The sequence below is a fragment of the Athene noctua genome, chromosome 20 (assembly GCF_965140245.1).
Source record: "Athene noctua chromosome 20, bAthNoc1.hap1.1, whole genome shotgun sequence".
Lineage (NCBI taxonomy): Eukaryota > Metazoa > Chordata > Aves > Strigiformes > Strigidae > Athene > Athene noctua.
Genome location: NC_134056.1, coordinates 4,543,778 through 5,104,548, shown reverse-complemented (window position 1 = coordinate 5,104,548; position 560,771 = coordinate 4,543,778). Strand labels below are relative to the sequence as shown.

At 47.8% G+C, this 560,771-nt stretch overlaps 27 protein-coding genes and 4 non-coding genes across 68 annotated transcripts in view; 16 read left to right on the top strand and 15 right to left on the bottom strand.

The window, feature by feature from the left end:
- DDX31 (DEAD-box helicase 31) overlaps positions 1–35,134 on the bottom strand; it is a 50,114-nt gene extending 14,980 nt beyond the window's left edge. The window contains exons 1-18 of one of the 3 annotated variants that reach the window (XM_074923543.1): positions 34,927–35,134; positions 33,101–33,354; positions 32,842–32,917; positions 32,329–32,372; positions 31,808–31,878; positions 31,139–31,203; positions 30,248–30,292; positions 28,637–28,678; positions 26,883–26,947; positions 25,959–26,078; positions 25,447–25,553; positions 24,428–24,663; positions 23,906–24,082; positions 21,257–21,316; positions 15,272–15,322; positions 13,082–13,221; positions 7,444–7,525; positions 1,315–1,426 (exon numbers count right to left, since the gene is read on the bottom strand). In XM_074923543.1, the coding sequence (XP_074779644.1) occupies positions 1,315–1,426; positions 7,444–7,525; positions 13,082–13,221; positions 15,272–15,322; positions 21,257–21,316; positions 23,906–24,082; positions 24,428–24,663; positions 25,447–25,553; positions 25,959–26,078; positions 26,883–26,947; positions 28,637–28,678; positions 30,248–30,292; positions 31,139–31,203; positions 31,808–31,878; positions 32,329–32,372; positions 32,842–32,917; positions 33,101–33,354; positions 34,927–35,001 (1,822 nt within the window). In that variant the 5' untranslated portion in view covers positions 35,002–35,134. The remainder of the gene's footprint in view (positions 1–1,314; positions 1,427–7,443; positions 7,526–13,081; positions 13,222–15,271; positions 15,323–21,256; positions 21,317–23,905; positions 24,083–24,427; positions 24,664–25,446; positions 25,554–25,958; positions 26,079–26,882; positions 26,948–28,636; positions 28,679–30,247; positions 30,293–31,138; positions 31,204–31,807; positions 31,879–32,328; positions 32,373–32,841; positions 32,918–33,100; positions 33,355–34,926) is intronic. The other 2 variants (XM_074923544.1, XM_074923545.1) reach the window with 2 other exon arrangements.
- A 153-nt stretch (positions 35,135–35,287) lies between these two features.
- Positions 35,288–48,079, top strand: GTF3C4 (general transcription factor IIIC subunit 4). 5 transcript variants are annotated; one of them, XR_012634914.1, is made up of 6 exons: positions 35,288–35,639; positions 36,485–38,305; positions 40,097–40,227; positions 41,120–41,208; positions 42,272–42,710; positions 44,715–48,079. XR_012634914.1 is itself a non-coding variant. In XM_074923540.1 (5 exons), exons 1-5 carry the CDS (start codon positions 35,304–35,306, stop codon positions 42,334–42,336), a joined length of 2,442 nt encoding a protein of 813 aa, XP_074779641.1. In that variant the 5' UTR covers positions 35,288–35,303; the 3' UTR covers positions 42,337–48,079. The 5 variants fall into 5 exon arrangements, 2 of the variants coding, with proteins under 2 accessions (XP_074779641.1, XP_074779643.1); XR_012634912.1 differs by having other exon boundaries at positions 42,824–48,079; XR_012634913.1 differs by having other exon boundaries at positions 42,272–44,873; positions 45,024–48,079.
- Positions 48,080–51,013: 2,934 nt separating this feature from the next.
- AK8 (adenylate kinase 8) lies at positions 51,014–123,014 on the bottom strand. The gene is made up of 13 exons (XM_074924114.1): positions 122,908–123,014; positions 120,154–120,238; positions 116,104–116,153; positions 115,297–115,410; positions 109,615–109,683; positions 101,135–101,216; positions 99,461–99,532; positions 98,525–98,725; positions 95,615–95,746; positions 92,637–92,726; positions 79,279–79,420; positions 53,751–53,831; positions 51,014–51,254 (listed from the first exon to the last, which is right to left on the bottom strand). Exons 1-13 carry the CDS (start codon positions 122,983–122,985, stop codon positions 51,014–51,016), a joined length of 1,437 nt encoding a protein of 478 aa, XP_074780215.1. The 5' UTR covers positions 122,986–123,014.
- A 174-nt stretch (positions 123,015–123,188) lies between these two features.
- SPACA9 (sperm acrosome associated 9) lies at positions 123,189–128,474 on the top strand. The gene is made up of 4 exons (XM_074923881.1): positions 123,189–123,292; positions 123,934–124,088; positions 126,784–126,986; positions 127,968–128,474. The coding sequence occupies exons 2-4, from the start codon at positions 123,945–123,947 to the stop codon at positions 128,350–128,352; spliced, it is 732 nt and encodes a 243-aa protein (XP_074779982.1). The 5' UTR covers positions 123,189–123,292; positions 123,934–123,944; the 3' UTR covers positions 128,353–128,474.
- A 4,426-nt stretch (positions 128,475–132,900) lies between these two features.
- Positions 132,901–161,501, bottom strand: TSC1 (TSC complex subunit 1). 5 transcript variants are annotated; one of them, XM_074923454.1, is made up of 23 exons: positions 161,434–161,501; positions 154,117–154,179; positions 152,858–153,033; positions 151,886–151,989; positions 151,098–151,250; positions 149,174–149,318; positions 147,982–148,136; positions 147,583–147,656; positions 145,954–146,132; positions 145,403–145,512; positions 145,043–145,166; positions 144,525–144,637; positions 144,127–144,199; positions 142,673–142,771; positions 142,002–142,572; positions 141,237–141,280; positions 140,444–140,610; positions 139,373–139,555; positions 138,891–139,001; positions 138,207–138,329; positions 136,999–137,186; positions 136,723–136,884; positions 132,901–135,987 (listed from the first exon to the last, which is right to left on the bottom strand). In XM_074923454.1, the coding sequence occupies exons 3-23, from the start codon at positions 152,961–152,963 to the stop codon at positions 135,501–135,503; spliced, it is 3,471 nt and encodes a 1,156-aa protein (XP_074779555.1). In that variant the 5' UTR covers positions 152,964–153,033; positions 154,117–154,179; positions 161,434–161,501; the 3' UTR covers positions 132,901–135,500. The 5 variants fall into 5 exon arrangements, with proteins under 5 accessions (XP_074779555.1, XP_074779553.1, XP_074779557.1 ...); XM_074923452.1 differs by lacking the exon at positions 161,434–161,501 and adding an exon at positions 161,241–161,345; XM_074923456.1 differs by lacking the exon at positions 161,434–161,501 and adding an exon at positions 161,241–161,345 and having other exon boundaries at positions 140,444–140,595.
- A 4,545-nt stretch (positions 161,502–166,046) lies between these two features.
- Positions 166,047–175,695, top strand: GFI1B (growth factor independent 1B transcriptional repressor). The gene is made up of 7 exons (XM_074923916.1): positions 166,047–166,168; positions 171,365–171,493; positions 172,986–173,132; positions 173,696–173,958; positions 174,231–174,368; positions 174,831–174,996; positions 175,448–175,695. The coding sequence occupies exons 2-7, from the start codon at positions 171,379–171,381 to the stop codon at positions 175,624–175,626; spliced, it is 1,008 nt and encodes a 335-aa protein (XP_074780017.1). The 5' UTR covers positions 166,047–166,168; positions 171,365–171,378; the 3' UTR covers positions 175,627–175,695.
- A 14,890-nt stretch (positions 175,696–190,585) lies between these two features.
- On the top strand, positions 190,586–197,201 carry CEL (carboxyl ester lipase). The gene is made up of 11 exons (XM_074923814.1): positions 190,586–190,651; positions 191,160–191,310; positions 191,752–191,874; positions 192,469–192,666; positions 192,767–192,897; positions 193,282–193,389; positions 193,612–193,729; positions 194,603–194,789; positions 195,577–195,780; positions 196,282–196,479; positions 196,991–197,201. Exons 1-11 carry the CDS (start codon positions 190,586–190,588, stop codon positions 197,199–197,201), a joined length of 1,695 nt encoding a protein of 564 aa, XP_074779915.1.
- Positions 197,202–197,951: 750 nt separating this feature from the next.
- GTF3C5 (general transcription factor IIIC subunit 5) lies at positions 197,952–205,564 on the top strand. The gene is made up of 11 exons (XM_074923615.1): positions 197,952–198,101; positions 198,483–198,705; positions 198,948–199,146; positions 200,192–200,387; positions 200,755–200,859; positions 201,379–201,493; positions 202,168–202,248; positions 202,749–202,846; positions 203,496–203,578; positions 203,882–204,024; positions 204,679–205,564. Exons 1-11 carry the CDS (start codon positions 197,952–197,954, stop codon positions 204,834–204,836), a joined length of 1,551 nt encoding a protein of 516 aa, XP_074779716.1. The 3' UTR covers positions 204,837–205,564.
- A 1,356-nt stretch (positions 205,565–206,920) lies between these two features.
- On the bottom strand, positions 206,921–269,538 carry RALGDS (ral guanine nucleotide dissociation stimulator). 8 transcript variants are annotated; one of them, XM_074923775.1, is made up of 18 exons: positions 269,437–269,538; positions 215,775–215,885; positions 215,042–215,235; positions 214,587–214,661; positions 214,225–214,418; positions 213,701–213,822; positions 213,343–213,558; positions 213,111–213,214; positions 212,673–212,757; positions 211,896–211,973; positions 211,712–211,798; positions 211,361–211,393; positions 211,007–211,128; positions 210,307–210,402; positions 209,917–210,157; positions 209,373–209,732; positions 209,116–209,230; positions 206,921–208,911 (listed from the first exon to the last, which is right to left on the bottom strand). In XM_074923775.1, exons 1-18 carry the CDS (start codon positions 269,455–269,457, stop codon positions 208,736–208,738), a joined length of 2,430 nt encoding a protein of 809 aa, XP_074779876.1. In that variant the 5' UTR covers positions 269,458–269,538; the 3' UTR covers positions 206,921–208,735. The 8 variants fall into 8 exon arrangements, with proteins under 8 accessions (XP_074779876.1, XP_074779874.1, XP_074779877.1 ...); XM_074923773.1 differs by lacking the exon at positions 269,437–269,538 and adding an exon at positions 253,380–253,437; XM_074923776.1 differs by lacking the exon at positions 269,437–269,538 and adding an exon at positions 233,334–233,773.
- Positions 269,539–270,795: 1,257 nt separating this feature from the next.
- GBGT1 (globoside alpha-1,3-N-acetylgalactosaminyltransferase 1 (FORS blood group)) lies at positions 270,796–283,343 on the bottom strand. 3 transcript variants are annotated; one of them, XR_012634918.1, is made up of 9 exons: positions 283,266–283,343; positions 282,770–282,958; positions 281,879–281,991; positions 280,697–280,759; positions 279,366–279,416; positions 279,238–279,273; positions 277,044–277,178; positions 275,343–276,620; positions 270,796–274,151 (listed from the first exon to the last, which is right to left on the bottom strand). XR_012634918.1 is itself a non-coding variant. In XM_074923740.1 (8 exons), exons 3-8 carry the CDS (start codon positions 281,938–281,940, stop codon positions 275,936–275,938), a joined length of 1,032 nt encoding a protein of 343 aa, XP_074779841.1. In that variant the 5' UTR covers positions 281,941–281,991; positions 282,770–282,958; positions 283,266–283,343; the 3' UTR covers positions 270,796–275,935. The 3 variants fall into 3 exon arrangements, 1 of the variants encoding a protein (XP_074779841.1); XR_012634919.1 differs by having other exon boundaries at positions 275,754–276,620; XM_074923740.1 differs by having other exon boundaries at positions 270,796–276,620.
- Positions 283,344–285,446: 2,103 nt separating this feature from the next.
- On the bottom strand, positions 285,447–311,329 carry CCDC180 (coiled-coil domain containing 180). 2 transcript variants are annotated; one of them, XM_074923690.1, is made up of 35 exons: positions 311,020–311,329; positions 310,355–310,461; positions 309,464–309,546; positions 308,817–308,926; positions 308,592–308,720; positions 308,301–308,411; positions 307,543–307,638; positions 307,137–307,300; positions 306,805–306,924; positions 306,045–306,124; positions 305,274–305,362; positions 304,689–304,811; positions 303,891–304,064; positions 303,240–303,355; positions 301,894–302,020; positions 300,985–301,193; positions 300,330–300,505; positions 298,669–298,849; positions 297,829–297,975; positions 297,425–297,569; positions 297,088–297,204; positions 296,573–296,671; positions 296,110–296,223; positions 295,136–295,452; positions 294,314–294,381; positions 293,442–293,604; positions 292,816–292,872; positions 291,850–291,916; positions 291,368–291,509; positions 290,801–290,961; positions 289,862–289,999; positions 288,722–288,833; positions 288,399–288,492; positions 287,746–287,884; positions 285,447–286,351 (listed from the first exon to the last, which is right to left on the bottom strand). In XM_074923690.1, exons 1-35 carry the CDS (start codon positions 311,086–311,088, stop codon positions 286,220–286,222), a joined length of 4,476 nt encoding a protein of 1,491 aa, XP_074779791.1. In that variant the 5' UTR covers positions 311,089–311,329; the 3' UTR covers positions 285,447–286,219. The 2 variants fall into 2 exon arrangements, with proteins under 2 accessions (XP_074779791.1, XP_074779793.1); XM_074923692.1 differs by lacking the exon at positions 303,891–304,064.
- A 2,250-nt stretch (positions 311,330–313,579) lies between these two features.
- Positions 313,580–316,501, bottom strand: SURF6 (surfeit 6). The gene is made up of 4 exons (XM_074923688.1): positions 316,263–316,501; positions 315,629–315,844; positions 314,939–315,030; positions 313,580–314,464 (listed from the first exon to the last, which is right to left on the bottom strand). The coding sequence occupies exons 1-4, from the start codon at positions 316,354–316,356 to the stop codon at positions 313,793–313,795; spliced, it is 1,074 nt and encodes a 357-aa protein (XP_074779789.1). The 5' UTR covers positions 316,357–316,501; the 3' UTR covers positions 313,580–313,792.
- A 514-nt stretch (positions 316,502–317,015) lies between these two features.
- MED22 (mediator complex subunit 22) lies at positions 317,016–324,692 on the bottom strand. 2 transcript variants are annotated; one of them, XM_074923726.1, is made up of 4 exons: positions 324,549–324,692; positions 323,997–324,077; positions 323,465–323,673; positions 317,016–318,336 (listed from the first exon to the last, which is right to left on the bottom strand). In XM_074923726.1, the coding sequence occupies exons 1-4, from the start codon at positions 324,669–324,671 to the stop codon at positions 318,138–318,140; spliced, it is 612 nt and encodes a 203-aa protein (XP_074779827.1). In that variant the 5' UTR covers positions 324,672–324,692; the 3' UTR covers positions 317,016–318,137. The 2 variants fall into 2 exon arrangements, with proteins under 2 accessions (XP_074779827.1, XP_074779828.1); XM_074923727.1 differs by having other exon boundaries at positions 317,016–318,330.
- Positions 324,693–324,752: 60 nt separating this feature from the next.
- On the top strand, positions 324,753–329,026 carry RPL7A (ribosomal protein L7a). The gene is made up of 8 exons (XM_074923537.1): positions 324,753–324,805; positions 325,377–325,497; positions 325,935–326,084; positions 326,850–326,990; positions 327,333–327,412; positions 327,741–327,871; positions 328,290–328,359; positions 328,863–329,026. Exons 1-8 carry the CDS (start codon positions 324,803–324,805, stop codon positions 328,965–328,967), a joined length of 801 nt encoding a protein of 266 aa, XP_074779638.1. The 5' UTR covers positions 324,753–324,802; the 3' UTR covers positions 328,968–329,026.
- Positions 325,791–325,865, top strand: LOC141968897 (small nucleolar RNA SNORD24). The gene has a single exon (XR_012634954.1). It is a non-coding gene; the product is annotated as a small nucleolar RNA SNORD24 (small nucleolar RNA).
- On the bottom strand, positions 326,036–334,293 carry SURF1 (SURF1 cytochrome c oxidase assembly factor). Of its 4 annotated transcripts, XR_012634911.1 has the most exons (10): positions 334,140–334,293; positions 333,443–333,524; positions 333,191–333,318; positions 332,717–332,799; positions 331,731–331,922; positions 331,363–331,435; positions 330,819–330,981; positions 330,296–330,377; positions 329,733–330,070; positions 326,036–326,139 (listed from the first exon to the last, which is right to left on the bottom strand). XR_012634911.1 is itself a non-coding variant. In XM_074923533.1 (9 exons), the coding sequence occupies exons 1-9, from the start codon at positions 334,173–334,175 to the stop codon at positions 330,004–330,006; spliced, it is 906 nt and encodes a 301-aa protein (XP_074779634.1). In that variant the 5' UTR covers positions 334,176–334,293; the 3' UTR covers positions 329,164–330,003. The 4 variants fall into 4 exon arrangements, 3 of the variants coding, with proteins under 3 accessions (XP_074779634.1, XP_074779635.1, XP_074779636.1); XM_074923533.1 differs by lacking the exon at positions 326,036–326,139 and having other exon boundaries at positions 329,164–330,070; XM_074923534.1 differs by lacking the exon at positions 326,036–326,139 and having other exon boundaries at positions 329,164–330,070; positions 334,170–334,190.
- On the top strand, positions 326,717–326,778 carry LOC141968898 (small nucleolar RNA SNORD24). Its single transcript, XR_012634955.1, has one exon. It is a non-coding gene; the product is annotated as a small nucleolar RNA SNORD24 (small nucleolar RNA).
- On the top strand, positions 327,085–327,161 carry LOC141968896 (small nucleolar RNA SNORD36). The gene has a single exon (XR_012634953.1). It is a non-coding gene; the product is annotated as a small nucleolar RNA SNORD36 (small nucleolar RNA).
- LOC141968890 (small nucleolar RNA SNORD36) lies at positions 327,596–327,668 on the top strand. The gene has a single exon (XR_012634948.1). It is a non-coding gene; the product is annotated as a small nucleolar RNA SNORD36 (small nucleolar RNA).
- A 10-nt stretch (positions 334,294–334,303) lies between the features above and the next one.
- On the top strand, positions 334,304–337,518 carry SURF2 (surfeit 2). Its single transcript, XM_074923536.1, has 6 exons — positions 334,304–334,454; positions 334,819–334,973; positions 335,185–335,288; positions 335,750–335,941; positions 336,539–336,705; positions 337,420–337,518. The coding sequence occupies exons 1-6, from the start codon at positions 334,347–334,349 to the stop codon at positions 337,501–337,503; spliced, it is 810 nt and encodes a 269-aa protein (XP_074779637.1). The 5' UTR covers positions 334,304–334,346; the 3' UTR covers positions 337,504–337,518.
- Positions 337,519–337,816: 298 nt separating this feature from the next.
- SURF4 (surfeit 4) lies at positions 337,817–351,847 on the bottom strand. The gene is made up of 6 exons (XM_074923812.1): positions 351,609–351,847; positions 343,942–344,128; positions 342,737–342,813; positions 342,083–342,126; positions 340,920–341,106; positions 337,817–340,664 (listed from the first exon to the last, which is right to left on the bottom strand). Exons 1-6 carry the CDS (start codon positions 351,654–351,656, stop codon positions 340,398–340,400), a joined length of 810 nt encoding a protein of 269 aa, XP_074779913.1. The 5' UTR covers positions 351,657–351,847; the 3' UTR covers positions 337,817–340,397.
- A 69-nt stretch (positions 351,848–351,916) lies between these two features.
- STKLD1 (serine/threonine kinase like domain containing 1) lies at positions 351,917–366,400 on the top strand. Its single transcript, XM_074923388.1, has 19 exons — positions 351,917–352,189; positions 352,666–352,761; positions 353,251–353,295; positions 354,607–354,681; positions 355,304–355,408; positions 355,616–355,686; positions 356,321–356,436; positions 356,925–357,037; positions 357,137–357,297; positions 357,752–357,882; positions 358,505–358,588; positions 359,945–360,061; positions 360,626–360,760; positions 361,701–361,829; positions 362,947–363,075; positions 364,010–364,138; positions 364,694–364,831; positions 365,157–365,236; positions 366,297–366,400. The coding sequence occupies exons 1-19, from the start codon at positions 352,175–352,177 to the stop codon at positions 366,354–366,356; spliced, it is 1,929 nt and encodes a 642-aa protein (XP_074779489.1). The 5' UTR covers positions 351,917–352,174; the 3' UTR covers positions 366,357–366,400.
- Positions 366,240–371,507, bottom strand: REXO4 (REX4 homolog, 3'-5' exonuclease). Its single transcript, XM_074923389.1, has 8 exons — positions 371,216–371,507; positions 370,554–370,912; positions 370,100–370,255; positions 369,702–369,895; positions 369,190–369,278; positions 368,536–368,610; positions 367,745–367,819; positions 366,240–367,010 (listed from the first exon to the last, which is right to left on the bottom strand). The coding sequence occupies exons 1-8, from the start codon at positions 371,411–371,413 to the stop codon at positions 366,909–366,911; spliced, it is 1,248 nt and encodes a 415-aa protein (XP_074779490.1). The 5' UTR covers positions 371,414–371,507; the 3' UTR covers positions 366,240–366,908.
- A 104-nt stretch (positions 371,508–371,611) lies between these two features.
- ADAMTS13 (ADAM metallopeptidase with thrombospondin type 1 motif 13) lies at positions 371,612–392,864 on the top strand. Of its 4 annotated transcripts, none has more exons than XM_074923385.1 (30): positions 371,612–372,057; positions 372,385–372,451; positions 373,280–373,563; positions 373,762–373,903; positions 374,265–374,401; positions 375,186–375,269; positions 375,356–375,480; positions 376,250–376,396; positions 376,720–376,854; positions 377,400–377,550; positions 378,213–378,317; positions 378,787–378,938; positions 379,065–379,128; positions 379,673–379,799; positions 380,009–380,157; positions 381,497–381,617; positions 382,341–382,421; positions 382,694–382,875; positions 383,258–383,393; positions 385,115–385,244; positions 385,884–386,073; positions 386,735–386,852; positions 387,201–387,330; positions 387,939–388,118; positions 388,715–388,919; positions 389,416–389,719; positions 390,098–390,244; positions 390,715–390,891; positions 391,238–391,422; positions 391,712–392,864. In XM_074923385.1, the coding sequence occupies exons 1-30, from the start codon at positions 371,983–371,985 to the stop codon at positions 391,859–391,861; spliced, it is 4,380 nt and encodes a 1,459-aa protein (XP_074779486.1). In that variant the 5' UTR covers positions 371,612–371,982; the 3' UTR covers positions 391,862–392,864. The 4 variants fall into 4 exon arrangements, with proteins under 4 accessions (XP_074779486.1, XP_074779485.1, XP_074779487.1 ...); XM_074923384.1 differs by having other exon boundaries at positions 374,262–374,401; XM_074923386.1 differs by lacking the exon at positions 387,939–388,118 and having other exon boundaries at positions 374,262–374,401.
- A 1,206-nt stretch (positions 392,865–394,070) lies between these two features.
- Positions 394,071–405,942, top strand: CACFD1 (calcium channel flower domain containing 1). 2 transcript variants are annotated; one of them, XM_074923512.1, is made up of 5 exons: positions 394,071–394,241; positions 399,112–399,184; positions 399,598–399,723; positions 399,851–399,958; positions 400,630–405,942. In XM_074923512.1, the coding sequence occupies exons 1-5, from the start codon at positions 394,118–394,120 to the stop codon at positions 400,721–400,723; spliced, it is 525 nt and encodes a 174-aa protein (XP_074779613.1). In that variant the 5' UTR covers positions 394,071–394,117; the 3' UTR covers positions 400,724–405,942. The 2 variants fall into 2 exon arrangements, with proteins under 2 accessions (XP_074779613.1, XP_074779614.1); XM_074923513.1 differs by lacking the exon at positions 399,598–399,723.
- Positions 405,943–406,216: 274 nt separating this feature from the next.
- Positions 406,217–411,152, bottom strand: SLC2A6 (solute carrier family 2 member 6). The gene is made up of 10 exons (XM_074923811.1): positions 411,045–411,152; positions 410,306–410,468; positions 409,995–410,201; positions 409,117–409,216; positions 408,372–408,583; positions 408,076–408,228; positions 407,633–407,741; positions 407,230–407,403; positions 406,775–406,920; positions 406,217–406,686 (listed from the first exon to the last, which is right to left on the bottom strand). Exons 1-10 carry the CDS (start codon positions 411,143–411,145, stop codon positions 406,531–406,533), a joined length of 1,521 nt encoding a protein of 506 aa, XP_074779912.1. The 5' UTR covers positions 411,146–411,152; the 3' UTR covers positions 406,217–406,530.
- Positions 411,153–435,619: 24,467 nt separating this feature from the next.
- Positions 435,620–443,178, bottom strand: MYMK (myomaker, myoblast fusion factor). Its single transcript, XM_074923967.1, has 5 exons — positions 443,044–443,178; positions 440,530–440,644; positions 437,979–438,127; positions 436,868–436,984; positions 435,620–435,766 (listed from the first exon to the last, which is right to left on the bottom strand). The coding sequence occupies exons 1-5, from the start codon at positions 443,176–443,178 to the stop codon at positions 435,620–435,622; spliced, it is 663 nt and encodes a 220-aa protein (XP_074780068.1).
- An 8,596-nt stretch (positions 443,179–451,774) lies between these two features.
- On the top strand, positions 451,775–480,352 carry ADAMTSL2 (ADAMTS like 2). 7 transcript variants are annotated; one of them, XM_074923676.1, is made up of 20 exons: positions 451,775–451,919; positions 452,144–452,402; positions 453,423–453,534; positions 454,528–454,670; positions 455,304–455,379; positions 455,780–455,882; positions 457,557–457,702; positions 457,805–457,928; positions 458,866–458,946; positions 459,910–460,085; positions 461,053–461,317; positions 462,093–462,474; positions 467,910–468,013; positions 469,911–470,037; positions 472,216–472,429; positions 474,720–474,875; positions 476,594–476,764; positions 476,891–477,067; positions 478,101–478,245; positions 479,481–480,352. In XM_074923676.1, the coding sequence occupies exons 2-20, from the start codon at positions 452,218–452,220 to the stop codon at positions 479,597–479,599; spliced, it is 3,006 nt and encodes a 1,001-aa protein (XP_074779777.1). In that variant the 5' UTR covers positions 451,775–451,919; positions 452,144–452,217; the 3' UTR covers positions 479,600–480,352. The 7 variants fall into 7 exon arrangements, with proteins under 7 accessions (XP_074779777.1, XP_074779782.1, XP_074779776.1 ...); XM_074923675.1 differs by having other exon boundaries at positions 451,786–451,919; positions 461,053–461,395; XM_074923677.1 differs by having other exon boundaries at positions 451,904–451,919; positions 452,144–452,235; positions 461,053–461,395.
- Positions 480,353–482,452: 2,100 nt separating this feature from the next.
- On the bottom strand, positions 482,453–505,051 carry FAM163B (family with sequence similarity 163 member B). Its single transcript, XM_074923826.1, has 3 exons — positions 504,956–505,051; positions 483,504–483,619; positions 482,453–483,333 (listed from the first exon to the last, which is right to left on the bottom strand). The coding sequence occupies exons 2-3, from the start codon at positions 483,594–483,596 to the stop codon at positions 482,944–482,946; spliced, it is 483 nt and encodes a 160-aa protein (XP_074779927.1). The 5' UTR covers positions 483,597–483,619; positions 504,956–505,051; the 3' UTR covers positions 482,453–482,943.
- A 12,989-nt stretch (positions 505,052–518,040) lies between these two features.
- Positions 518,041–532,347, top strand: DBH (dopamine beta-hydroxylase). The gene is made up of 12 exons (XM_074923827.1): positions 518,041–518,382; positions 520,628–520,774; positions 522,158–522,415; positions 523,832–524,008; positions 524,459–524,561; positions 526,060–526,226; positions 526,922–527,065; positions 527,161–527,199; positions 528,139–528,198; positions 528,806–528,933; positions 529,553–529,712; positions 532,213–532,347. Exons 1-12 carry the CDS (start codon positions 518,041–518,043, stop codon positions 532,345–532,347), a joined length of 1,860 nt encoding a protein of 619 aa, XP_074779928.1.
- Positions 532,348–534,881: 2,534 nt separating this feature from the next.
- Positions 534,882–560,560, bottom strand: SARDH (sarcosine dehydrogenase). Of its 4 annotated transcripts, none has more exons than XM_074923886.1 (22): positions 560,420–560,560; positions 560,238–560,349; positions 559,122–559,443; positions 558,353–558,531; positions 557,454–557,633; positions 556,733–556,856; positions 556,475–556,575; positions 555,036–555,140; positions 554,461–554,590; positions 552,176–552,262; positions 551,972–552,062; positions 549,871–550,012; positions 548,152–548,235; positions 547,082–547,195; positions 546,405–546,543; positions 545,695–545,808; positions 544,021–544,168; positions 543,584–543,677; positions 538,508–538,670; positions 538,013–538,181; positions 537,438–537,573; positions 534,882–535,354 (listed from the first exon to the last, which is right to left on the bottom strand). In XM_074923886.1, exons 3-22 carry the CDS (start codon positions 559,435–559,437, stop codon positions 535,229–535,231), a joined length of 2,742 nt encoding a protein of 913 aa, XP_074779987.1. In that variant the 5' UTR covers positions 559,438–559,443; positions 560,238–560,349; positions 560,420–560,560; the 3' UTR covers positions 534,882–535,228. The 4 variants fall into 4 exon arrangements, with proteins under 4 accessions (XP_074779987.1, XP_074779989.1, XP_074779988.1 ...); XM_074923888.1 differs by having other exon boundaries at positions 560,238–560,346; positions 560,420–560,534; XM_074923887.1 differs by having other exon boundaries at positions 560,238–560,371; positions 560,420–560,504.
- Positions 560,561–560,771: the final 211 nt, after the last annotated feature.

Genomic DNA, 560,771 nt, shown 5'->3' with positions numbered 1-560,771 from the left:
CCTTCCCTTATCCAGTTCTGTAAGGGCACTGTACAGCTCACGGGCCAATTTCCCCACTGGTTCTGGATCCCTCAGTAGGTGATTTATGTAGTTTAGCACATATGGTTGTATGCACACGCATTCAGCAGGTATAATATAACAGCAAACAGAAATCATGTAGACCATTAAAATTCATCTCATCAGGACCCCTCTCATCCAAACCTAACTGGAAATGCTGCAGAACTGACATCAACAGGACTTCTATGCAAGCTTAGACAGCAGGATTTGACTCAGAGCAAAGTGACAAATGAGGTGAGAAAGAAAACAATCGGGAAGGGAGACATATGGGAAGAGGAGGCTCAAAAAAAGGGGAAAGACTCTAGTCCTATATATTGTGAGTAAGAGTCGTTTAGTCTCTTGCATAGAGAGTTTGTATTTTGTGGACTTGTCTCAATATTTAACAACCAAATTCCAAGTAATTGTCAAGGACCTTTGGGGCCTCACTTCCCGCATTCCCTTTACAACAGCTACTCAGTCTTCAGGTGCAGCCGGATCAGCCTTACTGGGCAACACAACAGTACACAGAAGAGGGGTTCCTACATTGCACCACCATTTTGGATCCTCTCAGGAGACTACTCAGTGTTTATTTTCCTACCACATCCCTGGCAATATTTTAATCTTTCCCCCAAATCCACCTTCCTCTGGATTTTCCAAACTGAGAAGCAGAAGGGAGGTTTATCAGACCACTCAACCACAACTGCTGTGCATCCTGCTTGATAAAGATAGGAAATCAAATCCCAGATTTACCCCTAGCTACAATTATTATTAAATCCATACCAGTTTTTCCTCTTTCTGCCTTTTTGAGTAGTTGCCTTCTCTCACATTTTTCTCCCATCCCACACAACAACCCCCAGTCTAAGAACCTTGTCTGTTAAGAGTTGTTCCCAAGGCATCCTGTTTTACAGGCTTCAAATTCATCCCGGGTGTAAACTGAAAGCATCTAACGGGTGCTGCACCAGGATGTGGTTAAGCAGGTCACCCATGACCTTCCAGCATAACACACATAATCTATTCGCTCATACGACTGGGTCAGAGCCCTCGAATGTGAATCCTATTGAAAGCCAAGATTAAACCTCATTTGCACGTAATATGGGAATGCAAGAAATTAACATTTAATATCATCGCAAAGCCTTCTGGGCCCATCTGAACCCCCTACAGAGCCCAATGGCCCCAAAATGTTTCTTCCAGGCCTTTTCCCTGAAGGTCTCCCCCAGAAGAAAACCTTGGCAGCTTATATGAACCCTTCTGGAATAAACTGAAAAGAAATGCACTGACCTTTCTTTGCCCACCGGACAGTCCCCTCGCTGGAGTGAATGTAATTTTCAAATTTTGTCTGCAAGACCGTAGCCCTCTCCCGGACTTCCTGAGGGTCCGTGCCACAGGATTTCTACAAGGGTGGTAGGAGGATTAGAGGAAAGAGAGAATTTGAGTCAGGAATAATGAAGCAGTTTACAATAGATTTAATAACAGTAAAATCACACAGTAACCACCCAGGGGCCAACAAAGGTAATCCTCTCAATATTACTAGAGAAAAAAAAATACAGATAAAGACGTTAAAGTCAAAGCAGCCAGTGAGCAGTGTGGTAAGGAGAGCAAATCAATTTTAATTCTGTGTTTTCTAACATCTATCACGTATCTTTTTCCCTTGCTTTTTTTTTTTTTTTTTTCCCTTCCAGATTCCACAGGCCAGATACCACTTCTTGTTTCCATTGGAGTTATTTGGAATAACTCCCCTCAAACTCCACACTAACAGTTTTAGACTGATGTTGCAAGTTCCCCTGTACGGTTCCCCAAAACACCTGGCCTGTTCTAGGCACTCATGGGGCAGGAGATCTACATTCACCCCTAAGCTCCGGAGAACAGACCAAATTTAGTACCTGTGAACAAAGCCAATCAAATGAACTTCTTGTTATTGATGCCTACACGAAGTTTGCTCACTGTCAACAAGTTACTTAACTGTAACTGCCATCATGTGGTTCCTCTACAATAAGACAAGCCCCTTGCACCAAAGGGATGACAGAAGAAATTTAGACCAAAAGGGCAATTTTGCACGTGCTCAAGTTTCCCCAGGATCTGACTGTAGGATGCAGTTCAGGAAAACAACCATTCCTGGGAGCAAGCTGTTACTGGGAGGAGAAAAGAGGCCATCTCTCCCTCTAAAGTAGCCGAGCAGAAGAAAACAAGAGAATTTTTGATAGAAAGTTGATAGCAAAGTGCAAAGCCAAGCAGCCATGGAAGTGAACCTTTCCAAAGAAAGGGCCACGGTTCTCTAAAGCTACTCAGACAGGAACCAGCATCCAAATCTAAGAGTGCCAGATCCAAGGCAGTAACTTGATACGGGTCAACCCCCTCATCTGACCAGGGCTGACTGAAAACAAACATCCAGCTCCCAGGATTCTGTACTAGGCCTGTGCCAAGGCAACAATCCTGTTGTTTCTCCCTGGTATTTGCATGCTAATGCTGCAAAACCCTCCTTCCCTCGCAGCTGCGAGCATCGTGTCAGCACTGCTGCCAGTCCAGGGGAACCGTATCACACTGACACCGCGAACCTCGGTGATCGTGGAAGCCAGGCGATGCTGCTGGCACCCTACACAAAATGTTTTGCTGACCCAGATCTGCCACTCTATAGCCTAACAGCAAATCTGCCCAGAGACAGACCTCAAATGTAGTTTAAACTCCCTGCAAAGTGCCCTCTTCTGAACTCAGGATCCCATAGCTTCCAGCCACTGGGTTCTTCTTCAACAAAGCAAACACATGTGGGGACTAGAGCTCCTGCTCACTCCCTACCTGGACTAACTGTCCATCTGCATCTCCAAAGACAAGGTGGGTATTTTAAGCCTCCATGAAGAGTCTCCCAGATTTCCATTCTCTGCTCCCTGTCTCCCAACCCACTCAAGAAAGACTCATAACCTAAGATTGTTTCACAGATGCCTTTTAGTCTGACTTATCATCCGCCTATTAATCAGTTGAGACAGTCTCCAGTTGAGGGACCTCTGTAAAGGCTTAATAAACTACAAGTGGTGCTGCCTCCCTGAAGTGGACACTCGTTGCTGTGACTAACAAGTTTCCATTGACGTGAAACATAAAACTTTCTCCCCCCGCCCGCTCCTCCTAGCCCCCATCACTTTTCTTTTGTTAAGCCTCCTGGCAGCACAAAGTGTCACCTTCCCAGCGTTTTTTAATATGAATGTGAAATTAGTGAGGCTTGCCCTTTCCCCTGGCGGACAGAATCCTCTGTTATTAAAAAGTAAAGCACTTTAATAATGAAAACTTTTTCTCTTTTTCCTGTGTTTTAACTGTTTAAAATTAATGAGAAGGGCATAACGGTTGTCAAAGCGATATTGAAAGCCGGGTAGCCAGGACCGAATAAGCACGAAAATCCCTCCAGAGTGTTAAATAAACAGTGCTTCAGCCCCCTCTGAATCCCTCTGTTGGTTATTGTATACATTCTGTAACAGCACTCAGAATAGATCTGAGCACCGGGGAGGCAGAAAGGTTTCAGAATTCCAATAAAGGCCTCAAATTAAAGACAGCCTGGTGCGAATTCCAGGAGAAAATTAAAGAGACCTCAAGCTTAAGTGACAGGTGACTTGCTTCTGTGTCACAACTGTCAGGGGATTTAGTGATAATATGGCAATATATTACAAAGGACTTTTCTTATTCCCCCCTTTAGGTTTCAAAATGAGGCATCTCTTCTTCCTGGTGCTGGGGGGAAAAAAAAAAAAAAAAAAAAAAAAAAAAAAAGAGGTAAGACAAAAATGAGGGATAAGAAACTAGGTGCATAATTTCCAAAGTGCGAGGTCAGTCCAAGAGAAATAAATGAAAAAAAGCAAATGGCAGGAAACATAATGTACTCAGAAAACAGCTTCTCCCCTCCTCCCATCTCCACCTTGTCTTTTATCCCCTTCAGCCCCTTGAGACAGATCTCATTTTAAAATTGCCCCCTAATGGGCATGAAAAAAAATCTGTGTTTGTTTCCTGCCTTTCAGGGAGGTTTATCTAAAAAAAAAAATCCAAACAAACAACCCCACCCCAAAAATCAGTAATAATAAAAAAATAAATCTAAATTTAAAACTGACTCAGAGCCAAACCATGAAAATAAAACCTGCACACCATGTGAGTGTCTGGACAGATCAAATAAAACAGTGCTACTGGAAGTGCACTGGAAGGCATCCTGTATGCTTTACTCACACAAGCGAGCTTTAATCCTGCTCGTATCTTGGTTTGAATGAACAGGACAATTAATTTGAGACCTTACACATTTTTCCAAGACCCAAAAGATAAAAGCCTACCCCAGAGATTTGCTTGATCTACTCTCCATCTAGATGAATTTGTTACATCTGCTAAGTAAGAAGCATTATTGCCATTATGGAGAAGTAGTGGGATAGGAGAACTTTCTCTACCACGTGTTTGCTTAGAGTAAGAGCCTATTCTGGCAGATCCCTAACCACTAGCGTAATGACTGTGATCAATAACAATATCCATGAGCTAAAAGAAGAAACCGGCCTGGGTGCAGTGTTATTTAACTGATTCAAGTCATCAGGGGGACTCCGCCAAATGCCAACTACACCAGGAAGAGACATACTTATTTCTTTCAGAAGAAGGAAACTTCTGATAATAAAGACTGCAGCTTTCAGGTTTGAGAGGCTGGGATAAGTACTGAAAGCTTCTGATTTCATTAAGAGAAAATGTTAATGGGAGAAGGAATTGAAACACTGTAAAACTAGACTGAGGTAGAAAAGTTCTTTCGTAGAAAAGTAAAAAAAAAAAAAAAGATGAGATAAAAAGCACCAAAAAGCCAGGCTGTAACATCTCCTGCTTCTATTATACTTCAAAACAAAATGAAGGATTTTGTTTTAATAACAACTTTTTACTAACCTACACACACCTTCTGTAGAACTCACCAAGTTCCCCTGCCCCCCTCCATAAAAGTTGAAAGATCAAATTTATTCTCTTTGTAGGCAGGTGAACATTCACACACCCAGACATAGCCACATATATATTTTATATACCTAAATATAAAATATACATTTTACAGGCACTTCAGCTTGCTCCCTGGCTGTACACAGAAGCCCAAAAAAATACATGTTCCAATGTGGTACTTATAATGGACTTCAGTTGAGGCAATGAGAACCGAAGAGCATTATAATGAGGTTTCTGTGTGCACGACCATAATATATACATGACTCAATGCATGGAGAGCTGATAAGCAAAGCTAACACTCTCTCGAATGGCAACATCACAAACGGATCAGGTTCAGCTCCTCATAACGAGTCCTCAATCACTCTCTGGCCTATGCAATGTCCCATTGCATTCCCAGCTTACTGTACTGTCTTTACAGCAAACTTACAGAATTTAACAGAGATTAACCCTGTTGAAAACTTGGAAACATGCCCCTGCAGCTTCTGAGAAAGCACTGCAGACCACTTACAGAGCCTCTGATGGCAATAAAATATAAAGCTAACAAACAGAATGAATCCTTGATTGTATTTAACATATATTTTTCAAGTAATTCCTGAAGAAGTCTATTTGATATTGTCAGAACTACTATAATTTAACACCCATTAAATGACACAGAATTTTTTCCATAAAGAGAAACTTATTTCTCAGTCCCAATCCTTTCAGATTCTGAGTCATACAAAAATAGGTTATTCTGTATTTATAAGTTCCTGCAGCAGATTCAGACCATCCTACAGCCAAAGCAGGAATATCTTGGCTCCAGTGAAGCCAGCAGCAAAACCCCATTTGCTTTGATGGCAGAAGGAAGAGAGGAATTCAATCCCACCTTCGGCTGCAAGTGAAAGGAACCAGCTCCTTCTGTACACATACTCCTGTACAGCACCTGGCATGGCAGAGCATGCCCAGGCAGTGCTGCTGAGCAAAAATCAGAGTAAGAGCTATTTGTAAATATCGTTTGGTTTTATATTTTCTTTGAAGGAAAGGGAGAAAGAGAAAACAAGAGTATTTAGAATATTCTGTGCTTATACATGTAAAGTATTTAACAATTTGAAAGCATGGTAGAAATACCAATTTGATCAGTCCTGGTAGCAAACAGACTTGTTAGCTTTTTATTGTTGTTCCAAAGGCACCGAGATGTTTAGGAGAGAATTTTCCAAATGGATCAGTGATTTTGAACCTGCACAAGTACTGGGCTCTGACATTCCACAACATTCAGCAGGCGTTTTCTCCTGTCACTTTTCAAAAGTCAAATCATAATTTCCTACAAAAGCCATGTCCTTTTTTGCTCACTTTCCATTAAATAACATTTGTCTTCAAGCCCGGAACAAATATATAATATTCTGTCCCACATCAGCAACAAATTTAAAGTGTGATTTCTGCATAAATGTAATTGTTGAAAAAGTCTCCAAAGGAAACCCAAAGTTACCTGCCTATAAACACATTCGGGAGAAAACAAAAGTATTTATACACACAAGAACTATTTGAAATAATTTCTGCAATGACAAAGCACTAAACTTTTACATATTTGTTGGACAAGTTAAGAAGCCATATCCTACGCATGTTCCAGACATCTAAAATATAGGCATTACAGGCTGATTTAAGTGAAAAACTGTGCAGTGGTGGGAAAGAACTTTAAATAGCTGTACCTCAGATGAGCTACAGATCTGGCTTTCTGTGAAATATAGGGCACATAGGAAAACCGAACATCTTTCAAAAGCATGTTTACCAAGAACACCACAGTTCCTAACAGTCATCCGCAGGAAACAAGGCGGCTCATACATGGTATAACAGAAAGAACGAGCAGGCAAAACAGCAACAAGAGAAAAAAAAGAGCATGCTGCATCATGCTTGACACATTCTTGACTTCCATTCAAAATGAGGGTTCTTGGAGGATTTAATTTGCCAGAATGCAGAAATGCCCGAGACATCAATTGCAAATGACTGAATTCTGTGAATTAGCAACTCGAAGGCAGACCCAAAGCTTGCCGAAGTCAATGAAAAGATTCCTGTCAACACAGTGAGCTTTGTTTTAGGCTCCAAGTAAATACAGATAATAAAAAACCCTATGTAACACATCAACAAATACATTTTCCTTATTTCTTCGGAGAAGTAGTGTCATTTGTGATCTCCAACAGCATTTTAGTGCAGAAAAGCCAAGAACAGAAACACTGTGGGGGAAAAAAGCCTGAAGCTTTTGCAGCCAAAAACATTTACTGTCTGTTACAAAAATATCTGCTGAAGAGTTAGAACCAACTGCTTTTTGGGGACAACAGCTTAAAGATTGGACAATTGGGATATAAGGCAATTCTAGAATTATTTGCACTGCTTGACATCGCAGATATATCAACCTTCATATTGTAAAGATAGAAACTAAGGGAGAAATACTTGTGATGTTTAACAGGTAAATGAAAATTGGAGCAATTCCAAATCAGCATAACAACTCACCTTGCTTCCTGGTCTGTGCAACTTGAAGCGATCATCTTTCATCAGGCTGGATAATACCTTCTCCATCTTTATCTCCGAAACACTGAAGCGACAAAGACAAAAAATTACCATTTCTCCTACTTTTCAAATATAGTGTCTAACGAGCCACAGGCTGATAAAAGATAGCTAAAAGATTGAGATTTACACGTTCAACTTAAGAATTTGTCCCTGAAATATATGAGGTCTTACCCCAGACACTCACTCAGCAACCCTAAAAGTGTAACTACTGTAAAATCTCGACCCCAGCTGGGCTGGTGCTTTCACTGAAACAGAGACACAATTTTACCCCCAACCTTGTCTCTGTTACAAGCCATCAACACACACTCCAATTCTAACAGAGCATCGAAATAGTTAACTGAGGGTGGACTTTCAGTTCACTGAAAGTCTCCTTGGGTCTCAACCAGAGTACCTGATTAAAGAAAAAATTTAGGCCTTTAATTATATGTCTGTCATTTTCATAATTTTTCCTTCCTTGCAGTGAGAAGCACCAAGACAACTGGGAACCATTTGGTTATATTTTCCACTAAAAGAAACTCAAACCAGAGTTCATAACACTAATGTTTCTTATAGATTTGCTTCATAACTATAAACAATAAGATCTGTAACCTCCACCTTGAGCCCAGAGGGTGTCAAACATTTTACTGTACATCAGATGCCATGGGCAGGGAGCAGGTGTCTGCACTCAGTTGCTCGTGCAAGTGTGAGAAAGAGACCGAGACACACATGCAGGCTGGAAAGACGTGCTCTGCTTACTTTGCTACTTCTCCTACATCTTGTCTCCCCCAGTTTACCTTCCAGAATCTCTGGAATTGCTCAACCCTTATTCAAAAGGACAAAGTGCTTTGATGTTTACAGACGTTTGTCTCCACCCATGTTAGCAACCATGCTCTCAAATCCAAAGAGCTAAAACTAAAGCTGTGTAAAGACACAGCTCCTTCTCATAGTGACTCAAGCTCAGAGGGTAACAGCAGGATCCCAAGGAACTTTTCCCATCAAGTTAACTCTCCTGCAGCTTCCTTCCCTCTGGTCACATCATTGCTCTTTCCCACAAAATCTTACATCATTCCAACTTCTTGCTACACCACTTGGGGCAAAGCTCAGAGACACACTTCCCAATGGACACACACTCTCCAGTTCATTTACAGCCACAAGAGCCACCTCTAACATCAAATACATGGCTTGATTTCCTTCCCCATTCTGAGAACTCACCTTCTCTCTTCTCTGAAGTGTAAAGCCAAAGCCCAGCCCATTAGGGACCCCATAGCATTTTTTTTTTTTTAACTACAGGAGACTCAGTCAGCTGTCCTAGTCAGGCTTCACACCGGGCATTTATTTTCATTCTGTCGACTCACATTCCTCCTGTAGATTCAACCAGATGATTTATTCTCCAGTCCTGGTAGCAAGACACTGCTAGGTCCTGTTATGGCCCAGATACTGGAAACGCTTACAAACCTGCTTCATTTTAAAGTGAGTGGTCCTACTTAGAGGTGCATTTACAGGAGACTAGAAATTCTTCATCCTCTTTAACACTGTCTTGTGGGGCACACACACACCAGGTGACAGCACAGGAACAGCTGTGCAGCTCCAGGCCATTAATACTACAGCTGCATCCAAACTGGGTCCCATTTCCAAGGGAATTACTCAGATGATAAAAGCTGAAGTCTGTGGGCCCAAATTTTCAGCAAAGGGCAAAGGTCATCTCTAGAAAAGAGATTCTTTTCCCTTTTTATACCAAAAAAAAAATCATAAATATTGCATGGAAGCCAAGGAGTTCATTTGGGGATACATTAGTCTAAGGAAGAGAGAAATCTTGGGGGTCCAACAGTTCTCAGACTCCTGAATCTCAGATGGTCAGAAAGATGTATGTGGTTTCTGAGAGGAAGCATTGCTGATATTCTTCAACTTGTAAAGTACAGAAAGAAATAACAACATGGTTAGCCCCTTGCTTTCCCTCAAAGATCTCTAAAAACCTGGCCAGGAGGAACAGAGGAATCTTTGCCATGTCGTGTAACAGAACAAAGCGATCCTCACCCGTTCCCCAGTCCTTCCCAGTTAAAGCAACAAATACCTTTACTTTTGCAATCTGCCTCTTCAACCTCAGCCAGTTCACCACCACAACATAAGGACGGAAAAAGAGATGGTCCAGAGGAATAGCCATCCAGCCTGGAAGGTACAGGCCAGTGTGGCCCGAAGATATTCTATCTGGGAGACAAGCCCCATTGCTGTGCAGCTGGGACTCAAGATGTAGCAGATTCCTCTGCAGAGGATGCAGAGAAAGGCGGGGGAGCGATGGGGGAAAAGGGAAATGGAGCATAAAAAGACAACTGAGGGTTTCTCTGTTTGGTTTTGAAAAGTATAACAGTAAATTAAAACATAAATGGCAACCACTTAAGCAAGAGAAAAGTATACCTCCCCATCCCTCCCCCCCCTCAAAGTTCCTTTGACACCGCTATGAATGAAAACGTCAAACCTTTGACATTGATTTGTCTGAGATGTCACCCCCTCTCCGATCCTCCTCTCGCCTGGCGCGCTGCCAGCTCGCAGCCTAACAGATATGCGAACTTGGTTCACAGCGGGGAGCATCATGTGAGGGGAGCAGGGGAGGGGGGCAAGCACAACCGTAGAGAAGGGAGAGAAATGACTCGTGCCTTCACGGTGATGCGTTTTTCTTTATAAATTAGTTAGGCCGCCGTTAGCAGATAAAGAAATTATCTGATAGCTGTCGAGGCAGGCGCTGCTAGATTGCAGTTGAAGGAACTAAAAGAGATGTAAGGAGAAAAAAAAAAAAGTGAACCTCACTGACTTTCTTCAGCTTCTTGCCTCCTTCCTTTGAAGGAAAATCTGTTAGTTACGTTTAGAGCTGAGACAGAACATTTCAGAGTTTAACCTTTAAAAAAAAAAAAAGGAAAAGAAAAAAAAGAGGAAAAGTACAGAAAACATGAGTGTGCACGTGCATGCACATACACATGTACAGTTAGGTACAGGAGCCACAACTTCAAGCCACACAAAGACTGAAAAGAAAGTTGCAGAGAGGCATGCAGCTTTCCTGAGCCCCAACGGGAATTACTGATCTCAGCAGAGCCAAAGTGAGATCGTTTTGGCAAAGGATAACATTGCTTTTCCACAGTGGAAGCCAAGGAGAGGCTTCAGGTACCGGTGAAAATTAATTGCGAGCGATTTCCAATTTCAAAGGCAGTCATCCCTAATTCCGAAGTGGATTTTCATCCAGGAACAAAGCCACGTCTGCTCTCATTACTTCCGACTCTCAACATTTCTGGACTTACTCCCATGCATGCTGGGGTGGGTGGAGGGGCTTAAGAAAAAACCTCTAGGTCAGATCCTCATCTACTGTAAATCAGCACAGCACTGCTCATTTACACCAGCTGAAGGCTGCGGGGACCCATCTCATGCTTTGTCTTCTTAGAAATACATATTTTATGAAGTATTTACATTTCAATAAACCCAGCAGGAATTTCATTTAAAAAAGAAAAAACAAATTAAAAAAAATTCACAACACACATTCATCCTCAACAAAACCCAAAAGCTTTAAAAATTAAGCAAAGAATTAAAAAAATGCAAACTCCAGTAACTTGTGCAGTCCAAGTCAAAAGCTACAAAGACTTGGGGTAAAGAAACAAAAAATTATCAGCGCTTAAGAGGATCGGTGACAGTCCAACACATGCTGTCTTTCGCCCTCGCACTGAATTAAATTGTCAGGATTATCACCATAATGCTCTGTTTATGAAGGGTAACGGCAATTTGTGCTGATGGCACTTGCTGCCTTTAGCTTCAAGCTGCCTTCCTGCATCTTCTCTGTAATTCATCAGCTCTTTTCTATCCCGTTGCCCCTTCTCACACCATGCGCTACTATGTAGGAAGAGCGGAGGACACATGACTGCCAACAGGCCGAATCAACCACCCATGCCAATTAGACACTCATTTTCTTCCATCTGAAGATGGGGGTCAAGGAAGGCAAATTCTACTTTTTTTTTTTTTTTTTTTTTTTTGGCAAGTACCTTACCTGCAAGGCAGCACATTTTATGAAGAACGTAAAACAAACATACAAGAAAAGACAATCCCTGGAGTTCTTTGGCTCTGCTGATTTGAGAAGTGGATGAAGAAAAAAAAAATTCACATAAACCTCCCTCTGCTCATTCAGCACAGTCTTCTACAGATTCCCAAAGAACATGGCTAGCTCAACAACAGGTCTCCTTAGCAGATATAATTACCAGTGTGAGTGACACTGCTCCTTAAACTTGTTAAAAAAACCCTAATTGGATAAAAGCATTAACATTTAAAATAAAAAAAAGGAGGGAAATTTCCCTCTCCTTCCTCCAACACTTCCAAAATATCGTAAAATAGAAAAATAGAACTTTCCACTCAGAGTTAAAAATTCACAATTATGTGAGATTTCACCTTTAAATGTCAGTGCTGTTTGTTACATGAAAAAAAACCCTGTCAGCTTAGCCCTCCATGTCTTGCTGGTGTCTGCTTAATAGATAGTTACCTGGGATGATGGATAGCTCTTTGTTAGACCACTAAATGGCTCACAGCCTAGAATAAGCCTGTATTTACTGCCAACATTTGTTTGTTTCAAGGATGCAAAACCAAATTTGACTCCAAGCAGCTCCACCCGACATAAACAGAAGAAATAAGAGAGAACTAATTTGTGCATGAGTTTACAGGGCTCCATCACCACTAGTACAACACTAAAGGGACTCTGCTGATGTTCTGAAACGCTGAGAGACAGCAGTGCAGGGAGCAAGGGGAGTCACATATACCCAGCTGACTGCTGAGGAGGCTTGAGACCTGATAGTACTCCTGACTAGTAACGCTGAGCAGCGAGTTGTGGTTTTTCTCCACAGAAGGACCACTGCACAACCAGAGCTGGACTAAAATCCCATCACGTGTCGGCCATCAGGTAGCTGACTGCACACTGGGCTGGTCCTTACCCAGCCTGGCTTGCTCTTCTTACTGCCCACTCCCAAGTCTGAGCTAGTCAGTGTAAGAGAAGCCTTCTCAGCTAGTCTGGAAGCACACCCCTCTTCTGGTCTGCAGAGTCCACCTCCCTTATCGCCTTCCAGGACCATACTGGGTATGTGCCACTTGCAAAAGCCTCTACTATTCCTGTCACAAGCCACTTACACAACACATCTTGGCCAATGACCTGCCAGATATGACCCACAGCTCCCTAGCTATTTCTCCACCGGATCTCTCCTGAAGAGAAAGCACAATCTCTGACAATATGGTGCTATGCAGGCAGATGGCCAGTTAGCATTTGACAGGCTCATTTGACTTGTGATCTCCACATAGCCACTATTTGAACCCAGGGCCAGAGAGATAACAATGGAGTGCAAAGGATCTCTGACTATCGTCTCCTCTCTGCCCCTCACCCTCACACTCACTCACGCACAATCTGTCAGGCTGATGATTTTCACACACTTTCCTTTTCTCCTTTTGCTAGTCTGGGGCCGGTCCTGGATCACAAGAATTAATAAATTCTTATTAAAACCTGCACGAGACACAGTCCCGCTGAAAGTGCCATGGAAGGTTAATTAGCAAGGATGAGCTGAAACTTTTGTTCGCGTTTCTGACTCACTTAATCTTGTGAGAAGCCAGCAAGCTGACATATTCTGCCTCCGAAGGCGCCAGGACAAGCAGGCTGTTCCCGTGACAGCCAATGCGAGCCGTCCTCCCGATCCGGTGGATGTATTCCGCAGGTGAAGCCGGAGCGTTATACTTCAAAAGGGAACATGAGAAGGGAAAGGAGGAATTAACAGAACACAGCATGTTAATTATAAACGAGACACTCAGCTCGCTCATCTGAAACAAAAGGGATCTTAGCAAAACCCACATGCTATACCTCCCTCGGAATTGGCCTGTTTATACAGAGCCCATTGGGCTCATCCCTGTAACCATCACTCAGCCCCCTCAGCCACAGCAGTTTTTTGACATGTGAATGTGACACATTGGCCAACTTTCAGATAATAGGACAGTTTCCCCATCTCAGTGTCTCTCTTTGCCTTTTACATTTTATTTCTATACAGGCACGTCAGGAACCTGTTTGCTTTTCTTAAAAAAAAAACAAAACAAAACCAAACAAACCCCAGACCAAAATACCCCCTAGGACTGCCCATACAGTGTGGGAAGCTGCCCGCTCTGCATTTGGGAGCAAAGACATAAATTAAAATGGATTAAAATTTGGAGTTGGGCTAAATTTCTTTGCTTTGATTAAAACAAATCATAGCTGGTTACTGGACAGAAGAAATCTAAGAGAGATGAGGGATTAAGTGCTTTCAGCAGCATATGATACAGGTAGGGACCATCCTCCCATGCACAACTATCAGGCACTATGAAAATGTTGCTTAAAGCCCCCCCTAACATAGCGGTGCCTCTTATTTACTTCACTGGAAATCACAACTGCCCAGCCATTTGCAAGATCTGATAAAGGGTGACATACTTCCCTCCCTTTAACCTCCCCCTATTCTTCTCCCCCCACCACCCCCTTCCTGGAAAAATGAACATGCACAGAGATACTGCTCAGAAATGAGCCCTCAGCAGTTTAACTGGAAAAAACCCAACAACCAAAGCCCACTCTAGTGTTTATACCTGTGCCCTCTGGCAAAGTTTCTACTGGCTAGAGGTGTGAGTAAGATGCTGTGAGCAATCTAATTGCTCCCTGCAGGTCCTTGCTCTTGGACACAGCTCTCAGGACAGCTGAGATTTCGCCTTCTGGACACACAGAAGTCTCCCAGGGCTTTAGGTAATTTGCACTGCGTTCTAACACTGGCAACTATATCTTTGGTTAAATTATATTACTATACAGATCTGGGAATTAAAGACTTCACCTCCTCAGCCTTCTCCAACTAGCTAGCTGCTACAAAATCTTTCTTTTTTAAAAACACAAAATTAAAATCAAATATGTTACCTGAAGGGATGAGGTAGAAATTAAAAAGCTTTGTTGAGGCTCTGTGCCCTGTTCTTTCTACCCAAGTGTCACTTGATACACAAGAATCTCTGGATCAGTTTTTCCTCAATTCAACTAACCTTTTTTTAATTATAAATCTTTTATAAAAATGAAATCTGCTTGATGCTCTCAGCTTCCTCTTTGAAATGACAGGTTGCTATTTTTAAGGTTCAATCCATCTCCCTTAGTTTCTTTTTTTTTTTTTTTTCAAAGACAATATTTCTGTCAACAGCAATGCAGCAGTGTTGGGCTTTTGTTGTTTTGGGTTTTTTTTCCGGGGAAATCTGAGCTATGCAGTTCTACTGAAAGCTGAATGCTTACAGCTACTCAGCCCCAGCCCCAACCCAGCAAAGCCTTGCTTGAAACATTCAGGTCATTGCACAGACACTATTGGGCTACTCAGTGTTTAACATTAGGATCACACTTAAAACTCCTCGTGGAACTGCCTCCCCAGCAAGCTCAGAAAAATAGAAACACAGAACTGCAAGAGAAATGGCCAGTACTTCACAAGATTTGGCTTCCTGTGGAGGGAAACAGAGGGTGTTTCCTCCCAGCGAGTGGAATATTATTACACAGCTGGTAACACTGGAGTTATTGAAGAGGAAAAGAGACTGTCAAAACCAAAGATATGATAGCAATACTGTATCCTAGCAAAACCCTGAGTCCCAGTCCTGCAGTCAGGAACACATGAATCTCCCACACCTGTGGGCATCAGCACAACCACCAGCAAACTGCAGAAAGAGGGGCTGGACTGGAAAGGGATTTCATCTGAGCAAGACCACACAACACACACACACAGACCCACACACAGAGCAAACCCACCTGTACGATCCATGTAACCTGAGGCAGGTCTAGGCCACGTGCTGCAACATCCTTTAAAATTAATAAGGAAATTACTTTAGTAAAAATACTTTGAAGATATCCACAAAGTAAGAGCTCTTCTGGGATGGCAGTGATGCCAGTAAACAACTGGCTACGCAAGGAGGAATTTTATGTGCCTAGCTTGGGGAGAGATGGACTGAAGGTCAGAAATAATGTGGAAAGTTTAGAATGCAAGGAATAACACATTAATACAATAAAAAATAATCCACTACTACGGCCCAAAGCCTGGGGGATATAAAGCTACCTATTTCAGGAGAGTGGTGTTGAATTACAGCGGTCTGCTACAGTCCCTTTACATTATACCTGAGAGAATCAACCGTCTTAATGGTAGTGATACCTTTGGCTCTTCAGTTTGTTTCATTGATGAAAACAGATCTGCTCGTAGGCACCTACTGCCCAAACCAGAATTAAACCTCTGGAAGGCAACACTATATCTGAGCACACCTTTCTTCACAGCAAGCCTAAGAACTAAAACCAGGCTGCTTATGATGAAAAGGAAAATGGCCACAAAGCAAATGGTCAAGGATTCTAGGCCTTGAGCGGGATGTCCAAAGATGCATGATCTCCATCTACAAATAATTAGTTGTTTCCCAGGTGATGGTCTGAAGTCAAGGAGCAGATGACTTGCAGGTCACCTAGCCCTACAATAAAAGGCCAGCAAACAAGTTAGCAGAACCTGCAGGAAGCTGGAGGACAGCTCGAGGAGAGGGGACTTCAGCTATCCCTTAGATTTTCACCAGTCTGGCTTTGATTTGGAGAAACAAAACTCAGTCCTGAAGAAGAGTCTGAGGCTGCTGTCAGGAGTGTTATTTGATGTGCCAGCTGGTGAGAAAACCCCTCAACTCGGAGAAAGACTTGAATGAGAACCTTCAGTTATCCACAGCCAGTATAGCTCAAAACCCATATTCTTTCAAAGAGAAAAGAGAGTTTAAATACTATTCGAAATGGAGAGTGCAAACAGGTTTCAATCTCCCTTCTTGATTTTCTGTTCATTAGTAATGTCCTCACATACTCCTTGGATTTTACATTCACCACGCGCAATAGCAGAGCAGGTGTGCAGATTTAACTCTGTTAGGAAATGTTTTGGAACACATGTATCTTTTAGCTAGTTGCAAAATAGAATATATTAAGAATGTAAGCAGGAGCTTAATGTACTAAAAATGTGTCAGCCACCCACTGAAGTGTTTTCATGCAACTCCCACACACGTTAAAAGACTAGGAAGCTGATGTTTTGGCAGCAAAGGCCTTCCCATAAGCACTAGCCAGGTTGCTTTGTGGCTCCAACTGCAGTAAAAGAGGAGACACTTTCCACAGCGCCCACTCTGAAATAATATACACTTTCGCTCCAGCACGCTCATTAAGAAACGACTTGTTCCCAGAGTCAGAATGAACAGATGTACAAAAAGCCATTTAAAGGAGGTTAGAGGAAATAAATCAAGAGAAGTCGGGGAACGTGTACAGCAGTTACCAGGATAACAAGATTATAAACTCTACAGCACGATCAGACAAGAGTGCTGATGTCTGATTCTGATCTGGCTGGCTCTGTTCCGTACTTCCACGCTGACAAGTCTTTGGTCTTTTCCTATACTGTGCTTTCTCACACTCAGTAGTCTAGGAGAGGCTGTGTTTCATGAGAGGGCTCTGACCTTGGGACAGAGTCAGTTTACCCAAAATAAACAGAGAGCAGCCAAGCTGTCCCTGTGGTCAGGAGCAGGCACCTCCAACGCAGGGAGGAGGAGGAGGAGACAGCAGGGGCAGGAGCCATCCCTCTCATCCATCAGGATTCTTTCCTCTTCTAAGATACCTTTTCTCAACACCTCTGTTTGGGAAACTACTGCCACTGATAGTATTGTTCTCGTGTGCATTTGCCAAAGCAAGCAGGAAAGTTTAAAAGATTAACCAAAAGCCTAATAAATAGCCAGATTCAACATTTTAGAAGGAGGCTCTCTGCCATCATCAGCCTTGTCTTCACTACTGCTTTCACAATGCCACCAACTCCACTCAGCTGTTACTGACACATATCAGCAGCTATTCTCCTGGGGTTTAACTTGGCTTTCTTTCAGAAGTGTCTTGGGATTTACTGGTAATTGGAGTGTTTTGCAAACTCTCAAAGATTCCTCAGTATCAGTCCACCTGCGTCTCCTGTAGCTTCTTTTCCTCAAAGACCCGCGTAGACAGCGGCAAGGTAGAATTATGATAAAAAGTTTGAGTTGATTTGCTTTCCTCTGCTGGCAGAGCCCATGAGCTTCTTGCTTCTCAGATCTTTAGAAAAATACTTGTGGGTCACCTTACCAGGGAAGAGAATACAGCTCAAGCAAAAATTACCCAGTTTTACTAGCGCTACATTTATTCCACACACAGAAGCACTAACCTGCTGCCAGTACTCTTTTCAAGAAGCCAAATAGATTTCCAATATACTACTCTCCCTTCCTCCCTGCCCGGACAACATTCCCCTTTCCATGCATGACCTCACACCACCACTCCTTAGTAACAGGGAAATCAAGAATATGACACCTCAGGTCACTGCTGATTGCTTTCAATGGGCAATGGAAGGGAGAATTAAGTGACCATCTCACAGGAGCAAGAAATAATCTACAACAGGGCAATTTTAAAGAAAACCCAGAAGCAAATCATACACAATTATCTGAAGCCTTAACCATGCTCCTGCCCTGATCCCAATTCCAAGTCAGAGAATGGCACAGTATCAAGGTACAATCCACCTGATGATCCCCAAAAATGCTGAAATTTTTTCATCTAACAATTCATGTTACCAGCCTGTGCTCGTGGTGTTGGGGTACAGAGGGGTTGGTGCAAGGGAATGGAGAGCAAAAAGGCCACACCAGAAGTGAGGCATATTGCTGCGGAAGATCAGAACCAGCACAGCCACAAAAGTTTTGCAAGGGCCTTGGTTTGCTCAGTCCCTCTCACACAATCTAATTAGGGCAAAGGAAATTGCTAAACTTGCTTTTGAAAGACACTCAATGGTGAGGTCTTGAAGGCCCTGAGCTTGACAATTGGCTGCCTACATGAGGCCTAGAAGTACAGATGGAAGGCAGCTTGCTCAGGTGCCAGGCTGTCAGTTGGATTAAAATGACTCATTTATTTACCAAAGAACCTCACAAAGTGCTTTAGCTAACAGGCAGAGAGGGCCTAACGGCTCTCCAAGCTGGGGAAGAAGCTCTCGCGCCTTCCCGGCCTGCCAAAAGTCATTACTGCCGAGTGTGGAAAGCCATCAGCAGGGTAGAGACCCCCGTCGGCAGGGTGACAGATTGGGCTGCGTAATCAGAGGAGGAAGGAGAGAGCACAGAAGCTGTCAGAGGCGAAAGCTCTTGGCTGGGGCCGCCAGAAAACTGGCAAGATGAGTTAGCGTGACTGAGTAAACAGCAAACAATCTCCAAATGATCTTTCCTCTCTCCCTGGAAGAGATGAACTTGTTTAAAAGGCACATCCCAAAGGAAGCCGCAAAGAACTTCAGTGAAGGAGAGAGAAATAAATCTGGATGAGACCCTCTGAGATACACGGCCCTTCTTTATTTTCTTGTCTGCCAGCTTATACTGTCTGGCAAAAATATTTTATGGAATATATTAATATACATATGACATAGAGCAAATTAATAAAAGGAACAGCAGGTCCCATTGCTTACTAGAGCGGAAAGATGGGTGGAGAACATGGCATAAGGGACAAGGGAAGGACAGGAACATTATTTGTGTTGCTCTTTTGTGAGCCAGGTTTCAAAATTCTGTGGGCACAAAACATGATTCTGCAATGAAAAGAACAGAACCATCTTTCTGCAGAACATTTGTGCCGATATGAAGAAAAGTGTCAGAAAAAGCAATGCCCTCAGAGGCAGGAGGTGGTCACAGTGCCTGGCTGCCCTTTGGACATCTGCGTTGGGGAGGCACCTGTAATGTGGGACTGGTGCAAAGTGTATCTCTATATTAAGGTGTCCATATGGTCCCCATTACTGTGGTAACAGGCCACCTCCTGGTTTCAATGCATTTGTCCTCCCAACATCTCTGTAAGATAGAACAGTGCTACTATCCCCATTTTACAGATGGGGAGCTGAAGCACAGAGAGATTTTGGATTCAGACGCACAACTTACTGTGCTTAACGTGCTAAGCATGTGCCAGCTGAGCCACAGTAACTGTAACTGTCAGGATTTGCATCCCTGCCTTGCAGTTAATGCAAAGTAGCTCAGATTAAAACGAAGGAGGGTTCCGATAGATGCACTACCTTACACTAGCCTCTTCATGGCAATCCAGATTAATTCACGTTACCTCCCATTTATGACAGGTCAGGAGCAAACACACAACTATTGCTGCTCAGCTGACACGTGGCTACTTGCCTTGTCATCACAGTTCCACATCCACTTGTACGGAGTCTGTGGCATGGCAGGAAATCAAACCACATCTCCAGTGTCTCAAGAGGGGGAACCCATCCACTGGGATTTCTTTATCCAACTTATTGTTCTTCCTACCTTGTCAACAGCTGTAGGTTTCCTGGCAGATTTTTCCTGCCACAGGCTGCATTTCCCCTTCAAACGGTTTCATCCAGGAACTGATATCCCAGTGATTGCAATGATTCTGTTTTCTCTTTGTCTAAAATTGAGCATTCACTGTCTTTCCAAACTCATTAAACTGAAATTTCATGAACATATCCTGTAACATGACATGTTCCTGAAATTTCTCTGTTATAGACAGCATGTGCATGACGGATAACAAAATTTAGCTATTTATTATTTAGAATTTAGCAAACACTTTTTATCTTCAAAACACTTAATCTATGCCACTGAATGATTTAAGCTTTGCTATCCTCAGTTGAGACACTTAAGTATTACCACCATATACAGGGAAGCCAAGTTATAGTTACACTTATGCGTTGCAAAGATGTATTTTGACCTTGATCAAATCACTGAAAGGTTGTACACCCAAGGAGGACCAAGACCAGCACGTAACAAGTACAATTTTACACGTGATGCAATATGTAATTTGGCAATGCTGAGTCAAACACTCCTATATACATGGCAGTCCTCATTTGAACGGCAGGCATAAAGTAAGATAAAATTCAGCCCCCTCCCGATAAAAAAATGGCAACTAGTTTCCTTTAAGAATAATGTGCTGCAAGAACAGGAGTCATTTCAGAGCTGGAGAGGGTTTCTCAGCTCTAATTACTCCCGATCGCTGTAATTTACAAGTTTGCGGTGGGTAGAAATCGCCAAGATTCACACATTTTCAGATCAACAGCTGCCACTATTAGAGAGCAAATCGTGCAGCCTTCTGCACCACTGCAGCAGGCTAGCTGTGGCACCGACAGGTCAGAAAGGAGAAGTGGAAGGTGCCACCACAACACAAGGGTGCCAGCAAACTTCAGTGGAGGACAACAATTTCTCCCTCAGCACCCTTGAAGGAAGCTTGAAGGGCAAAGCATGGAGAGCAGCAGAGCATGTGCATTTCTAATGACACCATTCTCGAGTTGGGCTTCCCTTTCAGCCCTGCAGGTTTTTGTTTTTAACCTTGGGGTAGTCATTAAGATGGGAAATATCACATTACATTCAATTTACCTGGCAGTTATGGGGCATGCTACAAATTAGGATTGCATTCTACTGACTGCATGTAGAGGGCAAGGTTCCAACTTCAAATGAACAGATTCTTCCAGACATAAGACCACGCAAAATACTTAGAGGCCTCTTGAATAAGACATACACTTTTTCTGTGCATGGTACCTTGCAGCAAAAGACCACGTAACAGTTTGCAAAGAGGGCACCACTCCTAATTTAACACGTGAGATGCAGAAAAAGGAGATGACTTTCCTCAAGGTCAGACGGCGAGCTGGAATTTGAGCTCAGTGCCAAATTCTCTGTTCTACCATTAGATATCAGACAGGCCCATTAGCGTGGAGCTGCAAAGGGACTCCAAGTTACTTACAGTGCAAAGCAAGATGCCAGTCTTGGATTTTAGGAACTCCTGGAAGACCTCTGTTCTTTCCTAGAAGATTGAAACAGAAAAATGAAAAGAGTGCTTATGTACTTTACAATCAAACATAAATTATTACATTAGCTAATTTGCTTTAACAACTATGCCTCGTTCGGTATATCATGCACAGCTTCAAAAGCAAAGGAATTGACGTCATGAGTTCTAGTCAGACTCTTCCTGCAAATGGAAAAAATAAATCTATGGCATACAAGTGTGGTCCCTGGTAGGAAGGGAGAGCATATGGGACAAGCCTGAATGCATTCAGTCAAACCAAAGCAGCCAACACCTCCATGGTTTGCACAGAAGCATGGCCTCTGTATGTCAAAAAGCAGTAACTGTTTTACATGGAGAAGGGATCCACAAAAGAAAAAGCTGGACATCTTAACGGCTGTCTGTCCACTCACAGGATGGGCAGGATAAGTCTGTTTTGTTGACACAGCGATACAGTCACATCACAGGAAATCAGCCTCATCATGTGCCCAGTGGGGCATGCAGGCAGTCACTGGACTGACTCTGTAATTATTATTGGGGATGCTCAGCTGCACAGTTGCTCACGTGAACTGTTGTGGGATAAGTCTTCAAAGTAACAGGGCAGGAGAGATGAGACCTTGGTCAGAAACCCCTGCCCAAGGGGGCACAGAGGCAGGACTCCTGGGCCCTGCAGGCAGCTGCCACAGGGCTCCCAGGGCACCCTCCCACAAGAAGGGAAGGTACTCGTGAGGGCCATGAACAGGGCTGCTGACACTGCGATGGAGGCTGCTCCCTCCCACGAGTGTCAGAGGCAGGCGCTCCCCAGCCTTGTCCTCATTGCTGGTCTGCACCAGAATTCCTGCAGCCCCCCCTCTAACACCAGCTCAGGCTCCCAGGCAGGGCTGTCCACAGCCCCAGATCCCAAACCACGCTGCCAGCAGGCTGAGCCGTTGAGCCCCAGAACTGCAGGGACCCGCCAGTACAGCTCCTCATTTACCTTCAGAAACCTCCTGCTTTGTCAGTCCCAAAAATCTTCCTAAGCACACTTCAGTTCGTTTAACTATTTTGGGGTGTGTTTTTTTCTTGATAAAAGCAACAAAATCTGATTCTCCAGCCCACATTGCATCACAACAAGAATTGCTATCACACAAGACAATCTCTGAGCATTACTTACCAAAGGCCTCATTTGGTCTTTGCTTGCCAGTACCACCTACACTCCCTCTCCTCAGCTGCGGGAAAACACCACACACTCACATTCCCTTGATCTGATTCCATTTACTCTTTTCCTTTTTAGAGCTCAGCTGTCTCTGGCCTCAGAGACACCACAGTCTTTTCCTTCCAGCCCCTTTTGCTTCCTCCTTCAAAAATATCCTTGTTTCCATGTTTCGAGCCTTCCTCCTCAGAGTTCTAGCTCGGAGTTAAGTGAATGTCCTGTTATGCGGATGACATAGAAGAAACCTTACATACTTGACTCCCAGCTAGAGGTACTGTTCTAGGAAAGATGGGAAACTTGGGCCTTGCCGACACACTGAACCCTCTGCTGACAAAAATTAAAGAAGAGAGCACGCTGTATCTTGTTGACAATGACAGCAGCCGTGCTCAGCAGTACCATATGGGATCCACAATTTAGCTCCATTAATGCTCTTAATTTGAAGACATCAAGCACTAATTACACACTGGGTACTAAAAAGGCAAAACCCTTCCCCTGGTGCCAGCTACTTAGTGGTGTTCTGTTGGCTTAACAGCTGGTCAGGGTAGAGTTGGGCCAGACCAGGCCTGCTCACTCGCTCAGGCAGGCAGGTTGAGGAAAGGCCAGACTGCAGGGACAGCAAAGCACATGTTTCTGGTCTCCACAGGATGGGAATGAGTGAGAAAAACAATGGCTCTTCACCTCTTGCTTCATCAGAGGAGCTCTACTCATTTACCATTTCTGCCGTGCAGCGCAGAGTAGAGCGGTAACTCTCTCCATCACAGACCAAGGGCAGGATCAGGGGCTGAACTTTCAAGAGAGGTCCCTCAGGTATTGAGAGAAACGCTGCAGTGACAGTTCATTTGACACTCTTCTCCTGGCATCTCAGCCTGCTGTAGCAAGCTCCAATCTCATCACTCAGGCCCATCCAGCTAAAACCTAGACCTATTTTGGGGTAATCACTGTTATATTGCTATTATTCCATCCCAGGGAAACGAGCAGTCTGTCAAGACACTGCTCTTCAAAACCAAAGCCAAACCACTCCATCCTCATCTAATAGGTGCAACTTATTGGGCAGTAATGTTTTGGGGCTTGGATGAGGTTTCCCTTCGGCATTAAAAGCCTGTCTTGACTGCATGAGAGCGAGAACCATGGATACATAAATGGTTTAAGTGCACCCACTGGGAATACAGAACGGCTGCCTCAGCCTGCTGAAATAACACCTCTTGCCTCTTCAGCTGTGTTTTTCAGATACAGCTACCAAGGTACTTTCCAGAAGTGGGACAATATTCTTATTCTCATTAGCAGATGGAAGAGTGAGGCCCCTAGAGGTGAAATGACTCTCTGTCCTCTCTTCTGCCCTCCTCTCCAAAATAACCACATAATATATCATAGGGAATAAGGAATAAAACGCTGTATCCTGACATTTTGAGAATGCTTACTTCCTGTTCCATGTTGCCGTGCAGTCGCAGAAAATGTAAGCACCCAGGGGAGACAGATGAACGTCCAGGTTGTTGTGACTCTGGCCCTCCTGCAAGGACCTTCAGAAGGAGCTCATAGTGGAATTCCACTTGCTCACAGCTGGAGAAAAAGATTATCATCTTGTGGTGTTTTTCAAACTGCAAGAAAAACAAGAAAGTTGCACATGACCACTTCCGCAGGCCTCTCCCTGATCATTGTAAGGTCTAGGTGGCTTCCACTTCCAGAGATACAATTATCCAGGAAGGATTACTGAGTCCGACACCAAATACTGAGCCCACAAAAAAGGTACAAGTACATGCTGCACAGGTATCTCACTGCCAGCATGAAAGACACAGCAGCACTTCAGCTCTCCTGTGGCTCCCTGTACACTAGATGCACTTCAAAGCCCCAGATCTAATCCATGCTATCCTTGACAGAGTAACAGATAAAGGACTGGGAAAGGGCAAAGGGCTACTTAGTAATATAAATGCAAACAGTCTCACCTTGCATTTCTCAAGGATAAAAGCTGCTAACGTGACAAGCCTCAATTTGCTGGGGACCATCACGACATACTGCTTGAGCTTCTCTGGAACAGCAAAGTTTTCCTGCCTCATGCAGTCTGAAGAACTGCTGGCTTGTCTATCTGTGTGCGATGCTGGTTTGGGCCCCTTCTGGATTTCATCTGCTATGGAAATGCTGATGGGGTCATTCAAACTGATATCGGCCAGCCGTGTTACTCCTGAATCACAGAAAATAAAAAAAACGTGAGGTCCAGCCTGGGGTGCTGCTGGGGAGGGTGATGATATATTAACATAAATAAAACAACTAATGCAACGCCAGCGAAAAGCAGGGAAGGGCGAGGAACTAATAAGCCATGCCTCAGACACTGACAGAACACCTCCCCAAACTTCAGACTTTTCAGGGCTTAGCCAGGCTTAGTTGCTGTGGACTCCACCAAAAGCATCACAAGACACTACTTCAGCCAACTTTTTACATTACATAAATGTCACTGATGTATATAATACATAATATGCATTACATAAATGCAGATAGACAGCACTTGGCAGTCCTGTTTTTTTAACTTTGTGTGTGTAAAAATACCAACAGACCTTCACTCTATCAAGAGTGCAGGAATCATGAGGCCTGGCTCAATTCCTGCCCCAGCAACTGACTTCTTGTATGATACTGAGCAAATCACACACCACCTGTCCTTCCTGCCATTAGCTTTTTGCCTTAATTCTGTATTTGTAAAGAAAACAAACAAACCAGTGTTTCCTAGCTTCACAGTGACTTTGCTCTGGAATTGGACAGACATATGTAGGGATCATGCATGTAAGTATATACACTGACAGAAACTCCAGTAATGAAGGGCAAGTGTCATAAGCCCCAAGAAATCAAGAGGTGTTATTCTGCTTCTGCTAAGGGCTTCAGATTGGGCTGTAATAAATCAGACTCAACCAACTATTTTGCAGTTGCCTATGCATTTTTTAGCTAAAAGAGACACCACCTGTCCATAACCTACCTTCCGTGAGGGTGGCTGAGAGCAGGACATTCTGACGGGTGTCTCTCTCGGCATTTAAAGCATTGAGTATCACAGCTACATCCTTCTCAAAGCCCAGATCCAAGATCCTACAAAAACAGATCCAAGATCCCACAATAGGTGACGAAAGATGCTGTAGGAAGGAATGAGGAGAAAGCCCCAATGCTACATAAGCCAATCAGGAATAGTGGAAGTGTGAGAACTGCTCAGATCTTTGGCCTGTACAGCTTCATGTTCCATCTTCAACTTTTGCCAGGGTCAGACACTGAGAAAATCTCTGCAATGAAAAACTGCACAATAATCTGTCTAAAGGGGACCATTTCTTCCTAATCCCAGACATCTGGTGCTTGGCTGAGGCCACTGAGAGTGAATGGTTTAAGATCACACACACACACACACACACACTGTTTCTCTTATTCTTTTAAAATATTTAGTGAATTATGATGCAGAGGGTATCATAATTATTTTCCGTATCTAAAGTCTTGGAAGTTTACCTGTCTGCTTCATCAATAATCAACCACTGAGTGCGACGGAAATGAATACATTCTGTGGACTTGATGTGATCAACCAGGCGACCAGGAGTTGAAATGAGGATATTTATTCCTTTACGTAATCTGTTTAGATTAAAAAAACCAACAAAACAAAAAACATAAAAAAGAAAAATTAACAAGAAAAAAGGAAACATACAGGTTAGGAATAACTCTGGAGTAGGAATCAAGAGCGAGAAACTGGAATCTACAGAGGAAATAATCACAGCCATAGTAAAATTAGCAGGGACAGTACTTTCTCACTGATTAAAACAGAAACTTCTTGCACAGCTAAATTTTATCCTTGATCATAGTTGATACTCAGAGGCATACTCAGTGATAAGGACAGGATGGAAAGAAATATTAGTAATATTTTAAAAAGTCTAAAACATCCAAGCTAGGTTTTCTTTTCTAATTGAATACTTCTTTTTACTGTCAAGAGTAAACTTCTTTTTATATATGCTTATATATAGAGAAATTAAAACTCCATTTTGGATTACCAGCTTACAATTCACTTCTTGAAAAGGGAAAAGAAAGAGATTTTTAACACCAGGAAATCTCTCCTCCAGAAAGCAATTTCCCCCATAACAAATACTGTAGACAGCACTCAGTGGTAAGCAAATACACGTGTTTGTCAGAAGAGAAAAAAAATACTGACACAAGAGATCATCTTCTCAGAAGGCTCATCAACATTTTAGAAACAGATCCAACTGGGGGAAGTGAACACTTCCTGCTGACCCAGTCGCTGTGTCTGTGTAAGATCCAGGGGGATCACAGCTTGATCCAAACTCACAATCCTCTCTCCCAGTAAGAAAAGCACTAAAGGAGAGTAACGGATAAAAACACTGTAGAGCAGAAGAACCCAAAATACAATTTAAGTTGGCTTCCTACCTGGCTTTTTCCGATTTTCTCTTTTCTCCCCCCATTAGCACTCCAGGCACAATCCAGGCAAATGGCTACAGAAAGGAAAACCAAGACCAATATAGATTCTTCTTAATTCAAAGAATCATGTTTCTTGGCAAAAAGAGGACAGACTGGGGCCGACAGCAGTGCGCATCTGATTTGATCTAACAGATACAGCCTGTTTGCACTCTCTCACCCACAGCTACATATCAATGGCACCTTTAGTTCTAGACATGTAACTTGCTTCCCACATCATCTAGGAAGACAGAAATGCAATCATTTTTTGCGCCACTTCCAATCACATAATAATATTTCTTTTCTTTCTCCCCATGTAGCCTAAATGTTCAAAGACAAGCTACAATGCCATTTCTTCATCTTGCCTTTAAGCAGTATATTCCCATGGCCAAGGAAAATTTAAGAAAAAATACAGGACCTATAAAGTTTATGTATATGTACACAGACCTACATGCACACAGTCACCATGTCTGTGAACATTAAATGTCCATCTCATTGATACTGGCAGTTTTGGCCACTTACTTTAATGAGGTCTGATCCTTCACTGGATCCAATATTGCCCAATATTTACAGGGGAGATAATCAAAAGCACAGTACTGCCACTGCCTCGAGAGGAAATGCAGGACTGGAGCAGAGCACAGCTTCTAAGGACTGCACAAATGCATGACTGGTAAATAGGCTTAAGTTTGCATGGTTCACTGCTTGCCAGAAACACTCCAACAAAATAGTTTCTATAAAAAGAATTTCAATTTTTAAGGTTTAAAATAAGGAAGATGTCCAAGCAAGATCCAGGCAATAAAACCTTAGCAGACATTAAAGTAATTGCATCAGAAGCAGCTCAACCAGCTTTTTTCTCTCTCAGTATTACATAATCATATTACACTCTCCCACCATCCAGCCCTTCCAAGATCCAGTCAGAACACAGTCTAAATCTGCTCTGGGTCACTGTGACAGTTTATACTGGACTTGGTTACTACACATTATATGCAACAAAGAAAAATTAAAGGGGGTCAGTCCTGACTTCATCCTTTGAAGGACATCAGAAGTCCACTTGTAGTAACTTCTAATTACTATGGAAGAGGACTGAAGTATTTTAAACCTCAGCATGACACAACAAAATCTTACTTGGTGATTCCAGCACTAAAAAAAGACTTGGAAAGTGCTGCCTTATTTCAAGGAAAAAAAAACAGAAGAGAGAGTGGAATATGGATCAGATAAATTATGTAGATACCTTCTAGCCCCATGGTAAGATACTTTGCCTCAATTAAAAGGAAAGCACTATCACTTAATGATTTTAAAAGCCTTTTAATTTCTCCAGCCATTCAATTGGCAAAGCAGTTCACCAAGTTCTGCTCCCTATCTGAAACCCATCTGTCTAGTATTAATTTCAGTAAAACAGTGCTTGTCATTGTGAGAGTTTCCATTCATAACTCAAGACTGAAACAATGGTACTTCTGAAACCAAAACACTGTGAATATCAACACTTGTTTATGAAATCACGTGCAACCAAGGTGCCATAATTAATAACTTAATTGTTTGTGTAATAGTTTAAAGCATGCCACAGGGAAATCACACACTTAAATAGATTTATCTTTAAGAACCATGTATCTTGCCAGGTGCTGGATTTCCTTAAACACGCAGTTGAATTCACAGGAACTGAAGTTGCTTAGCATCTTACAGCAAGAGGCTCAAGGAATAAATAAGAACACAGAGCATTAAATTCTTACCTTAAGTAGTTTCTGCATTGTATCAAAACTTTGGAGTGCAAGCTATGGAAATCAACAAAAGAAAGTGAGCTCTGAGAAGGTCCCTGGACTACAAAGATGGACTACAAACCCCTTTGGGTCAAGGATCTGTAAGCTAATCTAGTTATGTCTATCATTAGAATTTTAAATACACCCTTAATTTTTCTTTTAGGAGCTGCTTATTATTTTATTCTCTTGCATAATCCTTCATTTATTATATTTGGACCTGTTCAAAAAAACTCTCTATTGGTTCAGCTCCACAAGTCAGCTCTCAGGACAACAAGAGATTTCTGCTGGCTTCTGTGAATGCCCCAGGGAGACAACAAGCTGAAGTCACAGAAGATTTTGCTCCACTGGAAGAGTAAAAGAGAAAACAACACAGTTTCTGGAAGAAAACTGCTATGAAAAGGAAACGCAGCCCAGAGGTTAGCTATCTTCTGGCTGTCAGGGCAGACCACGTTATTCCCAAACCTGACCCCACTGAGTGATCACGCCAGGATCCTTCTGCCTCTCCATTTCCCAGTCAACAGAACAGGGATAGTATGCACAAAGCCTGCAAACCTGAATGTCTGGTCAGTAAGAAGCATTTAGTTGTTGGGTTTCATGTGCTGTCTGACAGCCATTTCTGCTGTGGCAACAAAGATGACTGAGAAAGGCAAAGGTGTCACCCTGACTCATTCATGGAATGTGTATGTGAGCAATGCTTAGTTATGGGAGTAAAACTATTTTAAATGCTTTGACTACACTTGCTATATACTATTACTTGCCAAGCTCTCAAGAAAAGCCATTGCTTTCAATACAAATTAAAAGTAATATCAACTGTAATTACAAATTATTTTCGTAAGTACTCTCAATGGCCACCCTTTAAACAAGCTTATGAACAATTTTCTACATGCTTAGTATTCATACAGCATCCTAGAGAAACAGTAAGTTTGCTGCTGTAAAAATTTAAATAGCTTCAGAGCTTTCTCCTTTCATGGAACCGAGATGAGATACTGCACTGCAGGTTGCATAAAATATTGTGCCCCAAACTAGATACCTGCAATCAATTCTCCACATGGAAGTTATTATCATTTGACATACCAAAAAAAAAAAGGTTGTTACCCTCCTCTGAAATTGCCTTTGCAATTGCAAATAATATAAATCAAATAGAAGAGAGCTCAGTAGAGAAACCAACACTTGGAAGACTCATATTCAGCATTCACTTACGGATTTGAAAAAAGGGCTTTAAAAATGAAACGTTTGTATAAGCCTACCCATTTGCAAAGCTGATTTAACTGGATTTACTTACTCCCCCTGTGTGAGCTAGGCAAGCTTCTCCCTCCCATGCACTGAGCTACAGAGTTTCTCCAGGCTTCACAATTATTTCCAACTGCATGAGGAAAACTTAAGAGATTCCTTCTTTCTTAAGTTTGGTATGACACTGAACAAAGATGACAACACACATGTAAAGAGCAAACACTCCTGTGAGGGTAAGATCTGAGCAAAAGGACAATGTTTCCTAAGACAATCCCTTGTGAACCCAGATCTACACACTAAAAAAAAAAAACAGTGCTCAAACACTCAGATTCAGAAAGCAAAAAGACCACCTACCTCTCTTGTTGGGACTAATACGAGTGCATAAGGCCCATCACTGCGCTGCAAACAGAAGACAAGAGGTCCACTAAGAAGAAAGTAGCACTGATCAATAGAGCACTTCCTTGTCTAACTGCTATTAGCCAACAAAGTGAATTCTGAAGGGTTTTAGTACAAGTGTGTACACACAGTTTGAGGGATTCCCTGTGCTTAGCTTTAAAAAAAACCAAAAAAACCAAAACAACAGTCTTTCAAACATCAGTACTGCATTGCCTTATTCTTCTGGCTTGGAAACCTGCTCGCAGTCATACCCAACATTTTTTCCATACACATATTTTTTTCATTCTTGTATTTGGGTTGCAGAAAAACTCTCATGTTTCATGCACAGCAACAATCTGTAGGTAGCAGCTGCAGAAAGTAACAATCCAGGATGGGTTGGAAACATTTCAACCTACAAGGAGAGTCAGGATTATCTCTTTTCATAAAACTCACAAGAGTTGGCAGATCTGCAGCAGCATTTTTTGGTCAACCAGAGGATTCAAGTTGGAGACAATTATCAAATTTTATTCCATGTCAAGATTATCAACTTATTAGTCCTAAAGACATGGCAGTAACCTTTGTTTCCAGCTCTCCCAGCTTCCAGATCATTGCTTCCTCTGCATTCTACTTACTCCAAACTCAACAATTTAGCCTACTGCATGAAGTAATGGGGAACGTGTAATACTATTCTTGTATCCTCTGGATCTCAACAGTACAGGACGATCACATAAGCCACATGCACAAATAAAAGGGGAAGAGAGACTGCTTGACCTTTTTATCAAGGAGAGACAGTGATGGCTACAAGAGCTGGATTTTATTTTTATTCATCTCAATATCAAAAGCAAATATATTTAATTCTGCTGCACCTACCTGTATTTTTGATTCCATTCCTTGCAAAGACTGTACAAGTGGAATCCCATAGGCAAGAGTTTTACCTTTTTAAAAGGGAGAAAATGGGAAGACTTTCCATCAAAAAAAAAGTCACCATGACAGCACTCCAGCAAGTTAAAGTACCACTCATCCTACCATTCTTCAACTGAGGTCAGAGTCTGGAAAAGTTTTAAGTAGAACATTTCCAGAACAGAAGATCGACAGGCAATTCACCAAAGGGTTAAATTAAAAAAAAAAAAAAAAAAAAAGAGAGAGGTGGTGGTATCCAACTGTGATCTATCTAAATAAATATCCTCACCCACCCAAGGACATGAGACATCCAGACATAGTTTGCTGCAAACAAGCACTTAAGTTTGTAGGGCGAGAGCATGTGCTGCTCAGCTCTGCTGCCCTCCTGGATGGGCACCCCAGCAGCAGCCCAGGAAGAGGCTCAGGCAGCAGCTGGCAGCTGCACATCAACGTTCAGTCCCACCAGCTCAGTCCCACCACTGCGTTGTCACCCCTGTCTGCCTTCTGTCACGGCAGCCCCAGGCCAGGCTTCCCAGCCCATCACTTTATGAGCTGTACTGGGAACATGAGGCTTTGGTTCTGTATTTGGGATTTGGTTTAATATGCCCTAGGGAAGGAGAGTGACAATTAAATACTGACCTGAACCTGTCTGAGATCTCACTAGAGCATCTTTGCCTTGCAGGAGCACAGGAATTGTTTGCTTCTGAACACTGTGTGACAAACAAAACAGGTTAGGAAATATGAATGCAACAAGATAGAATCTTAAGGTTTTAACATACAGCGACTGTTTCAAAACTGTTTACCCCAAATTCCACGCATTCACCTCTGCTGTGCAGCTACACCAGTAGAGGTTGATTTCTAAGGAAAGCCACTAGATAGGCATCAGAGGTGATAAATTGTAAAAAGATGGTGTTATGATTCAAGTACCAAATCAGAAGGCAAGACTCCAAGGTTCCATCTTCAGCCGTGACAAGTGTCTTGCTGTGTAACTTACAAGCTATTTCTCATCCCAAATTTTGAAAGCAACAAACCCTATGGCAAATGGGACAGCTTAACAGGTCCTTTGGTCTTCACAAACCAATTACATATAACGAAACAAATCACAGATGACTGGCTTTAAGAGGTAGCAAAGTGCACAAGTTTTATTTGGATTTGCTTACCTGGTCATGCTACTTATGTTTAGGACGGTGTTTATGGTGGAGATCTAGAGAGATAATAAAGAGCAGTAAACAGGTTTCATTGTCAAACTGTTCCTTTTGTGGTACAAGACAGAGCAAAAACCACAACACTGATGCTTATTCTCTACATTACTGGTCCAGGGCAAATGGACATAAAAGTTGCCACGTCCTCCAAAATATTTCTTAGTTCATCAGAATTACACCATTGCTAGCACATTATAAAATATCAGACTTGTTAAAATACTGCACTCCCAAAGTCTGCTGTGTTTTTTTGGTATTACAGCTGCAAACAGTTGTAAGGTTGGTGCTGAGACAGCGTGTCTGGGGATGGGTCAGGACACCAGCCAGCACTGAGCTAAGAGACTGCAACAAAATGAGGCAAAGTACTGCCAAGCCTGTCCAAGTCACCACGAATAAAGGTGCACCTCTTGGTTCTCTACCTGCTACCCACCCAAAAAAGCATGTTTCAAGGCTCACAGCCTTCTGGACACTCACCAGATGTGGATGGAGGTCCAACTGGTTAAATGAATCTGTAGTGAAAACATCTTCTTGCACCTGCTGCACTGCTTTTCTGAGTTAGGGGAAACAAACCAAAGCATACGGTGTGGTTAAAAATAATACAATAGTATTCTATGTAAACAGCAACAAAACTACATGCACCAAGCAACCGCTTTGCCTAAGCAAGGCAAAAATTCAAGACACTGAATTTCAAGGCATTGAAAGGGTTTTTATTCCTCCCATTTGTCTAAAATACCTGTGAATTTCTGGGATATCAGGGTTGTTTCTAAACAGGCTGGATGTCTTAACGAAAGGTTTGCTTTTCTGGCTTTCATTTTGGTTGTCAGTCAACTGCTTCTTAGGAAGAGATTTTTGTGATGAACTTCCCTTCTCCTTGACTTCAGCTTCAGTAGCACATTTCTTGAAGGTGTTTACTGATGGCTTACATTTACGTTTCAAAGGTGGGTTTCCATGTGGTGACTGAAGCTTTCTTTTCAGAGCGTTGGACTGCTTTAATATGAACAAACAAACCAGACAGCAAGAATTCATTAGTGACGGAGAATTAACAACATGGTATCATGTTGGATATAAACATCAGCCCACAGATATATCCCTTATTTTTTGAATCCCTACCCCATGACTAAATAAAACAAGTTTGATTTTTGAGGCTAGCCAGTTTCTATTCTAATTGATTCACCACCATGCCTGATTCCACTGAAACTACTGAAATGCAAAGAAAAATCTAAAGTCATATACAGTGCTCATCTCTAAAGGATTTCCTCTAGCTTCTCCAGTAGCTGAGTGGAACACACTTTAAAAATCTCTCTCAAAAGCTCTGCAAATCTCCCGATTACATTAAAGCCATCCCTGTAGGCTTCCTCCTTCCTGTGGGCAAGAGGGATGGCCTGTACTTCACTCCAACTTATGCTTCTGCATTTCAGCATTTCTGAGCTCTTTATTTCTTTTGTTGCAGCAAATAGTTTATTTTACTGATCTTACAGTCATCTGAAGAAAAACTTCTGCTCTCCCCATATCCCTCTAGGAACAGTGAAGAACATTAAATTTAACTTCCTTTGGTCCCCAGAGCTCTTCAGCATCCCACAGCCCCTTTTTCAATGAACTTGTTTTTCCCATCACAACTGCAAAACTCCTGAAACACATGAAATGCCAGCACAACCCTGTCCCACTTTTTTTGCCCTCTTCCCCACTCCTAGCTGCACACAGATTTTCCTTGTCCTCCTATGAACCATATTGTTTTCAACCACTATTACTTTTTTTTTTCCACTCGTTTCTTCACATTTTTGGCAACCAACCAAAACCCAACCTCCTTCCACCAACATTCACCATCAGAAAACTGCTGGTGGTGGTTCTCTTCCTCAAAGTACCTCTTACAATCAGGGTAAACCCTGGCGATCGCTGAACTCTCACATACTTTTGCACAGTATTTTAAGAATGATGTAAAAATTCAGAAGAATAATTGAAACAACCTAGAACCACTGCAACAATAAATTGAAATTAAAAAACGTCTATTTAACCCCCTCTTGTTTTCCTCTCCTCAAACTTATGACATGAAAGCACCTATTGCCGCAGCTCATCGCATCCTCACAATCAGTTTAAAGTATCAGACTTCCCCTCCCTCGCAGCATTTCCGAGCATCTCTGAGCGCGGCAGAGGCCTGTAAGAGCGTTACCCCCAGCTTCAGCAGTCAGCCCCCAACCAGCCCGAAGCCGCTCACAGCGCCAGCCCAGCGCCACAGAGCCTCGGACTCGCCATTTCCCACCCGCTCCCTGGCGAGTCTTCCCGCTCACCACCACCCCCACGGGGGCCGAGCCCGTCTCCTTGCCAAGCCCCTGTGCAGGTATCGGCCCATCTCGGAGGCGAAACGCCAAAAGTTTCATTTAATAACTTTTTAGACGCTGTCTCTGCTCCCCTGCTACTGGCCACGGCTCCCCGGGGCCAGCCCCCAGCCGGTGCCCCCCCCCGCCCCGGTCCAGTCAGGCCGAGAGCCGCGGCTCCGGCCCGCACAGCACGCCGAGTCCCGGCAGAGGGCTGGCTGGGGCCGGGCCGCCCGGCTGCACCTACCCGGCTGGAGGCGGCGGGCCCGCGGCCCCGCGGCGCCGAGCTGAGGTTGAGGAGCAGCGTCCCGCCCGCCGCCATGGCCCGTCGCCTCCCACAGGGCCCCGGGGCCGCCCCTCGGGCCGGGCCCAGCCCGCGAGGGCGCAGCGGAGGCGGGCGGGGGGGCGCCCCACGGGCACGGCCGCTCGCCCGGGACCCCCGGCCGCAGCCGCCCCACCGCAGGGGCTCGGCGGGGCGCGGCGCGGCGCCCCCACCCGCGGCCCCGGGCCCGCGGGGCGGCGCAGGCGGCGGCGGGGCAGCCCCAGCCGGGGCGGCCGGGGGCTTCGGCGGCGGCGGCGGCGCATGCGCGCTGCGGCCCGAGCGGCCCGTGAGGCGGCGGTAAGATGGCGGCGGCGGCGGAGCGCGGGGGCAGCCCCTCGCTGTCGGCGGGGGAGGAGGAGCCGCCGCTGGGGCTTGACTCGCTCGTGGAGGAGGCCGCGGCCGCGGCGCCGAGCGCCGGGTTCCGACTGACGGCGGTGCGGCGGGAACCGGCGGTGCGGCTGCAGCACGGCGTCAGCGGGCTGGAGCCGCTGGCCTGGTCGGAGGACCACCGGGTGTCGGTGAGCACGGCCCGCAGCATCGCCGTCCTGGAGCAGCTCAGCGACGTCCACAGCGGCGGGCAGGAGATGGTCATCCACCGCACGGCCGTGCCCGCGCCCTCGGCCGCCTGTCTCCTCAAGGTGAGCCCCCCCAGCCCGCCGCGGCGGCCGGCACCGGCCGCCTGCCGCTCCGCGGGGCCCGGGGCTGCCACGCTGTGTCCCCCCGGGGTGGCGGCGGAGTCCCCGGGGCTGCCTCCCCCCTGGGCTGCTCCTCCAACTTGCAGTGCGCGCAGCATTTCATGCGATGATGCGTTTTTAAAACGTAGGGGAGGAAAACATACACAGCCCAGTAACGTCAGGGTGAAACGTGATCCAGGATCAAGTGGATTTCAGGGATTCTAAAGTTTATCAGTTTTTGTCGAAGAATCACTTGAGTTCCGGTAATTTGATGACAGTTATTTCAGTCTCCCTCGTCTGAGAGGGACATGTCAAATCTGTCTTGGTTTTCTACCTAAGCTGAAAGATTTTTGCAGCAAGGATTTTTGGGCTTCATGGGGGGCATCTGACTTTTCACACTTCTTGGTACAAAGGGGCGGCAAGTCTGGGTGAATATCTTATTAAATAATAATGCTGTTGTGGATTTTTTTTTTTCCAGAAGGGCAGTGAGAATATGGAGTAACTTGAGTTGAAATACTGGGAGCTTTACAGTTTGAATGTTATGCCAAGTATCTTTAAAGACACACTTCAAAATATGAAAACGGGGTCTTTGATTGACCAGACAAAGATTCAGTAGCTGAGAGTCAAAACTGTACAAATTCAGGCCAACAGTAAGGCTTAAGTCTTTAAGAGTGACATTAATTAATCATGGGGACAGTGGAGTATGGGTTGTGATAGGGGATGTTCTGTTTCAAGTGGGAATTAATTCCAGGAAACTCATCTTAAAAAAGAGTTCTACAATTGTTTAAGTTCTTTTTGTTATCTTTTAGGTTGGTCCAAAAAAGGAGGTAGCTGAATGTAAGGAAAGGTTTGCAAGTTCGGTGGATCCAACGGTTAGCCAAACGTTTATGCTAGATCGAGTGTTCAATCCCGAGGGGAAGTCGCTGCCACCCATGCGAGGATTCAAGTATTCCAGCTGGTCCCCACTGGGCTGTGACGCCAACGGGAGGTGCCTGCTCGCAGCTTTAACCATGGACAATCGACTGACCATCCACGCAAACCTCAACAGGCTGCAGTGGGTGCAGCTGGTGGACCTGACAGAAATCTACGGGGAGCGTTTGTACGAAGCCAGTTACAAACTTTCTAAGGCTGACACTGCCAGGGGAGAACTAGGAGATTTCTCTGAATTTCAGAGACGGCACAGCATGCAGACTCCAGTGCGCATGGAGTGGTCGGGCATCTGCACCACTCAGCAGGTTAAACACAACAACGAATGCCGGGACGTCGGCAGCGTGCTCTTAGCGGTACTCTTTGAAAATGGTAACATTGCAGTTTGGCAATTTCAGCTTCCATTTCTGGGTAAGGAATCAATTACTTCTTGCAATACCATAGAGTCCGGAATAAATTCCCCAAGTGTGTTGTCTTGGTGGGAGTATGAACATAACAACCGAAAGATGAGTGGACTTATTGTGGGGAGTGCTTTTGGACCAGTTAAGATCCTTCCTGTCAACCTAAAAGCAGTCAAAGGCTACTTTACGCTGAGACAACCTGTAGTCTTATGGCAAGAAATGGACCAGTTACCAGTGCACAGTATCAAATGCATTCCTCTTTACCACCCCTACCAGAAATGTAGCTGTAGCCTAGTGGTGGCTGCGAGAGGAGCCTACGTATTTTGGTGTCTCCTGTTGATATCCAAAGCAGGTCTTAATGTCCATAATTCCCACGTGACAGGGCTTCATTCTTTGCCAATTGTATCTATGACCGCAGACAAACAGAACGGCACAGTGTACACGTGCTCCAGTGATGGAAAGGTGAGGCAGCTGATTCCTATATTCACGAACGTTGCTTTAAAGTTTGAGCACCAGCTGATTAAGCTCTCAGAAGTGTTTGGCTCCGTCAGGACTCACGGAATAGCCGTTAGCCCGTGCGGGGCGTACTTAGCCGTTATTACAACAGAGGGGATGACTAACGGCCTGCACCCAGTTAACAAAAACTACCAGGTTCAGTTTGTAACCCTTAAGACTTTTGAGGAGGCAGCTGCACAGCTCTTGGAATCTTCTGTTCAGAACCTTTTTCGGCAAGTGGACTTGACGGATCTTGTACGCTGGAAAATTTTGAAGGATAAGCATATTCCTCAGTTCTTACAGGAAGCACTGGATAAAAAGATTGAGAGCTGTGGTTCTACTTACTTCTGGCGGTTTAAGCTATTTCTCCTGAGGATTTTGTACCAGTCAATGCAGAAAGCTCCCTCAGAGGTCATGTGGAGACCGTCACACGAGGATGCAAAAATCTTGATATCGGATTCCCCTGGGATGGGCAGCACTGAAGATGATCAAGAGGAAGGAACTTCTAAACAAGCCAGCAAGCAGAGCCTATGTGACACGGGCAAAGGTATGGACATAGATGACACTGCAGAGGATTCTCTTCCTCAGTCAAGTGACATAGGAGGCCGCGAGCCAATGGAAGAAAAGCTTCTTGAAATACAGGCACAAATTGAGGCAGTAGAAATGCATTTGACACGAGAGCACATGAAACGGGTGTTGGGAGAAGTTTATCTACACACATGGATTACAGAAAACACCAGTATTCCCACCAGAGGAGTCTGTGACTTCTTAATGTCCGATGATGGCTATGATGACAGAACAGCACGAGTAAGTGCACCTCTATGCTCTGGGGATTCGCTGTTAGAAGTTCCTTCTTTCTCTCCCCTCCATACCCTTAAATGAAAATACAGCTTTGGGTGGGAAAGAGAACTGTAATCATGTCATCCTTGCCGGTCAGCTTCTATAGAGCATACAGTGTAAGCTGTCCTTCCTTGAAATTATGGAGTAGGAGGAAATGTAAATACAGGTGTTGAAATTTGCATCAGGTACAATAAAGAATAAGCGTGCCTGAGTTTTGTCAGAACAAGGGAGAGGACTATTCCACTGCTGTTGGTGGGTTTAGAACATGTACTGGTTGAGAGGGATGCTTGTTTTCATGGCTAAACTTATTTAATCTATCATCTCTAGAGAACTAAATTTAGGAGGTATTTCCTCTAGGCGGTTAGTCTGCTGCTCTAATTTTAAGAGTTGCAGTATCACTTCTTAAAGTATTTATAATCGAAAGTACTGTCACAGTTCAGGTGGTACATCAGGTCTTGTTCAGTGGCAAGATCAGTTACAGAAGTTCAGAAAGTGATTGTGTTCCATGAGGTAAATCCAGTGATTCAGAACTTTTATGCAGGACTTTCACTTAAGCAAGCTGAATGAATGTCTGTTATAACGTACAAGGCCTGAACCTTCAGGCACGCTTGCACTTACTGAACTACAATAAACAAGCAGAACTGAATGCTTGGCCATGATAGGAACTCTTCTCAAACTTGCAATGCTCCCTACCAGAATAAAAGCATAACTGCAAGGACTGTATCGGCCTATTGCGATGGGTGGAGTAAGCACTGATGACAGGAACTAAGCGATCAGCGAAGCTTGGCTGGGCCATGAATATAGATGTGAGACAAAGGAAGCTTCAGTGGGAAGCTTTGCCACTGGCCTCCCGGCTCCTAAGTCAAGAATGTCTTAGATGTCTCTGTACCTCTTTGTATGAGCAGAGAACAGTTCTTTTCGGTACCTAAGCCCTTAAATCACTTGAACTCTCAAAATCAACCTTAACATAGCATCCCAAAAGAGAGGAAGGAAGCATATTTCCATTGCTGAGGTGGTGTGCTGTTCTCTGCTGGACTTGCAATTAAGCAGCACACACAGTGTGGCCACCAGTGTTTCCCTGGGAGAGCGTTCTGGCAGAGCTGCTGTGCTTTTCTAGCATGCAGTTACTATAAATTGAGGTTTGAGAGGTTGCTTTTCTTATCTTGTAAACAAGATTCTTCTTTTTATAGTGATTAAAAGCTGCCTTCCAAATTCTATTTTATCTATTCAGTTTGCTGTCACATTTTAAAGGCCCTTGGGATGTGGTTTATATCTATTGAAATGTCAAAGACAAATTTGATCACGTAAATGTTCTACTATAAACATTATGTATACTCTAAGATAACTGCTGAAGACATGCATCCAGGTAGCTTATGAACAGGGCTTTTTTTTTTAGCACATCCATTGTGATAGACATAAAAACGTGAAAGCATTGCTGTAATGGTCAGTGGCATCTTCTAAAGTGGTACGACGACAATTTCTTCAGTATTTTTTAAATTTGAAAGTAGTTTAACATAACACTACTGCTCTTAAATTCTGCATCTCTTTACTGTAGGACAGAAATCTTTAGGAGGTGACGAGAATAATACTTATCAATGTATTCTATTTCTTAGGCTTTTATTTCTTTGAATTCAGTGAAGAGCATAGAACTTTGCATCCTGTATTATATTCTGAAATCACAATATCCTGAGAGACGTTTCCACCTTTCACTAGGCATCTGTCTTGCTGTAAACAACGCTGACTGCTGTGTATTCCCAGGTGCTGATTGGGCATATCTTAAAGAAAATGAACAAACAGACTTTTCCAGAGCACTGCAGCTTGTGTAAAGAGATCCTGCCATTCACTGATCGCAAACAGGCAGTCTGCTCCAATGGACATATTTGGCTCAGGTAACTGGTTCTTAAAAAGTTTTTGCCCCCCTCTGGATAATTGAAACATACTTACACAGCTACCCTAAACCACTTCTTAGTGTTGGAGTTATGAAGCATGTTATCCATGCTTCAGTTAAGCAGATTTTCTGTCTGTTACCTGTCCTCTTCTGTGAGAGAGAGGTCATTGGATTGGTTCTCTTATCAGTACACTGTTTTCAGATTAAATGCTTTTGATCGTCTTAACTTTTTTCTCCAAGCAGGGGGAGGATGGAGGCAGGGGAAAGTAGGTGAGGAAAAATCAAGCACAAGTCATCCTTTGGAACAGCACATGAAGGAGGGTTTGTTCTAGCTCCTTCAGCATTTGAAAACAAAGTGATTTAACAAATCACTGGAAACAGCCAGTTTGAGAAGTCAGACAAATTCTGGAACAGCTAGAAAAGGAAATATTCCAACACCCATGTGTCGGGTACATGGTGATTGTCCCTGGAGGCTTGGCAAGTCAGTAGTCTGTCAGAAACTAAAAACTTGGCCTAACAGATACTATGTGCTAGTTTGGCTAAACAGTCACCTTAAGGAGACACCGGTTCTTCCCCTGTGCAGTAACCCTCAAGCTTTACACCTCTTCTACTGTATGCTAAAATTTTTGGCTAATGAGGAAACTTGCTATACTGATTTTCGGCCTTTTTCATTTTCATGACCATATGTAACTGGTTACACTTGTGAAGTTTCATTTACCTGAGTTACTAAATTATTAATTTTCATGTTTCATGTAGCTCATTACTGCCCTTACTCTCAGAAAGCAAGGTCCATTGGGAACAGAACCCAGCCTCCAGCCAGGGCATAGGAGCAGGTCACAAAACAAAACATTACAGCCCCAAGCCTCTTGATAAAACTACTTGTCCTTTCACAGGTGCTTCCTAACCTACCAATCCTGCCAGAGTTTGGTATACAGGAGGTGTTTGCTTCACGACAGCATTGCACGGCATCCAACCCCAGAAGGTAAACTTCCTGTAGCCAGAGGGGGCAAGGTTATGTATTATTAAGTTTTAGCTGCAAAATGACTTGAATTGGTTTCACTGACTTTTCCCTTTCAGACACTTACCACGTGAAGCACTAGCACTCTGCATTTCACGGTGTCCTGTTGTTGTCCATGCATTAGTGGCACATGTTAATTACAGAATAGTGACTGCAGAAATTAATTTATAAATATTTAATTTTAATGAGAGCTGGGTAAACACATAATCTATGCTGGAGTGCTAGAACAGTTAGTTTATATTCCAGTTGAATATATTAGCATCCAGTTCTGCAAGACCTGATGGTCTTTGGCATTCTGTTTCGGTGCAAGCTGCACTGCCCCAGCACAGGTTAAGGAATAGCTGGCACCTTGCTGGGGTGGGTCTCAAACCTCCAATAAGTACATCACTCAGAGACAATAACGGCAGGCTCTGGGAGCCAGTCAGCCTTTTGGCTTTGCATTTTCAGAGTTTGAGGAAGGACAAGCTGTGCAAGAAAATTGTTTTCTTCACAACTTGTCCACTTAAAAAAATGATGGAGTGCTCTCAACAGTTTGTCTTAAAGTGTAGGTGATACTTTTCCTCTCCCCATAATATGTGGGTATTCCAGTTGGCACTAAAGATCAACACAGAACTAAAACCTCCATAGAGAGGCTGTAAACTTGATTTACTTCTGTTGGACAGGGACAAAGAAACAGGAACCAAGGACTGCATTATGTGAAGGATCTAATTTTGGTTAAGAAAATGAGGACACTACATTTGTGGCATGGTGATCCTTTAAATTTTTTCCTCTATAGCTATCAAGATGAGTATGTAGTGATACAGCATGGACTGTCTGTTTCACCTTAATATTGTCCCCTGATGAAGTGGGATATAAACTGGCATTACTTGAAATTTCGTGACAGAAATGGAGTTGGATTCCTCTGAATGCTCAGTTAATCCTGTCTGGTGAATATATACAAACTGTCTAAGGATTACGATTTAGTTTGTCCATCTCGGGTGTCGTTCCTCTACCTCCAGCTTTAAACAACTTGTTTTCTTATTTGCAGATCCTGAATGGATCAAGAGGTTATTGCAAGGACCTTGCACGTTCTGTGATTCTCCTGTGTTCTAGAGAAAAGCTATGTAAAGATTGAAAGTATTTTCTCTACTGCATAAGGTCCCTTCAGTCTTGAAGGATACAGAGCACAGGAATACAGACTTTACTGGAGAGGGAAGACACTGTCCACAGCCCTGTAAATACATCGGAGATTCTAGGAACTCCTTAAATCCAGAGCCTGTTCCATGCTCCAGAAACAGGAGTGCACCTGGAAGAGCGAGTTTATAAAAGGGTTTGGGAATGCACCCCTTGAAGCTCAGCAGCAGCACAGGCTTCCTTTTACTGAAAAGGAACTGAAGTCTTAAGGACGAGCTGTGAACTGTCCCTCCCGCCCCACAGCGGGTGATTGCCCCGATGGGAACAGCAGAGCTGCCTCCTGAATGGTCTTGGTGGGTAGAGAAGGCTTCAGCTTGTAGTGTGCTCGTTTGCTTTTTAACAAGCACTGGCATTTGCTGCAGAATATTAAACTATCAAAATAATTTGTGGTTCTAATTTCTTGCAGAGTGAAGCGTATGCCAGTTACAGCCATATGAAAGAAATTGGCCATTATATTAGTTTCACTTAAAGTCTAGAAGATTAACTGCCTCTTAAGTCTTAACAGTATTGCAGTCAGAAGGGTAATACTGGCTGCCTGAGTCAAATATGGATCAGTAAGAATAATTTTTAAATGTAATAATTATTAAACTAATAGCAATTAGATTAAACACTAATATATATATAATTTCCAACGCTCTGAGTCTCTTGCCCCACTTTCTTTTTCTGAACTAAGCTCTAACTACTTCCTAGCTTTTGCCAATGTGTATGCCTTTTGTTTCACTTTAACCCTCTACCAACAGGAATAATCTTTTCCAGTGTCCAGTCACCAAAACCATCGATTTATCTTATTTTCAACTGAATTGAGTCTGCCTCATACTGTAATCGAGTTTTACAGAAGTTTGGCACACAAGTAATCACTCCCAGCTGACAGTCTCCCTTTTCATAATGATGCAGTGGAAAAAAAACCCAAACAGAACAGCCCAAACCCCATCACCACCATGGCTGACATGTTACAGGTAAAGTTTCCACAGGTGGTCATGGAGTGTGGTGAAACTATTCTTGTATAACCTCGACTTTCTCATCAAGAGGTTCATAAATATGCCAGTGATGTAGCGTGGCTGAGCCCAGAAATTAATTCTGCCTTTTAACTGTTCTGTCACAAAAAAAAATCTTTCTCTCTTTGGCATCTAGTTCCTCGGGGGAGCAGGAGAATCCTTTTTGACTTCCTATGCAGTGTTAGAGGAATAATACCTCCAAAATGTGTATGGTTATTTAGTACAGTTTGTCTTGTTAACTTAAATCCATGTTGTCAAATAATCCAAAGTTTATGTATTTACATTCTTCGGAGTACTGATCTGGACACTCAGATGTGTTGCCCTGTTTGTGATTCATGACACTTCTAATTGTGTGTGAAGTAGCTATTTGAAAAATCAAGGAATTGTCCTGACAGTATCAGTCTCCAGCAATGCATGTGTGGATTGGTGCTTGATTTCCTTGATTCAATGACTATGCATATTTTTTTAATGTTCCTTCACCTTTAGTAGGAGCAAATCTTTTTCAGCTAACATCAAAACAAGTCAGCTGTCCTTATTATTCAGTGTTTCATGCATTAAGCATGACAGTGCTTTGACTGAGAAGAATATCAATATAGTAGCCCAGAACAGCAGAAGCACATTCATCTGTAAAATAATTAGCCTTGTTTGTAAATATCCTTGGAAGTGGTACCATAATTGTATTAAAGAAATGTTTAGTTTTTTATTGCTGTGCATTGAAAATGGAAATTACTTCAGTGTGTCTGCAAAGAAAGAAAATGTAGATCATGATAGCATCTAGTAAAGCAAAGAGTAACCTTGATAGCTAACGTGTGTGTAGTTTGGGGGCAGGTACTGTACCTGGGCAGCATTTATCCTCTTCCCGGTGTTGATGGGTTTTTTTGGGGGACATCAGTTTCCAATATGAGCTGAACAGGTTTATTCATGGTGGTAGAGAAAACGTTTGAAGTGGAAGCTGCAGGCCCTTGTCCAGGCAGCCCTGAGCAGTTCATCGGGAAGTGTTCTGATTCAGAAACTCACCTGACTAGAAAAGGCGAGAGAGCTCTCCAGAACCACGTGTAAGTGCTTTTAAAAAAAGTCAAAGAACATTTCTCTGATATTGGCTTAGAAACCATGATAATATCCTGATCTGCAGAAATGTTTAAGTCTGGCTGACCAAAAGGTTCAGCATGATATCATTAGATTAATTCCTGGTGATTACTTTCAGCAGTTCCCTTGAATTTCCCTGGGTTGAGTTTTAATGCTTTAGACATGCAGGAGCTCTAGTACACCTAGCATTAATGTTTATTTTCCTTGTCTTTCAAGGCAGTAGATACTCAGTATACCATTGCCAGTTTATTTAACCTGATTTATGACTGCTGGGAGAATGGAATTTTAAAGCCAATGATGTCAGCTTTGTCTGCATGCCAGTGGAGATCCTTTAGCACAAAGCTTTCACTGCTCACCCTGACCCATTCACAACAGGTAAAGAAGTATTGTGATTTAATTGTGTTTTTTAAACCATCACTGGTCCCGAAATGTATTTTTAACTAGTGCAGGCTTGAGTAGTACAGCACACCTCAGACCAGTCACATTTAACCTCTGATGCTGATCTCACTGGATTTTTCTGCCCAGCTAACAGCTGAGAGACTTCCTTCAGGAAACCTTTTATCCGTCTTGGACTCATGACTTGCAGTTCTGGGAATGTGGAGGTTTAGTCCCGTTCCTGCTGGAGTTCTGTAAGCACCTGCAGGGCCGCAGCAGCCCCTCGATGCATTATCCCTCCCGGTGTCCTAACCAGACCCCTCGCTTTCACCCCACGCGGCGGAGGTGAGTGGGTGAGGAAGCTACGAGCTCTTTTGCCATGAAGAGTTGCCTTCCCAAACTGGTACATAGTGGAGCTATCCAATATTAAGGCCCAGTCCGATCTAAGACACCAAGTGAAGTATTCAACGAACAAATTCCACAAAATCAGAGTTTATCTCACTAAGTTTTGACAGATCTCTCAAACAAGTGAATCATTGAAGTTCTTTTGAACTGCTTTGCCATTTGGAGCTAAAATAAACACTGTGGCTGTTTATGCCTCAGCAGAAACTAAGCGGTTCTCAATGCGTTGCTGCTTTTTTTTTTTCTTTTAAATTGTGGTACTTGCTCTTGCATCTGAGAATTAATAGCCAGGGATGCTGTGTTCTGTGTCTGAAGCTAATGTGGCGTTGTCCTTGATAAGTAGCTTCTGACAGCAGTTAAGATTTGCTACTCACGCTGATAACAAGAGTTTTTCCGTCCTCCGCTGGGCTGAAGAAGTGCAGGTGTGATGCCTCAGCAGGGCAGTTCTGCACTGTACCTTGGTGCTGGATGCCATTGTTGGAGCTCAGCTGAACGTCTGGGGTCATGAGGGCTCTGTCCTGGGTCTCCAAACTCCACCTCCTGCTTTGGAATTGGTGACAGTGAAATGCCTTTTACCTCAGTTCAGCTTTGGGTTGGGGACTTGATCATTCGGTCAGCCTTTTCTTTTGTATGTTCCCCCATCCTATTAATTTTATTGTATATTTCTAGGGAGGAGATACTATGGTTGCTAATGCAACCCTGATTTTCCTCAACTTACCAGGTTTTCCACTGGCTAATGTATCATCAGTGATTATGGGCAGCATAACTCCATTTATTCTATCGTCATTAAGGGTTTATTGACGTAAAAGAACTGAATGCAAACATTTATAGTCCTAGTTAAAGGCCAACAAATCACACTTGTGTTGTTCTGCCCTAAACTAACACTTACAGGAGACTTGTTTGTACAAGTAGTTTCTCAAACACGGAGCCCTCCTTGCATGACTTGCCCAGTTTGTGAAGCAGTGGCCTCGCAGGCACAATTGCTGGAGTCTCAGTTGCCACCTACAACAGGTACAGCATCAGGGAGAGAGGGAGGGGAGGGAGAGAGGGAGGGGAAGCCCCTCCGCGCTCCTCCGAGCCCTCGCCACGCCGTGGGGTTAATCACTGAGGCTGTTGCTCTTTTGACAACTCTAACCTTTGTGTGCAAGGCCAGTGAGATGTGTCCACCAGGAGATTCTCTTCGGGGGGGGGCAGGACGGTGGCTGCAGTAAGGGGAAGGTGCCTCTTTGGTCTCTGCCTTTCCACACGAGTGGGGCTGGGTACGTCGGTGAGAGCCCGCCGTGTGCTCGCTGCTGTCCATCACGACAAAGTGCTGGCTGGCATTTTACAACCTCGTTCATGCTGGTTATTGAATCCTTCCTGGCAGTCACTTTATTAATGTGTACTTAGTAGCAGCCTAATGCTTAACAATATAATAAACTTCAAGATTTGTTACTGCAGAGCACTCGTTCATACTTTTGCAGCTGGAAGTAAGGGCGATAGCAGTCTTGGCCTCAAAGTGTTGTAGTTGCGGCAAAAGATTTATAGTGGGCATCTAAATTAACTGGAAGAAGGTGTTATGGGTTCCCAGTAAATAAAGGTGAGATGCTGACAGTAGTTATTACATCTGTCCTCATACCCCTTATATTCCCTTTTGAAGCTTTCTCTATCAGGCCTGTAAACACACAGACGACGCTGGTTATCCATCGCAGGGGGCAGGTTTATTCTTTAACCAGCACTGGTACAAATGTCTGCACGGAGGTGCCCGCTAGTGTACAGCTCTGCTGGCAAACACCAGGCTGGAAAGCTGCTTTTTTGTCTCCGTGTGGGTAAACAAGGACAAGTTGAGCTTGGCTCTGTTCAGCTGGAGTCCTGTCCTATCTGTCCAAGGTACAGGAGTCTGAACAGGATGGAGTCGAGACTTCTCTTGGAAGTCTCAACCCAGGAGAGTTTTTCACAACTTGTAGAGGTTATGATGTGTGCAGTGATGCCCAAGAGCTTTAGTTTTCACTTCTAAGGGGGGAGGGCCTTCTATACATACTCTCACTTAAACTTCCCTTTGTGTTAATCTTTGGCTGTACTCAGTTCTAACTCTTCCTTTACTCTGAAGATGTTCCCAGACCCTTGGTGTCAGGTGGAATACTCTCATTCTCACTATTTTTTAATGCTAACTCAGATTTTACCCCTCTTCACTCAAACAACCTGGAACTCCTGCTGCTCTGTCATGTGGGGGCTTGTTTTCACACTAAGTGCTGCTACACAGGGCACTTACTAGCATCAACTACACTACAGAAAGCGGAGTAATTCCCCGTGCTGGCCTAGGCTGCGCCTGAATCAACCCAGATGTGAGTGTTGGAGCATCTTCACCTCCGCCGAGAGCCCCCAGCAGGAGTTTCAGGGCTGTGCCAGCCCTGCAGCATTCTTAACACGAAACTAGGAGCCAGCCCTGAGAAGGGAAAACCCAAGAGCCATCCAAATGGAACCACACAAAGGAGAATTTAATTTAATTGCTCTGCTAATCTAGTTGATCTCTTCATGCTACTTTAATTCCGTTCTGGGGTGTGGGTGTTGTAGCTGGCTGACCGCACAGTCACCAGCCTGAATGAAAAGCAAAGTTGAGTTTTAATCTTTAGTTTCTGGATTTTTTTTCCTTTGAGACTTAGTTCCTGGGAGGGTCTGACGAATTTGCTGTGAATATTGATGCTGTGTATATGGCACATTTTGTAAACGTGAAACAAACCTGGATGAATGTTTTGTATACTGCAACAGTAGCATTGTAATCCTGCTCCTTTTTTTATTCTAAATAAATAAATAAAGTACTTGTTTGTAATGTCTGTATTTTAAGGGACTGAACTCCTGGGAGGGGCGTGGGGTGCCAAGAGCTGAGACTGGCAAGAGCAGTGTAGTTAAGCACTCAGTCCTTCAGCATAAGCCTTCGCACTTTTTTTTTAAAAAAAGAAAAGCTTAATAATAAAAATCTCACTGTGAGCACTGTCACAGAACACCGGTGGTGAAGCCTGGGAGAGCACCTGGGCTCTGACAGTGCCCTGCAGCCACACAACTCTTCCCTTCTCCTCGCCAGTGTAGTTCAACCCCTCTTTTCCCGGCCTCCCGAACCGCCGCACGGCAGCACTCCAGCTCCAGAAAACAATCCTACGAAAGAACCAACTTTCTTTGATGAAAGGGGCCTGACATCACCTTTTCTTCCGTAGAATCAAATAGTTCTTGTTGCAGAAAGAGGAGAATAACCCAGGAGAGCCTGCCTGTAGAGGGGAATAGCCCATTTGCTGTACGAAGTCCGTATGACAAGGCAAGAGCCGCCTTTCAGGTTCAGTTTTGTCAACTGCGACACCGATGGGCAGCTCTGGGGTCATAACCACAGGTCGCTCCTACTTAAGATCAGCTCGGCTCCAGCTGCCCCTCTGGGAAGCAGGACCCAGGCACGGGAACCTGCCAAGCCTGGCTTTGCTCTAAACCAAATCTTAAGGACCTGTACGAACGCCTGGCTGGCTCCCACTCCGTTACAGTCCCGCAGCCTCCACAGCACCTTGTGAACGGATGGTGGCAAAACCTGCTACATTTAATGTTCCTGTGCTGGCAGCAGCACCCAAGCCTTGTGGGGAAAGGCGAGACACCAAAGGAGGCAGCAGGGGAAATCTGTCAGGAGCTGTGGCGGGGGGGTGTCTCCTCCCTGGGGGTGCTGCAGCATCCCTCCACAGCAGTGCACGGAACATTGTTTGGAGCAGACGGACATGAAAGTTTGTGGAACAGTTGGACACATTCATTTGTTGCTGAACTCCGTAATTAACAGCATAATATATAGGGTACAGCACAACCTCCAAGCAGCCCTCTCTGCAAAGCGTCTTCGGAAAGCGGAGTGATAAAAGATGTGCATTTCAGAACTGGGCAAGCTGTACAATAAGTAACGTCTGGTCCCTGCTGCGTTCTTCCCACCTCCTCTTTACCTTGTTTTTCTCATTGCTCAACATTTGTTTTGCCAGAATAAGATGCTAATAAAATCAAGCGTAGTTACCAAATTGGTTTTCAAGTGTTGCATTCCAATTATAAAAGCCTAATTCCTCCTTCCACCCACTGAACCTTTTTGGTATTAACAGGCTTTACTATGCAAAGTGATGCAGGGGCTGTTTCGTTTACAGTAATTAAATGAATGTCAATTGTTTTAGTTGTTTCTGAGGGAGAGTTCTACATGAGTATTAGCATGTTCTGCTAACCCTTACGTTCTGCACTTCAGGCCTGCTGCAAACCCTTGGGGGTTGACCATTGACCTGAGACTCCGTACCCAGACATGCCAAGCGCATCTCAATGAGACGAGCTCTTTTTCTCAGTTTCTATGGAACCAGCAGAGCGGAACTAATATAGCGTCCGCATATAGATGAAAGAATGAAGAGGAAAAAGGGCTTTACAGCTAAATTAATTAAGCAGATGTACCTGTCTAATTAAAGATGCACTGTCCCTTTTGTACCCTAGCTGCAGTACAAACAGTATTTAAATACACTCTCTATCCATTTCATCTATCAAAATATTTAGTAGGAACACTCAGATGAAGGTGATATTAGCAAGATGAGCTTCCCATGTATTATTAATAGAAGGGCTCCCAATTATGCATGCATGCTACAGCATATCTTTATAGCAACAGCATAAAAAAACAGCTGCCCAAGTAGGTTACCAAACAGCACATTTGTAACAGGTAGGACTGTTATAAATGCCCTTGCCCAGCCTTACGGGAGGGTTTGGGGTTGGGCCCTGTGCTGTGGGAGCAGCCTCTGCCTCAGCCTGGCACTACGAGCTGGAATTTCTCAGTGCAAGAGGCACAGAGTTGTGTTGCTGATGCCAGAGGATTTGGCTTTCTTAGATTTCAAAGATATTTATTCTGAGATTGTTAAAGCTGCCCTCACGGCTGGAAGGTCTAATTCCCATTCACCAAACCCCCCCAAAGGTATTGAAAATTCTGACCTTAAACTCTCCGAAAATAAGACAATGTCCCCATCTGGATAACCAGTTTTCCCACCTGAACTTACAGGTGCAAGGAGGAGATTTGGCACGTACATCTCTACAGCACCCCATATAGACCCAGACACACACCACCAGGGACAGCAACAAAGACCCAAACTTACTTACAGCAATAGGATCCGAGAAGTCACCTAAAACCAAAAGGCTCCTGGAGGCCGTACTGAAAGGAGAAGACACGTGCCTCCTGCATCCTTACACGCACAGAGGGTTCCAGGAGAAAGTTGAAGCTCCTCCCCATCCCCTGGTGAAGGGGAATTCACACTCATACACAAGGGAGGAGAGAAGGAGACATAACAAAGGCATCAAACTCAGTACTCCTCTGAATCACAACAAATCACGCCCCTTTCTTGGAAGCGTTCAGAATGTGCATTTCCATAGCCAGAGTCTGAGCTAGCTAACAGAGCGCTGGGCTCTTCATCAAGGACTTTCCAGTTAAGAAGACTTACCTGAGCATTTACTGCAGCCAGAGCCAACCAGAAAGAAAAAAAAAAAGAAGCCTCTCCCACCTCATTTCAGCCTCCACTTTTTTTCTGGCCTCTACTTCCCTCTGGCCTCCCACATCTTTTCAGCCTCCCACCCCGTTTTTGGCTTCCACATTTTTCTGGACTCTGTTTCCCTTGGCTGACTTCCTCTTCACTCGTGGCTGCTTCTGTGACCAGACTGCAAACATTACAGGGAAAAGTTTAAAATTAACTGTTCCAGAAATCATCCTTATTAATTATGATCTTTTATTTTTTTTTTTTGCATGGAAGCGGCTTAATGATACAGCTTTCTATAAACTCAAAGATAGTATAAGGGTCTTGGTCAGCGTTGATGTAAAAGGCATCTTCATAAAAATCCTCCAGTTCCTTGATGTTCCTGTTATAGGCTTCCACACGCTTCTCAATATTTTCTTCCTTGTCTCTAGGGTTCTGCCTGAGGCGGGCTTGGATCTCCGGTGTGGGTGCTGGTCTGAATGTATTGTGATATCTGGAGAGGAGATAAACGCCACAGCTTCAGCTCAAGTTGGGGACACAGCAACCACTTCCTAAGATACTCCATGTTTTGCCTATCACAGTTCCTTGGAAGCGCCTCTTTCTACTCTAGGTTGGGGTTCTAAAACCATGATTGGAAATTTCAGGGCAAGTAATCTGTCAATCCTCCTCTCAAGAATCCTGGATACTCGAAAGCCAAGTGTTTCTCTTGAGGTAACACCGAGAGAGTGCTGCTAGTGTTTATATACTTCACACAAGGTGTGGAGAAATCCCTATAACATCCCCAGTGCTCCAGGTTCAGAAGCTTTTCCAGATCTGTTCCAGATCCAATCCCAAGGTAACATGTTTTACTTGTAATCTTTGACTCCTATCTTTTAAAAAAGCATCTAAAAAAGCCTAACCTTAAACCTTAGAATCTGTTAAATATATATTTACTGTTATGCTTGATGCTGGATATTATTCAGGAAAAAACCTGCCAAACTTTGAGTGCTTTCTCTGCATTGAATCAGTGAGCCCGAACAGCCCTGTGTCCAGGCATTGCTGAAGGGCCTGTAACTTAAAATATGTTTAAGGCTCTCAGATGTTGGGGGCTTTCCTGCCAAGATTCAAAAGCACAGCAATAGGGCTGGGATCACCAATACTAAATCCTGAAAGTGTTTCCTGTTAGCAGGCATGTGGGTGAGCGCTTCCAGCGAGCGACAGTCTGCAGATCACCACAGGCCGGGGCCTGAAGGACAGGTATGATTCCTCTTGGCAAGCCACTACAAGGAGGGTTAATACTGTTAGTGCTAAAGATCACTGGAAGAAGTTAAGACGACACAAATACTCCACCTCGGTCTGGGCAGATAACACGGAGAATATAATGGCTAACATCTTTTTATAGTAGCTGAAGATACAAATTCACTCTGAGGTTTTGGTTATTTCTAATTTCCAAAATGCCAGAATTTGGCTTCCCTGAATTCACAATTGTAAATTCACTCATCTAGTCAGCAGGCTTCTGCAAAACAGAGGTTTTCATCACCAGAATCATGCAGCAGTGCCACAGTTCCAGCTCCGCCTGCCCAGACAGCTGACACCAGAAGAATTCTGACAATGTTTCTGCATTGCCAAAGGCTCCCAACAGCCGCTAAAAGCTCTTTTCCAAACATCTATTTAAATTTCCTGCCACAGTAATTCTACTTCTGAGTAAAAGTCTCCCCTACCCTAATGCAGGAAGAGTTTATCCCTCTTCCTGTACAGTCAAATTTTCTGATCTGTTGGGATAGATGCAAAACAGAGGAGAGAAGCAGAGACTCTGTCTCTGCACAGAACTGCACTGCAGCTCCAGCTGGTCCAATGATGTGGACACAGAGTTCATTCCACAGTAGAACTCTTTAGAACACAGCTGAAGGCCACCCTCTTCACTGCACTGTAGCCAGCAGTGCAGGTTTAACATAATGCCGAGGATTAGACACAGCATCTAAACCAATTCAATTCACGATGAACTTGGAAGGAATAAAACCCAGAGTTTGGAAGAAGGAAGCGTGTTAACTGGAGCAGATACTGAACAGGCTAATCCTAATGATAAGAAATGCAAAGATGTGTGAATGATTTGCTTCATACTTCTGAACAACTGATCACTTATTACTAAAACAAAGAGAACAGTTACAGCAAAGCACTGTTGCTGTCACAAGTTAATGTTGCACCTCGAGTGAGATGTCTGAATAATCATGTATCACTCTGGGACAAATCCAGTATTCATGGTGTTACTCTTTGAGGGTTCAGTATTTGTCTTTGATTCAATAGGATGCGTTTAACCATTAGAAAAATAAAACAGTGGTTTACAATTTAAGTGTGGGGAATCATGAAAACAGAGCCCAAGTGAAACTGCAAATCCACACCAATTCCAGCAGATGTTTCATCGTTACTTGTTTCCCAAAAAACAAGGGTGGAGAAGACAGTAAACCTCACTGGTGAGGCAGGGTGAAGCGAGGGCCAGCGGGGTGAAGTGCCACATTTGAGAACCCAATCTTACCGTGACTCAGTTTGCTCTACTGAGCAGGAAATACATTAATATCTCAGAGCAGACAGAACCATCACAGGAGATGGGGGAAGTAAAATGCAGCAAGTTTTCCATTTTCTGCAGCTGGGAAGCCTTCAAAATGCCCACGGGAATGTCTGAGAACCATCTGCATTTAGCCTAGGTTTCAGACATCTTCCTTCAGCATTAATTTACCAACCAGTTTAGTTACCATTAAGACCTGAGCTACTTGCTGCTGTAGATTTCAGGCTCCAAGATTGTAAGATGTCCTGTTCTGACAACAGGAGCTTGCTGCAGCAGGTAGGTGGGTTGGTACTAGAGTAGCTATGACAGTTTTAACTTTTCTTTTAAGGAATCCCTAAGCAAAAGCACAATATTCCTGAGTTCCCTCAGACTTCTATGAGGTCTATCTGGTGCTTTCATCTCACTGGCAGTCTTGAAAAATGTTAAACATCAGACGTGAGTGCTAACCTTTCCCCAGTGATAGGATCAGTCCTCCGTTGAGACAGTCGTTCCATGATGGAGTCATGGGGGAGATTAAAGAAAAATACCCTATGGAAAACACAACAGTTAAGTGCGTTAACATCCTGAGAACATCACTTACGACCTTCAGAGTATGAGTTAACCTTTACCCAAACAAATGGCATACACAGATGTGGAAGTGACAGTACCACTCAACACTGAAGCATCAGAAACCAGTGGCATATGCCCAGGACCTCTCTTCTCTGGTTCTTCTCCTTACATCTTGTTTAGTCTCCAAGTTCAGCAAGGCAGAAGCTCTTTGATGCACTGGCAGGGCTCAGTGGACAATACAGTGACTGAATTACAGCCAGAGCCTATCTCAGGCTCTGTCATAGCCCAGTCACAATCCAGCAGTTACCTCTGAACTTTCTCTGGATCCAGCTTCTCAACCCAACTAGCAATTATAAACATAATGACATTCTGCAAAAGATAAATAAAAAATTGCTACTGTTCCTGTCAAGGACAGAAAAAGAGTCTGTCTGCCAGTATTATGCATTCTTCCCTAATAACAGCCCTGCACAACTCAGTGCCCAGGAAAGGGATTTTTCTCTTGCTGTTTTAGTCCACTTCCACTTCTTTTGCCCTTGCCTCCCCACACAGCCCTACAGTGGGAGTCCTCCTGTCTCCCACTCCTGTCCTGCATCCTTAAAAGCAGAACGAATAATAAGACTTAATACATGTGACATTATGATGCTGAGAATTCCCTGTCCCTTCTCTTAGCATTGACCTGCAGAGAACAGCGCCAGGGCAAGGAAGGCAGCTCAGTATGGCATAACCCACCCAACAATCAGCCTTGCTGTTGAGTCCACTTGAAGAGGAAATATTAATGCTTCATTTTAAGATCAAAATCTGCAATTCCCATTGAGTCTGAATCAGACATAGTTGCTCAGCATCTTAAAAAGTCAGATGCTCAGTGCCAGTGGTGTGGGTTCCATGCTATGAAGAGCTTTTCTCCAGAGGATGGAGTGGGACTTGCCAACCCATTTCATACAGTTTACACAAGAGCCCTGATCTGAATCAAGGATGCAGAGCCAGAAAACAATATACACCACTACTGACCCCAGTCACATTACACTGTTGTGTAGAAACCATTACGCCCATCTCACATAGACTCCTCCTTGGCACTCTGGTTCATTATAATGGTCCTGTTAATTTTATATTCTAGTTCAAAAGCTCTTCAGCAGAAAATTCTCAACAAACTGCTGAGAATGAGAAGACGTGAGTCCCCTGTCCCCCAGCTACCGGAGACTAAGGCAGATCTCGACAAAGATCCCATTCAGTGATTAACGCAGACCAACATAAAAAATAAATCTTCCCTCGAAAACTTATGAAAATAAACTCTTAACAACTAAGCATGACCTGAAGGCTGTAAATACATCTTTCTTTATAATACACCTTCTCCTGCTGCTGCCTTCAAGGCCAGGCTTCCTATTTTTGTTTCTGTCTGCCTCTCACAAAAGATACTATATGCTTTAGACATTCACCAAAGGAACATTTTACACTGACTGGGTGGGATCAGACCAGATGAAAGGCTGAGTTTTACCTTGGCATGCACATAGCAGATTACTAGAATCCTTTGTAGGATTTAAAGTTATGAAAATCATCTCTCTTTTCAAATGTTTACAGATAATGACTTCTATTCACACTGTGGTAACAAAATAACAGCCAGGAATAAAACATTCAAGATCTCGGAGATTCCAAAGACAGGAAAAGAACAACAGTTTCAACACTCTTTTATCCCTTACACTCTTAACATTTTGTTTTTCTTTGTTTCTGTTGCCCAACAATGGCACAAAAACGTGATTGTCAGAACAGGTAACATCTGATGATATGTCTCAAGATGAATATTCTAGTAGAGAGGAACAACATTTATACAGTCATGATAATTGATACGGCTTCCTATTATATTCTGAGATAAACAAAACCACTAAAGGATTATAACCTGGCATATCAAGAAAGCTTGTCGTAATTCATAGTTACTAACTCAAAAAGTATTATGGTATTTGAAACAGAAGAGCCTAAAAAACTCCACTTAAAAAGCTGCCAACAAAATGAACCCTGAAAGCCTTGTCTGCGATTCCCTTCTTTTTTATACAAGATGCTTCTTATTATCCAGTCTGGTGTCACCATTAAAGAAGAGTGTAGGGGGAAGATGTGGGAGACTATAGACATCCCTGCTAATATGGACTTTTTTTTTCCCCACATGCTTTATATAGCGGCACGCACAGAATATACTGTACAACAGCACAAACTCCTGATGCAATGGTCCTTCCAGGGGAAGGTGGGATGCCTTACCCTGCCATACCATACATCTCCCATGGATAAGAGGCAACAACACTCCCCAGGGCTGTCAGTTTAGAATCGTTCAAAAGCAGGAAAAAAAGATGAAGGGGAAAAACACTGACAGATCTACTGTCTAGACTTAAAATACTTCCAATTAGAAAGCTTTATTATCATTTTGAGGGAGACACATACCACACACAGTCTGTTATGCAGCCCCAGGAGGCTTACTCACATGAGTAAAGCCTATTTACATGTATGCACTCTCTGTAAAGTGTTAGCCTTGGGTATATGATACAGCTCCTTCAGCTCCTCAAGGTATTTCTGAGCAACATTTCACCCATTCTCAGGCTACTCTGACTCTGATCACATAACAAACTTGGCCCTCCAGCTGCCCAGTTAACATGTTTGTTGGATTTCTCTTGGAAATCCTCATAAGATAGAGGGCTGCACCCACGACCTTGATCCAGCATTTACAGCAGTAACTGGAATGGGTCCCTACAAGTACTGGATTCATCTCCAAGCAGAGCTTGGCCCCTTTCACAGACTGAGTGTCATTTTTTTCACATAAATGCATCCTCTGTAAAGCTTGCTTTAGGAATCAGCCAGGCTTTGTATGTTGTAATGTGTCACAACTTCTATCAAGGGGAAATATGAAACAGATGTCATCAGAATTGGTAGACAGGGAGGCAAGGAAACACAGCCTCATATCAAAGTATACTACATTATACTGCTAGATTAGCATTTGGTGCAGCTTCTCTTTCAGAGCTGGCAAGTTGTTAGTTCAGCTCTGCAACAGGTGAGTAACGTCACTCAGCAGCAAGGCGAGGTGTAGAGCAGGGAGGGCTGGGCAGAGACTCACCAAGAACCCTCACTCCTGCATCACCTCATGCTCAGCACCGACCTAGCGACACTAAAAAACCACTGGCATCCAGTTACAAATTGGTGCTCTGGGGTCTTAAGTCGGTAGAGCCTCTCAGCCCAGGTCTCTGAGGACACACGTCCCCCTAACTACCACTGAGTGGCAACATTGCTGCTACGGGCAGGACTGAAGCCAAGTGATGCGTAAGCAAAGCTCTGTCCTCTCCCCTTTGTTCTCTCTCCTGGGAGAGGGACGTGAGAGGAGGTCCTGTCCTGTCACCTAGCTTCTGCAGATAATAAAACCATGAACACAAATGTCAAAAGGAAAAAAAAATCTTGTGTCAAAATCCTGCCTCTTTCTCATTGTACTTGACATCACTTACCTAATCTATTAAGCTTTCAGATACATTAGAAAGATTAAATTCCAACAAATGAATGATGTTGATGACACCTTCACTGTGTACCTAGTCAAATGAGAACTAGTCGCCTTCAGATGACGATGAAATATATAAGGCCTCTAACAGCTGGAACACAACGTTGTTTTCCTACCAGCCATCTGGCATTCCAACAGGGTATTCCGATCGCTTCTGGCTTCTGACTATTCAGACAACGTTGTCTAAGATCCTAGAGGTCACCAGGGCATCCTGCTGGCTTCTCTTCACAAACAGAGAGAGGAGAAGGTAAAAGTATGGGTGGTAGTTTTATTTCATGCTTGATTGTGAGACAGCATTTTTGGAAAAATGTGTCACAACCATACAATATGTGAAGGTTTTTTTGAGCTACATAACAGCATTGATCTAATCCTGAACTGCATTTGTTCCAGATGGCAACCAACCTAGTTAATCCAAGTTATTAACAATTGACAGTTCTCAGAGTTGTCCTCAGGAGGATTTTTTTGGTGGTGGTTTTCTTGTTTTGTGGATATAATGTCACTGACTTAAAGCTCCTATAATGGAAAAATTATGAACGTTGTCGTAAGACAAGCAAGTGCTGTGTGCCCCAATTCTGGTACCACGGAGCTAGGGGTTAAGGCACGCTCCTCCTGCGTACTGACAGTCACCTTCCAGCATGGCTCTGCTGCCTTGCCAGCTGCCTTCACATCTCGAGAGAGCTAAAACCCTGCCTGCAAGCCACGGCCTTCCACTCTTTTTGGTCCTGTAATTTAAACATTGCTGTTTTATGAGGCTGACCTAGATAGATCCAGATGTTGACTGTTCTAGACCTGAGCTATTTACTTAGGTCAGATTCTTATCCTTGGCATTTCCCATTACTTGGAGTTGTTGTGGCTTGACATTGGTGGAGGGAAGCCCAAAGCCAAGCCATTTTTATAAAATTATTGTCATGAAATTTGACCTATACCATTAGATCTAACTGAATTCATACTTTGTTTTCATTTAAGGATGAAAAGATAATGCAACATGGTATCTGAGACCAAATCCTTACTCCCTAGCTGGCTTTTAAAAACAGAGACTACTGACTTGCTTGTGGCTAGACTAGAGCCAGATCAAGCCTTTCAATAAAGTTACGATGCTTGAATTAAAAAAAAAAACCACCACAACACAACACCAAACAACACCAGGCCACTTTTAATGTAGCATTTAAACTTTTGAGTTGAAACTGCAACTTTAAAAATAGTAAGCTATTAATCTTTCCCTTATTTTCTTGACTCCTATATATCTTCTCCCTCGTAGGCAGGTACCAGCTGCCATATTCCCATTCTTCACGCTCCACACTCTGCAAAAAAAAGAGGCCCCTGCTGGCCAATTCTTGTTTAAAATTGTGCATAATTGATAGTGGCAAATCTACCCCAGCTGTGTCTAAAACCTCTCCAGGGGCAAGAAAAACACTCTCTGTGACTGTCATTAACTACTAAATTAGCAAGTGCTCCTGGCAGTTTACAACGTACCACATCAGCCTGCTTTAAAAAAAGAAGAATGTGAAGATCAGATGCCTGTGTGATCTCAAAGTTACAGCAAACTTTGCTGGCAGAACTTTTGACAAAACCCCAGCTAAATCAGAGCAAGAGAGAACAGGGAAGAGAGAGCAAGAGAGAGCGAGCACAAGAAAGAGAGAGGAAGGAGAGAAAGAAGATGAAGGGACACAAAGTTACTCTCTTTTCCAGGCAGACAAATAGAAATGTCAAATTCAAGGCTAGAAAATTGAGCCTTTCATAAGGCACAGTACATCTTACTCAACATGGAGATATCAATACAGTGTTATCTGATGCTATGGCACAATTCCCCATGGAAAACAACTCTCCTGGAGGACTTAGTTCTGGCAATGTAATGGCTACAATTTTTGTAATTGAGATATAAAGCTGAAAAAGAGATGAGGCTGTTGAAGGGTACGGATGCAGCAGGTCTCTAAAAGGCTACCACAGGTAAAATCCTTATGTGATCACTGGCACAAATGCAAACTCCTCCCTTTGGTGCATAAAACAGAGCCAAAGCAGGCGGAGAAGGAAATAACACAGTTCTTGCAAAAGGATGGGAAAGCCTTGGGGGGTGTTATGGACTGAACTGGCAGAGAGACAAGTGCCATCTCTAGAAACTGTCTTGGATTCGGCTAAACGGTAAGACCTATTGTTAAAACTGACCACGTTTTAAAATTTTCCAAAAATGCATGAAACTGTGCAAACTTCTGGATCCTACAGGGACCACAAGCCAGACAGGAGTAGGAAGGTAGGCTTGGCCGAGATAAATCTGCATTGCTAAAAGGTCTTTTTCTTAGGCAGTCCCATTGAATTATCACAATAATACACCAAATCAAGTCAGCGGTTCAAACTGAGCGGTACAAATTCAGATTTGATTCCAAGTGACTAATCCCAGCTAAAACCCTGGTCATTTTGTCTTTATTGACCTTCTAGCCAGAGATACCTGACTTGGATCAATCAGTTCCCCTAAAAAATGCTCTTTCCTGTAGTACAAAGACACGCTGAACCTGAAAACTTGGCTGGGCCCCTTCTCGAGAGCTAAGGGCCTGGCCACAGGATCCTCGGCACGTTTTATTTCCATAATTACATTCTGCATCCCCAAATTCCCTCTTAAAAAGTAAACTGGTTACATAGATCCCATCTACCTTTTCCCCAGTCTTGTTCAGGTTTCTCTCAATGCAGCAGTAAACAAGGCATTTTGCCCATGGGTAACCAGACTACAAAGGATCTTCTGTAGCTGCGCTGCTGGACATGGATCTTCGTTTGCTTCCTCCCCTAAATACTGCTTCTGCATGTCTCTGCAACAGATGAAATGATCCTTACCTCTTTTTTATGGAAGGAGCTGTTGGGAGGTTTTATTCACTGATTTCTTTCAAATTCCGGGATATCTTCTGATGAAAGATGCTTGATTCTATTTTGGGGAAATAATATTACCCTTTAGGTTTTGACCATAAGGGAAAACACATTGCATAAACACTGAAACACAGGTTAATCGGCACAAGTGTTTTGCTCATTGAGCTCCTATAATGACTCATGTGATGACAAGCTATTTTCAGACACTGGATCTTTCTTTTCAAATGGATGCCTTTCTGTCGAATAACTACAAAAGGCAGCTAAGTGGGGCACTATTCCCAGGACGTGGCTTCTGACCAGGGGAGCGAGATGAACAACATCCTCAGTAGCTGCAGATGTCCCTTCCCTTCACCAGCAGCGCAGAGTAATGACCGTTAGATGTTTTCCACCCACCCGTTAGACGTGCTCAGCCTCCAACAGTCCAGACAGCCGAGGTGGCAGGGTCCCTCCCGCATCCCACCCCACCGGGCTGGTATCTCAGCAGCCTCTCAGCGGGCGCCACACCAGCTTACGCAGCAGGGACAGGCGCAGCCCTGCTGGGTACCACTGGCTGGCTGTTTTACAGAACAATGGGCTGGATCTCGAGCTGGGATAAAGCAAAGTAGCTCCACTGGTGTCACACAGATTTACACCAGCGAAGAACCGCAGGCCTTTTGGCAGCGAGAGCCATTCCACGCGACAGTGGTCTGAAGAGCTGCCGGCTGTGTAAACGTTACATAAGCACAGTGAAAGGCACAGATATACAGAGCAAATGTTTTCATACTAGGGGCTTCAATGCATTTTTAAAGCCTCTTTTGAGAAGGCAATATTAACTCTTTCCATATGTAATAAGTGGCTTGGATGCATTAGTACCTCCATTCAAAACTGCTTTACATTTCTCCCCTCATTTTTATTCTTTGTCTCCTTCTTACTCTCAGCTGTTATTCCAGCATCTTTGCATTCCCCCTGGAGTTCATTCCAGCGGTGCTTTATGAATCACAGAATAAGATGGCAGCCAGCACTGCTTTAGAGTAATGTGGCTGGCACGATTTCCACTATCCGCAAGGTTAATCAAACTCAGTCTCAGATAATCAAAAGCCTCTGCAGCCCCGGAGGCCTGAGGTCAGGCACCCGAACCCGCTTCCCCAAATGCAGTCATGTTTCCTTAGATGCTTGCAACCCTCCCCTGCAATAATTAGATTCTGCAAAGCAAATCTTGAGTGGAGCAAGAACTCCGGGGTTAAGCACTAGCAAACTCATATCAGAACTGATGCCTTTGCTACCTGTCTGCAGCCTTCCTCTAGCAGTTCCTGCTCCTAACAAGAAAACCCACACTCCTCTTCCTTATTAAATAAATGGACTCAAGTTTATAGTGAATGATGTTTAATCTTAAGCGTTCCTATAAAATGCCACATTAAACTCCCCCCCACCCCCATCATTTAAACACTGACTTTTGTTGTTGGTAGGATATTTGGTATATAAAATAAAATAAATAAAAAGAACTGACACCAAAAAAAGTGTACGATTTGGGGGCAAGGGGAGGGAATAAAAGAATGGATTATAATGTGTCATTTTACATATGTGTCAAAGGAAACCAATTTCATAATAGGGAATAAAAATTCCCTGTTTAAATACTGTCAAATAAATCCTCAAATGTAATAGGGTTCACTTCTGGGGAAAAGAAAACTAAATCTGATTAAATATTAATGTGGCGTAGTATTAATTAAGAGAGAAAAAAGTCCATCAAGAGAACCCCAATATGTTTACTGTGTCCCCAGGAAGCTGGAAAATTTCACAATCAAGTGTGTAAATGTTCTAAAAAAGGGTCCTGAATATTTTATGAATATTTGTCATAAAACAGAAATAATAACCACTGTGCAGAGCTATTAGAATTAATATTTATGCTGCCCGCCATGAAATATTCATGGGGACAGAGAAAGGGGGGCCCGTAAGACAAGAATTAATTTACATTGGGCTTGGTTTACCCGCTGGCTTGATGTTTAAAGACGGGTTGACAAGCCTCCATATGAATCCGTCAGTCACTTGCAGCAGTAGGTGGGGTGAAGGCAGGGGAAGGCGGGGGGGGGGGGAAACAGGTCCAAGCTGCTGACAGCTCACAGATTGAGTTTCTGACAGCCCTTAAAAAACCTAAACGGCCCCCCACCTTTTTTTCCTTCTTCCATTGCCCAAGGCGCTCTGTACTGCCACCGTTCATCCGATCTCCCCTTCCATCTGCTGAAATTAAGGAATTAATGAGCGCTATACACTTTACAGCGGGCCCCAGGAATGTTTACTGGTGATTAAATTATAATGCAGCCAAGCTGTATAATTCATGAACCAATTAAAGGAAGTGTTAGTTGATTTGATGGGATGAGGACGTACAAAAAGCATTTAACTAATAGGGAACCGTGGGCTGCCGGTCGCTTTGGCTTTCTCGGATTACGCGGCTAATTGCTCTGCTTTATAGGGCTGTCACAGATAGCCATACATATTTCATTGTTCTCAAATACTTCAATTGTTTGCTTTCGTGTTGCTGCTGTAATATGTAGAAGCCCAGCCAAACTTCAGTGTAGTTAAAGCACTACTCTGCAAAAGCAGGTTGCTTCAGGAGGAGGGAGGAATGAGAGGGGCAGAAGGAGAAGGCTGGCTGACAAAGGAGTAACTTAAAGCCTCAGAGTTAAATGTCACTCAGCAATTACATGATTAAAAGGTGCAACATATGATAGTCTTTTGTTTTACAACTTTTTGGACACTAATATTCTATTCTGACTTCACTGCAGAGAAAATATTGGTACGCTAAACTGCCTTTTTTTTTTTTTTTTTTTGTTAATACTGAGGAGCAAAAGTAGGTGGTGGGGAAGGAAGGATATTCCAAAAAAATCCAAAGGAGGAGCTAGATTGCTGTGGTTATCAAGAAAAATACATTGTGTTTTAACTTATATGGTCCAATATTCTAAAATACGTAAGAGATTAAGGAGGTTGATTTTCCATCTGGGAGAATGCTCAGTATCTAATTCAGAGTGCTGCCGAGTCGTGCTAGCTAGTCATACCACAACTTCAGTTTATTACATAAGGAATGGGGGAATTTACCATTTCTGCTGTTTTACAAAGTGCTCCCCCCCAGCTGACAGGCCAGAGGATTTGATGAAACAGATTCTCTTGATTTGAAGAGGCCTATCCGTCAAGCTGCTTCCGTCCTCAGTCAAAACCAGGCATGTTCTAGCAGTGAAATCCCCAACCCAGACACAGAAGTACATGTATTGCTGAAGAAATTAGGTACTGTCAGATAAATATCACAAACACATGCACTCACTTGTGGTTAGACCCTGAAATTTATTGAAGAAAGAACAAGATGGGCAAATATGATAATTTTGTAGCCCAGTGATGAAGACTGAAAACCTCTGTGCATCCCCAGTCAGGTAGATTATCACCCACCTGAGGAACACTGTGGTAAATCTTGATCTCCTGTCTAATTTAGAGCTTTACAGTTCCAAGTGTTGCACAAACACCAACTAAATGACTTTCAAGATATCCTATTATATAAAACTTACAATCAGGTTCACCGCTTTCATCACACCCGTTCCCTCCAGGATCTGGCTTTGGGAAGCGGTGCCTGCAGAGCGCCCTCAGTGATGCCCTGGTTTGTGCCTCTCTTCCTCATGTGCTCCACCTGCTACACCACAGAGCTTGGAATCCTTTCTCCACATCTGCCCGCTCCAGAGAAACAAGAGGGTGTGCTGGTCTGCCAGAAGCAAAACTCTGTGCAAAACCATGCCAGTTTTAAGAAAGGTTTGTTTAGGTAGGGGCAGCCAACAGCTGGTGCTCAGGATAACTCTTCAAAACGTGCCAGCTCCATCCTGACATTCCGGTTATGAACCATTTCCCAGCCAAGTGACACAACACTAAACTAAGAAAATCCATCTCTGCCCTCCTGTTGGAATTGTTCTGTTTTGTATAAAGGTATAAAGAATTACATCAAACCAGAAAAGCAGAATACCTTTGCCATTCAATGAAGGGAGGCAAGAGACTTACATTCAGTGAATATTTGCTTTTTTCTCAAAAGCAGAGCAAGCCTAAGAAGCCCCAGAAAGGAGGAGCTGAACATCCCATTTCCCAGGACAGCACTCAGTTTAGCAGGCCAGGGATTGTCCAGGTGGACAAACAGGTGGGAAAAAAAATCTTGGGATACTAAAGAAAAATTATATCTCATAGCTGGACCCTGACATTAAAAAAGTAGTATGCCAATAAAACTTAAATAATTTCCTTTACCCAGAACTACTATATATTGTTAACTTGTTGCTAGCTTCTGGGTTAATTAATGAAAAACTTTGGCTTAAGACATTCGTTTAATAGGCAGTCTCCGATAGAAGGGATAATGACACCAGTTACACAGCAGGAAAACGTGCCATTAACCACTGTGTGGTTGAGTAAAATGGAAATTCGATTGCCTGTTCTAGAAAATAGAAAGGTTAAATTGTCTGGGAGATAAAGTTGATCCTAAACTCACCTAAGCGGGCAGCGCCCAGGATCTGAAATCTGACTAGCCAGATAATCATCTGGACAGTTATACACACAGTTGAAAGCCAACATGTGATCTTGGTAGGCTTTGAATTAAACCATTGTTGGATTAAATACAGCTGCAATTTGGTAAAATCCATTAAATACTCTTCTGACACTCAGCACCTGGGATAACAACAAAGTGTGTGTGTGTAGGCAAACTAAATGACATCACGCACCGGTCCCAGAGCCAGCGAGCTGCATCGATGTGGGCTTACATGGGGAAAAAGCAGAGGTGAGACACAGGCCCAGAAATCACTTTCTGCCAATGATTGCTAACAGGAAACATCAGAACTTGGCAATGTCAAGAAATCAGAGGAACTGCAGCAAATATTATCTTCGTTGCTTTTGAAGCGCCCCGGATACAATCAATCATACCAACAAAAACCCTCCTATATTTCGTTTCAATGTGGAAAAGGCTATTTGCATTTCAATATGTTCAGCTTATCCTGCCAATAAAAAAAAATGGAATCATGAAGAAGAGATCAGGCCACTGGAGTGAAAAACAAGAGATGACATCCTGCAGACCTTTCAGATAAAACAGCTCCTTGCTTGTAACATTTCTGTTGACGTCCCAATATTTCTGAATGATTGGGTTTTCAAATGAGATCAGTCAGCATGCAAATGAGGAAACAGGATCAAGACATCTCCCATATCTGATTGGCTGGAGAAATTATCAAAAGACCCTTTTTTCATATCAAATTTCCATCACAAAAGGTCAAACTTTCAACTCCCATTACTTTTGCTAACTGCATTTCACTGTGCCTGCCAGCTCATCGCTGCTGCTGTTTTCAGAGGAAAAAAAGAGAAGTAACAAATGATTACATCTTCTCCCACATCTGTCATCCAGGACGGACAAACATTTTCTAATCTTATTCTATTTTTCTCTACAGCCCTCAAAATCCTTGAAGCCAAAACATCACTTCTAACCTAATTAGCTATTCCTAGGTTGTTTTTATTTTTCTTATTTGTTCTCCTCTTATTTTCTAGCCTAGAGGCTGACAAGAGCACCAGCTGTGTTGCCAGAATGTTTTGTTCTACGATTTGGCCATTTAAAATACTTTTTGATGTGTGCTTTTCTGAAATATATTTCCTTGTGTTGTCTGGCTGGACTGATGCCTAAATAGTCAAGTAATGTATGTTCCAGAGAAACAAAAGACAGAGAGAGCATAAGTTCCCCGGAAATCCTCACATAGTTATATTTTCCCTTGCAGTCCAACCCTGACAACAAGCGCTGCCTGGTCTTCTGTAGATTTGGATCCATTCCTCTAGTGAACATCTGACCATGGCCTGAGACTCCAAGGCTTTGCCCCGTCTGCTCGGAACACTCAGCTCGTGCTAATTCAGGGGACTTACACCCTTGTGCCCGAACAGAGGAGTAGCTCAGCACCCCTAGGTCTCATCCACTGCTTATCTAGGTTGAAAGCTGACTTCTGGAGCAGCTGAGATAGCAAGTGGGGCAAGCACAAGATGATGAAGACATTAGTAAAAAGTACAGGACTCAACCTATTTGTTGCTACTGGTCCCATAAAAATTTTCTCTCAACATTATTAACATTGCAACATATATAACCCATCAGATTAGTACCTAGAGATTTCTATTCTTCTGATTTTCTCTGTTCTTCTTATTACTCAACAACTAAATGTTTCACAAAGCCGTTTCCTACAGAAATATTTATGTTCCCAAATGTTTATTGGCTCCTCTATCATGATCAAGCTTTTATGAGCACTCTATACAGAACTCTGAATTAAATACATAATTCCTGATCTATCAGATCTTGGCTCGATGCTGTGTTTGTCTATTTTATACAGCAAGGCACTCCAGTGAACCACAGAACACCTTATAGAAAAACTAATTTATACAGTAAAGATATTTCTATCCAACCCTGACTGTGTGGGTTAGTGATTACAGAAAGCTAATGAGGACCAGGAGGATGTAGGGTTTAAATTCCAGCAAAGGCATTTATTCATTGTGCTAGGTTTCCTGAACAACCTTTTTTAGGTAATTTCTACACAATGACAGACATTAGGGTCTGCACCATCACGTGCTGGAAGGAGATGGAAGATGCCTCTTGTAAACGTTACACAAACAGTTCTCCCTCACTTGCTCCACACCACACAGGTGTCCACAGCTACACAGAGTAAGTTGCCCTCGATCAGTGGTAGCCAACTGGACTCTCTATTCTTCCTGGCAGCTCCGAGTCACAACCCACAAGAGAGCAGACTGTTCGCTGCCTCCAGGAGCTGCTCTCCCAGATTACTTCCTTCATCTTTGATTTTTCATTTTAATTCTCTTTTCCTTTTGACCAAAAGTCCCTGTGGTGATTTGTGAATGTCTGTATGTCTAGTAAACTAAAATTCTAGTCTCTTTACCACATCAGATCAGGGCAATGTTTTGAGCTCCTCTGTACCCAACAAATGCCAGTCTCAGCATGCAGGGAGACTTTCTGCATCTAAGTTCTGCAACAGCAAAATAACGGTGATTGTATTTTATCTACAGGTCTCTACTCTTCACAGATCTGTTACTATTGAAACACTAATCATCAGGTCACCTAAATGGAGACAAAGTCATTCTCTGAAAGGTTAAAATTTGTAGTGTTCTCTCCTTTTTTTTTTTTTTTTTTTTTTTCCTAGGACAAGTCTGATCAAAGGTTATTCCAGAATGAACTGGGTATCTTAGTCAGTAGGTAAGGTCTGGAGTTCACATGATTTAATAATGGGCTCTTCAAGGTAGCTGAAAAAAACCTATAAAGGTCTGCTGACTGGGAGCTGTATTTGACATTCAGATACATTCAGAACTGAGGTGCGGGTTTCTAACAATGAGTAACTGCGCAGCAAGTCACTCAGCCTTGGATTGATTGCACAGGCAACTTTTAAACAGAGGGATTTTTTTCATCTACAAAATACTGTAGTTCAAACAAGATTCTGTCTGAATCTATTGTGAATTACAATGTGTTTGGAATTAACCAGACAGAACCTGACATCTAATCAAAAAGAAAAAGATGGATTTTTATTCTTAGAACTGCTTTAAATAAAAAAAAAAAAGATGCCTGTTCCTTAAAAGGCCTAACAACTTCGCATAACTGTTTGTACCGAGAAATAAATTGAAGGTAAGGGCACTCACCTTCACTCGCAGTTTGTACATACTGGGAAAATGTGAAAAGCTGAATGTTTATAGTTATTTTCTCCCCAAACCAACATAGAATCCTGCCTAACACCATAACGAAAAACAACCTTTCACAAAATCAAATCCTCCAGTTCTTGCAAGGGCAAACCTCACAGATTACATAACAATTAAGGATTTTCAAAATACACTGTTTGTACAACCAGACAAATTCACTGGCACAGCCCTACTTCGTGTACCATGCAAGAATCTGGCATATTCAGAAATATCAGACATTTTTCAGCACATTTTTGCAAGGGCAGGGAGGAACCCAGAACAGGTTTTTGTGTAGGCTTCCAGTAAAGAGCTTCCACTTCCATTACCATAAATCACCCCAGAATATCAGCAGTGATATAGCATCTTTCGTTAAAAAAAATACTGCAGCTTCTTTCAGAAGGACTGCCACTTGCCATTTCTTTTAGGTAATCAGATAGCCGTTAATTAATAAACCTGTCAGGTGAATCGTCCTGCTCCGGTCATCATTATCCATTCTGTAATAGAATCCTGCTATCATCACTGCTATCCACCCCATAGCTTCCAGCTCAATTAACTTAATGCTATGCAAATGAGAGGCTCTCCTCATCATTAGCTTATAGCCCACAAATGTTAATAACATAATTGGGCCTTCAACAGGGTAATTAGACACGATTTCTTCCATTAGTCTTACAAGGCTAATTATTGTTGATAGGAGAGAGGGGATGAGTCCCAGTGCTGCATGCAAAGAGGGGCATCTGGTTAAAGCAAATATAGACAAAACATCAACAAGGTAAAACAACAGTTGAGATCTATAGCAGGGTCAGGTAGGGGTGGGGGGAAGGAAGACAGCACGATAAGAAACAGGAACCACGGGAGAAATTCTCTACAAGGCAGAAACTAAAAACAAATATTCATCCTGAATATGGAGCTCTCCTACACATAGCAGTAAAATATGATGCTTAATAAATCAGAGGAAGCTACTCCCAAGTTTTTGCAGATGGAACAATTTGGAAGCCGTACTGACCAAACTTCCTAGGTTTGCAATGCAAATACACAGCCAAAGAAGGACATAGAAGAGACTTCAAGAAATTAATCTGTTCCTAGTTCTCCCTTGTCATTATGCCCAAGCTTCTCTCCTGCCACCACTGGTTTTTGCTGTGTTTTATTGATTTTTTTCCAAGTAACAGCTACTTACTGTAAGAATTACAGGACTGGAATACAAGGAATTCCTTAATAATCACTGAGCAAAATGCATTTCAGTTATTCATTAACAGAAACTTAATAAAAACCTGGATTCAGTATCATGGACTAGCAATAACATTTTTAACAAAAAAATGCCAGCAGGTTTTCAAGATGAGATTATATTTTGAATGGTGGAATGGAAGCTCAGGGCTTGCTCCTGTACCAGTTAATTCTATGCAGTCTTATGCATAGAGGTTCAAATTGTGCAACTGGAGTCAGAATTCTGTGAAGAAACCATACATTTAAAAGGAGAAAGTAAACTTTACAGAACTATGGCAAGTTCACCATACGCACCACTTAAGCTTTGACAGGTCGGTGTTTTACTGCAAACACTGCTAAGAAAAATATATGTCAATGTGAAGACCCCACAGGACTCAAGGGGTTGAGAAACCACATGATTTCTTTATTTTATTTCTGTTTTTAACTTCAGGGCACATTCATGGCCAATACAAATCCTTTTGTTTCACTGCAAGTATGTGAGGAAGAACTTTTCCTATACACTTGGCCTGAAAATCAGCTTAAATTATGTTCACAAAAGTAGCAGCATTTAGTAGAAGGTTAAATTAAAAAAATATTTTTTAACCTGCTGTACCTTGATCCTTGGTCCGTTACATCAAAAGAACAGACTGTCCTCTGGATCCTTCACTCAGTGCATATCAGTGGGGTGTTAATCAACATTAATATCAGGACAATATTAGACTACAATTTTTTTTTAAAAATAATTTTTATCATGCACAAACCATGATAGTAGTCTTACTGAGCTCAGAAATACAGCACGTTAGAAAAGGATAACTTTTAAAAGCCTCTGTGGGACGGCTAAAAGCCTTACTCAAAATGTATTTCAAGCCTTACAAAGGACCAAGTTCTGTAATACAGAATTTTATACACATAATGTATTTAGGGACAGAAAATATGATCCTTACACAGCACAAAACCACTGCGTCACCACTTACACCTGAGCCGAAGGAAGCCAATTTAAGTGATGGTGATTAATACATTTATGGGACTGCAGGTGATCCAGGCCAACAGAATTAGATCCAGTGCATCTGTCAGATATAAGGGATCATTCCTACATCTTTCCTGCAGAATAAGCTATGACAGTATTCAGCTCCACTCTCTTAAATAGCCCCGCACTTGCTAAATTTACTTACTAGAAAATTCTGAGCAAATACCTTGTTCCAAGGCAAACAGCAGTAAATCCACTGATGTTTTAATGAAGATTATACTTTCTAATCCTCATGGTAATGACAAACTAGTCTCCATTCAATATGCAATATTACTTGACAGTTTTAATCACCCAAGCTCGATTATATTTGCTACAGACTGATGCACTTGTCTTCCCAGATCTTCAGCTTGGAGAATCTAAGCAAAAGAAGCGTAATGCCTGTTCTGCCTGTGGTTTTCAGGATGGGCCAATTTTACCAGCCACGCTAGCTCTCAGTAATGGCTTACTCTGGGATTAGTCTCAGATCCAAAGAGACTACTGAATCAGAGCACAGCTGGCACAATCTTGTCCTAAGTTTTTACTCCAGAATTCCTGAATTCTAGTACTCACGGAGTTCAAGGTAATGTACATTTGTAATGTAGTTCCTCTGAAAGTGCTGCCCCTGTGCTCTCAATATCAGACAGCAAACGCAGTAACAGACTTTCATAAACTCGGTTTTAACCTGTACAGTAAGTGCAACCTTTCTACATTTACTCAGAATAATATTCAGCCAACTTTTGCTACCACGCTGCTGAAGTAAATGGTAAGAGATCAACACATCGGAAGACACTTGACAACACTGGACAGCCCTCTCTTCCTGTCGTGCTTTCGCAGACACCAAGTCTCCATCCACAGTTCTCACACAAGCAAAACTCATCGGTTTTATCTGTATGTGTTCTCATACCCAATGTAAATTAAAATGCTGCCACACCGTCATATTTAAAGTTTTCATCCCTCAGGTATTTTTCAAAAGGTTTTCTGGTTCCAGTCAGATCTTGAAACCAGTATGTTCCTTCCAAAAAGCTCCTAAATCCTACAAAATCATACTAGAATGTCTATGGTTCTTATTTGTGTGCAAACTACTGAGGAAATTAAGGTAAAGTTTTGAAAATTACTGCTTTAGTCCATGAAGAAATATTCAGAATTGACAAAGCGCATCATATTTTACCCTGCTGAGATCAATCAGTGTTACATTCCACAAAATGAACTGATGGTGCATGACTGTGTGCAGCTACATCTTTTACATGTTAGCAAAATTTTTAGTTAAAAGTGACTCTATACCAAACAGCCTCAGAGAAGAGCTGTAGGATGGCCCCTTGGGTTCAGTGCTGCAGCACTCAAACAGCACCTTGAATACTGCTGGATCCCAACGCAGAGAGTCATGGAGAGCAAGATGAATGGAGAGCAAACTGGGAGACCTGAGGGAACCCAGGTCTGTGAGTTCAGTGAGCTTTCAGGGATGCTCTTTGGTGACCAGAATGTGTGAATAAAAACCTAAGCAAAGACAGCGCAGAGGGGCAAAGCACGTGTTAGATGACTTGACTACTGCTTACATGGTAACACATTTCCATAACTGTTTCATTTCGTTCCTTAAACAGAAATTGTGTCTTAGGTGAATGCTTTAAACAACCTTTGTTGATTTGCAGAGATTAGCACCATGAAATTGTCATTGCGAATGAGGATTTTAAAAGCCTGGTTCTTCTCTTAGACAACTCTCAGATTTCCTCTCAGGACGTATTTTGCCCTGACAAGATGGAAATGTGCAAGCTCCAAATGCTGACCACAGGACACCTCTCATCTCAGCTTCCTCAGTAATACGGGAAAGGTTTAAATGCAAACATGGGAGAACTTGGCTACTAGGTTCAGTAAAAATCCTCAGTTTCTTCTAGGAACTAGAGACAATCTCAAATAATTATACCTCATAGTAAATAGTTGTCTGTAGGGACACAAGCCAGTCCTTTGCCCTGAAGTGACTGAGAGCATGTCAGTGACAGGACTCGTGTCGCTGACCAAATCAGGCCTTCTTGGATCTTAACTCTTTCTGAAATATTGCCTGATTTAGCCAGCTCCTTCCAAACTGCAGAGTCAGGTATCCAAACAGAAAGCTTCCTGAATTTGACATCACTCAAAGTTCTTTGACTCTTCAAGATTCAAATACAACCCAATGCCACCTACTCAAAGTCACCTTGTTCAAATCGCTGCTGCTACACAGGTGTCTAATTTTGGCAGCCAAAGGAGGAGCCAGGACCTCTGCTTGAAAGCATGGATACTTCATGACACTTCACGAAGAAGCACTGAAAGCATTAATATTACACCCAGAGTTTTCACAGTTTGACTGTATCTGTTCCCATGTAGAGAAAGCAAAGATCCTGCTGGTTTGGTTTGACTTGTCTAAAACTTGCTACCATTGCCAAAGATACGAAAAGTAGCCTGGACTCTACTGCCTTTCCAGAGTTTTCCCTCTCTCCAGTTAGATATTGAGTTCAGAAAGTCAACCTTGATACCAGTGGCATCTTGTGAGAAAAAATGGTTTCAACATAAGGGCAATCAGGATAGAAAGTCTTCAGGTTTCCTAATGTCTCCTCATTTGTGAGAGACAGCTACTACAGAAAAATATCCCTCATTTCAGCAGCAAAAAGACTGAAAGGATTGTCCATGTGGTTTTGGCCCCTTAGCAAATAAAAATAGAAATTCTGACTTAGAAATAGAAGCTTTTCTTCTTTCTCTTCCTGGAGACTGAGGAAGCTTGCTGAGATCAGAGATCTCCTTAATTGCTGTATTCAGGGTTTCACCAAACTCTCCAGCCATCAAAAGGAGCTTGTATGAGGTAACTTCTAAAAATAATACCTGCCTCCCACAACTGAAGCCAAATATACCTCCTATTCTTATTGGAGCAGAATACGCTTGTGACAGCAAATACAGCATCCTACAGAAAGCCCATAGAAGGATTTTAAAAGTGCAGTTGATGTTTTGCTATTGTTGGCTCAAGATGCATATTAATGCCTTTCCCCAGGATAGAAAGGCTCTTATGGTACCAATATAGGTCAGGCAGAACATGAAGCAGAAGTGACATCATCTTTTTATTGTCATCATCCAATTTCCTATCTATTGGCTTATTTAATAGCAATATTTTCTGTTCAGATTGGTGTTATGAAGGAAGAGGGAGCACCACCTACTAAGGAAGAGAGGGAGAATGGAGAATCAGGACTCCCCATCTACAGCTAAACATCAGAAATCTGTGTAAGGAGCTGCTTCCATCAGTTTTGTGTAGGACAAAAGACTCTGCGTGCAGATTTCTGCACGACACGTAGAGAATTAGTTGTCACTACTAAGTAGCCTGTGGGTGTGACTGTTTAACAGAGCCTTCATGGTAGAGCAACGTATACCTGCACGGCTGTACATGCACGGCTGTTACACATAAGATAATGGGAGTTTCCCTCATATATTTTGCCTATGGAGCATGCAGAGATGCCTCTTGCAACAGAGGCAGATGAAAAAACAAAGGCAAAGGACTTAATTAAAATCTTGTCAATGAACAGGGTAAATCTCAAAACACTTGCATAAAGAGATAACACAATGACTGAATCATTATAGCGTGGAAAAGGCTACAGGGGTAGCAACTGTGGATTAAACTGATCCCACTCAGTCAGTGAAGCAGACGAGTCATTCACCAGTCCAGGTGAGAGGAAGATTTGTTAATTTTTCCCAATAAACACAATCTGTAAGGGATTTTGGTCAGGGAAAAAAACCTTATCATTTTTATGACTTGGCCAAGGTGTTCTGCTCCCTCGGAGCGTGGCTACGCATGTACTTGATGTAGAGTCAGCACAGCTAAGAAGGGGAGTACCTCCACTGGAGTGGGGAAGACAAATAAGATTTCATCACCTAAAACACATTTTCCAAAATACATTTCTATTTCATACACATACCACTGACCTCAAGAAGATCCTGCCCCTTTACCTCCCACTTGCCCCTTAGTTTTTACCAAACCAGTCAATCCGTTGGAACACATGAGGGAGGAGGAAGAGACCAAGCTGAGATGGGAGCACTAATGTGCAAAGTGAGAATAAAAAGGAAACCAATTAGCATCAGTGAAGACAACAGTTAGTAAACCAGCAACCATATAATGGCTCTGGTAAGAGCAAGCTGCTTTCTAATCAGAAGAGACAAAAAATGAGAATGATTGAAAGAGAGAATTGCCTATTATTTTTTACTGCTCTATTTATAAATTAAGCCAAATCCTACATATGTAGGATTTTCCTACTGCTTCTCTCTCTCCCTGGTGCAGACAAATTTTACTGTACTGATTTAGTACCTTGATTACCACATCATTTTTCTGGTTTTGTTTTGTTTTTGTTTTTTTCCCTGGAAACGAGCAGAAAATAAGGAGATATAATTATAACATTTCTTCTTTGTTACTCATCAGATTTTTGTATGCCATCAATTAAAACCACATCTATTATAAATATACAATATCCATCATTTAAATTAGGCCAAAATTTGAAAAATGCCCTGTAAGATTTTTCCATGTCAGAATAATTCAATCACTATTATGTTTCCTTGATGCAACTATTTTGGGACTTAGCTTGTTCCTTGATAGGATTTTAATTAAGTCATTTACATTTAATTTCCAAATATGTAGCTGTTACAGAAGGCAGCAAGGAAATGAAAAGACAAAAAAGAAACCTGAAGACAGCCAGTCTTTAACAACAATATTTCTGATATAAAAATGAATCTGAGGAATTCATATTCAGTGATAAGTATTCTAGTCCATGTCTGGTAAACTCTCAGATAATGGCAGCATGGTAGGGTCATTGGGGTTCTATTAGCTCAATTAATGAGGAGTAAGATAAGGCTAACACCTAGCTCTTCAAATGGCTGAAAAATAGAGCTGATAGTAATGGAGTTATTAACCTTCGGCAGCCATTGAATTTTGCTGCTGATTCAAACTCCATTTCCCAGTTCAGGCCTCCATTAATAGGCTGTTTATTGTCCCTAATCCACACTGGGATCAGCTGCAGAAATATGAAAGCCCCATGTAAAGACCAAACAGTAAAAAAAAAAAAAAAAAAATTTTTTTCCATTCCGATTTTTCCCTTTTCAACTTATTCACAGATTCTACCTTAGAAATTAGGAACTTCATTATCCTAAACTGTTTGAATATGAACCTGTATTAGTAGTGTGATGAAAAAGAAGCTTTAAATATATTATGTAAAAAGATGACATAATCAGGGATACAGCCATATCGTTTTGAAGACCACTGCTGGAAAACTTGCACTGGAGAATCTGGTGCTTTTAATTTTTTCTACTGGGAAAGAAAAAACTTTAATATTGGAAAAATGGATATTTGAAACATATTATACACGCATTATTAGGTCAGTCCTCAACTTCATCCCTCCTCTGCCCAGCTCTCTGCACTTGTATCATTTGTAGATATTACTGTAATATAATTCATCAATACTGAATTGTGTAATTAATCAATAAGGAAATGTGTAACAATTGACCCTGGATTCACATCAGATGGAAAAAAATGAAGGAAATGATGGAACGGAGGAACTGGGAACCCCAGGACACTCTTAGCAGAGCCCATTGGCACAGATGGAAGGGCTTGCTTTATCGGCTTCAGGAGAACTCAAACACAAACCTGGCTACAATTTTAACTACAGAGATCTTGAGTTACAGGGTCTTTAGGCTCCTTTGTACACACTCAGTTGAGATCTGTGACACTTTGTGATTTTTCAGTGAAAGAGCCACTGTATAGTTACCATAGTCCACACACACAAGACATTCTTCCAAAATCTATCCCAGTAACATCTAATAGAATATCAGCAACGGAGTTAAGATAAAAACTAAAAAAATGTTTATGGCAATATATATACATCCAGTACACAGTGCTACCCTCAAAACTGAATGCAGTTCTGGTTGTTCCATCTCAGCAAACAAACAGCTAGAGTAACTAGAGGAGGTAAAGAACAGGAGACAGGATGATCAGAAGAATGAAATGACTTCTAGGAAATGAAAGGATAAACAGACTGATGTTCTTTGCCTGGGAAAGAGGTGACTGAACAGGCATCTACAAGAGACTTATAAAATCAGGAGCATTAGAAGACATGAACAGGGAATGTGTATAACCATTTCTCAACACAAGAGAGGAACCTGGAAAAAACACCGTGAGGTATTGTCATATGACACCCAGTGAAAAAGTGAAACTCCTTTCCACACGATTTGGTGGAGATGAAAAGTACAGTGTTGAAAAAGAGACTATAAAGTCACAGAAAATGGGCTATTAGACAGTTGTCCAGATGACCCTCTGGCTCAGGGAATCCTTAAACTGCTGATTGCCTTAAGCTGGCCTGGAACCAGCAGACAGCTGGTCATGAACCAGCTGAAGCTAATGACAAGAGATATATAACAGATGACACTGTTGCTGCTGAATTTTATTTTAACTGTAAGTTTGAGTTAGAGCAGAAGAGGAAAAGAAATATTTCAGCAGATATTAAATAGAGTTTTCGGTATATTAGAACTATCCATGGCTATACTATATTTCTTATTGTTGCTCAAGCATTAACAATAAAAAAAAAAAAAAGCTAAAATACTTCTTTACACTCATTAGGATGAGGAACTGAATTCAGTCCTTTGCGTTAGTAGTTCTGAGCCTCAGACACCAACCTGTAATTGTATTTGGATTCCCACTTACCGTAGGCACTAAGTGGTTAATGGTGTTCTTTTACTAGATAGCTGAGAGACCACTAATAGATTCAGCTTCTTATTTGCCCTAAAGGCTGCCACAGTTCAATACGATTAGGATCCTGTCCACTTAAGCAGAAACTGCTTCACAGGGAGGAACACAGAAAGCAATACATGTCTTCTCCGAGTACGGAAAGAGCAGTGCTTTGGTAGACAGGTTTTGTCTGATACAGGCAGGGCTTCCTGTACCAGTCTGTAAGCCTTCACTCTACTGCAAATTGTAATTTAAAGAAAACCCTGTACCTTACTTTTTCAGTGGAAAATGAATTATTTTCTTTTTTGTTCCAGGGCAGTTCTTTGGATGCAGTGGCTGATGCTGTATGAGGTTTTTTTATTATTACATTTTAACAAACTTTATAGCCCATTTTGTTTGTTTTCAAATAACTTTATTTTCCTTCTTTTCTACCATCAATTACTAGGTTTGTTTTGCTTTCTGTAAGATGGAGGAGTCAGGAGACTGATCCTGCTCAATGCTGTATAATTTAGTATTATGTGTACTAGCTTTATGAGGTGGGAGTCAGATAAAACATAGTATTTGAACACTAACCATTTATTAGCTCTAAGGAATAGATTTGTGACTTGACAAGCAGACAATAACTCTGTGTTCTGATCAGCCAAAGAGGTCTACTTTGAGTTCAAAACACAGAGTAACATACTCTTTCACAAATAATTTTGTTTACTGATGTGACTAGATTTTAATAATAAACTTGATATATATGTAAATTTATTTTAATCTAATTTCATCAACAGAGCCCTCCTAAAAATGAGACTTTGTAGATTGTTCTGTGTCTGATTTATAGATTTCTGCATCCTATTCCCAGATTGATTTCAAGGCCATAATTCTATCAGGTTTTTCTCCTGATGTCAGAAACACCACCTCTGCAGATAGTGTTTTATAACTAGCATCACACCTGAAACTGAATTACTGCCCTGCTATCCTATGCTGCAATATGTCCTTTTGTTTATAATCACCCTCTCTCCCTTATATACCTACTACTTCAGTTTCATGGAAAATACCAGCTCCAAAATCAATCAGGTAGCATGATGTCTGCTTTTGTCCCTTACTTCAACCCCTGTATAAAAGAGTAGGGGCCAAATTCTTAACTCAGATACGAATGTGCAGAGGTCTTTAAAGAAAATGGAAGCTGAGCAAATGGATCAGTGCCAAATTTCCACACACACAATTTTATAATGAGTTGTTCTTCCTCACTTGATGAGGTCTCAATCCTGTAAAGGAGCACACAGTTGAGTATTCACACTGATCTCAGGCACTCGGATACACGTTTAGGGACTGAGGATCTACCTTCTATATGCACATGAAGAATAAGTCATGGGAAATGTTATTTAGCTGAATTTAGCATAAGTTTCAAGATTCCTTCTCCCTTTTTTGATGAAATGGATTGCTGTTTAAGATGTATTTTGCCTTACTTTTAATACAGCTACTGCTGTTTTCACATACCTTCATTTTTAAACATGGCATGACTGCTAGCTCTCTTCCTTTTCATTCTCCTCTTTCCTCTGCCCTCCTTAATACTGCCCTTTTACATCTTTTCACTACCCCCTGTACAGGAGTGGGGAGGGGATTGAAGGCAGCCACACAGAAGACACAGGAAGAATAACTTTGCCAACTTAAAACACTTATGTGGGCAATATACCTTTCCCACTACCAGTTTTTAGATAACAGCAAGCTTCCTGGAAGCATAAAGACTACAAACTTACAACATTATATGCTCTTGGAATGGCCACTGTGTCAGCCAGCAGTATGGGCTGAGCCAGGAATCCCTGGAGGGGAATGGAGAAGCCCCTCAGCTCTGATGAGCACACCAGCATTTCAAATCCTCACCAACTTTGGACCAGCTGTAGAGTAACTCCATTTTATTTGCCTGGCAGTCATAACAGTTCTCTTTTGATGCTCATTTCTCTTATATTACATTTCTGAACACTTCATTATAGCTCAAATAAAATATAATTCTCATGTTGTTTTTAATTATTTCACAAAACCCAAAAGTCTCATAATGAGCTCCTCACAATACTAATATATTTCCATGATATTATGCCAACACTAAAGAAAGAAGATGTAGATCCCCCCTCCTGCTGCAAATAAAATACACCTTCTGATATAATCCAAACTTTAATCCATTTCTTATGGCTTGCCTTTAGAGACAACTCAAACAAATAACCAGAAGAACAAACCTCTTCTCTCTCCCACAGTTTGGCCATCTGGAGGATTTGTAAGGCCAGTGCTCTATTTCCTACTCTCCAGGAGAAAGACCCTTTTCTAGCTAAGGAAGCAATAAATAAATAAGATGCAACAGCCTATACAATGTCAATAAAGACCTGTATCTTTCCACAAACAAATTTTTCATATATGTAACATCTTGATTGCTGAATTTCTATCTTACCTGTTTGGATTAATATAGGATTTTTGCAGCTCTTTTCCCTGCTTTACGTCTCTTGGGAAGCCATAAAGCACCCAACCATTGGTCATGCAGTCTAGTGCGTTTAGGCGTGGTGCCAGGATCTTCATAACAAGGTTGTCTGGGACTGCAAAAGATTAAAAAGATGACATTTATTTTGTATGCTGAGTCTGGAATTAAGGAGGATACACGCTACTTGTTCTGGTTAGACTGCTACAGGAACTAAAACCACAAAATGTTATTCCCGTTTATGATTGACAGACTTTGAGGAGAGGAGCTAATGTTGACTTTTGCTTATTTACCGTGTTCTCATGGAACCCCCAAACTCATAAGGAACTGCAGGACTAAAGCAAAGTATTTGGTAAAAACTGATGCCTACATAATCTTGCAAAATACTTTTTTCCACAGCCATACTGGGCTGATGTCACAATGGAGTGTGTGACACAATCTTATCAAAATGCAAAAATAATGACCCAAGTTGTGTAAAAGAAATCCTAAAACAGGAAAGGAATTTCTGTAGTGCTCCATATTTAACTTAGCAGATGATAATGGTTCCACCACAGCAGGCTAGATACAGTATTTCTTCAATTTGCCCAAAGGCTGGAAGCTTTTATAACTGAAAATAAATTTCCGAAATGTATTTCAACTACTGTAATTACTGCATTGATGACTCCCTAATTTTAGAGATAAAAGTTCTCTTTCCTCTATTATTATTTCTCTTTAGGGCAAGAGAGAACATCAGCAAGATGCTGACTGGGATTATGATTACTATGCAGCTTTTAAAACTCTATTTAATGGGACACAGTGGCAAGGAGGTATCCTGCATATTTTCACTACAGCCTTCATAAAGTAAAATATTTCAATATGTATAGAAGATACATGTGTATCTTGTAAATATTTTTTTTTTTTTTCACAGAAGAAATAAATGATTAGGTTCAACAAGAGTGACTATAAATTTTCTGAGGACTCTTGCAACGTGTTGGGTTTAGTGTCAAATAACCGCAGAGAAAGGTCAGTAAAATCACCTCAAGCTACTTCCCAAAGAAGCAGCCAAAACAATTTTCAAGAAGCAACGAGAGTCCCTTCTCTTTATTTGTACAGTATGTCTAATACACTGTTGCCTCTACTGGAAACAAGCGATAAAAAATGCTACATAAATCCACATCATGGAATGTTGATGTTTTGATACTCACCCTGCCATCGCATCTGCATACAAAAATACAACAACAAGTGCTTGTAGGAGAGCGTATGCATCAGATTTCTAACAATGCAATTCGCTTTAGGACTAGCTGACAGGAATGTGCCTGTATTTTAGTAGTGTATATTATTAGCAGTGCACATTTATACCCTGGGTACAAGCAGGTTTTAAACCACAATAATAGAATCCATTTGCTTCCTGAAATTTAACATTTCCTAAAGACTGACACCTTTATCATGAAATTCATTGCTTCTCCTTTAAATAATCAAATTACTAAGTTTAAAGAATTGCAGTCAGGATTCAGTGTACCAGCAAAAAGGGAGGAAAACCACAGGGAATTAATTAGAAAACAGATTGGTGTATTAATTGAGTATACCCACTTCACATTATTACTCCCCTTAACTCTTTTTTTAATATTCTCCATCTGCTAAAAGAAAAAAGGAATTGAATAAAACCAGACACTTGACAGAGAGCAAAATGACAATGCAAAACTAGGCATTCGGTTAAAAACAGGATTCATAGAATTAACTATACAATAGTGCAGCAGCAGGCAGAAATGTTATTAGACATGATACTCATCTAAGACCTGAGCTGCAGGCGGGCATAGAGGGATAACAGGAGAATTTCAGTGCTTTTTGCAGGGCAGTTCTCCCTACTCTCCAGGTTACAAGAACTAATACAAAACCAAGACATCCTGGTAGGAAGAAAACTAAACCACATTCCCCGCTTCTCTTTCCCCGAAATATATTCCATACAAAGACCAGTGGAATTTTCCTAGCAGTCTTGAATTTCTGGCTGCAGCACTAAACTTTTTGTCTTGATTTTGTCACGATTCCTACTGGAATCATTAACATGGATATACGAAGATGCCAAATTACATAGGTTTTATGAAACATTTTCAGAATGCTTAAAGAAAGTTTTGCAAAGGAATTGAGTAAAACTGCACTAAGGTAGGATTCTGCTGGAGCTGACATCCCTGTGAGATGAACAGGGAATCAGGGCAGAGGCTGAAAGCCCCAGGAACAGCATGGAGAAGTAAGTGGATATACTGTGCTGTTGAACTTCCAGCAGACTGTAGAAGATTCTCCAGTTCCAGCGGCCAAACTGCTTCCATCCTGCATATGGGAAGGAGAAACACTACAGCCTACAAGAAAATTAAAAAGCAATTGGTATGGGAACCAAGCAGCATCTCCTCTGTCTGATCACTTCCCATAGGCCTTCGGTGAACTCTGATGATGGAAATCCTCCACTTTGGTCACTACTTTGGAACAAACCCGAAGCATTCACAAGAGGAAAAAAAAAAAAAAAAAGAAAAATGCAGTGACAATTAATGCCAAGTTTGGGGTATTTTGAGTCATATTGGGGATATGTGGGAACCCTGACACCTTGCTAATTTCAGTGATGACTGACTAGAAGATACCAGCAATACACTTCAGATTGTTTGTACGCTCATGTACATATATACATCACTGAATAATATAGATGCTTACATATTTTCTGTGCCTCCCTCTAAAGCTTGATGGTGAGAAATAAAACATAAACAAGTCAGACAGCAAGCTCTGCTCTCCTCTTGATTAGCAAACATACCTATCACTTCAACACAATAGGGGAACATAGCTTGTTGGCTGTTCAATGGCATTACAAAGTACATCAGCTGCCCTTGAACAGGAACAGTCACACTTAAAACAGCTGCATTAAAACTGTAAAACATCTTCCACAGACCAGAGGGGGGAAAAAAAAAAAAAAAGGAGAAAAAAGGAAGAAAGAAATCAGTATTATTCTTATTTTGCTGTGGTACAGACAGAGTAGGTAATGAAGAACTCGGCAATATGGTATTCCTTTTCACTCATGTGGAACTGTCTCCTGAATGTAAGGCAAATTAATAACCTGTAATTGGAGGGGCATACAGTCTGTAAGTTACTAGCCAGAGGTCTCCTGGCCTTAAGCACATGACCCAATGGGCTATATAGCAAAGTAAAATTTAGAGCTTTTCTGATGAGACAGTCAATCTACATGTTTTAAGTAGATTATGAAGCACAAGAGCTTTGAATAATCAATTCTTTTTCAACACCAGCTTGTGTGAGTTACCAACTCTGAAAGTTGGCGGAATGAGACTCTAGAGAGATTTTACTTTATCATTAGAGAAGTCCAAAGATAAGTTTCTTGTAAAAATTACAATGTGCTACAAAGAGATATCCGGATTTGGTAATGTGGAAGCACATCTCTATTAAGGCAAGAAATCAAGGTGCAGGAGTAAAATTCACCCCTCAGAAGTAACGCGGCAGAGCTGCTGCGCTACAGTGCTACCCTGTGCTGAGAGCACTGCACAGAGCTGTGGACCCAGGGCATGGTGAACCCCAGAAATGGTGCACACGGCAGGATGAGGCCACAGCCAGCTCCAGATAGAAATGCAATTCGTTCATGCATACATTCTTGCCTAACATCAGTACCACACACCGCATCTCCTCTACCTCCCAGCCTGTCTCGACCACGTTAATGGTCTAGACTACACAGCTGAATTAGCAGCTGTGGACCTAAGAAGTGATCTAATCAATTCAAGGGTATGATCAGGCAGGGTACAGGGAACGGGCTTAAAGTGCTGCTGTTCATGCTGAAACTGCTGCGTGGACACCTAGAGATTTTCTATCGCCAGGGCTGTCAATCAGCACCTTCCAGCACACCATTTAAAAAATAAATTTACTTCCCAGAGCTTCAAAGGTTTTCACAAGTATAAGGTACTTCTCATGAAAAGTACTTCCTCTTGAAACTCATAGGAGTGTGGCCTATTAGCTCTTACCCAACCCATAGATCTGCAGGACTAATGGAAAACCGTACCAGGCAATCAGTTGACAAAATCATACCATCTGCTCAAGACAAAAGTAACAGAACATTAAAGGCACAGTCTGAAATGCAAAAACACGACTTGAGAGATTACAGGGCACTATTCTCCAATAGCTTCAATGCTGTCAGTGCTCCAAGCTATACAATTATCATATTTAAATTGATTCCTCCTCCAGATCTTTCCCTTTAAAAAAGACTTTTGAAGGGTATTGACTCACTCCTCCAAACCTATAAAACCTCGATTCTAAGTACAGCATAAATGCATTTGTAGATGTAAATTCTGTCAGCTTTATGCTGTAAAAAGTTTAAGGTCCTTTTGACAACGTTGTCCATTTACTCTTTATCCTTCTCTTGGAGATTTTTTTTTTTTTTTTAGCTAGGTTTGAAGACTTTCACAGCTAATTCAGATGCCTGAGGCTTGATCCCATTACTTGACAGTTAACATCTTGCCCTGAGTATAAGCCACCGCCAAAGGCTACTTTCCTGGATTGTCCTGTAAATCCTAAATTTAGCGGAGAATGAGTTTTGCTTATTTTATGGCTCTGTAAACTCTGGGTTATTCACAACGACGGGTCATTTTATTCGGGTCTTTCAGAGAAGGATTCTATTTCCTTGCCCACATTAAGGTCTTCAGAGATTGCATCACTCCGTTTTCAATGTGTTTGACAATGATTTAACAGCGATTTACCATCCCGTAGGTCGATCGATATTTTAGTTGAATCCCGCCAACACGCCAGACTTGTGAAAACGGGTAATTTTTCCATTTCCCAGCTCGCAGCCGGTTGTGCTTATTGTGAATAACAAGATAACCCCGAGCGCGTCTTCAACGCAAACGGGGGCGGCGGCGGCGGGAGGAAAAAGCCCATTTTCACGCCGACCGACGCCGCCAGGCGAAGGGGGGGGTTTCTCCCGGCCGCGGGCTGGGCTGGGGGCCGGGCGAGCTCACGGCGGGGAGCCGAGCCCCGAGCCCCGAGCCCCGAGCCCCGAGCCCCGGCCCCGGCGCGGCCGTTGGTTGTTCTCTAGCGCCACCTGGCGGGCGCGGCGCGCAGCGCGGGGCGGCGGCGGCCGGTAGCCGCCCGGCGAGCAGCAGCCGCGGCCGCGGAGGGGCCGCTCAGCGGGCGCAGTGTCGGTGATTCAGGGGAACGGAGAGCCCGGGGAACGGGGAGCCCTAGCTCCGTCACCTGGCGGCGTCTCCGAGTTTCTCGGGTTTGAGGCGAAGGCGGCAGAATAACTGACAGCGGGCAGACGGCGTTAGCCAAGGGCCGTCGCACCGCGGCTGGGACGTCGGCAGAGGGGAAAATCGGCACACAAACACGCTCTCCCCTCGCTCGTTTTACATATTCAGCACCGGAATGGCCGCCTGTAATCACCTAATCACCGAAATAATTATTTTAATAGAGTAAAAGAAATATGAGAAAATATTCAATATCTTCCGTTTCCCACATCTGTACAACTCTACATTCTAAAATATTTTTGTTTCTTCAAATATATTAAAACTTTTTTTTTTTTTTTTTTTTTTGGTAATGGAAAATAGGAGTTAGCTGTATTAAAGAGGAAGTGATGACATTTTTAAAGCGGGTATGATCCCAGATCTTCGATCAAATGATAGGGGATAAAGCAAGACTTCCAGAAGCACGTGTTAAAGGAGCGCATCGTGCTTGCTCACAGTTACCAAGGCAGAGATTCGGGAATCTACATCTGATCACATGTAGTGACTAGGAAAGATTCCAGCCCCCTTACGCTGCTTTACCTGTCAGTGGCATCTTCAGATTTAGCAATGGAAATTCAATCCAAATTGAAAAGCCAGCATACAAACACAAAAAGCTTTTTTTCCCCCTAAAAAGAGCCTCTGTGATGCTGGCAGTGTCTGTGTGTATCTGCCTAACGGCACAGGCTCCCTGTGGGTCACGGGATGATCTAGTGGGTTGACACCGAGGTCAAGCTCCACACACCTGGGTTCCCATCCACGCTCCCTCATTGATTGCAGAGTTGAATTAGGTTTTCTGCCTCAGTTTACCCACCTGCAAGACAAAAGCTACTCTGAATTACCTCACAGGGATGTTTCTAACCTGAAAGTTTCTAAAACTAGTAAATTTGCACTACCTCTTTTTACTCCTTGAGATTCTGCAGAGAGAATACAGCTACACACAAGACTGCGACTGCAGCTCTACCCCATCTAACACATTTCCATTATGAACCAAGTTCCCCATTTCCTCCTTATTTCTAAACTAGTTCAGTTCTTATTTCTAAACTAGTTCAAGAATACAGGGCTTGTGACAGGATAGAATTTGGCCTACGAAACCCTTTTTGACAGTGATAATATTAAAAAAAAAAAAGAATAATTTAGTCTGATAATCTTGGTGAAAAACATCTTGGCTTTCTGTCCCAAGCACTGCTTCACCGTGTGATGAGAAGAGAGGACGTGAAGGGCTTTGCTGTCTCTCACCAGTGGTGCCTGGTGCCAGCACGTACTCTGGATCCCCAACAGTGGGATCAGCTGCCCAGTCCTGTGCATCCCCTTCCCGCTCCTCCTGACACCTACCAGCCACATTAAAAAAAAATGTAAAGTGATACATAAGAGCTATTAAATGTTTTGCTCGTTGTTAAAAAAGTCTGTTTCACACAGGAGCCTGATTCTGTCTGTATGACACCCAGTGAAACAGAGTCAAAGACAGAACTTGATGTTCAACTCCAAAGACCATAAAAGGGGATGCTGCCAATATGCAACATGCTTTTTCTTCCAGTTTTCTTACAAAAACTCACGTGATCTCCCCATCCCAAACTCCAAACAGAAAAAAAAAACAGAATTCAATTCAGCCTTTTGCTGAGGAGCTAGTGCTGCAAGAATAGCAGGAAAGGAACCACCACTTCTCTAAGTTTTTAAGAATGACCGTCTGCAATAAAGAACAAAATAAATAAGAGATTAACGCTTATCATTTCTCTTGTGCTTTGCTGTTTAAAAGCCCCTGACAACCATGGGGGCCTGCATGGCCACAACTTCACTCAAATCCCTGAGGGTTTGTGGCACGCTGGTGGTGCACAGTGATGCCCACTGACCAAAAAAGGGAACTGTGGGCATCTGATACGCTTTATCTTTTAACAACCTGTTTTACCCCCTCCCTCACACAAACCCCCACACTCCAGCAGCCCTATCCCTGTGAGCTATGATGCCTAATGTTGGACTATAGATACTCCACTAACAATAATAATGGTGAATACTGCTGCAAAACCAGGCGACTGGGAAAACTTATATAGGCAGAACCAGATCCACTAACTGCCTGATTATCACAATTGCTCCAGAAAACAACTACACTAGACTCTTAAATAAAATCACATTTATTTTGCCTGGTCTGGCTTCCAGGGTTGGCTTTTTGGCATGGGGGTTTTTGTGGTTTTGTTTTACTCTTAAATGGTGTGGCCTTTAAAAATGTCTTTGTAGACTAAGTCTCCAAAGTGTTACTCCAGCCCTAAATATCTGCTAGCCAGAGATGTCAATTTTGATTGTTGCATGTTGTGTAGAATAAAGAAAACTATATTCTAGATTTTCAAATAAAGGAAAAGGGGACTCTAATTTATCATATTGTAGTGATCCAACACACATAAAATGTAAAATTCAGGAAAGAAGATGACAACTTACTGCCTATATGCATTCATGTAAAACTTTCTATTCTACAACCTTCTATCTTTTATTAAGATATGGACACCTAAACCAGAAAAAAAATATTAAATTTTATTTTGTTCTCTTGACCACCAATTTTCTCCTATAGGAAAGAAGACTGCTACCTATTTTCCATAAAAAAACCTTTGTAGCAGTCCCAGAGGAAAAGTCAAAAGTTTGACTTGAAAAACGGAGCTACTTCAAAAGCATTGTCAAACAGAGGTGAAGGTTTCTTAAAAATGCATAAATTAAAGTATGGTGTATTCATAAATATCTCCGTAACTTTACACAGTATATTTGTGATTGAGGTGCACATATAGGTGAACATATAGCATCGTTATAAAACTAACTTAAATAAAGTAGAAAATCAATTTGTTTATTAGCTACTGTTTGGGCTCAGTGTGGATGTGTGTGTGTGTGTGCATGTGTGTGAAAAATGAAAGAAAAATGGAGAGTTTTTTTCAATAATAAAAAGGGAGTTGCACTGCAGGGCCCCTAAAGCTTGTGAAAAATTAAACTCGACGGATTCAAACTGTCCTATTTCCACTTCAAAAGAGAAGAGGCACTGAGCTCTTCCCAACTTATCTTCAAACGCCCAGCACCCTAGAAAGTTTCTTTAAAAAAAAATAAAGTCTCTAGTTCCCCCAAGCACTGTACCCGTTACTGTAGCTGCTGTCTCTCCCTCTTCTAATTATACCCATGTGAGTCTATTAATCAACTTGTAAATTATTTAGAGAGCCATGCGCTGTCTTCAGCTAGTACAAACACACTGCATGCAAAGACTTGCTGAAAACCAATGGAGCTCCCAAAGGGTCTCTCTCCAATGTTCAGACAGCTTGCAGCTCGCCAGTACAGCGCTGTTAAAAACAAGAAATAACACTAAGCTTACCTCCTCAGATATAAAGATTTACTCAGCCTTTCAACTCTGAAACTCTTTGCAAGTTTTTAACAAAGAGGAAGCTGCTCTATTGTCAAATCTGTACTTCACACTTAGTGATGAGAATATTAATTTGATGTCAAAAAAACCCCCAAGTGCTTTCAGTGAGACTGTGATCACAATCACCAGGGGACCCCAACTTTCACAGGCTACACCAAAAAGCACCCCTTTAAAACCATTCCAATTTAAAATAAGGGGGGGGGGAAAAAAATAAATCTACATTTGTACAGTAATAGTTTTTATTAGAAAATAGGAGAAATTAGGGAATTCCAGATTTTACCCCCCACATGCAGACTGCCATTGGGGACAGCTTCAGATATTACTACTTAAAAAATAGAAAAAGGAAGGGGGAAAAAAACCAAACACAGATTGTGTGTGTTCAACTCTAACAGGCTGCAAACAGTGCAATGTTAGCTGTCTTCCATGAATCAGCTCTCTATACCACCTGAATCTTCATTCTGGAAAAAAAAAAAACCAATTACCCAAACTAATAGCAGTTCTCCCAGCTGAAAAGCAGAATCTTACTAGTTTGGGAGTGGGGTCTTTTCCTGTCATCTCACTTTCTTTGGTCCATTTATTGCAGTCTTTCAAACAGATATATTAATTAGCAGTGATCACTCCATGCTATTTTACCGTGACAACACGGAAAATCGGACAGAATTTCTTTTCAACTGACTGATGACCTTTCCTATTTTTGTGATGCCCCCAGTGCCAATATGCTTCTGCTTCTATTTTCATTAAATAAAATACAAACATCTCAAGGGGCAAACACCGGGGATGTTTAGGAGGGAAAAAGAGCAGATATGCTTTCCACATTTTTTTTTTTTTTTCTCCCAGGGTATCAAATTCTGACAGACACCTTTAAAACGGTGAACATAGATCCTGTAGATGGAACCTTAAATTAATGCGTGCCCATGTTTTCAATGAGACAGGTCCAGAAGGCAGGCTAGCCCTCCCCAGAATTACAGCAACCTGAGGACACGAGTTCTGCATAAAGGTCTTCATCAAGCCTGTGGAGTCTATGAATGGGCTATCTACATATGCATCATCTGTCCATAGCCTGAATTCCTAGAAGGGGAGGGACCAGTCTATGGAACGGTCTCTTCACAACATGTCAGAAAGAATCAATCTGAATGAATTAATTTCTATGAGTTGTCTTGCTGCCTGTGGAAGAGCTCTATGCTCACCACTTACTCCAACTGGAAGTCTTCCTAGGCTGCCCAAGCAAATGGTGAGTGCTAAATTTAGCATTATTGAACAAGATTTAAACTAACTGGAGCTAGTGACCAGAAGACTGGTCTCAGACTCCAATGTAGGTAATGTTATGCCCAGAGTATAGTTAGCAATAATTGCCCAGTATTCAGTGGAAACCACAGTATCCTAAAGGAAAAGTCTGTGCATTTCAGACTGGTTGTCCAAAGAACAACTCTACATTTATGACAGAGAGAAAGCAGTCAGGTTGCTGAACTTTTCACTGAAAATGCATTTTTCAGTATCTACTGTGCACCAACTGTAGATTAGAATGCCCTGGGAATTAAAATCTAATGGGCTCAAAAATATCTATGCTACCTTCATTACACAAAATAAATCGCCATATACAAAATTGAGAAGTTTGATAAAGCAGGAGATAAGGTCTTTATGAGACAGCAATCACTAGAAAACACAGAAAATGGGAAGGCACTGAGTTGCCTTCTGGGGTGAATAATTGACTGGGCTGTTCTCGAAATACATGTTGTATACATGAAGCAGCAGTACAGGAAAAAACAATACAAAGAATGTTTGTGAATCCTAAACCCAAGAAACAATTTGAGTTAGTCAACCAGAACTAGAACAGAATAGACAGTGGACAGCCTCAATAACTCAGTAACGAGTTAGCTTTGAATAAGCTGGGTTTTGAGCCTTTTTATGACACCACAACATAACCCGTTGGCATATCTTACATGACTAATTGTATGCAATCAGTTGTGTCCACAAGAAGGGAAACCACGCAGAGCAGTCCCTAGGGCAAGCATTTTAAGAATATATGAGGCGTATCCTCAAGATTTTATGGCACTAGTTTCATTTTGACTAGTAATGATCTGAGCGCAATATTTTTTGTGATCTGTCTTTAGTTCCAGCATATTCTGGGATAATATCACTTGCATGATTCTTCACCCAAAGGAACAGCTAAGATTATTTAGCATATAACTAGGAATACAATGAAAATTTTGAAGTTTTAATTGCTTTTCCAGTTATAACACTGTCTGCTACTGACTAAACTCTTTTCAAATGTGATTTTCTTGAAAGTGAATCTGGTCAACAATAGTGTGGGTATCTTTCCTCTCTATTAACCTGGCTGTAACTCTGTAGCAAGACAGCAAGGATTCTTTGCCCATCTTTCCTCTTCAGTACACTATGTTGTTTCATTTTCTCCAAGCCTCTTGTGAGGGCAGTAATGAATTCTTGTTAGTGTTTACTAATGTAAATTCATTCTTTGTTATCCCTGGGAGAGGAGGATTAGCAAAATGACAGAACTTATTATTTCTGGTATTGCTATATAATATTTATTTTTATTCAGCCTTTAATTTTGTAGCATGTCCCACCAAATAAAATATATGTGCATATAAGCAAAAACTAAGGGAGAATTTTTTACCACAACGCACTGAAATATAGTTATGATTTCCCATTAACATTCAGAATCATTGTACAGCTTTATCCTTGCATGCTTTATTAAAAAAATTAATCTAAATCTGAAATAATTTCTAATTTGGAGGAAGAAAGGAATTACAGCTTCAATTTCATTTTCCTAAAATGAAAGCAGCTCCCTTGGACTAAGGATGTGCATATTTTTAGGACTGGCTAAAAATTACAATCTGTGCAATTATTTTACTCTACTGGGAATGCTTTTGGTATTTCCTTTAAGGAACTTTAATGGTTAAGATGAAGTTTATAAAATACACAAACAGCATTTTAGTAAAGAAAGCTCTTAAAGGACTTCTCTTTGAATAAACAGATCATCCAAACTCCCATCTCAGCCATAACTGAAATTTAGAGAGCAAGGTTTTTACAGTGGCACCTCTTCACAGAGATGAGAAGTGAAATTGCAGTATACACACAAGATTCTGAAATTAAGGGCTAACATGAAAAAGACATGGGCACAGAACTTACAGCTGTCTCCACATGTGAGTTAGACTGCACACACAAGTAGGCACATCCAGGTCAATCAGACTATACACAGGAAGAAATTACTTCATGCATGAAGATCTAGGGTATGTTGCAATTAATATACACTAAGATCTCTTGCTTTTGAGTTAAATGGCCATTCTGGTTAGCAGTATCTCTAAATCAGAAAATCCTCTCCTAGATCTCTGTGCCTGTGTTACAGAGGAGCCAGGTTGTCTCTTTCAGGCTGTGGAGATTCATCCTTTCCATTCCCATGGTTCCCACATAAGCTCCTAGTCTCAGCAATATGGTGGCTGCCACAGAAAATTAATGCACTGAACTAGCCGAATAAATGCAATCCATTCACTAGAGATGAAGTTTAGAGTTAAAATGTATTACCTTGTGGCTTGATAAAATGACTGACAGAGGGATAGAATACCCAAAGCTGCAGGCTGCCAAAGGTCTTTTTGAAATGCCTAGAAAAGTACTGAATCTCTTGGTAGGGTATCAAGGGAACCTCAGTTAATTTCATAGGCTCATGTTTTAGATCTGTGTAATTCAGTCTCAGAATTAAGCTATTGTACAAAAAAAGGGGACTTTGAAGCTTTCCACCTCACCAAATTACTTTCCTTGCCAAAATTAAAAGACAATGAAGATTTCTCTTTGCTCGGGAGGGAGTGTTGCTCAAAATTCCATTAATACTGAAGCTTAACCTAGATTTCTCAATCTTCAGCAAGACTGTCTCCTTATATTTGTATTACTGGTAACCATTTGGCCTGTTGCCAGAATCAGGACTGAAAGTTGCTCTTCCAGGCCATTGTAATTTGGCAAAATAAACATTCTTCCACCCTACTGAAATACAACTTATCCTTTAGAACTACAGATCTTTTCTGATTTTTATTATTACCCACCACATACAGACAGCTGTCCATGTGCAAGACAACTAACAAACATGGAAGTTTAAGCTGCTGCCCTAAGGAGCTTACACTATTTATGATTTAGCTGAAATCACTGCAGAGCCTTCCAGAAGCAAAGAATGCTTAAATATTCTTTGTGGTAGTCCCTTCCTACAACCAAAAGTGCTGGTAGAAATTAAGCACAAAGAAACTTTAAAATAAAGTTTTAAATATTTGTGTGAAATTAGGAGAATCTACAGTACATCTAAAAGTCAAAATCCACATATAAAAGCAGAGTCTTTAGAGTCCACTTGAAATAAAAATGAAACAGAGTATTGTGCTTTAAGTAATTGTTTACACATTTTAAATTTATATATCTGGATCAGAATTCTGATTTTGATTTAAAAACATGCAATTTAAATTTTGGAATGTGTATAAGAAAGCTGAATTTCACTGAAACAGTGAACTATTTGTTTTGAAGATACTGAAGACCTTAGAAATCCAACTTCTGGTACACAGTGCTACAAATCACATGTAATGAAGAGAATTAAACAACTTCTAGATTACTCTCATGTAACTCAGATTAGAATCTGACCAAGAAAAATTCATTCACAAGTTATTTTTCACCACAAATTTGTAACTACGGTGTAATGAAACAACAACGTGCCCTACCTGGGCATCCACTGTCAATATAAGGCTTAATGAGTTCTCCAAGTTTTGTCTTGTCTGCAACAGCTTCCTTTAGCAGTTGCCCACAGCAAACTAACAGGAAGGAAGAACAAAAAAGACACAAGGTTAAATTTTAAAAAGGAGGCAACAAAGAAAAGAAAAAAAAAAACAAAACAAAAAACAGAAGCTGCATACTGGAATAAGGTCACTGAATAAAATAAAAGTTGTAGGTTTTTTGGGGGTTTGTTGTTAGGATATTTTTTTTGTGGCCAAGCAAAGCAAAAAGCAAAGAGACTGAGCAGGGGAGAATACTGAATAAAAAAGAATACATCTGGCAAAAAAACATATTAAAAACAGAGATAGAAAGATATTAATCAAATATGGTTCTGAAATAATAACTCAAGGGATTGCTAGTGGTTTTCACTTTTTATAAACTTATAATTACTGAATAAAGTTACACCTGCTGAACAGCATCTGAACCACACTGTTGGAGGTGCAGGATAATATGCAGTTCGAGGAAGCGACTCCCTGGATCATTTAATGATCATGTAAGAATTATATTTGAAAAACTGTGCTAATGCAATATTATCATTGACTTCAAATACACAGAACACCAGGAGATGCAGATTTAAAGTTTTAGACACGAGAGCCGTACATAAAATACTCCTACTTTGGGCTTGGATAGCACTTTCTGTCCAAATTTGCTGAGTCCTACTGCTCCACACGACTTAGGTACAACAGTTCTGACCTTTACGTTACAGAGAGGGAACTAAGGCATGGAGAGGTTACACAACACCACAACAGGTCCCAGTTGCAACTCACGTTTTGGGAAATACTAGATAACAGTCACTCTGTACATTTTTGCATGACCTTTCAATTAATAATCATAAGTTGACTCGCCCTTTTTTGAAATCAAGCACCAACACCTGCAGCTTCACTGAGTTTAATGGAAAAAAAAAAAGCAAGCCCTTTCCTCAGCTTTATTACTGTTAATCACACTGTTTGGCAAACAAGAGTAAGAATGTTCCACTGGAACATTTCTTGGATAAAGCTGATGAAGTTTAATGTTTAAGTGACAAGGGACAAACAACAATTTTAACAGTCACTGGTTGTCCTGGAGAAGCAAATTCATATCCACAATAAATGGGGTAAAACCACAACAGAATCTCAGTGCATAGACCTCACTTTAAGACAACTAACATGTATACACTTAAATTCAATCCAATTCATAAGGCTATTTAAACACAGGATTAAATTTTTAAGCCTGTGCTTCAATCCCAATGGCCTAATTAAAAATTAGGGATATGATGAATACTATTCTGAAAAATTATGGTCTCTGTCTCTGTTTTAAATTCTTAAAATACTAAATACTTACTTAATTGGTTTACAATATACTTAAAATTCAACATATGGCTAAAGCAGTGGTAATGGTATTTAGTAAAAAGAGCTGCAACTCTCTCGCATAGTAGTTACTTCTGAAAAAATGGGAATTTTGACCTAGATGACAACACTATCAAATTTGCAGTTTTAGAAGTAAGCTTTAAAAAAAATCAGAAACATGAGAACAAGTTAATTTTTCTTTAATACATTCAAATGTTTCATTTTTCATTAAGCCAATTACACAATTATTAAAAATACAGCTTTGAATAAATCTACAAATATTTATTGTAAATATGAAATCATAAACCAGCAATATTACAATAACTGATAGCATAAACATCCTATCTTCTTTTTTTTATGCTTATCAGTATTGTAATATAGATTTTTAAAATAATTTAAATTTACCTTTTTCAAGTTCACCGGGTATCATTTTAGTCATATTCATGTGGGTATTTTAAACACTAAACCAAAGATTTAAAATACAAAACCACTAAACCTAAAATCCCAAACCAATAGGTAGCAGCACAGGTTCTGTGCCTTTCATGGAACTGCACAAACCTACGATGTAGCCAGTAGTTGGAATGATTATACGGAAAGCATATGGCTTTTTCTGAAGGCTGAAGTTTGAAACTGAAAAAATGTATTTCTTTTCTGAGCAGATCTACTGAACCTGTAATTGAAAACAGTACTGCTCAGATCATCAAGTTATTCACATGTAAAGCCAAATCCAGGTTCACTGAATTTTGACTTCACCGGGAGTTCAGGGAAGACACAAGCAAACTGGCACATCACTACGGACAACTGGGTTCCACTTATTAAAGAATCTCCCAAAGATAAAACTCACTGTCTACACGATTGTCATTTTTTTCATTTGGTATACATTGAAAGAATGTTAATGAAACAAACTTGGATTTTACTTAACAAAGAGGATATGACTAATCAGCAAATTTTACAGATAACCAGACATTTGTTTAAAATAATTTATGGCTACTCCACTATTAGAAGACATTATAGGACATGGACACGTGTTTCACTGACCCAATCACCAAGCTGCATATTCATATTATAGAACTTTCCAACATTAGCATGCTAACCATCAACAAGCCTCATACAAAATTTTCTGGGCCTCCTTTACAAAAAAAAGAGAATGTACTTTTAAATAATTGCTTCCTTTTCTAATACATTACTTCAGATGCACAGAACCTGAGTCTTCATTAAAGTTCAGAGTAAATGCTGTTTTAAAAGTGCCCCAATTTTGGTCAGACAGCTGAAACTGCAAAGACATTACTCATGATTCACTGATCCACAGAAGAATTCCAAGCACTACCGGAATCTAACACTTGCAAAAATACTGATGTAATGGGTATAAAAAACAATGACTAAAAAAAAATGTTAGAGCTGGTTTGTCACAGAATATATGCTCTATTGGTTTATATTTCTTCACTGAAATACTTCTCACTTCCCTCAAAAATTTGACATCCATAGCAATGGACAAACAGAGAAATTTTATGAGCAAGTAAGAAAGACAGACAGCAAAAGATAAATGATCAAGAAGAGAGAAAGAGGGAATTGAGCAAAGTGCATATTTACTGAGAACTTACTGTTGACAACATCGTATTTCTGAGCTATTAGTGCTGCCTGCAGGCTCTTCCCACTGCCTGGGGGTCCACAAAAGAGAATCCGTGGTGTAAAGGGGGCGGCTGATCGGGGCCGTGTTTGGACATAGGTAAGAACTAGAACATGAGAGAAAAGCAAGAAATACAGTTTATAGCTGCCTTTTTTTTTTTTTTTTTAATATTGATTAACTTCTCCCTTTTTTAAAAAAATGTTGTCATGTTGATTATAATTTATTTTAGCACTGAAATATCTACATACTCCAACCAAAATCAGGACTCTGACAAAGCTGTCAGGTCAGCAACTTACACCGAGAGGCACTTTAGAAATCTTACTATCATTACACTTCTGTACTTTGTTTCATCAGTAGATGTCAAACCATTTTAAAGAGCAGATTCAATTAATAATTGCTCTTTTACCATGTTGTTTTTAGCAGAAGTAATTTTTGCTTGATAGGCACAGTTTTACCGTGCAAATTATAGAGGGATATAATTACATTAATATTTTCTGCAGTTTCTGAACAAATATTTAAGTGTAAAAACTCAGGATGTTAAATTAATATGACATTTACCCAGCTGTGTGTGTGATTAACAGACTCCTAATTACAATATTACAGACTTGTAGCATAGGATGTCAAGACAGCATTGACAACATATAACGGAGTATGATTTTATTCTTTTGTCCATCTTTTTGCATAATGTGTAAAGGACATTTGTGCTTCTCTGTCTGATTCTGCTCCGTTTCGTGGGCATCGTTCTTTTACATTTTGTATTGTGCAGGAAATACAACATTCGGGTCAATCTACAGATGCTAAGAGCTTTGGAAAGACCACAGGACATGTGAAGCATCATCAGAGTTGCTGTATTAGAGAGATCTGAACTTTTTTCCAATCTCAAAAGAGAACTGGGTAGATCACCAAGAAGCTAAAAGAAGATATGGCTTGGCAGTGAGGGCAAATTAGGATTGTATTTGGACACAGTAAAACACTCTCACTCCCCGTGTCCCCTTCATGACTAGCAATACTAGTGGAGAGAGCAGCTCAGGCTTCAGCACAAGCTGGGCAAGTTTTCCAGGGATCACAGATTCAAATGTCAAGGCTGAACTTCATGCCACCGTCCCCTGACTGCCATGGTTAGGCATGACTAAAGCAGAGTGGGCACACCTACACAGGCTTCCATTTCCTCTGTAATTGCAATGGATACAGTTAAGTGTTAGCCTAGACATCTTCAGTTCCAATCAAAGACTCTAAACTAAAGAATCCTTGTTAATCTAAAGAATAGGACTGGCTTAGACATTAATGTTTATATGAATCCTAAAGCCATATTAAAAAGAAACAAACACAAAAGGATTGATGGAAAACATCATAAGGATCAGTATTTTAACTACAATTGTTAACATATTACTGTATACTAAATAACATACCAACTAAATAATTTTTCTGAGGACCCTCTGCTAGACACTTTGGTATCATAAATTTTTTTCATAACAGAGAATCATCTCCAGCAAACTCCAGCTCTGCTAGTTCTGGGTAGTGGACTTAAAGTATTGAGAAACTAACTCAAACCGCAACTCAAACCCACATACATCTCTTTCTCCAGTGCCATAAGCTGCCCTGGGATACTGCACTGTACAACTGAATTTGATGTCACATATCCTAACATATGTTAGCAGTAATTGCATTAAAGTTTAAGAGTTTACAAAATTTTGTAACAGTATGAAACAACCCATAATAATACTAACGTTGATGAGAAATTTCCTCTTTCTTTTTTAACTCTATCTGTAGCAATAAAAATACTTAATAAAAACCCTGGGAAATCATAACAGAAAATAGAGTTTGCTGCATAACTCCCTAAAACCCAAATATCAGCTACCCAAGGAGTGCTCTAGCTATTCTGAACATTTTCCATAACCCAGTGTATTGAAAAGCACAAACATTACAGGCAAAGCACCCTGCTTACAAATGATGCTTAATTTGCAGTAAATAACCAAGTTAATTAGGAGTAATGATCCCCTAGACAGTCTCCACATCTAATTATTCTTTTAAAAAAAAATCTGGCTGCTTGATGCACTGCAGAAAAAAGATCTAGAGAGGATTTTTTTCATTCCAGTTTTCAATTTATCTCACTACATTATTAATTAATAATAATTAATATTCAGGCACTCACATTTTTATTTACAATTCAAGGCATGAATTCTTTATGAATGATGATATGAACTTTTAAATTTAATTAAGTAATTTAGAGGTAATTAATATGTAAATTCAGAATATAAACTTCCTACTTGTTTATCTTAAAAGTGCAGCACTTGTTATTAAAAAAAGACCTTTTTGAGATGCAAAATTACTGGGATATAACAGATCATCTACAGACTGACAGCTACAAAGTACATTATCAATTGGTCTTTCTGGCAGTTTCCTTATTCTCTTCTTGAAGAATCAACATTAAAAGTCAGATTGCATTACAGTCAAGCAAAGGCAGACAAGAATTGTTGAACAGAAAAGCTACCAGCACAAACAGGTTTTAAATAATGAAATGTTACTGGCTTTGAGCTACTCCTACTTCTTGTTATCAGACTTGTGGAAGGTACTAGTCCTTTGGGAGATTAACAATTGAGCCACAATGCAGCTGTTTAGAAGAGATTCTCACAGAAGTAACTGCGACATTTGCTCTACTGAGCCAGCTGTTCCCCGGCAGGACTGTGGAACTAAGACTTTCCAGTTAGTCCTGTAAAGTGATTACCAGGAACAACCCAAACACTGTACTAGAGAGAACACAACTCAGCTGGGAGCCATCTGTGTTGACTAATCCTAATCCTACAGACTGTCTCTAACAGCTAGGAGCTACCTTTCAAATAAGAGTTTGTCAGCTGTCAGATTTGCCATAAAGGTACATATTTACCCTGGGAGAGGACATCCATGGAAGGCTGGTCTGCATTGATTGATTTCAAAACTTTTTGGTAGATCCGGAAGACCGCAAGGAAGTTTCTGTGATATTCCATCAGTTTCTTTGCTATCTCCTGTTCAGACAGATCTTCTGGTTTCACCAAACGTTGCTGTACAAGCAGATCACTCGGCCAGTCAAAGGTCGTATGGTACACCTCTAGAAGTTAGACACTGATTAGGAACTAACAGGATGATTTAATAAGTCTCGCTCAGCTCCAAAACGTTTTTTAAACAAAATGAAGGTCTTTGTTTAAGCTTTATGCTGTGGTACAAGCAATAACCTGTGCATTTACCCTCCCTGCTTGTGACCATTACTCTGCAGATGCACAGATAGGAAGAGGCCAAGGTAACTGCCCACCCATGTAGCCAAGACAGAACAATGAGTAAGAAGCAGGAACTGGGGACAGCTCTCCAAATTCTTCAGCTGAACCTTAAGCAAAATCTCCTTTACAGCAAATAAAAGCCATTTCTTTCGTTAAGAATGTGCCTCCTAACTCCACTCCTAAAACATCCAATGTGGTTTTTTTATTGAGCAGTCAGGATTTTATTTTGTGGAATGAATGGAAGATACCTAAAAGCATACCTGCACCTCAAAAAAACTTCCAGGATCTAGCAAAGATACACAGAAAAATGTAAGCTCATATGGAAAGATTTAACCTTCAAATATTCTGTACTGCCATAGTGTTTGCAGGCTCAGTACTGAGCTTTACATTTTCTCCTATTTTATTGGCACAGAAAATATCACAATGACAACAATTTTTCCAAATACTTTAAATTTATAATTTTAAACTCCTACTAGTTCTTAAAGGGATACCATTTAAATTTACAAAGTTTCTGAGACCAGGCAAGACTCCAGTTTCTAGTGGAGATCAGGAATAAACACAGACTGCACCTTCTGTGAAGGGATCAAGCCTTTTCCCACTGTTCCTCTCAATCAGCACAGTGTCCGGGGCATAAAGCACAACTAGGTACAAAAAAAGAAAAAAGTAAAAAAAAAGAAGAAAAAGTGTAGCTGTTGTTAGTTACTTCCTTTATTTTCTGTAACTGTTTAGAGCTATCCTAGTATTAAAGATGGATTAATGTGTTTCAAGCACATTTGCCTCATTCTCCTTTTCCAGTATTCTGCCTGCAAATACTTTACTTCACTTTTAATCAGAATTTTGCTCCACCTCCTAAGCAGTATAGTAGGATAAAATATACATCAATCTTAGCCCAGTACCCATGAGCTGTCCCTGCCAGCCATACCAGTTAACAAGGTTCTTCCTCACTTATCTGGAGCCTAGGACAGAAGCACCCACAGATCACTCAAGACCAATTCTCTTTTATACCACAAACAATTACTTTTCACCCAGATACTTTGGTAGCAAGACCAGGGAAACTTAATTTTTGATAACCTCACAGAAAAGCATTCAATCTTGATTAGAAAGCATCAAAAGGTGAAGAATCTGTCACTTCCCTAGGTTGCTTTTGGCTAATCACCCTCACAGTTAAGCTGTAATTCAATTACTATTTTCAGTGCATTTGATTACAGGTTTCAAACAAGTTCTTCTTATGACTTCCTTCTCTGTATCAAATAGCTCTTTCAGATGCTTTTTTCCCTATTAAGGTACTCACACACCGTAAATCTCATCTCCTCTTAGTCTTCTTTTTGATTAACTAGACAGACTGAGCTTTAAGATTCTCATTCTGGTCTTGGCAGCACAGATATAATTGTGAGCAAAACTCAACTTCAGGTGTTATTAGCTATATTAAAAATACATGCAAGTACTAGACATTAAACAGTTTTGCCTAACTCTATTGCAGTGATTCTGAATTCTTCATTAACAGTCGAATCTCATCCAAATCAAATCCAAAGTGACAATTCATCAAGTTCTCTAACATTCTGTTCACTACTCGCTGGCAAGCTCTACATTTATCATTTTACAGTGTATTCCACACAATCATAATAATTTCTTACATTCTAAGCAAGTCTTCTAACTACATTAATTTGAGACAAATGGCTTCTAGATGGCAAGGGCACTTTTCAAGGTCCTCTCTCTATCAGCACTTTGACAGTAAACAAATATTTCTCTCAAATGAAGTCAGAATCCACCCATACTCTGAAAGGTCAAGCTTAAAATCATGATGTTTCCACTTCACTTGGTGGAGTAAAGTTTGCATTCTCTAATTCAACAGAAGGATGAATTTGTATTTAGCACATGAGGAGTTGTTTTGGTCTGAGGATAAAGGCTGATTCCTAAAAATGGAAGTCTGAGAAAACTTAGACCCACCCCTAGACCAGAAGCAAAGCTACATATAGCTGCTCAGAGACACTTGCTGGAGTGGTCTTGAATTTACAGGACTCTAATGTGTAAGAAGAAAAAGGTTCATGTGTGAAAGGCAGGGTTCAGAGTCTCCCAGGTTACCCTGAGTTTTTGAGTGAATCTGAACCATCCTGAAACATTCTGCTGTTTGGTGACCCTGGTGTCTTCAGTACTGGCATTGAATTTATTGCAGATTTTGGGGGGAGAAACACTTCTACTCTCTCCCACTGGATGCAATCACATATAAAACTTGTTCTGCTTACCAACATGCCTAGGAATGATGCCAAATGATTGCAGCATCCATGCCTGCTCCTGATTTTCAGGGAAGCCTTCCAAAATCCATCCCTATTGAACAAAACCATGAAAGAGTTATTGATCCAGGAAGAGAAAAAAACAAAAATTAGCACTAAATATCAGTGCTATTTACACAAAAAATACCTCATTCTGATCCCACAACAGCACAGCATTTGTTATGGATGCTTGTGGGAGAAGAAAGCAAACATGGAGCACTGATATTTTTGTGAAATGCCATGCATTAACACCACTGCCACAGAGCAAAGGGAACGTATGTATTGTAGTAATGAATTTTTTTCATGTTTCAATCTTAGAAAAAAAGAATAAACTTCTATCTTGAATAAAAACAACCCAAAACAATTTCTACAGTTTTGAAATATTCAAAAGGATACCAGCCCACACTGTGTATAAAAAAAGAGGCTAAACAAATCTAAAGACAGATTTAATGCCAGGAACACTGAGGAAAATATGCATGCTTTCATTATTTTCTTAAATTATACAGGAAAACTCACAGTAATGGAACCAGTGTTCCCAAAGCTAATGAAGCAACAGAGCAAAAGAAAGAAAAAAGAAAAAAGAGCCTTTTGCTCCCTTAAGTCCTTGTTATAGCCAGCTAAGTGTTGGATTGAGCATCTTTAAAAAAACATTTACAGATCTGTGAAATACCATAGGAGAGCTGCAGCCTCACTCAATTTCTGTGTGATGCAGTATTTGAAATCTAATCCACTTCCCAGTCTCAAGTCTGAATCTTCTGAACTTGCTCTAATTTATCTGTTAGCTGCTTAACCACACGTCCTTGTCACTATACCCTATACCTCAAAATATCTTTGTGATACTGCAATAAACCTGGAAACCATCTTTGTACTGAAATAAAGAAGATATTTTCATATTGCATTAGCTAGCAATCATTATTATCTGCCACATAAATTTGAAGTTCTGTCACTATGGGGTCCAAAGTTTTTAGAAGTATTTCAGGGAAGCATATCTCCATGACTTCTGTAGGAGGAAATTGGGACAATCCAATTATACAAGAAAATAGACTATTTAAAATTCCTTAATTAGCCTGATTTCAGGAGCATGTCATCCTGCTGATATCTGTAGAAAATAAGAGACTCAAGTAACTGCAAGCCATTTTTGCCACTCCCAGTGTTTGCTGTATCAAATTAGAATGAGCCACTGTCTAAGGTCACACAGGTGCTGAGAAATCAATTTACCCCTTGGGACTTGCAGGAGGTAAGGCTGCACAATATTTCAGTGGTATGCTAGGAACTTCAGTACTAGTTCTGAATATATTGTCCCTGTATCACATATACATAGGCCCAGATCCTCTTCTAGGGAGAAATGGCATCAGAGGTCTGAAGCCAAGAAATCTATGCCACTTTACACAGACTACAAATCTGACTCATATTCTCCAAGTGCAACACTTTGGGAAACTAAAACAAAACAAATGAAAAAAAAAAAAACAAAACACCCCACAAAACCATTGCTTTGGATGTCACTACAGCTTATTGCTCAAAAATCACATATTGAGCAACAAGCAGTAAACACAATATGATATTTTAACAGTGTATAGCAAACTTTAAGGGGTTTATATACAAATTTCCAAGGTCCTTAAAACAGGCAATAGGAAATTTTGTAGCTAAAAGTTTTTGCAATGTCAGAAAACATAGCTCAATAAATAGCTTCCTGCAACAAATACGTTTTAAGGCGTTAAACAAATGCAAAATAAACACACACTACAAAAATAGTTAGCATTTTGGATCTTACTTCCAAAGGTCTCTGAGTTCCAGGGTATCAGTCAGTCCCTAATTAGAATACATTATCCATCTACTTGACACTTCAGTGAAATGTCTATTCCACCACAGAGCTGCAGCTTTGTTCAGAACAGGTTTATTGATATTCTGCTGCATTCCCTCTCCATACCCCCAGTGGCTTGGTTCTGTTTTATCACACATCAAAAAGGCCGTATGCTCAGGGCACCCCATGCACAGCTCAGAGCTGGAGGTCTGAACAGCTGCAAGTAGTATGGTATCACAGGAGGGACAAGCTCCAAGCAGATGTCACAGATAAAAAAAAAAAAAAAAAAAAAAGAAAAAAAAGAGTAAAAAGGGAGTGTGGCTTGGGAACGAAGCAAGAGGAAGCAAGACACAGCAGAGCAAGACCTGACTTAAAATATGCCTATCGTGCTTTATGCAAACACTGGTCTTTTTTGCCCTCCTGACTATCATTAAAGTGTAATTAGTAACTTCACATGGTAAATTTGTTTCTTTAAGAAGCCATCTATTTTTTGTTCTTGATAGCAGTAACCTTACATCCGTGCATGGATTGCACCTTACCAAGTTTGGAACAAAGGCTAAAAGTGAGTAATTCCACGGTGCCTTTCCTCTGTGGTCACTGTTCCCTCTCTTTCAGCTGGGAACCTCAATCCTTTCCCACATGAAGACTGCTGTAAATACAGCATTCTGCTCTTGCCTTAATGCCAGGTGAAGTGCTCCTTGGAGACCCGTGCCATGCTGAAAAGCAGCAACAAGGAAGTACTTTCAAAGCCATCACTTTCCAGATTTAAGGAATCTGGAGAAAAGGAAATGCTCAAGGTCATTCCCAAATGTAAATCTCATTCCTTTGCTGGCACTACTCTTAGCTATAATACCAAGCCTACATATTTTCACACTTTCCACCCCAATAATAATGACTTGGGTATTCCAGTTCTCTCTTGTTACTTAACCCATACATCCTCCATTTATTTTTTTTTTTAAATTACAAAATCCAAAATTGGCACTGCCTTATAATAATGAAAAGGAATAGCATAATGAAATTATGCTGAAATACATTGCACATCTGAACAATCTCAGTCACAAACATAAAGATCAAAGGTCATGAATGCTGCTGCCTTTGGGATCACCACAGTTTTTCCACATGTTCATTCAGTATTTTTGAGAAAGTATTTCATGCCTTTCACTCCCATCTGAAGGGGACAGACAATAATGCAAAAAAAAAAAAGAGTAATAGCTTTGCCAGTATGGATCTAAAATTTCTGAGATTTTCAGAAAACAGCTGAATGAGGAGTGCTGTAGAAATATTGCCAACTCAACTCCTGCAGTCCATCAACATTAGCAGTATGGATGACAGAAGAAGCTCAGACTTTACCAAATTTTCCATTAGAAAGAAACTCCCCACATTATTTTTGTAGGTTAGGCTGCAAAGCTATTAAAAAAAAAAAAAAAAGCCACATTCTTCTTGGAAGACAAAAAAGATGGTGAATAGGCAGAATCTCTCCCCAGATAAATCTATGTAACATCACTATCCTTGCATGGGGTTTGACAGAGACAACACAATGATCTTTATTTGCGAGGGTAAACCCAAAAAGAACCAGTAGCCGTTGCTCTCTTTGCCTTCCCTTTCAAGGTTAGCCACTACCCTTCCGAACCGTTTAATACCAATCAAAAGTAATTCTGCCACTCATTGTGTGAATCACTGGACTAAGCTTAGTTTCTAAACGGTCCTAAAACATCAGTAAGGCTGCTCAGCTCGCTCTCTCACAACGCCATCGCACAGCAATCTCTTCACTAGCCTCCTCCAATTCTATAAATTCCCCCCACACCAGCAGTCAGAGGTGCCGTAGCCACCATGTACTAACCCTGTAAGATGAAAAGTCTTCATATCAGCTTCACAAGTCCCAGGTTCTAACATAACGCTTGCAATAAGTTTTCTGCGTATGTTGGAAGACCTACCCGTCTGATCCCTTGCAGTCCTAACTACATTTGTATTAAAGAACACATAACAGAGTCTCAGCAGAGCTGTTGATCAATAAAAATGTTCTCCTTAGAGAATGCCTGTGACATCTATAAACCTGAGAGTGTCAAAACAATGGCACAAAAAATTCTGTATTCCTACTGTCACTGGGATGAAAGCTGTACAATTAATGCCAAGCCAATGACACCACAAGGAGAAATAAAACAAACAGCTGGTGGTACTCTGGTCCAACATACTGCTCCTAATCTATTAACATTTTCAGTTTAAAAAAACCCGCTGACTCATGTTTTGAAAGAAATGGCATAAATCTGTTCAATGATGTAAAAAATCCACAGTATTAATTCTATGCCCAATCACACAGGGAAAATATTGCAATTAAAAGGCATAGATCTGCTTTCAAATTGAAAAGACGTATACACCGCGAGGAAGTTTTACTGACCACAAATTAGTATCAATTAATGAAAAGATTTTTGATAACCATCAGAACTTTGAAAAGTCAGTTATGTGTTTTTCCTAAAAATAGCTGAAAACTCAACTAGACCAATAACACCCACTCCATCCTTGCTGAATGTCAGGGAAGGTTTATAAAGGGTTTGTTTTCCCCCCCAGCTCTCTAACATATCCAGCACTGATTCAATGTTGCTGGTGATAACAACAGGAACATAAAATGTCGGCAGGACACTGCAGCTGTTGACATTTTAACCACTTTGTCACCTTACTCAGAGTTTACATGACCTAATACTTAAAATAACAGTCATTGAGAGATCCTTCCCTCACCATTAAAAGGAGAACTGGAATCATGCCAACAGTTACAGAAAGCATGGGGCAAAAAAAAAAAGCATCGTGTGGATGCGGCCTTTGGAGAGCAATGGATATTGCTTATATGCTGATGGTTAGTAAAACTCACTGTAACAGTATCACAATAAACACTGGAAAAATTAGCTGTTGAAAACACGCCTTCTTTTAATTGGGCAAAGAGACTTATGTGGAAAAATAAGTCTGTTGGATAGGTTTTAGAGCTAGTCTTATAAAAAGCCCTAAACTGTAGAGTTACTCACCTACATGCTAGTTTACAGCAACTACTGCCATCCAACAGCTCTACTCCAGAGATTATCAGAGGACAGATTGCCCCAAGATTACTACCTTTGAGATATCATGTGAGAAATTATTTAACCAAAGCTATTGAAAATACCAGGGGTACCCTGGCATCTCCCCTATCCTACCTGCTAACTCCAAGTAGCACAACCAGAGAAGCTGTTAGTGTTAAGCTGAGGGAGCCTGTGTTTGGGGGCTGAAACCAGCCTAAAGCCTGGCAGTTAGCAGTCAGAAGAGCGGATTCTCTCTTGGGTTTATCATCTTTCTAACTTACTTTCATTTCTACAGGTTTAAAGATATTTTAAACATACTCACTAGAGGAGAAGTTTGACTTGAGATAGATGTTCCACATCTTGCCACTAAGACAAGGTAGTAAATCATAGAATCAGCTGACTTGCTGTATATCCATGATATCTCATTGCACTGCTTACATAAAAAATGTTGACATTCATAGTCTTTTTTTGCTGCTCGTTTGCTAGTATATCCAGAGCTGACAATATTGATTTCTCAGGTGTTCCTCAGCTACACTCTTTAATTCAAAATGCCACAAAAATGAGCAAGATGGTACACCACATCCCTGTTTTTAAACAGGTTCTCCTGGCAATTGAAAGGCCTAAGTCCTGTGTGAATTTAGTACAGACAAACAAATACATTAAATACTACCAGATATTTGATCTGGAGTGCTAAATAACTATTGTGACTCAAAATAAAATAAAATAGCTCAGCTAAAAAGACCTGCAAGAGAAAGCAGACGGAACCATATAATTCAAGCACAGTGAGTAACAATGCAAAAGTTTAATTCTACTTTGTAAATTCAAAATTAATAGACAGAGTAAGGTATACAGTATTTTGTAGAGAAAAATGTATAACCTTTAGGTTTTCTACAAATCTTTTTACTCCTTTCATTCTAAGGATCCAAAAATCATTGTTTCAGTCTCCCAGATGATGAAGCATGGAGCAAGAAACACAGGATCCTAAACCACACAAAAAAGGGTCCATTTGGAAAAGGAGGGGGTCGTGTTCTTAAACATAATGAACTAGGAAATTCTTCCAATTCTTCCACATTCACCCCAGTCCTCGATCATGTGTAGAAAGGAACTCAAAGAGAAACAACAGCTAGGTTTAGGAAGAAAATAAGAATTGGAACTAACAGCACTGTGAATTTTGCCTAAAACATGTGTCTCATCTGCATGGTGAAGTAGATTTTATTAGTTCACAGTATGTGGAAAGAAGGCAGGAGGGGGCATCAGGAAAATCCACACTTTGCAGTTTAGAGTTGCCAGTGTATTTTAAAATCCTAACGTCTTGGCAATTCCCCATGGAAGCAAATACTGGTGTGGTTTAAAAGTGCAGGGTTCAATTCATCACTATGTTACTCCAAAGTTGCAGGAATTCAACCCCATGAATGTCAATGGGGTTTATATCTGGGATAAATCTAGAATAATTTAGAGATGAGCTAGGTTTCTGAATTTCCCTTCATAAAAACAATTGCTCACATTTCTTTGGAGGAGGAGGAGTCCTATACTGTCATTTGTAAATACGTATGGGAGCCAATGCCAAAGTTTTGTTACAGTCTCTTGTTAAGCCTGGATTTACCTAAAAATGCAACAAAATGTTCAAACATCAGCCACAATATTATTTTTACTCCTTCAGAGCTTTCTCTACTGACAGAAAAAGAAGAACTTTATAGCAAGACACTCCCCAGTGCAAATAAGGGCACTGTCATGTACTCTTCTATGACCTGGCAAAAGAACAAGATTAAGCTGGGCAAGGAAAGGTTTGGTTTCGTTTAATGACTTTTCTCAGTAACATTAAACACCAGCAGGTAGTATTCCAAATTAAATTCTCATGCAACCAGTGGATTAGATAATGGGGTAGGTGAAAGTTTAGCTATTGCTAGTACTAAGCTACTGCTCAGAGACCAGCATACTACCTATTTTGCTATAGGTATATGCTCACAACAGAAATACGACAAAGACATGTCCTCTATCAAAGCTCTCAGGCAGGAGTAATTTCAAAGATTACATCTCCAGCTATTCATTACCATCCTGACCAAGTGATTCTTTCCACAGTTCATACACTGTATTTGACCATCTGGTCTAGCTTACACAAGGCAGGTGCACTGAAAGCCACTTCCATCAGTGGCTTTAGCTAAGGTAGTTGACTTTGCACATAAGCACATGAAGGCTTCTTTGGCAATCTGAGTTCTAAAAGCCAAAACCTTCAATCAGGGGCAAATTTTTTTTTCAATTCTTCTTGCTAGCTTTGTTGATGTTTCTCTACAGACACCTCTGTAGAGAATTACCATCTTAAAAACTGCAAGGCAATGGACCAGTCCCCAAGATTATTTCATTTTACATGGACGGAAGGATCCAGCGTGCAGATCATTGCAGACTACACCAAAAATCATGGAGACAGAGAAAGAAGTACCAGATATAAGGTTTTCCGCATTTCTGGTTTCTTTCAGTGACTAATGTTGAGAAGCTTTAGGAAGCAATTTTCACACTTCAATGAAATATTAATTACCAGCCCTGCTTTATTCAACCAACAAGGTAGATAGTGATGATGTTGAGATGCAACAGATTTTATTAAAACTATGAGCCTTGCAATCTCTCTATGAGGTCAGGAAGTACTAGTTATCCCCTGACCCAGAGGTGTGCGTGTGACAGAGTGCCTGCTCTGAAATCACATACTCTTCGTCTGAAAAAAGCTAGTTAGTCCTTCATGAACGTTAACACCTACTTTGGACTGGACTTCTTCCTCTCAAGAACTGCATCAAGTAATGTGTAGTGTGTATTTTAGCACTGTTTAGAAACAGGGTTTTATCCATTAGATTATGTCTCTTACAAATAATCCCTTATAATGGGCTAATAAGGGACTCAATAAACCATAACAACATCTGAGATTTTAAAGGGAACACATAAAAGAGATTTTGCTTTCCTTGAGTCCAGACCTAAATTTCAACCAATATTAACCTACTTAAGTTCTCTTTTGGTTCTGTGTTAAAAATTGTCTACTTATGTTAAGGCTAAACACACAGGGAAAAAAAAAAAAAAAAGTAGCCACACATCTGTGAATACAGCCAAACCTATTCAGTTGCCTATTTGTGTAAACTAACAGTGAACATATTAATTATTACCTAGAAGGGAAAATATTCAAATGCACTTTTTCCTAACACAGGAAGAAAAAAAAAGACACAATGAGAAATAAAGAAAATTGAAATGAGTAATGTTAGACTCTTTTTTCTGCCTTTCCTCAACAAGAGTTAAAAATCTCAACATATTGATTTTTATATATTTTCTGTTTATCTGTTTTGTCCACTGTATCTCTGCCAGTTGCCCCAGGCAATCAACAAAGCTACGCTTGTTCAGCCTTTGATCATCTCTGTGCTAGAAGATTAGCATATGCATACTCTCATCCTCCCCTTTATCCTGTTAATAAAGCTCCAAACTCCCTCTGCTGATGTTCAAGAAAGCAATCCGCTCCAGAGCCCCCGATGATTTGCCCCCATTCCCTCCTCTGCTCAGGACTCGGAATGCTAACTACTATGCACGAGTTGTGTAAGTGCTTATCCACCGGCCCTCTGAGGAGCAATTCTTACTTGTTTGATGCAGTCCACGTTTGACAGACGTTCCCGGATCAGATTGGCCCAAAGCGCATTGGGAATTTTCTAAAGAAAGAACAAAAAAAAAGGCTGAATATTCACAATTGAGTTCAAAAGGAATTTTACCATGCAGGCATATTCCGGTTAAAGGTGAAGTGAGATGTCTTCTTAAAAATAAATAAATAAATCTGTGCAAGTCTCAGGTCATTAACATAGTATATCAGGGAGTTAATAAGGGCACAGAAATCAGTGTTAAAGGTAAGCTGAACACAAAGCCTACATCCATGCTTTCTGCACACAGACATGGAAGCAGTGCCAAGTTTTGCACAGTAACACACACACTGGACATCAGACCTGCAAAGGGATCCCTAAGAACATCACATCTCCAAGTAGTCCTTTTTACCGCAAGTATCTGACCCACTACTGCTTCACATGCCAGTGGACTCAGCGATAGCGACCTTAACACCCATCACGTGAGACAATGAGAATCTCAAATAAGAGAGTCTGATTTTCAGGTTTGTTTCATTGTTTCAAGTAACTCTCGCTCCTTCATCATCCAGAAAATTTAAAATAAACTTTATGGTTAATTTTAATGTTAAAGTTTATTTTTAAACTCAGGACTGTGAAACAGAATTGAAACTGCATATGCCAATATTTTCAGAAGTGCTATTTCTTTCTGTGACTATTGCTTTGCCTTTATCTAGAGATGTTCTGTAAGTCAGTATTTGCTATCTGACAGAAAAATAAAGTTCCTCCACAGACTTCACGTTCCCTGTTCCTAGTAATTGTTCCATTATTATATTAGATTTCCTGACTAGAAATTAACGATACCCTTCTTTCCTTCTTGGAAGAATTTTCTTCACTATATTGTTAATTTAGGCCTTCATTCTACACTGAACTTGGTTAAACAAACTCTGTGTTAGCCAGTTGAACTTGGTAAAGTCTAAACCATTGGCCATAACAGTCAGAACAGCTGTTAATCACTTGATTAAATGCTTTGTCTCAGTCTCATCCATTCTGTTGTTATTGGTAAAATGAATGCTCAGAAAAAAATTCTGTAGTCAGGTTCTCTACTTTCCAAGTCAAAAAATTATCTTTCACTTAACAAGGTGGGCTTCACTCTCCGTTCCATGAAGTTCCATATATTGTGGGTACCCATCTCTTTCTTTTAATCAAACAGTCTGAAGGGCATAATCCTAAATAAAGAGTATTTCTGTAGACTTATATTATACAGAAGGATGTAGATTGATATAATGAAAATGTAGCTGATTATGTGAAAAGATTTCCTAATAATGAAACAATTGTTTCTTCATTGTATCACGACATGATTTCACCAGAAATGGTGGAAGTGCTACCACATGAGTCACTTTAGAGTGGAGAAGGCATTCCAGAATACACAAGAGAGACCAGTCTGGCTGTGGAACGGACAAGGTGGCCCAGTCAGGCAGTGGATTTTCTGGTTTTGTTTTTATCTACTGTCCCCAGTTCTCAGTGCCTTTCCTAATATCAGCCATTCATAAGGCAACATTCAAGCAGGTGAAAGAGAAAAAGGGAAAGAAATTGCTGTGTTTCTTGAAAGTCAGCAGGTCCCATAGGGTGGTGTGTCAAAGCCTCCTGCAGCCTCTTGCTGCTGGAGCCCAGGTCTGCAGCTTTGAGTCTGTCACCTTCCAAAGGTACCTCATGCTGCTATCAGAAGCAGCTAGTGTCTTTCTTTCTTCTTTGATGTGTCATGTCAAGACAGGCTAGCGACTGCCGGAGGTCCACTCTGCTGAGCTTAGCCAGACCAATTTAAACCAAAATTATACTAACTTCTTTCATTGCAGTGCTATTCTTAGTCCCCTCTTTGGAGCGGGGTTTATTGCACAAAACCAATCAAGGACATGTGGGTATTTCAGTGGCTTAGTTCCTTCTGCTCTCTGTGGCTCAACTCCAGTCTCATTTCCTGGTCAGCTTTCCTCCTACTGAGCAGTGGCCTACAAAATTATTTTCAATAGGTTGCTTGCTGAACGCCTAATTATTCAACTAGAAATCGTTAACTCTGATACGTATCAGATAGTACATTTACAATTTCTCTCTCATAAACATTCACATAAATATATCACGGGACTGGTAGATGGGACTGCACCTCCCAGAAATCTGCAATAATGGCCAGTGACACACAGACGTTTGATAACTGCAGAACTGTATCTTATCTAAGGCACTCGGAGCCTGTCCCAGCATTCAGTTTAGTTAATGGAAAGACCTGCTGCTGTGGTATTTTGTTTATGTTCAGACCACTGTTCTATTCACATTGGTTTAATCACTATTTCCATCCTGCTGAAAAACTGTACTCATTCGTGATTCATTTTAAATATTCCACGATATTTCAGAGACAATCAGACTTCAACTTACATGCCTGATCTACTCAGAGTTGTATTTCAATGATCTTTTCATAAAACTGCTACACTTTTTTTGAGGGGGGAGAGCACTTTCACCAGACATTTTTATTGGAAATTTTGGATATATTTGTTCTGAAAACAACTACAGCTAAAAACTTGTGACTTCTCCAAGTCCATACCTTGGAGAGAAAAACAGCCAAGTTTGAAGAAATTTGGTTTAGCATTCCGAGAATTATGAATGCTTAGATGTAGCTTGTTCATGTAAATACACATGAAAGGCTGGTCTTTTTTATGTATACACAAGACTGGGACAGTTCCTATTTGTTCCTTCATAGTGGCTTGTCCTGGAATAGATTAGAACACTGAACATGCATACATAAGGATGCCTTGGGTTTTCCTCTCTTTTATTATATTTCTTCTTAAAAAGCACAGGGATATGATGCAACTCTACAGCAGTTTTAAGTCATTAAGTAGTAGGCAAACACTTTAACTGCACTTTCATATAGCATTAAGAGCACACCCATCCCACAATTACCACAGCTGTTTCAACTTCTTATTTTATCCAGTTAACAGGAAAAGTGAAACATGCAATAGCTCATCATTAGACTTCACTATAGGAAAAACCTGAAGGTGCTTCCTATTAACATTATAATAACTAGAGATGAGGGAATAATTTGCAATGATTTATCCAAAAATGTAGCCTCTTTTTCTGTTCATGGAATATTTAGTGATAGCTCGTGGTTCTTCAAATTTATTGAATACTCAAAAATATTTGACTTCTTTTTGGAATATTTTTTACATGCAGCATGATCACATTTTGCTTTGAACAGTCAATATTTAAAACTCACTACCTGAGCTGTGCTCATTAGTAAGTGGCCAGGTGTGTGTTAGTGAATGATTGCATGTCCAGCTTTAAAAATTGAGCTTCAGAGAATAATCACATATTTTAAATACTCCTTCCATGAATTCCTGTGCCAGGAAAACTCAAATGCTTTAACGTTCACTGGGAGCAAACACAAAAGAGATGAAAGCTTGGCTAAAGATAAGTAAAATATGTGAACAAACATTTGCAGATCTTTTTGCAGCATTTGTCCAGATCTAGTAACCTTGGCCTACTGACCTAAAAATGAATGACCTTTGGCACTGGGATTAATTTAGACACAGTAACCTTATATGCATGAAATATTCCTCCAACAACATTAAATTGTGTTATATGATCTTCACAGCAGGCTTTCAAAAAACTGTTTTAGTTCCCATTTATCCTCTTCCCATGTATTAAATTGCTTTGGCCAAGCCTACAACTTTTTAGTGCTCTGGCTGTATCAAAGATAGTACACACAGGTATTGTTCTGGTCCTGAATAGACATTCAAACTCTCTTAGTGCTAATGGATGTTATGTATGCTAGAGGAGTCAAGTTTACCACTTGCTTCAGCAGAACCAGGGGTCACTTACAGCAACAGTAGATTTAGCCAGCAGACATGAATCAGAAAGGGAAAACACAGCTCTTGGGATGACAACTTGGCTACATTTTAAGTCACTGTAAAGCTTGCATTGATCGAGAGGAAGCAACGAGTTCCCCTTCTAGTTCTAGGAGTTACATTTGAAGAATCAAACTCATATAAAAGAACAAAAGAAATGATTTAGTGAAAACGTTCTTCTAGGATCTAACATCTCAAAAACAAAGGCAAACTGCACGGTACTAAACCACCACCAGATTCTGCTCTTCGGGCTCTCCTTACTACCTGATTAGCCTTGACATTTTTGACTTTCATCTTCTGCACCATCCATCTTTTTAAATCAAATAAGCCCAAAAGGACACCCTTGAAAGTGCGTCTGTATAGTCTGAAATATGTTAATAATTACAGTAATTAAACCAAAGGGAATTTTTGTTTTAAATTCTCCCCCTCCAAGTTGAAATTTATGAACCAAGCAAAACAATCTTTAATAATTAGAACAAAGATTTCAAAGTATATATTCTCAATAAGAATAATTTTATATCATCACAGCCACAACCAAACCTTTTTGCCAGGAAGTTCAGTGGGTTCAACAAACTCTCTCAGATCTTTAAGTATATTACTTGAGGCATCTCCAAATTGCATTAATTAATGCAGTGTAATAAAACATTACCCTATTTTCAGCCTAATTTTCTATGGAAAAATAAATTAATCTATGTATCACACCATCTACCATCTCAGCAAATTATTAAGCTGTTGACCAAATTGAGACAAATTTAGAAGGGGTGTGGAATTCTCACAGAGATGAAATTGCTTAAATTTTTATGAAAACAGGTGGCAAGGGGGAAAAGACAAACTCAAACTAGTGGACTTGCTAGAGAGTGTCATAAAAACCAGACTTCTTTCATTTATTACTCATGGAACACCTTGACACCTGGAGAAAGGAATCAGTTAAAAAGGCAGGAATTGGAAGCAGAGATGCTTTTGTGTATTCAGGATATTCTTTCAACATATTTTTCCAATCTACTTGTCACTAGACTTCAATAACAAGACAATTACATTGCTGGTTAACTAATCCTGTGAGTCACAACATTTGGAAAAAAAGTCCTTTGGACCAACTCCTTTGAACTAAGAGGCCCACAGTGAAGCTCCACCTGTCTGAAGGAACCCGGGGACTCGGAGTTGGGTAGAGAGCATCAGCCCAAGAACTGAACCATCTCCTGAGTTGGCTGCTCTTGCCTCAGCTTGAGAGCTTCCAGGGTATTCAGTAACTGACTGGATTGTCACAATCCTTTTGAGTTAATGCACCAAGTTAGTTATTGGTAGCGTGCTACAGAGAAATCAAGCATGCACAACTAAGTAGCACTGTCAGACCAAAAAAAGTTCTTTGTGTACATATTTTCCAGCGCATTTTGTACCGAAGGAGACCTCAGCGATTCATGCCTGTTTTATTGAGATTATCCAACACGCTGAAATAGAAGATGCTTTGTTTAATGATATAATGAACCATTCTTTGAATTGTATTGAGCGTCCCTGGACTTCTCTCAATTCTGTTGCTCGTGTCTAAGGTTAATGCTTTCAAGACCTCCATTACTTGACATTGTCTTTCTCTCCCGCCCCTATGCTACACCCTGACACATTTTTATCTTTGTTCATGTCTTCTTATCTAGCAGAGGTTACCCTTCTTCTCTGAAAGATCCTGTACCTATATATACACACCCCAATGTACAAACCACCATAGAATATTTACTCCGATCTGCTCAACTCAGCAACAGAAATCATGGGAATGCCATATAATTCCTCTTCTGTGACATGAGAACTACTATTATTATATCCTCTTACATACCTGCTTCCTTTCTTTATATGCTTTTGCTTCCTTTGTCAGCGCTAATATTTCCTTGAATAACAAAGTCTCCTGAGAGATACGTATGGCATCCAAGCGTTTACAAAGCCACATTGCCTGAGGGAAGAAGGAAAAAAAAAAATTACAGGTCAAAATATTTGGAAAGAAAGTGAAGCATTTTTTCAGAAGGCTGCAGAAAGACAGAGCATTTTCCTAGTCTTCCATTTAAGCACACAGAGTATATGTGTAACTTTAAGCAGTTTCTTTTAAAGATGTTCAAGTCTACAGGTTTGAATAAGGTCTTTTTCATCTACTGTACTGTAACACAGATTTTAGAGAAGAAAGCATTCTTCCTAGCACACACTACCACCATCGTCTGCAGTTTCTGTGGTCAGCTTTCTCTGTGGTTCAAATACAACTTTGACATTTTCTAAGTGGTACCAGTGGACGTGACAGACAACTGGCTGTGCAAATGGAGCAATCCACAACACAGGAATACCACAAATGTGTAACTGTGGTACTCCACCCAGGCTAATCAGTCCTTCTAAAAAGCTGGGGAAACAAGGCAGAATTCTGTTGCATTACCACTGCCGGAGTGAGTTCTCAGAGAGCTCACTTGAACATTTCCATTTAACCTGTAGTGTAATATAAAGGCGTATCCCTTAGGAATGCAATCCTTCAATTTGTCTTCTATCACTTAGAGAATTCTGAAAATTGTTTTCTCAGAATAAAATTTTCACAAGTGCTGAGCTCAGGAGAAAGTAAAAAGGTAAGTGGACAGTATTACAACAACGAAGGTAGTGTACTTACAACTGTAGTTTTCCCAGAAGCAGGTGGACCAAGTATACAAATTCGTGGAGCTGTGAAACAAGAATGTGTGAATGTCAAGATGCAAACCAGCAAAGATCCCAGCCAGTTTCCCACAACTGCACTGGCGTAATATAAATGTCACCACAACAAAACAATTCTTTCAGCGGGAAATCTGCCTGAACGAAGACTTCAGGATTGGGCTTCACTGGGAAAAAAAAAAGGGGAATGCTAAGTCAGTGCCAGATAGGTCTTCTTTTAACCTCCATGGTCAATGAGATTCATACTCTGACTAAACATGCCACACTTAAAGACATTGATAGTTTAGTGGGTGAATCAGAGCATAAGATACGAATGTTTCCTTATCTGAGCTCAACTTTTCTTCCCAAAACATTGATTTAGACTTAACACATTGTGCGATGAAAAAATATTATAGCTTTTACACACAGGACAGGACTATTTAAGAGTGACTATTATCGTAATCCTAGAATGGTTGAGATTGGATGGGACTTCTTGAAATTGTCTCTTCTCTCATTTCCCTTACACAGTATGGTAGTAAAAATACTTTTTACTTTGTCAAAGCTTTTGGCTCTCATCACAAAAAATGCAATTTCACTTTTTAGTTTCACCTAAATAGGTTGTATCAGGGTTCAGAGATTTAGATATTGCAAAATTAAGCACTCACTCTCTACCCTTTTTGACAGCTACCTTCAATTTTTCCAGTAATTGTTAAAAGTAATTTTTTTTCATCTCTGTATCTTGTGTTTCTCTATTGCAGGTCTGTCTCTTTTCCCTGAGGGGGCAAGGTGCAAAAAATGGATGCCAGTTCTGAGGAATTCTTAATCTAATGCATACAGGCAACACAACAGGCATTACCATTGTAAGCTTCACTGGGAATGAATTAGAGGCAAGACAAACACGGGAAAAAGGAGTAACTCGGAGGAAAGTAGTTGGGACTTTTTCCATGAGCACACTTTGGGCTGCAATCCCTTGAACTGCCATTTTGTATTAACATATTTGATGGTTTTTTCTCCCTATAACCTGGGAAAGAAAAAAAAAACAACCAAAAAACCCCAAACCAACAAACCAAACTATATACAGAAGGGACCGATGTTACTGGGAGTAACATAGGTCAAAACAGAGGAGGGATCTACTCACCCAGAAACCTTTTCAGCTCTTGATAATCGAGGGAGATACAATGTCTGATGGCAGCAGACAGGGAAGGATGTGAAATGTATTTTTATGAGGCCTTCCATGCACTTAACAGTTACTGGGCAGGTACAATTTTTAAACATACATGAAACCCAAATTACAGATTCATCTCTACAAAGTTATCTGACTTGGAAGGTTTAAGAAAAACTCCCCCCTTATTGGTTCCTGCAAGTGCAACAGAACTAGTACACAATGTAGAAAAATACTTTAAAAGGATACATCAGCTGTTTTTATCACCTAATTTCTTTCAAATGTAATGTGATTAAATCCTAGGTTGTTTTTTTTTTTTTTTTTAATCTAACACCTTGAAACTCCAGCCCGGTACTTAGGAATTATTTATAAACAGCGTCATAAAAGAGTGCTCGGGTGCCAACACTAATCAACTTCTTCAAACCACTTCAAAGAAAATCAAAAAACCTTTCCATCCACAGATCCTTTTGAGGTTTAACTAGGAGCATGATTTAAAATTCACAAGAAAACCCTTAGGTATTGAAGCTTTAATACACAGCTTTCTTGGACAAACGTTTGATAAAAAACGAAACATACCATTATATACACCATATCACGCTTTAATATTGCCCAGGGCTACTGTAAATGCTCACTTTGTACTAAATCTGGTTTTCTCTCTGCTTAGTGGCTGGCAGCAGATGGGGCAGTGTAATTCACTGATTTACTCATTTGCACACTTGTAAGACTCCTCGAAAGCATTCTCCCTAAACATATGACACAAGGGCACAACCGGGACACCACTGTATGTAATGTTTAACCCCTTCCAATCAGCAAATAGTATTTAATACTGGAGGTCTGAACCAGCAGCTAAATGAAGTCAGGGAAATCTAGAAAATGCCTTTTTCTTCAGTAACAAATCATATTTCATTCCATATTTAGTCTTGATGAGATGTTACAGGATTTACTCTTCCAAGTAAAGTACGTTTTAACATTCAACAATGATTTTAGTAATAACAGAATGAATCCTGGAATAACGCAAAAGAACAGCTGGACTCACTGAGTTCCATTTAAATCCAAAAGATTCTATGATTAATATTAATGCAACAAAATTTGCTGAACTTGTAAGAGAAATCCTTTGTCAAACAGGAAAAGCACATAGTACATGATGAACATTCTTGCAGAACTTTTTTACATTTCTTCAGAGGTTTGACTGTAAAGGAAGAACTCACAGAAATGCCACTTGGATCCTGAAAGCTTTTTTCATTATCACAAACTGAGATACAATGCAGAGAACTAGCATCTTTGTATATGAAAGAATTACCAGTCTTCATACGGTTCTTTAAGATTTTTAGAAGGAACACATGACAGAGCAATAGTACAGAGCCTTAAGCACAAACACTTACCCACACATTTGACCTATGAGATTTTCAAGACAGTTGTAAGCTATAATCATCATTAGACTTGTTTATATTTTTAAGAATACTTTAGATCCTATTATTAATTAAAAAGGTTTTCTAACTTCACACCTGGGATAGACGCAATGCTTCTTTTCCACACGTCTCTGTTTGAAATTTTCTCTAGGGCTAAAACTGTCTAGCAAGGCAAGATCATGAAAATTCATCACTCTACTGATGGCTCTAATAAGGGTTTTTTTCTTCTAAATAGTCAGCACCTTCCGCCATGATCAAAAAGTAAAATCAACTCTGCTACAGATTTCTGTTACATTATTTTCCATATAATTTATTCTTAAAACAACATTTAGGCTTTAATTTTAATTGGGAGTTCCTTTCCTTTCTTAATAGGTTTTTCCAGACCAAAAGCAGACAGTGTTTTTCCTTTGACAAACAACTACTGTAGTTCTATCTTTAGCCTCTAAGTACTGAAGTCATGAAATGGAAACCTGCCTAATTCTGTTCAAATAATACTGTGGAGCTTAAGAACAAATGTTAGCTCAATGTGAAGAAATTTTATTAGCATTCTATCAAACCACATGAAATTCTTTCACATATTTTCTTTAAAATAGATTGGTTACTCATGCTGCCTGCATCAGAAAAAGCTGGACACAATTTGCAGGAATTTTTTTTTTTTTTAATATATTTAGCAGCATTTCAATCAACATCCATCTGATCACCACCACGAAGAGCTCACAGCACCTCTAGTGATAATGATTTCATTGATGCTGCAGCAGAACTTCCATAATGGTTTACTATGGTTTTAAAGAATCATCAAAGCAACGTGACACCAGCTATCCCTGACAGCTCATGCAGTACAAAAATTAGAGTTCAGTTGTGCATATCCAAATATAATCTGCCTAAGGGTGAACAGTTTGTAAATCAAATAATTTGATTGAGTGTACATGCTTTTATTGTGCAGAATACAGGCTTCCTATTCAATTTACCAGGATTTGTTATACATACAAGTAGGCGTGCTCACTGTTCCTTCATCTGAGATGCCACTGAGCAGTGGAACTCATTAACAGCAGCTAGTAACTAACTAATCAAAAACCAGAGAATCTGCCAGCCCAGGTAGAATAGGAAACCAAATTTACACCTGACAAAAGGAGTAATTAGCGAGCTTAAAGACAACAGGAAATATCAGATGGGGCACAGAACACATTAATAATTGATACACTAGAACTCTTTGTTATTCCCTTAGAGGGTTTCATTGTTATAACTGTTAAAGTGCATTTTTTATTAGATTACCCACTAAAAAAAAGAAATTAAAAGCATCTTACCTATAACAATTCCAAAATGCTCACCTTTTTTTTTTTTTCCCCCCTCAAGACACAGTCTGAAAAGTTTTATCCATCATCTGCCAACTGAAGCGCAGCTTTGAAACAGCTGTTTACAAATAAGGAATGGAACTATTTATGGTGTCTCAATTTTCACTTACCATCATCGTTGTTTTGCTTTAAATGGTCTATCATATACTGAATGGGATCATCCGGCTCATGAATTAATAGTGCTTCAAGCATGTTCTGAAAATAAATAGGACAAAGTCAAGGGGAAATTTAACATAGCTATGCAGTCATGATATATTGCATTTTTACAGCAAGATTACAACGAGGATCTTAAAGAGTTTATGAATGCTTATTTCTTTTCTTAAGGCCCCTTTCATGGACAAAATTGAGACTATGAAATCTATTTTAGATGCTGAAAAACTGAAGTAAAGCATGGTCAGAAAATTGCCGATAAAAGAATAACCTATTGGCTTTGGCTTATTTACGATACAGACAGACACCAGAAAGGTTTGGCTTGAGCACTCTGGGGTCGATAACGGTTGAGTCAGCATTGATATAAAATCCATACAAGGAGTTTCAAACCCAGAGTCAACTTAAATTAGTATCTCTGCAGGGCAAGTTAAACCTCCTTCTCAAGCACATTCCCACAAGTTTCCGACTAGCCTAGAGGACTGCACAACAGACAAGACCTGCAGAAAACACAAAACCAGTAACCGAGGTTATAAAAGCAGCACATCTCATTTTTGTAACACTATTAGTCTTCCTCCTACATGAAAAGCAAGGCGGGGGGCGGGGGGGCAGGACACACACACACACACACACAAAAGGCTTAAGGCATTTCTTTGAATGTCTATTTTGGAGCCCATTCTCAAATGTTTGAGGTTATACAGGGCCCTGCTTCAGCTCCCACCGATAGCAACGGGGATCTTCTGTGAGGACTCTGACTTCACAGGCAGGGAAAGAAGTAACACTGAGAAGCACCAATTCCACAGATTTGCTTAGAAGACATTTCAGCACAGACAAGAAGTCCGTAATTAAAACTAGTCATCAAACAGCAACTAATGGTCTGGCTTAGATTATCTACCGAAATGCTCACACTGGAATAGAACATTTTTTCCTCAAAATCAGTCATAACACTTTAATATTTGCAAGTAAATTCCATAAAGTCTGTATATTCCATAAAATTTTATGTTCTAACCAATTGATTGTCTTTTATTGGAGTGGCCTATCTTCCTTTTCTACTTCATCCACTTCATTAACATAATTAAAACACTCAATTTTATTTATGAACTCTTCCACATGCAAGTTCTGATGCTTCGAGGTCTGGGTAACACAGAGCATAAAGTGTAATATTTCTGGTTTTACTGGAAGTTCATTTAAAAATTGCTACTTTACGGCAACATTTATTAAAACTAAGAAAACTGAATTTGGTACAATTATCAGCAGCTTTAAAAATAACAAACCAAAGAAAATCTGGTCTTATTACAATTCAAAATTTTTCAGACTGACAGCGATTGATACTTCTACTATTTTGTGCCCAAGTCCTACCAGCACTTACCATGCATGCTTCATTTTATTCAGTTCTGCTAATCTCAATTTAATTTTACACAAGCAGTTCTGTTAATCTCTGGGGGAGGTTCACATTTTGGGTCTCGTGTTTTAGGTTTCACATTTAGGGTTTTGTAAACATTTACGTTTCGGACAATAATTTCAAGCTGTGTTTGTTTGTACCATTATATTGCTAGAATACAATTGAAGCATGAAAAGAAAATCAGACTGAGTAAATCCCATAAGCATTTTATGTAATATGAGGTCCTGCAGCTGCATTCAATGTCTCATGGCATGCAAAGCACAGTATTTCCACTAAAAACTCACAAATATTACACCACACTGGTCATACTAAATGGCCTTGAGTTACACGAAAAAAAAAAAAAAGGGGGGGGGGGGTAAAGACTAGGAAAGAAAAATAAATAAGCATCTGTGTGTTTTTCAGTGAGATCTGAAAAAGTAAAAAGACCTTACAGCATAGCCAGAGTTAGCAGAGGCGCACAGGGGGAGTCTCTCTAGCAAGTTCTCGTATCAGAACAGCACCAGAATATTTAACCGCTCGCACAAACCTCCCCATGCTCGACGCAAGGGCTTTTTTCCAGACTTACAGAACAAAACGTACCTTTCTTTAAGGCAGGCAAACCAACCTTGCTATTTACTGAAACCACAACCATGTTAGAAGTGTGTGTTTGTTTGTTTATTTTTTCGACACACATCTCCACAGAAAAGCCACGACAGCAGCAGGAGAAACAATTTTGAGCAAGATGATGCTGATAAAGGGGCTGCAACGCGCGCGTTACCTCACCAGCTCGTGTCTCAGGAAGGGCAAAACCCTTCATCTCGGCTCTTCCCGCGCTTCACTTGTTCCTGCCTCCTCCTCCTCCTCCCTGTCCTGCCAAACCTGCCTTTTCTTGCAGGGACTCAACACCTTTCTTGCAGAGGCTGCCACTTTCTTCCGCAAAAAATGACACGAATGAACCCTAGCGATTGCCAGTTTATTGTTAAAATAATTTAATGAGCTGACTGAGCCCTCGGCCGGTGCATCTTCCCTCACACGGAGACCCCGCCCGCGCGCTCCCACAGGAGCCCGGTACCGACCGCTGTGGGGAAATGGCCGCGGCGCTGCCCCGCCACGAGCCTTCTCGGGCCCACCCCGGAGGGGTTCGGGCCTCCCCCGGGGCAGCACCGCGGGACGCTCGGCCGCCGGCGGAGGGCGTGAGGAAACCGGCCACCCCCCGCCGGGGACAGGCCTCACCGCCCTCTCCCCCGCCTCGGGGCCCGCCAGGCCGTCCCCGCGCTCAGGAGGGGCAGCGGGGAGAGTCCCCGCGGTGCCCCCGGGCCGGGCGCGGCCCATTCACCTGCAGGAGCTGGAACACCCCCTTCTCCTCCGCGTAGACGGCCATGGGCGGCGGCCGCGGCCGGGCGGAGGCGTCCATGGCCGTCCCTAGTAACCAACCGCTCCGCCGCGTTGCTAGGGACTGCGTCATCATCCCGCGACGCGGAAAAGCCCCGCCTAGCTCGGAGCCCGGCGAACGGCAACCCGGTGGGTGACGTCATCGAATAGCGACGCGCCCCAGCCCGGAGCGCCGTTGCCAAGGAGACGGCGGCGCGGTTGCCGGGGCGACGGCGGCGCGGCCGAGTTGCCGGGGAGCCCGGGGAAGGCCCGGTCAGCCGCTGCCCGCCCGGCCCCTCTCGGCGAGGCTGCCGCGCCGCCCCTGCCCGCCCGCCGCGCTGCGCCGGCCGGTAGGAGGGAGCGGCGGGGCCCGGGGAGCTGCCGGGGGCGGGAGGGAGCACGAGGCTGGCGGGGCGCGGCGGGGCAGTCGGGGCGGCGGGGAGGAGGGGTGCGGGCAAGGCCTTCCCCGGGGCAACACAGGGAAAAATCACCCCCCGTGGCAGGGCCCCCGCCGGGGGCGCAGGGCCGGGGTTAACCGTGGCCCCGGGCCTCCCCAGCGCGGCCCCGTATCGTGCCCGCCGAGCTGGCTGCCTTTAATGTTCGAGTTTTGAAGCCGCTTGGGCAATAGTTTTACACCGGATAAGAGAAGCCATCTCTCCCCTCGGTCCCTTCAGAGCGGTGCGTTTGATGCATTGCCACATTATCTTTACAATAGACCCACTAGGGTTTATGGCATCTGATTGTCAGTGGTCCCCTCTGGGTTCTCTACCTCTTTTTGCAGCATCATTACTACCTCATTGACTTACTGTTTGGGGCTCTGGGACTGCAGAGCTTTGACACAATATATCTTCTCTTATTTTCTTCTTATTTATTTTTTTTATTTTTCTTAAGTTTTCCACTAACCTACACAATTCCAACTCAGGTGAAAGATGGAATTACATATTTAGAATTGCATGCTGTAAAGTAGCTTCGTTTCTCTTCCAAAATCCAGGAGGGAGAAACATGAATGAGGTAAAGGAGGCTCTAAGAAACATAGAGCGGAACTACAAGCTCTTCCTGCAGCAGCAGTTTACGTTTATTGGAGCGCTGCAACACACCCGAGAGAATGCACATGACATGATCAGACCTGTGGCAAGCATCAGCCAGGTACAAAGCATTCAGCACAAAGTTCTCTGCCAACGAAAACAGGGACCAACACAGTGCTGTTGTGCACTTGGGTCTAGTTTGGGGATGAATAAATGTTTTTACTAAGGCAAGATGCACAAAAAACTCTTTGGCAACATTTGTGTATAACTCTGCAAACCAGTGGCAAAAGATTAAATAGGGGAGAAAAATACCTGTGTTAGGTCTTCCCATTTACAGAGAAGGAATTTTATTGCTGAGCATCATTTTATGTTTTAGTTTAACACCATCATTTCACTGCTGCGGCACAGCCAGAAATAGAGGGTACAAGAAAACAACCAAACCAACCCTCCTTCCCCAGCCACACATGGAATCTGTAATCCTTAGCTTGTAGTAACCAGCATTGCTTGCTTCTTCCCCCTGGTATCGGTGCTGCTGTATCTTTCTATAGTGCTTATTAAAAATAATGGCTGTGTTACAGAGGTAGGATGATGGATTGAGGGCTGAAAGTCCCAGGTGGGCTAGGGGTTTTCTGGGCTGGTAAGTGAATTGTCTTGGAATTTTTATATCCGGGATGTTTTAAGTAGTGCAAAGAACTTAGACCACCTGCAGACAGAGGGGGAAGAAAAATCTAAATAAAATTAGACTTGTGGATTTGAGACAGCAGAACCCAGACACAAAACCAAGAGGGATGCCAAAGCCAGAGTGAAAGTCAAGCTGTTATTAGGATTAGGAAGTGAACCGGTTGTCTTTTTTAAGTGCTGACTCTAATAAAAGGGCTTTGCTCATAATGTTGAAGGGGATCACAACAGACATTACGCTGAACCTTTTTTTCCGAAAATAGTCATTGAGATTTTGTATAACATTATGCTGATTTCAAAAGTGCCAGTGTTTCAGCAGCACTGCGCAAGCTTGGACTCTGCTTCTCAGCAGAGGTGGGAGTCCTGCTTGTTGTGGGGCTGAAACCTCGTGGGTAACAACTTCAGCAATTACATTGATCCATGGCATCGTGGTACAGCGACATGTGAAGATAGTGGTGGCAAACTCAACTGCACGGGTAGCCCTGAGGGTGTAACTGTGTTACCCCAGGGAGAGGATGGGAAAGGGAAAAGAACACGTCACTGGGGAGAACAGGGGGCAATTGGTGCAGCATGCGCTGGTGAAAGAAAGTTCACTGAGGACAAAACCAGACATCCATTTTATTTCACTACCATTCCCCTGAATCAGCCCAACCCCGTTTGTAATTTTGCATGGGAGGGCACAAGAATAAAAGCAACAAATGCGTGTGTGGTCTCAGCCTACAGCTGATGTGACTGCCAGCTTTCTTTGCACATAAACATAGACACTAGAGAAAAAAATTATATTGCACTTGAACATGGCTGCATTTCTAACCCCTGAAAGCTGTATGTGGTAGCATTTTTAGTCTTGAGTGATGACAATTCTCAGAGAAAAGAGGAAAGCATAGAAGGATGGAAAGGTTGAAGAGCACATCATGGTCAGGCAATGGCAACAGCTCCTTAAAGACCTCTGCGTGGAGGAGGGTATAAAGTCAAATCCCATGTGGTTTTGTGAGACAAGCCCCTCAGTCATTGCTTCAGCCTGAGATGCAAACCACCCAGTGAGTCCCTGGCTGTGGTCATGACACTGGCCCAGCGTAGGGGCTGCCCCTGACCTCCCTGGGCTGCAGCTCAGCATCAGCAGTTGGCCAACGCAGAGCTGGGCAGCCCTCGCAAGCCGGTGTTCCTGTAGTCCTGGTCCCCATCCTGGTTATGCAGGTGCATTAACTCTCTGTTCTCGATCTGGACAAAAAGAAGTCCTGTTATCCCATCGGTGAACATCCAGGCTAAAATGCTATTCTCTTTAGGAGTGTTTCTGCTCACAGCAGCAATAAAAAATCCTGCCACTCGCAAGGACACAACACTCAGCGAACAGCGTGGAAGGAGGATCTGTAGTGGAAATGGACCCTTAGGGGCCATTTTTTATGTTTTTTACAAACCTGCTGAGAATTTGCCCAAGCACACAGCATTGCTTTTCTGTATGCAGAAACTGTACTGCTGTTGGAACAGCCACTTGGTTCTTGTCTTGAAATCTTACAGAAAGCACTGAAGATGTTGGTTGGCTCTGACTGCCAACCAGCCATTCAGTATTTTATGTTCTGACCACTCATGTCTGAGTGCCTGTAATTTCTTTGGAGAAGGTATTTAATCTCTTAATCATGCAATGCCATTCACTCTGAGTAACAAAAATACCTGTATGTGCAAATACATCCACCCTGTCACTCCAAACCAGTCCCAGTTTGGGCGCTGCCCTCACCCCCACACCCCACGCTGCCTCAGCAGCCGTGGCAGTGGCAGAGGGTGCCCCACTCAGAGCAGACAGAAAACTCTGCCCACGCTCAACCCGTTTCTGCAGCGCTTGCAGCAGAGCTGTGGTTTTGGCTGTGGTACTCCTACACTTTCTTCAAAGAAGGAGGAGGGCTCACTGGTGTACTGATGAGCAGATCCATCACCCCAGCTGCCTTCTGTCATGATGAATGACAAGCAAACATCTTGGGCATGCTCGAGAAATCTTACTACCTGCTGCTGTGTTGCAGTTTCCATAGTGGCTCGTGCCTGCAGAGTCGCAAGAGAAAGCAGCTTCTCATCCCTGACCTAAACAACTTCGCAGCATCAGTTAAACATAATTTAATACGCATGACTCTGGTTTTCCCCATGTACAGGTGCAGTCCTACATGGACCATCACTGTAACAATTCCACGGACAGGCGTATCCTCAACATGTTCCTAAACATCTGCAATGATCTGAGCAGGCTCTGCCACAAGCTGGAAACCACTCATTCCGGTAACACCATAACCGATGGCATTTTGGAGAGATGCAATCTGCTCCTTAGCCACAGCAACGACCTGAGCACCATCCGGGCTAAGTAGGTGTCTCCATCAGCTTAGTTTCTTTGGGGCAACTGTCAGTGCTGGGGGACCGACACAAGAATGCACATTCCCACTTCTCATTTGTCATATGAGGAGCAGCTGAGGGAACTCAGGTTGTTCAGTCTGGAGAAGAGGAGGCTGAGGGGAGACCTCCTGGCCCTCTGCAACTCCCCGACAGGAGGGTGCAGAGAGGGGGGATGAGTCTCTGGAGCCAAGGCCCCAGCGCCAGGCCCCGAGGGAATGGCCTCAAGCTGCCCAGGGCAGGGTCAGGCTGGCTCTGAGGAAGGATTTCTGTGCAGAAGGGGCTGTTGGGCGTTGGAATGGGCTGCCCAGGGCAGGGGGGAGTCCCCGGGATCCCTGGGGGGGCTGAAGAGTCGGGCTGAGCCAGCGCTGAGGGATCTGGTGGGGTTGGGAACTGTCAGTGCTAGGTTAATGGTTGGACTGGAGGAGCTTCAAGGTCCTTTACAACCTAGCTGATTCTGTGATTCTCCAGCAGTTCTGTTACAACACCTTTCTGGCTTTAGTGAAGGTACAAGGTGCCACCCAGTTTACTAGTCCAGCTATTGGGAAAAAACATTGCCAGCCTCCATTCACCAAAAGGGGTTTTGATTGTTTTTTCGTTCTTTTTGCTAGTGCATGGAAGGGCACATAGAGGCAGGTTAGTCCCCTAAGTCCCACACAATGCTCAAGCAGTTCACCCCCTCCTTCCTCCTGCTCCTGCTCTGCATGGAGCTGATTTCTGTGAGGCCAGTGCCCGTATGTTCTCTTGAACTCTTCCACATCTAGCCCCACAGCCGGGAGGCTGTGTTTGGCAGGGACTCCCTTCTCAAGACACAGTCCTATCCATGCCTTTTTGTTCTGGGGAAATGGCTGCCTGTGCATTTCTGCTCTTCCTGGGGGTCTCAGGGCAGCAGTGTGGGCTCACCAGGGCTGCATTGCTCACACTGCTCTGCCAATTGTTTCCTTCTGTCCCACAGATACCCCCATGATGTTGTGAATCACCTGAGCTGTGATGAGGCAAAGAATCATTATGGAGGTGTGGTGAGCCTCATCCCCATCGTTCTAGACTGCATGAAGGAGTGGGTGACCCACGCCGAGAAGCTGCCACGGCACGTGCTGTGTAACATGAGTGGTGGAAGTGCTATCTCTGAGAAGAGGGCACCCCAGGAGGCACCAGCTAGGGCAGGCATTTCCCAACCCCCCCCTTCTGTGCACCTCAAAGCTCAGACCTCAGCTAGTGACAAAGATAATGTACAAGTGCAGGGGAGTAAGCACGTCCAGAAGAAGCACCTGAATGACCCAGAAAACCACAGTGGGAAACTTAAACGTGCCTGGAAACCCCCAGGTAGACACGCCTTTTAAAGGATCAAAGTTCATGCATCTTCTGCTTGGCACCTTGAATCCGATGGCTGATTAAAGACAGTGAAATGAATACTAGAGATCCTTCCTCTCTGAGTGCACTTTCTGAAGAGTTAGCCCTGTAAGCCAGCCTTGGACAGGTACACACTCTCTCCCTTGCAGATGTTTCTGCTCTCCTTGAAGTCATATCCCAGCAGAAGTACCTGTAGCACTACAGCTGCTCCCTTTGACCAGCGCTGCGGGGAGAGCTTGGAACAGTCAGGAGCAATCGGGTTCTAATCACGCAGATATGAATCTTGGGCAAGCTACCTGAAATGGGATTTTACATTTTCTCAGGCTTCTTTCTGAGGAACACCCCCTCACTCGCTGAAGCGGGGTGTAAAGAGCCTGCCTGTGTGTCTGAAGGGCACGATGCAGAGCAGCAAAGGCCTCTCATTATGGATTCAGACCTGTGTTTGAGATTTAGACTTGTCCCTAAAGTTCCCTCACCCCCGCTGAAATTACCTGGTTATTTGGACCAAAGAGTCAAATGTCTACAGGACACTAATGTCTCCCTTACATGCCACTGGCTACAGAAAAAGTCAGGGTGCTTCAGCCACACCAACTGTGCTCTGCTGCGTCCTCCTGGCAGGGTCTCACACCACTGCCAGTACACACCCCTCGGAACACCCTCCCTTACGCCCATTTGACTCCTCTGCTGTCAGAGCTATGGATGTAAAGGAGAACAAACTTCATTTTGCACTTAGTTTAGTGCACTGGCAATATCCCAACTTGACTAAAGCACCCCTGTCCTCCCCAGAGCTCTGCAAAACTAACAAAAGACATTTGCAGTCAGTGTGATCCACGGGGATCTGGTCGGAGCAGAGACTGAGAGCGCTCTGGCCATTTTCAGGTCCTTCCTTTCCAAACTGCAAGTTAGAATGGCTGTGCTTTCCCCCTTTTTTTTTTTTTTTTTTTGAGATAAAAATTCAGTTTGTCTAGCTTTCAAGGATGTTATGAGGCTTAGTTCATTAAAACTGCAAGGCGTCTGAAATAGTCCCATGCTGCTTTTGTAACGGTGCTGGCAATTCCAGCGCAGTGACTTTACAGAGTGCTGAATGAAGACAGCTTGCTTTCCAGCCTGCTTGGGGAGGGCCAGCAGAGCCCCCCCAGGCTCTGCACATTCTCTAGAGCTGATACACATTTTTGGTGGTGCTTTTCTTCAAGCACTGTTAACCGCAAAACTTAAAGATCTCAGTAATGTGGCGTCTTCCCTGTATCTGACCGCTCTTTCCCCTCCCACAGGCAATTTAGCTCCTGTTCTTTGCTTCCTGCTGGAAGATGCTACTGAATAAACAACCTCCCTTTGCATACCTGGCTCCGTTGGCTAAAACTGAGAGAAAACTATTGCCTTAAGATGGCCAGATTTTGGCAACAAGCAGCCAAAAAAGAAGGGAGGATTAATACAGAGGAGGGAGCATAGGAAGGAAGGATAGCTCAGGTGAAAGGGGAAGTATTTTCAGGAGCGTTTGTACTCACCCCACCTTCTCTTAGACTTTTTTCCCTTCCCTCTCCACTTGTATTGCCATACAATGCATCTACCCACGCTGGAGTAGAAGCCTGTTTTCAGGAGACATCATGATCCAACTGAATTGAACCTTGGTGAACTCAGAAAGGTCACGAAGCTTGCTGGGCTCAGGCAGAGGCTCCTGGGCACTACCGGGGCCACAGCAGCTAAACGGGACCGTCACCCCCTCAGGCTTTACTTGAGAGCCCTGTCGCAGAGGCACCTTCAGGCTGAAAAATCAGTTGCTGGCAGCTGCCCTGGTGTGTTTCATGTTGCAAAGACAAGTGTCTGATGTCAGCTGCTGTCTCGGAAAGTTTTTCAAAACAAGTACACGCTCTGTGGACTAAAAGGTGCCAAGTGTTGTGGACACAAGGGATGCTATTCCCAGATTTCGTGTCCGGCCATCCTTACCCTGTCACATAGTTTAAATTTCAACACACGGGTTCTGATGAGACCAACGTTTTCCTCTAGTTTGTAGTTTATTTTCAGCTTTCATGGTACAGCACAAAGTGCTTATCAGAACAGACCCATCAAACCCAGCCTACCACCTCCCCAACGGCGCTCCTCAAACTGCCACTGCAGTTCTCCATTCCTGCTTGACAAAGGCTGCAACGCACACAAGAAATGTGCTTCCCAAACCTTACTAATCATTTCTAGCCTAGCCCTATCCTCAATCAGTCTTACGCAGCCAAAGTTTTAAGACGCAAGCAGAAAAATGAGTGCATAAAACTTGCAGTCTGAGGTTTGGTAATGACATGACCAGAATCTGTTGGAAGACTGCAAAGTTAAATCTCATAAAAACACCTAGACAAATTACTTAATTTCCATACAAGTTCTCTTCTTCCAGAGTGGATGGACACTTCAAAAGACAAAAAGATACAGGAAGAATTGTTTTTCTCTACTACAAATCAAGCTGTTTGAAGAATTTACATAAACAGGATGTAAATGCCAAACACAGAAGTGCAATAAAGTTTTACTTTAGACTCTGGGAGCATGAAATTGCAAGATACACACTGAGAAGCCAGGCAGGGCACCAGAGTGACTCACCTAGAGATCTGTCAGGCGAGGAAATAAATGCTGCTTTTTTTGTTCAAAGACTGAAACAGAGATATGGGCTGGTAGTAGGTGATCTCAACAGAATCCTGGCACCTGTAGGCTCTACATTACCTCTGTTCTCCCCTTGCTTCAGCCAAGGGTCAAACCAGGCTTCCGTCAACCTCTAATCAGGTCAAACTATTTCTGTAGGTTAAATATCTGGTTCCTGCGTCCCTCACGGCGAGGGGATGGGGGAAGCGCAGAGCCCGGGGGGCTCAGATCAAGTGTCGGGGGGTGGTGGGCTCCTGAGGGAACGAGAGCGGGCGATTCAAGGCAGAAGGGAAACCCGGTCTCCCAAAAACTGTCGTTGAAGGCGGTGGGGAGCGGAGTGGCGAGCTTCGTGGGGCCTCTAGTGGCCGCGTCCGGGAAGTGCCCGGGCCGGGGAGAGCCGCGGCCGTTCCCCAGGCGCGGGAGGGGGGCACCGGCGGGGTCGCGGTTTTCCCCAGAACCGACCCCACCAGCTCAAACGGAGCTTTTAGGCTGCGCGGGGCCGCTTTGGAGGAAGCCTGAGGAGGAGGAAGATCACGTAGGGAGGCCGAGGAGGACTTCGAGAAAAACGGTTCAGCCAAGTCAAGCTCACAGACATCAAGATGACAAAGAGCATCAGTGAAAATTATTTGGAATCAAGTTTTGTCTGAAAGGTAAAGCCTAAGTGAACAATAACGAAGCTTTACCGGCAAAGCTCCTGAGAGTAGGAAGAAAGTAACTCAACTCTTACTGCTATTTTGAAACCACTTTTAAAATCCACGGAGCAGTTACAATAAAGATCGATCAGCAAAGATACCTTAAAATGAGGAAATGAAATTATTTCCTTCCCTGATGGCTACTGCATGTTTATTAGTTGCGTTATAAACCACTACTTAGCATTGAGTAAGGGAGGTAAAATACTTGTTATTATTCTTTTTGTACCCTAGTGGAGGTTCTTCTCTGGGTAAGATCTGATTATTTTTTACACTGCCAAGCGCTGCTTTTCAGTGCTAAGCTTGTTAAGGGATGTGCAAAATGGGTTCAAAATAAGGTTAAGTGCAAGTCAAAAATCACTTTCTGCTTTGTTTCCAATTCACTTACACAGTGTTGTTGAACTCACCCCAGTGCAGAAAGCCCCAAAACAACTCCCTATATCCCCTGACCCTAAGATAATGCTTATGGTAACTTTTATATAAAATTCTCCATAAACACCATTACTCAGCCAAAGTGTGTTCACAAACAGACTGAATGTCACTGGCACCATCCCCTTGCACTTTTTGCTCAAATTTAAGGATTAGACTCAGTCCTTAACTGTATTGTATGAATTTCTAAATTGCTTTCAGCACCCTTTCAAATATTCCTTTATCTCAGGAAAAAAACCCCAATAAAACCACACAGTAAGAAAGCGCCAGTCTAGAAAAAAAAGGAAAAATGAAACAATACTGATCTTATGAGGTTGTTTTACACTAAAGTGGCCCCAAAGTTCCCCTTGGTTTGTCCCCTCCTGCGTGCACAGCCACTCCTGAGCAGGGTACAGAAGAGAAAAGCAGCAACAGAGACAGAGCTGGGCGGCTTCTGAGAGAGTCCCCAGCTTTGACATTCTCAGCTATTCATTTGTCTAACGCCGTGTAGTCTCTAGACTACATGAACACCACACAAAAAGCCAAGGTGCAGTTTTAGCAGTACTGAATTGTTTGCAGTTAATATATGGATTATACCAGCATGTCGTTGTTGAGCTTTTCACAAAAGAAGAAAGGCTTTGGATCCATGTAGAAAAATGAGCTTCTGAGGATGAAGCCCATGCAAAAAGGGGCAGAACCACTTATCTGCTCTGTACTGTGCAGATCTTGGGAGATGATTCGGTACTGAACTTCCTTCTGCATGTTTTCTCTCAGCGCAGCTCGGTCCCAAAGAGGTTGGCTTGCAGGGAATTTAACACAGAGTAGTGCAAAACAATACATTTTATTTGTTCACAGTTAAACACAAGCAACTGCCTTGACATTTTAGAACATTCTAATAAGGACAGCAAAACCTCCTTTTGGTTTAAGTTCTCTTTAGCTTACGATTGTACCATTTCCTTGTATTTCATATTTATGGCATTTAATGTGGATTGTTTAACATGCTTACAAAGAGCGAGGCAGGGAACAGATTAACTTGACAAAGACAGCAATTTTAGATTTAACTAAAAGCAGTCAGTTAAAAAAAAAATATCTGTTTCCACTTCACTGATGGGACCCCTTCAAACGAACTGCAAGTTAACTACATACAGCAGATCCATGATTTTTAGACTTACAAAAAAAATTGCAAAATTTGTTCCTCCATAATCTTTGTGGTCCATAACCAAACCTAAAGTGGTTTCCATTACTATCCCGGTGCTAAAATCCTTTTTAAAAGAAGAAAAAAAGCCACCTTATCAATGAGCTTGCGTTACCGCCAGGGCATTTTTGTAACCGACAACAAAAACCGCCTCTCCTCAGCGCAAGGGAAGTCGTCACCTAAGCGAGACTCTTCTAGGCTGGGCCCAGCGGAAGGATGGGCGAAGGAACAACTCCCACACAACGGCATCCAAGGGCTGAGCTGGGCCTGAAGGACAATGTGCAAACCGTTCACTCCCGGGGCTGGGACCCGGTGGGGCGAGGGGCAGGAAACCTCCAAATCTGACCGAAACATACGCTACCACGTTTGCTACCACTAAGTCTTAGAAAGCCTATAGACATGTCGACAAAACCAGTCTGTCACTTACAACCAACTCTCTATTTTCTATTCCATGCAGATTCAAGCTTCGACAAAACCACTGAAGTTCACTTTTACTTTCAGAGTTAGGACTGACCAACCGAAAGGACACTGAGAATAATTTAGACAGGCAGAAATGTATTTAGACCCTAGGTGTTCTGGAAGAAGCAGAAATGGGAGGACAAGCACTGTCAGAGGTGCAAGTTAGCATACTGTCAGCTGCTCTGACAGAGTCCTGTTCCTATTGGGGTTAAGAGATTTGAACCACAAGTGTACTTGGACTTGATTTATATTTGAGACAGTTCCCAAACAGCAGCTGCCACCCACAGAATGTTTAAGGAGGGGCCACGTGTGATGCAGGCTAAGGGTGAAGCCTGATATGCCCAAGTGCGCCTGGACCCAGACAACGTTCAAGCAAGCACAGTGCCTTCCCAACAGCAGGCTCTGTTCTGTCTCGAAGGGGGTTGAGTCTGACCACTGACAAGCCCTGATCCCACAATCCTCCTCCACAGAAGGCTCATCATTGACTTAAAACATGATTAACGCAGAAAGGCTCCACGGCAGAAGCCTGATTCTCAGTTTGAGCAGGCTTCCTCCTCAGCCTCCTCTTCTAAAGAAACGGGATGAGGGCAAAGGGGAGATACCTAGAGCCAAACTGACATTGCTGAGCTGAAAAATGTCCTGCAGCCTGAGCAGAACAGCACTCAAAGGAAACCATATTCTGTAAGTCAAGCCTGAAAACATATTCCCAGGAAGAACAAAGCCAATTTCTTGGACTCAAAACACAGTGGTCTTGCTCAGACCAGGAACAAAGACCAGAACTATGAAGGAGGGTCAGGCAGCACGAGTATTTCCCCGATTAGAGAAATAAATGCTCTTCTGCAGACCTTCATAAGCTTGCAATTCTACATAGATGTTCTGCACACTCTCCCTACTCGAGTAAAGCTTCCTTCTCCCTCTTCTCCCAACCCAGTTGCTTTCCCATACGAACCAGTCTGAGGTCAGTACCAGTCTGTCAGGCAAATATTTAAAATACCAAAAAGATCAGAAGCTAGTGTTTTAACAAGTCTTCAGCACATACGGTCTCTTCTGCATTACAAGCTCCAGTTCCTTATTAAGTGTCTGTTCAAATGTAACTTTCCAAGAAATGTTAAGGACAATATAAACAATGATCATGAATAAGGGCGAATGAATCGTTTTGCAGAGGTACACTGTTCTTTAAACATTTAGGTATTCAGTCAGAGTCCAACTTAACGAAGACTGGGCTCTGAGGGATGTGGGACAGTGGACAGGCAAAATAGAGACCTTTAGATGAATGCACTAGAAATTCCAGTGCTGCTTCTTTCCAGGATGAAAGCAACCAAAGTCACCCGGACAGGCAGCACAATTAACTGCTCTAAATTGGAAGCTTGCAAGGAAATAATACAAAGCATTCATAGTAGACTCACAAATGTTAATTTGGCCTCATATTGCACTCGAGTTCATAAACGCAGCCACTCAACTGGGGACAGGGAGAAAGGGAAAAAATACTTGCAAATGCTAACAGTTGTCCCTTCAAATTAGTACACGCTGCTAAGGACTGAATTTGAGAAAGAAGCAAGAGTTAGGCTGGGCGTTTCAATTCCGGACCCAAAAAGCCACTTTGCATTCGTTCATCAGCCTTCTTCCATTTCTGGACATCAATCCTATTCCGCTGCATGAGCTAGCTGCTCAGACCAAAGAAACATAAAAGCTTTTAGTTAAACTTGCATTCACACCTCCTGTTCTATGCCAAGAATATGAAAATAACACTGATTGACTATCTTCCTTTTTAACTGTGGTCATGATGAGTTTCATTGTAGTCCATGATATGAAGCTGTCCAACACTGCTTTCCTGGATCTTCGGAGAGAGGCTAAGGTTATCGGGGCTTGGAGGGGCCTTTGTCTCCATGCTTGGATCTTTACATAGTTCAGTCTTTAGAGCATCAGAAAGCCTGTTGATGGTTACACCCTCCTCATCACACTGGCTCTCACTCTTGTTGCGAAATAATTCTCGTGCCTTCATTCCAAGGAAGCTCTTGGAGCTGGGGAGTGAACCTACAGTCAGTGGGAGAGTAGTCGAGGGCTCCAGCAACATGGATGTCTCCCAGCGACTGCTGAATCTCTGGTTCTGGGGTTTTTCTGGGGTGGAGAGTTCACTGCTGCTGCCACCCTTACTGCTACTACTCCCTCGAGTGCTGGGAGGTTTGGTCTCTCCATTTCTACCAATTGTTTCTTCACTGTATCCCGCCACAGCATCTTCATTGCCACAATCCAACCTGTTTTGGAAAGAGAGATGATACAGCGTCAAGGAAATGGCAGCACGTTTACAACAGAAAGGGAAATGCTGGGCAAGGCAGGTTACTTTGATTACTTTCCATTTCTACTACTGCATATGTACTTCAACAGTTTTCCTCTCACAGTTTTGCAGCAAAGCAGAAGTGACAGAGGGTAACCAGAAGTGTCACACACTCAGCTTTGCAACATCCAGTGTTTTAAGTCCAAAGCTGACAATAATCCCAAAGCAGAATGGAACTGGATCCTGATCTGTTAAGGTAAAGGAAGAGATCTGTACATCTTTCTTTTACCTAACCCAAACACAGGTGATCACCACAGATCTGCTGGCCATGCAAGGGAGTACCCTGATGCTGTAGCAGAATTTGATGTAGAAAAAGAAAAAAGGTACGATCTGAAGGCAAGTGCAGCACTACCTAGACACACATGAAACGACAGCTTAACAATTTCTAGATTAAAGAGACTGGTCCGTGAGACAAGCCAGAGGTTCCTCTCAAACTGTGAGTAACAGTTCAGCTATCTGAAAAGCACTTCAGAGCACGTCCAGTTTTGTCAGTGACTCGCGGTAACCTGGGCAGGGTCCTGAAACAGATTCAGTCTATAAAAAAGGGAAGTAACAAGTGTTTTGAGACAATGCATCCAAGCACTAGGAAGTTCACAAGGATATAAGCTTCCAAGGAGCTGGGTCATGAGTGCAGCATGTACATCATCAGCCTTACCTTTCTTCTGCTGCTTCAGCTGCTTCTGTTTTATCATCTTCAAGTTTTTTCAGTAGGCTGCTCTTCTCCAGACGGCCAAACAGATCCAAGATCTCCAGCTCAAATGCCTGTGTGATTCTTTTCTGGGCCTTGTACCTACTTTCTACTGCTTGCAGCTGACCTCTGAACAGAAAAAGAAAGCAAAATCCATCAGGTCCAGTGCCTCTACATTCTGCCTCAACTATGACAGTGCATCTGTCAATGCACAGCTAAAATTTTTACACAGGAAACCCCAACCTTGCTTGGATTTTGACATCTTCCAGGTATTTCTTTTGCTCCAGGAAGAGGTGGTCCTTTTTAGCAAGCTGAGATTCCAGTTCAGCTATCCGTTTCTGGGAAGCATCAAGCCTTTGGCTTTGCTGTTGAACACATAACTTTGCTTTCTCCAGTTCTTTCCGAAAAGCAGCATTTAACATTTCAACCTCCTTGAAATAAAAAACCGAAATGTTAAATTATAATTTGACCATGTGTTATTTTTGTTAATATTTAGACACGTTTCTGATGCTATAAATAGACACATTTTTAAGCAAGATGGAATAAAAGAAGAATTTCTAAAAACAGATATAGAAAACTGGATACTCTGAGGATGCACGCTATTAAGTTACTGTGAAAATAACTATCTGTCACTGGAATTTATTAGCACGTTCATGTTCCTTATGAAAACCCCTTTCCAGCAAAGCAAACTTGGCAGTTCTGCACCAGATTAGGATACACAAAATCAATTTTAAATTGCAACATGACCTTCATTATATACCAGTAAAAGACTTTTTTAATTTTTTGGCTTATTATCCACCTTATTTAAGTACTTGCTCTCACGCAGAAACAGTTATATTGTTGTGTAATTTACTTACTTCTAATTAAAAAAAGGTTTCTTTGAAGTCAGGAAGTAAAACCATATGAACCACAGAAGTTTTAGTAAAGTTAATACTAACTCTTACCAGAAAAATGACTGAGAAGAGTAAGACTGCTCATTTTAAAAACAGTGCATCACAAAACCTGGTGAAACCCCAGTTAAGATCTTTCTTCAAATTCTAGCAATACAACCCTACGTTATACACTTTCACAAATGTAAGAGCCCAATTGTTATTTTACCAGCAATAATCTACTGCCAATTACATTAAGAGCACAGTGAAGTCTTGGCCTTTGGTAAGAAAAAATTGCTGAGAATTTACATCAAGTGGCTAAAACTGACTTCAGGTGTTCCCAAACATCCCCTTCGTAGCTTTCAAGCACAGGGCACTGAAGGTATTTCATAATGACACGGTGGACAAAAATATCTGAACAGAAGATTAAAAATGAAATCCAATCCTTGAAAATCCATTTCAAAACCATGTATCTGTTAGGTTATGAAGCATTTCTTCATTCTGAATATCAGGCTGAGAACAGCTTGATGACCTCAATCGACGTCTTCCCAAAAAGCCTCCTCTGTAACTCTGCAATCGTACCTTTGTAGTGTCTGTGTGCTTGTGCTGCAGCTGCTCCAGGTACAACTCATTGACCTCTCCAAGAACCAGAAGCTGCCTGTTCAAGAACTCCATCTGCTGTTGCACTGATTCACTGTTGGAAAGCTTTAAAGAAAAATTGAACAGAATCAAACATTGGAATGAATAGTTCAGTCGGAGTCATAGTTGATAAGCTCTGTGTTCACAGGGTGTTTTTTATAAAGGGAGACAAAGACAAGAATCTAATACATCATCAGTAATAAGTGTTAAATAAATTAGCTTTCATAAAGCCAATGACAGTCCACACAGAACTTCACCACACAGGCACTGCTTCCCTTAACACAACCATGTTTCTACTTACAGAAGTCCATTCAATTTCTGACATAAACAAGGTCTCTAAGACGCCAAGTCTTAGCAAAGCTTTAATACAAGTCCATATTGCTCAATCTGCAAATTCCTACTGTGGAAAAAGCAGCCAAAATGAAAAGTTCCAGAAGCCTCTGAACCAAGTTTAAAGCTTCCTCACCAAAATAGGTTTCTCTGTTGTCTTTGTGCAATTTGTATCAGATTCTATACAACTAAACACAGGCTTCTTTCAGAACAAGAAAGGAAAGCACCTGATAAAAATATTAGAAAAAAACAAACAGAAAGACACAAAAGGACCCCGGGAACAGTGACTTTTCTTACCTTTTGAGAAACCTGGCTAAGCAGCAATTCCGTGTGACACACCTTGTTGTTAGCCTTCTTTAATTCTAACCTCAGATCTGCAATCATATTCCGGCAGTCTTCCAGCTTGGTCTGTTCAAATAAAACCAAACTCACTGAGGGTTCTGAAACTTTCATAAGAACTAGCAACGGCATATGGCTGGAGGGCCATAACCCCCAGCAACTGTAAATCAAGTTATACTGAGTACTTGTAAAAGTCCCCAAACCAGCTAAGAAACTGCATTTTCCTTCTTCCAAACTGAAGACAGAAGAGAACTATAAAAGGATGATGACTAAATTAAGCATTTCCAGTTATGCACTGTCTTATTCTGAATTAGGACAATATCTCTAACAGGGATATGTAACTTCCTCTCAGATATTTTATGCCATGTTTTATTAGGAAGGTTATTTTTAAAACCACAGTAAGTAGATAACATAATTTTGTTCAGTGTCGTGCTTCATACCTGCAATTCCTGGCTCTGGTTGTAGAATTCCTCCCGGTCGTGTTGCAGCTGTCTGATCTGGCTGTGAAGCTGAGCCACTATATTTTCATGTTCCTCCTGAAACTGGTGGTACCTCGCCTGTTCTTTCTGCAGACTCAGTTTCAAGGCCTGGATTTCTTTTTCCTGTAGTTTCAGCTGATCTTTCTGTTAAGAACCCCACACAAAGCATCAGACAAACACCTGCTCTGTCAGTTAGAACATCTGTCTTAAGTCACTAGCTAAATAAAGCTATCACTAGCATGCAGGCGTAACACTTATCCATAGACAGAACATTCTATATAGAGCACGTTCTTAAGGCTTCTGGGGCTTGATTTGATTTTTGGCTCAAAAAGAGATTAAATGATGATAGAGTGGACAGCCTGAAAACTCAAAGTCACATCCAAAGGCACAATGAGCAACAGCAGATTATTCCATTGCACCGCAGGCTTTCAACAGGGACTTGGACTTCACAGCTGAAGCAACAGTTCATCTTCCAAAAAACTATTTGGAAGTCTATTTTTGGCTCTTCTGAATTACCAAAAGGTGAAACTGTTGATGGAATTAGCGATAATATAGAGATATAGAATGAAACATGCCTAAATCTGTAATGACATCCTTCAATGCACTTACAACTTCAAATTTTATCATAGTAAATACCTCTGGAAAAGAACATTTGAGTTTTCCAATTCTTTGCTATTACTCTTTAGCTGAGAAGTGAGGACAATACTTCTTCAAATAATGCAGTAAGGTGTCTAGCTGGGCATTAAATAACCGCTCCACTATCCATGAAGCCTTTAACACTATTCAAAGGTAAGTGCTGGCAGGGGTTAAGCGGGCAGGCATCCACCCAGCCAGATGCCTACAGTCAAACAGAAGCTACTGGTTTTAATAATCTCAGTGCATGTAACTCGTCCACAAGTCATTCCACAAACACAGACTTTAATAAGGTGAGAAATGAGGCTGCTTTTTTAATTGAGATACTGGCCAAACCAACTAATACTTGTTCTAGCACCAGTGTGTTTAAATCACTGCTAGAGTTATATCCCTGCTCACCATGGCAGCATTATGTTCCTCCAGTGCTGTTGCTTTAATCACTTTTCTTAAGAGTCGGCGGTTCCGAAGGGCATGTTGCTGTCTTTTGAAGCGTTCATACAACAACTGGTTGTGTAGCAAAAGCAGTTGGTTACGCAGGGTGTGAATCTCATCTGAAGGGGGAGAACCTGCATTAGAGTTAGAAGACAGAGGTTACTGAACTGTACTGTCCCTGTTCCACATATGGGAAGTATTTTTTTCAAATAAGCAAATCCGAGTTCTTTGAAATGACAACTTAAAAATCTGTCTGCTCCATGTGATCTCCAACACAAACTTAAAATTTTAAAACATTTTTCCCAGAGCAACATATACATGCTTCAAATTGATTGTTCCTTCTATTGAGAAAAAAAGCCAAGCTCACCATCACCACACAAGCCTAAAAGCACAAAACCCTGACACACAGGTGAAGCAGCAAGAAAAACAATTGGTTTAGATTTATGTAGTGTTTTAAAGGTGGAAGGATCCGTTACATGATCAGCATCACTCTGAAGGCTAGCAGGTCTTAAATGGTCAAAAGCAGAAAAGTCTAGAACTGTAGGGAAAGCAGTTTTCACTTTTCAAAGATGAAAACCAGCAGCTCATCCCACTGGAACACAGATGTCTATCTGCTAAGCAGATAAACCATGACTTAATGGAGGGCACCATCTTTTTCTTTTTTTTTTTAACTAATGCAGCAGAAAAAGTATTCAGGTCATTGTTTAAGCAAGTCTAATAATAGAGGAACAGATTGCCAAAACACGAGAAACTTCCTCACCTCCAAAGTGGGTCCAGTCAGCAGATTTGCTTGGCAGAGACAATCTGAAAAACGAAAATGCAGCATTAAATACTAAGTTTAAATATACAAACACTCTGCAAGTCACTTTAAAATGGAATGCCCATCTCAAAAGAGCTTACAGCCTAATAAAAGTATGGGCCATTGGTATGAAGAGAATAAGGATGAATTGTGCAAGCAGCAGGTTGTGAAGGGAGGTGAGAGAGGGCATCATTTCTTGCTAGTTAGAGAAAAATTCTCTCAGGCATAGAAAACAGCTTAAGAGCAAAGTGGAATACAGGATAATAAGGTGAAAAGAAGGAATACAGCAGATACACTTAAACCTTAAATCTGGTTCTTCAGTTCTTAGCTTCATGTATATTAGAAAGAAGAAAGTGTCAATCTCCCCTTGGCCTCTACGTTTGCTTTTGACTATCTGGAGTGGGACTAAAACCTGATGAAGTAAGCAAATCTCACTAACAGTGGTACCCAAACCACACTTGCACCACAGCCACCAGCCCTGCTTCTTCATCCCAAGCTGTCAGTGAAGGCAGTAAAACAGTCACAGCCCTGTTTTTTCTACCAAAGCAAACACATTACCACCAAACCCCTCAACCCAGAACCCCTAGCTCAGTTAACAGTAATGTTTCAGAGAATATGGTTTCACTGTAGATTTCCAGACACAGCTGCTTTTCAGGCACAGCTACCAAAATAAAGCCAGCACAAAAAGGAATAACAATAAAGTATGGAAGATTTTCAGTCACCTACTTGTTCAACTCCTTAGTGTGTGCATCCGCTCCCTGCTGTATCAGCCTGTCCAGTACTTCCACAGGAGAAGTAGAGGACATGCAGTCATCATCCTGCGTTCCCTTGGCTTTCTTTAGCAGCTCCTCAGTCTTCTTGCCAACAAAGAGGTAGGCAGTCTTTGGTAATGCAACCTCAAAAAGGTGCTCATATTGGGGAGGCTGCCCACTCCCAAACACCACTCTTCTTTGTGCTGGTACTTTGCAAGGGCTGGGAGTGAGAATACTTGTCTCCCCAGAGGTTCCTTCCCTGTTACCAGCAGGGCTTTCACCTGAACCTCCACAGGGCTTGTCTATGGGAGTAAATGTTTGTTTGGGTGTTTCCCGTGCACTCTCCGGCCCAGGCTTGTCCAGAGAAGATGTTAAAGGCTCAGAGGTCTGACTGTGTCCCTGAACAGTAGAGACTACTGAATGGGTCTTCTTTTGAGAGCCTGACAGACTTTCATTTGTGCGGTAAAACGGAGAGTCAAATCCTCCTCTAGGCACCATGTGTTCAGCATCGGTTGTGATCTCGGAGATCTCTTTAGATATTGCATCTGAGAAGGATGGGAGGGGGGAGCATAATTACATATCCTGTATTTCAAACATTACAAACATTTCCTTAGCTACAATATATCTAAGGATGACAGAAATTACCTTCCTCTCTGTCCTTTTCAGCACTATCTTCAAAAGACAAACCACCTAAAAACTCTGGAAGATCACTTAAGGTTACTGAACTTTTACTACTGGGTGTGTCTGAAGAAAAGAAAAAAAACAAAGTTAGTTATACAGATGCTGTTTCCTCCAGCCTTATCACAGCACAAACCAGAAATCTTTTACTGTGGTAAGTTCCTTAGAATAAGCTTCTCCCTCCTTCAGATGCTTCCCCAAAGGAGGAAGCTATCTGATTCCTGCTCCATTCCATGTGGAAACCAGTTCAGAGATCAGTCACTGGTCAGTTCTGATCCCAAAATGTAATTTTGTAAACTTAATATCTGCTATTGCACAAGCAGGCAACTGCCTCTATGAATGTTTGCAGTTTTACCCATTAAATAATTTTTAAAAGTGGCTTAAGTGTAGTGTGACTACTATACTTCCACATCAGCATTAAACTTCCCTTCAAGCTTTTGATCTGGCTGCACAAGGATACAGTACTTAGCTGAAAAAAGGAAGTTTAGTGAACTGATGTAATACAAACTTGACAATATGTGGTTACTGATCAAAACAGAGACAGCTGCCAGAGAGATATACACTAAAGCATGCAAGACAGAAACCTCATGCTCACAGCCCAGTCCCAGGTTAGGAATCCAGTGAAAAACCTAGCCTGTTCTTAACTTGTAATTCAGAAAGTTCAGATTCCACTGCTGACATACAACTTCACCAAGGAAAACCAGCTTTAAATTTCACTATCATCTCCACTCCGAGGATGGTAAAGATTCACAGTACAGAAGTCTCAAATACACTGCCAAAAGCCCTTTCTACAGCTGTCACAGATGTAGATGACAGAACAGAAAATGGAATCTAGATTTACCTATTAGAAGCTGAGTTCCTCAACCATCCACTGTTGATTGCAATATTCCACAGGACTTTAGAAAAGGTTCAAGGACAGCAATATAATTGTAGATAGAAAAAGTTTTTCCAAGAGCCTTTAAAAGGGAGCATCGTATCTATCCTTATGTGCAGCCTTACAGTTTGATCCAAACATGTGACATAAAACTTGTAAGACTTCATATACAACTTGCTGTTTTTAATAAAAGTAGTTCACCCTCAAAGAATCAGGTTTTTCTAAAAAATAAGCATCCTTTTTCGGGCTTCAGTGTAGATCTGTATATTTAAATGTGCGTAAGAATGCATGAGAGCCAATTAAAAAAATATTCTGCAAGATATTTCTGAAGGTGAATAGTCAAAATGAAATCAAAAGCATCACAAGAAGTTTTAAGTTGAATCACAGGTTAAGGCAGGATCCTGGAACTACAAAGAATTCAGGGGAAAAAAAAAAAAAAAAAGAGAAAAGCCTGTGGAAAAGTGTTTGGCAATTGGAACATGTGTCAATAAAACTAGTATTAGTTTACAATAGGCTACTGTAATGGGGAGAGGAAAACTGAGTTTACCCAATGATTTATCGCTGTTTATAACATTTTGCTGTCGGTACAGTAAAGGCCTCCCAGGATCTGGTTTGTCCTCCTGAAAAAAAACCAAAACAAAACCCAAAATAGATCCTTTACATCAGACATCTGTTGGAAACAATCCTCTTGGACAGTTTCATAGAAAGGTAATTCCTGCAAATAGACGGCTTAAATAGCAAACCAATATAAGTTGTCAAACTGTGCAACTGGAAGTGGCAATAGTTGTCTAAACTTAGAAGAAAATGAGTTTTTGCAATGAAATGCAATAATTTTTTTTTGTAAATTTGTTACTTGGATTTTTCTTTCTCAGTTCTGGTCACTGCATATATGACAAGTCAATGAAAAAAAAATCATATTTGTTTGGCAGAAGAATCTTGTTATACCTTTTTAGGAGGTGTGGCAGCAGCTGAAGGGAGTGAAATATGCACAAAGTCATCTGAGGTGCAGGGTGGAGGAGATGTGGCTGGCGTTCCCAAAGGTGTTCCTTTCCCCCCTGCTGAAAAGGAGCAGAAGTTTTCTCAGCAGGCTCCCACTTCCTCCTTTCAGCTGAATATTGTATGTGAAGAATTGTATGTTTAAACGCTATGTGTATGTGAAGAATTGTATGTTTAAACACTATCTCAACCATTTACTACTTAAATCTCTTTCACCTCTTTATCAAGATAAAAGTGCACAGTTTCCAAAAGGCCTGCTTCAGACTTGGGCACTTCAGTCACTGTGACTTATTTCCTACCTCGGTGTTTGCGTTAGCACTGCTCTAGATGACCAAGTCTTCAGTTCACAGAAGTAACGACTTAAGCCATGGTGTGGCATTCCCATCTAAGAAGCTGACAGCAAATTTACAGCCAGAGTTTCTATTATAATAAACCTTGAAGGCCTAGTTCCAAAATGCAGCACATACCAGATGTGCCAAAAGCTTTGCTGTAAGGTTGTGATGCAGACTGGGATGACTCTGATGGGACAATTCCAGGGGAGGTTGGTGGAGTGGTCATACCACAAACTGCAGAAGGACTCCAGATGGTAACCTGTGTGAAAGCAATACACAGTAAACACAAATCAGTGAAGCTCAGAAAAGGAACAAGTGACACACCTGTATCCAGGTTCTGACACAGGAAATCAGATGGGGATTAAATCCGAAATGTACACTAAGTTCTGAAGAATTCACAGTGCTTCTCAGAAATGTGAATTTTTAAGTGTCACAAGAAACTACGAACATAATGCAAAGCGTTAAAAACATGCTGTGCTTTATCTTCTGGTTTACCTGCTGTGGCTCAGTTGACAGCCGTATTGACTGTGGGCTCAGAATCTGAGGTAGCTGCCCTGGCATTTGTGATAGAGTTAGCCGAGGAGTGGAGTACGGGGTAGAAGTCCCTAAAAGTTAAAAAAAGTAGTAAATTTAAAAGTATCCAACACAAACACAAATCAATGACTCTTCTGGCTAGTACTTAAAGGTGTTTAAGCAAAACATTTCAGACCCTTTCAACATACACATTTGTATCTGGTAAACAAGAGACACTTTTTCCAGTCCAAGAAAATACCTATTACGTACTAAAACATTTTTTTTTGTGTTTTGGTTGGTTTGTTTCTTTGGGGCAGGGGGGACAGGGCAGAAAGTGGCAGTGGAAAGGCAAATTTGCAAACATGCTATATATCTACATGACCACAGCATATACATTTTTTTTTTTAATGACGGTTTATTTTCTGGTGCCTAAGAATCAGACTTTAAGTGGGATAAATTAGTAAGATGTCTCATTAGTAAGATGTTTTCCTCCAGGAACTGGGTATTCCCATTAGCTGTCAGGCAGGTCTTACCATAGCTGCTCTGTGTGTCAATGTAATAGCTGGCACTGGGGTCAGTTTGATGATGTTTTGAGCTTGTGCAGAGTTTCCGAGACACAGAGTAATAGCCATCTTCATACGAGGCTTCTGCAGGGTCCAGGGAGATTTTGGCACATTCTATCACAACATCATGAGTTTCTAGTCTTTTCCACCTGCAGACAGTTTTTGGATCCAAAAGAGTAAGTTAGTCAATTATTGTTACAAACAAGAGTTCCTGGAGATACGAGGAACTTGCTCGTAGGATGGCTCATTTGTTCCAGACAGCTTTGCATGCTCCCAGCCAAAACTGGAACAAGGCACCATACAGAAATTGCAACCAGATGACTTGTAAGAGGGGGTCTCAAAGAGAAGACAAACAGCTTTGACACAGAGATCCATAAAGGTCTGCCATGGAGCACTCTGGAAAGGAGGAACAGCGTACGAAGACTTGGTGGATCCTGAGCTTCAGCAGCTGTAGAAATCAGCTCAACTAGACTCAGATGTTGGTAGTCAAAATTTAGACATAGCAGCAGTGAGGGAATCTTATATTATTTAAGCAAACACCATCTGCAATGCCAGTTTCAGGTCTGTGTTTTTTCTCCCAAGTTTGGGGAACGTTTTTTGTTATTACTACCTCCTTCATTCTGAAAACTTTTTCTCACTAAATTCCGTAGCCAGATTAGATCTGCCCAATATTTCAGGGGATGGAAGTTCACTGTAAAGAAGAGAAAGCACAGAAGGCTGTCTCTTAAAGGCCAAGTTGCTTTTGAATGTAAGATATTATGTGCAAGATACCAAATCAGAAGGCTTCAACTGGTAGTTTTGTGCCAACTGTACTCCTTAGTGGTGCCACCCTCCCCCCTGTCTGGGTGAAGCCTGCAAAATTGAGCATTTTGATATTCAATATGTTCCCATTTAGTAGTATTTTCCTAGTGGCTCTGAAAAGCAGGGCAAGAGCACTACTGTGCAGCAACAAGAGTCAATTTCTCCTCTTCAGTGGCTGGGCCTGTGGAGACAAGAGAAAAGCAGCAAGTGGTGCTGCTGCAGGCAAATGAGCCTATTTCTAAAGAAAACTAATACAGTTGATAATGTTAAGACATACCTGTTAAAAGAATTGATCTGTTAACTGAACCAATATCTAGATACCAAAACAAGACACACTGAAGCCATTTTAAACACTTAAATCCCACCAAGTACTTCAACAAACCAAAAAAAATATGACCCAAACCTTAAGCCAATGAAGCAGGTCAGTGGTAGTTTCTCTTTATTCATTATAAGCAAATTATTTTAGAACTTTATGAGGATGTTTGATTGTTAAGTCATAAAATTAAGACAAAGTCAACTGTTAAGCAGAAGACAGACTCTATCCCAGACACAAAATTAATTTAGAACTCCAACACTGTCGTTAATGGCCTTTCACAAGTTTTTGCATATTCACCCAGCTGTAAGCTTGGATGAAGAAAGTCTACGTATTTACCTGGTGTACCTATGAACACGGGTGGCAAAACACCACTGGCACACACTGTAGCTGACAAAAAAGGTTTTGCTGTAAGCCTTCTGAAATAACCCAGCTAAAAGCTGCTCATTTATAGCCTTTCCTAATAGCAGAGTGAACATATATACCTTCGTGGGTCCAGTTCATGGTCCTTAGATCCAGTCACTAATTCTGGATGAATTCGCACATGTTCCATCATTGGCTGGATGAGCAAGAGCAAGAAGAAGCATGTATTATCGGTACAGCAACTTCTGATTGCACTAAACTACACAAAGCTGATGAGCAGCCTACTGATCCCAACAGTTCAGAGTATTACATTTAACAGATAAAGCTAATGCATATCATCACAGCTTCAAGAAATGAACTTGCTCCCAACTGAGATTTCAGTCCTCCAATAGCCACATTTTATTCTGCTTTGTTGAGCAGCCCTCAGTTAAATCGATGCAGTGTATTAAATTAGCAAATACCTGCTTTATATAGCTATGAATTCCTTGTCTCAGATAATATGGGGATGAGCAGCATTTTACCTTGACTACCTCTTCAAAGGTCTCCAAGTTTTCCTTCATACTGTAGTGAGAACGCAGAAAGGAGACAAAATTGCAAGGATACATTCCATAAAGACGATGAAAGAGAGCATAAACACTGGCATGAAGATGGACAAGATAAATCTCTGCCACATGACCTGGAAAAAGCAGTGAGAATCTTTTTCATTACATTGGAGAAAAAGAGTAAAACTTCTAAGAATGCAAGCAAAGTACTTTTAAATTTGAAATGTTAACTGGAACAAGTCTTCTGAGATATGAATAGTCCCTAGCGAAACAGTGAAGTCTTCTGAGAATAGGCAACACTTACTCATCAGCTCACAGCAAAACCAAAAATTAAGATACGGACCATTAGTTCCAGCCAGTATCCTGTCATTCTCAAAGCACAGCATTTTTATTTCAAGTTAAAACCTGAAACCCCTGTAGATAATGAGCCAGAGTTTGCAAGACTGAATGATTAAAAAAAGAAAACTAAGGTCTGCTTCACTTCAAAGGTAAAAACTAAAAGTTTGTATCCGCAAAAAGCAATCATGACAGACTTGAATCTTAGTCATCTTACAAGTTCCGATCCTACTCGTAATGGAAAATGGCCCTCTAAATAGCATGTGTGCTTAACACAGCATTTGTTCATACAGCCACATGAGACATATACACAGATAACGCTAGTGTTAGATATCAGACACCTTACAACAAATTCAGCAAAACCAATTCATCAGAACCAATGCTGTAACTGAGAAGACTAGTTTTACCAACACTTTCATGACTATTGATAGCTGCACATTAAAAGAAACTTTTACATGTTGCTTCTTCCCCCTCCCCAATCATACATGGGAATTTCAAGCTCCCAAATATCTGCCTCAAATTTAGCATTTCCACTTCTCTATCCATTAAGATCAATCTCTGCTTTTCATTGTCAGAGTAGCATTTCAGTCCAGTGAAACTTCCTGTAGTAGCAGCACCACATGGAAAAATCTAAGAGACTTCTAAATTTTGAGCAAAGCACTCCCTGATGCTAACTATCAAAGAACAGAATAGCTTGTGGGCTTAATGCATCATTTTTTGCATTTAAATAATCTCAAGACCATTAAAAGTCTCACAAAAGAATGTGCTCACCAACTGCATAAGTCACAAGGATACTACTGAACCAGAACTGCATGCAACAAAATTGAAATCTCACCTGGATTCTGCAAGCACCAGGCTGAGAGACGCCCAAAGATACCAAAGAAATCATGAAGGTACTGTTTGCCAGACTGAGGAATCATTGGCAACATGGTTATTAGCACTAGGACACCTGTGGTGAGTACTACTACATCTGTGTCAGTCTGCAAGAAGGGAGAAAACCTGCATTAGTCAGTTAAAAGTGTTGAACTTCACTTTTTCCAAGGATGAAGCAAACACTGAATCATCATCATGGAAAAAGTTCTCTACTTTCAAACAGTCCCTCTGAAACCTACCATAATTTAATCAACCAAGATTATTGTCTGTTTCATCCACCACTAAGAAAAAAAGATTTGGGATTCTTGCCCCTGTTCTGCTGTTGCTGCTTTTCTGTATAAAGACTTGACTGACTTAAACAGGGAACATCACCACAGTTCCACAACTGAGCAGAAAAAAATTACTGGTATGTGAGGCATCTTATGTACTGTCTTCCTTCCTTCCTTCCTTCCTAGAGCTAAGAACACACAGCATTTAGAGCCTAAGAAACTGCAAATCTGATCAGGGTGTTCAAGGATGTTGGCCAATTACCAATGCAAGGGTCGAAAGCTTTTCTATTTAACCTGGTTGATGACTCTGGTTGCTAAATATTTCATAAAGCAGTAATTCAAACAATAACTAGAATCCCATGGCTTACACCGAGAGAAAGGGATGTAGCAAGAAAAATCTTTAGCTAGATGAAACAGTAATAGAGAATCAGATTTTAGGACAGGACACAGAAAACGTTCAAACTCTTTCCCAGTGCCATCACTGCTTGCTTCCTCAGCTTAATGTGCATTTTCCTTGGTAGCTCCTCTGCTTTGTCAGGAGAGGGGTGTAAACAGCACAGGTGGACCTGCAGCCAGATGCCACTGAGCTGGTCTTGGTATCCCCCAAGAGCCACTTGGGCTGATCGCCCATATTCAGTGTTATGGATTTTTTTTCCTCTGTATAATCTACAGCCTCTGTTCTCCCTCAGTCAGACATAACCTTTCAAAACACGTTTCACGTCCATCCTCGTCCCGCTGTACACATCCCTAGCACTTCCACATCTCTGTTCTACTCCCACCAGCTTTCTGACACACTTCACTCCTCTCACAATCAGGTAAGACTCACACTGGAAAGGATAACAGAAGTCTTGTCAGGCAGGTCAGGAGTCCCAGTAACAGCACTTTTAGCTGCTTCTTACAAATTCATGACAAATTAGTTGTGGTTTTGTTTTGAAGAGCACTGGCACTTGACTACATCATGCATTTTAATGTGACTTAAATGACTAATACGAATTCTTCACTATCATATTAAATAATATTACTGACAACACATTCTAGATCTCAAAAACACTTTCCATTCCTTGTTCACTGTTACAGTATTATAACTGAAAAATTTGCAGATGGAAAAAAAAAAAAAGCTTGGGGAAACAGCTATCTCCTTGAATCCAGCATGTCTGTAGCTAAGAAGGGAAAGTCTGCTAATTCCAAGGTCATTTCAGCATGGAATAGTGTATTGCATGGCCCATCTACACTGTGAGTACACTACCTTACATGCACAAACTTCAGAATGCACTAATGGGGTGTTATGGTATTTCTCATTAAGTTCACATTCAAGATATCCATCAACTTCACCAACGGCCTTGTCTAGAACCTGCTTTTAGAAAAGTTTTAGTAAACTTTCCTAACTCAAAGTTATACGGTGACAGTGGCTTTTAGAAACAAGATTGACAGTAATAACAGGATCAGCGCAGAGTATTTAGCTCATGTAATCCGACTGTGGCTCAGTATTTTGATCATTTTATCTCTTTTCACAGCTTAACTAAATGACATCATAAACCAGAAATCAAATACCTGGCATGTTTATGTATGTTTACATCAGGTGTACAAGTGTTTATGGACAACACTGACCGTTCTTACCTTGAGACATTTAAGTAATGAAAGTAGGAGAGGTGCTTGAGAAAGCTTGTGTTTCCAAGATGGTTGTCGTCTTATCACGTGTCCCAGTAGGGAGAGAGTGGGTAAACGGGTAGCAGCTTTGCCCATATATTCATTAATTTTGTCCAGTAGATGCTGATAGAGGATTTTGCAGAGTGGTAGAAAAAGGGAAGATATTTATGTTCAACTGATACATATTCTTTTCCACCTATCTATATTCAGCAGTTTGCCATTGCCGATTATGGAAACCACGGGCATTTTACAAATATATAGGACCCAAGAGCAAATAAAACCCAGCAATAAATTTAAGTCTGATGGTAGTGAAATGCAAACTATTCAGTCCAGAAGCAGTCACTGCACTTCAAAATGTTTATCATAAATAAGTAACAAAAAAAATTCTGGTCAGCAGAAGAATTTAGTGCCATTCTCTCAAGCTATTTAAAAATCCTTACTTGCTCTCAAAACACCCAGCTGGTTTTAGGCTAACACATCTAACATTGGACAAGCAGCAACACTGCAAAGAGACAACGTTATCAGAAACCTTGCATTTATAGAGGTTCTTTGCTTGACTGGGACAGTTTAAGCAACCCAAGAAATGGAGATGTTTGAATTTTTTTTTAAAGCTTAACTACTCTTACTACAGATACTACATCTCTACAACAAGGTAATTCTATACCATAACAGAAAAACAGAGTTCTGACAGGTGCTATTTAAAGGCTGCTTCAATACCAGGCTAAAATCTGCCATACTTAACACCAAGATTTTTTTACCTTGTCATGAGGCTCTTGCAGCGTGGACAGTATATGCAGTGCCTGCTGAGAATTGGTTTCCAAGTAATAGTCCACCAGGTTGTTCACAAGCATAGGTCCCCGGTCTGTCAGTTTGTTTAAAGCAAGGAAAAAAAAACATACATTCTCAATACAGTAAAAATGAAGCATTTCTTACAGGGACATTGCACAACTTTTTAACAACCATTATACAATTTATAACACAAACCAGTACTTAGTGTTTACCAGACCTTTAGGAAAAGGAGATCTCTCAACTGAATTTTCTAGTTCCTACCCATTCAAGCAATTGCATTCAGTTCAGAGAGAGTAACTGGCTTTTTAAATAACAATTAGTGTTTAACCTTAAAAACCTAGAGGCAGCTGAACTGCAAGTGTATTTTATCCAGTACAGGTAACGAGTTCAGGACTAACTTTACATTCTCTCCCTTCAGCAGATAAAGGAGAGCAAGTTCAGGGACAAGGACAATGATTCTCATGTTCTGAAAAAGCTCTATCAACACAAGGGATGCCTTAATAGCAGTAACCATGTTTCCAGAAAGTCTGGGTCTGTTATTTTGTTTGATGTTGGGATTTTTTGTTGTTTATTTTTCAAATTAACAAAATCCCACTAGTTCCCATAATGTGGATAACATCTAATCTTTTCTAGATACATAAATGATAAATTGACAAATGAAGTTTCATCAGCTCACAACTTGAGATTATGCCCCAGGAAAAGCTAGTCATTTTATAATGGCATTTTAACAATTATATAACAGACCTTCCAAGAGGCATGCCATTAAGCAAAATGGACTGAAGAGAAGCCTCAATCCTTAAAGCAATTTCAAACCCAATTATCAAGAGTTTCCTTCAAGTTGCATTTGCAAAGACTGTGTTTGATAGAAAAAAACCCCCATTATTCTACCTTTACTGGTGTAATAGAAAAACCTACCTCAAATTACATAAAAGGGTACATACCACAAATGAGATTATCTTTGAATGCAGCTGTTATATCTTCCAGGACACCCAGAACTGGAGAATCCAGCATTGAGAGGAGCTCACCAACATTTCCTTGCTGTGCCATGATGCACGTACTGACATGAATGTGGAGTTTAAAATTTCAGGAAGTTCCTCATTGGTGCCTCTCTACCAGACTAGGAGAGAAGAGAGAGCAGATGAATGAACTTTCCTTTTTCCCTTTCCATCTTAAATCTCTCATCACTTCCCTATTTCTTTTCTGCAGAGTTGCCCACCTAACACTGACAGGATTGCTAGAGTTTACACACCTGCAACAAAAGATGTAAGAGAAAGGTTTCTGAAGAAGCCAATGAGTCACAAGTAGGATTTTTTAAAAAAAGATTAACACGACATTAAATCTGTCTTGCAGAAGACCTTGGCCAGCATATATAGACTGTCAGAGCATTCTGTTACCCTAATTTTTTAATTTGATCTCCAGGTCAGCCAACTAAGACTAAAGCTTTGAATAAAATGCAAATAGCTCCCTTGAATCATCCACTCTCGATTTCTTACAGCAATTCCTCCTCAACCAACCTTTCAAGTCCTTTGCACAGTGGTCTACACTCTGGAGAAAATATGCATTGCAAGATCCTTCTCCACTCCTGTGGCTAGATTAGAAATTCCCTGCCCTTGGCTTTGCATTATTGCATACTAATAGATTTGTGCTTTAATACTTGTAATGTGGCCAAGTTGCAGCTGTTAGGAAACTCAGGGTTACTACAGCTGCTGCTCCTCAGCCACCCTGTGCATACTAAAACACAAGCTTAGCATACCTTTACATACCTTGTTTTCACGTGAATAATCTGTGAATAATATATTAAAAACTCTGCGGCGTGAAAACTGTATAGATTATTAAATGCAAAAGTATGCAGATAACATGACCGGTCAACTTCACAGTACTAAGCAGGAGTAAATCTAAGCCATTTCAGGCTTTTAAAATGGATTCCTCCCATGTACCAGCAATGGAGGGATTCAGGTATCACATCAATCTATCTGTCACAAAATAAATCAAGTTTTTCTTCATCCATAAGAATCTTATGCTGAACCTTTCCTAGTGGCAGAAAGAACGTGGCTTCACATCACACCTAATTAGCAATGGTTTCTTCTTTCCTCCTACTTCCAACCAGCATACATTTTTCACTTCCTCCATGGAAGACAAGACTGACATATGTCAAGTTTACATACAATTTTTTTTTTTACTGCAATTTTGTATACGGCACCTGTTCTGTGGACAAGCTGAGCTTCTGTCTCCAATGCTGTCAGCCCCACACCTTTCATGATCACTAACAAAGAAAAAGCATGAAGAGGTTAACAAAAGGCACAACTTATTTATTCCTTATCAAACCTTGTATATTCAGGACAGCGTTAAGTTCTTTACTAAGAATAGCAGAGCTATGTACCTCCTGCGTGAGGAAAGTTAGCCCTTAGTTTGAAAACACCAAAAGGTGTTGCACAGTTGCCCCTTCCAGAATTGTCCACAGGTTAAGCTGTGCAACTGCTTCAAACTAGATGGCTTTCACAAGACTGTAGTTTTGTACTGGGAACCTTCAAAAGCCACTAAAGAGTTTTATTTATGGTAGGTAAAATCTTATACACGAAGTCTCTTATCCTAACAAATTCTGAATAATTAGTGTAATTGTTTAGGTCTTTAGATTCCAGTCATTGTTAGACATTAGTCAAGGATCATACATCAGTGCTCTATTTTAAATGATAATGCTTTAACTACTTATATACATATTACTTTCTTGAAAGTTGATGTTTAACAATGTTACTGGACAGCAGGAGTTAACCTATCTACCAGTAAACTTTGTCATTTGCAACATATCACTCCGTAGTTGCAGAACTGTCCAAGGTCACTTTTATTAGGGCCACAAGACATCAGCTTACTTAATCTGGCACTGACTGCAAATTCAAAGGTGCTAATATGGCACCACACTCACAACAGGCATTTCATTAGCAACAAACTTTAAGTGTTCCAGCAATCATCCTTCCAGAACACAAAAAAATCCCTACCCTCAGTTTTCAGTGATCATATTGCATAGCTGAACAGTCCAAATAAAACGTCAGTTCATCTACAAGCAGCTAGCAGAGTCTGCTAATCGGAGCGTTTCAGATTTAAATGCTATTTCAAGTCCCATGCTGGCAAGACCTTAAAAACTGCAGACTTAAAACTGGCTGGGAGTGTAAGCAAAACTTTCAACTAAAGATAATAAAACAGGAACTTGGGGGAAAAAAGAATCACTTTTTACTCAAAACCAGAAGGGATCTCTGCTTTCCAAAAATATTAGAGCTGGGATATGTTGTGGCTTGGGGTTCTGTGTTTTGTGGTTGGTTTTTTTTTTTCTTTTTACTGTACATTGTGCAGAATTCCAAGCTTCCAACTTCTTCCTGTTTAGAAGGCAAGCAATGTTCAAAGAGTGACACCATTCTTTCAAAAAGTTAAAGCCACTCATCCATACAACCTAAGGAGTCAATCTTCCACATTGTTACTCATTTTCAGGAGTCGACTGCTTTTTTAGCTTCAAGTAATCACTATAATATTTAATGTACTAAATCGCAGTTACACTGAGACACCCATAATGCAATCAGAACTCTATATGGGGAAATAGTTTACTATAAGTAATTTATTCCTTTATTTCTGAGAACACCTGAGGCCGTAAAGGACTTACTAACATAGGTGCCTCAATTTCTATCAGGATACAGTCCCAGCTATGGTTAAGCAATAGATTCACCAGCTTCCTAAGCAACACGAAGTAGTTGTTTAAAGTCTTGTTAACAAAGAGATGCATGACCGCACCCCCAAACCAGCTGCAAGCAAAACCTGTTTTGAGAATTAAAGCAGCATAAAGACTAGTCTCTTCTTTTTTACCCCATAAAGGCCTTGTCAACTCTTTTCTTTGATTCTATGTCCCCCATCAGAGTGAAAAGAATGCTTTTCTTTCTTATTTTCCTCTAGTATATTTCCTCTATTATACTTGGACCAGATCTTTATCACACCAGTAAAAACCTCAACAGCAGATTTCACTAATTCAGGTATTGCCAGAGGAAAAACTGTAACATGGTGAAATCAAGAAACATGCCTTTGCAGACACTGTAGTTTGGTTCTGGAAGTCAGGTTCAACAATACACTTCCACACAGATGAGAAAAACACTGGTTTAAATGTTCAGTAGGTAAGAGGATTTCAAACTTTATGCTATTGGCCTGACGGCACACACAAACACTACAATCAGATAAAAGCAAGGTTGATAACGCAAGCTTAGTTACCGATAGCTATACACATAAGTAACTAATAATTTCCCAAGTTCCCTAAACTAAAACAGATGGCTCAAGTGACCTTGTGCCAATAAATCCAACCTAGTTTAAATAAACTTGTCAATTAGTCAATCATGCACTGAAGTACTTTAAGTGGAGCGATCTCCACTCCAAAAGCCTGTATTCAAAAATATTAAAGAAGTATTTCAAATCAGATCTAAAAATGGGGCAGTATTACACATAGGTACTTCACTAGGTGGAAAGTTTATCTGCTGAAATTATATAAACACTGGTATAATGTCACCCTGCTATACACAAATAGTCACATTTTAAAAAAAGGAAAACACAGCTTTCTCAATGCAGGATCTCTTGTGAAGTCATTTGTGAGGAACAGATTTGAAAACCCAATATTAAGCCTGAGATCCTCTAACCATATTGGGTCTGTGATGCCCAACACAAATGAACAAACCAGGAAATTCCAGCAATAGTCTTAAATCGCGTCACACTTCTTTTAAGCAAAGACAGCTGAATAACTACTTTGCAGGCAATAGGCTTTTAACTTCAGACAGCACTGTGTTCTGGTAGATGAAGTGCAGCTCCCAGGGCCCACGGTGTCAGTGTGATTTATGACCAGTCCCACCAGCAATCTCTGATGCAATTTTCGAATCTTGTAGATAAGGAACTCGGGACAGGCCAGGTTAAGGAACTTCCATTACCTTGTAAAACAGCGAGATCATCCATTGAATGTCCCAGTATTTTGTATTTGGGATTGATACAAGATCTGTGGTGAACAGATCTCCCTCAAATCTTTACAGTATCATATCACAACCATGTCTTTTCTTCTCTAATACACAGCATACTAGATGAGTCTTTTTAATGCTTCCACCCCTAGCTGCTGCAATCATTCCCCTATTAGAAGAATTTCTACATCCCTGCAGCCATACTTGGAACCAACAGGATTAAAACAAAGTCAGTATCCTTCCACATGGTTTGAGTCACTGATTCTTCACTAACTTTTGGATTTAGTTTTTTTATAAAAGATCCAAGGCACTAAACAGTAAAGGGTGAAAAAGATCTGTTTAAATACTTTTGAAAATGCAGCACTTTAGTCTCACTAGAAGATACAACATCAATAGCAAACTTCTTATTCCTATATTCAAGAGCTTTCATAAAGACAAATTCTAGTTGCATTTACTAAAAATACAGTAAATACAACTTTGGAGCCAGCTTACAGAAGAAAAAAGGAGAAGCCAAAAAGCCAAGAACCAACTTGTTTTACAAACTTTTTTCAGTAGCTAATTTAACCACAAGAAAATACAGTTAAGCTACAAACTCAAGACAAAGGAAAAGACTGTAAAAATATTCATTGGAAAAGGCTAAATAGAGAAGAGATAGCAGAGTATTCCAAAAGATTGACTTCTGTAAGTATTTCTGTCAAGAGATGTTCTTCTGTTCAGTGTATTTTTATCTCAAGCCAAATGAAAAAGCAGCTGGTAGTGCCAGTTATGCTTCTCCGAGGGGTGGGGAGGAGGGGGACACACTCAACAAACACACACTCCTCCCAAAACATCCTTAGCATTTGCTGTAACAATGCAGAAATTCAGACACCAGAAGCACTTATTCTGGGGCGGTGGGAATCAACACCAGTATTTCATCCCTCTTCATTAATCATAAGTTAAATTTGGGGCATGCCAGTAAATGGTTATTCCCTGCTCCACCACCACCACCCCCAAGAGAAAAGGGGGATTTCAACACAAGACCTCAAGGCTCACACTTTTCCATCCGATTTCTACTGCAGTTAAAGTAAGGTTCTCAGGTACTGCTTTGGCAAAGGCTATGAATGAGGACAGAAGTATTTTACACCAATTGTTGTTTTCAAAGAAAAATTCAGACTGACAACAAAGCAGCCCTTCTCACTCAAATCTTTGCAATGTTTGTCATGAAAGGATAAACCTCACTCCCTTCCATTCGAAAGACAAAAATCCAAGCCTGCTTTATGTTTCCTAACAATACTCAATTTTATATTTTCTTCACAGGTAAACTAAGCACTACCGTTGTGGAACTGACATAAGCAATGAATGAAAAGTGACAACAGGGAGAAAAATCACTGGCGGCAATGGGACAGTAAGCAGCTGATCATTCCATTTTTCACCACCCAGAAATAACAATTCCAAACACTTTAAAGCCCAGTTCAAACCGATCACTACAACTGGCAGTACAATTAATTTTTTCTATTCATTTTTAAAGAATGAAGGTGTCTGGCTTCTTCTAGCAGTCCCTATTTTTCTGGTTATTTTACAATCTGACATAAGACCCCATTCCTCAACTCAATAATTAGTTATAGTTATAACTCAATATTATACACATTCTCCTGTGCTTTGTTACAGGTGCTTAACTGATGCAGGAACATGAGGATCACAAAACCTCAATCACCCCAAACAGTGAGAGATAATCGTATTCAGCAATTTTTAGATTCTTTTGAAACTATGCTGTGCTAATAAACTATGCTAATTGCTACCCATCAAATTTCTGTCAGAGGGAAAATTGTTTAAAAGCAATGAATGTTGAAAAAAGCCCAAACATGGTAGGGCTGACACTTAACCTTTTGGCAGAAGCCAGGCTAACAAGCCAGTTACTAACCTGAAAGGAAATTATTTCAATTCCTTATACACAACTGCATATATTAGTAAAAATAAATAAATAAGAACAAGCACTGTTTTTCTGTGCCAATTTAATTAACAGTACACAAGGAAAGTGAGTTCGACTAAGGAATCTTTTTAAAACTATGAACAGGTAAACAGAGAGCTCTAGATTTGCAGTAACACAAGGAGTGAGACTCCTAAATCTCTGCAGTTTTTTTGCCACCAAATAAACCTTTAAATATATTCAAAGAGTTAGGCTGCAGTTGAGTAAATCTTGAAACCAGTGCAAACTACCTAGTGTGCTCTGTCGAGGCATTTTAACTATTCCAAGAATTAAAGTAGGCATCACACAGAACAATACCGAATGATGTGTAACTTTTTCATTAAAGCCAGAAAAGAATAGCAGGGAAAGTGATAGCAGTTTACCACTGCAAGAAGTTTACTCTGTATCTTAATGTGTTACCCAAAGAAATGCTTATGCTAACAAAGGAAGTATTATTACTTGTCCTCATTATGTTTATTAAACTACATGAAAATATAAAAGCTACATACCAGACCAAGATCCTAAGCTGTAACATTCTTTCAAAAAATATACACCTGTCTGTAACATGCCGTAAAATCTGGTACCCCTCTCCTGCCTCCATCGTTAAAAAGTTCTTTGATTATTTAATTTGCTTATTACAGAAGGTGTCTTTTCCAAATATATACATGTGTGTGTTTGTGCTATAGACTACTCAGTTCTTACAGAGACTGACTTTGGTAATCACACCACCAGCTTGTATAAGGTGTCTGGCAGTCAGGGATCAGTACAAGTCAACATCCCAGCAGTCCAGCTCTAAAAAGGGCCTGCATTCAGTTTAAACTACAAACAGTTACTAAAGTCAAATGGTTGTTCAAACACCAAAACATCTGCAATTGGACAGTATTTCTCACGTGTGAACCCTTTAATAATGCTACTTTTTATTAGTCACCATAAAAGTAAATTCTCAAGTAACAGAGATTTAAGGAGCCAGGATTAAACACAGCCAAAGATAAAATCATTTTAATTAAAGCTTATCTCATGATACATTAGATATTCTGACGATATTTTCATCTGAGTAAGTCTGTGCAACTCCCCACAGACAATTTAGTCCTGGGCTGACTAGGCTGTTAACTAAAAAACTCAAAGAAAATGCACTAACAAAAACAAAGCAAAAGAGTGTTTTCCTGAGAAAAGGATTTTAAGCTCATGATTTTAAGTTTAAACATGGCATAGCTGATAAGCAGAGTACCTGATTGCTGCTAAGCAAAGTCAACTGCAGACAGAAGTATGTATTCCCAATGCTTGCACTAATTATTAAAACTTCCTGAGTTTTCAAAGATTCAGCTGTTCATGCATGTAAACTGAAGAGGAATTTTTTCACATAATGGGAACACTTTAGTGGCTCTTTGATAATGACGGATTTCTAACAACTTGACACAGAAGTTAACATCAGGGAACTACAGGATCAGACAGGACAAAGAATGAAAACTTTCTGTATTAACATCCACTGGAAGGTTCTCTGGAAACAGCAGTTCTGGAAACAGTTCTGCACACAAAACCTGATCCTGGTTTCTATGTCATTTCTATGGGTTTTGAATCATATACTCCTTTAAGGCATGTTCTTTCTTTCACTCGTTGCCTTGTAAAAGACTCATTAAAAAAAAAAAAAACAACCTCAAAAAACAAACAAGGAGAGAAGCACTGACTAAACTGATAAAACAATGATAGAGGCTGCATCCATAGCAAACAAAGGGTGAAAATTTCAGAACTGCACTCTTCTAAGTTCTTTGTGATAACAGGAAGCAAAATGTTTTCTTGTAGAAGTAAACAACATCCTGACTTCATATTACCTACCCACGAACAAGGAAATGAGAAAAGCCTTCCTCACCAAGGGGACAGACTTTTAACAACTGCTTTCACACCTAACCCCGGACGAGGGAACCTCCTCAGCAAGTAACTGAGGCAGAAGAAGTCTGAAAATAGCTACTCAAGCGTTTGAAACGGAGGTGCTGAACCTTTTTCGATAAAACCCGCTGAGTTAAAGAGGCGCGTTGGCTGGTGGTGGGGACCCTGCGGGAGGGAGGGAGGGAGGAAAGGAGGAAGGTAGGAAAGGAGGGAGGGGGGCAGCGCCCCCAGCCCCCCCTGCCCGGGCAGCCCCGCCGCGGGGGGGGCGGGTAGCGACCAAGAGCAACTTTGGCTGAGGGGAGGGAAAAGGGACGAAGGGGGGAACATCGCCCCCCGCCGCCAGGCTTTACCCTCGCCTTCCCCATCCCCCCGGCCCCTTCCCTTTCTCCTGCCGCCTCCTCCCCGAGCCCTTTCTCCCTACCTCCCCCCTCTCTCTGTTCTCTGCCTCCTTCTCTCCGTCCCCCCCATCTGCCTCCGCTCTCGCCCCGCTGGGGGAGGAAGGAGGAGGCCCAGCGCACTCACCTCTCCTTCTCCTCCCCTCAGCTGTTTACCACTCAGGGCTCCTCTAGCCCACAGGGCGCCGCCATCTTGGCCCTGCCTCCCCCTCCCCCTCCCATTCACAGGCCGCTTCTCCCCTCGGATCACTCCGCCGCACAAACTAGTCCCTCCTCCCCGCCTCGCTCCCCTCCCGCCCGACGCCGCGCCGCTCCCTCACCGCCCCGCTCGTCTCTTCCCCCCACGGAAGGGCCTTTCTCCCCGTGGGGGAGTAGGGCCGGGGCGGCGGCCGCCCGGCCTCCCACGGCGGAGGGATCTCGGCGCGGCAGCGATGCGGCCCCAGAGGTCGCGTGATTCTGGGGGCGGCGCCGCGAGGAGCCCCGGGCGGCGGGAGCGTCACGCGGGGCGGGGCGGGGCGGGGCCGGGCGGCGGCCGGTAAACAAGGCCCGGCCGGGGGGGGGGCGGGGGGCCGTGGCGGCGCTGGGGCTCTGGGCGCCCGCCGAGAAGGGGGTTACGGTGTCCCTGCTTCCCCACCGGAGCCGGCCGCGGCGTCCCGGGGCGTGGATCGGGGCCCCGGCTGCCCGCGGGCCTCCCTTGGCCGCTTGCCCGCCCGCCCGCCCGCCCGCCCTCAGGGCAGGCTGGCTGAGGCAGCCGTGCGGCGGCTCCGCCGGTCGCCCCGTCAGCTCGGTTCCAGGCACCTGCCTGAAAGCGTTGTTGTTGATTTTTTTTTTTTTGTAAGTCTGTAAATACGCTGAAAGGGAATAAAAAGGCCTCAAAAGTGTTTGTGTGTGTGTGTGTGGGGGTAACGTTACCGGGGACCGTACTGCAAAAGTCCTAGAAGGAAACTGCAGCACAGGCACACGAAGTTGGATTGCTCTCTGCTTCATGAACATGCAAAACTTTTCATTCCTCTTGTTTTGGACCACATAACACTATATGCAAACCACTGGATGAGGATTTTTTTTTTTTCTTTTGCTGAAATACAACATGAAAACATTTCATCCTTCCTTCTAGATAATGTTTATTTCTTGTGAAAAATCTGGAGTCTGGAAAAGAAGAATGGAAGTTACCTCAAGGCAGGTTCTCTGGCCTTCGGTTTTGTGTGCCACACTAACAGGTTCTCAACATTCCAATCCCCGGACTGGCCAGGTCTTGGTGTTTCTCGCTGTCCAAGGAGGAGCGGTTCGGTGGGGAGGCACCGAGGGTGCTTGGCAAGCTGCTGATCTAACTCTTCAACCCATATGAATTGTCCTCAGATGCCGGTAGGAATCACAGACTTTAAATTTGCAAGGTAGAAACTAGGTAAGAAAATAAAAGCAGGTTAGAACCCCATCTGAGCAGCATCAGTTGACTTAACTTCAGCGGCGTTAGCGGTGTTTCACGGCTCTCATCCCTGCAGGGCTGAGATAGCTCCTTCGCACTGCACCTGCAATAGGTCATCCTGCTTCTGGATGAGATAGAGTTGCTTCGAGCCAACATGTTTTTAATCTAGTCCTGCCTTGTGCATGGCAATTAATATTTATTACAGTCTGGACTGAGTGATGGTATTTTTTTCCTGCTGTGCAGAAGACATGTTTATTTAATCTGCCACAGAAAAGAGTGGAAATTAGGATGAGCCTCAGAAAAAAGCTGGAAGCAATTAGTTGTGTTATTTTACTCTGACTTAATTGCTGTAACATTCAAATTGACAAAGAAAACATGGATGCTACAGGAGGGGGTTGCTGCTAGATTTGAAAGGGAAAATGACTGCATTAGAATGGACATGATGTGTTATAATTAACCTGTTTATTATTACTGAGTTACACATTTAATAATCCATTTGCTTAGGATGCAGTGGAGCATATGACATGTAGTAAGAACTCACGGCAATACACACAATTAAACTGTCCTCGGATTCAAGCTCAACTCACTGTACATCCAGCTGTGGCCCCTGTGGATCGGGGCCAACACAAGCCTATGTGAGCCCAGATAAACCCTCTGCGGCTCTCCGTTCCCTGCTGGCCCTGAAACAAGAAGAGAGAACAGGGAAAATTATATCAACAGGAAGAACATAAAATAAGAATGACCACACGGGGTCAGCTCAAAGGTCCTTCTAGCCCCAAACGCATCCCCAGCACTCTGTTTTTTAAATTCAGCTTCTATAAAGCGCCTTTTGATGGTGATTTCATTGGAGAGGAGGGGTGATAAGTTTAACAGAAGCCATAAACAGAAATCTAGGGAAGAGTAAGAACACAAGGAGCCAAGGCGATAGCTGACTGCGCTCCCATCCTGCAACTATCTGCTCTGTAGGAACTCCTGAAATAAAATAAAGGGAGAGGGGGTGGGCAAGAGCTGAACCAGACACAGCCATATCCCCATCTCTCTTCAGGCATTCTGGTGTAGTGATAATAGCAGTAGTCATAAAAAAAGAATATCTGTGCCCATTACCTCAGGGATCAGTTTGTATGCAATTATATCTGGGCTTTGCGAGATGATGGCTACGTGGGGAAACGGAACAGCTGACACAGATGTTTTATTTGCAGTATAGGTTACTGACGCTGGGAGACATAGCCATCCTCCTTCTCCAGAGGGCTGTGCCCAGTGCTCTTTGGAGCACCTCTCAAATCAGCTGGCTGGTGAGGTTTTACTGAACATGCTATTAGATTTTTTTGCGTAACTAGTTTTCTGTATTTTTTTTTTTTTGTGCAGCTGACTTGCTTTTACCGTCTCTAGTGTAAGAGCCACATTCTGCAGCCATTTGCACTTTATGTCAATGGAAAGTCTGCTTAGGGGTGCTGGCAGAAGCCAGCTCCAATGTTTCATAAAATAACATCTCAGTCCTTTCAGCAGCTTGTCATTTTCCTGTTTTGTTTAATTCCTGTAACTGTCTTCACATGAAACCCTGAAGCTGCAGTGTACATTTTGGTTTTCTGTTACAATGCTTGTTTTTGTAGCGGGAAATGTAATCCTTCAAATGCCTGTGTTTAAGAGGATGCAAATCAGCTTGCTAGCACAATGCCTTGGGAACGTTTCTTTCATGCAAAACCCAGCTAGATAAATAAGGAGAGGAGGAGGGAGAGGGAAAAAGGGATTGTTTGCTTCTATAAACAACAGGAATTAATTATGCTCAGTAAATGACAGATGGGTTAAGATGAAAATCTGAATCTTTCTCAATGTGGGTGAAACCTACACTCTTATCTCCGAGTTGCATCAAGACGCATTGCACAGCCCGTCCGGTGCCATGGGGCAACGCGGTGCCCGCACGGGGCGCGATGACAAGAGCTGGGACTTGTGGCTGTCCCAGCAGAGAGCGCGAGGGCCAGCAGGCCTGGCACCACTGCGGGATGCAAAATGCCTCTGCTGTGAGTCTGAAGTGTCTCTGGACCACGTCTGCTCCATCAGGGAAACGCCAGCCTACTGCTGACCCTGTTGCGGGGCAGAAAAAAGGTTATTGCTTCCCGGTGCTTTCACCACCCTGAGCTGCAGTATGGAAAGGGACCCAGCTGAGTCCTGGTTTAATGCAACCGAATATAGAAAAGAGTGAAATGCATTTGAAAGCCCACAGGGAGCAGAAAAATGCCATGATATAAAGGCATTTCTCTGATGGTGATGTCCTAGTACTTGGCACTCAGCAGCTGCGTGTATGCTTATATACATCTTAAATTATAAAACTCTCAGAAGGCATCTTTGCTGTCCCAGTTCCAGCCATGCACAGAGCGTGCTGTAAGTGCAAGAGGGGATAACCGAGGGCACATACAGCTCATGCCGCTGTGTACTTGCAGAGTCAGGAAGATTGTGATAACCAGAGAATGGGTGAAATCAAGGAATTACTTCCCCCCACCCCAGCCCAAGCATTTGGGGAGATCAGCTCTCCTTGTTTGTCCCTAAATAGAGTCATGCACAAGGATTCTCAAAAGAAAATCACTGCTCTCCAGCTCCTGTTCCCACCTCTAGTAGAGAACAACCGGGCGATCTAAGAAAAGTCACTTTGCCTCTGCTTCATTCTCCCTCCTTCCGCCCTGCTGTTACAGGGGGGGTTTGGCAGTCAATTATTTCACATTTGCAAACCCATTTTCAAACCTTTTTTGAAAGCAAGTGATAGAAGTGCAAATTCTTATTATTGCTCTTGAAGAGCTTTTTGCAAAGATGCTTGTTAATGAGCTTGCTTAATGAGCTTTCTTAAATCTATATTTATATCCTATATACAGCTGTATATAGATAGAGCAATGCCTAAAATATGTATGGATTGCACACACATATGCCTAGGAAAATGAAGGCTGATTAACACACATCTCTTTCAGTTATTACTGTCAAGTATTTATTCCTTTTTCCTTGGAAATTGGAGAGATAAAAGATTCATTCTGGAATAAAATAATTTTGTGCATATGTGCTAGATGGTTTTGTTTATGAGGCTGAAGTATGTGAGTGTGTGTATGTGAGACAGATGGTGTGTCTGTTTGTGAAAGATACGATGCGTGGATGAATGTGTGTAAAAATACAGGTTCCTTAAGAGCTATTCTTTTTTTTTTTTTTTAAGAAAAGACAAAATAACAAATGTCTGCTTGTACATTATTTCACTGTGTCATGCTCTTTGTCAATATGACAGAGGAGTATTCCTGCAGAAGGCGAAGCTGCCCCAGAAAGTGAAGGGTGCTGCCCCTAGGGTTTTGAGCTGGGCATCGTGAATTCTCTTCAAGTTTTCAAAGTCCTGGAAAGTTTTGATAAGCAAATACTTTCTGGGCTCTGCTTCTCTATTGGCTGTTTCTTCACCGCCAGATTTTGACACAAATAATCTGATTGAAAAATCAGGGAGGGGAACAGGGGCAGAAAAACTGAGAGAGAAAAAAGGAGAAGTATCTATTTCAGCAGACTGCGACTAAGTGAAAAAGTGGAAGAGGAGTCCAGAGAGAAGACGACGTCTCGCTTGTCTGGGGAGGTTTCAAGGCGAATCCAGTAAAGCAAAGTCCCCCAAACAGGTGATTGATTTATTCTTTTAAACACTTTTAACTTCATTGTTTTTCTCATTTCTCTGATATGTTTTTCTAAGCTTTTTCTTCTTCTTTGCTTGTGTTTGCAAATGTCTAACATATTCCATTGCCTAAGTCACTTGTCCTGAAGAGTCCTTTTTGATAATGGTTCACTTAATTCAAATGAATCAAACCATTTTAAAATTCTATACCATATACTTAGTACACTCTCACATGTGAAAATGGTAATATTAGAACAAAATATTGAAGATGTGACAGTGGTCTCGGATACCTGTGTCCCAGCAAGCTCCATGTAGCAGGAATAGTTTCTAGATGTAGACTTTGGAATAGTTTCTAGATGTAGACTTTTGTACTTAAGCACTGAGGAGAGGGCATACTATATCTTTCCTTTTAATTGCTCTTTTACAGGACCAAATCTTTAAATTCAAAAAACAGCACACCTCTGCTGACATCCATTAATCTGTCTGCGTTTTGCTAGATGAGAATTCCGTCTCTTCTGATTAGGATTTTTGCTTCAAATTGATCTTTTATTTTATTATTTTCCCATCCTCTGTAAGTATAGGCTGATTAGTGTAACAATTTTTAGCATATGGAATTAGCTATTTATAGACGCTCCTCATACACCACCAGATTGATTCAATACATTAAGCAGGAAAGCAAATGATCTGCAAGTCCACACAGTAAGCACATCTATACATCAAGGGGATACAGAATTTGGTAGATTGCACTATATAAGTCTGTTTATCTGTGGAAGCCTAAGGTAAAGTTTGCTAAAGCCAGTGGCATTCCCAACAACACTAGGGGCTAAATGAGGTTTCTAAAGAATAAGTGCTTCAATTATATTCTAAACAATTTTTTTTCTAGCTACTACAGATGTACAAGCATTTCCGTTCCACTTCTTGGGCAAAATTTCCACCATAATTTGCTACCCCCACCATAATGTACATTTGCCCAGTTTTACCACAGGAATTAAAAATGTTCTGCTCATTTTTACACTAAAAAAGCCACATTCAAAGTACTCGCCCATTTGATTTTGCAAGGGTAGACTAGAGAATACATGATTAATTTTGTTGTAAAGAGCTTAAATTCTTTGTGAATATGACTTTATATTTAAAGAGTCAGGAGTCCATAAAACCTCTTATTTGGGATCTTAAAAATTTCAGACACAGGTCATGTTCTGTTTTGTGCTTTTTTCTTCAAAAATGTAGTCTTCTGACAGACTATATTTTGGAAGCTTCACCTTTGCCAGAAAGAACAGAAAAAAGCAATATTAAGATTAAAATATAAATTAAGCAATGAGAAGGAAATAAGCCTCTTTTAGCCTAAAACTTTGTGCGCCCATCAACTTCTATGTATCTGTATTGATTGCAAGTTAAAATTAAGTATTTCTGATGAATGTTGTGGGAAGAAGGGTTTAATCTTTACAATTAACCTCGTAAATTTGAAAACAGGATTACTTGAATTTAGAGGAAGATGAAAGTCAGCTTTAGAATGGAACTTACACTGCAAATCGGGTTCCCGGTTCAGCGTGGCACAATCCTGCAAACACCTGTTCCCAAATACGGTGTTTTGTGTTAGGAATCCTCTCACTGAGGGAACCAGAAAGTAATCTAATTTGGTGAGAATATTAATTTCTGCTAAATTATATCAAAGGGTCCAATCCTGTATTTTTGGGTACTGCAAGCTGCTGTGCGGTGAAGTGGGAGTTAAGGCTTCACGGGGAACACAGGATCAAGTGAAATTAGGATCCTGAAGTCAGAAACCACCCCCTAAAAAAAACCCCTTTTAATTTGGTTCTTGCACAATCTCCAGTGTTTCAGTATTACATTACAGTTTTACATGTGATACTCTGCAAAATCACCAGGGAGCATCACTGAGGATGAAGGAACTTTGAGTTTGAACATAGGAGGGGAACACACGAATGCTGGGTCCGCTTTCAGATCTGACTGGGGAATTTACAGCTGGTGAAAGAAACTCTTCTAAGGTGCTTCATATAGTGAAGCAGGTTTTTTTTACCTTGGGTCCTTTTGGCTGTCTTTTCCTCAGGGCAGATTACTACAACATTATTGTACAGCTACATGACTGGTAAATAAGAATGTCAATTCTAGCTGGCTACTGATTTTATACCCTGTATTGAATCAAAAAATGCCACAACACTTCCACTTTGTGTAGGCACTCCTGCCCAAGCAATGAACTCACTTGTGCACTTGCCTGTCAAGGTAGAAACCGCTGCCACAGAGGCTGGCGAGAACAGACTCCATAAAAATGAAGTTTAATTTTTAACGAAAGGTTGAAGCTAAATTCTGTCGGAAGCTTCAATGAATTTAAGATGTAGCAGGGTCTGTTGTCCATAGCACTACATTCCTTGTGAAGTATCGTTAGCCATTAGTAGCAGCTGATCACTCACTACTGATAATCTTGAGTTTCAAGGAGAGATAGTATTTTTTCTCTCACAATCTGTGCTTCTAGCTTTCCTCTAACCCGGTTGTGTGAATCACAAAGACAGTCCAATGCAGTTGTTAATTAACTATGCTTTGGGCTCCCAGTTCCTGTTTTCTCTGTAAAATGGGGTGGGGGAAGGTAACTTCCTTTTGTAACGTTCAGTAATATATTAAAGATTGTTGTGCTCAGTAGAGGCCCTTATCAGCAGTCAAGATACTGGACCAAATTTGACTTTTACATATGCTGGGGCAAACGCATCCAGAAAATCCCATTGATTCCTGTGCATCTCCTCTCAAACACCATCAAAAAGAGGCGTAGTTAGTGCCCTCATGTACTTAGTGTATGGGGACTACCATAAAGCACTGCAAGATTGCTTATGCCACCCATCTCCAGTCCTCTGGTCTACCTGGCTAATCAGCCCGGCTCATAGGGCTAACAGCCCATAGGGTCTTCTTGCCGGTGGGCAGGAGTGCAGGCTTTCTCCCTACATTCAGAGTTACTCACTGCCAGAGCTGCTGCCTCCACTGTGTAGGAAGCCCAGGGAAATTAACTGGTTAATTCAGGCAGAGAAAGCCAATGTCTAAAGCTTGCTGGTATGAATACCCTCCATTGTGGACACTGTCCTGCCCCACCACATGGGAAAATCCCTTCAACATTAGTGGAAATTCCACATACAGAGTTTGTGGCACATCTATATTGCAGAGTGTGGCTCCACGCACAGATACTCCATCTGGGATGGACCCTCTGAGCTAAGCACTTCTGCTAGGATCCGTGGTGCCCAGGCTCAGCAGAGCACACTGCTAAAAGGGTTATACCCATTGCAGAACACGCCTGTGTTTGTACCAAGCTGGAAGTATTTCTGTGCCCGCAGCCTTTCGCCAGGCAGAGATACACTTTGTGATACTTAGAAGGAACCTATGGAAGAGTAAATACAGCAACATACTTCAGTGTCCCTTCCCTCAAGGGCATACTTACGGTTCATTCTCAGTACTGTTTTGTCCTCTTTCTAAAATTAAATTAACAAATCTACTCCTGGCCTCTGTTTTCTCTTATTCATCTCAAGTTACATGCAAATTTCTTGGAAAAAGATGAAGAAAAACAGGTGAGTCATTTCAGAAGAAAAAATAGCTGGAGACACCAAGAGTTATCCCTGAAGTCATAAAAGAAACTGGGAATGCTGGACCAGATTTAAAAAGACAGCTATAACTGCATTTCCAAAGGCAGCTGGGCTGGTGAGCACCTGACTCACCCACAGCAGTGGGCTTGGCAATCCACCTGTCCACAGCAGACCTCGCTGTGTGAATTCCCCCGTACACGTACCTGCAGCTGTAGGCACCACTGTAAATGTGCCCTCAGACCTTTAAACAAAACATCGCTGGGCTATGTAATTATATTTAGCGTGCAGGCACTTCTGAACCCTAGGGAGCAGACCTTTTCCATCCCTGGCTGTCTGGGATTCCAGGAGCCCGCACTGCTCTGTCCTGACTCACACAAATGTTTCAGGTCATTCTTACTTAACCAGAGCAAATTTATTTATTAAAAAACCAAAACAAAACAAAGTTGGCTACTCTTCAACTGCTCTCAGGAAAAAAACAAAACTTAATAATGTACTTTCCCATCAACAGAGAGCCAGGACTTACTGCTGACTTTTCATATGAAATACATCAAGATTTGCTTTTAGTGCCACTGTCCTGAACAATTATGAGGGAAAATGCAAATACATATGCAAATAAGGCGCCAGCTGATATTGCCCTACACAGCTTTGAGCCTGTTGTCATACTGCCTACACAAGAACAGTTACTAGCCATGGGGAACAGGCACAGGGCGGGCTGGGTTCTGGGTAGTAAAGATAACAGATGCATTGCAAGAGAATTTTGTATGATTAAATTTCAGCATTTTATGTTTGTTCCTAACCCGTCATTTCAACGGTCTGTGATATTTAAGTCAGATCCAAAAGGTAACCTCTCTCACCCAGCATTCTGGCTCTGCCACTGCTTGACTGTTGTTTGTCAGCCAGAATACAAAATACTCAAGCTATGGCCAACAAGAAGGAAACCCACCACGCAGCACGGCTGTGGTGATTTTCCGCTGCGCCTCTCCTATTATTGATGTTGTTTCTATAATTATTATTTGTGTAGCAGTTTCACAGAGGAGCCCATCTCGTAGCTTGGGACTGCGCTCTTCTAAGTGTGATACAAACACCAAGACAGACCCATTCTCAAAGGGTTGATGTCTGACCCGTGGCTCCCACCGTGTCTTCTGTGGGAGGGTGAGGTCAGAGGTGCACCCTGTCCTGTACCCAGAGCTACAAGAGAGAGATCCTGCTCCCAATGTATCTTTGCCACAGACACATTTCTGGTCTGTAACACAGCACTCAATTTAATACAATATAAAGAGAGTCCCAACCCAGGGGTAGATTAGGAAATGTTATTTGTAAGGAGTATGCTGTAATCTGCAATCCCAGCTTTGATCTGCTGTCCACGTTCAGTGGCAGAGACTGTCTGGCAATGTTTTTTCACTTAGCCCGCTACACAGCAATGTGTTTTCCCCAAAGTTAAGATCCATCAAGCACCTAAACCCAAGCAACCACTTCCCCCTCTTCAGCTGGACCTTTGAGATGAACCCTCTGTCTCCCCATCCTCATCACTCCTGTATATAGACCTGATGTGCTGGGGAAACAAATGAGAAATTATCCCCCAAACCACAGAGATTTACCTGCTCTTTTTCTGTGTTTCTGCCCAGGCAGTGAATGGAAAATGCCACGTTCCTTTTTGGTGAAGAGCAAAAAGGCTCATAGCTATCATCATCAGCGCTTCGTGGAAGATGACCTGCCTATACTCACGTGGGATCCAATAACCTCTCCCTTCACTGGTGAGTCAATCCGTCCACTGAGCTTGTAAGAATACACCAAGGCAAATCAATAATTGAGTAGGCAAGCTAAGGGAGTAGGATGAATGAGCTAAAGAGCAACTAAGGGCTTCCCACGGGGATGTCAGTCTAAGGACAAACTGATCCCCCTGCTGTGTGCCCTCTTTCTCTAGGCCAAATCCACATCCACTGAAACCAAATTTAGATCCTCCTTTTATTTTTTTGCCTGCTGGGTTGCTGGGGAGATTTGAGATACAAGCTTGCTGTGTGGTGTTGGGAAAGGTGGCCAACTTCAGGCAACTAACAGTTGGGGAAAGAGCTTGTGCTTGGTTGTCAGTCTTCTACAAACTCACAACTCTGCCACCTCGATCTCCAGCTTGCTATGTTCACTGCCCACATCCTCTCTGGACCTACATCTTCTCTACCTCAGTGTGCTACCACCTCCTCCTGATGATTTCCAAGGAGGATCACTGACTGTGAGAGGAGTCCTGCACACTCACAGGTGAAGGGCCAGATGCTATCTACTATATTAACACCAACCAACACTGCTTCCACCTATGCCTGCTGTCCTCCCTCTGCTCCTGTTCTGGCTCTCCCACAGCCATCCATGCAGTGGCAGGGCCACAGCAAAGGCAATTATCTTCTTCCTTCACGCACCATTCAAATTTTCCTTATTCAAATTGAGTATCAACTTATCCTTTGTTCTAGCCCTGGCTAGCAAATTAGAGTCCAGCCCTATGATAAGTTTGATAAAAAAGAAAGGAGGTGACAATTTCAACTCCTGCCATCATCCTTTGGCCATTTGTTGCGCCTCTCTGGTGCACAAGAGGTTTTGGATAACAGACGAATACATCCTTCACCAGCCCAGTCCCATCTCCAGCAGAAAGGAGGCACATGCATTGGATCTCTGTCCATTTTAGACTTACTATAAAGTCTATTTCTAACAAGTGCTGCTTGGTCTCTTTAAGGGCTGAAACAAGCACGAAAAAATGGGAGTGTGGGCAGGAGGAGATGAGGCTCTGTGGTCACCTTTTCAACTGTGTAAGCAGTTACCTCCCCTCTCTGCTTCCCTACTTGGCTGTCCATAAATTCAGGTTAACAATACCAAACTCTCCTAGGAGAGGGGTGGGGAGCTTAATAAGTTAGTGATTGATAGTTACACAAATGAAAATCGTTTTAAATAGGGAAATTATTCTTACAGACATGTGGCCTTCTAGGGTTAATTTTCTCTAACTATACAGGGTATCAAGGGTCCTATAGTTTCTTCCTGCCCTGCTCTACCTTGCCTATCTCATCCTCCTTGGAATTTCCCCTTGTCAGCAGTGGACAGACCTTGATTGCTGTGCTGATTGCACCACTCTGCACTTATTCAGGGAATTGAGTATGGGCTCATGTATCCAAGCATGAGTTCATACATAAGTACAAAACCCACCTTAATACACTCTTCGCTCAACAGCTAGAATAAACTAACTGTGACACTACTGTGTGATTATAGCCGTAGGAGACAAGACACTGGAGGACATCAAGAAACAGGACCTGGAATATGTGGTTCCAAAGGAAGAAAAGGACCCATCTGAACTGAAGGAAGAAAGCGTCCCTGTCCAGTACCCGAGCAGGATGCTGCCAGGCCCATCAGCTCAAGGTCTGCTACCCAAGACCACAATTGCAAAAGAGGTCAGGGCTGGGCAGGCTTATGGAGCCCCCACAACTGGGTCCAGATTTTCAGTAAATGGCAGCTCTTATTTTGACATCAATGGTCAAACTTTTCCTTGGCAGAGCTCATCAAAAGCATTCTGTATTTCCCTTTGTGATTCTGGTCTAGATCAGCATCTCCCTGCAGGATGATGCTTTGATACCTAACGAGTGAGCCTGCAGATCTCAAGGACTAATGCAGCTCTGGGCTACATGGGTCAAGGCAGGTGTCCACATGATACTTGTTAAAACACTACATGGAGTAAGGCTAGTAGGGGGGTTCATATTCCCTTAGCATCCCCTCTCCCATGACTGAAATCAGATTGAAATCAAAGTCATGATAGGAACTTTGTGTGGGAATCAGGATTTGAATCAAAGAAGGAGGAGTTATCAACTGCAACTCTCAAGGTCAGGCAAGACATTAAATGGGGGGGATGGTACCTGGGGAGCTTTTTTTACTGGTGCCCAGCTACAGGCAATAACATGACACTCACTTCTCCTTTGCAGATTCAGAGATGGCCATCCCAGATCTGCAGATCAAAGACTGCACTAACACAACAAGCACCCCTGCCTTCTACAAAACTGGCTTTTCTTGGGATGCTTTCCATTTTCCATACAGCTACCGACAGATGTCTTCCACCATGCAGTCAGCCCTCCTGGAGCACCCAGTTAGTCTGTACGGAAGCCACCTCCTGCCAAGCACGGAGCCCCCTCTGGATTACAGTATGCATTACTCCTCGGACCTGGAGACCTACCACTGTGTAAAGTGCAACAAGGTGTGTCACAGAGGAGAACCTTAAAGATGGGGAGGGGCTGGAGTGATTTTCATTGCATACATCAGTGTTTCACTGGGTTACACCCAAGTGCAATGCGTGCAGCTCAAAATGGTACCTACTTGTTCTCCTGACTAGGGAACAAGGGTGCTAGGAAGGATGCAGTTCACATGGCCCATGAGAGGGAAGATTCAAATACAGAGAAGGAATTGAAAACAAGAGATGGAGATACAGCTGCCTCATGTCAAAAAAATCACTGGCATTTTGTTTTGCAGGTATTCTCCACTCCCCATGGACTAGAGGTTCATGTCCGAAGGTCTCACAGTGGGACCCGTCCATTTGCTTGTGAAGTATGTGGTAAAACCTTTGGACACGCCGTAAGCCTGGAGCAGCACACCAATATTCACTCCCAGGTGGGTAACATGATTCCAGAGAACCAGCTCTCTGGACCTGATGAGTGTTGGACCTTAGCTGTTTACTCCATTATAAAGGAAGTGACTTTTCCTAGGTTACAAACGTGATGTCTTTCCTGTAGCACCCAATGACAGTGGTAGGAGCTCTGAAGACCATAGATCTTGGTCTCACAAATCTCAGACTGCCCTTGAGAATTCCTTGGATGGGAGGGGAGGATCATTGCTACTGGTTCTTCTGTGCCACGCCTCCTCCTAAAGGGTGCAGGAGTTCGGATCACAAGATGTAATTCATTTCCATAAGTAACCCTCCCCACCTTCTCTTTGTACTGTACCTAGCATATCAGTCCGTGAGCCGAGGAGATTTGCCTATCAAATCTACTATTCTCGAGACTCTTAACACTCTTCAAGCTCTGTCACATGTCTTGCAGCCACAGACATCTCATGATTTTCTTTCCCTAACAGGAAAGAAGCTTTGAGTGCAAGATGTGTGGGAAGACATTCAAACGTTCTTCCACCCTCTCCACTCATCTCCTGATCCATTCAGACACGCGGCCCTATCCCTGCCAATATTGTGGCAAGCGCTTCCACCAGAAGTCGGATATGAAGAAACACACTTACATCCACACTGGTGAGAAACAAAATATTCCTAATAAGAGAATGCAAATTAGAGTCTGTCGGGTTGAAACACATACATAGTCCCTAGACACAGAGGTATTGGACTGGGGATGAGTGTCCAGAGGCACTGGAAAGTCATTCTTCCTTGTGAGGTAAGACAGTCAAATGTCTAAGCATCACCGAGATGCACGTCCTCCTCTGTGGGACAAGGAGATGGTTATTGAGCAGCCTCTGGTGCGTGTCATGGCTGTACCCAGCCCTGGATGCAGGCAGGGCCTGGCTCACACAGCTGGAGAGGACTCCTCTGGTGCTGGGGCAGAGTGCAGAGGCTTTAGCAGGACAGCTGGGCTGGCAGCCCCCTGCTGCCCGAGCATAGCCAGTCGGGTCTGAGTCTGCTAAAGGGCAGTTCTATCTCCCTTCTCTCAGCTGTTAAAGTGTTGCTTATAATTTTCTCTGCCCCGCAGGGGAGAAGCCCCACAAATGCCAGGTGTGCGGCAAAGCCTTCAGCCAGAGCTCCAACCTCATCACTCACAGCCGCAAGCACACCGGCTTCAAGCCCTTCAGCTGTGAGCTCTGTGCCAAGGGCTTCCAGCGCAAGGTGGACCTGCGGAGGCACCGGGAGACCCAACACAGTCTCAAGTGAGGGCTGGCACCAGGTCTTTGCTGGAGCTCCCACTGCCAGTGCATGCTCCAGGGAAGAAGACTCTCCCCAGCATTTCCATCCAGCATGGGGCTGCCCATCTCATAAAACTCATATATGTTCCTGTGTTCCCCTGGGGACTGGCAAAGTTGATATTGGCTTTGGTGTTCTGGCAGCCCAGGGCCTTGCACATCCTAGTAGGTGACAAAGAAACACGTGGGAGCTCTCACTTTTCAATTATAACGGGTACCAGCCCAGATCTGACATCACCTGCTCAAGTGAAAATCCAGAGGAATTCCTCCAAAGCCACAATTACTCCAGGTTTACACAGTGTGCAGAATCCGGTTCATCAGACTGACCAGCAGTGAGAGGGGAACCCCTGGGCTAGTGGCAGCAACAATCTGTGCCAAGCTAGTGCTGTACCCATGTTCTGCTTTGATGGTTAGGAAGATAAGGCTAGGGCATGCAAATAGATTGCATTCAGCGAGCTGTGTTGAACCTGGACAGGGCCTCTGCAGAGACTTGCCCAGGTCATAAATTCTGGCAACTGACACCTAAAGTCATTTTCTTTCAGCAGAACATTTACTGTGATCAAATGACAAGTTAACTGTGTTGTATTTTTAGCTTGGAGTGGGAGGAAAATACTGAAAAATCAGCTTCTATCTGTAGCTGATAACAGGGGTCTCCACATGCATTCCTCATACGCACCGTGCTGCAAAGATCCTGGGTTAGTGGCAACCAAGTGAGCTCCAGGAAGAGCCATGCCACAGCACTAGGCATAAACTAAGCAGCCCCATGCCTCAGTACCATGCAAGAGAGACTGGCTGCTCTTGAAATCCAGGCTGGTATGTCCCACAATATTTCACTGCATGCTGGACATACCGATTTAGAGCTGTCCTGGGCAATCCTGTGTCACTGCATGATCAGGAACAGCCCTTGGATACTGATGTCAAGAGCCAGAGTTCTCCTTTCCATCCACTCTCTTAAACGAGGAAGTGACCTAGGCTATGCGCAGTGACATAGTCTGCAGGTGCCTTACATGTATTATACAAACAGAGCAGTGGTATTTCCTCCTTCTTCCAGGTCTAGAGGTTGAAGCAAAGGACTGGAACAAGTAAAAAGCCAGTTCCCCTCCAAACTCACACTATATGGCAAGTCACTGCACTGTTTTTTTTTTTTCTCCACCCCTCCTGGTGATGTGGTCATTCACTCAGGTCTGTAGAGTCCCTCGAGTTCTTAACAGAAAGGACAAAGTATTATTGTAGCATTAACAAGACAAGAGCTTTCAGTTAAGCAGGGCACAGTCCACTCCGTAACTACATGCCTGAACACATGGCCTTGGACAATGACACCGGTGGGAAGTAGCCTAGAGAACTGTGGCACTAGCCATTTCACTCCAAATGCTTACCTAAAGCTGCCATCATGGGCAAAGGAGAAACGGTCCAAGTGGAAAATTCATTTATTGCCAGGAGGGAAGATGTCTGTCCTACACCCAGTTACACCACTGTAAATCCAAAGTTATTTTTCTAAGACCTAAAATGTACTTGCCCCTGTGCCTAAGCTGTTAGTCATTAATATGCATTCTGGAAGCTCAAACCAGAGTCTGTACTCCTGGCTTTACTTGTACACTGTAAATATGTATTTATACTTCTTCTAATGTATATTTTTATTGCACTATACCAGACAGTGACAACATGTACAGGCCTGCTGGGATTTATATGATAAATCTGTTCCCTCCCAATAACTGGACTAACACAGTGTATTTAATGTTAAAAACATCCATTTCAAGAAAGGCTCATACTTGGCCGTGGAGCTGCAAGCAGTGGGGATGGAGGAGGAGAGGAGAAGGGAAAGAATACAGCACTGCCCCACACGGGTTGAGTGGAAATAAAGGTGGAAATTCACATGCAGAACAGGGCTCCCAAACTTAGACTTCAGAGCAGTCAAAGTCAGGGAGCAGGGGCCCATGGGCTACAGAACAGCCACGAGCAGCACTCAACACCTGGGACCCGGGGACATTTATCTACAGAGAGCGATGGGCGCAGAGCCCCAGACAGGCAGCAGGTCAGCTCTGCAGAACAAGAGGGCTGTGCAGCTACAACCACATCAGATGACACGGGCTCGTGTGCCCAGCAGACGGTATTACCAAAGCCCTGTTAAAACTCTGCTGCCTTTTCCTGGGTCATGCCAGAACCTGATCAGGGCAGGGACTCCAGGGGAGGTGTATAACCTGTGACAGAACTGGGCTTAGGGAACTGGACTCCAGGGCCTGCCCATGACACCAGGCACGCACACACGTGTGAACACTCACACATGTACACATGCACAAGCCCTACTCAAGGTAAAGTCATTTTAGCTTATTAAAACTGCTGCCAAAAATGCAAACCATGTTTGTTATTCCCCTTGTCCTTCACAAATCTGCAAACAGAAATCTTTAAAGAGCATGTCAGCGTCTGAACTGCTCAGGAGCAAATACCCCCCAGCCCCAAAACACATGGGCACACCAGCACAGACTTCCCCATCTGTGTCCTGGGGACAGCAGGTGTGTCTGACTCATCTGAAACACCCCAATTTTGGCCATTCTGGAGGGAAGTGTTGGCACACACTGATCAGCACCGCGGCAAGACTGCCTGTAAAACCACTCATAAAAACAAATCAGACAGCTGGTTCTTCAGAGCCTGCTGAACAAGAGCTACTGTATCCCTTAGATTTCCATTCCTATCTTTGATTTCCATGGTACAGAGGAGGTATAACCTTCAACGGGCAGCTGGGGCCTTCTGTCCTAAGGCTGTGCTGCTCCAGCCTGCTTCTCCCTCCTGAGAAAGCACAGATCACCCCACTCCTGTCTTTTATTTCCCCAGAACTCTAGGGCAGGCAGCTGCTTTCACCATTATTGTGGTTACAAGCCCAGAGATTACTGAAGAGCAGTTACACTGGAGGAGACAGTGTCAGCCTTACCCTTATATTTGTGAGGAGCCTGATGGGCACATCCCCAGGAGAGGCCAGGACTGCTTTAGGTGGTAGGGCAGCAAGTAGAGGACACTGGGATGGCCCTAGGCCGTGCTGCTGCAGAGATGTGCTCAGGAAAATGTGTCTGTGTCCAAAGCAACCCGGGGGGGAGCCAGGCTGACCCCCTCCCACAGGCTCTGGGAGCATATCTCCAGAAACACAGGCTGTGGATGGAGGCCAGCTGGAAGAGGTGCCAGCAAGACAGTACAGCTGGGGTCAGGAGATGACCTGGGAAGGGAGGAAGAGGAGAGGGAATTAACCTGCAGAGTTTTCCTGGAGTAACAAGGGGCCACTTTCAGAACACCAGGTAATGCTACTGGGCCCCATCATTCCTTGAGGACTATGGCTGTCAGCAACCCAAAGGAAAAACTAGGCAGAGCCCCACAGCCCCTTGTTGACTGCAATCCCTGATCAGGGAGAGCTGTCTCCTGAGGATGGAGGGACCCAGCTTGGCTCTGCTCTGGCACAGACAGCAGCGTGCTGCATGGTTCCCTGGGCTTTCATCTGCACCACCTGAAACTCTGGAAATGCAGGTGAAGGAGCAGGGGAGGATCTGGCATTACCCAAATGTCACCACACCAGGCTGGGGGAGAGCCTTCCCCTCCCAACACGCACCAGCCATGGACAGGCCTGCTGCATGGAGCAGCAAAGGGCTTCCCTGATCCTTGGCACTACTGAATCCACACAATGGGTACCCAAGGATGCTCAGCACTTGTCAGGATCAGGCTCTGGCTGTCACCAACTCCAAGCACACTCGGCCTTGGTCTCCAGCCATGCAAATCCTTCCGAGTTCTGACTGCTCTGAAAACAACCCCTTTCCCACCATCTCACCTTGCACCAAAAAACCACCACATTCTGGTTGGTCAATCAAGGAAACAGATAAAAAGCAAAATCTCAACTAATCTTTGTGGCTGAAGAAAAAGCTGATTGTTTTTGCCTCTCTCTGAGCCCGCCCTGTATCCTGTACTTCCCCAGTCCTCTTCACACCTTCTTCCCTTTATTGCCAGGGAAAGAAAATCCTGGTCTTTGGGCTGTTTTGTTTAGCAAATGAGGGACATGCAAAGCAATAACCTCGGGCATCTGTCAGAAGGAGAAAGGTGCCTCTGTGTCTTCCAGACAGCCTTCAAGCACTGAGTGCATCAGCCCAGAAATATTATGATCAAGGGTGGATTTAAGATTGGACATGGGATACATCTTTCTCTTCCTAATGAAGACAGAGCCACGGGACACCTGCAGGAAGCAGAGGTGTGTTCCCAGCTAGCACAGCATTACGCTGGAGCTTATCTTCAGGTTGTATTAACCTCCACAGAGTGGAATCCTAGAGAAGGCAAAACCTTGAAGTTTTCATGTTGTGTTGGCAATAGTTAGGGAAGGCCTAAAAGGAACCAAGAGAAAGGACAGGGAAGAATTAGGCTCCAGTTGGGTACAGGTTGTATTGGGGGAAAAAAAAGTGCTGAGTGCAGCTGCTTCCCACCCTAGACTTCACAAGAAAGCATTTTCAGTGAAAAAAAAAGATAAGAGCAGAGTCCCTTGTCCTTGCAGCAGGTTGCTTTCCCCAGGGCCACACAGTTGTAGCTGACGGGGACACAGTAGTGGGTTAGATCTAGCCCATCAGCACAGCACACAAGGGGAAACCTTTGACTTTAGACAATCTCCCAGAAATAGCTGCATACACACATTTCCTTGCAAACATTCCTGCCTGCCATTAAAGGCCTAACCTGGGAACAGATATGGGGCTTGACCTGCAGAGCTGCTACAGAATTAAAAAAATTACACCACACACAATTTTTTGTCACTTATTCTGCTCAAAAAGCGGAGATGTTTTTTCACTTTTGCCCTGGAATAGCATGTACACATAGAGAAGACAGCCCAGAACAGCCACACCAAAATTATTCAACAAGTTAAATCAGTCCATTGCCTCTGTGCTGGATGAGACTTAAGAAAACACAGATCCCTGCAGAGTTCCTGAGCCACCATCTTTCAACTAACAGTCATCACGGACACCCTGATCTTAAGGCTGCAACCCTGAACTGGTTTGTGTGAGATCTGCCACACGTTTCCTGCATGACCTCTGGCAAGACGTGAGTGCTGGATTTCTGAAGGTGTTCGGCGCACTATAAAGCTCACAAAAAGCTTCACCCCATCTGAGAAGAGGGTAATAATTCCCCCTCTCCCCTTCATTATGCTTGTTTATTTCAACGGTAAGATAGTCAGGAACAGGACTGCCCCTCCTTATCTTCCACATACAGCGCTTCGCACTGCCTTGATCTCAGCTGGAACGCCTAAGTGCCGCTGCCATACTAATAATGGCCCATAGGAACTTAATTCAGCAAAGCAACCCAATTCTCTAACTGGCTTGGAAAGAAATCCTCCAAGTGTGCACAGCGAGACCACTACATTAAAACCACTAAACTGCCAAATGAGCAGCGAAACAGGGCGAGCAGAAACACAGAGAGGATAAACCAGACACGAGCAGCATTTCCACTGGTGAATAATATTCCTGGGAGAGAGACAGAGCTGGATACGGATGCTATGAATGTCCCACTTGACACCCTCATTTTAAAGGTGTTGCTTCAATACAAGCATTTTTCAATCTGGTCCTTGGGCTGATTTTGACCTGTTGGCCCAAGGGTGATCTGTGTTTGCCGTACCAGACAGCAAGGGAGGCAGAGAGCAAAGAGTCCCCAGGAATGGGGAAATCTGAGGCCAGGGAGGAGCTGAGCGTGCACTGAGCTCAGCTTCGGTCTGATAAGTTTATCAAGCACTGCCGGCTGCTAACTGTCAGCTGGCGAAGCGGGCCTGTTAGGGAGGAGGAACAGCTCCCAGGGCAAGATAGGACAGCCCATGCCTTATCAGAGTGCCTGAGCCAAAGAGGGAACTGGAGAGAGAGCACTTTCCAACCACTTCATCTGAACAACAGACAGATTGGCAGGAAAGGCCTGTCAGCCCTTCGCTTCTGCCACCCAGGCATCAACAGGGAGCCCCTATCCATGCAAATAACCCCGGTAAGTGCAGCATGAGAGTTGCAAATGTGAACATAGGGGCCTGAGGGAATGCACGAGGAAGGTTTTCTGAGGAACATTGCCCAGCGGGGAGAGTCAGATTTACAGCAAACAATTCAGATGCTTACTGAGCAAGCTGCTCCTGTTCAGTGCCCAGAGCAGCAGCTCTCCCCCACGCTGCCTTCCCTAGGTTTGGGAGGGAATCTAGCACTTCAGAATAATACTAGTCACTAAGTTTTGGTGTACTGACAATTGCTTTGTTTCCCTTTACTGTTTCTGGAAAATAGTAAAAAACCTCAGGTGAATAGAACAAGAAAAACCTGACCATTCCTATCTGAGCTGCAAGAGTATGGGCCAGCAAATACTCCCTCACACCTACTCCTAGGGCAGCAATAACCAAATCAATACAGCTGGAGATCACAGCAGAGACTCTCCTACATTTGTACGAGCTCCCTTGGGCCTGCGCAAGCTCCCTGTCCTTATACCTCAGCCATGACAGGGAGGGTAACAAGAGATTCCAGATCCCTGCATGGCACATCCTCTGCTTGGTTTCCCTGCTGAGAATGGGCCATGCAGGATAGAACCAGCATCAGATCGACAGCTTCAACACACCATGTTTCTTCAGCCTGTCAGACCGTGCTGTTGTCAGGTCACTGCTCATTTAGACTGTATGGATAGCTGTCATCCTGCCTCCCACCCACCTTCGGGGCTTTGGCTGGGTTCAAGCTGGTGACTTGGGTTCTGCCTATACCAGGGGATTTTACCAGGAGCTGGCCCCAGGACAAGCCCTGAGCCTGCACTGGGAGGATGTGTTCATACTTGGCTACCTGGGTGCAAATGCTGTCCCAAGCCCTCAGTGGGATATGAGGCAGGAAACCTTCTGCAGCACTTATGTAGGCCAGGATATCTCCAACGTGAGACAATTACTCAAAGGCTCCCTTTCTGGTAAATAACACATCTAGGAAGCGATTTAGCTCCTCCTAAAGCACATACCTAGTGTAGGACAGAGGTCATGCCTTCAACGAACCGACTTCTCTCCCTGAAGAGAAAGGGAGCCTAGTATCTGTAGACATCTAAAGTGACATGAAATGAGTCACACCCCTGTGGTTTCTGCACCACTCAGGCCAAAATTCTCACAGCTGTTTCTTCTCCAACCCATAATCTACTGTTCTCCAGGCCACGAGCAACCTCAAAGACATTTAATTCCTCTGTGCATCAAGAGCTCCTAAGCAAGTTCTAAGTACAACAGACACATTTAGCATTGGTCAACACAGCTCTGAGGTTCAAGGCTACTTCATGAAGAATGAGTTAAAACCCCCTACCCCATGGATTCTGCCTTCCTTTTGAATAAATATAAAGTAATGGGACTTTATCTTACATCCCAGGCCCTTCTATATTAGGAGCTTTGGTGGGATTTTCAGCAGTGGTCAAGTCTGCTGGTTTCTTCTCTTTATAAAATAGAAGTTATCTCTTGCCTCAGTTGGGGAAGGGGAAGTCAGAGATGATGGAACATTCCTGTTCTTGAAAGGGCCCCATCCTGAGAGTGTGGACATGATGAACCCATGTGTCAGTCAGACGTCCCTGCCCCAGCTCCTTATTTAGATACAGCGTGTAGTAGCCTGACTGTAAATCAGTCAGGCTCAATGGACATCCAGGTGTGACAGCACCTGGCAAAGAAAGCCCAGAAACGGCGGCTGCATTTTCTGATATCAGAGCATCATGGAGCATGCTAAATATGAGACTCAACTCAAAGAAGGAGGATTGTATTCCTGGCTTTGCCGTTGTCAGCTGATCTGAGCCAGTCACTATCCCTCTCTGTGTCTCAAGTTTCCCCATCTGCAGAGTGCGAATAACACCATGGACATGCTCTGAGACCTATAGAGAAGAGCTAGGTAGAATTTCTGTAGATGCACAGTAATCTCATGCTGGAACAGCACCCAGGACTGTGAAAAATCCCACAGAAAAGGTATAAAGCATCAAAGCAAAGTCTCTGCATTGTGATATGCCAACCTGATACACAGTTTTCACTTTAAAATCTTTTCCCAAATTTGAGTAGGAGAACTAGAAACAGAACTGTCCAGTCACCTGGACTTCCAGTCTTGTTTCTTAACCAGCTTTCTGTCTTACCTCCTTGAAGTATAATTTTAAGGAAAACATCCCAAGTTAAAACTCTGTTCTTGGGAAAAGTATCATGTACTATTGGTAAGATTTTATTTCCAAGTTCTGGGAGATAGTCACAAAAATATGCACAAAGCTCATTTTCTAGTGCCTTACATTAAAGGCAGAGCTGACACAGCAAAACCCCGTTGGTTTCAGACTGAGTGCGCACGCAACAGCTGAGGTTTCCCATTTTAACTGGAACTTAAGGAAACAATTAGAAAGTCAGAGTACCATGTGCTTGCTGCATAGTGCCACAACAGCAGTGTTGGAGGACTCAGATATTTCTTACTTCTTATTTAAGGATGTTCCGCATTTAAATAGCGAATTCTGCCTAAAGATTTCAAAATGCTCCACAAAGATGGAAACACCTTATCCCTTTTTTACTGCAAGGAAACCAAGAACCAGGTAGAGAGAAAGTAGCTCGAAGTCATACAGAGAGTGAGTGAAAGCCCTAAAAAGTGAAACAAGTCATTTTAGCTCCCAGCTCTTATTTTGATCATTAGGCAGCAGACAAAATTCATATAAACAGTTGCATAAGTTGTACCAGTGGAGTTTTGTGCATCATTTCCAAATAAACAGGCTCATGACTGTCTTGGAGCCCTGGCACATCTTCGCTCACACTACCCCTTGCTACTGCAAGTCCAGAAGCAGCTACTCCATACCATATTTCAACCCAAATCCCTATTTTCTTAAACATGTGTTCCCACTGAGGTGGGCACAATATCCAACAGTTGGCAGGATTGATTTAGCCTCTAGCCTGCAAGTTCTGTCACCAGTATCATTATACATTTTGCAGGACATACAACACAAACTTTGCGGTTGACAGGTTCAATAATTTATATTTTTGGGGCACCACCTCCTCAGCCCCACTTCCTCAATCCCAAAGTCCCCAGCAATCTTAGCTCGGAAGGGAATGTGACTCAGGCCTTCAACTGAAGGGCTGTCATCTGCAAACCCTGAAGACTGGATGTGGCCATGGTTTTATCACTGGCCACCAGCTGCCTTTAGAGCTCTTGCCTCCTCCTCAATGATTCAGCAAATCTTCGAGGAGAAAAACAAGCGTGCAAGTGAACAAATCACAATGTCAGATTACAAAGATGAGCGGGCAAAAACTGCGTCTCAAAGGAGGGAGATAAAAGCTGGTGAAGTTGCACGATCCAAGGACTGAAAGGCCTGTCAAAGGCTTTTTTTTTTTTTTTTTTGAAGGAAGCAACAATAATGTGAAAAATAAGGCAGCAATATGGATTCCTTACACTGTGAAACACTGCTAACAATGAAAGAGATCACAACGTGGAAGGAAATGAAGCATATTCTGCCCTCTGCTATCTGAGCGTTGCACAGGGCTGATATGGATTTTTACTGGTATAGCTGAAAGCTGAATAGTCCATTCTGGTTTACACTGGAACAAAGTTCTACCAAGCAAACTATTTTCAGAAGGAGTTTCTGCTCTCCATAGCCAGGATTTTCAATAGTTTGGAAGCCCATTATCAGGCACTTTGAACATCGTTGTTCCTGAAAAAAGAAGTTCTGTAAACCATTTGGAATCTAAGGTGTTGCAGAGGGCAGTTAGAAATAATGTTCTAACTTCTGACAGGTTTGGCCACTGTATCATATTTATATAGTATAGCTCTTTTCTATATACATTTTTTTCCTGCTGTAACTGCTCCTTAGGTGGAACACAGCGTTAGCTTAACAGCTATACAGTACACATTCTATAGAAGAGAAAGTAAAGAAGAAACTTCAGCCAGACCTTAGCTAGGAGATGTAATATTTCCCCTAAGGGTATTCAGTCCAGACACTCCAGTCAGAGCCCACTCTTCCAAGAATGCCATGAAATTCCAATTAAAAAAAAACCAAACCCACCAACATTCACAATTTAGGGAGAGCTCATGTCACCTTTGTGGAATCTCTTAGTCCTCTGATATCTGTGAGACATAGCCTTCCACTAGATTAAATGCAACATAAAAAATAAGCACAGAAAGAGCTCGGGAGCCATGTGTAGGGGTATTGCAGATGGATAAACTGAAGCTGACTTTGGTCTCACATTGCTTTTACACTCCACCTGATTCACCTCATTAACCAGCAGAGAGATCAGTGTCTTGACACTACAATACAACTAAGCAGGACTGACTTACCTTGCTATGAGTTTGTATATTCTCCATGAATATTTATGTATTCACCTCACCAACAATTTATAGCTCACAAAACCTCCTTGCCCCCTCTCCAAGGGCTCCCAGAGGGAGCAGGGTTTTGGCATATGCACTCACTGTTCTTCCCTAGGAAACATGAAGGAAATAACTACAGCACAAGCCAGAGGAACTCCTCTCAAGCTCACCCAGGGAGTTAATGCTATGTAAGCCAGGTGTAAGTAACACCAGGGCTGTCTCCTTTTAAAGCATTTCCTTGTGCACTGCTGCTGCCTGGTCTCACAGTTTGGGGGTTTCCTCTCAAGTCTAACAATAACCAGGTGTGCTCTTAAAGCTCAAGTGGCAGAGCCAAGGGAATTACAGTTTTTAGGCTGAAAAGGGGAGACTTTGTCACCATATTCCAGTATTTAAAGGGTGGCTATAAAGAAGATGGAGACTTCCTTTTTTACAAGGAGTCACATAGAAAAGGGGTAATGGGTACAAGTTACTCCTGGGGAGATTCCAACTGGACACAAGAGGAAAATTTTTCAAACGAGAACAACCAGCCATTGGAATAATCTCCCCAGGGAAGTGGTGGATTCCCCAACACTGAACACTTTAAGATTCAGCTGGACAGGGTGCTGGGCCAGCTTGTCTAGGCCATGCTTTTGCTAGAAAGGTTGGACCAGATCAGTTCCCTTCCAACTTGATATTCTGTGAGTCCATGATTCTGTCAAAATGGGGTACTACTGCACCCTACAGGCTGAAAGCAGCGAATATATAATTCTTTTTTTAATCACAGTTTCTAAGCCAGGTTCATTGTGTTGGAGAGGGAGGCCAGCTCATGGCTCCTGGGTATTTGGGGCTGGTGGTTCTGCTTCAGCCCCGTCCCAAAGATCTCACAGAATGGACACAGCTGCTGGGACAAGCAGGAGGAACAGCAGCGGCTCTAACACTGACACACAGACACAGACATGCCTCCAACCCTGACTCAGGGACTCCACGGTGGTGGGGGGAGTGGGGTTCAGCTGTGTGTGGGGTACCCAGGGGAAAGGGGAAGCCCAGGGACAGTGGGGGAGGTTGGTTGTGTGAGGTGGAGATGGAATGGAGACCTTCACCTGTTTAAGCTGCCACCTTGTTCTGCTTTATCCCTCTTGATTTGGCACAACAGAGGCCGGCACGCTTAAGAAACTGCCGGGCAGCAGAAACCTCAGCAAAAGTCCCCTTGAGGACTTGCCCAGTGAGGGGGCCTGGTGGTCTGGTGGCCGTCTGGCTGCCTTCCCAGCACCCTGCAGGCAGCGCGGGGGGCAGTGAGCCCAGCTTTCTGCCTGCTTCCCGTGGGCTGGAGCCGAGGGGAGAGGGCGCAGGAGTTGATGGCAAATGTTCCTGTGACCGCGCTCACCGGCCCTGTTCCCTCCTGGCCCTGGTTGGTTTTGCCAGAAGAACAATCTGTGGGATCTCCCACAGGAAACATCTTTCATTTTCTCACTGTAGGCCTTCATCGGCACTTGACAAACAAATATTATCTCAACTGCATTTCCATCTTGCCTTGTCCCTGTACCCTGCTGAGCTGCAGTAACCACAGGAGAGCAAATGCAGAGGGTGAAGCCTTTTGTGCTGCAAATGCATTTTGTGCAGCTTAGTAGCCAACTGCCTGAGGGTCTTCTGTCAGATGGTACAGGGGTCATTGTGCAGCTGGATGTAGTTTTACTGTTTTTTTTAATTTTCTTCCCTCACCTTCTTGTGGTGTCACAAGAGTCTTCATTGTGGTCACCAGTATGTGATAAGGAGGTGGGGTCAAAGTTAAACCAACCCCCGGCTCACATGGCTGAGTCCCTTCTGTTCTGAAATCTGGAGCACAAATTTCCATTTTTGCATGATCCCTTGAAGGCCCCAAATCCAAACATGCCACAGGCAGAAAGCAAACCCGATCTTTTCCCTGTTTCTTAGGGAGGGATACAACAATCCCCAGGTGTCTGGTGAGAACCTGATTGGCCTCAGCAGGGCCCGTCGCCCACACAACGCTATCTTTGTGAACTTTGATGATGAAGAAATCCCAGCAAAACCTTTGGATGCTGCTGTACAGACCTGGAAGAAAGTGTGCACCAATCCTGTGGATAAAAAGGTGGAGGAAGAGCTGAGAAAGGTACGTGCCTTACTCAAGCTGGGCATGCAGACCTTGCCAAAAATTGTGGTTGTAACTATTGCTGGTTTCTCTGAAGGTTTTGTGATTGCATTTCCCATTTAACCTTGTTAACAAGTGAGATATGGGCCTGTGAATTAGGCCAGAAACCCTAATTTGGGTTCCACTCTCATTCGATATCAGCTGCTCCTTGTGCCCTTAGAAAAACACACATTTGCTTTTTCTGTTCTCTAATCTATTAAATGAGAAGGGCTGTACTGGCATATTCTGACAGGGATACAGGAAGATTTGGTGTCCTGAACAACTGCAGCTGCCCTTGAAATGATGGATGGGATAAAAATTTGTCAAGACATGACAATGTCACGTCAGGGAAGTGAGTGAGTGGCATGTATCTGAAATGCCACTGAGGGCTATGAAATTTTCTTCCTTAGAGCTGCCCGTGTTCTGAAAATTTTGCAATGTGACTTCTGCAGAGCTCTCCAGCCCTTTTGGAGAGTAGACTGGCTGCTGGATGGACATTATTTTTCTGAGGATAACGCAGGGCAAATCCAAAGTCTGACTGGTATAACAAATCTCAGTAGACGTCACTGAGACTGTTGTGTTCAGCTCCATGGTTACTTCTGTATTTGAAGTCTGTCCTGTCTGGTCTCGGAATGCAGTAAAAGCCAATATCAGTGTCCACCCAGACAAGCTGAAACTTCTGTTGCCGTACTTGGCCTACTACATGGTAAGTCTGTACATCTGCCCTCCTGCCTGTCTGAGGCTGCTAGGAGGCAAAGCAAGGGAGCATCAGCTGGGTGTTCCTGGTTCTCTACATCTTCTGCAGGATGCCAGGTCTCAGACCTTGGGACACAGGGTTCCCCTGCTCTGATTTTGTTGAGGACAAGGACTTTCTGAGGTCATCTGATAAGTCCCTGACAGCTGGCATCCAGTCAGTGCCATCAGATCACATCTCCCTATTTCCAAGTTAAAGGCTTTTGTTGATCTCTTACTTCTCCTCTCCCCACCTTGCTGAAGTCACCGTACCCCAAGGATCAGCCGTTCACACACCAGTCCAGCACTTCTGTTACAGAGCTAGGGATACTCTGCAGGGTGCTTGCCCTCAGTTCATTATTGGTTTTCTTTTTTCACCTCTAGGTTACACCCCCAATGATATGCCCGTGAAAGCAAAACGCAGCACGTATAACTACAGCCTGCCCATCACTGTCAAGAAGCAAGGTATGCTGTGCCAGCAGAAGGGCTTTCTTTGGTTAAACAAGCAGTGAAGGTGGCAAAGAGCAGCTGGCATGTGAATCTGGAGATGATGAGGATGATGAAGAGGAGGAAGAGGAGAGGAGGAAGAGGACTTCAAGCCTTCTGATGGGAGTGAAACGTGAACTATGTGTGAACTCAGAGAGCATCCTGGCTGCTGTAGGACAGAATCATCTCTGCTCCTGTTCCCTGAGTGCTGAGGGTTCAGCCACCACAGCCAGGCTGTGGGAAGGCAGAACTTGCACTGAGCTGCTGATGACCCGTCTGCACTGCTGATGGCCACCGTTCCTGATGTTAGGGAGCCGTTGCCTCCATTGTCATAACTGCTGGCTAAGAAGCCCTCAGGCAAGCTCAGCAAACTCCCAAGAAAGAGCCCAGAATCCAAACCAGCTGGCAGCACACCTGAGAGGAGGAGTTGCCTTCCCAGATCTCTCCATGGTGGGAAGTGCACCTTGGCCGGGTTGGTGGCCGTGTGGGACAGAGCAAAGGTGCCCGAGGTGGTGCTGGGGGAAGCTCTGGATGCTGCTGGGTCCCTCGGGCAGGTGCTGCCCTTCTGCTTGTCTAAGGGGAATGAAAATAGTGTGCTGTGACTTCAGCATTGAGCCTCGCTGGCCATCTTGGAAATAAAGCCAGCAGGAAAAAACACTTTCTGGCAGTGAGTAATTCCCTTCTGCGGGATGTAGCGTATGTTGTCCTCACTGGCTGATGCACTTCTCAGTTCTGTTCTGACTTCCCCAGTGGTTAGCAGGGACTGAAGGGAGCAGGCAGCGGGGCAGAGCTTCAGGTCCACAGAGGTTGGCCACTCTGGCCGTTAGTTTGCCATTGCTGGCTGGACTGTTTTCACCCTGTCACAGAAGTTCAAGGTCTGCTGGCATTTGCTGAGTCTTGTGCATTCCCCAGTGTGTTACGAGTGCAAGGTTTCTCATTAGTGGCCAATAACAGGCCCTAATGCCTGGCATAATATGATTTCAGCCTCCTGTACTTGTGTGAGGCTTCTCAAGGCTTTAGTTCTCTGGAGTTTTGTTAGGCTGAGATATTTCCTTAGGTTTGGCCTCCAGCCCACAAAAGCAACATCTGCAGGGCTCTCACACAGTGACACAAGTCTACCTCAGCCCTGGTTTGGCCTCAGCCTACTGAAGGACAAGTCTGTAGAGGCTCCCCTGGCTCACTTTATAGCCAAGACTGGGTGATGGCATTGACACACGGCTGCACTCCTACCTATATATACGTGAGCCTCCACCTGGGACTGACCCCTTGGGTGTGCACTCACCATGGCTCGCTGGCAGATCCTGGGATTTGCCCTGTGCTCCTATCTTGGGGTAGCATGGGCTGCAACTGTAAGTACAAAAGCACTTCTTATGGCTTTGCAAGACATTTTGTTTGTTCCTGCCCGAATGAACAAATTCCCACTATGTCTGGTCTGGAGCCCATGGAAAAGGCCCTGCAGACCATGACAGCCAAGGTGGGGTTTTTTCCTGCCCTAAACATGGCAAAGGCTCTCAATGACATTTTTCCAAATGTTCCTGCAAAGTTTTGTGTCAGGTGTGGCCTGGTTTACATCTTGAAGCTGAAGGTCTTCACCTTCTGCTCTTTATCTTTGGGACTGCAGGGGAATTGGTGCTGCTTGCCTGCTCCAAAGGGTGGCCTGCAGAACAGCAGCATGGGCACATCACTGGCAGCACCCACCTGTGGGCTTTCCAAAGGGATGGTTGGGGAAGGCGGGCTGCGAGGGGTCTGTCTGGGGGACCGGCTAGGGTGAGGCGTGGGTGCTGGCAAGGTGGGAACATGCCAGAGGCATGAACAATTGTGCAATGGATTTTCTCTTCTCCGTGGTGTCACATGTAGCTCGGTGTGGTGTACACTGAGGGCGGTTTTGTGGAAGGTGAGAGTAAAAAACTGGGACTCTTTGGAGACTACGTCGACATCTTCAGAGGGATCCCCTTTGCTGCCCCTCCAAAGACTCTGGAAGACCCACAACCTCATCCTGGCTGGGATGGTAAGATCCAGCTTTTGAATGCTTTGGTTTGGGGTTTTATTTTCACTTCTCTCTTTAGTCCATTATTGACAAGCCAAAGATGTTGGTGCCTGCTTTCATCTACTACTTTCATCTAGCCCCAAGAAGAAACCTTTAGTCTCATGGTGGGTATGAGAATCTATGTCTGAGTGTTCCCAAGCAACTCAAACAACCACATGAAGAAATAAATCTGAAGCATGGCACCTGCATCTCCCCTCCCCATGCCTTCGCTGTCCAGAGCTAGTTCACATGGGAAAGGGTCCCACTTTGTCACTTCCTCAGACCGGTCACAGTGGTGGGGGATGCTTTGATGCCTCTGCACTGGGCTCACAGAGGAGAGGATGGATGGACAGACAACCTATAACCAAAGGATGGAGTTGATGCCTCTAACTAGGACCTGCTGTCTTCCCTCTCTCCTCTCAGGAACACTGGAGACAAAAAAATTCAAAAATCGCTGCATGCAGATGACACTTACACAAACTGATGTCCGCGGGAGTGAGGACTGTCTCTATCTGAACATCTGGATCCCTCAAAAGAAGAGACACAGTAAGTGCTTGGCAGAGACCTGGGGAGGAGATTCTCAGTTGCCTTTTGTGGACAAATTCATAAAAACATAGAATGGTTTGGGTTGGGATGGACCTTAAAGATCATCCAGTCCCACCCCCCTGCCATGGGCAGGGCCACCTTCCACCAGCCCAGGTTGCCCAAAGCCCCGTCCAACCTGGCCTTGAACCCTGCCAGGGAGGGGACAGCCACAGCTGCTCTGGGCAACCTGTGCCAGGGCCTCACCACCCTCACAGTAAAGAACTTCCTTATATCTAACCTAAAGCTACCGTCTGTTGGCCCTAACTGCTCTGGAGGATCTCTCAGCAGCTATGTTCCCACAGTGGGCAACTGCAGGAGCACTGGTTTTCAGAGGGAAAGGTGACAGCCAAATCAACTGATGTCCCTCAACTGCAGCCTGTTGGGAGTTTCAGCCTCCTCTGCAGAGTGTGGACTTTCCTGGCCATAGGCAATTGCAAAGCATCATGTCTGTTCACGCCTGGGTGGAGTGATGCTCAGCAAGAGGGGATGGGGATGGATGGGAAGCACCTTCTAGCTATGTTGTGGCTCACGCTGCTTTTCTTCCTCATCTCCCAGTCTCTACCAACCTGCCAGTGATGGTCTGGATCTACGGTGGCGCCTTCCTTGTAGGAGGGAGCCAGGGAGCCAACTTCCTCAATAACTACCTCTATGATGGTGAGGAGATCGCTGTGCGGGGCAACGTGATCGTGGTGACCGTCAACTATCGCCTGGGGCCCCTGGGCTTCCTGAGCACCGGAGATGCAAGCTTGCCAGGTACCAGAGCTGCTCCCTCTCCAGGGGACCCTGTCGTGGGTCCCCAGCTCACCAGCTATGCTGTGCCCTCGCTCAATGGTGGGTCATCTCTGTCACTCAGGGAACTATGGGCTGAAGGACCAGCACATGGCTATTGCCTGGGTGAAGAGGAATATCAAGGCCTTTGGGGGTGACCCAGAAAACATCACCATCTTTGGGGAATCAGCCGGTGCTGTCAGTGTCTCCCTGCAGGTGTGTTGTCCTTGTTGGACCCCACCAGAGCCACTTCTTCTCTGTAAACAGGAGAGATGGTCCCCTTGGCACTCCACTGCTTTCCTCCACATGTCGCCTGATTAACATCCTTTCCTGCTCAGGGACAGCAATGCTCAGCCTCTTCGCTTTGTAGCTGTTCCTTCTTCTTCAGTTTAATCAGCCCCACATCTGCAGGCACCTTCCTCGCTTTTGGGACCTCTGGTGAAATTGTATTTACTTGATATGTCCCCCTGCTCTGCTCCGCTTCTCACAGTATCACCTTCTAAATTTAACTGAGACTGTGAAATAGCACAAGAGCTGGCAGGCGACAGTCTGTTCAGGAGTTTGTACCTGAAACTCTCTTGTTTCTATTTTGCACCCCAGACGTTGTCCCCAAAGAACAAGGGCCTGTTCAAGAGAGCCATCAGCCAGAGCGGTGTCGGTCTCTGCAGCTGGGCCATTCAGAAGGACCCTCTTGCCTGGGCTAAAAAGGTAACATGCAAGTCTTGCCTGAGGGAATGGAAAAACTACAAAAGTATTCCCTAGAGAAGAGTGTAGCTAGCAAGGGATTCAGCAGGCACTGCGCTGCCAAACAGAGCTTTGGAAACATGCTGCTTTGAGAGTAAAACCAACCACTGTTCTGCCTCGATCACACCGGTAATGAAGCCTGGCTTTAGAAGGTAATGCTAGATTTCTCTCTCTCTCCTCCTGCAGATTGCACAAAATGTGGGCTGCCCCACAGACAACACCACCACCTTGGCCCACTGCCTGCGCATCTCCGACCCCAAAGCCGTGACACTGGCCTACCACCTGGAGCTGATCAACCTGCCCTGTAAGTCCCCCGGCCCGTGCTGTGGCCCACCACCCACCCAGGGCTCACCACGCCTTTGACGGGACACAGGGGCGATTGCCAGGAGTGTTGGAGCAGTGCTTGTGTCCTTCAGAAAGGGGACAACAACGACAGATCTGGCAGTCCCACTTCTGCAGGCAGGTGCACATTGTGCTGAATGAACACTGTCCATCATGCAATGGCAGCAGTGGCAGAGGAATTACCCAGGGGCCATGCCTTGGCCCCAGAGCAACCCCTTGGGGTTCTGTCTTGTGAAAGCAGCAAGAGAAATTCCAGAACGCAGCTTACAAACAAAAATAATAATTGACCACAACCCTGCTATTTTCATTTGAGTCGCTGGGTGGAGTGTGGGACACCAGGTAGGGCATGCTTCTGCTTTTGCTGCCTGGGGGGATTTCTTTCCCAGGAAAACTCTCCTCTGCTTGGTCTCCTCATGCTCCTATAAATAGCCCCAGCGCTTAGCCTTGCTCAGGACAGAGCGGCCAAGGCTGCACAGCTGCACTGGCCGGAGCCGGCTGGCCTGGCAATGAATGAGTGCAGCCAGATGGGGTGGGGAGGAGAAGGCTGCTCTTCCCTACCTTTGGCTGGGCTTTTTGGGCAGGGGCTGGGGGAAGGAGGAGGGGAATTGTTGATGTTACCTGCTGGTACTCGACTGGCAGATCTCTTGTTCCTCTCCCCCACCTCCAGGCATGAGATTTACTGAATGTGATCCTGTGGTCACGCTGGAGTCGCCACCCAAACTCTCATTCACCTCAGCCTATTGCTTCCACAGTTCCTTGAGCCATGGGGTATGCCAGGCCACACATCTGTTTTTTTCTCAGCTCCTACAGACTCTGGTTTTGTCTCCTGCTGCAGCTCCCCTGGTTCACACACTTGCCCTCACTCCTGTCATCGATGGAGACTTCCTCCCAGACATGCCCGAGAAACTCTTTGCCAATGCTGCTGACATTGACTACATTGCTGGGATCAATAACATGGATGGACACATCTTTGCTGGCATTGATTTACCTGCTATCAACCGCCCTCTTGTAAAAATCACTGCGTAAGTGATGCCCTTAAAACCTTTAAGAGGAGGAACCTTATGTAGTCCTCAAACTTCAAGGGCTTAGACCTGAGTGACAGGGCACTACCTTCAAAACAGGATGTCACTCCAAGCCAGGGTGCCTAGGGCATATGTTGCCAAGTCCAGAGCCTTCAAGAGAAAGGACCAGCTAGTGGGGAAGCCTCCCCATATACCTCAAGTTGCGCCAGGGAAAGTTCAGACTAGATATTAGGAAGCATTTCTTTACAGAATGGGTTGTTAGGCGTTGGAAGGGGCTGCCCAAGGAGGTGGTGGAGTCCCCATCCCTGGAGGGGTTCAAGAGTAGGGTCGATTTAGAGCTTAAGGATATGCTGTAGGTGGGAACTGTGCTAGGCGAACGGTTGGACTAGATGATCTCCAGGGTCCTTTCCAACCTAGAAGATTCTATGATTCTGTGATTCTAAGGTGCTCCTGAACTCAGCACCAGCGGTAGGTTTGGCAGCCCTGATGCTCTCTGTCCAGAGCAGGTACATGCCAGACATGCTGGGCACTCACCCCATGAGACTCCTCTTTGTGGACAGAAGGAGCTTGTGGCCAATTTGGCCCCAAGCTCTTCCGCTGAGAAAGCTGGGAAGCACTTGCCCACTGTCTAAGACCTGGAATGAAATCACTGGCTTTTACTCCACTAAACTGTTGCTAGCTACAGGGTTGGATGTGAACATCAATGGGACCTGGGATCCATTTCCAGGGGCCCTGCCCCACTTGAAGCTGCCGGTCTGTAATTAGTTGATACTACTTGTCTTTTCAGGGAAGAGGTCTATAATTTGTTGAAAGGACTTACTGTAGACAGGGGTGAGCGTGGAGCCAATGCGACATACAATATCTACACGCAAGTGTGGGGTGAGAAACCAGATCAGGAGACCATGAAGAAGACAGTGGTGGACGTGATTACTGACTACATCTTCCTGGTTCCCACACAGTGGGCACTGAACCTGCACCTGCAGAACGCCCGGTGAGCAGCTCAGCCCTGGTAGGAGTCCAGCGCCTGCCTTGGGGCTGAAACACTGCGTTTCCAGCACAAGGGGCTGAGGATTGGGTTAAGAGGGCTGAACTTGAAGGAGGCAGGCTTTTTGGTACTGAGTACACACTTACACACAGCTTGTACAAACACTATTTCTCTAATGCTGCATGGGAGTCATGCTAGGAATTCAATTAAATTCCCTTTCAAACAAGTTTTTGCCTCCTAAAAACTTCCAACTTCATCCTAGCAACGTATGATGCCATGAGACATGGCAGTTAGATGATATGAGGGTTAGGGTGAAAATCAGAAATGGGGCTTAAGAATTACTGGACACAAGGATGATTTCTCCTGAGATCAACTCTTAGATGCATGTGAGCATCTCCCAAGGCTGAATCTCTGGCTCTGCTGGTATTTGGTGGGTGGTTATGACCCTGCACCACTTTCTCTGCTCTCCACTTGCAGCTGCTTAGCAAATCTATTTTATTTCCCCAGAAATGCCAAGACATACAGCTACTTGTTCTCCCAGCCATCTCGAATGCCCATCTACCCAAGCTGGGTGGGGGCAGACCATGCTGACGACCTGCAGTACGTGTTTGGGAAACCCTTCGCCACCCCCCTGGGCTACCTGCCCAAGCACAGGACTGTCTCAAGTGCCATGATTGCTTACTGGACCAACTTTGCCAGGACAGGGTGAGTGATTCCAGTTCCACATTTGGGGCTTGCTGCAGCACTTCAACCTGCTGCTTTTGCCTATTAACTTCGCAGGAGCAGTTCCCAAAAGCAGGATGTCCTCTGTCTGTATTTCTGTTGTGAGTCTGGCTCTGTGTCTCCCAGTGGTAGAGTTTGATGAGTCCTCCTCATCCAGAGAACACCTGGGGACAGCAAAAGCATTTTCAGAACTTGTAAATTTCTTAAACTTAATAATGTTTGCTTCTGAATCCTGGCATTCAGACAAGAGTTAAGCCCCTGTGTGCAGCCAGGGACAATGCTGGGGGGGGGGGGACCAAGGGAGTAGACTGCAGGTTGGCAAGTTGCTCCTAGCAGGCAGAATTGCTACTGCTCCTCGCAGTGTCAAACTCTCTCTTTGGACTCCCTTAAAGCCTCACTTGAGCAGACGGGGTCTCTGCCAAACGCCACAAACCTTGCTGCATCTACAAACTGCTCTGATAAAACTGAACTTCTATGTCTCCTTTTCCCCCAGTGATCCCAACAAAGGGAATTCCGAGGTGCCAGTTAACTGGCCACCCTACAGCAGTGAGAGCACTTACTACCTGGAAATCAACAACAAGATGAACAAGGACTCCGTGAAGCAGAACCTGAGATCCCGGTACGTGAACTTCTGGAACTCGGTCTATCAGAGCCTGCCGCAGGTTGCCAATATCACCGTGGCCGACGAACTGCTGTGGAGCTAAGAAAAAACACCTTTTAAAGAGAGGCCAAATTCATTAAAGGCTTGCTTGTAACTGAGCGATTCCGCCTTGTTTGTGTTTTTGCCGTGACAGGATTTTCTCCCTAACATTAAGGTCAGGCAGCAAGTGACATCCAGTCTCTGGGCAGAGCGTGTTCCCAGGCTGGAACAGCCAAATCCCAGCGAAGCTGCTGACACACGGAGCCACGGCTCGGCCTGCTCTGCCAGCCTTTGGCTCGGGGGTTTGGGCTCGGGGTTTTTGTTTCCTCGTCACCAGCCTGGCAGGACAGGCCCAAGCCTGATCCGTCCTGTAGATATCCCGGCGTTACCATCCATGTCCACACTAATAAAAAACAGCTCTTAGATAATTACAGCTGTCATATAGGCACGCAAACCAACTGGTGAGCTGTTGCCAGACGTGCACGGAAATCAGAGGCTCAATGAGGGCAAAATAAACCCAAACCGGGAGGTTTTTCCACACTGCTTTAGGGGGACACGTCCCTGCTTGGCAGAGGCCAGGCCACACTGGGGGGCTCCAGCTCCGGGCCCGGGCTGGATGACAAGCACGATCGGCCTCCTCCTCCTCCTCCTCCTCCTCTTCCTCCTCTTCCTCCTCTACCCCCCACGGACCCCCCCCCCCCCCCAAACCGGCCCCAGCCCCGCCGCCGTAGGAACCGTCCTGCTGCGGAACCTTTGTGCCGCGGCCCTCGGGGCCGGGGCGGGGGAAGCGGTTGCTGCGAGGGACCGGGGCGCGATGGCGGCGGGGAGGGAGTGGGGGGAGCGGGGCTCGGCCGTGCTGGAGCTGCCCCGAACGCCGCGGCTGGTGTGCGTGGAGTACCCGGGCCTGGTGCGGGACGTCGGGGCCATGCTGCGGACGCTGGGAGGAGAGCAGGGGGTGTCGCGGGTGAGGGGGACGCCGGGGGCTGGGAGGGGGGTTATCCGGAGCAGAGGGGTTGTAGGGCTGGGGGCCTGGGAGCCCCCCGCTGTGGGACCCGCCGTGTCGGGGCCGTCCAGGCCCAGCGTGTCCCCACGCAGGCTCCACGCGTGGTTTTGGGGTGAGGCCGCTCGCTTGGGCCGCTGCTGCCCAGGGGAGAGGGGGCGGGAGGTGTCGGGCGGGATGGGACCCCCGGGTGTGGTGTCGGTGGAGCAGGGATTCACGTCCCTGAGGCTCTGCGAGGGGAGACGGCGGGTGCCCACGGTTGAGGGTGTGGGGCCAAACGGAGGCCGGGGGAGACGGGCCGTGCGGTGCCATGCTGACGGAGCCCCTGCCCGCCCCTGCCGACAGATCTACGCGGACCCTGCCAAAAGGCTGGAGCTGTATTTCCGCCCCAAGGACCCTTACTGCCATCCCGTGTGTGCCAATCGCTTCCCCACCTCCACCGTGCTGCTCAAGGTGAAGAGGAGGACCAAGAAGAAAAAGCAGTTGGATGCCGAAGAACAAATCCAGCCAGAAGTCCAGTTCGAAATGGAAATTCTTGGGACTGTCACCACCGTTTACAAATTTCAAGGTAATACTTAGGTTAGTGTCCCCATGACTTAAAGGCGAGCATACCTGTTGAGAAGGGGAAGCGTTTCCCTATCGATAATTCAAGGCTGGAAGGTAAATCAAGTGTTCTGTTGTTACAGCCTCCTTGCTGTGTAAACCTTTCTGTGAACTCATCAGACTCCTGCTCCTGAAAGTTGAGCGTTGTGAGGAATATTGTGATATTCACAACAAACTTCACAATGTTTTAATTTTTGTTTCTCACAGGAATGTCTGATTTCCAGTACCTGGCAATGCACTCTGGTCCTGATGGCAAACAAACCTCCATGTATGACAAAGTCCTAATGCTCAAACCAGAGAAGGAAGAATTTTTCAACAGAGAATTACCTCTCTACATCCCGCCACCAATTTTCTCACGTCTGGATACTCCTGTTGACTATTTTTATCGGCCAGATATACAACACCGGTTAGTGCCTTTTCTCTCAGTGTAGTAAACAGCTGTGTTGGTTCTGGAATGGATAGGTAGTGAAACATTTTGATGATTTGATATGTATTTATAACAGTCTTCCAAGTTAAGATTTCCTTTTCCATCACTTGAAGATGCCTCCAATCCATTCCAAATTGTGTTGTTATAGGATCTCTGCTCTTCATTCAGCACTAAATACATTGTTCATGTATTTATTTCACCTGTTTAAGCTGCCACCTTGTTCTGCTTTATCCCTCTTGATGTGGCACAACAGAGGCCAGCAGGCTTGAGAAACTGCCTGGCAGCAGAAAGCTCAGTTTCTGCCCAGTGAGGGGGCCTGGTGGTCTGGTGGCCGTCTGGCTGCCTTCCCAGCACCCTGCAGGCAGCGCGGGGGGCAGTGAGCCCAGCTTTCTGCCTGCTTCCCGTGGGCTGGAGCCGAGGGGAGAGGGCGCAGGAGTCGATGGCAAATGTTCCTGTGACCGCGCTCACCGGCCCTGTTCCCTCCTGGCCCTGGTTGGTTTTGCCAGAAGAACAATCTGTGGGATCTCCCACAGGAAACATCTTTCATTTTCTCACTGTAGGCCTTCATCGGCACTTGACAAACAAATATTATCTCAACTGCATTTCCATCTTGCCTTGTCCCTGTACCCTGCTGAGCTGCAGTAACCACAGGAGAGCAAATGCAGAGGGTGAAGCCTTTTGTGCTGCAAATGCATTTTGTGCAGCTTAGTAGCCAACTGCCTGAGGGTCTTCTGTCAGATGGTACAGGGGTCATTGTGCAGCTGGATGTAGTTTTACAGGTTTTTTTAAAGTTTAAATTTTCTTCCCTCACCTTCTTGTGGTGTCACAAGAGTCTTCATTGTGGTCACCAGTATGTGATAAGGAGGTGGGGTCAAAGTTAAACCAACCCGCGGCTCACATGGCTGAGTCCCTTCTGTTCTGAAATCTGGAGCACAAATTTCCATTTTTGCATGATCCCTTGAAGGCCCCAAATCCAAACATGCCACAGGCAGAAAGCAAACCCGATCTTTTCCCTGTTTCTTAGGGAGGGATACAACAATCCCCAGGTGTCTGGTGAGAACCTGATTGGCCTCAGCAGGGCCCGTCGCCCGCACAACGCTATCTTTGTGAACTTTGATGACGAAGAAATCCCAGCAAAACCTTTGGATGCTGCTGTACAGACCTGGAAGAAAGTGTGCACCAATCCTGTGGATAAAAAGGTGGAGGAAGAGCTGAGAAAGGTACGTGCCTTACTCCTGAGCTGAGCACTGTACTGCAGCATGATGTGCAGGAAAAATCTGCATGCAGCCATTTTCTCTGACTTCCCCAAAAGTTCTTGGTTTTTGTAACTAACTGATACAGCAGGTGTCAGTAGACACCACTGACAGTGTTGTGTTCGGTTCAGTGATGCAAGTCAAGATTTGGGTCTGTGTTTGCAGCCAACTCACAGTAAGTTCCTTTTTTGTGCCACTAGTTCTTACGTTACTGTTGTGATAGTTCATACTATGGGCCAAAAGCCCCAATACAGAAGAAAGTCCACTTGGAAAGCTCAACTGCCATTGGTAACTCACTTCCCACTGTTTCATGGTTGTTTCTGTATTATTTTAGCTCTTTGAAGTCCGTCCTGTCTGGTCTCGGAATGCAGTAAAAGCCAATATCAGTGTCCACCCAGACAAGCTGAAACTTCTGTTGCCGTACTTGGCCTACTACATGGTAAGTCTGAACATCTGCCCTCCTGCCTGTCTGAGGCTGCCAGGAGGCAAAGCAAGGGAGCATCAGCTGGGTGTTCCTGGTCCTTTACTGTGTCTTAGGTCCTACCACTAAGTACCTGAGGTTAATGTTATCTAAAGAGAAAGAGGGAAGGAAACCCTTGCTTTTGAACAGAAGTTAAATCCATGGAGGATTAAATATCTATTTGTTCTATTGGTTCTAATCAGCTTTTCAATTCAGTCAGACACTCAAATTGACTGTCCATCTTGCAACAGTAGCAGAATTTTTCCAGACAAACACTTTACTGTGATCTTGCAAGTTAGTTTGTAAAAGCACACAAATATTTGTGCTTTGATGCATTGATTGCCCCAATTTCAGTATATAAATACTGGTGCGGCAAGTGAGGGAAGAGCTGGTAAAAGAAATAATCTCTGGGCAATGAGGGAAAATACTAGAATTCTATAAGAAGCTCTGCAACACTACTGTTTTTTTAACCATCTTACCCCATGTGTGTTTATGCAGTTAACAGGTCCTTGGAGAAGCTTGTGGGTTAGGTTTGGGTATGACCCCAGAAAACACCCTGAAGCAAAGATTTATCAAGTACTGGACTTCCGAATTCGCTGTGGAATGAAATATGGTAAAAGGGCCCAACCCACAGAGAAGCTCTCTCTGCTTTCTGGTTAATCCTGGTAGTACTTTTCATTTTATTTGTTTTTCAAACACTTTTGCCATATTTCTGCTCTGATGAAGGTGGCACCTTTTGAGCTCACCGTAGTTCTTCTGTAAACACCTTTAATACTTTATTTAATAGTATGCAATATGTCTTTTCTCATTTGGCACATTCCAGACTCAGTGGACAGCAGGCTGCCTTTCCTCCTCCGTGTGTTCAAAGCCCGGGTGGATGCAGCACACCCATCTTCCCTCTCACTCAGGGGAGGCACTGAGCAGTACATTCCATTCCTTACACAGTAGCTTTTCCTCAAGGACCTCAACATCTTGTGCAGGATGCCAGGTCTCAGACCTTGGGACACAGGGTTCCCCTGCTCTGATTTTGTTGAGGACAAGGACTTTCTGAGGTCATCTGATAAGTCCCTGACAGCTGGCATCCAGTCAGTGCCATCAGATCACATCTCCCTACTTCCAAGTTAAAGGCTTTTGTTGATCTCTTACTTCTCCTCTCCCCACCTTGCTGAAGTCACCGTACCCCAAGGATCAGCCGTTCACACACCAGTCCAGCACTTCTGTTACTGAGCTAGGGATACTCTGCAGGGTGCTTGCCCTCAGTTCATTATTCTTCTTTTTCACCTCTAGGTTACGCCCCCAATGATATGCCCGTGAAAGCAAAACGCAGCACGTATAACTACAGCCTGCCCATCACTGTCAAGAAGCAAGGTATGCTGTGCCAGCAGAAGGGCTCCCCAGCTCTTCTCTTTCTTTCTTTACCCCATCCTAGTCACAGGTGGTGAAGGGTCTCCCTGTGTTCTAGCTGAGCCAAAACTGGGGCTTTATTTCTGGTTATAATATGGTGTGAGAGTCTTGGATGTTTCTCTTACTGAGCCACAGTATTTGTTAGCAGACAGGAGTTCTGGGAATTCAGCATTCACTTCAGTGGTGGTGCAGAGTAAGGGGAGAGTTGTTCTCTTTCCTTTGTCAAGGGAGAGTAGAAAATGTTAAAATTATGAACGTATTTGCTGCGGAAAACCCGCCAAGCTCACCGCCTTTCCCATAACTGTCCAGTAACATCTCTAAAGAACGAGCAGCATATGCTTAGTTGGTCTGGGTTTTGCTCAGAAGCGAAGTTGAATCAACATAGAGAAGTGACAGTACAAAGCCACGGAGAGAGAAAGATGTCCCTAATTAGGACTCTCTTTTTTTTTTTTTTTGTCCATCAGTAAGTCATACGGTCAGTGTGCACGATCTGAAACAGGGGCTTGGTACGTCCGGTGCATCCAGTGGGAAAAAACCTGCCTCCAGCAGGTATAAACTGAAGGTAAGCCTTACTTTCTTTGACAAGAATCTTGAAATAGCTTAGTGAAAAAGGGGGAGTTCCCACTCTGTCAGTCATTATGGGGACAGTTGTGAGTGAGCTGATGTCCTCGGGTTTACCTGGGAAGCTGCTCGTTGTACATGGCACTACAGAACTCCACCAGCTGTGCACTGAATGTTTCTTACGTGCTGCAAGATGGGATTGGTACTCTCAGGCCTGGTCTTAGACATGATGAGCATTCTGTTTCAGTTGATAAAATTGGAATTTTATGGGCGGTGAAGTGCAAAAAAATCACCGTGTGTTTATCAGGTTGTCTGCAAAATCCAGCAAGGCAAAATAAATTCTTGAACAGGAGTCTTATTCCCTTTTTGCTAGAATGAAACCTATGATCCACTGTTAGGCAGTAAGAGGCTGCAGACAGCTGCAGTTGGAAGAGATGAAGTGTGTTCTCTGCACAACTATGGCTGCAGTGAAATTTTACTGCATTCCTCATTCAGCTTTTACTGTAGGCAGACCTATGCCTTGGAACTGATTTGTGTTGGAAGTGCCTTGTTCTTCAGTCAGTCCATTGGCAGTACTTCTCAGTTATGCCAGAGTTGTCCTGTTATGCCATAAAGTGTACATTAATCCTTTCCTTCTTTCCTCCTCTTAGGAATCCATCTACATTTTCCGAGAAGGAGCCTTACCCCCTTATCGGCAGATGTTCTACCAGCTCTGTGATTTGAATGTGGAAAGGTATTGCACGCTGGCAGCTGAGTCTTTTGTTAGAGCTAGATTTCAAAGCCTTTTGTTTATATCCAGTCCATTCCTCTCTTTCTCCTTGACCAGAAACTTAAGAGAGGTTTTGCTTCTGAATAAAAATAGAACAGGCTTCTCACACATGAACTTCCTTTCCCATATGTCAATTACCTGAATAACCAAATATGCTATTCTGACTCAGTGAAGTTAAATGGAAGTAAGCCACAGTCTGTCTCATTTGAAGAAGCCTACATCTGAATGTGGAAGGTTAACATTTCCTTTCCTTTTGCTGCTTTTCAGCCTACAGAAAATCATCCGTCGGAATGACGGCACAGAGTCCGAATGCACAGAGCGGGATGGGTGGTGCCTTCCAAAGACCAGTGATGATCTGCGAGATACCATGTCCCTGATGATAAAGCAGATCATCAGATCCACAAGACCTGGTAAGGATGCTTCTGTGCATCCAAGTATATTACTGCCTTCCTGAGGGTGTTGAGAGGTTGTGGGCTGAATAAGGATGTTGCAGCCAGCGCTGGGGCAGCAGCGTTCCTGTGTTTGCTGCCTCCTTTGTGCCACACCTGGTGTTCTTTGTGTTCCAGCTCATTACAGTGTGTGAGCTGAGGCTGTTGTCCTACAGCGTGAACGTGGGTTGGGATTAGGAAAGGCTGGGAGCAAAGGTTTTCCGTTTCATCTTCCCACTGTCACAGCCTTCAGGTTTTAAATGTCTTTGTATAGTGATAATCAAGACCTTATTCTTACTGATGTATCTATTGGTGGCATTTCCCTTTTTTTTTGATGTTATTAATTGAACAAGAAGTGAGGAAATTATTTTTGTGTGATGCTGGGCCAAAGGAGTAAAACAGAGAATTAGGTCAGAATCAGGTAGGAGAGGAGGCACAGCACTGCAGATCTGCTGTAGCATTCTTGAAGTATGAAGACAGATTGCTCTGGGCTTGATCAGATTCTATTAAGATGGGCAACATTCGCTGTGCCCCTCGGGCTTCTGCCTTCCTCTCGCGTTTTATGAACTCCAATGCAAATGCCCCCAGGTTTCACTGAGAGAGGCATCACAGTGTCTGTCTTTCTTTCCAATTAAGCTCTGTTCTCAAATACAACAAGCAGTGAAGATGGCAAAGAGCAGTTGGCGTATGAGTCTGGAGAGGATGAGGATGATGAAGAGGAGGAGGAAGAGGACTTCAAGCCTTCTGATGGGAGTGAAAATGAAATGGAGACAGAAATTCTGGACTATGTATGAACTCAGTGAGCATCCTGGCTGCTGTAGGACAGAATCATCTCTGCTCCTGTTCCCTGAGTGCTGAGGGTTCAGCCACCACAGCCAGGCTGTGGGAAGGCAGAACTTGCACTGAGCTGCTGATGACCCGTCTGCACTGCTGATGGCCACCGTTCCTGATGTTAGGGAGCCGTTGCCTCCATTGTCATAACTGCTGGCTAAGAAGCCCTCAGGCAAGCTCAGCAAACTCCCAAGAAAGAGCCCAGAATCCAAACCAGCTGGCAGCACACCTGAGAGGAGAAGTTGCCCTCCCAGATCTCTCCATGGTGGGAAGTGCACCTTGGCCGGGTTGGTGGCCGTGTGGGACAGAGCAAAGGTGCCCGAGGCGGTGCTGGGGGAAGCTCTCGATGCTGCTGGGTCCCTCGGGCAGGTGCTGCCCTTCTGCTTGTCTAAGGGGAATGAAAATAGTGTGCTGTGACTTCAGCATTGAGCCTCGCTGGCCATCTTGGAAATAAAGCCAGCAGGAAAAAACACTTTCTGGCAGTGAGTAATTCCCTTCTGCGGGATGTAGCGTATGTTGTCCTCACTGGCTGATGCACTTCTCAGTTCTGTTCTGACTTCCCCAGTGGTTAGCAGGGACTGAAGGGAGCAGGCAGCGGGGCAGAGCTTCAGGTCCACAGAGGTTGGCCACTCTGGCCGTTAGTTTGCCATTGCTGGCTGGACTGTTTTCACCCTGTCACAGAAGTTCAAGGTCTGCTGGCATTTGCTGAGTCTTGTGCATTCCCCAGTGTGTTACGAGTGCAAGGTTTCTCATTAGTGGCCAATAACAGGCCCTAATGCCTGGTATAATACGATTTCAGCCTCCTGTACTTGTGTGAGGCTTCAGCATTTTTTGTTAGGCTGAGATATTTCCTTAGGTTTGGCCTCCAGCCCACAAAAGCAACATCTGCAGGGCTGTGGTGCAGTGGCACAGAGGATCCATAGGGGTGGATGGGTGTTGATATACACAGAGAAGCTGCCTCAGAGGACTGGCCCCTGAGGTGCACACTCACCGTGGTTCACTGGGAGATCCTGGGCTTTGCCTTGTGCTCCCACCTCGGGCTGGTGGCGGGGCAGTGTGAGAACAAAAGCATTTCTAACAGCTGTAAGACTATACGGGGGGCTGTGGTCACTTGGTTTGGGGACACCTCCAGCCCAGGTAAAGTGTGGGTCCTGGCAGTGTGGGGATCCGGAGGCGTGAGGGGCTCTACAGTGGACTTACCCTTCTCCATGCAATGCAACAGGGCACGAAGACAAAAGGAGAGCTGCAGTGGACACAGCACTGCTGGGTAGGAATATGGGCTCAGGTATTAGCAGGCACCAAGAATAAACACTTAGAAAAGCTAGGAAAAACACCTGAAGCCAAACTTTCTGTTAACAGGAGGCCTGTGGCCAAAGCAGCCAGAAATCACTTGTGCCAGGGTTCATTTATTTCTGAGCCATTTTCAAAATTCCTCTGTCTGGGAAGACTGCAGTGATTGGGATGTTTAGTTCTGCCTGAGCAGGTAATGCCATTACCAGCCCTGTCTGTACAATATGATCCTTTCATTTCCAGAAGCTCAGGCTTTAAACAAATCTATGTAGCCAAAGGCACAGAGAAATTCTGGATAGTGCAGCTGCATCTTTAATGCCCACACTCAGAACCACCATACCATCCAGGTAATCTCCACTGCTGTCTGTGCAATTAGAAAATAAACATACTGGCCATGGTAGGAAATGAACCCTTGAGCACCAAAGAATGACACCTCAAATCAAGGCAAACCACTGTCTCCACACCATAAGGACCAAGTATTGCTTTTGCTCCTAAAGCCACTGCTTATAGCAAAAGGTGTAAAACCAGTATATTGGATGTCACACTGGAAAATACAACTTGCAGGTTCAAATGAACAGGGTTCATTTGACAATCGGGCACTGGTCCCTCAAACAAAAAGCTTCCATCTTGGTTCAAACACAAACCAAGGCTCCCCTACGCAGAGCTAATGGAAGGTATGAACGACAGGTTGACAACTTTCTCCAGAAATGTGCTGGCATTTTGGGGAGGTAGGACAGGACAACCCCTGCCTTGGGGCAGAGACGTTTGAGCATCAGTATTTTATTGCAAAGACTAATTACATTGCTGTGTACAAGTCACACCAGGCAGTGTGCTCCTTCATTGAAGTGGTACAAAATACATATGGTACAGCCAGTCCCTCTGGCGACGCTGGGCTGCTGGGGGACACCGGCGGGAGGGGACATGGGGATGGTGGGGGCCAGCGTGGCCCCAGGGCAGGGGCTGGGTGGGAGGCAGGAGGCTGCCCCTGCGTCAGGGAGCGGGGGGCTCCCATCATGTGCAGCGAAGGGCGATGCCACCCGAGGGGACACACGGGGCTGGGAGAGCTCAGCGCCAGCCACACACGCACCCGAGCAGCCGCTTCCCCACCTGGTGCCAGGGACCCACAGCCCAGCTCCTGCCACCAGCCCCGGCCCCGCTCCTGGAGCTGCACCTGCCCGGCAGCACCGACAGACAGGAATGGGGAAGATGTGCTGGAAGGAATGCTTAAAAAAAAAAGATGAAGCCAGGAGCAAGAAAAGGTCCCCCCAGGTTAGTGTTTCCTACAGTGATTAAAACAAGCATCTCTGTCCCTGCTTGGGCGACTAGTGGTAGAGAAACAAGGGAGGGGTGGCTGGTGGGGTTGGTGCCCCACGAGCATGGCAGAGCCACGCTGCTGCCGCCACCGTCCCTCCCAGCAGCCTTAAATACCAGGTAGGGAGAGGAGAGGGCCTGGGCTGCAGGGCAGGGGGAGGCTGGATTAGTAAAATGTACAAGTTCATCTCTTCTATTTACAACCAATAAATATTGAAAAAAAAAAAAAATCAGTAAACTTTTTTGTTTTATACAAAAAAAAGTCTCATTGCTGCTTCTCCCATGGTCAGTGTTTTAAAAAGTCCGGTTAAAGCCCAAGGTGAGTGGCACTTTCTGTGGGTCAGGCGGTGGCAGCCAGGGCACCTGGAGCACCCTGAGCTCTTTGCCTGCCCAAGGTCTCTATTTACACAAGTTCAGACAGAAATTTGCTCTCCTCCTCCTCCTCCTCCTCCTGCTCCTTGTGAGGCTGGCAGCACTGGGGGCACGGCCCAAAGCTTCCCCCGACGGTGGAAGAGACACTGGCGTTTGATCTTTGGTGCAAGTTTTGAACGCGGGCCGTCAAAAATCCAGCTGGAGGATGCGCTGGAGCGGGGTGAGGAGTGAGACCACGTGGGCTCCCAGCTGTGGAGAGCATGAGGCGCCCGCTCCAGCGGGCACAGCCCTCCGTCCACGGCACTCCGGGCACTGCGGCCGGGCTGCAGCTCGCCCCACAGCCTGGGGCATCTCCCAGGGGAAGGACAGGCAGAGATGTGGTGGCGATGCCGAGGAAGGACGTGGAGGTAAACCAACGCCAGGAAAGCCGGGAAGGAGAGCACCGCGCCACGCGGGAGGCTCTGCAGCCCCGGAGTGATGGCTCGTGCTCTGCCCCTCTGCGAGTCACCGCTCCCCGGCTCGCTCGGACACAAGGCACCTACGGCAGAGGCGGGCTCCAGCTCTGGGCTGGCCGGCGGCTGGACTAGTGTCGCACCGTGGAAGGTTAAAAATTAAAAAAAAAAATAAAAAAAAATTCCCCCCCCTTCCCCCCCTGCTGCCTTCCTGTGTAGCAAAAAAAGACCTGATTGAAACGGGGGTTTGTGCAGAGAGAGGCGGAGGCCGACGCGGCTTGCCCAGCGCTCGGTGCGGGAGGGGGACGCGCGGCCGTACCCGCGGGCGAGGGTCGCTCCTCTCGCCGTGCCGGGCGGCACGAGGACCGGCCGCAGCCAAGCCCGGAGCAGCCTTGCCCCCAAGGCCCCGTCGGTGATGGGTGGCAGTGGGGCTGAGGCTAGAAGATGCCTTTGGCGATCTTCAGGCCTTTCTGCTTCATCCTGGGCAGGGTGGAGCTGGAGCCGTGCTTGATCTTCACCCCCTTGGAGAAGCCCCGTTTCTTGAGCACAAAGTCATAGTTGGCAGCAGAGTTCATGGCGTAGAAGACGTTGGCGTTGTCAGGGATCTTCAGCTCTGGAAATGACCAAGGATGGGGGTCAGTTGGGCACCCCTTCCCTGAAAGGGTCCCAGAGTGGGGCTGAGTTGTCCCCGGGTGCTGGGACCCCTCTTGCTGTCACCTCCCAGCCCCGCTCCGACCCGGTGCTGCCCAGGCTGCAGGGCTGCATGGCCGGATGGGGACACATCCCCCAGGAAAGCCCCCCTGACCCCAGCACACACCTCTCTCCTCTGAGATGATCTGAACGAGCTCATAGTCTTCAGGCCGGTCCCCATCCAAGTTGTGTTTGGCCATGGCTTTGCGAATAACGACCGGGGTCTTATCCTGGCTCGTCACCTGTGAGTGCAGAGTGTTATTAACCCGGGGGGGTGCAGAGCACTGCAAAGCTACCTCTGTCTCCTCCCAAAACGGGCCATGCCCACATCCGAGCAGGGTGAGCCGCCCCTCCCCGGCGTCACCGCGGGTGCCCTATACTAACCAGGATGCTCTTGTACATGTTGCCGTTGTCCACAGCCAGGCTGACGCGGATGATGCAGCAGTCGTCGACCTGCTGGTTGTAGAGGGGCAGCGAGAGGGAGGAGTAGCTGGAGATGCCGGAGACTGAGCGCTTGTGGGTGCGAGAGGCTGTCACCGGCGTGGAGGAGACGGAGGAGGATGAGGCACTGCTGGAGCCCGAGCCGATGCCCGACGTGTCCAGGGAGGAGAGGGAGGTGGATTCCCAGAACTGGAGGGCAGGGAGGAGAGGGGATGCGGAGGACACAGTGGGTTTAGCTTCTCCGTCGGCCACAGACGGGGCGTACCAGCGCTGGGGGAGGGAGGCCAGAGGGATCTCACTGACCTGTGACAACGGGGGACCGATACAACTACAGCCACCGGTGGCGCGAGAGCCCTGCCACGCTACCGGAGCAGCAGAGGGCAGGGGCCTCCCTAGCCCCAGCGGGTCAGAAACAGCCCCCGGGACCCCCACCCGCTCGCCCCAGCGCCGGGGCAGGGGTGAAGCAGTCCCCGCGCGATGGCCGCACCTGCCTCCGGAGGCCCGGACCCCGCGAACTGCCCCGTACCTTCTTCTCCTGGCAGTCGGGGGACTCGGGGATGAAGCTGATGTTGATTTCCTCCACGTCGGAGCTGCTGGAGCCAGCGGAGGTGACGCTCACTGAGTCGGTGGCGTCGCCGCTGCACAGGTACTGCCCACACTTGAGCTGGTCGAAGGATTTTGAGTGGGAGCTGCCGCTGGCACAGGGCTCGCTGCTCGGCGGCTGCCGGCTGCCAGGAGAGACGCGGGGCAGGTGAGAAGGGAGCAGAGCCAGGGTGCCCTTGGCTGGCAGGACAGCAGCCACCCCAGCCTGGTTCCTTCCCCACATTGCTCAGCCGGAGACGCCCCCCGCATCCCACCGGGGAGAAGTAAGACTCACTCGCTCCATCGTTTGATGATGCCCGTGTTTTTCTTCGCCTTCAACGTGTTGCTGGCCGACTCTGACAGCGGCTCGATCTCGCACGACAGCCCGTAACTGGGAGGGGAGAGATGAGGGTTTGAGCTCTGTGCTGCCCATGGCTGCGGCGAGTGCCGTGCCAGTGGGGAAAGGGGGGCAGAGGCTGGAGGGGAGCATGGAGCTCAGCAGCTGGAGGAGATGCACGAGGAGCGGCTGAGGAAACTGGGGGGGTTTAGTCTGGAGAAGAGGAGGCTGAGGGGAGACCTCCTGGCCCTCGGCAACTCCCTGACAGGAGGGTGCAGAGAGGGGGGATGAGTCTCTTTAACCTAGTATTAAGTGTTAGGACAAGAGGTAATGGCCTCAGATTGCGCCAGGGAAGGTTTAGACTAGATGTCAGGAAGGATTTCTGTGCAGAAGGGGCTGTTGGGCGTTGGAATGGGCTGCCCAGGGCAGGGGGGGAGTCCCCATCCCTGGAGGGGTTTGAGTCGGGTTGACCCAGCGCTGAGGGCTCTGGTGGAGTTGGGAACTGTCAATGTTAGGTTAATGGTTGGACCGGATGATCTTCAAGGTCTTTTCCAACCCAGACGATTCTGTGATTCTGAATCTGTGATTCTGTGAGACGAGCAGTGGGACCTCCCGACCCACCGGCAGCAGCACAGCCCCCAACCCCACTCCTGCTCACCTCTCAGCCTCGCTGAGCCGCTCCAGGCTGTGGAACCAGTCCACAAACTGGTCCTCCTGTGTGAAGCTGTAGTTGTTGCAGGCTGACTGGAGCAGCTTGATCTGGGCGATGACTTCGAATTCCTGCAGCAAATGGAGGCCGTGAGACCAGATCTGTTTGCCAGCCCCAGCATCCTCCACAAACAGCCCAGCCCCACATGCGGAGGCAAATAGGAAGGCCCAAAATCCCCCTCCCCAAAAATGACAGCAAAAAAGGAGAAGGATAAATCCCAAAGTGACTGGCACATCCTCGGCTTGCACCAAGTCAGCCTCCTCCTTCCACCCTGCCGTGCTGCTGCCAGGGCAAAGCTCTCACCTTCCTTCTCTTCTCAAAGTTGATCAGCCCACCCTGGAAAAGAAGAGGCCAAAAGTCAGTGTGGAGCAGGCAGAAAAATATTGCTCTCATTCCTCCCTGTCCCCCATCTCGCTGCCACTGCAGGGTGGGTGTCCCTGCCGAGTGTCCCCTTTCCACGGGCTGACAGAGGTGGATGTGTAATGTCAGAAATAGGATGCACAGTGTCAGATACAGCATGCACAGTGTCGGACACAGGATGCACGGGGTGCAGTGTCAGATACAGGACGCATGGGGGACCAGCCCTCCATTTATGAGGCCAGGCTCTGGGGTGGCTGCGCAGAGGAAGGGGAGGACAGAGATGGAGGTACGTACATCCAGGAAATCCTTCATGGCAGTGTCGAGCATCACCAGGTCCGTGAGGAAGGTGCCAAGGTAGGGAATGGTGCCCTGCATCACACCCTGCGGGGACAGAAGGGACAGTGGGGTCAGCAGAGAGTTGGGAGCAGCCCAGGCAGCCGCCGGGGAAGGGGCATGGGGGCAGTTGTGCCAGACCCACCATCTCTCGCTGCTGTTGCTGCCGCTTCTGAGCCCTCTTTGGGTTGATCTCCAAGGTGGCAAATTTGGAGGTGCCCTCCTGGATGGCGGGGAGAGGTGGGGATCAGTGTGGGTGGGAAATAAACTGCACTAATAGATGAGCTAAAATTCACCCCTGCTTTTACTGGTACAACTTTCCTTGTAGAGAGAAAGAGGGACGAGAGGAAGACGAGGAAATCAAAGCTGAGTTTTTTCACGGCTCACAGGGAGGAGAGACTTAGTGAATAGGAACTGCTGCTCCCGTTTCCAGCTCTGTATAAATAGCTCCTTAATGGGATGTTTTGTTCCCTTTTGCAGTTTGTGTCCTCTCAGCCCCCAAAGTGGAGCTGGGCTGGGAAGCTGCAGAGAAGGACATTTTTGCTGCAGCCTTTCACGAACCCTACAACCCCACCTGAAATCAAGAGGACTTTGCACTGGGCTGTTAAAATGCAGCTGCCTCTGGGAAGAAGCCGTCACCCTGGTGCACTGGATCCTATCCCACTGCTTATCTCTGCTTGCAGAATTGCTTTGCAAGCTTCAGGCAGTGACGACTTCTGGGTGGAGAAGCAGAAAGTCCAGCCTGGTCCAAAACCCCCGCCTGCTCCCCAGACTCAGCACGCCCTGCCTGCACCCGTGCCCGCAAACCCGGCAGCGCTGCCAGGGCTTTAGCCTGGTGGCTGGAACACTGTGGAAACTTCTGCCAGCATCAGCCCGAGCTCGCTGCCAGAGACAGGGTGCTGCGGGTGCCGCTTCCCCCTACCTTAATGAGAAGCTCCCGGCTCAGCGAGTGGTTGTTCTCATCGGAGAAGATCTCTGAGAGCTCGTGGAAAGTGCGGAAGCTCTCCCTGCTCAGGGAAAAACATGGAGGGAAGTCAGCAGTGGTGCCACCCTGGGGTCTCCTCCTTGGGCTCTCTTCTGCTCACCCAAAGGACCCCCCCCAACACTCACAGTTTGAGCAGGGCCTTGCTGTTCAGGGGCTATGCCAGGGTGTTTCCCACAGAAAGGAGAAGGAGGTGATGGTGCTTTTATTTCCTCACCCTCCTTAGGCCCCTGACACCTTACGCTGGTCCCTGGGTTTTGGGCCCCCTCCAAGAGGCAATGCTGGAGCAGGGATGAGCCCATCTACACATTCAAGGGCAACAGCCAGAGCACAACGTCCCTCTGAAACCCTCCCATGGCTGCAGAAGACACTGCTTACCGCAGGACCTCGTCCCAGGTCTTCTTCAGCCGGTGAACAGCGTTGCATTGCAGAGCCGAAAGGATGGCTCGGAGGGAGGAGAAGTTCTTCAGGATGCGGCACTCCTGGGGGCAGACAGGGAGAGACAGGACTCAGTGTTAAAGAAAGCCCAGAGATCTGCTGGGACTCACACACCGCAAAACCTCAGCCCGGGGCCGAGGCGGGAGGCGAGCAGGATGCCAGGCTGTCCTACCCGAGCCACTTCGATCCACCGCTCCACCACTTTAGCCCTCTGCTGTGGCTTCAGGGAGCGGTCTCCGAGGCAGGTGGCGATGACGCAGTTGGCCACGCTATTGAACTGCAGGACCGTGGCACGGATGGTGGGCGCCAGGTGCTCTTTGCCCTTCTTGTCTCGCTGGGACCAGATGCAGCCCAAACAGTGGTAAGGCACCACTTTCTTAAACAGCTCCTGGATATAAAGAGATGGAGCTGGGTCTCTTTGGGGTCCCTGGGAAGGGAACAGGCCAGGAGGAAAAGAAGGATGGGAAGAGACAGGCCTGTGCCCAGGGCAGCAGGTAGGCAGAGCACCCGGCTGCCGAATGAATACTCACAGCATCCATCAGCGTGAACTGTTCTGCCACCATCTCTGGGGAGAAGGAGAGGAAATCTGGCTTCCCGTCCCCGACACCGTTCTCCTCCACCAGCTGGAAGGTGCAGCCGCCGTGGTCCACAGCTGTGAGAGACGGCGTGAAGCTGAGCACCACAGCACTGCCACAAGCCGGGGCCCACCCCGACCCACACCAGCCCTCTGTGGGCACCCACAGCCCACCTCCTGGGCTCTTAACTCCCATCTGGCTTCACACCTCGAGAAACAAGGCTCAGATAAAAGGACAGTCATTTTAAAGCTGGACACAAGTGTCTGTAGAGGATTAAAGGCAGATTAGCTAATCCACTCAGAAATCCTGGTTCAGTTGGATTGGCATCCCAGTGTACCTCCATGTAAACACAGGCAGAATTTAGGGGGGTTCAGCCATGTGACAAGACCCAAGATTTTGGAGATCCTTGATGCCAACCAGTAGCACTCTCTCCACCTGAAGCCCCAAACAACCCCCTACAAGCCAGGAAAGGACCCCACCTTCCACTTTGGACTCGCTCTGCTCTTGCTGCTGGAACTGGGCCAGCAGGATGCGGGCTCGGCGCTCCAGGTCCGAGCCGGGGATGTTGTGGCGCACGTAGGAGATGAGCTGCTTGAGGCAGGTGAAGTCGGGCGGCTTGCGGAAGTCCTCTGAGTACTGGTCCAGCCAGGCACCGAGGATGGAGGAGATGGTGCTGCGGGGAGAGGGAGAACACAGGCAAACCTGCGTGAGAATCAGGTGCCACGAGAAACCCACGTGCACGAACACACTCCAGGTACCAGAAACAGCCTCAGATGAGAACTGACAATCTATAAACCAGAGACACCCTTCTCTTGTTCACCCGCAGCACGGTCAGACTCACTTCTTCAGCTCCATCCTCTCGTCCACAGCGTGCCTGGCGTGGTCCCCATTCGCCTGCACGTGGAGTTTGCCGTACCTGGTGGGGCACAGCGAGGAGGCAGTGAGCACCCTGGACTCGGCTGCCTCTCAGCCTCTTCTCCCTCCACATCACCCCCACCTCTGCCAGCGGGTTGGGATGAACCTCCCACACGCTGTCCCACTCCCCCTACTCTGCCACAGCCCCCGTGTTATGGGAAGCAGCCAGCACTGGCCACCTCAGAGCAGGGGTACTGGCTGGAAGGGTTCCAGCTCTCTGGGAAGTTGTGTCCTCCCTGCCCCAAAACCTTCAAGCTGATGGAGTTGGGAGAAGCCCATCAGCCCTCCAAGTCATGGCAGCATATGCTGGGGCTCCCCTGGCTGAGGGGGCTCAGACACCAGCCACCCCCGGCTGCATTTTGGGGCTCAGGGCAGCCTCACCTGTTAAGCAGCAGGTCCAGCACTTGCTTGGTGGTGGCGAAGGCCCGGTAAGTGCACAGGAAGATGGTGACGTAGGTGGAGTCATTGCCCTTGAAGGCTGAAACCAGGTACTCCACCAGCTTCTCCAAGGTCCCAGCTTTTATCGTCCGCACCTTACACGTCTCATAGAGGTTTAAGGCCGACTCATTCTCAAACTGCCGGGACAGGAGCAGAAGTCAGTGGGTTGGGTGAAGACAGACACGTTCAAGTGCAACACAGTCCCAGCAGCTTCAAAAGCCACTGTTCAGGTCTAGGCTGGGACCACGGACACAATAAAGTGCCTGGGGCTCTCGTGACAGGCCTGGGGAAAGGGAAGCTGGGTTTCCTCAGACACCAAATACCCAGCTGAGAAGACTTGAGCATCTAGGAAATCCTAGGAAAGGCCTCAAGGTTGCCAAAATCTAGATGTTGCCCTGATTTGCAAAATGTGGCTTCGGATCATTTCCTCCACACTCCTTCCCACAGGGCAGAGGCCAGAGAGTGCTCCCATGCCTCTGCTCCCGAATAAATACATCATCCCCAGATAAGGCTTGGAAGGATTCCCCCAGGACAGGAGCATATGGGGGAGCAAGAAGAGGGCAAGACATGGGCTGCTATCAACCCTGCCAAGCCCTGACATCGGGTCACCATGTCTCTGGCAGGGAAACATCTGAAGATGCCCCGTGGCAGAACTCTGGTGGTGCCTCCCGCTTACCCCCAGCCATCGCTGTCCCTTGTTGGCCGTGTGATGGAGCTGCACTTTCCGGAGCGATATGCTGTAGATCACACCATCCTCCAGCTCTTCTCCAATCTCCTGTGTGGAGCTCTGCATGAGAGGACAAGATACACCATGAGATAAGGAGAGTAAAGCGTGGCAGAGATGCTCTTGCAGGCTCGTACAGGCATCTCAGCAAGCCAAAGGCAACAGCCGGCAGACAGCAAGAGTGTCCCTTGCCTGCTCAGAAATGCAAACCAGGCGACACCCATCTTTCTGGCCAACTTAACCCTGGGCCCACGGGAGCCTGCACACAGGCAGAGCCAGGACTTTGGGAAGTTGCTCTCAGTCTGCTCCGCATCCCCTGGCTCCACATCTCAGCCCTTCTGCAAACCCAGGTTGTGGCAGCGCTGGGTGCCGGGCAGAGCGGGGAGCCCTCGCCGGGCAGCGAGGGGGGCTGGGGGCAGCACATCCCTGGACCCAGCCCCAGCTGCTTCCCCCTCCCCAAACCCTCACCTTTCCCGTAAAGTGACATTGCTGCCTGGTCTGACCTGGTAATCTCGGTAATCTGTCCCTGCAGGAACTGAGCACCTCGGTGCACCTTCGATAATAAATAACTATGAAACCGAGCTGGCCGCAAGCTTCGGCAGCACTGGCCACGCACACAAGGCAGAAATCCAAGGGGGGAGCTCAAAGCTGGGGGGAAACCCCAGAAAGCGGCACCGGGGTGGGCTCAGGCACAGCCGGGACAGGTCCCTGCACCCCTGGGGACAGGCACCTCAGGGCCACAGCCCAACCCAGCTACGAGGCTTGCACTTCTGCTCTGGGGGATGCAGATCGCCCAAAATTTGGTGAGAAAAGAGATGTTTCTCAGGGCAGGTCCTCAGGCACACGCCTCCCCCAGATCCCCCCATCCCACGTGTCAACGCGGGGCTCGGCGGCAGCTCCAGCCCTACAAGGACAATTTTGTTCCCTCCTCCTCTTCCTCCTCTCTCACCACGCTCTGCTGAGTCAGTGCCTCTCTTAAGAGGATTAATCCAGATCCTTTTAAACACCACGGGGATCTCCCCCGCCTTCCATCCCCCACGCCAAATGGTGGGACACGGTGTAACAGGCGGTAAAACCCACTGCTCAGCAGATGGGGAAAATGGCCAAAAGCAATAAGCCGGTTAGCAGGGGGAGGTGACCACGTGCTGGGGCACAGGGGCTCGGGGACAAGTCCCCCCTGTATATCACACTGCCAGCCAGGGGCCAGAGCCAGCCCACGGGTTTTCCTGCAACCAATCTGCCTCTCGGGAGCACAAAAAAAACCCCTGAGCAATGGCAACCACGCAGGGCTCAAGGGGGAAGAAGCTGCTGTGGGGATGGAGCCCCAGTAGCAACACTGCTCCCTGCCAAAAATCTTCTTCCCAAACCGCCTCCCGTGAAGGTGGGAACAGCCGTACCCAGGGCCCCGCCTTTAGACGACGCTACACATCTGAGGAGACACTGAGCAGAAGGCACCGAACACGCACCTCACATGCTCTTTAACCACCACCCTGTATCATCCCCGGCGCAGCAGCGCTCGCTGCACTGTTCTCACACCCAGCTCAAGTCAAGGGCTTGTTACTAGCAAGGTATCAAGGCAGGGAACCACAGCCAGCTCCAAGAGTAAGGGGAAAACTTTAAAAAGCCTCTTGTTCATGGCTGTAATGAATGAGGACAGAGAATCCCCTTGGGCAGGGTTACTGGATTTCTTCCTCACTTTCTGCTGAACCTGCTCTTCTCACTTCGTGCCAGACTACCAAGAGGTTTGGTTTGCTGAAGCGTGACAGGTTGTGAGGCCCCTAACTTCAGCGGTGCTGTGAACATCAGAGGTTTTTCCCAGGGTGCACCAGCTTCCAGACCAACCCTGACAGCAGCCACACAAGGGGGGGGACAGACAGACACCCTTCTGGATGCCTGCGTCAGCCCCCTCTTGTTCTTTGCTCTGGGATAAATTATAGCATATATTTATGTTCAAGTATAAACAGGTCTGAATTTCAAGAACAGAAGAGTCACCCACCAGCACGGCATGCCCTACATCTTCCTAGAGAGCATGACATGAAAATGCATCTCCCTTCTGCCTCAGTAACTCCCCCAGGTTGATGATGCTGGCTGCTGGGGGTAGCACAGGTCTGAGCCCAGCTTGCCCCCCGCTCAGCTGGCCCAGGCCCAGGCAGGCTGGCAGCCCTGAGCCCCGATGGCTGGCACCACACAGCCTGAACACCAACAGAGGCCCCTGAGCCCACCCGACTCCCCGCTCCTCTGCAGCCCACGTCACATCTGCACTGGGAGCCTCGCCAGAGCAGCCACCCATGACATTGGCCCCGGCGTGGGGAAGACGAAGCCATTTAAACACATCAGCAAGGGGGAGGTGAGCTTGGTACGTAGGTAAAAGCACCGGCAGCTGAGAGAGCTGGGCTTCTCCCCCATCACCTCTCCATCTCTCCACCAAAAGCTCACAGGAATGAGGTGCTCCTACGCCAGGTGAGTCACCCCCAACCCCACAAGCAGAGATGACTTAGCCGGGAATTGGACGTGCTGGCATGGCCTCAGGAGAGAGCTGCCAGCACTGCCAATGCCTTGTGTCCACCCTAGATCAGCCACCCATAGGGCCGGTACCTAACTTGAGCCCAAGTCAGCCAAGTTGTCTATCTTCCACCTCTAGATGCCATTTCCAACAAAAAGAAAGAAAACCCATGGGAACTCTTCCCAGTTTGTCCAAAGAGACCATCGGACCCTGGTGCCCACAGCTACGTGCCATCCTCCAGAAGGGACAGCAGCAGATGCCTCTTGAGTGCTCAAGCCCGCTGCCCAAGGGGCAGTGACAGAGCAGGGGCATCACTACCAGCAGGGCTCTCTCCCCGTCATTATGCCCCAATCTGCAGATCAGCCCTACCCTGCGTATCTCCCAGCTATGCTGACTTTGGGCTGGAGGAAAGCTCTGGGTCCACCAGGACCAGACCCCTGTACAGTCAGAAAAGAGGTTTGACCAGAGAGTTGTAAACCCCAGACACAAATATCAAGAAAAATCAGATGCTTGCTGAGACACAATTAAATTAATAAAGAAATCAAATCACATGGGAGGACAAAATGTCCCAGGATCAATCCGTGAATCACTGGCAGCTGCTCTGCAACTACAGTGGAAACTATTGCCTTAACTGCGCAGGGGTTTTCACTCTGTATTTCATGTCACGTGCAGAGAATACACTCAATTTTGGTGAAATTGGAAATTTCATTTCCTTCCCATACTCATTCATTTTTTGTCTTGCTGACTTGTGCAATATCCCCCAAAGTTCCCCCTTTGCAAACCACACACAAAGTACGCAGCTTCCCAGCAGTCTTCAGCCAGGCTCATGCCAAGAGCCAGGCAAACTGCTACACTGGTACATTTTAAAATTTGGCTATTTATATTCTGCGTGAGCGTCCTCTTTCCTACCACTGTTCCTCCAAGATGCTGATTGTGCATTCCGCACATGTTGGTTAAAAACCAACGAAGCAAAAAGCGGCAGCAGGACGGAGCCAGTGAAGTCCCACTCCAACACCTGCACCAAATGCACGTTTCTCCCTTTGCAGATCACAGAATCCCAGAACCATTCAGGTTGGAAAAGTCCCTCGGGATCATTGAGTCCAACCCTCAGCCCGACTCTACAAAGTTCTCCCCTACCCCACATCCCCCAACAGCTCATCTAAACGACCCTTAAACACACCCAGGGATGGGGACTCCACCACCTCCCTGGGCAGCCTGTTCCACTCTCTGACCACTCTTTCTGTGAAAAACTGTGAAGATGAGGAGACATGAGGTGGGAGCAGGGCTGGGACACAAAACCTTGACCTGTGGCTTATGCATGTGCTGGCCACCAAGAACGCTGCAATCCTAAATCTGGCACTCACACCAGGACTTCAGCAAGTCAACTGAAGATGAAGGTCTTCAAAATGGTCTCTAAAGAGCTCTGACAGACAAGGGCTGGTAAAAATTACTGCAACAGCTACTGCTCCCTGCTGCCTGCCCTACACATCTGCTGGAGTTTTGTGCCCCTCGTAGCAGGAGGGAACACGAGCTGGGCCTCAGCCAGCACAGCCGCAGCCCAGCACTCACATGCAAACCCTCCTACATCGGTGGTTCAGCCTGAGTGAGTGAGCACCGTGCCATGGCAGAGGTACAGGTAAACAGTCCCTTCCGCTCCCTGCATTGCCTTGGCAGAAGAGATGAGTCCAACAGGCCCAGACAGGGCTTTAAACAGCTGCAACAAGATTCAGCAAAACTCTTCTGTCAAAGCACTGACTTTGAGCACGCTGAGGGTTACAGGATTTGCAGCTTCCACCAAACTCATGCAGAAGGGACTACTCACCACCCCAGAAAGCGAGATCCAACGCATTTCAAGATGGGCACCAAAAAAGGGAAGACGTAGAAAATGAACATTTGACCGTGATTTCTCCAACTCAGTGTGGGCTACTACAGATCAGGAAAAAGGCTTCTCAATGGAGGGGCACAGGGAAAAACCACATGTTTAACTTAGGGGTATCAGACGCCCAGTTCTGCAGAGTCGGAGGCTTTTGCAAAAGCAGCCGTAAGTGAACTCTGCAGGAGTTCATCCCCTGAAATATGAAACTGGAGGTCTGCACCAGATGGCTTGCCTGGTTTTAGAGACCGCCTCTTCCAACTGCAGATAGCCCCGGGCTGCGTGAGCAACGAGCTCCCCAGAGCTCCCCACCGATGGTTCAAAGCATTGGTGACTACACCGGGGAGGAATTCCTGCTCCGTGCAATAAACTCTTTTACTCTCTGGTGAATGTTCTAGCACACGGTGGCGTGGTGTCGAACCCCACGTCTTCACACGGAGTTTTAATAACGAGCTCGAAGACGCAGCCAAGGCTCGCAGGCCTGGAGGAAGGGCTGTGGTGTGAGGGACCCTCGCAGGAGCCAGGCGGGGAGCAGCAGGGAATCTGCCTGCATCTCTTCTCACAGGCTGAAGGGAAGGGAAAATGCAAAAGCCAAAGAGCAAAGCAAAATATTGGCTAGGGATCTGAATTTTTAGAAAGCGTTTGAGATCAGTCACAAAGGTGTTTTTTTGTAAGACGGGAGCAAAGCACAGGATTAAGTGTGAGCGTGACAGCATCCCTGCACGTTACACACAGACAATTATCCAACAATTACCAGGTCTTAAGAGCTCTGGTCCCACGTGCCCTGGGTTAGCGCGTTGGCCTCCGAAGACACAAAATAATGAACTGTTATTGGAAAAAAGGTATTAATTTCAGCAGACGTGGAAGAGGCAAAACTGCTTAAAGTGCTTTTACTGATGCTCCCCAGCCAACAGCTGGTTTAAAGATCGAGATATTCGTGTTACTCTGTTCCCTTTCAGCTGGGCTACACAAAATGCCTGTTCTACAGACAGGTGTAACACAGCACCGAGAGTATCTCCGCACCGTGATTTCAAAGCATCGCTGCTACCAGGCACAAGAGAGAGGCAGATGCTAACCAGGCCCATGGGAAGCTGGGAACCTACCCCTGCTGGGAATTAACAGTCTTGCTGGCTAACGAGACAAGAAAAGGCAGAGCTGAGCCTCAGAGACATCACCAGGAGTTTCTCATTGAAGATCTGTGTTTGCACAACTTTGAAAGGACTTGATGAAAGCTAGTAAAGCCAGAAACAGAAAGTGGGGGTTTGGTCTTCACAGTCCCCAGTCCCTTCTCAGAACCATCCCTTCCCACCAGCAACGGGAAATGGGTCTTTCCAGAAATGAAAGAAACCGGCTCCACCAAGTACCGTGTCCTCCACGGTTGACACAAGCCCCAAAGTTAACTTTCGTTTCACTCTCAAGAGCAAACCCCGAACTCATGCAACCACCAGCAGCAACTTTGGGGCTTCTCATGTAAACTGAAGTGTATGACGTTATGTAAAAGGAAATAGGAAAAAAAAGCCACCTCCATCTAGTGAAAGGAAAGCGACTGCAGTTCCGTGTACCAAGACCACAAAAGCAGAAGCACCGTCTGTCCTACGCTTCCAAAATAAGCGCACACAGCACAACACCCTTCCTCACGGGGACTTCCAGGCAAAAAGACCCGTGGTGGATGTTCCCCCATGGCTCCACCGGTTGGGATTGTCCCGTCTGTTCTTCACACTGGTCGGCAGTTTCCTTCCCCCGGCCACGCTCAGGAAGGGTACAGAGCCTACCCAAACGTGGTGAGGAAGCTGCGGAATATCCCCCGTGTTCGGGGAACGGGAAGGTGTCCCGTGCTGGTGCCTGCCTACCCCAGTGACCCACAGATGTGCTTTACCAGCCCCACGGAGGGCAGGAGCACTCTTGCTCCCAAACACCATCCCAGCGATGACTGTGGTGGCACTGGGGTCCAGTGGTTCTCGCCAGCCAACACTGGCCTTGGGCAAGTTGATCTCTCACTGTCTCCCTTCTCCCCCAGGCATGTTCCTGCTGCTGCTGCTGCTGGATAGTGAGTCCCCCGCCCCTGCCCAGGGCACTGCTCCCCGGGCAGGGATGTTAGGCAGATGGATGTGATTCCTTTGGGTTTTCAACACTCTCTGCCTTCCTTCCTGCCTGCTCAGAGCCGCCTCAAACCAGGACCGAGTCCAACAGCCCATTAAAACATCACGACAAAGGGGGAAACAGGAAAAGACCAGAAAAAGGGCCAGAAGCTAAACTTAAACCCACTATGAAAAGGGGGTGTTTTTGCCAGGACACCAAGACAGTGGCGACAGCTGAGAGCCTGTTCTCACCCCATCAGCTGCTGGGCTCTGCAGCCGGGCTTTCCTGACACCCTCAGCTCTGCTTCAGGTGTTTTGTCATGGAAAGCTGCACCCAGCCCTGCAGGGAACAGCCCCGGGGCTGTGCACCACCCAGGGCCACGAGCTCCCAGGGAGCCCGATGGGGCAGAGGGAGCGTGCACATCACCCCGTATCTGTCGCTTTGGGGATTTTACACCTCCTCCCCCCGGGTCTGGGGCTGCCCAAGACCGATGGCAGATCTGATCCTGTGTCCGTAACCCAGACGGGTTAGAGACAACATTCAAAGGCAGCCTTCTCCACCCTCGTGGCTCAGAAAGAAGAGAAAGCAGCGGCTCGTGGATCTGTTACAAAGGCATCTTGTGACTCGCATGCAGTGAGTCAGTGGCTGGAGTGAGGATTAGGAGCTCAGCGCTCGGGTCCAGAAACGAGACAGAGCAGATACACAGGATTCCTCCCCCATTTGCTTTTGTTTTGATTTTCAAGAAGAAGACTAAGAGCCGTCCCATACATTGAGACTTTTTTTCTCTTTTATGAGCTGGAAATCAAGTGTCAAAGATCTGCAAAGATGCTCCATGTCTACTCCATCTCCCCCAGCCTCCAAGCGCAGGATCAGGCCCCCTGATGCAGGGGGTGATGCAGGTGCTGGGGGATCAGCCTTGCTAGGGGAACTTCCCAGGGAAAAGTAAACTCCATCTGCAACTGGCAGTGCCAGAGATACCAGAGATGCCAGCTTAACTCCAAACCCTGTGTTTCCTACAACCTGGAGTACAGAAAACCACCAGCACCTCTACTTAGACATTTGCACCCTATATGAAAACACCCCCAAAGCAAGGGCTTCCCTCGTGTTTCCTGCCAGACACGTGCAGGTATGGGCTCGCTTCTCAGGCTGCTGAAGGTTAAGAAGAAAACTGAGTGCAGCAGGTTTTGCTTCCTCTCGAAGTCGATGGAAAAAAGATCCCGCCGACACAGCAGTTCTAGCTCTTGCTCCACAGTCCTTGGCTTTGTGTTCGTGACCACTTCGGCGTGTGTTTTGGCAGCATCCACGCTCAGTGCCAACGCCTACACAGAGTCAGGCTTGCATACGAGGGACGCAGCTGGCCGTCGCTTACAGAGCAATTGCTCCGCTACAAACTCGCCTAGAGCCCGGCTGGTAATTACTGGAAGTGAAACCAGAATGGCGTGACTGGTGAAAACTGATGTATAAAAAATTAATACATATTGCTCTGCAAGGTTAAATAAAGATCGAGTGCCTCACAATCATTTCAGCTCAGAAAAAAAGGTCTGTATCGCACCAAGATGGAACAGAAAAAATCTGCAAAGAACATAAAAGTTCAAAAATTAATTTTTTGGTGTGTGCGTAGTAGCACCTGTAAGTCATGTGCAACACGACAGCTCTATAGGGCCTTGCTCAAATGCGAAGAAAACCAGTGTGTGTCCTGGTTACAGTTCAAGCCTACCTGATCTAATGTTTCTCTCTCGCTTCAGTGCTGAAACAGGGCACTTCTGCACCAAGGGTATTTCTGTGGCAGCAAGATGTATTGTATTTGGAAAGTATGTATGTATTTGGAAAGGGATGGCGATGAGCTTGGCATTCAGAGCTGACGTACCTTGAAACCAATTGGTATGGTCACTCCTGAGATGTCAGTTATGTCTTAACACATGTTAACCAGAACACAGACTTGTTCGTTGTTGCAGCTCCAGGGCAGTGCTTGTCCCTTGTGTCTATCAGCATCTGCAACCTAGTGAGTTCATCTACCCCAAAAGTCTATAGATTCTGACACACAAAGCCTTGAATAAATCTTCTCCTGCCCTCAGCTTGTAGCCCATGCGCCAAAAAATTAATTTTCAGAAGTATCAGCTGCTCCAAAACCAGCTGCATTTGTCAAACCTCCACCTCGCCCCTGGCATGTACCTGACCTGCACGGCCGAAGCGCACACCTGGGCACACGCCTGCGGCACCAGCACGTGGGACACGCGGAAAGGGCAACACAACCATGGCAGCTCCAGCAACTGCCAGGTGTAAAACACCAGCCCAGACCCAGGAGGTGGCTTTCAGCCTCTCGTGCCATGCTGAACCATCCCACCAGCCAATATTCCCAGGGAGTTTCACCACACGCTGTTCCTGAGCAGCCTGGATAAATGGTAAATGGCTGCCAATGCAGTAACCCACCTGCTGTAGCTTGCTGAGGGGGGAAAAATGAAGCAGAGAGTCTCAGCTTTCTGTAATTTTGAAAAGGTGGACAGACTGGAGACTGTCCAAAAGCCACGGCCCTGTCTGGCTCTGGTCTGCCTTACAGTAACTGCAGCGTCACTCTTTGTTTCAATTTGAGCAAGTTTAATTTCGATTTAGCTCAGACACATCCTTAGCTTAGATAAGCTGAACCAAAATAAGCCCTCGTGAAATAAATGTGTCCACCCATGTGTTTACACTGCCTTACGTCAACTTACATTCCCTCCATTAAAGCTGTTGTGATTGAAGCGTGGGCAAAACCAACAAGCCCAGACCTCTCGGGCCCCCCTCCCCTAAATCTCCTCGCCCCAGTGCAGAGGAGGATGCCCAGGGTGCTCCGGATGGCCCTGGCCCACCCCGACCCCGGAGCAGGGCAGGCTCGGGCGCTCGCCCAGCCTGGTTCAATGCCATCACTGTGCTCCTCGGGGCCGGAGAGGGGCTCGGGGTGCCGGTGGCGCAGGAACGTCCTCGCCGGATGGCTCATTCTTTGTGTGCGCGTCTGCATCAGGGTGACCCAGTAAACAGCTGAAGCAGAGAAAATGCAGGAACAATCCAGCGCAGGGAGGCAGCGAGGGGCTGCCGGTGAAAGGACGGGAGGAATAAATGCGAGCCTTTGTTCTTCAGCCGTGCCCCTCGCGCCTGACTCCCACCCCGGCCGGGATGACGTAGGACGCCTCCATTTGCTGCCGACGTGCTTCCCCGGCCGCCCTGCGCCTAGGTCCCGGCTGAGCCCCTCTCATCCCAACCTCCCCCTGACACCCACAGCCCCAGTGTGTCCCACCACATCCCAGCTGCGGTCTCAGGCCATCCCCTTCTCTCCGGGGAAGGCCTGGGAGAGATTCCCCTCTTGCATGGTCTCCACCTACTTGTTCCCCTCCCTGGGACGCCTGTGGGAAGCTGGAAGGGGGAAAAGCAAGCACTTTTGCTTTGTAATCAAGAAAATCTCACTTTCAGAGCATTATTTAAATAGGTGTCAAGGAGGCAGTAGGTGCTATATAAGCAGGTACAGAGGCAGGAGTCAACAAGCCAACACCTGGGGGGCCTGCAATCAGGATGCTCAGTCAACTCAGCCTGATTTACACAGCCAGAGCAACTGAGAGTTTAAGTTTAATTGGCACCTTTGGGGAGAAAACAACTGAAAAAAAAAAAAAAAAAATTCAACCCAGCTGTTGTCAAGTGCCTGAACATGCACGCCGGGTGCCCAAGCAGTGAGGTTTGGACCCGGGCCCTGCCCCGAGTGCTGGGTGTGCCAGGTCCTGCCCGTCCAGGGGGTGGGGAGCGGGTGCCCAGGCAGGGTGCAGGCAGCCGGTGTGGTGGGATCAATTCCTGCCCTGGGCCCTTAGCCTGCCATGGACTGTGTCCGAGCATCAGCCAGAGCGGGACCTGCAGGCAGCCAGCCCTCCAGCAGTGTCAGCCAAACCCAGGGTTGCTCCCCTTTCCCACCTACCCCGCATCAGCACAGACTTTCAGGACTGTATTTTCTCCCGCTGACTCAGAAACAGCCCTTTTGCAGCGACGGCTGATGCCAAAGGTGTACCAGCATCTGCAGCAGCAACCTGGGTCTGCTGGGGGACACTAGGCATCGGGATTTCAACCCCGTGCTGGGTCACAGCAGGGATTTGCAGGCAAGCATTCCCTCTCCTTGCTAAAGCTCTTTCACGGCGGGTAACACCCCACACCAGTAAGCCTGTTCCTCCCGGCCACGGCACTCTGGCAAGCCAGTTCAGGCACGCTCCCACCCTGACTCGTCTGTTCCTGCCACCCTGCCCTGCTCATCCCCTGGGATTACCAGCCGCAGGTGAGCATCCCTGCAGCTCACGCTCCCATTTAGAATTATTTTGGGGGACGAACCCTGGGATACCATGAGCACAACCACCATGGGGCAGCAGCAGTGTGAAGAGGGCAGAGGTGCCCACCTTCCTTCGCTGGCTCCTTTCCTTTGATGCTGCCTGGACTAAGACAGGTCAAGCCTCATCCTCACAGAGCGGAGTTTTGCTGCAGAACACGTTGAAATCCATAGGAATGAGGACTGGGAGAGATGGGGTTTGTGGGATATGCCCCCCCCCAGAACCACCTCAGGGAATAAGTGTTTGTTATGACACTGGCATGAGCCATAGCTACGCTCTGAGTCACCTCCAGCACGCTGCGAGGGAGGGACTAGCCAGGCCTGTCCTAATGCCAGTTCTCACTGTCGCAACCAGGAGTGAATCTAGTAAACCACGTTGTCTAGAAACCCAGTTTTCACAGTGACAGTCACCAGCAACAGGCACCGCCACCGCATTGCTCAGCACAGGGATCCGGCCAAGGCGTCCTGATCAGCAGAACTGCAGCTGGGACCAAATATCCATTCAAAAAAATAATCAAAAGCAAACAAATAGCAACGTTTGGAGAAAAGCTGCGCTGCTTTAAGATGATAAACCAAACCAAGCATTAGCCTCGCTCTGAAAAGCCTGCAGCGATCGCTGGGGTCGCAGCATGGGAGGAACGGGGGTGACACCATCAGCCCCAGTTCACACCCCCAAGTCCTCCAGCTCCCACCGCTCACTGGCTCCGCTGCTGTCCCAATGCACGGAGCCAGACCCCGCCAGCAGCAGGCCACCAGCTGAGCCTTTTAAGCAAGTGTTTTTGAACAAATTCCCTGGGGTTTTAGCCTAAACTGGGAGGTGAGGTCCCGACCCCCTGGACCACACGAAGGTGTGTGCTTCTGCACCCTTGTTTGCTTCCCACAGCTGAGTTTTTGCCCTGCCCGTCACAGGAAACACGCTTCCCTTTGCCCAGCTTGGCTAAACGATGGTTTCCTGAAGTTAATTCCAACTCTAAGAGGCAAACCCAAACCAAACACATCATTTCACAAATGAAAACGCCGGCTGGAGCAGGGAGCCTAGGGCTGGCTCTCAGCTTACGAGTCTCCATGGAGACCCGACCACTGCAAAGAGCAGGGAAAGGTTGCGTGGTTTTGCTCCATCACATGAAAAGAAGTTCTGGTAAGATGGGTAGCGAGCCCTTTGAAAAGCAGGTTTCCACACAGGCCCTCAGCTCAGCTGCTGTTTGTTAAAGTGCGGTTAGCAGAAAGAAAAGCTGCTCTAAAAATAATGCCTCAGCATCCCAGATGAAGTTGCCTCCGATGAGTTTCCTCTCCAATCTGCTCTGTTTGCAAGTTAGAACAACTTTTTTTCCTCCCTTGTCAGCTCCTAGGACTCGGCTGGTGCCTGCAGCTGGAGCCATCTCCATCCTGCCTCCACTGGCCCCTGGGCTCGCCGGGCAGCTGTGACCACCAGCCCCGCTGCACAGGCACCCAGCACCCCACCTGCGGAGCGGGATGATGCCCTTCCCTGTCCCGGCGTGTTTCTGACAGCAGGGCTCATCGAAATACCAACTGTGTAATGAAAACAAACTCACTGCTGCCGAGCTATGCAAGTTAAATGGGCCATGCATGTGCTTCTCGTGTGGCTTAATCTCCACTGACATTTAGCTGTCACATAACTATGGACCCTCAGGTATGTTAGAGAGAAACTCTCGGCTGTTATCTAATGAAAAAGCGCTGCCCTATAAAAACCTGTACCAGTGCAGCCCCAGGAACGTCACCAAAAACTTTAGGGATTATTTGCATAACACCATAAAACCCAAACAAATAAAATTAGGTGGAGAGGGAAAGAGGTTTTAGGTGCTGCAGCAGAGTACTGCACCAAAGGAGACCGGTGTTTGCTCACCGCAGCCTACCCGATGGCATGGCCCATGCAGAGATTTAGGAACGGACTTTCGTGTCACTTCTGGGAGAGCAAGTTCCCAGGTGTTAAAAGAACAAAAGCCCTTCTGCAAACACCAGATCACAAATGAACAAAGCTACTCGAGCGTGTGCTCGGAGCAGGCTCTCCGTACAGCGCCCTCACACCTCCGTCCCCGCTCCCCGCGTCTCCATTCCAAAGGCCAACCGCCGAGGCAGAGCCCCCGGGGAGCAGCTGGGATTACTCCATGCCGGAGCTCAGCGCTCCCCTTCCCTCAGCACCCAGGAGCAAAGTCCAAATGCATCTTTAAGAGAGCTCGGTAAGCCAGGAGGGCTGGGGCCGCTGCGATGTGCGGGTGAGTCCCCACAGCGGGAAGGGAACGAGACAAACCAACACCTGAAGTAGCCAAACGGCTCAGCTCTTTCCTGCTGACACTTTTCCCAGGCAGGCACGCTCCTGCCAGAGGCCGTGATACGGTTTCAGTGCGATGCTTAACAAATCTCTGTGGGCACCAAGTCCCTCCCGGTAAGAGCCCTCACGCCAGCCTCACCTTTCAGCCTACAGACGCCTCTTGCTGCATAACAAAGGTCCCACTGACCCCCACAGCAAACAACACACATTTTGGACAGGCCACATTGGGTCTAACTCAGCACCACGCACGGAATAAACGAACCTGATGGAGGGTATGAGCCCTACAACTCAACTCTTTCTCCCCAAGGTCCAAGTGATGCTTCAGATCCTGAGCCCCCCCTTCTCCAGACCCCGCAGGTGCCACCTCACCAAAGCAACGCACAAACTCTGACCCGCCACGAGCTGTGCTGGAGCCCCCCGGGCCCCCCGCCAGCAGCTCGCCCAGCTTTGTATTCAAATCCTGCTCCTTAGCAACGACATTTTTTCCCCCCTCTTGCTGGGTCCGTGGGAGATGAAGAAATATTTGAGGACTGAAACAGCCCTGCTGCAAGTATATATTTAAATAAAAGGAACACGTCCGCTTGAAAGCCAGTCACCAGGCAGCTCAGGAGCTAACAGCATTAAAGAAAGTACAAGCAGGGGATGTCCAGCCTTCAAATGTGGTCTAGAGTGACCTAAATAAGCTCTCTGCTCCTTCAATTACACATCCCTCGGGGGACAGAGCGGCTGGCAATTAGAAAGCCAGAAAGGGTGATGGAGGAGCTGCTCGTGGTGAAGCCCTTCCTATGGCCAGACCAACTCAGATGGCCCTACACCAGGCCGTGCTCTGGCCCTGGGTGTGGGGTGGTCACAGCCAACACCCCAGCTCCAAAACAGTGGTGCTGGCTGAGCGAGACTCATCCCTGCAGGCGCTGCCAGCCCGAAAGCTCTTTTTGCTCATCGCACCCCAAACCCAGGCATGGGGAAGCGTGGAAATCCTTTGAGACTGCATTTAGTTGCCCCTGCCTGGTAATCCCGCCCCGACAGCTAGAAAACAGATGGCTGTAGCAGAGCAATAGTGTGACTGGGGGGCCCTGAAGCACCCCAAGCTGCAGCACAGGACCTCCTGCCTCTCCCACTGCAGCGAGCCCCTGGAGCAGTGCTGAGGCGTGGGGGTGGCCTGGAGGAGGTTGCCCTTCCAGCCTGTAGATAAACAAAGATTTCAGTTTCCAGGGCTGCCAGTCTGGTACTAAAGCCACTAAAACCTCAGCAAGATCCCAGTACCAGAGGGTTTCCCACCCCTATGGAAACATGGCACGGCAGCCTCCAAGTAACACAATCCTTACACAAACACATTTAGAAACCTCTCTCCAACTTCTCTCTAACCATATCAAATAATAATAAAAAAATCTCTCCCACCTCTGTTATTCCCACCCTGCAGCAGCCACCAACAACCAGCATCTCAGCCTGCCCCCCAGTCTCATCGCTGGCTCCAACCCTTTCTGGAAGGGAGCCAGAAGGTAGGTCCCCATCCAAGAAATACCAACAGATGATGTTCATCTGGCAAATTGCAAGGGGCATATCAGGTTGTGCCTGGGGGAGGAGAACAGGCTGGGAGAAAAGGATCTTCTTCCAAAGGCACCATAGGAAGCTAAAAGAAACAGCTTTTAGGAGATATCTTTGCTCCTCCCTCGCCTCTTTCCTGACTGTAAAGAACAAGCACTGGCCTCAAAGGCATCTGGACTGAGCAATTAAAGTTTTCAGGATGTGTTTAGCAACTGAAAATCTAATTGTTCAGAGAACAAATTGCGCCAGAATAGCAAAGACATAAGCTTTTTTGACATGCAGCAGCTCAGCCACTTGTCTAGAGGCCTGGCAGTATCAGCCTGATCAAAGTTTCAGCCTGTGTCATCTGCGCACGCCTGTCCAACAAGGACCAGGAGGAGGGCCACCAAATTCACTTTGTGGCTGCCGCTGGACAGGAAGGATTGACACTCGCTGCTGATTTGGGATGGATTGGAACTGGAAAGGCCAAAGCGAGAGGTCTGCAAAGCTCTGTCAATGCCTTGCTTGAGACAGTTTAAATTTTCCATTCCCTGTGGTTAAAATCACGGTGAGAACACTTGGCAACACGTGGCCATGAGACCTCGAAGCGATGCCTGGGTGATCGATACCGCTGCTGCGGGATACGGGCACAGGTCTGCCCTGCTGACACCCGCGGGGGCTCGGCTGAGGAGCGGAAAACAAGATCTGCATTCCCTGCGACCTGCCCAGCAGCTTTCCAGGGATCCTCTATTCCCTGTGGGACCAGACTATCCACCCCATAAACTGGCACAGCTCTGCCGAAACCAGCTCTGTCCCAGCACAGCTCCCTTCGGCGGAGGCGGCAGCCCCAGGCTCCCACTGCGGACCCGGGGACCAGCAGCAGCGCTGCGGGGATATTAACGGGGCTTAGCAAAACACGGATGGTCTCCGGGGGGTTTCTTAGACAAATAATCTGCCTTCTCCCAGCACGCATCTTGCAGAGTAACTCTACCCGAGGATTACAGCCACTCCAGGCTGCTGCCAGGACAGTTGTCACAACACTGACACTCAATTTTTTTCCTTTTCCCCAGTCGTGCACCGTAACACTGGTGAGCACAACCGGACTGGTGGGGCTCAGTCAGCAACGTGGGGGCCCTCACACGGGAACACGCCAGAGGTTAGCGGCTTCCCAACCATCTCAAAGCTGCTCGGGAGGCAGCGGGTCACCATACGCCACTCCGGGATGCACCTTTTCTTGCCATCACTTGCAAATGGATGGTAGGGAGAAAGGAGGAATTTGGTTGCAAGTTATTCAGGGCGGGGAGGAACGTCCAAGCCATCAGATGCCGGGACTGTGCTCCGAGCGCTGCACAGCGCAGAGCCGTGTACAGCCCATGGCAGAAATCTGACGATTTCAGAGGAGGTCTGGTGGGCAGTCGACTCTCTCTGTCATGCTCAGGAGAGCGGGGGCTTGCTCAGTGCCAGCGGGGGCCACACAAAACCGCCCTCATCCCCGCTGACTTTTCCTTTGAAGCCCCCATTGCCTGAGATGCTGCCAAAACCCCTCTTGTGAGCTCCGGAGCCTCCCCCGGATGGGGGTTCACACACGCCAAGCAGCTCCTCTGTTGGGGTGAGAAGAGCAGCACGCTGCGTCACCCCCTCTTTTCCTCCCCGCTCCTCTTGCTCTCCCTGCCAAAAGCGCGGCCCCTCGGCCTCCCGGAGCGCAGCGGGCCGGCGAGGCTGGACTTCCTGCCAGGCATAACACGAACCAGATGATGTTCTCCAAACAATGTCAGTACGCCCACCCCCAGGAGAGAGAAGCAGGGAGGGGAAAGCGGGAGGGAAAATAAGCTGGATGGAGCTTTCAGGAACTCTCTGCAGAGCTGACGAGCCCCCGCCACCAGGCCAGAGGCGAACTGATACAACTGGATAATCCCTTCCCGTCCGTGGCTGATCAAGACTTTCCATCCCAGGTTACGGGGTAGATTGTTTAGCACCAGGAGGAGAAGGAGCCATCACCCCCTGAAACGCTGGCTGCCCTCAGCGGATATCTGCACCGTAACCCAAAGGGTTTTAGTGGTGATTCCCCCCTCCGCTGTCCCCCTCCAGCGGGAAGCATCCAGAGCTGGGAAGCACATCTGCAGCTGGCTCGAAATCCCCAGCAAAGCCAGACTCGCTGACCCTTGCTGGTATTAACCCCTGCACCACCAGTCTGCAGGGCTCAGACCCTGCGGTGAAAGCACCACCTCTGAACGCCCAAACCTTCCTCCAGCTGAACTCCTAACACACCTCAGTGACATTCCTGGCACGCCAAAAATGATCACCCATTACTAAGAAAAAAGGCACAGCTCTGACTCAGATTATTTCAGGTGTCTCCACACATCACTGCCATCAACAAACCGCTGAGGCTGAGACCTCCAGGGGACCAGTCTGACTCTGAACTGCCCGAGGTCGAATCCAAAGAAGCACAAATATTTTGCATCCTCCAGCAAAGTCCTCCCGATGCCCATAACCTTCCCAGAGGACATTCTGTGGTTTGGACAAGCCTGAAGCAGCTCAGATCTGAGCAGACTCCTGCCTCCAGCAGCCAGAGTCTCAAATAAAATATTAAAAGCCTCTGGTTTTAGCAATAGGCCCCCTTCTCTGGTTGTCTTGAGGGAGAGCGTCTCTTTGGTTTCTCCCAGCGGAGAGCCGGCCAGTCGACGGCACGGGGACACACGGCAAAGAAAACCAAGCAGGGACACCCGTTAATGAAATAAAACAAAACACTGCTACGTGTAGCCGGTTACCCACCTCCTTAACATATTCCGGGCCGGCTCTGGCGAGGCGGCCAACCCCAAACTAGAGAGGGGTGTGCGGCGGGCTGAGCCCCCCCCAACTCATCGCAGCAGTGACACACACACACACCCCTCCATCCCCACGCTCACCTCCAGCGGCGGCAGGTCGGGGTCGAGCTGAGTGAAGCTGTGCAGGACCACGGGGCTGCTCTCGCCGGCCACCTCCAGCCTGACGCCGCCCCAGAGGCTCCGGGCCCGCCGGCAGCCCTCGAACATCCTCCGGGGCCCGGGCGCGGCGGCATGGCGCGGCGGGGCGCGGCGGCTCACCATGGGCAGCACCGCCGCATCCCCGGCCCCGCGCTCCGCCAGCGCCCCCGGGACGCCCGGGGAGGTAGGAGAGAGGCGCGGGGGGGGGGATGGATGCCCGGGGCAGCGATGCCCGGGGAGCGGCGGGCGAGGGCTGAGCCGCAGCGGGGCGGTTCGGCGGGGCCGGGGAGGCGCGGCGGGAGCGGCCGCAGCGGCGGGGCAGGCACCGGGAGGGAGCCCGCAGCCGCCCCCGCCGCCGAGCAGCCTGATGTCACCGCGGGGCCGGGACGGAGCCGGCGAAGCTGTAAAACCAGGCACTGGATTTTGATCCCGCAGCCTCGGCCCGCCCCGGGGGCCGGCTCGGCTCGGCACGGCACGGCCCCCGCGGGAGGAGCAGGGACACACACACACACACACACACACCCGTGGGAGGGGCCCCCCGAGTATGAACCCCCCACAGAAAGGTGGGGGGGAGTGGGGACACGCTGCTGCCAGGAGGAGCAAAGTTTGGGGGGCACCGGGGTGGGGAGGGGGTGGGCGATGCTCGCTGGGGGGTGAGCGCCGGGGTTTTACCTCGGGGGGGAAGGAGCAAAGCCCCACGGGTGACAGCGGCTCGGGAAGAGGGTCCCTGCATCACCAGGCACTGGCACAGCACCCAGGTCCGGGGTTCACACACACCCCCACCCCCCAAAGAAACACTGTTAAATTCAAGCGCATGAATATTGGCGGCACGGGGTTTTTTTTTGTCTGAACAGACAAGTTTTATCTCATCCCATGAGCTCAGCCCTCAGCCAACAGTGCCGTGTGTGTTCGGAGCGGTGCCCAGCCCTCCCCAGCCCGCAGCTGGACTGTACAGGGTGACACGGTCACAGCCCCACGGGGGCAGCAGGATGCATCCCCCGGGGAGATGAAGGGATGTGACCGAGGCCACGCAGGGAGTCAAGTGCCAGGAGCAGGGTCTCACCCCTTCCCCGAGCCAGGCCCCCGATGCGCAGGGAGAGGGGCCAGCAGGGACTCAGGGAATGAAAAGTGGCCCCGGGGAACCACAGGGCTGCAGATCTGGCTATAACGGCCCTAAACCTCCAAGACGATGCTGAAACCCTGCAACTGAAACCCTGCACTGTAATTTTGTTTTCAGAGGCAAAGAGAACCGGGAAAAACTGTGTCATTCATCATCCCCCTGTGCTGAGCACAGCGTGCTCTCACCCTCCCCTGGCTCTTCCCCTTCCCTCCTCACATGCTGCCGATAAACTGTATCACAGGGTCCGGGCAGTTGCTGCTGACAACACCAAAACTCAGACTTCTACGCCTCAGCTCCCAGCACAGCTGAAATAACATCAACCTCCCAGGGCCTTCCAGCCCTGCAGCTTTATTTCCACTGAGAACACGGAGCTGAGGCCCGCGGGTCCAGCTCTGCTGAGGGCACCAGCACCTCCTGCCTGGGCATGAAAGGATTAACAAAGCCGCCAGGGATGTGATACTGCAAACTTGAAAGTTTACCAGGCAGGAGGATGAGCGAGGACAATGTGGGCTATTGTCCTGCTTATCTGGAGCTGCAGAAGGTCAAGGGGACTTCCTGGGACACCCTGGGAAAGGGGACACAGCCCTGTGCCAGGGCCTCGCGCTGCCCAAGGCAGCTCTGTACCTTCAGGTCACTCTCTTGGGGGCGATGTGGATTTTAACACTGCCCGGGCACAGAGATCCAGCCCCAATCCCTGCCCAGGTCACACTACGGTGCCAGTCAGGTTCCTGGAGCTTCCTCAGCTCCAGAAAGGATGTGACGATGCTCGGCACAGAGGTGTCCTTAGACCCACTGGCACGTCATGCGGAAACCGCGTGATACTGCAAGATGTGCTCTGCAGTGCGAGGGGCGGCGTGCATGGCTTCACTGCGGGCGCCCCGTTCTGTGGCAGAAATCAGCGTTGTCGCTCTGGGCTGTAGGGTCTTTGGGAGGGAGGCTTGTGCTTTGATCTGGTGTTTATCTCTTAGGGCAGTGAAATTATGGCCCACCACTGGAATTGCTTGGCACCGCTTGAGCGCACATAATAAATAACAGCACTACTCATTTTCATTGGCAAAACCCTTCAAAACCCTCCAGCTTCGTCTGACCTCTACGGAAAGATGCAGCTCTGTTTGACGGGCAATTTTCACCGGTCCCTTGGTTGACCACTAAAGATGGTTTCAGGGGAGAAACACTTCTGATAATGGATAATAAATAATATAAGGCAGGAAGGCAACTGCAAGGGTTTAAAAATAGCCAGCCAGTTTCCTTTCTCCTCTCCTGGGAACATTCTGGGTCTGAAAAGCAAAACACTCAAAGCGGGGTCAGGAGCCCAAGTTCAGGATGTTTGCTCAGCATAGCTAACCCCAAACACTCAGCCGTCAGGGGCCAGGCTCTTGAAAATCATGAGATTCAAAACAAATAACTTTTCAGGGCTTCTTATTCGCCTCTAAGCACTGAGCCAAAAGGGAACAACATGCAGATCGCACCCTCAGGTTTCTCCCCTACACCCCTGAAGGTCTAAAAATTGTTGGAAAATGCAATCATTTTATACACACATGACTCCAGGAGGAGCGGATTTAAGAAAACGATCAACGACTGACTCATTAAAGAAAAAATTAAAAATATCATTTTACACTTGGCAAAGTCAGTAAAAGATTTTCACAACACACCGAGCATTTTGCATTGACGTCAGCTGTAAATGTCCCATCGACTTCAGCAGGCGCGGAAGCAAAGATGGGCACAGGAACTGTGCTGTGGGAAATCCCTTCTTTTCTTTCCGCCACTCTGCAATCAGCACTTGGCTGAATAAATATAAACCCATACAGCCAACACCGGAGCATCTACTGATCACAAATCTATGCTCCTCTCCCACAGCCTCCAGCCCGCGGGCTTCCCTGCACGGTAAATAACGCAGAGTGGGTAACACAGAGGGACTTTTGCAAACTCTTAAGTCAGTTTCCTGGTTTAGCTCAACCCGTTTGGGTCAGGACCTGCAGATTCAGATCTCAGTTTCTTAATAACAGGGCTCAGCGCCAACCCCCAGTTGTCTCTCCCTGGCACATACAAGCTCATACACGCGGCCTTTCAGCATCCCCCTCCAGCCCTCCCAGCGACCACGCTCCTTCTCTTTCATCTCACTGCTCCACTTCCGAGAAGGGCTTTCCAACATATTTCCTACAGGACAAAACTCGCAGTGACCCAGTTCCCGTGCTCTATATTGCTGGGCCTTTGTTTTTCCATCAGACCACAGGCTGTGTGAGCGAGGCTGCCCACCCCAAGGCATCTCTCAGAACCGCTTCCGTAGGGGTTGCTGCCTCCTGCGTGGCACCGGCCGCCTGCAAACACCCCCACAGGAGTCAAGAACCAGCCCCAGCCGCCTCTGGCCGAGCCCCCCTTGAGCATCCACACCACCAGCTTTTGCTGTTTGACAAACGAGTGAGCCGGGACCCAAACCAGCAGCCTCTGATGGGAACCGGGCTGTTTCATGGGGGAGTGGCAACATTATCCAGCCCCTGTCCCAAGCTCTGGCACCAGCTCCCAAGGCGCGCCGAGTAAATCCCTGCAGCGCTCTGTGTCAGGCCGCTCGCTATAAAATGGAGATGATCACACTTCCTTCTATTGTCGGGGCTGGGGAAGCCCTTTTTGTTGCTGTTTGTAAGGCACTTCAGAGGAAAAGCGCTACCGATGGAAAAGAACTATTAACTAAAAGTCAAGTTGTTCATTACACTTGCTCTAGCGAGTCCAAAATCTAAACATTTTGGACATTCAGATTTTAATTTGACTTTCCTTTCCACTGTCCAGGCTCAACGGGAAGATTATTTTATAAGAAATAATAATAAACTGGTACTATCTCTTCTACCTCAGGACAAGGAAAAAAACCCCGAGCTTGTGCAAAGAAGGGAAGACAATGTCACCACTCCGTTCAATACAATCTGTGTAGAGATGTTAGATTAGAGCACTTGCTCTCAAAATTTGGGGACCAGCAGATCACCACCAGCTCTCAGTCCCTCCCAGACCCAATTCTCACTTACAAACACAATCAACACCCCCATTCAACCAGATTTTAGGGGTAAGCCACACACCACTTGCCACGGCTTCCGGCAAACGTGGATTTTAGGTGATTCTCTGCTGAGTATTTCAGACCCGGGGCGGTTAGATCACTCGCTCTGCCTCCAGGTTTTGGGTGTTTCTCGGGGCTGCTTCCCTGGCGGATCAGGCGCTATGAACTCTTTGTGCTGGCAGGGAGGAAAGCAGGCTCAGGCTCTCCTGCACTTTGTGCCCCTTCTGCCAGCGGCACCTGTTCTCCAGCTGCAGCACCCCCTTCTCCCCACAGCCCCCCCCCACGGGCAGCTACCGATTAAGCACCAGGTTAATTCAGGAACAGAGCTCTCCTCCAGCCTCTCCGAAGCACGCCAAATGTCGAACAGAGCCAGGCAAGCTCCTAATTATTGTCAGTTCCTAGCAGAGGAAGCACACCAAGTCCCAGGGCAATTAGGATCTAAAACTCTCCATCCAGCTATTCTGTGTTTCATTTCCTGCAGCCCCTGCACACAGCTGGGCTACAGCATCTCCTGCAGAGACTGCAGACTCCTGAAGCTCAGCAATGGCGATGAATTATGCCACAAGCCTTGGAGACTCGAGAGCTTGCAGGAATATTTCTCCTCAGTCCCACTTATGCCATCCACTTGGCTCTAGTATTTGAGCGTCTTCCATTAGGGCAGCGAGTGACAACACACACCTCTGTTTTTCAAGCTTGCTGACCTCTGAAAACTCAGCAGAACGAGGCCGACACGGAGGGTGGGGGGAAATCAAGCTGCTTTCTAAGAAACAACTGACCACAGCACGTTTTGTGAAGGCATTTCCAGGGAGAGGTGCCTTGATTCCTTCGCAGCAAAGCGCTGCACAGCCAGTTACAGTGAAAAGAAAATACTCAGAAGAGTAAGAGGCTGCTTACAACTAACTACTGACATTAAAATATGCCCAGAAAGCCAGGGACAACAGGGCCCATCTTGTGAGAAGCACCAAGAGACCTTAGAACATTCTGCATGGCGCTGGTGGCAGGGGGGTGCAGGAAAACAAGCCCGACAGCTTGCTCAGAGATCGCCGTTTGAAGAGGATCACAAAATACCCAACAAGTTTTGTTACAGACCATCCTCACATCGAGGGAGCTGCAGCTGCAGCTCCGGGACGCAGCGTTTTCCTCTTCCACGTGCTGCTTCACCGCCGTCCGCGGTGCTCCCTTGAGTGCAGAGTTCAGCAGGCATTAAGCTGCTGAAGCCTGACACGCTGCAGACACACCAGAGCTCCTCTGGTAAGGACTATTATTTCTTGAGCTGTTTGTCTTTAAAGGCAGCTTTTATCTCCCTATCACCTTTCTGCCAGAATGTTTCAGTCAGCTCTTTTAACAAACACCAACTAAGGTGCTTGTAACCAAAAGAAAAACAGGAAAAACATTTTTCTGTGTTGCTTAGCGATCAGCATAGGATGAGTTCAAATCTCTCAGAGTTACTCTAATTTCCATCCTTGCTTGCATGGGTCTTCTGCATAACAGTCGGGGAAAGAAGAATCACTGGTAGAAAAGAGGAGAAAGGTTATGAAGCCACAAAAATTGGCAGGGAAAGATGGGAATGGGTGTAGCTCCTGAAGACAGAGGAAACTCCTTTCTGAAATCAAGCCAGCCCTTCTCATCTACCCGAAAAATAAAATGACATAGTGAGATTTCATTATATACTGGAAACACATATCTGATCGCTGACGTTGGGCAAGGTCCAGAGGTGGCACGTTCACTGGCAATGCACCCCGAGCCCCTCAATTCCCAGAGGGCAGCCCGAGTGCTGCCGGCCCCTGCCCTGCCCCGCTCAGACACGGAGCAACCAGGGGCTACAGGGATGTGCAAAGCAAAGCCAATCTGCCTCTCAGCTGCATCGCTTCCCAAAAGAAACTCAACCTACCAGGGAATTTACTGGGTGTAACTTATTCCCCTCACTACAGCCTTTAGTAAGGGAGGCTAAGTGCTGGATTTTCTGTGCACGTGGCTGTTCCTCCCTCCAGCACCATTGTACCGTGCTACTGGGGGGCCAGACTGGGAGCACTAGCTCATTTCAAAACACATGCTCTGTTAAATACGCAAAATATGCACTGCAAGAGCCGGCTGGCGACTGCCTATGACAGCATCACCCACCGCTACTCACATCTTTACTGGTGGTAGGGCTGAGTGGCCCCATCCCTCCTCACCAAACCCCCTTCCAAACCCCACAGCAGCACACACTCTCCACGGCCAGCCTCATGACCCCGGGTGGAAAAGGAACAAGGCTCTGGCTCTGCTCACCTTTCAAAAATACCTTCAAGGGCAGGCAGTATGCTTTTCCACCCAACGATAACCAGCCAATATGACACGTTCAGCTGAATCGTGTAAAAGGAGACTCTTGGAAACAAGAGGCTCTGGCAAACGATCGATAGCGAAATCCCTGTGGATAACAAAGAAACTTTGCTGGCCAGAGCTCCTGTCCTCACCGTCGGCTCCTACCCCAGCACATTCCCTAGCCCTGCTCTCGCTCCTGCCCTCTCTGGCCGACGCAGATGGGTTGTGCTGCTGCAGCCACGAAGCTCGACACGTACACTCGCATCCCCCGCGCCGGGCGGACAGACGGGGAACACAGACCAGCCTTGGGGTCCTGCTTCCCAGCCAGAGGAGCGCGAGGGCAGCTTTATTCTGGCTGCCATCCTGCTGGCTCTCCTCCTGAGCTCGAGAAGGTGGGGAGAGGCTCCCCCCTGCCCTCTGCCCGGGTGATAGCTCCTACCAGCATGTACGGGGCACTGCCAAGCCCCTGCACTTGTATCTGGGGACGTGCTCTGCCCCACACTGCTGGTTCTCCCTGGGGACAAGGATGCAGGTTTGCATCTGTGTGACTTCCTCAACTGATGGAAACGCCACCCCAGCACGCCCAGACTCAGCTCCCCAAGCCTGATGAGCACCATACATTCTCCTATCACTGGAACAACGTGTCTGAACACACACAGGGGAGGGAACAGGGCCACAAAGCTGCTAAGAAGCCTAAGAGAAAAGTGATGCCATAGCGCAAGCACAGGGAAGCGGCATGCAGAGTTGATATGTTGCACAAGATTAAATTATATCCAAAGCTCAGTTTAAACGTGCGACCCAAACAGGCTGCAAGATGCTGGGCTGCAGTACCAAGCTGATCTGAAGAGCTACAGGTAGCAAAGTAAAACAGATTTACACGTAGCCCAGGCTTAGTACAGAGAGTTAGCCCAGTACAGGAGTAAGATGGAGCAGATTTAAATGCTGGATCCTGGAAATAAGTGAAGTAACAGTAAGGTGTACCAGACACATAATGTTAGCACCACAAAGAACGGAGGTTACTTAAAATAAGAAGTCCAGTTAAACAGGAACAAAGCCCCTTATGGGGGATATGGAAAAGGATGTTCCAACAATAGTCCTGTATCTGCTTTGGCCGCACAAACGTCAGGGAAAGCATACATCAAAACCCAGACGCCTCGGAAAGCTGTCGTGAAAGCCGCAGGAAAGCTGACTCGATCTGAAGTGAGGAGCAAAACCTTGGAGCCAGGCTTGGGCGGAGCGAAGAGCTGATGTGATTGAAAGTGAGCAGGCAAGAGAAAAGCCAGAAGGCCCGGAGCAGCCACAGGGATGAGGGAGAGGAGCTGCAGGAGGAGCGTGGTGGGAGAGACATCCAGCAGCTGGACCAGCAGCCAGCCCGCCCAGGGGCTTGCTGACACCGCGCAGCCTCTGCCAAGTCATCTGGGCCAAATTCACCTCGGTCTGGGCTGGGACGCAGTGAGTGGACATGAAAATATTCTGCTTTAACAGCCTGAGCACACGCTTACTGGTGTCAGCCACGTGAGAGTCAGGAAAAGAGGCTGGCAAGAGCTGGAAAGGGAAAGTTTCATTGCCCATCCCTGAGCCTGGAACTGCAGAGATGAAACAAACAGTCACATGGCTGAAAAGTCAATTAAGAATTCTAAAAGTCCTTTAGTAGTCCCAGGTATTGTTAGACCCTCAGACAAAGGATGTTTAAAAAGAATTATTTTCCTTTCAGTTTAACCACTTTAAAAGGTTTCCGGTCCGCATTGTTTCAGCAGGGGAAGTATTCCAGCGCCTCTCTCAATGGCCAGCAAAACTCTTTTTGTTGTGGGTTTTTGGCATGAGGAGCAGCGTTCTTCCAAACAATACTGTACGCCGGTGGCTGAGGGCCAGATTTATCTCTCAGTTACAGTGGCACAAATATCAACAAACTCGGTGAGTGCCGCTGAGTCCGGCTGCAGCACTGCTGACCCTGCTGACATTTTACCTTTGGGTCCATGATTTATGCTGTTTTTCCTTCAAGTCCTGGCTGCAGGAATCACATTGAGTGCCGAAGAATTTCAGTTCTTTATTAAAAAAAAAAGTCATCCCAGGAGCACTGAAACTACTTGTGTTGTTTCCTATGGTTCTGTGTCTTGAGACGGTCTTTGGTGCCTAAAAATGTATGAACTGAGAATGAAAATGTTTTTGTGGTTAAAGTGTTTGTAAGAAGCATCTCCCACGTGGGTTTTCTGGTGTCTAATAATACATGAACTCATGCTACAGATGTTTGGGGGCATTTGCAAGATTCTTTTCCTCTTCTCAACCATCTCGCTTCATCCTATTTGCACAGACTTAATTATCTGTGAGCCCTCAGCCAAATTTGCATGAAGCAGGCCAGCAGGTTCAGAAGTCATTTGGGGAAACAGGACACAGGCAGTCAGACACCATGACAGCATTAGTCTTATTTTGGTAGGAAATTAGATTTTAAGAATTTTCTGCCACCCTAATTGCAGGGAAAACTGCTAGAAAACATGACCTGAGCTTTTGCAGGAGGGTCAGGGACCAGACGGTGAGTGAAACAAGCTGCTCCCCAAGGGTCTCATCCAGCTTCAGCGAGACCTTCTGCAGCAGCGAGGCAGCATCCTGCCCCCGATCAGCTTCTCCCATCTTTGACTCTCATGGCACAGAACGCATGGGCTGATTAATCCATTCTTGAGCAGCCAGCATCACTGCAGGTCAATTTTTTTTTAATGTCAACAGCGAACATTGTATTACCCTTTGATGTTTGTGTCACACTGGTAAGGAGCAGTGTTGGTGTTTCCATTACATGTGGGCACATAACCCGGCAGCACGCGGGTTCAACGCCAGCCAAGGCACCCACTGAGTCAACTTTTTGCAAAAGTCAAACCCCTGGAGAGCTTCTCTTTCCCCTTTTCCTCATCCCCAGTGGAGATTCACGCCTTTTGCAAAGCTCTTTTCACACAGGAGGGTGGGGGCAGTGGGTACTTTGAGCAGTCAAGGGGCCCTGGAAATCGAGGTCTGTTGCAGGTCTCAGATGGAGTCTGGTGCCATGCTGTGACCAGCTGGACTGGCAGCAGCAGCCAGGTCTCTGACACCTGGAGACAAGGCCCGGCCTTGTGCTGACCCCAAAATAACTGGGGGGGTGGGCAGTTCCCCCCAGGGACGAGGGCTGTGGGTGCAGAGGCATCGAGCCCTGCGCAGCGGGAAAAGGAGGGGCTGTGCCCCCGTAGCCTGTCCACCTCCTCCCCTGTGTTTCCCCCATCCCTCCACCAAACAGAAAGGGAAATCCGGGATTTTCAGCTGCTTTTGATTCCCTCTTGCTCCACACACAGCAGGGCGGGAAGGGATTAGTCTCCATTTCCTGGCTCCAGCCAGCTCAGGGCTGCCCAGGCAGGACCCCCCCGGTCAGGGGCTCCCCGACCCACGACTGCGACGCTGCCGGACCTCGCATCGCTGCGGCAGCCGCCTCCATCCTGCCTCCCTCTGTCCTCGGCACATCTCCCCAGAGCCCCCAGACGTGCCTCCCAGCTGCTCTGGTCGGTCAGCCCTGGGTTTGGCACTACAAACCACGTTTCCCCTCCTTCCTCACTTGGTTGCAGTTTCTAACTTGTACTTAGTTTGCAGTATGGGAAGTAGAAGTGCTGGGGAGGGTACTACAATGAAAGAAAACCCCCAGACTCTCAGAGAAATGCACACAGGAGCCTAAAGGGAGAAGAAAAGGATGAGCAGAAAGGGCTTATTTTTAAGATGTGGTTTTGGGGCGCTATTTCCCATTAGGCAGAAGAGCAAGCCCGCTCTCAGCTCGGGTCACCAGCATTACCGGGGGTATTGCTCTGCATTTGTTTTCCTGTCACCAACATCACAGCCAGACACTACCAGACTGTCACACAGCTCATCGCAAACACCGCCTCAATATCTCCAAGTCAAGGGCCTGATCGTGTCGGCTGGCTCCTGACACCCAGCCCCACAAAGGCAGATGGCAGCTGTCAGCAGGACGGGATCGGGGATTCCCCACTCCCAAGCTGTCAGAGGGAGCAAAGACCCAAAGTGTCCAGTCATCGAGTGCTGCGGCAGCCCCAGCACGAGCCCAGAGAAGCCGGGAGAGGACCGAGGACACGGGGCAGAGGAGATGCCTGCATGAGTGTGCACATGGATGACACGAGAAAATCAACAAATCAACCTTGGGATGCAAATAGTCCTTGGGGTTCATAAAGTCAAGTCTTCGGTTAAAGATAGAGGAAATTTCTTAGAACAGAGGCACAGAGGAAGACGAGCACCTGAGACACTGTCACGATCAGCATTTGCATTGAGGCAATGCCTGAAAGCCGCAGCTGCAGACCACAATACCAGGGTGCACGCTGCTGCACCAGCAACGGGCTCCTGACACCGTGTGTGACACCACACACACACGACTCTGGGAGCCAGGAGTTAAAAATACCAAATATCACAAGTTCTGCCCAAACCAAACCACCAGTCTGCCTGGCCTGTATGTTACAGCATTGTCATATGACAGCAAAAGGCTCCTCCACCGGGCAGGAGGTGAGAGCCACCTCCTTGGGGTGAGATGGAGCCAAACCTTTCAGCAATGTCAACACTAAAACAATTAAATTAAAGCACTCCAGGTTCACAACAGAGCAACGTGGAGCTGCATCCTGCTGACCTCTGTTACTTGGGCTGTAGCGTTTTACCACCTCGAAAGCACATCACCCTGAAACCAAAGATGCTATTTTCGTCAAAATGGCACTTGACAGCCAGCACAGTGGGCAAATCAAGGTGTTTCAGGACAGGGCTCCTGGCAGGGTAGTTCCTCAGCATAATCTGAAGTTCACACGGCTGAATTTAGCCCCATCTGAATACAGCAGCAGCGCCTATCTGTGCTCGGCAATACTTCAACAAAATTGCTGTCTTATGCCTGGGGAGACCAGTGCACAGCGAGGGTCAGGGGACCCACCGAAGCCACGTGTTGGCTTTGGAGAGGTGCTAAGAGCCCCGAGGCACGTCGGTGCTGGCTGAGGAGCAGCTGTGCCGCGGCTGCGTGCCGACATGAGGACCTTCCAGCAAGGCCAGGGACCGCAGGAGCGGAGCTTGTGTCAGCAAGAAGCAGTGCCACCCGCGTCTGTGGTGGCAGCCACATCTGAAGGCAGGCAGGGTCCAGCTCAAGGCATTTAATTGCGCGTCAAGCGCAGGCAGGCACGCCCCTGCTTCAGCACTGACACCCTTGGCTGCCTCAGCTGCAGCATGGCCCTGGGGCTCGCTGCTTGCTGCCAAATGTGGGGCAAATAAACAGGGCCAGCTCTGATGGAGTCCGTGGATGGGAGATGCCCAAGGATCCAACATCCACACTCTGCTGTCACATTTGTGGCTGTGAATGGGGTGACACCTCCCGTTTCCCCTGTGTTTGCAGCTGGCGTACCCCAAATCAAGCAGCTGGATCTACGACAGCCTCGTCCCTGGGCCAGCCCCGCTGCAGGATAGGGCTGGGAAGCTGTGCAGAGACGGGGGCGCCCCGGCAGGCAGGGGACACTCGCACCTACCAACCCCCGATCTCTGCTTAGGGTGGGCAGGATAGCCAATGCCCCTGCGCTCTTGAAAAGATGCCAAGCGGGCACCAAGAAACCCGCTTTTGATTGCCTGTGATGTGCCAAACCACTCAGTAAACCGGATTTGCCTTATTTGAGCACACACAGGCACCGAGCAGCACTGGCAGCCCTCGTGGCACGCTCCTGCAACAGCTGCTTCTGCAGGCGCTGCTCCGAGCCCCGATGCAAAGTGACAGATGACAGCAAATTGTATTGACTGGCCCTTATTGAATCAAACCATCAGGAGGCAGCTGCTCCGTGCCCCGCTGCCGATCTGCCGTTCATCGGGGTGCCCGGCCCCGGGGTGCAGGGATGGAGCCAACTACCACCAGCAGCATGTGGGCACCGGGACCCAACCATGCGTCTGCCTCAGCAGTGTCTGGAGCCACGAAAAATGCTCTGCTGAGTTTGAGGGTACTCATAGTATCATCAAGACAAAATATGAGAGCAGAGAGTGAGAAAGCCGAAAGCACAGAGAAGACATCCCGTTTCACTTGAGAAAGGGAAAGTGCAAGAGGCAGAGCCTGTACTTCTCAGAAATGCATGTCTAGAGAGTAAAAGCTGCAAGAGGAGCAAGCTGTTACATTGCCCCCAGGTTTCAGACGGAGAAGCTGGTGCTAAACAATGGGAGGGAAGAGCAAAGCAACACAGAAATGCTCTAGGATGTCACCTTGAACATCAATTCATGTCCTTATCTGGAGATAGGTTGTAATGCCACCAAAATCGGTGGGTTTGCCTTAATTTATACCAGTAGAGGATGTGGCACACAGAATTTTACCTGATTTGCTTTGCAGGTTCTGGTCCACAGCTACTGCTAGCGAGCACAGACCCAGCCAGGCCACTTATAAAAATATATTGAAAGCAGATCAATTGAACAATTACTGGAAATGCCAGCTCCTTCTGCACTTGCAACACAAGAAGAATCATCATTGCTTTGATTGCATCAATAACTCTATCGGGGCAGCAGAGTCGGTCGGGCAATTCCCATCCCTGCAGCGGGGGAGCACCGGCGAGCACCCAGAACCCAGGCAAGGCAGCCCCAGAGATGCCACTGGTGTGACCAAGCCTGCTCTGCCGGCTACACACAGGCCAAGCTCAGATGCTTGGCGAGTACCACACAGCTCAAAAATCTGCAAATAGGATGTCCCAGAGGCAATCGTGCTCCGGCTGTAATGAGACACCCTCGGGCAGGCTGTACCCCAGGGAGCCGCGTCAGACACTGGTCGAGGCTCCAGAGGTCTGCGTTTCCATTTCACTTTGGCAACCCTCGTCTGCCCAACTGCATCAACGCAGTCCTGCTAACTGCTTATTTGAAGTAACCCTGACATTACTGGCCTGGCACTCCCGTGGCTGTATTTCACTTGTTTATTCAGTTGATGAAGAGGCTCACATGGAGGTGAGGACTCGGGATGCTTTGGGACCAGTGAAGCAAGCGCAGCAGCAATCGGTGACCCTTTTCCCCATCGCTTTAAGGCAGTGTAGATGCTCAGCTATCACACCAACCATTCCCTCTCTGAAGCCTCACCAAGGGCACTAACAGGGGCTGCCACCACCCCAAAAAATTCCCGGGACAGCCACTCACAAAGACCTTGCCTCTGCCATCGGCCAGCCGAAGCGCATCCAAGAGTGCTCATCACCTCACACGTTCACATCAGCAGCTCATGAGGGTTTAGCTGGCTGTGGGACAGCGGTTAGATTCCCTCCCCCAGGACTGATAAAACCAGCACAGAGGTAGGGATGGGGCAGAGGGGTCACACACGCTGCCTGGGTGGCTGTGGGGGCCCCCAGAGCACTACTGCAGGAGGCACGGACAGGCTGGAAGCTGCCCCCAACACGCGCACAGGGCGTTGGGTGGGCTCAGCCCTCAGCCTGGCCAGGGCACTTCCCAGAAATCCCAAGACTTTACAGCATACTCCTAAATTTCTGCCTTTACAGATGAGAATTCAACCTGGGAGACTTTTTCCATAGTTTCTAGTTTTCTCCAAAGAAACTGAGAAAATTCGCCTGAGGGAAAAGGAGAGTTTAGCCAAGAGCAGGGATGGAAGGATTTGTTGTTTTTGACTGTAATTGTGGTCAGGAAACAGTCCTAGTGCTCATTTTCAGCTCCTCCCTCTTGATAACATCTACCATACGCAGGCAGTGGAAAAGAAACAGCCTTTGATATAAACACAACAGAGTCTGATTCACTGCGGGGCCGTTGGCAGCTATCGCTTCACCCCAACGCTTGGCGCACGGCTTCAACCTGTGACCGACACAACCACCAGCTCCCCGGCCCCGCTGGGCTCCGGGTTAAAGCCTTCCCGTCCCCGCCGGGCGCAGGCTGGCAGAGCCACGCTGAGGGAGCACAGGGAGGCTGCTGGGGCTGCAGGAGATGTCTCGGAGTGTCTCGGCCCCAGCAGGGCTCAGTTGCCAGCAAACGTTCACCAGCGGGACGAGGGGATTTCAAGCCGTGCAACCCACCCTGCTCGACAACTCACACCATCGCCCAAAGGTGCTCCATGTGCAGCCCCTGGCAGGGAGCTGAGCCCCACTGAGCCAGCATCTACCTCCCAGCTTGGGGATTCAGCCTCCCAGGGCGAGGAAGGAGCCTTTCCAGCCCCTTTCCAGTGCTATAAACAGGACGGCCGTCATCCCCACCGCCAGACGTGACCCTCGAGCACCAGACTGGATCCTGAGGCCAGCTCTGGTGCCTGCTGATTAAGCAGATCCCTTCACCCCTTAGTGCGGGGGAAGTAACACCATTCCCACCCATTCCCAGGAGTTGTAATTAATTGCCATTTAAGCAGCACTCCAAGGTGATGATGGTGCCGCAGAGACAGGAACAACAAAGCTTGAAATCAGTAGCTCAGTACTGCTGATCTGAAAGTTTTTCTTGTGTGTGCCAGAGGACAACATTTCACCCAAGATACCTGGATTGCAGTCAGCTGAAACACTTAAAGCTCAACTGAACAAGATCTTGAATGTGGCAGGAATAAGCCTGTGCTACAGCAAACCTGGGAACGAATCGTTTGTTCCCATCTCCAGCTCCTCTGAGCCTGGCTCTAAGGTCAAACCAAGCTTTTATCTTCTCCTGTATTCCACTATGCTGGAAAAAAAAAAAAAATTAGAGGAATAAATTAGCATGTGAAATGTAATTTAACTAATTAGCCCACTAGAGTGGAAAATATTTGCTAACCACTTTGAAGTCAAACCTACTGCACTTATTAGGACATCACAGAGGAGAAAGGAAGGAGGTGAAGATGGGGAGATCACCAGAACAGGCTCTAGAGGATACAAGTGCCTAAGCAGGACACCAAGACTTTCACCCGATCACTTCTCTTCTCCTCTCGCTCTGCAGCGCTGCATTAAATGTCCAGCTCAGACACAGATGTGCTGGAAGAGACCAAAGGCTGCGCCGCACGCCCCCCTGACTCGCCATTTACTGGATGTTGCAACAAGGGGGCATTTCCCCGTGTGACTTTCCCCGTGACACAGGGCTGGGTCAGCTGCGTGGCATTAGCCTGGGATGCCCAGCCACGAGCAGACCAACTCGCCGGGCAGGAGGGATGCGGCGGGACTGTGTGAGATGGGCAGCAGCACCCACCGCCTGGGACGCGGGCTCACTGGTCCCTCCCAGCCCTGTGGCTCCCACTCCCAGGGAGCGGATATTGCCAATTAAGCTGACAGAACAGCAGGCCATAAAGCTCCATCGTATTAGGGAACTGCCCGAGATGCCACAAAAAGCCGTTATATCACTTGCAACAGGCCGTTCATTGATTTCCCCACTTCCCCGATATAGAAACTGTTGCTCTTTTATTAGCAAAGCTTTAGAAATTCCTACTCATAATAGCAAGAGAGGCACCCTGGGAAATTTTGCAACTGCTGTGGCTGAATTATGAAAGGGAGGGATTGACAGCCCCATCAAAAGCTAGCAAGGGAGATAGGAACAAGAGCCTCCTCTGCCCGACACACACCACCACCTTGGGGGTAGCCTGGGGGGATGTGCCCCCTCCAGCTGACCACCCGCTGAACACAGGCACGAGCTGCCCATGTGTCTCCATCACCTCCAACCGTCTACAAATATTTCCTTGTTTTCCAGCTGGTGAAACACTCCCCAAAGGAGCCCCGCTCTGGGGCAGAGCAGTTTTCCTGAAAAAAAATGTCGACCCAGTAGAACTGTCATCCTGGTGGAATAGGGTTGAGCTGGGGGCTCATGTCTTTGTGGGGTGTCCTGATCTGGGCTTTGCCTGGCTGCCTTGCTCCTTGTCAGGGCCAAAGCCTGCTCCACTGGGAACCCAACCTGAAAGGGGTCAGCTGTGTGTTCAGCAAATGGATTTGCAGCACAAGCAAAGCTCATTTTTCAAGCCAGGCCTTCCCGCAGCTATGGTCCAACTGGTGATGGAGACTGACAGAGAGAATCCTGCAGAAGAGCTCCGCTGAGGTTATTTCCCCACCATGCCGTGTACATGCAGGAGCTCCATGCCAGAGAGATGGCAGGATTTGTCCTCTGGGGAGGGTAGAGACCTGACAGCAACTTGAGCACGCCAAGAGCACACGCAACGGTGACCAGATGCTCCCGGGGCCACATCAAAGCAGGTGCCAACAGGAGTCAGGGGCACAGCAGAGCACAGCTCTGCTCCTGTGGCTTTTGGCTCTGCCTTGTGCCTCAGGCCCTGGTCTCCAGTGCCACTGTGCCCTCCTCCTCCCCCTGCAACACCTCCATTCCTCACAGTTGCATCCTGGCTCCTCAGAATCTCCCTCTACCCTTTGCTGCCGCAGAAGTGTGCGCAACAACTGCCAGTCAGGGAGATGGAAAATACTCGTCCACCTCCTCACCCACAAAACCAAACAGGGTCCTGATTAGAGGAAAGTTTCTCTGAGCAGTCTGGGAGCGTGGCTGGCTCCGACGTGGAGCACGGAACACGAGCACGTGGCAGCACACGGCACCGCTCCTCTGGCAGGGGTAGCAGCCATGGGGAGAGGAGAGCAGGGAGGGCTCCCCGCAGGGGCTGCAGGGCGTTCTGGGAAGAGGGGAGCTCGCTGACGGGGTGTGATGCTCCTTTTGCAAAGAGCAAGGAGGGTTGCAAAGTGCCAGCTCAGCTGTGGCAACACCCCCATCACCCCAGAGCGCCCAGGGCAGCAGGGCTTGGGGCAGGTGGGGGATGCAGCCAAGACCTTTGGTGCTGGGAAAAACTCCAACTCCCTTGCCATGAAGTTGATTTGTTTTACCCTCTCCCATCCCTGCAGACCTGCTCGAGTGCTCCCGCACTTGTAACGGGTCAGGAAGGCAGCGCTGGGCCAGGGCCAGCCCGCTGCGGCGCAGGCAGGGTTCGACCGCGTGTTAACACGGGCTGAACCAGTTCCCGACCCCTCATCTCTCAGTAGAGCTTCCTTTGGGTGCGAGCATCCAAAAGCCACCGTGCAACACAGCTCCTAAACTTTTCCTAACCTGCTCGCGCCATCCCCAAGAAGAAAGGCAATTCATGAGCCTGAAAGTCCTGAAATAGAGGAAGAAATGCCAACATGGCTCCCTCCACCCCCCTGCCCAGGCAGGAGCGATGGGAGGGAGGTGAGCCGGTACCTGCTCGCAGATGGACGTGAAACACCGAACCCTGCCTGGCTGGGGGGAATCTTTCAGCTGTGAAAGAGGAGTTTCCCCATCGCCCCACAGACAGAAATGCCACTCAGGACCTCCCTGCTGGCACTTCCCCACCGGCCTGTGCTTTGCAGCAGAGGGAGGTGTCAGCTCCAGGAGGTGCTGTGCCCCCCCCTTTTCAGGAATGGAACATGGAGCAAGCATCCTTAGCCTCAAAGCAGGGGTACACGAGCGTGGAGAGGCTGGGCAGTCCCTGACCTGCCTCTCACTCACAGGTGCTGCCAGCCAATGCTCGCCCCTGGGGTCTCTCATCCTGCTCTGCCCAATGCAGGAGAGGGCAGGGGATGAAAGCACCAGGGGAGCCCTGAGCTGGGATAGGTCATTGTGGCCGGGAAATCAACATGGTGCACATGCAGAGCCTCAGTTTAAGGGAAATGGGGATGCTGGAGACCATGTTCCCAGCCTGACCTCATTCCCAGCCTGACCTCGTGGCCGTTCAAGTTCCCACAGGAAAGGACTAACCCTTTCTGTCCTGCACAATGGAGCTAATGCCCCAGCGATGACCCGAGGGCTGGGGATGCCCCAGTGTGCCAGATTACTGACCAGTGCCCCACCACAGCACAGCTCCTGGGACTGGCTGTGACCCAGTGGCCACCAAAGCATTATCAGGAATTGTTAAAAACCAACCGAAAAAAACCCCAAAACACCACCCTCTAACACAGCGCACAACCCCCTTAAAAAGTATCTGTCTTTTCTGCAATAAAACCAGGAATAAGATTAGCAAGCGGATGTCACTTCTAAGCAACCCAGGCCAGGACATGCCCTGTGCCCAGTGCCAGCCGCTGCCCAGGTGAGCACAGGTCTCCAGCTCAGGCTTCCCCCTCTGCAGGGAGGGAAACCTCCACCTGTGTCGGGCAAACCCTGAGGAGCCCCCCACGCTGCACCACGGGGCCGCAGGGAAATCCAGCACCAGATTGCACGACTGAGCAGGAATGGATATCGGGTAGTGTAAGCCTTGAGAAATCCGCTGCTTAAAAAAAAAAATTAAAAAAATCCAGCTTGAATGAGAATAAAGCATCCAGCCATGGGTGCACTCGCTTCATCCCATGCTCTGGCCACCTCCCAACGCCCTGCTGCCCTCCCTCCCTCCCTCCCATGCTGCAGGAGGCACCTGCACTTTCGGGGCGCGTTTCCCACCCCTGACACACCCCACCAGCTCTGCAGTGGCCATCACAGGTATCCTCATCAGTGCAGCAACACAGTAGATCCAGGCAAAGCCCTGGGGTGTTGCTAAATTGAGGAGGCTCCCTGCAAGTCCCCTGTCCCTGCAGAGACACTTGCAGGCTGCCCGCCCCTGCCAAGATCCAGCACACCGCCCTGCAGGCAAGTCCTCCCTCCTCCCAAGGAAGCAAGCTCATTCCTGTACTGTCATTTCACCTCTTCAAACACACAGATAATGTAGAAGAGAAGGTAACACTAACCATGACATATCAACCGCTTGCCATCAAGAAAATCCAGATTTAAGGCTCCTGCGGTGACTGTACAAACACTGAACACACACAGCAAGAACATGGGTTTTCCCTGCTCCAAAATCAAAGGAAGTTTTGTCTCAAATTTTAACAACACCTGGATCACACCCAAACCCCTTACACAAGCAGAACACCGACGGCTCACCACCGACCAGCTCTGGCAGGGAGTGCCCCTGTTTCAGCTTCTCATCACAGGGTCCCTTCTCGCGTGGGGTATTTCTGTGAGGGGCAGAGTTAAGGTGACAAGAGGAGCCCTCATCAGGAATACCCTGACCCGAGCACATCGGGAAACCTCCACCTCAGCGCTGCAACCAACAGCAATTTTTGCATCGTGGATCAAACCCTGCACTTGGTTGTAGCTGCAGCACAGCAGCGGAGCGAGAGGGCAGGATCGGTGCCCACACAGACGCCAAGACCAGGCAGGGCAGCCCCCAAGGTGTGTGGAGGCAGCGTGGAGCTCTGCAGCCAACTGCTGCCTCCCAGGGTTTCACACCCATCGGCCACCCCAGGGCGGCAGAGCCAGGGCACACACAGCAAACACTCTTTCTTTGCACTGAGCTACAGCACAAGTCTTTTTCCATATAGGAAGGCTTCCCCTCCCTCCCAAACTACTCCTTGCATTTTGGTGCCCTGGATTTGGCAAGTGCAAGACATGGTCTGCTTCAAAATACACCACTTCAGAGAGGAGACAGTCACAGCTTGAGGCGGTGCCAGCTCTTGGCATCTTTAACTTTGCCAGAAGTTCACCACTCCCGGATAGCATCGGGGTGGGGTCACAGCACCTCTCTGCCCCTTGCACACCCACCCCATCCCCGGAGCTGAAAACGGGCGGGCTGGCGGCTCACTTGCCTTCTACTTACATCATCATCCTGCACGCTCAGGGGGATATCCAACATGCACATCTGCACAGGCTGCACCAGAGCCTTCTGCACGTTGAACAAAGGTTTTGCCTCCATCTTTCCGGGGATGGAGGGGCTGCTCATTCTTCTCTCTCTCCTCCGCCGCTCCTCTTCCAGGAGCAGGTCCAGCCCAGGCAGCGAAACAGATTGGAGATGTCTCCCTGCTCAATTTTGTCAGCACATCTTGCCAACAGCTGCTGCTTCTGCTGCTCTAAGAGGTCTTATTTCCTTCCTTGCAAATCAAAGAGCTGCGAGGAGCCGCACCAAGAGGCTGTGTGTGCGCGTGTGTGAGCAAGTGCGCCTGTGTGTGTGCGTGTGTGTACCCGGCGACGTTCCCGAGGCCGGGGACACAGCCCTTTGCGAGCACACCGCGGCACGCTGCCTTCCCCCAGCCTCTCCTTTCTTCCAGGGCAATCTCGGTGCTGGCTCCGGCTGCTGCTTTGCACTGGCGTGAGGTTTTTCAGCCTCATCTACATGCATGGCACTCGCAAACCCCGCGCATTGTCTCAGAGACACAACAGGTCCTGCCTGCTGTTGATTTCTGATTATGATCAGAACTGTGTCTGCAGCAGCTACAGCATTTCCCTCTGGCTGTTGTGGCAGGCAAACAAGAAGAGCTGGAAGGATGAGAGGGTGTGAGACAGAGAGCTTGAATGATCTGGGCTGGAGCCTCCCCTTTTTCTTTCCTTCTCTTCTCCCATCCCTGCTTTCCATTGTCAGAGGCAGTTTCAGCTCAATGCCCTCCTGTACTCCAAGGACCACAATGAGGCTTAAATAATTCACATACGGAGAGTGCTTGGGAACCTTATGGTACTGAAAATGCAGCGTGGCACTAAAAGACAGTGAATACTGGCGATTGTTTTCTTTGCAGGTCAATTGTGCGTGGAAAGTTTTGCCCAGGTGAGGCATGGCGCCGGCTGCATTTTCCACCAGACAGAGCCTGTGACTCCAAAACAAGAGTTTTGCTAATGGGAGTATGGCACAAAATGGGGTGGTTTTGCTACAAAGAGCATCTTCCTACAGAATTTACACCAACAGTAGCAGTAGGATGAGAGAGTCAACGCGGAGCAACTTGTGTATCACCTCCATAAATGTATCTCACAAACAAGAGTAAACCTGGGGCCAAGTCTGCGAGGCATCTTCTCACCCTCATCAGCTGCAGAGACCAGGCTTAACACCCCCGGGAAGCACCCAGGGTGCCTGTCCCCAGGGAGGGCAGCAGTTTGGTGGGTTCACCGAGGGGAGTCACTGGGGCCAGCTAAGTACCCGACAGAGGGGCGTGCGAAATGAGGGGCTGAGACAGTAAAAAGTCCTCATCGCCCTCAAACAGGAGATTACATCCTTACAGCTGCCCTTCGTGCTGGGCCCGGCGGGGGTGACATAAATAGGGTGCGCAGACCCTGCTGCAGGCAGGCGTTTCTGGGTGGTCCCCATGACTGCGGGCAGCAGCGGGTCCCACTTCGGGGCTGCCCCTTGCCACGTGCAGGGCAAAGGTCTGGGATGGTGCAGCCCTGTCCCAGCTTTCCCAAACCCAGCTGCTGCCCGAGGGTACAGGCCCAGCTTGTGGCATGCCTGGGTTTCAGAGCAGAGCCAAGGAGCCCTGCTGAGCCGGGCATTCCTGCGGCGTTAGGTAAGCTGGGCTTGGAGAGCCCTGCTCAGCGCCCAGCCAGCGCCGGCCCCGCTCTCTCCTGGCCTCCCCAGCTGGGCTGAGTCATTCACACAGGAGCCAGAGCCAGCCAAGAGGCTGGGGTTAGATGGGTCTCACAGACAATGGACCCTTCGTGGTGCTCGCAGTTGGAGCTGGGCACCTTCCCAGCACGCTGGGGCAAACGTGGGACTGCAGTGGAGCCCAGCCCATCGCTCCTGGGAGAAACACAAGGGTGAGAAAACCAGTGCTTACATGCTGCGGGAATGGGAGTTAATAGACAAGCCTGGAACAAGACCAGATAGGGATGAACCCACCATAAAATGAGTTTTAACTGGAAATTGGACCAGATTCTTCAACCATCATATAGCTGAGACAAGCAGCAGCAAGGACACAGAGGGCAGCACTGCAGCAGCCCCAGGAACAGCTTCACAGGGGAGCAGAGAGGGGACATCACTGCTACAGCACATGGACAAGGCAGTATGTCCAGGACCTCGTTCCAGCTTCTGTCTTACAGCATTTTGGTGACTGTCTGGCTCTTTTCATGGCAGAGAGGTAGTGCCACAGCCCAGGAAACACCCTGGCACGGCCAGTCACTGCACCTCTACGTACACGACATCTTGGTGACTCAATACAACGTGTGCTCCCATGGAGGACAGTCCCACCTTTCACACTGCTGTCACCAGCAACAAAATGTGCCCCCAGCACAGGCCGTACCCACAGTTCTGGCTGCAGGAAAGGTGATTCAAACCTGTGGTTCAGCCCCAGCTCAGGTTACTCACCTCCCTGCTACAACAGGTTGGCAGAGCATGGCTTTCCAGTAACAACTTTCCAGAAACAAGCTGGGCTTGGCCAGCTGGGATTGCACCTTCCAACAGGCCTAAAAGACTGCACCAACACCCTGAGCAGGACAGAGATTCCACGTTCAAGTGACAGAATCTCCAAGGACTACCATCCCCAGGAACTCACTGTCATCCTGTTCAGCAGCTAATCTTTCCCATGGGAACAGGAGTCTCTGCAAAGGTGGCGTGGAGGTGTAGGAGTCCCATCATCTGCTGGTGCCTGGGTCTGCAGGTCTCCTCGGACCTCACGTAACAGGAAGGGATAGACAGAGGTTGCTACCCCAGAACACACACCTCTGGCAGGGGCTCAGTCTGCTCTGCTGGTCCCCAGAGCCCAGTGACCTCCCACCACGCAGCTGTGAAGATGCCGAAGGGCTAACCCTTCTGCAAAAGTCACAAGCCTCACAGGCAGACAGCAAAGGAAAACAAAACTACAAGTGCAGAGTCTCGAGAGAGATGCCAGGCAGAGCAGCAGCAGGAGAGGTTGGATGAGAGAACCACCACTTTGGAGAACCATCTCGAACCAACAGGACGCAGTGGACAGGGGCTGGTGGGACATGAGAGCTGCTGTGCACGGAGGGCTTCGGCCAGATGTAACCAGCCAGATGTTGTGGGCACAGTCCCAGAGACAGTGTGAAACTTTCCCCGTCTCACCAGGGGCCAGCTTGTGCATGTCCACCCACCAGTTTCCCCAGACACCTGTGTAAGTCACTGGGGAACGTAACGGTCCTTCAACAGAAACCTGCAAAGTGGTTTTGAATAATTTCCCATTGGGAGATTTTCAGCAGAAGTACAAGGCAAAGATTCCCCTAGCATCACACCCGTCCAGACAGGACGATCCCACGCAGATTTCTGAACGACAGCCTCATCCTACTCCTCCTCCAGTCTGGCTGGCGTGAGTAGAAACCATGCTACGATCCCAGATCCTCCGGCAACAGCAGCCGAGCACCTTAAATGTACCACGATAACAGAAAAGCCATCCCCACTAGCACAGGACTAACTCACTGCCAGAGCCCAACGGCAGCACGTGCCAGCCCAAGGAGAGGGAAAACCCTGCAAGGGGTGGAGGAGAAATCTCCCCCCTCAGATCTTCTTACCCCAGCGGCCACTTCTGGCAGAGGGGGAAGCCCCAGCACAGCCACTGATGCTTCCCTATTTCATTTTGCACCGGAGCTTTATCGTTTCCTGCAGATCCAGCTGAGCAGATAAAGCCCATCATGAGACCTCACTGCTTAGCAACCACTACTGGGAAAACACTGTTTTCCAGTAACAGCCTTGGCAGGAACAGAGCAACTGCAAGGGCAAATAAACTGCGATCCCTATTCCAGATGTATCCTGCTCCCAGATGCTCTACTGCCTCAGGGAGAGACCGACTCCTGCACTGGGAAGTGCATCCATTCCTTAAGGTCTGAACAGCCTTGGCTACCCTGCAAGTACATCGTTCTGGGCACACCGTGAGGGACCACGACTGAATCTCTGCATAAACAGATGCAGGTTTCAGTGACAAAGTCACGCACAGGGGGGTCTTGGCACCCAGGACAGCTGCAGCGGTGTAAACATTCCGAATGCTCCAAGAGCTGGTGACCAACCTCTCTCATCATGTTGGTCGTTCCTTACACCAAGTGAATCACGAGGACAAAGGCCCACCTAAGGAAGGCTGACTCCAATGCCTGATGCACCCAAGCATCAAAGACTTCCACAAAATCCAAGAAATGTCACAGAGATAACAATGCAGGTTTGTTTTTCAAAGGAAATTGCAACTCTGTGTATTGTCTGCAAGCCCAAACATCACTGCATCCTGCATGAGAGAAAAAGACACAAAATCAACTGGTTTATTTTCACTGTGCGAGGCTGATAGAAAGGCAAAGAGGAAACAAAGCAGCATGACGAGTGAAAGGCAAATGGAAAATCCCAACAGCTCTTCCCCTTTGATACTTATCAGTAATAGAAAGAGGAAATCCGCTTTCAAAACCACAGAAATCCCAACATGATAGCATCCTTCTGAAGAGATCCAGCATTTACAAAAAGCCAACGGGTAGATTTAGAGGCAGATAGAGGCACAGACGTGAAGGTGGACACCTAGTGGGACTTCCAGGAGACCACGAGCAGGTAGGACACCTATTTCTCAGTGAAAAACAAAGGCAGCCTGGTATCTAAGCTCATGGGTGCTTCCATTTGAAATCCATCTGTCATGTCCCAAATGAGTTATGGGAACAATTCCCACTGATTTGCAGCTGCACCCTTGTTTTTGGGCATTTATATGAAGAAACTGCCCTTGTTCCCTCAAAGTTACTTCCGATAGTGGCCACAGCCCATGCTGCACCTCACACTTCTGGAAAGCCTGTCTGGCATTCAGCATCCTGAGCTGAATAAATTCCCGTGTTCCCCAGAATAGATACGTATGCAAAATTAATTCACAATCAAGCCCGAGCGAAGCATGAGACGGCCTTTTAATAGGTGCAGAGCAGCAATTACCAATGCAAAGTGAAAGCCAACAAGCATTAAAGGGCGGGGGGTGGGGGGAACCAATTAGTTTTCTTGGGATTCCTCCACACATTTGCCACTTGAGAGATTTCAATTTTCACGCTTCCCTGGGGGCTGAGAACACATCCTGGGAGCCATCATGTCCCTGTGGGGAGGGGATGGGGATGCTTCCCCATGGCCCCCCCCTCTGTGATGCGGCTGTGCTGGACCAGTCTCCATGGAGACGGTCACTGCAGCAACGGAGACCAGAGGTGCAGCTCACGGGGCTGCGGGAGGAAGCAAACGAGACCGAGGACCACCTCTTCCCCCGTAGGAAAGGGATCGTCAGGTACCCACACATCTCGTTTCTGCTTCTGAGACCGTTTCCCCGCATCGGCAGGATAAAAGGGCTCTGCAGCTTGTGATCCAGCTGCCTCGTCCCGTGCTGAAAGCGCTTTATCCTGTTGACATCAGTCCCAGGGGAGCTGGTAACACTGAGCTGTCACGGTGGGGATGGCATCGGGAGGGAGCCGAGCTCGAGGCTGTCATGGCAACAGTTTGTTGAGTTTCCACAACCGCCCTTCCCCCGGAGATGGGGACAGAGCCCAGGCTGGGGCACTAATGCAGCAGCCCCCAGGTGCCCAGAGCTGGGGAAGTCCGGGGTGGGCAGAGCTGCTCAAGGAGGAAAACACGTCGCTCTGGCCACAGCAGCGCCAGCCATTGCACCAGGTGGAGGAAGGACCTGGGCAGATGTCACGGAGCAGCTTCCCACTCCCTCCGGCCCCACCACGCTGCGAGAAGGTGAGGACAGTCACCATGTAACTCCCTGCAGTTTGTAACTGCCCCCACCACCCTCCTTCATCGTTCTCCCCCAAACTGATCTCAGTTTCCCTCTAGGTTGAGCCTAATGACATCTCCCTGATCTCCCCACCCCACACTGTGCTGCCAGAGAGACCCAGGCACAGCTCTGATGCAGGGAAATCACAGAATCATCAAGGTTGGAAAAGCCCTTGGAGCTCCTCCAGTCCAACCATGAGCCTCACCCTGACCCTTCCCAACCCCACCAGATCCCTCAGCGCTGGCTCAGCCCGACTCTTCAACCCCTCCAGGGATGGGGACTCCCCCCCTGCCCTGGGCAGCCCATTCCAACGCCCAACAGCCCCTTCTGCACAGAAATCCTTCCTCAGAGCCAGCCTGACCCTGCCCTGGGCAGCTTGAGGCCATTCCCTCGGGGCCTGGCGCTGGGGCCTTGGCTCCAGAGACTCATTCCCCCTCTCTGCACCCTCCTGGCAGGGAGCTGTAGAGGGTGATCCTTGGCACAGGGCCTGCACGCGTTTTGTGTGTGTAGTGAGGAGATGACTGTAGTCCCACATGGGTGCCCACCCCCCCAGGCTGGGCATACATGGCTGGGCGCTGCAGAGGTACTAGTGTGGGGAGATGCCACAAACTGCCACATGCCCACCACAGCTGTTCCCTGCCAGCTCCAAATCTGAGAAAAAGCCCCATCGTCTCCCAAAACGTCTGTCTGTCAAGGCAGCCCACAGCACTCCAGCACAGACAGGTTTAAGAAGGAGCAGGGCCAAGAAAAAGCTCCCAAACGACAGCCCAGCCTGGCTCCTCCAGGGCCAGCTCCGGGCCATGCCCTGGCAGTGCCACCAGCCCCCTCGCTGGGACTCGGGCAGGCACAGCAGAGCTCAGCTGTCCCCACGCCGGCCCGGCAGCTGCAAACACATCTTTGCCGGAGAAGAGGAAGGTACCGGTGGAAACGGAGAGCATGACAATCCCCACTGTTGCTAATTGTAATTTCTCCGCAGGGGTTTATTCCACCTGCCAACCAGGCCAGAGCAGCAGCCGTCTGTGGTGAGAGGCCAGGCTGGCAGCGAGGCTAGGGCATCCCTCCGGGCCTGTGTCTGCGTGTGCCCAGGCCCACGTGCAAACAGGGAGCACACAGACACGGTTATAGCACAACACACTACCTGGAGCATCCGCCAGAGACAGAGCATCCACTAATTCACCCACTTGGCCAAGCCACCAGCACTGGGCAGGGTTGTTCCCCTCAGCAGCTTTTCCACGGCTTAGCTGAAGCTTAAGCAAACCTAGAGGAGGAAGTTTCTGTCCATCCCCCCCCAGCCCTGGAGCCTGCTCTTGTCTGCAGGACGCTGTGCTGTGGAGTCTAAAACCACCTCAGCTCCTCAAGCATGCTTTAGCCTACATAACACATGGCCAAGAGGTTATCTGCAGGTCCCCATCACTGCTCCGTGTCACTTGGCAGACAACGAACTGCAGGCTCAGGGAGGTAAGAGACACAGCTGTGGCGGCTCGGAGGTTTCCAGCCCTGCTCACTAAGCCTCTCACGATCCTCCCTGTCCATGCTTGCTTTGCATGCTAAGGGGTTTAAAGAAGTTTCCACCATGTGCAGCCCCCTCTCTGCCAGTTCATGTTAGCCATGGGGATGGGAAACTCTCATTGCGCGGCCAGATTCCTAAAGCAGGTTGACTTTCCTGGAAGTTTCCTTCAGGGCTCCCGTTCAGCTGCCCCGACCCTCCCGTTAGGAGAGTGAAGGGTCTGACGTGCTTCCTCCATGGCAAGGGGAGCCGATGCCTTCGGCAGAGCTCTCCCACGAGGCACGGCCCCCGAGCAGAGCGGGAGAGGCATTCCAGCCTGGAGCCCCCCTTGGAGGAGGGCGAGGGGGGCAAGGACACAGCAGGGCGGGACTGACCCAACCCAAGGGCTGTCAGCTCCGGTGGACACAGTCCAGAGAGCGCAGAGACCCTTCCCCGACCCCCCGAGGGCTGCGGCCGGCCCTCAGCTTCCCCAGGCCTGGCCCCCGTGCAGCAGAGACGTGCAGCCTGCCACGGAGGGGCTGCACCCCCCACCCCATCCCCTGCCAGCTCTGCAGCCCCTCGGGGGCCGGGAGCTCGCTGCGTTTTGGGGATGGCGAGTTGTGAGCTCACTCCGCATTGCACAGACTAACGAGCCGCCCTACCACCCTGCTATCTCCAGACGCTTTCACCACAGAATCATCTCGGTTGGAAAAGACCTTGAAAATCAAGCCAGTCCAACCATTAACCTCACACTGACCGTTCTCAACTCCACCAGATCCTTAAGCACTATGTCAGGCCCACTCTTCACCTCCAGGGATGGGGACTCCTTTCTTGCAGCAGAGAGGAGGGTGAAGCCCCCTCAGGCATTGCAGAGCAGCGCCTGCTCTCAGCGTTTAGCCCAAGCCACCATTTTTGGCTGAAGAAAGGGAGAGAACCTGAGTTTCCCACCCCAGCCCAGCAGCAGAGACGGGGACTGGGGAACCCCACCCAGCGCTCTGGGACCCTCAGCCGGCACCGCGGGGCTGCATCAGCATCCTGACCGCCCGCGTGGTCCCAGGCACTGCACCCACCAGGGCCGCTGCGGCCAGAGAAACACGTGGCTGGCACCGACGGACCGAGAGCATCAGCTGCGCTTGCAGGAGCCCCCAAGAGCAGCACACAGCACGGGGAGGGGTAGCACGTCCTCCCCCCAGCACCGTACCAGGCTCTCGCCACACACCCAGCACAGCCATCTAGTGACTGTGCTGTAAATCGGATGAAACTCAGCCCTGGAGGCCCACCATTGATTTCCGTTGCCTAACGACAGGAAAGCTTTATAATCCTATTAACTAAACACCCTTTCAAGCAGCACTGGGAACAGCACGAAGGGGAGTTGTATAAGCAGTTGGAGCCACCCGGTGCAGCGCCCGGCTCAGAGAGGTGCTGGGTGAGTTCCCCAAAAGCGGGGCTGCGACACCCAAGTGTTTGGTGGTGGCGGCCCCCACAGAAGCATGTGGGATCCTCCCAAGAAACTCGTGCTTTGGCTGCGGGTCGCTGGCCAGAGCACGAAGGAGCTGGGAGGTCTTGCACAGGGAAATGGTGCCTACACATGCAAACCTGCAGGACTCAGCCCCTGAAATACTGACAAGTATCACTGCATTTCAATCTCTTCCTAATTATCACCACCCTGGTCATACTTTTAGATGGTTCTCAGCAAAAAATACATCGCTTTCGCTAAAATATATAAACGTTTCATGGAAGAATGTGAATTCCACTGCGACTTCCCAGGGAGAAATGATATCTTTCAGAATACTTCCATTTGCAAAACGTTTCAAGATCGCATCTCTCCTCCTGAGTTTGCAGTAACAGCCAATGTGTGTGTGTGTAATCAAGCTTGCGGAGGATGTAAAATTCCAATTTCCCACCCAGCCCCAGGTACCCCAGACTCATGCTGCATTTCTGTGCGAGGGCGAGAAGCCTCCATGCTCTGGTGAGCTCTGAGGAAGCAATGCTGAGCCCCATGCAGGGATGGAGACTGGAGCAGCCGTGGGTCCTGTGGCCAGACCTCTCACCAAGTGCCACAGGATGGGCTGTGACACCGTGCGAAATACGGATGTCTGGCTGATGCCTCATCTGGGTGCAGATCCCCTCCAAACGGCATGGTGGGGATATCTGCAGCAGGTGGCCTCAGGAGGAAGGTCTGTGCTTTGGCAGGAGGAAGATAAATGCCTTTCCACCAGCAGAAATGCACCTTCCCTAGACTGTGGAAGCATTTACCAGTCATCTTCCCTTCCCTTCCCTTTAATTAGTTATTCACACAGCATCGCAAATTGCCAAGCCTAATATTTTCCATGACAGGTTATGAATGCAGAGGCACAGGACGGGCTCTATGTCAGGGGACACGATGCTGCAGGCATCCCCATCAGTGCCACGTGCCTGTGACGGAGCAGGAGGCCGGGCACAGCTCTCCTAAAGAAAACCCTTCCTCCTGTCAGTGCTTACCCCACTGAGGGCAAAATAAACAGCCCTCCATGAGCACTGGGGAAGGAACGTGTCCAGTTCCCCCATACGGGGACAAGGCTGTGGGGCCACAGGCTCCGGCTTACAAACCCACCACGCCGAGGCACGTTTGCACTAGCCACGTTATTTTGGTGCCACTGAGGACGGCGCAGCCACCAGAAGCGCCTGCCTGTCACCATGGAAATGCTGAACGGGAGGGTTTGAAACCCACTGGGACTTTCAACCTCTGCCAAGCGAAACAGGGCCCTTCAACAACCGCAAGCCCTGAGCGTTTGTATAAAGATGAGACTTGTGCTCCCCTCAGCCTACTGGGCATGAGGCAGCTAACGTGGGACTTCTCCCAGGGAAAAAGCCACCCGGAGGTAAGACAGCCCGCTGCTCCTCCGGCCTCCGCACAGGCAGAGCTCAGCCCCATCCCTCAGCTGCTCCTGCCCTGGACCAGCTGCCCTCTCCTGGTGTGCACCCAGCAGACCTGCCCCGTAGACACCCCACAGCTCAGGCAGAAGTGGTTTTCAGGAGTGGCACAGCCAATGCTTTTGCACTTTTCCACCAGCACTGCCGTGGGAAGACCCCTCCATCCTCTCCCAGCAGACCTGACCACTGGCCGTCCCCCCGGGGCTGCCCAAAGGCCTTGGAGAGGGGCTAGAAAGCAGCCAAGGGCTGGCTGTGCCCGTTCCCCATAGTTTAGAGCAGAGCACGCAGCAGCAGCCACCCTGACCAGGGTGTTTCTGCCTGCTCCGGACCTTGTCACACCACCCCGGCCACCCATTGCTGTTTTTCATGCCGGGGGCATCTCCTCTCCAGGGAGGTGAAGAGCCGTGACCGTGTGAGACGCAGTGCTGAGGGATGGGCAGGAAACACACGGTGGGAAATCCGCTGCGACATGAAGGCTGCAGGGCCAAAAGAGCAGGGCAGGGCAGTTGCCAAAGATTTCAAAGGGGTCTACAGGCCACCCTGTGAAATGACTCCGACCTCCCCATCCGTGCCGACGGCCTGCACGGAGCCAGGCGGGCTCCTTCGGCGCTGAGCACTCTGCAGTGTTTGCTTCCTGCCTTCAGGCCAGGCAGGGCGTTTATAGCAAGGGAGTGGGAAACAGATTGCGACCACATGGAAGAGGAAAGATAAAAAAGAACAGCGGATGTCCTGAGAAACCCGTGAGGGTGCAAACCAGACACAGCTTTCGGGGGAATGTCAGCCAGCGTGTGCCTTCAGGGAGGCGGCGAGCAGGTTCACGTGGCCACGTCATCAACCACGGGCAGAGCATCACCTCTAGACTGGGTTGGCAACCTGCACCCCAGCTGCACACCCCCCCCTCCCACACTGCCCGGAGTGCTTCTCCAGTCACACAGGTGATCCCTCCTAGCATGCTGGTCAGCCAACAGCAGTCAGTATCTATGCCACACCTCACTCCTTTTTCTCTCCCCCTCCTCCCTTTCTTTCCTAGACCCTACAGGGAAGTGTGGAGCCTTATCTGGGATGCCCTGACGTCCCAGAGCTCTGGCACCACACCTAAAGTCTCTCTGATTTTCTCCAGACCTACACAGAAGCAGGACAGACCAAGGGAGGGCGTCTCCACCCCCTCTGAGCTGCAGCAGGCAAGCGACCCATCGGGGCACCGCTGTGCCCCTTCCTTCCACCTCAACCCCCCTTGCCCTGCCTCTTTCCTTCCTTCCCCCCATCTTTGAAATCCCTCTCCAGGCAGGGTGGTGAAGGACGCTGTATTGCGGCTACAGCTACTCCAGGGAGCACACAACGTTCACCAGCCCCAGGCACAGGAGGGCAGGAGCCCGTGGGGCCATGCCAGAGCACAGCTCATCAAACCGGGGAGCACTGGGGGGCTGTAAATCTCTGCCATGGGTCCTCCCGCGGCGCTCCCGGGCCTCAAGGGAGCAGGAAGTCTGTCCTGGAAGCCTGTGATCCCCCAGCACACTACCGCCAAGCCGCCTTTGACGTCAGCTCATGTCTACAAACATTGTCTTTGACCCACAGCCAAAATGTGCAAGGCAGGGGAATATCATTGAATATCCGCAGAGAGCCCGCTCCAGGCGCTGGGTGAAGGGGCAGAGGGCTGAGGGCGAACACGCAGGCGCACCCAGGGTGACTTGGGAGCCAAAAGGTCCCCGAGAAATCAAGTCATTTAAAATGCAAATCCCCAAGGAAAACAGATGGGTGAACCCTCGCTACAGGTCACGCAGGCTGGACTCGGGCAGTCCCAGCAGGAAAACCTGCTAACATCTGGAGGCTCCGCCGCTGCCAGAGGATCCCACGGCAGCCGGGGGCTGGCCCCAGGCAGAGCAAACTGGATTTTTGGGAGACAGCTCAGCACCCAGACAGCTGCCAAGGCCTCTCCTGAAGGCCCGGCGCTGCTCCACGCACCTCACAAAACGCTGCTGTACCAACCCCAACAGCACAGATGCGGCTGCCCGGGAAGCAGCAAAGGCACCTCTTCCAGCCACGGCGGATGGAGAGGTCACGCCTTTGCCTGCTGTTTACTGAGGGCTAGGGAAAGCTGGGGGATGGGTTGACTGGTGACACTGGGAACAAGCACAAAAGGGAGCTGTGGATCCGGGCTTTCTTTTTATAGGAGGGACACAGTGATTGACATGGCCTTGCTGAGGTCTCTCAGCAGGCCCACGGTGGCTGTGGGACTGAACCTCAAGCTCCAAGGATGAAGCTGGCTCATGTTACTCATCACCAAGAAGCCAAACACAGCTCCTCCTTGGTGAGCAAGACGCAAACACCAAGCGCTGCTGAGCAGCTCTGCTCCCCGCAGCGGAGCCCAGCTTGGCCTGCAGCCGCTTTCCAAGAGAGCCGGGCTCCTGCCGTGCCCTGGCTCCTGTCACCACTGACCCTCCTCAGCGGTGATGAAGGCAAAACCCAATAACTCATAGGGAAAACAACAGTGCCATCTGCTGCACAGCCCTGCTTGGCCCCGAGCGGCCGGACAGCCCGTGGCCTGCCCACACAAGGCGTTTGCACCGGCTGACACAGCCCACACCGGTCACAGCAGCACGCAAAATGCATCCCCAGCCAGCACCAAGCCAGGCACGGAGGCAGCACCAAGCATCCCTGCAGCGGGAAGGCAACCCTACGGCAGTCCCGATGGCCACCCGCAGCTGAACGACTGGGGCCAGCCTCTGGTTTGCACAGAAGAGCAGAGCCCATTTTGTGAGCACAGGGTGTGAAGGAGATGGAGGAAGAAGCAAGCGCACTGAGCTAAAGGAGGCAAAGCACCCCTCTCCTCCATCAGCACCCTGCAGGTGAAGCACATCTTCCAGCCTCTCTACAGGGGGGAAGAGGAAAACAGCCCCTAACAGCCACCGAGCCTTGGCAAGCTGCCCAACACCATCCTCAGCATCTCCTCTGGAGAGAAATTTTGGCACTAGATACCACGCACTCCCACATGCACTTGATCACCCGGCTATCCTAGGGATACACCAGGTATTAGGGACACCTGGGAGAGTAGGGTCAGCCCGAGAGAGCTAATAGCAGTTTCTCTGCACCTTCCAGCCCCAGCAGCTGTGTGTAGTTGCCAATTAAGCCATCCCTGCTCCACAAGTGATTGCAGTTTGGGGGCAGGTGAAGCACTTTCTCCGCATACACTGCCTGGAAAGCGTGCTGGCATCCTCTGTGAGATATGTGTTGCTATAGCAATGGGAAAGGTATCAGAAGCAACAGCAGCGTTGATGGATAGCGTAGATTGCTTTCAAGATCACCACGCAAAATCAGGACCCCTGCTTCTCAAGGTCCAAGCACCGTATAGGGAACAGCACAGTGAAAACACTGAGAAGAACTGGAAAACAACCCCGAGACACCCAGAATAAACAAAGTCCTGAGAAGCTGCTCCTTTCCTCACATAGTCAGTCATCTCTAAGCAAACTGACCCCAAAGATAAGAAACCGCACGGAGCTACAGGACGTCAAATCAATCATTACAGTATCCCAGAGATTTATTCCGGAGCCTGCAGCAGTCGCTGCAGCCTCTGTTCACGTCTGATCAGCCCTGTTTGCGAGCGCACGCACATGCGTGAGTGGGAGCTCCAGATGGAGCAGCTGAACCACGCTGAGGAGGGACTTTGCGTCTCTCCTCCCGCTTCATCCCAGACCCTGCTGCCAGCTGGACTCTCACGTGCGGTCACTTGTTGCCAACTCGCCCTCCTGCCCACAGCACAGCCCCGCCAGGAGCTAACTCCCAGCCACTGGAGTCACTTCAGACACAGCTCCCTTCTCTGCCTCAGAGCAACGACAGAGACGCACAAATTCAGCTCCAGCCTTTCTTGCCTGCACTCAGGCACTCTGTGTGCTGCCCTCAGCCGGCCCCAGGGCTGCTTGTGTCCACCATCTGCTCCCTTCTCCAGCCCAAACGGCCAGGAAGGGCCAGGGGGGACGAGTCTGCAGCTCTAGGAGCTGGGCTCAGGATGGAAGCCGCCTTCTGACCCAGCTCGCAAGCAGGTTTCAGTTTGAAAGGCTGAAATTCACCCTTGTATACCAACCTTTGCTTTCACATGTCATGACACCCTGAACAACACACCTGCAGCAATTAGATCAGAGATGAAAAAAAAAAAAAAAAATCTTGTTTGCTCAGCTTATTTACTTTGCAGCACTCAGTTTTCCCAGTTGTTTGTGTGGGTCTTTCCCTTAGCAACCAGGGAGAGAAACATTTATGAGGCATAAAAAATGTAGCTGTACAGCCGTAAGAACTGGCAGGGTGCGGCTGTGGGTGCAGCTGGAAATTCCTCTTAACTGGTAGTCACAAATGACGGGGACTTCCATGAATTGCACCCCTTAAACAGCAGAGTGGCTCATACTCTTCAAGCACGACGTGCAAATGGTATCTGGACTTCTAAGCTGTGCTCTCCACCATAACACCCCCCACGCAGGGTCCCATGCTTGTAACAAATAGCTTTACGTGCCTCGGTTTACCCATCTATAAAATGGGGGCAAGTATAAGAAAGTGATGGCAAGGCTAAAGCTGAGACTCCATAGGAATGCAGTGTGCATTCCTCAACACGGAACAGAGACTGAGCTCTGGACATCTTTTTCTAGACAGCTTTACATCTATAATTTTCTGCATCTCCCAGCAAGATTATTCTCCACAGTCACGGTGACAAAGTGCTCTTGACCCTTGGCAGGGTCAGGATCCAAACCCCAGTATTTTGGTTGCCAATCCCCTTTTCCAAAGGGATGTGGCACAATCCAGCAGGCAGGCATGCTGGCACTCGCTCCTGCCTCACGCACTGACCCCCAGCAGGGGTAATTTAGCTTTAGTTTATAGGGCTGGATCAAGGCAGTGGAGGCCCAGATCAAACGGACCCACCGGAGGCGGCTCTGGTATGCACATTTTCCAGTCCAAAAATGGGTCCCAGTCGACTTTTCCACCACAACATCAATCCTTCCCTTTATTCATTCTTGGGCTCCCAGGAGCATCACTGCCCACTTACCTTCCCACCACCCCCACCAGGGCAGCAGCACTGACCCCCCCTTCCCTTCCCAGGGTTGGGGTGCGGAGAGAACAGAAAGTACAAAGACAGAGAAGCATCAGAGGAGCATCAGGACCAAAGAGCCACATTCTGATGAGACCCCCCAAATTTTATGCCTTTGCTTCATCCTCCCCGGCCCCCAAAAGCACCAGTAGGTTTGTGAGCGTAGAGCTTTTGTCCACCTTGGCTCAGCTGAGTTTCGTTTAGGCTCATCAACACCCCAGGCAAAGACAAGGGACCTCCTGGGGCCCCGGCCCGCCGCGCTGCCGGGAGGCTGCAGCCCCGGCACAGCAGCCACGCAGCTCAGGAACGGCTGCAGCCCCGCACCGGCGGCGAGACCCTGTCCCAAACCGCCTAGCTTTCATTCCCAATCCTTCATTCCCACTTCCACTGGCCGCACTTAACCGCTACACGGATAAAAAGCAAAAAACACGATTTCCACCCCCCACCCCCCCCCGCCGTCCGCAGAGGTCGTGCTTCTCCTCTGCCAGAGCTCCCGCTGCAGACCAGGGGTCTGGATTGCTGGCACGTACCGTGTCCCCCGACACCCGCAGGGACAGACCCCAAGGAACCACCGGCAGAGCCCACCCGCTCTCCAGCACCGCACACGCGTTAGTCACCCGCCGCGGACACGCGTGGGCACCCCGAACCCCTCCCGCCGGGGGTGCTGCAGCCCACGGAGCCCGGCCGGCGCTCGGGGAGGAGCGGGGACACCGTGAAAGTGCTCCGGGGAGACAAAAGCCTACGGGAGAACGGCGCAACTCACCTGAGTGTCGATCATCATCATGCCCCGCGCATAACCTCCGCCGGCCGCCGCTCCGGGGTCCCGCGGGGCCGGGCTCAGCGCCCCTCCGCGCTGCCCGGCGGCCGGGGCCGCGCCGCGCCGGCCATGGGGCCCCGCCGCCCCCCGGGAGCCGCCGCCAGCGCGGAGCGCGGCCGGAGAGCCGAGAGCGGGGCGGCACCGAGCGGCGGGGGCGGGAGCGACGTTACCGGGAGGGCGGGGACCGGGCCCGGCCCGGGGGCTGCGGGCGGGCGCCGGCAGGTGGGAGGGGGGGAGGCGGGGACACCCCCACCCGCGGGCGCACGCACGGGCACCCCCGGGCGGACACCGGGGGAGCGCTCAGCCCGGTGCCCCGGGCTCCCCGCTTCTTCCTGGGTGCCCCCCGCCTCTCCGGGGGCGGCGGGTGCTGTGCGGGGGGAAGAACACCTTTCGGGCCCCGCCGGGGGGGGGTTTGGCACAGCGCTGCCGGGCGAGCTATAAATAGGAGGAGAAGAGCCTGAGGGCTGAGCAACGGGTCATTCGCCGGGCGAGATCCCCCGGGCAGCGCGGCCAAGCCGGGCGAGACCCCGCTAAGGGGGGGAGCCCGGCCCCCCGCCGCTGCGGGACCGCGCCGCCAGCGCCCCCACATCCAGCCCCGGCCGCCCCATCTCCGCGCAGCCCAACGCCCGCAACGGGGGCACGGAGGGAAAAACCTGCCGGAGCTTTGGGTGTTCAACCGGTGTGTTGGAGCGTGAGCTGGAGAGACCGCGGGGGCTGAGCGGGCGGAGTTGCCCTGGAAACGGAGAGGCTGCATGTGAACGGCTCCGGCCCCATCGTTTATATTTATGAGGCGGATGACGTGCGCCATTGCGGAGTGATGTCAGGAGAGCGGGAGCTGGGAGAAGCTGCGTCACTCCCCACGGCCGAGCGATGCTCCTGGGGTGGGGGTGCAGAGCTGGCCACCACCCTCCCGGGGACCCCAGGACACACACCCGGCCCCCACACGACGGCCACCGCGACCAGCAGCCCCCCAGGAGGAAAACCCAACTTTTCCAGGGTCACAGTGGGAATCGGGGACCAGGCACGGCCCAGCACATCTGGCCGTCCCGCGCCCCGGTGGCTCCAGGCCAGCAGAAGCAGCAGCTTGGGAGGGGGGAGCGTCGCCAGGAAAGGAAAAGGTGCTGCCAGGCCGCTCGCTCTGGCACTAGATGCTGCTCCAGAACAACATCATTCTAATTATAGCAACGGTGTCAGTGCTGAACAGTGCGAAAAATACATACTTCAAAAGGTCTAGAACTATGTGATTTGCTGCTGGCAAAACTCACTACAAAAAAAACCAAACAACAAAACCAAACCAGAATGAAGCACTTTTTAAAAAAGTAATTTGTACTCATCTGACACGCTTTAAGTTAGCTGAAGATTCAGCGGTGAGGGAAGAGGGAAGGGGGGATGAGATGGGCATACAAGCAGCAGAGATTTCTGGTTAAAACTGCCTCTCTATTCATACGGCTTTATACTAGTTTTACACGAAACAGCGACATTTGATGGATCTCTGTTTAATCTAAATATAGCCCAAGAAAAGTCAAGTCAGTAGAGCGTTACTCTTACACTCAGATAAAGGAGAGAGTGGGGTGGGTAGGCAGACATTTAAAAAGTCACTTTATCAATGTTTTTTGCTAGCAATGCTTGCCGAAATTATTTGGCTGCGTGGAGCAGAACTGCAGGGTTGGGGATGTAGCGTGAGTAAAGTGCGACCCACTCCTGTCAACTCCCTTCTCCGGTTCCTGGAAGCGCCCGTCGCTGTCACTGTCGCTCCCCCCAGAAAGCAGCGGCTGCTCTCTACGTGTTTCACTCCTGGGGATCCCACGGGGGACTTGCTGAGGCACTGAGGTGAAGCAGAGCGGGGGGGATTCAAGTGAGAAAACAGTAACCCTGGTGATTGAAGCAAATCCTCACTGAGAAACTCACTCTGCGTATCTTACCTTCACTCGTGAGTGACTAAGACTGGTCCCTGTGCAGGCACAGAGCAAGAGACAGGCCCTTCCTTGAACTCCACGGGCTAAACAGGTGGGACAAAGGGTGGGAGAGTAAAACCAGCCGTTCTGGCAGGGAGCTCCCAGCCTTCCAGCTCCTTTCCACCACCCTCCCGCTTTAGCTGCGTTAAGCCAGCCAGATGCACATGGCTATTCCCCAAGCTGGTTTTGTGCAGGGAATATATAACTGATGTTCTCATCCTTTCCTCATCCACGGCTGCTCAAAGACCATCTCACTGCCGTGCCCCCCAGCCACAGATCTCACACAGAGAAGGTTTGGCTAGGCCAGTCTTTTTGTTAACTATTGCAGCGTATCCAAGTGGTTCAAAATGGCATTTCTGGTCAATGATGTCAGGCGACACCGCCTGTGCGAGGGTTAAGGGAAATCTGAATAGGAGTAAAAAAGGGTGCTAGTCTGGTTTAGTGGAAATGATTCCTGTCCTCTCCGTGGGGAGAACGAGAGGGTCCTGGTCTGGCCCCCCCCAGGATCGTATTCCGTGCTGGCAGTTTCTGTTTCTTGCTGCCCAGAGAAGTTTTCCCTTTGGGGATGAATGCACCATGCAAGTCACCAGCCGGGACAAGGAAAGAAAAAGCTGGTCAGATGGGTTCTTAAATTAGATGGACAATGAATGATGAGTCTGTTCCAGCTGAGCAGAAACGGACGGATGGAACAAGGGGCCCTTGGGAAGGCAACAGGCTGCTGATCTGAGGCTTGGTTAAGGAAAACAGGGCTTGAGTCAGAAACACCTTGAAAGAATGATCAGATCCCCAGGCACTGTAAATCGGCTGAAGATTTATTTACAGGGGGTGAATTCATTAAACGTGCAGTACTGTGTGCGTGTTTCCACGTCCAAATTCCCTTGGCACAAGAACACTCGAGACAGCATCATCCTCTGCGGCGAGTGGAGGAACACTTCCCATGCAGGAGCGCGTGGCTGCTGCCTTGCTCCCACGTGCCTCAGTTTCCCCACTGAACAATGGAGCTTGGTGGGAAATTCAGGTCAGGAAGTAGGTCCTTGTGAAGCTCCCACGCTGCCCACAAGCCTCAGGGTGCACAGTCTAAATGAGAAGGAAAGCTCGCTGATGGTGTTGAGGGAAGGGGGTTAATCAGCAGGAGCTGACAGCAGAAGTCCAAACTTTCATTAATTAGAGGAGGGCACAAGCTGATTGAGGGAGCCTCTCCCACACTGCACCGGGGAGTGTGTTTCTGCAGTCCCATTCTTCCGCTCCCTGGAGACACGGAGTTTCTAGGTACTGTTTCAAATCAAAGCCCTGTCGTGCAGAACTGTGTCACATAAGGTGTGACACAAGACCTCCCCCTGGGGAGAAGCTGTGGGCCTGACAAGAAGATAAACATGTTTGGCGCTGCACAAATCAGGCCGTTGCCACGTCAGTGACAGGAAACAGAGCCCAAGACCAAACCTCTCACAAGTTTTTCAGAACAGGTACCCCAGAAACACAGACAACCCTCTATCACACATCATTTGTGCTGGAGAACTTCCTCTCATGGGGGATTCAGCATAGGCTATGAATTCTGCACGGGAATTCAAGTAGTATGGCAGAATGAAGCCTAACGGCTGCAAACACAGACCAGCTTAGAGCTGAATTTAGATCAGAATTAAGACGTAAGGGGAATTAGCCACTGGCTTTGTGGCTGCTACATCACCTCATGTTTTTATTGGATCTGAATGCTTTTCTAAGAGATCTAGCACAGCCCAGATACGTCTTGTGAGCTTTGATACTGACATCGGGAGATAATTTTATCTGGCTTGTCCTGTGCAGATCAGACTAGACAGTTCCTTCTGGCTTGTAAAAGAATCCATATGCATGTATATATAGGAACTGGCATAACGAGACCCCAGTTTCAGTCACGGCCTTCAGACACAACTATTTTATCAGTAAGAAATATACAGTATTGCGATGGTTTGACTCTGGCTAAATGCCAGGTATCCACCAAGTCGCTCTATCACTTCCCCCCCCTCCTTTCCCTTTGTTTTCTCAACAGGGTAAAGAGGGGAAAGAAGATAAACTAACCCTTGTGGGTGAAACAAAAGCAGTTTTAATATAAGCAAAGCGAAGCAAAGGTCCGCGCGTGGAAGCAAAAACAAACAGATTTATTCTCTACTTCCCATGGACAGGCGCTGTGGGGCCTTCTCAGGATGAGGGCTCCCATACGCAGAGTGGTTGCCTCGGAGGACCAAGGGTGACCCCATCCCCTTCCCCCTTTCTCCCAGCTTTATACTGAGCAGACGTCACAGGGTCTGGAATATCCCTTTGGTCGGTTCGGGTCAGCTGTCCTGGCTGTGTCCCCTCCCGAGATCTTGCCCACCCCGTCCCACTGGGGGAAATGTCGGAAGGAGCCTTGGTGCTGTGTGAGCACTGCTCAGCAGCAGCCACAACACCAGGGTGCTGCCAACACCCTGCAGCTCCAGCATAAACCACAGCACCGTGAGGGCTGCTATAGGGGAAAACCAATTCCAGTTCAGCCAGACCCAGTACAAGTATTAACCCTGGGTTTGGTGGGAATATACCTTTTTTTTGGAAATATTTGGATAAAGATCTTTCTTCATCCTTTTGGCTTAGATGATGTGCCTGGTTACCAAACACAGACATCTTCAGAGGAGACTCAGCTCTGGTTTAGTTGCGTAGCAGGGTGTCTTCCTCCAGCACCACAGCACTAAGAAGAGTCTGGAGAAAATACAATAGTATAGACCTTTTGCTGGATAAAGCCTGAATCAACAGACCCAGCTGCCACTGCATGTTTTGGGCTGGAGGTATTTTGTGTACCTTATCTGTGTTATGGGTGCAGTGAAAGCTTTTGTAATTAGTCTTCTGGAAGATGAAATGGCTGCAATGACACTGGCAAGTGCCATTTTCAGCCTGCTCACACAGGACTGAAATGGCTCATTAAGCCATCTGCAATCAGTGGTGGGGCCCTAAAGCCTGGAATACTCGATCCGCTGTCATACAGCGATTTTCTCATGTGAAGAGAAGCAAGAACAGTCAGGCACCTCTGCCCCCTTTCTGCCAAATGAGCTTTTTTTCTTTTTTTTTTTTTTTTTTTTTTTAAACCTGTTCCCTTAGGAACAATCAGCTCAGCCCTTTCACCCCTGCTTCTCCTCCCCGTGCCGTACAGCACTGCCATTCTCTGCTGCTCCCCGCGGTCTCCCTCCCTGCTCACATTAAACGAGCATGGCCCAGGCTTGCAGAGCCCTTTGGTAGTGCGCTGTGGGAGGGAACGGAGATGCTTATGGCAGACACGCTGCAGCAAGGGAGGTGGCACGTGAACCTCCACGCTGTGACCCCAGTTGACAATTAAACTGTTGTCACTAACGAGCCGTGGCTGTGCCCCTGTGATTGGGTCCCCCCCATCTGCTCACCCGAGGGAGCTGTCAGGCTTTAGAGGCTTCAGAACGCCTGCCTGGTTCAGCTTCTCCTCACATTCTCGCAAGGAAAATGTTAACCCCAGCCTACTTCCAGCTCCAGACTGAACTCCCAGTTTCACTAGAGCATTTCATAAAATGAAATCACCCTGTTTGCTGGAAATGCATCAGCTCTTACTGTCAGTTCCAGCAGCTTCTAGCCAATTTATTTCCCAGAGCTTAGAAAAGTTGGAAAGGACTGAAGCAATGGATAGGAACATGAACCTCTCCATACCAGATTTTCTGTGTTGGAAAAGATTACATGATCTACAGAGACATGTGAACCAGGGAAAAGGTTCAGAGCACATCTGTGATTGAAATAAACCCAAAGAAGTTCAGTCTGTGTCTGAGGTGTGCCAGTTCTGTCTAAACTCGGGTCTCCAAAACACAGATTGGGATTTGGAAGATAATGCTACATGAATTCACACTATTTGTCCTGTCAGACCAGGGTTCTTACCGGCAATGGCTGGCACCAGCTCTCTGCTGAGAAGGTCCAAGAAACCCTGCTGCACACTGATTGGGGATAACTTGCTCCAAGCACAAGTTTCCTCCTGATCCTGACAAAGGGTGTGAGTTTAAATTACATTTCACAAAAATGCATTGCCCTGCAAAGTTGTTTTTGGTTTGTTTTTTGGTTTTTTTTTAAGTGAAAAGGTCTTTACTAAAACTCTAGGTCTTCTCCTCCTCCACAAGAACGTCAAATACCATTCTGATCTTGCTAATTTTCTGCTAGGCCTCAAGAAAAGACTCAGGCAAAGACATGTGCAGCCTTGCATTTGATAACTGCCCTTCTGGATGCCTTTTTGTGCCTCAAGCGGGATGCTTGTATTTACAAAGATTATGAAAAGGTTTCTAGGTTCCTTCTCACCTCCACTTTGGCTGCTGCTTTTGTAATGCATTAAGACTCCTGTTCTCTGGAGAAACTATCCATGGGTTCCTTTCTCACTTTGTTCACACTGGGAACAAAAATTCCTGGTGGGGTACATCCTGTGGGAGATAATATTCAGTGGGTTTGGTTGTGTGGAGGACAGCTCTGCAGGGATCAGATGGTCAATCCCTTATCTCTTTGTAGTCCTTATCCACTGTGGAAAAACGTATGAGGTGAATTTCAGGAGGTTTTGGCTTCCTGTCATCCCATAAATACTCTGGAGAAAGCACCTTGGAAGGTTTGTGGGAGAGGAAGTGCCTGTTGAGATGACTTTCTTCCTGCCAGGCTGCCATGATCCCATTGGCTTTGTCCGCCAGGATGGTCATGTGGCAAGTCTTGGTGAACTCATAGACTTTCTTGACCAGCCCTCCAAACACGGCTCCTCCGTAGTAGAAGTCCCCTTCTCCATCAGGGATGTGGGCTGCTGAAGAGCTCCTCCTCTCATAAGGGAACTGGCTTCGAGGAACATTGAAGTAGCCGGGGTGTAGGGCTGCTACTATGTCCCCCAGGGTTTCAGGCCCCCAGGCGTTGTAGAACACCATGTCAATGTCCAGGCAGAAGAGGTAATCCACCTCCCCATGGCTCGTCTCTGCTATGTGCTTGTTTATGGCCTCCATCCTGCGCATGGAGATCTCTTGCCAGCTGGGGTATTTCTTGATGGGGACAATGACAAGCCTTCGTCCAGGTTGCAGCAGGACAGTGGGAACTGTCTCGGGGTTGTCAGTGAAGATGTAATAGTTCACCCGATAGCCCTTCATGAAATGCTTCTCTGCGGACTCCAGGAAGCGTCCCACAAACCTTGTGTACCTGTGAGACAAGGGGATGCGTGGTGGGTTCTCACGGGTACTTTAACGAATGGAAGAAGACAAGGGGTGGAGAGCGTTGACTGGCTAATGCTGCAAGGATCCATACTACACATGCAACAGGCAAAGTAGAGGGGAGGACAAGGAAGTGGATTCTCCCTGCTTTGACCAACCAACCACCTATCTACAGCTCTAATTCCCAAGGCACATGCTGGTTCTTCCAAAGCGCTGACCACACTTCAGGTACCGAGCCTGTTCTCTTGTAGGCTTGTATGATTAAGGGCACAACACATGGGCATAAAAATTTACTACAGATTGGGACAGATTTCAGCTCTGCTGAGGACAAGGAAAGCCAAAGTGATCTCTCCACCGAGGAATTACACAGTACATCAACCCAAGAACCGTGCTGGCCCAGTGGTTCACTCACTTCCCGATGGCAAAGGCCGTCACCCCTACGGTGAGGTTCAGTGGCCTGTAGGCACTGTCTAGGATCTCAGCACTGAAGGTTCCTTCCCAGATGATGGGGGCCAGCCATGGCGTGACTGTCAGCACGTCCTGACGCCTGAAGGAAAAGGGATGTTAATGAATTGTAACTGTTTCTTTTGGTTTCAAGGCCAGTAAATGGGAAAGAAACACAAAAAAAGGGCAGCTAGAGAATGTGTGTATCAGCATTAACTCATTAGGGATGGTATTATCTTCAGATTTTTTTTCCTTGCCCACTTGTTTGAGGCTACTGAGCATGGACATTTCAGTTCCTGGGATGAAATTAAGCATTGTTTAACGAACTGGCAAAAACCCAAGGATCTACTAAAATCTCATTTAAGCTCACAGGACTTTCCTGCTGAGGAGAGTTTAACAGCCACTGAACTCCCAGAATGAGAAGCTGTGCATATTTGCTATCAGTCTGATGCAGATTGCTACATACAGATTAAAACACAAGTAATAATATGAAAATTACTATAAAAATATACCCCATTTCTGAGTTATTAAAACACAGCTTGCAGCATGACAGTTTATTTTTCCAGTATTTATATATAGCTTTAACACATTCAGATATGATTTAAAATTCTGTATGTGAGCCAGCATTCAAATGTGTAACAAAGTTATAGAAAAACCTTAATCTCCTGTGTGGGTAGTGGAAATATTGCATATACATGCAGCAGAGTCTGATTATGCCCTATTACAGCTATGTGATGCTATTTCAATTTTCTTCTTTGTTTTCAGGGTTTCTTTCTTACCTTCTTGATTTTAAAACAAGATGTCATTCCTGATGTGTAATTTACCCTGTCCTGCTCACATCTGCCCCAGACCGTGATCTGTAACCTCTTTTAATGAGATCTGTCACACACAGCCCATGGCCAGGCTCGGAGCCTGAAGCAGTCTCCCATCTGACAGGCTCCCAAGGCAATAACAGCACAAGAACCAAACCAAGAGACCTGTGGGGAGCAGTTGGGTGGCGAGGCAGCAGTCCGCCTTCGATCCACATCTAATACCTTCACTCCGAGAATAACAATTTCACTCCCTTCTATAGTAATGCGTATGATTAAAAAATTAAATTATGCTGGAAGAATTATTTGGTTTGTAGAAAATGTACTAACTGATCTGTTCTCTTTCTGGGTTAATTATCGGGTTTTGGATGAGTAGAGAGAAGGGGAAATCTGCAAGTTTGCTTGTTTGCTTCTCTAAGCAGGGCTCTTTTTCATTTCATTTTTAAAGGGCTGTACTGGCTTTCCCAGTGACTCATTTCCATGGTATGCATCCTCTCGGGTAGTGAACTCCCTTCAGAAGCCAGAGAGCACTGAAGGCTACAAAATTCTCTCCTCATTTAGTCCACTCTGTACTAACTGATGTCGCACATTAATTTATTCCAATATGGGAGAAATATTCAGGAGGTCTGTCACATCCTGTTGAAACAACAGGGGGGGAAAAACAGATACGTACCAACGGGTGTGTTTATTAACACGCAAAAGAATGGTGGCTGCTGCAGGTGAACTGCTAGAGAAAAGTCAGGTCACAGGAGCTGGTCTGAAGGAGGCTGCTAATAAACACAAGCTGACAAGAAGTGTTTGCCTAAGTCACTTTGCTGCTGCTGCTGCCTGAAACCTTCCATGCCTGTTAAACTCCCTGGTCTGACTGCTGCTCACAGAGACTTGTCTGTGTGAGTGCCTGCAGCTTGTTCCAGCATGAGATCCAGCAGGTCAGCTGAAACCACTGCAGAAGGTCATACAAGGCACCTGCTTGATTTTGCCCTGAAATGGATTCAGAGCTCTCCCAGAGCTGATTACAGCTACAACACATTTCCAGAAGCTATTTCTCTCCATCTTCCAGCTATTGTAGATCTCCCATCTCAAAAAGAGCTCCTGGTAGCAGCGATGTAGGCCCACTGTGCATGTGTGCTAATGTATTAAGTGGGACTTTGCGGTAGGTGTGTTACCAAGAACACAGTGACTAAACCCAACCTCGTACAGCACAGGCAGCTGGAGACATTCCCACACAGTTTGGCTTCTCAGGGAACGTGCCACTGGTCAGTGTGTACCAGGACGTTGAAACTGTGAGTGCCACAGAGCACCCAACCCAAAATCAGCAGAAACAAATGACAAAGTTCAAACAAAGCAACTTACTTTGGAGCCAGCACTCTTGGCTGCTGATAAAATAATCTGTAAGAAGGAAGAAAAAGCCACTGAATGATATTGAATATTCCTGGGTGAAACAGCAGTTTAAAGGTCAGGAAATAAGAAGCCATACTTACTGGGGGAAAAACTGGATTAGCTTCTCTTCTGTGTACTGGAGTTTCATGGAGCTGTGGGATGGGGTGGGAAAAGAAAAGGATTGTAATGCTTTTCATAAAATACAAACCAGGTCCAGCTTCAGGACCTGCTGCTGTACTAACAGCTGTCCAAGTCCTCGCCTCGGCTGCTGTGCACACTGTGCCTGGTACAGCGTTAGACACTCAACTGCACGTCCACTCAGGGGCTGTCAGACGAGTAACAGCTTTGGAACAGAGCACACAACAGAACAGGGACAGAGGGATGCTGGCAGCTCTCCACGTCTGTGGGTAAATCAGAGTTTAGGGGTCAAAATCTAGGGAAGCACATGTTTAGTGGGGACTGACAGTTTTGGTTATTTATGTGCTCCATTCCCTGCGTAACTGTTCCTGTGCACGTGGAGGGCTGATCTACCTGAAATATATCACACTTTAAACAGCATTCAGAGAAATAACCATCTTACTAGACACAATGTTTTGTAGTGGCTTGAAATAATCAGAAGTGCCTCTATGAGAGATCACCTTTTCTGTTTGCACGTTTCGTTTTGTTTTTACAAGCTCAGTAGGTCACAGTAAAGGATGGGAAAAGCTGTAGCTTGTCATGTTACAGCTATGGCACAACATGGCAGTGAAATCACTTAGGCCATGTACCCTCCACAGTCTAACTTCTCCTTTATGCTGCTTCGAGACAGTTTTTGGGACCCACACTGAGCCAGCTAACTGTACAGTAGTTTACATCACAGAATGAAGCTGACTCCTTAAACTGTAAGGGTTCTAGAGAAGCAGATACCCTTTCGTTTGTTCAGAGCAAGCTTCTGGTCCACGACTCAAGCATTGCCATAACACAAATGCAGTCCTAAGGTGAGTGGAAAGCACCAATCGTAGAGTGATGATGATGAACATGATGAGGGGACAGGGGGGTTATTCCTAACTCTGCCAGAATTCCTTATATGAGTGGTCATTGCACCTCTCTGACTTACGTTTCTGCATCTAGCAAGCTGGGATACTTAATCCACATCTCAAAGCACGGTGAGATCCTGTGTGCACGTGTGTGATTACACCCCGATGGTAAAGCCAATGTTAACCTGGTAGTCATGGTCTCTGTGACCCACAACAAACAAAGCCCCACTCATGCTCTACAAATACAGACCTGAAGGGCAAGCAGACTCCAGTGGAAAAGGTGAGTGACTAATTATAGATTCTTAAAATAAAGAACCAGTGACTGACTACCTGTTGATAACTACTTGTACTCAATGAAGTACAGCTCCTGTACCAATGATGTGTGTTACTCATTACATACAAAATGGGATACTTACAAGATTTCAGGGCAAGGAAGGTAATACGGGAGGTAGTGCACCTTTCCACTCCCAGCTGTAATCCTGTGATAGCAAAGAAACTTTTTAAGACACGTAACGTTCAAAGATACCTTCCTAGGATTTTCCAAGATCTGGGAATCTGGCACAGATTTTGAGAAGTAACTCTAGCTAACTGCATGTCTACTTTACTAATTCATGCAGGATCCAGTCTATTCACATTTTAATGTGATATACTGCTGCTAAGGCATCAGTGGGAAGCTCAGGACAAAACAAGTCCAGGAGCATCCAGCTTATAACATCAGTTCTAAGTATTATTATTATTATTATTATTATTATTATTATTATTATTATTATTATTATTTACATCAAGTGGTCTGCAAGATGTAGGCCTACACATTTTTGAAAAGCGTACCCCAGTGGAGACACGTAAGGCAATGGCCACAATGGATGAATATGCAATGTGCACTGATGGGACATACTGACACTCCCTGGATCTTTAAATGCTATATGGGCATCCTTTAATTTGCAGAGCAAATAGGCTGCATAGGCTTTTTTCTCCCTTTTTTGTTCTGATCACAATCTACATACATTTTTATATACAATCACTTACCTACCGGTGAAATGCAGCTACTCACAATATGAAATAGAAGCAAATCGCCACATCGAAAATAGAGTTATTAAACATTTAATGATAATTTAACAGTTAATAGAAATGCCTGATCTCAGATTTTCAAACAATGTTTGAGTTTGCCTGAGAGAATCTGTAAGGCATACTCAGTAGTCAGTATTCTCAAACCCACAATCACTCTCAATGTCTGAAAGCCACGGTGTTTTAGCTCCTAAGCCATCCCTAGTTACACTGTGAAGAGACAGATCATCATCTCTCCAGGCCTAAACTGAAATTAACTGGAATATTCTGTACTTGAACATTTGTTTGTGAGTCAGACACGATGTTAGCAGCCTAATTCAGACACAACTGGTCTTTTTTTCTCTCTCCCTTCCGAGGCTTCTCCCTCCATTAGTGTTACTTTATTACATGAATTCCTGTTCTTTCCCTACAGCTCTAACAGCGTCTTTCCATAAAATGCACTGCCTATATTTTTCTGCTAATATGCTTTTTACCACAGTGTAGATATCGACGGGATGTTTTAAATATGACCAAGCTTGCCAGCAAATGCTTACCAGATAAATGCGGTAACAACAAAGAGACAGACAAGAGATCCCACCACCTTCCTGGAAATCATGGCTTCTAGAGTAGGAGAAAGAAGGGCAACTTCTTACTCACAACTTTCAATCTGCAGAAAACAAAAAAGCAAGAGAAATTGGCTATTAATATCTCACTATGACAGAAGTTTATTGTTTTATCATAACAGCACGAGGCTCCCCAAGCAGTTTCATTTTAATTCAGTCTTTCTGAAATCAGGAATATGGAAGGAACCAGACTGTAAGAGCCAGGCCACTTAGTCACTGTAAACCTTTTGAGAAACCTCTCCACTCCAGTAGAGATCTAATCACAGTTATGAAGTGCAGGGGGAGCCTTTCTTTTTGATTCTAGCTTCTGTAGATTCCATTTATTTATTTAAAGCACACACCCTTTGCAGTTTAATAAACTCACCAAAACCAATCATGTCAGGTGATATGTAGAGCTAATAGTTACCACTTCAGCTAATGAACTCAGGACCTGCTGTTGTACTGACAGCTGTCCAAGATTATTTTATCTTTTACAGAAAAGTAACTGCCAGAGGCAACTCCCTCCAAAGGTGCACGCAGGAGGAAGGTAAACCGAGCTCTGACACAAGCAAAGAAACATTAGGCAACCATAATAATTCATATTGGATATTTCTCTGCAAGTCAAAGAAATTACTCCCTTTTCAACAGCCATAAAAATCCACTTCCCCTAGCTCAGCTGCCTACCTTAAAAGCTCAAATTAATCCCTTTTCTGTTCCCAGGGAAGTAAAGGTTCCCACAGCGTGAACCATGGGACCTGTGACCAACACACAAAGCCTTTGCATGTGGCCTCCAAGGGGCCTGTCACAAGCACATTCACTGTTATAGGGTACATTCGTGATTACCTTTAGTGAAACCAGAACTACGGTCCTGCAGATAAGTCCCGTGTGTGTGCAGGCTCACTCCCGCCTCCGCGGCATCCTCTGCGTCCATGTAAAGTGCTCTTCTGCAAGCCAGCTTTGCAGGCTGCCGCTGCAGGGATTGTACTGCAGTCTTGAGTTAGAGGAAAGTGCTTCCTAGCATGTGACTGGAGCCTGGGGGAAAAAAAAAAAAAGGCTGTTTGTCAAACTCCTATTTATAGACAGGCAGTAGCACTGATGTTAGTGGGAGGAACCGATACAGGGCACTTCTTTCAGGGCAGCTGAAGAATCACAGAGATCTTCCCTGTCTGGCCCTTGGTAAGGCACACAACAGTGCGAATGGATCTGAAAAATCAGTGGCTATTTTCCCACTTTTAGTTTCGTTATGAAAAGACAGGTAGCAAAAAGTTCCTTAATTTGCTTTACTATGCCATAATGAAATCTGCTCTGGTGCTTCTTCCTCACTCTCCTGTTAACCAACCTATTCAGCTTTTGCCAAGAAGCATCACAAAATCCCACTTTAAAAGAAATGTTTTCTCTCTCTCTCTGTTGGCATTCCACCATTTAAAAGCTCCGTGGATTCATGCTGAGCAGTTCTGGATTCTTGCCTAAACATGCTGCAGATCCACAGACGTCGAAGGATTTGCAACCAGCCTTTCCCCTCTAGCTGTCACTCTATGTTTTGACCAGTTTTATCTAACTCCTGTGATAATTCTGTAACAAGAGCTGCTACAGCAACGCCAGGACTTTTCTGTGACCTTGTGCCTGATGCCTCCAGCACATGCAACGTGGACAAGTGTGCAGAGGGTTCCAACAGCTGCTTTTCAATCCTCCTTGGAGAGCTGGCTAGAGATCAGGTGAGTGGGCAACCTGTGCCAGCGCTTCACTGCCCTTCTCATCAGGAGGCTTCCTCATTCCATCCAGGATCTCACCCGCTGCACTTCAGGTCCGTGCCTTTTTGTGACAGTGACCATCCACCTGGAGACTCCCTTTCCATACCTGAAGGCTATGATGTTTCCTTCCCTCTTCTATTCTGTGAGGTCAACCATCACAACTCCTTCAAACTTCCTTGTAATTGTTAACTTCAAGCCCTGTGATCAGTCCATTCTCATGAAAGGTCCTGCTAAACCAAACCAAATACTTCTGCTGAGCCCTCAGCAATATTGAGTATAGCAGGATTACCTCACAAAACCAAAGTGCTGTGACAGTTCATATGTTCCTATATGATACTTACCTACTTTGCAAGAACACAGCACTGGTGATGAAATTCAGCCTGTGGCCAAACGTAATTCAAACATCTTTTCTGCAGAACCTCCCCTAGCCAGGTCTATGACATACAGAACATTGTATTTGTCTTTACAGAATGATACTCCTTTTTCAGGATTTTTCTAAAACATCAAGCCTTGACTGAATTCTGTTTTCTGTGGTGCTTGCAGCCCCTCCCAGCTTGATAACACTTCCCAATTTCAAAAACATCCTCTCAGAATTTTCCCCCAAAGCATAAGTGAAAACCCAAGTCAGCAGCACTTCGCAGAGAGTCTCCCGAGGATTCTCATCTCCTGCACTTGGCCATCCTCATGCACTTACCACCACGGCATACAGAGTCTAGGAGCACAGAATAGGGGTGGTGGGGAAGGACAGAGGATAGTGAACAGATAAAATAAAGGAGAATAAAAATTATGCTCAAATTAAATAGTAAAATTAACACAGAATAAAAAAAAAGTTGGGCCTTCTGGTTATTTTGGTGCAGTTTCAGCTATTGTAACAGGCATAGCATACTTCCATGTGTCTTTACAGAGTAAACATCTAATCCCTCAGGAAAAGTAATACACATATTTTGAAATATTGCATCATTAGGAGCACAGCTGAGGCATTGCCCCTTTGCTTCATTTTCCAAGTTACAAATCTGCAACGACGCCAGAGCTAGATGAGTTTGGAATGTCTCCCTGCCTCTAAAACCATCTCACTGACATTTACCGTATTTGTCCTCAACGGATTTAAAACTCTAGGATTCACAATGAATGCAAACAAAAATGAAATAGATGTGGTTGCAGTTAAGGACAGAATCTCCTAACAAACTGAGCTGGAATTGGTTTTCCCCTATAGCAGCCCTCACGGTGCTGTGGTTTATGCTGGAGCTGCAGGGTGTTGGCAGCACCCTGGTGTGGTGGCTGCTGCTGAGCAGTGCTTACACAGCACCAAGGCTCCTTCCGACATTTCCCCCAGTGGGACGGGGTGGGCAAGATCTCGGGAGGGGACACAGCCAGGACAGCTGACCCGAACCGACCAAAGGGATATTCCAGACCCTGTGACGTCTGCTCAGCATAAAGCTGGGAGAAAGGGGGAAGGGGATGGGGTCACCCTTGGTCCTCCGAGGCAACCACTCCGCGTATGGGAGCCCTCATCCTGAGAAGGCCCCACATCGCCTGTCCATGGGAAGTAGGGAATAAATCTGTTTGCTTTTTTTGCTTCTGCACGTGGACCTTTGGTTCGCTCTGCTTATACTAAAACTGCTTTTATTTTACCCACAAGGGTTGGTCTATCTTATTTTCTTTCCCCTCTTTGTCTTGTTGAGAAAACAAAGGGAAGGGGGGGAGTGATAGAGCAACTTGGTGGGTACCTGGGATTTTAGCCAAAGTCAAACCACCACACAAACGATAGCTAAAGCCTTTTTAATAGTTACTCAGGTTCCTTGAACTTGTTCAGAGTCTTTTTGGAAGCGATATGGTTGAAAGCAGCTGTGTTACTCTGAAATGAACTTGCTTGACCTCCCAGAACAAAGCAGAACGTTATCTTCAAGCTCTGCCTTGGAAAGCATTCTGGACTGCAGATAAATACCTCACTCGCAGACCAGTCCATGGAAAATATTCTTTGCAGATCAACTATTTCAGACTTCTAAACCTGTAGTTCAGATTTTAAACCTGAGACAGCAAGCTCTGAGTTCAGTGTCGTTCAGAATGTGAAGAGAGGAATATCCGAGGGAAGTGCTTTGTCTCTGCTGAAGATAAATTTTCTTTGCTGGACTCCATTATTAAACACACTGCTTTGACTATTACAGCCTCAGGCTGTGCCATGACACAAACATTCAGCCATGCCAGAGTCTTGAACATGAATTTCAGTGCAAATCCACTGCTCGGGCTCCGAGCTTTCCAGATTCTCATATTGCAGCTAGCACCACAAGGAGTTAGCTTTCCACTGGCTGAGATCCGACTAGGAAGCACTGCACAGAGTCTACATTTTATTTACAGCACATTCATCAGATTTTGTATTCCAAGAAGTAAAAAATAGCTCCTTTCGCCACTTGTTCAGTGCAGCAAAAATGTAAAAAATTTAAAAATTCTGTTGGACTAAATCTGTACAATCACTGACACTAGTACAAAGTTGTGAGTGTACATCAATGGTGATCAGAAGGATGTCAGCAAGATTTGGCTGACTTCATTCATAGAGACTCTTGATCTTCCAGACTGATCGTTTCCACCACTCTTCCCAGCCTTGAACTGCCAGCAGCTGAGCTGTGCTTTCTTGCCTCATCTGGGAAAACTGCTGCTCAAGTTGACATGTGTATTCCTGTATAAACAACCAAAACAATAATAAAAGACAAAATAGTGATAAAAGGTAATTTTACTTTGCCTAAATCCAGGTCCTGATCCACTGTGTCAGAAAATTGTGTACAGGCCACTTATTTTCTGCTTTTGACAACAGAACTATACGAACAATGAATTAGTCACTGCCTTCCCCCCCCCCCATGTTCTGTTTAAAAGACTTCTGAAACTAAATTACCAGCAATATTTAGATTTTGCTAAAAATGCAAGATCTTCATCTCGCTTCCATTAGCTCCTAAGGTTAAAGAGCTGCCTCCTCCACAGAACAGAGAGCAAAGCATGCATCTCAAACACAGAATGCACTCTGGCTTTTGCCCAAACTCCCTAAGTCACAAGTATGAACTGAACTGTTACAAAGCTGCAAAAACAGTATTGCACCTAAACAGAAACTTGTAGACTACCATGGAAACCTCAAGGCACCTTTATTAAAGGGTCCATGCTCCCAAATAGAAAATAAAATATTTTTAAGCCATCATATGTTCAGGAAAATATTTCTGTGGTGTGCATTTACTCTATCACACCCTGTTGACAAACTATGGTCACTTCAAAACTGTACCATAACCAGGTGCTTCATACATAACATGTGCAAATTTATAGTTTTGATGGCATTTGCCATTGTTGACTGTATTTTACATTTCCCTATTAAAAATATATTTATTTAAAAAAATTAATTCAGTTCACTGGGAGTACAATTTTTTCCAGGACAGACGCATAAACACTGATCATGTATTTCCTAATGATTTAACATAAGAATAGTCTCCTAATTGCTGACCACTACTGTTTCACAAGCTACCAGCAGTGTGAGTCAGTCTCAGAGTTGTCTGGAATGTGTTCAGTCTTTTAGCAGAGTTAGTGAAGACAGAGTGATCATTTTTATGGTGGAAACCATGATCTGTGACAGTTCAGGATGTGAGACAGGTATTAAGTATCTTACAGCCCTTCACCTTCTATGGACAAATCTGCCTTTGTGATCTAAGGCTAGAGCTGCAGGCTCTGGAAAGAAAGGTGAGCGAGTGAAAGCCAGCTGCACTGAAATGGCATTCTGGCAGCAGCTCCTTTTCGAATTGTGATGCTGCTGAAATGCACCAAGTGTCCTGTTTCTGACACTGTCCACACTTCTCTGCTGAAACAATTCCCCATTGGAATGTATCTGGAGGAGAGGGCTCCCTGAGAAACCAGCTCTGTCTGCTTTTGACATTGCAACAAAGCAGACACGAGAGAGGATTTCTACACTGCTAATATGGCTTTAAGATCTGAAGACGCTGCGTACATTTAAAAATTATGCCTAGCTGTAATTTTCTTCCTAAAAAACCCACAAGCAGTAGCAGCCCTGCTCACAGTCCTTTCCCACAGACCAACCTTATAGGCAGCATCTCTCGCTTCTACAGCTGCTATGTGGCCCAGCGTCGTCTTTGCTGTTGTGACTGACGCCGTTTCTTTGCACAGAATATCATCTGGATTGCCTGGGAGAGTAGTCATGGGTATTCCCGGCCAAGTCCTTTAAAAGAACAAATCAACCAACCAAAAAACACATGAGAAAGTCCAAAAAGAGAGCGGATCATACTAATTCATGTTACTTGAAGTGCAAAAGATCAATTTTATTTTTTTTTAATCTTCACCTGAAAAACTAACTTAGTGCAGCCACCTTTCCTTTCAAAGCTTCAGATTCTCTGCACAGTAAATAGAATTCATATCTTCTGAGTGAAAATACACTCCGGCTATTTTCAAGCCTTTTTTCAAGCCTGGATAGCAAAGTGGCACAGCAATAGTTCTGAAATTGTATTGCTCTACAACGCGACATGTAATTCACTTTTATTTGGATCCATTGCTACTCTTTCTTCAAAATCATTACCCATCCAAACTGCCCCATAATTAGTTAAATTGCATCATTATGATGAGCACAGTATTCAGCAGTTTCAACAAGTGCAGCAACAAACTATGAGGAGAGTGCCTGGCATCTGTTCAGAGAAGAGGAATTACATAGAAGAGTGTTCAGGGTCTTCAGTCATTACCTGCTCCCACGTTCAACATCACATGTACATAGAGGAAGGCCAGCTTGTCTTAGAGGAGGCACAGTAGATGGCTTCTTCTTTGGTGATTTGGTTTCTGGGAGATAACAAGAGATAGACTCAGTGGCAGTAGTACCACTGGTTTGCAGTGACTACATGCAGCTAGATGCTCTGCACTTTCAAGAAACAGCTTTGCCTGCTTGAATGTGCAAATCTTTCCATTGGAAGTACTAGAGCATAGAAAAGTCTCCTCTTCCGAGGGAAAGTCTGCTGCAGTCTTTGAGTCAGAAGCAGAGGCCTGAACAAGCAAGCTCATCTTTACTTACTCGGTGCTTCTATGTCATCACTAGTGATAGTTTCATCTAAATCCAGCAGCAGTTTTTCAGTGAGTGCAGCCAGAGCAGAAACAAAGTTCCGAGCGCACTCTGCCGCACAGTCCTGTTGGGACACAAGTGAGAGGAATTCCTCTGATAATTTGATCTCCTCTTGTTTTAGTTGAGCTCCAAAAGAACTACACAAGTAGCCAACCTTGACATTTTGCAGCAGCTGCAGGTAACCTACATAAGGCTCCAAAATTGCACATAAAAGGGTCTAAAAGTGCCTCTCTGCAGTATTCTCAACACTACCCTGCTACCTAAAGTACAGAAATGTGGAGTTCTGTATAGGTGCCCAGTAGCTGTTTATCTGGGTTAAGCAACCAATCCTGATAAAAACAGCTGTCTGTAAATGCATCCTTCTGCCTAAAGCAAAGGCCATTTTGAAATGTGGGTGCTTTGGGTGGAAGTGCTTTGGCCAGGCATTATTCTGAAACAGGGTATGTGTGTTTCTCTGTGTGTATGCAGAGCCAAGAGGAGAAGGAGGTATTACTCTGGAATTCAATCTCTACATACTCTACAGACAGCATAGAATTTTGACTAAGTGGCCTGAGGGAAGTAAACAAACAGCTTTAATGCTGGGGAACTGACTTGCAGGAACCCCAGGGGATGGAGCGGGCAAAGTGTTTTAATTCCTGAAGCTCTCCTGTATAATTCTGCTTATTCCGGTGCAGAAAAACGCCGATTATTTGCACTAACAAAACGCACGCAGAAGGAACTCTGCCAGGTATCTGTTGCCTGCATAATATAACTAACCAGAGGATGTCACTGTTGCTCCCAATTTAGATTTACATCCAATCATTCTACCCTTAAGCTCTAAGTCATCCCTTCCTCGGCGAGTTCTATGACTGACACAAAAGGTGGGTCAGCTCCACAACAAATCCATGCACGTGTACATGTGCATATGTGCTTCGGTATATATCGATCTGATGCTGACAATACATAACTTAAAAGATACCATGAACAAGATTGCCTAAAATTGAAAAAATTTTCCAGTTTACTTCTGATGGGGAGGAAAAACTGTATCCCAGCTGTGCTCTCCTTTCCAAATGCAACTTCTAAGTTCATGTGAAGCAATGCCTTTACAATTACCTGAAGCTCCTGTGTGTTGAAGTGAATGCCATCAACTTGATCTTTTTGTCTTTTTGTTTCCTCACAGCACAAATTCTCCAGTTTAAGCAGGTTTTTGGGGTGTCCCAGAGAGTAATGTAACTGAGCCTTGTGCACAACCTTTGAATAAATATATAGGAAAGAAATGCTTTCAGCAGAGAATGTGCAATTGAGTCGTAGCAAGGAAGAAGTAAACTCCACACATTTTATACAAAAGTATTCAGAAAGACGAAGACAATTTAGTATTTCTTGGCTGTCTAGAGATAAACTTTGCAGTGGAGTATACACCAAATTGCCTATCTGCTAGAGAACAGGGCCTCTGATCTCACCTTGGGTTTTGTTTTCAACAAATAATAACCTCCCCTAGCAAGTAGTAAACAAGATCTTTTTAGATCTTTATATTTGTGTTTATTTCCTGAGTTTAACTTAATACTCAGAGGGACAAAATCTCAAGATACTACCGTGTAACATTTTCTGCACAATCTCCATTATGATTCAGTTTTCAGTTCTGACATTACTGGACAGAATAGACTGCTTTTTTGAAAGAAAGTAAATACTGTTATTTCATGACCCGTAAGTCATAGTACCTACAGAGGAGTGCACCACACTGTAGGAGCTGTACAGCCATACCACAGTGCCACAGCCCTTAAAGAGTTTACACTCTAAGCGGAAGATGACAGGCAGAACTCTATTGGATTATAAAGAGGCCGTTCAGTGCTGGAAGCAGGGAGAGCAGGGGCTGAATTACTAGAAAGATAAAGCTTCCAGTAGAACTACACAAACTGCAAACATGGAAATGAACTCTGTGGCTAGCTCTGCAGTGAGTGATTAAGCAAACAGTGAGATTAATAAAATGTTATCATTCTAATGCATCTAGCATTGATTGCACTGGAAGCATTCCAATATCTCCATGATACATACCCTCACTTTCTCCCAGTCTTCCAGTTGTTTATTGAAGCGATGATGAATCTGACTTATGGAATATCTGAGCTTCTGCTTGTGTTCTTTTAAAAGTCTGTCAGTGGCCAGTTGGGGGACATAAGCGAGCTCCTTCTCAAACAGACTCAATTGATCTTGAAATTCTGTTTGGAAAAGAGAAGGTGTTTATGTGACATTTGTTGCAAGGATAAAAACCACTCGGCTGAGTGGAATGTACACGGCAAGGGTCAAACCACCTGGAATTTTCTCTCACAGAGATTCTGTCCCTGCCATTCCTTTTTCAGGGTCCAATGCTTTGAGAAACATACACTTGCGAAAAAATGTGACCTTGTACAGGCCTTTCCACTTAGTCAAGGGCCCTTCTGCCATGCTTTTTCCACTGATAATATATCAAAGAGAATACTGACCCAATTTCCAGTAAAATCAACTGGAATTTTTCCACTGAGTGTGATGGATTAAGAAAGTCACACAAATCACTGCAATTTTCAGTTTACATGACTGAAAAATTACATACACAAGAAATTAAAAGTCTTAACTGAATGAATTTACCTTTAAGACAGGAATTGTAGTAATCTTCTGTCTGGTTTTGGTATGACAACAGCGTCTGTTTGAACTGTTGTGCACAATCTTCAAATGTCTTTGGCAGATCTTCTGGCACTTCCATTTGAGGATTCCTTTCTTTGTAGAACTCCTTTGGCAGGTAAAGATAAAACAGAAAAGTTGTTGATAACACATTCAAACAAGCCACATGCAGGCATATAACAGGAGGAGGGATACGTAAAGGTTATCAACCACCCTCTGATCTGGAATCAGTTTTCTTCCTCTGATTCTGACATGCTTAGTTAATATTCATGAAGAAAACTCTGATTAAAAGTACCCATGTCAGTTATTATTTAAAAAATAGATGCACTAGTGAAGAAATGAAAATTTCTGGGTGGCCATCCAAACATTGTGAAGAACCAAATTTTTTAGTTGACACAGGAGTTGACCTATGAAAGCAAAAGTGACTGAAGAACCCTGTGTTTTCTTACCTCAGCAAGGGAGAGCAAGCTGTTATTGCCCGTCCAGAGGACATTCATAATAATCCCCTTAAATGTCCTGAAAGCAAACAAATTAAAAAATAATTAAAAGGACAATCGCATTGTAAAATGATCACATTGCCAATATTTTCCACTTTTCAAATATTTTCAGGTTTATTTGAATACGTTTTTCAGAGCATACACAAACAAATACTCAGAATGCCTAAGAAGCTTCACCCCCATTAGTACAGATGTTCTTCAGAAGCAGCAAGGATTTTGAGCTTTTGTAAATGCTTGCTGGAGAAGGCTCCCACCTCACTGTGACAAATTAGCCAACTTCCCGTGCTGAAAACTTACCTTAAGAGCTTAGGGTAAACCAAAAACATTTGAAGGTGGGTCTAGTTGTTTACTGGAAGTATTTTGAAACACAATATAGGACAAAATTCCCAAGCACTTAAACCTCTTAGGCATTAATTTTGAAAGTTTTGCATGGCACATAGGAAATATCTCAATTCTATATAGTAAAACAGCTGCACATATCAAGAAAACATATGATAATTTTCTTAGAGAAGGAGAATGGAACCATTTAGAAATCTTCTCCTAAACTGTCTCTTCCTTATTTATTCCTGTAAATGTAATACTGAGCACAAGAATGTAGTGTATAAAATTTACTGATCTTCTTAGAGGTGAAAATGACTGAAAGATAGGCTATTTTCCATTTTTCCAGTCCATTCTTTTGCTAATGTACGAAGTGGGCGCCAATGAGGCCACCCATTTCAGACAATACACAGCATAAAATGGGTAACTTTTATATTCACTATTATTATGCTGTGAAAGGGAGCTGTTCTGTAAACACTCTGACCCATAAACATCCAGGTTAAACATGTCAAAATTCAAATGTGAACTCTATAGTTCATGATTATAAGATATGGGGATTTTGCAGATTAACTTCTATTTCTGCAAATATATATGGCTTACACAGCTTCTGGAGGCTTCTCTCCAAATATCTGGTATCTCTCGCGGACAAGCTTTATCCTAGGGAGAAAAAAAAAAATTAATTTGAAACACTCCACAAGTATTTTCCTTCTCTGGCTGATTATTTGAGCTAGTCAGTCATATGATGGACTCTGAAAAATGTAACTCTAAAATTAGTATGATATGAAAACAGTTTTTTGATGGAAAAAAATTCTGAAGATTCTCTTCTCAACAGCTCTTTAAAACTTGCTGTTGTTTTCACTATTACAGTAGCTCATTTCATCTATCTATGGATGAAGCTAAAGACATACACTACAGACACCAGACCTGAAAATGAAGCCATACTGATTTAAGAGTGGGGTTAGTCTGTATTTCAGAACTTCACCATACAAAACAACAGCAGATGAAGGAGAAAGAGAAGTGTGGTTTTCCATCCAAAATCTGAAAAAAACTGCCAAGCTGATCACGAGGACAGAACCAGGGAAGGGATCCCAAATAATAAGCATGGATGGAGAGAAGGCCAATACAAATAAGCATTAAGAATTTTTCAGAGAACAGGCAGTGGACAACTTAGTTAAATTTCTGTGTAGGAACACTGTAAGTGGAATTCCTCCTTCCAGGGGTCTTACCTTCTTGTTGACATCTTTTCCTTAGATGACAACTTCCTGGTCATCTTTTCCTTAGGTGGTGACTTCCTGGTGTGCTGGGCCGCACTGCTGCCAGTAGTGGAATGCCCAGGGCCTGCCTTTGATACCTTCAAGTGTGAATCTTTCTTTGATGTAGGAAGCATTGCTTTATAATTAACAAGGAAAGATGAAGAACATCATGTAAATGCCAACTGAAGTCTTTTTTTTTTTAGATGGTTATACAGTTTCTGTTCTCATTTCTATGTTTCTTTACACCATTAAAGGGACAACTGCAGGAACAATCATTTCTTGCGGCCAGAACTGAAGAAACCCAGCAGTGGCAACACCAAATCAAGGCTGTGCCCTGGGGCATGAGGAATGGGAATGTTCTAGAAAATACGTAGTAGAAGGGAGGAGATTTAAAACCACATTCAGTCAGGGAGTAAGAAGGAGAGTGAACGGGCTACATTCATAGTCCTGGCTGGGATGGGGACTTGGGAATGTGGCTGGAGGAGTCAAGCTCTGGAGAAGAGAGACAGGGAAATGGGTAGGGAACAGCTGGGGTTGTCTCTCACTCATCTTTGAGTGAATGATAATACACTGAGAAGGATCCCTGATCCCCTACAGATTTTCATTACTTCCCTTCTCATTTTTTTCCCACCCCTTTTCTCTTTTGCTATCACAAATATGGGTACTCTTTATAAAATGATCACCTTATTGCAAAGTAAAGATATCCAAGAAAAAAAGTTGGGCTGCATAACTCTCTCAGAGCTAGCATGTAAGCCACTGGCGTGGAGTATGCTAGACCTGCTCAGGGATAAGTTAGGCACTACAATTTAGAAGAATGTAATATATTAAAAGAAACGCTGGCACACCTGGTTCTAGTGGATGTGAACGATCTTTCGCCTCCTCTGGGCCTGAAGATTTTCCCGATGGTTGAATGCTAAAACAAAAAAAGAGCTAAGTGGCTATTGAATACCCTACCATATTCTGTTCTATACTATAAAATAATACATGTTATATGGAAAATCATCTAAGTTCTCTATCCCTACCCTGTGCTAATTTCAGTTCCATTTCTGAGATAACTGTTAACAGACAGGATTACTTTTACAACGGACAGTGTAAATATAAGTACTTGCATGGGAGTAACTAATTGTTTAACTGGAATTTCAGAATTTCTACAAGCAAAACTGTGCATTAAAATATGTATTTGCAAATCACACACTTGTCGTGCTGTTCATTTCACGCTTTGTATGTTCATTCAACTATGTAGCATGTAATCACCTTTTAATTAAAATAATACTACGGAAGACAAAAATTTAATACCTAAAATCTATCATGACGCTGTTAACTAGATGTCACTTATCACTCACAATGGGGTATTTCTGGCTATTAGAAATTGTGCTTTTAAAAGAAAGTAGTCTCAGCTGTACTGATTTTTAAAGCTAGACTGATCAGAAAGTATGTAGTAGCATTACCTATGAACTACATGTTCAGTTGTTCTGTATATACAAAGGTAAATTACAAACTATGAATACAGGAAAACCTTGATATGTTTCTGGAATGTCAATTTAAAAGATACTGTAGTGAAGCCCCTTGTAGCGTTATCGTGAGCCTCATGAAGACAAGAGATATAGATAGCAAAGAAAATAGAAAGACAGTGACAGAAAAATACTTTTAGGCAAACAAGTACTTACTCAAGTAAACTTTTGATAACACCTATTGCTAAATCATCAAGTGCAGACTTTCCCATTCTGCTTGGACTTAACAAAGGATGTTTTTCAGGATCCAGCCCCATCAGTGTCACTCTGTTCTCATTGACAGGATCCAGCCCCATCAGTGCCACTCTGTTCTCATTGACAGGATCCAGCCCCATCAGTGCCACTCTGTTCTCATTGACAGGATCCAGCCCCATCAGTGTCACTCTGTTCTCATTTCTGAGACGCTCTCTTCGAATGGCAGCAGCAATTGGACCTTGTAACTTCACATCCCTTTCAAGAGGGGTAAGGCCCTCCTGAAATGGGAAGAAAAATGAAACCCTGTTGACTGTGACAGGCACTTAGTGAAAGCATTACATGTAGTGACTGATTATTAAAAGCAGATCTTCCAAACATGCACTATTTTGCTTCACAAGCTGAAAGATTTTTATAATTATAGCAGTAATATTGTTACAGCTATACAACTCTGAGACACTCGGAAGTAGTTATGAGTAGATTCTCATAATTATCATAAGCAGTATTTAAGTATGTACCCTTAAAACAATGATCCACTGTAGATTATCAAAATAAAGACAGACTTTCCAGACAAGGAAGTTAAAAAAACCAAAACAAAACACAACTTGATTAAAAAAAAAAAAATCTCTTCAGGACACATTTGATTATTTAATTATTTAAAGAAACCCATGAAATATGTGTCTGTGATTAGTGCTACATCTCAAAAATAAACCCTCGCTAAACTGTGCATCTTTAACATTTAATAAACTCAGTGGTGATTGATTGATTTTTCAGCCTCTCAAAAAAGCTGACCTAAAGTCTTGGGTAGCTTGGCATAATGCAGCATCTTTCTTCATTTGAAAATTCAAAGCACAGATTTTGAAAAACCTTTAACATATACACACATAAAAATTCACTCAATATTAAATAAAATACAGAGAACTTCAATGCTCTTTTACCTTATCATGAGGCTTCACTGCTTTTACCAGCACACAGTCAAGGTACTGGCTCCTCTTCTTCAGTTCTTTCAGCACGACTTTGACAAAATCATGCAGTTCTTCAGAGGTCAAAGCCTGAAAGATATGACAACACAGATGGTACTTACTAAACTAGCTCTTCCAGACTTTTCAGATGTGCTGACTGTTGCGTACAACATCATTTGATTATGTCCTGTCACCATTTCAATGGCACGTACATGGGAGCAAAGAGATTGTAGAGAGGCTGAGGTTTTTATGGGCAAACAGGGAAACAGGTACAGGACCTTCCCGAGCAAAAATTCTGCAGTCAAGTACCTCTGTCCACACCCCACACCCCCCCAAATGTGTATACACATAAGTCTGCCTCAAAAATATTACTTTATACATTAGACAAACATGCGCAGTGAATCAAATTAGGTATCATTTTCTGCTGATTAGAACTTACTTCTTTATCTGCACTAGGATTAGCATAAGCGTCTCTCTTCTGACGGAGCTTCTCCAGAGAAGACTTCAGTGTTTTTGCTTGCAAATTGGAATTTGCTACCTAAAGCAGAAGCAGATAAGGGTGAAGTGAAATCTCGTTCAAGAGATTTTCAGAGGCTCCACTTTGAAACCACTAGACTTGCTGGTAAAAGCACTCCATCACTGGTATTCAGAGGAGAGGCTGAAAGCAGTAATTCACAAAAGCAACATTTCACGTCCTTCACCGCAACACCCAAAAAAAATGGTCTCTTCAGGTGCACATACCCAACTTGCTGCAAGATTACAGTGTTTCAGAACAGCTGCAGCAGCAGTAAAGGCATTGTTTTAAGCTTATAATGACAGAAAACAGGTTTGGAATTAATACAAAAAGTCCCTTAATGTTTGTCCACTCTGAATTCAGCCCAAAATTTCTTCAATGGAATAAAGGAGAAATTATTATAATTCGTTTCAACAAAGTTCTGATGTTTCTGCATGTACCTCTGATTTGATCTGAACTCGCAGATTTACCAGAAGTCGTTGGATCTTCTCCATAAATTCTCGATTCATAAAGATGTAACGGAACTTTGTTTCAGTCTGGTTGATAAGTTTAGTAGCCTTTAAAAATGCCAGAAACAAGAGACAGAGCAAATTAATCTTCACTTTTTAAAACTTAAATAATAGAGCTCACCGTTTCTACTTATTTTTTCCATCATGCAATTAATTCCATCTGCCACACAGAAGAGTCTTACAGTCCCAATCTGGGAGCAGGATGGTTATAAATCACATCAAATATGCGAATATAATACATAATTTGAAGAAAGGAAACGCCACACACCTTTTCCACGTAGCTCGATTCCACTTTTTCCACATCTGCCATGATTAAACTTTCAAAAGCGTCAATACGCTTGCTTTCCTTCTGAAGACGCTTGCTGACAGACTTTAGCTCCTCAGCAGAAAAGTTACCTCCCTCCAAAGATAATCTGAAAGCAACCACCAAAGTAAAAGCAATTGATTACGAGTCTTCCTTTTCTCAAAGACTAAAACACAGATATCAACACAGATGTGATGAAAACAGTATAATAATTGTGTCTTGACAAAATAAATTGGGGTTTTTTTTAAATAGCAAACTAGACGAATAACAAAATAAACTTCAATTTTACTGTTCTGCCTATGCAGCGAACACTGATGCCCAGAAATAGGTAACTATTTATAAACAACACTCCAATAAAACTTCTATACCTGCAAGCTTTGAGAAATTCCGCATTTGAATCCTTTAATTTTCCTAAAGAGTCCTCCAAATCCTTCCTGTAACTCCTCAGGGCAGCCTGGAACACTTCCAGAGAGTTCTGTAGCTCTGTCTGCATGCTGTTGCTCAGTGAAGATAACCTAACAGCAAATAACAGAAGACAGGGAAAACATGTAGAAAGAGAAGCACGATTCAGAGACTGCTGGCTGTAAGGACACATCTGAGAACTCAAGAGAGGTTTAGTATTCTGAAAGCAACTCGCTGGACTGTGACTGTTTTGATGAGCATTCAGAAGATATCAGCAAACAGCTGATGCTACAGAAGAATGTCCTTCAAAACCCGTCAATTGCTGTTACCATGCAGGTTCAGGGAACTGGATGGAACCTCAACACAGCAAACATCTATTCTACTTTAAGGCTGCCAGCAGTTTGAAAAGAGATGAAAACTTGTCATCCATTCAGTACTGATTTTAATTTCTTCAGGGAAAGATAAAGGAAACAAAAATTCTTTACATCTCTTTAAAGTTTCACAAAACTTTGTTTTCACAAAACAAGTCAGCATTAAAAAGGAACGTAGATTCAGAATGAATTTTTCATCTGAATTTTCAGATGAAAACTTGTCATCCATTCAGTACTGATTTTAATTTCTTCAGGGAAAGATAAAGGAAACAAAAATTCTTTACATCTCTTTAAAGTTTCACAAAACTTTGTTTTCACAAAACAAGTCAGCATTAAAAAGGAACGTAGATTCAGAATGCAAACCACAAACGTCTCGGCAATCGGGAGTATTCAACTATGGGACGTCACAGCCAGCAATACCTGTGGCACACTTACTTCTCAGTCCGAGCAGTATTGAGGTAGACAGACTCCATCTCATAGATTTGTGAATGTAAGTTTTTCATTAGCTTATCTTGCTGATCACAGAATTTGAGAAATTCAGCTTTCTCCTTTTCCAGAGCTTCCACCACCCCTGCACAGTGGTGCTCCAGGCACTCTTTGTGATGCACCAGTTCCGCTGATAAGAAAAGAAATTTTACAAGATAGTCCACGGTAAATGACAATAATGACCAGCACAACCAGCAGCCAACCTCTTGTCAGAAGCAGCAATAAAATAAACTGAGCCACATCTTGGAGTGGCTAAAACATACAAATAAAATACATCTGATTCTTTTTCTTTGACTTTTCTCCTTGTGTTGGTTTAAGCCCTGCCAGGACCGGAGACCATGTTGCCGTTGTCCCTCCCCCACCCTCGGACACAAGTAGGGCACAAACCCCGGCTTAAAATAAGAAGAAATTTAATACAACAGTGTAATAAGCAATCTGAACAATAACAGTAGCAATGATAACAACAATAAACAGCAATAACAATAAACAAGACAAAAGATATACAGAGAGATACTGCAGCGGTTACAGACAGCTCGCTCGCGTGCTCCCCGCCACCAAAGCCACAAAGGAAACAAGTTCTCGCGCTGGACCTGACATCAGCATGGTATGAATAACCCGGCTGGAGATCCCTTCCCCCTCTCTGCTGGGGAAACTTAACCCTATCCTAGCTGAACCAGGACACTCCTGTGTTTGACATCTATATCCCTGGCAGCTCCTAATCCAAATCACAAATATCTTTTGTTTGCTCTAAGCCCTCTTTTCCCTTTATTTTTCAGTCACTGCTGACATTATCTCTCTGTTCTCAGTCTTGTGGCAAAGATAAAGGATTTTTTATTCTTCATGGGAAATAGGCTTCTCCCTATTTTTGTGAAAAACAAAACCAAAAACTTTTTTGGGTCTCCCTTCTGGAATGATAATTGGATAAATCAAGAACATGCTGATCAACCTCAAGAAAACTGCCAGAAAAGGCACCTGTCCTCTTTGCAGGAAAAAGTGGAATTGAAAAATTATTTGCTTGCTCTCCCAAAAGAGAATTTTTTACTTTGTATGTTAAAGACCAACAAACCTGTCTTAAGTAGTTTTTTTCCACCAGAAAAGAATACTTCTTATACAAAAAAAGAGTTCTGATTAGTGGCCAATCTGTTGCCTCTCAGTCATATTCCATACAGCTAAATCTTTCCTCTCCTGTATTCAGAAGCCAATCCCTGGCATCTCATCTCTCCCAACACTTGCTAATTCTTTTTCTGCCACAATTTTAAAAATACTTTTTGTACATTGCAAACTCTTGTTAAATAATTTCAAGGAGAATGAGGATTCACAAATATTGACAAGACAAACGGAATATTCTACATCTTTTACAATCAAGTCACTGATCGAGGCACTGCTGGGAATTTTCCAAACATAACATAGCACAAACCAGTAAGAGCTATAGAAAAAAAACATCTTTATTAAAATAGATGAGTAACATATTATACTAGGAATTAGTAGACACTCAACTGCTTCCTACTGCCATCTACTACTGAGTCAACTGACGCTGAAAGAGATTTTGGGCCACTTATGATCATCTCTAAATGAAAATATGTAATGTTTAGAGTAAAAGAAGTCAGTACCAGCTCTAGCATTGCAGATATTTGTCTCAATATTCTCACGCCTCTGTTGATGTGAGTGAAGACGCATCTGCAGTTCCGAATTTAGCTCCTCTTTCTTGTCAGCCACAAGGACATGTGATCTGGACACGGACTCTGCAAACCACTTCTCCAAGTGTTCAAAAAAGCAAAGGCGAACCCTATGATTGGAAAAAGAAATATTCCAGTGAGGAACAATAAGTAATAAACAAGAATGTATTCAATATATCAATTCTAGGAATTTAACTTCTGATTCTAGGAAGGTACAGTTTCATTACCACTTGCACCATACTGGCAGAGTTTCTAAGCTGGCTGCCTACTGAGTACCAGGCATGTTACCTTCATGGCTCGGCAGGGAATTTGGGCAAATTACTTGCCTTTCTGTAATATGTATTCTCAGTAAACAATTTTCTGTGAAACATGGATGTTCTGTAAGAGGTGAATGCTTGTGTGGTACTTTGAGAGCCAAGGATAAAAAGCAATATAAAAATTTTCTCTTATTTTTATCTATTTAAAAAGTGGAATAACATCAAAATAATTAGATACTTTTATGCATCTTTAGTCTAATGTTTCTTCCAAACAGCTGAAATTTGTCTATTACCTAAAGGGAAAGAAAGAAGATAAACTGTTTTCTACTAACCTTTTCTTCAGATCTACAAACATGGTTTCACTGATGAGTGCATCCTTCAGGTACACTGGCAGTGATTCTTTACTTTCATATTTGGTAAAATAAGTCTTTGGAATGCCAGTGTCTGTCTCTTCAAAAACTGTGTAAGAATTTCCACTAGAAGTGGAAAAAGTCTCATTGTCATTTTCGGAGCTTTCTGCCTTGCTGCTGTTGAATACATCCTGGGAAACAGATGGAAATCATCATGTGTTACCTTTTAAGATACAAGTACAGAATCCACAGTGCACAAGCTAATTGAGGAATCCTAAGGATATTAAGAATAATGTTCTCATTCTCAGTTTGGACAACATTCATACAGAGAATAAGCTTGCAAGTCTCAACCGGCAGACTCATCAATGTTTTAAAAGGTATTTGTTATGGGACTAAATTCAGGTAACTAAAGACCTGAAAAAAACAGTACTTCAGTACAAATACAGCTTAAATCATTCACCATGGGCTAAGAATACTACAATGAAAGAAAGAGATTTAAAAAAAAAATCCTATACAAAAGGTTTCTACGAGGATAAAAGTAGTGCAAAAGGAATGGTTATAGACAGTTTCATACACTCCCTTTGCCCATAAAATGATCTAAAGCCCTAATAGTCCAGAAATAAATGAAAACAGTAAAGACTCTTGTGTGTTTTGTGTAAAAACTAAATCTAATCTGCTTTCAGGACTTTAGACTTACCTCAGCAAATAGACTTCCTATTCAGCATTATTTTGAGCAAGACTCCCTCCACCTTCAAATTTACTCTATTGCTCACTTATCTGTGTAAAGCTTCCCCCTTGTTCTGCATGCTCAGCTAATGTAAATTTTCCCAAAAGTGAAAAATGAATACACCAGTAAGATTTTAAAGCAGAAGTAGTTTGTGTTCTTTATACCTGTCTGAAGATTTCCTTTACATTAAAATACTGGCTGATGGAAGTACTATAGGAAATCAATTCCTGCAGAACAGCTTCTGGGTATGGTGTTACTTCATCCATTAGAACTTGGCTGAATGTCCCGTACCTGTCAAGTTTAAGGCCACCGTTTAAGAGACTCAAGTATGTTTAGAAATAAAATGAAATATGACTGCAATGTGTTTAAATCCAAATTTAACTTTTCAACCAACCTCATCAAACCTTTAGGCTAAACATTGTACTACATCTGTTTAGCCTGAATACAGTCACATCCTGGCTTATTAGTAGAGATCAGTTCATTACAAATATATAAATACGTACAAGTTAAGCACTATTCAGAATAAAGTATTTTAGATCTTCCGTTTTGGATGGGAAATTATCCAAGACCTGTGCTTACATGAGCAATACTACAAGTGAGAGGTCAAATTACTGTCTTTCATGTTAATTCTGTACCATGCTCAGCTGTGACTGACGCTTTTCTGTTTCATTTTCATTTTACTTGGAAATGAAAACTAATGGTTCAAGCTGAGTCTTGATTCAGGAAAAATCAATGTTCACACCTGTTTTCATTTACATTTGCTTTGTCTCCTATACACATTATGAGGAATTTCTGTAAGCATTCAAATGTTCAGACAGATTACATCCCATCTCTGCAACCTCTCACTGTATTCTCCACTCACCTAAAAAGGTACATTACTTTTGGGTAATTTAAAATTGTCCTAATGAATATAAAGAGTACTGAACCAACACAAATTACACAAATATGGAATTCATGTTGGTTCTAAACATAATTAGAGTGTGAGGTTTGTGCATGTGTGTCTATCTGCCTCTCAGGTCCACATCACTCTTCTAATATGTCTCCAATCTGACAGAAAAGACCATCCAGGTGTGAAAATACAACTGCTTCCTCTCTGGGTATTTAATCCTCCAACCTTGGTATGTGCCAATTTTGAGGTGATTTTTAAAGATGCAAATACCTGATCATGAGAAAAGCAACAGAAAGATTACCAAAATATATACTCTGCCTATCTGAAAGTTTTTAGTAACTTCTAGTCCTTGTGACTTTGAAAGAGATCAAATAGGTGAGCCCAGAGCACAGGAGATAGCACGGATCTACTTTCTGATCCTAGTGATTCAAGTGTCTGAACTACTACTATGGGTATTATTTGCCTTAACCTTGTTCAATATGGAAAGTATTTTCTTTTACATTCTTAGGTGAAGTAGCAAGCAGTGTTTTTCCTTCACGCTTCAGCATAAACAAGACATAAGTAGTACAACCAACATTCAAACATGCTTTACTTGTTAAGTTTGTGCTACAAAATTCATACCTAGCTCTAATGTCATCTAAAGAAGAAAGGGCACTCTCCAAATAAGCCTTCAGATTCTCCTCAGAGCTCGCTGTTTTCATTTTTTTCAAAATTATATCCAGATTAGCGTCCATCCTCTAAGGCCACATAAAAAAAAAACCAACACATTAAAAATGATTTAGTAATTACTAAGATGCCACATAACTATTTAGGATTCAAATAATTTAATTATATTCTACACCAAGGAGGGAAACTACCTTACCAAAATTCATCTATTATGAAGATCTTTCATAGATAATGAACATCTTTGACGTTGCCACCCCAAGTTGCATGATATACCCATAATATGAGAATGTGATATACAAACAAGTCTCTGTATATGCCTGCACAAGATCTTATGAGCAACAGAAACTTGCAGCCACTTAATACAGAAAATATAACCTTTATCACCATTGTCATATCACAAATAAGATACAAACACTCATTCAGTGTGAATCAAGCTGTTAGCAAACTATGTACCTGACAGAATGAAACTGCCCTGTAGAAATTCCAGTATAAGCGTCAAAGATTACATTTTAAATTTTATACCAGCTATTCTGAATTCCAGAGGGTTCTCTGCATGAGGAAGTCCTTTCTTTACATCATACCACATCCTTATTTTTAGGTTTATACCTGTATTATGTTATCCTGCTTCTGTCTGCATTCATTTAACTTCTTCTGAAGGTTACCTTCCTGCTGGCTCAGTTTCTCTTGATGGACACCCCAGAGACCCATGGCCTCCTGAAAATAGCTGTACAAGTCTCTACAGCTCTGCTCATTCTGGTTAGCCAGCTCCTTGAAGTCTCTCTAAAGATATATATGTAAGTGAAAGTTACTATTAAACTGTTTGCTGGAAGGTGAAATAAATGAGTAAGGGGATCTATGCCATGCTAAAAGGCTGTCTAGAAGGACACTATCCATGTTCAACATGGCCTCTTCTACTTGGAGAGGAAAAAGTAGTCCAAGTAAACTGGATAAGAATGCACATTTTTGTTCTAGAGGCTGAGCTATCAAAACTCCATTTATTCTCTAATTCTGCAAAGCACTAAATCCTGCATATGCCCTGAAGTCTCTGGCCATCTCTCATTTCAGGAACAACTGCCCAGCCATTTTCATGTACAGAATTGTAAGAGATAGGATTGAAAGAAATTTGGGAGATCATTTAAATCTATTCCTCTCCCTCCAGGCCGGATGAGCTATACCTAATTCATCCCTGACAGCTCAATACAAATATAAACCAAACAATTATGAACTGTTCTCCGTGAGGCACTTGACCCACATTTTGTATTTGTGGGTCAGGTGTTCAGTCCCACTGTGGACCTCTTTCTAAGACGACATCAATAGCCTAAGATGCATATGGCATTTCAGGCAGCAGCGCAGGAAGAACAGACTACTCCCAGAGAGTAATAAAAATGGATGTCAGAAACATACGTCCATGTGTTCCAGTTCTTCTTCAAACTGATTTTGTAGTTTCTCAGTCAAAGGCAGTAACTCAGAATTCACAATTTCTTCAGCCTCTTCTTTTGTGCAAAGTTTCAGATTCGACAGGTTATTCTAAATGAAAAGCATGCTAAGTTACTGACATGAACATAATATAACATCAAACAGTTTCTTCTTTTCTTGTGAATGCGTAGAGAAAGATTCAACCTCTCAGACCTCGCATTCTGGTAGTAAGCAGGACAATTCTATTCGGACACAAAGGGAGAAACCGAAGCAAAGAGGTGGAATTTCTTTCCCAAAATACAGCAGACTCAGCACAAAGGCTGAGGGTTCTGACCCTGAATCCTCTATCTAAATGCAGGACAGTACTCCTTTCATTACTGGCATTTGTTACTAGCACGAATACCACATGCTACTGTGAAACAAAACGGACAGCAAGTTTTCTAACAGAGTAAGACAGAGGTTAAAAAGTCATTTCACTTATCTCCATCTACGGTGGATCCTCAAACCTCAAACAACACATTTTATACCGTTACCAACAATCCTTCCAAGACTCTGCAAAGCTGTGATACTAACCTTGCATAGCTGCAATTCTGCCAAACATTTTTGCTGAACCATCTCATACTGGAGGCGTATTTTTGTCACAGACTGCACATGGTGGTTATCTGAAGGATATGGAAGAACAAGCCATTGTAAAGATTTCTGTATTTCACAGTGGAGTGTGAAATGGAAACATGCAGAGGACCTGTGCTGAGTCCCAGCACAAGTAATATACCCCAGTAGTGTCTTCACACTTGTATGACACTATCAACCAATAAAACGTGATGTTTTAATATAAATCTTTTTATCATTATGTTTCAAAGTAGTGAGTTATTTACAATTGCAATCAATTTCTTTGCTACTATACAGGCTACAAACAGGATGAGCTCTGGAGAAAGAGAAGGCAGACACACGGAGGGAAGACACATGACGGGCCTTGGAGACAGGAAGCATCTCACATTCTTCCCCTCTCATTCTCCGAGAGGTAAAAAGGAGTATTTCTGATGACTGAGAACTGATCTGCATTAAAATTAACCTTCTGATTTCCCCAAATTAATTCTAACCAAGTCAGTTCCTGCTGGATCTCATCATGCAAAAACGCTTCTGCTGCCAAAGGGCAGGCAGGGCAGTAGCCAGCTTGTTTCAGTCGTGTTGCCAGCTCTGAGCAGCTTAGAAGGGACATGGAAACCGATGGAACAAAGAATGTGGCAAACATATACTTTCAAAGCAACTGTCTGATTCATTACTGCCTGGAAAAAAGGAAGAATTGTTTGTATTCCAGACTGCTTTCATGATTTCTCAACTTACCCATACTTTTGTTCACGTTCTCCAAAGATTTGTACCATTCACCCACATCAGCTTCTGTGTGCGTTGGAGGCAACAAATTGCTATCGAAACAGGGAAAAAAAGTCAGATATCTTCAAGTATAATCCAGTCAGTTCTTAAAGGATAAAATTATGAATCAGAGTAACCATACTACTGTGCTTTATTTTATTTACAGCCATATCAGCAATGAAAATAAAACAAGATGGCTGCTGGTTTTCAAGGCCACTGTTTACTGACAAGGAACTAACTGTGATCTATCTTGTTGCTACATGCACTGTAAAAGCAAAACTGTAAATACTGTAATGCATTGCACTCAAATCATCATCATCTTGTTAGGATATCTAGCAGCGCTAGATCTCTATCAAGACTCCTTTCTTAATTTGTTATACAAATTAAACTCACACACACAAATAATGCCTTGACAAGATCACCAGGTTTTATCTCTCTACCCATCCTTTTGTCTGCCCCTTTCAACTACATTTCAAATACAAGATTTACTTCTGTGTTTCTGCATTTCGAGCCTTTGATCACCCCTATTGAGCGTAACTAGTGCAGTGAAAACCAAGAATATATTTTTTCCATTAAAAAAAGCTTTACTAAAGAAGTTTAGGCTCTGCCTTACTGCTGCAGTGTACAGTCACACACTGAAAAGGAGCAAAGTGGTGCATTTTGTAGCCAACTCCCTCATTAAGTCTAGCAAGAATCCTGTTTTCCCTTGTTTCTGTTCTCTCTTTTGTCATACCCAAGGTGCTGCAGAAGCTCCAGTCTCCTTTGGCTAAGTAAAATCTGATGTGTGATCATATTTTCCATTTCTTTTTTAACAGCTGGGGGATTCTGTACTTCTTCATTTGCCATAAATTCCCTGTAGGATGGAAGAACACGTTGAAGTAAATAGCTGTTTGGGAAAATTTCATGTTTGAAACACAAATACAAAGGATGACTTATACATACCAGGTTAAAAAATAAGCTTTTTAGTTTTATAATGGAAAAATGATCAAATACTACTTATAGAAAACACAAGTGAACAGCAGTCACTTTGTGTTATTCAGAGTCCGAAATTGTAATATTTCTGACCTGAAACTGTGAACTACATAGTTCCTTCGGATGACCTTCCAGTCCTTGACTCTGTCTTCCCATTTCAATCGATGAGATAATTCTTTCATCATGTCTGACTTCATTAGGTTTAAGAACAGCTTGGCAATTTCCCTCCGATTAGATAGCAGGTCTCTGTTAATCATCTGCATATTAAAAAATAAAAACAGGAATAAAAGCAGCATATAACATGCAAAAAAACTCCATAAATTACTTGTTCTGTGTAAAATGAGGGAAAAGGAATACAGAAGAATAGCACACGAAATAGAAATCTCTTGTGTATTGCAGGTAGAAATAATGAATTTCAGTTGGAAAAAAAGACATTCTGGGAATATTCAGTTAATATTTTCTCACAGGTAAAAAGAGACTCTCAATATGAAAGATTTACCATGGCCTTATCATCCATGAACTTGTGAACATCAGCTGATGAGAAAGCACCAATCTCCTCCAGTGTCAGAGTATACTTCCTCAATACATCTGTTATCTGTGCAATAAAAGAAAAAATTTTTAAAAATCTGTATAGCTCAAATGTCAGTTTCTTAGGTCAAGCACTGATATGAACAAGGCAGTTTTTTTCCCTTGAAATAAATTCAAGACAGACTGAGAAGTGAATCTTAACACACCTATCTTAAATACTGATTTTTGTAACCATTCATAAAAATAGTAACTAAAACGTTCCATTTTGTTACGACTTAACTGATTTTATTATCTGTGATAACAGCGCTCTGCAGACAGCCTGCAATCTGAATTTAAAAATCAAACCAATTGTCTGTCAGCTATCTGTAATGAATCCGTCAGTGGTTGTTTTAAGCAGACAAGAAATTTTAGCAGATGTGGTCATCTCTGGTATTTTTCATAACTACTCCAACAGAAAAGTTACTGGTGATACAGTTGGACCTATTCATCATGTCTATGTTACAAAGAGAGGACAAACTGACCCTGGTATAACAGACAGATATTTTTTTGCCTACAAGGACAAAGCAGCAAGGATTTCCTCATGCAAATCCTTTTTTTTTAATCTGAACGTTTACTGTGATGTCCAATGACCTTCCACTCCTGTGGAAACAAGCTACTCTCTCTGCACCCAGAATTATGAGAAAATAATCATCTTATGCTTAAGTAACAGCTATTAAGACCACAGCTCACTTTATTGGCTCTACTCTTTTCAACCTTCAGGAGGGATTCATTCATTTCTCTTATCCACTTCCTTCTGGTCAAGCATTCCTGACGGATGGTATTCCACAGTTCTTCCAAACCCTGCAAGATGGATTTACTCTCAATCTCATTGAAAAGTAAATGTAAAAAAAAAAAATAATTTGAAAGCAGAAAAAAAAAAAAAGCATTTATATCTTAAAACCACAGCAAGACATAAGCAGCAATGCTGTGCAGACCAGGTACAAATAACCAAAGATGAGACAAGGACATGAGTTGCCTTACTTCAATCGAGAAACCTTCCAGAGCAGCATCCAACTCAGTATCTTTAAACAGAAGTTCAATTTCTCTGTCAGAATCCACCAGTTTTTTATGAAGTAAGCGTCCAGGCTCCAAAATAAAGGATTCCATCTCCTGAAAAGGTAAGGAAGTCGGTCTGAACTTCTGAATATTAGGCCCTGACCTCAGTTTAGTACTCTAGACTATCTGGAGCACAACATCCAGCCCTACCCTGGCAATGCAGGCAAGCTCATTATGCAGTGAGGTCACGGCTTCATTGTGACGGCCTTGCTGGCGTTCTGACAGATGTTTCAAGATACTGCTACTCCTTTCCTCAGGAACTGCCGAGAAAGAAAAGAGGATGATGTAGTGTGGGGCTGTTGCTGCAGAATACATAGTGCATGCACAGTGAATCACTAAACCCACACTCTGACCTCTGTAGTTTGTGCAGCTATTACAGTGCGTGACTGCTTTCCACAAGAAGGGAAATCTATGCAAATGCAGGTTAAAAATAGCAAGCACGTTTTAAAATTTCCTTTGATTTGATTAATCTGTGATTTTCAGAAGGATAAAAGCATGAAAGCTAGGAACGAAGTTCAGGTATGATGCAAAAAACTGCAGCTTCCAAGAATGAGATCTGCCTAATTGTAACTAGAATGTACCATCTAAACACAAACTGTGACCTATCAACAGTTTTACAGCCATTTTTCCGATTATCAGTAGATTCTTCATCTTAAAAATTACCTACAAATCATCACATATGTGTCATGTCATTTCTGAGCTTGATTTCCTATCTTGTCCAGCTAAAACCATTATAAGTATGGTGGCTCCTAAGAACGCAAATTAAAATCTCTGACATTAAGGGAAATAAATTTTACCAATAAAATCAGGTAGGCCCCTGACTTCCTCAGCTGCGGTTATATCTGGACTTTTGCAAGCCATCTGAAATGTGGCAGGTTTTCTGAAAGAGAAGAACAATCAAGCTTTGATTTGTACTAAATACATAGGAGAAGGGACTTGCAATGGGTGTAATATTCAATTTAATTGGCAAAATGTAAGAAGCATTATTCTAACTTCAAGGCATATGATTCAAAGAATCAGTGTTGCTTCTTCTGAGACAAACTGAACTGAGTAATTATCTAGCCTGGGTTGATCACAACCTCCAATCCGCTATGATGGGATAAGAGCAATAAGTGCTAGATTTAATACGTGTAAACTGCAAAGGCATACATACTATCTCTAACAGGTACAAAAATCTATGAACTGTTAAGTAAGAACTAGCAAGAAGCGTGGAAATAGCCTTTATCTGCCCACTGCTTTTCCCATCAGCTGGGGCACTGTGTTTCTCCTTGGGGGAAGTGAGAACAAGGGTGTTGTTATTCAGCAGGATGGTTAGGGTGAAAAGGATGGGCAGACTCATTTCTTTTCTTGCTCATCACATAATTGTTACTGCATCATCATGTAAACCGTTGTCTAAAATATAGTTCAAAAAACATCTCTCTTTAGGTATATGAACAAGAGACATACAATTTATTTTAAGAAGAACTATATACTATACGCATACCATACTATATGCATGCCGTTGCAATATTAGCCTGTTAATCCACACTTTAACAGGCAGCAGCTCATTATACTCAATTTACTCCTAGCAAGGAGACAGTCTACTATCCGTTGTTAGGGCTGTGACCAATAATTCAGGAGTGTCTAGCTCCCAGTGTGCCAACCTCACAACTCCATACCTATAGACATGAACATAGAATTGGGGTTACCTGGCGTCAGCAGAAATGTCTGAATCCTTAACCAAGGCGAGCTTTTCACTCTTCTTGGAAAACCTGGTCCTGTTCTTTACTTGATTCAAAGAGCGTACCAAGAGAACCTTCAAAGAACCACAATGGAAATGGTTAGAATTCTTTCCAACCTAATGGACAGAGAATAGTAACAAAATAATTGATAAAAACAGTGGGGGAAAGGCGGCAGAAAAAGGTAAAACAATAAACACTACTTGGAACCAGCATAACAATTTTCATCCAAGGCTGTTTTAAAAATGAGAAAAAAAAAAAATCTCCCTTTCCTCAGAGAAAAACTGAAGCAAACTGGACTGTGTGCCTTGCTTATGGTTACAAGGAAGGTCAAGAGCAGAGTGAGAAATGCCTGAATCTGGCTTATTATGCCTCTTATTTATCTTTTACTGCTGTGTTATAATGATTCTGCCTTCATTTCATATATCCTTATACAGAGGGAAGACACAGAACACCCAGAGGTGCATTAGAAAGCATATGCTGCATTAACACAATTATTTTCAATGAAAACAAACAAAAAAAAAGAAAGGTTGAAAATGATCTCTGGTTTGAGTCCCCACATTCACAGCTAGCAAAAAACTGATTAGTATCATTAACTCAGTTTTTCAACGATTTTTTTTTTTTTTTTTTTTTACCTCAGCCTCAGCAATCCGTTTATAGACTTCCCTGCCGGGAACCTGGCGCACAATCCCCACTCGCCGCATGTGGCCCAGCACTGGTGACTTCGAGACCTGTTTCCAGAAGAATTACAATTTACAAACCCGGGGCCGAGGGGAGAGTTTGAGGTGGTTCCTAAGGGGGAAGCTACACGCCTGCGGCAGGGTCTTCGCCGTACTGGTGCAGGCAAGAGCTTCGGAGGATCGAATCCTGTCTGTGGGATTATTAACCCGTGTTGGAGGCGCCGAGCGCAGGGGGAAGAGCCCTTCTGCTCCCGCGGCCGCCGCGTCCCTCAGGGCTCCCGCCCCGACTGTGGCGCCCCCGGCAGCGTTATGGCGTGACCACGGCACCGTGACCACGGCAGCGCGGGAGGCGGGGCCTCGGGCCTGCCCCGCCCCGCCGGGACCCCGCCCCCCTCCCGCTCCGGCCCCGGCACGCGCGAGGCTCGGCCAGGGCCCAGGCCCCGGCCCCGAGAGCCCGCGAAGCCTCGGGGCGCCCCAGCGAGCCGAGGGGGCTGAGCTCAGGCCTCCTCCGGAGCAGCTGCGGGCCGCCCCGCTCCCCCCGTTCCCTCCGGCCGCCACCCCCGTCCCCAGAGCCCCCCTCCGGGCCGGCCCTGCCCAGCCGGCTCCGCTCTGGAGCGCCCGAGCCCTGCTGGCCATGACTGGGGCGGAGGAGACAGACCCGGGCCGCTTCCCTCTGCAGCGGCCCAACCTCCGCCTGCCCGGGGGGAGGCTCCCGGCTTCGGGGGAATGAGGGTTTCTGGGGCGCGGCAGGATGGCAGCACCCGCACAGCAACCGCTGCAAGGAGCCGCCTTTTATTCAAAACCTGGGGGGCGCTCCTAGCGCCTGCTTACAGAATCCCAGAATCATCTACGTTGGAAGAGACCTTGAAGATCATCTTGTCAAACCATGACCCTCACCCTCTCCATTCCCAACTCCCCCAGATCCCTCAGTGCTGGCTCAGCCCGACTCTTCAGCCCCTCCAGGGATCCCGGGGACTCCCCCCTGCCCTGGGCAGCCCATTCCAACGCCCAGCAGCCCCTTCTGCACAGAAATCCTTCCTCAGAGCCAGCCTGACCCTGCCCTGGGCAGCTTGAGGCCATTCCCTCGGGGCCTGGCGCTGGGGCCTTGGCTCCAGAGACTCATCCCCCCTCTCTGCACCCTCCTGGCAGGGAGTTGCAGAGGGCCAGGAGGTCTCCCCTCAGCCTCCTCTTCTCCAGACTGAACCCCCCCAGTTCCCCCAGCCGCTCCCCAGCAGACCTGTGCTCCAGACCCTGCCCCAGCTCTGTTGCCCTTCTCTGGCCACGCTCGAGTCATTCAATGGCCTTTTTGGGGTGAGGGGCCCAAAACTGAACCCACTCAGCGAGGGGCGGCCTCACCAGTGCCCAGCTCAGGGCTCAGATCCCTTTCCTGTCCCTGCTGGCCACGCCAGTGCTGACACAAGCCAGGATGCCGTTGCCCTCCTTGGCCCCCTGGGCACACTGCTGGCTCATTATCCATCCCCCCCAGTCCCTCTCTGACCGGCAGCTCTCCAGCCACTCCTCCCCAGGCCTGTAGCCCTGCTGGGGGTTGTTGTGGCCCAAGGGCAGCCCCCAGCATTTGCCCTCAGTGAAACTCCCCCAGTTGGGCTCAGCCCATGGCTCCAGCCTGTCCAGGTCTCTCTGCAGCCTCCCCACCCTCGAGCAGATCAACACTCCCACCCAAGTTGGTGTCCTCTGCAAACTGACTGAGGGGGCACTCGTTCCCCTCGTCCAGATCATCAATGAAGATGTTAAACAGGAGTGGCTCCAACACCAATCCCTGGGGGACACCACTCGTGACCAGCCACCAACCTGATTTAACTCCTTTCACCACCTCTCTTTGGGCCCGGTTCCTGCTTTCACAGCTAGCAAACAACCATCCAATATTATTATCTCCTTTAGCTTTTACCCGATTTTTTTTTTTTTTTTTTTACCTCGGGCTCAGGGATCCATTTATAGACTTCCCTGCCGGGAACCTGGCACACAGACCCCACTCGCCGCATGTGGCCCAGCACTGGTGACTTCGAGACCTGTTTCCAGAAGAATTACAATTTACAAACCAGGGGCCAAGGGGAGAGTTTGAGGTGGTTCCTAAGGGGGAAGCTACACGCCTGCGGCAGGGTCTTCGCCATATTGGTGCAGGCAAGAGCTTCGGAGGATCGAATCCTGTCTGTGGGATTATTAACCCGCGTTGGAGGGCGCCGAGCGCAGGGGGAAGAGCCCTTCTGCTCCCGCGGCCGCTGTGTCCCCTCAAGCATCCTGCTGCCCTCAGCCACGATCCCGCTGCCTGCTCCGACTGTGACATAACAGGGGGCTACAGCAACGGCAGCGGGCACCCTGCGCATGAGCATGGCAGCACGGAAGGCAGGACTTCAGCATTGCCCTGCCCTTATAGACCCCGCCCCTCCAGCAATGCTCCGTCCCCACCAGGAGGCTGATTTGGAAGGGGGAGCAACAGCAACAGACACCATCCCCGCAGGAAAATGAACAGTAATTACAGTCAGCCGGTCTCAAGATGTCTCTTTGGGATAGGAAATTTAATTAAACACACAACAGGCTTTTTTCTTTCGTGACGAGGCTGGGGCGCCACAGTGGCCGCTGTCGTCCGGGCTGGGTTCCCGTGGCGCCGGCTCCTCCCGGGCAGGCAGGGGGCGGCTCAGCAGTGCTTGGGTGCGGGCCCCCCCCGTGCACAATTTCCATGCCCAGGCTGCAACGACCAGCTGCCTCGCTCTTACGTTAAACCAGCTTTTTTCAAGTCCTCAGGCAGAACACGGCCTTTCTTCCGGGCCCTGGCTTTCTTCTTCTCTATCCTGTCCTTCTTCTTCTTCTGAATGTTCTTGCGACGCTTTTCCTGCCTCTGTTGCATCTTTTCCACCACTCTTTCCGTCCGCTTCTCCCACTGCCTTTGGCGTTGTGCTTTGCGCTTCTCCTTACGCTTCAGGGCTTCTTTCAGACGCTCCTCATTGTCACGAATCTTGACGCCTTCCGCCTTATAGAGAACATTTGTCCATTTCATCTTGTTCTCCAGGTCCTGAGCTTTCTTCTGGTCCTTATCCTGGAGTTCCTCCAGCTTATTCTTCCTGCTCTCCAGCCTGCTCAGCAGCTGCTTGTAGTTTTTGCCTGTCAGAGGAGTGATGTTGCCTTTCACTGCTTTCCTCTTCTCTTTCTTCTTCTGGATCTTGCTCAACTCATTCTCTCCATGAACTTCAACCCTGTTAAAGACAATCTCAGCTGTACTCTCCTCCTTTTTGATTTCTGGCTCTACCGGTACCTCCTCAGTTTCTTTCTTCTCCATTTTTGCCTTCATCTTCAACTCCTTTCTTCGGCGCTTCTTTCTCTCCCTCTCGTACTTCCTTCTCTGCCTCTTCTCCAGGACTGCAGGGGACAATTCTTTGGCATCAACCTAAAAAGAAGGATGGACATGAATCAGGAGCCTTAAAGAGATGAAGCAGAATATTGAGTGGGATGTCCTCCAGTTCCTGATTTCAAACTTCTCCTGGGAAACGCACTACTTGTGACAAGAAGTTGTGGGCTCAGCTTTTAGAAACTAAACACAGTAAAGGCATTTCAAACTCTTTACTCTTTCCGTAGCTATGCTCCCTTTCAGGCCCTTAGTGCTTTTTTTTTTTTCCCTAAAAATACCAGGGGCATGCTCTCCTGCAAGCCAGGCAGGTCCTACCACTTCTCAAGTGCTTTTCCAGACCACAGAATACCCACAGGTCTCCCAACAATATCTGCAGACACTTCCTTAGGAGATTAAATTAGCTCAAACCTTGAGCCTTGAAGATCGTAGTCTTGTCTCCACATCTCCTGGGAGGCTAGGGAAAATTTACATTGCATGAACGCACATATAGATACAAGTTAAGAATTCCCATACTTGTCCAGAGGCTTGTTTTATTTTCTCATGTAGTCTCTGACGCAAGAGATTCATTGCAGAAAAGGAAGGGGAACCCAGTTCACTTCTGTTCCCTGAAAATGAGAGAAAGAAAATAAAAATACTTAAGAGACAGCACTAGCTAAACATAAGAACTTTCTATGCCTACAGGAAATTCTCTTTAGATACTCTGAAGAGAACACAAAATCTACACAAACCAAGAGTTTCTATTTCATTGGTTTCTTTAAATTCCCCCTTTTCTATCCCTATGATCACTCAACACTGCCAGCCAGAGTGGCCTGGCCTGCCCTGCAGCTGCCTTAACAAGCCAGAAGACAAGTACCAAGCTAGTGCAAACAGACACCAAGGACATCGCTTCTGTGTGATCACAACGGAAAGCTGGCCTGGCATGACAGATATTGCACCCACGTGGTAATTCCCAGAAATTACCCAAATATATAAAGACTCTGCAATTCAGTTTAAACACTGTTTCCAAAGAGCCACCCAGTGGTGACATTACAAATTTCCAAATGTATGCAAAAGCTTTTAGGGCACATAGAATAAGCAAAGATGTTTTCAGTTCAGCTGAACTTCTGAAAGGCTTTCTAAACTATACATGTGTGTAACAACTGAAAAGAAGGCCCCTCACCTCAGGTAACTTTAACCAGACCATGGCAACACTGGAATTCTTACCTGTAACCAAACTCTCATTTCTGCTCTGTGTAACACCCTCTGGAGATAATTTGCTGGCTTGAGGGGCTGCTTTCTGTCCTGGAGGAGTTTTAGTGGTGTTAGAGACCACCTGCTTGACTGAAGGACCATTTGTCTTCTCAGCTTGCTTCCTGGATTTCTTTCTCTTCTTTTTCTTGAGCTGTCTATCAGCATCCTCGGGCTGGCCCGGTTTAGACACTAGAACGCAAAATCAAATGACACAAAACAGGACAACGGTACATTCCCAGTTCATAACATGAGTACTGAAGACTAAATTTCAAGCCGCATCTCTCATTCTTCAAAAATTACATTTTTTAGGATGCATATAGACCAAACATGCTTGCATACTTCAGAAAAATCCCTGCTCTTCCACATCCAATCACCTCGTGTACAAAACCAAACGGAGACACACACACCCCCCCCCCAGGGCTAACAGTGCCACGGGCATAACGTTGCTCGGGAGCCCCCGAGCTTCAGCACAGACGGGTTTTTCATAAACACCGGCACAACGCCGCTCCCCCGGGCCAAGCCCCCCGTGGAGGCAAATCTGTCACAAGTCCAGACCCCCTCCAACAGACCGGGAGGGGCAGAAACCGAAGCGTTTCAGCTCCGTTACCAAACTTTCTCTTGCGCGGCTCCGGGGCGAGCTGCGGGCAGATCTTCCTCGCCAAGCCCTGCAGGTAGGAGTCCTGGGCGGCCAGGCTGGCCATTATCGCCCGGGCTGGCCCGTCCCTCGGCTGGCGCGGCCCGGCCCCGGCTGCCTCAGCGCGGAGAGGCCGCAGAGCCCCGGCCGGGCCGAGCCGCGCTGCTCCCGCCCCAGGGAACCGTCAGGACCGCGGCCCCCTCGTGCGGCGGCTCGGCAGGAAGTGACGTCAGCGCGACGGGCAGGAAGTGGCAGCACGCGCTACCGATGCGCCGGGCCCAGGCCCCGGCCCCGAGAGCCCGCGAAGCCTCGGGGCGCCCCAGCGAGCCGAGGGGGCTGAGCTCAGACCTCCTCCGGAGCAGCTGCGGGCCGCCCCGCTCCCCCCGTTCCCTCCGGCCGCCACCCCCGTCCCCAGAGCCCCCCTCCGGGCCGGCCCTGCCCAGCCGGCTCCGCTCTGGAGCGCCCAAGCCCTGCTGGCCATGACTGGGGCGGAGGAGACAGACCCGGGCCGCTTCCCTCTGCAGCGGCCCAACCTCCGCCTGCCCGGGGGGGAGGCTCCCGGCTTCGGGGGATTGAGGGTTTCTGGGGCGCGGCAGGATGGCAGCACCCGCACAGCAACCGCTGCAAGGAGCCGCCTTTTATTCAAAACCTGGGGGACGCTCCTAGCACCTGCTTAATTCTGTCCTGTTTGCACAAAGCCCTGTGGCTGAAAACACACGCTTTAAAAATTATACAAAGAGTTAGTTTTATTAAACCACCTAGTTACAAAAAGAAACGGAAAGAAAATAAACCAAAACCAGACCAAAATTCACATCCTAAGAAAGGAGAGGTGAGAGTAGAACACTGGAGCAGCTGGGCTCAGCTGCTGGGCAGCACCCACAGCTCTGCCGTGGTGACACGGAGCTGCCATGACCGCATCCCAGTTCCCCCACAGCCCCCTTTCAGCTGGGCAGTTTGTCAGCGCAGAGCAGCCGCAGACAAAGCACCAAACCTGCCGCTTTGGGAGGAAACGGTGAGAGTAACTGAGCATCCCTCACTGCTCCCTACACCCCAGCCATCTCAAGAGTTTTTTATTAGACAAACTATTAGCCAGCATAAACACCGGCTTCATGTTAGCTCAGGATATGTTAGTAGAAAGTTTCTGTGTAAACACTGAGAAAGGAATCGGACTAACTAAAGCACGTCACTGCTTTGAGCAAGAGGCATTCTCAATACCTCGGCCTGATTCCTCAGTTGGCCCTTTCCTCTTCAAAAGGCAGAGCACTGCTCTTCGATGAGGGTCTCCCAAGAGCCTCCTCCCGAACAGTTGCGAGCAGGAAGTTCAAGTTTGTGTAGCACTCTGACAGTGAAGACTGCTGTGTAAAAATACTACAAGAGTCTAGTTAAGTAGATGCCATCCTGAGAGCTTTAAAGCAGCCAGAATGTCAGTAACCTTGGGAAGCAGGGCAGAACCCCCCAAACAACACTCAGTGCCCCACATTTGGCTCAAGTTTATCCCAAAGTCAAGTCCTCACACTCCAGTGTGTACTTACTGAGATTCACATGGAAACAAACTGGATTTCTATTGAACTCTACAAATAACTGTCACATAAAAGCAAACCTAATTCTAATTTGTTAGAACAATCAGCTTCGTATTTACTTATCACATTCTTTTAAGGGAGAGGAACGCTCATGGCAATGTCCCAGGGGTGGAGAAAGCACCGTGGTGATCCAGCGAGCAGAAACCTGCACACGCAGCTCCAGTGCCTTCTCCTGACAGCAGAAAATGCTTCCTCAGTGCAGCAGGTGGAAGACATCCAGCAGCACAGTGCTGCCGGGAGGAATGGGTTCTGCAGCACAGGATCCTCTTCAGGAGTGCTCCGCGGGGCCTGCCCCGTGCCCGTTCACGTGAGGGTGCGATGGGGTTGAGCTCTGGGAGGTAGCAACGCTCTGCTCTGCCGTGGCAGCTGTCAGAGGCATGGAGAGGCTTTCGGGGGACAGCGTGGCAAAGTCTTGTCTCCAGTAGGCTTCGCACAGTGGAAGATCATTGCTGTCACACAGACTGTAGCTTTCCAGAACAAACAACCCCAGTAAGGAGAGACAGGGGGTGCAGTGAGAGAAGAGGGGAGGGAGGGAAAGGGTGGGAGGAGCGAGACAGAAGCAAAGCGTTAAGAAAATGGCAAAAAAACGGTCATGGATGCAAGGTCTGCGTTCACAAATTCACCACAAGTCTTGTGACACTGGACCTCCCTAAGACACCCTTAAGGGCTGGTCTTGAACCTCAGGGGCCTGGTGAGGATCAGGGACGTTTCAGGGACAGAACTGCTGCTACAAACTGCAACAGAGGCTCAGTTCTAATTTAGATGCTCTTAAGTCCCTGAAGAGATCTGGGCTGAAGTCCTGGCACCCTACAGATGGGAGTTCTGCTACTAGTTTAGGCAAGTAAGGACCTCATCCATTAATTCTTTTACTTGGAATTAGATCGCAACCTATGTGAGGAAAAAAATAGAAATCCTGCTCTAAATTTCAGTCCAGCAGAAAAGCTAGCATGACTGTTTTAGGGCCTGCCCCTGTCATGATCAAGAACAAACCTATCTGCTCCTTTCACTAAAGTGTTCCCCAGAAGGTCTGGGTCTTGTATCAACACTCCCCAGCCTGATCATAAAGTACTGATGGCTCCTACCACCTCCAGCAGAACCTGAGCTGCTCTAAAAGCAGCTTGTTGGATTTGATCTCTGTAGACTATAGAGCGGGATCAACCAGCAGTGTGGGAAAGTAACGTTTTAAAACAACTGGCTAATTCTTGCCTGTGCTCTGAGGAAAACAGAATGTGGAAGGGCTAAAATTAAAAAGGAAAATGATGGAAGAAACTGGAACAAAACCAAAACAAATTCCAAAGAGAGGAAGGAGCTGCACACATAAGAGATACCCAAGACAAAGTGAGTGCTGGAGCAGAAAGCAGCATGTGTTCATAGTAAAAGAAACCCAGTGGGTCAAGTGATTTTGTTGTTGTAGCTTTATTTACATTTTTAATGTATGGACTTGAATAGATGATTTGGGAGATATTTTAAGTGTAGAAATATGAGACACTTCAAACTGCACAAACATGAAACATGTCGAGATCAAACCCCACACTCAAGACAGCTCCTGTGATATAAGAGCAGGGAGCAATGCAACATAAATGCAAGTCTGGGGTTTCGGATGAGAACAGGCAAGCTGGGCTCGGCGTTACCCCTTTGGGGAATAAGCACACGAAGCACTAGTTGTAAGCATCTACTTCTGAGCTCTTTTCTGGCAGCATCACCCAGCTGGTTTTGCAGCAGAATTGAGATGGCAGTGGATGCAGGTTTTATACGCAGGGCCTTTGTAAAATCCCTTGGAAGATCACCCTTCCCTGCAGCCCCCGACACACAGTGAAGCTGAGTACAAGTAGCAAAGACTTTCAGGACTGAACCAGAACTACAACTCCTTTTTTGTCAGTCTTAGACATCAGGCCATGGTTTTCAAGGAGAACCTGGCCACAGCATCCACCACATCTCGGCAGGTGAGTTACTAAGAAACTTTTAGCTGCATCAGAAGTCTAACTGCTTCTCCTGCTGCCCCACTTAGAACACTTCCAAGAGTCTAAGATTTGCATCTCATGTAACACTCCTCACAAGTCAGGGTGAATGAGCAGCTACTGCATAGCCCACAAAAGCACTGCCCAACCTGCTACTCTGTCCTTTGACTGAGGGTTTCTCAGTTTGTGGAAGGGACTTTACTACTCCTCCTTGGGGCATGCACAGAGGAACAGCTTGAGGAAACTACTGGAACACAGGGACTGAAAGCAAAGATTCCTTCAGAACAATCTACTCAGCTTTAGTTTCAAGGACCTGCTTTCGGGTCTCCTCATCAAAAACCCCCATGTACACATAAGACGACCAGCAATGGAACCTGACCCTACAACTGAGACGTATCCTGTTAGTAACTTGCTATGGGCAAGGGGCTGCCTCCTAAGCCCCATCAGCACAATGGCAGTGACATTCATGCTGGGTGGGAGACGCTCCTTTCAGCGGGGTTTTCACAGTCAACGGGAGCAGCACACGGGGACCAAACAAGCTACAGAGAGCACGGGGCAGCTCTGGGCTCTGCAGCACCTGGAGGTGTGCTGCTGCAGGGAGCTCACTTTTCTGCAGCCTTCCCTGGAGGGATGACCTAAAATAAACTAACTGGTCACCTTCAGGGAAATTGGGAGCATAAGGGAGCAGTTTGTCAGGATGGCTGCATGGAACCCATGTCCTGGCCTCACGGGACTGCACCCCTCTTTATAAATCCTGTGGGATCAAGCCCCATGAGAGAGTTACAGATGGGGCAGAGGCAACCCCAGCTGGGCTCCCAGGGCAGCACAGAATGCCCGTTTGTGGGCAAAGCAGCTATGGCATTTACAGCCCTTTAAACATCACTCTATGTGACATAACGGAAACCCTTTTTCCCCACATTAGACAATGAGTTTCATTAAAAATATCTTAGTCCTCTAAATATAAAAGGAGTTTGAATAAATCATCGCTTCTATATTTACACACACAAAATTTCTTTGGTGCAGAAAGAGACAGGAAAGAACACAGGAAGGGAGTAAGTGCTAAAAGCAAACAAGTGCTACATGGTACCAGGTTTCAGTGGAGGGATCACAGCTCTGTAGAGCTGCCAAGTTTTCTCACCTCATGATCACTCTTACAAGAAACAGCACAAAGGCAAATCTGCTTGGTGTATGCCAACGCTTGTGCTTAGATGTTAATTCTGTCACAAAAGGTTGCTTTACATGGCACCTGGTGCCAGGCAGGTGAACAGACCACGCCAGCATGGTCAGACCCCCTCAGTCCAGTGAGTGCTAGGGCTTGGACAACAGGCCCAAGCCAGAGTTGACCTATAGATGAATCCTGTATATTTTATAACCAACAACCATTGTGCTAATAGGTACTGTACTAAGTTATAACAAACCACCTATTCTGATGTTAAAAGTGCTAAAGGGTTGAAGTTTCAAAGCCTGAACAACAGGCCCTGAGCCGAAGCTGCTAACTTAGTATGTAGTCATTACTGAAATATGTATGCTCATTAATGAAAGATGTAGTTTAGATATCATATACTCATTACTGATGATGAATGTAATGAAAATATGTCTATCCTGCATGTATCTTTTTCTTATTATTGTCTGTGTAGGGGCAAGTTAACAAGGCCACAAAGCCAGCTGTCCGGCCTTGGGACCAGATGTGTGGCCTTGTTCTAAAAAGAACAGAAATAAATTAGATAAGCACGGAAACTCCCTTAGCTTCTCCCTTGAGCCCTGGCCAGGCTCTGGAGGAATCTAATGTGAGAGTGAAACCAGATGTTCCACTTAAAATAAAGGTGTCAGCTATTCTGGCTTGCTGATTTTTGGGTATATAAGGTTGGACCCACGAGCAGTGACTTTGGAGGCCTCCCCTACAGGTGGACACACCACGTAGGATTTCCTACTCACTGGGAAAGACTCTGCAAATCCTCGCTGCAACCGGGGCTGCCCAGCCCCCGCAGATCTGGATGATGGTAACATATGCAAGTGGTGATGTACCTTTTTTAATCACTATTCTCTCTCTCTGGTGGTAATGATTTGATGCATTACCCTGTATTTTCCTATTTGTTTACTTTAAGCGCACTATTCTGTCTTTTCTTACTGTATGTTTTCTGTATTACTCTGTCCCATTATTTAGTTATCCCCAGTAAAATACACCTACTCTTTTCACTCTGGTGTCTGAGTTTAATTGGTTTCCTTAATCAGCAAAACATCCAGAAGTTAAAGCTGCTGACAACACAGTGATGGCAGTCTGGTGACAGTGTGAGATGCACGTCTGGCACACGTGAGGCACTCTCATCCCACACCACATTGCTCTGGACACAGCTCCCTGCTGTGCTCTATACAGCCTGTGCAGTGGATGCACCCCCGACCTGTCAGGGCCTGGACTGGTGCTTGGGTCTGCGACCATCACTCTTCATTTCTGAGATATTTCAAGGATCCCTTGCCACCACCCCAGAAAAACTAAGTAAAGTTTGAAAAACAACTGTAAACTTTTACATCTAGTTTTCTTCCAACGTTGTAGCAGTTCCTAAGCTATGTCATATCAATATCTTTTTACTGTTAAAATACATATATTACTCATAAATAATGGCCTAACGATATCCAAAGATATCGAGCAAGCAGGGTTTTAGTTGACTTAGCTGGGGTTATGGGCATTCAGCATTTTTGGAAAGAAGGGAAAGGCAAAAATAGAAAACCTGGTCATTAAAATTCTAAGTAAGATTTCCAAAAGTTAAGCTTCTGTTTAGAAGTCACAGCATTACTGGATTGACTTCACTTAGCTTGGACAGTGCAGCCAAAATAACCAGGTTCTTATTTGCTTTCTCGTGCTTTCATTTACTGCGTCATCCACTAGAAGTGGATGGAAGTGCTGGAGTGCATGCAGGCACTAGAAGTGCTGGAGTGACAGAAAATAAAATTAAAAATAAAGTGTCTGAATTCTCTAAAGCCTGTTTTCTACATAAGAGTCTTTTTAAAATATTAAAAAATCCCATCAACAAATCAGTAATAAGTCAATATTCCATAAAAAATACTATCACAATACTTTGTAATTCAATAAAACTGAGCAAGTCCTTTTTGCTCATTTCTAATGTCCACACCGACAGGCCTGCAGGCAGCTGGGGGCAGTGGACTGCAAGGGAAAAGGCACTGTGCAACCAGGTCACTTGTGAAAGAACTCACCACGAAGATGTGGTGATCTCATCAAACATTAGGACTCAGGTCAGGAAGCTACTCTCTCTAGCGAGAGAAACAGAGGCTCCTCCAGAGGGATACTCAGACAGAAGCCTTCACCCTCAAGGAAATTCATCTCCTTTCACAGTGACTACAAAGGGAGCAAATCACCTGTCAAAAGTAGCCGACTAAAGCAGGCACCTAGAGTTGGATGCTGTGAATACTTCCTGCACTATGACATCTATACCCTGGAGGGTATCTACAAGGAAAAGGCATTTGCTTCAGTTGCAGAAAAAGTTTGGCCTAATTAAAAACAGGAGTGAAATTTTGTTGGGAACATTCTCAAGACCTATACTCTAAGGACTACTTGTTTGCTGGACTAACTACCCCAAAAGGGCTGAAGTCGTAAGGTGGAAGTCCACCACCCTATTTGTACCTGGAAGAGTAATATTCTTCTTCTAGCTCGTACAGGTCAATGGAGATCTCATCCCGTAGCGCAATCAACTTTTTGTCACATTCCTCCTGCAAGCTTCTCAGCTGCTGGTTGCGCTGGTTGATAGCTTCATTCACAGAGGGGAAATCATTGAGGATCAAGAACTGCTTCAGGTCAGACACAAGTTTCATCAGGGACTCACCAGCTCGGACCTTGTAGCAGGGGAAAAAAATCACACAGCACACAGTGCATCAAAACAGTGCTTTGCTCCAGGTCTGAAACAAGATCTCCCAAGCTGCTCCTTGAGCCCAAGTTTTCAATAAAGTAAAATCTCCCATGTTACGTGAGGATTCTGACAGCACTCTGCAGCTGACAAGCCAGGTGACCCAGCTTTACCAGCCACCCCAACTATCAGGTTCCTCTCCTAGCAGCAGTACCCCTGAGTGTTATAAAGGCTGCCCCAGATGCAACAACGAACCGAACAGGACCTCGAAGATGTGCCGCCCACTGATTTGAACATCAGAGGGTTACTCACAATGTTTGCAGCTCTGACATGCATCTCATAGTTATCTTGTTCACCCTGGGTTGCTCGTGAGACTTGAGTTTCATCCTCAATCTAAAGAAAAAAGTACACATGTCCACCTTGACATATGAAAATCCTGAGAGATGATTACTGCATCTCAAGACATCTCGTTCCAGTTCAGTCCACACCTGGAATCCCTGGGGCAGCCTCTGGACTCTACAGCACCCACGGATCACCTCTGCTACCCTCCCCTCTTGCTTCTGCTGTTCTCCCCTGCTCAGCAACACACCTCGGCAGCCCCCAGGGCGGGGGCAGCGGGGCCAGCTGTAGACGGGGAGAACTGACCACCGCCCGCTCCAGGGAACAACCCGCTTCCCTCACGGCCGCCCTCGGGGGAACCGAAAAGCCCCGGCGCCCTCCCCGAGGGGCTCGCTCTCCCCTCACGGCTACCCCCGGTTGCAGGGCCGCCTCTCCTCCCCTCGGGGGCCCTGCTCTCCCCTCAGAGCTGCCCCCGGGGAGAACCCGCCCCTCAGCCCTCAGGGCTCGGCTGCGGCCCAGACCCACCTTGGCCGTCTTAATGATTTCGGTGAAGTTGTCCATGATAGACTTGACGTCGTCCTTGAGGCGCTTGTTGTAGGACTGCAGCAGCGTCTCCTTGCTCTGCGGCAGCACCCGCTGCTGCGCCATGGCGGCCGCCGCCCTCCCGCCCCGCTCAGGCCCCGCCCCGCCCCGCCCCGCCGCCGTCCTCTCGCGAGAGGTGGCGGCGCGTCGATATTTCCCAGCATGCACCGCGGCGCCTTCCTCTTCGCCGGTCCAAGATGGTGAGTGGCGGCAGCGCCGGCGTCATCCGCCGCCATCCGCCGGGCCGTGGCCCGCCGCCCGCCAGGGAGGGCCCTGCGGCCGCTCGGTAGCCTGGCGGGGGGGTGCAGCGGAGGGTTTATTCGTGCTCGGTTTGCGGTGCGCGTGGCCGGTCCGTGGGAGGCCGGGCCTGGGCCTGGGCCTGGGCCTACCCTCCCGCAGCGGCGCAGCGCGGCTCGGGCTGCTGGGAGCGGGGCGGCCCGGCCAGGCCGCAGCGGTGTTCCCGGTGCAGGGCGGGTCCCGAGCCGGGCCCGGTGGCCGGTAACGCGCGGTCAGGGTGTCTCGGCTGCTCGCGGTGGCGGGGGGCGCCTTGGGCGGTTGTTGCCCGGCTGAGGAGAGCAACGGGCGGCTTGAAACGGCGCCTCTCGGGGAGGTTCCTATTTTAAAGTCGAAGCGATGGGTTTGCTCTCTAGAAGAGCGAGGCCACGCTGGGAGGCTGCCGGGTAGTGAAATGTCTGGGAAAAGGCATTTCCAGCGTGGACAATACACGAGTATTTGAGGTGAAGGAAGCAAGTGCGTATTTTTTATTTGCAGCCGAAAGGAAAGAAGGCCAAGGGCAAGAAGGTGGCACCGGCCCCTGCTGTAGTCAAGAAGCAGGAGGCCAAGAAGGTTGTCAATCCCCTCTTTGAGAAGAGGCCCAAGAACTTTGGCATTGGTGAGTGGCTATTTGGGCTAATTGCTCGAAGGTTTTTTGGATTGTTTTATAGTTAAATGTCTAAATCGTAAAGAGAAGCGCATTGTAATAAAGCTACAGAGTGGAGAGAGAGATGGAGGCAGTTGCCTTGCTGCCTGCAATTAAGGGCTGTCCTTCATTAGGTATATGAGGGTGGCTACGGACAATTCGTTAAATTTCTTTATTACAGAGATTCATCATATACTTCTGCTGTGACAGATCTTGCCTTTGTGCATGTGGTGTGGTAAATCTGTTCCGATTTCTGTTGCACGGTGTGCAGATGATGCAAAAAGAATATTTGCTATCTGAGTGACAGTGCTGACACCTTTGCCACCAAGATCACTGATGCACTCGTGCCTGTTCCATGCTGTTGCTCCGTGGGTTCGGAACAACTTTGAGTTCAAAGTCTGTATTTTTAGGACAGGATATCCAGCCGAAGCGCGATCTCACACGTTTTGTGAAATGGCCGCGCTACATCAGGCTGCAGCGCCAGAGATCCATCCTGTACAAACGCTTGAAGGTGCCTCCTGCCATTAACCAGTTCACACAGGCTTTGGACCGCCAGACAGGTAAGGATGTGCCCCGTGGTGTTCTCTTGCCTTGGGTTGTTAGTGGGATATGCCTCTGAGAAGAGGAGAGAAACCAAAATAAGACTTAATAAGCTGGAGGGTATCTCTGGAAGCATTTTAGGGAGGCTTTAGTAGTGATGGGGTGATGTCAACAGCAGGCTGCTGTCTGAATTTGCTGGCTTAACTCTTGGTAGCTTAACTCTCAAACCCAGAGTTGTCTTAACTGTACGCTTCCATCAAAGTCATTCTTCCAGCTTAACATCGAACATGCTGGATTCTTCTGACTCTGTAAACAGATAGTTTGAGAAATCCATGTGAGTGCAGGCTCTGGGGGAAAGTCAGCATCTCGCAGGCTGACATGGAAACAGGGACTTAGGGGTCTTCTGTAAATGAGTAAATAGTCTTTTCCAGGGAACAGTGTCTATTGAAGAAACTTTCAGCCTGTGTAGAGTAGCTCCCTCGACAAGTTGTGCACTTTAAAGGAGAAAGCACAGCACTTTGAACCATAATTGCTTTGGGGGTCCAGAGGCATTTCCTCATCCAAACAGTGAAGGAGCTCCCATTGCCACAGAAATGCCTGTGCAGGTAAATACGGGCCCTGGAGGCACGCTGCTGGCTCTGCTCTTGCACTGTGCAAATGATGATAACTTGCTGTCTAATACACGTGAGGACAACCACCAAGATCACTGATGCACTTAAGTTTTTAAAAAAATAATGCTTAGACTTTTCAGGTCATACAAATAACTAGTAGATGTTCTCGTCCAGCTACACAGCTTCTGAAGCTGGCGCACAAGTACAGGCCAGAAAACAAGCAGGAGAAGAAGCAGAGGCTGCTGGCTCGTGCTGAGCAGAAAGCTGCAGGGAAGGGAGATGCACCGACAAAGCGGCCACCAGTCCTCCGAGCAGGTAACTCTACATGGATGTGGGAGTGTGGTGTTCTGCTAGAGAGAAAATCGATGATTTGGTGCTTTGCTCCTACTGGCTGGGACTGGACAAGCTATTGCAATGATGTATGAATTTCTTCACCTGAGCTCAAAGTGAAGAGCAAAACAGACGAGCTTTTTAACCCTGAGCTTTAGCAGATTGTCCAGGGAATATCTTCTCTGTGCTACTGAATGGACTAGAAAAGTTTTTACAACTTCTCTAATGAAGCTGTGCTATGGATCTGAGCTGGTGGTATGAGGCTTCTATGAAAGCTCTGAAAATAGACTGAGCAGGATCAAAGCTTTCCGATAACTTGTTTTTCAGGCATTAACAGCGTCACAACTCTGGTAGAGAACAAGAAAGCGCAGCTTGTAGTTATTGCCCACGATGTAGACCCCATTGAGGTAAGCATACTCGCTGGTACACGTTACAGGCTACCTGTGTAACTTAAGCTGGGGTCAGAACTGGGTTTGAGGTGAAAATGCATTATAGACATTTATTGCATGAGAATGCATAAAAAGACATATTTACCAGAACTGGAATGTTTATGCACATAGTTGTGCTGGTATTACAGTGAGGCTTGGCCCTTGCAATGATGTATGAATTTCTTCACCTGAATCAACAATGAAGAGCAAAACGAGCTTTTTAACACTGAGCAATTGCCACAGCCCAGGCTAAGTCAAAGACTAAGATGTCCTCCTGCAGCTATACAGACCCTCTCTTTCTTTTCAGCTGGTGGTCTTCCTGCCTGCTCTGTGCCGCAAGATGGGAGTGCCATACTGCATCATCAAGGGCAAAGCCAGGCTGGGGCGACTGGTCCACAGGAAAACTTGTACCTCTGTTGCTTTCACCCAAGTTAACCCGTGAGTATTCTGTGTGCTGGCTTGGTTCATGGAGAAAGCAAACTGCCTATAAGCGCAGACTCTAGGGCAGATGGCTAGTGAACTTGAGGGTATCTCTAGTTTAACATAGTAAAACTGAAATACTGCCTCCATAATGTCTAATATAGAGGTGGTTTTGTGTGAATAGCTCTTACCGGATCCTGAAAACGAGGATTTTGGCTTATCAAAATGGATGGTTACTCTAAAATATGGAGATGGAACTACTACCCTTAATCTGAGTGTTCAAGCATTAATGGTTGGAGTGGTTAACTCTTTGCAAATGATGTTCTTGCTTAACCTGAAAAATCACATTGCAACTATGAGCTCTTGAATATGAGGCAAAAGATTTTTCGAAAATGTTAAATTGAGGCTCTAAAGGAACTAAAACTGTCACCAACAGGGAGGATAAGGGAGCCCTTGCAAAGCTGGTGGAGGCTGTCAAGACCAACTACAACGACAGATACGATGAGGTAAGCTGCTCTGCTGCTAGCCTTGTCTTAATTTGTACTATTAACATCCCCCAAAGTTTCCAGTGAGATGCAAATTCTCAGACATCGTGACATCAGCTTAAAGTTTGTTGGGTGTGTTGTACCCAGATTTGCTTATGATGTATCCAGATTCTTTACCTGAGGGTGAAGTAAAATGTGAATGCTGTCACCAAGTTCCAGGTAAAGGAAGGGAGCTATTGCAGGGCTAGGATGTAGAGAGGGCAACAGCTGCTGCTGAGCTCAACTCTATCCCCCAGGTCCAGAAGTTACATGATGGTTGAATCCAGAACTGTTTCACAGGGAAAGATTTTAAACTCTTGTATCTCTGTACCATCCCAAAAGTAGTTCACTGCTTGAAAGGGGTAGGACTTCCTAGTTGAGGGAGCTCTTGCCGTTGTGCAGGAAGGAGGAGGATTGAACAGACTGACTGAATGACGTAGTAAGAGACTGTATGAGGCATCTGACCTGTTCTCACTTGTTTGCAGATCCGTCGTCACTGGGGTGGCAACGTCTTGGGTCCAAAATCGGTGGCTCGCATTGCTAAGCTTGAAAAAGCAAAGGCTAAAGAACTGGCTACGAAGCTGGGCTAAAGATGTACTGGATTGCTACCGTGTTTTCTGTACATAAAAAGAATAAACCCCCAGATGAAGTTTTGGTGGTCTCTATTAATGGCAGTGCTCCAGGCAGTGAGTAGCACATCAGCGTTGCCTTGCATCAAATGATTGAATAGTGCTGCACAGAGCAGGTTACTACTACACTTGGAGCAACTGCCCTTAACTACTCTACTCTTCCTACGTAGTAATTGCTGTTGAACATGCAGCCCATCAGTGGGCTAGGCTAGTTCTGGCTTTAAGCCTAGCTTACTTAGGCAGGTATTTCAGTTGGAAATGGCTCTAGATCATCTGGTACAGGATGGGTTAGAGAGAGTGTTAGAGCACGTTACCAGGCTTAAGTGGTGGGAGAAGCATCTGGATAGTCCTGTCCTCCTGTTCCTGCCTGACATGGTCTTCTGGCATTGTGGGAGGTCACCAAGCTTTGACAGGGCTCCTCCAGCCAAGGTACCGGCTGCTTGGTTTTGTGAGCCCTCCTCGGGCTCTTTCAAAGCCCCAGGCTGCCCTACCCGGCTGGACTTGAGCAGGCACAGTAACCTTTAATGTGGGTCTGTCACTGTTAAGATGTAAGGTGCATGATACGAGGCACAAGGCAAGCACCTCCCCACCCTCTTTATTCTGATGCAACTGCTGTGAACCACTCCTGACTTCAGGATGACTACTTGGTGTAAAGAAACAAAATCCCATGCTGTTTTGGGGAAAGTACAGTAGTGGAGAGGTTAGAACTTCATAGTTTCAACTAACCTGATACAAAAATGCATCCTTGAGATTTCTAGTGAAGCTGATTTATGCCGTAGTCTTTTAACAGCCACTTACAATTTTGAAGTTCAGTGCGTCCAAGCTGCAGCCTGAAAGGAGCTTGGAGTCATGTCCGTTTGCAGCTCAATAGCTGCTTAAGCTCACCGAGAGCGTGTTGCCTTGAAACTTGTGCTTCAGTTAGTGTGGCCTGATCAGATTGCTGTTTTCCATCAAAGTCTGCTCCTGGCTGTAGTGCAGAAGAGATGAGCCCTTCCCCTCACAGAAGTAGTTTCTGTATAAATTTTCTGTACCACAAGAATGAAGTTGCAGCACATAAGCCATACCTATGAAAAAACAAAACCACACATTTGTACATTTTTGGATAGACTGGACCTCTCAAGTCAGCTGTGGTGCAATAAAACAGTTATTTCATCACTGTGCAAATGTTACTTGGGTTAAAGCTTTTGTAGCTTAAAAGCTCATCCAGTCTCTGATGCAGGAGCAAGAATGCCAGGCAAAGCTTCACATTCAAGACATGTGGCAGGTCAAATGCCAGCTGGGTAACGTACCAGGTGATGATGTACTGCATGTGCTCGTTCCTCAGGCTCACCCTCGTCTGACCTCCAATGGGCCCCCCTGGGACTGTGCTTCCTGTAGGTACAACACAGCGCGCAGTTACATCCCATCTGCACCACGTAGAGCTGCCCTTGCTGGGGGACACGGGCTGAGGGCGGTCAGCCGAGGGGATACCCTGCTCCTCTTCCTCGGGCAAGGGGGTTCCCAAGGCACCAGCCAAGGCAGAGATGTGGGGCAAGTGGCTGGTTGTGTTTGAGGCATCAAACACCCCCTGCAGCTCCTGTGAGCATGCTGCTGGCCCCGGGGCTGGCTGCCTACCGCCTTCCAAAGAGCAGACCTAGCAGAGCACACGAAGAGAAGGATGCAATACCTCGTTGGACCTGATCTTCAAGGTCTTTTCCAACCTAAACTCTATGATTGTACCTTTCCAAGGGCCCAGGGGAAATTAATGAACTGAACAGAAAGAGGGGGGAGACTGATGTGAATTGGGTGTGGGCTTGGGTTCCTCTGACTTACTGAAATCTGCATCGATAAAGATGGGCTCAGCGCCGGTCACCTTCGCCATAGCCTCCAGGTCACGGTAGTGCCAGCGGTTTTTCTCAATGTTATTTTCAGGCACAAAAGGTCTCCGGGTTTCTGATAACCTCACCACTCCAGTGAGATCAATTTCATCTTCAATCTGAAAAGAAATGCAGAGGAGAAAAAAGGAATCTTTCAAGCCTCATTTCATATTCCAGCATACCAGGTCTTGGTAGAAAAACAACACTTTTGGGATCCGAATATAAAACCCAAGTGGTGGTTGCCTGCAGTGGGGCAGTGCTGTAACACAGCATGGAGAAAAGCAGATCAAGAACAGCTCCTTGTTTTTAAAAAAACATTATTTACAAAAAGGTGAGAAGAAAAGGTTTGTCATCTTTAAAACGTGCAATGACTCTCTTAAGTAACCTCCCATGACGCTGAGCTCCTCCCATGAGGCTCCTGCCTTTCCAGGTGTGTCAGCAGGGCTCTGGGCACTGGAAGGGCAGAGGGTAACACGCGACATTCCCTGCGTCCCCCTTACCTGTCCCTTCAGCCTGGTCTCCGGTTTCAATTTCTTTCTGGGCACAAATCCTCGGTTGACTAAAATCGTGACCCTGGAGTTACAATAAGAAGGATGGCTCATGAGTGAAAGGAAATTTATTCCTGCTGCTACCTAGGACTAAGTACCAAAAAAACAAGCAATCCATGGGTTTTGTGTCACTTTTTTTGTCATCTGTGTGTTATAGGGGAATTTAAATACAATTTCAACTCAAGCCTCGGTGACCTAACAGACTGTGAGAGATGCCTTTTAAGCAAGAGGGAGCGATTTATATAAACCCAACCACCGTGATTCAGCTTTTCAAAACAGAAGTGAGTTGCTCAGATGAACTGTGACTTCTGTTAACTTACCCTAGTTCTGTGCAGTAGAAAGGAGTGATGACATTTGCTCCATTTTCTGGGTGCGATGTCAGCCGCCCGGCCTCTCTGGCTTCTCGCTCAGGGTCCACAAGTGACCGTGGTAAAATATAGAGCTCCTTGGAGTGGTCAAAATGCCCTCGGACCTTTACAGGTCTGTACTCCAATTCCTTCAGTTCCATGGGGCTGCATGGAACAAGATGAAAACAAAATCATGGCTGCAATAGGCAAATCAAATAGGGGGATTTTGTTGCGGGGATTCTCCTTTTCCCTAATGGTTCACTCTAGAGCCAGTTGGCAAACAGAAACAAAAGGCAAACGCCTCATGGAATAAGCAGCTGGCTTAGTATTTTATTACTATCACAGTGAATCAAATTGAGATGATTGTGCATATCCAGCAAGCAGTTCTTTTCCCTGATATCTGTAACCCAGTCCCCCTTCAGTAGCACACACAGCTGATCAGCAGGTGGATCCAGCCATCAGGGAGCGTTTCTTTCCCATCCCAGACCACAAAATCAAACAACTGCACTGTTTTGACAGTTGTGCCATATGGCCAAGAGACCTTAAAAATTTCTCTCATATCCAACACAACTGCTCCACACTTGGGGCAGAGCCTGATATTGATCCAAGACTCCCGGTTGCAGGAATAATCCCTTTGGGGCATCACAGACACCAGCTACCAAGTCCTCCTTCTCCAGGAGGATTACATATGGTATGAACTACCTACCCCATTCTCCTGAAGAGAGATTCATTTTTTTAATGTACATTTTGAGTATCCCACAGGGAAGAGTTCACTTATTCTCTTACTAAAAACGAGAAAATGAACAGGATGTCTTTTTATTGCTTGCATGTCCTGATTCCGACTGCATTCCTTAATTTTCATGCAGTTTAGTATAAGCTCATTAGCGCAGGGACCATATCTAATATCCCCAGCACGCTGTTAGTGCTCTGCAGACAATAAACTATCTCAGTTTCCTTACTCTAATGTCAGAGGGATGGGCTCTGATGTAATTCTTGATGCCAGTTGTGCAATCAAATCTAATTTCCACTTTCGTCGCTGAACCTAGAAGTACACAAACACAAACGTAATTCCCCATGTAATTCCCCAAATGTAATTCCCTAAAATAGAACAGAACAAAGTAATAATCCCAGGAAGCCTTAAACCCTTTGTCGTAAGTTCCTCCTCAGGCCTGGCATAAACCAGAGTAACTAGAGATATGAAAATGAAGGCTGCTGACCTTAATTTGAGGAAATATTTATACTGAAATAAAAGTGTAAAAAACAAGAATCTCTCCCTTAAAGACTTACAAATGGACACCTGGAAAACAGAAATGTAAAGTAACAGCAAATCTTTACCCTGCATGCGATTTGACCTAGATTAAACTGCCAGAGATGGAAAAACCTGACATCCCTCAAGCACTCATTTCTTGAAAAAATATAATATTTATTTGTACCTGCCATGTGCCAAGACAGAATGTGGTCAGAGGGACCAGGAAAAGGCCCCATTTGAGTAAGGTGTCCTCTCCAGATGCGTCAGCAGCTGTTGTAGAACTTCGCGGTCTGCAGAACCTCAAACAAACATCTAGAGAAAAACAGAATGAGGAATAGTATTTGTACAGGAGAGGAGACACCAAATCCTTGCAGGAAATGTCACCTCTTGGTATAAGGCTGAAACAGGGAAGAAACCCAAACAATTCTTTTCTTACCTTTAGACTTCTGGACCAGACTAGAACCTGCTTTAGTTCGCGGATATCCAAAAAATGTTCTTCTGATCAAGCAGTGAGAGACCTACACAAAATAAGAAAGATCCTTTGTAGTGTCTCTGCTTTGTAAAATTTGTATCTAGATGACATCAGTTGCCTCAGCGATTGCATGAAATTTTGTTTACCCATTGATTTAAGTCTCATCTGAGCAACTGCCTGTGAAACACTGTGGATTAGGCTATAATTTTGAAAAAATAAAATCAAATTCCAGTTACAGAGCTGACAGCAAATGATCTTTCCCTTTCCATCCACGCTATCAGCAAGAGCTCACACCATCTTAATTTGTTCTTGAAACAAACGCCAGCCGAGCACCTGCCCTCCCGCTTCCTCCGCTTCCCGCCACGCTGAAGCACCACGGGGACAGATTTACAGCCTTTCTGCCACCGATTCCGCTCACTTTTAGCACCACTTCGCCCCGCGCAGTGACACCGGTCCCCACACCCCGGCTGCTCACCGCAGCCAAAGCCCGGGGCCCGGCCACGGAAGGGCGGCAGCGGGGGGAGCCCGGCCGGGCGCACGTACAGCGCCGAGCACCGCGGGGACGCGGACTCCGACTCCGGGCAGGACCGGGGAGTCACCCGGCCGGGTCCCGCGCCCCTCAGTCCGGCTCCAGCCTGGCCCCGCTCCCCTCAGCCCTCACCCGGCCCCGGCGCAGCAGCAGCCTCCCCACCGCCATGACAACGCCGCCCCGTTTCCCCTCGCCGCCACCGGCCTCCGCGCCTAGAGAGTCCCCGGCGCGGGGCGGCAGGCCGGGCCCTCTCTAGCCGCCACTCTCTATGGCGCCGGCTGCTCCCCGGCGGGGCCGGCACCGGAAGTTGAGGCGGGTCCCGTCTGGCGGCGCCTCTCTATGGCGGGGCCGGGGCCCGCCGGCGGCGTGGCCATGGCTGAGGCGGCCGAGGAGGAGCGGCTCTTCCTGCGGCAGCACCCGCTCCTCAGCCTCGCGGAGCCGGGCAAGGTGGGGCTGGAGCCGGGCCGTGCGGGACTGAGGGGCGCCTTGAGGGCCGGGGCCGCCCGCGGAGGGGGGCCCGTGAGGGGGACGGCGGCCGCCTCCCGGAGGGGTTCGTGAGGGGATGCCGGGGCCGCCTTCCCCGAGGGGGCCGCGTGGGGGGGCGAGGCCGGTTGGTGGCAGGCCGGGGAGGGTACCCCAGCAGATGGACTGGGCCCCAGCGAGCTCCCTGCCCCGGAGGGTTTTTTCCCGCTGTGTAAGTGGGAGGAAGGCCGGGTAGGAGGACGCTGGTGGGAGCTTGAGGCCTCTCCTGCCCTCCCCGGCTCTGGGGAAATGCCCAGAGTTTCCCTGACCAGACATCGTTTTTCTTCAGGTGAGATGCAGGCTGACAGGCCACGAGATGCCATGTCGGCTGTCGGTGCTGCAGGCTTATACTAATGGCAAGAAGTATCAGCGGCTCATAAAGACAGCCAGAGAGTTCGACTATGGCAAGTTTGAGCCCCATATAGTGCCCAGCACAAAGAACCTGTATGTATTCGCCCTCATGTGTGTTGTGCTTCACACTTTGTTCAGTCTCAAACATGAAGTGGTAAAGCTTACAGAGTGTTTATGGGGTTTGGGAGACTGGGAAAGTCTTTATAAAGTATTTTTCAGCTTTGAGCACAGTGCTTATAAGTGAAAAGTTATTAAGTAATAGCATACTTAAACTCTTGTTGCTGGCTCTTTCTGTGTCTGTCAGACACCAGCTGTTCTGCAAGCTGACTCTCAGACACATCAACAAGTTTCCAGAGCACGTGCTGCGTCACGTCCAAGGGAAGCGCTATCAGAAGGCCCTAAAAACATGTAAGTAGCTATTCTGAAGATATATCCCGACAACTTTTTTTTCCCTAAGCTGTTGAGATTCCCACAGACGTACATGAAGGGAGTCGGTCAGTTTTCTTTAGCCTGATGATAATGTACTTCTGTTGCTGTGTGTGTTCCTCAGCTGGGAAGGAAGATCCCAGGTATAGGGAACAATTGGCCCCTAGTGAATACCTTAGAACATCCTTACTTGAGAGGAGCCATTCTGAAACTTCTAAAAATTTCCAAAACCACCCCGGAGAGGGTGGTTCACTCGTCGAGCACAGTCTCTGTGTTAACATCTTACCCATCTGTACTATCACTATAGATTACATGGATGTGTATTAGAGTTGGAGCTTGACATACTGCTGAGTTGCATTTAATATAAGCTAGAGCTGGGAATGAAGAGGACTGGGGTGACTGGGTAGCCTTGCTAAGCGCTGCCTGATGCCTCACACTGTTAGATGAGGAGTGCCAGAAGGAAGGAGTGGAGTATGTACCTGCCTGCTTGCGACAGAAGCAGCAGCGGACGCAGCACCCCGATGACCAGATGAACGGGAGCAGGCAGCCTTACAGAAAAGAGGAATTCTGGGAGCCAAAGTCCAGCGATGAGGATGGAGAGGAGACAGACGACAGCATGAGTGACCTGTACCCACGTGAGTAAGAACATTGGTATCGTCTGTGCCCTGAAGGGCGTTTGTCAGCTAATTTTGTCCTGGATTCTTCATACTGCTCCCTGCTGCTCATGTGCCAGAGGCACATGACTTCATCCAGCTGGGGATTCCTGGGTTTTGGAAAAGCTTACCACCACCAAATAAGAAATAGCAGTTATCACTAAGTAAAAAACAGGTTTGGCTCACGTAAGGTGTGAGAGGAGGGATACAAGATCCACCAGGATTTGCTGCATTAGGTATCCCTACTTCCCGTTTCTCAGCAAGTCTGAGTCTGACAGCAGTTGGCCCGGCCACTTACATCTGGAGGCTCTGCCTTGCTGTAGGGGAGCAGAGGTGTAACACCCCAGCACTGCCTGTGCTGAGCCGTTCCCACAACGGGGCTAGTGAGAGCACCAGGCACGATTCTAATAAAAAAACCAGTGTATTTATTTCCCAGATATTTCAGCAGTGACATGTATGTTCTCGGAGAGTGGAAGCAGGTTGGCAAATCACCTTTACGATGCCCTCAAAGTAAAGTTAGGGGGAGGCAGAACCTGTGTACGCAGGGAAATGATCCTGAACTAAATCTTTCTGTTTTAGCTGCGCTCTTCCCAGAAAAAAGCCCAGCAGCTCCACAAACCACAAAGGGCAGCGATGACTTTGCAACAGACAGCGAGGACGACGGAGCAAAGCAGAACGGCGCCGTGAACGGGGAGGACGGTGGAAGAACGGGTGTCAGCAGAGCAGTTGGCAACAAAAGGGGAAAGGTGGGAGTCACCCCGTGGCCTGCAGCAGCAGGGGAGCATGGAACTGGGATCCCATCCTGTAGGTGTTTGTCTCCTGTTCCTGGCTGAGAGCCAGCAGAAGGTGCAAAGCTGTTCAGGAGAATAGACTTTCCCCGTGGGCCAGCCCCTGACTTGCATCCCGAGGTGTGAATTACTACCAGGAAATGTTTATCCTGCCTGCTGTAACCAGGGCTGTCTGCCTGTATAAATATCTGGTGGGATCCTGCTTCACGATCTCTTTTTTAAACAGGGAGACTGCAGCGTGACTTGGGTTCTGTAATCTTCCTCCCCATACACACAAACACTGCTTAAACCCTTTTGAGGTCACAGGGTCTTTCTAGACCCTTTTTCTGCCTCTTTAGGGGAGCTGCCTTACAGGACCTACCCTGATCCTTTGCAGTTTGAGAAGCAGGCAGACATTACATACATAAAGATGGATAAACCTTTAACTTTCTAAGGCAGCCCTGAGGGGCTGGATCCTTTATGGAAGGGAAGGCTGGCTGAAGTTCAGGTTCATGTCTGTGAGAAGACAGTCGCTGTGTGTATCTAATGGAAGCCTGTGCCTGTCAGAGAAAGGCCAGGCAAGGAAAGCTGCTGGCTGGGAAAGCCAACCACACTCCCTTTCTCTTTAAGTGACCTTGGGCAGGGCTGGATTTGGGTTTTGGAAACCAGCTGATTCACTTTTTTTCTCTACAGAAACAGTCAGGCCCTTTAAAGAAGAAATTCAAGAGTCATCATCGAAAACCCAAGAACTTCAAGAAAGCAGCCAATGGCAAATAAATTTTATGATAACTACATGGCCTAAAGCCTGCTCTGTAACAGCTCGAGAGTGCACAAGGCTGGCTGAAGTGTTTACTCATTCCAGTTAACAGTTACAGCTGGAGAGGGGAATAGTGGGGTGGAACTAAGTTGTATTCCAACAACAGGCCAACCCCCACCACTAAGGGCTGACAACAGCAGTCAAGTACAGGCAGCCCTGTGCTCAGACCTCTGCAGAAAGATGGTTTTCAGTAGGTGAGAAAAACCACCAAGAGCACTAACCAGCATTTCCAGGCAGCCTGGCTGCAGAGGGTCACCAGTCACACACGCCAGGTGGATACAAAGATGCCATTGTTTTATTTTGATTGTTTCCAAAAATCAAAACATTTTCAAACACAACTAAGGTACAAAATACAGCATAAAATGAGAATTTATACTTATTTCTTTTTCCACATAGAAAGCAAAAAAATATATTCAGGATGAATTCCAGAACACTTTGCAGACCCAATTGATAGCTGACATCCTGCTTGTGAGAGCTTCTCAGCCATGGGGAGAGGTCACTGTATTTCTGGGAGATGCATGAATACAGCAGTGTATGTAGGAAACTAGAATCTTCTGCATCAGGACTCACAGTTAGTAAGTCTGCATATCATGCTGCCTAGAAATATCTTATAATGCCCTCCACCTAACTGCGCCCCTTTAATACCAAAATATTTCTGCTGCAAGGGACAGTTATCGGTTCCTTTTCTGGGGTCTTGTTGGAAAGGGGACTTGACTTTCACAGAGGAGACTGGTCATCATCCAGCTCCTTAGTTAGGACACAAAGAAGTTGAGAAAGCTAACTTAAAGGCTATGTATAGGAGTTGTTTCTATTTTTCCATTTATAAATACTATGAACATCAACAGCAGTTAAGGTATCTGAGAATGGCTGCCTTGATGTAATCAAACCGTTCTAGGACCTGCAGTGAAACTGAGTAAAACCATCCTGTGCTGCACATCCATCACTGAAAGGACCAGTTTGGTTTGCTGAGGAGACAGGCACAGTGAAGGTGAAACCTCACACTTGTGGTGAAAAAACTTGCAAAACTTATTTTAAAAGAGAGCCTTATATGTGACCTGACCTTAAATGCTGCCTTTCCTTCCCATCTACCCCCACATAAACTCATTTCCTTCAGCAGCAGCGCATCTTGCTATTACACAGGCTATTTTCCCCTTAAGATAATGAAATCACCAGTTTAACATCCAACAGTGCTCTTCTATTTGTGATCAGTTCTTTCAGTCTATTTTTTTCTCCTAAAAAGCAACCGTTAAGCTGAACTGTCCAGGTTAGTGTCCTTGCCAGGAGACTCTGGTAAATAGCTCCTGCTGGAGGTGTTCAGCTGAATTACTCCTTGAACAAACAGTTGAGCAGCTTTCTCAAGGGAGACAACAGTGCAAGGAATCAATGTAATGTTAGCAAGTTGGTAGGGCTCATGTAGAATTTTTTCATTATCTAGTGAAACAGGTTCACCTAGTTGACTAGCAGAGGACAAAATGCCTCCTCTGAGCAGCATTAAGCATGTTCATGGCACAGAGGTCGTGGCACTGAGAGGTGAAAATGGCCTTCCTCTCTCCTCACCGTTACTCTGAGGAGTTCCTCCTGAACACACAAGTTACATCCCTGGCTGCTTACTCACCGCACGGGCTTTGCACTTGCATTCTTCAGCTATAACTGTTCATGTAGAGTTGAGAACTGGGGCTACGGCAGCACAGGGCTGACTCTGTTTCCTCCCTACGGCTCTCAGGTGTGGGCCAAGAGAAGGGGCTGTACTGGAGCCCAGCACCCCAGCGCGGTCAGCCGGGGCTCCTACAGCCCAGAGACTGGCAGAAGTGAATCTAAGCAGCAAAGACTATAGAGTAGACTGACTGCTCTCATCTTGCATGTAGTGAGTGCAGGGAGGAAGGGGAGTTTCATTCTGAAGACTCTTTCACCAATAACCTGCACTTCAGGTATGAATTTGGGGCATATATGGATGGAAGCTGGTTAAAAGCAGAAAGGAGCTTTTTTTATGGAACCTGCAGCACAACTTGGCTCCCTTCTTGGGAATTCAGGAGGGGCAGCTTTGGGGAAAGAATGCTGAATGAAGAGTTCTTTTGGCACAGAATTTTCACAGAATCTAACATTCTGTCTCTTCAGGGGTATCTCCCCCACCCCTTCCTTCTTGAAATCTGATTAGCTATACAGAATTCCTGATTAGCAATACAGGATTCTCCCTCATTCCCCTCAAGAGCAGAACAGGGCTGTTTGTTAAAAAAAATCCTCTCCCTTTTCTTACCTAGAGGGGCTAAAACTACGTTCAGGGTTTTCTTTTTGTCTTATTTGGAGGCAGGGAAGACCTCCCCTCTTGTTAAACAGAATGGAATTACAGGCCTCTGAGCAGCAAAATAACAGTGATTGGGGTTTTTTTTGATGCTACTTTCCACCTTGATAAGCAATGCTATAACCAGCAATGGAACTCCTTATGCACAAGACAGTTTTGATGAGGGTGAGAAAGGGGATCCACTTTAGTTATAGCTAGAACCCAACAGCACACTGAATGATACAGCTGTATCTGCTCACAGTACTTCATATTTTAAAACACTGCTGACATTAGACAGCAACTGTTCTACTGCAACTCACTGAAGCATCAGCAAAATGCAGGTTCCTTGGGTTAGTTCCAAATCTAGGAAGTTAGAATAAGCCTAGGCAACATTCCTTGAAGAAATAGGATTTTAACTATTATATTACTGGTGCCACTGTAAATCAAATTCAAAACATCTGTGCCTTTAATAGTAAGGGGGCATGTACGTGTAAAATGCTGGCAGTTTTTGTTGAATCCATAGAGAATCAGTTCTGGACTTAATATGTTATGTCCCAAGAAGTGTTGATATTCCTGTTACCACTCTTTTTTCTTCTCATCCATGGAGACTCCACCAGGACCCAGTGCAACCACAAGCAGGAGCCCTCCAATTACAGACATGGTCTGGAAGAAATCGTATTTGAGGAAGTCGTGCATGGGCTTGTAGGCTGGGACGGTCCAGAAGGCATTGAAGTAGATGTTGATGCCAAACAGCCAGATGACTAGAGTCAAGGCAGCCAGCTTAGTCTTGAAGCCAATTGCCACCAAGATAATCAGGGCTGTGCCCACAATGTTCTGCAGAATCTGCAAGGGAAAAAAAAAAAAATCAGAAACTTACATACAGGTCTTAAATAGATACACAAACATCAGAACAGAGCATGGCTAAGTTCAGCAGAACAGCTTCTCATGGTATAGATGACCTAATAACTTTTTCTAAATATTAATTCTACTGAAAAATAGACTTTTAAGTGTTAAGCACTGATCAGGTCTTGCAGCCACTCTGGGAGTTGGTGCTATATTCCAGTTCCTTAACTCATACTTTTATACTCAGATACTTACAGAAAAGAAGTTCATATCAAAATGTAGCAGTGTCATGAACATGAGGACCAGCAGCACACGGCCCCCCAGCTGCATGTACTGCTTAGGAGAGCTTTCCCGCATGGTGGGGACACCTGCGAACATGCTCTTCCCCTCTGAGCGTGACTCTGCCAAAAGCAGCAGCAAGCCTCCCCCAAGGGCAAGGTTCCTACAGAGAGACAGAAATGGGAAAAAAAAAAAGGTAGTTTACTACAGTTTGCACTCATCTATAGATTTTAAAGTCTTATGTAACAATTTCAACTCTGGAAGAACCTGCATGCTAGGAGTGACATACTCCGCAGCTTACAATGCATGTCCGTGTTGGAGTTCACAGCTGAAGTGGCAGCATTGTACACAACAATAATTTACACAAGCCTGTGCAGACATGTACAACCTGCCAGGGAAGTCCAGCACCCTCAGTTCAGGCAAAGCTGCTTAGCATCTGTTACAGCATGAATTTAGTTGGGCTGGAGTTACTCTGTACCTCAGGTTTAGCCATATCTGCCAAAGTAGTTCAGAGGTTGCTTTGCAAAAAAACAGCAGCAGTACTGCTAAAAGAAGTTACACATTTACAGGGTTGTAGTAAGCCCATAGTTCTTGTGCTGCCCCCTACGCTCCTCTCAGAGGAGAGGGGTGAAAAGGTACTAACAGCCAGCCATCACTCAGGATTTGAAAAGAAATCTCATGCTTAAGAACCTTGTCTTTTACTTAGAGAAGGTGTTACAAGATTTAAAATCCCAGAAACATTCTAGTATCTACATGCTTTAGTTTTCTCAGAAAATGGCTTTAGTCATGCCTAAGCACAGTTGCTGTTTTAGCCATTTAGGAAACAGCAGCTCACTGATCCAGTCTAGACAGTTGTTTGCAAGGTCTCAACAAGGTTAGCAGCAGAAGTACTCAGATCCTAGTGGGTTAGGATTAGGCCTTCCCTTCTACAGCACTGAGTCTGCTGTCTAGGGATTAACACAGACTCTACTGGTTTAGTTTGGTTTTTTTTAACAGTTTCTTGTTTAACATAAATGCATCACTTCTGAAATCCTTCTATTAAATACTATGTACAACAATCACTTCCTCTCTCAGCACCTGGCAGTGACAGATAACAGTTTTTGTTCTGTTTTGATAAAAACTTTAAGAAGTAGGCATACCTCATCAAGAATTTCAGGTCCCATAAAATGCTGTATGCAATAGTCTAGGCAAAGAATAAAACAGGTTAAAACAACATATAAATTACACTGACATTCTGAATTTGTTATAATCTCAAACCCACACTACCCACGGTGGAAGTCAATTACATTATACTGAAGGAAATGAGGTAGGTTACATCAGTGTGGTGCAGTGAGTCAGTGTGAAACAGGGAACAGAAGCCAGGATTTGACTTGTGCTTTAGCCCCCACAAAAATTCATCAGTTTTGAACAGGAAGGATGCTCCCAGCTAGGAGCCTTTTGATGGGGACAGTCTTTTATAAGAGCTGTGTGATGAAGGCCAAAGCAACTGCAAGTTCCACATCTGGCACACTACTGACATACAGGTAAATTGGAAGTTACTTCTAAATTGGTCAAGGTCAAGTATTGAATCAATGTCTCCAGCTGACTAATTGCAATTACAACCAAGGATCTATTGGGCACCTCAGAAGAACAGAAGCAGCAAAATAGTTCAATGCCATTGAGGACTGGCATTAGGCCAGGGTGGAGAAAAATTCCAGGGTGCAAGTTGTATTTAAATATGTTGGTAGTACTGGGGCTAGAAGAGAAGATTTGAAAGATACAGTTTAGAAGGGCTGAAGACTTAAGCCTCCTACCTGTAATGCTATAATTCCAAACAGTCCAAAGCAGGCATATTGCACAAAGTTCCTACTCAGCACCAGGATACAGCCGCCTGAGTTGGGGAAATTGAACACAGTTACACTTCTGGCTTGCACAGGAAAAGATGCTGCAGGAACACTATCTTGTCTTGAACTAAGCAGACTGATTTATTTTCAACTGTGCCACAAAGAACAACAGGCAGGAAATTTTAATGGCACATTGGCACAGATCAGTTTGAGAACCAAGAAGTTTTAGTGTATTTTAAAATATTTTATAAATTCCAGAAGTATCTTTTATTTTACAGTGCTGAATGCAGTCCCCAACACAGCACTGTACAGCAGTCAGTGTTAAAGCATTAGAAGAATTTAAAAAGAACAACTCATCATGGATTTTCTTTTTTTTAATGAGGTAACTGTTAGGGTAAACATGCTGCACTCTTTTCCTCAAAAGCTTTTGTTTTATACCCTGCCTTAAGTCTTCCATCAAAGCACTAACAGCCTTTGCCACTTTAACATGAGGACTGACAACTACATTAAACTGACTCCACACAAAAATACAAGGTAAAAACACCCAGACAAGACAAAAAATTAGCAGAGCAATTAAGAACAGTAGATCAGGGACATAATATAAACAGAAGAATTTTACTTCTCTCCATTTCTGATACCCTAAGTCCACCTAACACACATACAGAAGCTCTGCTTCTGGGATTATTTTGATCCCTGGGCTTTGAAAATCTGACACAAGTACCTCTCTCAGGCTTAAGTGTACCAACTGCAGGATAAGACTTTACCATTGAGGTTTAATACCCATAAGCACAGGAGGCTGAGAAAGTCTTAACACTGCCCTGTTTAAGAAAAACATGAGTAATTAATTTAAAGAATTCAGGGGGTGTGGTATGTGTTTATAGATACATGTACAGAATTGAAAACAGATTGTTCTAATGGATTTTTGGCATCTCTGACTCAGAGGTAGAGTCTCACGAGAAATTCTGTAAGACTACTTCCAGAAAAGGCTGAAGCAGGTTAATTAAGAGTTCATTTCATTCAGCCTGTGTAGTACTATCAGTGCTAAGCTGCCAATGGCTATTAAGAAATCAGTGAGGCATCCCGTGCTTACATGATTCACAGTGCTTACATGAGCCAGGGTGGCAGACACACTGGAGTGCTCTGGCATCCACCTTAACGGCCTTAGAGCCACTTACTCAGCTGTCCGAAGAGATTTATGAACACAAAGATGGAGGCCAGGAAATAGCCACAGTTCCACGTGCCATCAATGTAATCCCTCTGTTCGCTCCACTGGAACCACATGCGGATGCCATCCTCCAGGAAGGTGCTGATCAGGCAGAGGCGAGCCACGTGGGGAAGGTACTGCTTCGTCACCCGCAGGAACTGCAGGGGAGAGAGCCAGCACCATCAGCACGGAAGGAAGGCGAGGTGATACAAGGCATAACAGATCCATGCACGGCAGATGCCGAGGTCAGCCCTTCTCCTGCACACAGCGTCATCAACATCTAGGAACAAACACACGCCTGGGACTTGGATTTAATGAAGTTGTTCTCCACTTGGAAGCAGTGAGGGGAAATCTGGAAACCTGCTGTAGTGCTTTGCCCAAAGAGCATTCTGGACAAGGACTTGGAGAAGAGCAGAATCTACCAGCATGTTCCTATACAAGAGGAACCCTGTTCCGATGGAGCTCTTACTAGATGAAGGCTGACCTTGGTTTTAGTTTGCTAATCTCAGGGTTTCATGTTACAGCTCAACTATCAGATAGCCAGGAGCCGAAAGGGCAATCCTACTCCCACCCCCATGCTCAGGCACTCAACACCCTGTAACAAACTGATTCAGGGAGTCAGGCTGACAGAAGACTGATTCTGTACCAATTAAAAAACATTAATGAGCTTTCTGCCAAGCTGATTCCCTCTAATGGCTCAGAAAAGCAACAGTGCAGAGCATGTGTACTTGTGTAGTAGCAGCAGCTATCAGACCAGCATAGCCCTTGTGTGAAATTGCACCCGCTCCCCTCTATGCAAGTATATAGAGTTTCTATTTCCATTAATAACAGTATTCTCTTCAGAAAGTAAGCATTTATATATACAATTCAGTGTAGTAGTTAAAAAGAAATTATACCATGCAACAGATGCTGAGCCTTAGTTCTTGGGAATTCAAGATGTATCTGGTCCCACATACCCTTTCATCCTGCAAGCTCACTGGTTAGTTTGGTCTATAATTACAATAATTACAAAGGAACAAATACAGAATTGCCAAACAGGGCCTAGACTAGCATGCTCTATAGGACTGCAAGGTGCACAAAAAAGCTTATTGCCTCTGGATGATGACAAGTGCTTAACTGTCACCCAGTTTTCTAACCAGCACTGCTTATTTCTTAATGGAGACTCCCACTAGAATCTGCGTGGTCACTGAACGCAACCTGTGCTGAACACACCTGGCTGGCACTTGTCATGCACAGGTTCAGCTCAGCCAGCTCACGAGGACACTTTTGGAGTCGGTGTATGCTACTGTTTAAGTACAATCTGTAAGAAACAAACATCAATGTAATCTAAAACTAACTCCAAGAGTATCCAGCAAATGACAGGAGCAGTTCGGGCAGGTTGACACTTGTGAAAGTAAATGCCCGTGCCCTGAGCCTTCATGTGGAACCACCAGACTCCGCGGAGATCTGTGTTAGAACTAGGAGGAGGAGCCATTTAACAAATCCCATTATCCCACGCAGAGTTCAATGTGTTGTAAGGCACATTGATTCATACAGTTTATGCAATATTAGAATACTTCAAGCATGAAAAGGGGTGGGGGAACCCACATGTGTATAGCTGTCTTCCATACAATATTGACCTATAGTATAAAATTGACAGAAAAGGCACAACATTTTCCTTCATAATTCAATGTTTACATTGACTTCAAGTTAGACAACAATATAGCTGATTGGTTTCTTTCTGGGCAGATTTTTTTTTTTTTTTTAAGTTCTACCAGCACTGTGTGCTTTCAGTATATAAGGGAGTGGGGAGAAAGGAGACTAAAGCCATTCCTGACGGTTTATTCTTACCACAAATAATTAGTAAACACTAAAAGCTGTTCCAAATCCTATGCAAATGACAAGCCTTGCTTACTGTGTAACTGGAGATTATCAGAAGAAAAAAATATCCAGCAAACACTTAATAGTTAAACACTTAATATTGGAACAAACTACACTAGTTATACTGCACACATCCAGAGTCTAAGGGTCAAGATTCAAGTTAATCAAGTGCATTTCAAGTGCAGCTGTACTCTGACTCAGGGCTGCCACTTCAGGCTTTAAGTCATGTCAATCGTTGGATGAATGAGTCAGAAGAAAATTTGTGATCTTTGTCACTGAATGAGACACATCTTGGTTTACAGTTTTCTTCTCACCTGGATTTCACTGTGCATTTGGGCAAACTTGCTGAGGAATACTAAGGATAAAGTTGTTTTGGAAATAGTACAAAACCAGAAGTGGTTTTTAACAAGTAAGCCTGCTTTGTCAAGACACAGAACAGACAGCTTTGGTCTAGAATTAAATGAAAGACGACAAGTGCTGGGCATCTGTAGGAAAAGGGAAAAAAGCCTCACTGCTGTGGAAAGGCTAAAAATAGCAAACATTAGAGAAGGTGTCTGCCTCCAGGCTTCATCTTTGTTGTTTCTGAATTCAGTCACGTCAGCTGATCTCACCTTCCCTCTCCCTGAAACCAACAACTGCCAACAGTCCAAGTGAGGGAGCCAAGGTGGCATTTAACATTTACCTGTTCTCGTGGCACATAGAGGGAATTTAATGCTATTAAACACGAGTGTGCACATCCAATCAGCTTAAGACAAGTCAGAAAGACTGAAGCCTAAGGCAGTTGCAGTGCTAAGCAACCTTATCATGACACACATCATCTTCCGACATCCGTAACTCACATAACTGCATTTACTGAGCCACACACAAGTTGAAACTCCTGTACACAGCAAGCTTAAAGTAAATAAGCTTCAGAAACAGACTCCAGGAACAAAACTCCAAACCAAAAGAACAACTAGCCACAAAGATCCAGAGAGAAAGGAAGAACACAATTACGCAATAACAAGAGAGCATAACAGACATCAAGATTTTTACAATTAGAGGATTCAAGGTATAAATCACCCAAGTAATTTAACTAAGGACAGAGTAACTTATGTGAAACAGAAGATCTCTAGAAGTGGGACTAAACTAATAGTACCAGACACTCTGGTTTTGTCCCTGCACATCACTAGCAACATGTGGCTCAAACGCTGCACCCTGAGACCACTTCCTATTTCCTTTATGATTCACACAGAAAAAAAGCAGCACATATGGGAAACTTGGTAAGTGCAGTTAAACATACCCAACTATGACAGGGGACTTGAAACACACACACCACTAAGCACAATACATGTAAGGCAAAACAAAACTGTTGAGATTCATGGAGGTGGCAGTGTTAAACTCATGACACCAAGTAACTGGATCGTTTATTCTGCTGTGGGCTTTGCATCAACTGTTCTTAGCAAGAGGCAAAACATCTTGCAAAAAGACAACAAAATGCTAAAGTAAAACTATTTTAAAGAAGAACAGCTGGTTCTGTGTTGGCAGTCAAATCACTAACATACACCAGAAGGGCTTTGTGTTGCCACTTCCCCCTCTAACAGGATTAGAAAAGCAAAGACAGATTTAAATTCTCCTCTTAGTTTAACAAGCAAAGATGCACAAGAGGATCCAGGGATTCCTAAATCAAATCTCTGCTCAAAACGCATTTTTCAAAAAGAGGCTTGAAATATTCAAACCCATAAAGAGGCCTGCCCAAAGAGAGGCAGTAAAGTGATTCTGTTTGACTCTTACCACACTTTCTAAACTATATTCCACCTCCAGCAGTCTCAAACTTGTTAAAAATCCAGTCCATTTTGTTAAAAGTGTGCATACTGTGGCATAATCACAGGTTTTTAAAGACCAATACACAGCCAGGAGTTGGGAATTTTTGCTGTCACCTAGATACAATCTGTGCAAACACAGAAACCTGTACACGTGTGTGTTCCTGGATCAGAGAAGTTATGGTCACGGTGATGAACAGCAGTCTGATAATTGATGCAGAAAGCCCTTGTGTGGGCTGCACAGCATTATTAATCTAGAGCTTCCGATAAAGGCACATTCCAAATATTTAGCTTATATTCGTTTAAGGGATTGCTTTGTTCTGAGAGGACAGAGACCTCCAGCAGCCTGGGACACCAGTGATCTTTCCTGGAATAGGATGCTCAATCCTCTGGCAGAGGGGAAAAAAAAAAAAATCACTTCCTTTCACCAACCTGTATATATTCACTTAAGGAGATCCCACCTTATAATCACAAGGACATTAAACACCCACCACATTGGGTTAATCAGCATCTACAAGTTATATGTGAGAAGTGGGAACAGAAGCTTCCCCACTTATTTCAAAAGACAAGAGAGCTCTGACCTACCAGAACACTGCCAGCCGTCTTAATCAGGCTTTTAATTGCAGGAAAATTTCTTATGACAATGCTTTTCGCTCCTAAGGTGTGCTTAATACCAATTCCCTTTTCCAAAAGGCTATTTATTAATCAAAGCTTTAAAGTGGGATTTATTAGTCATGCATTCCATTTTGCTATCTCTTCACAGGAAGAGTCTTTCCCAGCCTAACCAGATTAGGCTAATGTGGCTTATAACGATAAAGAATCAGTGCACTGACATGACCATATTATGAAGAGAGTTCCCAAATTCTGTTCCTTGATGCAAGAGACAAAAATGTTCAGATTAACAATTAAGTGTTTTCACCTCCCTTCTGTTTTCTGCAAAATAGGATACAGAGATGTTAGAATTAGCTAGACAATGAGCATCAGCATTTATGTCGGAAAATTAAATAAAACCCCCGAGTCTGGTTCTCCCTTAGAGTCCTTTCACTGCAGTACAATGACTCAATAGTCTTGAATTTTTGTCCATAATTTTCAGAACAGCAGAAATACCAAGCACCCACATTCCTAAAGATTATTATAGACACCAGAAAAGTTGCTTGAGATCTGCTCCCTCTTACAGGGATCAGAGGAGAGACAACCAGTTCTGTAACCCTAAACAATCAGTACAGACCCCAGATACAGCTATTTTCAGTACAATAATGTCAGCAGTACATGGTGACTGCAGTAAAGGGCTTAGCATATAATATTTTAACAAGAATCACTAAAAAAGAGCTTAACTTCTGAGTATGAAATTTAATTAATAGCATTGGGCTAGTGTTATGGAGTTTAAAAACAAACCAACCCATAAAGCCTGTAGCAGGGCATTATTCTGAACCAAGATTCTGATTTCCTTTCACTGCGTTATCACCTACGTTTTAAGAACCCTGAACAGCTTCTCCTGCCCTCCCCAGTATCTAATAAGTCGCCTTCTCTGAAATCAGCAGGACCACCCCTCAACACCCACCACGTAGCTGTCTCCTCACTGCAGCACAGATCAGAACAGCTCACCAGCCACACTGTGCACCTGCAGGCTACAAATCCCTGCTACAGCCAAGCCAAAGCGAGTTCTCACTGTTGAGCGATCCCACCACCAGCACTGGTGATCACTTGACCCTAACCAGGAGATCACTGAACTAACAGAAAAAATAAACTCGATTTTGTCTCCTGCTGGTTCAGCTCTCCAGTCCAGTGACAGAGGAGTGCTAGTGTGAGAGAAAAGCAGAACATAGCTTTGGGAGAAGCAGGACAACCCCTTTCCCTGATAGCCAGCTGTCAGGCAAGCTTAGCTGCCTTGTAGGACCATGGCTTCCGTGCACCAACTCACCTCTGGATTAAGAGCCACTTGTTACTCCTGTCTTGACATCTAAGGCCTAATTCATTAATTCAAAGGGATGTTACAGTATTTGTGAAGAGTTAAGCTTTAGTGCTTGAATTTAAGGAACAGATTATTCTTGTTTTTGTAAGAAACATTCAGGATTTACTGGTAAACCATGGAAGTACCTGTAATTCCCACAGGGCTTTTATGCCACGGAAATTAAAACTCATTAGGTCTTGAGCACACTAGCACAGGGAATGGAGAAAGCAAGGGTATCACTGAGGAGGACAGGGAATGGAGAAAGCAAGGGTATCACTGAGGAGACATCCATTGTCCAGCTTCACTACCGCTGCCTCCATCAAGTGGAGTTTCAACATAACCTCAGTCCAAACATTCCAAGTAGTTTTAATCCAAGATGAACTAACAGTTTCCATAGTGCCAAGTGTTAACTTTGCAATACATACCAACGGTTATTGTTTAGTGCCTCTCTCCACTCCTACACTGGAGTGATACTGAGTTTTAGCAGCATACAGCACTGAAAATATCCGATTGAGCTACAACACAGCTCAATCAAGATGGAATTATGAGGTGGAATTATCCAAGTAGTTAGTTACTTGGAAAGCTCTAAAAATTGTTTTGCAATCTGATGGGTAAGTGTATGCAAATGCACTAATCCTGCAGCTAAAGGAAAGGCTCATCTTTAAATAGGATGTGGCCAAGCACAAATAACGTTGTGCCATTTAAAACTCATTTCATGAGGAAGCAAACAGCATTTTATCTGGACAAAAGACCTTTCAGTCGTATGAAAAAAGGGGTGTTAAAGACATCTAGAAATAGTCACACAGGAATAAATAGAGGTGTTATAAAAAGGTCAGGACAAGTGTTGTAAATTTTGGCAAGTAATTTGAACACTATAGTGATAGTTTACTTTCTCCTCTAAAAGGAGTGAAAGGAGAAGGCAAACAGAGGATGACGAAGATGATCCAGACACCCCTTAAAGTGAATACTCCACACACAGTTAGAAGCTGCCTCTAAAACGAGTCTCCCATCTGGGGGTGGGGAGGAAGTGCAGAACAGGTTTTCCCAGTGAAACGCAGTTAAAGACACAGAGGGAGCACAGCCCCCTCAGAGCTGCGACGTGTTACGTGCAGCACACAACTCACATTGTCAGAGTTGTGGAACCAGGCAGAATCAGATTTTCCAGAGAACTTGAATTATGATTAGATGCTGCCTCTTATTTTCGATTAGATGAATCACCATGACAGTGAAGATTTAACAGAGTCACCAACAGATCAGCTATTTTCATTCAAATTATTCCTGCTCTCACATATAAGAGATCAAAAACTTCTATTTAACAGAGAAATCTGTAAGGGCCTCCACTGAAACAAACGTTAAAAAAAATTATAAAAAAAGTCAGCTTGCTTGCCTTCCTTTTGCCCTAATTCTAAGCACAGTGCAGCAGTGCTGGCAAGCCTCTTCTAGATATGGGTTTCCAGATATCGGTCAGAGTTTAGATTTTTGCTTTCCTGTCACCACCACCTCGCCCCGGTTTCCCACACCCCTTTATGCCCTACTTGCCAGCCTGGACGGCTCGCAAGAAGACGAGAGCAACTCAGCCTCCTGCTCTCTTTCCATTTACTCACTCCCAGGGATAAGCCCGGCTCCCAAGAACTCTGCTTCGCTGTACGAGCAGCTCGAGAGCAGCCGCAGAGCTCGCTGAGGGCAGGGGGCAGCCGCTCCCACAAGGACCCGGCCGCTGGGCCTGCGCCAGCCGCCCCCACTCCGGCGGGGAGCCGGGCCCCCGGCCGCCCCTCAGAGGCAGCGCGGCCGAGGAAACCCACAGCCCCACCGGAGGGGCAGGCCCCGAGGCGGCGACCCCGCACCGGGCCGCCACCATCCCGGCCTACCTCAGCGCGGCCCAAGCAGGGCGGCGGCCTAACACCCCCCACCCCTCCCTCCCTCCCTCCCTCCCGCAGCGCGGGGCCCACCGGGGCGCCCCCTCACAGCCGGCCCCAGCGAGCGGCGGCCGCACAAAGGCCGAAGGAGCGAAGGCGGGCGGGCACCCACCTGATCCGCGAAGTCCTCGGCGGTGCTCATGATATCGTTCTGCCCCATGGCGGCGGGAGCGCGGCGGGGAAGGGAAGGGGGGTGCTGCCGGCTGCTGCGCGCCTGGGGCCCGGCCTCACTCTCCGAGAAGGGCGGGAGGGCGGGAGCGCCGGGCCGGGCCGCGCCGCCGCTCGGCTGCTGCTGCCACGTAGGCCAGCCCTTAAAGGCGCCGCGCGGGCGGCAGCGCCGGCGCTCGGGGGGCGGGGCGGTGACCCCGGGGGGGCGGGGCGGCGCCGCCCCTCCGCCCCGCCCCTTAAAGGGCCCGCACCGCCTTTTGAGGAAACGGTGCTGAGGGGGCTACGCGAGGCTGGGGCTGGCCCTGGCCCTTCCCGTTTTGGTTTTTTTTGTTTGTTTTTTTTTTTTTTTTTGTTTTGTTTTTGTTTTAAGCTCAAAGCGCTTGAGGGAAAAGGGAAGTGCTCCTCTTCCTGCCCTACTGGGTACCCGCTACCGACGGTTGAGGGGCCGCCGCCCTCTGCACCCACCGCCCGCCCTGCCCCAGCGCGGGGGGGCCCGGGCCCTGTCCCGCCATGGAGAAATACGAGGTGCTGCCCCCAGAGCCAGACCCTGCCAGGCGGGAAGGGGGCGGCCGCGTCTTTGTGGGGGGTGCTGGGGTGTGAGGGTCCTGGGGAGGGGGTGCAGGTACCCCTGGGGCTAGTACGTGGCCGTGGGGAGGGGCTGTGCGTGGCGCTGGGGGTGCGTGGCCTTGGTGGGGGTGTAAGTGGCCCTGAGGAGGGGGCAGATGTGGTCCCAGTAAGGGAAGCGTTAGGGTGTGGGTGGCCCTGGGGAGATGGGGGTGTCCTGCTCAGCAGGGGGGAGGATAAGGGGAATGTCCTGGAGGGGAGGGAAGGGCCTGTTGCCGCTTGAGAGTTGGGGTGCGGATGGGGAGTCCTGCGGCCCTGCCACGGGGAGCTGGAGGTGTGTGCTGTGCGGAGGGTCCCTCGGGGAAAGTGCTCTGAAGGGGCTCTCTGCCTTGGTTGCAGCTGAGTAAGTGCATTTGCATCTCTCCTCTGCCCTGCAGGTGCTGGAACAGCTCGAGCCTGGAGCCCTGGGCACTATGCTGGTGGCTGAATTGAAAACAGAAAAGGGTGCAGAGAAGAAATATGTAATAAAGCAGGTGGGAAGGTAGTTGCTAGGAAAACAAGAGTTCATTGGCATGTTTGCCATCTCCATGGGCCCTTCTGGCAGTAACAGAGACAAGCATGTTGGGCAGCTTGGCCACTGGCTAACAGTAGGCTTACATCTTACTGTGCTGCGGTTTTGGAAATCAGCAGATTCAGATCAGTTTACTAGAATATTAAGAATAAAAGTGGGGAAAGGGGAGCAGCCTATTTAGGTCCATCTAGTGTGCTTCCACCTTACCTTACTGCTACATTGACAGTGCAGGGAAAAGACCGGCTACCTGTTGTGGACTCATTTAAAGCTCTGTTTCTGACCATCTCCCAACAAGAAGACCACTCCAAATGTTGGAGATTGGAGCTATCATTGAAAATTTATGCCAATTCATACACAATTTGCAGTTCCAGTCATCTTGGCAAGATTGCTCTGACTCAAAGTTCGTCTGTCTCTGTATTACAATCTCATTCTTGTCTTCTGTTTGATGCAGGTTGAATGCATTGAAGAAAAGAAAGCAAATGAGGCCTTGAAGGAGGTAATCAGTGCAGTTTCTCTTTACTACTTCACTTACAAAGACCAAAGTCTTAACAGAACAAAGTCTTTTCTCTACAAGGATTAACTAAGTAAATAGTCAAGATGTAAATCAGGACAATCTGAGGGGTGTTCTCCCTGCCCTCTGCTTGAGCTCAGGCCAGGACTTAGCATTAATTGTTCTTATATTTGAATATGTAGATTCAAATGGACAGCTGTTCTCAGCAGATAGTCCTTTCTCAGAGTTTGTATTTGTTTTGTGCCAAAGACAAAGAGCAAAGCTCATCCCTTTGGCCTTTAAGCTGAAGGAGACTCTTGGTCTGTTTATTGCTTATTATTAATAACTCAATTTCTAGTTAACATATTTCATTATATGTTCATTTCTCAACTGGACATTTTGTATGTGAATGGTTTGACAGGTTTTCTTCCTTTATGGTACTTTTTTTGTGCAAACTTGTTTCAATCCCTTGAGTAACAAGCAACATCAGAAATGCTATTAAAATACCAACATTTGTTTCAACAAAATACATGAAGTAACACATGATGGATTAGTCTCCCAGTGTCCAGTATACATGATGTCTGCAGTTGTAAATGAGTGAGAACACGTCTCTGTACAGATGCTTCATTCCACGGAAGAGAGGTGACCTCTTTATGTACCAAGACTGGCTTTACTGATAAAGTTTGATGCAGTTTTTCTGCTGATGTACGTGTCTATTGAAATAAATGAGGTTGTGCCAGCTGGGAGTGTGGCTCTTCTTAGTTTTTCTGTTGTGTCTACACAGTCACAAACACAACTATAGAAGAGTAAGCTGAATTCTTTTTATCTTTCACATCATCAGCAAATTGCTGAAGTAACTGGTAATTGTTAGAGCCCTATGGAAACCAGCTTCAAGGAGATAAGAATCTCACTAGTGTCATCGTATTTTCTGAGGTTGAAGCTTGCATTAAAGGTTACTGGAGATAATGGCTATGCTAGAAAAATCGTCTTTCATATTCTAAAATGTGTTTTCAGGTTTGGATGCTAGGAACTGAATGGTGTTGTTTACAGATCTCCTAAGGATCAGTTTATTTCCTTGAGTCTCACAAGGCTGTTACAGCATTACATTGAGTAGAGTCTTAGTGAAATATCTTCCTTAACTTGACACTTTTGCACACAAATACATAACAGAGCTTGCACATTGAAAGAATTTGATCAGACACACAGTGTGAACAAGTCAGGCACTGGTTTACGCTATTACGTAAGGTCTGTTAATGGGAAGGACTGTGTAGCTTTAGAAAGTGCTCTTAGTATTTTTTTCATTATTATTCTGTGCAGGCAATGAATTTGCTAAAACTCCATCATTCCAACGTCTGTGTTTACAAGGAAATTTTTGTGACTTGGGATAATGAGGTGAGAATGAAGTAGGGTTGGTTAAACTGGAACACATGGTTAACGTAGGCATGTAAGCATTTTTGCAGGTTTAAATTTGGGGTCATTGGTGTGAGATGCTAAAAAAAAGGTTATTTGATTTGAAACAAGCCTGCTTTTTTTAACTTCTGAGTAAACATGCTGAAAAGCTGTGAAGATACATGGATTAGAGTCCATAACATAGCAGTATTGCATGCTGATTCATAGATTCTGATGTGGATCAGCATGCAATACTGATTTTTCATGCCTGCATTTATAGGAGATTATAGGAAGCTGAAAGCTCTGACTTATTTATAGATCTTATTCAGTGCTCAGCCAAAATTTGTGTTGATTTTATGGATGTATATTTGACTTGATTGTCCCATATGGCTTCAGATAAGACGCTTGGTGATTTTTTTTTTTAAAAAAAAACCCCAACAAACATGCCATATTTTAATAAAACAAAGTAAATATTGTCTCCTCTGAGAGTTTAATCATCTCAGAACACCTTGGTATTAGTGAACATGACACTCACCAGTTTGGCAATGTACTCAGTTGTATTTTTCTTGCTGGATATGCAAACCTGCAAACAATTAGATAATTTTGGTGTAATGTTTTATTACAGATATCATCTCTGTTTGTTTGTCTGGTAATGCAGCACTCAGGCCAAAGAGATCTTTCATCTGTAATCGAGGAAAAAAGGCAGAAGTCAGAAAAAATAACAGACATGGTAAAAACTACAGAGGAGGCATCTGGTTGAACTGTCAGAGTCTCAGTGTTTTTATACGTCTCCCTCTGTATTCTCCCTTTCTCAAAGTCCTCCCTAAAATCTTCAAAGCACAGTGTTTTGCTGAAGGATGGATTTGGAAGCTATCTTCCAAAAGATATTTGGAAGTTACTCTGTTTGTTACACTTCCATGTATATTCCCCTCGATAGGTAGTTGTGAAGTTCCTGGGACAGATGGTGGATGCTTTGTTGTGTATACACAGACAAAATATTTTCCACAGGTGAGTAGAAATCTTGTTCTGTTTGATAGGTCATTGTTCTTTGCAGTGACTCTTGGTTCAGCACGGCTTCTCAGAGGCAGTGAATTTTACTCTTCCAAAAGGGGGAGTAGGAGGTAGAAATTCTGGACTTCTTCATATATAGATTAGTTTTCTGTGACTTCTGAAGTCGTTTCTTTAGTTTTGTCTAGAATTATCCATCTGAGCAAGGTGTTCACTCTGTTTTTTGAATGTGCTAAGATTCTATTATTTTTAATATTAGAATATTGATGATCTGTTAATTTTTATATTTTGGTGGCTGTGATGGACAAGGTATACTTTGTGTATCTAAAGTAAGAGACAACTCTTGCATTCCATGTTCAGATATATTTGTGTCACAGTCACAAATCTTAAAGCAGTTCACAGTAAGAGAAGAAAAGAATTGAATTTTAGTTGATTATCACTTGTATATTTAAAAAACCCAACAAAACCAAACCAAAAAAACACAAACCAAAAACCCCCAAACTCCTCACCACCACCCCACCTACCCTCCCCCCAAAACCCCCAAACCTTCTGATGTGTAAAGATGCCGGGAACCTGTATTTATATATCATTAGACTCTGATTTCACAGGCTGACAGAAAATATTTATGTTGCAGAAATCTCAAGCCATCAAACATACTTGTGACTGGTGAAGCATCCTTCATGCTTAGCGACTTCAGTACAGAAACACTTATGACAGATGAGATGAAATGGAAAATAAGAGTGGAAGAAAGTAGATACTTGTTTTACTTTTTCTAATTTATTTTTTTTCCCCCAAGATTCAGTTATGGTAGATATTTTTAGTCTTCAGAGAAAAATCAGCCAGAGAAAAACATTACCTTCCCTCCTCCTTCTCCGCATTATTCTATTTGTCTTCTAAAGTATGACTAGGATATTCATAGGCAGTCGCCTGCAGCATTAATTGTGTTCACAGTTGAAAACTGTAGATATGTCTGAGTCTTGTAACCCTGCAACAGATACAGTTGGAATCCTTTTTAGCTCGATACATATGCAGTAACATCTTAGAAAATTGTTCATTAGTTGTAGTGTGTTTCTTAGTCTTTTGTGGCATATCAACAGTAAAAAATGCCTAATCTCTGCAGAATAGTTCTAAATTATTTTTAGACATAAAAACAATTGCCTGCAGTTCATGCATGTGCAAGCAAAACCTCTGTATAGTACTATGTCAGCACCACTGCCATATGATTCTTATTTCAACAGGCAGCAAGGCTTGGATGGCTCCAGAAGCAGTGGGTTTTTCTTTTACTGAGAAGTCTGACATCTGGTCTCTAGGTTGTATTCTACTTGACATGATGACCTGCTTTGTTCTCAATGTATGTAATAATGTCTTATTATAGACTTAGAACGTCACGGGCCCTCCAGGGTATCTGTAAACGAGAGTGTGAAAACTCTTCTGATACTGTACTCTACAGGCCGAGGAGATAACTTCATTACTGCAGGATATTAGACAGGATACCAGCTGTCTTGAGGGAGTTCTGACACCAATGCAAAATGGAGATAACAGCTCTTCGCCTTTATTTCCAATTTTATTTGGGATGCTACAGATTCAGCCCAGCATGAGGCCCACAGCAAAGTGAGTTCTGGATGCTTTCCCTTTATTATTTTTTGTCTTAAGCCCCTCCTGACTTAACAAAGATGGGAATGTTAGCTACTGTTTGAAACAGATTGAGTCAAGGTTACTGATCTAACTGCCTTGACAAATTGAGTTATTAAAATGCAAAGACAGTGTTCATTCAGAAGTGGGCATTCTGATATGTGTAGGTGTCCTTTTTTGAAGAGTTATATTATAAAATCATGTTATACACAATTTTACAAGCCATTAACTTTGAGCAAGCCATGCTTAGGCTTCATGTGAGCTCTTTCATTAGCTGTTTGAAGTAAATCGTGTAAATTCTGTCAAAAATATTCCAGTCTTCAAAGTCGTATCATTAGCTTTTTGATATCAAAATGAATCAAAGCCTGTAGAATTCTTTTGTAACTTACCCATTCTAACTTTTTGGTACTGCTTTTGTTTCTCGTAATTCTAGGGATCTGACTGATACTCCATTTATTAGGGAATGCCTGAGTATTGCTGGTGTCTCTTTAGTAAATCTGGAAAAGTCTGTGCCTCCCAAAATAACAGATGTGCTCCTTGAAGGAGGAATCGAAAGTGTTCTAGGTAATAAGGAAAATAAGATTAATATAATAGTGATTTTCACAGGACATAAACCCATATGTTTTCCAGACAGCATATATTCTACTTATAAATGAATTATTGGACATTCATTTTACTTGAAATAAAATGGGATGCTATTTAGCGGAAGGATCACTCTGCAGCCTTTCCTACAACCTCCTGAGATTACCAGCCATACTTACCACACAAGTTAAATGGGTCATTCTTCAGAAAACTGGCGACCCCTGCTTATTTTGTCTGCATTCTAACATGTTTGCCAATTTATGCCAACAAAGGATCTGCTCCATTATTTTCCTTCTAAGTAAGGAAAATATTAATCTGAAAAGGCTGTCGGAATAATGCTTTTAAAGCCTCTAGCCATGTTCTGATTTAATACTCCAGCAAGTCCCCAAAATACATAATGCTCAATATGAAGACTATGGCAGTGAATCATAACACTTTAATATTTAGATGTTTGATGCATTAGGGGAAACGTTTTTCTCTTTTCAACAATTACAAATTACATTAATTTATATGAATTCACATCTTGCACAACATAGAGAAAATTTGAGTGCTTTTCATAAGTGTTTGTGTCAGATGGTTAGAAGAATTTTCTTGTTTTATGTAGAATACATGCGGGCTTTCTGGGATGTAGAAGAAGTACAGGCTGAAGCCATTCAGCAGCTTGCCAGCTTTGTAAGAGATAAAAGTGGTATGGCACTATTTTGTTTATTTATTCTGCTCTTCTCTTACATTTTGAAATAATAGGAAGAGGAAAAATTTCTTATGACAATCAATGAGAATGAAATTGCCCTCCTCCTATTTCTGTTTTTTGGCACGTACTGGAATACGCCACTACTTGATGTGATTGTGTCAGTACTTGTTTTGGAAATGCTCTTGTTGAACAGCAGAGGTGTTTTACAGGATAAGAAAAATGGGCACTGAAAAAACCCCCCAGTTTAGTGTTATTTTAATTGTCAACTAAGGTGAATTGGCAAATTGAGGTTTGAGGAAGGTAATTCATATTCATGTTCGTGCAACTTGGGGCTAATGCCTAGGGCTAGAAGACTGACAGAGCAAAAGGAAGCTACACATGTCTAGTTTCTGTGTGCCTAGTAAAGCTCTGTGAGTGAAAACTCTATATTTTCTCCCCGCATCTGCACATTTTTCAGATTAATCTTTCAGATCAAGATTAATATTTTTCAAAGCACCATGTTAACTCAGTTATAAAATGCACTGTCATTTGACAGTGATAGGATTTTTATGCTGGCATTGGTTTATGATGTTAGAACACAGGGGTGTTGATGTCTAATCGATAAGGAAAAAGAATAATTTGGTTTTTTACCTTAGAGTTACCTATATCTTCAGCTCTTAGTGAAGAAATCTTTATTCAGTCATACAACAGGCTTTGGTTATAAATAACAAAATGAGCAGATATTTGTGATTCTCATTCAATCCTACTGACAGCAACACAAGGCTGTGCACACATCTGACTGACTTGTTTGGCACTTCTGCACCATGGCTTACCATCACTGATGCTCACATCTTTGAAGGTGCTCAAAATGGATCCCTAAAAACCATCCCGTTTTTCCTCAACATTTTATCACGTATTTGTGGACACACTGAATAGCTGTATTAGCTATTCCAAAAGCTCAGAGTCTTCCTAGAGCTAGGAGACCTGGTGCAGTACTGTCCTCCACAGGTTCTGGAAACCATGGGGTTGGGCTCATGCACAATCTTTGACCCTGCAACTTGCTGCATGACCAGTAAACAATGTCAGTGTGATTTAATGAGGAGCATGCTGGCTACACTTAGCTTGCATAGCCTTGCAGCTGTCTTTAATAAGAGACATTTCCCATAGGGACTACAAAATTTGCTCTTTATTGTTCCATCTATACTTGCATTTTGTTTTCTCAGATTCAAGAATGTTGTTCTGCTGTATCACATTGTCCATAGGGACTCAAATTTATTTGAAACTGGAACTCATGTGTTTTGGAGTATAGATACCCACTGAGTGTTCTAAGCTGTGTAACTGAATGTTGTTTCAGATAATTTCTTTTCCCCGCAGCCTTGCCCTATCTGCTAACGTTCACAGAATTGATCACTTCAGCCATGAAGACTCACGTAGATTCTCTCAAGATACACGTAGATGGTTGCAGTTTATTGCTTGAAATTCTTAGTCAAGGTACAGTTGAGACTTCCAACTTAACGCTGGGTAATACAGCCTATCTCTTGTAAAGTTAGATATAGCGGATAAGGTTTGAAAAGGCTTCAGTAATGATTTTAGGGGATAAATTTAAAGTAATAGAGGAATTTAACTATCTTTAATAAGATTCTCATGGACTTTCTTCAGGACTGGCATGCATGAGTTCTGTGTTAAGTTTTAAATGCAGGCTACTGGTCTTAGGCCACCAACTTTGTTTTCATGTTATGTGGAGAGTTACTAGAGTACACAGAGACTCTCAGTGTTCAGACATTTGAATTTCAAACCATAAAAGTGGTTTTTGGTCTCATGTGTGGTCCCTGCTGTCACTTTCTCAGCAATTACCCCAATAACACCTGATAATGATACAAGCTTGAAAATAGTAAGAATTGTGTTTCAGAAAAAGAAAATTTAAAGTAACTCTTGGATATATTACGTGAAGAAATGCTGTTAATTGAATGTTCTGCTTATGCTGACAGCAGGAGGTTCAGGCTTTATTCAAAGCCACTGAAATCTTTGTTCTGTTCAAATGTTTACTTCTGACAGCTCTAGAACAGGATGTGGTGATGGCCCTGGATGAGAATGTGGCCAGCTCTCTGTTAGACACCATGAGGAAACACTCAGAAAATGAAGAGTTACTTTCATTGGTCTGCACGTTATTGATGATGATTTCAGCCAGTGGTGGGTCACCTTGTTCATTTTTGGGGAATATTCTTATTTTTCTACTTCTATAACCTAATCCAAGGTGTAATGCAGAACTCACGACTTCACTGAGAGATGTGGATGTCTGTAGGTATTAGTTTATTCGTGGTAATAGTGTTAAGATTGACTAGATATTGGCAAGATAACACTTCTGAAAGTACAAGATCCACTGCTGAGGCTTCAGGTACTTACAGAATTGTATCTATTAGAGTGGTTCTGTATTTCATCTTGTTTTGGAAACAAGTACAAACTGTGCAAATAATAGTGCTTGGGAAAATGAGGGCACAGAACCTGAATTCTATTTTTGGCTGTGCCTTGGTGAATTGAAACCATTCTACCTAATTTTTCTTCTTTGGTTTTTCTCCAGAGATTGTAATTGCTAAATATTTATAGTATTTTTCACTTGTTTTCAGTGTCAGTTCAACAGTCACCAAAAGACTGTTTTTATAAATGGTTACAGAAGGATTTAGCAGCAAGGGGACAATTTAAAAAAAAACCAAAAAAAACCCAAAACCAAACGTACAAAGTGTCATGTACAAATAAACTTACCATCTAAGACCAAACTATTTTTATACAGCGTTTCCTAATTGTGAAGCTGAGGTAGCTTCAGCTGCTAAATTGCAAACATTTAATAAATAGAAATTTATACCTTCTCAGTTCCTTTTCTGCTCTGTAAATTTCAGATGTGTAGGGGAAAAGGATGGCCAGACAGCCATTTGAAAGGGTCACTTGTGCTAAACTCTGTGTTTAAATGCATCTTGTTAAAGAATTCGATCTGTTCTCTTGCTTTCTTTTGTCCAGCTGATGGTATCATGTTACTGGTTTATCACTGCATGGTTAGTAGTGCTGTCTGTTGTGAGGACAGTGAGTGGGACAAAAATACCAGATTTCAGAGAATTTCTTTTTCTGTGTTTTTCAGAAGTTGCTGCAGAGAATCTAAGGAAAGTTGGAGTAATTCCAGACCTTCTGTCAGTTTTAAGACATTTTCTTCATAATGAACGTATCTGCTTCTCTTGCTGTGGAATTCTCTGGAGCTTGGCTGTGAGTGGTAAGTAGAACACCGCACGTATTGTGCCTAGACTCATGTGACTGAAAGGCAGCAGGTATTGTGCCTAATTGAGTTCAGACATTCCTGTTGATGAGAATGGATTTTTCTTCTTTCTCCCATTCTGGACAGGTGGAACTACTAGAATAACTTGAAGTGATCCAGAGTTAAATGAGAGAAAACTAAAAACTAATGCAGACTTTTTAGCAACCCTTTTTGTGATAAGTTACCAAAGTCAAATTTTTACTCTTTAGGGCCAAGATATGGCTTATGAACAGACTGTCAGAAATGAGAGGGTACACACAGTTTCTGATTTGTCAGTCATATGGTTTTGTTCTGCTCTTAGCAGAGGGAGTGCTGTGCAAACAGCATATTAGATTAAGTATCAGAATAGCGTTTGCAATTAATAGCATCTTATTTTTTGCATCACACTTCTCTTGGCAGCACTGGGCTAAATCTTGAGTTGGACATCTCCTAGAGACTTGCCTTTCAAAATAAATGTGATTGGCAAGGTGGCAACTGTACTCTTCCCATTGCCTTAGAACTAAACCAGCATCATCCCGCAGTGTTGGAGAGCCATGGGTGATGGCTTGAGCTGACCCCTTCTTATGGCACCATGCTGGGAGGTTTTTTAGGGGATTTGTTTCTGTGACATGTTCTTGTATAGGTGTGTGGTGTTCTAATCAACAGGGAAGGCTGAAAGCACAGAATGTGCACTTGGTGTGATTTATTCCCTCTGTGCAACAAACCACCCATTTGATTTATGTGACCAGCTAAATATCCATCCTGCAGACTGTATTCTGTCACAAAGATGGTTATTTTTGGAGGTTTCTTGCTGTGATCCCCATGTATAATTTAAACGGCAAAGAAACCTAGTTCCTGGAGAATTTTAGCTTTCTGCAATAAACATTGCTGTTTATTAGTCTTGTAAAATTTGATTTGGTTTTGTACACTTTAGATTCCTTCCCTCTGCTGTTGTCCATACTGAAATAATGTTGCATTGCTCCAATGTCATCACCCAGTAAGGTTTTACTGATATAATTTTACATACAATGTGCTGATGATATTATTACTTGCTTAAATAATTCTGATGCGTTTTCTTTTTGTTTTGGTAATTCAGAGAAAAACATAGACCGGGTGTTGCTGAAAAGTGCTGTCCCTGCTACCTCTGCAGTCCTGCAAGAGCACCTCCAGAATGGAACAGTCACAGAGTCTGCTTGCTCAGCTCTATGGGCATTGTCACTCCAAGGTGTGTTTTCCCAGTCTCCTTCTCCCCTGTGCACATAAAGGCCAGCATGGCAAACGTGTCTGTCTGTCTGTCTGTCTGTCTGTCTGTCTGTCTGTGGTGATCCTTGAAACACAGGCTGCTTGGCCTTAGCAGGCTCTGCAGATGGCAGCAGAGTTGGGAAGTTATATCCTCTCTTAACCAGTCTTCCATGCACTTGCTCTCTATCACTCCCTAATGAAGCTATTTTTGATGAGCTGTAGCAATTACATAACTAGATACTGCTGATGGGTGCTGTAACGAGGGGCGGCTACAAGAGCCTTGTTGTGCTGAGCACTGTGGCTTATCTCTTAAAACCAAGAATCCCATTTGTGTTAGTCCTTTGAACACAGCATTAGTGCAGCAGCGGCTGGTTTGTTGTTTTTTTTTTTTTTTAGTGCCATTTGCTTTGTAAATTGGGAACAATATTTCAGATGAGAGATGTGTATTTTATTTTTCAATTATAATGTGCATTTCTAATTATGGAAACACATCCTTGCAGTGCTACCTACTCTGTCTTATTTCTTTGTTGTGCAAGAATATTGCTGTATGTTTACCTACTGCCCTGCACTTATGCTGTTGCTCCACTAGAAACAGCTGAGTAAAAAAAACCCGAAGTAATCTTGGTTTTAGTACCCACCAGCAGAATAGGCTGAGTATTCAGGACTTGCTATTCCTTTTGGTTTGGAAAATGAAAGAGAATCTTGACATAGAAGATGTATCAGAAATTTCTCCTAGACCCCTGGATCAACTCATGATTTAGGCCTTTTTTTGGCCTAACAGGAGGCACAATTTGAAATGCTGATGAGTATTTTAAAGAGTATTTTTATAATATACTTTAAAATATTTTTATAATATACCTTAAAAAGTATTTTTGAGTATATATTGAAATTTTGGAGTTTGTGTGTGTGTTTTAAAGGTTGCTTAACTGAAAATGAGTATGAGCCCACAACAGCACTTCTGCTGGATGCGCTCAGGATGAATCTAGGAAGACCAGTGCTGGTGAAGAATGCCTGCTTGGCATTAGCAAGCCTTCTAAGGCTATCTGGTAACATTCAGCAATTCTTATTTTTATTAATTGTAAATCTACTCAGAAGTGGATGTTTCTGTATAGTTCAAGAGTTCAGAGTGGGATTGGGATTGATGTCCGCTCTCCTCAGTTAATCTTTTCTTGCAGGGCTGGAAGAGGAAATAGTGAAACTGGAGGTGCAATTATTTTTTTTTTTCTTCTCATGGACCCAGCATGCATGCATGAGAAGTATTACATCAGCACAATCTGATCTATTGTCTGATCTCTAGTAACTTGAGAGCGTTTTGTTACTTATTTCACAATTAAGTTGTTTCAACTGTGTAAAAGGGTAGAGCTCAATTAATGTGAAAACAATAAACATTAAAATACCACTTCTGCCAGGAATGACAGTACCAGCTGCATATGATTGTTGTCTTGTTGCCCAAATATGCTTCAGTATAGCTTTTAGGAAGACTGAAAATAATGGACACAACTTCCTAGAAAAATATGACATGTGTGCTGCTAGCTGGAGCAGGGGATTGGAAAGCAGTCTGCAGCTACCAATTAGCCCAGCAGTGTTTGTCTCCCTTTCAGAAATATCAGCTTTGAGATTTATAACGGATTCCAAAGGCAGTGGAATAAACCTGATCAAAGATGCCTACCACCTTCACTTCGATGATCCAGGAGTGGTAGAAAATATCTGTCTGCTGCTGAACGAGATGGTTCAGTATGGTGAGATGGTGGTGCTATTTGTTGAGTCTCTTCCTCTCCCCCACCCTAAAAGATAGTAAAGAAAACTGTAACAGCAGCTGCTCAGGGATGTGTTGGTTGCTCTCAGGACAGACTTACTACGTATCTGAGAAAGGATGAATTGGAACTGAGTTCATCCCACTTGTTCTTGAATAATTTTAAATGCCACTCTGATGTTAGGACATTATAACTTCATCTTATTTTGCCTTCTCTTTGTGTAGCTCTGTCCTCTCTCTGCTCTCCTTTAGCTCCTGCTGAAACTACTGGCAGTTGTAACCATAAATTACCCTGTTCATTTACATTACAGATGATGTTGTGCTGGATATGCTGTGCCAGAAAATGGAAGATCTGCTGTCTGAAATAAAATGCTGTTTTCCATCTAACATGGTATGTAGAAGTCACTGTGATAATAAAGGGTGGATGCTTCGTATATTATTTCTGGGTATGGATTTTATCTTTCTCAAATAGCTGGAATTACATAGTGCAGAAATTTACAGAATTGTGTATGTGGGGTGAAGAGTGAGAATATTTCTAACTACTGGAAACAGGTAGTTGGAAGTTTTTTTTCTTTATGCTGTAATTTTTTAAAACTATGTTCTGGTCTCTTGCAACATTGCACTGCATTAATTTACTACATTCTTCACACTAAACCAGGCTAAAGCTTACAGGAATAAAGCATATTATATCCCATTATTTTTGCTTTGAAAGCGACATATTTAAAAAAAAAAACGGAACAACAAAACAAGCCCTTGTGACAATCTCCCTGAAGACTTAACTTATATTAAATTCCAGCAAGTAGTCATCCTGAAGAAACTTAACAGTTGAAACACCAGAAACAGCAAAGTTATTCAAGCTATTTAATGTGTTACACTAGTATTTCCTTTTCAATGGCTTGCTGTCAAAAAAACAGTAATTACAAGTTTTTTCATCAAGCCAATAGAACTGGTTAGTTTTCTAACTTTGCTCTTTTTAGTGACGTGTTTAGCCTGCTTATATAATTTGTCTCAAAAACAGTAACATGCAAACTTGTTCTCCAGTGTCTCCTGCAGGCACTGCCTGCACCAATCCAGTGGACACTGCAGCTATAAGGTAGTGAGTGCAGAAAAAAGAATTGCAGAAGAGAAGCAAGCTCCCTCTTCTGTTGTAAATGTGATTTGTTATTCCCTGTGTCCCCTGTTGACACAGACAAGACCAGAACACTCCTGTTCCGGCACTACAGTGCGCGACGTGCAGCTGCTACATCTCTGAAACCCACTCCCTGTTACTTTCCAGTATCCATTTAGATTATTTAAATCACAGCATTAGTATTCAGTCTGGTAATTACAGTTGCTTTGGATTTTGCAGAATCAGACCCCCCATATGTTGAAAACACTCACTTTAAAGGCCTATGTTAGACACAGTGTTTTTATTAATAAAGGAATATAAAAATTCTCACATTTCTCTCCAGGAGATAATGACTCTTGTGGATGCAACGCTTTTGAAACTGCAGAAGAAAAACTTTTTGTAGAAGAACAAGACTTGTACACTTCTGGTTCGGATATAAAAGCCTGGATCCTCCGGAAATATTTTAAAGGATTTTTCTCACCAGAGAGATTTATACTGGGTCATGAATAATATATAAAGAGTTATATGTTCAGTGGATTTAGGTACCACAACAGTGAGACTAACAGCAACAATTAAGAATTTGCCTGCTTTGTAGACTTTAAAATATTTTAAATAAAGATGGTAGTCTTGGGAGTTTCAGCAAAGCAACGACAGGTTTCTTCCTTCATCATAATTTAAACGCTTTTTTTTTTTAAACTTATTCAGTGTATATTTCCTTTGCAGAAACTGAACTGATGAAGTATGCACAAATGCAGTCATCTGTTACAAGTCTTGTTTAAATACAGTAGTAGGCTTTAGGCATAGATACCACCCAGCAGTGTTCTTGTACGGCAGCATTCACCTACCAGGTTAGGAACTATTGTCTTTATGAAGTAGCTGCTGTCAGTTCTGAGTTAGCTCTAAATTTGCCCTGCAATGTGACGTGAAACCAGCAAATGCTGCAGATAAAAACCATTCAAGTTTTACAATTTTTGTTGTTAGATTTGTTCTTAACAGCAGCTTCCCATTTCTTTCTCTCTAAGGTGTACAGTCTCATAGCTGCTTGTGCATCCTGAATCTAAAAGAGAACAGAACAGGGGGCTTAATGAAACATAGCTGATGTGGTTTAAGAACATTATTCTTAATAAGTAGCTAAATCTTCCATCATGTTAATACAGCCTTTCAAGTAACGTTTCATAATTTCTTTCTAGATTTAGGTTCTGTGACTAGTGGAAGGGGGTGATGTATTCAGAATGCATGGCCCACCACAAGGCTACGCACTTCTCCTTCTCATCGTGACTGGGAAAGCCATGATGAAACAATATTCTCGATACAGCATCTTTGAGATACCCTCACAACTTGCCCTGCTTTTTCAGCTCATTATTATATCCTCCTGTCCACTGAAGGAAGGGAACTGCTGAGATTCAGCTGTAGGCTCTCACACTTATTTTATCCAACATGCCATAGTACAAGGGTGCAGAATGCTGCTTTAAGGTAAGCAGTTGATACTTGAGAATTACTTTTTTCCTCGTGGATCTTAAAATAACAAGAATTAATATTTCAACAAAACACAGTTGACTTGTGCAAAATAAGTTTATAAAAATAAGGGATTAATCCAAGTGGTAGGAGACACTTAACAGTAAGCAAGCTTAGATGGCAATCTTACTGCATGCTGGTGTCTGAGCAGAGCTTGCTCACTTTCACGAGAGGCTGGAATGAAACCACAGCATTCTGGATCGAACCCAGATCCTAGAGCTAATGTGTAGTACCTTGTTATCCTCCCAAGAGTGTATGTTCTAATGAGGTACATACCGAGCAGTGCTCTGATGTCTGCACTTGAACGTTCAGCAGTCTCTCACAGAGCAGTTTCAATGATGGCCGCGCATTCTAGAAACAGAAAAGATAGAATCGTGCTGTCTCACACTACTTGAAATATATATACGTGTATACATATAAAAATACTAGTTTAAGTGTATTCCTCAATAAAATATAGCACATCTCAGCTTCTGCTGGTGAACTGTCAAGAATAATTCATGGATTATGAGAATTATGCATGCACTACTGAGAGGATTTTATGTGTATTACCATAACCCTAAGATTTATATTTGGGGTGATTTGTTGTGGAAAAGAAAACCTGAGTATGTAGTTATGAAACTTAAAATATCTCACTATAATCTGAACCTCTACTCCTGCAGTCTAAGCAGAAACATGAAGCCATCTATTTTTTTTTATTTCCCTATGGAAATGATACCATTAAGAAGATCAGCCTTACTGCAAGTAGAATTCTACCATCTTATTTTCCTATCCAGAAAAGCATTATGAAGACCATGCAAGTGCTAAAGAATGGGAGAGCCACTGAAGTTTGTGCATAGGTATTACTGGTAATGCTTGTACTGAACTAAGTAACTTATTGATGTATTTCAAACACTAAGTAAGCATTCAACTAGACTAGTATTTTCAACTGACAAAAAGCAGGCAGCCCTGTTTCAGGCAGGGAAGAGGGAGCTGGGTGAGGCAGGGCAAGTCTAGGAGCGAGCTGGCAGCTGGGAGTCAGCAGCTCAGGAGCTGGGTACCTGAGGTGCACCTCCCTGTCCCTCTCTTACCTTGACTCTCTGCCTGAAAGGCTTGTATCTTTGTGTGTCACGTATCTTCTTCTGAGGATGATCGAGAAATAGGACCTAGAAGAAATTATATTTCCAGTCCAAAGTGTGCTGTTGCATGGAAATTTATATAGCTGAATATACAACCTCCTGCTCTTTCCTTCCACCCGTTATAAGAGCTAGTTCAAAACCATAGATGGACAAGACCAAGATCATGCAGACAGTGGCTGGATTCAAGAACCACAGTTCTACTCAAGAGTGAGAAACAGAACTGAAGCTGGAGGCACCACCTGCAGTGCTGGTACACCATGACATAGGATACCTCTCTCTGGTACCGATGACCAGATTGCTGAGCTCTGGGGGATAAGCAAAGCACGCAAACAGTTTTTTCATCATTCTGTTTCTTTCCTGGCCCTTTAATAAGCAGATCGGTGCTATTAGCAACAGAGTTTGGAAGCTGAAGATCTTCAGTGGGCAAGTGACTAGGGCTATACTTGGTACAGCATAAAATAGCAAGGCATGGAGATAAGAGTGATAAAGCTGTAGTTTCTAAGAGTTTAGGTGTGTTCATCTGATCCAGAAAGATGTATTAGAAATTTAATCAATCTTAAATTTTTGGAGCCTTGTCTTCAAAGTAACAAATCTGCAGCCACGTACCTTTAGATCATTGCGTAAAGCATGTCCAACTAAAATCCTTCCGTTCAAGATGTCAGCGACCTCCTTCTGAACTGTTTTAAAATCTTCACCTAAACATACCACACCATGAAATGCTTTCTGTTAGATGCATAAGCAAGCCACAGTTATAATATTGCATTTTTGTGGAGGCAATTGTATCCTTGGGACTGTAATTATAGAGGTTTGTACAGTACACTAAATTCTCCGCTTGTTAGAAGAGCAGAGAGAATTCCATACAGAGCACAGCACTAAAAGGAAATAAACTTCCTATTATTCCCATACCATAATCCATCAGTTAATTTTTCTAAGGCATTAGTGACCATTCTGTAAAAAGTACTTCTTCCCACTATTCTTTCAAGCATTCAGACTACATTTTGTTTTCTATTTCCCACAATTGGCCTAAAACTTATCCAGGTTCAGCCAACAAGGCTGCTGTGATAAACTGTTAAAATTCTCTCCTCTTAAAGAACATCGTGGGGAAAAAACCCTCCTACCTGTATTTATATTCTCCGGGCGTATGCCACTAACAGCTGTTCTGTAGTCAGTCACCTCTTCTGTAGGTTTGACATACTTGTCATAAATGCATTTTCCAAATTGGTTGACGATGGACACACGAGCCACAATACTGTCTTCACCCTTGGGTCCCACTCCCACCATCTCACAGTCCATGGCTACAGCTCGGGTCAGCCTAAAACACAAAGGACAGCTTGGTGACACCTCTGTCACAGGGACCGTATAGTGGAGTTCACAAAGTTCAGACAGAAAACTTGGCAGTTTCTCTGTCAGCACACTCAGGGAGATGACAGCTTACACTGTGCACCTGCAAATCACGGTTATTAGAAGATAATCTCAATGCCACTGCTGCCATTCTTCCTGCTGGAATGTCACTCACCCTTCAGAAGCTTTTTCTTTAACCAGCACCTGCTCCACAGACTGTTTGGATTGGCCTGTTTCAAGTCCCAGATTTCTTCTAGCAATTTTTGCTGCTTCAGGTCCTATTGCTGCTTCAATATCTTTTGGATCCACGTCATCAAACCAGATTTCAGCCCTGGTAAGTATAGATTTAATTACATTTAACAGTCTTAACGCAGTCTTGCATCTTTATAGTGTAGAAAAAGCGTATTTATTTTTTACATCACAAGAAATTTGCTCTGTGAAAATTAGTCTAGTACTGTCACCTATGCAGGTGTGTTGCTATATCTGAGGAGTAGGGGAAATATGGGTCTTATTTCCCCCAAAATTTAGTTTGGAAGAGTGCTGATGTTTTGATCGTACTGTTCTGTGCTCCTTATGTACACCTTGCAGAATAAACATTCACATACATGTATGATGCCTGAAGTACTCACTCTTTGGGTTGCTGCTCTGCATGTTCTTCAGCTTTCCTTCTCTTATGTTTTATGTCATCTTTCTCCTTTAAAATATTGCCATTTTTCTTTTTATCTTTGCGGCTTTTTCCATCGCTTTTGGTGCCATTTACATTCTTATCCATTGCAACCTTCTTGGATTTTGGCTTAGCTGAAGGAGGACTGTCTTTAGCAGAACCACTGTCTATTTTATTTGTGGGTTTGGCCTTTACCACATTCCCGTTCCCATTGATAGCTGGAACTTTTTGGCTCTTTCCCTCTTTGAGTGGATGCTTCTTTTTGGTGTATGCTTGACATGTAGAGGGGCACTCCTTGGAACTATTTGCCTTTTGTTTCAGTAGCTAAAACGACAAAAATAAAAAAGGAAAAGAGGATTACCTCCCCCATTTCTGACCCCACCATCATTCCGGAGAGCTCCTGCCCTTCTGCCTCGGTGCCAAGTGACCCTGCACTTTCTAGCTGGCTCGAGGGGAATTACCAGCCCGCCGCACTTTATTTATTGTCACGAAGATTTATTTATTTTTTAATTACTACATACAACGTGGGGTTGCCTTCACTGAACGACGGCCCGGCCCCGGCCCGCCTCCCCGTCCCACAGCCCCTGGGGCTGGCTCCGGCTGCGCATCCCCCCGGTCCCCCCTCACCTCCTGCAGCGCCTTCCAGTTGGAGGAGAACTGCCCGGGGCTGCGGGGGGGCGCTGCCGCCGCCATCTCGGGGCCTTTCGCCGCTTCCCCGCCACCGCGCCCGACCTTCCTCTTCCTCCTCCTCCTCCTCCCGCCCTCGCTGCGGGCCGCGGCGGTCGGCCCCGGCGCCTCGGGCTCGGCGGGGCTCTGCTTCGCCATGCGGGACCCACGCGAGACCCAAACCGGGCCGGGGCTACCGCTCCCCGCCACGCCGGGCCCGGGCCCGCGCAGCGCCGCACCGCCCCGGCGGGGAACGCCGCCCCGCGCCTTGGTTCCGGGCGGCGGGGCCTGGCGGGCCCGCGAGGCCGCGGCCTGCCCCGGTGAGGGCCCGGCCCCCGCTGTGGGTTCACCCCGCCGCCGCGGCGGGGCCGTGGGGCCTGTCAGGGCGCAGCTTGAGCAGCACAGAGCCCCCTCTTCCCCCCCGCGAATCGCCCCTGGGGTGTTTGGCTGCGAAAACCGGCTCAGAGCTCGTGATCGCCGCGCGCTTGGGCTGCAGTCAAGTTGCAAACATTGCGCAAAACCTCCCTCCCTCCGTCCAGCTGTTCCTGTAACGCCTCGGGCCGCAGGCCGTTCCCCCCGGCTGCCCCTCTCTGCAGAGGATCAGCTCCCCTGTTTGTTTAAACCCTGCACTCTTCCCTTCCGCTCCACGTGATGCCTTGGGCCAAACTTTGTCTTAATCACCCCTGGGCCGGCGCGGACTCCGCAAGGCTGGTTGCGACTCCTCCAGCATGATCGTCAGCTTGACGATCCGGGCGCTCGTGATGCTCCCCTTGGGGTTCTGCTGGCCGTCGGCTTTCCAAGAGGTGAGTTTGACCTCCAGAAAATGCAGTTTCCAGGAAGGCTTTTTTTTATTTCTAGGAAAAAAAAAAAAAAAAAAAAAAAAAGAAGAGACAACACAACGTGTTCTAAGCCAAAATCCATCCAAACTCGCTAATCAAGAAGATAAAGCTGCTTCCTCTGGGTGGCTGTTGTGCAGCCCATGCTTAGTGCAAAATAAAGCCATGAGAACTTGGCGTCGGTACTTGTTGAGTTGTTCGCTGGCGTTCCTTCCAGGTTAGGTTCAGTTAAGTGATAGTCTTGTATCCATTTGTTTTTCTTAAAAATATGTAAAGCTATTCTTCTTCTTGCAGAAATTTCTCGGCGCTTTGGATACGGAAGATGTTTTCTCTTATTTTGGAACCAGCTCAGTGTCTGATGGTATGCAGGGCTCCTTCCTTGATTTTGGAACACGTCTGTCAGTTTATTTCTAATCCTGTACGTTTGATAGCGCTAAGAACACTTATTAACGAACACTGATCTGACAAGCATTTAGCATTTCTGAGTCGCATTACTCAGTGAGACAGTCCACGTTTCAGTGTGAAAGCGGTTGAAGAACTGGGTCAGCGTTTGAAATCTGCTGAAGGAGATATGATAAATCTTTTTGCACATTTCTCCTGCGGTCCTCGTTCTCTCTATTGGTATTCTTCTATGAGATTAACAGATCTAGGTCTTCTGAGTGGGAAGCTTTAGACTGAGAATAGCTTCAAATGCATTTGATGATTTTTTTAAAAATAAACACATGGAGAGACTAGTATTCCGGGTCTGGATTGATGGTAGTTCAGAATAAAGATACGTTTTAAATTCTCAGATCCTTAAAGCAAGAATATTGTCTGCTTGTGAGTTCACCTAGTGTTCAGCACAGCGTCTCTCTCTGGATTATGATAATTCTCATTAATACTTAATATCTGAGGAAGTAAAACTCTCTCAGCCTTTGTTAAATGAACTGCTGTCTTCATCGAGAGAGCTAAAGTGCTGATAAATTGGGAGCCAGTTTCAGAGCTGTTGTCTGTTCACAATCAGATTATCCTCACTTTGGAATACATGAGAGCACACAAGTTCTTTGACTGCTGACACAACTCTGAAAGGCCACAGTTGTAATTTGGAGAGTATTTTTTCCTAGAGAGATAGATCATTACATTTTTTTTCTGTGTGTCATTGTTTCTCAGAACTGTTCCCCTTGTCCTGGTCTTGCTTAATTTCTTTCAGTACCTGAGTTTGTTGTTGCTGAGCCAAGTTGCCCTTGTAAAGAAGAACAGATCGGGCTGACGTCCTGTCACATTCAACATTGCTCCATTGAGGCCTGGGGAGAACTCTACGCCTTTGAATTTCTAGAGGACCATGCTCTCTTTTCCTCTTCCTTTGTGAGCAAGCAAGTGGTGAACTCTTCCTTTAGCTTACTGAAGAGATTCTCAGGCAACTGCTTTGCAGGTGGAAATCCACTGCAACCTCCCGGGGCTAAGTGTAGAGTCACTTACTGTGAGGGGCAACTGGTGAGTATCCACTGAACTTATTCTTAGAAGCTTTTACAGCCTTTGTAGGTTTGCAGCTTGATGAACCAAACATGTGTGAACCATCTATTCAATAAATCCGAGCATTACAAGGAGAAACAGGAAGGATATGGCACACAGTTCTCCATTAATAGCAAATGTATTTGGAATAACTCAGAGATGGAATTTCATCTCCTTTAGCAAGGAGTCGTCATTGCAGATGAGGAGAAGATTCATATCAGGCCTGTCAGAAGCAAAGATGTGGCCTTGCTGAAGGATCTTGGCTTCTCCAGACCCCACATTCTCTTCAGAAGTGCTGCAAGAGAGGCAAATACAGCAAGAGGTAATGTGCATGGAGAAGAAACCCTGCGTCCTGCTTGGAAAAGCTGTCTCTTGGAATTGGGATTGCTTGCATGAGCTCAGAGGAACAATTTGTATCTACAAATATATGAGTATACTCATGTTTCTCACCTCACTGAGGTGTAACTTGTGTCCTTTCATTCAGGTATTTGTTATTCTGATAGCATGGGTGTGTTTTTAAGGATGCTGGTGGGTGAAAGAAACCAACAGAAGTGGGAAACATGAGCAAGCAACTGGTGAAGTGGTCTTCCAGCTGTATTATTGTAGTCTGTCAGGAAAAGGGAGTGGATCTGTAGGACCTTTTATACTGTCTCGCATTTTAAACTCCCTGTGCTCCTCAGCAGGGCGGTTTCCTTCTCGCCTGCAGAAGAGGGCTGAGGGAGCTGTCAAACATCTGGAGCTGATGGTTGTAGCAGGTCCAGATGTTTACTCGTACCACAAAGAGGACACAGAGCGATATATTCTTGCCAACCTGAACATTGTGAGTAGATTTCTGTTTGGATTGCTGTCCCAGTGCAAGAGCTCAGTGTCAGAGGCTGTGTCACAAGCAGACAGACCTCTGTGAGTGCACTTTCAGAGGTGTTTGTGGTTACCTGCTCCTAGTGCAGAGCACTGCTTACGTGCAGGGTGTTCCTCTGTGCTTCCCCTGGCACTGTGTGGGAAGCTTTCCTTTGTACAAGGAGCTGCACAAATAAAACTGGATGTTAGAAGCTTTGGGGGTGTAGTCTTAATGCCCCTGTAGAAAATGTAGCTCTTATTTTCACTACTAACATTGTTGTATGTCAGATACAGTAGCAAGAGTTTTATCACCAGAGCCTTGATCCAGTCCCTGCTGTTACTTTCAGTGAGATTGAACAAAATCCACTGAATTAATCTCACATTTTACATTTCAGTGTTTTACTTCTACTACAGGATTTCTCTAAAAGTCTTTTGCTATTACTAAGAATTTGTTTATGCATTTCCTGCGTGTATATTGCAAAAAAGTCTTTAGCATTCACTCTCCTACCCTATGAAACTGTTTTCCATGCAGATTCTCCCCTCTGCTGCAGAGTATCTGACAAGTCTAACAACGGTTCTCATGTGTTGACAGATTTATTTACATTTGTAGTGCATACTTTAATGTTGTACTTCCTGGTGATTTTATAGTTGCCCCTTCTGGTTACCAGGTGTGTTACCTTTGTAGTGAATGCAGCCCTGTTATTGGGAACAGGTAGTGGGAGTCACCCAGGTGCCTTCTTGATTGAATCCTTTCTATCTTTTAACAGGGGGCAGAGCTGCTGAGAGATGCTTCACTGGGTGCTCATTTCAGGGTTCATCTGATGCAAATACTTGTTTTGAAAGAACCAGAGGTAAGCAGGGAGCACTCTTATTCAAGTGTTGTCCAAGAGGCTGCTAAAAGCTGTATGAAATGTGCAAACATGTGCCTTCACTCTAGGCAGAGGTAAACATCACAACAAATATCACCTCCTCGCTGATCAGTGTTTGTGAGTGGAGCAAGAAGGTCAACCCCCAGAATGACTCTGACCCCCAACATGCTGATATTGTCCTCTACATCACCAGGTACTGCAGCTCCCCTGGCCTGGGAGGGGATTGGAGACAGAGGTGATGGTGTCCAGTTGTTAGTGGAGTGATTTGCACTGGGTCTTCCAGCAGCTGGGCATCACAGAGTCTTTGGAAATGGGTTGATTCTCCTGCCCTTAGCATAATGCAGTTAGTCAGGTGCTGTTTCTTCAGTTTCTGCAGAAACTAGAATATTCCCCAAGCTCTGACCAGCCAGACTTGAGCAGACATTGTGTGCTTCCAGAGCAGCACAGCCAAACCCACTGCAGCTTTTTGTGGGCAGAGAAGTCAAACAGTAACTGGAAGTGAAAACCCACTGGTGTTTTATATGGAAGATTTCTAGTGCTTCTCTGACTCAGACATTTTGTCTGGCTTTCACGCTCCTTGCTCTAAATTGCCCTGGCTAAATTTGTCAAAGACAAAAACTTTTCTTGAGTGTAATGGCTTTGTTTTCGTGCTCTTTCTTCAAAGAGATGATGATACTGCTCTGTCTTTTGCAAATAGGATTGGGTCATTTTAGTCTGTTCTGCTTGTCTGAGGACAGTGAGGTTTTTTTTAATGTAAGATCACCACAGATTTTGAACAGTGGGAACTCACGGGACCCTACTGCTACCATCTTGCCCCAGGTCGTTCCATGTGTCAAAAGAAATGTTAGCTGGCAAAGTTAGATCAGGAAAGTGCCAATAAATGCAGTTGAATGTGTAGACCTGACTTCGTTGGCTGCAATGGTTCTTTGCTTTCTGCTGTATCTGTCTCTCTTACTTTTTAGGTTTGACCTGGAGTTACCTGATGGGAACAAGGAGCTACGTGGAGTGACTCAGTTAGGTGGAGTCTGTTCCTCCTTCTGGAGCTGTGTTATCACCCAGGACACTGGCTTTGACCTGGGAGTCACCATAGCTCATGAGATTGGGCACAGGTCAGTAGGAAAGCCCCAGGGCAGCCCAGTATCTTTTATTCAGGTAGAAACATCCCCCAGTTCAAAGAATTCAGAAGAAAGGATTTTTTGGCATAACAGGGGATTTCCTTTAGATTATTAAAAACTTCTGGAACGAGTTCCTTGCATTTCTTGTATTCCTGCATGCTGTGTGACAATTAGGAGCTGCAAAGAGGAGAGAAAACCTTTGTGACGACAGTAGAAGGAAAAGCTGCAGAGGGAGCTCAGCCCTTTCTTAGAGGAGAGAGAGGTAACCCAGCCTCTGGGTTTCTTCTCCTCAGGGCACTGTGCTTCTTCTGTTACAGTCTTGGAATCCCCCATGATGGTGAGGGGAATCGGTGCAGCAGGAGCGGTTACATCATGGGTTCAGCAGGAAACCACAACAGCATCGACCTCGCCTGGTCACAGTGCAGCCGAGAAGAGTTCCTGGCCTTTGTCAGGTAAGGGAATGGTTGAGCTCTCTGTGCCCCTGTGGGAGTGTTACCCCGTGCTGGGAGCTTAGGAGAGGGCAGGGAATAAAATAGGACATTCTTGGAAAACAAGGAACTGTGAAAAGCTTGAGGTTTGTTTATTTCTTATCACTTGTGTCTGTTGCTGAGGTTAAACCCGGTTTTTGGTTCAAGTAGCTGGAAATTACGTTGGTTAGTGACTAACATGCCTGGGCTGTGTTGGACTTCTCAGACACTAGCTCAGCCTGGAATTTTTATTTAAAATGTCAGAGCATCTAGGTTTAAACAAGCATTGTGGGCTGTGAGCTGGCTGGGTGAAGAACAGGAATGGGTTTCTGTTGTAACTTCAGCAGCAGGGAACTGTGAGCATCTCCAGGCAGCTGCTGCAGTTAAATCCATCACAGCCCACAGTAAGCATGTGTTGTCTGGGAAAGCAACAGCCAACTCCCAGAATGAAACTCAGCAGAAGTTTGCAAACATGTCATTGTCCTTACTGCCCACAGCTGGGAAAGTGATATTTCTTATGTCTCCATCAGCACAGGCCAAACAAACTGCTTGAATGACCTGCCGGACATGGACGGCAGCATCCCTGGATGGAAGCCTGGCTTGTACTATGGAGCAGATGAACAATGTAAAATAGCCTTTGGGAGTGTTGCCACAGCATGCACCTTTGCTGACAGCAATGTTGTAGGTAGAAAGTTTGTCTGTCTTGCTAGGGGCAACAGGGAAATGTTCTGGAGCCAAGATTCAGTAGAGAGGGAGCTGGGCACGTTTTTATTATAAAGGGAGGGAAGGTGTGTTCCTGCCACAGATTTCTTGACAAAGAATAAACCTTTAAAGGCTTTTAAAGTGCTTCTCTTCTCTCCATGACCACATTCATCCACATAAGTCTCTTTTAAGGTTTGCACAGTACCCAGAGCCTCTGCCCAAACAGGGGCCTGGCAGTGCTAGTGCTGGGTACACCTACTCAGGGTCCTGTCTTGGGGAGCTCTTGTTCATTGGGTTCCTTCAGCTTCCCACCTTTGCTCAACTCCCCGTGTCTGAGAAATGCAGCATGGCTAATAGCTGCTGGACATGTTTTGTTAATGAGGAAGCACTAAGGTGGGTGAAACTTTAATTGCTTTAGTTGAACATCTTCTAGCATTAGAGCTGGCAGTGATAATCTTCTGACATGCCCACAACTTTTGCCCAGTAGCAGGAGAAATGAAGGGACTTGTCTACACTGTTGAATAGCTGTGGGGAAACCAGACATCTGGGACATGCACCATTTAAATGAAGCAGCTTTTGGGACTGCTGTGTTGATGAGCCTAAGTAACTCCCTCAACGCCCTGATTTTCTTGTCACACCAGGACATATGTGAAGTTCTCTCATGCCACGTACAACCAGGAGACAAATCCAGCTGTACTCGGCTTCTTGTTCCCCTCTTGGATGGTACTGAGTGTGGAATCAATAAGGTAAGGAAGGAGGCTGATGATCAGAAGTGGGTGTGGGTTCCATGGAGCTCGTTAGGCAGCAAGACATTGTCGGTGGCTGGAAGGTACGTGGCACTCAGGGCCCCTCGCCCAGGGAGCTAAGGCCGGACGCTCCAGTCACAAACTGGTACCAGCTGATCTTGATGTTTCCCTCTCATCTGTATCTCTGGAGTTGCTTTGCAGTTCTATAGCCTGATATCTGAGCTCTCCTCAAAGGCTTTGCTTTCTGCTCGAGATGACCTATCAGCTATTTGTTTTAATCCCAACCTCATGTCAGACCATAATTAGTTCGGAACAGGGCCCTTCTAGGCTCTTGTAAGAAGGTGCCTCATTCATCTTGGGATTCTCCAAGAGACGGAAAAGAGATGGAGACTTATGCCACCCTTGTAGATCCCAGCCCTCCTGGGTTCACTGTGGTGCTGCTGCCAGTTTTCTATATTCTTGGTCTTAGTGGTGCTTCAAGGGCCAGTGCAGCTCTCTGGAAGAACTGAACCCCATGGCTGTGGTCCATGGGCAGTGGTCGGTCTGGAGCCCCTTCTCCTCCTGCTCCCGCACCTGCGGAGGTGGAGTTGTGAAAAGGCAACGGTTCTGCAACAACCCCAGGTAAGAGGTGGGAGCTGGGGAGTTTTCAGGGCCTCTTGGTTGAGTCAGGGCCACGGGGTCTGAGTCTTGCACTTTGCTTGGGACAAACCTGCTTCTGCTGAGGAGTTCTTCTCCTGTTATTTCCAGGCCTGCTTTTGGGGGGCAGGAATGCCGTGGTGCCAGCATCCAAGTGGAGATGTGCAATACTCAGGTAGTGGAGTTCATCTTCTGGCCTTTTTTCTAAATGCCATTTAACTCTTGGAGAGCTGTATGGTTTGGGACTGTACTTCTCACAGCTGACTGCTCTGGGAAGAAGAACTAAAGATCTGGCATACGGCCTCCATCTGTCTGACAACAGCAGAGGTATTTGTTCCACTCTGTCTGAAGACAGCAGTATTATTTAATAGCACTGTTCACGTGCAATGAAGCATTTTCCCTATGCCTTCATAGCAGGACAGATGCTGAGAAAACAGTGACTCACTTAATGATAGTTTTCTTCAGAGAGACACTCTTATGTTGTTCCTATTTTCCTTATCCATTTATTTTGTATAAATAGCAAAGATACCAGCTTCCAAACACAATTCTCTGCATATCCCACAGACTCTCTTTAAAGTGGTTTTCTTTATTTGCAGTTGTTTTGGTGTTTTACTTACCAGCCACTGCTTTCTGCCTCTAGCTAGCGGGTAAAATGTTGCTTGGGATTCTGTGCTCAATAACCTCCTTTCATTACCCATACAATTCTCTCTGGCTTGTAGGCCTGTTTGATGACCCAGCAGGACTTTATGGCTGAACAATGTGCAGCTACAAATGTAAAGCCACTGTATCTCACTATAGAAGCACCATCCTTTTATACCTGGACTTCTGCTGTTGGCTTTGCCAAAGGTAAGGGAAGACTGAGAAACTGTGATTTCTTTGTGAAGGGGAGCGCTCGTGGACTGGTCTGTAGTGAAAAGGCTGGTTTTTTGTTTTAGTTTTCACACAAAACCTGGATGCTCTTTCTGTTGGATCCTTTTGACTCCTTGCTGTTGCTTGATGGTCAGCCACGTGCCTTTCTGAGAGAGTAACTCCTTTCTTCTGTCTGCCCCCTCCAGGGGACATGCTCTGCAAACACACGTGCAGGGCCCTTGAAAGCGAGTTCATGGTGAGCCGCGAAGACAGTTTCATAGATGGAACCAGATGTGAGCAGGATGACTCTGAGCACCACAAGGCTTTCAATCTGTGTGTAATGGGAAGATGCAGAGTAAGTGACTGGGGAATCCAGGTGAACCTCTGATGTATTCTGCACCAAAGGAGTCTCCTAGGAGCAGGGAAAAAAACCCCACAGTGTTCCGAACAACGGACTGAGCTCTTTTCAAAAGAAGAGAGTTTTGTTCTTGGCTTATTGGCTTGAGTCCAGCAAATCTACTGTTCTGTCTGTGCGTCCGATGCCAATGCCCTCTAGATAAGACATGCTGCTAATTATGCAGTAAGTACATAAGGCTATTCATCCCTAATCCAAGAAGCAGTTGGTTTATGAGTTGGTTGAGGAGACATCATTAGCTGTTCCTTTGCGTGGTATAAATAGCCCTAGAAAATGCTGACTCCGTTGGAGAAAAGGCCCATGATTTGAACGTACTGGGTCAGTGGCAAAATAAGGAGTAAAACCTGGGAATCGTAACTCAACAAATTGATTGTTGCAGTATCACTAATCAAAACGGATGTATAACTTTTTTTTTCCTGGATTGGACATGAGAAAAGCATTCTTTCATGATGAACTTGAATATAACTCCCCCGCGCTGTCTGCATTTTACTAACTGCTCAATGCTGACCCGGTTGTATGTTTTCTGTTGTTTCTTTACATTCCCAGAATACACTTTCAACATTTTATGTTTTTCTCATTATCCTCGTCTTCACAATGTTTTGTAATGCATTTCCACCGAATGAACAGCAGAGGGTGTTGACATAACCTAGTCTGATTTCTGCTGTTCTATTTGCAACAGTGATAAATGTGTATGTCCCAAAACCTGGGATCAGTGCCTCTAGCATAAATTCAGCAGTTGCACATGTTTTGCTGCTAAGCCTGCTGAGATCCTGCTGTAGCTCTGTGTGAATTAGTCTTGTTCGTGGGAATGAGGATAGAATCTCTTTTCTGACCTCCATGGGATTGAAGGACAGGCTGAAGGACGTGAGCTAGGTTTGAGGAGCTAAAGATTCCTTTAGAAGCTGCCATTCATGTTTACTATTCTCCTCAGTGGGTTTGTTGGGGTCCCCCCCCTTCCAGAAGGAGTTTGTAGAAGAGAGGGAGTGCAGAGCCTTTGGTTTAGGTCACAGGAGAAATCTTTCTGGGCTGCTTCTTATGGGAAAGAAAATGTCACAGTTAATGAAACTTCTTGTACTCTCAGCTAAGACTTTCCAATCTCTGCCTTTGCATACTCTGTTCAGTAGTACAGCTAGGTACAAATGCATCTTTGTCTACGTTGTCATCTTAAATTTGAATTACAAATGAAACGGCAGTTTCAAGGATTCAGGCAATGTTGCCTTCATTTGCTTGTTTTCTTCTCAGAATAAACAAGTCTTGACAGACTCTCCCCTTTGCTCAGGCATTTGGGTGTGATGGCCAGATGGACTCCAAGAAGATAATGGACTCTTGCAGGGTCTGTGGGGGTGATAATACAACTTGCACCGAAGTGAGTGGATCTTACACAGAAGGAAAAGCTAAAGGTGTGTGGTCCTCACCCTCAGGCTCAACATTACGGTGCTGTTTGTGTGCTGCATATTTGTGTGCATGTTCAGTGTTGATAATCTTCTGTATGTGACTTCTTGTTTCTGCATCTGCTGGATTTTATTTTTATGGAGGATATGGCAGTAGAGTTTGGGTAGTCAACAGAGGAGACGGCTAAGATCTGTAGCGGGGAGGTAGCTGTTGTGTAGGCAGAGTGACTTTTTGGGTCATAATTCTTCTCTGGACGTGGGTCAGAAATGCAGCCATTTAGGAAGTCAAGCAAATTACTGGAAGCTGAGGGCTGTTTCAGATGCTTCCTGAGATGTTAAACATCCATTTGGGAACTGATCTGGCTTTTGCAATATCACACATAGATATTAGCAGAGAATGTAAAAAGAACAAAAGAAAGATGAGAACAGGACACAGAATTCAGTTCATTTTTTTTTTCTGCTGTATTCACCATCACTGTGTTCAACCCAAGCTGATAGAGCTAAGGTCAGTGTGAATTTAGTCTGCTAGTGGTCACTGTTGTATCTTTAATTTTTTTGTATTAGCTATATAATGCCTGTCTGCAATTAAGCCTTGATGCTGCCTGCAAGGTTTGTCCTCCAGCGGGTAGGGTGCTAGTAAGGTGACATGGGGTTGATCTGTAATCCTTGGTCTTTTTAACAGAGTCACAGTAATGGAAGGTGACCATGTCTTCTTTCTTTCCATCCTGCCAGTGTACGTTACATTTCTGACCCTGCCTTATAACAGCACCTTGGCCCGTGTTATCAATCGGAGACCACTCTTCACACATTTGGGTGAGTTGAATGAAAAGGAGAGGAGGGACTACAGGCAGGGCTAAAATAAAATTGTAAAAATAAAACTGTGGAATTTGGGAGGAAAGTTCTTGATGATGCAATTTGTTTGTGGGATGCTCTCCAGTGGGAAGTGGTAGAAGACACACTCTTTGGGATGCCTGACTTAGATCAAACTGGTTTCTAGCACATGGGCAGTCTGTAGCTGCCAGCACCAGGGGATCCTGGTGACCACATCGTATCTCTTGACCTCACTGCTACTTCTGCTTCTCTAGCTGTGAAGGTTAAAGGAGAGTATGTGGTTGCTGGAAAAGGAAAAATCTCACTGAATGTCACCTATCCGTCAGTTCTGGAGGACAGCCAGATCAAATACAAAGTGTTTCTCACCAAGGACAACCTGCCAAGCCTGGAGGAAGTCCATGTGGATGGGCCAACACAAGAAGAAGTTGAAATACAGGTAAATGAAAATAGCAGAGTTGGAAAGGGGCCAGTCAGAACTGGCCAGGGTGAGTTTGTGTAGCTCTGCTGCAGTGTAGAATCCAGGCGTCCAAGGGCAGTGGAGATGGTGTTCACTAAGAGTGATGGTGGTGGTGTTCTTGGCAGAGATTGAGGGTTGGCTGCCTACAGGCTTCCCGCAGGCCTGGGGGGTGGTTGTGTTGGGAAAAGCATATTGAGTTAAACCTCTTGCTTGGCTTAATCTTTTTTCAGGGCCCTGTGCACAGGGTGAGTACTCTGCATCTGGCAAGATGGAAAAAAGGGAGACTAACTTCTCTTATCTCCATCCTAAGAAAGTAGTCTGAGCTGATTTGTGCATTGACCACATCTTTTTCCTTCACCAGGTCTATCGAAGGTATGCAAAAGAATATGGCAATGCCACCAACCCAGACATCACCTTCAGCTACTTTGTCCCCAGAGAGAATTTGACATATATGTGGGTTCCTCAGCAGGGGCCCTGTTCAGTGACCTGCGGGGAAGGTGAGGCAGCAGTACTCAATCTTTACTTTTTATGGAGATCTGAGCAGACTTCTAGTTTGACTGGCCCCTAGTCTCCCCGATCTTTACTCCACGGGCTCTCTTGGGCTGACTGAAAGAAATGTGACATCAGTGATAGGTACTTGATTAGAACTTACTAACTGAATTTAAAACTGAATTAGAACTGAACTGAATTTAAAAGCAAATTGCTGAAAGTGAGCTGCAGTTGCCAGTGTTAAACTGAGCCAAAGCAGAGTGATACAGCTTTTGAATTAAATTAGCAAATCAGCAAATATCTGAATCATTAGAATAATAGTGAAAATGTTTGGTTGTGAGGAGGATTTTTAAATAGGTTTTAACTGAACTTTTTTGGTTTTAAGACCAAGTAATTTTCTCAGACTTTTCAAAGTTATTGAAGATTGTCATTTGAAGCTGGCTAAACATCCAAAGTTTGAGACCAAAGTGGTATCTAGTGTCTAACTAAAGCCTCAGAGCTAATTATTCCTTCTTAGAATTCTATTCCTGTGCCATGGTTAATCCTTTCTGTCTCCCTGAAGAAATCATAATGCAGATTGTAACAGATCACTCTGGTAGACAGTCTGACATCTCGTTAACCAGATGATACAGATGACACTGGCAAGCCTCTAGACTTTTATGACAAAGATTTAGAAAATACATTAGTGAATACTTGTGTAAGTCAATCGGTAGGACTTGTTGGAGAGGACTATGTCTGGAGACCTTTTCTCCAGCAGATTGCCAAGGTGAACTGATTGCTGAAAAGCTGAAGTAAAGGACTCAAAAAGCTCTAGGGCCTCCCAGCTAATGCAGTCACAAACAAAAAAAAGAGAAATCTGGGACTTAAAATAACAGGAAGTTGAGAATCCAAGCTGAAATTGTATCTTGACTGCTGAAAGTCATGCTTAGGCCCTCCTTACCGATAGCCATTATTTGAAAACAGGGAAGGTAGTGAAAAGATAACATTGCTGATTGAGTCTTGACATTTGCTTCTCGGGGTCATGCTCTTTGCGATTCAGGAATGCCAGCTGCTCTTTGTGGGTATCTCATTCACTGTAAAACAGACCCTTTACAGCTTTTTTAATTTTAGATTTTCACCTGCTTTTACCTGTTAGGTTCAGTATTGTTAAAGATCTTGTTTATAGCTGTAGTTTATGAATATTTCATTTCTTGCATGCCATAGGCACTGCAAGTCTGCAGTTTCTCTTCCAGTACCTCTAGTCTAGCTTTGGATATTGCTGACCACTTTGAGGACATCGGCACAGTGCTGTCTGGGTACAAAGGCTGCGTGATGATATTACATTATTAGTTCTACAGAATGTCATTTAAAAATGGTTGACTGCTAGAGCTTATTTTCAGCAACTTGTCCCTCACCAGTCAGACATCATTAGAAGTAATTTGGACCAAATGATGACTAATGTCCTTATTCTTGCAAACAGCCAGTTTAGAGTAATCTTTCCGTTTTGGCAGTGGATTGTCCATCAAACTTCTCATCTTCTGGGGTATTCATGTTGGAAAGTCACTTCAAAACTCTTGAGGAAAGTTGTATCAGCAAGAAGGGGTTTGTGTTGAAAGTCTGTGTTCCCAAATATGCCATTTTCCTACAGAGATGATTTAAATAAAGCAAAATTACTACATCTTCCTAGCATAATAGAGGTGAACTGTTCACTTTCTTTCTAACTTCCTTTGCTTTTCCTTTTGTATCCCAGGGATGCGGCCAGTGGTTCATGTGTGCTTTGACCAGACAAAGAATGAAATAACAGAGGATCAGTGGTGTCTGGAGCTCCCACAGCCCCTTTCAGAGCCCAAGCCTTGTGTCATGGAGCCATGCCTGTACAGGTTGGTGTTCCTGGAAGCTCAGCTGAATTCTTGCTTCGCTTGTCCTTTCCCTGCCAGCTAACCCAGTCTCTGCAGTCTCATTTGCATAGTGCAAGGTGAAAAAAAGGAGAGGTATGAAGTAATTTCTTCCTAATTATGATGGTGTAGCGGATCCCAGACCATGTTCTGTATTTCCTGGTCCCATGAGGTAACTGAGATGTCAGCTGAATGAATGGGAGATAGTCCTTCCAATATTTTATGGTAGTCTGCTAAATTAAAATACTTTGAGGGCATGGCCAGAAGATGTCTGCTCACATCCTTTCCAAGATTGTGCCAGCAAAGAATTGATCTTACTCTGGAGGAGACCCTTGTGTTAATTAGACTGGAAAGAGGACCAAAAGCCAAGCCTGCCAAGATCTTGTAGACATTGTAGTTTTTAATAAAAAGTGATTACACTGTGAACTATAGCTCTTTAGCTTAGACGGTTTTAGTGCTAGAGAGCTGTCGGTGCAAAGACTTAAATTTCCAGCAGTTGGCCTCTCAATCACATCCAGACAAGGCTCTTGAAATAGAGAAGCTGAATGCCCTGTATGACCCCTTTCTGTAATCAGTGGCATGCTCCAGATGAGAAATAGGGTGATGCATCTACTTCCCATTTAGGTGGAAGATGTCTCACAGAGGTGAGTGCTCTGCTGTCTGTGGAACTGGAGTTGCCCAGCAGAATCTGTCCTGTGTACAGTTTCACGATGGATTGGAGACTGTTGTGGATGACAGCTTGTGCCCAGCAGAAGAAAAACCCCTCTCCGTTGTGCCGTGTGTGGTTAATGTCTGCCCTTTAGGCTGGGACAAAGTGAGTTTACTGGCTTGGCTTATTTCAGGAGTCTCACTGGGAGATTTGCACTTGTGATCCACAGGAGGCTTACCTGTTAAGAACCACCACCTTACTACTGGAGTCTGGGAGGGTGCTTTACACCAAGGATGTCTGCCCAGTTAAAGGTTCATCCTACCACTTTAGACAGCTCTGTCCCTCAATTTATGTGCTGGGTTCATCAGTTCATAGTCTTGGTTTGTTTAGGACAGCTCTTGACTGTGTTCCTTCTTCATTTCTCCTCGTAGAGTCCAACAAAACCAAAACCAGAAATAACCCCTGGTCCTCTAGGAAAAAATCTCACTGGTAAACAGAGAGGTTCTGACATAGTGGGGAGGATTGCTAGCAGGGAAGAGGGCTTCTCAGCACAGGATCACTGGTCCAAATCCACTGCCAGGCTTACATTTACAGATGAGGAAGATACTGCTTTAGGCATCTCCAGTTTCAGGTATCTCTCTTCAGGTAGTTTGAATTAGGAGGGGTCTTGGCTGTCCTTAGCTATTCCTGATACTTACATGTTCTGCAAAAATGGAGTAAGTGCTTAAATGTGCCTCTTTCTTCAGGGACAGCAGATATCCCCCAGCTTCATTAGATTAGAAGGCAGGTGCCAATGTCAGTCTGGGTCTTTTTGCTCTGTTCTGAGGTGGAAGATGCACACTTACTTCAGACTTTGGACTCACTTGGGCATATCCAACTGGAAAATCGGACTGTGTATGTCTGGAGCCCTCTAGCTGGAGAGTGTTCCGTCTCCTGTGGGAGAGGTGAGATCTTTCAGTGCTGCAGGGAAATGTTATTTGGCTGTAGGTGTGAGCTCAGTGCCTAGGAACCTCAGGGACCTGGTCTTTTCCCCTCTACAGTTCTAAGTGCATGTGTAGCTGTGGTCACAATTTTTTGAGTCTGGAAGAGGCAAGGGGGCCTGACTCAGGGAATAGTGTAGAGGGCTGGCTGGCTGCTGCTGTGCTTCAGAGTTGGGGGGGATGAGTGCAATAAGTGTGCCTGGAGCTTGGGCAGAGTTTGCTTCTTTTGTACACATGGATGTGACTGACAGTGCCTGGCTTATTTTCAACTGTCGCGTGTGTGCCATGCACTGAGATCGCTTCCCTTTCTAGGTAAGACTCAGCTACAGTATGTATGTGTGGCTTTTGACACTAGAGAAGAAACCCAGGAAGAAAACTGTCATCCAGTGCCAAAGCCAGAGAGCAGGGTGGAAGTCTGCGATCTCAGTCCCTGCCCACCAAGGTAAAGCAGTTACCAGGAAACAATGAGCCAGTGAGAGGGTCTTTCCTTCCTCTCTCTATCTCCAGGGACATGGTAAAGTAAGGGTCAAGCTACTCCGAGGATGTTATCTTCCTCTCCCATTCTTTGAAAGCCCAGCCAGCTGCAAAAACAGTAGCGCTGATCCCTACTGAGCAAACTGAGTCTTTCCTGGGCTGGTATATTCTCAGGCAGAACTTATTGAAGTCTTTGAGTCCAGGGAAAAGCTGGAAACCTCTTGATCCCTTATTGCCCTGGGGAAGTAGGAACAAATCCATAACTGCAAAAGGTGGTGACACATTTGCCAGCTGTACAGTTTCCACATAGCATCAGGGAAAGTAGCTAGAAATAAATGCTCAAAGAATCTGGAATAGCTGCTCTGAGAACTGAAGGAAATTGATTGCACTTTCCTTAGGATTTATGGTATTGCAGACTGCACTCAGTGGGGTGGCTGCTGATCTCTCAAACATGAGCCAGTGTATGTGTGTGCATTAACAGAATTCCAGTTGTACTTCCATAGGCTGGTTGGATTTAACATCCAGTGAAGACGGGTGACAGCTGGTGGTACTCACTGATGGCTGCGTTATTCCCAGGTGGCATTACAAAATGGGCTCATGCAGTGTAAGCTGTGGAGGAGGTGTGATGCACAAAGTCCTCTACTGTGCAAGGGAGACCGGGGAGAAGGCAGAAGAGATTGTGGCAGACACAGAGTGTGATGGTTTGCCTCGCCCAGAGGAGCAGGAGCCGTGTAATTTGGAGTTGTGTCCTCCAAGGTCAAAATGGCCACATGGGCCACAAGAATGTGCACTGGGGAAGAGCAGTTGTCCATGAACATGTATGGTGTGATCTAGGATATGGCTCAGGGCTGGCAAATGGAGCAGAGCTTGCCCTGCCCTATTTGCTGTGGAACTGAAAAACCACTGGCATCTGAACTTTTTTTAAGTACTACAGGATGCCGCTCCCAAGATGAAATACCCTGGGTCAGTTGCTGACTGTTCAGTGGTGTGTGTTTTGGAGGGAGATAAGATTGTTTTTGAAGTTAAGCCTGTGTATGTCACCCTGGGGAAGACTGAAATGGATGCAGGCTAAGACTCAACATATGTTTTGAGTCTGTGGGCTTCTAGCAAAATGTGAATGGCCTCTGTCTGGGTCTAGCACCAAACCTGCTCCAAACTGCCCAGCCTTGGTTCAAAGACTGCCTTCTGAGTACCATAGGCAGCAAAGTGTGAGAGGTGGAGGGGTGAAGAAAACTGCTGAGAAGTGCAAGGGGGAAGGATGAGGGAGTTGCAGTGCATTTTCTACAGCAAGAGATAGTAGAGGGTGGGGCTTCATCACTAACTTAATTTTTCTCCTCTGTGTCCTCTGTCAGGTGGAAGGTAACCCCAGCTGGCTCCTGTTCCTCCAGCTGTGGGCTCGGCTTAGCTGTTCAGCTGGTCACCTGTGTGCAGATTCGCCAAGGCAAGGAGATTTTGCTGGAGGAGCGTTTGTGTCCTGTGGCAGAGAAGCCCCTTAACAGTGTCCCGTGTGTCATTCGAATGTGCTCTTATGAATGGAGCTTCAGCGAGTGGACAGAGGTATTTGCTCCCATTCAGATGCAGAATTTGGTGTCTAGTGCAGCTGTTTTATAGCCCTTCACTTCTCTAAAGCATACAGGGGAGAAGTACCACTTCTGCCTTGTGTATTTCCCTCCCACAGAAATGGTGAACTGTTTCTAGGGATTTTTTTCTCTCCTTTCCACTGCCCTGTGTTTGGTGGCTGTAGGTCTGCTTCCCACCTTTCTCAGCTGAGGCTTTGGCTGCAGTTTAAAAATGGTCCTTGACATGTTTTCTTCTGGAATGCAGATCTTTTGGGATTTTTTAGTAAGTGGTTTTGCAATTCAAAGATAGAGTTGGGAAGATTCCCTGGGAGGTGGGCCATCTTATAGCTGATGAAACTAGAGCACTGAAAGGGCAAGTGACAGAACAGCATCAGTGAACAAAAATCATACCATGCCTGAAATAGTAAATGTGTTTATTTCTAAATATCGACTGAAACAGATGTATAAAGGCCTGTGGGTTTCTTCCTCCGCAGTGTTCAACTTCATGTGGGAACGGCATTCAGACACGGCAGGATTTCTGCCTCAACCCGCTAACCCGTAAGCACGTGAACCCCATCTTCTGCAGGCACTTCCCCAAGGCCATCGTGGTACGTGGCTGCTCCGCAGGGCCCTGCCCCGAGCAGACAGACCCCCTGCACACCGGGTCCCGTGGAGCAGGACTGCAGACAGTGACACCGGCCACGCTGACGACGGCCACGACCGCCAAGGAGGCGAGGTACAAGGACCTGGATCTTCCTCCATCTGCTGTGCCTCAGGAGCAGACAAAGACCAGTGGAGGTGAGGAGGACACTGCCAAAAGGTAGAGATCGGGGCTTACTGCCTGCAGGTGGGTTGTGGTGACCCTCTTGCTGTACAGGGATAGGAGCAGGGAAGTGAATACTCTTGGTTAGGAGGGACAACATGCTGTTCCTGCCAGCATGCCATGAGCTGTCCATGTTGTCTGAGCTAGGAGCAGTGCCTCCCTTCCCTGGGCTTCCCAAAGCTCTTCTGACATGGGACTCCTTGGGGCAGCAGCTGACTCTTCCTGTGCTCCACCCAGAAGGTGGGCACACTGTTGGCCCTTGTCTGTTCGTCATGCCACAGAGGGAATGGAGGCTGTTTTTCAGAAGCTGTAGTTCCTTCTGGATGTGTTTCTCACCTGTCTCTGCTGTACAGGTGTCTGTGGAAAGCTCTTTCTTAATGCCACCAGCATCATCAACATGACGGGTGGAGGGAGCGGTGACTGCGCTGTGGCCATCGGACGTCCTCTGGGGGAGGAGATCACAGTCAGTGTCCTGGAGAGCTCCCTCAACTGCAGCGCAGGTACTGCCCGGGGCGTGCTGGGGACTAGCTGCCCCTTTGGGGGTGCCCTCTGCACCTCATTTGCCCGTGTGCTTTTGGTACCCTGAATGGTTCTTGCTACCTTGAAGCCTGTGTAATCTCTGAAACCATTTTGCAACTTTTTCGTGTCCCACCAAGTCTTGGCCAGGTGGGACTAAAGGAAGATGATGCCTTTCCTCCCCCTACATAATAGTTCCTTACCTGTTTTGTTGATAGATAGAAGATGAAAGGAGTTTTTTGGGCTAAAGAAGCTGCTGTATTTGGCCTGTTGGAAACTCTCTCTGTAATATACCCTCTCGCTGGAATCAGTGCAGTTAGGTTACTTAACTGGACTGTTTTCATGACATTTTGATAAGATGCAGAAATTACTTGATTCCAGACCTATATAAAGTACGTTGCAGCCTTTTACTTAATGTCAAAGTGTTTCTAGTCCCTGTGTTCATCCATTCCAGGTGAGATAGTGCTGTTTTCTGGGCGAATGATGTGGCAGACAGGCTGCAGGAAGCTCCCTTTGTCACTGATAAATTCCAGAACGAACACGCTGATTGTGAAACAGCGTGTTTTGCTGCCAGGAAATGGGGTCATTCTTCAGTACAACAGCAGAGCTGCAACTAAAAAGTATTACCAAGGTACCTTACTGAAAGCTTTGCTTTTACTTTAGATTAAGGCACCCATGACAAGGCCTGCAGAGTTCCACAGGTCACGGTTGCTTATGAATGTTTGTGGAAGCCTTGCTTCATTTCTAGCATCTAATAAGCCACTCCTTGAGGAGTGTTGGAATTAATATTACTTGTGGCCTACACCTCTGTTTTAAAGGCAAGCCCCCTGCAGGTGTTTGCTGATGCTTGGAGGTTCCCAGATGAAAATCCTTAGAGAAACTTTTCTGCCTGAGTTTAATTTAAATGATTTTTTTTCTTGGAGAGGCTGGACGCTTCTCTCAATCACTTTCTTTTCTGCTTCCTTTCCCCTTCTCAGACTGTGACAAGCAGCTGTTTGGTCCCCAAGGTGAAATTGTGAATCCTGTGCAACTGCCTGATCAAAGGCAAGAAGTGGTGTGTCGGACCTTCATCAATGTGGCTCCTCGACATCGCATAGCTATCCGCGCCGTGTATATTGACCTGGACAATGACAGCAACCAAACACATTTTAATTACATCCTGGTGAGACAGAAACTTAAAGGGGATGATTTGGATGGGAATGGACCCATCTCCTCATTAGACATTTCTATCCAGATGCAAAGTTCAGTCACACATCCTAGAGGGTCAGACTTTGATCTCTGTTATGTAAATGTAGATGTGAAGGAGGACTGCTGATGTCTACTGTGTTTCTTCTAACCTTTGTATAGGGCAGCTTTTCCCCCTGAGTGATCAATTTGCAAGTCCCCACTATTTTGTGGGTACTTCACCTGTAGTCCACTATGATATAATGGTTTGGTCTTTCTTCATGCAGGTCCGTGACGTAAGCACCATGAAGACAATGGTGTTCCATGGGAAACAACAATTCTTCTGGCAATCAACAGGAAGCCAAGCTGAAATTGAATTTCATGAAAATGCTAAGGATCACCAAATCAGTTTCTGGGCTGAATATCATGCTATTTAGTCCAAATAAAAGGGCCAGGGACACTGCACTGAGAAAGGCCGTGGTCCAGTTAGTCATTGCTCTTCACTGCTCAAGGTCACATAAGTAATTTAATCTTTTTGCAACTTCTACATCTATTGAGATGACTCCTTTGGGATCTCAGTTAATATTTATAGAGGTTATGCAAAAGACATGTAACTACCAAATATTTAGCAAATAGTCTTCAGATTTTCTCTTTGTGCTGATTGGTATTAATGCAGCTTACATGTTTGCAGTTAGTGACTTGGACACTGAAGTCTCAGGATCCTGCTTCTGCCAATAAGTTCACTCTCCTGTGGTGTAAACCCTTAAAACTGAGGCCCATTGAAATTCTGGAATGTTACAAAGAAGGCAAAGGTGTGTATGAGGATGAATTGCTAGCACAAGAAGACTAGAGATGTGTGAGGGCAAGACAGCTTCTTTGTCCAGGTCAGCAGTGCAACACTAGGAGAGGTCACTCAGAAAGCTTCAATGTTTTGAGGAGTTGGCTAAACTGAGGTGCTGCTGACCTGGTCAAGTCCTGGTGACAGCTGGTTTTATCTGGGAGGACTAAATGACATCCAGAGGTCCCTTCTGAGACACCTCTTCTGTGGTTCGACTATTATATATCCGACAGTGATACCAGTATACTTCTTTTCTATGGGAAAATAAAAGAATTCTGACTCTTAATGATGGGTTTGGTGCCAAGACATATTTACTCAGATAAGAACAGTGGCTGTGCTGTTAATCTGCTTGTATCTTCATCTCACAGGAACTGTGCAGTGAGAGATTCTTGAGACTGCATGACACTAGTTGTAGCAGGAAGAAGTATTTTAGAGCAGTGACAAATATTCACTCCAGTTTGATTTAAATGCATTTTTTTAGGTTGTTTTTATTTAATATCTTGAACAGTGGACCATGCTTTGGTCCAAAACTGTCATCCTCCTCAAAATCACAATATACTGTTTAAGGGGTCTTTTCTGCACCTGGAGCCTGGCTGGACACATCTGCCCTTGCTCTTCACGCTGGATGCAATAAATGGTTCTGCCTGGGCAGTTTTAACCCTGCTTCTGCTTTCTTTCAGTTGAATTCTCTGTCATCTTTTAACAACTGCAAAATCTTATTTTCCTCTGTCTTCTTAATAGTTGTTTTTTGCTGGTTAAGCCTGGAGTTTTTTGCTTGCCAGCCTCCAGATTTACGTTCCATTCCTGGAAGAGCTAGAAACTAGATTCTTGAAGCAAGATCCTCGAGGAGCTGGATGTATCTGCTATCCCACTGCAGTGCGTGGGTGATGCAGGCACTGGGCCTTCATTTCCTGTCTAACAGGAGATGTTAATGAAAAGACATCCTTTTCTTAATCCTTTTTTTGTAACCTTTTAGCAGATGGGATCTGTCTTCCCACTCTGCTCTGGATCCCAAGTCTCACTGCTATTTGTTGTTGCAGATCAGCTATGCCGAGTGCCTGGTTTGCAGAGATGAGCTCTGGTTACTGACTGTATGCTCCAGGTTAATTTGAAAAAAATGCAGCTGTTGTCTTTATAATTTACGAAAATTAAGGCAGTTTCCCTGTATCATTTGTCAGGATACCAACAGCTTGCCAAACAGGACATCTCTGACTTGCAAAGTCCTACTTGTACTCCCATTTTCTAGGGAGAGAACCTGATTCCTTTCAGATTTAGGGGTGTGTTGCCCTCTCATCTTGAGGCCAGGATTTTGTAACGGCCGTTAAATGCATCTTCATGCAAAAATTCTTATTTCCCTTTCCTCTGAGCTCACGCTGGCCACCTGGATAACGGCATTGTGTGAGGCAGGGGGAGCGGGCCCCGCGGCGGCTGCACACCCCTGGCCTGGAGTCCATGTCTGCGCCTGCTTATGAATATGTACAGCGCGGGCTCTGCCCACCCGCCTTTTAATGCGAGTGACATCAAAGCCCTGCCTGCTGGAGGGGGGGACCCACAATGCAATCCGCAGGCAGACGTGGAGGCAGCTCCCAGGCCGCTGGCATCGCTGCTGCAGGCAGAGACCCTCCATTGTCAGCCCTGGGGGGCTGCCGGCGGGCCAGGCCCTGCATGGGGGTGCGGGGAGAGGCCCAGCAGCTTCAAGGCTGGGTTTAGGGGCTGTCTGCTGGGCTGGCTTGGAAGGGGGGGGGAGTGGGGGACAGTGGGGGAGTGTCACCTGGGGGAAGGGGGCATCCTGCGCTGCTGGGGCTCGGGCGGGGAGCGGGGTGCTGCCCCCTGACCCCCCGGGAGCAGGGGGGCCATGAGCTCTCAGGACGAGCAGTTCCAAGCAGCAGCCCCTGAGCCAGCGGCTTCCTCCGCCGAGGATGGCATGACCTGGTGGTACAGGTGGCTCTGCAGGATTGCCGGGGTCCTCGGGGGCATGTGTAAGTATCCCCTTCCCTTGCAGCCAGAGGTTGCCCCTCGGCATGGCTCGTGCATGCGAAAGCACGTCAGGGTGCTGCCTCCCTCGTGCCAGGGTCACGCCTGTGTCGGGGAGGGCGCGCTCGGGAACACTCGCTTGGGGTTGAGGGTTTGCGTCTGCTCTAGATATTAGTTTGCTGCGTTTCGGGCAGAAGGAAGAGTGGTGGACGTGCCTGGCTTAGCTGGCACACAGGGATGTGCTTCGCGCTCGCTGAACCTGCTGAACTTCGGCACCTGGGGGAAGGGGCGTCACGGGGGGATCTGCAAATCCTCGAGTTTCTTCTTGGACACAGCACTCGCTGGAAGTGGGGGGAGCAGCAGCCAAGCCCCCAGGTCCTGTGGGAGGGCTGTGAGCAGATAAACCAGACGATGATTTCACCGTGAGCACCAAGCTCGGGGTGCTCAGCAGCGTCAGGTTCAAGGGGCTGTGGGGTTTGGTTCGTTCTGTTTGACTGTTGGGTGTTTGTATGTTCCTACAACTCACTCTCTTTCCCTGTTCTGAGTGTCGGAGTGTGTTTCCTGTTACTCCTGTTGTTGATTGCAGAGGGCCCGCCTGTGGGGTTTTTTTTTGAAGGTGAATAATGGACTTGGTTCGTGTTGTGTGTTTTTAAGGGGTTTAGTCTCGGACACAGAGAAGAAGGGAGCTGGTGTACAGCAAAGTGAGTTGGCTGCGCTCTGAATTACCTGCTGCTGAAAAAAATTTTCCCAGGGAGAGACTTTGCAACTTTGCCAGAAATCAGCCTGTCCTGTAGTGCTGTTTTGCTACATTCTGTGGAGAGATTAATAGCTCTTAAAAGCAGAAGGGACTGTTATGACCGCTTAGTCTGATCTCCTGCAGAGCACAGGATGGAGAATTTCTTCTGCTTCAGGTCCACAACTTCTAGTAAAACAAGAGTGTTTCTCAGCCAGTGCAGTCAGTCCTGATTTATTCCCTTAGCTGTAGCATTTTGTCTGATCCCCCCTCTCTCCCTGACCCCTTCCCATGCCTGTCTCTTGCCTCAGGACTTGACTGCACAAGCCCACGGCGTTTCTGAGCCAACCTTGTAGACCGTGGTATCGTTGGGCAGGCTCGTTACAGCCCTCTTTGGCTAGGCTGGTAAAACATATGCTGCTCTCACTGTTTTATGTCTTAGGTGCTGAAATTCTAGAGGTGTGAAAAGATTTGGTAGGACTGCTCTTATGGGGCAAAACATACTGGCCTCGCCATGCTCTGCCTGAGGCCCCCGCGCTTCTGGTCCCGGCAGACAGCCAGGAGACCAGCTGGGACGCGTCTTCGGTGCAGGTCCCAGGTGGGGGTTTAGTGTAGCGGCGTCTTTCCCACGGGCTGGGGCTGTAGCTGGAGCCTCGGTGCTGTTTTGTGTGGCTTTGGCCCATGCAGAGCTCAGGGGGAGGCGGATGGAGGGTGAAGGCTGTTGGGTCACATCGGTGGCATTGCCCACCTCGTGCTAGAGCAGCTCATGAGTGGCTTAAAAGTGCAAGTCTTTGAGGGTGGATTTTTTTTTTTTTTCTTTGTCTTCATGTTTCAAAGCAGCTGAATTATACTTGGATTATTTTCCCAACCTTTTGTTCACAGCTCTGAGAGCTCATGACTTGTTTTTAAAGGAAGCTGAGAGTTTTAAGTATTTGGGTGAGTCTGTGAGAAGAAGGTTTTGGAAGAAGAGCCAGGCTCTAAACAGGAGTGCCAATGATTTGGGGAGTCAGACAGCTTGCTCTGTGCTCCTGACAGTCTCCCTCCATGAGGTTCATCATGCAGAAAACAACACAAACCCCTCTTACGAGCAGGGAAATGGGGGACTGTGGAAAGCAGCAATTCTACAATGCCCTATGCTAGTCATGGCTGACTTCAAAATGCTCCTTGTTCAGCATCACCTCGCTGAAGGTGGACAGTTTGGAAAAGGGGTGACTAATAACACGGCAAGGCCAGAGTTTGTGGCTATTTTCAGAGCTTGCTTTGAAAGAGCAGAAATCTTTTATAAGGATTTTGATCAACTGGACTCAAAATGTAGTCCCGCTACAGGGCTGGATTATTTCTTACAGGAGGAAAAATTCCCTGTAGAAAGAATGAGAAACTTTGTTAGTGGAGGTGAGACTGGCAGACAGTGTCTGCTGTGTGTAGACACCTGCAGCTGACAACTTGCTTAAGCCAGAAAGGTCCGAGGCGGGTGCAAGAACAAGCCAAACAAGGTTTGGGATCTGTTTCTGGCTCTTTGCACAGGCTGGCTTGGTGACCTTGGCCAAGGCCCTTCTCTCCCTTGTGTTACTGTTTGTAAAAGGTTGAGGAGAGTCTGTGGCTTTTATAAAATGCTTTAGGAGCAAAAATAGGCTTGTGTTGAGGACAGTGACCAGCTGCTTGAAATGAATAGAGCCTTTGTAGGGGCTGGTGTTCTTCCCCCCCATTTCAGCTCTCAGTTATTTGTGCTCCCTCAGGGATTCAGGATGGGACAGCAGTTAAACAAATGGCAGAACTGTCTGTCTTCCATAGCTTATGTGCCATTGAGCATTATCTGCATTTTAAACCTATTGCAAGGCCTCTGTTTTGCAAAAACAAGTCTCTGGCTTGGTAGCTCCATCCCCTTTTGGCTACTGAGGCAGGAGCTGATCCCATCCCAGTGGGGCAAGGATGTAGTGGGCTGCTGTGGGATGTGCTGCTCTGCAAAGGAGACCGAAGGTCACCAAATCGTTATCTCTGTGGCTGTTGGCAACTGCCGCTGAGTGCAGTGTTCCTGTGATTATAAACCTTTGACTCCTTTCCTGCTGGCTGGTGCTCGTGCTGACGTAGGGGCTTGCTCAGCTCAGGCTTGCTGGGTCATTAGTCCATTGGCAACTGGGGTGGTTGCTTAGCTGAGACTACAGCAGGAACACTGACTGCTCAAGGGTTGTTCTGAGGTGTTTGAGGACAAAATCAAACCAGAACCCTGACAAAACAACCCCTGGCTGGCTAGATTAAAAAAAGGATAAGGCGAAAAACCTGCTTGAAAAAATAACATTCTGCCTCCCCGGGTTTGTTCTGTGGTTGAGATCAGTTTTGTCGCCCTGTGAACTGCTCAGACCGCTCTGCTGGGCTGTGCTGTTGAAGTAGGCAGGGTCCTGCCCCAGCCCTGGCTGCATTTCAGGGATAGTTGAGATGTAGCTGGGTTTTGCTGCTCTGCTAATTATAAAGTACCTGAAAGTTACTTGACATTATTTTCAGTAGTGTGCTTTCCTGGGGGAGAGCAAGTGTCACAAGCCTGCGGTGCTTCCCCTGAGCTCCCCTTCCATCAGCATCCAAAGGTCTGTTGGTCACAAAGGAGAATTAGAAACCTCCACGTTGTGCCCTGCTCTCCGACCAGCCCGCTGCTCCCAGCAGTCCTGCTTGCCGTTGCTCTTCCAGCTCTCTGCATATGTGACCGTGAGCAGATCATCCCACCCCAGTGCCTCGCTTTCCCCTTCAGCGTGGGGACACCAACCCTAGTTCCTTTGCGATGGGAGGATGAGAAGTGCCCTTGGAGCATGGATATTAACATGTCCCCTGGCATTTCTCCTATCCTGGCTGATCTTGTTCTCGCAGGATTCTTCAAGAGATTTTGGGTCTTGTGGAATAGCGCTAGGAAGCCTTTAAAAATAACCTTGTTTAGTTGTTTCCTAAAGCCAGGAGGTCACTTGCATGTGGCATGTCCTTAGATTAGTCCTGTCATAGGCATGCAGCTCCGTTTCCCAGTCTGGTAATTAAGGATAACTACTTTTTAAGGGAACTTTGAGGATTCAGCAATGACTTCTTTAAAGAAACCTGAACCCAGGCTGGTCTCATTCTCAGAGATGGACCCTGCTGCTCTTCACTGTGCCAATAATCATCCCCAAGACAGCTTTTAGGGGCTATATAATTTTAGCTGGAGTTTTTCAGGGTGGTGTTGTTTACTACTGTGGGCTCTGCCGTGTCTCACTGCCTTCCCTGCCTGGGCTCGGGTTCCCAGGTGAGCAGCAGCAGCCTTTTGGTACTGGCAGAGGAAAAGGGCCGTATCGAGTGCCGGGAACACTGCAAATTTAATGAGGCAGGAAGGAGGCACATGCTGCCTCGGCTTGGATGCTGCTGCCTGGTTCCTCTCCTTGCATTACAGCATCGGGAGTGCTGGGGCTATTTTAGGCTCTGCTTTTATCTAGCATCCACTTCCATTTGTATTAGCAGAGACCCAAACTTGGCTCTTTTCTGCCCATCTCTAGTGCAGAACCCGCACTGTGTGGCTGAGACTGGGCTCACCTCTGGCTTAGTTGTCTGTCCGTGTGCCTTGGTGCTGCAAGTCATCTTTTTGCTGAACTTTCCCTGTGTTGTTCAGCGATGGATGCCTCCTGGGACCTCTTTGTTCATCCTGGGACAAAGCAGTAATTCCTTAGCAAATAAAACCCAGGGTGCCACAGGGTGCCACGTATGTGATTCCATGTAAAAGGAAATGCTCTGTTGTTCCACACAAGTGAAATAGTTGTGCAAGTATCACGCTGAGACACCAAGTGCTTGGAGCAAAAAGATACCTGGCTGGAGGAGCTGGGAACAAACCCTCTCCCCTGCATCCTGGGCTCCTCTTTGGGCTGTCAGACCTCTCCACCCACCCTCCTGTGCTGGTCTGTGCAGGCTGCTCTGCAGTGCCTAGAGGTGCCAGCCAAGGCAAGGGCTCTTCTGGGCAGCCTCTGCTCTGCAAAACAGCCCAAAATACAGGAGAGCAAAATCACGCTGGTGTGGCTTCCATTAGCAGGGCAGAACTGGGAGGAGCAGCCAGCCCTGCCTGCTGGGCTTCAGCCCCACTGCCCCGTGGGTGCACTGGGTTGGTCTTCGTGGTCACCAAAAGTCTCTTTGCTTTCCAGCCTGTGCCTTCGCTGGTCTCTGGAACTGCGTCACCATCAACCCCATGAACATTGCGGCCGGTGTGTGGATGATGTGAGCTGAGTTTCTTTTCTTTTTTTTTGCTGGGAAGGAGATTTGGTTAATTAAATGTCACTGGGTAAGGGGCAGAGCTGTTCTGCTTGGGCAGTGAACATGAGGGAAACGTCCATCGGGCACTGCAAGTTACCAGATCTTGCTCCATCAGGTTGCCCGATGCTGGGTTTATTCTATTTATATTCTTCCTTTACCCATTTTTAAGTAAATACTGAGATACCCTTATCCTAAGTAACTCTGGGGCACCAGCATTTGGGAATTATCAAGAAGGGGGAAGGGAGCACAGTGAGGTCCGGCCCTGCCATTCCTCCTGCCTGCGTTTGGCCATGGGAGGGGCTGGTGTCCGGGAGGCATTGCTGACCCTCGCTCGGGGCCACGCAGGCAGGATTAACTCTGGTTTGCTCTATCTGGAGGCTCAACGCCTTCGTCCTGTTCCTGTGCGAAGCCCCCTTCTGCTGCCAGTTCATCGAGTTTGCGAACGCCGTCTCTGCGAGGGCAGACAAGCTGCGGCCCTGGCAGAAAGCTGCTTTCTACTGCGGGTGAGGATGCTCCTGGGGTGCGTCGTGGTGGTGAAACCATCCCAGGAACCGTGTTGGGATGCGCGTGGGCATCCCCGCATCCTGTGCGGAGCGGAGCCTGGCCCTGAGGGCTGTCCCTCTCTTCCAGGATGGCCGTGTTCCCGGTCGTGCTCAGCCTGACCTTGACCACGCTCTTTGGAAATGCCATTGCGTTTGCCACCGGCGTGCTTTACGGCCTGTCAGCGCTCGGCAAAAAGTAAGAGAGATGTCTGCTTGTGGAGGGGAGGGAAGGGGAAGGGGGGGCCTTCAGCCCTCATGCCCATCTGCCTCCCTAAGGCTGTGCCGTGCTTTTTTTACTAACCGTGCTTTCAGGTGTAGGTGCTGCTGGAGAACATCGCCCTGCCATCATCTCAAAGCCCTGGGAGGGAAGGCCTTTTAGACTAGATGTCAGGAAGTATTTCTTTACAGAAGGGGTTGTTGGGCGTTGGAAGGGGCTGCCCGGGGAGGTGGTGGAGTCCCCATCTCTGGAGGTGTTTAAGAGCGCTGAGGGATCCGGTGGAGTTGGGAATGGTCAGTGCTGGATTAACAGTTGGACTGGATGATTTTCGAGGTCCTTTCCAACCCAGTTGATTCTGTGATTCTGCCTTAGGATTTGCTGAATCTCTGAGCTTTTCCTTGGGAGCTCCATCTCGGTTGCCTGGTGGGTCCCAGCCCTCTTTCTGCAGCCGTTGGATGGGTGGGCCCAGCTCTGGGGGTGGTGAGAAGCTTTGGCAGGGTTAGAGAGGGCCAGCAAGTTTCATTTCACTGCTGGCATTCCTTGGCATGGGAAGGCCAGGGCCCTGGCTGGGAGACCTCTCTGCCAGGGGCTGTACCCGCCATGGTGTGCACCCTGAGCTCACATCCCCACGCTGTCCCTTCTCTCTGCAGGGGAGATGCCATTTCCTACGCTCGGATCCACCAGCAGCAGAAGCAAATGGATGAAGAGAAGCTCACAGGGACCCTGGAGGGACAGCCTCTCTGAAGCACGTGAGCTCAGGGTAACCTCTCCTGGACACTGAGATGGTGAAGATTCAGAATTCCACTCTGCCCTTTCCCCTCTCTGTTACACCACAATTTCCCTGGACACTGCAGCAACTGGAAATCTCAGGGGCTGGGCCAGGCTGTGCCCTCTTCTCACACCAGCAGCCAGACCTCAGTGCATTGGCCCCTCTCTCCTTCTCAACCCTCAACCAAATATCTCACAGTTCTCCTACTTTTTAATTTTTACATTTTTTTTTTTCTGCAGAGGTGCTGGCTCTTTGAGTGCTGCTTTACAAGCCTGACTAGGTAGCCTTTCTTTGGAGTGATGCCTGATAACGAGCTGAGGATACAGTGCTCGTTGGGGAACTGCTCTCCAGATGGGGTGAGGAGGGACAGAGCTGATGTGCCAGCTCCTTGCCTGCGCTGGTCTCCTCGGAGTCAGGGACCTGCTGGCCTCATGCCTGGGGGTAACCTGCCATTGCACGTTACACCTTTTGAGTAACGCTCTCTGGTGTGGCCCTTCCCAGCTATAATACACTAATCCAAGGTTTAACAATACATGGTGATACTCAAGCTTGATCTTCTTCCATTGAGTGTATTTTAATACGGGTCCAGCTAGGTCAGGCATCGGAGGCATCGCTGCATGGGAAAGGACTGCCAGCAAAAAAACATCTACAGACAGTAACTCTCTCTGCAGGGGAGCTGCCAGAGGTGCTGGGGCAGATCCTGGTACCTACAAAGCACAGTCCCCGCTTCCTCTGGATGCAGCTGCAGGCAGTTACTGCAATTTACTTGAATTATAAGAATTAACTACTTTGTCTTAATAAGGGTACTTTTCTTAAACTTCACTCTTCTACTGGGGAAGAAGGGAACTAAGGTTTGCTTTACCTCAGCAAAAAAAAGGTACTATTGCTTGAGCCAAGTGGGATTTTTTTGCTGGTGTAAGGGTTACTAATGTGCAAGAGCATCATTCTCTGGTGAGCCTGGGACTCTGCTCTGGTATCTCACTCCCCAAATCTGCTCCTGCTCCGGTGACCCATCCCTCCGTGCAAGGAACCTGCTTTCTGCCTCTGTCTGGTGCAGCCTTTCTGTTTGGGCTCATGTTCTTTTTGCATCAGTCCTGGGCTGGTTTTATATGGGAAGGTGGCATATCCTTCCTTTGCAAACATAGAGAAATCTGCACCATTTCAGCACAGACAGCTGGGATGTCTCACTTCTTTATTCCAGGCTCTGTCAGTGGTTTTTGCATCATATTTTCTGTTTGCTTTGTATCGTGCAGAACAAAACCGCTTGCTAAGTCCAGATCCCCCTCGTCATGGTTTCTTCTGAGGGTTTTAATTTATTTGACTTTACATGATTGCTTTTTATTTTGATTAGTAAAAAGGAGAATAATTTATTTCTAGTTATTTAAGTATTTTGATGGGACTCGTTTTCTCTGGACGTAGGAGAAAGCAGTGCTCTGCTTCCTGTCCTTCAAAGGACTGCCTCATTTCACTGGGGGGATCTCTCTGAACCCAGGGAGAGCCCTGGCTGCTCTAACTGGGATGCTGTAACTGGGATACCGTAAAATCCCATTTCAGCCTTCAGAGTGTTTCTCATACTTTTGGAAAGTGGGTTGTCCTTTCACCCCTTTGTCTTCTTCTGGGCCACTGACTTGACAAAGTTTGTTTTCCCTCTCCTGGGAGAGAGAAGGGAGGAAAACTGGGCTGTAAGTGCTGGGCTGGAGGTTTGTACTCATTCAGCAGCCCTGGGAGCTGAGCTCTTGCTGCCACCAACGCTCTGTGGTCCCATTTGAATCACTGGGGTACCAGAGGGGTCACGCTGCGGTCTGAGAAACGCTGCTGGAGGCTGAGTGCTGTCTGTCGGCTGCTGGAAACTATCTGTATAACCTGTCCTTCCTCTGGGTACGGTGTGTGTATTCGCATTAGCTGGACCACAGACACCCGTACGTCCCTGGCAGAGCCTGGAAGGGAGCTGCTGCTGGAGGGGTGGCTGGGTACGGGTGCAGGGTGGTCCCTGGAGGTCGGGGGGCTAAGCTGCCAGCTAACCTTAGCTGTTCGTTCTTCCTTGGAGTTCAGGGAGGTGTGAGGATTTACACCAGGCAGGAACGCAGCTTGGGTTTATTTACACACAGGGGCCCTTGCAGCTGGATGCTGGGTGGCCACTTTGTGCTAAGCCCTGTCCCTTCAGGCCTCTGAACGGTGACTGCTCTGACACCAGCTTGTCTGGGAGGCAGAACAGGCACCACCAGCCCAGCTGCAGTTTGTTTTAATAAAGGCTGCGCCGTTTCGGAGCTCCCAGCTCTGGGCTGAGCCCTGTTGCCACATGCAATACCTGGGGCATCGGCCTTCCCTGTGCCTGTGTGTGGGGACAACAGCCCCCTGCGTGGGTCACGCTGCCGGCCGTGATGGGGTGCTGCAGGAGGAACACACCGCGGGATAGTCCAGGGGAATAACCTCTCTGCTCTTCGAGCCAGCGGTGCCCCTGTGCCCTACCTCTACCGGGTGGTTGAAGTGCAGATCCCTGCCTAGCAAACAGGACATCTGCTTTGATTTCAGGGGGGTTTGGGGTGTTAAGTAGTGTTTAGTAGAGGAATTGTTGCAGACTGATGCACATAGCTACGAGCATGTCTTTGGTAGTGACTGCTTTGCTCTGTGAGTAGTTCCACAGTAGCTTTAGTGACGGGAGGTGGAAGGTAAAGCAGAGGTGATAGAGTAACTCTTGCTGGTGGATCTACACCCACGGTGATGAACCACAGAACTGGTAGGACCCTCGCTGGCTTCATCTGATTGTCCCAATGCCACAGACCAGCAGCAGTCCCTGGGGCTTTTGCAGGCAGGTGCTGCTCCAGGTCACCTGGAGGGATCATCAGCACAGACAGATCCGCTCTGCTCCCTCAGCATGACCAGCAGAAGTCCCTTAGGTGCCAGCAATACTGTCCTGCTGCGTTTTGTGGCAGTTGGGTGTGACGCTGGGGCCAAGGCGAGCGAACGACCTGCATCTGCTCTGCCACCATTAGCAGGCTGCGCAGCTCAGCTCCGAGCTCGACGCTTTTGTTGAAAATTGGCCTCAGGGACTCTTCTGTAAGAGCTGAGCTGGAGCCTTTGGCCACAATGCTTGAAGACACCGGGTCTGTTCAGTGTCTGATCCGTGCTCCAAGAGTGCTGACTCCTACAGATGCATGTCTGGAGTGGGAGCTCCTGGGGAATTTCAGCTGTCTGTGATGCAGCTGAAACCAAGCCAGGTGCTGCCATTGAGGCTTGGTGACAGCACCCGTGGCTTTTAAAAGTAGTAGGGACAGTTAGTGGGTGGTGTCACCTCCGTGTGAGCAAGACACTGTTTTTGTGGAGATAGAAAGGACCTTTAGAGTAGTAGCATCACAATAGTTAATCACAGTGCATGGCAGTTATTAATTGTGTTTAGAGGCACCATCAGGGTGCTTGGAGTTGTGTAAAGATAAATGAAGTTAAAAGCCCTGCTCTAGAGGTTTTACAGGCTCAACCCAATCCCCGCTGATGGCGTTCAGGCTGGATGGCTAATCCATGGGGTCTCTATGGAAGAGGTTCTGCTTGCCAGGTCTTGAAAAGGTCTCTTGGGAGACAATGGGACACAAGTTTTGTTATGTGAGAACTCGAGAGCGGGTGATGCATTGGCTACAGTGAGTTGTTGACATCAAGTGTGGAAAGACACCTGGGTACTGGCAGGACACATGCACTTAGCAATGGACTGTTACACTGTTCACCATGTGAGCTGGGCACTTCTTACCCATGTGCATTTATACAGCGTGAGACTCTTCCACGTCCCATTCAGTCATGAAGTTGACAGCAGTTGGGCGTATTAGCTCCACTGTTCCCTGGGGCTGTCCACTGGGTGTGAAGAGAAGAGCAGAAGCTCGCTTTCTGCTGCATACCCAGACCTCGCTGCTCTGGGCAGGAGCTGGTTTTGTAACACCAATTGATTCTGTGTGTGCAGTGAATAAAAAGACCATTCTACCTCTGGAAAGAGCCACTGTGATTTCTCAGACTCTAAATGTAGCAAAAACCCTCAGACTTTCTATACTGAAGAAAGGAGGTCACTCAGAAAATACTTCTCCACTGAGGTTCTCACAGGACCTGAAGAGTCCAACCTCATTTCATATTCGGGCATTTCCTCCTTAGGCCAAGCCCTGGGAAGCTCAATTCATCTGTGTCATTTTTTCCTCAGGAAAAAACATCCACTGTCTTCAGGGAAGGGTTTCACTGAAGTGAAGATATCAAGACCTGGTGCATAGCCATGTGAGAAAGAGAACGCTCTAGCACAGGGCTGCCAGAGATCCTGATCTTCAGAAGGTCAGTGGAAATCAGAGGCTCTTGAGACCTCCTGTAATCAGGCCATGCTTAGAAACACTCATATTCCAGCCAGGGCTGAACATCTTTCTGGAAATGGGTCTCAGCTGCAAAGGTTAGGTCTAATACTGAATTTTTTCTGTGGTTTTGATTTTGGCCCATCTCTCTTCTTCTGTCCCAGGCTGCTTTAAATTAATCCTCTGATAAAACACATCTCTTAAGTGATTTCTCTCATCTCCTGCTCCAGGAGATCTAAATAGTATCTAGGACATCTTGAGATCTGGGTCAAATATGCTATGTTTCCTTGTCACAGCAGGCTGAATGTTCCAGGCATGGGAGGACACAAGCATCCCCACCAGCTCTCGGGGTGCCAAGTGCATTTCAGGGGGGTGGGCAACTCATCTCCCAGCTCAGCCTTTGTTGTTCTGCCCTTTTGGGAGAAGTTAGGTTGGATGTGATATGCAGCAAGGCCATTTGTTCCTCACAGCCATAACCACCTTCTGCACCTAGGGTTAGGCTCTAAAAAAATGTTTTAAAAAAGTCCTTAATCTTGCAGGACACACAAGAAAAGGGTAAGATCAATTTGCTACTAACTATGCAGTTGAAATCTCAGAGGGATGGAGGTGGAGGCTCCCTACACAGCCATGATGGGGGCCCATCCACCTTCCTCTTTGTGAGTAAAACCCTGCGGTGGGAGGGACCCACCCCAGTACAAAGTATTGTCAGTACCCACCATGTCTTTCCTCCAGTGAATCACTTGCACTACAGTTGAATGTTTGTCTGTTCCCGTTCTTTGTTTTGTCCTGGATTTTCTTTGTGAACTGTATTTGGTCTTGTTCATTAGGCTTCTAGTGTAATGTGTGTTTTTAGAGCAATAAAACGTGGCAGCTTTTTATACAAAATATCTGACTCTGCCTCTTTCACAGTCCTTAAGTACATGAGACTCATCTGGGTAGGCTGTTGTGGTCCCCTTGTCACCGTCCTGGTCTGCCTCTCCCATCCCATGTGCCTGCAGCTCCCTTCTCTGCAAATCAAGGCAACACCTTGCAGTTGGAGGCAAAACTGGTTTATTATTGCAACTACACAATGAACTTTTGCTAAAACAGCTACAACTGTTAATGCTGTTCCAGCCCAACCCTTGGGCTCTCGGGCTGCTTTGGTGGCTGCTGCGTGAAGGTTGTGCCTGGTCTGTTGTCCACAGCCACACCTTTTATTTTCCAGGACATCTTTACCTCCAGCCTGTTCCTATACCTTGGGTTGACATGCTGCCCAGAGAGCAACAGGTAGTGTTGAATGGTGGGAAAAGAAAGCAAAGTTCCAGTTGGCAACTTCTGCATCTAAAGCGAGATGATTATTGCCACCCATTCCTCTCCCGTTGCCTTCTCAGAGAGCTCCAGCCTCCACCTCCAGCAGCACAACAGTTTTCTTTGTTGCTCCTGAGTATATGGACTGGTAGCCTGGCACGGTGGGCAGATGGCAGCTCCTACCTCATGAATGACCTCCGGCCAGTCCTGAAGAAGGCCTCAATCTGTTCCAGGGACCTGCCTTTGGTTTCTGGAACACAGAAGCCTGTGAATAAGATGTTCCCAGCGCAGATGACGGTGAAGAATAGGAAGGGCACCTCGAGGCCAAAGGCGTGCTGGAAAGTGGGACAGAAAGCAGACATGAGCTGGTGCAGAGGGGGTCTGAGGAGGGGCTGCTGGATGCCCTCCCCGGGCAATACCCACCACGACCCAGAGGAAGAAGTAGGTGAGAGTGAAGGCTGTCAGCCAGCTCACAACGACGCAGAGGCCAGAGGCCACCCCACGGGCTTTCAGAGGGAGGATCTCTGACATCAGCAGCCAGGTGATGGGGCCCCAGCCCATGGCATAACCTGCAGGGAAGGAGGGGTAAGGGGAGGCTGTTGAGCCTGTGAAGCCCACTGAGGAGTGCAGAAGAGCCCTGTGCAATCCCGCCCTGTTCCCCCATCAGTCATTATTCCCCCCCATTCATGCTCTGTTGGTCCTCAGAGTGACTTCAGATGCCATCCTTCTTGGTCTACCAGGAACATCTGCCTGCCTTCTGACTCCAAGCCCGACCTCCTTGCTCTGTATCACCCCACCTTGGATGAGAAATGTCCTCCCCAGCTGGTACCCAGCCCCGTGCTGTGGGTCCTGGGCTCTGTCTCACTCTTTGCACCTACCCATTATGAAGAACATGGTTGCCAGGAGGGGGATGAGCGTGATGTAGTTTATCGGCTCAGCAGGAAGGTTGGCAGAGCTCGCCAGGGTCTTGTTGGCAACGGTGCCGTTCTGAGAAGCTGGCACGAAGTGGATATAGAGCCCCATGGTCAGGTTGGAGACCAACATGACACCAGCTGTGGAGAGATGCAACAGCACAGTGGGACCGATGGGTGAGTGATCCCCTCCATGCCAAGGACTGAGCTGCCTCTGCTCAGGAGCTGAGTCGCCACCAAAGGAGAGAGACCTCCCCAACTCCCTGCCCAAGTCCTGCACGGCTGAAGTTTCCACTCCTGAATGTTTTTAGAGTTCTTGGAAATCCTTCAATAAGAACTTCCCTTGTGCAGCAGTGGGAGAGAGACATACCTGATACAAAAAGAAGAATCTTCCTCCCAGCTTTATCCATCGACACAGCAGCAATCATCACTGAGAACAGACGTACCAAGCCAACGAGAGCTGCATCGTACTCTGGTTTCTGCAACAGCAAAAGCAGTGGGGAAGCTGAGATGGGAGAGCAAGGGAAAGGGCAGGTTTCTGCATGTGTTGCCTTGACTCGAGCTGATAACTTCATCAAAGCTATCCTCCTATAGTGAGAGACCAGAGGAGAAGAGTGGGGAGCCAAGGGAGCCAATCCGGCTCCCCATCCTCATGCAGCCTTTCACAGGGCAGGTGCTTGGCAATTGCTGCCAACCAGGTGCTTTAAAAAAGGCTTCAGATTTGGGGTCTTAGAGCTGCAGGGGACTTGGAGTATTGGGCAGCCATCACTGAAGATGAGGCAGTCCGAGCACAGGCTGAACCCCAGGGCTCACCAGGATGACAGATGTTTTCTTGAATATTGACTGCAGGTACACAAGGATGCAGGTGACCCCCGAAAGCTGCTGCAGGAACCTCATCCCCACCGCGATCAGGATGGGCTTGTAAATGAAGGGGTCCTTGATCTCAGCACAGGAAACCCGCTGGCTCTGGAGGGGACAAAGCCAGAAAGCCATTACCACCTCCAGGCGCACTGTGACACCCAGAAGATGACTCTGGAGTTGCCCAAAGGAGGCTGAATTTTGCAGTTTTCACATTACATCTCCACTGGGCTGGAGGTGAGCCTCCTCACCTGCTTCCTCACACTGTCCTTGATCTGCTCGTACTCCCGGGCGTAGTCCGTGTCCTTGCCCCGCAGCCAGCACAGCGATGCCAGGGCCTTGTCATCCTTCCCCTGGGAGAGCAGGAACCGGGGCGAGTTGGGCATGAAGCAGAGCAGGATGATCATCACCAGCACGGGCACCTCCCCTGCGACAGCCAGCCAGCGCCAGTCCAGGACCAGCCCTGCTGGGGCAGCATGGTTAGGAGCAGAAAGCATGCAGGGAAGGGTGTCCTGGCCTCGCCCCCATGTAAGGACCCCAATGTTTTAATTTAATAAATCCAGTGATGAAAAAAAAAGAGATTTTGCACATGTTTTTTTCTCCTAGAAAAGAAGCATTTTCAGCTGTACGATATGGGGAAATTCCAGCAAGCTCGCCCAAATCTCCAGCAAAATCCTGCAGCAACCAGGGCATGTGCTGGCAAGAAATGCACCTGCAGTTCATCATGTGCTGCCCTTCAGCCCTGACAAAACCTCGGCAGGACCCAGATCTGCAGGCACGGTACCGGCCACGGCTCCGTGGGTTTATGGGTTCATTCCTCTGAGCACACACACAGTGACCCAATCCGGCCCCCCTTTGCACACCCATGGTGGTGGTTGTGAGCTGGCTGTGAGGGGAAGGAATCCATCAACTTGCTGAGAAAGTTGTTTAAAATAAACTCCCCTTTGCTAAGGTTTTGCTGAGGGTTTCCTGCCCTCCGAACACCAAGATACTTGCCCAGTGCGTACAGGACAAGGGAGCCCAGCACTGCCATCATCTGAGGACAAGCGCCCAGCATGCCTCTGACACCAGGGTGGGAGATCTCTGAGATGTAGACCTGGAGCGGGACAACACACACTTAACAGAACTGCAACATACAGCTGTCACCACCAAAACCTCTCCTCTGTCACCTCGCAGTCATCCACTTCAACCAGGGGAAACCCAAACTGCTGGGAAGCTGCCTGCTCATGGTGGGAACCTGCCTGGTCGGGCAGCGTGAGCTGGTCACAGAATCACAGAATCATCTCGGTTGGAAAAGATCTTGAAGATCCTCCAGTCCAACCATGAACCTCACCCTGACTGTTCCCAACCCCACCGGATCCCTCAGTGCTGGGTCAACCTGACTCTTCAGCCCCTCCAGGGATGGGGACTCCCCCCCTGCCCTGGGCAGCCCATTCTGGCGGGTGGAGAGGAAAAGCCTCGCAGGAACCACCACTTCCCTCCCTCACCCTGGTGCGGGTAAGTGCTCCAGCCGCACGCTCAGACTCCAGTTACTGGAAGGATGTGCCCCAGCGTTACTCAATTCTTGCCTTCCTCTCTGCGTGCAACACGAGGTTGGCATTCAGTAAACACGGGAGGAGATAACTGCCGGGAGGAACAGGGCAGGGATCGAGGACTCGCCTTCCTTCTTCTGCAGGCAACAAAAGCCAGCACCGTGGGGGCAGCTCGGGCTGGCTGCACCAGTGCTGCTAACCCCGTGCATCCTCCCCATCCCAAATCGCCCAGCCCTGAAGCTCTGCTGATGACTCCAAAAAGCAGCAGGATGCCCCTACGGCACCACCCCGAGGTTTCTCATCATGCAAATCCCCATCAAACTCCCGCCCGCAGCACGTTACCGGGATGGAGGCGGAGGTCACGCCGCCGGCGTAGCCCGTCAGCACGCGGCCCAGCAGCAGCATCCCGATCCCCTGGGCACTGGCCATCAGCACGTATCCCACGGCGGAGGGCAGCGCCGAGAACATGATGCTCAGTTTGCGGCCCAGGCGGTCATTGAGGAGCATGGCACTGAGCCCCCCCGCCGCCGCTCCCAGCATGAACACCGACTGCGGGGAGACACGGACCGGGGCCTTGGTGGGTCTGGGCTCCCCCCGCACACCCACTGCCTCTGCCTCCCGCCACCCCTGGCAGGAACAAGCCCCCTCCTTACCCCGAACCAGGACGCTGCGTATCGGTCCAGGCGCAGCGCAGGGCTGGGGTAAGCCTCCAGGGCAGGGATGACGGGCGAGGGGTAAACCAGGGCGAAGCCAAAACTGAAGTTCCCCAGGACAGCAGCAAACACAGCCAGGTAGAGCCGCTTGTTCTGGAGGCTCCTGAGGGAGGGACAGAGTGAGAAGGATGTGTTGGGTGCCCTTATCACACCCGGAAGAATCTTTAACTCTGTCTTGCGGCTTCCCCCAGCCTTTGCCGAGGCAGACACCCATGGAGGGGTTTTCCCAGGGAATGGCCATACACAGGCCCAGGCTGGTGGGGTTTCTCTGAGTGGAGCAGCAGTTGCTCCTGCCCTGTGGTGGGGGGAGAGCTTGTCCCGCCGTGCACCCCTGATGTTTTCCTCTGTGCCGGGTGGTTTTCAACAAACTGAGAAAAGCAGAAGCTGAAGCCGGGAGGCACCTCAGACCTCGCAGAGCAGGGAGGGGGCCCCGGTGCTCCCTAGAAGGACTTTATGCTCCCACGACAGTCAGATGCCCAAAAGCACACACACACACAGAGCTCTCCCAGGTGGGCTCATCCAGCACCACACACCCTGGGCAGGATGAGACCCCATCTCAAGGCAGCTCAGGCATGACAGCGGCATGAAGCAGCTCTTCCACCACCTCCCCTCAGCCCAGTGCTCTGGGGATGGGGGGCACGGCCCACCCCGCAGCCACCCCTGTGGCCCCAGCCCTTACTGCAGGTATTCCTTGTCGAGCTTCTTGCTAGTGCTCTCGGGGAAGGTCCGATACGAGGAGCTCGTCTTCCTCACGAGGGGCTCCCGTGCGCTCGGCTCCATGGCAGTGCCGTGGCTGGTGCCTGTCGCTGTGTGGGTGCTGCTGTGCTTGGGGCTGTCTCCAGAGACGGGGAGGAAGAAGTAGTTGAAAGCGAAAGGGGAGAGACTGCCTGGCCTTGCCTAATCAGAGAAATCTGTGCTTCGTGGGCTTGCCCTGGCCAGCCTCTGGGGAGGAAACTGGGGGGGCCAGAAAACCAGCAGACAAATAGCCATGGGGAAATGACGGTTCTCTGCAAGCCTTCACCCTGCACCCACCCAGCCCTTGTCCCTCCCAGACCCCATCAGCACCAAAATCCCTCACTGCAGCAGCTCTTACAGGGATGATCCTTGCAGAACCATTTCCACCAGCAGAAACATCCCTTTGCTAAGGCCACGTCTCTCCCTCAAGGAACCGGTATCAGTTTAGACCGGCCAAACGCCGCTTCTTTGTACAAGGGTAAATAACACAACGTGAGCCTCCGCAGCCTTGGGAAGGGTTTTCAGCAGAGACCAGAGGTGAGGAAGAGGAAGGAGAAGAAATGAGAGAGATGAACATGGGACATAGGGAGCAGGTGAGGGGGATGAAGAGCGCTGATGAGGATGGAAAAGGGGAGGGCAGCATCTCTGCTGCATTGGGTGCAGCTGCTGGGGGTCCCAGGCTGCCCATGGGTGCCTTTGCCCCCTTGCCCTGTTTGCCCTGGCCCCGCAGGGCTCAGTGGGCAGCGTTGTGCTGGGGCTTCTGCAGGTCCTGGGGGGCTGCAAGGTCCAGACTCACCCTGTAGGAAAGGCAGGGACACACCTACTGTCGTTGCACTTGGATTTAATTAGTAAAAGATGTTTTTCCCTAAACTACTGTAGTGCTCCTCTTGTTACCATCATTCACCTTAGTCCCTGGTGCTTTTGGGACCACCTGGATGGTTTCTATATCCCCCAAGCCTGTGTGGGAGCCCCAGTGACACTTCAATGTCAGCCAGGACCTGTTACACTCTTCCCTCTGTGCAATCTGGTTCCTCTTCTGCAACCACAAAGTGCTGAATTTAGTCTCTGATCGATGCTGGGAATTTACAGCTGACTCAGGCACTCAGGGCTGTGATTTCTCTGCAAGAAGAAAGGTCATGGAGCAAGGGGACATCAGGCCAGCTCATCCAAAAACTTTCCAGTGCTGTGTTGGTCTGAGCTGGGATGTCACAACAGTCTCCACCTGAGCTAGAGCTGGTCCCTGTGCCCTGGGCTCCCCCTCCATCAGCAGACGCCGTCGGCCACCTCTCTTGCTTGTGCTTTGCTCTGCACATCTGGGCTAGCAAAGCCCGTTTGCTCCCACGCTGGCCATGATCTGTGCCAGTTCCTGGCCCTGCATGTGACAGCAGGGCTGGCGCAGGCTGCTGGTTGCATCTTGCAGACCAAGGAAAATCTGCAAATGAGTAACCTTAGGGAATTTGAAGAGGAAGGCTGCTGCAAATTCGTAAGGCCACTCACTGAGAAAGTTACTCTTTATCTCCTCTGCCCCTCCCAGACCTCAGCTTTTTCCCCAAATCAGGTATACTGAGATTCTGCCACGCAATATTTGCCATCTTCCACCCCAAAGCAGCTGCCTTTCAGCCCTACAAGGAGTTAAAAAAAGGCCCCCAAAAGCAAAGGGCTGTAGCAGAAGGGGTGTGGAGGTCTGCGGGAGGGTGCTGCTGGGGCTGGTCTGGGTAAAAAAAGGCTGCAGGTGCTGAGCACGATGGTGCTCACTGGGGAATGTGCCTGCAAGGTTTCTGGGGGCTGAGGCTGCTGCAAGGTAAGGGCTTTTCTCTTTTTTTCTCTCTGATCTTTGTTTTTCCTCTAAATATCTCTAGCATGGAGGAAGCTGTGGGCTTGATGCTTAGTTATCTCTGGCTCTTTCCGTCATGGAGCTGCTCGGCTGCTGGTTTTTGGGACAGTGGTGGGGCTGAGCACACTGCCCTGGGCAGAGTCATGCCAGTTCCATGCTTGTGCTTCTTGGAGAGGTTTGTGTGCTGGGTTGTGGGTCCTCGCTGGGTGTGATATTGCTTGGAGTAAGGGTGTGTGAAACTCGCATTGCTGGTCTGCAGTGGGCTTGGGGGGAGCAGAAGAAAGGGTGAGCCTGGTGATGTGTGTGTTGCTCTGTTGTCTGTGTATCTTCTGGATGTTCACATCGCTCAAAGACGGGCTGGGAGCTTCTTGTTTTCAGAGGTAAAAACTGAAGTAGGGAGTGATGATGCGCCCTGGTGGGGTGTGAGGAATTGGTGGTGGAGCTGGGCACTGACCCAGCTGTGCAGGCTGGTGGCTCAGACAGAGAAAAGACAACTCGGAGCAGACTGAAATGACCGTCTGCATGCAACAACATCTCTTCTTAATTCACCTCTCTCCCTTCAGTCGTTTTTGGAGATAGATGTGGCCTGTAGTGAGGGACTTTAGAAAGCAAGCTCTGCATCTCCCCTCTGCCCAGGGCTTCGTGCTCTCTCTGCTCCCAGGAGCAGGGGTGCTGAGCCCCAGGCCCTGGCAGCTCCCTGGGGCTGGGTTGTGTGAGGATGGGTGCTGGGTGGCTGGGGACAGCCTGCTGCAGCCCTGGGACCTGGCAAAACAAGCCTGGCATGCGGAACCTGCTCTGCTGCTGCAGTGGGGTGAGCCTGGCCGTGCTGGTGCGACCCCAACGCTGGTGTGCACAGGGCTGGAGCCCCGAGTGCCACCTCCTGCCTCAAACTGGCTATTGCCTGCCTCTGATTTAATTCCCCTGCTTCTGGCTACAAAGCAGCTATTAACTGAAGTCAAGCCCCTAAGTGTGCATTAGCTGGTTTGGCTGTATTTATGTGAATATTTAATTACCGAAGTTTTTCCCTAAATAGCCCTGTTTGTGGGAGGCTTTTGGGAGGGAGCAGGGTGATGCATTGAAGGCTGGCAGTGGCCGCTGCGTTTCCTGGGCTGGGAGTGGTGTCAGGATGGGGCTGGCACCCTGCTCTGGGCTGGGGCCCCTCCTCGCTGTGGCCACTGCACGCACTTGTCAGAGACCTCATGGAAGGACACAGTGTCTGTCCTAAACCTGAAGCCACTGGGACACGGGACAGGGAGGAGTGCTCAGCCCAACCTCCCCCTGCTTATAATGGGCAGGGGGAAGTGTATTGGAGAAGAGCCCTGAGCTGGAGCAGTCGGATCTCCCTGAAACGCGAAGGGTTATCCAGTTTCTGTGCAGATTTGTCAACTGCTTCAAACAGGAAATTACTTCGTGTCTTGAAAAACCTCCAAGCACCTGTAAGGCAGGGAAGCACGGGGGAGCCGGCGCCTGCGCTGGGCTCGGGGAGCCAGGGCTGAGCCCCTGGGCAGGTCTGTCCCTCGGTGAGAAGGGGGGTCCCTCAGGCCTGGTGTAATGGGTCCCCACACTCGCTTTTGGTGAGCACCACATCCCCGCTCTGCCCTTTTGCTTTCCTTCTCAAAGTGAAGTCCTGGTGAGGAATAAAGCATCCACCGCTCTGTCTCCTCTCCACATCTCCCTGAGGACTGTCCTGACTTGCTGTAGGTCCTACCAAAACACACGAGGGGTGGGTAAGGAGGAAGAAGCCTCCGCATTAGCGGTGCCTCTGGTGGGCTGTGCTTAGCCATCGACATGGAGAAGGGGCTCCTGCCCTGCTCCCCACTTCTGTGGCAAGGAACAGGGCTCCCGGCCCTCGAGGGTGAACTGGGGAGGAATGAGGCGTCCACTTGGGGAAAGCAGCAAACCAGCCTGTGGCCGATTAAAGGGCAATTTGGTTTTGCTGAGAGCTGTTGGCTGCCTCGGCCGGAGTGATGCATTGCTCCGGCTCAATAGGACCTTCCTCCCCCTCTGACAGCTGTGCAATAGATCATGAACATATGCAAAAAAATAAACTGCATCAAAGCCACTTGGCAACTTAACTAACCCAATTCATAAATTAATTTCTATTCCTCTTGTAAGGGAGAAATCAGTCACTCCTCAAGGCTATTCGTCTCTATCGCTCATCTGGCCACATCCTTTCATAAATCTTCCCCGTAAGTCTCAACTGGTGATTGCTGGGTCAAGATGCAATAACGCTCAGTGCTGCGCTGGGCTCGGGGCAGCCCCGGGGTTGTTTGCCCTGGATTGGGGCAGGGTGGTTTCTCTCTTCATCACCCACATCCCATGAGGCTGTAGCAGAGCTGGTGTTTTGCAGCGTGGTGCTGCTCTGTGGGTGCAGGCGGGTGATTTTGGGGAGCGTGTGGTCCCCGCCGGGGAGGTGTGATGGTGAACCAGCTCCCTGCAAGACGCAGGTGAAGAGCATGTGCTGAGTTTGTGGAGCTGTGCAGGGGGGCGGCTGGTGACTGCAGGGTGCTGGGGGTACGTGGAGGGAGGGTGGGTGCTTGGTGGGGGCTAGCACCCAGCTGGGTGCACCCCTGTGGAGCTGGAGGAGTTTGAGCCCGGGAGGCAGCTATGGCTGGTCCCCCCCCAGCTTGCCAGCATTCCAAGACCCTACAGCTTTGCAAAACGGTGCCTTGCACCCCCGGCATTGATGCCTGGAGACCAGGTCAGCTTTTCCAGCCAGGCAGACAGAAGTCAGCTCTTCCCCGCTGTATCCCTTACCCCGCTCCCCCCCCTCACAGAAAAAAATCACCACCTTTTCAGGCTGCCATCTGTTTATTTTGTTGGACTCGGAACTTGCTGAAATGTCTTTCGATGGATGAAGGAACGCAGAGTAGAAGAACAGAGCCTGGCAGGCTGCATGGTGAGTGGAAAATAGTTTTTTGGGACCTTCTGGAGTTTGAAGCCCGATGATGGATGTGCATGCGAGGGATGGTAATGGCTTTGTAAGTATCAAAACACAGAGCAAAAGAATAACTCTGCCTAATAGACTGAGAAATGTATGTCGGACAGGATCCGCTCCGCTCCGACACGGGCGGTGCTGAATGATGAAGTGCTGCAGGGCTTGGGAGCAGAGGGTTGTATTGGTTTAATGTATTGGAAAAAAAAAAGGTACGACTAGTGTTGAAAAAATACTAGATACTTGCTATGACCGTGTTGGAAAAGTCTGCATCTTGCCTCAAAATGAACCTCGAGGAGATCCATTGTGCATGCGGTGATGTGTTTCAGGGGCTCTGGCCTGCTGGGCAGGGCTGCCTGTCCCTGTGCCTCCTGGATCCCCTCTTGCTGCCTTCCCCCCCCGGCTTCTGGTGTCCAGACCTCCTGACAAAACTGATGGGTTTATGTGGAAATTTTGTGGGGATAAATATTTGCCTGTCAGCAATGCTAGGTCGGAGCATGATTTCTCATGTGCCATTTGGAAATGACATTTCCAAACAAAATTAGAATTCCCTGTTGAGGGGTTTTTTGTTGGTTTTAAGTTGAATTTAGGGGGTTTCCTGGTTGTCGTGCAAATAGAAGACTTGTTCATCCCCCTGTGCTTAGAGCGAGGGGTTTTGGTGTCCCATTTCTGACCTGGCTAACCCACAAGCTGGGATGAGCTGGAGAATGTGTGTGATCTTTGCCTGGGTGTGGGATTTCCCGAAAGTGAGATGTTTTTTCCTGCTTGCAGGGCTTTTTTTCAGATCGGGTGACCCACAACTTCCAGCGCCCACAGGTACAAGTGGAAGTGAGATGGTAGATAGAAAGGGGACGTGGGGACAGATCGCAGGTTTCCAGCCCTTCCCGTGCGATGTGGTGGCTCCATCACTTGCTGCATCTTCTGCTGCAGCTTCTTCTGGGTGGCCACTGGCCTGGGATGGTGTGTGAGTGGTGTCAAGGCAGCACAGGGGAGCCTGAATTTCCAGGCTCTTCTGGAGCCTGAATTTCTCCAGGGTGGTGGCTCCCAAGAGAGGGAGGGATGCGGCCAGCACCGCTCGGAGCAGGTGCCCCGTGGTCCTTGCACCCCACAGATCTGTGCCTTGCCTTGCTCGGATGGTGTGGTGGATCTTCCTGCTGGGACATCTGTGCAGTGATCCTGCAATGAAAGTAGGGGCTGAGCAGCCCCAGGGATGCTGCATTTTCGGGCAGGCCAGCCCTGGGAAACAGCTCAGGTTTTCCACAAAATCCAGCGCTGGGCAGGACAAGCTGGGACAAGCTCCGGGGTCTCTCGGTGCCCCAGTGCTGAGTTGGGAGGAGGTTTGGGTGCTGCGAAGCAGCGGCACTGGTTGCTTGTGGGGACGGGTGAAAATTCGGTGAGTTTTCACGTGGCAGCGTGTGTGGAAATACAGCTGAGCCCTGCTAGGCTGTGGGGGTGTCTCCAGGGCAGGCTTTAGAGTCGGGAGGTTATCCCTCCCGAGACCTGATGGCTTAGGTGACCCGCAGCCTTGAGAGGATGGTTCTGCCATCACCCGGCTCAGCCTACATCCAGGATGTAGCCACAGGGGCTAAAAATAGAATTTAAAGAACAAGCAGAAGAAAGTTTCCTTTCTGAAATACCTTGTATATCCAGAGCCATGTTAAAGCACCAACAAGGTTTTTGACACCCTGTGTTGGCTGAGAGGTGGTGAGATAAATAGAACAACTTTCCAGAAGAATTTTTTTTAAGAAATCTTTTTTTTTTTTTTTTTTTTTTCTCTGTGTGTGGGTGTGTGTGCCCTGTTCAACTCCAAGAGCTGCTGGGACAGGCTTTAAAGTGGTGCTTGTTGCAGTGCCACAACCTGGGGTTTTTTTGGATCCCCTTTCCTTTCCCCATGGGGATTTCCACTGGGTATTTTGAAGTGGAGCTGCTTTTTCTTTGATGGCAAGGATGGGATTTCTTTATACTTGGGACACAAATCTCCCCCCAAATTCCTGAGAGCTGCTGCCTGGCTCCTTCCTTGGCTCTGTGTGTTTTTTTTCCGGTTTAATATGAATTTTTTTTCTTTCAAAAAAGGGCAAAACAAAACATATCATTTCCTTGATTTAATGTGAGCCAATTACGGCTCACAGGCTGTTAACTTCATCACCACTTCTTCCAAGAAAAGACCTTGGTAAAATAAACCACTGCGCCGGTGGAGCGGAGCAGAGCTGGCAGCTGTGCCGGTGCACCGGGACCTGCTGTCGGGCTCCGTGTGTGAGGGGCAAAGCTTCTGCTCGAGCCACGGCGTTTTATCCCCTACCCCCAGCTGGAAAAAAAGCTAACGGCTCTGTCACACACATGCCCGCTAAAATATCCAACCACTTGTTGTACATCTGCTGACGGATACCAACTGGAAAGGAGATTAGGGCTCAGACTCCCGCGCTGGGCTGTCTGCCCCTTCTAATGAGGAACAGATTGGAGCCCTCGCCGGTGCTCGAGCGCGGCACGCTGCCTCCAGCGCCCGGCAAATGGCAAAATCAGGAGGGCTGGGGCAGCCAGGGTGCAGGCCAGCATTATTAAACCACGCTGGCAGCCAGGCATAGTCTGGACCCACTTGGGCGGGTGCTGTGGGGGGTCCTAGGGGGTCTGCAGTGGGGTGTGGGGGTCTGCAATGACCCCGGGAGTTGGGGGGCACCTGCGTCGGTGCATCTTTGCAGTAGGGGCTGGCATGGAGTACTGGGGATGCTCTGGGGGGTGCTGTGCTGCCCCCAAGGGGGAGCTTCCCCCTGCGCTGCCCTGCCCATCGCCCCCAAATCAGTGCCTCTCCCATCGGGAGGCAGGATCTGACCCCTCCAACCTGGGCACTGCTGGCTTGGGGACCTGGAGCTGGGTGGTGTCCAGCCACGCTGAAATCTCACATAATACGGGTCACCTTTTGCATGGCATTTCCCAGCTGCTTTGCCTTGGGAAGAAAATCTCTTGTGGCATTTAAAAGCACCTTGGGGCTGTCCCTAGGAGCAGGGTGCGGGGCCGTGCTCTTCCCCACTCTCGGCCACAGCTGTTGCCCTGAGGTTTTGCACGCTGGCTGTGGCACCGGGACTTGCAGACCATGCATGTGTTTGCCAGCGACTGCATCTCCGTCTCCTGAATTGCTCCGTCCCCTGGCCGGGGGCCAGCACAGGAATGTTAACGTTTTTCTTCAGCTAATTCGGGACCATGGGCAGACCCGGCGCTGCCTTCTCCCTCCCTCCCTCCCTCCCTCCCTCCCTCCCTCCCTCCCTCCCTCCCTCCCTCCCTCCCTCCCTCCCTCCCTCCCTCCCCACCTCTGGCGCTTGTTTTATTTTATGTTTCTTTTCAGCAGCGGTTGAATCGAAAATTAAGATGTGCTGGGACCTAATTCCAAATAAAAATGGCAATGCGTTCCCTGTGGGGCCCTTGGTTTAATCTCTGAGGCGGGCAGCACCGTGCCAGTCGTGCAGCCCCGTGTGTGGCTTGACCTTGAAGACACCGTCCCTGTCCCCATCCCAGGGCTGGGAGTAAGGGCAGAGGGAAATCCAGCTCCTTCCCTTTGCAAAGCATTTTCCACTGCTGGTGGGGTGGGGATTGCTCATAAACGATTTGCCTCACCGGGCGTTCGGGGATTGCCCTCTCTGAGGAGGATGCTGATGCTCTCTCAGGTTCCGTGGGACTTGCTTCCTCTGCACCCTGAGGGATAAGGGATGGGGACAAGGCTGTGTCCTGCCTGGGGCTGTGACACCGCGGTGGGCAGGCTGGTGTCCGGCTGCCATCGATCCCCGGCCGCTGGCAGAGTGGGCGAGGAGCAGGATTACTGCAGTGGCCTAGAAAAAGGCAAATTCGAGCTGGGATTCCCATACAAGAGGGAATGAGAGGCAGCTGCATCCTTGAAGCAGGAGAATAAGGATCTTTGTATAAGCCCATTTTTGAAGGCACCTTTTACCCTGTTTATCCTGCCGACAGAAAATCTCGTGGATGAAATTTGGAGTGAAAGCAGAGGCCTGAGAGCACATTTCTGCTCTGCTGGTGATCTGTTAATGGGATAATCTTGTTACAGCCACCTGTTAGTCCTGGAGTGAATCTTGAGTATTCCTGGGCAGATATTAATTTATTTTATTGGCATAACAGCACTGTGATCCTGGCGTGTCCCCCAACTCCCCGGCCCTCAGTTGCTTTCCCATTCAGGGTCGTTGAAAGCAGCACTAAATGCTTTCAATTGCTCTTAAACGAAAATTGCTTTGAGGTTTTTGAAGATCAGGATGCAGCAGATGGACCAGGATTTTATTCAGGTGCTTTTGGGCCAAGACCTATGTGTATTAAAAAAAAAAATCTTTACACATCTCCTTGGCCTTGAGTTTCTCTGAGTTTTGTGAAAATTGGTGGCTGGATAGAGGAGAAAAAACCCCAAATACATGTCCCTGCCACAGGGGGAAACTGTTACGGCCAGGCTGTGCCCATGCTGGGAACTGTCTGGCCATGGCCTCAGCTCCTTTCCCTTCCCACCAGCTTTGCTGCAGCTCCTCCGGGATTTTTTTCATTGCACTTTTAAACCCCACGTGGCGTGTGTCCCCCCCAGCCCCCTGAACTCTCCCTCACCCGCCTGCAGCCGCTGCGGCAGGTAGGGGTGACCCCGACCCCTCGCTCCCAAAATTCATTTCCCCTGGGAAAGCCTCCTAAGCTGGTTATACATCCCCCTGCCCCCCAGGTACCTAACGGGTGAGCCAGGCCTTGAGGGAAGATGAGACGGGAAAACTGGGGCGTGGGATGGAGCAGGGTTTATACAGGAGAGCAATGGGATGTGTTGCTCCTGCTCGGTCCCCATCTCCACCCTGGGGCGCTTCCCTGGGTTTTGGGGACCCCTTGCCCGGGTGTCCTGAGCCCCTGGGGCTCTGCCCGTGTCTGGAGGAGCTCATGTGAAACCCATTAAAAGCGTAAGGAAAGGGAGCACGACGGTTGGGAATCATTTTGTTTGGGTTTCTAAAACGTGCGCATGAAAACACTGTGTGGTTTTCTGACAAATTTGAAACAGCGCTGCTCAATTCGCTCCAGCGCTGCTACTGTTGATCTAGCAGACTGTAAAGCATTTATTGGAGTTGCTTGAGGCGAACTTAAGCATCTGTGGAATAACAAGTCCAGGAAGTAATTGCATCCACAAGGAAAATATTTTTATGTATAATTCAGTGACCCATTTTATAAACATTGCGGTTCCACCTTGGACTTTTTTCTTTTCCTTTTTTTCCCCCCCTTTTTTTTTTTTTAAATCCGCAGCCTTCCCTATCCAAGTGTCTGAGGTTAGTGAAATATGCAGGGTTGTGTTTGGTGGCTCCGTGTTTGGTAAGGCATGGTGCTGGGCGGGAGGTGGGGAGGAAAACCCCGGCACTGTGGGGGGGCCGGGGGTCCGGCTCCAACGGGGCTCCGGAGGTGGCACCACGGTGGGGGGACGCCGGCGCTGGGCGCTCAGGAGAAGCAGAGAGACAGTGTGGATTGCTCCCGCCGAGCTTGGCAAGCACAGAGGAATTGTTTCGGGGCAAGGGCTTTTCTTTCTTCCTTAGCAAACCAGCTTTACGAGAAGATGAGTCATTTACAGCCTGGGTGGCATCGCGCTGGGCGCAGGGCTGTGGAGCCCGGGGCGCTCTGTGTCCAGTTTTGGGGCTTTTTTGGGGGGTTTCATTTCCATGCGGTATAAACGCATGCCCCCCGCCCCACCTTTCTGGACCTGGGATCTCTGTTTGCTCTCGGGGCACAGCACAGGTGGGAGCTGGAAGGAGCCATCACGCAAAGAGCTTTTTGAGGGGACTGGCCCATCCTGAACACGACAGCCTGGGCATGGCTGCTTTGGGGACTGGCATTAAATAAAGGCGTTTAAATAGGCAATAACTTAAAAAGCATAGATATGATGTGACAGAACACAGTGATGAAAAGATAAAGCTGCAAAACACTGTATTAAAATTGCACTTAATTTCTGTGGGGTTGATACTGTGGGAGTTTTGTAGGTGCGCTGGCACCTTAGCTGTGGTAGAGCTGCCCGTCCTGGGGCAGAGGGTGAGACTGATGGCCCGGGATTTCACTCCCTCTTCTGCTTTGCCTGCCACAGATTTATTAGCATCTTTATGCCTTGGGGGGAATAAAAACCTGACCCATTCTGAACGGCAAAAGGCACGTGGGTGCTGTACCATGCGACCAGCGGGCATCTCGTGGGTGCCTGTCCTCCCTGCGGGGAAGTAAGTAACTGACCCCCCCCAGTGCCTGTGCTGCTGGGACAGACCCCTCGCCTCCCACCAGGCAGCAAACCCCCAGCTCCTGCCCTGCTGTGGACGAGGCACGGCTCAAAGCCAGGCAGAGCTGAAAATTGGAGGGCAAACCTTAAATCAGAGGTGCCAGGCAGAGCCTCCCCTGCTTTTCCCATTGCTTCCATCATCCCCAAACTGCTGCGCCCCGGGTGCAGCCTGCCCCCTGCCCGCAGAGCCCTGATGCCAAGGGCAGCCACAGCCCCAGGGCCGGGCCCCCCTGCAGGAGGGAGAAGAAAACAAAACAAAACAGGCCTGGGAGTAAATATTATCTGAAGATAAAGGAACGCGATGTTTCTTCGTATGGGTCTAGAATTTCTGCCTTTTAACAGCTAACCTTGACTCAGCCAATATCCACAACATGCAGCCCTGGCCAAAATATGCTGGGCCTTAAAGTACCACAACAGCTGTTTTTCTTGCTAAAATATGACATTAAATTTTTTGGACGGCTGGATGCTTCCTTGATGAAAGTGGAATAAGGGGCTCTTTTTCCTCTCTCTCTCTCTCTTTCCCCCCCTCGCCTCCTGTCTTTCCTCCTCCTCCTGTGCATGGCGATAAAGCCTGAGCCTTTGCAGACATCCCGTACGGGCAACTGGCCGATGCGCCCGCGGGGCCTGAGCCCCGGCTGCAACCCGAGAGAGGGGGCCACTGCTCGCTGAACCCCCCCTTGTTATTCCTGGATCCCTCCCACGCCCCGGCAGAACCAGTGCCAGCAGCAGTTACAGCCCTGACATCTTGTTTTGCCGATGGTTTGCAGTATGTCAAAAATGTTCTGCCCTTAAAACGAGGGCACCGGCGGGGGGGCCGGGGGTGATGGGGCAGGTGGGTCCCCTGGTGGGTTTTGCACTTCAGACCCCCTGTCCTCACCAGAGAGGCAGTTTGGGGCTTTTCAAGAGCTCCAGCTGCAGCCAGCGGTGCAGGGTGAGATCCCAGCAGCTGCATCCAGCCCAGGAGCTGGGGCTGGTCCCTGTCTCCAAACTGACCCGTATTTGGAGAAATCACCAGTGGCGTGAGCCGGCTCTGGCAGGGATTTGCCCCTCTTCACGCTGTGATGGCAGCGAGCTCTTGTGCAGGGTTTGCAGCCGGCCTCACGCCGGGGTGCTGCACACAACGCTGCGGTGGCTTTTGCTTTGGTGGTGCCACCCGGGTGTCACCCTCTGCCATGCCTTTCCGGACAGCACGCTTGTCCATGGGTGCTTTGGCTGGACGAGTTGCCCAGTTTCCCAGGCTGTGGAGAGCACTGGGACGGGGATTTGCAGCAGAGTTACCACCCTGGGTCTTTAAACATGGGAATGGCTGTGACTGGAGCAGGGATGTGCGGCGGGATGAGCCCTGGCTCGGTCAGACAGCACCGTGGCTACTTGTGACAGCATCGCCCAGTGGCACCTGAGTGTGGGTCCAGGGCAGCTCGGGGCACCCTGATGTGCCTGAAACCCACGCATGGGTGATGTGGGCAGCATCAGGATGGGGTGGCCACTCTCCTCATCCCCATCCCCACCTCTGGGAGCCTGGTGGTTCCTTGCCTGGCTCCATGCGAGCTGTCAAGGACAAAGTCTCTGCCCTTCACACCTCGTCCTCCCTTTCTTTTTCCTTTTTTTTAACGATCCCCCTGATTTTTAATGGGAGGCAGAAGACTTTTTAAAAAGGGGGAAGGTAGAAACCAAACCAGGGTGAGGGTTTCATGGCCCACAGCTCATCAATTTTAACTGGGGCCTGACATCTTACAGGCTGATGAACCGGGAGCACCAGCGAGATGCTGCACGGGCAGCTCGGGGGCTCCAGCCCTGCCTCGAGGTTACTCATTGCTCCTCTTATTTATTAACAATTTCGCTACAGTGCCTTATTTACCCCTAACAACCGCCTCGGCCAAGGCATCACGCTCGCTGCACGTGTATTTATTTACGGAGCCCCATGAGCACTCCTGGTGATGGGGATGTGGCCGGGGGGTGCTCGAGGTGCTGGGCTGCGTCTCCGGCAGTACCCGTGTGTGTGTGTGTGTGTAAGGTACGTGTTCCCTTTCCCCGGCCGGCGAGCATGTGGTTGGAATTAGCGGCGCGGCTGCAGGGGGAGCGGGCAGCTGGGTTTCTCCGGAGCGTTTCAGTGCTTAATCTCTGAAGAATGCAGAATGTCTGTCTGGACGCCCCGGCCAAGATCAACTCCGCAGCACGGGGAGGCCAATATAAACGTTCATGTTTTGTGTCACCGAGATTTCATTAGATGTTTTTTATGTAATTGCATAAGTCGAACTACCGTGATGAAAATGCCACAGTGAACAAATGAGATGAATTGTGAAACCTCTCCTTCAAGGAGACGCTGGCCTCCTCCGGCCCGCAGGGATCCAGCTCCAGCCTCTTCCAAGGCGCTTGTGACCTTTTGGGATAAATAAGAGACTGTTTGCCTGTGTCCCCCGCCTCCACCTCTCACCCTGATGTCAAGGCAAGCTCAGACCTCAGCTGGGCAGTGGGTCTGCCTGTGGCCAGTGCTGCGAGGCTGGTCCTGTGCTCTGATGGGCTCCCATCCCTCCTCCAGAACCAGGGAGGAGTCAGCGGGGCAAGGGGGAGAGGATGAAAAATCTCTCCTGTCTCTTGGCCACCTGACATCCAAGTGCTCTGCAACATCTGAATGATATCACTGCCCCCTTGGTTTCTCGCTTTAAACCCCTGCTAGAGGCAGGGAGGGCGAGCCTCAGGGCTTGGCTAGCATGTGCAGCAATGCTGCGCCCCATCCCTATCCTCTGACCCTCTCTGCTAATGATAACAACTTCGTTAATCTGTCCCTTAAAGGCTTGGCGTCTTTCCCTGATGATACAGATTAATGCAAATTTAATTAGGCCTTAGTCAGTGCCTGCTCGCTTCGGAGACACACTCCCCGATACCAGGCAGCTCCAGGGGCTGCTGAGCACCAGGGCAGGATGGTGCTGCTCCTCTCTGGGGTGCAAGGGCTCAGTTGGGCGGCATCCCAGCACCTGTGTGCCCATCCTGGTTCTCCGTGGGGGCTCTGCAGCACCGACACCTACTCAGGGCAAGAGGCCGGACCCAGCGGGATGGCAGCCCAAGGCAGAGCCCCTGGGTTTTGCTCCCAGGGGAGGTTTTCCCGCAGCTGCAGAGCAGGGACAGGGCTGGTGGCGCGGGAGCCCCGGGTGCTGCATCCCTGCGGCGGCTTCTGCGAGACGGGCTGGAACGGTCGCCCTCGCCGCAGACACATCTGCTGGGCGGGAGGGCCTGGAATTTGGGATATTGTTTTTCTGGCGGGGAGCGGTGGGTGCCAAAAGCCTGATAAATTAATCACCTCTGACATGGGTCAGTCCAGCTTCTGGCGTGTGCAGGCTGGGCCCCCGGAGCCGCCGAGCGGAGACGGTGCTGCTGCAACGCAAACGTTCATTATGCAGCGAGGCTGCCCGGGAGAGGAGCAGGTTTTGGCCGCGCTGGGAGGGGATAGCTGCTGCTGGAGTGGGGCTCGACCACCATGTGCTCCCCCGGGGTGGCCGGCTGCAGGAGATGTGGTGGCACGACTCTTGCCGGCTGCCTGTGCCTGGCGATGTCACGACCTGACAGTCCTCATCCTCTGTTTTGGAGCAGAGCCTGGCTGGGCTGCTGCGCACTGCTGGCCCTAGGGAGATGGGAATGTGTGTGGGGTTTGTGCAGCTCCTGGCACAGTGAGGTCCATGGTCAAGGACGGCTGGAGTGCTAGTGGGCATGCAGAGCCCAGGGGAGGCTGCGTGGGATGGGGAAGTGCAGGAGGTGTGCAGGACGCAGCAGGGCTGCAGCTGCTGGAGGTAGTAGGCAGCTGATTGTAGTCACTCACCCCAGTCCCTGGAGGCAGGTGTTTGCTACCAGGGGCTCGGGGCTGGATGTCCTACCCTCTGCTTACTGGTGAGCCTGGAGCTGGGCCGGTGGGGTGATGCTTGTGCAGGCCAGCGTACGGTCCGAGGTGGGACCACGCGTCCCCTCTCCCATGATGAGTGGCACCACGGACCCACCACATCGGGGCTTTGCTTTGTGGAGATCTGATTGACCCAGTCTCTTTGCTGGCTGCTCAAGCCCAAGGCAAGGCAGGCTGAGCCCACGCCTCGCCAGGATCCTCTTGCCCCTGGGGAGGGGATGGGGGGCCGTGGGTCTGTGCTGGTGTAGGGTGCCCATCCCTGGGGGGTGGCGGTCCCTGACCCTGGAAGGGTCTCCGCTGCTCACAGCGCTGCCTGGAGAGGAGATGGTGAAGGGCTTTGTGTACCCACTGCTGGGGTTTCTGCACTGCTGGGATGAAGGGGATTTTTTCATTTTTAATGACTCTGCTTACCACCCTCCCCATTTCATTTACTATCCCTTCTCGCTTGCTGCTTCCCTTCCTGATAACTGCCAGCATCTCTCCCTCTGCCAACAGCAGCATTTTTTTTTACCTTCCCGTCTTTCTTGTGACCATTTCTGCTCAGAAAAGGAGAAAGAAGGAAGTGGAGCAGGGAGCAAAGCTTGGAGAAAAGGATCCCACCGGGGTCTTTGAGAGTGTTGCAGGCTGTGTTTGTGCCTGGCGTTCACCAAGGCATTTAAAGCACCGCGCAGGACAGGGCTGTGCAGCTCGGGGGGACAGAAGCTATTCAGGGCAGAAGGTGTTAAGACACACGGCATGTGCTGCAATCTACATTTGGGATCCGAGCAGACCTCATCAGGATGATGCAGAAGCCTCCCTCCATCCCTCCTGTCTTCTCAGCTTGCTTGCTCTCCTTCCCCCCCCCCCCCCCTTTTTTTTTTTTTTTTTTTGTCCAGACATAATTAATGTAAACCAAATGCTTTGTGCACAGCTGCTGGCATCCTGAAACTGTTTTGTGTGTGGTCTTTCCTTTAGCCCGGACAGAGATGGAGCAAAATTCTGAGCACTATCCCAGACCTGCTTGGGTAGAGAGCAGCATCTATTGCACAAGAGGCACCTTGAGTTTCTACGTTCCCCTCGTGGGATGAGGTTATGCGATGGCTGGTTGAACTGGTTTAAATAAAACCATGGAGCTGCCCAAAAACTTCATCTCCCAAATCCAGCCAAACCCAGGCTGAACTTTGCTTGCTGGTTGAAGGAAATTTGCTTAACTGAAACCCCAAGTGTCTGTCTCAATTTCATGGCTGCCTCTGCGTGTCATGGTTCCCTGGGGGCTGGATGCTGATGTACCAAATCCGCTGTGGGAAGGATGTCCTTGTGCTGCGCCTGGCATCTTTAGACCTGGGGAATCAGTGAGATCTTGTGATATATTTCTTTCCAGCCAAAGGGATAATTTCTGATCACTGCTATTGCTTGGTATTGCCACTGGATCTTTAGGGCATGAGGTGTGAGGGAAAGAAAGTATCTGGCCCTGCCTGTTATGCTCCCAAAAGCCCAAGCAGAGGCCGAGGCTCTTGCATCCCGAGTGGCTCCCAACCGACCACAACCCCTGGGCTCCCCATAACGCTGGTGCCAGGGCCGAGGGGCTCTGCACCTTCTGCAGCCCCTGCGGCCGCCCTCAGACGGTGCTTTTCTCCTCATTGCTCCAATCACCCCTTTAAAACGCCAGCACGGCATCTGGGATCATCAGAGAAAAAAATGGCAACGTCCATGTCCCACGTCCTGCTGGCTTGCCAGTAGCACCCTGGGTATGCTGGGAGAGATGCAAAGAACCAAGAGATGCTCCGCTTCAAAAAAAAATCCCTCTTTTTTTTGCCAAAAACCCCGTCGGGGAGGTGGACACGATCCTGCCGCGGTGCGGCGAGGGCAGCTGAGCACCGTCGACGTGCCAGCTCGCCCCCGGCCCTGCGGTGAGTCAGTGGCTGAGCATTTTGCAAAATGTTTAAGCTAAATGGGAAGCATCTGACGGGCCTGTAGTGGACGTGCTTTGGATTCCAGGGCGATTAGGATGCTGCGGATGCCTGGGCGAGAAGGTGGGCTGGGTGGTGTTTCTGGGAGCGACTGTTCTCATGTTTCTGCTCAAAAACTGTCCCTGTTGTGGCTGGGAGCTGGGGGGACCTGGGGGTGACGCTTCTTGAATGCATCCTCCCCACAGACACTGAGCAACTGGGGCACGTCTTGAGGTGGCTCCTTCTGGGGTGGATCTGAGCAAAGAACTGAGGAGAAAACCTACATACAATGGAAAAGTCACAGTTTGGGGGCAATAGTTGCAGTTTATTTTTCCCTTCCCTGGACAAAGGCACTGGTCTGGAGAGCACACGCCTGCATCCACATGATATTTTAGTAAAAAAAAAATAATCTGAATTTCTGTGGAAGTTTCCGTGGAAAAATTTCAACCAGCTCATGGTGGGGTGCTTGGAGAGGCTCATGTATCCCAATTTCTGGGGTCATTTCTGCTCTCACCCTCAGTTTGGTGATGCTCCCAGGAGAGGGGAAGGGTCCTGACTTGCAGGGAAATGTTCCCTGTCCCCCGTCCCCACATCCTTACACCCAGCCCCAGCCCCACTCCAGGATGCTCTGGGGCCACGGGGCTGGTGAGAAAAAGAATTGTCTGCACCAAGTGCCCCGCAGCTCATGGGCGATGACAATTTTAAATGAGTGAGAGGTTGAAAAATAGTGAGTGAGATTTTTTTAAAAGGTCACCTTGGCCAAGGAGGCAAAAATTCTTCCTTGCGCGAGTGAGATGCTTTAGGAACTGCTTTAAAATTAATCCAAAACATGAGCCTAGCTCCAAACGAGTGGGACTTGGCAAGACAGCTGGACACATTATCTTTAAATATAGGCAGGCATCCCGGAGGGTTTCTGGTGGTTTTCCTGGTCACTTATTCCTCTGTCTCCCCCTCTGCTCCCCCCTCCTTGCATAATTCTCTCTATTTTAATGCCTCTTTCCACATTTTGGGTAGTCATTTATCTATTGGTATGAAGTCTCCCCAAACCAGGCAGGGTTGCAACACCACAAGAGCTTTTGTGTCAGGATGTTTTGCTTGCTGTGGCACTTCTCCCCAGGAGGGCATTGTCCGGGTGGCCATCGGCCTCTGCCCCGTGGAGACTGGCTCTCAACAGATGACAAAGTTTTTTCAAAGGTGGAAGCACGTCTGGCTTTTAGGTTGGAGCTCTGACGGACCCCAATCTGTGCTAAACTGAGGGGAGACCTTGTGTGTTTCAGACCTTCGGTGCAGCAACTTGACTGGGTCCTCACCGGCCGGTGCAGCTCCCAACACTCCTGTGTCAGGGGCCAGCGTGCCTGGTGTGAGAGCAAGTTCACAGGGACGGGCTCTGCGGTGCTTCCCTGAGCTTTCTGGCTTCCTTTATCCTCTTCCCACCTTAAACACAAGGTTGCGGGGGACATACAAAAAACGAAGGGGACTTGGTTTAGGCAGGGAAGGAGAAGCAAGCCCTTTACCACCAAAGCAGAGAGGCTCAGGACCTTCTCAGGCGTTGAAGCAGGCTGTTGGACATGTCTGGACATACAAAGACACATCTGTCTTTAATCCTTCCCTCTGTAACTGAGACCAGGACCAGGCAGAGCCATGACAAACCCTCACTGCGTGCTGCAGGTACGTGTGCGTATGCGTTTGAAGGGCTTTGGCAATGCGGCAGTGCTAGACCGGTTAGAGCCACATGTTCTTGCAAATGCAGCTTCCTATTGACTTGTTAAACATTTGCTATTTATCAGATTTTGCTTTTAAACTGTCTGTAACAGTCTGGGAGAACTTGTGTCAAAATCCCTTCCAGATGTGAAGGTGCTACCTGATACTTTGGTTATAACCTGGACCTGCGTTCCTGCCCCATTCAGATTAGCTCAACTACTGTGAAAATGAAAATGCAAATAAAGACATAGAAGGAGAGGGGAGACACATGTAAAACTTCCCCCAAACCTTCCCTTTCACAGGCAAAACAGAATTTGCCTCTATAAGGAGATTGTGAGTTTTATCGGTGAACATTTGCTCTGCTGGAAAACCATAGGTAAGCCGGGGAGAGCAGCCACCATCCCCGTCTGTCCACGCGGGTGTTTCTTAAAGCATTGTTGACTTCTTCGCCCATTGACATAAAGTTTCTTTGGGTCTGGGGCTTCCCAGACACATCAGCTTGTTTTATGAGCATCAGATGATGTGTGCAGTTGGAAACCCGAGCAGTTCTCCTGCGTTTGGAGCACATGGATCAGATAACAATGGTTCGTTAAACGCGCATTGAAAAGCTGTTGTAAGGTTGGGAACTTTTCTTAGCAGCACCCGCTCTGCAGCCATGCTGTCCTGTCCATCTCTAGAAGAAGCTTTGGGGCCACAAGATATTCCCAGATTAAAACAACTTCTCTCACTCCGTGGTATCTGTCAGATTGTATACGGCCCGAGCCAGCTCCCATCGTAGCGAGGGAGGGTTTTTCCACTGGCTTTAAGAGGCGCTGGACCGGGGCCATCCTCTGTGTAATGCGGATCCGGGAGTGTGCGTGATGCACTGCATGATGACAGAATTTCTGGGAGATTGGCCTAAACCAAAAACCTTGGACCGCCGCTCCCTGGGACCGCTCCACCGGAGGAGTGGGGAGGCTGGAGACTCCGAACCTGGACCTGGAGCGGGTTTTTGCAGCTGTGAAAGCATCCCTGCAAGAGCCGAGCGAGCCTGGCTGCGTTGCATCTGCCCTTCCCTGGGTCAGGGACTCAGTGCTGGAGTTCGGTTGCTTGGGTCAAGTCCATCACTCGCGTCCGTCTCCGGTGCTGCCGGGGGGAGTGGACACCTGCGAGTGTGCGAGGGGCTCCCTGCCCGACCCCGCTGGGAGCCGAGCAGCTCAGCCTGTCTGCAGAGCCTCAGCCAAGCTCCTCCGTGCCCTGAAAATACCCCGTCACTACCGTGGGGTGCCGGGACGGGGCTGCCCTGCCCGCACCAAATGGGCTGGAATGTTCAGTTGGAAGTCTTGCTGAAAGGCTGAGAGGGAAGAGCAGGAGAAAAGAAACCTGCCGGGATGTTGCATGGCATTGCTTTAAGCAAAACCCTGACGCATCAATGTTTTTTTCTCCTGTGGTGCTGGGTTAGGCTGCTTCGCACCCGTGCAGGAGGTACCACTTCACTGACCCCCGCGGCTGCATGTGCTGACTCCACCGTGCTGCTGCAGAAAGGGTTTGTTTCTGCAGAGCAGCGCCAGCCACAGCAAATCCCACCCTACTCTTCCTGGGTGCTCCCCAGCTCCTCTGAAGTGCAGGAGACCTTCTTTATGCACCAGAAAAAGATAGGTGTTGGGGCTGGGCTAACAGGAGCGAAGCTGAGAGATACCAAATGGCTCCAGATAGGGGTTTCTGTTTCTCCATCTCCCCTTTTTTCCAGGCTGACAGATGGGGCTGGTTTCTCATAGTTCATCTGTACCATGTCCCAGGGCTCGGAGCTCTGGGCATGTGCAGGGCATTGGTGGTGACTCCCCTTTCCCCCTGCAGACCTGGTTTATCCCTGTTACAGGGCACAGATGTCTCGTGCACATCAGAACTGGAGGCCAATGGAGGACCCCAAGGCAAGACCCCTCCCTGGGGCTCCCCACAGAGCTTCTGCCTTTACCTGCACGAGAAATCACCACTCCTGAATTTCCAGGGGCATCAGGTTTCTTTGGCCCTCCCTGGGAGGAGTAGAACTTCTCTGGAAGTCCTGGTGGATGCATCTCCTTGGGATGTCCATCACCACTCCCGATGAGCTGCATGTGCCTCAGGATGGAGCAACAGCACTTTCTGAAGTGGGATGGCATTGCCGTAGCCTAAAGGGCATAAAAATGGTAGAAGGAAAACCTTGGCCCCATGGTCGGTGAGTTAACCTGGCAGGGCTGGCTGGCTGGCTCACAACCTTGAACACGCATGGAGGATCGGCGGTGCGAGGGTGAGGAGGGAAGAACAGCGTGTGGAAAAAAACCCAAAGCGGTCTTTCAAAATCACATGGTGATAAGGCATTTTCTGGAGTGCCCCATACAGCTGGCAGCAGAAACTAGGCTTTTATGTTTTGGTCTGGCTAGTTTTTCGCTTTCTGCAGCCAAAGGGATCTGGATAAAGTTTGCCTGGAAGATTAGCTGGCACTGAGCCCGACTAGACATCTCTGGAAGCCTCCCCTGGAGCAGGAGTAGGTCCTAATTCCCCTCTCATCCCAGCCCTGCTGTAGGCGAGCGTGGGGGAACATGATTGTCCTGGAGGGGACGGTTCCACCCTGTCACTGCCCACTGGTCCCTCTGCCTGCTGCGAGATCCCTGACGGGATCTTCGTGTCCCCTCCATCATGCCAGGTCCCTGCTCCTCCCGTGGTGGGGATACTGGGGAGCACATAACGGTGAGCGAGGTCCCAGGGCATCCCTGCCACCGCAGTCCCTGCATGTGGCGGAGGCGATGCCCCACAGCCCGAGGGGTGGCATGGGACCACGAACGCTTGGCTGTTGTGGCTTTACCTCAGCCCTCGCCTGGGGACTCACATCCTTCATATGGTCTGTCCCGATGCTGAAGCCGAGCAGGGAAATGAGGTGTATGGGAGCCCCCCGAGCTGGGCTGGCCTCCCCCAGTGCCAGCTCCAGGGCAGATGTGCCGCAGCCACCAGATCCGACACGGGCTGTGGTGTCTGGCCACATCTGAGCTGCGGGCTCCAGGGCAGAGCTGGCAGGGGACGGAGGCGTGGGAAGGGAGGCCATGCGATGCTGGCCCCACAGGGCCAGTTGGCACCCCACGCTGGCCCAGACACAAAGCAGATGGGATTTTGTGCCTGGGGAGGCATCGCAGAGCAGGGGGGAGGCTGGCAGGCTCCTGCCTGCCCTTGTCACTGTGCTGGTAGCAGATGCTGATGCCTCCAGAGTGGAAAGCCCAGTCCTTCCCCTCTCATTCCTTTTTTCCTTTTTTCTTTCTTTTTTACTTCTCCCCCCCACCCCCACCCCCCCAGCTGATCTTAAAAAAACCCCAGGCGGTTTGGGCTTCGTGAAACCCAAATGCCTTTTGCAGCATCAAGCCCGGATCCCATAAGTAATATCCCAGCATTCGAGAATAAGACAGTATATGAAGTAGACGGGGAGCTATAAAGACGCTTTAAAAGGGGCAATAAAAGTTTTGGGTTTCATATCGTCTTACCAAAGAAGAGAATAACAGAGAAGCAGGAAATTTCAGTAGCAGACATGACAAAGGTCACAGCACTCAGACTGCACCTTAGACGAAAACACCTACTCTTATGAAAACAGCAAGAATTTCTGGCAGGGGCTCAAGAGCTCTTACAGGCAAAGCTCTCGGCAGCGCTAAAAGGTTACAAGAGACTGTTTTGTCTACGTTGCTGTAAATGTTTATAATATTTCCCTGCATTTGTATTGCAGGGGATATCCTGCCGGGGTGATAGAGAATTCCGGGCGTGCACCTTCCTCTTGGGTGTTGGGGTGCCGGGTCCTGCCGCAGCGGGTGCTGCCGCCGGCGCGGGGCTGATGCCGTGGCAGGGACCCTGTGGGTGTACCCGCCTGTGTTTCAGCCCCGAGGGTGGGTGCTGGTCCTGCACCGGGGTGCAAAGGGATGGATGGTTTGCACAGTCGGAGCAGCACCCTGGGGCATCAGCAAGGGAGAGGGGAAAAAGGAAACCTTGCCTTGGATTTTATTGTCTGCAGTACGCTTTTTGGTTTGGTTTTTTTTTTGGTGTGTAACACCTGAATACATGGCAGGTGGGAACAGGAGCTTTCATTTACTCAGCTGGGCCTTAGCAAATGAGCCCTCCTGGTTTGCATGGGGTTTGCCAACCTTTTCTCCCTCCTGTTCAGCCATGGTAAGGCGTTGCAGTTACCCAGCACTTCTCGTCCCAGCGCTTTACCCACACGAGGCTCTCCCCATGCCCATGCTGCCCATGAACCGGTGGGTCTTGCTGCAGGGTTATGCACGTCACCGCAGCCCAGGAGGGGCCAAACGGTCACAAAATGAGCTGAGGGTGTGGGGGGGTGTGTGTGTGTGTGTGTGTGTGTGAGGCTGCCTCTGACCAGCAGCTGCAGAAGCAGCAGAGGGATGTGGAGGGATGAAGGCTGCTGGCACTGCTAGTCAGGCTCCTAGGGAGGGTCAGTGTTGAGTATTTGCACGGGGGGTAATGCACACCCAGAGATGTGCTCACAGTGGCTCAGCGAGAGCCAGCGTGGCCCTGGCCGTGGGACACCCGTGTGGGTGACCCCTCGGGAAGTGGCTGCACACGCTCAGAGACCGCCCTTGCACACAGTGCCGAGGTGTTTCTCGCTCTCAGCTCTGAGTTAGGAGTTGGAGCACCTGTGACTGTTTTTTGGGGATGTCCGGAGCAGTCCTCATGTGGCAAAGTACTCCAGCAGCGTGCAAGCGATGGGGAAAGTGGTGCCCACAAACCCTCAGAACATTTTGCAAAACATCCCAAGGGACGGATGCTGAAAAAGACCTGGTGTGCTGTGTTGGTTTGGGTGCTGGTGAACACTTTGAGAATTCTTTGCTAGCACTGCCTCTGCGTGCAGCTGCGTCGGCTGTGCCACCACTTGCCAGGGACTCTTGGATGCTCGGGGGTTCATAATTCATTTATATTTTTGTTGGAAGCTCATTTGGTTTTGGTTGTTGCCCCTTCGCAGGAAGTTGCTCTGATGAATGACCGGGGTGGATTTCTCTTCCAGAGGAACCCAGGCTTAATGTAGGCTTTCTGTGGACATCACTGTATATCAATACTGCTCTAATTGTCCATGACATATAGTCTTGGCATTTTTCCCAGACAGTCTAAATAAATCATACACTTCTGCTATAGTAAATAGTCTGTTAGAGGAGATGTTATAGGCTTACAGCCCTCCCTCTCCCTCCAGGAGCTTCTTTTCTCTGCCTCTAATTTTCCATGTACTTTCCATACTAATGAGACTCTCCGCATGGGCACCTGCTGCCTGTGCTGCTTCGACAGGTCTGCAAGCACAAAGTGCCCAATGTTGCAGCTCCCTCCAGGCCGGGGTGGGGGGCTGTGGGCAGAGGAGGGGGGGGCTGTGCCCTGAGTTCTGCTCTGGGGCTGGCATCTGCCCTCGACTGAGCGGGGCTGAGGTGGAAAGTTTCTTGCGCCGCTTAAGAAGTACTGGCATGGCACACTTGCAAAGTCTTTGTTAGTATAGATTATTTACATCAAGAGAATGCATAAATAAAATAGCATATATCTCACAAAAATACAGGTTCTGTTAATTGGGCATGACCAAAAAAGCCCCATATGCTCAGGCTGGGTAAATCTGCACAGAAGGGATAACTCAGGTCCTCCAGAGCCTGTTCAAGGTATAGCCTGGGTGGTAACGTAGCCTGAGAGTGCAAGGGTCTCCTGGGACAGGGGACAGGGTCACAGCCCACAGAAGTGCTTCTCCGGGGAGAAGTATGGGTATGACCCAAACTGGAATCACAACCTCTGCTGGGGCTGGTGGTGGAAAGGTGAAGACCTTCCAGGGAAGAATATCCCAGGGTGTGCACATCGCTCGTGGGAAAAGATGCCAGTGTCCCACAGAAAAATGCAGCAGGCTGGCATTTTGCTTTTGGTTGCACTTCTCCATCACGTCAGGAGCAGAAAAGCAAGTGCCCCGCTCGCCCGGGCGGCTCAGACGCAGCAGCAGAGCGTGGAGCAGTCCAGCCTGGCAGGGGTCCCGGCGCTCCCGGCCTTCTTGTTCTCCTTGGGCAGCAGCAGCACGAAGGCCATGGCCAAGGCGCAGTGGTAGAAGCTGTGCACGTAGGTGTAATCCCACTCCTGCAAGCGGGGAGAGCGTTAGGGAGCCCTGCCGGGGCTGCAGGAGCAGGGGTGCTGGGGGGGCTCTACGTTAGGTGCAAAACATTACGTTTCTGCAAGTAGCCAAAAGGAAAGGAATAAAAAAAAAAAAATAAAAAATTCCTGAGCCTTCTGCCTCTTTTTGCTGTCAAAGAAGAAAGGATTTCCAGCCTTAAAAAGAAAAAGCAAAGTGGATTTAACACGTTCCAATTTGCACATTTCCCAATTCTTGAATGAAGTGTTTCATTACCCCGCAAAGGACGCGGCGGTGAGGCCGGGGTGCGGGGGGAGGCGGTTGCTGCTAAGTGACATTTTTATGTTCTGCTAGAATTTGCAATTACTAAATGCTTTGAAAAATAATCCTTGGGGATGACTGTGAGGTTGTATCTAGCAGCTCCCAATGCACAGAGCAGCCGTAACGGCGGGGCTGAGCGCAGGCGTGACCGGCAGCTGTGTCAGGGGGTTATCGCCTTCCCCGTGCGGGACAGACGGACCCTTTTGCGCAGGACGGGCAGACTGGCCAGCGGCGAGAGCAAAAGGTTATAAACATGGGATTGAGGGCCCCTGGGAGTCAACCGAGAGGCTTTTCCTTAGCGTGAGGCAGTTTTGGATCCAACTATGCCTGGGTCAGATCCAGTCCTTGCCGTGGTTCTGCGTGGTGTCCTTAAGTCACCCATGCCCAGTTTCCAAAAAACCCCGCTCGTGTTTGACAAAGCCATTCTGAGGACCATGTACAGCTGCAGAAAGCGTGGCCCATGTCCTTGTGACTCACTTACAAGGGTCTTTTCCGGCCTGAATGATTCTATGAAAAGGAGAGTGAGCATCACCCTGCGTAATCACTTGCTGTCACGTCTGTCCCTGCCCACGCTGCAGTTAACGGGCCAGGGGCTCAGATAGGGACAAGCAGGAAGGGACCCTTGTCCCTGCCACCAGACCTGGCACGCCAACCCCCAAGACTCACAGCTGAGCTAGGTTTTGTCCAAGTCTAGACACAGCCCAGCGGTGCAAAAAGAGAGGTCTCCTGTCTTAGTAATGTCCTTTACACCTTGTCAAGTCAGGGTGGTTGAGTGTGCAAACAGGTACCTCAAAGAAGAACCTCAGCATCAGCGCTAACGCCCCGAAACAGAAGCCAGGACCGATCTGTTGGGTGTAGACACTCTTGTCTGGATAAAGCCCTTTCTTCTCTTTCATCTTTTGTAGCTGGAAGGAAAGAGAGAGCACAACAAGCGTATTCACCCGCACTTAGCTGATTGTTCTGCATCCAAAAGATCCTGTGAATGCTGAAGTACAACCACACAAAGCCCTCAGACTGGCTGCCCCGGGCTGCGGGCTCTGCCTGCACATGGGAAGCACCTCTGCTTGTGTGCTGCAACTCGTCCTTCTGCTGCATTCCTGATCATAATGCTGTTTTCTTAATATTCAGCCCCAAACCCAGCTCAGGTGCCCTCACAGAGCCTGTCTCTGGGAGAGTGGGTTCCAGCACAGCCTCTGCAGGCAGGGAGGCACAGGGTGATCTTGGTCCCCTCCTTGCCCATCCCCTCCCCATCGTGGCCACTTGCTTTTAGGCGCCAGCCGGGCGGTAGATTGGGCTTAGTGACAGCACGTACCTGGGACTTGCATCACTATATTTCCATGACGCTCAGCAGCGTCCCCCTGCAATTTTTACCCCATCACGGAATCCTTTTTCTTTCCCTTTGACGGCCATGCCTGCTCCTGCCAATGGCTCTGCCATCACCATCCACCCGAGGCCACAGCGTCTGCCCTGTGCGGAGCAGAGGCGGCACGCAGTGCTCGACTGTCCCAGACAGGTTCAGAGAGATTCCTTCCCACTTTATCACCGCATTTTATGCACATCATCAACCGGCTCTGGGGCAGATTACCAGACCCCTCTGCCTCTGTGTAGCTGTAAAAACTCCATAAATACGTTCCTCCTGATTAGAAACGCAGGAACAGGAGGTGTGGTAGATTGCTCAGACTGATTGAATCTGGCGTTTATCACAAAGGCTGCTCGCTGTCTGCCTGCTTTCTGCTCGGGTTGAAGAAGTGCTGTTTAATCACTGGGATGACCTGTGCAGTGAGCTGGACCTTGAGGAGGAAACCGCTGGCACAGGCCAGACCCCTCTGTACAGGACTCAGCCCCTTCCCTGCCACGAGCATCCTGCAAAGCCCCGACACGGTGCCCTTCCCTACGTACCCATTTCACAGTTATCACCAGGACAGCCGTCCCGATGGGTCCCGAGTAGACGCCGTAGCCCCAGCGGTCATGGTAGATCCTCACGGCGATGGTGAGGACGCCGAACATGACGAAGGTCGATCTCTTCGGCTCGTCAAACTCTGCCAGGGCTGCGTGGCACCGAGCACAGGGAGCGTCAGCTCTCCCACCCCTTTCCTCGGCTGCTCACCTAAAGCCTTACTGGCGTCTGTCCTGCCTACCCTGGGGACCCTCAGCATTGCATCCAGCTCTGATTTGCCCTTCTTATGCCTCACAGCTGGGGAAACTGAGGCACATGGGGGCAAAATGAACCACCCTGAGGCGTCTGAGTGGTGGGTCTAGGAGCTGATATTCAGGGTCTTGTGTTCAGTGTTGCGTGCGGAAGCTAAAGGAGATTTCCTACCTGTATTTCCCTTTCCTGCCTTGACCCAGAAGTCAGAGGCAAAGACACTTGCACTCGGTGAGGCCACCATCGGCTCTCGGGTTCATCCTACAGCTCTAACCCTCCCAAACCCACCACCTCACCCCAATACAGCTTCCAACACTCCGCTCCGGTAGGACTGCGCTAGCTGGCGTGATGGGGATCGGGCTGCCCAGCCATGCCGGCACCTGCTTGAGTTTTGCAAGCTGGAAGTCGCCAGTGTGAGTAAATTATTAGAGGCTTTTGTTTAGCACAGAATGGGGTAATAACTGATAAAAGTTATGGATCCCAGTGGGCTCCATGCTTTTCCAGCTCGCACAGCTGTGTTATGGCTGTCCTGGATTTGCATTCCGGGAAGCGTGCCCGAGGGTCTGCGTCCGCACATGTGCGCTCGGGCTTTACAAGCCACAGCGAGAGGCTTCCCTGGGCTTCAGTCACCACACCTTCCATGTCCTTGGATCGTGGTTTTATAGGGAGTTTGGCTAAGGGATAATGTCCGCATTTTAATCTCTGTTGTTTCCCTGCGGGTCAATATTTTAAACGTCGTAGTCCGGGATTTGTATTTTTTGGTAAGGTTTTTGAATGCAGTAATGAAGCAATCAAGTTGAATTTTGCTGCAAGGAGCCAAAGTGTCTGGACCAGCTCTGCCGTACCCTGACACTGCTGGTACCTACTGAAAATGCCCTTCAGAGACGATTTGCCTCGTTGCCTTTCCTAGCCAAGAAGAGAGAGCACTGAAGTGACATGGACAGTGTGGGAGCCCACCTTGGGACTCGCACCATGGGGGAGCAGGGCCATTTCTAAGGTTAATATTCCCCCCACTCATTTTTCCCTGCATGGAAGATTTACCCTGTTGCATGCCCTGGAAGGGGGATGCTGCTGCTTGTGCTGCTCGGCAGTGAAGGGAGGAGGGATGGACCCATGCCCGGAGGTGGGGATGCTGCAGGAGTCCCCCATCCCGGCCAGAGGTCCTGCACATCCTTGGAGCGCCGGGGGGCAGAGGGTCAGTCCAATGGTTACTTTGGGGCTGTGCATAAGGTCCCCAGTTCAGCACTGGGAGGGCTGTGGACCCTGCCTGCCCGGAGTGAGGACTGGGTGTGTGGCTGCTAGAGATGATCCAAATCTGTTGAGCAAAGCCTTTGCTGTTGGAAAGTTTCAGTCCCCTCATCTCTCTCCTTACCCTACTCTCTTCTCTCAGAAATATTCATGTCATTCAAAAAAACGTGTTGGCAAGATGGGAAAATAATAGGTTTGAAATGTTCATCCTTCTTCAGTTCTGTTGTATTTTTTTTTCATTTCTGTTATACCTTGTTTCAATGGCAAATGAGGAACAAAATGGGAAAAAAAGAGAGGAAGGCAGTGTGGGAGAGGAAAACAGAATAATGTGGCAAGGCTCAGGATTTTTAAGAAAAAGGAAGTGAAATATATTTCTACTTTTTCTGAGCAGATCTAATATTTCCTGTCAGCTCAGACTAGGCTTTTGATAAACTAGGGAGCTATATTTATTCTGTCTAAACCACTTTGATTTGCATGCTACCAAGGGAAGTGGCAGATTCTGCAGTTCTTAATGCCACCAAATCAGGACAAGCTGATGGGTCAGTATGGGGAAAATGAGGAGAAATGGTAAATCCCCTGATATATGAGGTCTCAAACGAAGTCATCTCATAGCACTGTCCTGCCTTGAACTAAAGCACAGGGCTTCATGTGTTCCTTGCCAATTTGAAATAAATAATTCTGCTGTTGTAAGGACATGCATAAGAGCTGGTGAAGGCAGAGGGACACCCGACTAACACAAACACCAGGCGCCAGAACTCTGTTTATCTCCAAGAGCAAAACTTCCCCAGCCACCACTCAGGGCAGTTTTTATGTGTGTCTGGACCCCACCGAGAGCAATGGCTTTCCAAGGAATTAATGATATAAAAATGGATTAAACCATAGCACGGGCTGACTTCCAGAAGACAGTCTCAGACCTAAGTCTTGCAGTTGGGAGCTCAAAGGCAACAGCATTTCTGGGGACTGTACTCACTAACCACCCCACCAGTGATGCTGACAAATCCTGCCCGACCTGCAAACATTGGTGCTGGGTAGGAACCGTGAGAAACCAGTGCTTACCCATCAGGGACACCCAGATGGACAGAGCTGTGCCATAGATGCTGAAGTACTCCAGGAGATCGTAGCGCATGAAGCACAACACTGATAAACCGGGGCCATCACATGCATGGTAAATCTATTTAAAAAAAAAAAAAAAAAGCATTTAGAAAATGATTTCCTCACCCACAGACTAGCAAGGTAAAGGCTCTTATCAGTTGGCTTGAAACAACCTTTGTGTGGCTGTTGAGAGGATGACCAGCCAGAACAGAACAGTCTCAAATACACCAGGGTCACTGATACGCAGTAATGAATGTATTTGAGAGATAATGTCACCATTCCTGATTGCAAATTGCCTGAGAAACAGCATTCTTCTCTCTTAGTACAGATTATTTGTGGATGAGCTTTAGTTTGCCTCCTGGTCTGTGCCAGAATCTGCAATCTGATGACCAAGCTGCTTCGAGCTGAGCCGCAGGCGGTGCGGGGATGTCGTCTCCAGCAGGAGGACTGGGGTTATGGTTCTAATTGCGAAAGATTCTTGTAAAACAATTCAAAATGAGTGTCCTGATGAAAAGCGTATGGATGCCAGGTCACTGTCCAGGCTAAATGGGGTTTATATGGCCAGAGTCTGAATACTGGGGAATTCACTCATTAGTGCATTCCCTTAAAAGCCACCGGTTCCTGCCCATTAGCTCATTGATTAGGTTATTTGCAAAAAAAAAAAAAAGTCATTGTCAGGCAAGATAAATGCAAACCAAGCCAAGAGAAATTTTCCAGTGCAATCAGAGGAATGCTCCCAGTGTTTGCCTGGTGCTCGCCTTTTCCTCCGAGCACTCAGCCCTGTGAGTTTTCTAGTGGTAGCACCAGCGTGCTTCACTGTTTCTGAAGTCCCTTCACTGCTTGGCAGGACGCCCTTGGAACAATCCTCGCTGTCATGGCCCAGCGGGGATGCTGATATTATTTATAATGGGAATTGCTGCAAGTCCTTTGGCTCGTTGCAGTTTCTAGAAAAGATCGCACCACGGCCGTAATTCTTTTCCCCGTTTGAGATTCGGTTCGGGGAGTCTGGAGACAGGGGGGAAGAAAGGGTGGAAGACAAAGAGCGTGTTTCTGGCTGGCGTCGCAGCACTTGTCTGCGATGGACATATGCTTTCACTGCTCTGACGAGGTCTCCTGGGGGGGGAGGAGTGGGATGCTACAAGAAAGGCAACAGCAGCAGCTGCTGCCCTTCCTACCCCCCCAGCCATGCTGGCAGCTGCCTTCCCTTCCTTCCCTTCCCCACGCACAGATATTTTGCCTCTTCAATCTCTTCAGCGAGGACCTGTTCCACCTCCCGTCGAAACACGTGCCAATTTTCCTATTGACTTCTCGGGGAGGTGGAGCAGACACAGAACCAGTGCAAAATGAAATCGTAGATGTCTGGCTTCCCTGGGGAGCTGGGGGGGGAGCTCGGTTGGGACGTTTTTATTAACTAGTCCTGTAGTTTTTATGGAACTGGCAGAATTTCTCCCCATGCATTTTGCTTTAATTGGAGGCTTAAATGGTGGATCCTTCGGAATAAGAGACCGGCCTGGGTCACAGCCCTGCTGCTGTGGAAGAGATTTTCACACCAGAAAGGTCCTTTACCTCCTCCCTGCCTCAGTTTCTCTGTCTCTATGCAAGGGATGTCACAACCCTCATGAGATGGGTGGGGAGAAGAAGTAAATGCAGTATTGGTTGGGTTGCTGAGTTATTTCCTTCATATTCTTTAGCAGAGCATTGCCACGGGGTTAAAAAGGAGATTTTTTTTCCACTGGAAACGCTGCTTTAGGTGCTTAACCTGTGTGAGTACGGAGGTGCTCAGCAGCAATACAAAGCACAGGGCAGCTTACTGCCAGGAGCAAGAATATGAATTATTTTGTATATGTACAGACAACTGACTTTCTCCACTCATTACTCCCACACAAGGGAAGGCAGAGCAATTCTGAGCCTGGTGGAACACACATTTTCAAACTGCTCTGCCAGGGTGGAGGGTTAATAATTATTTTTCTTGATAACTCAGCAGCATGTTTTAATATCTCCTTTCCCAGTGCAGAAAATCCCCTGACTCTAGCATTGCTCCCATCACCAGTTAGCAATTGCAAAATCAATAATTCAGCTAAGTGCTTTTGGCTAAAATGACAGGAACATAGCAAGAGACTCTGGATACAATTTAAACCCCAAATTCAGCATGGCCACTTACCAGCTGTGAAACAAAGAGAAAAACCAGCTCCAAAACATTGCAAATCAATCAAGTCTCTTTGCACCCAGACCCTCTCCCTAACCTCACAATCATAAACCAGCATTAAATCTATGTAAGGCCACCCCTCAGGACACCCTAAACTGAAGAATCAGCTACTCAGCAACTCACACGGTGGGAAATAACTGAAAATGGATATTCTGGGGGTCACGCTTGCTGCTGGTGGTGAAATCCAGTTACCCTTCCCGGTGGAGACCCGATGCAGGAGGCATTCAAGGGGATGAAACACGCAGAGAGGGGGGGATATGGGGACATCTTACCGCCACGAAGAACATGGTGAAGAAGTAAACCATGGCTTCCATGTGGAAACGCCGCTTGGCCGCGATGCTGATGGTGGGGAGGAAGACCAAGGTGCTGATGGTGGGCAGAAGGAGCTTGGCCACCAGCGAACCCATGGGTGCCTCGTGGGCCGGTGGCTCCCGGGGACAGGGTCTCTCTGAACTGGACGGGGACGGTGGAGAAAACAGCCGTGGCGAGCGTGCTTTAAAATTTAAATGCCCTGTGTGGCCGGGAAGGCTGCGGGCAGGGAACAGCAGCTGCTGCTGCCACAGCCGCCCCCTTCGCTCCCGTCTCTCCCCAACAGCAAAATTCTTGACGCAGCCGGTGGCTCCTGGCAGCAGATGCTCTGTGCCCCCCGATATCACCCCGGGTGTTTCTAAAGGAGCGAAGGGGAATGTTGTCCCTGCACGCCTTGTGCTGGGGGTCGGATCTGGGTGCACAGTGGGTGAGGGCTGCAGGTTCGCTTGCTCCCCATGGGGACACCCCATCTCTGCATCCCACCCCTGCTCTGTGCCTGGGTCAGTAGGTCAGTAGGGAAGAACTAGTTTAAAATAGGGTTTTTAAATCAGTGGCATGTATCCTGCTACCTTTGCTGTACCTGAGAAATACACACCAAGTTCCAAAACTGCCTCTTATTTCCCCATGAGGGCAGACCTGGAGCAAGTGGCCCTGCTCTGGCAGAGCACAGGCATCGGGGAGCTCGGGTGATGCAGCATCTAACGCCTGCTGCCAGAGCCTGTATACCCTCCTATGAGCTCGGGTGGAGTTAAATTTCTCAGCCATGCCCTCAGGCTTTGCAGCGTGGACACCTCCAGGAGATCTGTCTGAAATTCAGAAGCTGAGCGTCTCTGGGGTGGAGGAATTTGAGCAGATCACCATGCGGTGCAGAAAAGCTGGAGGAAAGGAGACCAAAAGCCAAGCGGCGTTTGGGCTGCTAATCCACTCAGTGGCTTCTCTGTTTTATTATGACTTTTTATTATATCACTGCTGCTCCCCTCCTGGGTTAATATCTTTTCCTTGGAGCCTCGCAGGGATTCTCGGCATCTTTTCGGTACAGCTGTTCCCGGGCCGCAGGGAGCAGGAATGTTACGCTTGAGCAACCGCCTTTGTGGCTGCGGGTTTGGGGAGGAGGGTGAGAGCTGTGATACGAGCCACCGACTATTTCTGAGGCTGATAGGATGGGCTTGCCTGTCCCCGGGGAAGGGGTCTGGTGGAAAGGCAGGCATGCACGGAGAAAAAAAAAATGCTCTTTAAACCACTCCAGCCAAGTTGGAAAGGGCTCCGGGAAGGGGGGGAGCGCAGGGCTGTTGTGTGCACAGTGAGAATGGCACAACAGCATTAAAGCACTGACCCGAGAGGGCTGTGTGAGAGCCTTCCTCAGGCACAGCTGAGATGAGCTGTGCAGGGCTCTGGTTTTAAGCTGATGCTGCAGGAACCATCCACGTTCCCCGGTCGGCTGCAGGCAGCTTCCCTGGGCAGAGCGCGGGGGCTCCACATTGCCCACACCGTGTCTCCAGCCGCCCTCCTGCCTGGACAAGCCATAAACTTACCACAAACCCCTGCAAAATTGAATCTCTACCAATAAATAGTGAAAAACGCTGGTGTCCCCATTTACTGTGAAAATTAATCCCTCCAAGTCAGCACATAAATACTCTGCTTCTCCCCAGGCATCCAGCCCTGAGCGGGAAGTGGAGCTGAGCACCAGCACACCCTGAAGTACCCTGCTCCTTTTCTGTGCCATATCCTCACACGTGTCCATTATTCCCTGTTATTCTTGCACGATCTGCTTGGACTGAGGAAGGTGCTCAGGGCTGCTGTGTGCTGTACAGCCGGGCTTGTCTCTGGGAGGGTTTCAAGTGAGGTTGGGTTAACTGGTTGCACAAACCACTCTGGATTCCTGGCTAAGAAAACCGCATCCACCCTGCTTTTGTGGCCACGAGGCTGGTGGCAGAGAGGTGAAAACACAGCTCGAAACCTGTTGGTGAGGAAAAACTTCCACGTCTGGGTGCAAATCCTCGTGGGACCATTGGCAGGGACATGGCAGTTGTGCAACAAGTCACCATTTGCAAGGATGTGCAAGGGAGGTGGTTGTGCAACAAGCCAGATAGCATCAGGTGAAAAATATGATCAAGCAGTTGTTAAATGCATTCTCCTCAGCCCCATCCTTTGCCCAAAATCTGGCTGAAGCCCACTGGAAAGGAAACCCTGTTGTCTGCTGGATGCAGCAAGTACCAGCCATAGCAAGTACTCCTCTGAGCAGGGACGTGTTGGAGCTCTCAAGAAAGAAAACATTCCGCAGGTTGTTGTTTTGGGGTTTTTTTGGGTTTTTTTTGTGGTGGTTTTTTTTTTTTTTTTTTTTTCTCTCCCCAGCTGCACACCCTGGGCTGGCGTTTGGTTTGCAGCCAGTGCTGTAGGCACAGAGGAAAAAAATCATACCGGTTCGCACACGTGTTCCAGCTATTATTGAAAAAGAGACCCCAAAGTAAACTGCAAGGCAAGGGGCAGGCAGGTGGTGAGCTCCTGTCGGGAGCTGCTGCTTAAAAGGTCTTTGTTCGGGCTGCAAACAAACCGCAGCACTAGACATGGGCTTTGCAAACCTTCCTGGGAAGGAACCCAAGTAACAAAGGGCCAGGACTTTGTTCCTTCTCTCCTAAACAGGTAGGAAATGTAGAAAGAGCAAATTTTAGCTCCTGCGTTTAAGCACTTCTGGAAAGCAAATCTTAAATCTACATTCCACAGGACTAATTTTGTGTGGACCAGAGTGCACGCAGGAACGGTGATATATATGGCTGAAAACTGGTTCCTAGATGCCAAAACCAGGTTCTGGTATGCTGTCCTGGATCCTTCCAGGGTAACATTAACCATGACTTTCTGTAAGCACTTCTACCCTTTCCCCTCAGACATTGCAGTGAAGGAGAGAGACATAGATAGTTTTCTTTTTAATATGAGGGTGATAGTTTGAAAGCAGCATGCATGGGAATAGAGGATGAGGGATCTGTGCCAAACGAGAGTATTGAGAGTATATTCTCCTTGGGATAAGTATAGGATGAGCTGTGTGTGCTATAGACTGTATCAGAATGGAAACCTGCTCCATTGCGTGTCCCTGGTTACTGCCAGGTTTGAAAAAATGGTGATAACGACACTAAAACGGAGAGTCAAGGTTGCAGCTTCTATATGGGCTTGCAGTTTGCAGTGCTGCCATACAGCTCCGGCGTGAGCGGGTATGCACGACGGCTGTGCCAAGTCAGGGCTTACTGTAAAGTGTTTTTTGCCACTTGCATCACTTCAGAGTCTAATTTTTCATCGCCACGACGCTTTGACTTGTGCACTCTGGACTTAGGGGTGATGGTGAAAAGCTCCCTAGTCAGGAGGGTGGTGTGCAAGAGCCGTGGCTCTGGAGCAGCACAGTCACCCTCAAGGAGCCCTGAGCAATTTGATGACGAGCACGACACCAATCCAGCTTGAAAAGATTTCTCATTTTCTTGCTGCTCGGCCTTGGGAATTTGATCAAGAAACCTCTTGGCGTCAAAGGGCCTGGTGCAAGCGTGGGGCAGCCCACGGGCACAAGCCCTTCCCTGTCCAGCTGGAGAAGGAAGGGCTGTAGCATCTGGATAAAATCCCTCTCATGGCCTACCGCAGCCTGTGATCAGAGCTCTCGCACGGGCCGCCGCTGCGGGGAGTGCTTTCTGGATAACTGAAATCCACACACAGGCCCTGGCACCAGGGAACAGGAGGCCAATAAACGCAGAGCCACCAGCTGTGCTGGAGCCCCTCGCGCGGCCGGCGCTGCAGACCCGGCTCTGAGCAACCGCAGCGCTCGCCCGCTCCCGTCCACAGCCCTGCCAAAGCACCTGCATCCTCCTGTTTTTATTAGTGGAATAAATTGCCACTTAAAATATCCATTCTCCGTAAGGCCTGGCTCATTTTAGGCAGCTTTAGCTGAATACTTGCCGTTAAAATATTCCCCCTTCCCATCTCCCCGTTGAATAAACCTATTACACATATTCCTTGCAGGTATCCCTGCTTCTTTTTTCCTTAGGGACTTTTCGTTCTTCCCTCCTCCTCTCCCCTGTCATGGCCCATTGCAAACATGTCACCATTAACGGTGAGGATGTCTCTTTTCTTGTCACCAGGTTTCCATTGCTCGTGCCCTTCGGGGTGTCCCAGCTGCTCGGGGTGGCTGTCCCACTGCCAAATTCAGGGAGGCAGTGCAGGGGTTTATTGCTTATTTCATGGTGTTTAATGTTGGGTTTCTTTGTTGGTTTTTTTTTACAGTCATGATTCCTGGAGCCCAGTGATGGTGTGAGGGTCTCAGTTCTTGCCCCATTGGTCAAAAATGTCATTTTTGGAAGAGAAAATCTTGAAGTTATTATGCTTCAAGGCTCAAAATCCAGAAGGGTACAAAACCAGTCTTAGGGTTTGGGGGAGTCTGAATCATGAGTTTTGAATGCCTGTGGTTGGCAATGCTGCATAGCTGATGTCCCTCAGCACAATACTGCACAACTTCCATGCGAGACTCATTCCATTAAAAGAAAAGGCTTTGTACTCTTTTTTTTTTTTTTTAATCTTTGCATAGCTAAAATTTTGAACTAAGCGTGACTCGTCTGGAAGCTCCTCCAGGTTCTTTCGAGGATGTGTACTCTTTGGAGACAGGTAAATGTTAATTTTAAAGGAATCTGCAGAGAAAAAGGAGGCATTTAAAGCCGTTGAAACTCTATGGCCATGACTGTACCTGGGGTCACTGTGGTCGCTTGTGGCTTTCAAACTGCCCAGAAGTATTTTTTTAATAGGAATCTGATGGCAAGAGCAGCTTGGTGGCTTCGGCTTGTTTGACTCAACATTTTGCAAATCTCCATGGATGAAACCCTCACGCTAACATAGTATAAATCATTGCTATCCACATTGTATGGAGGCACGCAGAGATGAAGTGTCTTGCCCAACACTGCGCCGTAGGTCACTCTGCAAGGGATCGAGACTGTCTCCAAAGGACACTTTTTTTGGTCTCCTCTTGCTTGTTTTAGTTACCCAGCAGTAGGCCATAGCCACAGCTCTTGAGAAGAAGGTAGGGCTGGCTGCCAGGGCCTTTTTTTGGGGCTTTGCCACAGTTTGATCCCCCCTGGCAATGTCCTGATCATGCAGGGACCTCACCCGCTCCGTGGATGACTTAAATCTGCCCACACTGCTCCGGGCTCGCCTGGAAATAACGTGTGTAGCTGTGCAGAAGTGTTGAAAAACAGGTCACTTCTGTAGGCAGTCTTAAAAAGAAGAAAATCGGTTAATTGTCTCATCCCTGAGCAAAGATGAATCTGCTGGGGGGTCCTGGGCTAACAAACTCCAGACCACGCTCCCACTCCTCCTTCAGCCTGGCTCTCCTGGACCTGAGCAGAGGTTTTGGTGGGGCTGGCTATGGCAGAGCCATCCCATCTGCTGTGCTGGCTCAAGGGCAGAGCCAGAAAAGGGCTAATTTTGCCAGGAAAGCGATGCTGGAACGCCGCAGCCTCTGGCTGGGCCGTGGCTCTGGCTCACCAAGAGCAGGTCCTGTGGTACGCTGTTCACGGAGGACCTGCCCTAGGGACATACTTGGGGCTCGGTGGTGCTGGGTGTACGCTCCAACGGGTCCGAGGGCTGGTGCTTGGGTCAGGCTGGTGTCCCACAACGGGGAGCACAGCGAGATGAACGATGTCTTGTGCCTGGATCGGAGCCTACCATCACTCTCTGCTCCAGGTCAAGGATGGGGGTCCCTCTACTGCAGCAAAAGCTGCCACTGCAAAGGGATCCCCCCACCCCTCCCTAGGTGAGAGAGGGCCTGATCCTGCAAAATGCAGAGTGCTTCAATTCGGCTGAGCAGCCCCGGCTCCCGCTGGGCAGCGACAGTGCCCAGCCCAGCACTTTGTTGAACTCATTTCAGTCAAGGAAACTCCTTTCCTCTCCAGGCACTTCTCCGGCCAAACCAGCAGCCAGTTGCCGGCGACTCTTCCCCGGCTGGAGAAGGTTATTTTGGAGTGTCTGTCGCTCCTTTTATTTGCACTCTGAATTATGCACTGCACCAGTTTGGGATGGAAAGCCTGGCAGCTGCCTGCCGGACGGCTGCTGCGGTTCCCTTGGGGTGGCTGCTGGGGTAAGACCCCACCTTGTGCGGTGCCGGGAGGTGAATGCGCAGCGCCGGGATGCTGGGAGCAGGGCTGGCTCAGCGACCCTCACCCAAATCCTAAATTTCCCTGGGAAAGTCCAATACGGGCCCGCAGCGACCGTCCCTGGGTGGGAAAACCTCTCACTGTCCATGCAGGTGCATCTTGTCTCAATTTACTCCAAGCCCAAAAGCAGTAAATAACATCTGCAAATCATTTCTAACGCTTATGCCAAAAACTGGGAGATAAAAAACGCTGTCGTCTGAGCCCGGCCGTCGGTGATTAATGCCGTACCTGCCGGCAGCCTTGGCAGCAGCACCCGCGGCCCCGGGGTTTTGGGGGCAGCGCTGGCCCCCCGGGGTTTTGGGGTGGTGGGAGCTGGGGTTGGTCCAGCCCCACGTTGGAGCCGTGGGGTTTGGCTGATGTGAAGCTGGCCGGAGGCTCGTATTTTGGATCTGCTCTCCGGTGCGTTCTGTTTTCGGGGCTGTTTTTGCTCCCACTGAGGTGATGGCATCGCTCCTGCTGATTTCACGAGGACGGGCCGGGGCTGCGTAAGCCGCGCTGCTGCGGCCAGGGATAACACTGCGTGATTTATGGGAGCAATCAGTTGCCACTAGGAGCTGGTTAGGAATTTTCCGATGAAACGGGGATTGCGTCAGAAACCGCTGAGTCATCTCAACTGTTTCATAAAAAAAAATTAAAAAAAAAATCCTTTGGCTTTGATGAACTTTTGGTGCAGCACAGAGACCAAATGCGTCTCACCGGCTGCCGGCTCCCCCAGCGCTTGCCTCAGGGACAGCCTCCCCCCTCCCAGTCCTCCCCAGCCCTTGGGGTATCCCTGCGGCAGGATGGGCTGTGGGGTCACCCGGGGATGGGGTGTCCCGGGGTGCAACCTCCTGCCAAACCCCAGGGCTGGGGGGAGCACTGGGGGGACGCTGGGGCTCACACTGACCCAGGCTGCTCTGGCGTTTTCAATGTGAAATATTTTGATGCTTTTAAAACCTCTCGTGTTCAGACTTTTCCCTCCCGGTTGTTCCAAAACGGAAAGGGTTTTCTCCTGCGTGTCTCGGGCTGGGATATTTTGAAATGCAGAAGTTGGGTGAACTCAAGTCCTAAATTTTCCCAGTGTCCTGGTCACAGCCAACCGATGGAAAATTGAAAGTTGCAAATCAACCTAGCTGGGTAAATTAAAACAGGCTGGCAGACATTTAGCCAAACAGAAAAGGAGACTTCATTTCCCATGTAAATTTTTTGGGACGGATTCTCTGCTCAGCTTCACACAGCCATCCCTGGGAGGACTGGGTCCAAATTAACACCACCACGGACTCGCCACAGTTCCAGCAGGGTGCTGGGAGCTGTGCAGGGATCTGTGCCCCACGGCGGGGTGGGAGCACACCCCAAGGTGCTGCAGGAGGGAGCTCCTGGCCCATGGCAAACGGTGACGGGGCCAAACGTGGGCCAGGAGCAGCCAGTGGCGATCACCAGGGCAAACTGCAGTGATGGCCCTGGGTGCAGAGCCAGTGCCGGGTGCGGTGTCCCACTGGGAGCACTGGTTTTGCCCCGTGCAGGGCGGGTCTAGAGGGGAAGGAGAAAAGGCTTGAGCTGAGGCACCTCTGGTGCGATGAAGGAAATCGTTCAGGTGGGCAGCTCAAAGCTGCTGGGGTGTCACCACCGTGCAGGGGGGATGCACAGGAATGGGTGTCACCACGCAGGTGTCGCATCGAGCACACGTTGCATGTGAAGGCTGCGGAGAAGGGACCACACGTGTCGTATCTTGGTTACATACATTGTACAGTCGTGTCCTTCTTCACGCCACAGGCTTTTCTCTCTGCCACACACAGAGATCAGACACGACACGCTCACGGCTGTCACCGAGCCGGGGCCACTGCTCTCATCCAAAATGGCTCTTCACTCCCACCAAGCCCATTTTCTGACCAGCACCACCGCCGCCGCCGTTCTCCTGCGTGGCAGAAAAACCGTTTGCAGCAGCACGACTGATGCCGAGCCTTAGCAAACGACACCAGAAACACAGGATCACGGGGATTTAGTTTATTTTCCAGTAAAAAGTGCAATTAAAAACCTAGCAGAGCATATCCATCCAGCCCCCCCCCCCCCCCCCCCCCCCCCCGCACTTCCAGAGCCAGGCTGTGGCCGCACGGTGCTTGCGGAGCTACCGGGAGTATTTTGGCCAAACGGGGGGTGGGAAGGGGGGGGGGGGGTAGCAGGTACCGTCCGTCCGGGGTGGGGGAGGGCAGCATCTCCCCGGGGGGGTGCCCGGGGGGAAGGGGAGGGGGGGCCCGGCGCTGCCTGTCCCGGGCGGGTGGCGGGGACGCATGCGTGCGGGCTCCCCCCGCCTGTGCCCCCCCGGCCTCGCCGCAGGAAACCGGCTGGCGGCCGCGGGCCGGCGCCGGGGGGAGGCGAGGGGTTAACCGGGGTGGGGGCATCCCGGGCCGAGAGGTGTGAATTCCGCCCGCTGCCCCCCCCTCCCCTCCCCTCTGCCCCCCCCCCCCCCTTCCCTCTCGCCGCTATAAGAGCGGCCGGCGCGGGCTGGGGGGAGCCACTGCGGCGGCTCCTCCTCGCTGGAAGCCCCGGCGCTTTTGGCTGCCCCTTTGAAGTCGGAGAAGGAGGGAGGGAGCGTCTGGGGCCGCCGCCGCCGCCGCTGCTGCTCCTCCGCGCCGCCGCTACCGCCCGGCCCCGGAGCATCGTCCCGCCCGGCCCCGCCGCCTCAGGTACGGCCCGGCCCGGCCCCTCGGGGAAGGGGAAGGGGCGGGGGGGTCTCGTCCCGCTCCCCAGCCCCCACCGGGGTTCCCCGGCCGCCGCCGCTCCGGCATCGCCCCCCCCGCCCCGCCGCTCGCCGGTCCGCGGGGCTCCCCCCGGCTCCGCGATGCTTGTCGGCGACATCCCCCCCCCCCCGCCCCTTCCTCTTTAATTTTTTTTCTATTTAAACATGCAGCTCTGACCGATTCTAGGATAAACTCTGAGCGAGCTCTGGTATTGGCTTTGAGTCAGGAGTGTCTGGAAGCCTTAATGAAAACCAAGTGTAAGGCAAGTCTCAGCCACCTGTCCCCGGGATCCCCAGCCAAGCGCTCTGGGCTTCCATTAATCAGTGGATCTGCCTCTTGGAAAGTGTCTTTTTTTTTTTTTTTTATTGCATGCTGGACCTCTACCCTGGGGCGATCGCAAAGCGGAGTTGGGGACCTGGAAGCCCTCTGGTAATTTCTCTAAGCCAGATACCAAAAGCTTTGCTGGCGTTCCCGGCAATTCTGCATTTCCAAAACTGCTACAAAAGCTCTTGCAAGAAGAAAAAAGGGTAGGAAAGGAGCTCTTTATGTTGCAGGTCTGCAGTCTTGCCCCCTCTCACCAGGAGCATCACCTCTTCCACCCCCCTACTTCCCAAAGATACTGTCTAGTTACTTTTCAAGGGAAATTAGCTTAGGGGAGAATTTTTTTTTTTTTCTTTTTCTTACAGACGTGAGCTGCTTTGATTGCCTGGAAGCATGATTTCCTGAAACCTGCTCCTTTCTGGCTCTTGCAGTGAGGTTCACAATAAAACGTATTGTGGTTTTGAGCTGGGTTTTATTTAAGAAAATGCCATTCTGGGTTACTCTCTTTCATGAGGCAGATGGAGAAAGAGATGAAAGGCTGACACTTGGGATACTTCATTTCTGCTCTCTAATTGTGGGTGGTTTCTATAAGAACAGACTTCTTCCCTGGGAATTGGTGAGAATGAGAGTGGAGCGAATAATAAAAAAGGAAAAAGAATGGCTGTTAATTGCATTTTTTTGTTTATGAAGCCTTTGATCTCGTTCTAGGAGCAGTTCTGTAAATGGGGATATTTAAATGCGCTGCTTTTCTAGATCCAGGGACACCTCTTGTTACTCACTGCTCTCGCTCAACACTTGCTTCGATGTAAGCCCTGCTTTCTTCCAAGACAGGCTTGGAGCCTCTGCTCGCACTGGTCGTATCAGGTGCAGCCACTGGGAACCAGTGCAAAGCTGTGGTTTGGAAGATAGCCACCAAGATGGGATGTGAACCTGTACCACATTAACGCTTCCACTAATTAAATATCACTTCAGGATCAGGCCCTTGCAGTCGCTGGTGGTTGGTGTCACTCAGCCGACTGGGAATGCTGAAGAAGACCCGTGCTGTGTAACCCAGGCTGCAGAGCAGCCCCTGCTCTCGGTGGGGCTGGATGGGAGTTCTAATTAGTACGGTGTCTGGTTGCTTTCTAGGATGAAGATACCTAAGTGGAGGTGGAGCAGCATCTCCATCAGTGCACGATCCCAGCTGAAAGGCACCCTGGCCCTTCTCCTCGTGGGCAACGTTGTCTTTGTGATAGCTCAGGTAAGCACGTTGCCTTGCTGGGGGGTCCCTGGGCTTTAAAATAGTCTGAGATGGGTAACCCCTGGGACTTGCAGGGCTGGTCTGTGCATGCACCTGGCCTCCAGCAAGCGTGAGGATGTATGGCTTGGTTTAGCTCTTTGGTCTGGGCTTGACCTGAGTTGTACCTTCCATGACTAAGAGCATGCACAGGTTACTTCCAGGGCTCTGAAAGTCCATGCCCTGCTCTTGGGGGAGCACTGCTTCTTTGGTCCCCACAGTGGTTGGAGTTTTCATTTACTTTGCATGGGATATTATTATCCCTTTCCCAGTAAATGCTGAATTAATAGAACTCCCCAAACCAGCAGATGATTCTGAATGGAAAAATACCTCCCTCCCCCTGCAATGAGCAGTAGCTGGGACCCCCCAGGAGGTTCAGTGCCCCTTGTGAAGGGACACAAATGCCTCACCGAGCACAGGCGTGTGGTGGTGATGCTGCCTGCACTGGCCAAGGGGTGAGACGTGTCAAGGACCCTCTTGAAGTGACAAACCTGTGCTTGCAAAGAGAGCACGTGGGCTCCTCCACCCTGCGAGCATCCACTGGCGTGATCTCCCACTGCAGAGTGGTTTTTTGAGGGTTTGCTGAAGCTTTGGGCTGCAACTGGCTCTTCAGCTCCCTGAATTCACTGTGGAGTAAGAGTCAGAGAGCACCAAAAGACTTGGAGGGTTTAGGGTTGTTTGGGAGCTTGGTTTTGCCAACTGTGTGAAACAATGAACATTTCCTTTCCTGAGGAATCCCAAATATTGCCATTTCATTCCAATTTGTAATGAAAACACAATTGGAAAAACGCAGGGTTTCTTGCAAGATGGAAATCTCAGACTTGACCTCAGATGGGAGAAAGAAATGCCCTGTTAGCTCAGGGCAGGCTGGGAGGGGGTTGCCCTCGGTCCAGCCGCGTGGATGCTGACTGCTGCTTCTCTCCCCCCACCCTGCCCCTCACCCGATGCCTCGAGCAGGACGTGACGCAGACCTCCAACAGCCTGGAGGAAGGGGCAGACGTCACCGCGTACTGGTGGGGCGAGTGGACCAAGTGGACGGCGTGTACCAGGACCTGCGGGGGAGGCGTCAAGTCCCAGGAGAGGCACTGCCTGCGGCAGAGGTACGGCACCCGCCTGCCAGGGTGAGGGGAGCTCCAGCTTGCTGGAGGTAGACTTGATCCCGAAGGTCATCGCTCGGTAGATGAGCACTGGTGGAAGGGTGCTGTCTGGCAAACGCTGCTGGTGCAGAAGGTAAGTGTGCCCCAAGCATGCTGCCATGAGGATGCTGTGCTCTGGGCATCCCTGCCGGGAGGACCAGCCCAGCTATTCCTGTGCTAGCCCTGAGGTTTGTCCCGAGGGGGTTAGTGCAGATGGGCAGCAGATGTAGCATGAGCCCCTTCTCAAGGCTCTGGGCGCAGCAGTGAGATCACTGTGGTGCAGGGTTGGTTGATCCCGACTGCCCTGTGCGTGGTTCTGCCCTCTCCGGGCTGGGTGGTTGCCAGAAGGCACCTTGGAAACCTTGTCCCCAGGCCCTCATCCCCATGACACCTCCTAGGATGCTGTAATAAGAATAGTTGATGCTGCAGGTAACAAAGCCAGAGAGACCTTTGCTTTCAAGTCTCCAGTGAGACTGTGATAGATCTCTGAGGCTCTGCTATGTGGAGATCGGTCTTACAGAAGCAGGGGACAAATATATTTAAAAAAGGGAAAAGAAGGGTTTCTGACCGCTGTCTAACCATCATTTTTTCATTCAGAAGAAAGTCAGTGAGTGGGCTGGCTAATAAAACATGCACTGGAACATCCAAAAGATACCAGCTCTGCAAAGTACAAGTAAGGATATCCTTTTTCTCATTGGGAACACTCGATACAAAATGTGGAGAGTCACACTTGCTTCATGCAGTGGCATTTCTGGGCCCCTCGGAGAGGGGACACCACTTGTCCTGTACCTGTTGCCCCTCCAAGCAGCTGGAGTTCCCTTCTTTGGTGCTCATCACCATTGTGTGGGGGTTTGGGCCTTTTACCTGCACTGGGAGCCATAAAACCCAGCGAGTGGTTCTTGTACCATCTCCCTGGGGGGGACTTCCCCTGGCTGCCCCTGCAGTGGGAGGAGAAGGAGGTTGTGTTTCTGGATGGGGCAGACAATGGAAACACTCCTTGCAGCCTCTCGAGATGTGCCAGAAACCTTTCCTGCATTTTGTTTTCATCAGGATATTAATGTATCCCATTCTAGGAGTGCCCTGCGAACGGAAGGAGCTTTAGAGAGGAGCAGTGTTCATCATTTAACTCCCATGTGTATAACGGCAGAACGTATCAATGGAAACCTTTATATCCTGGTAACAAGACATTCTTTGTGTGTTTCATAATGCTTAGCCAAAATATTTTGATAGTTATGATGCTATAGCCTGCAGGAAGGCTCCTCCTCTGCTGTTTTAAAGTGATTTTTCAGAGACACAATCAGCTGTCTCCCAAGTTCAAAGGTGTGTTTTGCAGCTGTAGGGTAGCTTAAAAATAAAACAATGTGAATTTATGGCTGTAGCCTGTGTTGGTCCCAGCTCCTGAGGACCAGAGAGCTGAAAGGCTGGAGGAGGATGCAAGAGCATGGGGTGATGGACTGTGCTGGCAGGGAGAGTCTGGCTCACCCGAACAAGTGTCCTTTGAGCTGGGGCCATGACTGGCTGCGTTGCATTTTGGTGACATTTGTTCACTCCCACACCCTTCATGTGCTCTGTTGAATGTCACCAAGATGCAGTCAGTCAGTTTGGTCATCTGGGATGAGCGATGCAGGACTGCAGCAATCACTTAGGAGTCAGAAACGGAGATTTTGTTTGATTTTTGGGCACCTAACTCCCGTCAAAATCAAGCATTGAACAAAAACAATGACAGATTTTTAGAGCTATTGGGAACTGAGGATGCTCCTGAGAGCTGGTTCTTCAGATACACAGTGCCATTTGGGTGTCTGAAAATAGAGATGGGGTCTCATACAACTTTCTGATTTTAGGGGTCTCTGCACATACCTAAGAACAATAATGCTTCATGAAATTACTTGTCACCTCCTTTTATGTGAAACAAGCCCCGGTCTCACCAGCCTTCTTGGCAGGGTCAGTGTGGTAGAACTTGACCCGTGGCAGGCTGGTTAGCTATAACTACTTGCCTGCTTTTGTCCCTTTCCTATGGCAAGGTGACAATTTCTTTAAACATATTTGCTCTTCTAGATGCTTCACCAGAATAGTTACAGTGAATTGTTTTGTTTTTTAGCAGGCGTTCACATGGCTCCTGGGGGAATTGCAGAATAATGTTTTGACACTGATGCTGTCTTTCTTGGGCGTGCAGGCCAGTGGGTATATGACCGCTCACTAGCTGGAGGAGTTCGACATTTAGCATTGGGTTTCTGATGCAAATGTGAATTTGTCAGTTGTTTCCTGTGGATATTGTAAAATACGGGACTACTGTGCCAGTGGATGCAGCCAGCCAGTTGCCTGCAGAGAGCAAAGGGGCGAATTAAATCCAACTCGGGTGAATGTTTATGGAAAAGTTCTCACGTTTTAAGCTGCTGTGGTTTTGAATATAGTCTTACTTGTGTATGTATTGATAATAATGTATCTATGCTAATTTAACTCGTGTATTCAATGGTGATATGTGAACGTGAATATGTTTTTGTGTAATGTGTACGTGTATCACTACTGCAAGTCCTTGCACAGATCAGTGGCTGTTGCTGCTCCGGTGCATCCCCTGGGCTGACGTTAGTGATGGCATCACTGGGTGCGTCCGTTCCTGGCAGCAGAGGGGACAGCCTGCCTGTGCAAAGGTTTGCAGCAGTGGGGCTGGCAAAAGTGCAATCTCCTGTCCAGCCTGAAACACAAGAGATGGTAGCTTCTGAACTGCTGGCTGCTGTGCAATTGTGCTGTTGCTGCTGTTGTTTAGCTTGGCAGAGATTCATTGACATTGGTAGGATGAAAGTGATTGTGTTTCTGCTGTTTTGAATATATCTTTATATCCTTTCCCCTTAGATGACTATGTTCACATTTCTAGCAAGCCCTGTGACCTCCATTGCACCACTGTGGATGGTCAGAGACAATTAATGGTTCAGGCTCGGGATGGAACATCCTGCAAATACACTGATTTCCGAGGGGTTTGCGTGTCTGGAAAATGTGAGGTTGTTAAACATTATAGCAAAAATATTGTTAGTAGCATTCAGAAAATTACAATGGGTGCGACATTTGCCTGACCCTCGATACTCTATTTGTGAATTTTTTAGCCGATTGGATGTGATGGCATTCTCTTTTCCACCCACACCTTGGATAAATGTGGAGTTTGCCAAGGAGATGGGAGCAGCTGCACTCATGTGACCGGCAGTTACCGGAAAGGAAATTCTCATCTTGGTAAGACTTTTGGGGACCTTTTGTATCAAAGGGCTATTTTTAAAACATACTTATTTTTTGGTAAGTTGTTTTCAGCTCTTACTAACTGCCCTGCCTCATTTTTCCCCACATGCTCTATGTGCGTTAATGCCAGTTGTAAATTTGGGCAGGGAAAGCTTTCTTTAAAGAAAACCAGTAACTTGGCGTGGCTCTTGTCAGAAGCCTGAGGTCTCTGATGCCAAGTGGTGCAAATGGGTTATGCAAGAGGCTAGCATCTATTTTAGTCTTCTTTCTCATGACCCAGTAAGACTAGAAATAAATGATTTGTAATAACAGGAAGCAAGGATATTTTGAAAGACCGGGGTTTCTGTAATTAGTGTGATGTAAACCAACAGAACCTAAACATAGCAGTGCAACTCAGGAATAATGATTAATGCTCTCTGAGGCAAGGTGTGGGAACCTCAGGGGCCTTAGGAGGACTTGTCCCATCGCTTCCCTTTGCTTAGCACTGGGTGAGTCAGGAGAAACAAGTTGTAATCTCTTGCTGGGCTTTTGGCAAGACTGGCTAGCACAGGGTTCAGTACTGAACCACAGGGCAGCTTCTTTAGCTAACAGAGCACCTTCAGACATCTTTTCTTACACCAGTTTAGATAAACATGATATTTGTGCATGGAAGGATTGCATCTTTTTCCCCCCTTGCTGGTCTTTTTCCACTGTAAACTGGGATGGATAGTTCACACATTTTTCTTTTCTATTATCAATAAGGTCCTGTTTGCAGCCTAACAGTGATCACCACCCCATTAGGGTTGGTTATTTTTTTAAAAAAATCCATAACTCCTTAAAAATAATTTTGGATCAAGGCCAGAATGCTTGATTATATTGCAGTATCGACTACCGAGTGTTTAGTTCCGATTTATTTGTTACAAAGTTCCTTTCATTAATCTGTAGTTTCCCGTAGGCTATTCTCTGGTAACACACATTCCTGCTGGAGCAAGGGATATCCAGATAGTAGAACGGAAAAAATCTGCAGATGTTCTGGGTGTGTATAACCTCTTGGTACTTCCCTAGAATGCATGCCTATACTAGCTAATGCTTTTTCCAACGCGAAGCTGAGCGTAGTTTTATTGCAGACATGAGCTAAATCCGTAGTCAGTGTAAATCACAACTGCGATGTCTAAGCCAGTGCGTTTCTCTCTGCAGTCTGAGCACCTGGGCTGTATCGATTACTTTAATGCAGAAACTCTTGGTCAATATTGTTGCTACTTCGGTGTGGTATGACAAACATACTGGTGCCGGATCACAGATGGCTCAGTGACTTCACCTCTCTTGTCATCCCCTTGACTTTATTTTTTTCTTCCATTTGGGGAATGTGCAATGGCCACATGACAACAGCACCAAGGAGATGTGACCTGCATGTTGCCTCACTGAAATGTTGGTGGCCACGCTGTCCATCTCATGATGGAGATGGCATAGCTGCTCAGGAGGAGTGTGAAAAAATCTGGACTTGCCCAAGAGAAGCACATTTACTGCCATGATGCTGTGCTGCCTCAAAGGCTCGTGGCCGTGTGCAGGAAGGCTGGATTTAGTACCGTTCCTGGGCTAGCTCTGGATGACCTGTCTTGGGCAACTGCTGGGTCAGTGCTCCCAAGGAGTTAATCTGACAGTCTGTTAGCCATCTGACAGTCTCCTTATTCTCTGCAGAGCTGTGATTATTAAATGTTCATGCTGTGCTAGTGCTGAAAGGGTGAGAGGAGCCATGGACTAGTGCAAGCCACATACACCCAGGAACTTGCAATGTAGAGGGACACGTGGCCCAGAACTCTGCGCACGTATTCACTTGGTATATGTTGGAAATAGGTGGCAGATGCATTGTAATGTAGGAGAAACACTTGTTTAATTGCTGTGACACACTAATAATTTTATCCCCTAAACGAACAAGTGGCAATATTACATACCACTGCTCTTACATGTGACGGCACTGATTTTTCTCTCTTGTTTGAAGCTGTGGCTGACGAAGCCGGCTACTATTTCTTCAACGGGAACTACAAAGTTGACAGTCCAAAGAACTTCAACATTGCAGGCACGGTGTTCAAGTACCGCAGGCCCATGGATGTTTATGAGACTGGCATAGAGTATATTGTTGCACAAGGACCGACAAATCAAGGGTTGAATATAATGGTGAGCTTTGACTCTTCAAGTTCGCAAGGCTGGGGGTGATGGGGAAGGAAAAAATCTGTTGGATCAAGGAAGCGGTGGGTGTCAGAGCAGAGTCCTGCTGTGGTTTCACAGCTTTCGTGGGCAGCTTGAGGAGGGGAGTGGGAGCAGTGACTGTGCCCAGTTCCTTGCATGAACCTCTTTTATTTGCGTCAGTGCTCTCGGATGCACGCAGGGCTGTGAGTAATGAACGTGGGCATGGTAACCCCTCTCTCTGCCGTGAGAGGATGCCTCAGGCACTGCAGGGGGGTTTCTCTTCTACTTCTTGGCATTTTTATCCGTTACCTGTCAGGAAAAGTGAAAATAAGAAATTGGGCCAGATAGCTTAGACAAGTGCACAGAACTTAACCCCCAACTCTTTCTTGAAAGCAAACCATCTAAAACCAGGCATATGAAGAAAAGTAATTTAATTTTCTTGTGGGCAGCCATCCAGACCCCAACTCCTGCCATCTTCTGTGTAGTCCTGGGCCCCTCTGGAAGGGGAAGGGGTGGTTGTTTGGGTTCTTATAAAGCATTAGACCAGTAAGAGGTTGTAGTGCATCAGCTGTGGGTCCCCATCCCCAGTGGGGATGTTCTAGCTGAAGGGGTATGTGCATGCTCCTCATAAAGCCACAAAAAAATGGGCTTGCATGTGATGGTCAGTAACTTCTTAAGGGACTCTCCTAAGTCACTGGTTGCTCAGCAGCAGAGGAGGAAGTGTCACCTGTGTCACCTGTGTCTCCCAGTCCCTGAGCTGGGGCTAATCCCCAGGATGGTGCTGCCAAATAAGCCTTGGAAAATTGTGCTGGGCTCCAGTTGTATGAAGTTGGCAATATGATGGAAAGCAGATTGGAAATAGCGAAGTAGATGCTCACCGATTCTCAAGGCTAAGATGAATCACAAGATTTGCATACTGTATATTCACTGCATCCCCTAATAATTTGTTTGCTAGGTCTGGAATCAAAATGGCAAGAATCCATCCATCACGTTTGAATACACCCTCCTGAGGAAGCCACACTCAAAAAGTCTGCAGCCCATCTACTACACCTTCTCGGAGTCAGATAGTGAAGAAAGCAGAGAGTTTGATGGAGACATGCCGTTGGGTTTTATCCAGCACAACGCAACCTATTTTGGGAAAATCTCCAGGGAAAGGATAGACTTGGAGAACCAGGTGTTTGGAAGGCAGGACACGGAGGAAGATTTAAACTTGAGCAAAGGTCAGGAAACCAATGAGGTCTATGAAAGAGCAGAAACAATTGACTGTGAGCCAAAACTGAAGGGCAAACAACCCCAAGGTAAGGAGGAGACTTGGGCCTCACTGTTCTGCTTCTCAGAGCTCTTGTTTGAGAAACGCTCTGTCTCTACCTCTGGTGATTCTGCTGGTTTGTTTTTTGGAAACCTTGGAAAGTTCTTTAAAACATCTCTGCTCATAAATCCTATTTGCCCTTCAGGTTCTGGTTTCTGGTGGGTGGGTGGGTGGCCATGGGTAAGGTCTCCCTGCTGGTGCCCTGCCATGCTTTGCCTCTTGCCAAGGACAGGAGGGAGCCCTGGGTGCACAAAGCTCCCCATCACAACATCATCTGTCATCCCACCTCTCCACAGCTCCCAGCAACCTCCTTCCCACTCCAGTCCCTTGGGCATCCCACCATCAAACTGCCTTGAGTGCTTTCCCAGCATGGCTGCATGGGCTCTGGGGCCAGGAGGGCTTCTCCGTTTCTGACCTCTGCTATTGCTTGGGGCAGTGCTGGCAGGTGCTGAGCTCTCCTCTGGCCATGCGATAGCAGGAGGAGACCCACAGAGCTGCACACCCTTCCCAAAGGGGTACAACCCCATGAGATTCCCCCTCCCCAAGACCCCAACTCCTGCCTCTAACCTCCCAGGTGGCTGCTCAGGCTCCAGCGTGCCCCTGCTGCTCTGGGCTGCTTTCGCCTCCCAGCCTGAATGCATTTTGTGGTTGTCACTGTTGTTTCCCCCTTGTTGGCTCCAATCTAGATTCAAACGTAACCAGGTCTACTTACCAGACAGACCATGACGACAGAGACTTGGACCCCAGGTTCACCTCCAGGGAATTCCTTTTGGAGAACGCCATCACGGACAAGCTCCTGGACAAGACCTCAGACTCCAAGGAGATGGTGCTCAACATGACCATGAACAGTATCTTTGCCCAGGGAGACCCGATCAACTCTGTGGGGTCACATATTGACAGCCTCTATGTTGACTACGAGGACACTGATGACGTTGTGACCTACACCATCAATAGCACTTACATGGAGCTGAGCAACGGCAAAGCCATCAACACGTCTGCGGAGACACCGTTTTCAAACGCCACTGTCACCATGACCAGCCCTCAAGGGAACAGAACCCACAAAGCAAGGTAGGAGACATGTCTTTATAGTAAATCCTATTTATTGCTCTTCTTGACTCATAGCCCTGTACTCAATGCAGACCCTATTGCACGGCTTCTATCTGCTTTGGAAGCCAGAAGGTAAGTGGGGGTAGGATGATGTATGTGAAAGCTTTCTGTTGGAAGTTAATTTGGAAGGAAGGGCCAGAGGTTTGGGAGCAGAAAGTCAAGAGAGCATTTAAGCAAGAGGAAAGCTCGCCGCCTTCCTTAGTGGGGATGCTGGCAAATCTGTGCTGATGGCTGTCAGCTTGTGCATTGCTCTCTGCCTGTCACAGCTTGTTACTGGAGCCGTGGCTGTAGAGAAGCCTTTTCCTTTTGACATCCTGCTCTGATTCCCCAGGCCTCTTCCTCCGGGTACTGATGCAGCAGAAGTTGGACCTGGCCCCTTTTTACCCACCCTGTTGACTGCCACCCACGATCCTCCTCGCTTGTGTTGGCAGGAACATACTCCCAGCAGCTCCCAGGCATGGCCCTGCCTGCTTAACCTGCTGCTGGAGCAGCAGAGCAGCACAACCGGAGCTTCTCTGTAGGGCCTGCAGAAACAGCCTGGGTTTGCTGCCCTGACAGATGCCAAAGCTGGGCAATTAGCCATTGCTTTGACAGGGATATCAAAAGCTCTCCAGTGGCAGCTCATTGATTGATATTAGGACTGTCACTTCAGGATCCTTTTTAATGGCTGGTTTGGAGTGATAGTGTTATAAAATGCAGTGAGGAGGTAAAAAAAAAAAAGGCTTAATCTTTAGCAGCAGAGTTTCTCCAGGCAAGGATGGGCTGGGTGAAAGGCAGTCTCCGGCTAGTGCTTGTTCCCAAGTCTGTGTCTAGGGCATTTCAAGGTGCCCCGGGGCTGTCTGGGGAGCAGCCTTTACTCCCAGCCCCTGGGAGCTCATTCCCAGTGGGAGTGCATGGGGACCGAGATGGGATCATTGCTGCAGACCGGCATTTAGCCCTCTTTTGTGTGTAGCTACAGATGAGAGCACTCCCCGGAGAGCCTGAGCTGGGATCGGGGCCTTGGGAGTCATGCAGGTCACAGACCCACAGCTGTGGATTGGGGTCCCACTGTGCACCCCCACGGCTTGTTTGGGGCCCACAGCACCCAAGGCTCCCCTGGGGGTCTCCTCCTGGCTCTGCTGCTTTCACACTTCTGTCAAAGTCTCTTTTGACCCTGCCAGTCTTCACCACCAGTAAAATACAGGTGATGGTGCTGAGCTTCAGAAGATGTAAAGCACTGAGCAGATGCGCTCTGTATATAGTTGGCTGTATTTACCCGCAACTTATACTAGCTTATGCTAAAGAAAATGTCCGTGCAGCCAAATGTATCAACAAACTTCTTAATGATACGAACATTAAAACATTGCCAAGGGTTTGAGTCTATCATCTCTTCTCGTGGCTTGGCTTGGAAACTTTGCCTTCAGCTGCCAAAGCAAGCATTTCATTAGCACTCTGACAGGCGAGGGCAGCGCCGTCAGCTCCCCCGCTCCCCTGCCTTACCGTGCTGCGGGGGCAAGGAAGGGGGGTGCCCTGTCCTCTGGGGCTCCCCTGGTCCCCAGCACACTCCCTGGGTGGCCTCGGCTGGCACCCTGTACCCCAAACCTCTCCCAGCAGCTGTTAAACGGGGCTGGTGCTTTCCTACCTCCTGGGAATACAGGGACCTTCGTATGCTTTAAAATCCAGAGCAGCTTGGCTATTACAGCACAACCACAAAAGACTGTCGGTGGCTCCAGGGCAGTTTTTCTTTTGTGCTAAAAAGCTCCTTGCACTAACCCTGGCTGTGCACTTACTGAAGACACAGGGCAGGGATTTAAACCCCTTCAGAAAGGATACCCACCCAGCATTGTCTTTTTTCTTTTCCCCTCCATTCTCCCCTTGGTTTTGTTCTACAGTGTTCCCTCTTCTCCCCCAGCCCCCTCTCTCTAGAATAAAATATGAACCTTTCAGATCCAAACGTTCATATCCAAACAAGTTTTGTACTAGCCAAAAGGCTGTATCCAGGCCCAGATGGGGTTATAGCCTGGGTTGAGAGATGTTCAGCTCCTCACTGTCTCTATCCCTCACTGTGGGGCTGTGGTGGGGGGTTGAAAGTCCACTGGAGGCAGATGTGGGGCAGTTGGGCTGCAGGAAACCTGCTGTTTGGAGGCATGTTACTTTATTTAAAAAAAATAGAGTGGGGAAGGAAAAAGGCAACAAAACAATTTGGACCTCATTTCAAGAGGCCTTGCTCACTGCGTGGAGGCGTTGCTTTCCTCCCCAGCAGTTCACAAAGTCCCATAATGTCATGGACAGTTGGAGCATCTGCATGTGTGGGCACTTGTGGAGGAGGGAGAGCTGGACATGTTTGTAGGCTCAGGGTCTGGCTGTTCTGCCACCACTACGGAGGTGGGTGATCCAGGGGATGGGACAGAAGGGACAGTGTCGGGACAGCCTGCTGGTGTCCAGGCCTTTATTGCTTCCCCCAACTTCTTATTTATTACTTCAAGCCCAGTGGCAATCCTAATGTTAATCAGTAATCTGTATCTCCTGGGTGGGAGTGATGGATGAGGAGTCCCAGCTGAGCTTACTGAGGCTAGGGTTAAATCTCCTGCTGGCACCCCAATGCAGCAGGATGTGGTTTGGGGTTTGGCGTGTCCTGGGCTCTGAGGAGCACTGGGATTGGACTTGTTTCTTCAGGAGGGAGGGAGCTGAAGGGGACAGCCAGAAGCTGCACTGAAGGAAATGGTGATGGAGGACAAGGGAAAACCTCTTGCTGTGGGACAGGGTGGGGATCTCCATCCTCAGAGATGGATAACACTGGACTGTGCAAGGCTGTGTGGGACCCAGTCTCTTACTGGGGTCAGCCTAGCTCTGGGCAGGAGCTTGGACTTGAGACCTCCCACATCCTTTTCAGGCTCAATTTGGGATGGATGGGAGCTTTTTCCTCACTTTTATTCCCCATCAATGAACAAATAAGGGAAGATAACTTCTTTGCAGACTGTAACCAGCCAGTTTGTACACGCAGGACAGTGTTGGTTAGAGGTGGGGCATCTTATTTCTTTCTAAACTGTTGTAGTTCTTAGTGTGGGTGGAATTTATCCAGTTATAGGAGCATGTTGCACCAGCGTGGTGTGTTATTTCCTCTTTGGTAACAAGCCCCACTGGGATGGGGACGGGTGGGTGGCTCTTGTGCCGTGGGAGGGATGCACTGCTGTTTTTCCTCTCCTGGAGCAGTTAACACCTTTCTGTGGCGTGCCAGCATAGATCCAGGCATCTTTTGTCCTTCATCCCATGCTGTAGTGTGCCGCCAGGGCTGATCCTGCAACAGGAGCCATGAGTTTCCCCCTTTGCTTGAAAATAAAAACTGAAATAAAACAAAAATGTGAGCCAAGGGACTCTGGATCTCAATCTGTGGTGTTTGTGTGTACCTGTTAGGATTATTTTTCTGCTACAGGCACTGTTTCAGGAAGATGGGCAGCCCAGACCTCAGCTAGGGGTGAGGAGCTGGTGCTAATTTTTGGTGCTGTTGCTTGCTTGAAAAGCAGAAGCAAAGTGTAGGCAGGGAAGAAAATACTTGACTTATAATAAAAGCTTATAATAAAGAAGAAAAATAAAAGAAAAGAGAAAAGCCTACAAGCTTTGTGGGACAATGTGCTGCTGTTTCTATTTAGAGGAGAACAAAATGACAGTTTTGTCTTTGAAATGGTAAGAGTGCTGCCCTATGACCAAGTCTCTGATTTATCTGGAAAGAACTTGTCCCTGCGACCTTGTTATGCATAGAAGCAGCTTTTTATTTAGGATCACATACATTAAAGGGACACTGTTGAAAGATTTTTTTTTTTTTTTTTTTCTGTCCCAAGATGTGGTATAAATCTTATTTTGAAAATTATTTTCTCCTTTCAGTGAGAGGAGTCCCAGTCACAAGATAACTTTGGAGCCTCAGAGATCAGGGTATAGACCAGAGGATTTAGGTAATACCCTGTTTTCCAGGCAAATTAAAAGTACAAAAAGCAGATGTTGAGTATATTTTAATGGATCTTACTGAAAACTGTCATCTTGTGAACCCTCTCCTGGCTGGGTGGCAGCAGGCAGCACACCGATGGCAGCCGGGGCTGAGTTGGGATCAGGGGCTGATGTGGGTTCCCCAGGCAGAGCTGTTTTGGCAAGATAAAGCACTATTTATAGTGAGATGAGGTTGTTATTTTTCGGCAAAAAATAGTCACATTCATTTCGGTTCCATTTCAAACGCAGGAAGTGACCATTTGCCAAACTGACAGAGGCAAAATCAACAGGGAAAATGAGATTGTTGTTGTTTTTAATCCTTCTGGAGGCTCAGTGCTGGCGGTGGAAGGAGGGTGGGTCCGAAAGAAAACGGCTGGATTCTCAACAGTGTCCTTTTAAAGGGTGATTTGATAGACTGGACCTGAACTTTTTCTGACGAACAACTAAATAAGGCAATTTCAGAGCTTCTGCTGCCTAGAAATCATACAAGCTGCATATCTCGCCAGGCCAGAGACAACTGGATGTCAGGATACAACCTGGTACGCTATTTCAGTGTAGCTGTTTCAAGGGTTTGAACAAAGGTATGAGAACAGAATTGAAGCCTCTTGTTGTAAAGGTGCAGTATCCCTGATGTGTTATAACCTCACAGCATGTAGGATGAAGTGGGAGAAGCTGTTATTCTTGGTTTGACAAATGCTTTTTTTGTACACCAGGCTGACTCCGTTACTCCTTTCCCGATGGCATTACACGTTTGAGCACAGCGTGGATATGAGAGATGCAAATTACCTGCCTAAAATAAACCAAAATAAACCAAAACAAAACAAGAGTGGCAAAAGCAGCGGGTAGGCAAATGGCATGCCTTGGTGTTTAAAAGCAAATTGTGCTTTGAGAAGCAAGCTTATGAACTCCTGTGCCACGTGTTGGCTTTTGGAAGGAGGGAGCTGCTGAGATTTGAGCAGCCTAAAGCTCTGCCACGTTGGGCAGCACGAGTCGGTGTGCCCGGCCCTGGAGACACAGGGGAGGAGATACTGCACCTTTAGTCACTGTATGCCGAGGGCCAGGTGTATTTGAGCAGAAAATGCAAACTTTGTTAAATTCTGAACTGTTTCTACTTGTGGGTATTTTTATCCCATTCTCTCTATTTCTAGACAGTGGAAGCTCTGCCTCTAACCGGGCTGGGGATTCTACTTGGGGCTCAGGACAGGTATGTTGTGAAACAAAACAAACCAATTAAAACAAACAAACAAACCCCAAAAAATCAGAAAAACCAAACCCAACCGCCAAACAAAGCAAATCCCCTCCCACACCCAAACCCAACCGAACTGCAGCCTGCTGGCAGATGTGTGTGTCTGACGTGGCCTATCACCGCTCGCCTTGTAAATGCCTTTTTTTTTGTTTTGTTTTGTGTTTTTTTTTTTTTGTTTGCTTATCGCTAGAAACAGATTGAAGTTGTTAAGAAAGGGCCAAGGTGTGAGTGCTGCTGACATGTACAGGTGGAAGCTTTCCTCCCATGAACCCTGCAGCTCTACATGTACCACAGGTAGTTATAAGAAGCAGCCAAATTCTGCACAACTGCTGAAATCACCTGGTGTGTGAGTCACTTTTATGTCTGTTAGGGATGGGAAGGACCTGGTGATGTGTAGGGGATCTTGCCATCTCTGGAGCTGGTTTAGCACGACCCCAGTTCTGCTCTGCCTGGGTGCAAAGGCGGGGAGAAGAGCTGGGGGCTGAGAGCGTGCAAAGCCCATCCACCCTGCAGGCGTGCTGGGGGCCGGGTGTTGGTGCCTGGCATGTCCATCGTCCTGCAAAACACCCTCCCTTGGGGGAGCTCTGAACATCGCCTTCACTTCCCAGCCAGGGAGATATGCTGGGGCTCGGCAGGATCCCCAAACCTGTGCTGAGTCTCAGCATCCTGACTCCTTTTTTTTTTTTTTCTTTCCTCCCCTTTTTGCCTGTTCAGAGAGGGTTGAAAAGCTCAGCTGCTTCCTCACAGAGTGAAATTTTGAAGATTGTTCAGCTCTGGCACGAAACAAAATAGCATTTGGCTTTTTGATTTTTGTTTTGTTTCTCCCACTCCTTCTGCCCTGGAGCCTGATCTCGGCTGCGAGGGTGTAAATCTGGAACAGCGACGTAGATGCCAGGAATATCAAAACCAAGCCTGTGTTCTTTTTGCAAAAATTCCCCCTTTTTGCCCCCCAAAAAGCTGATCTCTCTTCTTTACTCCTTGGTTAGGGTGTCCTGGCCCCTGCAAGCCCATCACTTGTGATGAAGCACGCATGTGGGTCTTGCTCTCGGCTGCACCGCTCCCCAACAGCACCATCCCTGAAATAATGCAGATCCCGTGGCCCTTCTGGAATTAGAAAGAAGGGAGAGGGGAGATTGCAGTCTAAGGGACATCTCTTAATGGAGCAAATGCAAGGATTTTATTTTTTAAGCATTTGTTCTTGTCCAGCAGACACATGCTGGCAGCAGGAGCTTCACAAGCCATCCCTTTCCCCAGGATCTCATCAGCTATGTGTTCTGGGACATTTTTGACTTCTTTAATCCTCTCTGAACAAATTTCCCCCTTGACTGGGCCAGGCTGCTCTGCCCTAGTTTGCAACTAGCAGAGAGATTTTACTTAAAATTTCTCCTTTCTCATTGCCTTTTCTTAATGACATACCGCAGAGAAGCAATACCATGTCAAGAGCTGTAGATCTTTTTTTAGTTTCATGTAAACCATATGTTCCCAAGAGCTGCAATTCTTGTTACCTGTAGCCAGAGCAGCCTCCTGGTCCCCAGCCAGGTCCCAGAATGGACTTCACAACATTTACTCTGGCATGGCAGGCTGCGGGGGAAAAGGTCTCGGTCTGACAATGCTGGCTGCCTGTGCTTGTGGTGGGGGAGCAGGAGGGGCAAGTGCCTCCTTGGAAAGGCCCTGGGAGCCCTTCCTTGGCCCGGAGTGCTGGATGCACCTGGGGAGCACCCAGGCACAAACGGGGTGTAATGTATTTAGGAGAGAGTGGGTGGTTGGAGCGGGTTGGGGGCTGTTTTCTGTTGCCTCCACCCACAAGCCCAGCAGGGTGGGAGCTGATGGCTGCGCGGTGGAGGGAGCTGCCGAGCAGACTCGTTGCCCCGAGCGTTTCCTATAAAAATGTGTTAGTCATATATTGATGTTGGTGGCAAGCCCTGGCAGGGGTGGCCGTGCTCACCTTCAGAGCCAGCCAAACTGAAGCGTGCTGCCATGTTGGTGGGGTGGCCACCACAGTGCTCCCCTCCCAGCATCATCCATCCCGTGGGCCAGAAAGTCTGACTTGCTGCTTGCCACCGGGAGGAAGTTTTGGAAAATGCAGCTCAAAAGAAAAGTTTTTAAAAAAAAAAAAAAAAAAAAAAAAGAGTTTGGATGTCAAAATCACCAAGCGTCCTCTGTTGTGTGTATGTATTCTCTTTGAAACTAGGAGTGATGTCCACATATGCTATGTGTGTTCGCTATGATGGGATCGAAGTGGATGATACGTACTGTGATGCCATGACCCGTCCCGAGCCCATCCATGAGTTCTGTGCTGGGAGAGAGTGCCAGCCAAGGTACCACCTCGCCAGGGTGCTCCTGGGGGGCTCTGTGCTTTCTGTGCCGTGGATCCATTTGGGGGAGGGGGTCGGCGTGGGTTTGGGAGGGGGGCAGCAGGGATGGCCTGTAGCACCCCTGTCCCTCCTCCCCTAGTTACATCTGCCCAGGCTGCACCAGGATGCAGCATGACTTCCCCCGCTGCGTGCTGTAGCTCAAGCTGCCGGGTTAAAACTTCCATAAATCCTGGCAGAGTTTGCATGTGGAGCTCCCACCCAGTCCAGCTCCTAGCAGTGCAGGCAGTATCCTGTCCCGGCCCGCGTGTGGAGGGACGTGTGTGTGAACTGGGTGGAAGGGTCGGGTTTGCAACCCATGCCATGGATCCGTTCCTCTGGTCCCTTCAGCGTCTTAAACATCGCTGAGGTTTGCTTGTCTCAGGGCAAGAGCTGGTGCCGAGGGGACCCCATGCTGGAAGTCCTTCAGAAGGTTTCCTTTCTGATGTGGCTCTTTGTTGGAAAAGCGTGACCCCAGCCCAGAGCCAGGCTCGATGGCCCAGGGCATCTCCGCTGCTGGTCGGTGACACGGGCTGTGCTTGTTGGGAGGTTTGCACATAACAGCAGGTGTGGGCAGGACAACCTGGGGTCTGTCAAAGGGAGGAGGACTCTGATGGTGTCAGACTATGGACAGGGCAAAGGGAGATGTAAAGCCAGAACGATGGTGTCACTTGTGAACAGCACAAAACAAGACTAGAGCGATGCCAGGGACCAGGTGTGGCACCTGGGGAGTGCTTGCTTTGGCCTCGGGTAATTGTGAAGGAGGACGGGGGAGGAAAGCACATCCCCTTCACGCGTAAGATCTCGTTGAACCTGTCATGTTAAGGCTGAGAGCCAGGGCAGGCTGCAAACTGAGGCCAGAAAAGCCTGAGGAGGTCGATGATGCTTCTGCTGGGAACATACCTGCTCTGTAGACGCCATGGGGACTTTAATCTCTACTTGCATCAACTTTGTAATTTTTTAGCACGAATATTGGGGCTGTTTTCATGCTTAGATTATCCCACCGGTCTTCTATAAAGCTGCCCCTCCTTATAGTTGTGCTGTTCCAGCTCCATGGGCTTGCACTGTAAGAGAGAAGAGCTGCTCTGTGATTTACTGGTGATCGCAGCTCGGTGATGGGTAAACCAGGGAGCTGCCGGGAGCTCCGGCAGGGCAGCCGAGCACATTTGCTAACACTTAGGCAGACGGGGTGCTGCTGGGGCTGGCAACACTTTTTCCAACAGAAAGCGTTAAGAAAATTTTGCATGATCTGGACGGGAAAGACCTTGGTTGTGTCTCCCTTGTGAATATAGGTGACACCTTGAAATGTGTGACATCTCCCTACGGCTGCTTGTTGTGCCTGGAGCCCCACCTGGGGTGCGAGGCCGGCGTGCAGCCGGGGGGGCTCTCCTGCTCGGAGGGTGGCAGCAGTGGGTGTCCAGAGGAGCTGTGCATTCTGATCCATTTAGTTTATTATATTTTTAGCATATTCTTTAATTCAGGATGGCTATAATGTTACTATACTGTAAAAAACTTGACTTTTTATGTCTCTTTTTTCCCTTGGTTTACAAGCTGCTCCCTTCTTGTAATGTCAGGACAGTAGTGGCAGGGGACAGTAAGGGCCACGCAGTATCTCAGAGCAGATCCCAGCTCTTCCAGCCCATCACATGATGTTAGCAGAGTTAGAATGACAGTGGTACATGAATGTCTGTCCCACTGGGGCTCAGACAGCTTTGTGTGACATTATTGCTGGGATTTGCAGAGTGATGGATGGTTGTGTCCTCTCCGTACTTCAGCTGATCAGGCAAAAAAGAGAGGTCAGACGTGGGCAAAAGGTATGGCAGCAAAATGTGCTGGTGCAGGCGGGGAGCAGGTGGCCTGTGGGTGAGAAACGAGTGTACTGGGCTGTGCCTCACTGTGCCAGTGCCTCCTTCCCATTGGCAATCTGGTTTTGGTATCCGCTGCCACGGGATGAGCTCAGGACTGCTGGGTGAAGCCACCATACGTTAATACATCCCATCCCGTGGGAAAACCTCTCTCTGGCAGCCTGACAGCTCGTTCCTAGCACAGCCATCTCCTCCAGCCATGAGCAGGCAGGGTTTTCCCGTGGGATGCTCAGTCCCGGTCCAGCCGTGCCCGCCCCGACGGCCTCTCTTGCCTCCACAGGTGGGAGACGAGCAGCTGGAGCGAGTGCTCCCGCACCTGCGGGGAAGGCTACCAGTTCCGCATCGTCCGCTGCTGGAAGATGATCTCTCCGGGATTCGACAGCTCTGTCTACAGTGACCTCTGCGAGTCCGCAGACATCACCCGGCCAGACGAGCGCAAGGTCTGCAAGAACCCGGCCTGCGGGCCCCAGTGGGAGATGTCCGAGTGGTCCGAGGTAAGTGCCTGGGGACTGCTGGCCTGGGTGCCAGCAGCGCTTTCCAACTGAAACTCATCTCTGGCCATCACATGGCATCATAACGGCTTTAAACTCCAACAGGGGAGGGTCAGACTGGACATGAGGAAAAAATGTTTCCCAGAAAGAGTGGTCAGAGAGTGGAACGGGCTGCCCAGGGAGGGGGTGGAGTCCCCATCCCTGGGTGTGTTTAAGGGTCGTTTAGATGAGCTGTTGGGGGATGTGGGGTAGGGGAGAACTTTGTAGAGTTGGGCTGAGGGTTGGACTCGATGATCCCAAGGGTCTTTTCCAACCTGAATGGTTCGGGGATCACTCTGCCTTTTAGGACACTTGGCTGCATGCAGACCAACATGCACTAGTTTGTGTTTTTTTTTTTTTCTTAAAATGAAGCATTGGGTCCCCTCCAGGATGGGGAGGGCACCACCATCAGTCACTCACAGTCTGATCAACAGAAGGTCCTGGTGTTGCCCACTGAGGAGCTCGGGGCTGAGATCCTCCCACCACTACTTGCTCCCGCGAGGTGCCAGGGAGGAGATCCCACCTCACACATGAATCATGTTCCCATAAACTTCCCTTCCTCGCCTCCAATTTTGCTGCACCCCCTGCAGAACTAAACCTTTTCCTAGCAGTGCCTTGAGCAGATCCCTAAAGCAGTTGGAAACGGTGCAGTGCTGCTCTTGCTGTAGCTCGTTGGTTTGCTCGGGAACACGTGAAAGGACCTGTGCCCTTGAAATAATTTCCAGGCATGGTCAGCGTTCCAGCATGTCGCTTGCAAGCATAAACCCATGGAAATGACCAAATCAGTGCTGTTCCCTGGGGAGCTGGGGCTGGGCTTTGAGATCAGGTGCCTTGGAAGCCAGTCCCCCAGCTGCCACTGGTGTTGGACTGGCCACTTGTGGTGCAGGGAGGGGACCCAGCGTGGCTCACAGCAAGCATGGGGGTGTAACTATGCTCCCCTGCATTGCTGGGAGACAGTCCTGCCTCTTCAATGCCTTCTGGAAGTGGGTGTGCATGGGGAGAGAGATTTTGGGTCTGGGTCTGTCTCTGAGCTTGCCCAGGGTGTCAACACCAGCCCCCTGCCATAGTGACAGCATCTGTGTGCTGGAACCCGCACGCTCGCTGACTCTCAGCAAAGGAGCAGATGTCATTCCTGCTCCCAAATCAAGCCCAGACCCCTTCTAAGCAAGAGTAGGCTGAGCTCCGAGTCAAGCTGTCCGTGGGTGCAAACCTACCCCATGGTTTACACCACAAAGGATCGCACTCTTCCTCCAGGGACGTTCCCAAAACGCTTCTTGGTTGCCAGTTAAATATCTCCTTTCCTCTGTAAGCTGGGGTGCGTCGTTTCCCTCGAGCTGATGGAGGGGCTGGTGCCTTCCCTGGTGTTGCAGGATGTTTTGACATTCCCAGCTGGGTAGAGAGGAGCTCCCTGCGCACATGCTGGCGGGTTATTTTGACCAGCGTAGCAAACCAGAGTGGCTTATTTTACCGAAATCCATATTCTTCTCCAGCATGTGTCAGGGACAGATTGCTTGAGACAGTCCTGGAGTAGTTTGTTCTTAGCCAGCAGCAAAGCTAATCTCATTTGGATCCCATCTGAAGTAGGGTGCCAAGTTGGCTGGGGAATAGGCATAAAATAAAAAGCACATTTCAGGGATCTGAGGATTAACATATCAGCGCAGTGCGTCTGAGCGCTGTGCTGTTGACACTTTTCCCTGCTTTACGTTATGCATGGAGCAAATGTGTGTATGTGAGACTGTAGTAACTCAAATCCAGTTCTAAATAATGTCACTGGGCTGCGCGGTGCCAAATTTATCCACAGCATAAAAATCTCAGTCGTGCGGTTTTGGGGAAAACATTCTCCGAAGAGGTGGAAAGGAGCTGGCTGTTCCTGGGAAGGAGGCGCGGGAGATCTCGCCCTGTCTCTAAGTGACAGCTAAAACTTTTCAGCTCTGATCAGGCGGTTTTGGTGCTTTGGGTTTTCACCATCTGGCATCACCTGGCAGTGAGCTTGCACAGCACCTGGGCAGGATAAAACCCTCCTGCACCTTAACCCGATCGCTGAAGCCGTTGAGGGGTTTTGGGGAAGAGGGGCGGCTTTGCTACAGGTTGTTTTAGACACCTGTGTGTTGTCAGTGTGTGGTTTTTAGAGTTTCATGTTAAAGATGTGGAAAAAAAAACCCCACAAAAAACCACAGAAAGCAGCTCCTAGTTCCCGTAGCAGTGGCGGGGGGGCCCTGCTGACACTGTCCTCCTCCCCATCCCCTCCCGGCAGTGCTCAGCCCGCTGCGGAGAGCGGAGCGTGGTGACCCGGGACATCCGCTGCTCGGAGGACGAGAAGCTCTGCGATGCCAGCGCCCGGCCCCTGGCCGAGAAGAACTGCACGGGGCCACCCTGCGACCGGCAGTGGACCGTCTCCGACTGGGGACCGGTGAGACCCGGCGGCGGGTGGCCGGCCGAGTGGCCACCACGACCCGTTGCGGGTGGCCCTGCCTGGGTCTGGCGCTGGGAGGTTTGGGGTTGGATTCATCCTCCCTGGCAGCTTCCACCTGCAGCAGACCTGCAGGCAGCCCCTTTGCCCTTCCCCCTCACCCCTTTTGCTGTTTTTTTTTTCCTTCCCTCTCCCCATTTTTCTCTGTTTTTTTTTTTTTTTCTTGCCTCTCACTTTTTCTCTGTTTTGTTTTTTTTTTTCGCTTTGCCACCCCCTTTTCCCTCTCTTTCTCCTTTTTGCCCCTCCCTTCCCTCTTTTTTTCCTTTTTGCCCCCCCTTTCCCTGCTTTTTTCCCTTTTGCCCCCCCTTCCCTGTTTTTTTTCCCTTTTGCCCCCCCTTCCCTGTTTTTTTTCCCTTTTGCCCCCCCTTCCCTGTTTTTTTTCCCTTTTGCCCCCCCTTCCCTGTTTTTTTTCCCTTTTGCCCCCCTTACCTGTTTTTTTCCCTTTTGCCCCCCTTACCTGTTTTTTTCCCTTTCGTCCCCTCTTACCTGTTTTTTTCCCTTTCGTCCCCCCTTACCTGTTTTTTTCCCTTTTTGCCCCCCCTTTTCCCTGTTGTTTTCCTTTTTGCCCCCCCTTTTCCCTGTTGTTTTCCTTTTTGCCCCCCCTTTTCCCTGTTGTTTTCCTTTTTGCCCCCCCTTTTCCCTGTTGTTTTCCTTTTTGCCCCCCTTTTCCCTGTTGTTTTCCTTTTTGCCCCCCCTTTTCCCTGTTTTTTTCCCTTTTGCCCCCCTTTCTCCCACTTTCCCCCCCCCATTTTTCCCTTCCCCACCCCCCATTTTTCCCTTCCTGAGCAATTCTGCTACAGAGACCCCCTTCATCCCAAGCTATTTTTACCCAAGTTTTGATACATGAGCATCAGCTAAAAATAAGTAGTTTCCATGGCAGCCGCGGCGCTGTGAAACCCCGCGCATCTCCGCAGGAGCGGCCGCAAAAGCGCCGGGGAGCGCTCGCCGCCTCCACCAGCGCTTGGGGCAGCGCTTGCCTGGCCCTTTGCGGGGAGGGGGGAGGAAAATTTGCAGCCACTTGCTTGGTCCCCTTTGCCTTGACCTCTTTGAGAGCCACCCCCGGGTTCCCTGCTCCTGCTGCTTCCCCTCCTCCCTGGCCTTGAGAGATGCTGAGTTTTGCTCAGCACCAGCGCGATGGGGCCACGGGATGTGTTGGCTGTGGTGGGGCTGCCCGGGGAAGGATGTGCTGAGCTTCCCTGCAGCTATTTTAAACTGAGCCCCAATAATCCCTCCGTGATTTGGGGAAAGTGGGGTTGGAGAGGCATCTGAGCCCCAATAATCCCTCCATGGTTTGGGGAAAGGAGTTGGGGAGGCATGTGAGCCCCAGTAATCCCTCCATGGTTTGGGGAAAGGAGTTGGGGAGGCATGTGAGCCCCAATAACCCCTCCATGACTTGGGGAAAGGAGTTGGGGAAGAATCTGAGCCCCAACAATCTCTCCATGATTTGGGGTAAGTGGGGTTGGGGAGGCATCTGTGCCCTAATAATCTCTCTATGATTTGGGGAAAATGGGGTTGGGGAGGCAGGTGAGCCCCAATAACCCCTCCTTGATTTTGGGGAGGCAGCGGAGCCCCGGGGAGGCATCTCTGTCCCCGTGCCGGGGATGGAGCTGTGCTGCCCTCCCGCCGCTGAGCGCCCGCTGGGCCCGGTGCGGTTTCAGTGCAGCGGCGGCTGCGGGCACGGCAGGATGATCCGGCACGTGTACTGCAAAACCAGCGACGGGCGGGTGGTGCCGGAGTCACAGTGCAACCTGGAGACGAAGCCGCTGGCCATCCACCCCTGCGGGGACAAGAACTGCCCCTCGCACTGGCTGGCACAGGACTGGGAGCGGGTAAGTGCAGCCCCTCGCCCCAGGCTGGGGAGGGCTTGGAGCCGGGGTTGGTTTTGGGGGGGCAGTGGAGGGTGGATGCTCTGCAGCGGGGTCAGGCAGGGGTGCGTGGGTCTTGTGTCCCCACAGTGCAACACCACGTGCGGCCGGGGTGTGAAGAAGAGGATCGTGCTCTGCCTGGAGATCGTCAACGGCAAGATCAAGACGCGCAACCCCGCTGACTGCGACGTCGCCAAGAAGCCCGTGGAGGAGACGACGTGCTTCGAGCGGCCGTGCTTCAAGTGGTACACAACCCCCTGGTCAGAGGTGAGTGGGGAGGGAAGTGAGGGCAGCCCAGGGGATCCGTGGGAGGGAGGTGGGGGAAAAATGCCCTTCCTTCAAAATGCGCTTGCGTTGAGTGTGTTGTGCCCCATCCCCTCATACCAAGGGCTACACCACCTGCAAAATACCCCAAGGAGATGGGCAAATCTGTGCAGGACACAGCCCCTGAGGGAGCACCCAGGGGGCAGCTCGGGGCAGAGAGCTTGTCCTGCCAGTGGGGACTGGCTGTGCTCAGGGAAAACAGGAATAAGAAGTGGTGTTTGGGGTCAGCTTTGGCTTTTTTTTCTTTTTTCTTTCCCCCCCAACTTCTTCTCCCCTTATCCTGCAGACACAGGTGGGTGTGTATGGAATCCTGGGGACGCAGAGGTTGGGGGACACCATTTGCCCCAGCACCCTGCGTGCAGATGCAAGCCAGGGTTTGGCAGCCGTGGGGACGAGCCCAGTGAGTGTGGGCAAGGAGCTGTGAAAGGCAGTAGCCAGCTCCCTGACGCAGCCCTCCTCATCCATGCTCCAGGCGCCTCGTTTTGTTTAGTCTTGCAAACCATTGTTGCAGCCTATAATTAGCTAAAGCAGCCCTGCTGTAATCCCAGCCTGACGAGGCATCCAAAGGGCAGCAGGCAGCGAGCATCAGGCCCAGGAGCAGCTCTGCAAACCTCCAGCACGATGTGCAGAGATGCTGACCACTGGTGGGGGGTCCCATGGCCTCAGGGTGGCCACAGCCATGGAGCAGCGTATGGACCAGGCCAGCTCCTTTGTGGCCTTTTGCAAAGGGCAGCGGGAGGATTATGGTGCCGGGGAATGGGAACTCATCCACGTATCCCCAGGCAGAGGCTGCTGTGGGCAGCTGATGGTGCTGGCACCAAACTCAGCGAGAGGCCAGCAGTGCAGGGCTCAGACATGGCAGTCAGTCAGGGGAAGAGTTTGTTCCCCTGCCCTGATGTCTCCAGCAAGCACAGCTTTTTTAGCATGTCCTGGCTTTGCACAGATCCCTGCCTCACCCCCTTTCTCTGTTCCCCAGTGTACAAAAACGTGCGGCATCGGCGTGAGGATGCGGGACGTGAAGTGCTACCAAGGGAAGGACATTGTGCGGGGCTGCGACCCCCTGGTGAAGCCGGTGGGCAAACAGACCTGTGACCTGCAGCCCTGCCCCACGGAGCCCCCAGGTGAGCTGTGCTGCCAGCGGCACCCCTCAGCATGGATTTTTTTTTTTTTTTTGCACCGATCCCCCCAGATAACGCTGCTCAACAAATTAGCTTCCACTGACCCCTGATTTGATAGTCAGCCCAGGGAGGACGTAAAGAGGACAGCTCTCCTTCTGTGCCCAAGTAACAGGGCACTGTGTACTGGCTATTTCTGGAGGTATCCCCGTTAAATTGAGGGGACAGTTCACAAGAAGCATGCTCTGACCTTAAGAAAAAAGGGAGCTTTAGATAGCTGACTCGGGTGCTGCTTCTGTGTGATTCCAGCTAACGTTTAGGAAGTTTTTTTCTGTGCCATTATTTTAATGATTTTTGGTCTCCAAATGTCCTGTGGGATTTGTAACTATCTCGTTATCTGACTCATCTGCTGGCTCAAAGCCCCTGTGATCTTTAGTGAACACGCAGTTCTAATTCTTTAATAGGATTTGGGAATAAGGACAGTGTGGGAGAAAAGCATGAAAATGGGAGACAGATTTGGGGCTGGTTTTTGGCTCGGCTCTGGACCTGCTGGGTGCCCTCAGCTGACCTCTCCTGCAGGGTCTGGGATGCAGCGTGGTGCTTGCAAGGTGCCTCGTGGTCCTCTTGTAGCAAGGAGCCTGGTTTCATGCATCCTATGGATTTTAAGCAAAAAGTGTGTGTGTATATATATATATATATAACTCTAAATCCTATGGCTTTGAAGCAAAATATTGCTCTGGAAAGGAGCTGGGAGAGTGTCACCACAGTTTCTGCCACCCTCCCTCTCTCCAGCAGCTCACTTGCCCCAGACTCCTGCTGGAACATTGCTGGATTCCCCTTCCCTTTCTCACACAGCCTTTTTGGGGCAGAAATAGTGAGTGTGGTGGGGTCACTCAGTGCCCCACCACGGGAGGCCATTGGCTTGGGGGCAGCTCAGTGCCAGGCTCCCTTGGTGACTCCAGCAATCCCCGGGCAGCTCCATTTTGTCGAGAAGAGCTTGAGGGCTGGGACCGAATAAGACTCCTCAGGCCAGGTGTGATGAAATGGGTCAACCTTTTCATGCCTTTGCTTAGGTTGACAATGATATTTATGGAGAAGCTCCATGGCCTCTGCTCTTCGTTGCGCAGCCTGTGGTGTTCAGGGCAGGCTGTCTATGGGGGGTGGAAACGAGCTCATGAGCTTACAGTGGTTTATTTTTTTGTTCTTTTCCATATCGATGCTTTTTCCCTTCTCCCTCCTAGACGACAGCTGCCAGGACCAGGCAGGAACCAACTGTGCTTTGGCCATCAAAGTCAACCTGTGCAGCCACTGGTACTACAGCAAAGCCTGCTGCCGCTCCTGCCGCGCACCCCACTCCTAGAACCCGGCAGCGCCTCCCTTAGCAAGGGCTCCCTATGCCATTTAGTAAGCACTACACATCCCACAGACTGGTGTTAAGGATGCTTTTGGGTTGTTTTCATTTTTTTTGGTCCCCCCGTACCGATGCAGAACTACTCTCCTTGTCCCTCTCCTGGGTAGAGGGACGGTGCCGGCACGGCTCGGTGGCGAAGCCCTTACCGCTGTACATTGGTAGCCCCCGTTATCAGAGCTGTACATAAAGTCGTGTATATTTGATTCCCCCCAACTGCAGACACATGCATGTGTTTCACAAGGTCTTGTCCTTTTGGTTTCTTTCCTCTATGCAAGTTTGGGGTTGACGAGGGGAAGGTGTGAACTCTGAAGTGCAAGTTTCCCTTCGTAAAAGGGGGTTAGTGCCTCTCTCCTAATTTATCCCCGAGACCTGCACGCTCTCATTAGCTGCATTTAACATGGTGGGAAGCTGATTTTTGTTTACTAAATGAACTCGAGCCTGAGCCCTTTTTTTGTAATATGTAGGTGTATACTTTTTCAGAGAATTTTATCTTATAATCAGATGTTAGTTCCATAGTCCTTACAACCCGCCCCGTAATGCTGACATATTGTATATAATATGGAAACATAACTGCACTTTATATCACAAAAAAGACGTGCTCTTTTTTAATATATTTGTTTACAGACAGTGAACTTTATCCATATAATCATTAATTTGTACTCATATGTATATTTTAATAAAGTTGTCATATTTATGGTGGTATCTTGTTTTATTCTCCAGTTTGTAGTGGGCATTTGCCTCGTGTGCTGGGACCACTGGAGTCAGGGCTGTGAACTTGCTGGTGCCTGGGGGGAGCAGAGCAGCTCAAAGTCAGGGAATCATGGCTGCTCAGGCAATGATGCAAGGAAAAGTCCCGGCAGGGGGGGGATTTTGGTTCTGTTGCTCTGTCTTACGGGCCCTTCGGGCTTGTGTGTGTGGCTTTAGGAACTGCAACCCTGAAGCTTCTCAAAGCAGAAGAGGTTTGATATGGTGCCAGTATGAAAAGGGCCTTTCCATGCTCCCAAGGTGGGAGCTCTGTGTTTCTGCAGGCACAACTCACAGAGGTCAGGCCAAAGGCTCCTTAGTATCCCTGTCCTAGTGTGTGCACCCCAGTTCGTGCTGCACTGCTCCCCTCAACAGCAGGGAAACTCCTGTGCCTGTGTGAAAGCTTTGCAAACAACACCCCATGTTTGAAGATGCAGGGACAAAAGGCTCGGCCTCAAAACCCATCTCAAAGTAATTTATTTCTTCTTTTTTTTTTTTTTTTTTTTTTTCCTCCCACCTCTGTGATTCCCAAAGTCCTGTACAACAGATCACCAGGTGAAGGTTAGTGAAAACCAACCCTTTGCTTAGTTCCCAAGCTACACAGGAAGGAAAAAAGAAAAAGGGAAGAAAGGAAGGCCGACGAGAGACGTACGGTCACAAGAAATGCAAAGAGGAAGGCTCGAGGCATGGAAAACCTCGGTGAGAACTGTACACAGGAGCACGGCCCAAGCGGCTACTGTCCCTCCGGAGCAGAGGCTTTGTGCTCCCGGGATGTGGTGCCACAGGGACCAAGCCCAGAATATTAAACATGTATGAAACCCAAACCCAGCACCCCCCGCCCCCCGCCCAGCCCCAAACAGAACCCCCCGAGAAAGTCAAAGATACTCATTTGCAAAGACTGACTTGTACTTCAAAAGATTTCCTGTGGAATTAAAAGCCCTCGTGGTTAAAATTTCCAGCTGGGCTGTGTATAGTGTTTGTGAGCTGATGGGGGTGAAGCCAAGGCTTTTTCTTCCCATTGCATCTTTAAAAAGGAAAGCTGACCCAGAGCACAGCACTGAGGCCATTAGAGTCTCTTTGCAGCCGATCCACCCTCCGCCAGCCATCCCCAAGTCCACCACGATGCTTTTAACCCCAAGAATGCAGGATCCAGAAGAAAGAGGGTGTTCTGTCAAACTGTGACTATTGCAAGGTTAGAGGGGAGGAATTGAGACAGCCAGGGGAGACCAGAGCACCGGAGTGCCCCACAACGGCACCGCTGCAAGGTGCGATTCCTCCTTCCAAAGCAGTGAATTAAGAGAACATCCTTTGCAGCATGTTTAGTGCAGAGGGACGTGCTCGGTGGCTGGGTCGGTGCATGCTGCTCTGCCAGCACCGCCCCGGCCGGACCCAGCGTGGCCAGTGGAGCTGGGGCAGAGCTGGTGCCACAGCCCCCTCCAGGCTGCCTGGCCACGAGAAACAGCTTGATGAAAAACGCAACAGAGGTGGCTTTGCCTAAATCTAAAGTGTTTTGACACATTCCTGGCTGGGGAGAAAGTGTCATGGCTTTTTTTAAAAAAAAAAACCCCAACAAAACCACACAAATGCATGTGAAAATGTGCATGCAGGAGGGTGGGCACGTACACAGCACACCCCTTCTCACCTAGCCCTCAGTCAGAAGTCGCGTATGGCATTATTTGGAGTGGGGATGCTGATTATTCGGAGGAAACATCTACAGGTGTATTCCTCCACCCAAAATTGTGCTCTGTGTTATTTCCATAGCCAGGTAATGCAACCTGCCCCAGCCCAGCTCCATCGGGGGGGCTGTGGGGCTGCTCTGGGGTCTCCAGGGACAGGCTGTGCACCCACCCTAACCCTGAGGGGATCACGTCTGTCACCCAGGAATAAATAACCAACTTGAGGCGTGAGATGGCCTGGGAATAGGGCAGAGCTGTGCGCGCGCACACACACACACACACACACACACGGTGGAGTGTGGGGGGGGGCAGAAGGGGGGGCAGTAGCAGCTCTGCTTTGCTATGGGACCGTGGGGGGGGGGGGGGGGGGGGGGGCGTGTGTGTGTGCGCACTAGGGCCAGGATCAGTCAGCTTCAGCGTGCCCCCACGACACGACAGCAGATGCCCACTGACTGGCAGCACGAGCCATTTTGTAGCCAACCATGTGCCCCATTACTTGCTTGTCATCACTCGGCGCTTCAGCCGAATGTCGAGGAGGGGCGTTTACTCTGTATAAAAGGATGAGCAATATCAAAAGCCTCTTTAAAAAAGAAAAAAAAATGCAACGCATCGCTAGAAAACCTTGCGTCCCAGCTGCAACTGTCCTCCCCCATGCTCCCCTTTTCAGCTTGTTTTTTTTGCTACCCCTTTATGTTGCCATTTATCACGTCTCTGCCTACAGACCGCTGATATTATTATTTTTTTTTTCTTTCTTTCTTTCTTCTTTTTCAAAACTCTTCCATGAATTTCCAAAAGTTCTCCCCGCTGTTAAAAGCCTCGGTGGCAGCGGCGAGGTGCGATGTGATGCTCTGGGCTGGGCCAGCAGCCAGCCCTTCACACATCGGTGCTGATGCTGCGGCTGCGGGAGAAAGCTTCCCGCATGGCCGAGAGCCGGTTGGGGTTGAGGGCCTGCAGGTTGCCCACGCTCACCGGCAGATCGAGATCTTCCTGGCTCACCGTCTTGTAGCTCACCCGGTCGCCCCCGTTGTGCAGCTCCTCGGGGGGCTCCTGTAGGAAGAAGGTGGGGGGCTCGTAGGGTGCACAGCTGGGGCAGCTGGACCGGCTTGGGGTTGGCTTCTTGCCGAAGGGGGACGAGGCGTAGAGGGACGGGCCGTTGGTCAGCACTACGTTGCGGTTGCAGTGGAGCGGCGGGATGTGGGAGTGCACGGCGAAGTCGGGCTCCTCCTCATCCTCCTCGGACTCATCCTTCTTGCAGCAGTAGTACTGAAACGGGATGGCCCCGTGGGCTCTCAGCTGGCATCCCAAAACGCCACCCTGCCAGCGAGGGGCTGCTCCATGCATGCCAGCCCTGGGGACCAGCAGGCAAGGGATACCGGGCTCCCCTCCCCGCTGCAACACCCTTTGCGGGGGGGGCCGCATCCCCCTGGCCTTACCTGGAGCCTACAGTAGCAGAGGACGGCGATGATACAAAGCAAAATGACAGTCGCTAATATTCCACCTGTGATGACCACGGTCCCGGCTGTCATCCGCCCTCTTCTCCATTAACAGCCTGCAAAAGCGAGCACACGGGGTGACAGGGTGAGGTGGGGGCCAGGGTGAGGCTGGTGCTGGGAGATGTGTGGTTCCACAGCTCCCCAGACCCTCAGCTCACCCCCGTTTGCAGGGGACTAGAAACCAGGAGGGCTCTGTGGGAGGTGACGGCCAGGATCCGGCCAGATCCTGGCACTGGGTGTCTGTAAAATCCATCAGGGAGGTCCCATCCCCCCCCCCCCCCCCCAAATGCCACCTTGCAGGCATAGGAGGATAAAAAAATATTCATGCAGTGTGTGAAAGTTTTAGTGAACAGCAGCTCTGGCATCACATTGGGCTCCTCTGCATGCAGGAGGGGGGATCCAAAGGAAACAAAATCTTCTGCCCAGTGCCCGTGGCACCCAGCGCACCCTCCCAGCTACTGCCTGGTGGCAGAGAGCGTCAGTGACGGGAGAAGGAGCTTTCTGAGCTGTACACGTTTTTCTCTGAGCCTATAATCCATTTTCCCCATGAAAACAGTGTGGTATTTTAATTTGGAATAACCAGAGCTTCTAAGTGAACCTTAATGACGGCAGGGACAGGCGCTCTCCCCTCCCTGAGCAGCGAGCTGAGGCACGGGATGTGTCTGCCTGCTGCAGGAGGCACCAAGCTCCTCACCTTCACCATGGCCAAGCCGTGGTGTTGGGGGGCTGTGGGGGCACCCCAGGATGCTGCTTCTGACAGCCTTGGGCGAGCTGTTCATTCCCAGCACAGCAAATACTGCAGCTGGGACACAGGGAGCTGGACATCACGGAGACACTGTGGCTCAGCTTGGCCCCACTCTTGTGTTTTGGGGTACCACCAGCACCCTTCTCTCCCTGAAGTGCTCTTTAGGGGAATCTGGGTGCTGACACATGGTGGAAAGTCCCTGTGTTGGCACTGCTGGGCTCACCCAGAAGGCAGATGCTATGCATCACTCACAGCCCCGCAACAGCAGCATGAGTCTTGCTCTGCACATCCCTGTCCCAAGAGCCTGTGGGAGGGCTTGAATTTCCCTCCATCCCACACAGAATAAGACCAAGCTCTTTGCCACGGAAAGGATGCTGGGCAGACACATACCTGCCTGCGCACACCTGCTAGCAGCTATGCAGCCAGCGGCACTAACCCCAGCACCGCTCTGCAACTAAAGCTCCAGCAGCCCTTCAGTGCTGCAAGAGTTGGGCTAGGAACAGGAGAAGAGACATAAATTAAGTAAGAAATTGTACCCTGACCGCCTACTCTACAAGCGCTTTAACAAAGCTGGCCTCCAGCTCATGCTATCAGGTTAAAACAAAAAAACCAGCCACCCCAGCCCCAAATTACTTCAGCACCCGAGGAAAAGCAACCGTATCTGTCAGGGATTTAACCCGTTTCCAAAGAAAATAAATCTGTGGCATATTTTCAGGCGCTTAATGTCCTGCTAAAGTTGGGTAAGTGCTGAATGGATAAAGCAGTATCACATTTTATGTTGCTGCTGAGCAGCGCTGTAGGAGGGAAAGTAATTTATAACGATGGCTGAACGTCTTCTAGCACTGCACAGCCACGGGGCAAGCACCAGGCCAAATCCTGCCCTCATTCCTCGGGCAAAATGCTCTGGGGAGGCTCAGGGTGAGGTGGGGGGCGCGAAGGAGTGGAATACAGTCAGGGGAAGGGTTTGCAAAAAACGCGTTAGTGGTTTAAAAACTTTGATTCCTGCTTAAAGAGGGATGGAGGCACTCGGCAGCACCTCGGGCTGCACTGGGTGCTGCGGGCACACGCACCAGCCTGGCAGAGCTGGCTGGAAATGCCCGTCCGTGGGCCTGTCTGCTGCTCCCATGTGCAATCACTGAGCTGCCAAGGCAGGGGTGTGCAGGGCAGGCGCGGAACCTGGCTCTTGGGGTGGCCGGACTCAGCCCTGCAGACTCTCAGGGATGGGCGCTGCACCCATCAGAGGGGATCAGCAGCTTCAGAAGAAGGTGGCAGGCAGGGCTCTGGCAGGGAGGGCTCCCCAGCTTCCTCGCTGATGAATTAAACGGCAGCCTACCCCGGAGAGACAAGCGAGGGTCGTACAGAGCCGATTTTCACAGTTTCTGCCCAGCTGAGGTCAGCCAGATGTGGCATTGCAGCCACTGCTCCATCCAGGGCAAGACCTTTCGCTCTTTTCTCCTCCCATAACATACTTGTCCGATTAAAGCTGCGTACCTGAAAGCATTAAACTCTCCAGCATGCAAAGGGGGAGGAAAGCAAAGCATGTGGAGGCCCATAAGCAGAACAATTCCTGTCTAGACCTCCTTTTTACATTTGTTCCTAATTTCACGCTCCACAGGCTCCCAGATTCATATATTTAGTAATAAATATCCTGGTAAAAGGAAGTGCTTTGCAGCTCCGCTGTGGTCTTGGAGAAAGTATGCAGGAGCCCTGGTAACAGGAACGCAGGCACCGAGAGATGTGGTCCCAGCAGACGGTTGCTTGGCTCCTTCCTCGCCCCTCAGTAACATTAGGAGCCCTCCAGCTACTGAGGATGCCTGACCCCCCCAGCCCCATCCAAATCCAGCCCCCAGCACATCCTCCATCACTGCCAGACAGCTGGGAAGGGGCTGCGTGGGATGTTAACTCTGCACAGGCTGTTTGCCCCTGGCCCAGGAGCCCTTTGCTGCAGGAAAAGGGGTCCCCAGTGCCACGGGGTGACAGGGGATGGTGCCTCTCGGGGTTACTGGGAGCCGCCGTGCTGGTGCGGGCTCAGGGGAGCTTGGGTGCAATGCTTCCCCCTTCCCCAGCACCCTGCTTTACCTTCCCAGCGTGTAAAGGACAGGTCTTGCTGCAACAAACAAACAACACGCCACTGCATGGTTGCAACAGGCTGCTCCTGGATGAGCTGTTGGGTTTTAGACACAATCCTGTGCCACTTGCCTGCTTTTGCCAGGACATCTATTGCTGCAGCTATAGCAGCACCAGCCCTGCAGCCCTGCAGTGGCTGCCAAGTCCCAGGGTGCAAGAAAATGGCTTTTTCTATTCCTTGCAGTCTGGAGAAGACACAAGCAGAGCTCCCATCAGCTCCAGTCCCATACTAGCAACTTCTTTCCTCGCTGACACCCCCTGCAGGTCTCTGCCATGGCTGAGGACGTGGGTTTGGAAGTCGTGCTGTTCACTAGGAGCCAGGTCTGCCTCAGGCTCCTCTCCCCACTTCATCTGGGCACTGCCACAGTGGCTGACGGACCTTCCCGCCGTGCTGCAGCCCAACCCAGGGGACTGGAGAGGGCCTGGGGGAAGTTTCTCACAAGCAACAAAGAATGGAACAACACAGAATTGCACTTGACGATGCAGAGAGGAGAACGGGGAGATGAGAAATCATCCCAGGTCACCCCTCCCCCAGCATCTTGAACATGGCCCCTGGACCGCTGGAGGTGTCCGGTGCAGGGAGAGGCTGCGCGCAGCTGCGCATCGCTCCCGGGTCAGCTCTGAGGAGACTGGCTGTGCAGCCAGCGCCTCTCGGGACGCCTGCGTGGGAGGAAGGCTTCGGAGCAGCTGGGGGGGCTGAGCTCAGCCCATCCGAAGGCTCCAGCTAACACCCAGCGAACCACAGCTCCGAAACACTGAGCTCCGGCTCCAGGTGCTGGAGTACTCCAGCCACGGCCGGCTCACGTGGACTGGCCTGATCCTGCCTGCTGAAGCTGTGGGAGAAGGAGACCTGGGGACTGCTACAGAGACCACTCCAAGGTTTCTTTTAGAGACCCTCAAATGCCCAGTTAAGCCACCTCTAGGATTTGCAGGTGTTAAGAACAAACTTCAGACCAGACCTTTAAATGGAAGGGGCTTCTGCCCATCCCACCCCATCCCATCCCATCATCCCATCCCATCCCATCCCATCCCATCCCATCATCCCATCCCACCCCATCCCATCCCATCATCCCATCCCATCCCATCCCATCCCATCATCCCATCCCATCCCACCCCATCCCATCCCATCCAATCCCATCTTCAGGGCAACACAGTCACCCCAAAGCCTTTATGGCAAGCATCAAAAAACCAGAGTGCTGGTCCCACTGAAACTGTGTCTGCACAAGGAGACTGTGTCATGCCTGCAAGGAGCTTTAGCCCACGGCTTGTCCTACGGTATCCCCCAGCAGCCCTGGGACCTGCTTCCTCTGCAGCCAGAAGGAGCACAGTCCTCTATTTAACAAGGAAGTTGGGAATTGCCCTTATTCACCTGACTCCAGAAGCTGGTGATTTAAACAAAGTAGCCAAATGAGGTATGAAACAACAACTGGCAGCACAGACATGAGAGTGGGCAGGATTAGTCATGCCTGGTGCCCCAGCACTGGAGCAGGCAGGAGCTTAGACCCCACCATAACCAACACACAGGAATAAACACTCCAGGCTCGAGGGACACTCGGCTCAAATCTTCTGCATGCCTCTGGCCCTCGCCCTGGCCATCCTGCTGATCACAACAGTGGTCTCATTTGTGGAGGGGAACGGGGATCAGCTCTGCCCTGTGCTTCCAAACGTCCGAGATGGAAAACGGAGAGAAAAAAGGAAAAAAAAAAAAAAAAAAAAAGCCACCCCACCCTTCCCAGGGAGCGGAGGAGGCCAAAACCGTGTCCTGAAGTAACACCATCCTGCCTTGCCTTGGCTCTGCTCTGCGCTAGCACATCCCTGGCCGTGCTGCGTGCTTGGCCGAGCTGCTTCTGCGCCGAGTCCTGCTGCCGTGTGTGGGTGTCCTCCCCCACCCGGGAAGGGCCTCCAAGGGGGGAGCGACCCTGCACGCCAGCACGGCCCCCCCAGCTGACCTTCCTCCAGCATCACGACGATGGCTGGTGGTGGGTCAGCTTGTTGGGTCGCTCTGGGGAGAGACCTCAACGGGGGCAACATTCAGGTTGGGAAGATTAAGTCCTACGTGGAAACTGGGTGTTGAGCAGCTGTGTACGGGGCGGGGGGGGAGCACAAGTCTGACCTTCCGTGGGGGAGAGTCACAAGCTCCACAGGTCTTGCCCTCGGTGGGCAACGCAGCCATTTCCCAGCTCATCCACACACAATGATCCCTGACACTGACATTTCTGACCAAGCCCCACTTCAGCAGAAAGGAAAAGAGCTCAGCAAGAGGCTGGGGAAACGGGAGAGCACGCGAGTGATGCTGGCTGGCCGCGATGCTGCTTCCCCGAGCTGCTGAGTCTTGCTGCTGCTGCTGCTTTTCACCCCGGAGCTGGGTGCAGGCAGCATTCAGGACCCAGAATCTTGGCCCAGAGTAACAAGAAATCATGCTATAATAAACTGGCCAGGGTAGACTGGATCCGAGCTCTTGATGCTGCAAAGTCTCAGGGTGAGCCTGGCTTATGCTCCCTTGTTGCCCCCCCCACCTCTGGTGCCATGTAAGTGTCACGGCTCTGCCCAAGGGTAAACCCGGGAGAGCATCGGTGTGAAGGAAAACTGCTGCCCAGGCAGCAGCCACCAGCCTGGGAGGTGGGAAAGCAGCAAATAAGTTAGAAGCCAAAGACAGTTTGGTGGCAAATACAGCCTTATTTCTGCATTTCCCCCAGTTCCTGTAATCCTACCCAGTCAATGAATAAGAGCCGGGCTGCTAGGAACAGCCAGGCAGCGTGCCAGCAGAAGACTTTGCATTTACAGAGCCAGCGGACAGGGCAGCTGCCAGAAACACAGGCGGGGAACGTGGCTTTCCATATGAAAAACACTTTAGGCAGAAGGCCTGCATCAGTTTTGTTTGCTTTCTCTCTCCCTCCTGAGGCAGCACTCCTGGCCTGAGGACTGATGCTCTGCGTAAACAGCAGGGATTTAAACAGCCAGGCTTGACCACGGGGGTGCTGGGGAAGGGGCACACGGGACCCATCGCTTCGACAAGACCATCTGAGCACGCCTCGACACACGGACAAGACGAGACATTTCTCAGCAGTCAGTGCTTCCCCATCTCGGCACAAGTGCTTCCCGTGTGGGACCCCCCTCTAGCTCCAGGCACCCCATACGCCAAGTTGCTTTTGAACACTTCACAAGTAGGGGGCAATTAACTGGTTGGGTAACACTACTCACGATTTCCCAGCTCCTTCTGGGTGTGGGAGGCAGCTTGGAGATGGCAGCAGCCCTGTCCTCCCATCTGCACCCCTCTGGGATGGCACTCGCTTGGACATTGGCCCTTTGCACAGTGGCTCCTGCTTTCCCTACCTTGAAAAGGGGGGGTTCCACTGCTATTGATAATCCCTGGAATAAGAAGGATTTTTGGAAGTGAATCTATGGCACATCAGAGAGGGCTCCACCACCTGGGAGATGCAGCCAGATCCAGGCTGCCACTCGCAGGCTGTAACGCTGCTGTGGGCTCTTAAATGGCAAATCAGAATGAGGAGCACAACATTTCACACCCAGCTCAAACTGCATGGCCCTTTCTGGTGGCCTTAGAGCCGTTACCTGGTTTGAAGCCAATTACAGATCTCACCAATATTCTTACAGAGGTAACTCACAGCTCAGTCCCCGCAGGCTCCCCCCGCCACTAACGCACTCCCAACCCTCTGCCTGCTGAGACAGACCCCAGTACTTCAGCTCCCACTGATGTCCAGACCAGAAACAACACATTTCAAAGGCGATCTATACGCAGTGCCTGATAAATTATTCAGCAGATGGGACATTGCTGGGATAATGCTGAGCTCTGCAGAACAGGATCCCGGCCACCTCCAGGCTCCCGCGCTGCACGGCTCGGGCAGGGCTGGGATGGCAGCTCGGGGCCAGCTGTGCTGCGGGCATGGAAAGGTGATGAGAATTGGGTGTGAGAGAGCCCTCTCTGCCTGCAGGCACCGGCTCGGTGCTCTTCATGCTGGTTTTAGCATCCTGGCAGTGAGAGTTAAGCCTGGAGGTCCATCAGGCTAACGCAAGATGAGCATCGCGATGATACGGAGATGTATCCCTCATATTTGCATCAATTGTAACCCAGATAAACTCCTCCAGGGGACTGGAGAGGCTCCTCTCTGCCCACTCTTAGCTCAGCCCTTTACAGCCAGAAATGCTTCCCCAGAGCCAATGGCCAGGCTGAGATGGGGAACAAGGATCATCAAATGCCAGTGACCTGCTCCTTCTGTCTGCTCTTGTTATCATCCAACACAACGATATATAATAACGATATTACATAACATTAACATTTTATAATCCAAAGTGTTTCGTTAAATGTTGCAGCCCAAAAACTCCTAGAAAAGCTTTTCTGATAAGTTGTGCAAGCTGAGGACACGCTGTATCCGTATCCCTGCAGGTGTCCCTGCTAGCAGTGGCACTGCCAGGGCAGCCAGGCTGCGCGAGAGCAGCTCATCAGCAATGAACCCAGCAAAGGAGGCCAAGACTGCTCTGGGTATACATCACACAGCAACACACACTCTGAATTTGGGGTTTTCTTGAAGCTTAAAGAAAGCAGAAGGTCACAGGACAATTAAGGATCCCCTCCCACCAATTACTGTTATTAGTTTTTAAGAGAGAGATTAGCTCTTAGTGAGTCTGAATTTTCAGAACACTTAAGCAGGCTGCCTTCAAAGCTCATCGATCTCGGGGATGCCTGCCCCAGCAGCACACAAGAGGGAATATGTGCTCTGCAATAATGAGGCAATAATGTCATTTAATACAACCAAATCACGCCTAATGAAAAATAATATTTGCACAGCTCATCAAAGCGGCATCGAGGCTTACTAAGCACAACTCCAGGCGTGAATTTAAATGACTGCAGATGCTAAACAGAGTGAAGTGGTGCCGCTGGGGAGGGATGGGGGAAAATGCTGAATCACGTGTGGTGCCCTTGGGAATGTCCCCTTCCAGTGCCTCTGGGGCCACCCAGAAGGTGCTGCTACCTCCGTCCCAAAGGGACAAAGGGAGGTGTCTGTGGACACTTCAGCACCACCTGGAATAAAGAAGGGTCTGTTCACCCTGCTCTGCCCTTCTGACTCTGTAAAACTGTACAGCCATGTCCTAAAAAGCATCGATACGGACACTAGCGACATCCATAGGGTATTGATGGGGATGCTGGAGACTTGACGCTGTCCCACACCAGCCCTGCGCTGCCAGCAGTCCAGGAGAGGTAAACCCAAAAACCAGGCCTGAGGAAGGAATTAGCAGAGACGTGATGGACTCGCCTCCAGGTCCGCAGCAGGGGCTTGCGGCCAGTCGGTCTCTGTCAGGATTTGAGAGCTGCTGTCAAATCACACCAGAGGGTTTTACCTTCCTCAATCCCACCTTTCACTGCCCAAACAATCACACTCTCCTTAAGTACCATGCATTATTTCCATACATCAGCTGGAAAGCAGACCATAATCCCAAAAACACATAAGCGGCCTAAACTCCTCAAAAAAAAAAACGAAAAAAGAAAGAAATTCAGGCTGTCTTTCTACTCTGCATCATTTAATCGTCTCTTGAATTATGGTTTAGTCAGCCTGAGATATTAGTATCATAGAGGGTAGGTTTTGGTATTAGCAGCCTGAGATAAGCTCCACAATCACTGCTGAGTGAGAAATAAGTGGGAGGGTGGGGAGCACCCACCTGCCCACCCCAGAGACTTCTCCTAGCACGGCAACTTTTCAGGCTGGAAATGTCCCCTGGCCAAGCTGAAAAACTTGGCTTAGCTTACTAAGAACTAACAACAAATCTTACTCCTGACTAGTACTTTTTCCTGCCCAATTCACTGGGCAGGCCTTGCTCCCTCTCCATCACCACCTCGCAGGAGAGCTCACGGCATCCCCCCAGCCAGGCACAGTCTGCTGGAGTGCCAGTGGAAACATGAAAAAGCCCTAATTGTCAGAAAACACTGCTGAAATAATGCACAAAAGGTGGAAAGAAAGGAATTTGCCTCCTGATAGAGCAAGTCTTTCCAGAATTGCTCCATTCACCTGGACTTCAAGCTCTTCAGGCTGAAAGCCAGCCACTGCTGCCCTCAGAGCCTGACGCCGGAGCCCTGTGGGACCTGGTGCCTTACACCAATAGCTCCCAGCAGCTTTCCTGCTGTCCCATCTCCAGGGAAATGCCTCAAGAGCAGGGTTTCACGGCTCAGACAGGACTGCTGGGGCATGCAGATTGGAAGAGACTCACACAGAGTCACCGACTGAGCTCTCCGCAGGTTACAACCCTGGCTGGGAGCTGGAGCTGCCTCCTGGCCCCTGGGGCACCGACACCACAACTGGGATGGGTCCAGATCGGCCATCCACAGCAGACGTGGGGACAAAGCTCTTATGGGCCAGGGACACTGCACTGAGGGAGAGCAAGGTCTTGGCAACAGGGGCAGCAGCTCTCATGGTGGCCCTCCTAGCAGTGGCTGCTTTAGCTGCAGGGATTTGTTGGCTCTGGCTGTGCAGTGGCATCTGCACGGAGCCTCATTGCAGCGACTGGGCTGGGGGAGATGGACTGAATCAGTGCTGCTGGGATTCAGCCCTTTGCTATCAGAAACACTACGTGCTTCCAAGCTTGTGTTTGCACCTTTTAGCTTTTCCCTCTGGCAGCCACAAAGCCATGCAGACCCCTGCGTGGCACGGAGCAGAGCAGCAGCGGATGCAGCCAGCAGCCAGCCCCAGCTGCACGTTCAGCCTTTGTGCAACATCTGAGCTAAAGCCCTGGTTCAGCCCAGGGCCTCTGGCCTTGGCTCCTCTCTGGCTCTGGCAAATGAAGCAGTACCAAGCCTGAGAGGGAAAGCATTGCTATGCCAATACCCATTTTACAGATAAGGGAAACTGAGCCCTGGGCTGGTTAAGGCTCTGCTTTTGAAGTTACATTGCTTGAAATCTATCAAATATCAGCCCATTTTCAGACTAAGGTGGTTTCCCTTAGGCCAGGCACTGGATAAGCTGCAAGCTGGGATCAGCTCCACTCTCTTTCCACCCTCCACGCCAGTGGTTGGCAAGGATGAGTCCCCACACCTGACCTGGTGGCCCCTGCAGATGTCCTGAGACACAGATGAGCCATCGATCCTGAGATGCAGATGAGCCATCGATCGGGGACTGGGGAAGGAAGGACATGTACAGTCTATGTTTCCAGCAAGTAATAAATCCAACAGCTTTGCATTTCCCAGGGGTATGAACACAGCTCTGTGGGATGGAAGATCCTCAGCAGATTGAAGTCTTTGTGAGCTGCACAACTCGCTCTCATTTGCTCAAGATTTACAGACCTAAACAGGCTGGGGTGGAGGGAGAAGGGCGAACCATTTCCTTGGTGCTCATCAAATGTAGCAACCTGAGAGCTCCAGGGACCACCCTCCACTCAGCTACAGTAATGGGTGGGAGGGGGACCAGCTCCCCTCTGTCCTTGCCCCTCCCCAGCTGTGGGTGCTGGCTGATGGCTGGTGACACCTTCAGCAGCCCCACACTGTCCCCCCAGCCATCTCCTGAGCTGCCCTGGGCTCTAGCTCTCCATGCAACCCACTTATTCCACATCAGTCCCCACTCCTCTGCCCCTGTGACACAGACTCCCTGCAGTGTGACCTGGGTCTGTGCTTCCAGCTCCTGCTGCTGCGTGACACTGGGTGAATCCTTGGGTGCTGGCTGTGGCCGACCGTCCAGTATCTCCCGGGACAAGCCCTTGGGACTGCCTGAACAACCACTCATGCACCAGCAGCCCGACCTGGGATCTCCAAAGAGATATATGTTCTTGCCTTAAAAAAAAAATCATAAAAAAGGATAGGGAGTTTCCATAGCTACAGCTTTACATTGCTCTGGCAAAGGCTCAGGTTCAGCTCGTGTAACAAGAATCAAGCAGAGTGTTTTTCCCACTCCAGCCCAGCAAGGTAGCATGGTGCATGAATAAAGAAGTGAAGAGGGGAGAGACAGCTCGGGGATTCTGGAAATAAATATTAAGGACTGGCATGGGAGGCTGCTTCTAGCACTGCGCTCCCTGCCCCATGGCCTGTATGGGGCACGAGCTGCAGTTGCAGGTGGGGAGGGAGGGAGCCCTCACAGCCCCCCTTTCGCCAGCACGGCAAACGAGACACACACCCCCATGCTGCTCGACGTGGTCAGAAGACAAAATCTGCTTCACTTAAATTACTGTCTGCATGGTGCTCCCAGGTCTGGACTTCCAGAGAGACGGGGAGCCGGCTCAAGCAGTGAATCTGCAGAGATTTAGTGCTGCTGCCAACGCAGAGTCACTGTCCACAGGACCTGGGAACGCAGGGACATCACCACTTAGGGCTGGCGTCTGGACTGCGGCTCGTGGGGAAGGACACACACACTTACAAACCCCTCTGATCGTGAACAAGAGGGCAATGGGCTTCCTCACTGCTTGTGACCAGGAGTCTTCCTACAGGCAGTAAAATCTCCTTATGTTATCCTTTTTAATAAGGATTTATCATTGCTGCATCAGGGGAATTAATACAGACTGTCTGAGAGGGTAATTTTCAGATTCTTGGCAACTTACACTGAATCAGTTCCAGTAAATTTTCCTCTTTTCCTCACCTTAATTCTGTTACAGCTTTTCCTGGGAGATAAAAGAGGGAGTGAATTAACTCAGAGGAAAAAAAAAACAACCCACAACAACAAAATCATAAGCAAAAAAGAGGAAAAGATAAAGTAATTCATATAGCTCAGCTGAAAACGGTCATTAGGCGAATAAAGAAACAGAGAAAAACCTTCACACAAATTGCTCTACTCAAAACCATGTGGGCTTAACAGAGCTGCTGGGATCAAATGTTTGAAATATCGACTGTTCCCAGGGACAGCATCTTTCAGAAATCAAAACACATGTGATGGATCTTTTTTGCCTAGCGTCAGCATTAAGACAACGCAACCCCTGTCTTTGAAATGACTCCTTGATGCTCGGGAGGCCCGGGAGAGCGATGCGGTGGTTCGTGCTCCCTCACACTCGCTCTGCCATCCCCTCACCATCCCCAGGAGCCAGAGCAATGCTGCCACCGGCACCGAACGCCATGAGAAACTGAGGCAGGCAAGGCTGGTGGGGCAGGGAGCTCCCACCGCTTCTGCTGGCGCTTGGTGCCTGCACGCGTCAGGCTCTGCACTCCCAGCAACTCGTGTTTGCCGCAGATCAGTGCTGGCATCTTCCTGAGCAGGCTGCAGTTTCTGCCTTCCTTGCTTAAATGACGCCTGACTTGCAGCACCTCAAAGGACTAGAAAATGCCAGGTATCCTCTCTTTGAAAGCCAAGCCTTAGACCAGTGTTCTGAATCACTCCTGTGTGAGCCCTTCCTTGGCCTTGCTGACGGGTGGACAGGTCAGGGTTCCAACAGCAGCTGTACTTGCCATGGGCTGGGCTGGGCTCCCTGCAGCCCCGGGGGAGTCAGATCATGTACCCCACTAGGAATGTGCATGTAGAAATACCTCCATCCACCCTGGAAAGCAGGAGAAGACTCACACGCCAGCACTGCCCCACTCCAGCCTCCAAATCTCAGCTGAATTTCACCTGTCTTCACTTGCACAGTGAGCTCGCTTCGCTTGAATGTGTTGGCTTGAACTCGCTGGGAAGCAGGTATGTTATACTGTTAAATAACACTTTCTGTCCAGAGCTCATCTTGCAGCTGTGAGGAACTGGGAACCCATAACCAAAGTAGCAAAACCTTTCACTGAACCGACACTGCTTTTCTGAGCTCTCTAGACATCACCCTGGCCACGCTGATGCTGCAGTACCACAGTGAGCACTTGGTTAACAGCCAGCCTCAATGGTAAAGCATACAGAAACCTGCTTAACAGAGAAGTTTAAGTCTTACAAAACCCTGCAAATGTGGGCAGCTTCACTGCCCTGTGTCTGGTTGGCAGACCAGAGCCCATTGAAATGCAGGTTCCCGACTCGGGAGATGCCCCTCGCAAGGTTAAACAGACCACAGATCTCCTCTGGGAACCGGGAGTACATTCACTGCTCTCTCAAAACATAGAATCACAGGGGGACTGCTTAATAAAACACCCTGCAACCTGGCTGCCACTTGGTCTTGGGCTTGACAGCAGGGAGGTGGGGTAGCATGTGCCAGCCCAGGAATTTCCACTGTGATCACAGGATGCTTCAGCTCTGCTTCTGGCTGGTTTAATTAGGATATCATGAAATTGCACAAGACTGTGATATTCAGGTTAAATGGCAATGTTAGCATTCCTACCAAAGCACTTTTTCTTTCCATGTTCCTACAAATGTTCTCATCTGTATTCATTTCTGGAAATCTTCTGTTTTTGAGCAGACCCCAAGCACTTGGCTACAAGAAGACCGTGCCAGTGCTACGCATTTCTGAGACTGGGCAACTCTAACCCTCTGCAGTTCACAGAAGTGCCGTAGCCCAGCAATATTCATGCTTTATATTTACTCCCAGTCAAGTCAGAAAGTATTTTAAAGACCAGCCCTTTGTCAATCCTCACATTCACCAATAAAACACAATATTTACAAAGCTATCCAGAAAGCAAGTAAGATCAGTGCTTGGTTTCTCAGAAACCAGTATCACAGTCTTGTGTTTTCTATAACCTGTTTTGTTTTATTTAAAAATACAACAAAAACAAAGATGTGATGCCAGAAACACAAGGCAAAATATGTGCAACTAAGAAAACCCCACTTTCTGTGGGCTGAATCTGCTCCCACGAGCTACTGTGAGAAACAGGAATAACTCTTGAGAAGACAGTAATGCTGAACTGATGTAAATCAGAAAAAGCAAGCTCGAACTGTCTAATATTAATTGCATATATATTATGCTTGTCATTATCTCAAGGGGCTATGCCTGCCCACGGGATGTCACATCCAGTGCTGGCCAGAGGGGATACCAGCCCCTGCAGGGATCATCCTGCTCACAAACCCGGATCGAAGCAGCCGTGAAGAGGCAGCAGCCCCCAGGATGAAATCTCAGCTCTGCGATGCCCTGCACAGGGGACACCTCTGGCACTCCTTACGGCCCAGAACGGGTTTTCATGTCCCTGAGGTTCCCTGGGAGCTTCTGCCCGAGCCGCAGTGAGCTCAGTGCTGCCAACACCCTCTCTGGGTAAGTCCCTGGCTTCAGCACGATCAGTAAGGAATGGCTTTGGTGGCAGCAGGAACAGAGAAGTCACCTGGAGGGGTTTGAGAAACACCTTTCGAGTGCTTTAATGAGTTTGGATGGAGGAGGGGGGGTCTGGCCCCGCTCTCTGCCAGGGGCACGCTCCTGGCAGAGCTGCAGCCACGGGCACAGCTGAACCACACAGCTTTATGCCTGTCTGCACAGGGAAAGGCCTCTCAGAGGAAACCCACGGGACAGACACAAGTTTGAATTATTCCCCCAGCCCTTCCTTTGTGCAATATAACGATACAATCACAAAATTCACCTAACAGCAAACCCAAATCAACACTTATTATTCCAACTCCACTCCCACTCTCGCAGCATGGCTGTTTTTCCCCAGATCCCACCACCACTAATCTTTCCAGGGCTTAGCTACCCAGCAGGCGACACCAATCAAACCAAAACACCTCCTTTTCCTTCCACATGAGAGTCTTATAAATTGCATCCCTGTAAATCCCTGCTTGCACCAGCTTGCAGAGGAGACAGGGAGAGATCCCCAACAGCGAGGCCATGCATTTCCTAGGGCACCCTCCCGCAGCCAGGACACCGCAGCACTTGCTCAAACCTGAGCCTCTGGCAACCTCCGATACTGTATTTTCTCCCCAGTGGGGGAGTTCAGCTTGGATTGCCGCAAAAAGCATCATGTCTTGCTATGTAACTCACGTATATTGAGACAACTAAAGAGTGACAACATGCATGCTATTGTTCTGCGGATGCAAGGGTGGGAAACCAGGAGGAAGAAGGAGCATCACTGCCTGCAGGGCCAGTGCAGGCAGGCACGGGTTAGAGAGAGCACTGCACAAGCTGTAAGCTAGCTATGAAGGCAGGCAACGGATAAAGGAGAGAGTTAATAATTTGCCAAAGCTCAGGCAGGAAGACCTACAACAAGTCTTAAAACAAATCCACTCTGAGACCAAAGGGAATCCCGATGTAAATCACACGGCAGAGCCCAAGCAGCACGCTCTGCTTAAACGGGGAAACAAACGTGGGTTTCAGATCAGGAGCTCTGTACTGGGATTGCAATGTCCCTGCTGGACTCCTCAGAAAATACTGTATTTTTTCTGATGAAAAGAACCGCACAACCCAGAGGAGCGAAGGTGGAATAAAATTGAGAATAAAATTGGGAATAAAATTGAGCAAAGCTATTTGCAGGTAAGTTATTTTTCTCACAGGCAACGGTGCCTTTAAGTGGATGTTTTAGCAGAGCTGCGATTTGCACACTGTAACGCAGCGGCTTTGGGGACTCGTCTGGCACTTGCCTGTGAACTCCCTCGGTCTCCCGGCACGCTCCCGCACCATCACAGCAAATACCCGCTTTGAAGGAGCCTGTGTATCATCTTTTACAACAAAGTCCAAGACGTCTCTCTGTTATGATAGGTTCCAGTTTACAAGTCTTTGAATCTCGAGACATTTTTATCCGCTTCAGTGGAAGTGAACTAAGCTGGGGAGAGGCTGGGGGAGATGATGACTTCTGAATCCATCACAAGGCTGCGGCAGTCCCCAGAGGGTTTCAAAGCAGCCACATCACCCAGCAATCTGGATATTTATCCTCCCCCAGGCAGCCAGTTTCCTTTCATTAACGCTGATGAGTTTTTCCCTTTAACCTCAAACAGTCCGAAACTCTCAGTGAGTAAAGAGACAGCCTGGCTTTGACTGATGCCAGCTCTGCAGGTACACGTGGAACAGGCAACGCTAGAAGAGGCCACTTCTGTCCATTATGGTCCAGCCTAGATCTTCAAGCAGCTGCGGAACAAGGGACTGCTCTGCGCAGGAAAAAAAATGAAACCCCGAAGGACTTTTCCTCTCAGTTTGCTGAGAGTCCCCTCCAGCAGGAAGAAATCCCAGCTGTGTGGCACACCCACCGCTTGCAATTCCCCCAATATAATGAGCTTATGAGCTTCTGCGGCTCAGACCCTGTGATGAACTTGTACCCAGAGAAAAGCCATAGCACGGCCTCAAAGCCAGACCTAAAGCTGGCAGTGCTTGTCCCCCACCTGGCGAGAAGATGATCTCCTTTATCCTCTGCCCAAGAGAGGCCAACCAGTGCAGCCTTGGAAAAGTCTAAGCTGGAGTTTAGTGGCAATTTAAAGAAAAAAAACCTAAACGCTTTCTCACCACAGCCTATTTTTCAGGCTGGCAGCTTCTGATGGTTCTCACCACCTAAGTTTCTATGATAGTTATCTCCGTGACTGACCGGCGGGAGGGCAGGCCTGGAGCACCAGCAGATGATCAGAAGGGAGAAGGCAGACAGGGAGGAGCAGGCTGGGGTGTGTGGGCTCTCAACAGCCCTCCGCTGGCACCCGCTGCCAGGGCTCCTCTGCAGCACTGACACAGCCTCACGGCAGCACCACATGAGACAGAGGAGGCTGGAGCCAGGACAGGATGGTCCTGCTGTAGGCAGAGTGCTCTGGTCGGCTCCATAATTCCACTGGCACTCCCTGATCTCGCTCCCCCCTCACCTCCCTCTCAAGAGAAAATCAGTTGCAAAACCGAAAGAAAGATGTGGGCGACCTCGGTGTGATTTCCTCCCCATCACAGCTCTCCAAGGGGAATGAAATTAACGGTGAGAATTAATTCTGTTTGCCCTGGGGCCAAGGTAAGAAGGCAGGAGTGATTTCTGCCAGGGGCGCGTGCAGTTGTAAGGCTGGTGTGAGTGACAGCAAAGCCACCTCTCTTCCCTTCTGCCACATGTGAGCGGCATCCTTGTCACCGGGGCGAGGGAAGGAGATGATGGCTGGCACTTTGCTTCTGCCAAAAATTCACTCGCCCTTCTTTTTCTTTTTTTGTAAGGAGGCTATTAACTGAGCAGGGACATGATGAATAAAGATGTGGGCTGCAGAGTGTCTCCTGCAGCGGCCTCGCTGAGCCCTCCCAATGCTGGCAGACTTTGCCAGCCCCCCCCTCTCCCTGCAGAGCCTTCCGCCCTCATCTCAGGTGCTCAGAGGCGGTTGCTTTATCCACTGCTAATGACATTTATTTTCTTTTCAGAGCTTTGGGGAGGACTCTTTCTCTCACCCTCCCTGCTGATGTGAATCCTGCTGCCCTATTATGCTGAACTGAGACTTTCTTTACAGTTGAACTGCTGGTGGTCTCTCCTACATCCCCCGTCTGTGCCCCCCAGCTTGCTCTTGCCACAGCAAGATGTATTTTTCCTGGACTTGATCCAACCAGAACTGAAATAAAGAGAAAAACTTACTTTTTCAGGTTGGATCAGGTCCCTGGCCTGGTGAGGATGGGCTGAGACTTGCTTTTGGGTTTCTGGTAACTTTCCTATTAAATGTCCTTCAGAAAAAGGTAATTATCACAGTACCATTAAAGCTTTCCTCGTTGCACAGCCAGATAACTCGCTGGGAGTTTTTTGAAATAACCTTTAAACAATAGATCCTGTCTTGCTTACTGAATGTTTCTGAACGCAACAGTAATGCATCCAGATGTCACCCGTGTCTACTGTAGGCCTAACTATTTCTGGAAACACACCAAGGGCGAATTGCTTGGATAATGTCAGATATTGTTGCGGAGAGGATGTGACAAGTTTCCATCTCTTTGATAAAAGCTGCAGAGCAGAGAGATGTTTCCCAGGGCAGCAGAGCCACGTGCACCTTCAACTCAGCCCGGCGCAGGAGCTGCATCCCTCCCCGTAGCTCATGGGCAGCTGCTTTCCAGCTGGGGAAAAAATCAGGGTTGCTGTCAAGGAAAGCTTGGCAAGCTCACAAACTGCCATGCTGGGGGAGCGTGTCGCTGCGGTTGGTTTTTGTCCTGGAGGTTAAGAGATGGGGAGAGAAGCATTGGAGACAGCGAGGAGGGGCTGAGCTGGCCCTGTGACCAGGTAAACTTGGGGATGATGTCTCGGCCCATCTTGTGCCTTTATTCTGAATGAAGCTGAGCACCAGTTCTGACTCATCACAGGTGCTTGTCTCAACCAGCAAGATAAAAACTCTATCTGAAGTGAGAGGGTGAACAAAACTCCCCCAGCCCCTGACTCATGTCTTGTCTCCACTCCATGGCCTGCCAAGAGGAGCACCAGTGCACACCGAGGGAGATGCCAGTGCCCGAGTGTCCCAGGCTGCAGCTTACACTGCTGCCCCCCCGACGCCAGTGGGAAATCTGTACTCTTGGACACACAGGATGGGGCAAAATCGTTGGCGTTGTGATTTTGGCTTAAATCAGCTCCGTTCCTGACCTCTGTCTGCGCTGCCCCTGACACAGGCCCCTTGAGAACCACACAGGTCCTCCCTCTGGTGCCCTGAACTGCTATTAATGGGTCATGGGCTGTTATCAAACTTTCCAGGGAGAAAAGGGTCCAAGGATGTTTCAAAATGTTATTATGACTTTTAATTTTGTTCCCTAACCTTTCCAGCTGACCTCTGCTCAGGGCTGTTCTCGCGGGGATTGCAGGGCTCGCAGGTTCCTGAGGTCCCAGCCTTGTCTGGGTTGGCCTCAGGGGTGATCTGAATGTGGCCGAAAGGTCTGAAGAAGGTCAGAGTCCATCACCCAACCTATCTGTCACCCCGCTGCCAATCTGTGGTACTGGGATATGATTTTTTTCTCAGGCAAAAGGTGAAACGATCCTGCCTACTGTAATAAATTAGATCGTGAGGAAAGAAGGAGATGATAACACAATGACACAGGAGGAAGTGTAAATTAGAATGGGAACGAGTTGCAAATTCAAGCCCAACACCTGCCACCTCTCCTCCATCCCTTCCCTGCTCTTCTTCAATGTTTTAAGTTGCATCACAAGCTGTGGCTGCGGGAGCCCTGCCAGCAACAAGCCCCTCTTCACTGGCCATGTCCTTATCCATATCCATGACAACACGACAGCCAGGTACCAGAACACGATGAGTGAGGAGGTACCAAGTTATCCCCATTTCTTACACCAGCACTAATACAGCCAGGCACTGCGCAGCCAGATGAAAAGCTCCAAGTTACGTAGATACAGCTTGGCCAGCTGCAAAAACCCCTCACTGACCCATGTGCTGGGCACCGAGGACGTATCCTGATGTGCCCAAGGGTCAGTGGCACAGCCTTCTTCAGCCTGCGAGGATGCAGCTCAGCTCTCTGGGCTGCACATAAATGCCTGATGGAATTAAGCACCTTTGTCTCTCTGAATCTGGCATCCAGCAAAACTTTTAAAGGATTCTAAAGGGGGTGCTCAGGTTATGGCTCTAGGGTCGGCAGGTGTTCCTCAGCTTTAGACACAGAAATACCTTTAGAAAGACTTGGGTCAACATTCCACCAACAGCGAGTGGGTCCTCTGTCACTTAGCCACTTCTAAACATGTTCTTATACATTGCAAAGCCTGGGAGACCAAACCTTCAGGCTCGACTCTCGTGTCACCTACACGAGGGTTTGAGGACTGCTGCAGTTGCAATGGAGAAAGATCAGGAGGAGACGAGACAGCTAGACTGATCTCTTTGCTGGAGAGCAAAGAGAAACACGGCGGAGATACAGCCAGTAACCACGGTGCTGGTAACACTCTGCAACTCTTTTGTCCTCAGGTAGGCACAGGTATTTCAGAACTGCCTGTATTGTAATCTGTGTTCACCGATAAGAAAGCAGAAAGGAACAAATGCTGTTTCCTTCCTCTCCCCTCACATCCCCACATCGTTCATAAGTGAGAACCGATGCGCTGAGGGGTGATAAATCAACATCACTCACTTTGCGGGGGATTTTGTTCAAGTTCTTTAAATCTACTGAGCACCAGCCCCGTTTAAGAGGTCCTGTCATCCTTCTGCACAGAAATCCTGACATGCAGAGGAAGGAGGTTACACTTCTAATTACAGCTGCACAGTCTTTAAGGTGTTTGAAATCTCTTTTCACCAAGTGACAGCCGTAATGCATCTTTCTGCTCATTTCAGACTAGATGAAAACCAACCATAAAAGGCTGCAAACAACCTTTCATTATTCACATGCCATCGCAACAGGGCAAGCACCTAAATACAGGTGTGAGGCTAGTTCAGGTGCTTAGTTCATGCACAATTTATGTAAACTATTTTCTCTTAACAGCATTATAATTCAGATGCTTACTCAGTGAAGATGAGATACAATAACTAAAAAACCCATCATTCTGGGTACTTTTGCTCAAACGAGGTCATCCAGGAGCACTGCCTGCACTCTAAACATCGGGATGTCTGCCAGGTTTCCTAAAATGACAGGCATCCATCAAGAAAGACTGAAGCGCATGATTTTACCATCTAGGTTTTATGCTGATTTCACTGCTCATTTTAGGCTAGAAGACAATCTGTTGAACCTCAAAGTGCAATCTTCTCTTACCTTTAATTTATTCTGTCAGAAAACTGTCTACCTTAATGAATATGAGCACACCCCCACTACCTTCCAAGTTTGGTGATCTGTTATGTCAAATATAAATAATCCTGTCTGAAACCAGTCGATATGGGGAAATGAAAAGCCCTCTTCCCTCGGGGGATTTCTCTCTCCCTCCCACAGCCCTGCAGACTACCTTTAACGTACTGAACAATGTCCATGTGCCTCTGAGAGCGCAGACCTGGACAGCTGCTGTATTAACCAATTCGTGACAAAACCAACCTACAGATGGTTGTGCTATCGCCTTCCTTGCATTCAACTCTGGATTCCTGTCCATCACCATCACTTCGTTGCGTGGGAGCTAGTGGGTTTGCTGCCTGACCTGGGGCTGGGGTGGTCTCTACAAACTCATCTGGATGGCGTAGGGGGTTCCTACCTCCTCTGGGGCCAGGACATGAGATAGGAACAAACCTTTGTCCTAGATGCGTGGTTCCAGGTGAGATGCCCAGACAGGCGATGGGGAGAGGCCGGGTTCAGCCCCACGCTGAGCAAGCACCCGGAGGAGGGCGAGCTGTCCCCGGGGCAGAGAAGGACAGGACCCCCATGCCCCGGCATGGCACGGGATGGGGGCAGCTTTCCCAGCCCATCTCTGAGAGATGCTTTCATGACCTCCTTTACATAGGCATGGCTTTGAAACTAAAGATGTTGTAGGACCAAGGAAAACCAAGCCGGGAGCACCGCGGTGGTTTTCATCCTGGGCTAAGGTGGTGGGACTTGACCAGCCCCCCCCGAGACAGGCTATCGGGGAGCCGATGCTGTGCAATTCTCCACGTCCCTATCCGCTCTGTCTCCCTCCTCCAAATCCCTTCCCAGCCCCAACTCTCGCAGCCGGGGCTCCCCTCTGCCTGCTCCCCCCCTTGCAGGCATTCCCCCGGGACGCGGGGGTTCGCTGCCGGTCCCCCCCCCGAGCAGCAATCCCACCGCTGCTTGAAAGGTACTTCAGGATGCACCGGGAGGAGGGAGAGGGAAGTAACCAAGGGGAAAAGCACCGCAGAAGCCCCCCCGCTCCCCTCAGCGATGCGAAGGACGGGGAGAAGGAGCCCAGGCTTTCCTCCCCGCTTACCTTCAAACGGGGGAATTGGGCTGGATCGCTCAGGTGAGGACCGCGTCTCCCGAAGTCTCCGGCTCGGAGAGCATCAATGCAAAAAATAAAGAATTTAAAAAAAAAAAAAAAAAAAAAAGACGATGAAAAGGCGGACGCCAGCTCACGGTGCCGAGCAGCCGAGCCGGCAGCAGCAGCCACCCTCTGGGCACATGGCCGGGCCCGGCAGCGGCGGCTCTGCGGGGGAGCGCTCCCTCCCCGCCCCGCGCCCAGCGCCGCCGGGGCCGCCAATGACGGCGGCGCGGAGCGGAGCGGCGCCCCCCCGAGCCCCGCACCGGGGCCGCACGGGCAGCGGCGCGTGCTGCCGGCCCCCCCCCCCTCCCCGGCACCGCACCGCGGCGGAGCGGGAGGCGGCCACCGCGTCCGTGCCCGTCCCGTGTGTCCCGTCACCCCCCCCCCCCCCCAACGATGCGGGATGAGGGTCTGTCCTGGCCATCGCGGCCGGGCCTCGGAGTGGGGGGAGATGGGGGGCGGCCCCACGGACCCCGTCACCCCCCCCACGGAGCTGGGTCACCGCCTCACGGAGGCAGGTCACCCCCCATGGAGCCAGGTCACCCCCTCACAGAGCTGGGTCACCCCTCACAGAGCTGCAACACCCCTCACAGAGCCGCATCCCCCCCCCAGAGCAACATCACCCCCTCACAGAGCTGGGTCACCCCTCACAGAGCTGCAACACCCCTCACAGAGCTGCATCCCCCCCCTAGAGCAACATCACCCCCTCACAGAGCTGGGTCACCCCTCACAGAGCTGCAACACCCCTCACAGAGCCGCATCCCCCCCCCTAGAGCAACATCACCCCCTCACAGAGCTGGGTCACCCCCCACAGAGCCGCATCACCCCGCACAGAGCTGGGTCACCCCTCACAGAGCTACAACACCCCTCACAGAGCCGCATCCCCCCCCTAGAGCAACATCACCCCCTCACAGAGCTGGGTCACCCCTCACAGAGCTGCAACACCCCTCACAGAGCCGCATCCCCCCCCTAGAGCAACATCACCCCCTCACAGAGCTGGGTCACCCCCCATAGAGCCGCATCACCCCGCACAGAGCTGCATCACCCCCTCACATAGCCAAGGGACTCCGCAGTATGGCCAAGGGAGCCTCCATCCCCAGTGCATCCCCAAGCATCCCCCACCCCCCCCCCGCAGGGACAAATGGGAGAAAACCAAGGCAAACCCCCGCAGCATCCCCCATTTAGCCCCAGGAGGGTCCCCAGGCATTTTACACCAGACATGACTTTCTCCCCTGCACCTCTCAGGAGCTGCGCTGAGGGGTTTGCTGTCTGGTTTCGGTGACAGCCACCCCTGGGGAGGGGAGGGTATCTCCTCTTCCCAAACGCGTGTCTGCTCCAGCACAGCCTCAGCTACTTTAGAAATCCTCGTCCACAGCTTTCTCCGAAGACGCTGGCGCTGTACAGGGCACGTTGGGCACTAGCAGTGAGGATTCACGAGTCTTCCTCAATCTCCGGCTGGTTATCACATCCCAGCACTGAAAAAAGAAGCGATTGGTAGTAGCAGAACTTGGGACAAAACCCGGTGATTTGAGTTGCCATCACCCCTCCAGCAGGTGAACAACCTGCAGAGGCACCGGCATGGACAGGACTGTCACAGCCATGCATGGAGGTTGTCCCCCCTCCCCGAGCTGGTGTGACAGGGGAGCAAAACCTGCCCCAGATCCCCCACTGCATCCCCTGGGCTCAGCCGCTCGTCCCCGGGCTCTCTGCAGCTCAGCACCTTCGCTCCCCGGGGCACGGAGGATGCTCGGTGCATCTCGGGAGGCCCTGCCAGCCCTGCCTGGTTGCAGCCCCTGCCATCAGTCTCGATGTCTGCAAGCTGTCACACTCCCCGGGTAGCAGGGACCCTCCGGCAGGCCGCTGCCTCTCCCAGCCTCCCAGCAGTGACGCTGGGAAGACGAGCGTGTTCAGCCCGGAGTGTCTCCATCTGTCAGGACGCGTGACTTCTGTCCCGCAGCGTTCGTTTTCCTGACCTGCCTTGCATTTGCAGCCCCAAAGTTACTCCTAAGAGCTAACTTAATTTTTTTTCTTCAGCAGTTTTAGCTCATCAATACTCGTTCTGTCTTTGTTGACTGATGAGAATAATTAGTCTCTGGTCCTTTTATAGCACATCTGCTCTTTTTAAGATGGTATCGCTTATAGCACTCTTTTAATCTATAGAGAGGGAAACAGTTGCATTTAATTAATTGGTCCCTAAATAAACTAATTACTGACAGTAATTTCAGCACACTTTGCACGCAGTTCAAACGCCTGTGCAGAGATCTGACAGGCAAGCCACTCAGTCTAATGACAAGAAATGAAAGCAAGGGAAGAAAATACAATTTATCTTTAGAGAGTCTACTTAAGATTATTATTGTTTAATTATTATAGAACATATTGGTTAGTACCGAACTGTCTATGTCATGGTTCCTGTTCAGTTTTGCTTCAAGGTTGCTTGGACTATCTGCAAAAGATATTGAAAAGCTATGGCAGGAAAAAAAACAATTTTAGCTTTTTATTACTTTTATGAGTCAAATGTCATTGTCTAGCAATTCATCACTGCATCTTTGTTCAGAAATATGAACGATGGAGGTTCTTTGCTTGGGCCATTTATTTTGCTTTCTATGCCTGGACTCCTGTACCGCAATAAACAGCCTCCTTGCTTCCCAGTGAGTGTGTCAAAACAATTCTCCACTGATCTGAGCCCAGGATAGAAGCAAGGAAAAACAATGTTATAGCAAGGACTTAGCAACTTGGGCTGCCTTGAGCAAGTTTAGATCTTATTTTCTGGACTAACATGAGGTTCACCAACTCTAAGAGTAATTCTGTGAGGATCGGTTAGCTATGAAGTAGACAAAAGTTTTTATAATATATTTCTATATTGCAGCAGGGCGCAAGACCTTTGTTGTGAGCGTGGTCTCGTCGTGCTAGGGGCTGTACAAACACAGCGCAAAGAGCCATGATCCCCTAGACTTCACAACATAAATTTTGACAGAAGGAAAGCGCTAATTAGCATCTGCAGTTTGGGAGCCATTCCATAGCCTGGGAAGCTGGCAGTTGGCCAGCCACAACTTTTATCAACCCCTCTTGCCGTTTGGGAAGTGTCCTGTGCTTGCCAAGTCTGTGGGATAAACAGACCAGCAGCAGCCAGGAGCCAAATCATTTGTAGGTTTTAAGTACAGTGTTTAGGTTATAATCACCTGCTTTCCCCCACCACAGCCAGTGGGTTATTCTCAGTGTAAATCCTTCGACAAGTTCACGTGTTCACACTCCTGAACCCAAAAATTCTTGGTTTCCAAACACCTGACTCAGGAATATCGTGTGATCTTCCCATCATTCAGCATCCAAGGCCACTCTCTAGGCTTTTTTCCCCACCTCTAGCTTGCTCCATCCCCAGGGAGCAACTCGCAACGCTGCCATCAGGGAAGGGCACGTTCACATCTGGTTGTCATGACCCTGGAGACATCTTCCATCTGACACTCCCCTTCACCTAGGGGCTACGAGACCACAAAGCACAACCAAAGCTGGGTATTGCTGGGAGCAATGGGCTGGTGAAACACGGCCTGGCTTTCTGTATGTATTCTCAGTGCTCTGCCAGCCTGGGGATACTGGTGCTCTTTCTAGATTTAAGCCTCTTTCAGCAACTGCAGTTTGGGGGACGCAACACACATCAAGCCCATGGCCTCTCAGAGATGCAAAAAAATAAAATAAATACACCTGAAATAGGGTAACAGAGGGCACTTAGTATCAGTAAAGGATAACGCTGCTCTGCCAGTGGTTTGCTCCAACGGGAAACACAACATGAGGGCTCTAATAAAGCACCCCCACAGGTTTTGCTGGCACACACCACGCATCCTCTGCCTATCGCAGACCCTGGGAGAGGGTTTGGAGACAGCAGCCAGGTACAGTGACAACACAACCTTGTCATCGCCTGCCAAAAACTGTCTTTTTTCATTCCTAAGGGACTTTTTTCTTTTGCTAGTCTAGCATTTGTTTTTGCTCTAAGCTCCCCAGCAGTAAATAGGACCAAGTGTGCAGCTTTGCAGGAGGAGATTTACCTCCTTCCAGTGACAGCTGCTCGCTGGTCCTGATGGAAGTGCCGGGCACTTTGCTCTGCCTCTTCCCCTTGATCATGGAGGTGCCGTCTCCAAGCTGATCCCAAATATTCACGAAGGAAGCCTGAAAGGTTTCCACCGCATCATCCTCCTCTCACTGGGATGTGAGCACATGCTTCGCTGTGTTTAAATGCAAACTTTTTGTTTAGGTGAGAACAGCAGTGTGATCCCCAGGTTGGGGGTCTGCCACAGCCACCTTTCTTCCCCCTGCTGTAATCACACACAGTGTAGGAACCACTTCGCTTATAGACACAGCTCTGAGAACTGCCCGTAACAGGGACCTTGCGTGGTGTCCCTCCCGCTGCCGTGGTTCACCGCACCCACTCAGGCAGGTGTGGAGCCAAAGATGTCCTGGGGCCACTCCTGCCACGTGTTACTCTGAAAGGTTCCTGTCCTCGGAGGTGACAACCTCAGAGTGCCAAGTGATGCATCTGCTTAAAAGAGTTAACCAAGCAACAACAGAGAGAAACTGCTTCTTAAATAAGTGGTTTAACCTGCACTGATGAATTACCCAGTGCCACGAGTCAGCGTGCTACACGCTTGCAGTGTGAAACATCCCCAGCCCGTGGCCAGCACCAAATGCCAAGGCTTGTGGGGCAACATCAGCCTCAGCCAGAGCACCGTGGCTCTGAGGGGAAGTGTGCTTGAAGGCTGCTCTGTGGTAGCTTTGTCTGGCACATCATGTCACATCGCACCCCTCAGCTCGTGCCTCTGCACCTGACGTGATGTGTCAGACCGGCTGGAACGTGATCCAGTGCAGCCGCTGCTTTGGATGGAAATGCCAACAAAAGGAAGGACTTAGAGAGGCAGGGGATGATTTGAAGGATGCTCCCACGGATTCCCTCGTGCCCCTTTACACAGGGCAGTCCTCACCCCAGATGCATGAATATCCGGGGGCTCTGGCCTGAAGGGGCACGGGAGGAGCAGGGGGGATAATCCTTCCACGGGCGTCTTGGGTTGTGGTGGGAATAATGCAGAGCCTTGTGTCACAGCCTTGGAAGGTCAGAAAACGTGTCTCAGGGAAACACCTTCCACTTCAAGCTTATTGACCTCTTTAAGCTTGTCAAGAGGTGTGTAGGGCAAGCACTCCCTGTACAGAAGCTGTGTTGCTTTTTCTGAAGGAAATAATATTTATCCATTATTTCTACCCTTTATTAGACCTTCTGCTGACTTGTCTGTTACAAACCTCAAGCATGCAGGGCCTGCAGCCTTTGTCATACAATGCACCAAACATTTTGCTAAGCTGATAAAGCTGCGTCTTCAAACTCCTCAGGCTCTTTTGGCCCCACGTCCTCTCCTGGATCGGCTCGTCTGGATTCTGATCCTGGCTTGCTGTGTAATCTTCAGGAAGCAGCTTAGTGCCAGAAAGCAATGGCTAGAGAAAAAGCAACAAGAAAGACTAGCATCAAAGAGCAGAACCCCACACAGAAGGGCTCAACACCAACCCACCCCCCCTGCAAACTCATATGGCAAGCAGCCCTTCCCCTGGCCCCATGCCCACAGCAGATTCCAGCTCCTTTTGCTGTTGTTTCCTACCAAACCGAAGAAGAACTCTTCCCCATCACTCCAGAGACGCGAGAGGTCACTTCATGAAAATTAAGATGAGTCCTGCAAAATCAGGGATGGCAAGTAATGCGAGAGGGCAGTGCAGGGTGTCCTACATCTGAAGAGCAAAAACTGGATTTGGTGTGTTTTTAAACGATAAAGCAGGTCTTTCCTCACTGAGTTTGGTATTGTCCACCACATGTCGGATAATGAAGCACGCAAAGATGTCTGCTTGGACGCACAGGGAGAGCAATAGGAGAGCAAACAAGTGGGTGGATGATCGTCCCATGGGCAGCTAAAAGGCCAGGAGAGAGCTGAAACAGCTACAGGCTGGGAACATCACCCTCAGGTGAGTGCAGAGAAGAAGAGGAAGCCACTGATGGAGATCGGGAGCTTGGGGGTAGCACCTACTGGGAGGAGGAGAGACATTGCCGTGATCAGACTGGAGCGAGCTTGTCAGAACAAGGCTAGAGCAGAGTTTATCCTGCTTGGATCATCTTTTGCAGGGACACGTGAATCTGTGTTACAATGCGTGGAGATGGTTATTGCAAAGCCACTTTATTTATGGTGGTTTTATTGGCAGGGGAGTGGGAGTGCAATACAATTTTAGCCACTCTGATGTCTCCATCTCCCTTACAGCCCACCTCCATTCCTAGAGCAGGTTGTTTTTTTTTTTTCTTTAAATTACATGATTCCTCAAACTGTACAAGGGACTTTCTGTACCTGAGATGGTACAAGATTAGCTGGCTGGTCTTGCTGAGCAGTCAGGTGTGGATTTCCGTGTGTATGGCAGAAATTGGGTAGGGCTAAGATGTGCAGGAAGCTCAGCTAGGATGAACTTGGAGCATGAAGAAGGGTGCACTTCCCACCATGATCTGCAGGGCGCCCAGCCAGCTCTCGGGCACGAGCAGGGTCTGTAAGCAGCCTAGCCAGCAGCACTCCTGCGACCTTTAGAAAGATCCTGTTGGAGGATCGGAGGGAGTCTCCAGAGCTACCCAGTCTGAGACCACCACTCGGTCATGCTCCACTTCTCAAAGCTAACACAAATCTCTCCCACCTCCCAGTGGCACTATCCACTGGATCACACAACCCTTTTACAAACGAACCCAGAGAACGCTTTTGTCTCTTCCTGTCCTTTTCAGATATTTTGGGTATTTGTGGCAATCTCTCCTGTTTATATAACAAAGCCACAGCCCAGTGTTTGTGGCACCATATCCATGGTAACCTTAATATAGCATGCACAGGCGACTAGATTTCATTAGGTGGCTCAGCTGCGACAGCACTGGGGAGGGAATTTCTCTGGGCTGCTGAGCTGCACAAGCATCCTGGTGGGAAGGGGCCTGGCTGCGCACCCAACCCCGAGCTCCTGGTGAGGCAGCACCTCCCAAAGGGTAAATGATGTCCTCCTCGCTAACTTTGGTCCTTCTGCTCTCCCATCACCAGCTCACCATGGCTCGGTGCTAGACACAACCCATCCACCTGCCTTTCGCTCTGCAGAATCTGTGGGTGCCTGACTGGACCAGGAGGAGAGACGGGAGATGGGGGAGCTGTTCAGCCTCCTCCGTGCATGGCAGTCCTTGCCTCTGCTGCTGGAGAAGGAGCAGTGGGACCGAGCTGTAAAGAGCAGCTGAGGTTCTATTCTGTCTTGGATTTGGGCAGACTCCTCTGGTGGCAGTGGGGAGGTCTGACTGCACAGCTGGGGCTGGGTCCCTTTGGATGCAGTCCTCGTGGGGGATGAGGCAAGGGGCATCACTTGGTGTAAGAGAGGAAATTTGGTCCTGAGGAAGGCAAAAAAGAGAAATGGGTTAGGAGAAAGCAAGAGTTGGAACAATCAGGGGCTCAGCAAGGGGGACATTAGAACATTTGTTGTAGGGAACAACAAATGCCGTAGGGAACAAACTCATGTGCAAGGAGGGAATGGCTCTTCCCACCCACCACTGCTGGGTCACGGTCTCCTCCGAGTGTCCTGTCTCAGTTGGCACCCAGCACACCTGCGGGTTAAATACCAACTGCTGCAGCCACATGTGGAGATTCCCATGCAAAACAATGCAGCTCAGAGACAACGACCCCAAATCATTCGCACTGTGACCCAGCAAAGCCACAGTGACATAATGACATTAAATACTCACCTCTGCCTCTGCTGGGTGGATGTAAACTCAGATTTTCAGCCCCAGCACCCTCTTGGTGAATGGGAAAGCCAGTGAGCAGTCTGCAGATCCCTTCTGATTTGTTATGGGAACAGGCCTGAGCAAAGTGATCCTTTTAAAAGGAGAAACAATTCTCTTGACCCCACGACATATATCAAATAGTTCCTGTCAGCCACAGGGCTGGTCCAGACTCTGCGGCGCTGGTATGAAGGGTGAGAGGTGGATGCGGCCAGAGAAATTGCACACAGCGTCAGTCAGGGCAGGGGGCCCTGGGACCCTGCACGATTGCCCATCCATGTGAGCATCTCCCCTACTTGCCAGACCTCTTTTCCCCCTTCTCATACTGCGTCAGGTCCAGGCTGAGTCAGACACTGCCTAACCTCATCAGCGCCAAGGCAAATTCGATCCCGGTGCTGGCTGGATGGGGGCTGCGAATGGCAGAGCCCCCGGGGCACAGAGAGCTGCACCCGCCGCTTGGGAGCAGACAGCGAGCTCCTCTTCCCTCCCTGCCCTCGCCGAAATTGAATTTCCGTTTATGTTAGCGAGGCAATGGATTATAGCTCGAAGGGGTGCTGCCTGCTTCAATCCCTAATTTGGTGCATCAAGTGTGCTTAAACCCACTTACCTGTAAGCCAGTCTTTGTTCCAGGCAGGCAGCCCTCGCCTCCTGCCCATGGAGGCAGCTGCTTCCCGAGCTCCTCAGGCACTGCTGCTTTCAGGGCTCTGGAAACCACAGCTTAGCTCCCTTTAGGCCTGGCTTTGTATCCAGGGTGGTTAGTGGCAATGAAAGCCACAGTAGTTTTAGCATGTCCCTAGGAGGGTTTGGATTTGTGGCTCTGCCAGAGGACGAGGTCAGCAAGACCCAGTGGGGGGATTAACGCTGCTGCTGCGGTTCCTATGGCATCCAGCATGGCTGAGCTGGGGCCTGGGGCACTCAGCTGAGCGCTGACCATTAAAACCAGCCCTTCTCTAGGGCTCGCAGCATGCTCCAGGTATTCCCTCTGCATTGCTGCACCCTTAGCTCTTTTCTGCCCGGGGAGATTTGGCAGACTCTGCCTGGAGTGGGGCAGGGGGTGCACAGGGACACCCGAGTCTCATCTCCAGCACAGGATGCTCCTGTGCTGATACCAGCGCAATCATGTCGGCATTGGCTCCAGCAAGAACTCGCAGAAAGCTGCTGCTGCTGCTCTGCCTTCAAGGAAAGGGGCTGAACCCACGGCTCCCATCCCACAGCCCTCCCGGTGCTCCTCCCGGCAGCCGGCCCACGGGAAGCCATTCTGCGCCAGCCCCGAGCGGTCAGAGTTTTGGAGTCAGGAAACTGGCATTTCGATATCGCATCGAAGTCTTAAAATAAACACCCAGAGTAATGAGTGGAAAGCTGGATCCTCACTCTTTGCCTGGATTTATGAGCAACGCCTGTGGAGAAACTGAAGGGGGGAGAGAGATACTTTTTTTTTTTCTTTTTCCCCTCTTTAAATAAATTCTCACTGCTTATCTGCAAAGTTCAGCTGTTTTCAAGCTGACCTGCCCATGTTACGCTGTTCCACTGCAAATTCCTTCTGTACAGGAAAGCTCAGGAGCTCCACTTGCATATGCCAGCAGCCTGGGGTTTCATCTCTAATAGACGGAGGCAGAACTTGTTAGCTAAGGACCCCCTCCGGCCCCCCGGTGAGGATCACTTGCCTTCCTGCCATGCTGGCAGCTCAGCTTCTTTCCCTTCACAATGAGGAAACAAAGCCAAGAGAGGAGGAGAAGTGGGTGAATCTATGCTTGAAGGAGGTCAGAAACAGAGCAAGGCAAAAATCTGTTCTCAGGGGCTTTTGTAATGCAGCCAGACATCTACCCGAGTAGCCAGGGCTGGAGGGCGAGGGACGTCCATCTGACGCTTTCAGCCAAGGATCTCAGAGCTCAGTGTGTCCAGGAATGAGCCCAGGAGCCTCAGGCCAAGGCAGGGATGATGCCTCCTCCTTCAGGAAGATGAGCTGAGCCGCAGATGGGCTGAGGTGCAGCCCCAGCTCCTCGGGCAGGGTCCCCAGGGGTTCGGTTCACATCTCCGGTGAGTGTGGCCCCATGGTGGGAGCCTTCCCGGGTGGCTCTAATGACCCGCTGCACGTGACACTATCTGGACATGTGCTTTTAAAGCTGATACCAGCAGTGGGAAGGCTGGTGGGGGGCTGAGCTGTGCACTGCAGTCACTGTACCCATGGGGTGTGGGATGGGGCCAAGGGATGCGCTTGTCTGGGAGAACTCAGCTCTCCAGCTTTCTCTCTGCGTTGGCTTTTTGCCTGATAAAGCTGAACAAGAGATTAAAACCTCTAACCAGCAGGTCACCCGACAAGGAGAAGACGCTCTGGATCAATTGCCACATTCCTGAGTAATGGTTGTGTCTTAGGACAGTAAAACCTCATCAAATTTAACGTAGAGATGCACACACTGATGACTCATTAAAACACCCAGGCACTGAGCTGAATCTATTTCCTCTCATTACACAGGGCTAGGAAACGTGGATCTACCCCCGTGACATTGCTGCAAGGACCACAAGTGAAACCCAAGACCCAGAGGGGACCAGAGGGGATTCCGCACAGAAGGCATCTGAGAGCATCATTTGTCACGTGAGCCAGCATTAATAAAACAAGACCACAAACTCCGAGACTAAAGCAAGGCAGTGTGTGTGTATCAAAGAGCTTGAGGCAGTTCATTATAATTCCAATTAACGTAGAAAAGTTAATAACCAAAAGAGAATACATCAGACTTTAAACAAAGAAAAAGGGGGAGGAGGAGAGACAAAAGGTATCTTTAAACTGGAGCTGAAGTCCCAGCTGCTACAAAAGCAAAGAAATAACAATTATTTAACAGGAGAGGAGAGGAGAGGAGAGGAGAGGAGAGGAGAGGAGAGGAGAGGAGAGGAGAGGAGAGGAGAGGAGAGGAGAGGAGAGGAGAGGAGAGGAGAGGAGAGGAGAGGAGAGGAGAGGAGAGGAGAGGAGAGGAGAGGAGAGGAGAGGAGAGGAGAGGAGAGGAGAGGAGTTTCATTTCTGGCTGTTTGGGTGAAAATCATGTTTACTCTGGCATTTAACTTCGCAGGGAAAATATTTCGAACACTGTCACTACTACTTAATGCCTGGGAGCACAGACAAGGCCCTGCTTGTTATCAGGGCTCCTTTGTGGTAATTGCTTTGTTAGAAAGCCGAAGAGCTAATCTCAAAGCCTGCAGCATCTCCTATTTACCTTCCTATTCCTGAAATACTCAACGTCATGGGATGATTATCTAAATAATCAGTGCAGGGCAGATATTCTCTCGCTGTCCCATCCCAGAGCTGGCCACCCAGTGCTAAACACTGTACAGCACGGACAAAAAACTCCCCCGTGGAAAAGACAAGCAGACAGGGACATTCACCCACCCTTGGGTCACCGTGTCCTCAGCAGCAGTGGGACCAGAGACCTGGAGCAGCACTGTGGGACTCCTGCTCCTCCCAGGTGCTCTCAGGGGTGAAATCCAGGCAACGCAAAGCCCCCGGGGCCCCCGGGGTGAGGGGGCCATTCCCTGACGCTGCTGGGTGGGGGACAAGAGCAGCCTGGAGCTGCTGGGGCAGGAGGCCGAGAAGGGCTGAGTTCTGTCCCCATGACGGTTATTAACCAAAAATGTAATTTTCCACCTGGAAAAGTAAACTGAGTCCCTGAGGTCCTCTCCACAGGCAATACATCCCCGTGGGGTATTTTGGAGGAGGACAGGAGGAGTTTGCACTCCCCAGCAGTGAGTCCACTTCCTCGCTGCAGTCCTCATCAGCTGCCTCCTCCCGCCGTCGTGGCTGAGTCCGTTCACGCTCCCCACGGCCTCCGAGGAACCATAGGGCACGCTGCTAATAACGTGCCATCCGTTCTAATTTTCTTCCCCGATTTCTCTGAGCGTTAACAAGCTGGGGTGACATTGCTCCTGTTTGTACCCTTTCTGTTCCCGCCTGCTGGGATCCTGTCTCCAATGCTGGGGTGTGCAGGAAAGACCTTGTGAGATACCAGGACCCCAGCTCAGCACTGCCAGGCGGGCTCTACCCTGCTAAAATAAACTCTTGCAGCGTTTTCCCGGAGGTGTGATCACGATTACATGTAAAACTATTATTAACAGGTTAAAAAACGGATGGAGACTGAGATGGGAGGAGAACAGCCGTCTCCCACACTGTCTCCAGCTGAGCTGTTGGACTGGCTTGCTGGAGCAGAAGGCACCTTTGCCACCACCCAAAAAGACATGTCCTCTCCTGGGATCCTCCTTCTGGACCTGCTCTGACACCAGCGAGAGCTCCAGCAAACGACACCGCAGTCGGCTCCGAGAGGTTCATTTTAAACCCAGCAGCGACTAAAGGACTGAGGGGCTCCGGGTCGCTTGACTTAGCTCAGCTTTCGGCAGCATCTCATGCAAACGTGTCCCCACGGAGGCCAGCCTCCAAAAATAAACAAACACAGCAACAGCTCTGTGGGTTTTGTGCTGTTGGTGGGGACCCTGGGAGGGAACGTGCAGCTGGATGGGTCCCCACGGTGCAGCCTGGACCTTGGCGCAGCCTGAGCAGCACACTGCAATGGGGGTGGGGGGACGCGAGGGGTCTTCTGGGTGCACTTGGGCCAGCTTATCTGCAAGCCACCGACCCGTGTGGTTACTCAGAGGAACAAAAAGAAAACAGGGATGCACACAGGGATACCCTGACCTGCACCCAGCACAGTGTGGGCAGGGAGCGGGACCTGAACTTTGCATCCGTCTGGCAGCTGACTCTGGGCTTTGATCCCTCCCAGTCTGGCAACCATTTGGGTGACAAGTGACCCCAGACTGGGGGACATGGGGATTTGTGGCTGGGATTGCTCCTGGGGCTGTCCTGCCGCTTTTTCCCCACAGGGTGCAGGCAGGGCTGGCTGCAGAGCTGGGCGAGAGGCACCGCAAGCAGGGCACAGCCTGTCCACGCAGGGCTCAGCAGGAGCAGCTTGCGAGTAAACAGCCCTTTCCAGCCACTAAGGAAGATTTAAGAGCGAATAACATCAGCCCAGTCGAATTCAATTGCTATTGATAATGTCCATGTGCAATTAGAGCCAATTAAGGGGAGGCAGCGAATGACAAGTGTTTGGCCAGGAGGTGGGGGGGAGGGTCAATACAACAAAGCGATTTCCCAACAACCAAATGCAATTAAAGAGTATCACTTACCCAGCTTGCCCAGGAGGGCCAGCACATAAATGGGCAAAGCCAGGCGTGCGGGTCCGTCCTGCCCAGCATGCAGAGCTCCGGGAGCAAGTCCTGCCGCTGCCCCAGCTTCAAGCTGCGGGAAGTGGCATCCATGTACTTCACCCTGATCGCGGTGTTCCTGGTCATCTTGGTGGTGGCCCTGCAGGGCTCAGCACCCCATGGGAGCGATTTTCCTTACAAGGTGCCCCTCGATCCCCAGGGGCTGCTCGAGCTCTCCTGGAACGTCAGCTATCCCGAGCAAGATGTGCATTTCCAGCTCCTCATCAGGGACCTGCAGTTTGGGCTCCTCTTCGGGATGTCGGACAGGGGCGAGTTTGAGAACGCAGACCTAGCCGTGCTCTGGAGCGATGGGCACAAATCTTATTTTGGGGTGAGTCTCTGGTGTGTTTGCATGGCTGCTTTTGGGGTTGTGTCCCCATGGGTGAATCTAGCTCGTGATTTGAAGGAGCGGGGCTGATCCAGGGCACGGCGCACGCTGGACCGCTCCCGCTGCTCAGGTGGACGGGTCCAAAAGTGCTTGGAGGTCTCTATCCCAGAGAGACCCACAGATCAGGGCTCCACTATGAGTTTGACACAGGATCTTAAACCCCAAAAGAAAAAATCCAGCAGCACAACAGCAAGGCTGAGGGGAACCAGAACCTGGATGTCTCTGCTGCGTTTAGCTGCAAAGAGCTCCAAGAGGTGGATGTACAGACCAGCTCACACACGTGCGGGCAGGACGCACCAACACCTTGGTTCACTTGTGCGCTGCTGTCAGTCACATTAAAAATCAACCACAACTCCCGTTAATGATTTTGAGACAGGGCAAAAGTTATCATCCTGCTCCTGCCAGCAAAGATAACCCAGCTGTGAGCCCCGTTCGGTGCTATCGCAGAGATCAACAGGACACGGGGAAACACAACCTGACGGCGGCCTGCTACCAGAAATTAAACATGCAAAAGGATTTGGGCAGTATGTAAACGCCTGGTGGTAGCAGATGGAGGGGAGCTCATTTCTAATTTTGCTGTTTGATATTGCTATTGCAAATTGCTGTCCTTGCTAACGCAGTCTTTGTCCAGGTTCGTGTTTTCTTTGTCTTTCTGCCGGGGCTGCAGTTACAGTAACTGCCCCCTGCTCTCCAGCAGCTATTTATCCCCAGACCACCAGTTAGGCTTATTGCAATTGCGCTTGGCTGCAGAAACTAATTCCCATTTTTTTCCCCGTGTGAGGCTTTCTAGTAAGTTAAATTTTACCTCTCTGCTTACCTCAAATTAGCCATAAAATACATTCTTTCACATCAGCCGCAGTGTGATCTGCAATGTAATGAAAGGATGAAAAGAAGGGCTTATTATCTGTACTGTTTTCCTGCTAATTGCCAGCCATTCAGGATGTGTGGTGGCCCGAATGCTACAGTAGTTCACAGCATCATGTTAAAAAACATAAAGGATCATTTCTAATCTGCCTTCATGTGCCCACTGAAAGACAAGCGGCACTGAATTAAACACCGGGCAGCATTTGGGCTTTCTCTTGCTGTTAGTGCTGAACAGCATCCTGCAAGGAGATTTCTATAAATCTCTCCAGTCCTGGTTTTCTCCCTCCCAGAAGCTTTTCTTCTGGATAAGTATGTCAGCTGTTAAAGATCCAAATTTGCTTAACCTCCCATGTACCACAAGATTAATTTGCACACCATATTCCTATGAAAACAAATGTCATGTTAGCTTCATGTAGCTGATTTTACTCTCCCCCTCTAAGGACAATATGTTCTTGAAATATCACTCTATACTTCTGGCTGAAATGATGCCAAGATACTTTATTATTTTTCTTCTGTTTTTTCCCCCAAGATAAGACAACCCGTGCCACTTGTGTACGTACAGTGAGGTACTTCTTAACTGCCTTTTCTCAGTAAATAAAAGATAGCAACAGGAGATACAAAAGATCAAGACAACACAACTGTTCAAATCCAAATTATTGCAGGATTTTACGCTCCAAACCTTGAAATCCTTAAACACAGGAGTAACCTACTGCTTTTCTTCTCTTTGTGGCTTTGCCACCATTGTCAACAATGAGCAGCTTTTGGGAAGCCTTGCTGGGCTGCTAAAACAATCTGGCCACAATAAATTCAGGATTTTGAAGAGGGGTAGTGATTTCTAGGGCTGACACTACAGCCTGGCAAGAGTCTGATCCTAAATTGAGAGCAGCTGGGTCTTGGAGAGTGCATCAGCCCTCACCAGAAGGTCCCCCCAGCCAAAGACACCCAAAACACAGCACAGACTGATGCAACACCTTCATGTGTCCCTGTGGGCTTTCCTCCCCTCACGTCCTTTCCCCCCAGTCACATCTCAACTTGTAAAGGTCTTTCTTTGACTATGAATGCTGGGTCACGTATTTCGCAGGTCTGCCTGTGCTGAGCACCAAGGGTCTTGTGGCAGGGGCCGTGGTGGCACGGCTCTGCCCGTGGGCTACTGGAGGGGAGCGTGGGGCAACCAAAACACAGGCTCCTTCCACCTCTGGGATGCGGAGGGTGAAGCAACAGGAGGGTGATGAGAAGGACCTCACGACCCGTGGGACTGCTGGAGGTCACTGCCGCGGGCTCCTCGGGCTGTGTGGGGCTCAGGGGGCTGCTCTTCTTCCCGCAGGATGCCTGGAGCGATGCCAAGGGGCAGCTCCACATGGACTCGCAGCAGGACTACCAGCTCCTCGGGGCTCGGAGGGCTCCTGAGGGGCTCTACCTCCTCTTCAGAAGAGCCTTCAGCACCTGTGACCCCAAGGACTACCTTATAGAGGTACAGCATCATCCTCACCCTGCTATAGCACCCTCCTAGCCCCATCCCAGCCCTGGGGCAGAGCTCCAAACCCCAACCTGCATGGCTATACCTGACCAATGTTCTGTTTCAGGAACAGCATCAGGAGTTTGTGCTGTCTAAGGCAGAAAGGAAACGTGCTACAGATGTCAGTCCTGGGACATGAGTAATGTTTGGCACAATCTATTTACAACCCCTTATAAACTTCTCCAAAGTGTAGATTTTAGCTCGTTTGCATCATCCGCTCCTGTTAAGCATGTGTTAGGTCTATATAAATACCCTCCTGCATCACTCCGGTTTGCCGTCTGGAGCCAACTGTTTGGAGTGTTACAAAGAGGTGTTGGTATTGTTCAACAGGAGGCAAAGAGGAGGATTTTGGCAGGAGACAGAGCAAAGGGGTGGCAAATAGAGCTGCTACGGTGTGACTGTGTGTGGTTCAGTGAAGTCTCTCTGGGTCTGCATTCACTGCTCCCCCATGAAATGGGGTTTGGGGGAAACATGCCCAGTGGGGATGTTGAACAGCTTCAGAGTCGCAGCCGTAGACCCTGGGTGCGGGCAGGAATCAGTGCAAGGCTCATTTCAGATGAAAGTGGCAGGATATTTTAAAGCCAACGTGGGCACAGAGCATCCTTGAGTTTTTGTTGCCGGTTTTCAAAAGCTTGTCTTATGGTAAGAAATTTCTACTGTCTGCCAAAACACAGAGAGCCCTGGAAGAAAAAAATCTCTGTGTGAGCCAAGAAAATACTTTCAGGTCTTCATTCTCTGATCCTTAAGAAAAAATTATGCTCCTTTTCCTTTCTTCCTTATCTCCTGTCCAGGGCTCACCAGGTTCAGCAGCACCTTCCTTGCTTGCAGTAGAATTTCAGCAGAGCTTCTTGCAGTATCCCCTCCCAACAGACACTGGCAGAAAGGGAGGATTTCAGGGGGAAGGGTTTTTTTCTGCTGTTCCTCCCCAGACTCCTGCCCACGGCTATTGCTAGGGCCAGGACGCAGGGTGGGATGAGCCCTTAACCAATGTGGTTGTCCCAGGCTGGAGCTCAGGAGGAACAAGGGCCTCTGAAAGAACAGAGGGAAGATGTTACCCTGACAGAACTGATGCCATCTAGGGAAAACTTCTCAGACTCTCCCAGCTGGTAGGGAACCCTCCGTGATCATGTCAGCCAAAAAAAAAAAAGCCTCGAAATCTACAGTCTTTCTGGGACAAAACATCAAAGTGAGCTACTGGTGAAGTCAGGGTGGCTTCCCATCTGGGGATGGCTCAAAAGGCCCATTCCTGGATTTATGCCACTAATACTGGTGCTAATGGTCCACACCATTCATGTTCTTGCATGAAAAACCACCTGATATACTTTGCTCTCACTTCAGGATGGCACCGTGCACCTTATCTACGGGATCCTGGAGAAACCGGTCCATTCCCTCCAAGCCATCAACATCTCTGCCATCCACAGGGGACTGCAGAGGGTGCAGCTGCTAAAGCCCAACATCACCATCCCTGACCTGCCCAGGGACATGAAGACGATGGAGATAACGGCCCCTGACGTTGTCATTCCCAGCCAGGAGACAACCTACTGGTGTTACATGGCAGAGCTCCCAGACAACTTCCCCAAACATCACATTATCATGGTAAGAGGCAGAAGAGGGTTGCTTTCCCTGGTGCAGATCAGCAGTCGTGTTCAGCCATTCTGCAAAGTCCACCTCTTCCCTGCCCTTTCACAGGGAGGCTTTCAGACCCAACATGGTACCAAAAAATCTCCCAGAGCCATCCCACCAGCCAGTAACATTCTCATGTCTCCTAAAAACCCCCAAATCAGAAGTTTCTCCCCAGGAGGTGGCAGGTTCGTGACTTTCCATCCAGCACATCAAGCAGGTAGCAGAGCTGAGAGCAGCTCCCTTGCAGAGCTGACCCCCTGCAGAAGGCAGAGCTGTAGCCATCAAGGACAGACCCGTGGCAGGATTACGGCACACAGTGAGCCACAAGGAATATATAAACATGGGAAACAAAGGAACAGGGCTGGCGAGAGCAGGGCAGAGCAAGCCAGGATATGAACTGACTTCTAAGAGATTTGGCATACTCCAAAAAAAAAAACCCCAAACAGGGTTACAGACATAAATTTAACTTATGTGCTTTGCCCAGACGTGTTACGTGTGCTTGGGTCACCTCCCCCAAAGGGGAGGCAGAAACCTGCAGGCAGCCTGGTGCTGGGGAAAGGCAGGAGTAACGCCAGTCTGACCGCCCATCACGAGCTGCGGGGAGAGCATCGCCCGGCAGGCGTGGAGGTGGCTCAGCAGATGATCTGGCACACCCAGAGTCAAAACCACACGACGGGGAGAGGGAAAACCTGACACATGAGCTGAAGCCAGTGCTCAGTGATTTACAGGGGAGAGACGACATTGCAAAGGAAAACTCAGAAGGAGGATTTTCTCCCCAACAGATGGTGTGAAATGAATCATCTGTGTGTAAGTAAAAAGTGCGTAACTCCTGATACCTTCCCGCTGCTGCAGATCCCTTCTACAGCTGGCGCTTTGAGCCAGAGCTGTTCCTCATGCTTGTTTGAAGTCACTTTTTCTACCCCAAATCCCCCTTCCTGCCCCCTGAGCAGCCATTGGCTAGAAACAAAACCCAATAGCTGTGGGCAAAGGTATCGCAACATGGCCAGGACCCTCTTCAGGAAAAAGCAATGTGCCCAGGGTCACCTCAGCCCTGCAAAACTGCCACGGGACTCAGTCATCACAAAGAGACACCAAGATCTTCTGCTGATCAGGTGCATCTGTCACAGGAGAAGGGATGAGATGTTTCTCTGTGGGTTCTGGTGGACTCTGGGTTGATCCTAAAGCCAACCAAGAGCTCTTAGCCCTTGGTGCCTCATGCCCAGAACAACCTTCCCTCCCCATCACGCGGCAGAAATTGTCTCCAATTCAGTAACGGATGGCAGACATACCTGCCTTGGGCTCCTTGCGGAGCCCGCACAGACAGCAGCCCTCGGGGATGAGCTCTCAAACAGTCTTAATGTGTCCTCCTTCTCGGATGCTGCTTTGCAGTATGAGCCAGTGATCACAGCGGGCAACGAGGCCCTGGTCCACCACATGGAAGTCTTCCAGTGCGCTGCCGAGTTCGATAGCTTCCCCCATTACAACGGGCCCTGCGACTCCAAGATGAAGCCAGACCGGCTCAACTACTGCAGGCACGTGCTTGCAGCGTGGGCCATGGGAGCTCAGGTGGGTGCAAGATGGGGCCCCCAACACTGGATGAAAACTTTGCCCCTGGGTGCTTTCCTGCTGCGTCCTGACCCTTCCCAATCCCATCTCGGGATCACCCCATGCAGGCTGCCCCAACCCCGTTCTCTGCTGGGATTTGGATTCAGCCCTGTCTGACCTCCCCATCCCCTTGACGTGTCTGAGTTTCCACCTCACCCCAGCCCACCTCCTTGGTACCATACATCGGTGTGATGCCCCTGCTCAGTGGTTATGCCATTGCATGTGCATGCCGGCACGTGAGAAGCCTTTGGAAGCAAGACCAGCTCCCCAAGCGCAGCCAAGAGCACAAGCCATGTCCCTCAGCCCACGGTGGGTCTCAGGATTATGCCCAGACATTTCCCTTAGGCTTTTCAGCCTTGTCCCCAGGAAAGCCACCCCACTGCTCCCCTAACACCCTCCCTCTGCTTCCAGGCTTTCTACTACCCTGAAGAAGCAGGTCTTGCCTTCGGTGGCCCAGGCTCCTCCAGATATTTGCGCCTCGAGATTCACTACCACAATCCCCTGGTGTTCGAAGGTGAGTGGGTGCATGGCGTTGCCCGGTGCCCCCTCGGAGAGGCAGTGGCAGGAGAGCTGGGCCAATGCCAGGGTCTGCCAGGCTGCTGGGGAGGGCTCCAGGTTTCATAAAGGAGAAAACCTGGCCAAAATCATAGCCTTGTTTGCAACTTTCTGGAGGAGTAACGGTCCAGATCTGTCCTAGTGGGAGGAATATGTTAAATCCCGACCATGCTGCCTGCCTGGTCTCAGCAAAGTCATCCTCAGCAGAGGCTGGACCCATCCTCGTGCATGCACAGCAGTGGGGAGGAATGCTCGGGAAAGGGAGCCTGGCTGAGTCTGCAGCCCTGCAGACAGAAAACTGCCCCTTACACATCACTCCTGCAGGCGCATGATCCAAGGCAACAGTAGTGTTTAGTTGGGCTGTCACAGGGTGTCCCTCCAATTTCTGTGCAAGGTGGTGTTGGTGGGTCTGAGCTCAGAGCCAGGAGCAACGGTGGTGCCAAAGTCACCAGAGAGACAGCACCAGCCTGGCTGGGGATGGGGGAATTTAGACATTGTTTTACTGGTACTCCTGCTTCGATAACATTGTCAGGAGACACATTTAAAAAAAAAAAAAAAAAGGATTCCAAACAACCCAGTTTCTTCATTAACATAAAAACAAGTAGCTTCTTGACTAACCAAGTGTATTTTTAGGAGACCAGAGCATATGTACTGTAGATCAATCATAGCACATTCAGCAACTCGAGAAGAAACACGTCTATAAATATGGAGCTCACATCTTTCATAATTTATCTGGTTTTGCATGTTAACCAATAGTGTCTCCCCCATTATTCTTATCCCTGTGTAGGCTCCAGCCCAGAGACAGGGAGTTCAAAGCTGGCCTGAACCCCTCCTGACCTCCTGAACCTGACCTTTGCCTTTGCTCACAGAGCTGGGTGGCAAACGGGAGCCAGAGCTCGGCTCTGCATCTCTGCAGAGCTGGCTGCTGCCTCTGCCTGCCCCACGCTCAGCATCTGCCAGAGCACATCATGGGCACGGGGTCTTCTCCAGCTCCCACCACCTCCTGAGGGGAGGTTAAATGGAGAAATCTCAAATGCAAGAGAGACCAGAACCTTTCCAAATGCAAGGAGTACTTGCTCCACAGGCACGTCTCCTCCTGCCAGGCCCCCAGTAACAGCATGGCCTTAGCTTTTTTGGATGCATCAGGTAAAGAAGATGCAATGAGCCATATTTCTGAGGGAGTTCTCCAAAGCACCTCATGATATGTTCTGCTTTAGGCTCTCCATCAGCATTCCCTACCTTGCTCTCTAGGGGACCAGGTACATATCCGCGGATACTTGCATGAAAATCTCCAGGATTTAAAAACAGTAAGAACCACATGCATGAAGAAAACTGCGGGCGAGAGTCTGGTGTGCCTCTCCCCACTGCAGCACAGCATCATTTTTCACTCCTGACCTTGTCCTGGCATCTGTCACTTCTCCCACGGTGACTTGCAGCCTCGTCCTCTCACCCGCCAGGTCGCCACGACTCCTCAGGGATCCGCCTCTACTACACGGCCACCCTGCGACCGTACGACGCTGGCATCATGGAGCTGGGCTTGGTCTACACGCCGGTGATGGCCATTCCCCCGGGCGAGGACGCCTTCATCCTCACGGGCTATTGCACCGACAAATGCACCCAGCTGGTGAGTGCCTGTCCCCTCCACCCCGGCTTCACCTTGGAGAATAGAGGTTGCAAACAGCCTTTCCCAGGTCCCAGGCAGCCGTGATATGACACTGAGTTCCGGGCCCCCAATTCCCAGTTTTAAACTCCCCGAACCCCTTACCACGAGGTTGTGCTGGAAAGAAAAATCTGCTGTGTACAAACAGCAAGCAGCTGGTTGGGATGCACTGAATCCCCCTCAAAGCTGCTCTCCTGGGGAACCATCTGCTCCGGCTCCCCAGGGTACCATTCCCATAAAACTCACTGCCCAGCTGGCTGTGCCCCAGCGGTGCCTTCCCCCACGGAGTTGGGAAGATTGGTCTCTGCTGCCAAGGACCTCACCAAGAGCTCTCTCACAGATAGTTTCAAAACACCCGTCTTGCTCTCAGGAAAGTTTTAGTGGATGTTTTTGTAGCGCTTACCCAAAAGGAACCATTTGTGGCACTGCTAACAAAGGCAAGGAAGCAAGCAGCGTCCGGCTCAGCTGTTTGTGCTGACTTAGGGCACAGCAGCACATACACTGGATTTGGGAGCTCGGTTCTATGCTGCTCCAAGGGTACAGCAAACCCTGAAACCCCCGTGTGGGAGCCAACCCAGGGACAGTCAGTCCTGAGCACGCAGCAAGGGAGGGGAGAGGGACAGGGCTGGGCACAGGGGCTTGAGCTATCCTTCCCCCAGGCTCTACCCGCTGCCGGCATCCACATCTTCGCCTCCCAGCTCCACACTCACCTGGCAGGAAGAAAAGTGGTGACAGTGCTGTCTCGGGACGGGAGAGAGCGGCAGGTCGTGAATGCTGACGGTCACTACAGCCCTCACTTCCAGGTACAGCGGGCTGCGGGGGATTGTGGCTGGATGTCACCCGTGGGGCTCCTCCAGGCACGGGTTGCTCTGACGTGGCCCCTTTCCTTCCCTCCCAGGAGATCCGCATGCTGAAGGAGGTGGTTGCAGTTTTTCCAGTGAGTGGCTCCAAAAACCATGGTGTCTTCCAAATAGCGCAAGACCTTCCCCTGACCCCGCAGCCCTGTGGCTCCTGCCTCCTTTCCACTGCCTCATCCCCCCCGCCGATGGCAGCCCCTGCCCACGCACAGGCACCCGCTGCCATCTGGGACCTCCCGGGGGGCTGCAGGAGAACATGCTCCCCCCCAGTCCCCAGGTCGTATCTGCCACCCCTGCATGGGTGCCTTGGGGACACCACGGCTCATTGAACATGGCACGAAAGTGGTGTGTGGGCACCTGAAGCGTGTCGGGGGCTAAATGAAGCAGCAAATTTAGCTGGGCTTCCTCTTGCAGAGGGAAGCTTGTTGTGGGGAGGGGGTGAGGGTGAACTGTTCATGCACTGGGGGTGCCCCCTCCCTCCTTGCTTGCTAGAAGGAGAGGAAGAGATATGGCAGCAACTGTGGTGGGAGCGGGTGGTAAAACAGAGACTGAGCATGCTGTAGGGGTGAGGAAGGACCCGGCTGCAAAGTGGGGGGCACCTACGGGATGCATCGTGCCCCCAGACACCACTACAAAGACTCAGTTTCAATGAAACACACCCGGGCTGCACCCCAGGGTGTCCCCATGGGCCCCGGCACTGACCGCGGCGGAAGGCAGTTGTGCCATCAAGTTGCGTGCAGGTTTAGCAATTCAAAATATTGCCTAAGTGCAATTTTGTTTGGTGCTTCAGCCCTGCCGAAATTCTTAGAAAGTGAGGAAAGCAAGAAACACCGTCCTAGGGAATCTCCCCAGAGGATGTAAGTTTAGTAAAGGCTCCTGTGGCACCGCAGCCAGCGCTGGCAGGGAAACAGGGAGCAGAGATCTGCTCGTTACAAACTCCCTGGTCTCCAAATTTGCTGATGGGAGAGAGGAAACCCTGCACTCTCACACCTCCACATGTCTCTGTTCAAACCCCCCAGGGTGACGAACTCATCACGACATGCACATACAACACGGAGGACCGGAGCCGAGCCACTGTGGTGAGTGGGGTCAAGAGCTCACCTGCCTCTGCTTGCACCCCAGGGTTGGGGGCACCCCCAAAGTGAGCACCTGCATGAACCCAGGCTGAATCACAGCCAGAAAACAGAGGGAGGGTGGTAAAGAAGCGAGACCACGAGGATCTGCTGCCTGCAGGGGGATGTTAAGGTGCTAATTGAGAAGTAGTACATGTCACTCTAATTCCCATCACAAACTGTTCCACCGGGGATTAATTGTAATTAAAGAGAAGTGGCATTTTTTGACAGTGCATGTTATTTTCTTATATAGGCAGCAAAAAAGAGCCTGTCAGAGGTACCATCAGCAGGGACAAAGCTAAATATAGCAGAGGGATTATAGGAAATCTGCATTTTAATGTAAACCACACAATCTAGCCTGAAAGTCTGTCCTTGTGTAAAGGGCAGATGAGCATCCCCATCCCATGCACCTGAAGGAGTGTGTGTGTGTGTATATGTGTGTGTACGTGTGGAGTGTGTGCACACAGGTGTGAGCTTTGTGCCTTCCTGACCCCCCCTGCCCTCCCTGCTGCCTGTGCAGCCCTGGCAGGGCAGAACTGGACCTTGCTGCCAACACTCCGTGTCTGTGCTACAGGGTGGGTTTGGCATCCTGGAGGAGATGTGTGTCAACTACGTGCACTACTACCCCCAGACACAGCTGGAGCTCTGCAAAAGCGCCGTGGATCCGGGCTACCTGCACCGATACTTCAACCTCGTCAACAGGTACAGAGCCCCTGCATGGTGCCGAGGGGAGAGGGACCGTTGAAGAGCCCTTTGCTAGTAACACTGGAAAAGAAAAAGGTTTAAAAAGTGGGGTCTGAGGCACTGGCTGTGCAGGAGGTGTGTGGGGGCACTCTGGCAGTGTGGGCTTCGGGAGCCGTGGCTGGGAGCTGGAGCACAGCCCTGCTCTCCCCTGCCCCAGAGCTGGCAGCCAAACCCAGGCTTTGAGGAGGGCGGTGTAGGGAGAACCACCGGGAAGGGAGAGCATTCCCAGGGAGGGACTTCCCGGCAAGAGTCAGTGCATGGCCAAGTGCTCATGTGCAAAATACTTACAGGCCAAGGCAGAGGCCAGGCATCCCTGCCAGAGAAGCAGGCTGTGGCTCATCCCCCCACCATGAGAGGGGCGAGATGCTGACCTTGCCCAGGGTGTCCTGCTCACGAGCAGTCTGGCTGGCCCCAAATCTTCACCCCAAGGTGCTGGCTGCACAAGGCTCTCCCTGCTCCCAACACCAACTTCAGAGCTGTTCCAGACCGAGCTTTAGGCAGGGAGGAATTAGACACATCCAAGTGCTGAAAGGGGACAGCACTGCCGCGTTTCACTGTGGCGTTTCTCCTGCCCCAGGTTCAACGACGAGGAGGTCTGCATGTGCCCGCAGGTCTCCGTCCCACAGCAGTTTTTCTCTGTCCCCTGGAACTCATTCAACAGAGATGTGCTGAAATCCCTGTACAGCTTTGCTCCAATCTCGGTGCACTGCAACAAATCCTCAGCCGTCCGGTTCCCGGTACGTAGAGCTCCACAACCAAAGCTTCATGGCAAAACTCCCAGCCATAGGTAAAAAGCAGCTCGACAGGGCTGTGTCACAGGGTGACCCCGATGAGACGGGACAGGTCTCCGGTGCTCGGGACACAGCTGCACCCGGCGGGCTCGGGGAAGCTGGAGCTGCCCAGGGAACCCCCAGCCTCAGGAGGACACTGAGCCCAGCTCAGCCCCGGTGTTTAAAACAGTGTGACATGAGCCCACTGTGGATGTGCTCGGCCAGATTCAATTAGGAGATGCATTTGCATAAAGCAATTTGGAGGCTGCTTTCGCTGAGTGTTGAAGCAGGGCTAGCTCCAGAGCTGAGGAGAAACATGAGGTGGTTTTTAGGATTTCTGGCAAATGACATCAGGTCCCAGCAGAGAGAGCTCATTACATACAGCATCTGTGCAGTCTCCAGAGATCCAGCAAAACACGAAGGATAAAGGGACATGAGATCTTTAAAGAAAAACCAGATCCAGGCATGATGGTCATGACAATGACGGTAATGAAGATTTAAAACCACTGATGGTCCCTATCACCATCAGTTCCTGACGCTGTTTACCAGTGCAATAAACTTAAACAATCCGTAATCCACTGCAGCGCTGGAGAATGCCGAGCTGATTGCAGGGATGACCATCACCTTTCTCTCCTGGTAAACCCACTTCAGCAAAGTCTGCTCTGGAGGGGCAGAAACCTTTCCAGTTCCCTGGGACTGGACACCCAGCACCTCTCGGCTATGCTGTGCCCTGCTGCAGGGACAAAAGTGGTGCAGAAGTTTTATGCAGAGGCAGAATTATGAATTAAGCCTCTTAACCACAGCCTAAGCAACTCTTGATTTCAGAGAGGTATGGGGGTGGTCAGAAGACACCAGAGCAGAGCAGAGCTGATGCTGGCACAAAGCGGGTCACGAGCATGGCATCGAGGGAGAAGGAGCTGAGCTGTCCCTCCTCTCTGCTGGTGTTTTCAGAGCGAGTCCGATTTTAAGACATCTCATTTATTCCACGCTATTTCTGCCAAGAGAAAAGCACCAGCCTCTAATTAAGATTGTGCTTTTGCAGTTCAGCAATCCCAAACCTGACGAGATTTGCGGAAGGCCTGAGTGCTGTTAATTATTGAGCAAAATCTCAAGGTAACGCTTGACGTTGTCCCTGAGTCCCCTGCACCCGTAAGGGCTTGCAGTGAAATCTCTATACTCTCTATATGCAGATTTCCACTCAAAACCCACTGAAAATAACAACTATTCAGACACTCCAAATGCCTTTAATCTACCCCAAAAGCAGGGTGCTGGCAAGGTGTGAACACAGGGTTTGGGACGTATCAGCAGGGCAGAATGCCACAGCAGATGGGCTCAGGGCTGGGGCCAAGCCCTGGAGCAGGCGCACCCTAAACATGCTGAACTGCTCTCTTAAGCTAAAAGAGTACAGGAAAATAGTAATTTCTCCAGCTGGTGCTCCCCTGCATTGCTGTGCCCTCTCCAGTCGCTCCCCGTGTGCTTTGGGAGGGTCCCTCCATCCCCCTCCACCTTTCCCCAAGGGTTTTCTTGGTGCTGGTGCAGGCTCTGGTCCGTTTCGCTTGACATACTACAAGGAATTTAATCTGAAAACAGAAATTCAACTTTCATCTTCTTGCTGATGACTCACAGCTCTACCTCTCCTCTCCAGACCTCCTCCTGCTCATGCTGCGGCTCAGCCTCTCACCAATGTTTCTGCCTGAGCGCACAGCCAGCAGCCAAACTGTAGCATCACTGAACCAGAGCTCAGCCCAGACCGAGCCCCCCTTCACCCTCTCAGCCCCTGCCTGCGTCTCACTGGGCCACTAACCCAGACCAACACATCACATCTGAGCCAAATCCTGCCCGGCGGGCTCAGCCCTCAGCACTGTCTGACTCCAGCACATTGCTCCTTGTAGGGAACAGCCCCAAGACAAGGTGCCCCCATACATGTGCAGAGCTGGGGGTTTTGTCCTGGCCATGGTCACCTTGAGTCCCGATGGCTGTGATAGCCCTTCCCCTGCTCTGCCCCGCAGCACCTCATCCAGGCTGCTGCATCCCTCCTGTTTCGCAGCAGCTGCATATGAACATCCACGCTGGCACGCTGCAAACGTCGCCTCCAACCAACCTGCCTGCCAATACCTGCTAGAGAGCATTTTTCAGGGCTGGGCTGTGAACACAGTGGGTCGGTGGGGCTCCCTGGTTTGAGTCGTCCCCATCTGATTTGGTGGGTAACACTTTTTGGGGTGGAAACTCCCTAATTGTGGTGGGTTTGCGCGACGTGGTGCACCGCAGATGTCTGCGCCACTAAGGGGATGCGTAGGTGATTCTGCAATACAAATAATTAGTAACATCTCATAAGAAAACATCCTAGTTCAGGCTAAAAACACCTCAAATATTAAAGATCATTTCATTTTTACAAGCAGGGAGAAACACAGAGTCTCCAAGTACCCAAAACTCCTAATTGGTCTCACGGTGCTGATTTCTCTTGCAGGGTGAGTGGGAGAAGCAGCTGCTCCCCACCATCACCGAGAGGCTGCGGGAGCCCGTCCCTCGCTGCCCGCCTGCCCTGGCGCCTCAGCCTACGGCCCCCGTCCCCATCAACCTGGGCAAGCTCAGGAGGGACTGACCCGACACCTGCTCCCTCCACCACGATGGGAAACATCCCCAGGCAGGAGCATCCACGGGGAATGTCGTCTCGCTGCTCTCCCAGCATCCCTGCCCACACAGCGATACCGGCCGGTGCCCTGGCCCCCGTCTCTGGAAGGGGTTAGGGCTCATGAGCTAGAGTTCAGAAAGCACTCTGGAGATGGAAAGCGCTATATTTAGTGCGTTATTAGCAATCCTGGCTCTGAGTAATGCTGCTTTCCACCCCCAGAATAATAATGTGGAGGTTTGCTATTGTACCGAACCCAGCGCGGTCCCAGGGAGGGGGGGGAGAAGCTTCTTTTCCCGCAGGGAAACTGAGGCACAAAGAAAAGATCTGTGTGAGAGCAGCATACAAGTCTTCCCAGTGCCCCACGGTCCTGCCTAGCTCGGGGTGGCTCCGTGGGTGCTCTCCCACAGCAGAACCCATGGTGGGGATGGAGGGAGGGAAGGAGGGAGGGATGCTGTGACGCCCACTGGGTGCTCACCTCCCTGCTGCAGGGACTGCGGCTCCCCCCACGCTCCTCCTCCCACCCCCTTACACTGGGGATTATTTGTCTTGATGCCACTAGATGCCAATGGCCAGGAACAAATGATATCTCTGTGGTAGGGTTTGGAAAGGGGGGATACAGGGGGAAAGACAAACCTTTTGGCAGGAAAAATAACTTCATTAAATACCTACATGTAAAAAGAAAAAAAAAAAAAAAAAAAAAGAGAGAAAAAATTGCTTTTGACTGTTGAGTACCAAACGGAAAATACTCAGGAGAAGAGGAAAGGCCAGTGGTGCTGCAGAAGAGCTCATCCATCCCAGCTGGGCGTCTGCCCCTCACTGCCCTGGGGTCCATCCCAGCCAAAACCTGCCCTCCTGGCCACCTTGGGCTTAAGGGAAAACCTGAAGTCAAAGCACTGCGGATCAGAGAGGTCTTTTTAAAGCAAAACATTATCTTTGCAGACATGCAGTAGATCCCTGGCTCGGCAGGGAGGCAGCATGCTCGGTCCCTCATTTATCCCCAGGACAAATGGACAGGATCACTGCCACCCCCTCCGCCTGGGCAGAATCAGGGAGTGCAATCACCTCCTATTCAGAGAAAAATTCATCCCAATCTTGTCTTTTAACATTTCTGGTAAAACCAAAGCATCTGAGAGTTCAAACTCTTGCCCATGGTGCTTGTTGCACAAGGCTAAGGCATTGGAAATCAGCTCTGAGGAGGGTATAAACCAAGCAAACCTAGTCAAGGGAAATAAAGTGAAAAGCACGCAGCGTGAATATTTTTTCAGGTGGGTGAAAGCTTCAGCAGAGATCAGGCCCTTGCTGCGCCGCTGAAGATGGAGCACTCAGCCCAGCCTCTGTGTGCAGCCCCCTCTCTGTCGGGAGCTGAAAGGAGCCACCTCCAAGGTGACCTTCGGGGAGGTGCCAGCAGAGCAGACAGGAGCATGGAGCCACCAGGGGCCAAGGGCTGCCCTGGTGTCAGAGCCCCGGCTGGCGAGCTTGCGCCACAGCGCTGAGCTGGTCCTGCCTGTACCAGGAGCAGCTCAGAGGGGACACAGACACAAACAGCACCAGCAAAGCAGCCGTGGGCCAAAACACGTCCATCAAACTCTTTTCCTTCTACGAATTCAGAGGCTACACACACAGGTGCTCAGCAAGGACCCAGATCCCTACATCATGTGCCTTCGGGGGTTTCTTTTATTCTTTTATTCTCTGGGGCACAACACGAGAATCTTTCCCCACTTGAGCATCAAGGGGTTGCCCGGCACCACCGTGTTTTCCCCATTTCAAACCCAGGGGCTGGTGCAGGCTGGCAGCACTCCCTGGGCACCAACACACTCCCACTGCCACGACCAGAAACTGGGACTCGCCTTTACTCTTGCCTTTACTCTCGCCTTCCCACAAACGGATGGGGTCATCGCTCAGGTCTGCGGGGATCGACCCTCCCTGCCTTCCACACAGCCATTGCACGCCGAGGCAGTGCTTGAGCACCAGGAACAAACTCAAAGCAGGCATTGAACATTTCCCACCCCAGGGCTGATTTTTTTAAAGGGGCCAAGGTACCAATTACCGCTGAAGGCAACAGAAGTGGATGCTTAAACTCCCTCTGACCTCTGGAGGCACCACTTTTGCCAAAGTGGGACCTGCAGCTCTGGCTGTGACCAGGGCGAGATGGGATGAAGGGACAAACCTGTGCTTGCAGAGATATGGAAAACGTGCCTGGAAACCCCCTGGGTAACGCCAACAATTTCACGGTGGAGAAGAACCCTTCAGTGGGCAGAGCATCCACGGCATGAGCCCAGGCCTCCTGCCCCTTCCTTCCATGGCCCCCAGGAGTGCTCCCACCCCAGCACCGGGTCCCCAGGGCACAGCCAGGATGAGGTGACACCCACAGGGCAGGGACAGGGGCAGCAAGGGACCAGAGAGACAGCAGGTTCGGAGGCTACAGCTGTATTACCAGCAGAGTTAGTTAAAAAAATTCATTTCCAAGCAGTGTGAAACTACATTTTGGGGGAAAGGGCTCCCAGCAAAGTCAAAAATTGAAACTACTTTATTTTCAGTCAAGCAAAACACTGTTTTCAGGCCAATTAACCCATGGAAAAGAATTATTGCTGTAGTGGTACTGCTTCATTTAGAAAACAGAGCAATAAAATCGTTGGACTTTTTGGAATCTCTTCCTCCTCTTCCCCTCTAATTTGACCCAAATTTTCTTGATGAGTTCGCTGCAGGCACTTGCCTGGCTCTCCCAGCAGACCCTGGAGCCAGCTGGGGCATCCAGGGGTCAGGAATTCCGCTGGCAGCTCCTAATGGCATCTTCCCTCTCCCCATCCTGGCGTCTGCAGCACCCGCCCGCCGGCCCCGCGCTGCCGCACTCTCAGTAAAAGCCCTTCACTCGCTTGTTGTCCGGGTCGAACGGGGACTTGGTGTGTGCTCGGGCAGGGTAGGTCACTCCCATCCTCTCCAGCTGGTAGCTGCCGTTCTTCACAAAATCCAGTGAGACCTGCAAGTTAGAGCTGTGGTGAAAACCCTGTTTGGTGCTGTGAGGCACCAGTGGGGCACCAGCCCCCTGCCAGCACCCCAGTTCCATCGCTGGGCAAGCTCCCACCTCAACCCCACAGATCTGCCTTCCACAGAAAACCCAGCACTGCCATCCCAGGAAGATACAGAGAAAGAAGGAAAATAGATTTTTAAAAGCACTCAGCTAAAAAAAAAAAATAAAAAGGATGCAGTATTTCATTTTTTTTGAGGTTGAATGTTGTTGTTTTTTTCCTGTGGATTTTTTCAGTAGCACCCAGTGCGAGGTGCACGTACAGCCGGGCTGTGGGAGCTCATTGCCAGAGGGGCCAGAGCAACCAGGCTGGGTGGGGGGATGGCACAGGCGAACGGGGTCTGTCCTGGCTGCAGGAGGGGACCGCGGTGGCAGCCAGGATGTCACCACTCGGCATGAGGAGCGTGAGCTGTCCCCTCCACCCACGGGGCTCACCCAGTGCCAGCGGCTGAGACACCCCGGTGTAGGGAAGGGCTGGGAGCTCTCGATGTTGGTGTGTTTTTAACACCTGGAAATTGTCAGTGATTCAGCTACAAACAGATTTTTTGTTTCTCTTCTCTCCACTTCACCCCCTGTACCTCTTCTGCTCCTCTGACATCCCCATCCTGCACCCCGCTTCCCAGAGCTGGGGAGGGTTGCACCCCATCACTGAAGGGCCGTATCCAGGGGAAGGAAACAAAAAGGCCACACGCAACACGGCTGGGCACCCCACTGCCAGGGAGCTGCAAAGAGGGGGGTTCGCTGCCCTTCTCCAAGGGCTTGGGGTTGGTGTGGGGTCTGGGTCCAGCACCAAGCCCCGGATAGGGATGGTATGGGGCAGGGTCGCGGTGCATGTCCCCTGAGCCACCTCCCCTCACTGAACAGCAAAGCTCCCCCCTCTTTCCACCGTATCTGCCCAAACCAAGCAGGAGTTATCCCAGGGAGCAGGGAGACGAGGGCTGCACGTTAACAAGTGCCTCTTCCTGGCTGCAGCCACACAAAAGAGCTGGCAGGGCTGGGGACCCCACGGCGTGACCACCCGCCCGCACTGCCTCTCCCCACCGTTGCCATTTCGGCCCCCGCGAAGCCCAGCAGGCAGCTGCCTGCTGCCAGCCCTGTGGCAGAGCTTTCCCTGCCGCGGGTGGGGGAGCGGGGAGAGCGGCGTGATGGATGCACCCTGCGGGGAGGCACTCAGCACCGCGCTGCCGCATCGGTGCCTCGCCGGAGGCAGGAGGGGACCATCTCCCTGCCACCTCCATCCTGCTGCCTCCCTCGCGCTGCCGGGGGCAGACGGGGGCAGGCGGGAGAGTGAGATGTAACAGGGAGGAGAGACAGACAGAGAGAGAATGGGGAAGGGGAAAAGGAAAGGAAGATCCGGGGGGAACATTCACCGTGGGGAGAAAAGGTGGGTCCTGGGGGCTGAGGGGGCAACTGGAACACCAAACCACTGGGCTTGGGAGTCTTGCGCTGATGCAGGATCAAAAGTCAAGGTAAGCAAGAGGGCAAAAGCATGAGCCTATGCGCTGCTCTTGGTTTGCAACAGGGAGGGTCCCTGGGGATGTCATCCACAGCCCTCTGTCCCCACACGGGTTCCCTGGCCTCTGCCTACAGCACGCTGCTTAATGAGGGCATCTGATTTACTATCCAGGAGTCTCCCAGGGTTAATTAAGAGCCTGCTGTGCTCCTATTGGCCGTTGCTTCCTATAACATAAGTTAATTCACTGCTGCAATTAAATACTCAGTTGCAATTAACAGCCAAGGCAGTGCTTGAGCCAGAGAGCATCGCTGGGGCCCCACAGAGCGACAGCCGGTGAGACCAACCTCACCACCAAGCCGTGGCATCCCTCACCCTCCAGCCTCCACCGCGGGGAGAGCTTGGGGGGGACTGCCCCTTCCTGCTCCCCAGACGACAGCAGGCTTGAAATGAGCTTATGCATACGGCTTCAAATTCAAGCAAGCATCACGCTCCTCCCCTGGCAAGTCCCCGCTGCAGGAAAGGAGGCACAGCTGTCCCTGTCTCCGGGGGGGCTGGGGGTGGCAGGGGGTCTGCACTCACCGGCCCCCCCGCAGGGTCTCGGATGTAACCGTAGGCGATGGTTTTGTCGATGGCAAATCCGAAGTCTGCCCGACGGATGTGGCCGACCACCTCGCCATCCCGCCAGACCGCCTCCAGGCCGAACATGGGCACCTTCCTGCAAGGTGAAGGCAGAGCTGCCGTCAGCAAAGCCCCACGTCGAGACCCCACGATGGGAGAGGGGCCTGGGGGGGCCGGACCCCAGCTCTGCCCCGGGCCAGCCCATGTGCCAGGGCTCCTGCTGCCCACATGTTCATTAACGTCCCAGGTGTCGGCAAAGCCCCTGCAGCCTGATTTACAAAACCTCCCGCTGCTCCGGGCGAAACAAGAAACACTCCCTGTCACACCGCTTCCACCTCCCATTAAACATCCAGCTGGGAATTTGCAGTGGGATTTAAATTAGAGACGGAATTAGAGCATGGAAAACAGCTGAGCCGCCTCGCAACTGAGCTCCACGTGGGTGCCCGGGCGTAGGGGTGCCTGGGGGGGCTGAGGGTGGTCGTCCCGGGGCGGCCGCCGGCGCGCGGTGCTGCGCGGAGCCCGGCAGTGGTACTCACTCCTCAGTGGTGAAGCAGACGAGGCGGCGGAAGATGCCCTTGGCTTTCTGAGCCTCCACAGCCTCCCGGCCCAGGAAGGGGATGCTGGACTTGAGCTTGCAGGTGAAAGCTAAGCCTGCTTCTAGCGGGGTATCGTCGGGGCGCAGGTCTGCGTGCCAGTGCCTGTACCCTGCAGAAAGCAAGCGTGGGTCGCCCAGACTCCCCCTGCCATGCAGCAAGCCTGAGGTGAGCAGCATCAGGAGACCAACCATCACCCCTGCCTCTTGGACAACCCTGTTGCCTTCGATTCACTTACTCCTGGACAAAGCACCCTCACGATGAGCCCAGATTGGGGAAGTCTCAGCAAGGAGCACTGGGGCCAGTAGCATCTCTGCCAGTAGCTTCCAGACCTCCAGTCACACTAACCTGCCCTTGAAGCTGGGAAAAACTCATTTGCCCTGGGTCCCCTGGCTGGAGGAAAAGCAACAAAGTGCTGCTGTAAGGGAAGCAAGAAACCTTTCTCGATGCTGAGGCTGTCGATGGCTCTGTAGCCGGCGTTGGTAATGCCGTGCCGGGCACCCGCCTGCATCACCGCCTGGTAAACCTTCACGCAGTCTGTCCTGGGCACGTGCAGCTCCCAGCCCATCTCGCCAACGAACGACAACCTCATGGCACGGACCTGTGAAATGTAAGAGGCCAAACAGCCCTGAGGACAGAGCCAGGCTGTGAGCGCGGGAGAGGCCACGGAGCCACCCATTGCCACGATGGGGCGAAACCCAGGAACCTTGTGCAGACACCCTGCTTTGGTGGAAGGCCTTTCTTTGTTCTCCCCAGTGCAGGAAGCCAGAGTCAGACTGAATTTCTCATCTCTGGCCAGCCTAAGCTTGGCACCTCAAACCCACGGGTCCCCGGTGCCCCTCCGTCCCCAGCTACCGGCAGCGCCCAGGAGGGACGGGCAGCGAGCAGAGCCCGCTGGCTTCAGCATCCCCCGGCCACCCATCCCCGGGCTGCCGCTGGGGTTAGATGATGCTCCGGCTCCAGCTGAGCTTTTGTCTCCCTCTGCTGATCCATGGACGCTAGAAGAAAGCCCACAGGCACCCCCAGCCTTGCATCTCCCCACATCAGGCGGGGAAGCCGGTCCCCAGCAGGACTGTCCTGCTTTGGGGCGCTTTATGGCTGCTGTCCCCAGGAATGTCCCCCCTTGGGATGTGCTCCCATGGCACAGGCACCCAAAGGCCTCACGCTCCCGGGCAGGGGCTGAGCCTGGCATCCCAACCCGCTCCCCGCTCACCCCAGGGGGATGCTCAGGTTTTCCCCCAGCAGAGGTTGCACCCCAAAACGTTACTCTCGGCGGCCAAATTAGCTCCACACCGACTGCAGGAAGCTCCAAAGAGGAACGAGCAGATCAGCACAGGGAACTCGGTGCTTCTCAGGGGAAGCCTCACCCTCGGAGCTATGCCTGCCTGTGCTCCCTCCCGCGGGCACAGACCTCCCGGCTGTGCTGGGACTGCTCTGGCCGTGTCCCCCCTGCTTCTCACCCAGGCAGGCTTGCCTGCACCCTCCTCTTGTCCCTACTAAAACAGTCTGCATTCCCAAAGCTTCCCAGGCTGGTTGGGGCCACCCCAGCTCAGGCACCTTCCCTGAAGACACCCCTTGAGTCTGAGCTGCATTTCCCTCTGCTTCATCCCTTTGGATTTTTCCACTTCCTCCCCCACAAACACCCCTCTGGCTCATCCCTTTGGATGCACAATCAACTGCAAATGCATACCCCGCTTTGGGAGAGAGATTAACTCCCGAGTTTCAAGCCAGATTGTGATCTGCAGTTTTAATAAAGCAGTTCTCAGCTAGGAAGAGACTTCCAGGCTGGCTCTGTTGGCCAGGCACTCTCCGCTGGCTCTGGATGTCGTTGGGGCAGAAGCTGCATCTTGCCATTTGCTGAGCTCTTACTACAACCAGGAGCTGTGCTCTCTAATCCCGGGTGTAAGCAACAACAGACAACAGCAGCTGCTGCCCAAAACAGGCAGCAACAGCCACGAGAAGTACCAAAGGGGTGCCCGGGCTCCCCGCTGAAAGAATAGCTAGTGAGCAATGGCTGAGAACCCAAATCCATCCTTATTTCACCCAGTACCCTCGTGCTCTACCAGCACTGCAAAAATAACATCCTCAAGCAGAGTTTAAGGCAGTTTTTAAGACGCCTTAAGCTTTACACTAGAAGTGGAGAGGAGGAAGGAGTGCCATGGGTATTGGGAATTTATTTTGAGCCTCCTCACAAGAAGCCGTGCTGGGGAGACATCCTTCAGTCCCCGCCACAGCCCCACAGCGAAGCACAAAGGCTGACAATTGCTTTTTGAGGTGCGCAGACACAAGGGGCGCGGAGAAGCTTTTCACTCCACACAAAGGTGTCACCTAATTAGGGAACAGCCAGAGATCAAGCCACTGCAGTCAGCTACCATCTCCATCCAGGCAGGAGATGCTCTGGGGATTGAGAGGCAACTGCCTGGCTCATTAACCCTGCCTGCAACTCAGCAGTCAGCGCTGCAGCTAAAGTGCACTTTACTTTCAGGAGCAAGTTACTCCTGGGAGAAACCTCCCCTCAAACCACCCCTGGTCCAGGGGAGCGAGCATCCTGGTAAGAGCAGGGAGGCAAAGCAGCGCACCCCAGAAAACAGGTTATCCTCAGGAAAACTGGGGTGCCAGTCATTAGCTCTGCCCAGACAGGGGTTGGGGGCTCACCCATGAGTGCGTACCCCAGGCAGGGGTGTGCATCCCACCACGGAGGCCAGGGGGGATGTCAAGGGCTGGGCTCAGCCCCTCCTGCCAGCTTTCTGCTGAATTCCCCTAGGAACAGGTTTTTCTGTTAGATTTCAACTGGAGCTATGAAATAGCATCAATTCCTGGGTCTTCAAGCAGCAGTTCAAAAGCATTTTAAGTATTCTCGAAAATGAAAACCTGAACTTTACCCTGTATCCAGCAGTGAAATTCAAAGGGGGACCTTTCTCTGCTGTTCAGTACAATGAGGAACGCTATATATAAACTCACAAACCAATCAGTAATATCCAGAATCATTAACTCTGCTGGAAGTCTCCTTTCATTCCAGCCGATTTTGTTCAACTACTGAGTTAATGCATGAAAATCTCAGCGATAACTTTTGAAAGATGTTGGGTTCAGTTTAATCCCCCCTGGAAGGTGATAATATCAGTGAAGGCTTCAGCCTGCTGTCCTGAGAAACCCTCCTACTCTAATTTTGGTGTGGGATGGAGACCCCTCTCTCATTGTGTGGCAGGGGGCTGATGGAGACCTCCTGAAGGGTGGCCCTGGCAGCAGGCAGAGTGACCCCCACAGCCCACAGCCCTTAGGCAGGAAAGCATTTTTTTCCTACAATCAGGCCATTTACACCCAAAAGAAGCCACAAAATTTCTAGCACCTATTTCTTCCACACAGGACCGGATTATTTTTTGTCAACTTGAAGCGAAATGTTCTTGAAAACAGGAACATTTATACACATTTCCCAAGGGATAAGAAGATTATTACGAGATGTTATCAGCTTGCCACAGGCGTGACAGGGGAGGGCGTGGGGAGGGTTATAACTCACTGGTGGAGACTAAAATGCAACGTGTTGGACAACCTGCAACAATGGATTGGGTTTTGGGCCCCCCATGCCCCTGTGCCCTCACCCCCCCCCCCCCAAGGGACACTGGACACACCATGGGGTTTTGGCACCCAGAGCACAGGGAACACTGATGGTGATGGTCTGGAGGATTAATCCGAGTTGGGCAAAATCTGTGGCTTAGTTAAACCACCCTAAATCCTGGCTAGGCTCCTGCGCACAAATCAAGCAGCCTTAATTTGATTTAGCAGCAATCCCTTCAGCAGCCAGCTGCATTCGAATTAAAGCCACTTTAATTGTGAATGAAAAGTGGCCACACGCGGCTTAACCCAACTGCACCAGTAGCCAGCCTGTCTCCAGCTCCCTGTTTTCCTGCTGCCTTTTACAAGATTCACCACTGGACCTTCACCCAGTTCGTCTCCCATCAGACACCGGGCTGAGAGCCAGAGCAAACGCTTGGCTCCTCTGGATGTGAGAGGGATGCCCTGGGACCGCTGCCTGCCCAGATTTCCCAGGGGAAGGATGGGGTACAAACTCGACCCTCTCTTCCAAAGTGGCATTTTTGCAACAGAGGGAATATTTAAACATCAGTAAGAAGCTTCTGAGGCAGAGCTTCTCCTGCAAACCTTGCAAAAGCTTTTCCCTAAAACTTGTCAGCAGCAGGTTTTCCCAGAATGTTTCTCTTTTGACAAAACAACACTTCATGGTCACCAACTCTTCTATTTAGGGTGTTTCAAGCAGGCTAAATCAGCAGCTTCACACATGACAAAACTCCCCAGAGACCTGCTATCACCCCCTTTCCCCAGGGATAACTTCAGACCATGTTGATCTCCGCTGGGCAAGGCGGGGGAAGAGATTTAAGGCACTTTTCTCACTGCCTCGCACCAGGCGAGACAGAGGAGTCCAACCAGACAGCGCTGTGAGACCTCACCACAAACCCCGGGGACTGATTCACCTCTTTGCAGCACCGCCGCCGACACCAAACCGCTTTTAGGCTGAGCCTTCCTTCCTCAACACCTCCCAGCGATGCCACACAACGTGTTAAACCCATCGCTGCGGGTCCTGGCAGAGGTGCTGGGCTGCCAGTCTGGGCAAGGTGCATCTCCCACGGCTTGCTGAGGGCTGTCACACTCAGGACAGCACGCACGTGCCTGCCCCGTGCTCTGCAGGCAGTGCAGGCAAAGCCAGCTCACTTCTGTCTGCAAAACACCTCACGGGCGCTGCCCCCCTCCCCAGGCAATGGGTGGTGGGGGCAGGAGCTGGGCAGCACCCCCCACCCATGACTCCCCCCCCAAGGCACCCAAGCCGGGCAGCGGTGCTGGTTTCCACCATCACGCCAAAGGGCTCCTCATCCCCTCGCTCCGATACCGAGGGGCTTAGCCCGAGGTGTTAGCATGGAGCGTTACCTTTTCTGCGCTTTTCTTGCATAACTGCTGATGTGAGCCCTGAAGTCTGGGCAAGTGCAGGATGATCTGCGCTCGTACAGAAAGCTTAAGGTTGTCAGACTTCTCCTGTGATCAAATACAGAGGCTCCAGAGTCTGCTCAGCCCTTACCGCCAGTACTTGACGTGCTTTACATCAAAACATCCCTATTTTTTTTAATGAGTAGAGGGAAATGGAAAGTGTCTAGAATGTCAGATAATCTCTTTATCATCAGCGCTCACCCCTAATCCATCGGAGGCACGTCTTGTTCCTCTGACATCACTGCAAAGCCGTAAGTCGCCATGTCCCTTCCCCAAGCTCAGCCCAGGCTACACCACCACTGGGTGGGCTGGGAGACCTGGCAGACCATCGAAGAGGAAAACACCCTTCTCCCACCCTATTTTTTGGCCTTTCCCATCAAAAATACCCCAACAAAGCTGCCCACTGCAGCAATGTGGAGGCAGACGGGATCCCTAGCAGAGGACGCTCAGCTGCACAGGCTGTGGGCAGTTGCCCCAGTGAACAAACCTCCCTGGAGAGCTGGAGGGCTGGCCCTGTCCTACCGTGCATCCTGCGACCGTGGTGAGTTTGTGGGTGGAGAAGGGGAAAGCTTCGTTGCTGAGGTCGGTGTCGAGCACTTCTTGGAGGACGATGCGGCTGTGGGGAAACAGCAAAGCAGCCGCGGTGAAAGGACGTAGCTTTGCCAGCCTGCTCGGACTATCACTAAAACTTGCCTTCTTGTCTTGTTGGCAAGACAGACCTCTCTCTCCAAACGGGAGCTGACGTGGGTAACATGCCACATTGTGAGAGCCTCGAAAGAAACGCCAGTTCCCCAGCAAACGGAGCATCGCTCCAGGCAGATCATTGCCTGCTGCCGTGCAGCAATCCTGATCCCAGCACCCGGCATCCCTCCCTCCCTCCCTGTATCCCTTCCTCCACCTCTCCAAGGGCCAGGCATCAGGGTGCAAGGAGGGGGCTGCAACGTTCTCGCCACACTCACCTCAGGGGGCCCTGGATGCTCATCATGCCCAGCTCCTCCGAGCAGTCGAGGAGTTTGCACTGGAGCTTCATGTCCTGCAGCACGGCGGTGATGTGCGACCAGTTGTGCTGAGCCACGGCCCCGCCGATAGCCAGGTAGTAGCCATCCCCTGGAAGACACCCCCCGGCACCCTCTCAGGCTCGAGAGCGTCAGGCTGGGGGCCATGCCCAGCTCAGCTCAGGGCTGGTTTTGCTCTCCAGAGGCTGAGCTGCCGCCTGGAGCCTCTTCAGCTTTCACAGCCCATGGGGGGGACCACCAAGAAAAGTGGTGGGGTTAAATAGTGCTGGGGCAAGGGAGGGCGTTGGGGCTCTGCTAACATCCACACTGCCTTTTGTGGGGCTCGGCACAATGAAAACCAAGTGACCATTAAAACCTGAAAGAAGAAAAGGTAAAAAAAGCTGTTTGAGGCCTGGAGGTACCTGTGCGTGCGTGAGCATCGCAGGACGAGAAAAAACCCTCTTTGTCCCTTGAGACCAACAGCAAAAGCATCTGCTCTTTCGTCCCAGTACAGAGTGGATGCCAAAGTGAGAGGGAGCTGGGAACTACAGGTGGGAGCAGGGAGGGCTGCAGCGACCGGGCCATAGCCAGTGCAGGGGCTGCTCTGTATACCAGGAGGAATTTCATCTCGTCAGTAATCCTGGGTGGAAAAATCCCCAGGGATGGAGTTTGATAGCTGATTAATATGTAATCAATCTTCCCTCTGTCTTTCCTGCCACTACAAAATTGCTCTCTGATAATCTGTCATAACGATAATAAGTGAAGCCACCTACTGTAATTGGAAAAATAGACTTTGCTGCGATTAAACTCCTCCATCGCCCGACAAACCCTGCAGCTCTGCCAGCCACATGCCATCACCCTTCTGCCTCCCGTGAGCCCCCCGGACGAGAGGGATCTGGGATTGTGTCACGGGGAGGGAAGAGCTCAGTGGCACCCAACCACGCCAGGGCGAAGGGGCCGAGATGGCCCCCACAACCCCCACCCGGGCTGGCGCTGGGGGCTGCGCCCGCTGCAGGGCTGGTCCCTTCCCAGCACCAGCTCCGAGGGTGACGCTGCGTGGGGACGGGGCTCCGAGGGCACAGGCCACCGAGTGCAAACCTCCCGTCTGGTGGCAGCGCCGGCACTCGGCAGCGAGGCCGGAGACCAGCTCGGTGTCATTCTCCTAATGCCGTTTCTGCCCTCTGGGCTGACTGCTCTGCTCCCTTTCAATTCCTCTTTAATGCAGCTGATAAGGACCTGGGGAGAGGTCAGAGCCGCCAGCCGGGGCTGGACAAACCCAATAATGCTGATGAGCAGTGCAGGGCCCCGGGGACAAGGGGGATAATTGGGTTATAGGGACAGAGGGAGGGAGGTGGAAAAAGCCAGGTGGCTGCCATTAAGTAAATGCAATCACCCCCATGCCTGTGGCCCCTCGAGCGAGGTGGGGATGGAGATGCTGGCAGGCCTCAGACTGAACCTGCTGCCACGGCTTTCTGGGACTGGAAAGATCTTTGTGTGCACTGCCACAGCTAAAGAAAGGCAGCAGGAGAGGCTGGGAGCTGAACTGCAGGAGGGTAAACCCAGCCAGCGATCCCCCCAGCCCCTCGGCGGCTGCAGAAACGTGCCCGACTCCAGCATCCCTGTGCTCAGGGCTTTTACCTTCAAAGGCGGGGGCCAGGGGGGAGGCTGGCTCCCCGGGGCTGATCCGGCTGACGGTCAGGTCGCTCTCCACGCCGCCCCGCTTGTTCAGCATGCAGGTGTACACGGTCGAGCCTGGGGGAAGGAGTCGGCACCGATGCCCATCAGCCAGCCCTGGCACACAGCCCCAGACCTGGCGGGTGGGTAGCAGGAAAATCTGTCCTCATCATGACATCAGTTGCCTGGGTACGTCCTGACCAACCCTGGATGTCCCAGCACCAGGAGGAGCAGGGGAGCGATGCTTTTCCCCCTTGAGATCTGTGCGAGGAGCTGAAGCTGCATCCTCAGAAATGCCATAAGCTGTCTCCCAGCCCCAGAGAAGGAGACAGCTTCTCCCTGCGCAAACAGCAGCTGGCAAGGGTTGTGCTTGATTTACTCCCGTACCCACCACGTCTCCAGCTGTGAGCCACAGCTGGAGCCAGAGGGACAGACCCCCCCCTCTCTCCCCCCAGCTCAGAGCATGTTTGTCCCAGTGCGAATGAGAGCAGAAGCCAGCCTCGGGTGAGGACAAGGGAGCTCTCGCACACTCCCAATACCCTCTGCAAAAGCAGCATTTAAAAGAAAAGCAGTTTGGGTTCCCCCCTGGTTCATTTTGGTATAAGATGTGATTTCCCAGGGCAGTGCTCAGCAGAGGCAGCGTGCAGCCAAAAATAAGGGGGCTGAGCCCCTACCTGGTGCTTTGCTCACATCGGCAGTAAACAGCCAGTTCGCTGCTTTTGTTGCTTCAGGCCCAACCAGGTAGAATTTCCCAAAATAAGACATGTCGAAGAGAGCCAGGGCATTCCTGCACGTTAAGCATTCACTCTTGATCTGCAATTAAAGCAAAGACACGGCTGATGCTGAGCCATATTCTCACTCCACAAAAGCAAGAACACATGAAAACTGTTTATGTAATGGGAAACAATACCAGGACACTCGCCTGGTGCCTTTAAAGGCTTCAAAACACCCCTGAAAAATCAGGTATTAAATGAAGCAAGCCTGACAGGCCTCCCTGTGTGCTCAGTCCCATTCCTTACCTCACTAACACAGTGACAGTTATCAATAATAGTTAAATTTTATCAAATTGGGTTCTTCCCCCAAGCTAGTCTCAACTCTTTCATTTAGGAAAGAAGCAGTAAAATTCCCGTGGCCTCTTTGCTGAGGTTTCTGAGCACGGGCCACACATTTCTCTTAATCTTTTTGGAACATTTTTTCCCAGTTTTGGGCAAAGCTCGCTGCTTCCCCTCCCTCTGAGCCTCACCAAATCCACCCAAAGTGGTGCTGTGGCACAGGCTCTGCTGCCTCTAACCCTCCCACCTCCAGATGTGCCCAGGGGTTTTGGCCAGGGGGGGCTGCTCCCCACACTCACAATGTGATGGTGGGGGGGGAAGTCAAAGGTGTACTCGCTCCCCAGCAGCTGGTTGTAGGTGTAGTCCCTGTGGCGCTCACGGCCGTACGCACCGTAGTAGTCGTAATCCAGGACCTGAGGGGGATGGAGGAGGATGGGGTCAGTGAGGAAGACAGCGTGAGGCTGAAGCCAAAGGGCAACTCCCCGTCCCATTCACCCCATGTCAGGAGAGGAGAGGGTCTGTGCAGGACCTGGCTGTGATGATGTGTCCCCTCCCTGCCATCCCTGCCCGCAGTGATGTGTCCCCTCCCTGCCATCCCTGCCCGCAGTGATGTGTCCCCTCCCCGCCATCCCTGCCCGCAGTGATGTGTTCCCTCCCCACCATCCCTGCCCGCAGTGATGTGTTCCCTCCCCACCATCCCTGCCCGCAGTGATGTGTCCCCTTCCTGGCATCCCTGCCCGCAGTGATGTGTCCCCTCCCTGGCATCCCTGCCCGCAGTGATGTGTTCCCTCCCCACCATCCCTGCCCGCAGTGATGTGTCCCCTCCCTGGCATCCCTGCCCGCAGTGATGTGTTCCCTCCCCACCATCCCTGCCCGCAGTGATGTGTCCCCTCCCTGGCATCCCTGCCCGCAGTGATGTGTTCCCTCCCCACCATCCCTGCCCGCAGTGATGTGTCCCCTCCCTGGCATCCCTGCCCGCAGTGATGTGTCCCCTCCCTGGCATCCCTGCCCGCAGTGATGTGTCCCCTCCCTGCCATCGCTGCCCGCAGTGATGTGTCCCCTCCCTGGCATCCCTGCCTGCTGCTCTTCAATATATAGAAATGAGATGGGTGCCTCTCATCTGGGGGCGTTGCAGGCAGACACTGCCTGTTGCAGAGGGACGGGCAGACAGACTCACACAACATGCACACACAGATCTCCCCCTTACCGCTGAATTAAAGCCCAACAGCTTTTATGGACCGGTTTTGGGGACACGCAACTGCCTGCAGCATGTCGCACACCCTGCGCACGCAGGATTCATCCTACGCTCGCCGGGCACAGCCGCTGTGCTCCGGGCTGAACACCCCCCTGAAACGTGTGCTGTGCTTACCGGGGCTGCCCCCCCAGGGCTGAACCAGCCCGGCCTCTCCCAGCCATGCCGCTCCTGGAAAACACAGCCCTGGCGCAGCAGCTCCTACACAAGCAAAGCCAGAGAAATGGGAACAAATGGTTAAAAAAAAAAAAAAAAGCACCTTATCACTGCTTTTTGAGCAGCGCCCAGGCTGCCCTCCTCGAGTACATGCTCAAGACCTGACTTGTGGCCCCTTGGCTATCAGCAGCCAAAATCAGCTCTGCAGTTTGTCTTTTAAAACAGTGGCAAACCCCAGCTGCCTGCAAATTGCCTGATATTTTTGTCCCCCCGAGAAAGATATTTGCCTCAGCAGCAGCCGACGGGCAGGAGTCTGAAAGCCCAGCTGTGCACCCCACCAAAGCCTGCGCTACGGTGCACGAATTACTGACCGAGAAATGTTAAATCCAGAGAGCAAGATTCCCCCCGATGTTTACAACAGTAATTATATAATAACATTTAAGATTTATACGGCAACCTGCTCATTCCTCCTCTGTGCTCTCGGGAAAATCTCTCTGCACGCAATTAATTAGGGATCCATTAAGATATTTTTGTTTGGTGCCTCTGTTCGGAAAAGAATAGATTTTGTTGAACATTTCAGAAATGATTCAGTGCCTATTTATAAAACACAGCACATGTTCTGGAGCTGCATGTATAAATACCAGGCTGTCAGTCAAATGGGCATCACTTATTAGACATGCTATTAAAAAATAAACTGCATCCTCGGTGACAGAAAACAACTGAGATGTCAACCCAGCACTGGGGGACAGTGGGGAGAGATGTCTGTCTTGCTGCTCTGCTCTCCATCAGAAGAGGAATGGTGTGATACGAACTAGCGACAAGCAGAAATGGGCTTGAAAAATGTGGCTGCTCCTTGCTGGCACTGGGGCTGATGGTGATGGGGAGGAACGAGGCACCGGCCCCAGGTCACCCCGAGAATCTCAGGAGCGGTGGGTGATTTTGGGGGCTCTGAGCCGCAGTTGCTGCAATGCTGATGCAGCGAACCACTGGAAACTATTTTCTTTTTCTCAAGTGCTGCATCCTGAAAGCATTTACCTATGGAGGTTTGTGCAAGGAAACAGCTGGCGAAGGTGGGAGCAGGGAGGAGACCTGGCTGGCAGCTCCAGGGAGCAAAACCCGTGGGGAATTAGGGGGTGCTGGCAAAACACTCCACAGAGGCACAGCTGCTCCCCACTCTTCCCACACCCCAGCCTCGCTCTGCATTGTGAGACACTGTTTTGGGGAGGAAAAGCTGCTGCTGAGCTGCAAGTGAGGCATGGTGAGGGGTGGGCAGGAGATCACCACGGGCATCCAGCATCCTACAGCCCCTGCAACTGCCCCCGAGTCGGACTGACAGTGAATGAAATAAGCCTCTGAGCTCCCCTGTCCACTTTGCCTTGCCCAGCAACCATCACCAGGCTCTTAAGCCATATCTGCTAAGTTAAATATTATGGGAATGCTTGGCACCTCTGCCATTAAATGTCCATGTCCCCAGCAGCCTCACAGTGTGCACCTGGCAAGCTTTGGGATTCAGCAGGGATCCTCCCAGGATGGATGGATGGGAGCACGGATGCAGCACGCTGCTTTGGAGAGTGATATGGCTGCAGCCACTCCTTGCCACCTCTCTTTTGCTGCAAGGATGCTGCAAGGATCTCCCATAGCTTCTTGCACTGCAGCCCGGGTCGGGGTGCGCATCCTCACCTCGTGCAGGGGGTCCTTCCTCATGTTGCGTCCCGCCAGCGGCTCGTCATGGGGGAAGACGACGGAGTAGTTCTTGGCGTAGGACTCGTGGCTCCGCTCCCGGATCCAGCGGTTGTTGTCAGTGAGGGAGTGGTGAAACCTCCTGGAAGGCAGGGAGAGGGCAGCGTCCAGATGAGCCCACCAGCTCATGGGCTGCCTCTTCCCCTTAGGCATGGGTGTCTTGGCCAGACCCAGATGTGGATGCAGCTGTTGTGGTGTAAAATTGCTATTCCTGCACCCGTTTCATGGGTTGGAGAGCAGAGGAACCAAGCAGGGCCTGGTGCTGGCCAAGCTGCATCACTGCCCATCAGTGCTGGGTGCTTGCCGCAGCCCCCCCAAGCTCCCCAGCCCTGCTCCAGGCACATCTACCCCAGAGCAACTGGGAGCAGAATACAACCCTATGAGTGGGAAATAAATAAAAAAAAGAGGAGAATTGAGATTAATTCTGCGCTGCTTCAGCGTGGGGCTGGTCTCAGAGCCTGCCTTGCCCACAGCCCAGGTTTAAACCCAGCCCTGAGGAGGGAAAGAGCCCTGGACATTCCTTACATTTTTCATCCAATTCTCCCTAGGCTGAAATATAAATAAAACCCGAAGCATTTTAAATTTATTTGACATATTTTCAACCTTTAAACAGAAAATCTCCTTGAAGGAATGTGCCCGTTCAGCACACGCTTGGGTTGTTATTACTAGAGACTATAACTCAGGGCCAGCATCCCTGGGTGCCAGTGACACCTTTCTCAGGACTGGAGAAAGGGAGACAGCAGGGGAAAGGCAAGACTAAGTGTCATTTATAGGACATTTTAAAACAATACTTTCAGCTTCCCTCCCTGCTGCCTGGGTGCCAGGGAGAGGCAGGGCACTGGGGCCAAGCCCTGCAAGCAATGCAAACAATGCTCCCCAAAAGCAGCCGTGGGCTGGCTGTGAGGGCAGCTGCCTCTTCTGCCAGCACAGGACAGGCAGCAGGTGACACATGGCATGTCACCAGCATCCGTCTGCCCCGTCAGCCCCAGCCCCTTCACTAACATGCTGAATTTTTGACAGCAGTAAAGAGGAGCAACAGCTGCCAGATGAAATATTTACAAGCGAGTGTTTGGAGAGGATAAATATTTAAATGTGAAGAAAAGGGAGTTATTTAAAGAGTAATCACCACCAAAAGGAAAAAAAAAAAAAAAAAAAAAAAAAAGGGATTGGCACCAGTTTGATGACAGGGCAGACAGGATACAGGGGATGCTCAGGTAAGACAGATGCAAGGGCTGGAAACCCCCTGGCCACTGTCTGAGCAGGGCAGGGGTCCCACCACGGCACAGGTTAGCCCCACGATGGCTGTGGCTGTGCCAACCCCCCCGTGTCCAGCTGGGCAGCAGTGCCCGCCCAGCCCGGGGCTTTCTCCTTCCCAGGCTTGGCCCATCGCTGGCCTGGCTGCAGGAGGCACCATCTCTGACTCCCCTCTCCTCCCAGCCTGAGTCAAGAGGGCGTTTACCAGCTTTGCCACTACAGCAACGTGATTTTAAAAGCTTTGTCCCTGACAAGGTGGTTGCTGTCGTTAGCAGCCCTATAAGAAAGCCCAAACCCAATCAAATATAATCGAGCAAGTCAAAAGCAATTACAGAGCCAACATCTGCACAGTCAAAACTCCCAGCCCATGTTGTGCTGCAGATCGGGAGGAAAGCTAATGTTTCTCATGTTGAAATCATCACCCCCGATTATTAATTTAGAGGATTAGGCACAGCACTAATTGAACAACAAGAAAACCGAAATGTAATTACCCTGTCCTTTCCCATCACCACAGTCTCCTCATGTCTGATGGAAACTGTTTGCGTAGAAGCAGAATGAGGAAAATAAGATAAACCCCACGTGTAAATTCATTAAAGCCATTGAGCGTAATTGATTCTAGCTCCTTGGAGGGACACAGGCTGTGGCACAGATGCTGCCCGGACACCCGCCCCCAGTGCCAACATCCAGCCCTGTCTCAAAACCCATCCCCAGGCACCACCCAAGGCCAAGGGCTATTGGCGCAGGAGCCCACAGCCCGCGGGGAGCTGGGGCAGCCGGGGTCACTTGCCTGATGTCATAGCCGTACATGTCCTTCTCTGGCCGCCCGTGGATGATCCAGTGAGCCAGCTCCCTCCCGCAGCCGCCTCCCAGCATCATCCCTGGAGGAAGAGGTGAGGACCCGGAGGAGACCAGGGGGCCGAGCACGGCTGCGGGTGCTGGGCTCTGCCCAGGACACGACACCCGAGGTGTGATCCCTTCGGGTCTCTCTTACCAGCACTGTTGAAGCCACAGCCAAGGAAGAAACCTCGGACTTCTGGGGCTTCCCCCATGAGTGGCTTGTGGTCGGCTGTGAATGACTCTGCAAGACAGAGAGGGGGATGTGCCAGCAAGGTCAGGACAGGCGTTTTGGGGACACATCATGCACTTTAGGAGCAAGGGTCCTACAGCTTCCCGTGTCAGCCTCAGCCTGCTCCTGCTCCCAGAGAAGTCGATGGGGCCGGAGTTGGACTAACACCAAACACTTCCCAGCATTTCACCTTGGGCATCCTTGACCTGCACCTCTCCAACAGCATCCAGGCAGCAGAGACCACAGGGAATGGCTGCCCTGGTACTGGGATGCCCAGCATCACACTGGGGTCTTGTGCAGGCTCCCAAAGCAAATATATATATACATATATTCACTTCAGAAGCTTGCATGAGTACAGATATGCACACACACACACAGATGCACATCACACTGCTGGTGGCAGAGGCAGGTGCTGGTGGCACAAGGCAGTTCCTTTGCAGCCCTGAGTGATGCACAGTCCATCCCTGCACCGTCGAGACCCCGGGGTCAGGTTAACTGTGCCCTCTGCACCCCCAGGGAGCTTGGCAGCACAGGCTGCACGCCAGCACTGCGAGGGGAGGACCTCCGTGCTTGGGTTTAGACTGAAAATTTGTGAAGTAGAATGAATCTCCAGCCAGGAGATACCCGAGGTGCTGCGGTGGCTGAAGCAGCCTCTTGCTTCAGCCTGATCCCCCAGTCATGGGGGCTGCACCGACCTGCTTGTTGCCTCTTCAACATCCGGGCCATATTTCATTATGATGCCTATGTTTCACCTTCCTCGATTTCTGCTGGGAAATTTCATGAATTTAAGCTACTCTATTCAGCTGAGGAATTGCTGGTGATGTCGCACAAGGCTCCTGTGCTAACGATGCCTCATGCTGCCAGGTCCTGCTCCCCACAGGGCTGTTAACCAGTCTGTGCAAATCCCCACGACGGAGAACAGAGCAGGACACCCTGGCAGAGCTGTGCAATCCTCCTCCCCGTTTTATGGTTCACCCATCCGTGTGAGAGAGAGAACACAGAGTTCAGTCTGGTCCTTCCCCCGCCCAGCAGTGCCCAGCTTGTTTCCCCAAGATCTCTGTGCTCAGGAGAAGGGGAGAGAGTCAGAAGATTATTTCATGCCAATATCCCCATGCCAATACGCCAGGCTACAAGTTCATGGACTTAATGGAGCAACACCCAAAGCACATCAGCCCTGCTGACTTTGCACTGGGATGGATGCTGAACCTTGACCCACTCCGCTGCAGGGTTGGATCAGCAGCCAGGGCAGAAACAGCTTAAACCACCCCAATTCAGTCTGCTTTCATCCCCTGTGCCTGAAAAACAGCACAGTAGCTGTTCTGGTGGTAAAATATTTACCATGCAGCAGAAGGGACAAGTGTTTGCTATTTGCTTCAGCCCAGAGACACTCAGCTGTCGCAAGCAAACCAGCTGATGGTTTAAATCAAGAAATAGAAAAGGAGGAGTGCTGACCCTTTGGAAATTACATTGCTCTACTACAAATACAGAGCATGTATCTATAAGAAGCCAGCTCCCCAGCAGAGGCCACCAGCTCTGCTTAAACTGCAGTTTAATCAAACCCGCCGTACCCAGGCCAAGGCCTCCACCTTGTACATGTCATGTTTTATCTGCTCTGCCCTACTTTCCCCTTGTACAGCAACACTGCTCCCTCCCAAGGGCCTCGATGGTTTCCCTTTAAGTGCTTCAGCAAAAAGGGATTTTTTTTTATTTTTTTTTTTTTTTTTTTAGCAGGGGGTGGATTTCAAGGCCAAACCAAGTGTGCAGGGCTCAGGTTTGATGGGTGGCATCACCTCCAGCTGCCACCACTGTGATGCTATGGCCTTTAACTCCACACCAGACAGCCTGGGATGTAAATCTACAGTCATCGGCCCAGAAGCAAGGAGTAAAAATATAACACTTGGTAAAACAATGGCCACTGCTTGAAAAAAATCTGCCCCTTAATTCCCAGTCCGGTGGCTACAACGTGGGCTGTAAATCTGTACTAACCATGCCCAGTTTGGACCAAGGCAATAAACTCCCCAGCTATTTCTCCACCTAGGCTAAGCCTGGGATGCCACCCCTCGGAAGACAACACCACTGCAGCCAGATCACAGCTGCTTTCTCTGCGTTCAGTTTTTTCTTCTCCCCAGGACATGAAGTTTCCCCTTGTCTCCCTCCAGCAAGATTCTTGGAGGAATCCAGCCACCACCATACCACTGCAGTCGCATTACCTGGTCCACAAACAGTGGATTTAATGCCTGTTTTCTCCAGCACCGGTACTCTGTTGACGGCACCTTCGATGTGTTGCGTGAAAACATCCCAGTCCAGATCAAAGAGACCAAAAGCAAATTTTTCAGATACCTGAAGGTAGAAAACAGGAATTGGGACACAAAATAAGAGTATAGCTGAAGGCTTAAGAATTTCTCAGCTCTGACAGCGTAGGAGGCTGTAGGAAATAGAGGCTACTTTGTAGTTTCTTTGGGTTTTCATGACCAGCCCAGACAATCCAAAGTTCTGGGGCAGAGCCTGAATTAAAAGCCCTGCACCTGAATAAAGGGATGATGCAGCAGGGCAGGGACTGTGGGGTGGCCTCTAAATCCCCCCAGCCCAGCCTTTTCATCTCATTTCTGTTGTCTCTACATCTCGTTTCTATGCCACAGACAGACCCAAAGGGAAGATGCTTTCCTGTGCCTTGGTACCCGCAGGAGATAGGGGCTGAGGCGTTCACATCTGTGCCCCCCCACTCCGAGGTGGGTTCCCTGGAAAACTGCCTCGTTCTCCCAGAAAACCTCCCGGCACGGCTCACCTCCTCCCAGAAGATGGGGTTTGACTCATATCCACCCACGGAAAGGGCATCGCCTTGGAGACGGAGATACACCGAGGCGTCGTGATCGCGAACGTTCGGCATGTTCTGAAAAATGGGGAGGGGGAGCGGAGGGGTGAGAGGGGGCCAGGAGCCACGGGGAGACCCTGACATCACCTCAGCAAGGCTCAGTGGGATGAGCTGGGGGTCTGAGGTGACCCACCGAGGATGGGAGCAGCAGTGGCTCCGTGGATGTTCCCACAGCCCTGAACTTCGGGTGCCTGCGTACCCCAAGAGGAAGGCCCCCAGGTCAGCTCCAGCAAACCTGCCCAAACCACGGGCAAAGCGGCTTGTGCAGGCAGCGATGCTGCGGGCAGCGTGCCCGTTCACCAGGCACCCAAGCTGGAAGCCAAGTCTTGCACAAACCCTGCCTAATTTAGCAGCTGGCAGACTGGCAATCCTCGCCTCTCCGGCGAGGGCCCAGGCAGCACCGGGGATGCTCAGGAGGAGCAGGAGCAGGCGCTGCGGTTGATCCCAGCTTGGAAAGCATCACTCCTCCGCCACCCACCTCTGCAGGAGGAGGCAACAGCACGACACGCGGGCAGCAGTGCGCAAAGAATGAGGGATTTGTTCTCGTGAATAATGGATAGAGAAACATGTAGATAGCATGGAAGCATTGGTGTAGGGCCTACCGCATTTAATGTTGACAAATGGAATTAAGTGCACTGAACAGGAGGCACCAGGGTCTGCAAGCTACAGGCTCTTCTCTGAAAAGTCTCCTCCCCGTGTTTGTACAGCACAGTGGAGTTACCAGGATATACATGTAATCATGGACACCAGCACATTTAAAATGAGGCACCTCGGACTGAAGAGTCAGAGGCTGTCAGTGGGATGGAAACTAAATAACGTGTCACCCTCAAAGCCCTGGCACCTGAGTGAATGAAGTCTTCGACTCCTGAACAATTCTCCACAGCCAGATGGCAGGAACAGATTTCTTGGGAGAGTTTAGAAACGCTTGGAGAGCTACACCTCTGCCTGTTGGGGATTGGAGCTTGTTCAGAAAGTCTTTGGCATCTTTATTAATGCTGCTATCAGACACCAAACACATCACAGACCCTATAATAATTCTACCAAGATTAAAAAAAATAAAAAGAAAATTATCCTGCTAGTCATAACATCATTAAATATTAAATATGACTCTATCAAAGGTAGTCTGATAGTCCTGCTAGGGGGAGAAGCTGCTGGATGTGCAATTCCCTGGGTGCAGAGCCAGACTTGGCAGCCCAAGCTTGTGCTGAAGGCAGGAATGCTGGGGGGGGTGTCCCGCAGGTCTGGGGGTCCCAGGGGGTTCTTTCCCACCTCCCCCTGCTGCGTGCAGGAGGGCAGGAACCAGCGCTGCCTTCCAGGGCTGAGGAGCCGATCTGCAGCCGTGCGGGACTGACCTGAATGCCCTCAATGCGCTCGGTCACCACGTAGGCATGATGCATGGCCACCAGCGGCACGTGCACGCCGGCCAGCTGGCCCAGGGCTCGAGCCCACACACCTGCGGAGAGAGCAGCCCCATGCTGAGCACCCCTCCAACCTCCATGCTCTGGGGGTGACAGTCAGACAGGGGGCACAAAGACTGATGCAAAGCCACCCCCTGCCCCACAGCCACAGCCCCAGTCCCCCCCTTCCCCGCCATCCTTTGCGCCCCGTACCCGCACAGTTCACCACGCAGGGAGTCTGGATGGTCCCGTGAGCCGTCTCCACTGCATACACCCTCTTCACCCCAAAATCGTCAGCTCTGACCTGGATGCCGGTGACTGGGCAGTTCTCGATGATCTGGTGGCAGAGGAAGGGCAGCAGAGTCACGGCAGGGTCGCAAGGGCAGGGGGATGACCCAGCTTGCCTGACATCTACCCCCAAGTCCGGGCAAGGTGAGTTTAAGCAGTGGTCTGGCATGGGCCATCTCCCCTCCCCAACAGCTATTACTGTTAGTGCTGATAACAACACACCCCTTCCCAGCTGCAGACTTTACACCACCGCTCTGGGCACCTGCAGTTGCAGAGGATGTTTATTATTTACACACACAACTCACCAAGGATGGGCTGGTAGTCGCTGCCTTGAGGGACAGACTGTGTTACCTGACCCTAAAACCTCTGCTCTCCTGAAAAACCTGTCTTGGGCACTGCCTCATCTTGCTCCTAAAGACCTTTTTTTCATCCTGTATTTTCCCCAGGCCTCATGGTTCCTGCCAGCTTTGTTGCTGTGACCCAAGCAGGTGTCAAAGCTGAACAGCACAACACCCTTCTCGGGCAAAGACCTAACGCTGCAGGACCAACTCTGCTCCGATGGGAAAGAAGATGCTGGGGAAGGCAGAGGATGAAATCTCCTCCTAGAGTCAACAGGCACTAATTAGTAACTCCTAATTAGAACTACCGTAGCGCCTCTGGCAGTTGCTGCTCTGGCAAGTGTTGAGCAGGTACCAGCTGGGTCCATGGTGCCGTCCTTGGGGACATACAGCGTGCCGTACAGGTCGTCGATGTTCATCAGCGGGTACAGGTCCTTGGTCTGTGCCGGCGTCAGGACGTAGGACTCCACACCGTACACCTTCCCCAGCTGCCAGTGGGACAGAAAAACCAGGAACTCAAGCAGGCAACAAAAGCTTTGTTCATCACTTGCTGCTGGAGGAGGAGGAGACCCCCAGGACATGTCTGTCTCCCACATAAGACAACTGCTGCCCCAGTGCAAGGCCTAAATCCAGCACAGGGTGGGGTGGTCTGCACAGGTTTCAGGGAATATGGTGCCATATTTGCATGCAACCTGCCTGTGCAGCTGGAAGAATGATGCTGCCACTCTTCTACAACTGGAAAAAGGATGCTACCACTATCTGAAAGGGCAAAAATCCATGGTTGGATTTTACTTGGCCTACTTTGCCAGCACTTAGCCTCACTTCAGCAGCCTTAGGGAAGCCAGAAGGCTGCTCTGGAAACGTAACCCAGACCATTGCAGCTCTTGGGGTAGGACGACAGGGAGTGACCGGCCGTTTGGAGACCCGGGGGCTCTGCAGCCCTGGGAACCTGGAAGGGTTCAAGGCCAGGTTGGGCTTTGAGCAACCTGGTCTAGTGGAAGGTGTCCCTGCCTCGGGCAGTGGGGTTGGAACTAGGTGATCTTCCAACACAAGGTTGGAAGGTCCCTTCCAACCCTTCCACAATCCCTTCCAACCCAAACCATTTGATGATTTTATGACCCCCAGCGCTGCTCTGGTGGACAGGAGGTTAAACACCACCTCCTGCAGCCCACCCGGCCAGAGGACACAGCGAGGGGCTTCTCCCTACCGACATGAGCCTCTGGTACTCATCGAGGCGTTGCTTGTTGGAGGCGATGAAGAGCCCCCCGTTCTCCACCCAGCCCGTGTGCAGCCCCGTCTCCGCCGGCAGCTCCCGGCTGACCACGTCCCGCGTGTGCGCCAGCAGCTCCACCTCCACGTCGCTGGGACGCAGCTGCCACAGCAGACCTGGGTGAGGGGGGACACACACACAGCCCACAGGTGGGACAGGGGGCTCCGCCACTCCTCCATCACCCGAAGTGGGATGAAGAGGGGGCCCCACAGTCCCACGCGTGTCACCCTGTGGGGGCTCTTGCTCCATCTCGTGGCGACCTGCGAGTGCTACAAATCATCGATTTCTATTTTCCTTCAGTATTAAATGAATGGGAAAAAAAGGGTTTCCAGAGCAGACTACCCCAGAAGAGACAAAACCCAAAAAAGCTTATTGAATTAACCTCTTCAAGCTCTCCATTCCCTACCAAAGAAAATAGGCTTAAAGAAGAAAAAAATAAAATGTAGAAATTAACATTTTCCTCTGGCTACTCAAAGCTTACTTAAAAAAGTCAATTTGGGGGATGTTTTCTTAACAAAAGTTATGCCAAAAGGAAAACCAGAAACACTGAAATTCTCCACATTTAAAGCCAAAACTCTCCACCACCTCTGGAGACAGCCTATGCAATGGATCCACCCCACGGACACCAGCACATCCCAAACCGTGGGCATCCCCGTGCCCACCTCTCCCACCCCGGGGAGCACCGGCGCTGTGCCCACTGCCTCACCGGCCGTGTGCCAAGTGGTGCCTGAGGTCAGGCGGTCCCTCTCCAGCAGCACGACGCTGGTGACACCCTGCTTGGCCAGGTGGTAGGTGGTCTGGCAGCCCAGGCTTCCCCCCCCAACCACCACCACCTCGGCTGAGGGTGGCAGGGGCTGGCTGGGCTCCCTGCTCCCGGAGCCTTCCTCCTTCAGTGTCTTCTGATACGGGACGCTCTTCTTAGCCGTGGGGCCCGTCACGCTGCTGAAGGGCCGGGGGCTTCTCCAAGGGGGTGGCAGGTGGCATCGGGTGGCCGCTCGCAAGAAGCAGCTCACGTAAGACATCTCCACCTGCAAATCCCCAAAACACCTCGCTGGCACGGGGAGGGGACCCCCACCAGCCCAGCTGCTCGCCATCATTTCAGTGGTAGCAGCATCTCTGGGTGCTGTGCGAGGGGCTGAGCAGCAGGAGCGAGCCCTGGGCACGTCCCTGAGTGGGCTGTGGGACCCTCTTCCAGCAGGGAAATGGGATCCCAGTTGCCCATGAGTGTGGCTCCCAAACACCCTTCAGAGGGGCCCCGCTTAAAAAAGGGACTTGGAAATGCACAGGGCATGGCAACGCCGGGGCTTGCTCACGCCTGCAGAAATAATTTTTTTTCCCCCTCCCTCGTATTGAGGCGGTTTGGCCACAATGGAGGTGCCAGCTTTGCTCCCCATCAAGAGGGAGGTGCACGGCTGCTCGAGGGGGACAGGGACAGATCCTGCCTGCAGACACCCCAGCCCCTGTGCACAGGGCTCCTGCCCAGGGCCATAGCTTGTAGTTTGCTCTGGGTGCAGAATTTTGGGTGCACAAGCACCCAAAGGTGCTTGTGGGGTCTCGCAGGCCAGCGCTAGCCCCTTCCCATGCAAGCCACAGGCTGTGGCCAGGGGCTGCCCCCACATCTCACCCCACTGAAAAACCCCCGCCACCGCTTGCTGCCACGCGGCCTCCAAAGCACCCGCCGTCCCCCCGCAGCCCAGCCAAGCTGCACACTCCCGCTCGGGAAATCCCACGACACCCGGAGCGCTTCCTCGGACAGCCCACGGCAGGTTCCCACCGCCCGCAGCCGCCGCTCGCCGCGTTCCACTCGCTGGGCTCCACTCACCGCCGAGGCTCACTCCGGGCTGGCTGTCCCTGCCGCGATGGCCGTGGGGCCCCTGCCTTCCTCCGATGCTCTTCTCCTCCTCTTCCGCGCACGGCCGTCCCTTCGGCCCCTGCTGCAAAAAACATTAACCAGCACTGGAGGCAAACTGAGTCAGCCCAGGCGGCTGGGAAATAGGGCCTTACCTCCCTCTTACTCCTTCTTGTGACTCTGCTGCTTCTCAACAAAGAAGAAAAGTCAGGCAGAGCTGAGAAATTTAAAACAGAGAGGAAAATGCTGCTTTTCTCCCCGGCTCAGCGCCCGGCAGAGAACAAACAGCCCAGCTGGGGCCAGCGGGAACTCGCAGCCTCCTGGGCTCGCTCGGTGCTGGCTGGAGCTGTCAGCTGGATGCCAGAAAGCAAACACGGCCAGGAAAGGCACCATCTGACCCTCCTGCTGGAGTTCCCAGCAGTTACATTTTCAGAGCAGAATTAAAATAAATTTACACATTTCCCAAGCCAGACCCGAGAGCCCAAAGCAAAGGTGGGAACGTAAAAT

Coding starts and splice junctions, on each gene's coding strand:
- TSC1 (XM_074923454.1), bottom strand. CDS start 152,963: ATGGCACAGCAAGGAAATGTTGGTGAGCTCCTCTCAATGCTGGATTCT. Junction 151,990..152,857: donor CAAAGATAATCTCATTTGTG/GTATGTACCCTT, acceptor ACAAACTGACAG/ACCGGGGACCTATGCTTGTG. Junction 139,002..139,372: donor ACCAGAGCCAGGAATTGCAG/GTATGAAGCACG, acceptor TTATTTGAACAG/ACCAAGCTGGAAGACTGCCG.
- AK8 (XM_074924114.1), bottom strand. CDS start 122,985: ATGGACGCCTCCGCCCGGCCGCGGCCGCCGCCCATGGCCGTCTACGCG. Junction 101,217..109,614: donor ACGTGGACTGCATCAAACAA/GTAAGAATTGCT, acceptor TTTGTTCAATAG/GGATGGATTTTGGAAGGCTT. Junction 99,533..101,134: donor CATCATTCCTAGGCATGTTG/GTAAGCAGAACA, acceptor TTTTGTACCTAG/TTGTGCTTTATGCCCCGGAC.
- SPACA9 (XM_074923881.1), top strand. CDS start 123,945: ATGAATGAGGTAAAGGAGGCTCTAAGAAACATAGAGCGGAACTACAAG. Junction 124,089..126,783: donor CTGTGGCAAGCATCAGCCAG/GTACAAAGCATT, acceptor CCCCATGTACAG/GTGCAGTCCTACATGGACCA. Junction 126,987..127,967: donor CTGAGCACCATCCGGGCTAA/GTAGGTGTCTCC, acceptor TCTGTCCCACAG/ATACCCCCATGATGTTGTGA.
- MYMK (XM_074923967.1), bottom strand. CDS start 443,178: ATGGGTTCGCTGGTGGCCAAGCTCCTTCTGCCCACCATCAGCACCTTG. Junction 436,985..437,978: donor TGGTGATAACTGTGAAATGG/GTACGTAGGGAA, acceptor CTTTCCTTCCAG/CTACAAAAGATGAAAGAGAA. Junction 435,767..436,867: donor TGCTGAGGTTCTTCTTTGAG/GTACCTGTTTGC, acceptor CCCCGCTTGCAG/GAGTGGGATTACACCTACGT.
- DBH (XM_074923827.1), top strand. CDS start 518,041: ATGCAGAGCTCCGGGAGCAAGTCCTGCCGCTGCCCCAGCTTCAAGCTG. Junction 524,009..524,458: donor CGTGGGCCATGGGAGCTCAG/GTGGGTGCAAGA, acceptor CTCTGCTTCCAG/GCTTTCTACTACCCTGAAGA. Junction 529,713..532,212: donor CCTCAGCCGTCCGGTTCCCG/GTACGTAGAGCT, acceptor TTTCTCTTGCAG/GGTGAGTGGGAGAAGCAGCT.
- SURF4 (XM_074923812.1), bottom strand. CDS start 351,656: ATGGGGCAGAACGATATCATGAGCACCGCCGAGGACTTCGCGGATCAG. Junction 342,814..343,941: donor AAATCTCTTCGGACAGCTGA/GTAAGTGGCTCT, acceptor TCCCCAACTCAG/GCGGCTGTATCCTGGTGCTG. Junction 341,107..342,082: donor GACCTGAAATTCTTGATGAG/GTATGCCTACTT, acceptor GTCTCTCTGTAG/GAACCTTGCCCTTGGGGGAG.
- SLC2A6 (XM_074923811.1), bottom strand. CDS start 411,145: ATGGAGCCGAGCGCACGGGAGCCCCTCGTGAGGAAGACGAGCTCCTCG. Junction 407,742..408,075: donor AGAAAACATCTGTCATCCTG/GTGAGCCCTGGG, acceptor TTGCTGTTGCAG/AAACCAGAGTACGATGCAGC. Junction 407,404..407,632: donor GATTCTTCTTTTTGTATCAG/GTATGTCTCTCT, acceptor ATCTCTCCACAG/CTGGTGTCATGTTGGTCTCC.
- RPL7A (XM_074923537.1), top strand. Junction 325,498..325,934: donor GCCCAAGAACTTTGGCATTG/GTGAGTGGCTAT, acceptor CTGTATTTTTAG/GACAGGATATCCAGCCGAAG. Junction 328,360..328,862: donor ACAACGACAGATACGATGAG/GTAAGCTGCTCT, acceptor ACTTGTTTGCAG/ATCCGTCGTCACTGGGGTGG.
- RALGDS (XM_074923776.1), bottom strand. CDS start 233,513: ATGGTGAGCCGCCGCGCCCCGCCGCGCCATGCCGCCGCGCCCGGGCCC. Junction 215,886..233,333: donor CCGACCTGCCGCCGCTGGAG/GTGAGCGTGGGG, acceptor CCTCTCATGCAG/AGCTCCACACAGGAGATTGG. Junction 214,662..215,041: donor CTGGACCTGCTGCTTAACAG/GTGAGGCTGCCC, acceptor GTGCCCCACCAG/GTACGGCAAACTCCACGTGC.
- FAM163B (XM_074923826.1), bottom strand. CDS start 483,596: ATGACAGCCGGGACCGTGGTCATCACAGGTGGAATATTAGCGACTGTC. Junction 483,334..483,503: donor TCTGCTACTGTAGGCTCCAG/GTAAGGCCAGGG, acceptor ATCCCGTTTCAG/TACTACTGCTGCAAGAAGGA.
- ADAMTSL2 (XM_074923675.1), top strand. CDS start 452,218: ATGAAAACCAAGTGTAAGGCAAGTCTCAGCCACCTGTCCCCGGGATCC. Junction 453,535..454,527: donor TTGTCTTTGTGATAGCTCAG/GTAAGCACGTTG, acceptor TGCCTCGAGCAG/GACGTGACGCAGACCTCCAA. Junction 478,246..479,480: donor CTGCCCCACGGAGCCCCCAG/GTGAGCTGTGCT, acceptor TCTCCCTCCTAG/ACGACAGCTGCCAGGACCAG.
- SURF2 (XM_074923536.1), top strand. CDS start 334,347: ATGGCGGGGCCGGGGCCCGCCGGCGGCGTGGCCATGGCTGAGGCGGCC. Junction 334,455..334,818: donor GCCTCGCGGAGCCGGGCAAG/GTGGGGCTGGAG, acceptor GTTTTTCTTCAG/GTGAGATGCAGGCTGACAGG. Junction 335,289..335,749: donor TCAGAAGGCCCTAAAAACAT/GTAAGTAGCTAT, acceptor TCACACTGTTAG/ATGAGGAGTGCCAGAAGGAA.
- GTF3C5 (XM_074923615.1), top strand. CDS start 197,952: ATGGCGGCGGGGAGGGAGTGGGGGGAGCGGGGCTCGGCCGTGCTGGAG. Junction 202,249..202,748: donor CATCACTGTCAAGAAGCAAG/GTATGCTGTGCC, acceptor TTTGTCCATCAG/TAAGTCATACGGTCAGTGTG. Junction 203,579..203,881: donor TGTGATTTGAATGTGGAAAG/GTATTGCACGCT, acceptor GCTGCTTTTCAG/CCTACAGAAAATCATCCGTC.
- MED22 (XM_074923726.1), bottom strand. CDS start 324,671: ATGGCGCAGCAGCGGGTGCTGCCGCAGAGCAAGGAGACGCTGCTGCAG. Junction 323,674..323,996: donor ATGTCAGAGCTGCAAACATT/GTGAGTAACCCT, acceptor CCCTGCTACAAG/GTCCGAGCTGGTGAGTCCCT. Junction 318,337..323,464: donor GAAGAATATTACTCTTCCAG/GTACAAATAGGG, acceptor TGTTCTGGAAAG/CTACAGTCTGTGTGACAGCA.
- SURF6 (XM_074923688.1), bottom strand. CDS start 316,356: ATGGCCAGCCTGGCCGCCCAGGACTCCTACCTGCAGGGCTTGGCGAGG. Junction 315,845..316,262: donor GCCGCGCAAGAGAAAGTTTG/GTAACGGAGCTG, acceptor TTTGCGTTCTAG/TGTCTAAACCGGGCCAGCCC. Junction 314,465..314,938: donor TAAAACAAGCCTCTGGACAA/GTATGGGAATTC, acceptor CCTTCTTTTTAG/GTTGATGCCAAAGAATTGTC.
- REXO4 (XM_074923389.1), bottom strand. CDS start 371,413: ATGGCGAAGCAGAGCCCCGCCGAGCCCGAGGCGCCGGGGCCGACCGCC. Junction 369,896..370,099: donor AAAGAAAAAGCTTCTGAAGG/GTGAGTGACATT, acceptor TTTGTGTTTTAG/GCTGACCCGAGCTGTAGCCA. Junction 368,611..369,189: donor CTTTACGCAATGATCTAAAG/GTACGTGGCTGC, acceptor AATTTCTTCTAG/GTCCTATTTCTCGATCATCC.
- GFI1B (XM_074923916.1), top strand. CDS start 171,379: ATGCCACGTTCCTTTTTGGTGAAGAGCAAAAAGGCTCATAGCTATCAT. Junction 171,494..172,985: donor AATAACCTCTCCCTTCACTG/GTGAGTCAATCC, acceptor GTGTGATTATAG/CCGTAGGAGACAAGACACTG. Junction 174,369..174,830: donor ACACCAATATTCACTCCCAG/GTGGGTAACATG, acceptor TTTCCCTAACAG/GAAAGAAGCTTTGAGTGCAA.
- GBGT1 (XM_074923740.1), bottom strand. CDS start 281,940: ATGATTTCCAGGAAGGTGGTGGGATCTCTTGTCTGTCTCTTTGTTGTT. Junction 279,417..280,696: donor CTTCCTTGCCCTGAAATCTT/GTAAGTATCCCA, acceptor CCCATCCCACAG/CTCCATGAAACTCCAGTACA. Junction 276,621..277,043: donor ACGGCCTTTGCCATCGGGAA/GTGAGTGAACCA, acceptor CTTGTCTCACAG/GTACACAAGGTTTGTGGGAC.
- CCDC180 (XM_074923690.1), bottom strand. CDS start 311,088: ATGCGGCGAGTGGGGATTGTGCGCCAGGTTCCCGGCAGGGAAGTCTAT. Junction 308,927..309,463: donor GGGCCTACCTGATTTTATTG/GTAAAATTTATT, acceptor CTTTCTCGGCAG/TTCCTGAGGAAAGGAGTAGC. Junction 303,356..303,890: donor AGCAGGATAACATAATACAG/GTATAAACCTAA, acceptor ATGTGGCCTTAG/AGGATGGACGCTAATCTGGA.
- ADAMTS13 (XM_074923384.1), top strand. CDS start 371,983: ATGATCGTCAGCTTGACGATCCGGGCGCTCGTGATGCTCCCCTTGGGG. Junction 377,551..378,212: donor CCTTTGCTGACAGCAATGTT/GTAGGTAGAAAG, acceptor TTGTCACACCAG/GACATATGTGAAGTTCTCTC. Junction 391,423..391,711: donor CACATTTTAATTACATCCTG/GTGAGACAGAAA, acceptor TTCTTCATGCAG/GTCCGTGACGTAAGCACCAT.
- GTF3C4 (XM_074923540.1), top strand. CDS start 35,304: ATGGCGGCGGCGGCGGAGCGCGGGGGCAGCCCCTCGCTGTCGGCGGGG. Junction 40,228..41,119: donor AATGGACATATTTGGCTCAG/GTAACTGGTTCT, acceptor GTCCTTTCACAG/GTGCTTCCTAACCTACCAAT. Junction 41,209..42,271: donor ACGGCATCCAACCCCAGAAG/GTAAACTTCCTG, acceptor TCTTATTTGCAG/ATCCTGAATGGATCAAGAGG.
- STKLD1 (XM_074923388.1), top strand. Junction 357,038..357,136: donor TGACCTGCTTTGTTCTCAAT/GTATGTAATAAT, acceptor TGTACTCTACAG/GCCGAGGAGATAACTTCATT. Junction 360,761..361,700: donor GATGATGATTTCAGCCAGTG/GTGGGTCACCTT, acceptor TGTGTTTTTCAG/AAGTTGCTGCAGAGAATCTA.
- CACFD1 (XM_074923512.1), top strand. CDS start 394,118: ATGAGCTCTCAGGACGAGCAGTTCCAAGCAGCAGCCCCTGAGCCAGCG. Junction 399,724..399,850: donor AAAGCTGCTTTCTACTGCGG/GTGAGGATGCTC, acceptor CCTCTCTTCCAG/GATGGCCGTGTTCCCGGTCG. Junction 399,959..400,629: donor CTGTCAGCGCTCGGCAAAAA/GTAAGAGAGATG, acceptor TTCTCTCTGCAG/GGGAGATGCCATTTCCTACG.
- SARDH (XM_074923886.1), bottom strand. CDS start 559,437: ATGTCTTACGTGAGCTGCTTCTTGCGAGCGGCCACCCGATGCCACCTG. Junction 552,063..552,175: donor CTGTGGCTTCAACAGTGCTG/GTAAGAGAGACC, acceptor CTCTTCCTCCAG/GGATGATGCTGGGAGGCGGC. Junction 550,013..551,971: donor ATGTACGGCTATGACATCAG/GCAAGTGACCCC, acceptor CCTGCCTTCCAG/GAGGTTTCACCACTCCCTCA.
- CEL (XM_074923814.1), top strand. CDS start 190,586: ATGGCTCGCTGGCAGATCCTGGGATTTGCCCTGTGCTCCTATCTTGGG. Junction 192,667..192,766: donor CGGAGATGCAAGCTTGCCAG/GTACCAGAGCTG, acceptor TCTGTCACTCAG/GGAACTATGGGCTGAAGGAC. Junction 193,390..193,611: donor CTCTTGCCTGGGCTAAAAAG/GTAACATGCAAG, acceptor CTCCTCCTGCAG/ATTGCACAAAATGTGGGCTG.
- SURF1 (XM_074923533.1), bottom strand. CDS start 334,175: ATGGCGGTGGGGAGGCTGCTGCTGCGCCGGGGCCGG. Junction 333,525..334,139: donor TGCTGCTGCGCCGGGGCCGG/GTGAGGGCTGAG, acceptor TATTTTGTGTAG/GTCTCTCACTGCTTGATCAG. Junction 330,378..330,818: donor CTTTATCGATGCAGATTTCA/GTAAGTCAGAGG, acceptor TTGTACCTACAG/GAAGCACAGTCCCAGGGGGG.